General features: G+C 43.0%; 4 protein-coding genes across 10 annotated transcripts; 2 read left to right on the forward strand and 2 right to left on the reverse strand.

The window, feature by feature from the left end:
• The first annotated feature begins 86,838 nt into the window (after window positions 1–86,838).
• On the forward strand, window positions 86,839–283,712 carry RARB (retinoic acid receptor beta). Of its 2 annotated transcripts, none has more exons than XM_081236100.1 (8): window positions 86,839–87,502; window positions 118,695–118,843; window positions 163,771–163,912; window positions 241,455–241,615; window positions 248,630–248,806; window positions 279,182–279,386; window positions 280,201–280,359; window positions 281,975–283,712. In XM_081236100.1, the coding sequence occupies exons 1-8, from the start codon at window positions 87,346–87,348 to the stop codon at window positions 282,193–282,195; spliced, it is 1,371 nt and encodes a 456-aa protein (XP_081092226.1). In that variant the 5' UTR covers window positions 86,839–87,345; the 3' UTR covers window positions 282,196–283,712. The 2 variants fall into 2 exon arrangements, with proteins under 2 accessions (XP_081092226.1, XP_081092227.1); XM_081236101.1 differs by having other exon boundaries at window positions 281,999–283,712.
• On the reverse strand, window positions 283,525–349,848 carry TOP2B (DNA topoisomerase II beta). Of its 3 annotated transcripts, none has more exons than XM_081236098.1 (36): window positions 349,692–349,848; window positions 330,911–331,066; window positions 329,950–330,040; window positions 328,570–328,633; window positions 323,033–323,178; window positions 322,091–322,188; window positions 321,174–321,386; window positions 317,404–317,577; window positions 315,424–315,525; window positions 315,204–315,341; window positions 313,176–313,314; window positions 312,689–312,846; window positions 312,431–312,556; window positions 311,386–311,496; window positions 311,194–311,299; window positions 309,557–309,666; window positions 309,131–309,223; window positions 308,919–309,033; window positions 307,410–307,531; window positions 307,054–307,202; window positions 306,254–306,485; window positions 304,113–304,247; window positions 303,321–303,521; window positions 302,128–302,323; window positions 301,892–301,983; window positions 298,918–299,073; window positions 298,675–298,758; window positions 295,798–295,992; window positions 293,553–293,697; window positions 293,167–293,328; window positions 291,423–291,624; window positions 290,423–290,499; window positions 289,177–289,287; window positions 286,657–286,779; window positions 285,009–285,103; window positions 283,525–284,027 (listed from the first exon to the last, which is right to left on the reverse strand). In XM_081236098.1, exons 1-36 carry the CDS (start codon window positions 349,761–349,763, stop codon window positions 283,860–283,862), a joined length of 4,857 nt encoding a protein of 1,618 aa, XP_081092224.1. In that variant the 5' UTR covers window positions 349,764–349,848; the 3' UTR covers window positions 283,525–283,859. The 3 variants fall into 3 exon arrangements, with proteins under 3 accessions (XP_081092224.1, XP_081092225.1, XP_081092223.1); XM_081236099.1 differs by having other exon boundaries at window positions 286,657–286,764; window positions 330,911–331,081; window positions 349,692–349,830; XM_081236097.1 differs by having other exon boundaries at window positions 330,911–331,081; window positions 349,692–349,829.
• A 51,106-nt stretch (window positions 349,849–400,954) lies between these two features.
• On the reverse strand, window positions 400,955–459,093 carry NGLY1 (N-glycanase 1). 2 transcript variants are annotated; one of them, XM_081234793.1, is made up of 12 exons: window positions 458,901–459,092; window positions 451,521–451,635; window positions 446,782–447,027; window positions 428,715–428,880; window positions 421,894–422,116; window positions 419,335–419,456; window positions 418,071–418,216; window positions 416,316–416,426; window positions 414,834–414,998; window positions 409,771–409,956; window positions 402,279–402,456; window positions 400,955–401,893 (listed from the first exon to the last, which is right to left on the reverse strand). In XM_081234793.1, the coding sequence occupies exons 1-12, from the start codon at window positions 459,029–459,031 to the stop codon at window positions 401,718–401,720; spliced, it is 1,965 nt and encodes a 654-aa protein (XP_081090919.1). In that variant the 5' UTR covers window positions 459,032–459,092; the 3' UTR covers window positions 400,955–401,717. The 2 variants fall into 2 exon arrangements, with proteins under 2 accessions (XP_081090919.1, XP_081090920.1); XM_081234794.1 differs by lacking the exon at window positions 402,279–402,456 and having other exon boundaries at window positions 458,901–459,093.
• Window positions 459,094–468,234: 9,141 nt separating this feature from the next.
• On the forward strand, window positions 468,235–472,414 carry OXSM (3-oxoacyl-ACP synthase, mitochondrial). Of its 3 annotated transcripts, none has more exons than XM_081235204.1 (3): window positions 468,235–468,368; window positions 468,893–470,007; window positions 471,958–472,414. In XM_081235204.1, exons 2-3 carry the CDS (start codon window positions 469,028–469,030, stop codon window positions 472,358–472,360), a joined length of 1,383 nt encoding a protein of 460 aa, XP_081091330.1. In that variant the 5' UTR covers window positions 468,235–468,368; window positions 468,893–469,027; the 3' UTR covers window positions 472,361–472,414. The 3 variants fall into 3 exon arrangements, with proteins under 3 accessions (XP_081091330.1, XP_081091331.1, XP_081091332.1); XM_081235205.1 differs by having other exon boundaries at window positions 468,265–468,371; XM_081235206.1 differs by having other exon boundaries at window positions 468,265–468,368; window positions 468,940–470,007.
• The last annotated feature ends 104,302 nt before the right edge of the window (window positions 472,415–576,716 follow it).

The following is a 576,716-nucleotide window of genomic DNA, read 5'->3' on the forward strand; positions in this document are numbered from 1 at the left end:
GGTGATTATGTATGAAATGAAATATAGTTGACCTTCGAACAATGCTGGGGGTTAGGGGTGCCAACCCCTGCACAGTTGAAAATCCACATATAACTTTACAGCCCGCCCTGCTCCAAATCTACCCATCCTCATCCAGGGACTCAACCAACTGCAGATCTGGAGTATGTGTTAAGTGAAAAAAATCCGTGTAAAGTGGACCCATGTAGCTCAAACTGTGTTGTTCAAAGTCAGGGTATATCGATCAGCTTTTGAGGTGTAAGGAGCTTCTCCAGAACTAACCATCATTTAACCAGCTCGTGACTCTACAAGCCTGCCCTTTGGGGTGGGCTCTGAGTAGTGTTTCTTCTGATCCGGAGTTGACCCACCTCAGTGGAGTTCATTTTTGCATCTGTGGTCAGCTGCTGGTTTAGTTGGGGAGTGTCTGGTCAGGGGCAGCGAAAGCAACGACACCTGAGGCCTCTCACCATGGGGCCTTTCAGCCTGGTCCCTTACTCGAATCAAACTTCAATACCTTTTCCATTTATTTTTTCATCTGGCCATGTCTCTAAATTCCTTTTGTAATTTCTTTAATCTGTGTCATATTAGAATATTCCTAAGGGCAACATCCTCTCCTGGTTGCCTGGATTTTCTTGAGACAGGGAGTAGAGAGAAAGCCAACATTTCTTCTGAATTTTCGTAACTTTTAGGCTTATTTTATTTGTGTCTTTGTGTGTGTGTGTGTGTGTGTGGTATGTGGGCCTCTCACTGTTGTGGCCTCTCCCGTTGCGGAGCACAGGCTCTGGACGCGCAGGCCCAGCGGCCATGGCTCACGGGCCCAGCCGCTCCGTGGCATGTGAGATCCTCCCAGACCGGGGCATGAACCCATGTGCCCTGCATCGGCAGGCACACTCTCAACCACTGCGCCACCAGGGAAGCCCCTTTATTTGTGTCTTTTATTGTCATCAGCCCCTAATGCTTTCAGGAAGAAGCCACAATCCAAACAGAACTAATTGATTCATTAATTAAATGGTCAAATGATTAAAAATTGATGGCTAAATGAATTAGCATTTTTATTGAATTTATTGCCTTTAATTTTCACTTCCCGTTTCCTGTACGTCTCAGAGAAGCTCACCAGTCTCTGGCAGTTTTGCCCTTAGAGACTTCATCCCAAGGTCAACATGGACACCACTTACCACCTCCGTAGGCACTGCAGACTGTGCCCCAGTTGTTCCTCACCAGTTAATCAGGAAGCTCGAAGGGACTGATTACAGCTCCATCAACACAGGATGTTTTGACACAGCTGTTTGGACAAGGCTGTTTGAGACCCCCTCCAAGGCTCACTGGTATTTGGAGGGGGACAGGGCCCAAGGGTCAAGGTTTGAAAGCAGCCACTCATCTCTCCTGAGCAGTAAATATTCAAATGCATTTTAGAGCAGCTGCCCCAGGTGAAACCCTCTGGGGGAGTCTATGTGAACAACATTGATGCCGGCTCAGCCCACACGAGGCTCTAGTCAAGTTGGTAAGAGAGCTGTTAGTTATTAATCTTCCACATTGGTCAATACAAGCTATCATGAGTATACTGAAAAGGGAGCATTGAGAATATAGGTTTGAGGACAGGAAAGAAGGTTTATAATTGTGGTGGTTGAGAATGGAGAAGCCGCTGGGCCAGGAAAACATACCGGATTAGCAGGCTCTGAAACGGACACCATGAATCTACAGGATTCTCCTCCTGCAGGGCTCAGCCACCCAGATACAGAACCTAACAAGAAGGATCATTGCATATAGCCAGGGCCAGGTTCATGCAATTAGGAGCTGTTGCTATTACCAGGTACCAGGTACCAGGAGTTGAAAGCATGGGCAGGAACGTTCTGAGCGGGTGAGCTGTGGGATGCACCCTTAATAGTATAAGTGGAAAATGCATGTGCCTCCAGACTGGGTGGCACTCTGGAGCCTGTGAGCTGGCCATCTCTCCTGATCTACAGGGTACCCCACCTGAAGGCAGTCCCTGCCACCCACTTGAAAATGATACTTGATAAGAATGTTCTAAGAAGGGACTTCCCTGGTGGTCCAGTGGTTAAGAATCCACCTTCCAATGCAGGGGACACAGGTTCGATCCCTCGTCGGGGAACTAAGATCCCACACACCATGGGACAACTAAGCCTGCATGCTCTAGAGCCCGCGTGCCACAACCAGACAGAAGCCCACACACCCCAACCAAAGATCCCACATGACGCAGTGAAGACCCCACGTATCGCAACTAAGTCCCGATGCAGCCAAATAAATAAATAAACAAATAAAAGAATGTTTTAAGAAAATCATCAATGATAGGTCACAAAGAGTACTGTCTTTAGGTACACTTAGATTTTTAAATGTTTTATTTTCTCTATATCATTTATTATTACTTTTTCATGAAATTCACTTTGGTGAAACTGATTTTTCCAGGCACAGTGACAAGGGAATCTAAGTTAGCCACCCAAAAGCAGTGAAAAGATGTGGTAATAATGGAAACTTCAGGGTTAGACATTTTGTAAAATCAGCGAAAGGCCTGAAAGCCCATTTAATCCACACCATCCCAAGATTTGTAATTCGTGAAGAAGGGAATCTGTGCGATGCTGTGAAAAAATTATACAATGACTACTCCAATCATTCACACGAGTTCATTCACTGCCTGCAAAACACATGGCAAATCCCATCAACCAGGTGATATCACTGGTGATAGCAGAGGAAACCCTTCTCAGGAACGTTCTACCTTCTCTGGACGTACTGTCAACTAGTCCAGATTCTTTGAGGACACTCTGGCCCTGTCTTCTGAGAATTCCTGCAAGCTCTGTGATGTGATGAACACAAATCTCCAAGCTGGATCCAATCTTGTTCAGCCCACCTGTATCTCCCATCACCACCTTCACAGGCTTCGTAAGCTAAAAAGCCACACGTAGGCTGTCAGTCACCTGATAGCAATAGGTTATGGGATCCAACAGGTGCTCCAGAGTTTAAATCTTTCCCTTAGATTTTTGATATATTTATGTAACTAGGTAAGCCTCAGTTTCCTCATCTGTGAAATGGGGTTGGTTGATTTAGTACTGATTTGAAATAGATAAAAATCACATCTTATATATAAAAAATACACGAAATCCCAAGTGTGACTGTGTCTGTGGAGCAATTTCTGCTAACTTTATGGCATTAATCCTGTCAAGTTTAACCATTTGGGGTATTCCATTTTTATATACCAGACACAGGTACCCATGTGTCACCATTCCCAAAACTGTTTTGTTTGTTTTTTTTCAGTGCTAGTCTTGGTTCTCTTTATTTTTCTTCTACACATCATACTGTATTCCCACCTTACTTGTTTGGCAACGACTAAATACACAATTTTCTTCCTTTCTAAGCTTCTGAATAGTCTAAAAGAAGTATTTGTTCAATGTTTCATCGTGTATGTGGCGTGAGAAAAATCTATAATTGTTCTTGATTTGGACATTTCTCAAGGCAGTCAAACCGCAGAGAGTTTAATCCAAGATAAATGATAGCACGTTCTCCCAAACTGTTTCTATTCTATTTGATATCTTCCACTTACCCTGGATAAGAAACATAACTTGCCTATACTACCTTCAGAATTTATTGTGCATACCTGTACACCTGCTATGAAGAATTCTATTTAAAAGAGCGCAATGGAGTATATCAGTATATCCTATCAATAAAAGGTATTTTAGACTGAGTCCCCGAGATATGCACAGGATGTATACAAATGTACTTCTGTGCTAATATATTTTTATATTCTCAGACCATATAAAATAGATATTTTAAGGAATGACATTAGGTAAACCAAACAACATCTTAAATATTTTAAATTTCATTATATTAAATAAAATTTTATTTGGGTACTCAGCAAGATATTATTTTCAACAATATTTATAGTGAGGACAGTGTCATGGCTCATAAAAGTGTGAGCAGATCATGAGAGTGTGACCTCTGCCCGTTTTCTTATTTGCTTCAGCTTGGCAGTTTCTTTGCAGGAATCCTTTAAGCCAGTTGGCCATTTGAAACAGGTTCGTGAAATTAAAACTAGGTAATATAATTTGCAAATCTGCCATTGGGCACAAGAGTAATATTTTTAAATAGACTGAAAGTGAATGAAGGAGTAATGATAATAATCTCAAATCCTTTGGGTGTGGAAAGTGTCTTATCCCGAATGACACAAGATAAGAATCAAATGAGAACAGAAGAGTCGGTTGCATGTAAATGTTAATAACGTTTCATGTTTCTCCTTTTTAAATTACAAACAAATATAAGTAGAAGTGTTAAGGGTTTATTTCCAGAATTTCAGTACCTGAGTGTGCATCAAAAAGCACCTGGCAGGCTTGTTAAATACTGGGCCCCCCTCCCAGAATCTCTGATTCAGTCAGTCTTGGGTGGGGCCCAAGACTTTGCATTTCTAACAAGTTCCCCAGTGTATTTCTAACAAGTTCCCCAGTGTTGCTGATGCTACTGGTCTTAGGACCACACTTTGAGAATCTCTGCAATAGATCATCTTGATGACCCCTTGGGTTGTATCCTCTCGTGACCTTTGATGTATGTGACACAAATGTAGTTAAGATCAATGCCGTCCAGAAGTGATGTTCCCACTATATCCTGGTTTATAGCACCCGTTCGTGTCCTAAATGGCCTCCCACCCACTCCTCAGCATCCGCTGCCCTTCCCCCGTGATCGAGGTGGAAGGGACCAGAGAACAGGGGAAGGATGGCGCATCCTCTCTGAGAACGCAGCTGACATTTTGCAGCACCCGGTAAAAGCATGGCCTCAGCATGTTTCCCCAGGGTGAATTAATTGCTTTGCTTTTCCTTTTCCTTTGCATAAAGCTAGGCAGATTTGTCCCCTGTTTGGACAAGACTTTGTTGCCAGCACTTTCCGAGGATAGCCAGAAACTGGCTGCTGTCTGAGCTTGATAGTGTTGTCAGGAATTCCAGGGTGGGGTATTGTCACTTGAGTTGGGAAATGCTAACTGAGGTCAACGCTAGTTCAGCTTCCTACCTACAGAATTATGGCAGGACGGAAGTTTGGCCCTCGTGAGATGAATAGGTCAGCAGAAACGTATTCTTGTCTTCCAAATAGCAGACATCTCTATTTTTAAGCTTTAAGTCAGAACATATTTTTCCCCTATATGAGATCCAGTAATTTATGTCCTCAAATGAGGAGGTATTTTAAAATCAAAGGCAAAGACAGCAAAACCAAAAAAAAAACAAAAAAAGTCTAAACCCCACCCCAAATTTCCCAAGCCAAAATTGTGCATAAAAAGTTATTATGTTAGTACCTGAAATTGAATGTCAGTGTTTTGGTTAACTACTGCTGAATAATAAAACTACCCACTAAATGTAGTGAGTTAAAACATCAGCCGTTCTGTTTCTTTGCTCCTGGTTCTGCAGTGTGTGCAGCTCTGGGTGGAGCTGATCTGAGGGAGACGGCAGTGAATTGTTCTGAAGCAGGATCTTAGTTACCTGCCCAGGAATTGAACCTGAGTAGCCTGGGTGAAGACCAGGAATCCTAACCACTAGACCAGCAAGGGCTAGAGGCTAGAAGAAAAGTTGCCCTGGCTCTTGCCCCATTTGAAAGCAAGAATGTTTCAAGGAGGCAAAAACTGGAAAAACAGGTACAAAGTTTATTATTAGAGACACAGCACAACAGGTGAGAGAGCACAGAGAGAAACTGTTTAGTTAAGATAGAAGGAAGGCAGAGACGCACACCCGGAGAGAAAAGGTGTGGGCACCCTCCCTAACGAGGAGGAGCCCAGTAAAGCGGTGATTTAATCACGTATGCAGGGCAGCTCTTTCGGGTCTTTGTTGACTTTGGCCAATTATCTCACTTCTTTTTCCACCCCTGACCTACCCTAGGACCCTCCCCGACATGCATGTGCATCTTTTAGCCCAGATGGATTCTAGCGCAAAGGACTCTGGGAAGGTTGACATCACCTACTATGGGGTGGCACCCCCTCCCTTTTGACCTCCCAGGAGCCTTTCTGCACATGTGTAGTCGGGAAGGTCTCCTTGACCTCGAGAATTAGAAATATGTGGTCTTTTTATCTTCTATCCAAGCAGGTCTCAGCTTCTCCTTGCTCCTGTCATTGTCTTATCTTGGAGTATCTGTCCACAAGGGACAGACTTCAGCTGCTCAGCCTGGGGCCCGTCTATCTCCTGCCTCAGAGCAGCTTGCCCTCCTGCATGCAGGGTCACCTAGGGTGGCTCAACTGGGGCAGGAGGATCTACCCACCTCTCCTGGGGCCTGTATTTTCCTCTATGGGTCTCCCCATAAGACTAGCTTGGACTTCTCACAGCAGGTTGGGTTCAGAATAGGGCCCAGGGTGCAAAAGCAGAAACTACCAGGCCTTCTTAAGGACTCAGGTTAAAAGGAGCTGCCAGGGCTTCCCTGGTGGCGCAGGGGTTGAGAGTCCGCCTGCCGATGCAGGGGACACGGGTTCGTGCCCCGGTCCGGGAAGATCCCACATGCCGCTCTCCGCGGCTGGGCCCGTGAGCCATGGCCGCTGGGCCTGCGCGTCCGGAGCCTGTGCTCCACAACGGGAGAGGCCACGACAGTGAGAGGCCCGCGTACCGCAAAAAAAAAAAAAAAAAAAAGGAGCTGCCAGGCCAGGCCACACTCAAGAGGACGGTCTATACAGGGCGTAAACCCCAGGACATGTGGGGCATTGGGGCCACCACAACCAGAGTCCACCACAGTCACAGTCCATACTGCTTGAGAGCACCTTGCCTCCACACCAGTCAGGCCGATCAGTTGGGTTCTGAGTCCATCTCAGGACGGACATCAGAGCCTCCCAAACATGCAAAAATGGCTTTGACTGTATCTAACAGAGAATTTTCAGAGGACGAGGACGTGTATCTGTTGCAGGGCATCTCTGTTTTTTTTGTTTTATTTTATATTGGATATAGTTGATTAAAAATGTTGTGTTAGTTTCGGGTGTATAGCAAAGTAATTAAGCTATACCTATACATGTATCTATTCTTTTTCAAATTCTTTTCCCATTTAGGTTATTACAGAATATTAAGTAGAGGTCCCTGTGCCATACAGTAGGTCCTTGTTGGTTATCTATCTTATACATAGTAGTGTGTATATGTTAATCCCAAATTCCCAGTTTATCCCTCCCTGTCCCTTTCCCCTTTGGTAACTATAAGTTTGTTTCCTATGTCTGTGAATCTTTTCCTGTTTTGTAAATAAGTTCATTTGTACCATTTTTTTTTAGATTCCACATATAAGTGATATCATATGATATTTGTCTTTCTCTGTCTGACTTCACTTAGTATGGTAATCACTAGGTCCATCCGTGTTGCTGCAAATGGCATTATTTCATTCTTTCTCATGGCTGAGTAATATTCCATCATATATATGGACCACATCTTCTTTATCCATTCATCTGTCGATGGACACGTAGGTTGCTTCCATGTCCTGGCTATTGTAAATAGTGCTGCAGTGAACATTGGGGTGCATGTATCCTTTCAAATTATGGTTTTCTCTGGATATATGCCCAGGACTGGGATTGCTGGATCATATGGCACCTGTATTTTTAGTTTTTTAAGGACCTCCATACTGGGGTCTCTGTTTAACTTCCTGCTGAAAAGTTCCTCTGGTTATGCTCTCCCCTTACTCTGCTCTTTTTCTCCTTCTGAGCACTCACCACCGCCTAACACTGTGTTAAGTGTTGTCTCTATGGTTATTGCCTGTCTCCCCACAATGTAAATGTTCACCAAATGTAAAATGCCCAGGGGAAGGCCCTCAGTTCCTGTGCTCTCTGCTGCACGCTCAGCACCAACAGCAGTGCCTGGCACACAGGCTCTGCAAAGATAGTTATTGAAGGAATGAAAACAGAAATGTCAAGCTTGAGAATATGCCTCCGAGGCAGATGTGGCAACTCGAAAGTACGTTGTCCTGATGTAGGGCTGTGACTGCGTTGGGGTCTCCTCTGCAGGCCCTGGGCAGGGCACCCCCTTGTCACGGATGCTGTGTCTCCTCTGCCGGTTCCCATGGTGTCATTGTCCCAAGGTGTCAATGGACATCAATCATGGGCTTAGAGGGTTTTCTGTGGAGCCTCCAGCTCCTTTATTTGGCCAATTAGGCTTTGTGCTCCTGTTTCCAAATACAGAAGTGGGAGAAACATGAACCTGGCTTTATTGAATGCCTTAGTTAAGGAACGGCTTCCGGTGCAATGCTAGATTATTTCCAATTACACCTCAGATAGCCTCACCCTTGCTAAAACTGGTTAGTGAGCATGAGCTATTCATTCCTAAAAAGAGGCTTAACCAGATAGCTTTTCATTCTGTTCTGCTTTTCATTGCAATGTAGGGAGGGGCTTGCTGTCTTCCTTTCTTCTTTTCTTTCTCTCCCTTTTTTTTGCTTTCTACCAATCTGTATTTTTTTCTCTCTTTGCTTTTTTCCTATAGCATCGCCTTGAAAACTTAGCGTTATAGGTTAGAATCCTCGTTTGTACTCACCCTCCTGTCCATTTGCTCTTTTGACTGTTTATCGATCACAGAAAAACAAATCCGATTTCCTTAATGAATTTTATATGCTTGCATCGGATTTGGTTACAGGTCACCTAGATCTGTCGTTTGGGGGGCCTCTCATCTGGATGCCCAGGCTAGTCCTTACCCATAAAGGATCTTCGTCTGAATCCTTTCCTCCTGGCTTTGTGCACCTGCCTGCATGGAGTGGCCCTCAGTGCTGTGCTTTGCAGCCTTTCTCCCAGCCCAGAGGCATCTGTGTCCTTTCAAATAAGGTTAAGAAATTGCTTTGAGAAAGCATCGTGAATGTTTCTCTTGGACTGAGTCCTGGCTGTTTTCCTCCATGAGTTTTTGTTTACCCTCGTTCCAGCCACCACCCTCAGCCCCATTCCCGTCTCTGCTTGTATCACCAGAGTGTGATGACTCTCTCCACGGGGGCCTCAGCCCAGTCTGGCTGCAAAAAGAGGGCATCTGGCTGCGATGTTCTTCAAAAGCACTAATGGGAGAGTTGTTTCTCTGATGACCTTAAACAAGTTCTTCAGACCTGCTAGAGCTCGATTAGAGTTTTCCGAGGGATTTCAGAGCCTGGGCCTACAGTTCCTAGAATACAATGTGTGTTTCAAATCAAATAAGAGACAATTCGTGTCCTGTGGAGTATGCAAACACCACCCCACACCACTTACTGAAAAACAGCCTTGAGTTTGTAAATCTGGAATTTGGCAATGAAGTGATCCAGATGAGCTCCTAAAAGCAAACCAAGGCAAGGCCATGGGCATGGCAGGACCTCAACATAAGAGAATTTGAGCCCCTATCCCCTTGGGAATCATCCCAGCTTCCTTTCTCTCTCTCTCCATCTGAATATCCATCTTTCCTGGTGTGAACATGTCCTGGACTCTCCAAAACTAGAAGAAAACAACCCCAGACTGTCTTGAATTTGACAATGGCCTTGAAGCCTTGATAACGGAACTCTACTGGATTAAAACCACCTGTTATTTATCTTTTCACCTCACCTGTGGCAAGCAAGTATGTCTGTAGCTTTGCTCGCGTCTGATTTCCGCAGGTTTAACCTGTCCCAGTTTCTAAGGAACTTAATGTTTTCCTTTACTGTCATTTCCTCTCTCCCACCTGATTCCAGTTCAGTCACTATTTAGCTTACTGCTCATTCCTCTCAAATCCGGCCCATTTAATGTCAGCAGGACAAAATTATCAGGCAGCTCTGAACAGGACTAAGTCTAGCTTTACAGACTCTCGTCTTCTGCGATGTACTGCATCCATCTCAGGAGTCTATAAAAATCACTCACCTCCCTGTTGGGCTATAGTGGGAAGAATCCTGGACTGAGAGCTGAAAAGTCCTGGATTCTAGACACGGAGCTGCAGGTATGAACTGTGCTAGCTTTGGACATTTGCTTACGTTTTTTAAGACTGAGTTTTTTCCATCTTCATAATAGGACTGATCATGACCACCCTGCCTGTTATGGAGTCACTGAGCAACCAAGTGAGAAGCAAAAGCTTTCATCTACTCAGCACAGAGCTAACTGAGCACTTACCATGTAACACAAGGCAGTTAGAGCACAGGTTTATTTTTAATTGAAATACAATTGCTTTACAATGTTGTGTTAATTACTGCTTTACAGGAAACTGATTCAGTTATACCTAGATATACATTCTTTATTTAATATATTCTTTTCTGTTATGGTTTATCATAGGATATTGAATATAGTTCCCTGTGCTATACAGTAGGACCTTGTTGTTTATCCGTTCTCTGTATCATAGTTTGCATCTGCTAATCCCAAACTCCCAGTCCACCCCTCCCCCAACCCCCTCCCCCTTGGCCACCACCAGTCTGTTTTCGATGTCCATGATTCTGTGTCTGTTTCATAGATAGGTTCATTTGTGTCATATTTTAGATTCCACATATAAGTGATATCATATAGTATTCGTCTTCTCTTTCTGGCTTACTTCACTTAGTATGATAATCTCTAGGTCCGTCCATGTTGCTGCCCATGGCATTATTTTGTTCTTTTTTATGGCTGAGTGGTATTCTGTTGTACATATGTACCACATCTTCTTTATCCATTCATCTGTCATTGGACATTTAGGTTGTTTCCATGTCTTGGCTATTGTGAATAGTGCTGCAGTGAACATAGGGGTGCATGTATCTTTTTGAATTAGAGTTTTGTCCAGTTATATACCCAGGAGTGGGATTGCTGGGTCATATGGTAGTTCTATTTTAAGTTTTCTTTTTTAAAATATTTATTTATTTATTTGGCTGTGCCAGGTCTTAGTTGCAGCATGCGGGATCTTAGTTGCTGCATGTCAACTCTTAGTTTATCATAGAGTTTTCGCCCCTGGACCACCAGGGAAGTCCCAGTAGTTCTGTTTTTAGTTTTCTGAGGAAACTCCATACTGTTCTCCATAGTAATTTTACCAACTTACATTCCTACCAACAGTGTAGGAGCGTTCCCTATTCTCCACACCCTCTGCAGCATTTGTTATTTATAGACTTTTTGAGGATGGCCATTCTGCCCAGAGTGAGGAGTTACCTCTTTGTAGTTTTTTTTTTTTTTTTTTTTTTTTCTTTTTGCGGTATGTGGGCCTCTCATTGCTGTGGCCTCTCCCGTTGCGGAGCACAGGCTCTGGACGCGCAGGCCCAGCGGCCATGGCTCACGGGCCCAGCCGCTCCGCGGCATATGGGATCCTCCCAGACCGGGGCACGAACCCGTATCCCCTGCATCGGCAGGCGGACTCTCAACCACTGCGCCACCAGGGAGGCCCCTCTTTGTAGTTTTGATTTTCATTTCTCTAGGAATTAGCAATAGAAAACGGCTTTTAAAGGAAGGCTGCTGCTGCCCTTTGGAAGTGGTTCATCATCATCCTCACCATCATCACACAGCCTCACCTGTGGTGTTCACAGTTAGCTCCTGGGCTCGCCCATCTCTTTCACTGATCCGTGAAGATGGTGTTGGTACCCACAGCTCTGAGCTCCCACAGCACTTTATTGTCACTGCTGGACAGGATCTGTTGAATCAGTGGAGTATCCCCATACCATGGAATCTGCCACATCACAGAGTCTCAATGGAAACTTGCTTAAATTAATTCACAGATAAATCATGCATGAGTGAATGTATGATGATGATTTGTTTCCCATGTCAGCCCTATCAATGGGAATTCCTGTGAAGGTCTTATTTTCTATTTGTCCTGTTTTATCTGATTCCAGTTAGTTTTCACTGGAAACTGATTTCCTCTTAACTCATTAAACTTAACTGTAAGATTGATATTCTCTGGAGAAAAACAACTGCTGAGATTTTTTTGTCTTACCCCAAGTAGATTCAGTGGTATTTGTGAAAAAAAAAAAGTAACTGAAACCAAACTTCAGATTATTCCTTGCCTGTCTGATAACTCTTAACCGTAGCTGGGTGTTTGTTTCCCTGCTTTGTGTCCCAGGTGGCTTTAGGGAGAGCAGAGGGCTGCCAGAGTTAAGCACATTGGTCTTGACCCAGTTGCAGCAGTAAGCCCAGCCCCCAAGCAGTTCTATTCTAGCATCTTAAGCTGTCTAGGGAATTCCATTGGGACCCTAATGTATAACATGGTTTCTAACTACAGGGAGTTCAGAGGTTTATGAACCCCATGAAATAAAGCACAGTATAGTATGACAATATGCCCAGGCATTTTCTTGGGGTGTGCTCATACTCCCCAGCTTTCCTCAGACTCTCAAATACTCTCAAAGGGATCCATGATCCTTCCCACTTCCACCACCAAAAAAAAAAAAAGGTTAAGAACACTTGATTGAAAGACTCTAGCCCACTTAAAGAATGTGCTTTCTTATGACTAACATATTTTACTTTTCCCAGAACTGCTATGTAGCAGTAATAAATATGTAACCCTCCAAACTGCCTGGCAGCAGACTTCAAATTAGACAAGTCTATGGTGTGACTCATGGAACTTTCTCATGCTTTTGCATTCATTAATCAGGAAAATCCCGTGTAACTGTTTCACGCTTCTGAAGACAGTAATCAGGAAAATCCTGGAGGAGACTGTGGTTTTAAAGGATGCTAAATCAGGTTACAATCATGTGTACCCTGATAGTATGTTTTTCCTCTCTGGAATTTCCTCCTGGGGGTGGTCTGTGCTTCTCGCTTCCAAAACTTATATCAACATCCTCTTGGACCTGGGAGTGTAAGCCACTAATTTTTATTTTATGTCATTTTGTACAAAGGAGAAAAGGAACCATCATAAGCCATGGAAAATCTTCCCGGGGTACAAGCAGGACCAGATTTTTAGTTCTCACCTTGTGCTGTAAACCTGGAAACTAAACTCGCTGGTTTCCCCTCAGTGCCTGTCTTTGAGATGCTCAGTGTAAACTCAACTATACTTCCCAGCTGCCTATTCCAAGTTAGATGGCCAAGGTAGTTTGTTTTGCCGTGGTTGGGTTTGATTTATTGGTAACAGAGTTGCACACACTTAGGCAACGGTGCAGGTGCTTAAAATACTTTTTTAATACTTAAAGTACAGCCTGTGCTTTGCTGCTACTCAGCTGTGGCAGGACAAAGGATGCTCCCTAAAGTTTCATGAAATGGGAAAAGTAGGAGTTGTTGAATCATATAAATTCATCTGCCATGTCTTTTTTCCATTTCCTTGCAACATAGCACGGTGACCATGAGCACACATTCTGGATTCCAAATGTCTGGGTTTGAACCCCAGCTCTGCCACTTAGGAGTTACACAACTTCGGGCAAATTTTAGGATGTCTACCATCCTCACCTAGAGTAGAGGTATTAACACTGCGAACCTCCCAGGGTTTACAGGAAAATGAGTTATTTGCAAAGTTCTTAGAAGACTGCCTGACATGGACAAATTGTAACATACGTATTCTTTTTTTTTTTTTTTTTTTTTTTTTTTGCGGTATGTGGGCCTCTCACTGTTGTGGCCTCTCCCATTGCGGAGCACAGGCTCCGGACGCACAGGCCCAGCGGCCATGGCTCACGGGCCCAGCCGCTCCGCGGCATGTGGGATCTTCCCAGACCGGGCACGAACCCGTTTCCCCTGCATCGGCAGGCGGACTCTCAACCACTGCGCCACCAGGGAAGCCCTAACATACGTATTCTTAAAGTAAATCTGATTATGGAGAGTAATATTGGCGTTTGCATGGATACATCCAACCAGGGTCAAACCTGAGAAGCCGATTATCACCATTGGACCAGTTGGCGGTGGCAAGTGTTTGTTGCTTTGCTTTTTGGGTTTTGGGTTTTTTTTAATCTTTTCCATCCATCTCTTCTGAGGGCAAGGTTTTCCTTTGCTGGCCTCCCCGTGCTCCAAGGGCTTTCAGATCTGAGATACTCTGAAGGAATCTCTGTGTTTTAACCCCTTTGTCACACACTGAGTCAATTCAATCAGAGCCACTTAGCCTCGTCTTGACAGGCGTTTCTCTGGCTGGAGGGGGTTTTGCTTGTTTGTTTGCCCTGCCGCCACCTGCAGTGGACTTCCACTCCCAAATACTCAGCCCGATCTGACCTTGTTCTTTTAAGTATCATGATTCCACAGGCAGCATCCACAAGTCATTTTTGAGAAGAGCCATTTGTATGTCCCTATAATGCTTCTGATTAAAAATGACTTGAACAAAAAAAAAGAAAGCAAGATACTGTGGACACAATACTTTTCACCCTCATAATTAGATAACATAGTTCTAATGTAAGAATCACAAGATTTCAGTTCAGTCATGCAAATTGTGTCCTAGAAGCTCATGAAATACTCTTGCGCCAGAACACAGAGAGTGATTTTGTTTGCATTGTGATTAGGTCTCTTTTTTATGGGATGCATCTATAGTAGACTTAGCTATTATTAATTGGGAAAAAATGGTAAGCAGGAACTCAGAAAAAGACTCTTTTTAATCAATCCTTACATAGAAAATGGTCAATATCATTCTTGGAAATGTCCTTTTATTTTAGAAAAATACATTCTCTATTTGCAAGTTAATAGAAAGGAGTTGTAGTAAAGATTACTGACTGCAACATTTATTTCTCCCTGATATTTATTCTGATCACATCTAGTTTTAAGCAGAATAAATGGTGTGTCTCCAGAAATGTTAGTGATTGAACAGAGCCACTCTGAGTTTTTCAAAAAGAAGTATTTGAAGAATTTTAGAATTGTCTAACCCAGTTTCTTTATCTTTCGGATGAGAAACTTGAGACCCACAGAGCTTAGTAATTGCACCCAGCTAAGTGAAAGCAGAGTACGAAAGCTAATTTTCAGGGAAACTACACAAGGAGAATTTCTTAAAGTTTACATTTTGACATTTTTTTCTGCATTGTTTACAGTAAGTATGCATAGTGGGGTTTTTTACTGAGGTTTAATTGACATATAACATTATATTGGCTTCAGGTGTACATCATGATTCTATACTGATGTACGTCGTGAAATGATCACCACAATAAGTCTAGTTACCCTCTGTCACCATATAAAGTTAGCTTTCAGGACTTACCCTCTTGGCAGCTTTCAAGTATGCGCTACAATATTATCGACTATAGTCACCGTGCTGTACGTTACATCCCCATGGCTTTTCTATTTTATAAATGTAAGTTTGTACCTTTTGACCCCCGTTACCCATTTCACCCACTTTCCTCCCTCTTCCCCTCTGGCAACCACCATTCTGTTCTTTGCATCTATGATTTTTGTTTTGTTTTGGTTTGTTTGTTCATTTTTTAGATTTGTTTTTAGATTCCATATGTAAGTGAAATTGTACACTATTTGTCTTTTTCTGACTTATTTCACTTAGCATAATTCCCTCAAGTTCTATCCATATTGTTACAAATGGCAAAAGATTTCATTCTTTTTTATGGGTCAGTAGTATTCCATTGGGTATATGTACCACATCTTCTTTATGCATTCCTCCATTGATGGGCACTTAGGTTGTTTCCATATCTTAGTTATTATAAATAATGCAGCACTAAACATAGGGGTACATCTTTTCAATTTGGTGGCTTTGTTTTCTTTGGGTAAATACCCAGGAGTGGAAATCTGGGTCAGATGGTAGTTCTCATTTTAATTTTTTGAGGAATTTCCATACTGTTCTCCATAATGGCTGCACCAATCTACACCCCACCAGCACAAGGATTCCTTTTTCTCCGCATCGTCACCAATACTTACTTCTTGTCTTTTCAGTGATGGCCATCCTGACAGGTGTGAGGTGGTACCTCATTGTGGTTTTGATTTGCATTTCCCTGATGATTAGCATCTTTTCAAGTGTCTGTTTTAAAAATAACCTATTTTAAAGAAAAAAATGGTTGGATATGATTTACGTTAAAGAGAAGATAAAAACAGCCTGGATTTGATGGCAAATGTTGATGAGTAATGAGAAAAGAAATCAAAATTATTACATTCAATTCATCTACAGGTCATAGCAATTGAAATATGAAGGCCTAATGATGAGGAGCTTAAACCAATATTTTGGGAGGCAAAACAAGAGATACAGAGTTGGATAGGATACAATTGGGGAACTTTATTGTCCAGTAAAGAGAATGAGGAAAGTAGGCAGAAAACTATAGTACTATGAAAGATGTAAAAATTTTCACTAGGGAAGTACAGCAAAATGTTTTCGGGGATCAGAGAAGGGATGAAGGCTGTTGGGGATAGCTCTCCTGAATATCTGAAATTGATGGCTCCCAAACGTTTATCCCCAGCTGAACCTTTCCCTGGAGCCCCTGACTCATGCAGCTGCCAACTAGATGGCTTCACTTAGAATCCAAATCAGTGTATCCAAAGCTGAATTCCCAGCTTGCCCCCAACACCTCCATCCCTCCAGCCTTCCCCATCTTGGTGGATGGAACCACCCTTCCAGTCGTCCAGGGCACAGATCTCAGCATCGTCCTTGTGAGGAAGTCCTATCAACTCTGCCTTAGATACACCCAGAATCAGACAACCTCCCCACTCCTGTCACCTGCTCCATCACTGCTTTTCACTTAGATGGTCAACGCAGCCCGCTGGCTTTTGTCCTTGACTCCCTCCTCTCCATACCGTACAGCTTTTTCTCAACACAGACTCCATCATTCATTCCTCAGAATCCTCCTCTGCTCCCACGTCTCTCAAAGTCCCACACGACTGGCAAAGCCTCTGAGCTTCATCTCCCACTACTCTCTCCTTCTGTGACTTTGCTTCCGCCATACGGGCCCCCTCGCTGCTCCTCTTACCTGCAAGTCAGACTCCCACCTCAGGGCCTTTGCACTGGCCTTCCCCCCAGTCTGGAATGCTTTTCTCTCAGATACCCACATGGATCGCTCCTTCACCATCTTCAACAATTTGCTCAAGTGTCATCTTCCTAACAGGGCCTATCTGCCCATTTTATTGAAAATTGAGTTTCTCCCCACTAGCACTTCTGATTCTCCTTACAGGTTCTAATTTTTCCTTAGAACCGATCTTCTAGCATACTGTATGATTTATATATCCAGTTTTTCTTTATTATGTGATTTATTGTCTCTATCCTTCTGCTAGAATAGTACAGTTCCCAGAAGTTCCAAGAAGGTACCATCCCTGTTTGTTTTGTTCACTGCTGCATCCCAAGTGCCTGAAACAGTGCCTGGCAGGTAGTGGGCACTCAGTAAACATTTGCCAATAAGCAAATAAGCGGATTCATAGGGAAATGAGGGTTATTCTGAAAAAAGGGAAAGAGTGAGTAGTTTTTAAACAACCTTGACTCACAACCCTCTCTGTAAGTCTGGTGAATGCTATGGACCTCTTCCCAGAATGACGCGCATATGCAAATTTACACAAAATCCTGCATTCACTTCCGGGAATCTCGCACACATCTTGAGACCCATCCAAGAAACCAAGATCAAGGAGCTGTGTCTTAGGCAGAAAGAATCGCGTAGACAAAGGCTCAGAGGCAGGAATGTGTGCTCGTGTCAGAGGCTCACCAGGAATCATTCGTCTTGAGTATATAATGAAGCAGCAGAGTAGTAACAGGAGATAAGTATGGGTCTGTAGTGTGTAGGGCCCAGAACTCCAGAGAAAGGTTGTTTCTGTTTGATGAGGAGAGGATGGGGAGCCGTGAGGAGCTGTGCCTGGTAATTTTGCCCTATGTTCACCTCCCATTCATTGTGAAACTTTGCACAATGTACTTCTGTCTTCATTTGCCTTTAAACAAGAGAAACTAATAGAATTTTCTAAAGACTTTTATAAGCCTCCCCCCTATTGTAAAAGATAGGTGAGTACTTCATCATTATGCTAATTAAAATGCATCCATGCCCCTATTAAAACTACTGTAGTTTATCCAATTTATATTAACACTTCTGAGACCGTCTCAGTTGCATCATTCTCCTACTATCTGATTATTAATGTTGTCATTTGATTCAGTGAGAACTATGTTTTCAATGATATTGTCCGTCTCATGCTTTGTTTGGGGGGGGTTGCTTTTTGTTGTTGTTGTTGTTTCCTTGATCCTCCCTCCTTCCCTGCAACAAAGCATCCCAACTTCTTCTTTGCTGGAGCTTAGTACTCTGCTGTGGCCCTTGATTCATGCTTTGTTTTGATTGTTATTTGGGGGATAGATATCTAGAAGAAGTTTCTCATTACTCAAAGGCCCTAAAAAAAATGCTCTGAATGTGCGAGCACATAAAATGAGGCCATCTGAGCTCCTAGTTCTTTGACAAGAGTGCCCTCGGTACCTTAAAGAGGGTAATTAGCCATCCAAGTTAGCAGTCTCCCCAAATTGAAAACACATCCTATGTTTTAGTTACAACTGCTGTGTAACAAACCACCCCAAAACTTAGTGACGTAAAGCCTCCATTTATTCTGCTCATAGAGTCTGAGTTGAGAGTATGGGCAGGGCACAACAGCAATGGCTGACCTGGCTCCACGATGCCTAGCATCTTGTTGAAAATATCTGAAGATGAGGAGTAAACTGAAGGCTGGGGGTTGAAATCACACGGAGGATTACTCACTTACACATGTGACACCTGGGCTGGGGTTGTGAGATTTGGGCTTCCTTGCAGCATGGAGACCTCAGGGTAATCAAATTTGTTATGTGGCGACTCCAACAAAACTGAACAAGGTAGAAGCAGCATAGCTTTGTATGACCTACCTTGGAAACCACATTGCAACACTTCTGCCCTATGCTTTATTATTATTTTTTTTTGGCCACACCCTGGGGCATGTAGCATCCTAGTTCCCCAACCAGGGCTCGAACCTGCACCCCCTGCAGTGGAAGCATGGAGTCTCAACTGCTGGACCACCGGGGAAGTTCCCTGCCATATGCTTTAATCACACCGAGCCTCTGTTCAAGGAGAGGGGACAGAGAACCACTGCTGTATGGGAAGGCATCAAAGAATATTGTGGCCATTTCTTTTAAACACCACACTCCTAGAAATGTAAGCATCCTCATGGAGACTGTAGGACAGATTGCATACCACTAACTTTTTCCCCTTAGGTGTGAGACACAGCTAGATTCACCATTTATTCAGTGCCTGTGCAAAAAGGCAACTGAATTCTAATTATGTGAAACAAATGATCAGATTAACAGAAACAACCTGTGTTTTGAGGAGCCGTAGAATTTAGAAAGCACTCAGATTCCTAGAAAACTGATGGAATCAGATCTTTGAAAAGGGAGTGAGGTTAGGCATGAGCTGGGCAACTAAACAGAAATGAAATAATTTACAGAGCACAAATTATTTATGACTCATGGTTTCTAAACACCTGTCAGCCATGCTGCAAAAGTTTACCTTTGTGAGGGGGACTTGTTTTTATTCATCTACATCGAGTTATTATGGAAAAGAATATATATATTGTGGAAAAGAATATATATATACACATATATATGTACATATATATGTGTATATATGAATGAATCACTTTACACCTGAAACTAACACACTGTAAATCAACTGTACTTCAATTTTAAAAAAGAAGCATTATTATGTTGTCTACACATGTTGGCCATCTGTGACTGCAAATGAACTCTGTGGGGCAGAGAAAATAGGTTATTTCAAGTGTCTTGGGTGAGAGCATTTGCTCAATTTTATCCATGCATTTGGAATAGTTCATGGGCTATACTTTACGGCATGAGATAAGCAGATCATTCCCAGAGTGGTGAACATATAGTGAGGCCCAAACTTATCCATTTTTGTTTTTCTGCAGCGGAAGCCTCAGGATTATAGCAACAGACGGAATGTCATTTTAAGATTGAGAGAGAGGAAGGAGAGGTGGACCCTTATATAAGCAAATCTGTCTCGAACCTTCTTTATGCCAAGAGTTCATGCTCCATCATTATCTTTTTTTAAATTTTATTGAAGTATAGTTTGACTTACAATGTTGTGTTAATTTCTTCTGTACAGCAAAGTGACTGTTATACTTATATATGCATTCTTTTTCATATTCTTTTCCAATATGGTTTGTCACAGGATATTGAATATAGTTCCCTGTGCTATACAGTAGGACCTTGTTGTTTATCCATTCCATATGTAATAGCTTGCATCTGCTAATCACAAACCCCCAGTCCTTCCCTCCCCAACCCCCCTTCCCCTTGGCAACCACAAGTCTGTTCTCTTATGTCTGTGAGTCTGTTTCTGTTTTGTAGATAAGTTCATTTGTGTCACACTTTAGATTCCACATATAAGCAATATCATATGGTATCTGTCTTCCTCTGTCTGACTTACTTCACTTAGTATGATAATCTCTAGGCCCATCCATGTTGCTGCACATGACATTATTTCATTCTTTTTTATGGCCGAGTAATATTCCATTGTGTATATCTCCATCATGATCTTCCTGTCAATCTAAACATGTGAAACTAGAGCTCTAAAAAGAGTCTCCAGCATTTCCTCAAGTTGGAATAACCAACAGGAAAAGCAAAAGACAGACATGCTTATTAATATTGACTTGAAAATTGGGTTTTCCACATTGGCAGAGAGGATTATTTTAGAAGGAAGTTCCAGCTGTGGTAGCATTTGAGCAATCTCCTTTGACACCCAGCATAATGGCTTCAGTCACATTTTGTCTTAAGAATTTTTCTCCTATGTTCTGATTTTTGCCAGAAACCCCTCCCCATGAGTGCACATTTACTTACAGGGCAGCATTTCCACTTTTGTATCCTTTGGCAAAGCACCTCCCTCAGGGCTGAGCACATAGTAGGCCCTTAGTAAACGCTGGTGGAATTGCGTCAACCTGCTTGCCCAGCCGAACTGTGACTTTCGTGGATTTCATAGGAAAATTCCAGAAGAATCAAGGGAGTGTTGAAGCAGCCAGGCTGGAAAGGTGGTTTCCGAGCACTGCTTCTGGCACTGGAGCTGGTAGGCAATCAAGTTTTCAGTGCTCCTCTGTGAAATGAGAAAATGTAAGGAAATCTTTTTGTAAGCCTAATTTTTTTTATAAATCTGCTTTCTTCAAGCTGAAAGGCTTCCCTTTATTCTGAGAATAATCTTCTGACTTTTGGGGGGCATGGGGGCCATAAAAATCTTTCCTTTTATGAAGTGATTGCAGTAAATAATAGTTGTTTTTCTTTCTGAATGTCCTTCCTTGGCAAAAACGAAAAGTTGGCAAGCTATAGCAGACCCTAAATTTGTTTACTGGTTTGCTCTTTTAATCATCTGAAATGTGAAGATCTGGGAACTTCTAGACTAGTAGTTGAGAATTTTTCTCTTGCATTTTAGAGAAACTAAAGAATTCTTTAAACAGTGCATTTGGCAACAAACTTGGTAATAAATAGCTCTACCACCTTATTTGAGAAAAAGTTTAGTATTTATCATTCATATGTGACATAATTAGGATGTATACAGCACTTATATGCAAACAGACACCATCAAAGATGTTCATTGTAATACACTGTTTAGATATATACACACTCTCTTTCACACAGCTCAAGACCAAAAAAATATCTCCACACAAATGCAAGAGGTGGCAATGCACTTATAAGGAATTGTATGTGTTTTCACTGGAAACCCACATCATCACAAGCCACTCCTGTTGCCTGAGCTGCTGACAAACAGACCTGGCCCTGATAGATGAGTTCATTATCTCTTTCTAATTGCAAGCAGCAGGTGTGTTCATCACATGTTAAATGAAATCTGCCTAATGTTATGTGGTTCCAGCCCAGGGGTCTGTCAGGAGGGCCCATTGCTCCTTTCCCTTTTCTGGTCTAGGTCTCACCTGTAAATTGTAACAGATCACCTGGACCTCTTTGAGTAATTCTCCACTGTACCACCGACTGTCCACAGGCATGGCTGAGCCACATCATGCGTTTGATTTTGTGCTCTTAAGAGAACAAATAATTATATATTTAAATACTGGATGTGTGAAATCGCTGATTATAATCATTTTCAGTTGGGCAGGGGAGTAGGTGGGGAACATAGTTTCCACTTTTTAGCTACTTAGCACCTAGAAGGTAATCTCAGAGAACTGAAAAGCAGGATACAGAGGTATCGTGCTGAGAATATATTTTCATTAACTCAACAATAAAGAATTTTCGAGCACTTGTTTTGTATGAGACCCTTGTTGGCACTGGGCGTACAAGAAGGAACTAGCCACTAATTCTGCCCAGAGAAGCTTGCATTCTACTAAAACGGAGAAATTGTCATCCATTCTACAGATGTTTGTTGAATGCCCGCTGTGCTCCAGGAGCTATTCTAGGGAGCTGGGCATAAAACAAGAACGGACAAGGTGCTGGTCCTCACGATGCTTCCATTCCATGGATAGCTCAGCTCAAAACCATAAAGCAGGCACTCCCATTCCAGGCCTGTGGGGAAGGAACACTTGGCAGTATTCGCTAAAATTAAAAATGGGTGACCACTCCAGCAATCTGCTTTATAGCCACTGTCAGGAGTGGCCAAAGGGACACTTTAGCTTCATCGACAGTGCTCTTTTTTTAAATTTTGGCTGTGTTGGGTCTTTGTTGCTGCACGGGCTTTCTCTAGTTGCAGTGAGCGGGGGCTACTCTTGGTTGCAGTGCACAGGCTTCTCATTGTGGTGGCTTCTCTTGTTGTGGAGCATGGGCTCTAGGCATGCAGGCTTCAGTAGTTGCAGCATGCAGTCTCAGTAGTTGTGGTGCTCAGGCTTCAGTAGTTGCAGTGCGTGGGCTCATAGTTATGGCTCACGGGCTCTAGAGCGCAGGCTCAGTAGCTGTGGCTTAGTTGCTTTGCAGCACGTGGGATCTTCCTGGACCAGCGATCGAACCTGTGTTCCCTGCATTGGCAGGCGGATTCTTAACCATTGCACCACCAGGGAAGTCCCTCGACAGTGCTCTTTTTAAATGCAACTGTATTCATGAAGTGCTTTATAATTAAAATTCGTTAATACAAGTCCATCATCAAAATACAGTAGCACAAAAATTAGCGTTACAATAAAGATACGTACTCCAAGCTATGGCAGTTCCATAAGGGACTAATTGGCACCACAGCGCAGTAAGGTGCCTGCAGACATGCCTTAAGATGAGAAACCAGGGAAATAGGAAGCAGGCCTTGAAATATGAGTGGGAGTTATCTGGCTTCACTAGGATGGGAAGTAGCTGGAGGAACAGGGCAGACTAAAGGAGCAGCTGAAGCATTAAAGGTGAGTTTTTAGAGAATGTAAATAATCCCATTTGACTCAGGCACGGCTTGTGTGGTGGGAAAAGCCTGGCGTGTAGAAAGCACTTACAGAACCCGGAGAAGAGACAGACAGGAAAGCAGGCAGAGGCCAATGCCAGGAGGTCCCCAAGTGACAGGTGGAGGAATCAGCTGTGTATGGTGGAGGCAGTTGTGTTAGTTTCTGGTGGCTACCATAATATATTACCCCAAACTTGCTGGCTTAAAGCAACAGAAATGTATTCTCTTGCAGTTCTGAAGGCCAGCAGGGTCGTGGTCCCTCTGGGGGCCCAGAGGAGAGCCCTTCCTTGCGTCTTCCAGCTTTTGATGGCTCCAGGCATTCCGTGGCTTGTAGCTGCCTGATTCCCACCTCTGCCCCCATCTTCCCAGGCTGCTTCTCTTCTGTGCATGCCTCTCCCCTACGTGTCTCTTATAAGGACACTAAGTCACTGGATTTAGGGCCCACGTGACTAATCCAGGATGATTTCTTCCGGAGATCTTTCACTTGATGGTATCTGTAAAGCCCCTTTTTCCAAATAAGGTCACATTCACAGGTTCTCAGGGTTAGGATATGGACAAATCCTTTACAGAGGAGGGAGTGGGTCTGGGGGGACATCATCCAGCCCACCAGAATGCTGATGGGGCAAAGTATAGAGAAGGAAACGATCATATTTGATTCCTTGGACAGTGATATTGGCAAGTCAGGTCCAAGGGTGTCTCAAGGACTAGAGACATTTCTCTGTCATTGTTGAGACCAAAGCCCCTTCCATGGTTTCTGACATGCTGCCTATTGAAATAATGCACAAATGAATGAATCTGCAAGCGAACCAGTACAGAAAAGATGGCAAATAGTCAGAGGTGAGGAGAGTGCCTGTCCTATGGGAGGTGTTCATTAAGTGTTTTTGGAACAAATGTTGGTCCTAGAACAAATATCATTCTTGAGGATGCATGGCAGGGTCTGATGTCCATTTAGATCAGGGTTTCTCAGCCTCAGCACTGTTGGCATTTGGGGCCAGACAGTTCTTTGTTTGGGGTGGACAGGGTGCCCTGTGCATAGGAAGAGGTTTACCAGCATTCCTGGCTAGAGCCACTCTCCCCAGCTGTGACAACCAACAGTATCTACAGACATTGCCACACATCCTCTGGGGTACAAAAGCACCCCCAGATGAGAACAACTGGGTTAAATAAAGCACTCTCTGCCTACTATGAGGAGAGTTTTTGGTAAGAGAGGTAATAGTGGAAGGCAAGAGGCCAGTTAGGGGGCTGTGCTGTGCTCCAGGCAAGAGGACATGGTGGTCTCTCGTTGCAGAGAGACAGACATGAGTGAATTTGGAATATGTGTTGGGGGTGGAATCACAGGATTTACTGATGGGTTAGACGTGTGGATGTAAGAGAAAGAGAAGAATCAAAGAAGGTTAGTGGCCTGAGCAACTGGTAATTCATGACGTCTCTTACTGACACGGGGGAGGATGCAGCAGCAAGGTTGGGGGGAGGGCAGAGCGAGGAGGAAGGGCACACGTTCTGAGGTGGTGTGTTTGTTGAAATCTCTAGAGACATCCGTGGAGGAAAGAGGTCAAGCAGGCTTTCAGCGCGACGGTCTGGAGCCCAGGAGAGCGGTCAGGCTAGAGGTACAGTTTTTGAATCGTTGACATGCAGCTGTTTTTGAAAGCTTGGTCAAGATGAGATTTCTGAGGGAGGGAAGGATGGACGGAGGGACAGAGGAGAGAGAATAGGAGAGCAGAGAGCAAAGGGGCCCCAGGTCTGAGCTTGGGGTCCACACGCTGGGAGTTCTGTCAGAGGAGACGTCAACAGAAGAAACCAAGAAAGAGGGCCCGGTGAATGAGGAGGGCCCAGAAAAACAGTGAAGGACATGAGAAGACACAGGAAAGACCTTGCTTTTGTTGTGCTGGAAAGACAAGGAATGAAAAGCAGCTCCCAGAGGTCAGAATAAACCATCTTATTAGTGTTGAGAGATACAAATGTTTTCTCTCCTCTAATCACTTCTAGCTAGAAAGTCCAGTCTGCAGGCCAGGTGCCCAGTGTTCTAAAGCACTTAACTAATTGCTTCATGATCTTAAGATCTGCATTTTGGTACAAATCAAAACCACAGGAGATATCACCTGCACCTGTCAGAATGGCTGTCATCAAAAAGAACACAAATAGCAAGCGCTGGAGAGGGTGTGGAGAAAAGGGAGCCCTCCTACACGGTTGGTGGGAGTGTTAATTGGTGTAGCCACAATGGAGAAGGGTATGGAGGCTCTTTACAAAACTAAAAATAGAGCAACCATATGATCCAGCAACCCCACTCCTGGGCATATATCCAAAGAAAACAAAAACACTAATTAGAAAAGATACATGCACCCCAATGCTCATAGCAGCATTATTTACAATTGCCAAGATACGGAAGCAACCTAAGTGTCCATCAACAGATGAATGGATAAAGAAGACATTTTAGATAGATAGATAGATATAAAATGGAATACTACTCAGCCATTAAAAAGAACAAAATTTTGCCATTTGCAGCAACATGGTTGGACTTGGAGAGGATTATGCTAAGTGAAATAAGTCAGACAGAAAAAGACAAATGCTGTATGATATCATGTATATGTGGAATCTAAAAAATACAACAAACTAGTGAATATAACAAAAAAGAAGCAGACTCACAGATACATAGAACACACTAGTGGTTACCAGTGGGGAGAGGGAAGCGGGGAGGGGCAATATAGGGACAGGGTACAAACTATTAGATCTAAAATAAGCTACAAGGATATATTGTACAACACAGGGAATGTAGCCAATATTTTATAATAACTGTAAATGGAGCATAACCTTTAAAAATTGTGAATCACTATATTGTACTCTGGTAACTTATATAATGTTGTACAGCAACTATACTTCTGTAAAAAAAAAAAAAGAAAATCCAAGATCTGCATTCTGGGTCTGGTTCTCTTCTGGTAATGGAACAAGGGGACTATGGACCCTCTTCTTCTCCCAGGGCAGGGAGTGGACCACGAAAACTCTCACCATCCTTTCTAACTTTGTGCTGATACCCGTCCGTGACTGGAACCATGTCCAGACTAGGGAACCATTTTCCTTTGTCATGGCTTGACATGCTGCCCCGGGCAGTGGACAGACAGGAAAAGAATGAGCTCACAGATGAGAAGCCAGGGCAATACCTGACTGGATAGAGTACGTGGTTGGGAAACCGTGATATATTAAATTACAAAAAGCGTAAAGCAGACTTGAGATCACATTAAGTCCTCAGGTATGTTTTGAAATTTTGAGCCACTGGTAAACAAAGTTCAGTTCAAATGGGAATCCTCCTTAGCCTTCCGAGGCCCCAGCAGGGGTCTGGGCGGGGTGCATGGTTGGAGGAGGAGGGCTGGGGACCTGGTCGGCTCCTGGAGAGCACAGTCACACACGAAGACCCGTCCACGGTGCCGCGCACACCCTGTGCACCAAGGTACAGGGCAAACGGGAAGTGAGGTCTGAGGCCTGGACACAGGGCGGGCAGGTCTCAGGACCAGTGGTCCCAGGACAGGACTTTGCATCAGGTTAAGTTCCCAGCAGGAAAGAGTTTGGCTAGTTGAGGAGAATCTGAAGGTGTGAGTAGGGTGAAGAGTTGCAGAAACATCCTGGCGCTAGGGAAGAACAGGGCTTCCTTCTCGTGCCCAGACCGAAGCGGGAGGGGAGAAAAGGGGGGGGAAGGAGGCAGCTGCTGACACGGAGCTGACAGCAGAGGCCGCTCCTCCCTCCCTCACAAAGCCCCCAACCTGCTGCCCCAACGGGGAGGGAACTGGGGGCGCCCCTTCCATCTGCTAACTGTTCTCCAACCAGAAGCCAGGGCAGATATAGCCTCCTGGGGCACGAAGAGTGGGGAGAAGGCCCATAGGGGCAACTGAATGAATGGGTCCAGCCTAACAGGTATGTTCTCTCCTCAACCTGCCCGAGGTGTCTCTCTTCAGGTATGAATGACTTTAGCAGAAATTTAGCTACACCGGCACTTCTAACCTTGACTTTGCCTAGAAAAGAACTACAGGACCACACCCAGAAAAAGTCCACAGGGAAGGGGCTTCCCTGGTGGCGCAGCGGTTGGGAGTCCTCCTGCCGATGCAGGGGACACGGGTTCGTGCCCCGGTCCGGGAAGATCCCACATGCCGCGGAGCGGCTGGGCCCGTGAGCCATGGCCGCTGATGAGCCTGTGCGTCCGGAGCCTGTGCTCCGCAACGGGAGAGGCCACAACAGTGAGAGGCCCGCGTACTGCAAAAAAAAAAAAGTCCACAGGGAAGACCCAAAGATTATTTTATGTTTCTTCTTTTTCCTGGTATCTTTTCTGAAACCCATACTTTTTATTTAGCGCAGGAAGCGCTGATGATCTTGCAGGCTGGGAATAGACTTTCCTGAAAACTTAAAGCACAGAGAAATAAACCAGGTTGTCAAAAAGCAATGAAAAATCATTACTCCAAAGTGCTAGGCACCAAAGCCATTACAGGGTATCTGCCAAGGAGAAAATAAAGCCTGGAAAATGACCCTCCATCAGCATATTCCACCTCTGAAAAATCATTAGCTTCAAACAAGGCAGTAAATATAGGACCCTACGCATAGTAGGTGAACCAGCGCCTTCTCCATGATAACGATGTATTTCCACCACCCTGTCATTGGAGTTGAATTACCTCCTAATGATAATCTGTTTTCTGTCTAGAGAACCATGGGTGTTGTAGGCAACATCACAGCCATCCATCCTCAACTGTGAGATTTCCTGTACCAATGCCCTGTTTTCATACCAGTGGTTACCACCTCACTCGGAAGCTCCGCAGTTATACGGTGATTGTCGAGTCAAGCAAGGTGGTCAGTTTCTTAGGCCCTTTGGCTCTTACGACTAATTGTTGAGGTTCAGGAAGTACCATTTTACACTTTAGAGTTAAATAATGAACACATTTGTTGGGTGCAAACTTGGATCCTTTGGGGGCCTACATTTTGTTATCCATCAGTTAACAGATGATCACCACCTATTGGGTGAGAGAATCTAAGAATCTCTACAATCCCTTATACCTACCTCTAAACTCTCTGACTCTGTGTGAACATACACATGTATGCTGGGACACATGTACCACAATCAAAATTGAGGTTCTGTTTGTGATCAGCCTCAGTCATTTAGCCATACCATTTTTTTGAGGGAGAATGATTAAAAGCATGGACTCCAAAGTTAGATTCCCAGGATTCAAGTTTCCACCAACCACTTACTAGCTATGTGGCCTTGAAGGACATTACAGAAACTCCCCGTGGGTCAAGTTCTCATCTATGAAATGGGCATATGTTACATCTGCCTCTCCAGAATTAAGGAGGATCAAATGAGTTATTCCATGTAAAGCCCTTAAAACCCCGCATTTATTTTTTTGCAGATCTAACGTATTGCACTGTTTAAGAAAACCTCCTAGACGAGCTATTATGATTTACTTGTGTAGAATCAGCTACATCAAATGGCATTTTTCTCATCTCACTTTGGAGATCTTAACCATTCCTCTACCCACCACAAAACAACCTCCCTCCCTCCCTTCAGGCTTGTGTCAACCACTCAGAAAAGTGTCTGGTGTGTAACACAGGGCAGGGACTCCTCGAATGTTTGTGGGCTACATATAGTCCGATACGACACAATTCCAGTTTGTCTCAAAATGTTATCTTTTGCGCTTCCCTAGTGGCGCAGTGGTTGAGAGTCCACCTGCCAATGCAGGGGACACGGGTTCGTGCCCCGGTCTGGGAAGATCCCACATGCCGCGGAGCGGCTGGGCCCGTGAGCCATGGCCGCTGGGCCTGCGCGTCCGGAGCCTGTGCTCTACAAACGGGAGAGGCTACAACAGTGAGAGGCCCACATACCGCAAAAAAAAAAAAAAAAAAAAAAAAGTTAGCTTTTGTTAGTGTGGAGAATACTGAAGAAAAAGAAATTTTTGCCTCTGTGAGTAATTACCAGCCTTTATGGCCCCAGATACAACCACGTCTTTTTTAAAATTTTTATTTTATATTGGGATACAGTTGATTTACAATGTCGTGTTAGTTTCAGGTGTACAGCAAAGTGATTCAGTTATACATAATCTATTCTTTTTCAAATCCTTTTCCCATTTAGGTTATTACAGACTATTTAGTAGAGTTCCCTGTGCTAAATAATAGGTCCTTGTTGGTTAGTAGGTCTATTTTATATACAGTAGTGTGTATATGTCAATCCCAAACTCCCAGTTTATCCCTCCCCGCACGTTTCCCCGTTGGTAATCATAAGTTTGTTTTCTAAGTCTGTGAGTCTGTTTCTGTTTTGTAAATAAGCTCACTTGTATGCTTTTTTTTCGCTGTGGAATCTACAACCACGTCTTTATGTCACCTTGTAATCCATGCCTTGCCCTGAAACTGAAGTCCTCCTGGGAGGGTCAACAGTACACCTGCTGTTCCTGAGTAGTGGATTTTTTAATTTGGAAACAGGCTTTTGCCGACAGATGTGTAAAAGTGCACCTACCTATGCAATTCCCCATCACCTCGACAGCTGTGGATGGCCAAGAACCCACATGCTCTCTTTTCACTTGGCATTAATGGAGGCTCGGATTTTTCTCCCCAGGTCTACCTGTGTCTGATGCTGTCAGGTGTCCCAAGGACTGTCTGGCTCATTGCATCCATGTGGGTTCCCACACCCCTGGTGGAAGCAATTCCAACAGAAGTATTGAAGACATGCACATCTGAATTTCCATTTCCTTCTGGAGGAAATGAGAGCTACCAGGGTGTCCTTCGTTAGGCGCTCATCCTGTTTCCAACTTCTCATGGCCCCCAGAGCTCACCAACTATACCACGTGGTACCTGGGTGGGCTCATTTCACAATAATGAAAAATGCCTTGTTTTTCTTCTGTGTAATCTTCTTTCAATCCATTATGTTAGCTCTTTTTTTTTTTTCAGTGTTGCTTGAGAAATACTGAGTAAGTGATTAATAACCCGTCTTGGTTTTGCTTTTGCTCAGAAATTATGTGAACTGCAGATGTTTGGACAAATAGTACATTGTGTTAATGACAGATTCTGCTCAGACATGCCCCACGCAATTGAGCTTATCAGCACTCAAAGAACAGGTATTCCTGGACTTTGTCTAGTTGTCCTTTCTTTGCTTTTCTTGTCAGACTAAACACCAACCATATCGAAAAGGGGACTGGACAAAACAGTGTTCAGAGCTGTGCACTGCTTTTGTCCTCTGCAAGGCAGACAGAGGGAGAAACGTGCAGATAGGCCTATGTGGAGGTGGTATCAACAATCCTAACAGAATAGAAGCGTTCTTACATACAAGGCATGTGGATGGCACTGTGTGGGTCAGATATCTCTTAAGATAAATTGCTTTTTAATTTTTACTTAAAGTATGGTAATAGGAAATAAGGTTTCTTAAGCAGATAAAAATTACCAGCCAGAGTTAATTAAGTCATCTTTTATAGTATGTAGTTTCATTAAAATCGGTGATTAATGATAACTGAAACTCCCTGGGCTGGTTTATATAAAACTTTAGTTGGGATTGTAAAGGAAAAGAAAGGGGACATAATTTCCAAATTGTGTCATTCCCTAGATAAGAAAATTCAAACAAGGTTAGAATTAGCTATGAGAGGAATATGGTTAAAATATAGAACCCAGGGGCTTCCCTGGTGGCGCAGTGGTTGAGAGTCCGCCTGCCGATGCAGGGGACACGGGTTCGTGCCCCGGTCCGGGAAGATCCCACATGCCACGGAGCGGCTGGGCCCGTGAGCCATGGCCGCTGAGCCTGTGCGTCCAGAGCCTGTGCCCCGCAACGAGAGGGGCCACAACAGTGAGAGGCCCGTGTACAGAAAAAAAAAAAAAATATATATATATATATATATATATAGAGAGAGAGAGAGAGAGAGAGAGAGAGAGAACCCACATTTTAGAACCGGTAGGGACCTTTGAGTCACGTAATCAACATACCCATTTTACAAAAGGGGAAAAAGAAGTCTGGGGATTCAGTCACATGGCTCTTTGATAGCCGAGCAATAGCCAGAACCCACTTTTTAATCTGAGATTCGTATATTTTTTCCCACCACCTCTTCCTAGTCACAGTTTAAAAATTAAAAAAACTTTTGTTAAGCACATACTAGATGTAGGGACTAGTTCAGGTGAGAAAACAGAACATGAGACTTCATCGCGTCCACCATCAAAGCTATGTTTTCAACTTTGCAAAAGAGAGACAGCTGCAAAGCATTTGATCCTGACAATTAAAAGGAACCTTATTGGAAGTTGCAAAATCACCACGTTGCATTAGCGCAAGACGCCGGTATGCACGCACGAGGGCCCTTTGCAGATGGCTTGCAGAAACTTCGTTTATGTAGGCACTTGAGGGAACAGATGGGACCCGCGGCGTCCCAGGGCAAATGTGGATTTACAGCATCTTTCTCACAAGCCAGAGAGGCTCCCTCTACCTGACGGAAGCCACCCAATGCCTCTGGACTGTGAGTCCCTAAAGAAAACCTGTCCCCAGTGGACCCCTGCAATGCCTTTTTTTTTACTTTTTTTAAAATTGCTTAACAATGATGTGTTAGTTTCTGCTTTATAATAAAATGAATCAGTTATACATATACATATGTTCCCATATCCCCTCCCTCTTGTGTCTCCCTCCCACCCTCCCTATCCCACCCCTCCAGGCGGTCACAAAGCACCGAGCTGATCTCCCTGTGCTATGTGGCTGCTTCCCACTAGCTATCTACCTTATGTTTGGTAGTGTATATATGTCCATGCCTCTCTTTCGCTTTGTCACAGCTTACCCTTCCCCCTCCCCATTTCCTCAAGTTCATTCTCTAGTAGGTCTGTGTATTTATTCCTGTCTTACCCCTATGTTTTTCATGACATTTTTTTTCTTAAATTCCATATATATGTGTCAGCATACAGTATTTGTCTTTCTCTTTCTGACTTACTTCACTCTGTATGACAGACTCTAGGTCCATCCACCTCATAACAAATAGCTCAATTTTGTTTCTTTTTATGGCTGAGTAATATTCCATTGTATATATGTGCCACATCTTCTTTATCCATTCATCCGATGATGGACACTTAGGTTGTTTCCATCTCCGGGCTATTGTAAATAGGGCTGCTATGAACATTTTGGTACATGACTCTTTTTGAATTATGGTTTTCTCAGGGTATATGCCCAGTAGTGGGATTGCTGGGTCATATGGTAGTTCTATTTGTAGTTTTTTAAGGAACCTCCATACCGTTCTCCATAGTGGCTGTACCAATTCACATTCCCACCAGCAGTGCAAGAGTGTTCCCTTTTTTCCACACCCTCTCCAGCATTTATTGTTTGTAGATTTTTTGATGATGGCCATTCTGACTGGTGTGAGGTGATATCTCATTGTAGTTTTGATTTGCATTCATCTAATGATTAAAGATGTTGAGCATCCTTTCATGTGTTTGTTGGCAGTCTGTATATCTTCTTTGGAGAAATGTCTATTTAGGTCTTCTGCCCATTTTTGGATTGGGTTGTTTGTTTTTTTGTTATTGAGCTGCATGAGCTACTTACAAATTTTGGAGATTAATCCTTTGTCAGTTGCTTCATTTGCAAATATTTTCTCCCATTCTAAGGATTGTCTTTTGGTCTTGTTTATGGTTTCCTTTGCTGTGCAAAAGCTTTTAAGTTTCATTAGGTCCCATGTGTTTATTTTTGTCTTTATTTCCATTACTCTAGCAGGTGGGTCCAAAAGGATCTTGCTGTGATTTATGTCATAGAGTGTTCTGCCTATGTCTTCCTCTAAGAGTTTGATAGTGTCTGGCCTTATATTTAGGTCTTTAATCCATTTTGAGCTTATTTTTGTATATGGTGTTAGGGAGTAGTCTAACCTCATACTTTTACATGTCCCTGTCCAGTTTTCCCAGAACCACTTATTGAAGAGACTGTCCTTTCTCCACTGTACATTCCTGCCTCTTTTATCAAAGATAAGGTGACCATATGTGCGTGGGTTTATCTCTGGGCTTTCTAACCTGTTCCATTGATCTATCTTTCTGTTTTTGTGCCAGTACCATACTGTCTTGATTACTGTAGCTTTGTAGTATAGTCTGAAGTCAGGGAGCCTGATTCCTCCAGCTCCATTTTTTCACTCTCAAGATTGCTTTGGCTATTCGGGGTCTTTTGTGTTTCCATACAAATTGCGAATTTTTTTGTTCTAGTTCTGTGAAAAATGCCAGTGGTAGTTTGATAGGGATTGCATTGAATCTGTAGATTGCTTTGGGTAGTAGAATCATTTTCACAAGGTTGATTCTTCCAATCCAAGAACATGGTATATCTCTCCATCTATTTGTATCATCTTTAATTTCTTTCAGCAGTGTCGTATAATTTTCTAAATACAGGTCTTTTGTCTCCTTAGGTAGGTTTATTCCTAGATATTTTATTCTTTTTGTTGCAATGGTAAATGGGAGTGTTTTCTTGATTTCATTTTCAGATTTTTCATCATTAGTACATAGGAATGCCAGAGATTTCTGTGCATTAATTTTGTATCCTGCTGCTTTACCAAATTCATTGATTAGCTCTAGTAGTTTTCTGGTAGCATCTTTAGGATTCTCTATGTATAGTATCATGTCATCTGCAAACAGTGACAGCTTTATTTCTTCTTTTCCGATTTGGATTCCTTTTATTTCCTTTTCTTCTCTGATTGCTGTGGCTAAAACTTCCAAAACTATGTTGAATAAGAGTGGTGAGAGTGGGCAACCTTGTCTTGTTCCTGATCTTAGTGGAAATGGTTTCAGTTTTTCACCATTGAGGATGATGTTGGCTCTGGGTTTGTCATATATGGCCTTTATTATGTTGAGGAAAGTTCCCTCCATGCCTACTTTCTGCAGGGTTTTTATCAAAAATGGGTGTTGAATTTTGTCGAAAGCTTTCTCTGCATCTGTTGAGATGATCATATGGTTTTTCTCCTTCAGTTTGTTAATATGGTGTATCACGTTGATTGATTTGCGTATACTGAAGAATTCTTGCATTCCTGGAATAAACCCACTTGATCATGGTGTATGATCCTTTTAATGTGCTGTTGGATTCTGTTTGCTAGCATTTTGTTGAGGATTTTTGCATCTATGTTCATCAGTGATATTGGCCTGTAGTTTTCTTTCTTTGTGACATCCTTGTCTGGTTTTGGTATCAAGTTGATGGTGGCTTCGTAGAATGAGTTTGGGAGTGTTCCTCCCTCTGCTGTATTTTGGAAGAGTTTGAGAAGGATAGGTGTTAGCTCTTCTCTAAACGTTTGATAGAATTTGCCTGTGAAGCCATCTGGTCCTGGGCTTTTGTTTGTTGGAAGATTTTTAATCACAGTTTCAATTTCAGTGCTTGTGATTGGTCTGTTCATATTTTCTGTTTCTTCCTGATTCAGTCTTGGCAGGTTGTGCATTTCTAAGAATTTGTCCATTTCTTCCAGGTTGTCCATTTTATTGGCATAGAGTTGCTTGTAGTAATCTCTCATGATCTTTTGTATTTCTGCAGTGTCAGTTGTTACTTCTCCTTTTTCATTTCTAATTCTATTGATTTGAGCCTTCTCCCTTTTTTTCTTGATGAGTCTGGCTAATGGTTTATCAATTTTGTTTATCTTCTCAAAGAACCAGCTTTTAGTTTTATTGATCTTTGCTATCGTTTCCGTCATTTCTTTTTCATTTATTTCTGATCTGATTTTTATGATTTCTTTCCTTCTGCTATCTTTGGGGTGTTTTTGTTCTTCTTTCTCTAATTGCTTTAGGTGCAAGGTTAGGTTGTTTATTCGAGATGTTTCCTGTTTCTTAAGGTGGGATTGTATTGCTATAAACTTCCCCCTTAGAACTGCTTTTGCTGCATCCCATAGGTTTTGGGTCGTCGTGTCTCCATTGTCATTTGTTTCTAGGTATTTTTTAATTTCCTCTTTGATTTCTTCAGTGATCACTTCGTTATTAAGTAGTGTATTGTTTAGCCTCCATGTGTTTGTATTTTTTACAGCTCTTTTCCTGTAATTGATATCTAGTCTCATAGCATTATGGTCGGAAAAGATACTTGATACAATTTCAATTTTCTTAAATTTACCAAGGCTTGATTTGTGACCCAAGATATGATCTATCCTGGAGAATGTTCCATGAGCACTTGAGAAAAATGTGTATTCTGTTGTTTTTGGATGGAATGTCCTATAAATATCAATTAAGTCCATCTTGTTTAATGTATCATTTAAAGCTTGTGTTTCCTTATTTATTTTCATTTTGGATGATCTGTCCATTGGTGAAAGTGGGGTGTTAAATTCCCCTACTATGAGTGTGTTACTGTCGATTTCCCCTTTTATGGCTGTTAGTATTTGCTTTATGTATTGAGGTGCTCCTATGTTGGGTGCATAAGTATTTACAATTGTTATATCTTCTTCTTGGATCGATCCCTTGATCATTATGTAGTGTCCTTCTTTGTCTCTTCTAGTAGTCTTTATTTTAAAGTCTATTTTGTCTGATATGAGAATTGCTACTCCAGCTTTCTTTTGGTTTCCATTTGTATGGAATATCTTTTTCCATCCCCTTACTTTCAGCATCTCTAGGTCTGAAGTGGGTCTTTTGTAGACAGCATATATATGGGTCTTATTTTTGTATCCATTCAGCCAATCTGTGTCTTTTGGTGGGAGCATTTAGTCCATTTACATTTAAGGTAATTATCGATATGTATGTTCCTATTCCCATTTTCTTAATTGTTTTGGGTTCGTTATTGTAGGTCTTTTCCTTCTGTTGTGTTTCTTGCCTAGAGAAGTTCCTTTAGCATTTGTTGTAAAGCTGGTTTGGTGGTGCTGAATTCCTTCAGCTTTTGCTTGTCTGTAAAGGTTTTAATTTCTTCATCAAATCTGAATGAGATCTTTGCTGGGTAGAGTAATCTTGGTTGCAGGTTTTTCTCCTTCATCACTTTAATTATGTTCTGCCAGTCCCTTCTGGCTTGCAGAGTTTCTGCTGAAAGATCAGCTGTTAACCTTATGGGGATTCCCTTGTACATTAATTGTTGCTTTTCCCTTGCTGCTTTTAATATGTTTTCTTTGTACTTAATTTTTGACAGTTTGATTAATATGCGTCTTGGCATATTTCTCCTTGCATTTATCCTGTATGGGACTCTCTGTGCCTCCTGGACTTGACTATTTCCTTTCCTATACTAGGGAAGTTTTCAACTATAATCTCTTCAAATATTTTCTCAGTCCCTTTCTTTTTCTCTTCTTCTTCTGGAACCCCTATAATTCGAATGTTGGTGCATTTAATGTTGTCCCAGAGGTCTCTGAGACTGTCCTCAGTTCTTTTCTTTCTTTTTCTTTCTTCTGCTCTGCAGTAGTTATTTCCACTATTTTATCTTCCACGTCACTTATCCATTCTTCTGCCTCAGTTATTCTGCTGTTGATCCCATCTAGAGTATTTTTCATTTCATTTATTGTGTTTTTAATCATTGCTTGATTCATCTTTAGTTCTTCTAGGTCCTTGTTAACTGTTTCTTGCATTTTGTCTATTCTATTTCCAAGATTTTGGATCATCTTTACTATCATTCTGAATTCTTTTTCTGGTAGACTGCCTATTTCCTCTTCATTTGTTAGTTCTGGTGGGTTTTTATCTTGCTCCTTCTCCTGCTGTGTGTTTTTCTGTCTTCTCATTTTGCTTATGTTACTGTGTTTGGGGTCTCCTTTTTGCAGGCTGCAGGTTCGTAGTTCCCGTTGTTTTTGGTGTCTGTCCCCAGTGGCTAAGGTTGTTTCAGGGGGTTGTGTAGGCTTCCTGTTGGGGGACTAGTGCCTGTGTTCTGGTGGATGAGGCTGGATCTTGTCTTTCTGGTGGGCAGGTCCACATCTGGTGGTGTGTTTTGGGGTGTCTGTGGACTTTTCATGATTTTAGGCAGCCTCTCTGCTAATGGGTGGCGTTGTGTTCCTGTCTTGCTAGTTGTTTGGCATAGGGTGTCCAGCACTGTAGCTTGCTGGTCGTTGAGTGAAGCTGGGTGCTGGTGTTGAGATGGAGATCTCTGGAAGATTTTCGCCGTTTGATATTATGTGGAGCTGGGAGGTCTCTTGTGGACCAGTGTCCTGAAGTTGGCTCTCCCACCTCAGAGGCACAGCACTGACTTCTGGCTCCTCAATTTGGGATGATTCGTTGTCTATTCATGTATTCCACAGATGCAGGGTACATCAAGTTGATTGTGGACCTTTAATCCGCTGCTTCTGAGGCTGCTGGGAGAGATTTCCCTTTCTCTTCTTCGTTCTCACAGCTCCCGGGTCTCAGCTTTGGATTTGGCCCCGTCTCTCCGTGTAGGTCGCCGGAGGGCGTCTGTTCTTCGCTCAGACAGGACAGGGTTAAAGGAGCAGCCGCTTTGGGGACTCTGGCTCACTCAGGCTGGGCGGGGGAGGGAGGGGCACGGAGGCGGGGCGAGCGTGCGGCAGCAGAGGCCGGCGTGACGTTGCACCAGCCCGAGGCGCGCCGTGCGTTCTCCCAGGGAAGCCGTCCCTGCATCCCGGGACTCCGGCAGTGACGGGCTGCACAGGCTCCCCGGAAGTGGGGCGTGGACAGTGACCTGCGCTCGCACACAGCCCTCTTGGCGGCGGCAGCAGCAGCCCCAGCGTCCCACGCCCGTCTCTGGGGTCCGCGCTTTTAGCCGTGTCTCGCGTCCGTCTCTGGAGCTCCTTTAAGCAGCGCTCTTAATCCCCTCTCCTCGCGCACCAGGAAACAAAGAGGGAAGAAAAAGTCTCTTGCCTCTTCGGCAGGTCCCGACTTTTTCCCGGACTCCCTCCCGGCTAGCTGTGGCGCATTAGCCCCTTCAGGCTGTGTTCACGCCACCAGCCCCAGTCCTCTCCCTGCGCTCCGACTGAAGCCCGAGCCTCAGCTTCCAGCGCCGCCCGCCCTGGCGGCCGAGCAGACAAGCCTCTCGGGCTGGTGAGTGCCGGTTGGCACCGATCCTCTGTGCGGGAATCTCTCCGCTTTGCCCTACCCAGGTACGTGGGGAGTTTCTTGCCTTTTGGGAGGTCTGGGGTCTTCTGCCAGCGTTCAGTAGGTGTTCTGTAGGAGTTGTTCCACGTGTAGCTGTATTTCTGGTGTATCTGTGGGGAGGAAGGTGATCTCTGCGTATTACTCTTCCGCCATCTTCCCCGGACCTGCAATGCATTTTGTAAATGGTGTTTGATGTCAGCAAAAGACCCATTGTATTTAAACTTTATAAAGGAAAAATAAGCATCACCCAGAAGACTAGAAAGTTAAAGGGAAAACCCACATTTATCTAAATGTTCTCTGCTGTTGTCATAAACCCATTGTAGACAGTTTTTATTTTTCCTCCAACTTCTGTGATTAGTATGTATGGTACCTACCCCCTCCCCTGATTTATCGATCCCCCAAATATTTTAAGTTCTTGCCATTAGAGAATTAAAGGAAAATGCATATAAGGCTGAGCATCATGAAGACTCTGCTAATAGGTAACTTCAGGGTCTTTAGTCTGTAAAACACTGATAAGAATGTGTGTCTTGGTTCCTCATAAAGTAGCATTTCAACATCTCATAAAGAAGCTATCAGAGAAGATAGCTGCTTGGGAGAATAAAATCCACAGGTACTATCAAATAAAAACGATCAATGAGATGAATGCTGAGGCTATTACATGAATGTAGAATATCCGCTCTATGATGGCGTCTTCTGTAATTATTTAAGGTCACTTGTAAAATTGACTTTGTGAAAACACAACCCTCAGCACTGCTTGCCCCTCACAGGCAGCACAAGTTGTTGGGGATTTACTGACCTGTCGCTCCCCTGTGTTACTTCACTGCCACATAACGGTCTGTTTAGACAGTTATGGTGTGTACAAACTCCCTACCAGCAGCTCCCAGCACCGCGCATTGACAGGTACCTGCCACGGAGATAAAATAAGGCGCCTCTTGCCAGAGCACACGGGGGCACAGAAACGGCCCTCGTTCTCTAATCGAAGGCAGGGTTTTCCTCAGGACCCGTGATGGGAAGTGAGGAATCTCTGTACTTTCCACTATTTTCTGAGCGTGGAAAGCAAAAGCTAGACTCAGACGTAGTTTCCACTCCTACTGGTGACTTGACCGTGTGTGTATCAGATCACATCCCTGAGCCTCAGGCTGGTCGCATGTCAGACAGGAGCATTCAGTTTCTGCGGTTCCTGAATTTCTTGGGAAAACTTAAGGACGAAATGGGTATGCAAATTTTATAGTATAGCATACAAATGCTAGCTATGCAGATATTCATGATCAAACTCTCTCTCCTCTCCCTCTCTCCCTCTCTCTCAGTTCAATCAAAATTGTTAGCAAGCTAGCTTGGGAAATACAAAAAGCTATCCTCTGCCTTGGGGGTGAACTAAGAGAAAAGGGTCTGAGGCGCAGTCCTACTAGCAAAGAGCTTACCGTCCTGCAGAGGCGATGCCACATTACATGGACTCTAAGTTTTTATTTGACGTGGTAACATCTCTGGATTGGAGATACATCTCACAACCAGTGATGCAGCATGAATTGGCAGATTCTTTTTTCTTAGTGGCACATGAAATAACGATGCCTGGTTCTTACACTCAGAGGTGTCTTGGATTCAAGGAAGTATAGTACTGTGGCGCCACAGATAACTCTCGTCCAGGATGGAAGGGGCCGAGGGCGGAGGGAGACGGCTCCCCTGAGGGCAGATGCTGAAAGGCTTTGCAGGACAAGTGACTTCGTAAGCTGCGTGGCTGGAAAATTATGCGGAACTGGATAGCAACTAGTTTTGGAGGAAAGATAAATTTTGCAAGCATTCCATTTTAAAATTCAAGAGTTTCCTATGACAGCAAAAGAGAAATGTAAAGAGAAGAATCTGACTGTTGTGGGGAAAAGGTGAATAAAAGTCAACTTCCCTCCCCGCCCCCCATCCCTTGCCCAAGTAATGGAACAACCACCTTCCGGAGTGGCTCCGGAGTGGGGATGCTCCCATGCAGGACTCAGGCCCTCAGACGAGAGCTGACCTCAGCCGTGTTCTTCCCCGCACTGTACCCCTTGGGTGAACCCGGCTCTAATCTAAAACAGAACGTTCAGAGTCTCAGGCTCTGAGACTGGCCTCTGGAGTGACCCCAACTCGATCCCAGGGCAGAGCAAACAGCCTTCATGCAGGTTTAGTTTCTCGTAGGCCTTTGCTCTTAGGAATGCAGCTATGTGGCCATTTCCCTGACCTGGACCCTGTCATAATGAATCCTTCCTTCCCGTTGAATTATTTTCCCCTCTTTCCTCTAAAAGATTTATCCCATATGCCAACCTTTAGTGAAACTTATTTTGCAAAAGAAAAAATAAACAAGCAACCAGGACTTGAGTGGCCAGAGTTGGGACAAAATCAAATGGCGTTTCCTGTATTTAAAAGGTTGCAAAATATGCTACGGATAAAGAAGAATGTTGACATAGCATAAATGCCCAATTATAACAGGAGTTCGAAACCCAGTTTATGGCATTGCTTGTCTCCTCCCCCTCCTAATCTCCCGGCCTCCTTGTTTCCTGTGTTCTCTCCCCTTTACCGGATTTACTCTGAGCTTTTAAATTTCTATTTTCTCAGTGTGACAGCTGCACACTCCAACTTTTCTATCATGTATGTTTAATTCTCAGGACTGTTTCTCCTGTAGAATCCCGATTTCCCATGTTCGATCTACCTCGACCTTTCCATCTGGTTATTTTCACCCTTCTTCCTCTTGCTTTATTATTTTCTCTTTCCTGTTTATTATTTACCTTCCTTCACTCAGGTTTCCATTTTTCTATTCGTGAAGTCATTCTACATCACTTGTAGAATAATTATTGAATCCAGGATACTCCCAAAATGTCAGGCAGGGTATCTGCAAATGAGAACCTGTGCTCTGTTGCAGTTACGAGGTATAAAGATAAACTTGACCAAGGCTACCCTCTGACAGTCTTGAGGCTGTTAGGATTGCATTCAGGGATGCTCCCAAGTGCCCTCTTAAAGGACTGTTGTCATTTGCCCAGGACAAGGACAAAATTGAGAAAGAAAGGGGGTGGGAGGGAGAGGCAGTGTGAATAGGGGTCGCAGCCTCTGGTGCCAAAATTCCTGTGTTCAGACCCCAACTCTACTTCCAGCTTTAGCTGTGTAACCTTAGGAAAGTTACTTCTCTGGGGTACATTTGCCAAGCACAGACAATCATATACTACCCCTCTTATAATATTTTCATGAGAATTAAATGAGTTAATACATTTAGCACTTAAAATTGTGCCTGTAACACAGTAAAGCTATGTATTAACTATTATGATTTGCCTAAGTCACTTGAGTTGGTATCAGGCACAAGAAAATATGCATTTTGGGAAATACACCTCCTCTTGCATGTGTCCATCTGTCCATCTGTGTTCAAGTTTGAGAAGGCTTGAAAGTAGTGATTGTCAAAGTTTAAGCCTTTGGACCAGCAGCAGCATCTAGGAACCTGTCAGAAAGGCAGATTCTCAAGCCTGACCTCTGACCCACCCCCAGCCAACTGAATCAGAACCTCTGAGAGTGAGGCCAGGCAATTCAAGTTTTAACAAGCCCTTCAAGTGATTCTGGTGATGCTAAAGTTTGCATGAGAACCACGGCCCTATGGTGCATATTCTCTTTACTCCAAAGGTGTGTCCAGAATACAAAATAGAGCTGTACCCACCTCACCCCACCACCACTACCACCAGCAACATGGTGAGCCTCTGTGTGCTACATGGCCATGCTCTTTGGAGCAGCTTGGGCCGGGAGCAAGCTGTGGGTGCAAGGTAACAATATTCTACCTAAGGAACATTAGCATCGCCTCTTCCATTGGCCCACAGTGGTGAATTGCTTATTTCTTTTGGTCCGAAGAGTAGGAATCCAAGAGAGTATAGTAGGTGAGGATGGATCAAAACAAAGAGATGTCCTTCACTGTTACAGGTAAGCAAGACTAGTTAGTCCAGACCTTTTTGTGTGTGTATGTGAAGTAGAAAAGAATAGCTTTACTGCTTTGCCAGGCAAAGGAGGACACAGTGGGCTCCTGCCCTGAAAAACTGTGTGTCTCGACCCAGGAGGATTTGGTGAGGAGTTTTATAGCCGTGGTTCAAGGGCGGGCTTGCTGATAAGGATCAGGGTGTGTGTGGGGCCGTGCTCCTCTAAGCTGGCCTCATTCCTGTGGAATGAAGAATGCCAACATCTTCCATTCGTTGGGTGTTTTAGTTAGCGACCGCTGAGTCCAGCAGATTTTCTACTGCAGCTCCAGCCTCTTCTCTCAGTCTTAAATACCAGTGCCCTTCACCTCTCAAAACAATCAAGTCACCTGGCAGTACACATACCGTGACCTCTACTTAATGTTTCTAAGTTGTCCTCTTTGGGGTATGTTTGGGACCTTATGAAGTTGATACTTTAAGGCAAATCACGATGGTTTCCTTCTGGAGCTCCTTGGTGGTTGGAGAATGTGTGTTTTAGGGATATGGACTATGCAGCCCTGTCCATAGTATGACCCATGTGCATTGCTCTGTCCTGTCAGGCCCGGGTGACCCGCCTGCACCTGTGAGACTCTACCAAATGTGGGCGAGGGTTGGGCACACCTCTCTTGTTGATTGCAAAAAGAAACCACAGCTGACCGCTGACGCTGGTGACATCCCAAAGAGACAGCTCAGAGGCCACAGCCTCCCCCAAGGCGGACTTCCCAGGAGTCCTCATAGAGGAACCGGACAGTGAGCACCGCGGTAGAAACCTCACTGTCCACACTGTGACCTTAGAGCCGTCATTCCCGAAGACGTGCTACTGATGCAGTCTCCATGCAAGTACTGGGCTGGCCAAAAAGTTCGTTCGGGAGTTTCTGTGCGATGCTACAGAACAAAGTTTTTGGCCCACCCAATACAAATGTCTGTGTTTAGGGAGGAGGTTACACCTTTATATTCACTTAACCAGCCACGTTGGTTATCTTCAGTTCATTGATGCAGAAGCTTGGGTTCAGAGAGGCTGTAAGAACGAAAGGCGCAGAACTAGGCCTAGAGCTGAGGTGAGAGCCCAGGTCCTCTGACCCCAAGCCAGGCATTTGCTCCTTCACCACGTGGTTTCTCTCTGCAGCCCACGACCTGGGATGGACGGCGGGTCTTCTGCTTGGAGAGGACATGAGGTCTCAGCAGGAAGCCCCTTTCTGAACCTAAGAAATGAAAAGGCAATTTGCTTACTGGATTCAGTGGCCCCTGTGCTGATAGCCGCTGCTGCTCTCCAATAATTTTCCCAGACATCAACTTGGTAGAACCCAGGGCTTGCCCGCGCAAGAGAGGATGACGACCATTAGCTTATAGCAGCGCAGTCCCATAGTCCCAGCCACCTCTGTGCTTAGGGAAATGCTTGTGTCTATACCACCCAATATGGTAGAGGAGGAACTAAATGTTTAATTTCATTTCATTTTTATCAATATAAATTTTAAAAGTCACCTGTAGCAGTGGCTACCATATTAGACCTCACAGGTTTCTAAGGTCATTTTTTAGTTGGCTGTTAGGATAGATTCTCCAAAAATATTATTTAATGGTACAGATGAACTTATTTGCAAAGCAGAAACAGAGTCACAGATGTAGAAAACAAACTTCTGGTTATCAAGGGGGAAGGGAGGGGGAGGGATGAATTGGGAGATTTGGACTGACATGTACACACCACTATGTCTAAAGTAGATAACTAATGAGCACCTAAAAAATAAAATAAAATAAAATACCTTATAAATCACTGAAAAAAAAAACGGAACAACAGCAACCAAAATATCATTTAACTTCTGTCCCCTCAACCTCTGTAAACAAACAACAAAATCCACGTTTACCCCGAATATGCGGCTTGTCTGTCTGAGGTCTGTGTAGCCCCCAGCAGAGCCCCCATCACCTCCCAGCACTTGTTAAATTGTCTGATTGTTTTCTGAAAAGTCAGCACAGGGGCTCCCTCTCTGAACTCAAGCTTTATTTATTGTTGTTATTTCCTATGAACCAACTGGGTGGGGTGAGAGTCAGCGGATGGCCCAACAATGAGAGATTTGTCCTCTGTGTGGGCAGAGCCTTGTGTGAAGAATTATGAACTACCTCAACTCCTGCCTGTAGAAGTGAAAAAGCATAGGTGATGAGGGTCCTACACAGTTGTTTGATGACAGGGTGTTAGAAATTGGGGCAGGGACCTGCGCCTCAGCTGTCTCTCTTCTTTGAAGCCTCAGACCCCGGGCTCTGTAATCACAGCCACCCCCAGGATGGGCTCCCCTTTCTCCAGAATGAGGCTGACCTGAGGCTCTTCACCTGAGGCTGTTCCCTTGTCAGCCGGGAGCTCGCAGCGGCAGGAGGGGGCTGGTGCGTGCTGTGCTCACACCAGCGCGTTGCACGTGATGTCACCTGTCGGCGTCCTCTCCAGAGAAGAGCAGTTCCTGACAGTGCAGCCTTCTCTATGCTCTTAAGGAGAGAAGACCAGCTAGCCAAATTCTTTTCATTCAGAAAGATGAAAAGGGAATAAGAAATAAATTGTTTTCCCAATTAAGTGCACCTCTTTCCTGCATCTGATGATAGTGAAAAAAACGTGTGCAGTGAGCTCGATCCGAATTATTACATAGTGCATAGCATGTACAACCTGTGTTGCCTTATACATCATAAACTTTTACCTAGGAGGTCATCTATGGTATCCATGGCCCTAAGGGATACTTGTAGGCGGAATAAGGCACGCACCCTTACCCCTGTGCTTGTCTGCTACGTACCTTCTCAGCCTTGGGGTTTGCCAGGAACCCCATACACACGCTGCCCTGGCCACACATAAATCCTGGGCATTTCTGGGATGTGCCCTCTCTCCTCCTACAGCAGACACAGACTGGTCCCTTTGTGCCTTGTCCTGACTTCTCCCTTTGCCAAAGATTTGAAGAAAGAGAGCCAGGCTCCAAATACCTACTCATTGGTTCACACTTACGGAGCCGCTGTACGAAGTGTCAGCCACTAAACAAGACACAGACAATGAAGAGGTGACAGGCGAGTTTCCTGTGTCCAAATCGGGCTCTGCCGGCTTCTAGCTGGATAACTCTGAGGGTTAATCAGCCTCACGCGGGAAACCACGGGGGTGCCGCATCCCCTGCAGGTGTGAGCAGTGGGAAACAGGCGACAGCCCTCGGCCTCGCTGCCAGGCCAGCACCTGGCAGGCCACAAAGCTGCTTCCGTCCCCTCTAAAGCTGTCCCTGAATCCCACCTGTTCTGGGGACACATCCTGAGCATATGTAGCTGGACTTCACCTCTTCCTCCCCATCACGCCCAGAGCACGTTGTCTGAACCGAAGGAGCACATACTTCTCTGTGTTTTGTGCCAGTTACTCACATGAACTTGCGCCTCCCTAGCAAGATTTTGAGTTTTACAGGAAATGGTTCGGGTGTCTGTCCTCTCTGTAACCCCCAAATCACTTCTGTTCAGTTCAACCGGTCATTTTCAACTGCCTTCTGCCTGCCAAGCACTGAGTTAGGAACAGGTCAATAAGCCACGACTCCTGCCCCCACGAAAGGCACAGCATGACCAGGAGAATGTGTAGGCGTGACTGGTTTTATCCACTTAGCACCTCTTCCTTCTTTAGGAAATGACCTCACCCTTCCTTTGAAAAATCATTGGGCTCTTTGGGTGGAAGGAAGAGCATGGCACAGGACACAAGGAGGGGGAATCACTGGGATCCCTGGACTCTCCGTCCTCACCCCCCACCCCATATCCCTGCCCTTTGCCTTGTGACTTTGCCATGCTTCCCACCAGAGGCTCGGTGCCCATCCCCAGCCCTGGACTTGGCGCTCAGCCAGACAGAACTGTCTAGAATTCAGTGTGCCACTTCCAAGCCTGGGCCCTGAGATCCACCAAGGACTTCCATTCCCCTCTGCACCCCTGTCACTGCCCTAAGAAGAACTGCCCCGTCAGCCTGGGCACCAGAATGAGGCACGTCGACAGAGCAGGCCTGAATTTAAGCCACCACAAGGAACCTGGCTCAGCCTGACCTGCAGTGCAAAGCAGAGCCGTCAGCGCTACGTTGGTCAACCTCCAGCCAACCTGCAGTGGCACAAAAAATAAATACTTATTGACCTTTCCCACTGAGATTTTGTGCTTGTGGGTTTTGCAACAAGAGATGATCCATGTGTTGGAGCCCGCCCTTCCCCTCCTTCTGTCCTGTGCCAGGCTCTTCCCTCCACCCAAGAGCTTGATATGGGATCTGGATGGGATTGCCATCTTCCTATAATACAGCCTCCCTAAGCCAGAGCCATCATTAGTGGTCTTGGGGCAAGCAGGTGACCCAGGAAGGAGCAACCAGAATTCTTGCTGCAGACCTTTCACATTAGAACCGGGGAAAATGCAAGCTTAAGCCCCTTCTGGCAAAGGACAACAGATCATCGACAGAAAAGAGGAGAGAGAGAGAGACTGAGACAGATGGAGGCAGGGAGCAAAAACGTAGGGACGGGGACTTCCCTGGTGGACCAGCGGTTAAGACTCCATGCTCCCAGTGCAGGGGGCCTGGGGGCGATCCCTGGTCGGGGAACTAGGTCCCATATGCCGCAACTAAAAGATCCCGCACTCGGCAATGAAGATCCCATGTGCCGCAACTGAGACCCAGCGCAGCCAAATAAATAAATATTTTAAAGAAAAAAAAAAGAAACACAGGGGCGAACCAAGACCAGTGTTCAAGGCCCTAATGTAGAATCTGGGGGTCTGGGAGGGACCCTAATTCTGCTGTCCTCGAGCTTGGTTGTTCAGCATTTCCTTCAGTTTTGTGAGCTAATCCAGGGTCCAGCGAGTTTCCTGTTGAGCTTAAGTTGATTCAAGTTTCTGCAACCTTGAAAACTCCAGAGACAAAACGTGAAGAGGGAATGGAGTCTGATAAAGCTATCCCAGAGACACGAAGGAGCACAGAGAGGACGGTCACCAACCCAGTTCAGAGGGTTAGAGAAGGATTTGGGGGCAGGAAACAGCTCAGCTGACACCTAAAGGATGAGCGGGAGTTGGCCAGAAGAGGGACCAAAGATGGAGGAGCCTCTGCAAGGCCTGGAGAAATGCGTGTGGGACGTGAACAAGGGCCAGAGTGGAAGGCCTTGTAGATCAGCCTAAAGCGGTAGGGCTTCTGATGGCAGGTGGGGACCCCTGATGGACTGTAGGGTGTAGCAGCCTTTGAGAAGGCTTCTTTTCTGGCCGCGGGTGGAGAGTGAAGTCAAGAAACCAGTTAGGAGGTTGTGAGAAGCCTCCAGACATGAGATGAAGGTCTGTCTCCTGGATTCGGGCGAAGGCCTTTCACACGGGGCTCCCTCGGAGTCCCTGTGTGGTATTCGCCTGCTGAATTGAAAATTCAGAGCCACTTTCTCCAGTTCCCTTTCAGGGGCTGTACCTTCCACGTGAGCTCACACGGAGCCCTGCTTTGATGAGGGGACCATTGTCAGGCCACTTGCCCCCAATTCTCCTCCTACGGGACTCTTCTGAACACGCACCACTTGGGATGTCTCCGCCCTCAGGCCGCCAACTCCGTCTCATTGTGCAAGATGTGCTGTGTTGCATTTCCCCAGAATAAAATTATTGTCATTTACTTACCTAGCAGCTGTCAAAGCCTGAGATTTCATTCTGTAGGCGTAAGCAGTTTTTCCCCGGTTAAATGTGGCTTCATCTCGAGTTTGTTATCTGCCGGCAACAGTGAACAGAGATGCTGTCGTTGCTCTTCCTTTCTCGTTCGAGTGACAATCAGGGACCAGTTCTGCCTGAGCACAAATGCGTCTGTGAGTGATTGACACCCTTGAGTCACGTGCTCAGGAGCTGCAATAGATTTTCCAGAAGACCTTCAGATGAAGCGGCTTGGGGATACACCACGGAACCCCAACGGGAGAAAACGGTGGCTTCCCTCCTTTTGGAGCTGGTGGGGAAGAATAATTCTGTTTCCTGGGCCGACAAGGGGACACTGGCTTTGGGAGAACTCAGGACCCAACTCTTTATCGAGGAAGGTGAATTCAAAAGGACGACATAAGGAAAAGTTCTTCGATGAGCAAAATTGCATTTCCCTCTGGTTGGCCTCATTCCTATGGCACCTACGGATGCAAAACACATCTCGGCTGGGCTGTGCTCAGAGAGCTACAGTGGGAGGAGGTGAAGCAAGGAGGAAAAAAGAATTGGTCTCTGGATTGTATAGGCGATCATCTGGTTTTTATAGGATTCCCCTCTCGCTGTTGTGTCTCTAGGCATCTCCCTCCAGGCCAGTGTAGGAGGGAACCAGATGTGGCCCCGGGCACCTCCCAGCCAACCTCCTGGCCACAGGAGGGCTTTGGCTTTGACGTCTGCCTGCAGCAGTCCCTGGGGGAGCAGGGGCTCACCACTGGGGCTTCTTCCTGGCCCCTGGGTCTCTTGCCCACACACATAATGAGGTTGCACTTCAGCAATGCCTTTGTTAGACCCCAGTGATGTCCCCACCCTCCTGACAAAGCAGCTTTTGTGTCTTATGTCAAAATAATCACTTACCCAAAATGATGGCCAGGCTCAGAAATAGCCTTGCTTTATCCTTAGGGAATAGGAAAAAAAGAGAGAGAGAGAGAGTGTTAAATGTTTAACCTGGATTGATGAGTTTTGCTGAAACTACTGGATAAAATGAAAACTTTCTTAGAGACATAAATCATGGGGGAGATTTCCCCCCTCTCATTGATTTTTGGATTCGGTTAATGATTCCAGCACTGAGAACATAAGGCTAGGTGGAAGTTAAAGGAATGGAAAGGCCACATTAACCTCTAAATTTTACCTCTATGTTGATTTTTGACAGTGAAATACTATAATTAACCCAGACTGTTTTCCCAAGATTTAATTTTTTGCTGATATTCAAAAGTATTGCAGAAAAGCTGATTCCTGGTTATTACATACAGCGTTGCATAAATTTCTTCCTAATTAAAAAGCCTCTAAATTCTAAATAGTCAACTTACAAAGACATATGGTTTTGAAAAATTAGGCACTTAATTTCTAAAGATTTATTAGTAATTTGTATTATAGCTAATTAATTATGGCTATAATACTACTGCAGTCAGGGTAGAGATTGATGTAATGATACAATTGCAAATTTATTTTGATATGCCTTCTTTAATGTCAGCGTATTACAATATACTTAGTTTTCTAGCCCCTTCTTAATTATGTCTGAAAGCATTAGTTTAATGAAAGATAAGAGTGCTTGATAAGGGTACCATCAGATTTTACTTGAAAAACCATTTTCAACATAAAACAAATAAATTGTTTTTTGCCTTGGCAAAATGAAATTTGCAGTTGGTAATGTGTTAGCAGACAGAAATGCCTTAAAATTAAATAGTATTTGACACAGAATATCCCATTAACCATTGTGACAATTCACGGAGAGCTTGGCATGATGAGAAAGTAGTTAAACTGTACAAAGGAAGCCAGCTGACAAAAAGGAATAGAACTCAACATAAACAATGATGGAGCTGTAAATCTTCACAAACGCAGGAGATAGGTGGGGAGGGTTTTTTCCTATTTCCTTTGTCATGTGAATTTCTAGGCATTAAAAAAAAATCTAGAAAGTGTTTTGGGTGTTAGCAGGTTTGTCTTTGAAGTTGGAGGAGGAGAAAGATTTTTTTGATTTAGTGGTAGAAAATGCCACTGATCTGTTTCACTGAATAGAAACACATGATGTTTCTGAATAAACTGGGGGACAGAAACATCTTGCCGGTTGCAAGAAGAAAGGAAAGGGAAGAGCATGAAAGCTTGGTAGAATGTGGGGAGCGTGGCAGGCGGCGCTCAGAGTGCAGCAGCATGCCGGACTCGGGTTAGCAGAAGGATGCCCGTCCCCGTGGAGGGCCCCAGGAAAGGTTCCTGGGTTGGTGGCAGAAATTCTCCATCCAGACATCTTCCTGACGAAATCCCAGCGTTCAGAGTTGACTGGGCGACGGATCAAGTCTGGCTGCCCTGCTTTCCCTGTTTTACATGGTAACACACTTGGATCTTCTGTTCTGTGGCTTCTTCCGTGATATCCTTGGCTTGGATTGTTTTTGTTACCGCTGTGGCTTCTACCACTTGTTTCACGTTTCTTCCCCTAGTTGTTCCACAGCACAGCCATTGGGCCTCGCTGTGTGACTTGGAGAAAGTCACTAAACATCTCCTAAGGCTCAGTTTGCCCTTCAGTAAAAGGATGCCAGTAATAGAATCAGCTGCGGCGTGTTGTGATGATGGCTGCTAGCCCGTGCTCTGCATGCACCTAGAGGAGAGGACCAGTGCAGAGGACCGGGTGTCGGGTCTATGGTGGGGGACAGTTTTCATTCATTCATGTTACAAATATTTACTGTCCACCCACTCTGTTTTCAGGGGGGCTTCCTTGCTGTGGACACACAAATAAATAGAATGCAGGGTGTCTGCCCTCTCAGAATTCACAATCTAATGGAAAAGAAAATGGTCCCTATAGAAATAATTGAAATAATGGTGTCAAGTGACAAAAATAATACAGTTTAGTAACAAGTTTGATGTCATTTGTTCAAAGGAAAACAGTCCATGGAAGGGGCAGGACAGAGCCTCACAAACAGTGGAGCACCCTTCCGCAGGGTTCCGGGGCACGAATGAGTTTTGCAGGAGTTGGAAGAGGCAAGGTGGGAACAGGAGGTCAGGGACTCCCCTGTAAGGCTGGCAGGTCCTGTCTTCTAGGATAAGGTGGGCCAGCTAAAGCTGAGTTGGAGGATTGGATTGTCACTGGTGTATGTTAGCATTGCTTGGCAGGTGTTTCCTGTAAGTACAGGGGGACTTCGGTTTAGATTCGTGATGTGGGCTGGGCTGCAAGGGTGGCCTCCATTCTATGGGTCCCAACATTTGCATTAACTTCATCAATACTAGTGATGCTTGGGTTGCACGGGGACCCAGAGAGAAGAGTCTTAGGTAGGTTGTAACGTCTAAAAGAGAAGATGATAAATATTTGAGTCTTTTTTTTTCCTCTTAAAATAAAATCTTTGTGGCGATATAATTCACATACCAAACAATTCACCCATTTAAAGTGTACAATTGAATTTTTATCAGCATATATATTTTTATTGAAGTAGAGTTGATTTACAACGTTGTGTTAATTTCTGCTGTACAGCAAAGTGATTCAATTATACACGTATTACATGCTATTTTTATATTCTTTTCCATTACGGTTTATTGTAGGATAGTGAACATAGTTCTCTATGCTGTACAGTAGGACCTGAGGCTTGCACGAAGGCAGATCAGGTGCGGGAGAGGACTGAAGCGGGTAGGAAAGCAAGACCAAAGGTGCCAGGACAGGCATTAAGGAAATACATAGAGACTTGAGCTGGTTGTGGCTGACGAGGTCAAGTGAGGCCGGTGAGCACAGAAGTGTTCGAAGGCTAAGGCCAGGCCCAGGGCTGTGTTATCGGGGAAAGACAACCTGGGGGTGTAAACGTGCCAGCGCACCTGTGTGACTATTAGCAGACACATTCATTTTTCCTCTTCAGAAACTAGCGCAGGCTTTTAAACACGTAGTGGAAATCTACTCCAGACAGAATAACTAAGGGCATATCCTATCATTTGTATCAAGGTTGGGGTTCAGAATAGTAAAAGTCATTATCAAAGGAAGAAATAAGATAGCTTAAAAATTACTCTTTTGGGGTATTTCATTTCATTCCATGTATGATCAACTTTAACAAGCTTCCTTCAGTCAACAAATGTTTATTCAGTTCTTATTATGGGCTGGTGGACGTCCCACCAAGCCTCCTTGAATATATGAGTTTGACTTTTCCTAGTACAGTAAAACATGAATAAATTTGATAACTTTTATATTAGGTTAGCTCCATTCTTAATACTTAAGCTCTCGAATATTGAATTTATTTTAAAAGTATTTATTGAGCATCCCTTCTGTTCCAAAGAAGCATATATATTTGTTCAGCAATCAAGTGTCACATTATCTTAATGTTTTCTGTATCCATGGTCAGGGATTAGAATTAACTGACTTTGGGTAAACAGTTTAATCTCAGGGGGCCTCATTTTCCTCATCTATAAAGTGAGTCCATTACATAGATCTTTTCCAGCTCAAAATTTGTGTGATTTTTTTAAATAAGCAGGCTTTTTTTTCTATTAGGAAAAATATATTTCCTGTCTAGTTCTCAAGGGCTGATGTATATAACATTTAACTGAAAGTTATAGCTTTCTTTTTTTTAAATTGAAGGATAGTTGACTTATAGTGTTGGGCCAATCTCTGCTGTACAGCAGAGTGACTCCATTATATACATATACAGATAATCTTTTCTAATATTCTTTTTCATTATGGTTTATCACAGGATACTGAATATAGTTCCCTGTGCGACACAGTAGGACCTCGTTGTTTATTGAAGGTTATAACTTTCATATTCTCTTTAACTGAAATTCAAGATTATATCAAAATAAACCTTTGGGGTGAAAGTTCTCCTAATGTTGGATTTTGGATATCGTACAATTTTATATGAAATTTGTTGTCATTCCATCTCACTTAATTCATGTGTCCATGCACTGGTTTCTGCCAAAATAAAAGGTAGAAAAGCTCCAAATTTGGGGGCCAGCTGAAAGGCACCTTCCATCCACCCCACCATGAGAGCTTAAATAATTGAGACGGGATCCTGAACTTCAGGCCGTGGCTTCCAGCCTGGTCCATCACCATTAACTACAGAAGCCACATAACCCCCAGATGCTCTAGCATAACTCCCATTATGATCCATGAAAGTTACAGTCTTAGACTGAGGGGAGAGAAAGGCCACAAAAAGGCTTTTAAAAAGCTATTTAATACATCAGCTTTCACAAAGATAGACGGCATCACTAAGACCAAATGGGGAAAGATGTGCCCAACTTCACAAGGTATTGGCACTGTTAATCATATTTTGAAATATTGCTGGCATATATCTTAGAAAACACAGCAGTGTTCTCATATTTCCCGTGGGAGAGATGACAGTTATAATGTTGAGATACACTGATAATTCCAAGCCCTCTTTCCTTCCCAGTATAGAATAAACCCAAGAAGTAGATTAAGCAACCCAGTGGGGTCTAGAAGCTTGAGTACTAATACTGAACTTTGTAAATTCTGCCACATTCCATTATAAGGATATCACAAAATTTCATTAACAAACAGCTGCGTACATGTGTGTATGTGCAGGCTATAATGTGATAAAATTATCTACGTCAACATACACTTTATATATACAAAACGTTAAAATGCTCTAAGTGTATATATACCTATGTAATTTTAGATGGACCTTTAAAAGTTTATGGAAATAATTAGCTAGTTTCTATTTAGACGTCTCCATTTCTAATTTTTAAAAGCCATAAGAGACAAGTAAAATGAGCAGGTCAGTAGATTACAAAACTTTTCCACATTTGTTATTTTGATCTTTCCAATTCTGTGGAGTGGGTAGGACTATTTTCCTGATAAGGACTGTGGAAATATGTTGCCCAAGGTCTCCCAGAGTATATGTGGCAAAAGCAGGGTGTTCTTCTGCCTCTAAGTTCAGTGCTCTTCTCATTACACTGTCACGGTTGTGCAACAGGTGATCCCTTACAGGAAGGTGGGACCAGGGCTCTGACCCAGAAGGATGCTGATCTCTTACTCAAGCTTCCGCACATCACTGTGATGCTCGCTGAGAAATCTAGCCTCCCGGGCTTGCTGGTCCTCGATGAAGTGCCCTCCTCTGACCTCAGTTAAAACTTTAATAACTATGGCAGGCACTGTAGGTTGCTATGGTTCTTTCTTCCTTACTGAAAGAATCTTGATGTCCTTCAGGGTAGCAATGTACCCATCTTCCGGACTCCTTACACTAGGGGTGATGGTGTGACAGAGTCCTGGCCAGCTGGATGTATAGAGAATCCCTGGATAGGGCTTCTGAGAAAGCTATTTATTTACTTGTTTGTTTGTCTGTTTGTTTAATTGAAATATAGTTGATTGACAGAGTTGGGCCAATCTCTGCTGTATAGCACGGTGACTCAGTTATACACGTACATACATTCTTTTTTTGTATTCTTTTCAATTATGGTTTATCCCAGGAGATTGGTTCAGGTTCCCTGTGCTATACAGTAGGACCTTGTTGTTTATCCATTCTATATATAATAGCTTGCATCTGCTAATCCCAACCTCCCACTCCATCCCTCCCCCAACGCCCCATCCCCCTTGGCAACCACAAGTATGTTCTCTGTCTGTGAGTCTGTTTCTGTTTGATAGATAAGTTCATTTGTGTCATATTTTAGATTCCACATATAAGTGATATCATATGATATTTGTCTTTCTCTTTATGACTTACTTCACTCAGATGATAATCTCTAGTTCCATCCACGTTGCTGCAAGTGGCATTATTTCGTTCTTTTTTATGGCTCAATAGTATTCGATTGTATATAGGTACCACATCTTCTTTTTCCATTCCTCTGTGGATGGACATTTAGGTTGCTTCCGTGTCTTGGCTATTGTACATGGTGCTGCTATGAACATTGGGGTGCATGTATCTTTTCAAATTATAGTTTTGTCTGGGTATATACCTAGGAGTGGAATTGCTGGGTCGTATGGTACCTCTGTTTTTAGTTTTCTGAGGAACCTTCATACTGTTCTCCACAGTGGCTGCACCAATTTATATTCCCACCAGCAGTGTAGGAGGGTTGGGAAAGCTATTTAAGTGGGAACAGAATTGTTAGTTTTACTCTATATCTGATCCCCTTTATCCTTCTTCTTCCTGCCTGAAATACACACAGTGCTGATGAGGGAGTAACCAGCTTGCCAGCATGAGGATGAAAGTTACAAATTTACTTAACAGAATCAACACACAGAAAGAGCCTGAATCCTCAGCACATTAGGGAACCACCATAAGGAACCTGACTATAAGGAACCCACCTCCAGACCACTTGTTCCAGGAAAAACAGAGGCCCCTGGCTGGTTAAGCCAGTGTAGCTGCTCTGACTGCACTCAGTCCTGACTGATAGAGTAAAACAAACTAGAAATGAGACGAAAAAAATGGTAGATGGAACCAGAAGAAAATGGCAAGGTTTGTCTCTCAGGCAAAGACTGTTGTATATAATCAGCAAGTCTCCCACCAACTCTCCACCACCGGCTAGGGTCCATCACCAGGAATTACGCAGATTAGGACGAGGGTCCACCACCATGAATAGGGTCTCGATTTACGGTCTCAGCTGCTGTTTCCACAGACGAGAGCATTAGGGTTGGGTTTTATAACTTAGCCACTCTCTGCCTCTGTTTCTTTATTTGTGAAATGGGGGCAATAATAAAACCTACCTCTTAGGATTGTTCTAAAGATTTAATGAGATAATACGTGTAATATGCTTAGAATAATTCCAGGCATACTGGGAAACAATTTATAAATGCTACTCATTATCACTGTGGGCTGGAATCATTACTGATGCTGCACAGACAAGAAGAACCAGCTCCCAGAGACACAGTCTCAGCACTCCTCCCCTTGCCATAAACAGGGTCACTGCCTTACCCCATTCTTTCCCATACAAAACACACTGGAAGTGGGAATTCCCTGGTGGTTCAGTGGTTAGGATTCAGTGCTTTCGCTGCAGGGCCCGGGTTTGATCCCTGGTCAGGGAACTAAGATCCCACAAGCCAAGTGGCACAGCCAAAAATAAAACAAAAAAAACCGAAACACGCTGGAAGTATGGGAATTTGCCCACTGAGTGATTATAGTGAAAAAAAGTAAGCCAGAAATACATGTTGGGTGACTTGGAGGTTCTGGCGTAAGTAGCAGACCTAGTTCTTCTCTTCAAGGGAGCTCCCAGTCTGGTGCGGGGAGGGGGCAGGGCCCAGTGCGTTAACCGCCTCAGGCCTTGTGACACGTCACTCTGCTCCGTGAGGTGCTGATAAGTAGCGTGGGGTCTCAGAGAAAGACGATCTTAATATTTGCCTGAGTCTTTTAGCCAATGTTTATTGGGGGTCTTGCACTAAAATACTAACAGCAAAAAAAGAGGAGGGGAAATGGAATGGAATCAAGTTCACCTTAGAAGAAGCCTGATAGGATGTGAATGCCCCCAGGGTCAGGATATTATCTTATTCATGTAAAAACCGCAGTACAAGTACACTTTCTGGCACATGGAAGGAATTTTCCCAGCCGAGTTCTTGATAGTTTTCTGTCTCTGGGATTTTGCTTTTGCAAAGACCACAGTTATTCAACACTTCTACTCCTGGCTCTGGAAAAGCAGCTTTTAGCAGACCAATGATCCCAGGAAGCACCCATAGAAAAGCCAGAGAAAATGAAAATAAAAAGCTGTTTGAAGGCATCAGAGGTCTGCCAAGGCTTGAGGGGCCAGGCCCTCTGAGAAAGGAAGGCCCCATGCTCTTTCCCCCTCAGTAAGTTTTTCATTCTTAATTGCATAAGGCAAAGGTTAAGAAGTCAAGCAAAGGAAAAGCTGCTAAAAAGCAGAGTGAGGGGCTTCCCTAGTGGCGCAGTGGTTAAGAATCCACCTGTCAATGAGGGGACACGGGTTCGAGCCCTGGTCCGGGAAGATCCCACATTGCCACCGAGCAACTAAGCCCGTGCGCCACAACTACTGAGCCTGTGCTCTAGAGCCCACACGCCACAACTACTGAAGCCCACGCACCTAGAGCCCGTGCTCTGCAACAAGAGAAGCCACCGCAGTGAGAAGCCTGTGCACCGCAACGAAGAGTAGCCCCCTCTCGCCACAACTACAGAAAGCCCACGCGCAGCAACGAAGACCCAACGCAGCCCAAAATTAATTAATTAATTTTTAAAAAACAGAGTGAGGGTTTTAGACTCTCATGGTGCTGGAAAGGCAAAAAAGAGAATTCTGGGGAGAGGCTCTCATAAACAAAGCTCTTCTTGGGACCTCTAGGAAGCAACACCCTAGGGATGGGTGAACTCAAGGTAGACCCAGCCTGAGAAAGGTAAAGCTTTCTCTCAGGTCAACTGAGCCCTTGCTTAGACTGAGGTTAGCTCCCCCTGCTCTAGATGTTGAGATTTACCTTTTACCTTCAGAGAGGGTTGACTTGCTAAAGGAAGATAACATCATCCAGAGCCTCTAAAATTTTCATACACAACGTTCTTCATTCCATCAAAACTTAATAAAAAAGTAAGAAACTAAGAAATAGGACCAAGAATAAACAGATAATAGAAACAGACCTGTAGGTGATCCAGATACTACACTTATCTCTAAAGGTAAGTACAATCTTTATTTTTAAAATAAATGTCATTAGTACATTCAAGAAATAAATGGTAGGATGGAGAATTTCACCAGGAAACTCGACCCTATTAAAAAAGAATCAGTATAGCACAGGAAACTCTACTCAATGCTCTGCGGTGACCTAAATGGTAAGGAAATCAAAAAAAGGAGGGGATATATGTATACGTATGGCTGATTCACCTTGCTGTACAGCAGACACTAACACATTGTAACTATACCCCAATAAAAAGTTTAAAATAAACCAATATTTAAATTTTAAAAAAATTTTTAAAGAATCAAATGGAAATTCTGTGATGAAAAATATACTGACTGAAATGAAGATCTACAACATTGTAAATCAGCTATACTCCAATAAAATTTTTTTAAAAAATGAAGATCTCATTAGGTAAGTTTAATAGCAGCTTGGATGCTGCTGAAGAGAGGATAAGTGACCTGTCAGATAGGTCAGGGAAAAGCATTCAGACTGAAGCAGGGAGAAGACTTCGTTGGGTGGAAAATACAGAAAAGAGACATAGGACACATATTAAAAAGTTTTAACATATATATTTGGATTCCTGGAAGGAGAGAAGAGAGAGAATGGGACAAAGGAATTTTATAGACAAAAAAAGACCATGAATTTTCCAAAATTGGTGGAAGACATCACAGTAGTTTAAAGAACATAATTTGAATCCCAAGTTGGATAAAACCCAATTACTCAAAGCCAATTTCTTTCAACACTTGATTTGTTCACGGTTTAGAAGTAAAACCATGAGAAGCTTCATTGAGTACATGTGATTGAGGCTGGAGAATGAGACACTATTGTTCAACTTGACCTCAACTTTGCCTTTAAACCAGAGTAAACCTAGGCAGATCAGGCTAGGATAAAGTTACCCTGGCTTAACTTTAGAACCAGAACAAAAATAAAAACATCAGCTCTGTGATTTTATTATTTCTTTTTAATCTGCTCTGAAATAAGGAGAGACTATGTCTCAAACAATACTGCCATCCTAATAACTTTTTCAGCTTTTTGATCACTGATATTTTCCTGGAAAATCTTGTCTTCTTTGACATTTGAGTGCTGGTATTTAGCACTTTTATTTCCATTTCTTTTTCGTTTATGAAGTCAGTCATTATCTTTATTTTTTTTTTAAGATGCCAAGTTTTACAAGCTGTGAATCCTTTTTCTTAAAAAAACAAAAAAACCCACTAGATATTTTTTCCCCAGAAGCTTGTAGTTGAAGGGCAAAGCCTCCCTAATAACACTGTACTGAATATTTCAGGGTTTCTGGGTTTTTTTCCTGGACAGCACCCACCTGGAGCCTGTCAGAGGCTGCTGATAAGGCAGGAAGAGCCCTTGAACTGTGTAAACCCGATCTGGAAACTGCTCGCGCTCGTACTGCTTGATTCTGATTTGAGGAAAGCAGGGAGGAGTGAGATGTGTCAACATGTCATTGGCGTCTCCGGGTGTCTGACACTCTCCTGGCCAGTCCCTTACTACTTCATTCTCTGCGGGGGCTCCCCTCACTGATGAGCAGAGCCCGCACAGCCTGCTGGGCTTCCCTCCACATTCACAAGGTGGTGGCTATACTCCGTGTAACATCCCTGCAGGGTTAGCTTAGCTGGCCTGGAGCTCTGTGTAGCCAGCAGAAACGCACTGCCTGGTAGAAAGCTGACTTGCTAACGCTTACCCCCTTTCAATCCCTGGAGGACTGTTTTTTTCCAACAGTTACTGCCTGTTAGACCAAAGGAAGACCTGCTTCCTTACTATCCCCCATGTTTTGGAAGGATAGGGTTCTAGGGACTGGAGAATTGGCCCCGTGTAGAGAGAGGAAGCATAGATATTCCTCAACAGGCTCTCCTGTTCATTCTCCAGCAGGTACTTTCTGAACACCTACTATGGGCAAGGTCCCCAGAGTCGGAGGTGGAGATGGGACGGGGAAAGGAACGTGATCAGCTAGGCATGGCCTCTGTATTTCAAGCATTGCCCGCAGAGAAAGACCCTCTTTGATGGTAGGTCGTCGTGGTGACAGTTTCAGTTACGTGAAACAAGTAAAGTTTTTCAAAGTTTCTGACCTGAAAGACCATCCCGCACTCCTCTTATACCTTCCAGCTGGTGATGGCTTCTCAAAAAACATAATTCACTCACTGCATTTTGTCAGGGATCCTAAAAGGTCTCATGCCCTGCCCACATTTATCCCCTATGTTTTCAGTCTGTGGGAAAGAAAATTGATTCTGTAGGACCCGAGAAAAAAGTACAGGGAGGACAGGCCTGAATCCCACAAGGTAGGCTACAGGCCTGCCTAAGTGGCATTTGCCCGTCTGAGAGGTGAGCCTAGACTTGCTTCTCTGCCCTCTCCACGAGCCCTGAGCCCTTAGAGGCCAAGGCTATGCTTTAGCCATTTTTCGTTCCCCAGAAAGTGGAGCGGAGACCTGGCACTTGGTGGAACTCATGAAAGTCCTTAAAAGGTTTTCCTTTTGAGCCACAGGATTGACAAGTAATCTACTAGACGGATCATCTGAGACAGAATGGCCACCATAGTGGTGTGCTCACAAACGTGTTGTAAGAATCTCTGTGTATCAGGCGCTGGGCTTGGTGATGTGGGGATACAAAGTTACTTAAGAGAGAACCCCTGCTGTCACCTGGCTAACTACGTGGATGGAGAACGGAGGCACGTGTGACATGCAGGACGGGCACAGTGAGCACCGGGTAATGTTAGCCGCTAGCAGCGTGTGGCTATTTCCATTAAAATGGAATTAAGTGTTGTGTTCTTCAGTCGCACCAGCTGCATGTGCAGTACTGCATATCCACATGTGCCCTAATGCCTTCAGCACTGTGGAGCACAGATGTCTTTCCGTCGCGGAGAGATGAGAAAGCATCATCTGTTCTGTGGGTCACGGGAGGTTTCATAGCAGATGTGAGATCAGAGCCAGCCCTTGGTGTTGATGAGAAAGGGGTAGACTGTCCAGAGCAACGGCATAAGCCAGGGGAACCTTTGGAGCCTGTTTGGTGGCAGCGTTAGTAGTGATGATGCCACGGTCACTCTCCTGAGGAGTACTCCTGCTCTTCCTTCTTGGCTCGGCTCCCACCACCTGACCATGAGGGGTAGTGTCTTTGGTCCTCCCTCCTTTTTCATAGGACTGCCGTCTATTCCCACCACTCTAACCTTCACCAGCACGCTCAGGCACCCTCCCCTATCCAGGCCTGGCCACACTCAGGTCACAGAGGCACATGACCACCTACCAGACATGCTTAAACCCTTCTTTGGAAGTCCCACTAAAGAGATAGCTGTGCGTTGGAAGAGCTGTCCTCCTCTCTGTGGGAAGGCACGTGTTCTGAGGAAGCACAAAGCCCTCATCGGGGACTGTGCTGGTCTGCGAGGGCTGCCACAACAAAATACCATGGACTGGCTGGCTTAAACAACAGTCATTTATCGTCTCACAGTGCAGAGGCTGGAAGTCCTGGATCAAGGTGCCCTCAGGGCTGCATTCCTCCGAGGCCTCTCTCCTTGACTTGCAGTCAGCCACCCTCTCACATGGTCACCGCTCTGTGCATGCGTGCCCCCCGGGGTGTCTGCCTCTTAGTGAGATAGTGGGCATGTTGGGTCAGGGCTTCGCCCTAACAACGTGATTTCAACAACCTCAGTCACCTCTCTAAAGACCTTACCTCCCAATCTGGTCACATTCTGGGGCCCTGTGGGCTGAGACTCCAACACATGAATTTGGGGAGAACACAATTCAGCCCGTAACAGGGATGGCTCAAGACAATATCATCTGCCTTGCAGCCAGATCAGCCACAGCAATGAGCAGCAGGGTGACAGTGGCCCTAGCCATGACCGTGACGTCAGACCCTTTCTCTCCAGGACTTTGCGTTGCCCGCTTCAGGGTGACAAGGGCTGGGCTAGCTGGCGCTCACGCCAGGGCACCCTGATGGCAGCTCATCGTCCCCCTCCACCCTTGTTTTCACACCTCCCAGTAACCTGTGCTGCCCTCTTTCTGTCTTCACTGGGGAGCGACTTCTCCCCTTTTTCTCAAGTAAACACTGTCTTTCACAACTATCTTCTTTCCTCTTTCTGCCAGCCACCTTTTCTGACAGTTCCCTAGCCACGGCCTCCACCGTGATCTTTCCAGGCTAGTGTTGACAGCCGCGGCGTGTGCCGGCTTGTGCTCCTTAAATAAAATGCCTTCAGTGATTCCCTGCTGCCTGTAGTCCAATATCTGCAGTGTTTCTCAACAGAACCTAACTTTCTCACTACAGATCAACAGGTGGACATACCAGGCAGTGTAGGAGTCCGAAGAGTACAGTCTTCTGAGTAAAACAGACGTGGATTCAAATGAAAATTACTCACTGGCATTTGAGACTTGTTAAGTGAAACTCGTCTGTAATATGAGAACAGTGACACTTAACTTGAACGTTGCTGGAGAGACAGTTTATAATGGATCCAAGATGCCTCTGTGACCATAGTATGTTCTCAGTTAAAGGCATAATAATTGTTATCATCCCTGACTCTACTTTGCATTTCCTCTTTCTGTACCTTTGAGCACTATTCCACCAGCTGGCTGAGACCTCACCCTTTTTCATGCCTATCTTCTTAGTTCCATTCTCCAAGGTCCATCTTTTTGTATATCTGTGCGTGCACACACGCACACACACACACACAGAAGCACACACGCTGGCAGGAGACTGTCAAGCCCCGTTCATCTCCTTCACGCTCCTCTCTGCACAAACCAGAGGCTGCTTACCTAAGTACCTGCAGTTCTCTGCCTGCAGGCATGTTTCCTGGCCAGCAGAGCATTCTCAGCTCTCCGGCCGTGCAAGCTGGAAGTGTCAGAAAACTAAACAGCCCTCAACAAGGGCCAGCGGGAAGTTGGTGGATAAATCCTCTAGCCTTCTTGCTCTTTTGGGAGGATAACTAACTCTCAAGTGTGTTCTACACTCCCCCCACTCCAAGACCCCCAGCAGGACAGAACTTCACCTGCCCACAGCGGCTTCTCAGTGACACAGCCTGTAACTGTCTGGCCCTTCACCATCTCACTTCCCCACCTGCGGCCGCTGCTTCCTGAGATGCTCCATATACACTACATGCGCTCAAAGCCTTCTCTCAGTATCTGTTTCCGTGGGAACCCAACCTGAGACGCAAACATAACGCGTGTCATCTTTCATCAACTGCGCAGGACACGCTTCCTCACTCACTTCTTGATTCCTCAGTCACACCTGACCTAATGGGTGTGAAGCAATCGGTGCTCACTCCAGACACCAGTCAGGAAGTTATGACTCCTGCGGTGTCTCCAGTGCTACCAGAAGTTCTTTTCCATGAAAGAATGGTTAAGGGATGATTTGCCTGGCCCCAGGCACCAAGCAAAGCAAATGCCACCACGCGTATAAAACATAACAACAACAACGGCAACGACTATGCTATTACATGCTGGAGAACGCGAGCCCCAGTGCAGCAGGTCCTTGGTGATTCTGTCTGACCCTCTGACCACCGTGGCCTCAGCCCACTGCCATGAGCTCTCTGTCCCTCGTTCCTCAACACCGGAAGAAAATGTATAGCTCGTGAATTTCTTCTACTGACACACCAGAAAAATTCTTTCACCTTTATTTTCTGGTTGTTTTCCCAAGAGACCGTACAACTGACTTTGCTTTTGTCATTAAGCATCTGCTCGGAACCTGCCTTCCCCCCATCAGATCACACACCATATGCCATTATCTGCTGGGATTGCACCTTTTCTTGGTTGACAGTCGCCGTAAACTTTCGCGTGTCTGGAACACATTCATCATAAACTCGAGACTTTATTCAAAATTGTGTGAACTCTGCAGTGCCGTGGAGTACAAGGATCTTCTCTGAACAGCATGAATATTCGGGATTCACAGGGAATGCGAAGTCCCAGAGTAACCCTGGTCGTTGGGATCTGCAGGTGTGGGACTACGCTCGAAAGTTCTGAAGACCTGAAAGCACTAAAGGATGCAGAGGGCGAACTGTACGAAGTTCAGCTTCCGTCATTACAAAGGACTCTGGTCGTATCCCCTCTGATATCACTAATACGCACAGTTTAAAGTAGCCAGTAGAACCTGGGGTCCCTCCAAGCCAGCCGAACAATCCCCTGACGTCTGCTCTCCAGAAATTTCACTGTTAATATCCCCATGGGTATCGCAGGTACTTTAATGACTTTTTTTTACAATAAGGCGTTATTTTCAAATCCCAGGAATTCTTCAGTGTTCTTTATTGGGGAGTTGCAGAAACAATGAACATATGGCTGATTTTGGGACTTCCCTGGCGGTCCAGCGGTTAGGTCTTGGTGCTTTCACTGCGGAGGGCCAGGTTCAAGCCCTGGTCAGGGAACCAAGATCCCGCAAGCCGCGCAGCATGGTCAGAAAGAAGAAGAAAAAAAAAGAAGGAAAACATGGCTAATTTTGGTCCTGGACAAATTCAAAATCAGACACACGTGTATTGACATCAGTTTCCCACTGGATATGTATATATATATATATTTATTTATTTATTTACTTATTTATTTATTTATTTATTTTTGGCTGCATTGGGTCTTCATTGCTGTGTGTGGGCTTTCTCTCGTTGTGACGAGCAGGGGCTACTCTTTGTTGCGGTACGCGGGCTTCTCGTTGCGGTGGCTTCTCTTGTTGCAGAGCACGGGCTCTAGGTGCACGGGCTCAGTAGTTGCGGCGTGTGAGCTTAGTTGCTCCACAGCATGTGGGATCTTCCCGGACCAGGGCTCAAACCCGTGTCCCCTGCATTAGCAGGTGGATTCTTAACTACTGTGCCACCGGGGAAGTCCCTCCCATTGGATCTTGATCCCTTTTTCATGTTTGAGCATCATTTACACCAATCCAGTTCTTAATTTCATCTTTTCTCTTAGTTGATACTTCATCCACCATTCATTCCTCTTGTACTCTGGCCAGACACGCCGTGTGGATCCCCCAGTCCTGTAAATGGTAACAGAAGAGCTGAGCGTGAGTTACCCTATCACTCAAGCACTCACAAGAAGCTAAGATACCACCAAGTAGGGCCAGCCTCCTGTCCGTGGATTTCCACTGGCTGGCTGACCAAATGGTCCTTTCCCAGGTGCTGCCCTGAAACAGTTTCACAAATCTGTCTCTAGAGTTTTCTCTAAAGCCAGGGGCAGAATAAACACGAGAAACGTATTGCAGTGTCCTCTAGTCCTCATCTGAACAAGGCAGTTCTTTTTATCCTGGAATTTTAACTGACATCAGCTGACTACATAGAGAACTCGTTCATTCATGCCTGTCTGCATTCCCTTTGAATCTGAGCCTTGTAGTATCTATGTTACTCGTACAAAGTTGTGACTTTTTTCATTTATTTAGTCTTCGCTTAATTTACTTTATGATCCCTGAGCCCTGGTAGACAAAACCTAGAAAAAAATGGGGTGGTGTCTAAGCAGAAAATTGATGACCCAGGGGTCTTCAGGTCCCCTTACTTGTATAAGTTACAGGAGCTCATATTTGGTATCTCTACCCAACCCTCAGTCCAGTGATGTCATGTTAGATGATTCTTGAACTTGGCCATGATCAGAGTATTTACACGGTGGAAATCAGCAAATACTGTGAATCAGGGCTTCTCCCCCACAGAGAGCCAGTTGTTAAATACTTACCAGCACACCACTGGGCAAAGGTCAGCTTATATTTGGCATAAGAAAACAAGATCTTACAAAAGCATTTGAAAAATTTTCAGAGAAATTGGAGCTGTTTCTGTAAATCAGTGGATCCCAGCCCTTTGAAACTCCATATCTCCATTATATACTAAATATTTTAGAAAACATCCTATTCCATTCTGAAATGAATTTCATAGGTGATATAATCTACCTGCACAATACCTTTAAAAAAAGTCAGCATAATATCCCAATGATAATATAAAGGAAAAATGAAATGAAAGTTATTTATAATAGATGAATATATATTTTAATATATAAATGTTTGGTCATGTCTCCACTAGAAGACAAGATAAGGTAGCCTAATGTTCATACCTTTATTTAGAACCACAGAGAAAGCAGCAGCTACAATGCAGATGGATAGAGGTGAGGTTTCAGTGAATTAGTGTAATGTTCTGAAATGATGAACAACTCTTTGTAAAGTTCTGCACAATGTAAAATACACTCTTCCCTCAACCCACAAGGTAATTGCATCTTGAAAGGTCCAGTGCATACTTAAAACCATGCAAAAAATAGTTTGTGTGTTTGTATAAGAAGGAATTTGTTTCTAGGTTCAGGTTATGTACCTGCGTGGATTACCTGCCTTCTAAAGTCACATGGGACATGGGTAGTGCTTCTTTGTGCAGAACCACTGACATCTCTAGCACCACCCACTAAATGCCAGGAGTGCCCTCAGTCAAAGAGGCAACCAAAATATCTCCTAAAGACTCACAAAGCAACCTAGGAATAGTACTGCCCTAGATAAGAACCAGTACTCTACATCAAGGCCAAGGAATGTCCTTCAGAGCCTGGCCTGTACCCCTTTGTCTTGATGAGCTACTATCAAAAAGGAGAATTGATTGGCTGAAAGGACGGTGATCCCTGGGCATCCAGAGAGGAGATGCCAAGAGACCCGAACTCTAAGCAAATCCAAAAGATGCAGGGACGGCTGGAGAGACAGCAGGGGACTCTGAGGAAGAGAGATAGTACAGGAAAGACTCCTTGCCAGCAGGGGCAGTGCAGCGGGAGGTTAGGAACTGGGTGAGGACAGTGTGGAAGCAGCTGACTTTGGGGAAATGGCCAACTGCAAATGGAATCACCATTTGGCTTAAACAATTGTCTGTCATCCAGGAATTATGGGAGGCATGAGGGACAGTCCTCACGGGGCATCACAGAGCTGGGCCCTCCTGGTGAGTCTGTAAGTTATCTAATCACTCTTGGCTTCTACTATTACATTGCGGTCAAGGTGCTTCTTGGTGGGAAATTGATAGCAAACTATTATCTAGAGGAAAATGGATATTTTATTTTTCTTTTGTCCTCTGTCCCTCATTCCTTTCTCCTGTGTTTAATTTCTTAGATATTTATTTAAAAGATAAAAATTACATGCAGATAGGAAGGTATTTCTTTCCTTCAACGCTGTGATCCAACCTGTGACAAATCTGTACTATACACTATGTAAATGGCTAACAAGTCAATTGCAAACCAACTGAAGGTACAAACCTTAGTGCTGGTGCTGAAATCTCTTCAGAATCCTCATCATGATCTCAGAGTTTGTTTCAAAATTTGAAAGCATCAAGTGTCAGTCAAAACTGAAGATGAAACACTAATGAATATTGAATTCTCATGCTTTAGGTATACTTCCTTTTTAGACTTTTTGGTTCTCCACTATTCTTACCGTACTGTTTCATTTAAATTTCCTACATGCTAACTTTGTGTGATTGAAATAAAATAGCAGTATATACATATAAAAAATTATATCCTGATATATTAAGGCTTTGGTGTTTCTTCATTAGATGTTGGTATGAAATAAGAGACCTGATTATGTAGATGCTGACATGAGGTTTCATCAAGATGCTCCTTGTACTTAGAGTTAAATATTCAAGACTGGTTCTGTAGTGACTCCCCGGCTCCCCGCCTCCCTTTCCCTCCAAGTGCTTGACATGCTTGTGGTGAGAGCACCTCACCTTCTCAAGATTGTTTACCAGAGTAGCTGTTCTCAAACTTTTTCAATCCAAGGACCAATTGAGGAGAGTTAAAAAAAAAAAAATCAAAAAAAAATCTGTCAGTCACCTGTCCCATCCACACTTTATTTTTAAGTAAACGCTTTATTGAAATACACATAGCAGTAAAGTGGGAAAATTGTAAGGATACAGTTTGGAATTCTTTTACAACTGACCGTACACATGTCGCCAGCACACAGATCAAGAAACAGAACAGCAAAACCCCTTTCTGCCTCCTTCTGGTCTCTGATCCTGACCCAAGGGTAGCAGGCATCCTAAGTCGTAACAGCATAGATTAATTAGGTCTGTTTTTGAACTTTATAAAAATAGAATCATGGAATTGTACTTTTTTGCGTGTTTCTGGCTTCTTTCACTCAATATTATGATTGTGGCATTCATCCACGTCGTTGCCTGTAGTTAAAGTTCATTCTCTCACATTGCCTAATAGTATGTAATGGTCGAATATGTCATATTTTATTTATTCCTTCTGCTACTGATGGATGTTTGGTTAGTTTTCCATTTGGGGCTGTTATGATTAGTGCTGCTATGGCCATTTTTTACATGTCTTTTATATGAACATATGTATGCATCTCTACTGGGTACATTCCCATCTCTATTGGGTAGATCCCCATCTCTACTGGGTACATATGTAGGAATGCAATCCCCATGTACTAGAGGTTGAAGTATATCAGATTTCAGTTGATATTGGCAAATGGTTTTCCAAGATAGTTGTACAAATTTTGATTTCCATTGGCAATGTGTGAAAAGTCAGATTTCTCCACATCTTTGCACACCCTTTGTATCATTCCTTGTTTGATTGTTTTAATTTTAGCCATGTTAGTAGGTATGCAGTGCTATTATTACATCGTGGTCTTAAATTTCATTCCCGGAAAACCAGTTGAGCACCTTTGCAACTGAGGCTGGTTGGTATTCAGCTGTCACATACTGACATGGCCAGCATTTCTCCTCAAGGGTCAGTGCCTGTACTATACTGAGTGCTAGATATTTTATTAAATACTGTTTTCTAGGACAGCTCTATTTAGGTGTGATTGACATACATTAAACTGCACATATTTAAAGTGTAAAATTGGATAAGTTTTGACATATGTATACACCTGTGAAATCATCACCACAATCAAAATAATATACCTAGCAAAGGAAACCATTAACAAAATGAAAAGGCAGCCTATGGAATGGGAGAAAATATTTGCAAGTCACAAATCTGATAAGGGGTTAATATCCAAAATATGTACAGAAGACATATAACCCAACAGCAAAAAAAAAAAAAAAATCTTATTGATAAATGGGTGGAGAGGATCTGAATAAACATTTTTCCAAAGACGACGTACAGACAGACGGCCAACAGGTACATGAAAAGGTGCTCAACATCACTAATCATCAGAGAAATACAAATCAAAACCACAATGAGATATCACCTCACACCTGTTAGAATAGCTGTCATCAAAAAGATAAGAAATAACAAGTGTTGGTGAGGATGAGGAGAAAAGGGAATCCTTATGCACTGTTGGTGGGAATGTAAATTGGTGCATCCACTATGGAAAACAGTATAGAGGTTCCTCAGAAAATTAAAAAGAGAACTACCACGTGATCCAGAAATCCCACTTCTTAGTAATTATTCAAAGAAAATGAAAGCACTGACTTGAAAAGATATCTGCATCCCCATGTTCAATGCAGAATTATTTACAATAGCTAAGAAATGAAAACAATCTAAGTGTCCATCAATGGATGAATTGGTTTTTTACATGTGATATATATTTATTATTTAGCCATAAACAAGAAGGAAATCTTGCCATTTGTGACAACATGGATGGACATTGAGGGCATCATGCTAAGTGACACAAGTCAGACAGAAAAAAACAAATACCATACGATCTCACTTATATGTGGGATCAAAAAACAAAAATGAAAAAAACTGAACTCATAGATACAGAGAACAGATTGGTGGTTTCCAGAGGTGGGGGCAGGGGGTGGCACTGAGGGGGTGAGGTGCCAACAAAATGAATGAAGGTCCTCAAAAGGTACAACCTTCCAGTTATAAAATAAATAAGTCCTGGGAATGTAATGTACAGCTTGGTGACAATAGCTGATAATACTGCATTGCACATTTGAGTTTCTAAGAGAGCAAAATTTAGAAGTTCTCACCACAAGAAAAAACGAATCTGTAACTATGTATGATGATGAATATTAACTAGACTTACTATAGTGATCATTTTGCAATGTACACAAATATTGAAGTATCCCTGAAACTGATATATAGTTGTATGTCAATTATATCTCAATAATAATAATAATAATAATAATAGTGAACATGCCTACCAGCACCCCGGAAGTATTTCTCCATGTACTTTTCTACTCTTGTCCTCTTGCCCCTCCCTATTCCTCCAGACCTTGTCTTCGGGCAACAAGGGATCTGCTTCCCCTACCGTATATCAGTTTGCGTTTCCTAGAATATCCTTACATAAATGGAACCATACATTAAATACCAGTTTGCGTCTGTCTTCTTTCACTCAGCATACTTATTATGACGTTCATTTATGTCATGTCATGTATCGGTAGTTCATTCCTTTTCATTGCCAAGAGCTTTCCACTGTATGGATACACCAGAGTTCATCAATTCACCCGCTGGTGAAGAGTTGGATTATTTTCAATTTTTGGCTATTACAAATAAAGCTGCTATGAACATTCATGTTATTGAGTAAAAATACGCTTTAACGTCTCTTAAATTAAATGAGTAAATACCTAGGAGTACAGTGGCTAGATGATTTGAAAGGTACATGTTTAACTTTTCAAGAAATTTCCAAACTCTTTTCAAAGTGGTTGTACGGTCTTGCACTTCTAGTAGTAGCGTATGAGAGTTCCAGTTTCTCCACGGCCACAGCAACATTTGGTTGCAGGTTTTGGGTTTTTTTTTTTTAATTTTAGAGGTTTTTGTAGGTGTGTCATGGTAGCTCGTTGTGGTTTTAATTGGCACTTCCCTAATATCTAGTGATGTTGTGCATCTTTTCATGTGTTTGTTTGCCAAGATATTTTGTCTTTGATGACATTTCTATTCAAATAATCTACCCACTAGGGGTGAGGATGGGGTGCTTGCTTTGTTATTATTGAATTTTGAAACTTCTTTATGTATTCTGGATACCTATTCATTTTCTTTTAGCAGAGTCTTTCAAAGGAAAGAAGTTTTTAATTGTGATGAAATCTAAATTATCAGTTCATATTTTTATGTGTCATACTTTGGTGTCACATCTAAAAAGAACCCGTGCACAACCCAAGGTCACAAGATCTCCTATTTTATTCGTCTAAAAGTTTACAGCATTATGTTTTACATTTAGGCCCATGGCCCATGTTGAGTTAAGTTTTGTGTATGCTGTGAACTATGGATCATTGTTTTTTGTTTGTTTGCTTTTTTCAGTGGATATCTAATTGTTCCAGTGCTGTATTTCGGAGAGACTGTCCTTTCTCCTGGTCTGCATATAGGTTCAACGTTTTATCAGTAAATTAAAAGTACAAGGCTAATGCCAAAGATTTCACATTTAAAATGATGTTTTTATTTTATTTTATTTATTTTACATTGGAGCACAGTTGAATAACAGTGTTGTGTTAGTTTCACGTGTACAGCAAAGTGATTAAGTTGTACATACACATGTATCTATTCTTTTTCAAATTATTTTCCCATTTAGGTTATTACAGAACACTGAGCAGAGTTCCCTGTACTATACAGTAGTTCCTTGTTGGTTATCTACTATATTTTTAACATCTTTATTGGAGTATAATTGCTTTACAATGGTGTGTTAGTTTCTGCTGTATAACAAAATGAATCAGCTATACGTATACATATATCCCCATATCCCCTCGCTCTTGCGGCTCCCACCCACCCGCCCTATCCCACGCCTCTAGGTGGTCACAAAGCACCGAGCTGATCTCCCTGTGCTATGCGGCTACTTCCCACTAGCTATCTATTTTACTTTTGGTAGTGTATATATGTCAGTGCCACTCTCTCACTTTGTCCCAGCTTACCCTTCCCCCACCCCGTGTCCTCAAGTCCGTTCTCTATGTCTGCGTCTTTATTCCTGTCCTGTCCCTAGGTTCTTCAGAACTTTTTTTTTTTTTAGATTCCATATACATGTGTTAGCATACAGTATTTGTTTTTCTCTTTCTGACTTACTTCACTCTGTATGACAGACTCTAGGTCCATCCACCTCACTACAAATAACTCAATTTCGTTTCTTTGTATGGCTGAGTAATATTCCATTGTATATATGTGCCACATCTTCTTTATCCATTCATCTGTCAATGGTCACTTAGGTTGCTTGCATGTCCTGGCTATTGTAAATAGAGCTGCAATGAACACTGTGGTACATGACTATTTTTGAATTATAGTTTTCTCAGGGTATATGCCCAGTAGTGGGATTGCTGGGTCATATGGTAGTTCTATTTTTAGTTTTTTAAGGAACCTCCATACTGTTCTCCATAGTGGCTGTATCAATTTACATTCTCGCCAACAGTGCAGGAGGGTTCCCTTTTCTCTGCACCCTCTGCAGCATTTATTGTTTACAGATTTTTTGATGTTGGCCATTCTGACTGCTGTGAGGTGATACCTCAATGTAGTTTTGATTTGCATTTCTCTAATGATTAGTGATGTTGAGCATTCTTTCATGTGTTTGTTGGCAATCTGTATATCTTCTTTGCAGAAATGTCTGTTTAGGTCTTTTGCCCATTTTTGGATTGGGTTGTTTGTTTTTTTGGTATTGAGCTGCATGAGCTGCTTGTGTATTTTGGAGATTAATCCTTTGCCACTTGCTTCGTTTGCAAATACTTTCTCCCATTCTGAGGGTTGTCTTTTCGTCTTGTTTATGGCTTCCTTTGCTGTGCAAAAGCTTTTATTTTCGTTTTTATTTCCAGTTAACTAGGAGGTGGGTCAAAAAGTATCTTGCTGTGATTTATGTCATAGAGTGTTCTGCCTATGTTTTCCTCTAAGTGTTTTATAGTGTCGGGCCTTACATTTAGGTCTTTGATCCATTTTGAGTTTATTTTTGTGTATGGTGTTAGGGAGTGTTCTAGTTTCATTCTTTTCCATGTAGCTGTCCAGTTTTCCCAGCACCACTTATTGAAGAGGCTGTCTTTTCTCCACTGTATATTCTTGCCTCCTTTATCAAAGATAAAGTGACTATATGTGCGTGGGTTTATCTCTGGGCTTTCTACCCTGTTCCATTGATCTATATTTCTGTTTTTGTGCCACTGCCATACTGTGTTGATTACTGTAGCTTTGTAGTATAGTCTGAAGTCCAGGAGCCTCATTCCTCCAGCTCTGTTTTTCTTTCTAGACATTGCTTTGGCTATTTGGGCTCTTTTGTGTTTCCGTACAAATGGGTAGTATAGTCATTTTCCCAATATTGATTCTTCCAATCTAAAAACATGGTATATCTCTCCCTCTGTTTGTATCACCTTTAATTTCTTTCATCAGTGTCTTATAGTTTTCTACATACAGGTCTTTTGTTTCCTTAGGCAGGTTTATTTCTAGGTATTTTATTCTTTTTGTTGCAGTGGTAAATGGGACTGTTTCCTTAATTTCTCTTTCAGATTGTTCATCATTAGTGTATAGGAATGCAAGAGATTTCTGTGAATTAATTTTGTATCCTGCTACTCTACCAAATTCGTTGATTAGCTCTAGTAGTTTTCTGGTAGCATCTTTAGGATTCTCTAAGTATGATATCATGTCATCTGCAAACAGTGACAGTTTTACTTATTCTTTTCTGATTTGGATTTCTTTTATTTCTTTTTCTTCTCTGATTGCTGTGGCTAAAACTTCCAAAACTATGTTGAATAGTATTGGTGAGAGTGGGCGCCCTTGCTTGTTCCTGATCTTAGAGGAAATGGTTTCAGTTTTCACCACTGAGAACGATGTTGGCTGTGGGTTTGTCATATATGGCCTTTATTATGTTGAGGTACGTTCCCTCTATGACTACTTTCTGGAGAGTTTTTATCATAAATCGGTGTTGAATTTTGTTGATAGTTTTTTCTGCATCTATTGAGATTATCATATGCTTTTTATCCTTCAATTTGTTAATATGGTGTATCACATTGATTTGATTTTCATTTATTAAAGAATCCTTGCATTCCTGGGATAAACCCCACTTGATCACGGTGTATGATCGTTTTAATGTGCTGTTGGATTCTGTTTGCTTGTACTTTGTTGAGGATGTTTGCATCTATGCTCATCAGTGATTTTGGTCTGTTGTTTTCTTTTTTTGTGACATCTTTGTCTGGTTTTGGTATCAGGGTGATGGTGGCCTCGTAGAATGAGTTTGGTAGTGTTCCTCCCTCTGTTATATTTTGGAAGAGTTTGAGAAGGATAGGTGTTAGCTCTTTTCTAAATGTTTGATAGAATTCGCCTGTGAAGCATGTGGTTCTGGGCTTTTGTTTGTTGGAAGATTTTTAATCACAGTTTCAATTTCAGTGCTTGTGATTGGTCTGTTTCTATTTCTTCCTGGTTCAGTCTTGGGAGGTTCTGCTTTTATAAGAATTTGTCCATTTCTTCCAGGTTGTCCATTTTATTAGCATAGAGTTGTTTGTAGTAATCACTCATGATCCTTTGTATTTCTGCAGTGTCAGTTATTACTTCTCCTTTTTCATTTATGATTTTCTTGAATCTGAGTCTTCTCCCTTTTTTTCTTGATGAGTCTGGCTAATGGTTTATCAATTTTGTTTACCTTCTCAAAGAACCAGCTTTTAGTTTTATTGATCTTTGCAAATGTTTCCTTCATTTCTTTTTCATTTATTTCTGATCTCATCTTTATCATTTCATTCCTTCTGCTAACTTCGGGGTTTTTTTGTTCCTCTTTCCCTTTAAGTGTAAGCTTAGGTTGTTTATTTGAGATTTTTCTTGAGGTAGGATTGTATTGCAATAAACTTCCCTCTTAGAACTGTTTTTGCTGCATCCCATAGGTTTTGGGTCTTCGTGTTTTCATTGTCATTTGTTTCTACATGTTTTATTTCCTCTTTGATTTCTTCAGTGATCTCTTGGTTATTTAGTAGCGTATTGTTTAGTGTTGTGGTCTGAAAAGATACTTGATACAATTTCAATTTTCTTAAGTTTACCAAGGCTTGATTTGTAACCCAAGATATGATCTATCCTGGGGTGGTGGAGAAGGCAAGCCAAGAGTCCGGGGCAGTGGAGAAAGCAAGATGGTGGTGCCCATGGATGTGGCCGTGTGTACAAACTCAGTGGCCCAGCTGTGGACCTGCGTCATGTCAGCACTTGAGAAGAAAGTGTATTCTGCCATGTCTTGGCTATTGTAAACAGTGCTGCAATGAACACTGGGGTGCATGTATCCTTTCAAACCATATTTTTCTCTGGATATATTCCTAGGAGTTGGATTGCTGGTTCATATGGTAGTTCTATTTTTAGTTTTTTAAGGAACCTCCATACTGTACTCCATATCATATTGTACCCTGTATCAATTTACATTCCCACCAACAGTGTAGGAGGGTTCTCTTTTCTCCACAGCCTCTCCAGCATTTATTGTTTGTAGATTTTTTGATGATGGCCATTCTGACTGGTGTGAAGTGATATCTCGTTGTAGTTTTGATTCTTTTAATAATTAGTCGTAACTTTATTTTACTTACAGTGAGGCCATTCAGATTGCCTTGAGACAGTAGATCATGGTTTCTGCCTCTTTTAAATTTCTACCAAGTTGTACAGAGCAGTATCTTACAAGAAGTGCTTTTTTTTCATTCATTCAACGAATATTTATTGAAGCATTATTATGTGTCATGTACCGTTCTTATTACTGGGGTCATTACAGTGAACTGAATAGAATGGCTGCCCTCAAGAAGATTACTTTCTATTATAGTAGACATACAATAAAGAATAAATGTATGCCAGGTAGTAATAACGTCCATAAATTTTAAAATTTAGTGTCAAGGAACAGACAGTGATGGACATGACCTAGAGCCCTATTTTAAATAGGATCATTAGTGCCTCAGTTAAGGCAATATAGTCATAAAGACCTGAAGAAAGGGATGGAATAAGTCTTATTGATATCCAAGCAAAGAGTATCCAGGCAGAGCAAAAACAAACTCAAAGATGCTGAAGTAGTGTATTTGGCATGCTTAAAAAATAGCTGCAGATGGGGCTTCCCTGGTGGCGCAGTGGTTGAGAGTCCGCCTGCCGATTCAGGGGACATGGGTTCATGCCCCGGTCCAGGAAGATCCCACATGCCGCGGAGCGGCTGGGCCCGTGAGCCATGGCCGCTGAGCCTGCGCGTCCGGAGCCTGTGCTCCACAACGGGAGAGGCCACAACAGTGAGAGGCCTGCGTACAGCAAAAAAAAAAAAAAAAAGAAATAGCTGCAGAGGGTCCTGGGGGTATTTGAATTGAGAATTTTAGATCTTGAAGAAACCCTTGATATTACCCAGTTCCAGGATTGCTGGTAGATATCATCTTCAAAGTCAATTCAAATGAATTGGTGGTGAATGCCCACAGCAGAAGTCAGTAAGTCTTTTCTGTCAAGGTCTAGATCATGCATACTTTCAGCTTTGTGGGACATACTGTTTCTGTTGCAGTCACTCAACTCTGTCATTGGCTGAAAGCAGCCACAGTAATATGTAAACAAATAGGAGAGTGCTGTGCTCCAATACAACTTTATTTTACTGGTGGGCTGGATTTGGCCCTTGAAGTCTGCCAGCATCTAGGCTAGTATGGTGTTGGGCAGTCTTACCTGCGTCTCTCAGAGGGACTCATTAGTCATTCTGTCGTGGGCCCACACGGGGCACCTCAGCCGTGTATTTGCCACTTTGAGTCAGACAGCCTCCTTGTGTTACCCCTTAGACCAGACAAGTTCTCACAAGCTGTTAGTGGGAAGTTAGCTCTCTGGTCTCCTAATTCAGTTTTGTTATACTAGCCTGACCTCACCCCTCCAGATTTGCCATCAATTACTTTACCTGCATGAAAGGTATAGGGCTTTGAGGGATGTGGGTGCAGCCCCCATGGCTAGAGCCCACCTAAGCCTGAATGGAAGCCTTTCCTAGGAAGTGGCCGGTGATTTTCAAAGTTAGAAGTAAGGGTTTCTGCAGAGCTTTGTCATATTGTGTCTTTGCCACACAGAAAAACAAGTGAAAGACTGAAGCTGCAACATGGGTGGGAGTGGACGTCTGCTGTGTCCCCTGCCACTGGCCTGTCCTCAGCAAGAAAGGAAAGCAGACCCTGGTCCAAGTAGGAAAGAAAAGCAGATCTTTAATGTAAGGGAGACCTCACAGGAGGGATACCAAGATAATCATTTTTCTAATTTATAGTTTTAAACATGGCAAAGGAGATTTGAGTAATTAGCATATAGACTAAACTTGATTTCAAAAGAGACCCGAACTATGATGGCATAAATAAGATAGAAGTTAATTTCCCTCATGTGATTGTCTAGAGATAAGTGGTCTAGGCTGGCTGGGTAGCTGTGCTGCAGGTGGACATCCAGGGATTCAGGGTCCCTCCATCACAAGGTTTTGCCGTCCCTGGGCGGCTGCCCTCTTCCCTGCGGTCTGGGCTGGGTCCCACAGCATTTTAGCTGGCAGGAAAGGGAGAAGATAGACAGTGGAAGGCGGGAGAGTACTTTTTCAGGAAGTGACATGGAACTTGCACACAGCACGTTTTGCTGATGAGAACATGATCACATAGCCACACCTGGCTGCACAGGAGTCTGGGAAACATCCTCTCTATCTGGGGAGCCATGTGCTCAGCTAAAAATCTATTAATGTGGATTTTAAAAGGGAACTGTGAATTAAGAGGGAGGCTGGAGTTAGCAGTTCGCCACAGAATTTATACAAGGAGGTGAAAAAATTTTCTGTCTATTTTTACCTAATATATAAATAGTAATGCCTAACATTACATAATACTTTAGAGATTTAGAAAAATTTTTCTCATGCATTATTTCATTTAATTCTTCAACATTATCTTCCCTTGAAGTAAACACTATGATTGGAAGTAGATATTATCTTCATTTATGTGAAGTAAGGCTCAGAAGGAGTGTGAAGGACATAGAGAATAGACTGGTGGTTGCAAAGGGGGAGGGGGCCGGGGGAGGGGATGGAGTGGGAGGTTGGGATTAGCAGATGCAAACTGTTATATATAGAATGGATAAACAACAAGGTCCTACTGTATAGCACAGGAAACTATATTCAATATCCTATGATAGACCGTATGGAAAAGAATATTTAAAGAAAGAATGTATGTATATGTATAACTGAATAATTTTGCTGTACAGCAGAAATTAACACAACATTGTAGGTACTTCGCTGGTGGTCCAGCGGTTAAGACTCAGAGCTCCCAATGCAGGGGGCCCAGGTTCGTTCCCTGATCAGGGAACTACATCCCGCATGTCACAACTAAGAGCCTGCATGCCGCAACTAAAAGATTCCACGTGCTGCAGCAAAGATCTCGCACACGGCAGCGAAGATCCCGCATGCTGCAACTAAGACTGCAGCTATTATTTAGCGCAGTGAAATAAATAAATAAATAAGCACACACATACACACACCCACACACACACACACAAATACAACATTGTAAAGCGACTATACTTGAATTAAAAATTTTTCTAATTAAAAAAGGAGTGTGAGATTACCAAAGCCATACAGCCACTACATACAGAACCCAAACCTCACTCCAGGCTCAGAGCTTTACCATTTGCACTCCTAGAAACTTAACACCTAATCCTCTAAAGGCCTGTGACTTGGTGTTTACCAAGTAGAATGTCCCATCCGATCAGAGGGTCTGACACTTCAGTGTGCAAAGTCCCTGATTACCCCAATCCTAGAAATTTTCATTACGTAGCCTCCGGCGTGAAGCCCTGGAATTGCCATGCTTTGGGAATCACCACAGTGGTCTTACATTTTATTATTGTATTTTGCTTAAACAGAGAGGGGAGATATTTCATATTATTTCTGTCTGTCCTTTCCCTTTTTGCATTCCCATGCTTATCTGTTAAATTTTGGAACTCTTGCCTTCTGAAAAATCCCAGCTAATTTCTTTTGAGGCATCTCTAACTCAAAACAAGAACCACACAATAATAAAATGTCAAAAACTGATTTTGGACGCCACCATATAGCCTCTCACACAGAAGTTTTCAAAGCCCTTGGTTGAGGGGGGTGGCTTTATACCCTATAGTTTGAAAGGAGAGAAAAAATGGTTTTTTCATCAAAAATATTTGTTTTTTCTTATTGTGTGTGTGTGTAATGTACATATATACTTATTGTTTCTCCAGCAGAAATTTCTCAGAGATTTCTAGGTGGCTGTATCTTACCCTCGATTCCCACCCAGTCGCATTGAGCTTTTTATTTGCCTTTTTCTCCGTCACACACCAGGATGAATTTAAACTCCAGTCCCTTGCCAATGGCCTCTCTGATGCATTTGCTCTGTTTTACATTCCCTTTCCCTGTAGAATCAAGTGGAAATTCCTTTGGGGCCTTTGAGTCAGAAACTACTGTGTTGCTAATCGAACTTGGCTTCATTAGCATTTCAAATCCTGCGATGTTCTCAGAGATCAGTGTCAGGTCTGAGGGCTCCCCACCCATGACCTGATTTGCCACACCTGTTTAACAGAAATCAGCAGTGGCCAGTGCCTTTGACCTTATTTCTCCCAGCACACGTCACCGAGAAATCCTTTTCAAGGATTCGAGAGAAAGACGCATGTACAATCTGAGAAGCTTTACTTGTATCCCTCTCCCTACTCTGGATATTGCTGCCAAAAAGCCACACTCCCTCCATCAGCTCCGGTAGTTGGATCCTGGGTGGATGATGGGTAGATGGGTAAGTAGATGGGTAGATGGACCACGTGGTGGCTGTATAACTAGAAGGGTAGATGGATTGGTAGATGGGTAATGGGTAGGTGGGTGGATGGGTGAAGTAGAAGAGTGAGTAGGTGGATAGGATGGATAGACGGATGCATGGATGAATGGACGGGAAGAGAAGATAGATAAATAATGCCCGTCTTCCATTTTGTGCAATATCCTTGCCATTTAATTATCCATAATTGGCCTCACGTTCCTGAGGCTGAATACCACTTTGCAGAAATCAGCATGCCATGTGAGCTACTTTCTGCCTTCCACAAGGAGCATCAGGGTAGGACTTGTCAAATATTTCATTGCTATTCTGACTCAGTGTCTGCTTTGTAAAATAAAAGACACCATCCTTTTTAGAAATATAATATATGTAATAGTGCTTCAGCGCTGTGGAACTTAAACCAGGCACCTACAGCAAAATCTCCTGGGGAAGTTGCCCTAATTGCATATGCCTGGACCTCACAGCCTGAACTGTGCATCCTGGTTGAAAATTACTGCCCTGACAGAAGTGTCTCTGTACCTGGTACCAGAAGTAGTTGAGTAGTGTTGGAGCTCTGTGTTGCTGACGTCACTTTCTCCTTACAGACATTCCACTAACATTTTTAAAAGTACGTATTATATCCCAGGCAATGCTCTAAGTGCTTTTTACTTGTATTACCTCGTTCGATCTTTACCACAATCCTTTAAGGTAGGAGCCATTAATATCTGCATTTACAGGTGAGGGAATTGAGGCGGGTAAGGGTTAAGTAACACAGGACCAGGGTCACACAGCTGGTAAGAGGTGAAGCTGGAGTTGAAACTCAGTCCATGTCCAGACTCCACGGCCCCACCCACCAGGCTACACTGCCTCTCTGATCACTCAGCTCACCTTTTAAGAACTCTGGTCCAATAGAACTTTCTGCAATGACGAAAATGTTCTATATCTGTGCTGTCCTGTTGACATGATAGCCACTAGCCGCATGTGGCTATCAAGCACTTGAATGTGGCCAGTATGACGGAGCAACTAAGTTTTTAATTGTATGGAATTTTAGCTAATTTAAACAGCACGGTTTAAGAGCCACCTAATAGCCTCTGGTCATACAGATGATCTAAAAACATTAAGTGCTGAACGAGGCTTCAGGAAGACATCTCAGCTCTAGACATTAGCCTTTATTAATACTATTAACATGACATAATTACGAAGCACTCTTAGAATCCTTTGTGCTTCTTTCCGCCCCTGAAAGAGTATCACAATTCTTCGAAGCGCCCTGCCAGCTGGGTGGCACGTCTACCCTTAGCTCGTTGGAAGACGTATGGCGATGAGACAGAGCAAATAGTTCAGGCAGAATATAATACAGAAGGGTTGTAGCATGGTGGTGCCCTTGGCATGTATTCTCAGGAGTCATTGTGACGTTGTCCATCTCCCAATTACTTGCCATCCTCTGTTAGGGGAAGTGGGAGTTGATGGAAAGAACTGACTTTAAAGCAGGGTTCGGGGCTTCCCTGGTGGCGCAGTGGTTGAGAGTCCGCCTGCCGATGCAGGGGACGCGGGTTCGTGCCCCGGTCCGGGAGGATCCCACATGCCGCGGAGCGGCTGGGCCCGTGAGCCGTGGCCGCTGAGCCTGCGCGTCCGGAGCCTGTGCTCCGCAACGGGAGAGGCCACAACAGTGAGAGGCCCGCATACCAAAAAAAAAAAAAAAAAAAAAAACAGTGTTCGGGGACTTCCCTGGCGGTCCAGTGGTTACGACTCTGCGTTTCCACTGCAGGGGACACGGGTTCCATCCCTGGTCAGGGAACTAAGATCCCGCATGCCACCCAGCGTTCAGTGGTGGAAAAATTTTTAAAAACAGAAGTGCAGGGGCATCTGTGCTCATTTCAAGGAGACATGCCATCCCACACTCCTTACAGAAGGAAGTGAAGAAAATGAGTAGGAAAGTGGGAAATGATAAGCCAAGAGAGAAATAAAGATGGCTCTGGATGAAGTAATGTAAGAAAAGAGCCATATTATTTTTTGTGTGGTTATACAAGTTGAAATTGGGTGAAGGTTTTAAACGGGAAGGAAAATTAAAGTGTTAAGAAAACCCAAATGTATATGGCTAGGTTTTATAGCAGAGAGACAAGGCAATGTAGAATTTGGTGAAATCATTATATATTGGTTTAGAACAGTGCTGGACAAACTGCAGCCCATGGGTTAACCCAGTCCACTGCTGGTTTTTGTAAATAAACTTTTATTAAGTACACACATGTCCATTCATTTACATGTGGTCTACGACTCCTTTATATTACAGTAGCAGAGCTGAGCAGTTACAACAGGAACTGTATAGCCTGCAAAGCCTAGAACAGTTGCTATGGCCCTACACAGAAAAATGCTTATTGACCTCCATTATAGAACAAAAGGGGAATATATATTAGCATAACTATTTTGGAGTACTATTTTGTGTGGCCATCAAATTTTAAAATGCACATCATCTTTGACCTGGCAACACTGCTACACTGGAACACATACCCACAGCGTTTCTTGAAACACTGGAAAACTGAAAACAACCTAAATGTCCACTAGCTGAGCACCGTTAAATGAATTATACTGCATTCGTGTAAAGGAATACTGTTCAGTTGTTGATGTTGCTTAATTGAAGTGTAGTTGATTTACAATATTATAGTAGTTTCAGGTTTACAGCATAGTGATTCAGCATTTTTATAGATTATACTCCACTAAAAGTTATTACAAAATAATGGCTATATATCCCTTTGCTGTATGATATACCCTTGTTGCTCATCTATTTTATACATAGTAGTTTGTATCTCTTAATCTCCTACCCCTTGTTTGCCCCTTCCCTATTCCTCTCCCCTCTGGTAACCACTAGTTTGTTGTCTATATTTGTGAATCTGTTTCTGTTTTGTTACATTGATTCATTTGTTTTATTTTTTTAGATTGCACATATAAGTGATAACATAGAGTATTTGTCTTTGTCTGACTTATTTCACTAAGCATAATACTCTCTAGGGCCACCCAAGTTGTTGCAAATGGCAGAATTAAATTCTTTTTTATGGCTGATTAATATTCCATTGTATATATGTACCACATCTTCTTTATCCATTTATCTGGTGATGGACACTTGGGTTGCTTCCATGTCTTGGCTATTGCAAATAATGCTGCTATGAACATTGGGGTGCATGCATCTTTTCAAAGCAGCGTTTTCGTTTTTTCTGGGTATACACTCTGGAGTGAAATTGCTGGATCATCCAGATTTCTCCTTTTTGTTTTCTGAGGAAACACCATACTGTTTTCCATAGTGGCTGTACCAATTTACGTTCCCACCAACAGTGTACGGAGGTCCCCTTCTCTCCACATCCTTGCCAACATTTGTTATTTGTTGTCTTTTTGATGATAGCGATTCTGAGAGGTGTGAGGTGATATTGTGATTTTGCTTTGCATGTCTGTAATAATTGAGGACCTTTGTATGTGCCCGTTTGCCATCTGTATGTCTTCTTCGGAAAAATATCTCTGTTCAGGTCTTCCGCCCATTGTTTAATGGGTTGTGGGGTTTTCGGTTTTTTTTTTTAATTGAGCTATTTATTGTTTTTTAATGAGATAGTTCTGTATGTACTATTTATTACTAAATAGAAAAATGTCGCAGAACAGTATGCATTATTTGATTACATTTGTATAAAAGCAACAAACAATCCCCCCAGAAGATACAGGGATATATGCCTGGCACAGGGATACAGGGATATATGCCCGGCACCTGGCACAGGGCTCGGCATTTTAGCAGTGAACACATGGAGAGTTTACACATTACTTTTTCACTTTTTAACTCTAAGTGTTTATGAACATGCTCTACTTTTTAAAAAATCTAAATTAAAACGGGGAAAAAATAAACAAGAGGAAATAGCCACAGGTAGGCCTCCCGGCTCCCGCACACGAGCTGGTGCCAGCAGGGGTGGCCGGGGGGCTGAGGACCCGCTGGAGCCCGTTGCTGGCACTGCGGGGGTCGGGGGCGCTCGGGTGGGGCAGGAGTTTGGTCTCCAGTTGGGACCGGCAGGAACCCGGGGGCAGGAGCCATGCACAGCAAACGCGGGGAATTGCCCAGGAGGCCACTCGGGCCTGGAAAGGGAGGGGGGCGGTGGCCCCGTCCTGGGGACATTGTCCGCAAGTAACGCGTGGGAAGACTTCGTCCAGGAAACTGGGAAAAGCAGGAAGCTACAGAAGAAGGAGCCAAGGGAAGGAAGGACGCAGCGGCCAGCCCTGGAGGTGGAGAGACGTTTCTGAGGAAGAACACATGTTTCCTGGGCTCTGAGAAGACCCCGTGTCTGCGGGGATGCGGGCTCACGTCTGGGATGCAGCTTGCTGCCTGTGGGCCTGAGAATCACGGACACCACCAGTCCCGGCCCCGGAGCCGGGGTTCAGACGGCCAGGCCAGGGCGCTTTCTTCTGTTGATCAGTGTTAGGACTTCCCCTGCTCCCAGCGCGGGAAGCGGCTGAGCCAGGGGGTGCAGTAGCCCCCGGAGCAGCTCAGCCCTTGCCCTGTGCCGGCTACACCCCCCCGCCCTGGCTGCCCTGCCGAAACCCACGCTCCCCTCAGTGCTGCCGTTTGCTTTTTCCGCAGAAGTGTGGCAAGAGGGGTTTACATGAGACTAACAGTATAAAAAAAAAAAAAAGTAAAAGTAAGTAAATAAAAATAAACAAAACCCAAACCATGTAAGAGACAGGTGTGTCTTCTTAAAATACGATCCGTGTCCGCCGCTCTCCGCCCCACCTCCATGTGGCCAGCGCTTTGCGTGACTTGTGCCTGGAATGGATGTCAGCGCCTGTGAGAATCTTTTTATTTAGACATCACGAGGCATGTGATCAGTTTTGAACACGGCCGGGTGCAGTGCTGGTGCACAGAGACGCCTGCTCTTTCTTCACCAAACTCTCCAGTTCAAACATGTCTGCAGAGCATGATTCATGGTGTTTCTTTCTGGATTGTCCAGTGGGTAATTGCTGTACAGAAACCAGAGAAACAGATGTAGACCCTGAACCCTGGCTATAAATTTTTGTTTTATGATTATGGGTTTCAAATGTGCTGTGTCACACTGACAAATACACAGTTACTCTGAAACAAAATGAATTTGGGGCTCAAACTTTTGCTTTTTTGTTTGTTTGTGGTTGGAAATACTTTTATTAGAGTTCCTTTTATCATTGATCAAGCATAAAGAAAACAGGGGCAATGACACATATCAGAATGTTATTTTATGCCTTACTAAGAGGAGATTTGGGAAACGGTTGTTCCAAATTGTTTAATTAATGTTTAAAATAGGTGTCGATAATTTAAACTTCATTATCCACAAATTAACTAGGCCATTTTTCACCTTCTACCTGTTCATTAATCTTTATGGTGCATGGATATGTATTAAGGAACTGGGGCTTCTTTGTGTATTTTTCCCTTATGTTTTTTTAAGATGAAGAAGGTAGACGAAGAATCAAGTTTTCAAGAAGTATAAGAATTAGATTTACTGACGAAGGAATAAGAAACGTGTGGCTAAATTTGGGGGCTGCTTTGTAAGTTAACACTTGGATTAAATAATAACCCTAATAGTTGCTATCCACGTAATCGATTCATGATCAGAAATGATGAACTGACTAGTGAATACTGTCGCACCGTAAGACACCCATAACGTTCCACTCACGAGGATTTAAGCCCTGATCCTTCATTTCAAGGCTCAAGTTTATTTCTCTACAGTTAAGAGAACTGTGTTCCTAGGTGAATAGAAATGTAAAATTTTCTTGTGCAAAGAAAGAAAACACCAATCTCTGAACCCCTACCACACAAAGACACACACACACACACCTCTCTGTTATTGTTTTTGTGCCGTGACAGAGTATTGAGGAGAGAAATTTGGGAGCCGTTGTCCCCCATAAGAACTGAGAGTAAACAGAATTTGGGGGACCCCCTCCGCATGTCCACTTCCTTGTGACCAGTGCACCCTACCCTTTGGAAAGATGTTGAGTGAGCAAGTAAGTGCCATGGGTAACCCGTACACACACCTGGCCACGGTGCCATGTTTCTCATCTCTTAGTTCCTCCTGCTGTACTTTAAATATAGCTCCCTCCTCTCCCTCCTCAAAGAACTTTTCACCCACCTCCATGATCCTGTACAAAACAAGCCCAGTTTCCAAGGCACTCCAAGGACCTTAAATAAGCATTTGGAGCTATAAGTCCCATGGACCACGCAGCAATTGGCAATGTGGTGCTTTGTGTATCTTTACAACTATCTTAATGACAGAGTGTTAAATGTTTTGTAAATTCCTCTGCGCTCCTTGTTTAAAATGTGTGTTTTCTTTGTAGTTAAAGGATTTCTTATAATAAAGCTCTGTTACAAAATGATGACCATATAAAAGAGAGAGAGAGGGGGAGAATAACAAACACATAGTTTCAGCAAAAGCTTACCCCTTTATCGCCCTGGACTTTGCAATCGCAAGAACTGAGCTTGCTGGGCTGAAAATTGTTTGCCTACACCTTCCTGAAAGAGTCTTTGACTTGGTAAGTGTGTGCCATGCATACTTTTCATGTTACACCGTGAGTGCCACTTAGCAACTCTGCTAGCCCAGCAGCACGGGGCAAGTGCCCGACAGGCTTTTAGAAGGCTTGGATGCCAGGACACATTCCAGCCCATTCACAGAAAGGAGACTGCAGCGCGCCCTTCCCTGCGAGGGGCAAGGAAGCCATCCCCCCCCCACCCCTGCCCGCCCACTCGCCCTCCTTGCTTTGTGGGAGAATTATGAGTCAATGGTGGAGGGGCGGTGGAGGACTTAACGTGTTTTAATCCCTCCCCCGGAGCTTCCTTTCTTTGATGTACATTGCAGTTGCATCCTTTAAGCAAGTGGTGCAAAATGGCTGCAGGGTGGATTGGCTCTCCCGTTCACAGCTTTCTGCCTGGGTTGATTTGTAAACTCTGCATCTGTCCTTCTCAGGGATGGCTGAAAAGCTTCAGTGTGAGAGGTACAAAAAATTAGTCCCTTTTCCTTAAAATTACTGTCTTCTAATAAATAGCCAAGTTTGAACAGGGGCTAGTATGGGTGAAAAGTGGCCCTTGGAAATACAGAACTTTCACACTTAACCAGTTCTCAAATCTGTGTTAGTTATGTGGGGGTGGGGTGGGGTGGGGATGTGATGAGAGGGCTCAACCGCGCTCGTCCGCAACAGAAAAGTTATTTCCACGTTGGGCTGCGATTCCAGGGAGCTGGGTTCTAGCCATGATTCTGAGCTGTGGGACCTCAAGCAGCTCTCAGCCTCCCTGGGCTTCTGTTTCCCCAGTTAAAAATAAGAGGATGAGTCACAGCTAACTGGTCTAGGGTGTGTGCTGAGTGCCATGCAAGCACTGTTTCTTTTTGTCCTCACAGCAATCGGTTGAGGTGACCAGTAGCATGCTCCCATTTTTCAGATGAGGAAACTGAGGCTTGGGGGAGGTTAGGTACTTGTCCCAGATCCCATAGCTGCTCAGTGGCTTGGAATCTAGTTCAGTTTGACTTCCACATCCACACTGTTGACCACTGTATTATATTATGAGGTCCTGCATATCTGTGTGATTGTCTGTGTGTGTCTGGGGCAGGAGGAACTACCGATAATTCTCGACTCCTTCGTAGGCTGCGTGTAGACTTCGGAGAATTTTAAGAAGTAAATGAATCCAGAAAGCTGGATTTTTTTTTTTTTTTTTTTTTTTTACTCCCGAGCCAACGCAGTCCCTTCGGCCTGCAAGAGGGACAGACAGAAAAAGACTATCAAATGGAAAGTTTCTGGACCCCAGGCTTCCCCAGGGGCGGCTCTTCTCCGTGCTCCGGTTTAGGGCTTGCTGTGCTTTTGCAGGAGTGGAAAAACACACACGTTGCAAGGCATTTAACAGACAGGAGCACGGAGGAATGTAAAGGCTGGGCCGGGGGCGGGCGAGGGGGCGCGCGGCCGAGCGAAGCCCCGCGAACTGGGGCGCAAAGGGCGGGAGCTGGCGAGCGGCGTCCCGGCCTGCGCGCTCCTCCCGGCGGCTCCGGACCGCGCGCACTCCTCCTCCCTGTGGCTCCGGGCGCCCCGGGCCCCGCGCGCTCGGAGCGGAGACGCGGGGCGGGAGGTGCGCGCGCCCGGGCCGCGGGCCGCCCGCGCGGCGGGGCTGCTGGGAGTGCTCGGCTCTGTGAGAATCCTGGGAGCTGGTGATGTCAGACTCGCTGGGTCATTTGAAGGTTAGCAGCCCGGGAAGGGTTCACCGAAAGTTCACTCGCATATATTAGGCAATTCAATCTTTCATTCTGTGTGACAGAAGTAGTAGGAAGTGAGCTGTTCAGAGCCAGGAGGGTCTATTCTTTGCCAAAGGGGGGACCAGGGTCCCCGCGCGAGCCGCCTGAGGACGGGGATGCCGAGGACGCGCGCGAGCCGGGCAGGGCTGGTCTGGGCACCGTCCGGGTAGGATCAGCACCGCATTCCGAAGGCTTTTTGCAGGCGTCTGCCTAGAAGGAGAACTTGGGCTCTTTCTGGGAACCCCCCGCCCCGGCTGGATTGGCCGAGCAAGCCTGGAAAATGGTAAATGATCATTTGGATCAATTACAGGCTTTTAGCTGGCTTGTCTGTCATAATTCATGATTCGAGGCTGGGAAAAAGACCAACAGCCTACGTGCCAAAAAGGGGGCAGAGTTTGATGGAGTTGGGTGGACTTTTCTATGCCATTTGCCTCCACACCTAGAGGATAAGCACTTTTGCAGACATTCGGTGCAGGGGAGATCATGTTTGACTGTATGGATGTCCTGTCAGTGAGTCCTGGGCAAATCCTGGATTTCTACACTGCGAGCCCGTCTTCCTGCATGCTCCAGGAGAAAGCTCTCAAAGCATGCTTCAGTGGATTGACCCAAACCGAATGGCAGCATCGGCACACTGCGCAATGTAGGTTTATTTTTTCCCTTCTTCTACCAAGAAAAAAATATGAATTGTCTCGCTTGCATGCAATGAAGACATTGGAAACAAATTGCACTGGTAGCCAGACAAAGGATTTAATGACTTAATGCTGAAAGGGTGTGCTATGCTGGTGTGCATATTGATTCCCTCTGCTGAAAATTTCCTGTTAGATGTTTTCTTCCCAAACAACCCCTGCCGACCCCTGCTTCTCTCCTTACCGACCCTACAGTCCCTTGAAAACAGTTTTAGAAAATGTGCGTGGAGGGGGGAAAAAGTAGAGTGACCACAGGACTTTGAAACATTCTTCAAGTGAGTCCATTTGACAACGTTGGTACAGTTTTTACTAAGATATATGCAGAGGGGAATTTAACTTTGCTGTTCTTTGGATTAGCTACTAGTTCTAGGTATATTCCCCCTTGTGTGTTTCAACAGTCTAAAGTAATTAAACTATGACATCTTCCTTGCAAGGAATTTAGCCTAATTAAGGTTGCTGCTGCTCCTGAAGTTCGTAAACGACCAGTTAAAGCTGCCGCCGCCGATGTTTTCCTTGCGGAGGAAAAGGCAATATTTCTTAGCGTTGACCTTGCTGCCACCTTTCCGAGTCACTTTGTTGCTCTAAGAAGTTGCTGTTTTGCTAGAAAACTACTGGCAATGAACACCCCTTGGGCTGAGCCATCCATTATTTCCATATCTTGCAGTTCAGCCGGGAACCTGGATGTTGGTTATTGGAAAGGAAACATAAGTGGGGTAGCCCAGTTTTTCAAAAAAATATTGACTGTTTGGTTATCTGATTCTGAGAGGGTGCCGAGGCACGCACTGGTCAACAGTAGCCTGGCTGCAGGCTTGAGAAATGACCAGCAGTCCCAGAAAATCCCACCTTCAGGTGGCTGTAGTGGGAGCCTGCTGGACGCATCGCTGCCCTGACAGTGATTTAGATAAATGGCTCAGCTATCTATCAAAATGTTTTTAGTACTTTATTTGACAATTCATTGGAGCATTAGCCTGAAAATGACATTTTAAATCTTTGTTTTCAAAGAGGTCAAAGTTTAACTGGAAGAAATTGAGTTTTCCTAATAACATGATGGCTTATCTAAAGAGAGGGAAGAAAAAGGAGAGAGAGGGGACAATGACAAGATTTAAATCGTCCTCTTCTGAAACTTTTTCTTAAGAATAAAGTCTTGCTTCAGGGGTCCAGGAAATCAACAGGTTTGTAGCTGAAAAGTCAATAACCATCTGATGCCAACAGTCTAGCTGTCTGACTTAGTATTTCGTAGAGCCATAACCAGGGTAAAAAGAACATTTTCAGAAGGCGTCCTCATGTTCAGCTGCTCCTCAAATGCTCTTTCTTCCCTGCTGCCTCTTTTCTTTCTGGAGAGCTCAAAGAAACTGTTAGAAAATAATTTTCCAACCCACTAACAGATCTTTTAGACCCTCCTCCTCTCTGTAGCAATTAGAACAGTATGAACAATTTCATTTGGAATCTTAGGGAACTAGGGCTCCCTCAAACTTTTCTTGTGAGAGAAAGTTTTAATGAAACGTTTTTTAACAAAGGAAAAAAGAATGCTCAGGACCCTAGCGTCAAGCTATTAGACCTAGTAGAGGTTTTACAAGTAGACATTCTTCCTTTTGTAATTAACTCTCCAAAAGTGCCTATTAAGTTGCAGAAGTTTGGGGGGGAACTTTGTTTGTTCTTGAACAAGTTAAACAAGGGATTTGCCTTATCTGGGGAGAGGCTAGTGGTGAATGTGTCATTCACCTAGGGCCAGCTGATAAGCAAGAAGTGTTGATAACAGCAAAGTTCAGCTAATCAAAGAAGCTTGCATTAGACAAAGTAAATAAAGGCAAATGACAAAGGGATTTCAGAAATTTCAGTGTCTTATTTTTGTAAGCAGGGCAATTAGTGCTCACTGTGGTCAATTTCACAAGGGTTTGGATCCCACCCCCGGACTCCAGGTTAAATGAATAGTGTGTAAATATCGCTTAGGCCCCTGCGGAGTCGCACAAACTGCTTTAGGACAGGTCAGGTTAGTTGTTCAAGTGGTTTAAGCTTTTAAGCATATATAAAAGTTCTGACACAGCTCTGCCACGCGGTGTTTGGCTCAGGGTGGCACAGCCAGTTAGGGCTTTTGAAGTTAAAGCATATTAGGGCCCTGTTTGTATAAGTACAAACATAAAAACCACAGCCTTTTCCATTTTACTCAATGACTGTTTTGACAAGAAGCAGATCTGTTTGTGCTCTTAACACAGAGGAAACAGTGGGCCAGAAGGGAAAAAAATAGTACTAAATTCTAACCAAAACTATTTTCTGCTTTGAGATCCTACTTATTTTTTTATAGTGGGTGTGTGTCTGTGTGTGTGTGTAGGAATTGGAGTAAACCCTTTGAATGTACAACACACCAGAAGCATTCTTTGAAAGGTGTTAGAATATTCTCTTTATTTTCCCTTTTAATTTTAAGACAGAAAAATGATATGCCAACCAGCTGTCGGTTGAAATAGGGCCTGTGAATTGCCTCTAAAAATTCGAAGTCAGGAGTAGCGAGTTACTAAGGGAACATGGTGTAAATAATATGATTTAAGACGGCCCCTGGAGGTGTCAGAGTCACTAAGTCTCTGTTCAGGTGCCTCGTGGATTACCTTGGGTTTAGGCTGCTCCAGATGTTTTCAGCATTAATTGCTCAGTGAGCATAAGATAAAGCCTAATATTTGTGGTCTAAATATAGTAGTTGCTTTCGGTGAAATGATGAGAGTGACAACTTCTTGGCCCTTTTCCCTGTCTTCACCCTGCTCATAACACATCAAAAGAAAAAAGGAAAAACAGTTTTTCTTTTCTAACGTGGAGAAATAATCTGTTTTTAAAAACAAACAGTATCGATGTTATGATTTAGGAAGGAAAGATGTCTCCTTTCCAAAGCACTGGGACCTGAATTTTAAGTATTAAACAGTATCTAAATCCTCTCCTAGTGAGATATAAATTGGGGTCAAAGTGGCAAAATCAAAGATACCCTCTGAAAGAGAGACTAAATAAAGGCTGACAGCCACCGTATGAACTGAATGGGGTTTTGAATAAATATTTCAGTGAAAAGGCTCAATTGTTTTTCTAAAGTAGGACATAATTTTCTGCTTCTCAGCCACATGACAGTGGTAACTAACACCATCAGAAAGGAGAAGAGAAAAGGGAATTCTACTTAAATCTCAAAGAGTGCAGGATAGGGCCGTTTGAAAACAAGTGGAAGATTCACAAAGTTTTCCTTCCCCATAGGAAAAAATAATTACTAAAATTTTTTCAGTATCCAGGTAACTCGGCACTTTGGGTAGGGAAGCACTGATGTGCAACTTACAAGAAAAAAATGCAGAAGTTTAAATTTTATCACCAGAAAAGGATAGACACCCCAAAAAATAGATCAGAATGCTAGGAGAGGTAGTCATGTGTCCCTTAAGCTTAGGCTGTGGAATGGATGTGGAAACTCTTGGTAGCATTTGATTTCCCAGCCCAAATGCAAAGCCCTCGCATCGGAACTAGGCCTTTCTTCTCTTAGTAGATAAATGACCAGCAGCGCAATTTCTGATAGGTTCGCTGACCTGAACCAGAAGTTTTCTTCTCATTTTTGGAAGCCTGGCTCTGACCATATATAACCAGTCGGTATTGTCACGAACTTTGCTTTAAAGCACAAAAGAAAGTTCTTCTGGAAATCAGGTGCTTATAATTTCCCTTCAACATGTTAAGCCCCAGAGATAGCTAAAAAAAGAAAGAAAACCTCACCGTTTTCTCCTTTCTACATTCTTGTGAAATGTAATGCATAGATAATCTCAGAAGGGAAATACGTGATAAATGATGAAGATTATAAATTCTGCTGTCAAGGAATTTAGAATCTTTAAAATCGAAAAAAAATTTTTTAAAGGCTGCGAATTTTTTAACTAGAAAGTTACTCTCTGCGAGGTAGATGGAAGATGTAAAACCAAGTTGCAAAATAGAAAACTCTTCGAGTCGAACAGGACTTACGAAACAGTGAATGCACTGTTCATTTTAGAACATCTTAAAAAGAATCTTCTATAGAGTTTGAGTTACATGTAAGTGCCAATAAATTTCTCCCTAAATGACATTTTTATACTTTAAATGTTCTAATATAAATTCAGTTAACTATCAATTAACTAGATTATTTCGGAAATGGGAGTTTTTTGATGAAGGTTAATCAGAAAAATCTGGGCTAAAAACCTTTCCAAAAGATATTAATGTAGAATCTTGCCTTTCAAATTACAGGGTAGTTATGGCAATCATACATCTTAGATTTTCTAGAATAACCCACTTTCAAATATACTGCCACAACTCCCACATAAGCCACTGAAATATGCCAGATATTTCAATATTATGACATCTCCTAGGGTTGCCCCTTGCACCCAGGAGTGGCACAGAAAGCCTTTGTTTGGACTTGATGGTCAGTATAACTGGAGCACTCACAGCTTAATTTTTCTGTTATGACTGAAGATCGCCTTGTGCTTCTGGGTCATTCTTCTGAACACGAATTCCTTTTGTGGCAAAATGTAGATCTGTAAATAGAAGGCGTCCCTTGCGATATGGATTTAAGTATTATGACCGTGGCTCTGATGCCAGTGTGTGTGTGTGTGTATTGGGAGCGGGGGAGGGGTGGAATTATACGTTGAATCACTGTGAACAAATCTGTATCAGTTCTTGGCCAGCTTCTTCATAAAAAGTTAGAGCTGGAGGTGATGGAGAGAGGAGCGTTAACTCCAGTTTCAGATTTATCAGTATCCTGTCTGTAAGTGGCTTGGCCCAAGCACCTCTTGTTAAATAGGAGATGAGATAACCTGCCCATCCGTAAGATCTAATAACACAATCTAATCACTCAATATGTCGCCCTGAATGCTCCTCTTTTCCTTCCCACCTCCTTGCTTCATCACTGAGAGGCATGATTCCAGTCCCGTCCCAGCCCAGCCCCCAAACCCCTTCCGATGAATAAAAAATAAAGTTGCAAAAGTTCTCTCCACCTAGGCAGCCATAGAGGGTGAGCCTACAAGTATTCTATTATTTATCTGGAGCTTTCAGAGCTTCTTAGATGGGAATTCAGACAGGCAGTGGAACCGCTGACTTGCTTTTTCTCTGGCCTTGCAGGATGGGGAGCTGAAAGGGGGGCCATTCAGTAAGATAAGACTCCTGGTCCCTAGCACGATAAGGCAGGATAACAGGAACTGACGTCAGGAGGTGACCCAGCCTTGCTGAGCGTTTCCTCTCTCAGAGCACAGGCTCCCCGGCAGCTGATGAAGCGAGCTAGGACGGGGCCGGGGGGAGCTGATTTTAACAAGGCTGATCGTGGGTGACAATGTCCCTCATTCCCGAAAGGAAATTTCTCTAAACGGAACAAAGACTGACTTGGGTGTGGTTTTAATAAAAGCAGATTCTGAGATTACAATTGCAATTTTAGGTTGTCATGTACTAGAGCCTTGTTTCGCAGCTGTCAACAGTTTCCCTCTGATGTCTCAGAAGACAGTCTATCCGGCAGTCAAATATCATCCCCCGTGAACCCTGCTGACTCTCCACACAGAACCAGATGGGCGGAATTCACATTGTCAGAGTTAATCCCTGGGACTCCTGTTTACTTTTCTAAACACCGCGTTCCCACCCCACTGGCATCATCTGACAGCAGGTGAAAGCCACTGCATTTGCCACCAGACCTGAAACCGCCTGGCAGTTTTTCCTTTCCTCTTTCCTTCTTCCTTTTCTCTTAAACTCAGATTTAAAAAAAATTTTTTTTTTTTTTACTATTTCTTGCCTTTACAAGTGTCACCAGTTTGAGGTCTGGAGAAGGAGAAATCCTAATGAAAGGGTCCTATTTTATTTTTTCAAGTTCATGGCTTCACAGTCTACTCTTAAAGATTGCTCTTTGTTTTGTTTTTTTTTAAGTTTGAGTATTGAATAAGGAGTTATTCTCCTGATTCGACTCAGATATAGTGAAATGTTTGTTTTTGTTGTTGATATTAATCAATTACTCTTCGCCACTGATTAAATGTTATCAAATTAGGAAAAAAAAATAGCTAAATTCAAAATACTGTGGTAGAAATGATGCAGATAAGACCAGATAAGATGAGTGTATCAGCTAACCTGAAAACGAAGCTTTGGATCACATTTATCCTAATACTTCCCTAATTTTCAGAGCAAATGAAGACCTCAGTAATAAATACCTCTTCTCAAAAATATTAAAGCTTTGGAGGCTACGGTACCTTTGTCTTATCATCAGAGTTCATGATTATAAAAAGGCTGATGATCTGAAGGCTGTTTCAGCTTCAAAAGATTTTTTAGGGTCTGGCCTATTGGAAACCTTGGGGGTATAATTAACTAAAATGGAAATGGAGGCAAGCAAAATTTAGTTCCTGATGTTTTAATTTAGCTCAGTACTGCCATGTGTTGTTGAAGAGAATTCTTAAAGGCAAACATAATTATTTCATTATGGTCCTCAGAATGCTTTCATTGGCTTTAATGACAAGAAGCTGTGTAAAAAGGCATACATTTTAATTAGTCCTTATATTTACATCAGATAAATATCAAATAATTGATGAAAAACAAGTCTTTGGGATGGATGATTTCACATAGTGCGATGGTTACAGTTTAATGATGAAGCATTTCTCTGTTGCTTTGCATTTTAATTATCCAGACATTACAGTAGTGGTGCTGTGGAGCTAAAATACCGTTGTTGCCATTTTATTTCAAAAAATCACGATTATTGCCTGTGAATCTGAAGCGGGAAAAGGTAGCCTGTGAATCTGAAGCGGGAAAAGGTAGCTAGAAGCGTATCTCAGAGGAAGTAAATTGCCAGTCCCACTAATTTTACTACGTTTGTTAGCATTCATTTTGATCACTTTTATCTTTTACCTTTCATCTTTTTGGATTAAGACAGTCAGTCGGGTTTCAGGTGCGTTTTTATGATCACATCTCCTAAATACCGTTCTTTCTGTCTTGCTGGCTGTGTTGAAGACTTGCCTGAAAGTACCTTGCCAAGTGTGTCCTGGAAACTCAGAGAGCCTTCTCCCACGTGATAGGCGCACTTTACCTTTGATCTTATATGAAAACCCATTTCACATGATTCATCTGTTTTGGTGTACAGAACACTAATTGTTATTATTGATTTTAAATTCTGTGACCATTACAAGTAACCCGGATGACTGGCAGATAAAGGGTAATAATCCATGGAGTTCTGGAACTGTTTCATGTTTGTCTGGAGTACTTTATGTGATCAATATTAACTGCCCCATTGAAACTAACTGCTGTATCAAATAACAGTCAATCAAATGAATGTGCTTAGAGATTATTTATTGAAAGCTTTAATTGTTCACTGGGGCCCTGCTTATCAGAGGAAACAATAGGAGCTAGAGACAGGATGAACGGGTTTGGATTCGCTGAGAAAGTCGGAGGATGCAGATGAAGGCCGGCTTTCTGCTTCCTGGGCCAGAGCTTCCAGAAACCCGTGTTGGGTTTCTAGCGGCACAAGTCCTAAATGGGCTTACGGAGGTTATCCTGCCACCTGTACAAGGAGAGCGCTCTAGGGAGGTAGGGGTAGTGAGTTCCTTGCCCTCAGCCCAGAGGCTGTGGAGTTGTCACTCCGGGAGTTTTACGGCGGCCTCTCTGCCCGCTCACACACATGCATCACCCTGCGAGCATCTCTCCATCTGTGGTCCTCGCGCTGCCCATGGGCTGAGAAATAGCCTGCCTTGACACGGGATCGATGTCTACGGCCATGACATGGGACATTGCAGGATTTGTAATATAATAGCTAATGTAAATGAGGATTCTACTCTGCCCTGAAAACACACAGAGGTCCCCGAGTAGAGCTTCTCTGGTTTCAGCGTGACACTGCGGCTTGCATGCCTTCACTAACAGAGACCGTGTTTGCCGAGTTGGCATCTCTTTCCTCTGTGAAATGGTTCCTCTGACTGTGGCTCATCACCCGGGGGACCATCCTTCCTGTTTGTCACAGTGGGACAGCACTGTGGTCCTGATGCAGTGGCATCCATTTGGAACAAATAATTGGCTTTTACACCTGAGCGTTGTCACCTTCCAGGTGGTCACGGTACACTTTGCCCAGAGATGCTGTCAGGGGCCAGTACATTTCGATTACTCACTGATGGATTCCATCTTGCAGAGTCCTGTTCAACAAACGGCTCTTGGATGTCTGCGGTGTGCCAGGCTCCCTGATGTGTTCAGGGGTTGGAGGGAGGCGGGGGATGGGACGGACACACCAAGATGAAGCCCATGTGGTCCCTGCTCTCTGGACTCAAAATGTACGGGAGACGCCTTTATACACATGTCACTGTGACACAGCCCCCTGTAACACAAACACAATCTCCTCAGGACTTTGAACCTGAGTTTGATTACAGAAAGAACTAAAACCCACTGAGAACCAGAGCTGGTGCATAAGAGGAGGATCACGTAGGTTATGCATTTTTGTCATACGGAGCAGGAAAGAAGTTTTTCTGGGGGTAGCTGCAGAGGTCCATTCTAAGTGCAGTTTACGATGCGGAGTTTTAAACTACGCAGTGGAATAAGTGCATACCTTCTGAACTTGCTTCTTGACGACTTATATGGATGTTTCGAGTGTCTGTTAAATAATGTTCTTTGGGGGTTAGGTCTATTAGATTATATATTTTTTAAAATCAGTTAAAAATTTTATTGGAGTATAGTTGATTTACAGTGTTGTCTTAGTTTCAGGTGTACAGCTAAGTGATTCAGTTATACATATACACATATCCATTCTTTTTCAGATTCTTTTCCCATATAGGTTATTACAGAATATTGAATAGAATTCCGTGTGCTATACAGTAGGTCCTTGCTGGTTACCTGTTTTATACAGTAGTGTGCATATGTTAATCCCAAGCTCCTAATTTATCCCTCCCCACCACGTTTTCCCTTTGGTAACCATAAGTTTGTTTTTGAAATCTGTGAGTCTGTTTCTGATTTGTAAATAAGTTCATTTATGTCATTTTTTAAAACTTAGATTCCACATACAAGTGATATCATGTGGTATTTGTCTTTCTCTTTCTGACTTAACTTCACTTAGTATGATAATCTCTAGGTCCATCCATGTTGCTGCACTATTTCTTTTTTATGGCTGAGTAATATTCCATTGTGTATATATGTACCACATTTTCTTTATCCGTTTGTTTGTTGATGGACATTTAGGTTGCTTCCATGTCTTGGCTGTTGTATCACTTCTTTATGATTGTTTTTGTGACACCTTGCTGTGTAACAAACTGCCCCCAAACGTAGTGGCCTAACAACTTATTATCTCATTATTTTGTGGGTGGACTGGGCTCAGCTGAGCAGATCTTCTCCGCATGATGTCAGATGAGGCTGCAGCTCCCAGGGCTGAAATGGGCTGGAAGTCTGTCACTGCTGGCGCCCAGGGCTGGCAGTGGATGTTGCTTGGTGGCAGAGAGCTCAGCCGGGCTGTCACCTGAGGTAGCTGCGTGTGCTGGCGTGCGGTCACTGTCACCACCTGCTGTTGGGGGAGCGGCATGGGCCAGCTCGCCTTCAATATGGCTACCTGTCCACGGGGAGGGACCAAAAACACGCAGCCGTCTTTGGTCCACACAGCAGTCATCACAACCATGCCCTAGAACACGAAAGAAATGATTGTCTTCTGTAGAGACCAACTTAAAGAGCTGTGGTGGAGTGTTTAGTTTGCTTTCTGGGCTGGTTAAATTTTTAACAAGATTCTGCTCTAATGACTGCACCTATATCCTTATCACAAGCAATCCTGTGAGGCAGGTACGATTTGCCTCTTTTTACGGAAGAGGACCTTGAGGCTCAGAGAAGGTGAGTTTGACAGCAGTTTGACCCTGTCACCTGACAGCTGAGTGAAGACTTCCTGGAAGGTATTTATGCCCCAGTAATACCAAGAAGGGACTTCGGAGTGCTTTGGTTTTGGGAAAAGGTGGGAAAGAGAGAGAGGGGTGAAGAACTGTCCCACAGAATTTCCTCTGATGACATTATTTCTCTCATAGAAGCCACAGCCTTTTAAATTGTGGAAGAAACCAGGAGGCTGTTTACTCTTTTGTTTTCCATCCTGTTTGTTGTTAGTGTCTGCGCTGGCCTGGTCCCTCTACGGCTCACAGAAGGCAGGTCGGGATCAGTCTTGTGTTTGCTGAGGAATTGCAGGGAGGTGAGAGATGAGAAAGAAGGTTTTCTTGTTCTTCTGGTTCACTCAGAACTCTCGTCTGGAGGCGGGCACCAGTGGTGGTACCTCCTAGTCAGCTAGCACTATTGCGTCTTCCATTACTGGAAAAACAGGAAGGAAAAAAAAAGAGAAAAGAAAAGTTTCCAGGAGACACTGAAAAATTGATATTTTGGTATTTGCCACGTAGTTTGTTTAGAGGGTCCCAAGCCTATGAAAACTGACTATTTAATGAAGTTTACATGGATCAAATGATGATGACTAGCCTCTCACGTAATGCTCTTAGTTCAGTGGTTCCAAACACAGTTTGCTCTTCATATCCACAGGTTCCACATCTGCGGATTTGACCAATCTCAGATGGAAAATATTCAGAAAAAAAATTCCAGAAAGTTCCAAAAAGCAAAACTTGAATTTGCGGCACAGCTGGCAACTATTTATACAGTATTTACATTGTATTTGCAACTATTTACATAGCGCCTACATTGTAGTAGGCATTGTAAGTCATCTAGAGATGATTTAACGTATATGGTGGATGTGTAGGTTATATGCAAATAGTACGCCATTTTTTATAAGGGACTTGAGCATCCAGAGATTTTGTTGTTCATGGGGATCCTGAAACCAATGCCCCAAAGATATGAAGGGGTGACTGCTATTTTAAGTGCAATATATTGTTCTGTACTTGGGATTTTTACATACCGTGTTCTACCTGTTTCTTTTGTTTGAAATCTAGTTGTTGAATTATGGATTTTGAGGAGACAGATGGGCTAACTGCAGTGACTATCTACAGGTCATGTAGTGGGTTCCAGGTGGATGCTCCATGCGCTCCTATGTGTATAGCGTGGTACAGTGGAGCTGGCCCTCTTCATGCGCTGCCTTTGCTGTTGCCTCAGTGGTTTCCATCTGTACCATTGGTCCATAACACTTACCTTGCAAACTTACCATAGACTTACATAAGAGAGTTTCTTTAAAGTACCTGAGACCTAATACTCAGTAAATAATTTTCCCCCAATACTTTACTATGAAAAACTTTTTAAATGCAGGAAAGTTGAAAGAACTTTACAGGGAACCCTTGGATACTTACTACCATATTGACCATTAAAGTTACCAGGTTTGTTTTCTGTGTTTCTTCTCATTTCTCCTTTTTAGTGTGTGTTGTTTCATTTTGTTTTATTGATTGGGTTCCCTTACTAACCTGGTAAGTCTTTTGAGGTCAGATACGGTGTCCTTTACCTCTGTCTTCCCAATATGGTCGTATGGTATTAGTACAGCTAGTAAATACCTGGTCAGGACTCAGTTAATCATGGTGGAGTCGATGGATATAGGTGTTCAAGCACACCACCCCTTAAGGTCCCAGATACCGGCACTCTACAGTAGAACTTTCTGCAAGGACGGCAACCATCTGTAATTCTGTGTTGTCCAGTACGGTGATGGCTGGTCATGTGGACCTGTTGAGCACCTGAAATGTGGCCAGTATGTCTGAGGAACTGAATTTTTTATTCTATTTAATTCTAGTTCATTTAACTTTCAATAGCCACATGTGGCTAGTGACTACGGCATTGAACAACACAGCTCTGTGTACCCAGCTATTAATATTTTTTCAATATTTGTGCATTCTCTTTATTTCCCTTTTCCTTTAGCCTCTATTATTCTCTCCTACTGCTGTTCAGAAGCTCTAATTATCTCTTTATGTAGATGGTAAATAGACTGCAGGAGAATGTAAACAGAATACTGGAGGGTTGTGATTTCAGTCATTGTTTAACTTGTTTTCCTTCTGGGTGGAACCCTTTTTCCTGGGGCTTGCCAAATACTTAGCACTTATTTTGCTAACACTTATTTTGCAGAGCTCAACCAGGATTTTCCCAGAATCCCAGTGGGCTGGACTTGAGGTCTGTTTCTTGCAGCAGTCCTATTGTGGGAGAATACAAATTCTAGTCCTGTGCTCCACACCTGCGTGGTTTTCAAATGGATATAGAGTATCTTCCAACCTTTTCCAGCTACTTTCAACTCTACTTAAACATTTTAAACTGCAGGGAGGCAAAGAGGAACGGACCATACTCTGTGGAAGCCTCAGTGTGTGTTCTAGAAAATGCCACGCTTTCTCTCCCCCGAGCACCTTCTGCTCGTATATGTGTTCTCTGCTTAGTAACCCAGTGCCGGGGGCACAGTAGGTGCTCAGGAGATATCTGAGTATAGTTCAGTGAACAAGAACTTGAAATTCAGAACATCTCAAGTGGTCTCTGCTTTTGCTTATCTGTATATTTGGGGGTCGCTCAAAACACCTGAAGTAAACTGGAGGGAGTGGTTAGAACTTGGGAGGCCCACGCTGGCCGTGATGGCAAGCCCTTACAAACGTGTCAGCTGAAAAATTGGCCTGAAAATATGAGAACGTGGTATTTCCTTGGGCTTCTGGCACTCGCTTTGATATCCTTGGAATAGAATCTCTGATGGTACTTCCCGTTCACATTGCCACTCCTCCCTCCCTTCTTTTTTTTGTCCATCCCTAGAAATGGGGTGAAGAAATTAAATAGAAATAGGACCAAATTAACAATCAAGAGAAACTTTTTAAAAAAACTTATTTTATTGCAGTATAGTTGATTTACAATGTTGTGTTAGTTTCTGGTGTACAGCAGAGTGACTCAGTTATACATCTATGTATTCTTTTTCATATTCTTTTCCATTATGGTTTATCACAGGATACTGAATATAGTTCCCTGTGCTGTGCAGTAGGACCTTGTTGTTTATCCATTCTCTATGTAATACTTTGCATCTGCTAATCCCAAACTCCCGATCCTTCCCTCCCCCACCCCCCCTCCCCCTTGGCAACCACAAGTCTATTCAGTCAAAAGAAAGTTTTGAACCAAGGTTTTTTTCCCTCCTGAATAGTTTCAAGTTGTGACTGATTGTTATTAAAATGAAACAACCGCCATCATCATAATTAATATTTATTAAGTGCATATTATCTGCATATTGTACCAAGTGCATAAAATGAATTCTGTCACCTCATTGTCGCAGCAACCTGAAGAGAAAGGCACTGTTATTGCTCCATTTTACAGATGAGAATCCCCAGACACAGAGCAGTTCAGGCGCCCAGATCGGTGGAGTAGGAGAAAGCGGGTCGAAGTCCCCCTCTCAGCTTTGTGTGACGTGGGTTTCCTTCCTTCTGCCAACTCTTCAAAGTAAACGCCCATGTTCCTGGCAGGGAGGGGGAATGAGGAGGTTGGAAGCCCCAGAACCCGCAGTATAATAAAAGGGTTTCCAAGTGAAAGCTGGAAACGATACATTTTTAACAAAATGGGCATTTACTCTAATTGCTGTGCCCCTACTGTTCAATTCCTTTTTATGTCCTAATTCATTAAATTATGTGCACACACAGGCTTATTATTTACAGATGTATGCACTTTAAACGGGCTCATGTGAAACAGATGTTTCTTGAAAGGTAACTGAGAGCTAGTGATCTAAACCCTCCTTTAGTGGGTATCAAGTGAGTATTCTGGCCCATTACTTGCAGGGTTGTTGCTATTATTTTGAATCGCAGTGTCCAGTAAGGGGAGGAGAATTCAATCCGTCCTCTGGAGGAACAAATAAAAACACAACGACCCAATAAGCAGACATCTGCATCTCAAAATAAAAGAGGGCGTGTGCAGGTGACAGGCAGGTGGGTTCGGGGAAATATGAATGAGTTTTATAAGCAATTTGAAGAAAAAAGACCCATTGCATTATAGGAGACTTTTTAATTTTTAAGAGCCTTATTCTGTTATAATATATCTTAATCATCACAGTCTTTGAATTCATAGCTGAGCAACTCTCATGCTCCTTTTTATCCAGAATTTCTTAGTTAATTTTTTTTTTTTTTTTTTTTTTTTTTTTGGCCATGCCGCACGGCTTGCGGGATCTTAGTTCCCCGACCAGGGAACCCAGGGCCCCAGCAGTAGAGGGCCAAGTCCTAACCACTGGACCGCCAGGGAATTCCCTAGTTACTTATTTTTAGATGGAATTACTCCATTGCTCTTGTAACTGGCAGGAATGCATGCAGAGCTTGGACCGTGAATGTGATGTCAAATTACTGTCTCCCAGGTTCTAAAAGAGTCAGGGTGGACTCTTCCCACGGGTTCTTCATGGCTCCAGAGAAATCATCTTCAGTTAACGATAGCTATAGAATTAACTTCAGTTATGTATTGCTATGAAGCAGAGCCACCCAAAACTTAGTGGCTTCAAACACAATTTATTATTCACTTTCAAGTTTCTGTCTCACTTGGACTCTTTCATGTGGCTGCAGTCAGATGGTTCCAGGGCTGAACTCCTCTTAGGGCCAGACGAGGCCGATGTTCACCATGGCTCCTGCGTTCCATGTCCAGTTCCTCGGCTGAGGTTTCTGGAGCAGCTGGAGGCTGCGTGGACCTCTCTCTCTCCACGGCCTCCTCTTGTGACATGGGCTTCCTTACAGGATGGTGGTCCCTGAACTCTTCACATGGCTTCCCCCAGAATGAGCATTCCAAGAAACCCAGATGGAAGCTGCAAGGCCTCTTAGGATCTAGTCCCGTGTGTCACAGTGTTATTTTTGCTACGTCCTTTTGATCAAAAAGCAATCCCAGTAGCAGCCCAGGTTGAAGGGGAAGGGCCTACACAATGGTGTGGCTCCCTGGAGGTGTGGGTCACTGGGCAAGCCATCTTTGGAAACCAACTACATGCTAACTAGAAATACATGCACACCTCTTTTTCGATACAAGGTTAACGTGGCCTAATCAATTCACAGTGCCATAAACTGGGTGGCATGTGTCAGCAAACGCATTTCAATACTTATTCAGAATGTCAGGAAGCAATAACCATCACCCCTCAAAGTCCACAGGGAGATTTCTTGTCTGTGAATTGTCAGGAGTTCTTTAAACAACAACAACAAAAAAATGGAGCAAAAAGATGGCTGAAATGATGTCATTTTGCACGTTGAGAGCTGGAACGCATCGCAAGTGAAAAATAAAATGGGACATGAAATATTAAGTGTCATATCAGGTTTATTGCACATATGACCATGAGAGTGCTTTTTATTTTGTCTTATGGAACTCTAAAAAAAATCCATGTAATGGATTAAAGGTATTAAAACTCCCATATTCTCCCTGGCTCTAGGCCAGGGAACAGGGCATGATAAATAATCCCAATAGACGGAATATGTAGGAAGGAATTTTAAAATGTATTTACTATAGACATATTAACCTCCCTAACTAATAAAAATGTGTACATGAGGTTAGTTTTGAGGGAAATGTGTAGACCTTGCACGTTTATAGTGTATATAAATACTGTATACACTGTAGTGCTTAGCATCCAGAAACTATTTCCCTCATCTCTGTAACATATGGCTATCATATTCTGTCTTTACCCTAGAAGCAAAGAAAAGCATGGATTTTATAGTACATGTACAGTTACTCTAAGAAGGAATAGTTTTAATTTCCTTTGTCTTAAAACAGGGGTCAGGAAACGGAGCCATATCTGGTCTGCAGCCTGTTTTTTTGTAAATAAAGTTTTATTGGAACATGCCACGCCCACTCATTTATGTCTTGTCTGTAGCTGCTCCCCCTACCGCAGCAGAATTGAGTGGCTGTGACAGAGACCATATGGCTCACAAAGCCTAAAATATTTACTGTCTAGTCCTTTACAGAAAGAGTTTCCTGATCTTGTCTTAAAACGTTAAAAAATCAGTAGGACGGCTTCAAATAGAAATGAGTGCTTTGTTTCTCGGTTATAATAATGTAGGTGGATTCAGGAGGCCAGTTCTGGATCAAGCTCTTTCCGAACTCTGTGACCTTGGCCAAGTCCTTTAACTTCTCTAAGCTTCAGTTTCCTCCTATAAATAATGGAGAGTAAAAATTGGATAATGATAATCCCTGCTCTTCACACTTCTGCCCTGAAGGAGCAAGTGAGGGGGTGGGACGAAAACACACCTGGAATTGCTGGAGGCAGATCTGCTGAATTGGCTGACATGGTCATCATGTATTTGATAACGCCTAGGATAACTATGCAAGGATTTCTATGCAGATTTCGTTCTTTCACTCATTTTTCAACCAACATTTATTAAGCACCTGTTGTGTACTTTTACGCACTGAGTATTTAAAGGCAAGTCAGCCGAAGCCTTTGTGTGCTCGTGACGTGCCCGGTCGTGGCAGCCTCGGGCACCATCGGATCCCAGCCTCTAGCTGGGACCATCTTTACTGTCTGGTATTTTTAGTTGTCAGTTTGTGTGGGCGAAGAATGGTGTCTTCTAACTTCTTTTTAACCCAGCATTTAGCACGGTGTCTGGCCTTGCCAGGTGCTCAATAAATACATGTCAGCAGTTGGATGTTGCTGGCTGATAGTCCTGGCCCCGTCCACCCGGCCCCACATTGGTCCATGCAAAGGTTTGCGACTTTGGGTTCCAGCAGCTGTGGAAGAAGGCTCCCAAAGGGGAGAGCGCCGTGGGAAGGCCGAGTTTCAAGAAACTGTTTCTGAGGGGTCTGTGCACATGGATTGGGGATGGGCCACGAGGAGAGGGCTGTGGTGGTCCTTCGGGTGATGCGCAGAGGCTGGGAGGGACGTGACAGCTGAGTGGGAGTGCGCGGGAGCAGAGCGGACACAAAGTGCTCACGTTCGCTTGTGGGGGAATCTTAGCAGGAGGGACAGGCGTTTGGAGAGGGAAAATGGAAGCAAAGGTCAGCAATCAAGACTCAAGACTGCTGCTTAGGAGGTGAATGGGAGGTGAATCGTGTCGAGGTTCGTCAGCACAGGCATGACCCCTGATCCTGTGATGGTGGTAACTCTGCTTGTGCCTCCTGTGCGACAGGCATTGGGCCCAGTGCTTTACAGTGATTCATCATTTAATGCTCACGATGATCCAACGCCGGCTAGGCTGTCATTTTGTACAGGGAGAAATGGACACTCAGAGCCACACAGCTAGTAGGTAGGAGAGTTAGGATTTGAACCCAGGCAGGCAGGCCCCAGAGTTCACACTTCCAACCACATGCTTCAGCTTGTCTTTAAAGATGGGAAGTTCCCTGAAGGAAGGAATATCCAAAAAGACCTGAGCCTTGGGGCCTGCTCACAGGTGATAAAAATGTCTTTGAATTATTTTTTCAAGTTTTCCTTAGCAATTTCTTTTTTTTTAATTTTTTATCTTTAAACAGCTTTATTGAGATTTAATTTATATATCATTCAGTCCACCCTTATGAAGTGTACAATTTAGTGGATTTTAGTATATTCACAGAGTTGTGCGACCACTACCACTATCTAATTTCAGAACACTTTCATCCCCCCAAAGAGAAACTTGTAATGGTGAATTTTATGTATCAACTTGCCTGAGCCATGGGGTGCCCGGACATTTGGTCAGACATTATCCTGAGTGTTTCTGTGAGGGTGTTTTATTTTGTTTTGTTTGTTTGTTTGTTTTTTATTTTATTGGAGTATAGTTGATTTACAGTGTTGTGTTCATTTCAGGTGTACAGCAAAGTGAATCAGTTATTCATGTACACCTATCCACTCTTTTTTAGATTCTTTTCCCATTTAGGTTATTACAGGGTATTGAATATAGTTCCCTGTGCTATACAGTAGGCCCTTGTTGGTTATCTATTTTATGTATAGTCGTGTGGGTGTGTTCATCCCAAGCTCCTGATTTATCCCTCCCACCAGCGTTTCACCCTTTGGTAACCATCAGTTTGTTTAGCAGTTTCTTTTTTAAGAACTAAAATGAAAGCACTTTGACACTGTCATCCTTCTCACATCAGGAAATAGTGAGAAATTACTGTTATGAAGGAAGAAAAAAAATCCACCGTGTTAGAGCATTTCTGTCTATAATCTGAACAATTCCATGTAGACAATTAAGAATCTTTTGCACTAAAATATCCCCAGTGGGTCCTTTTGAGCTGGTGTGTGATGCTCATCTCCAGCACTAACGCAGTTGTCATGTTAGTCCACCAGAAGGTTCGGTGGGGATGCTTCTGGTTGCCCCCCATACCCTGGTCCTCTTGGGAGGGAGTGATCCAGGTCTTCCTGAGGCATCCCAACCCTGCAGACTGGGACAGAAGAGCCAGCGCACAACTTCGGGTTGCGTTCTTGTGCCAGATACATTCTAGTTGAGGGAGTGTAAGTGGCCCACTGGTGAAAGCTGGAGAAGCAGCCCGGGGAGGGGGACCCGAGCCCTCCTCTCGCCGCCCAGCAAAGCCCCGACTGGCGGTGGGGCGGGCCACGTGTGGCCTGAGTTACCCGCACCGCCTGACAGCGTGGAGTTACACGCCCTTGGGCCGCCGCCAGAGGCCCTTGGAACCTGGTCTGAGCTGCTGCCGCCCGGCCCGCTGGGGCTGCTTTCTCGGCAGGGAAGGTGCGGGAGGGCTTCGTGGGCCAGGGGTGTGTGCCTCCTCATTCCTGCGTTTGCCTCTGGGGACTTTCCTACTTTATTGCTTTGACTGGAAAGAAGAAAGGGCATTCTTTCTGTCCCTTTAGCTTCTTTCCTTTTTAGTTTTCCAGTTTTACTTTTGCTCCTTATGACAGGATGACTGCGTGGGTCTGCTTGATGTGGTCTGTACTTTCTCAGACTTGCTGCCAGGGACTCTACCAGCTTCTTGCCAGAGAAGTTGTGCAGGATCACAAGACAGGATGTCATCCCCGGGGTCACACCCATTCTCTTGAGCCCAAGACCACGAGCGTGCCAATTCCTGCTTATCTGCTCCCCTCTGGATGGCCTCGAGCCAGTTCCCTCACCAGCCTGTGCCTCCAGTTTCTTGCCTGGAAGTATTTTTTAGCGATACTAAGACAAGGTCTCTCATAGGGCTGTTATGGGGGTCAAATGAATTAATATATGTCAAACGCTTAGAACAGAATGGGGGTGGCAGCTAGCCCACGGTAGATGCCCCGTGATTGTCGCTGTTAATACTGTTGTCGTATTCTTCTTGTTTCTTAAATTAATTAATTTATTTAATTTATTTTTGGCTGCGTTGGGTCTTCGTTGCTGCACGCAGGCTTTCTCTAGTTGCGGCGGGCGGGGGCTGCTCTTTGTTGCGGTGTGCGGGCTTCTCATTGCGGTGGCTTCTCTTGTTGCGGAGCACGGGCTCTAGGCACACGGGCTTCAGTAGTTGTGGCTCGTGGGCTCTAGAGCGCAGGCTTAGTAGTTGTGGCTCACGGGCTTAGTTGCTCCACGGCATGTGGGATCTTCCCCGACCAGAGCTCGAACCCATGTCCCCTGCTTGGGCAGGCGGATTCTTAACCACTGTGCCGCCAGGGAAGTCCTTGTCCTATTGTTTTTGTTTGACTTGACTCTATAGAATTTCCCATCATCTTCTAAGGCATTAGTCACATCAAGATATGGCTCACCCACCTGTTCCCAAATAACAAACAAGTCCTCGAATATAGAGTTGTGTCGTTTATAGTGTGTAAACCCTGCAGTGTGGCACACACACTTGTCATCCCGATTTCTCAGGTTAGGAAACTGAGGCTCAGGAAGGTGAAGTGACCGTAGTAAGAGGCAGCGTCAGGCACTGAGCTCCCGCCTCTGTCTCCCATGCTCCAAGAAGTTGTTTTTTTGTCCTAAAGTCTTCCCACAAGTAGTCTCCTTACCCTAGAGCAGGGTTTTTCAACCTCAGCACTGTTTCTAATTTGGGCCAGACAGTTCATCATTGTTGTCTGGGGAGGGGGAGGGAGCTGTCCTGTGCACTGTGGGATGTTTTTTGTTTGTTTTTGCTTAATTTTTATTGGCGTATAGTTGATTTACAGTGTTGTTAGTTTCAGGTATACAGCCAAGTGAATCAGTTTTACATACACATATATCTGTTCTTTACCATATTCTTTTCCATTATGGTTTATTACAGGATATTGAATATAGTTCCCTGCGCTATACAGGACAACCTTGTTGTTTATTTTATATTATTTTGTTTTATTTTTTAATTTTTATTGGTGTATAGTTGATTTACAATGTTGTGGTAATTTCAGGTGTACAGCAAAATGAATCAGTTATACATATACATATAGCCATTCTTGTTTTTTTTTCCATTTTTAAAGTCTTTATTGAATTTGTTACAATGTTGCTTCTGTTTTGTGTTTTGGTTTTTTGGCTGCAAGGCATGTGGGATCTTAGCTCCCCAACCAGGGATTGAACCCACACCCCCTGCATGGGAAGACAAAGTCCCAACCACTGGACCGCCAGGGAAGTCCCCATATATCCATTCTTTTTTAGGTTATTTTCCTGTATAGGTCATTATAGAGTATTGAGTAGAGTTCCCTGTGCTATTCAGTAGGTCCTTATTAATTATCTGTCTTATATATAGTAGTGTGTATATGTCAATCCCAGTCTCCCAGTTTATCCCTCCAGCCCTTTCCCTCTCGGTAACCATAAGTTTGTTTTCTACATCTGTGACTCTCTCTCTGTTTTGTAAATAGGTTCATTTGTACCAGTTTTTTAGATTTCACATGTATGTCATACAAAATTTCTCTTTCTCTAAGTTACTTCACTCTGTATGACAGTCTCTAGATGCATCCACGTCTCTACAAATGACCCAAGTTCGTCCCTTTTTATGGCTGAGTAGTATTCCATTGTATATATGTACCACATCTTCTTTATCCATTCATCTGCTGATGGACATTTAGGTTGCTTCCATGTCCTGGCTACTGTGAATAGTGCTTGCAGTGAACATTGGGGTACACTGTGGGATGTTTAGTAGCATCGTTGGCCTCTACCCACTAAATGTCAGTAGTTGCCCCCAGTTACGACAGCTAGAATCTCTCCAGACATTGCCAGATGTCTCTTGGGGGGCAAAATCAGTGTTGGTTAAGAGCCACTGTCCAAGATTAAGGAAGGTGGAAGGGAAATGTGGGAGGATGGGGGTTCTGGGTTGACCATCACTTACGAAACATCGTGTGCCAGGCAAGTTGCAAACAATGTCTCTCGTTCACCAACAGGAATTCTAGGATCGTCTGCATTGTCGTAGGAGACACTAGGACTCAGAGAAGGAGCAAAAACTCTATGGTCACTAACATAGTAAGTGTCAGAAGAGGGATTCAAATCCAGGTCCATCTGGAGCAAAGCCCATGCCGTCCCATCACTTCCTCACACAGTTTTCTGCAGGTTCAGGACATTTTAGTTCTTTTTAGGAACAAAGGAAACTCACACAATGAGGATTAACTTGGTTTCAGAGCTTTTTGAGGCCACTAGTGTGAGTGTCTACCTGTAAAATATCAACCAAATAAAACAAAAAACACTTCTTTGCAGCAAAGTATAACTGAATAAGTAGAACATTACTTTGTTGCGAAAGAGGTTACATTCTGGTGTCTTTACCCTTGAACTTTCTCAGATCTCAGAAGAATGGCAAAAATTCCCATGTGACAAAGAGTAATTTCATCATCTTTTAAAAATATTCCACCACAGTATCCCCCCTGGTTTCTGTAAGGACTGGTACCAATGTGATTTTCAAATATATTTACAGTATATAAGCAAAGAATTGTGTATCTGAGATGATAAACATTTTAGTGCTCCTGTTTTAATCCACTATAGGTGCAGGAAATTTGAACAGATAATAGAATGTCACTTGTTAGTGCAATAATTGCTTTTTAAGAATTTTGGAAATCCTGATTGGAAGTGGAATATGGGACTGAATCATTTGGTGTGGAGATAAGCTCGTCAGGGACCTTGGTATTGCGATGTAATTAGCTTCATCTGCACGCGACTCCTGAGGCGGGTTACAGCATTTGTTCACTTAACGCCTTCCATTTCGGATGCCTCTCAGTTCACATCATTAATAAGTAGTTAGATGTGTCAGCCCATTAAGTGATTTTAAGGGAGAATTTATTTGAACCTGTCATAAGCTATCTTAGTATGTCCTAGAAAATTGTGATCTAAAGCCTCGTCTGTTACAAACGTCACCTAAAACAACCTATGACATAATTTTCGACCATGTTCCTTGGAGCAAGAAAGCATATTATAAAAATGAAATGTAGGTGTTGAACGTGTCATGGTCCCTTAGGAAAATATGACAGCACTTCCTATGGTAAAAGTCAGCCTCAGGAATAATTTCTGCTGCTGGCCGAGAGCCCAGACAGGTGTAGCCGCAATACAGAGTGATTAGTGGGTCCTCAGCCTCCCTGTCTCTCTTTTGAAGGCCCAAACTATCCTGTCAAATTTAACCATGTCTTGAATCAAATCAGTGTTTGGAAAATTATAACCGTGAATTAAAAGAAAGGGAGATACACAATCCTGCAGTTCTCAAATATGAGTAAATAGGCCCGACCGGACCACCCCCAGTGATTTACTTCCTAAGGAGGTGGAAGATGAGAAGTTAAAAAGCTGTGGGTTTGAGTGAAGTAAAAGTAATATATATTCAGCAATTTAAATCTCTTTTAATAAAATAGACCACTAATAAGAGCCTGCTGTATAGCACAGGGAACTCCACTTCGCTGGAACAGTGGAAACTAACACGACATTGTAAAACAACGCCACCCCAGTTAAAAAATAAATAAATTTCTTTCTCAAAGGCTGCGAGTAGTGTGTTGTTTAAATTTCCCAGTTCTAAGGTGCGGGGTTCCCCAGCCCCGCTGTCCCCTTCGGTTCTGGGGAAGAGTCAGTGAGTTCACGGTGTCAATACTAAGCCTTTGGCGCAGTCCTGGGCAGTTACTAAGTGCTCAGTAAATGGTAGCTGCTGTTAGTTCAGCTCTTCCGGTGCAACCCTGACCCCTTCTGCCAACTAAAATCCACTGCCGAAATTCCATGGGAGCGGACGCAGGCTTCTGGGGAGCATAAACACCGCGCAGCCTGGAGCTCTTAAGGTATTAAGTGCTCAACAAGGAGCGCATTTAGTGAGGACCTGAGCAAAGGGGGGAGGCCGACAGAGTCAACGGTGCCAAACTGACTCAGCAGATTGGGGTTCCGGGGAGGTTAGGAGAGCAACAAGACATTTTTATGTCAAGGTGTCTCGAATGTTGCTAGTGTGCATGGGAATTATCTGCGGATTTTGTTAAGATGCCTGTTGGGATTCGGCGGCCATTTCTGGGGGGTGGAGGGGAGTGGGAGCCTGCGTTTGACCCGGTTCTCAGGTGGTGCTGATGGTGCGAGCCCGGGACCGCACTTTGGAAAGCAAGGCTTTCTTGAAGGACTTAAAAAGCAGTCTTCCTGGCCCTTCTTTTGTCCCCTGCCTGTCCTCAGCACCTGTTGCATGTGTGGTCAGAATAGCAGGGATTCTCATAACCCGGCCCCAGCCCTCGGCCAGGATCCCGGGTGACCCGGGCAAACACACACTCCTTCAGGGTCACGGGCAGGTTACTGAGTCAAGACTGCCAGAGCCCGCCACGCCGTTTTCCTCCCCTCCCCCAGACCCGGGACTAATCTTGGAGCTTCTCAGTAATAACAAAGCCAGCAGCAGAGTGAGTCAAGACCATTTCAAAGCAGAGTTTTTCTTTGGCAATTACCTAATTTCAAAATGCGATTCACAGATTTGCAAAATCCCCTGTGTGTGGAAACAAACCGCTTCTCCTGAAAGATGATTAAAAGCAAGATTCCCCCCCGCCCCGCAAAACACACACACACACACGCACACACACTGGAGGAGACTGGAGGAGACTGGAAAATTAAATGAGCGGCAGTACGGAGGTCCCTAGTCCCACGCTCACGGTTGGAGGCATGTAAATGATATTTCAATAAAGGTCCACGTGCGCGCGCGCGCGCATGCGCACACGCCCGCAGCGGAGAATCTGGTTCTAATTACTTGTACTTTGGTTGAACTTTGGCGTTTCCTTTGACTTTCTCCCTAACGTATGAGAGCTGTGGGCCTTGCGATCCTGCAGTGAATCCGCAGAAAAAGTGGGGGGGAAATCCAGACCGGCTCTCCTCCGTGCCAACAAAAATGAAACCCAACTAAATGTTGTGACCAAATGCAACACTTTGCTAGTCTCCGTTAATTAGCTGAAATTACTCCCTCCCACCGGGTCCCGGAGCTCAGGGCTCAAAATTCCCCCGGGGCCGTGCAGGAAATGCCTTTTGCTTTACAACTCCTTTTTCTTTTAAGGCTCTTTTACCCAGAGAGTGCATTAAAATGCTGTCTTAATCATCGAAAGTTCTAGCGAAAAGGCAGGGCTTTCATTATGCAGGATGCCTGCCTGACCGCCTCTAAAATCCTGAAGTCTGTCAGCATGGCTTAGCCCGCCATAAATTAGTTCTCACAAAGAAAAACATAGTATACTGGGCCTTCTCTTAAAAATGTTATCTGCTACTTAATCTAACCTTTAGAAAAATGCCAAGCATGTTAGGAATTGTGAAGGGCGCTATTGTTAGAGGCTTTCCGTGTGTTTAAGTGACACTCAGGTGTGTTGTAACAACAAGAACATTTATACTGTGTTTTCTCAGGTGAGTTAATTTGCAAGTGCCAAGTCTTCTTAACAGGCAACAACATTATTATTATTATTATTATTTTGCTTTTATTTTGGGAGTGAATTAAACCCCCAGAGTTGTGGCAGTGTTTAAGAAGGCTGTGTCACTTGGGAGTGCCGGTATTCTGCTTTTGTGCGGTGTCTCGGTCGGTGGAGAGTTCCTCTGGTTTGCTTTTGTTTTGTCTGCAAACAGCCTTCGAGTTTATAGAGTCCTTCAGAGCAGTGCTTCTCAGAGTGCCAGCTGCGGCCCCGGCCAGTTGCTCTGCGGCCCACTGCCAGTACTCGAGGAGATAGGGCAGCCGTGAGAGCCAGTGCTTAGAAACTTGTACAGAAATTTGGCAGAGGAATTTTACGTCTATAAGATCCTTTTTTTTCCCTCCTTAAGTTGTAGCTTGTGTTTTGAGCATCTTTTTCTTAATTCCTTTTTTCTGGAGATTCATTTTGAGTGTCTTAGTGATTTGTTTTTATTGATTTTATCAATCTATGAGAAAAAAAAAAAAGGTCCTTTACCATAGATAGTCTGAAAACCACTAATTTAAAGCAAATGGCTTCCTCCCTACCCCGGAATTCTGCTGCTGGTTGCTGGTCTGGACCACACTTTGAGGAGCATTAGTTTAAAGGCAAACAAGACCTGTAATGAATTTTTCGGCAAGGAAGGTGATTCTAGCTTTGGGTGCCCTAGTGACAGCCACCTTTGAGTTGCGGGGTTGGAGAGGTTTAAAATATGGGCTGGAAGCTTCTGTCAGTGCAGGTTTTGGATCGCTGTCTCCTTTGGCCAGTGGGCAGCCCAGAGAAGCCCCCTCAGCGCTTCTGGTGCTGACTCTCCTCTGGGCAGGAACCCATGGAGCCGAACATCTATCTCGCCCGGGCAACAGAAGTTCCTGTCTTGGCCATTCCCTGACAAACGAGGCAGTGCATCTGGTTAGCAGTTTGGATGCCACCTTGGAGGTTGCTGCTTGTTGGGGATGCAGTCACTAAACAAAACTCAATAAGACAATAAGTAAGCAAGGAAATAAATAAATGCAGGAGGCAAAAAGCAGATCTGAATTAGTCCTCAAAGACTGCTTTTCCCTGAACTGAAATCACGACAGGATGGCTGGAGTGCGGTTGTTTTCTTAAATGACACAAGCCTCTTTTCCCCCCTGGGAAGTCTAAAAACTGCTTTCTTGGCCTGCCTGAGATCGCTGAATGAGCTAATACAGGACACGTTGTCTGCTGGGCCTGCAGGGTTTTTGAGCAAAAAATTCATCATTCCATAGACTGATTGTGCTTGCCTGGAATAAGGCACAAAATGTTTGACGTCTCTCAAGGGTATTTGATGAATCTAACTCTCATTTAAAGGGACTAATAGATTATTGATTTAAGCAGGATGACAGCGAACAGACCAACGGCAGGCACTCTGTAGCTGTCTTTATTGCCAGAACTGACTCGCGAAGGGGGCCCTGGGCTATCCCCCTGCCTTGTTTCCCACTGTCTTTGGGGAGGCAGTGACGGGAGCACCAAAGGGCAAGAGGAGCACTAATAAACTTGGCCAAAGTATGTTTTTGCTACATTACCAAAAAGGCCAGAGGTTGCATTGAAGTTCAAATCTGCTTTTCTACTGATGCCATATCCTGGTTGTAATCCTAGAACTTGTGTTGGCATGTTTGCTTAAAGCTAGCTTTGGCAATCTGACGGTACCACGGAGATTTTTCTTGTTTGCTTTGCATTGTTCTCAGCGTCACGGGCCACACAGAGGAAATGAAGGGCCAACGATGATCTATTTTGAGGGGATATTTGAATATATATAGTCAAATAGTTAATGCTTTACCACCAATGGGAAAATTTTTCCAAAGATGATTATTTCTTGTCATATATGTTTGTCTGGGATGCACATGTGGCATTTGTAGGATTCGCGTTACAAACCACAAGAGACGGAATCAATTCATCCTTCAAAACACAGCCTGGTCACCTCCTCTGGGAAGATTCCCTTGACTTCTCTGAGCTGAATAAGGCTTATAGCCCTCTCTGTCAAATCTTATCATATCCGTGTTTCCCAAACTGCTGCAATTTGGATTCACCTGGGAATACGTTTTTAAAAACACTGATGCCTGGCTCCCACTCCCAGGCATTCTGCCATAATAGGTCTAAGATACAATCTAAGCATTAGGATGTTTAAAAGCTCCCCAGGGGGCTTCCCTGGTGGCGCAGTGATTGAGAGTCCGCCTGCCGATGCAGGGGACGCGGGTTCATGCCCTGGTCCGGGAGGATCCCTCATGCCGCAGAGCAGCTGGGCCTGTGAGCCATGGCCGCTGAGCCTGCATGTCCGGAGCCTGTGCTCCGCCACGGGAGATGCCACAACAGTGAGAGGCCCGCGTACTGCAAAAAAAAAAAAAAAAAAAAAAGCTCCCCAGGTAGTTCTAACATACAGCCAAGTTTGAGAACCAGTGTATTATATTCTAATTGTTGGTTTACTCTCTATTAGGCCAAACTTGATAAGGCTAAGGGAGTATACCACGTACTGTCCATAGGGTGTAACACACACTTGGTATATTATAGTCAGGGAATTAAATCTTTTAACACACCGGGCTTCCCTGGTGGCGCAGTGGTTAAGAATCCGCCTGCCAATGCAGGGGACACTGAGCCCTGGTCCGGGAAGATCCCACATGCCGTGGAGCAACTAATCCCGTGTGCCACAACTACTGAGCCTGCGCTCTAGAGCCTGCGCACCGCAACTACTGAGCCCGCGTGCCACAACTACTGAAGCCCGTGCACCTAGAGCCAGTGCTCCGCAACGAGAGAAGCCACCGCAATGAGAAGCCCGTGCACCGCAACGAAGAGTAGCCCCCGCTCGCGGCAACTAGAGAAAGCCCGCGCACAGCAATGAAGACCCAACGCAGCCAAAACAAATAAATAAATAAATAAGTTTATAAGAAAAAAAAAGATTGAACATACCAACATCCATTGTACAAATATGGGAAAGCACTACTAGTGAAATAACCACAGCCTTAATAAAAGTCCAGAGCCCTCGCTATTGATTGCTTCCAAATAGAACATTTTCATCCGTACACCTGTTGAGTTTTCTGATTCACTCCTTGGTTATAAGTGACTCTCATCTATAGAAAAAGGCTTTCGATTCTGAGGTCTCCCCGCTTGCATGTGTTTTGCCTCAGTTTCTCGGGGATGAGATTGCCTGCAGTTCAGTTTCCTCTCTTTGGGAGGGGGAGATGCTGGACCCCCTCAGTGCATGGATTTGAAGCTGCATATTTATGGAAATTACCACCCACGTTTGAAATTGAGGGCATAGCTCTGACGGCTGAATCCAGACCTAACAGAATTCTATTTACAACCTTCCTAGACAAGCCAGATTAGCTGTTGTACACGAGCCAGTAGAACATGAAAATACACTCTCCCCACATTGCACACAATGCGGGATTGCTCCTTGTGGTGACAGCACAGCTCGGTCCCTAGGGGGGAGGTAGAGGCACCAAATCAGAAAGTTCTGGGAGGCGTTTAGGGGAGAACTCACTGGTGCTGATATTAGGAGCGTAGATTGACACAGCCTTTCTAGAACTCACAATGTATTCTTAAATAGCCATAACTTTTGAACTAATAATTCCACTTCTGAGAACTTAGCCTAAGGAAATAGTCAGAGATGTGCTGAGATTAGCTACAAAGATATTCATCATAATGGAATGTTTTGCGGGAAAAATATTCATTGACAAGGAAACAAACTCATGACACAGTAAGTTAAACAAAGTCCCAGAGTCTACAGTATAATTCCACTTTTTAAGGTAAACAAACCGACCAAAAACATTTATACGCATAGTAAAATGTTTTGAAGGGTAGATGCCAAGATAACAGTAATTTTCTCTGAATGAGAGGATTGTGAGTAATTCTGCGTGTGTTTTCTTAGTTTTTTTAATGCTCCAGAAGCATTTAATTTTTTAACATCTCTGAAATCAGGCTGTGTCTCACAAGCATTGATGGGTCATAATTTAATTGGCAGTACTTTTTTGTCTTTCTTAATGATACATAGAATAACATGCATTTTATAACCTATGGTGACTCAGGATCAGTGACACCCAGTAATAACAATAGTCACAACAGCAGTAGCAGCATCTTAGATTTTTTTATTGCAATATAGTTGATGTACAATATTATATAAGTTACAGGTGACAATATAGTGCTTTATAATTTTTAAAGGTTATACTCCATTCATAGTTATTATAAAATATTGTCTCTATTCCCCGTGTTGTATCCTTTTAGCTTATTTTATATTGTTTTCTTAGATTTTTAACAAAGAGCAATGTATTGTTTTGTACTGCTTTCTTATCGATGCCATTAAGACTCATTTGCTTTCAGTGAAGCTGATTGGTTTAGGGGGAGGCATGCTTTTGCTTTTGTAGCTTGATAGCTGATCTGATGAGCTCTCGTGACATCTTCGATGCCCACCTTCCTGTACAGCCCTTGCCACAATTGTGCTGAGCTACCCAGTCAAGACAGTACTAGATTTATCTACTAGACCTGCCCAACTCTAATGAATTCATTCCAAGATTCTTCTGAATTATGACAATAATAATTATAGTTGATTCTATTCCAAAGGGATAATTAATTAATTTTAAAGGAAGCCAGTGAGTATGTGAAAGCTAGTTGGTTTCTAATTTTACCATTTAACAACTTAGAAGGGCACTTAGGGCTTGGAATGAAGACAAATAGGGAAAAGGGGAAAAGCTCATGTATTAATTCAACAAATATTTATTGATTCTCCACCTACTATGTGTCACCGCCTCTTCTAGGCCTGGAACAGAGTTGTAAACAATTCATCTGAGTTCCTTGGTTTTACAAGACCCATACTTGGCGGGGAGTAGCACAGGTAGAATATAAAATTGTACACAAACAGACTTTCTAAATTTAGACACTAGTTAGGGTATTATAGAAAATAAAATAAAATGAGATATAGTGACCAGAAATGGGAAGGGGCCTTTTATTTAGAAAAGTCACCCATGAGGAGGTGACATTTGCTCTAAGATCTAAGAGAGAAAAGGGACTAGACGTGTGAAGGTCTGAGAATTTCCAGGTAGGGAGAATGGTCAGCACAATACCCGTAAGTTGGTACGAGAGCTTGGCCTGTTCAAGAGATGGAACAGAAACCAAGCGTTTAGAAGTCAATAAATGAGGAGAGTCGTTGAAGTCAGTGATGTTACCGAAGGCCCATATCCTGAAGAGCCGTGCGGGGCACAGCAAGGAGCCTGACTTTGCTCTCATTGGTGACTGCTGGAGCGTGTGAGGGCTCTGGGCAGGGGTAAGGGAGAGCGATTTTAACTTTGGAGCAGTTATCTGACTGTGCATGTGCAGAGGGGACCCTAGGCCAGAAGGCTGGGCACCAGGGGGCCAGTGCAGGAGCTTCTGCAGTAACTGAGGTGAGAGATGCTGCCGGGTTTCTGGGCTGGCCTGGCAGCAAGATCTCAGACAAGGATGGATTGACAGTACGTGTATGGGGTAGAGCTGACTCGCTGAAAGTTTAGCTATCGAACAATCCAGTGGGTAGAGTAGCTAATCTGGGAGATGGTGAACAGTGGAACAACTGGAAATTTTATACTCTGGGAAATATACTGTGTATTGTAAAGTGATTGGAGGTTGGAAGATTCTGGAACATTATTTGACCACTTTCAGCCCCTCCCTTCCCCACTTCCTCATCCTTTATGGGCAGTTTTGCCTGTTACAGGAATAGGGCCAGGTCTTGCTTTGACATTGAGCATAAATCTGGAGAGTAGGGATCAGAGAATACCTGGATCTTAAGTTCTATCAATTCCTATTCCTCTTGGATTTTGGGTGGTTAAATAATGAGATGGGGGGTCGCGTATCTGTGAGTCTAGAATGAAGAGCAACGTCAGGCTGTGCCATCATTAATGTAATGCAGTGCTTCTCAAACATTAAGTGTACATTCAGTCACCTGGGGGTTTGGTTAAGATGTAGATCTGACTCCTTGGACTTGAGCTGGGGCCTGATACCGCGTTTTCTAATAAGCTCTGACGTGGTACTGGTGCTCCTGGTCCAAGGGGGGCTCTGAGGAGCAAAGGTCTCGCCTCCACTGCTGTTAGTGAAGCTCAGCTCTGGCCGTGTGCTGACGGCCCTTTCCGTGTCCTTGTTGAATGGCTGCTTTGGGCATTTTCTTCCTTCGTCCTAAGGAAAGTTCCTTTTGGTTAAGTGAGAGACAGAGGTCAAGCAGGTCATTTCAGAGACTCTAATGGAACTGGAAGCTGGGGGGGAGCAAGAGTCGAAAGAGCTCTGGGTGTGCAGTGAACGTCTGACTTTGTGTCTTGGCTTTACCATGCCCAGCTGGTCTTGGACAAGTCACTGCACTCCTTGAGTTTCTGTTTCTCTTGAGGGTAAAATGGTGATAAAATCATCTCCCTCACGGTGCCACGGTGCTCTGCAAACGAGAGAGGCATACGGGATTGCTTTGTAAACTGTCAATACCACGTTAGAGTCAGGGTCGCCCTGCAGTGCCTACACTGGCAGCTCTTTTTGTGGGCCTATCCTTGCTATGTTATTGCTGAATTGGGGGCAGAGGCCTATGAACTCACTGGTGAAAAAGCAACGAACTGAAATACGCTTTCTCTTTTTCCTCCCCCTTCCCATCTCCACCGCAGCGATTGAAACACAGAGCACCAGCTCCGAGGAACTGGTCCCGAGCCCTCCGTCTCCACTTCCTCCCCCTCGGGTGTACAAGCCCTGCTTCGTCTGCCAGGACAAGTCATCGGGGTACCACTATGGGGTCAGCGCCTGCGAGGGGTGTAAGGTGAGTGCCCAGCTCCAGGACTGGGCTGCTTTGATATCTTGTCACGTCACCTCCAATCGGTGTGGTGCTCTGGGTTGTGTGTGATGGTTTTGTTTCTTCCTTAGAGCTCGTTAGTTAGTTCAGAAACTTCTGCAAATGTCTGATGGGAGCCAAATGTTCCAGGGCCCTTAAAATAACCCGTAACAGTTCTTTTCAGGTCGCAAGAGCCTTTTGAAGGCGTCCTGAAAAGCATCCCCTATTTCTCTTTAGAACATGCCGTCTGGTGTCTTTGTAGTTTTATTTCATTTTTAAATATGACTGACAATCCCCTGAATCAACTTGCAGAGAATCCAAAGTTGAAATGGGGATTTATCTTCTGGCTGTTTCCTCAGCCCTGTGGCCTTTGAATTACAGTTTGATTTTCAGCCTGTGGGGACTTGCTACTGTGTGTGCGTGCGTCATAAATTCAGGGGAGCTGGATTTAAAATTCCAGCCTGCAGAGTCGTGGAGGCTGAACATGTGTCAGAGAGTCTATGTGGCTGCTTTGAATCAAACTAGACGATCGTAATCGAGTCCAACAGGCTTAATTAAGTGAAAGAGCTTCTTATTTTTTTTAAAGAGAGAAAAGAAACAAAGAATGACTTCACAGGCAAATCCAACTCATCCACAGACAATCTTTCAAAGGATCTGTGGCTGTCTTGAGCCAGCCCTTCCCTAAATAACACGGCTTCTCTCTGTTCCTGCCGATGGCAGTTCAGGTGTGCTGTTTTTTGGGTTTTTTTTTCCAGGTGTGCTGTTTATGCATCAAAACTGCATGATGCATTGATCACTGCAGACACGTTGGAGCATTACAGCCTCCTTCCCCACCCCCAGCTGCTCCAAGGCAATTTGTATTTAGCTGGGCAGAGTTAGCACTTACTGTGTGCATGGGTCAGGAGCTAGTCCTCAAAAGGAATGGCTTGAAACCACAGCCTTTTTATTTTATTGTTTTTAACTTTTTATTTTATATCGGAGTACAGTTGATTCACAACATCGTGTTCGTTGCAGGTGTACAGCAAAGTGGTTCAGTTATATGTATACACACATCTATTCTCTCTCAGATTCTTTTTCCATTTAGGTGGTTACATCATACTGAGCAGAGTTCCCTGTGCTGTACAGGAGGTCCTTGTTGTTGAAACCACAACTGTTAATCTGGCTTACAACTCATGGGCCGGTGCTCTCGGCCAGATTCCTCTGGGGGTTTCGTGTGGTCCTAGCCATGCTCCACACGGGCCAGGTCCGCCGCAGGTTAGCTGGTGGGCTCTGCTTCTGAGGGTGCTGCAGGTTGGTGGGGGGCCTCTCATCCTGTCGGGCTGGCCCCAGTTATTTGCAGGCAGGGTTCCAAAAGAGAGAGTCGGGCTACACAAGTCCTCCGGAGGCTCGGAAGGGACACACTCTTGCTTCTGACACATTCCAAAGCAGGTCAGAAGGCCAGTCCGTACTCAACAGGCGAGAACATAAACTCAACTTCTTAGCAGGAGGAGCTACGAAGTCCCAAGAGGCGGGAACACAGGGGGGGGACAGATGGGGCCGTTTTTGCATTCGGTCTCCCGCCCAGCACGTCTGATGGCCTGGGAACACAGAGTGGACCAGGACCTGGGACCCGGGACCCCAGCTGCACCTCACACAGAGCCTGGCACATCCTGGGTGCTGAAAGATACAGCTTGAAGAACCGCCTGAGTGTCAGCCCCTGAAAGAAATTATGCGAGGTTTCCTTCCATTTCGAATCATTTGAATACACATGAATTTGTTTACAGGGTGAGGCCGGTTTCGAGAAGTTCACACAGCCTTAGGAATACCTCTTCCTCCGGGGTTGTGTTGGTTTGAAAGGAATGCCCCTTCTTCCAGTAGCCTCAGATATGGTGGTCAAGGAAGAGAACACGGCAACCGGTTGGCAGCTGGATAAAAAGCAAAGCATCTGTGCATCTAATTAGTGCTTTATTATTGGTAACCCCTCGCTGAACCTACTTAAATTTATCCTGAGATCTGGGAAGGTTTCAGCAGAATCCCAGTTCACTCCATCCGTTTGTTGTGCAATCTATAAATAAATGATTTTCTAGTGCTCATTTGGAAGTTAAATGAAAAGACACTCCTTTATTTCAAAAAACTTTGTCATCTCATGACCAGAAACCTTAATGAGGGATGTTATAACTCAGTTTACCTGCTCCTTTTATGTCCTGGGAAAAGAAATTATCCAGCGTGTCTTCTCGTGCCAGATCCTAAGCCCTACCTACATATTAAGCAGTTTCACACTCTGTAAAGTACAAACTGGTTTAATCACCTCTTAGTCAGCTAATTCCCTGACCTCTTGTTTTAATGTGGGATTCTGTCTCTTTTTAGGAAAAACCCTAACAAAAACAAAACTCGGAGCAGCACAAGCAACTTTGATGAACTTGGTAAAGCTGTTCAGAGTCCTATTGTGGTGTACCTTTTTAATAAAGAACTATAAGCCCAGTAAAGTCAGATGAGCCTGCCAACCAGTTGTTCCAACTAAAGGGTTTTTGAACTATGGGTGGGTCTCTGAAAACGTGGACTGGGTTTCCCCCTGGTTCTTGAGAAAGACTGGTCTGCATTTTGGCTTGCTGGGAAAACGTGACAAAATTCATAGAACTGAAAAACATGAGAAAACAAAAGTATAATGTGACAGCCAAAGGAAAAAATATATAACTTTAAAAAAATTAAATATAACTTTTGTTATCATTTTAATAATTACCAACACAATGCAGAATTTATTGTATAAAAAAATAGAACATTAAAATAACCATAGTTCTAGCCTGGGAGAAAAACCCCTGTTAAACCTGTTTTTCTATTAGCATGTGCATATTGTTATTTTTGGTGTTTTTTTACAAGGATAGAATTCTATGTTGTATACTGGTTTTAACTTTCTTTTTAAATTTAATAATCTTTCATGACCAAAATTTAAACAACTGCATAGTTTTTATGGCTATGCCATTAATGTTGTGGTTTATGGTTATATCATAATATATTTCATGAATCCCCTGTTGTATAATTGAGGTGTTCTCAGTGTTTCTCTACTATAAATAATGCTTTAATAAATAGCCTTTATGTTTATCTCTGATAATTTACTTAGGATAAATTAGTAGAAGTGGAATTTCTAAGTCAATGGCTCTGTACATTTTTAAGGCTTAAACAAAGTGCCAGGATGCCCTCTAAAAGAGGTATATCAATGTAAGCTCTGTTAGTCTGTAAGGAGTTAGTATTATTGAAGACTATCTGTTAGAACTCTCTCCCTGTGATTATGAGGTAACAAATCAAGAAACAACTTCTCTTCAGGAATTCTGCCTACCTTTAGTTTGGTTGTTTATAATGGGCCCCAGGCATGATACCGTTTTGGGCTACCAGCAGATACACCATGGGCCCCCAGTTGACCTATAAGGGCTGGCCCATCCTTTGGCTGGAGATCAAAGATCACTTCTCTGGGCTGGGAGCCCCTGCTGTAAAGTAGGATTCCCAAACAGAACCCAATTTACATCTTTAAAAAGGAGCATCCACAGTAGCTTCCGCCTGTCCTGACCAGAATGACCGTATTGACTATTGTTTGGGGAAGAGAATGTTCTATCTCCCTAGGGACCAAGCTGCAGTATCAGCCTCAGAATTTAATGAATGGGTTGTGGGCTACCTCTGGGAATGGCCAGTGGCTGCTGTGTTGACACAGCATCACCATGGCATCATAACCACTAGCTGTACCATAGTGATGTCCTGCTAGGGGATTTCCAGCTAAACAGGACAAATGGCAAATTTTTATAGGGGACAAAGGGTACATAAAATGAACACATGGTGTAGTTAGCTAAGAAGGTTTAATGATACAAAGTAATAAAGCTGATTTTCAGGTGTCTTTAAGAGACAATCTCCTTGCTCATAGCTAGAATTTATGCACAGTTTTGGCCTTTATCCTATTTACATTTCCATTTTTGTAGCTTTCAAAGAGTATGGAATCTAGAGTGAGAATACCAGGATTTGAATCCTAGCTAGGCTACTTGCTAGTTTTGTGACCTTGGGCAAGCATCTTTCATTCTCTGTGTCGCTCTCTTTTCTCAGTTGGAAAAATGGAGATAATAATACCACCTACCATCTAATATTGTTGTGAGGATAAAATGAGTTACTATAGAGCATATACTTAGCACATAGTAAGTGGTATATCTGCTTAGTTATTGTTTGTACTGTCATGAACTTATTATAATTACTTTTGCACACAGTCATGTAACATTGGTTATAATCTCGGTATTCCTTCTTGTAATGTTCTTTCAGCAACTCCCTATTGCTTTGTGCCCAAATCAACACTGCCTCTTTCCTTCAAGACTCAGGTTAAGACCCAGCCATTGCGTGGAACCTCCCCTGATTACCTAGTACAGGAGTTGTTACAAATTGATTCTGTAAAGAGCCAGACAGTAAATAGTTTAGGCTTCAAAGGCCATATGGTTACTGTTACAGCTACTCAACTCTGCCATTGCTGCATGAAAGGAGCCATAGACAGTATGTAAATGAATAGGCATGGCTATGTTCCAATAAAACTTTATTTATAAAAACAAGCAGTGGACCATGTTTGGCCCTTGGGCCTAGTTTCCTGACCTCTGCAAAAGTACATGGGGATATGTCCTGTTTTTAGTTTCTAAAACTCAGAAGCTGATGGCCCAAAGCATTCACGCCAAAGGTGGCAGCAGCTGTTTCTGGTGGACGGTGGGCCTAGGACGGCTGCTCGCCATCCCTGCCTGCCCGGGCTCCATGGCAACAGCTTCAGGACCACTCTCCCTCTCAGTTGTTCCTCCAACTCTCATTCCTGCTCAGCTCCCACCTCCTTGTCATCCAAAGCCAGAGATTAGCAATTTCCTTATACGTGAGCTACTTCCGGAAACACCTGGCACCTTACTTTGGAGGGGTTTGTGGGATGTATTTTATGATCTTCCATATCAGTTAGCTTTTCCTGCCTAACAAAAAGCTCTAATGCTTGTTGACTTAAAACAAATGGCACTTATTACTTGTTACAATTCTGCACAGAGCTTCTTGTCTGGGCTGGCTTGGCTTGGGCCAGGTGGGCCTAGGATGGCCTCACACACATGACCAGGGCCTTGACAGGATGGCTGGACCCTCTCCCCATGTTGCGGCTCCTCAGCCGTGAACCTAGCCTGCATTTGTTCATGTGGTGGTGGGCAGGTTCCCATCAGTAAGACAGGACAAGCACCAGTGTGCAAACCTTTGGTTGCATCACATTTGCTAATGTCCCATTGGCCCAGCGTGGTTAAGCCTGGATTCAGTGGGTAGAGAAGTGAACACCACCTCTTATGGGGAAAAGTGTCAGAGTCACCCTACAAAAGGGTGAGGATGCCAGAGCCGACATTTGATGACATACCTTCTTGTGTTATGCCCTGGTTTTGTGCAGAATTCTCTTCCAAAAACTGTATTCCAGGGCCACAGTGCTGGGTGCCAGAGATACAGCAGTGGATGTGTCAGATAGGTTCCTTCTGGAACAAGGGCAGAAGACAGGCAAACAATTTAGAGTTGGAAGAAAATGAATAGGATGGTCTGGTAAAGAACAGTGGAGGGGAACCTGATTTGATAGGGAGGCAGGAGAGAGCTCATGGCTGCGAAGGAGCCGGCTGTGTAATGGGGTATGTTAGGTCCGAAACTGAACTTGGATTCTAGGGCCGTTTCTTCCCTTCTTTGTTGTGTCCATTAACTTCTCTGGGCTTCAACAAATCTGTGAAACGAAAGCAAATCCACAAGTTTGAACCCCGTCCTACGCCAAATGCAAACACTACAACAGTGAACCCAGTAAGTGCACTGATTTCTTGTTAGGAATAGCTTGTGTGGCGTGGGAGTCCCTGGTGTTTACAAGTCCGGGGTGAGTGGTGGGGGGGGGAGGAAAACACTGCTTTTGTTGGATACCTCCTCTGTACCAGGCATGGGGACATTTTATACTCATATTTCATTTAATTCTCACAACAGCCCTCCAGGGGGTTAGGCTTTCTGACCACCACTTAAAACATGAGAAAACTGAGGTTCAGAGAGGTTAAGGAACTTGGCCAAGGTCACACAGCTGGATTTCAATCCTAGTCTGTTTGGAAAATTCCTCCCTGCTTCAGCCACACTGAAACAGTGGGTAGGAAGCAGTGGTGTGTTGTGTTCCAGTTTGGGGGTTTCATGGGGCAACAGATGAAAAACAAAAACAGGTGGGAGTGTACTTCAAAAGAGAAACAACCCTATCGTCTTGATCATTTCATAAAAGAAATGACATTTTACATCAATAAGTAAAAGAAGGAAGAGCTTGCAAGGCAGTCTTTCCCAAGGAGGGACAGTTAACACGCGGGCTCCACCCATGGGCACACTCCCAAATGGTGCTGAGTCCTTGTTCTCTCCACTTTGCCCTTGGTGGGTGGAAACTTCCCATCTCTGAGCCAGCGCCCAGCCCACGTGGGGAGCCCATGAGGCACAGAGGGATGCTTGATCGTGGTCACGCTGGTAGCCTGCTATTTAAAGCAGCCTTGAAGAGTGTAAACTCCACCAGCCCCCTCAGTCCCTCAGGGCTCATTTCATCCATTTTCTTATCCGCCTTTGTTTTCCTTGCCTCTGAAGAAGGAGGCTCTCATCTCCAGGACAGCATTCGGCCGCTGGGCTGGTTTGGGGTTTTTTTCCTGGCAGACAGCAAGTAGTATGCTCAGTACAAAGAGTTTTGCAATCAGGAAGATGGATGTCTGCACTTAATTTTAGAACTCCTATTAAATACTATAAACGTGCTCAGTGATTTTATTTGACCGAGGCCATTTAAGATGACATTGTTTTTTTGTTTTTAATCAGCATCCGTAAACATGAACATGATGCTCTGTTTGGAGACCATTCTGGGCCCTGCCCGCCCTTCACAGTTGCTTCTGCTTAGGGGTTTGCCGCAAGATCCAGTCCCAAGAACAATATAACACACTAAAGACAGTAACAAAAACAGGACCCTGTCTGCATGCTGCAGTAGCTAAAGCTGAATTATGAAACCTGCCATCAAGTTCATTATTTCAGTCCTTGAACCAAAAAGAGTAGGTCCCCTCATAGGCCCAAAGAACTGTCCTCCTTTATAAAACTGGCCAACAACGGAGAACTTATTTATTCTCTCATTGATCAGACACTTACTAAACACCTTCAATGAGACAAGCTCTAGGTACAGAAATTAAAAGTTTTTATGTATTTTGTTCCCAGTGTTGTGTCCCAGTGTTTAGAAAGTACATGGAACAGTGCCTGTTAAATAATAGGTACATAGTAGATATTTACTGAGTGAGAGGATGAGTGTATGTACGGGCAAGGAGAAGACAGTGCATGTGCCGTGACGGGTGCAGAGAAGGAGACTCGCATCCCTCTGACACTTCCAGGGAAGGCTTTACAGAAGAGGTGGTTTTATGGATGTGTGAGCATTTTCCAGATGAGGCAGGGGAGAGGAGCGTTCCAGGAAAACATTAAAGACTAATCTGAAAACAAGGGAACTTGGGATAGTCCGTGAAGAATTGCATGGAAATGTGGAAACTTATCCCTTCTCTTAAGGTTGGTTTTGCACAGCCCTGTGTAGGCATCTGGGGATCAGCGGGCATGAGAGATGCTCAGAAGGGCTCGCTGCTGTGTTTCCTCAGAGCAGCCTTCTTTGGCACCCTCATTAGGCCTTCTCTTTCACGTGTTCTGTTGTTCTCCTTTGTAGCACTTAACCCAGCTGTAGTTAACTTATTTTTTAATTAATTTTTATTGGAGTATGGTTGATTTACAATGTTGTGTTAGTTTCTGCTGTTCAGCAAAGTGAATCAGTTATACATATACACATATCTGCTCTTTTTTAGATTCTTTCCCCATAGAGGCCATTACAGAGTACTGAGTAGGGTTCCCTGTGCTGTACGGTAGGTCCTTGTTAGTTATCTATTTTATACATAGTAGTGTGTATATGTCAGTCCCAGTCTCCCAATTTACCCCTCCCCTCCCTTGCTCCTTGGTGACTGTAAGTTTGTTTTCTACATCTCTGACTCTGTTTCTGTTTTGGTTTTTTTGTTTTTTTTAATAAACTTATTTATTTTTGGCTGTGTTGGGTCTTCGTTTCTGTGCGAGGGCTTTTACTAGTTGCGGCGAGCGGGGGCCACTCTTCATCGCAGTGCGCGGGCCTCTCACTGTCGCGGCCTCTCCCGTTGCGGAGCACAGGCTCCAGACACACAGGCTCAGTGGCCATGGCTCACGGGCCCAGCCCCTCCGCGGCAATGTGGGATCCTCCTGGACCAGGGCTCGAACCCGTGTCCCCTGCATTGGTAGGCGGACTCTCAACCACTGCACCACCAGGGAAGCCCCTCTGTTTATGTTTTGTAAATAAGTTCACTTGTATCATTTTTTTTAGGTTCCACATATAATCGATATCATATGATACTTGTCTTTCTCTGACTTAGTTCACTCAGTATGACAGTCTCTAGGTCCATCCATGTCACTGCAAATGGCATTATTTCGTTCTTTTTTATGGCTGAGTCATGTGATTAACGTATTATTACGGAGCTGTTTGTTTGCTCCCAGCCTCCTCTGTCACACTGTAAACTGCAGGAAGACTGGGGCTGGTCTCTTGTCCGAGCTTTATTACCAATGCCTAGCATAGTGCTCTGTGCATAGTAGGGCCTGAATAAGTGTTTTTAATCATAAATTAGATCTAATTCTATAGTAATTAATATAGTAATAAGTGACATGTAATAAATCAGATTTAATTCTATGGTAATGCACATAGTGGTATAATTTTTTGTATTCTATCTAATTATATAATGAATTGCATCCAAATATATAGGGTTTGTGATTATATATTCATGAACATTTTAATGAAATTTGTGAACAGGACAAGGCCTTGGGTGGCCAAAATCCAGCTCATTTCCTTAGTAATTTCTGCTTTTCGCCTCAAGGTTAGCCCTTCACTGCAAATGATATGTTCTTTTTGATACCGTCTTGAAGCGAACTCTTAAGGATTATCAACTAGATCGATATACTCAAAAATACCGTGGGCTGTTAGTGCTTTAAAAAAAATAAGAATCTCAGCATCTACAATCTACCTTCATATCTAGAAACATCAAGACAGCTGAAATGACAGTCTGGCTATTTCTAGTTTTAGTTCCTACAGAAGGAGAAAACACTTCTGCTGCTGGACAAATGTTGTTCTAACTTGAGAAATCATTTTGGATTGAAAAAGCAGGAAAAATCTGTCTTTTTTTTCCTTCTGATATAGGAATAAACAGGAAGTGGAGGGTGAATTCTGAATTCTCCTGCAGTCCTGTATTTTTTTCCCCATGTTGGCTGAGTGAGAATAGTTTATTTAATTTGGTAGCTTTACGTGGTTTATAAATTTTTTAACAGTTACAAGTTCATAAATGCTTGTTTAAATTACTTTGCCTGCTTGTTGTTTAAAAATATCTAGAACACTCTCATTTGCTGTTTTTTTTAAACAAGCCTCAAGTCTGTAATTTTTGGTACCGCTTTCTCCCTTTGTCATACAGTAGAGAAACAAGCTCCGATATTCATAATTAACCTGTTGACTTGAAAATGGCTTACTCCCAATGATGTCCCAAGTGTATGTTTCAAGGAGTTTTTAGCAAAAAGTCAACAATGTTTCTGACTTAAAGCAAGTGTGGAGCCACCAGGGTTTGGGGGGCATGAAATAAGTTACTTTTACAAAATTCCTGGAGACCATCATCTAAAAATGAATTGTGACAATGTATTACAATTTCACCAAACAAAAACAAGAATGTATTTTTCTCAGAGAAATAAAAGTATATGGCTTGGGGTTTCCTGAGAGTGATAGAAATTATGACAGAAAATCATTTCTGTTTAAATAGATTTTACACCATCATAAGTTATGGTTTAGTTACTTTGGGGAGATGAGTGTTTCTGCCATCTCCCTAAGCCTTTACTGGAGAGGTTAAATAGGGAGATTTCAATTCTGTATTTCCTTCTCCTGGTTGAAGTCTTGGAAAGAAGTCATGACGAGTGGAATCACCTGGCAGGGCACTCCTGTTTTGTTTTGTTTTTTAATTGAATTTTTATTTTATATTGGGGTATAGTTGATTTACAATGTTGTGTTAGTTTCAGGTGTTCAGCAAAGTCATTCAGTTATACATATACAAGTATCTATTCTTTTTCAGCTTCTTTTCCCATATAAATTATTACAGAATACTGAGCAGAGTTCCCTGTGCTCTATAGCAGGTCCTTGCTGGTTATCTATATATCGTAGTGTGTGTATGTTAATCCCCAACTCCTATTTTATCCCCTCTCCACCTATCCCCTTTGGTAACAAGGGCGCTTCTGTTTTGCCAGCCCCTGTATTGCTCTTCCCGAGGCCAAGGCTATGCATCCCTTGTCGGCCCTCTCTGTATGGTTGCCTCCCTCCTCACCTGCAGACCTGTATAAAATTACAGAAACAGGAAAAATACCTCACACTTATACTGCCTCTAAGTGTTTCTAAAGCACTTTCACTTTATGGAATTCAATTCAGCTGAGCTTTGCTGCAGTTAGGAAAAAGCCCTCCAAAATGTGCCATGTTTGGTACAGAATTTCTTCGTCAGGTAACCGTTCAAGGCCTGTGTCCCCGGCTGGTCCCTCCTCTCTTGCACACAGTGAGTAGGAAGGCAGGCTGCTGCCTAGCATCCACTAGGCCCTTAGCTGCATCTGATTCCTGCTGGCAGACTGGGAAGGAGAGCACAGGGGAGGGCAGGGGAAAGCCAGTCCTGGGGGGGCGCACAGAGCACTGTCAGGACCCAGTCGCAGCACCAAGCCAGCTGCAGGAGATGGAGTCTAGCCATGAGCTTGGGGACAGACCAATGGTTAGCGATGGGAAAGCAATAGTGAATTTAGTGGAGAGCTGAGCGTTCCTGCCTTAGGTGTTTTATTTGATCCTCATAAAAATTAGAGAAGTAGGTGGAAGAGGTTTTTTTTAACTTCCATTTCACAGGTGAGAAAAACGCACCAATCTACCATTCACGTCCTTGATTTGGAATCTGTTGCTGATCCTGACACGGTTACTGTGGAAACCAGCAAGGGCTCATTATACAATTGTTCCCGTAATTTTCCCTGAATCTCATCAAACTATCTTTTCAAGTCTATGATCCTAAACATCTTCATTCCCTAGTATGTTCGGTTTTGACATTTTGAGAGACCGCGAAGGCCTTCCCCAGTAGAGGGAGGCCTTTATCAGGGGTTCGACTGCAGTGTCAGCCCACAAGGCAGAAATCACACGTAGCCAGAATGACCCCAGAAAACCCCTTCGGCAAGCAGACGGCTGGAGATGGACACACGGCTCCCACGAAGGCAACAAAGCCACTTCTCCCTCCAGCTTTGGAAGATTGCTAGCCCTTCTGTGGAGCACCGTGTGAGATAGCTTTCTGTTTTCGTGTTGTACCAAAAACATGCGTCCTTAAGCACAAGAGTTATACGAGCACAACACAATGCTCGCAGCACGGAAATCACACATCTCTCTAGCCATTTCCTTGTTTCTGAGTTTCTTTCATCATAATAGTTTCCTTGGGATTGGAATTTCTCTTGTGCCTTTTATGAGCTGTGTCTTTTTTTTTTTTTTTTTTGGTTCAGTATTTTTCCGCTTCAGAAGGGTGGCTAGATATGTCCAATGGATAAGCAATGCCAGAATGGGGGAAAGTTGTGTTTTCTGGACCCTAGAACTCATCCCTGAAAAATATCTAGAAAGGGGGATAAAAATCGGCGTGCATCTCCTGCCCGCACAATGCTCGCATTGTCTGGGGTGCAGGGGAAAGGCTGGGTTCTGGCAGCCCTGCCCCATTAGAGCCTTGTTCCTTGTCCCATATTGAAAAGATGACATTCCTTTGCTAGCAACGTCCTGCCCGGATTTCTGGCACCAGTTCTGTGGCCGGCACTGTCGCCTGGGGCATTTTTGTTTGGGTTGGTTTTGTTTTATTTGAAAAGCAGCAAAGTGCAGGCTGCATAAGTGTACAAGGTGGAACTGTTTTTATAGAGCTTGTCGTCCGACTTCTCAGTACAGTCAAGGTGGCCTGTCTGCCAGGGTGTCTGCTTCCTATTCACTAGTGTCAAAATGTGAGAAGGCACATACAGTAAATTTAACTTATTAGCTTGTTCTCAGGTGTTGCTGAGACAGCCCTTGGGTTTTAATGTGGGCCCCCTCCTCCCTCTCGGGATTTCATGTAATGCTCCATTTATAACAGAGATCAGTGGATATGCAGAGTAAATATTCCAATAAAGAAAAGCAAAATCTTCAGTGACCCTCTCAGTTCTGCCTCCATGGAGGCTTTTTCTGTGCCTAGAAAAAAAAAAATAATAATCCTTTATATCGGCTGCAGCTCTGAACTGGAGCATGTAAAATGTACTTCTCAGGGTCTGTGAGCCTTAAAATAATGAGCGCTGGAAAAATGTGAGGTAGGTCAGTGAGGGGGAGAAAACTTTGGTTTTATAAAGGATTTTCATGGTTAAACAAATTTGGAGAAACTAGAATGATCAAACAACCTGAGTTCTCCTCTGCGCTTTTGAATCTGAAAATAGCAGCATTCTCAGTACACAACACCACCATTCATACGGGCTGGAAAGTCCCCAAATCATGAAAATTATCCTGATTAGTCAAACCCAGCAGGGATCATCTGACTGCTCCTTAGGGAAATGATAAGTTCAGCGTGGATCTCACTTCTGCATTTTGTACTCAGACTGTAGACAAGCTCTGCTGCATCTGGGGACTTTGGCATGTGGGCACACTTTCAGCCAAGAAATACTTTTGAAGGCTGCTGCCCTTGTTTACATTACTCCTCATTAACATAAAGAATTCGTCTCAGAATAATAGAATTTTGAGGAGGGCATTTTTTTTTTTTGATATTTATTGGTTTCCACAGGCACGTCCTGCTGTGTTAGATGCTCCTTCAACTGGTTGGTCCCCTAAGTTAGAAAATGTATAGACCCAGTACTCCATGAGATGTCTTTTGATGGCTTCTATTCCACTTGAATGCACAATATATCATGTTTACGATCTCATCAAAAACACTATGCTAAAATGCTTGAATAGCTCTTAGTACGTTTGTTGAATTGAACTGTGACAGAAAAACTATGACAGTTATTAGTCCAATGCCAGAAATTATGGGAGAGGGTGTTAGAAAGCGATTCCACTAATTCTGGTTATTTGCCCCAAAATGGAATCAAATGTAAAATTCCTCATCCATTTGTATTTTGGTCTTAAATTATTTCCTGCTTTAAGAGTTAGGTGGGAAATATGTTCTGTTTAAATGAGTATTTGGTGCTAATTCTTGCCTGTTGACCAAAAATTTGAGCCTCATGTATATATTATACATACAGATATAGAACTTATTTCTGTAAATATTTGTGGCAGGTAGGATTCTGCACAAAATTGTGAATTATATCAAAGCCTAAAAGGGTCTAATTGTCACCACTAGATATATTTGGTTTTAAACCCAAATAATGAAGTTATTTCTTTCACTACACCACGTATGGGATGTTTGCACAGGGTTAATATCATGGACCCGGTGGTTTAAGAAACCCAAAAGAGAATGTTTTAATTAGTAAATCTAGGTCAGCATCCCTTTACTCTTTGATTCTGTCCCATCCATCTTATTCTTTATGAGCCCTGGGCCACAGAAATAGTATTCCTGGGACTTCCCTGGCGGTCCAGTGGTTAGGACTCTGCGCTTCCACTGCAGGGGGCCCGGGTTTGATCCCTGGTTGGGGAACTGAGATCCTGCAAGCCACGTGGCACAGCCAGAAAAAAAGAAGAAAGAAAGAAATAGTATTCCTGTTCTCTACAGTGCACACTATTAGAAATAAGAGCATTGGAGGAGAGATGAGGATGGTGACCTCCGGGGAGCTCACCTGTGCCTATGTTGCGCCCAGGTGGGTGGGCCACTGTCAGTTACTTTAGCCACGCCCCCGTAACACAGGTAGAAACTAAAGGAGAGTGATGTTTATGTATTTTAGCAACTTATTTTGTTTTACGTATTTATTTTTAAATATTTTTAATTATTAATTTTTTTGGCTGCGTTGGGTCTTCGTTGCTGCACACGGGCTTTCTCTAGTTGCGGCGAGTGGGGGCTACTCTTTGTTGTGATGCACAGGCTTCTCATTGTGGTGGCTTCTCTTGTTGCAGAGCACGGGCTCTAGGTGCACAGGATTCAGTAGCCGCAGCACGCGGGCTCAGTAGTTGTGGCTCGCGAGCTCTAGAGCGCAGGCTCAGTAGTTGTGGAGCACGGGCCTAGTTGCTCTGCGGCATGTGGGGTCTTCCCGGACCAGGGCTCGAACCTGTGTCCCCTGCATTGTCAGGCAGATTCTTAACCACTGTGCCACCAGGGAAGCCCCTAGCAACTTACTGTAAAATATTAAAGCTGAAATTCCTACAAGGACATATAAAAATAATGTAAATAAAATAGAAAAAAATGATTTAGGTACATTTGTGAAACTTCCTATGTTTGTAACACTTGTTTCTTTTTCTTCAAGCCTCCTGGGAGCAGGAAGCATTGTGGGTAGATGTGGTTCTGAGGCCCTGCTGGGATGCAGACCGCCTGTCTTCTCCCATCACGAAGGTCCTCTGTCTTATGGCCCTCCCAAATCCAGTGGAAGGAAATGCAGCCCTGTTATGTGTCCAGGAGAAGGGAGGGTGAGCAGTGTTGGTAGCATCGCTAGTGTTCACCCCTCAGCTTTGAGAACTGCCACCACCGTTTCTTTTCCGTAGTTGTGTGGTTCTCAGTGTGGTTACCTCATACATATGGTTGGTATGTCTGGCTGTGTTCCCACGCAGTGGAGGATGCGTTCCCTGCCCATCCGTATCACACACTACTGGGCCCTTGGGAAGGGGTTTGTGTAAAACCCCTTGGGTAAAAACACTCCATCTTGTCTGTGCCTTCTATTTTTTTAATGCCATTCTTCTCTGCCAAAAATGTTTCCAAGTCCCTTAAGCATACTTCCCAGGACAGATTTAGGAACAAATTTATGTCTCACCCAAAGTTGCCTCTCTCTGGACTGCATTTGCTTATACCATATCTGTCATTTTATTTTTCAGTAAGCTCCCCTGCCTCTCTGGGAAACTCCCCACATTGAAAGGCAGATGCTCTCCCTGTCTTTATATGAGAGACCCAGTCCTGGGCCTACAGCTGTCCCTTTTCTGTGGAATCGTCATGCCTTCCGTGTGGCGTGTTGAGTCTTGGTTGAGTTGAAGCAGTGGCAGCCATCCTGACATGCCAGGGTTGCTGTAGTGGAACAGAGCTCCCTCTGTAGCACTTACTACTATTTGAGATTATTTCATTCATTGTCCACTTATTCACTGGTCTTCTCTTCCATTACTGTATAAATACCCTGAGACAGGGACTTTGTAAGTCTTGTCCTCTTGTGTATTTCCAGTGCCTACGACAGAGCTTGGCACGATGCAGGCACTCTGTAGATGTTCGTTGAATGATTCTATAATAAACAAAATTGGAAGCGGGAAAGAAAAACCAACCAGACTTAGAGCACAATTGTGCCCCGTGGTTGTGTTAGCCCCTGCCCTGTAATAACTTGGACCGAAGGGGCACAGGGCGGAACAGAGGTTTCGGGTGATGCTGACTGAGTGTGTCCTAGCAGACAGGAAAGGAAGAGTGACCGTTTCAGGAGGTACCCTCACCCGTTGCGTTTTCATTTTCGGGAAGAGCGTTCTCCCCTGAGCACTCAAGACCGTGCAGGGGTGTCCACCCCACTGTCCTGCTGTCTGTGCCTTGCCACCCTCTCCCACCCTGCTCCTGGCCTGGAACAGATGATGTAAGATCAACACTTGGGCTTAGATTCCCACCCCATGAGATAGATGGTGTGTTCGTGTCTGCCAAGGGTGACTGTTTTCTTATCAATTATTAAGGTCGCTTCTTAGCCTCGCGTTGAACTGGTTTTGAATTTCAAATATTGGTCATTTCCCATTCGTCATATACACCAGTAAGATAACAGATGCCTTCCTTTCATTATGAAAAATCCTGTAATTACTAACAAGTACGGGGCATACCACAGTGAGGATTTATGAATACAGTATCTCCTTCCTTTATAGAACACATTTATTGTGTAGGTAAGACAGAGAGGGGAGAATCCCTTCTTCCTTAGGGTTTAATTTCTAAAATAAGTGCATGCAGTAAAAATTGCATAGGGTTAAAGTGACCCTTAATCATCCAAACAGTATGTTCCAGTTACCAGTGCTACACAGCAAGCCATCGCACATGTGAGAGGCATAAAACGACATTTCTTGTTTTGCTCACAGACTTTGTGAGTCAGGAATGTAGCCAGGACACGGTGGGGATGGTTTGTCTGGGCCTCCACTGAGAAGACAGCGTCTTCAGTGCCTGAGGTCTGGGATTTGGAACCCTTTGAAGGCAGCTTCAGTTTTACATCTGGTGGTTGGTGCTGCTTGTTGCCTAGGACCTCGGCCGGGGCTCTGGCCCAGGGCCCTGACACGGAGCTTCTCAGTGTGGCTTGAGCTTCCTCACAAGACGGTGATCTCAGAGTAGTCAGACGTATTACATGGTGGCTCAGAGGTCCCGAAGACAAGGGGGAAGCCCAGCGGCCTTTTATTCCTACTCTTGGAAGTCCCAAGTGTCCCTTCTGTCAAATTCTTCTGGTTATAGCAGTCACAAACCCACCGAGATTCAGGGGACGGAACATAACACCCTCCTCTCGTGGCAGTAGAGCCCAGGTCAGTTGAGAAGAGCATCTGGGATGAAGGTAATCCCCTGTGGCCATCCTGGGGAAATCCAGCCTGCTGCAACCTGGGGTCTGGTCTGAACCACAGTTAGATGGCTCTCTCTCCGGTTGAAGAAGCCAGGTGAAGTGGGTGGCTTGTTCTTAGGAGCCTGTTGTAGGAAAAGGATGCCTCTTTATGCACTAGGAAGACTCATGGCTGACTTTGAAAAGGGGGACCCCAGAGAGACTAGGGCCCCGTGGGGTCCATCACCAGTCTTGCACTTCAGGGCATGCACCCCCTGAGCTCAACGGCAGGTTGGTGTTTGGCTACCACCCACCTTGAAGCTGCTGTGAGTGGGTTCTTACTTCACAGGTAACTAAGAAAAATGATGTACACTTAGGGTGTACATAATGCCTGTGTCAACAGAGAGGGGACAAAAGTAAATCCAGAAGGTCCAAGTGAGACCCAGCCTCGCCAGCTTCCTAGAAACAGGCTGCCTGCTCACCGCCCTGCCCTCTCGGGCTGTGTCAAGTCGTACGATTATTATCTTATTGATTCTAGGCGACTGAATGAATTTTGCTTTTATAAATGTGGGCTCTAATGTGAGATGTTCTCGTCCCTGTGCTTCCCGAGTTCCCTGCCAAGAGAGTTATTTATTCCTCGCTGGGCGTGCTATGCCTGTGCATGGTCAGGGTGCTGAACTCCCATTGACTTCGGCTGAAATTCTCTTGGCCTCAGTTTGGAAGTTGTCTATGGGCCTTTAATTACACCCTCTGGCAAAGGAGAAGGAGCGCTTGAAACATGCATAAATTCTGTACATATTTCCAAGGCTGGGCTGTTTAAAAAATGCTGTCTGTCTTTCTTCTTCTTCTTCTTTTTTTTTTTTTTCTCTTTGAACTTGGACATGAATTTTTATAAAGTACAGCATGTCAAGGGAAGGGCAGTGAGAAAATATGCAGGGGTATTTACTTAAAAATTACTCGGCGTGTCTGTCCATCATGGTGTGTTCACTGGTTTTAGGGTGGTATACCGTATCATGAGATGAGAGGTGTTTTACTTTATTTTAAATGGCTGCTTTTAAAAATCTCAGCTTTGCTGTGCATAGTCTTATGCAACCCATGCCCCTCTCTGACCATAGTTTTTATTTTCCTTTTTCATATTTCCCGATAGATTAAATTTGTTCCTATTTCAAATTTAAACACAAAACTGTGAAATATGCTGAATTTTGTTTGAATCCTTATAAGTAACTGAGTACTCACAGTGACTTTTTAAAGTATCAGATGTCATGGGTTTTAAGGAGATCTGTAGAATGCTGAACTGTTTCTGATGGCTTTTAACTGTGAAGCAGAATTGTGAGATCTTGGAAATCTGCAGGTCCCTTACTTGGCTTCATGGGGTTACCACCTACCAAGCCTGAGCTATCTCTGTAAAGGAGGCTGGACTATCCCTGACTGCAGAATTCACAGGCTGTGTTAATTGCACTGTATGTTTCCACCCCTGCACTGCTGGACATTTTAAAGAAGCCACATGGAAGTGACATAGACTGATCTGACTTCCTCTCCCTACCCCCTTCATGCATTACCAGCAGTGCAGCGACCAGGGAGCTGGTAAAGAACTTTAAAGGCCCACATACTGACCATATTCCTGAATCGCAAATGGTTGGTTGTATTCTTTGGAAAAGAGAGATTTGTATACTTCACAGCAAGCTCAGTCTTGGTGAGATGGAATATTGCAGTCCTGTGGTTCCTGCATCCCCTCAGCCTGAGCTAGTGATTTCCTCTGGCCTGGGAGTCATATCACCCAATTTGCAGGTTCCTCTTTGTAGAAAAAGGAAAATAACATCTGAGTGTTAGGATTATTTGAGAAACATACACTGTCATGTGTACCCTGTGTTTCTTTAGTGAGAAAAGCACTTACCCTGTGCTGGACACATATTTTAACTCAGCTAACCCTCACCACGGCTCTCTTTGCAGGTGAGGCCCCAGCTTGCTTCACTTTCTCTTTACCTCTGATTCTCCACCAGTGACATGAGCCAGGTTAGATCCAAATGGGAGTTGAGGTCACTGACTTTCATCTTGAATATTTTCTGATTCATATTCCTTGAGAGGCAAGGATGCTTTTTGGTCATGTTTCATATCATTCTAGAGGTAAAAGTCACTACGTATTCCACTCTGTTTCATTGAGTTTAGGGTAAAAGGATGCCAGATCATTTTCTGCAAAAATTAACCCCATTAAGAAATTGTATGTACTTTTTCTTACTGGAGTTCGTTTTGCTATTGGAGTTGAGAATTTGGATGCCTTATGAGGAGGCAAGGAAGTGAATGATGCAGACTAATTTGGGACAATAGAGAGTGGGGGGGAGCCAGCAGCTGTCTTCTCATTGATTGCACCCCTGTATCAATGGTGTTCGAGCTGTAGCATGGACCGGACGGCTTGTTAATCCATAGATCGCTGAGACCTGCCCTCAGAGTCTCAGGTTCAGGTGGTCTGGGTGGCCCTGAGAGTCTGCATTTCTAACACACTCCTGGGTCATGTAGGGTGCTGGTCCAGGGACCACATTTCGAGAGTCACTGCCCTATGGGAATGGGGGACCAGCATTGCCTGGTTTTCTAGTATTTCAAGTGACTCTCTATTCCTTGAGGACTGTGGCTTTTTCAAGGTCTTTTCTGGTTCTCCTGACATTTCGCTACTGAAAAACACGCTCAGACCAGGAGAGGATTAGGCAAGAAAATATTAGGCAGAAACATCAAATCAATTTCTTTTGTAATTGAAATCTCCCACTTTTTAAATGTTGGCAACGAATGTGAAAGTTTTTAAACGACTGTGCTGACCACCACTGACCAAAATAAACATATCTGTTGGCTCAATTCAGCGTACAGATGAGTAGTTTGCAAGTTCTGCTTTAGATGCTAAGAAGATACAATGGATGAGAAAGAAAGAATTCAGGTTTTTGAATGTCTTCTCTGCAGTTAAAAATATCATGAAAGGGCTTCCCTGGTGGCACAGTGGTTGAGAGTCCGCCTGCCGATGCAGGGGACACGCGCCCGTGCCCCGGTCCGGGAAGATGCCACATGCCGTGGAGCCGGTGTGCCCGTGAGCCATGGCCGCTGAGCCTGCGCGTCCGGAGCCTGTGCTCCGCAACGGGAGAGGCCACAACAGTGAGAGGCCCGTGTACCACAAAAAACAAACAAACAAACAAAAAATCATGAAAAACTTTAGCAGAGGAAAAGAAAAGCTAGTCAAGAAACCTACTTTTATAACTGTCCTTTCCTTTTATAACTGGAAGGGAAAATCCATAAGCTGTTAAAATTATCAGATAGTTCCCTTGGTTAGGTGGATGCAGCCTGTGAGCCATGGTCCCTGTTGAAGCCTATTGGCCAGGGACAGGCCTAGTTCCTGTAAAGATCCTAGCAGGGCAATGTTGCTCTCATCCTCACCTCATCGTACTTGTGGTACCTCGCAGGCATTTTTCTGCATCTCTCCACCCACATCCAACTTACTTTCTTTCCTGGCCTCGCCTCACTTTTTGTTTCGGCTTCACTTGCACCTTTTGCCACTTCCAGTTGCGTTGTGAAATAATAATAATAGCAGCTATGGGCTCCCCTGGTGGCGCAGTGGTTAAGAATCCACCTGCGCAGGTGACACGGGTTCGATCCCTGGCCCGGAAGGATCCCACATGCTGCGGAGCAACTAAGCCCGTGCGCCACAACTACTGAGCCTGAGCTCTAGAGCCCGCGAGCCACAACTACTGAGCCTGTGCTCTAGAGCCCGCAAGCCACAACTACTGATGCCTGTACCCCTGGAGCCCGTGGTCCACAACAAGAGTAGCCACCGCAACGAGAAGCCTGTGCACCACAACAAAGAGTAGCCCCCGCTCACCGCAACTAGAGAAAGCCCGCGTGCAGCAACGAAGACCCAAAGCAGCCTAAATAAATAAATAAATAAATAAATTTAAAGATATATATATAATAATAATAGCAGCTAATGTTTTTAAGCATTCATGCTGTTTTAGGCTCTTAACACATATTAGCTCATTCATTTTCCTAGCAACCCCCTGAGATAGAAAACATTACTATCCCCATTGTAAGGTAAGAAAACGTAGCACAGAGAGGTTGTGACTTGTCCAAGATGAACCACACAGTTACTATCAGGCAGAGATGGGACTTGAACCCAGGCCACTCAGCAACAAGACCCAAGCCCACAACCACTAGACTGACTCTACGCTAAGGCTCCCAAGCCCTCGTGCTCCCTGTAGGACTTGGTCCAATGGGGAGGCTGAGCCCTACAACTCACAGAATCATTTCCACTTGCCCTCTATCTCCACATGAATGTGTGGCTCATCAAACCTTTATCTCAATAGAAATATGATTATGCACGGCACAAGGCCAGGTTTACTGCTCTTTGAAATGTCTGGAGTTGCCTGATGGGCCTCCTGCAGGATTGGTTAGATCAAAAGCTTTACTTGATACAGTCTTTTGATAATAATCATTTTGGTCAATCACAGAGCATGTACTCAACCAAAAATCCCAGGCATCATTGTATTCAGGACTTATTGGGCTGGCCAAAACGTGCCTTTGGTTTTTTTAAGTAAGAATAAAAGACACATTTTTCATTTTCACCAAGAACTTTATTGAGCAAAGTATTCACCCTTTTGTTCCACTACCTTCTGCCATTTTTCAGGCAACTTCATAATTCCATCTTCCCAAAACTTGTTATCTTTTTGAGCAAAGAACTGTTCCAGGTGCCTTTTACAGTCTTCCGGGGAATTGAAATTTTTTCCATTAAGAGAATTTTGTAAAGACTGAAATCAATGGAAATCCGAAGGTGCAATGTCTGGTGAATATGAAGGATGAATCAGAACTTCCCAGCCAAGCTGTATCAGTTTTTGCCTGGTCATCAAAGAAACATGCGGTCTTGCGTTATCCTGATGGAAGATTATGCGTTTTCTTTTGACTAATTCGGGACGTTTTTCGTTGAGTGCTGCTTTCAGTTGGTCTAATTGGGAGCAGTACTTGTTGGAACTAATCAGTTGGTTTTCCGGAAGGAGCTCATAATAGAGGACTCCCTTCCAATCCCACCATATACTCAACATCACCTTCTTTGGATGAAGACTGGCCTTTGGTGTGGTTGGTCGTGGTTCATTTCACTTGCCCCACGATCCCTTCCTTTCCACATTATTGTACAGTATCCACTTTTCATCGCCCGTCACAGTTTGTTTTATTATTATTTTTTTTAATTAATTAATTTTATTTTTGGCTGTTTTGGGTCTTCATTGCTGTGCACGGGCTTTCTCTAGTTGCAGCAAGCGGGGGCTACTCTTCGTTGTGATGCACAGGCTTCTCACTATGGTGGCTTCTCTTGCTGTGGAGCACGGGCTCTAGGCGCATGGACTTCAGTAATTGTGGCACGCCGGCTCACTAGTTGTGGCGCACAGGCTTAGTTGTTCCGCACCATGTGGGATCTTCCCGGACCAGGGATCAAACCCATGTCCCTTGCATTGGCAGGTGGATTCTTAACCACTGTGCCACCAGGGAAGTCCCCACAATTTGTTTTAAATACGGAATGTTTTCATTATGTTTCAGTAGAGAATCCCATGTGGAAATATGGTCAAGAACGTTTTTTCACTTAGCTTAGGTGGAACCCAAACATCAAAGCGATTAACATAACCAAGCGAGTGCAAATGATTTTCACCTCTTGATTTGGATATTTTGAGTATGTCGACTATCTCCCGCGTGGTATAACATTGATTCTTCTCAATTAATGTCTCGATTTTATCGCTATTGATTTCAGCTGGTCTGCCTGACCATGGAGCATCGTCCGGCAAGAAATCTCCAGCACGAAACTTCACAAACCACTTTTGACACATTCGATCAGTCACAGCACCTTTTCCATACACTGCATAAATCTTTCTGTGCATTTCAGTTGCGTTTTTACTTTCTTGAAATAATAAATCATAATATGCCAAAAAACTTGCTTTTTTTCTTCCATCTTCAATATCAAAATGGCTACACAAAAATTCACCAATTTTGATAAGTCGCTTTTAAAATGCAGGCTGATATGACAGCTGTCAGGTACAGTCTAACGAAATTGTTCTGAATGAAGTTGAAGACAACTAAGTGCTACTAGAGCCATCTTATGGGAAAAACTGAACGAACCTTTTGGCCAACCCAGTACTAGACAAGCGCCATCCGATAAGAATGTGATGCTAGCCACAATTCGCGCTAGATGTGTCACGTAAAGTGTCCTGGTAGCCATGTTTTCAAAAAGTAGAAAGAAGCAAGTGAAGTTAATTTCAAGAATATATGCTATCTAACTCCGTATCCAAAATATTATCATTTCAAAAGAACCATTGAAAGACTTTACATTATTTTTCATACTTAAGTCTTCCAAACTTGAAGTTACTTTAACACTTAGAACAATCTCAGTTTGGACCAGCCGCATTTCAAGTGCTTGGTAGCCACGTGCAGCCAGTGGCTTCGGTGGTAGATAGGACAGCACTGGGCCAAGGAGGTGTGGGAGCTACACACAAAGCCAGAAACTGTGTGAGAGAACCCTGAAATGCCAAGTGCAGCTGGGGGAGGGGCACAAGGCAGAAAAGAGTCAAGAAAGTATCTGGATACAGTTATTTTAAAGAAGTGACTTTGAAGGAAGGTAATGGGAAACTTTGGGGGAATTTTACTAATTGGTGGAAAGTCTAGTTGAGAAAAAAAATATGCATATATATCCAGTCTTTACTGATTTATTTAATGAAGTTCATTTTTATTTGAAGCTAGGAAAAAAAGCGCACATACCACAGCTGAGGATGTCAGATCATAATGAGAAAGAACTTCAGAAAGAATTATCTGAGGACCAGAGTTTTTCCATTTGAGTGACTTAAAGCTTCTTGACCTCTAGACCCCTTTCAGTTTTCTAGATCAGAGGAGCATAATAAATTTTTAAAGCCTATTTCTTTCTTTTCTCGTAGCAAAAGAGTGTGGCTTCAGCTCTCATAGAGGTTCGGATGGTGCAAAGGAAGCATTGCCTTTCTGAGGCTTGTTTTGGCAGTATGGGAAAAAAAAAAACCCAAACCCAGAGATAAGGGCCAGGGAGACTGGAGGATGTGATTACCAGTAAAACTTCTCTGGATGCATCATGTCAGCAACACAAACTGTTCTCATTCTCCGTGTTAGTTAGTGGCTAATCTAGAGATTGTACTGCCATTTGCTGATAGAGCACAGTTTAAAATATTTTATCATTAATGTGACAGGGAGTTGGATAAAGAAAATGAAGCGTGATTATAAAATGCTAATTATCATTCTCAAGTGCATATTCGGCACTCACAAATATTTGCAGCATAATTTGCTTTATTTATTATTTCAGTTTGGTTATAAATGTTAATTCAATTGCAGATGGTATGTTGGCAATTTACAGAGCCATAAAGTTATTTGGAAATCCTAATATTTTCAACCAAAATGTTCTGTTAGTGACTGATGGGCTAAATTAAAAAGCCCCTGCTCTTTGGAGTTAAATACATTAATTGTCAAGTAGGCTGTAGGGATTTCCAGATTCCTGCTAGCTCCATTAACTCCTTCAAGGAGTAGAGGGCATGATTTGTAACTTAGGGTGGGAATTTTCTTTATGAGAAAGGACTGGAGGAAGGAGGTCTCTTTTGCCTACCACCCTCGTAATGTTTCAAGGCTGAGATATTTTTCACGTCTGGTTCATAGCACTAAAGACACATGCTTGAAGCCATATTTTCCCTGGACCACATCAGTGGTTTCAGAGACCCTGGTGTTGATAATTAGGTGGATTTGTGTGTGACTGTCTATTCGTGTGCGTCTGTGTGAGAGAGAGACAGAGATTGCATTTTCTCAGACCTCACTGATTACTTTAAAATAGACGTTACTTTTAGACCAGAGGTTGTCAAACTACAGGCCACAGGCTAAAGCTGGTCCACTGCCTGTTTTGGTACAGCTGAGAGCTAAGAATAGCTTTTGCATTTGAAAAAAATTGTAAAAGAATATTTTATGACACATGAAAATGATATGAAATTCAGATTCAGTGTTCATGAATAAAGTTTTCTCGGAACACAGCCGTGCTGGCTCATTGATGAATTGTTTGTGCTGCTTTCAGTCAGCCATGGCTGGCCTGAGTTTTTGTAGCAGACACTGTATGGTTCACAGCCTAAAAAGTTTATATCTGGCCCTTTACGGAAGGACTCTGCCAACCCCTAGATTAGACTATCTAAGGGGTAGTTTCCAAAATAAAGCCTAAACCTTGTTTTTTTAAAAAAAAAAAAAAACCTCGGTTACAGAATTTATGAAACCATAAGAACTTTAGGAAGCAAATAGTTTAAAAACACAGCTCTTCATTTTTGAACGCTGGAGATTCTAAATGTGAGCCCCAGCTTCCTTCTTTTGTCTTGATGTTGGTAATTAAAAGAAGTGACATTATATTACTAATGTAAATAATTTTGTGCTTTACATATACGCCATATGCTCAAAACATTCTCTTTGCCCCCCAAATAAGGATAAAAGTAAAGATTGTTTTCTTTTATTACCAAATTAAAAACATAAATTAAGCCATGTTCCCGGATCATTCAATTTTTGTTAACAATTCAGGATGGTACATGGAAGCACAGTAATATCAGGAAATATGGTTCCCTTGTATTACTCGTTCGGGGAAATGTCATTCTTTACTAAGAAATACTGTGCTTAATTAATTCTTGCTCCTAGGAGGTCAACTTGGGGCACTCATTATGCCCTTAATTGGTGGTATAAATCCTGAGAGCCCGGAGGAAAACATATTGCGTCGTGAGCGGTCTCTGGCCCTTCGACGAGCGTGCACCAGTGCCGGCCCATCTCGGAGAGCGACGGTTTCTGGTTTGATGGCTTCGGGTCTGGCTGGACTGATATTAGGTTGAAGGGTGAATGTGCAATAAGAGAAGAAATGCAATGACTTGTACCGGTGTTTTGCATTACACGGGAGACAACCCACTTTCTGACTTGGAAAAATGTGTTTCTTTGAACTCGGGTTTTTTGTATTAAATTATAGTCATTGTACGGCCCATCTGGAATCTCCTGCCAGGCCAAAAAATCATCTTACAGACATTAGCAAAAGGAAGTTAAATGTGATTTTTTTTAATTGTCTACTTTTCATTTCCATTTATTTTTTCCCTTTTATTGGAGAAAACAGATGGAAAGGAAGGCAGGAGCCTCTCCCTCTCCTGGTCCCTTTCGGGGCAGAGGTAAAACATTCCTGGCCTCTCTGCTCCCCTGGCATGCTGACTCGAGGTGATGACGGGCTGTCGAGATTCCAGGGATAACTGCTGGGAATGGGAAAGGCAAGAGCGCATTCTGAAGCTCCCACCGGATTGGAGCGGTGGGTTTGGAGGGTATGAACCGTGTGGGACCGACTTTGGGCTTTCAGCGAAGTGGTTCTTTTTGACAGTACGGACACGAAACTCACCAGCATCACACATGCTGCAGCTCATTTTTGCATCCTACTGTGGACTTGGTTAGCTTTCTGGGAGTTGTCTTTTTTGCTGGATATTGACTTAGTGCGAAAAAGACCCATGTCTGGGAGATGCTGGATCTCTTCATGTTTTTGCATCTTACCAAACCAGACCTATCCCACAAAAGGCATGGACCTGAGCTCATACAGGGGGACTCTCGGACCTGTGTTTCCTCATTCAGACTCCTGGAAATCTCAAACATCGGCGGTGGAAGACGCATAGAGATGATTTCAGATGTGTGAAGTGGAACCGCAAGACTCGCTCAGCAGTTTGCTCGGGTCCCAAAGTCAGTGAGAGGCAGAGTGGAAACTCCTCGTAGCCTGCCTCCTGGTGCTTTTTCTCTCAGCCATCCCTCTGCTCCGGCAGAGGTCGTTTTGTTACCTCCCAGGGTTCTTGGCCTCCTTAATCAGTAGAAGTTGACTAGAGGCCAGACAAGAAATTCAGGCAAGGCTTTATTGGGGCCCCTGCTGCAGCAGAGGGGAGTAAGAACAAGCAACAGGTTCCCTTGCTCACTCCCCAAGGGCGTCGAGCTGGTTCCTTATATGGGGTGAGGGTTGGGGTGTGTCTGGGGGTGGGGCCAGAGGTGTGGCTTAGGTGGTCTGCCCACCCTTTGGTGGTGTGTTGTGTGCAGGGGGCATGCGCAGTGCCCTGCTTTTGCTCCCGGCTCTTCAGAAGTGGCATTTGGGCTTTTGGTCTTTTTGTATCTTGTTGTCCATAATTTGCCCCCACTGTGCATGCACGCAGTTAGTTTTAGTCCATTATGGTTTCTTTGTATTTTGTTTCTCAAGGAGACGTTTGTCCAGGTGCAAGCACTGCAGCAAAGGGTCCTAGGTCCCGGCTGCTGTCAGTTTGGCAAACTGAGTCATTGCCCCCATGCAACCCTGCATCCATCCAGATGAGCAAATGTTTCCCAGAAGCCAGGTCAGGCACTGGATGGGGTGCTGAGGATACACAAGAGTTGTAACAAGTCTTTCACTTAATAAACAACATCGGAATGTTTCTATAGTCAGTATCTGTGGATTCGCCCAAACAAATTCCTGAGTTGCTGTGTTTGGAAGAGATATGTTAAATTCAGATAACGGTGAGACACTTTTTGACCACATACCGACGTATCCAGTACCCGTGGGCATTTCCTGATGACGGTCTTGGGGGTCGAAAGGGAGGAGAGGGATTAGGGCTCATTTTGAATGTCTAGTAATAAATCCTTGTGTGCAGTCTGTGTGCAGTCTTACTTCAATCAGGTTCCAGTCACAGATTTGTAAGTGTGTTATCTAAATATATTTTCGTTGCTCTATCTGTTTTCTTCAGGTTAGGACAAGGTCTTCAAGCCTACCTAGCAATGATCTCATCTGATGCTTCTCATCTTAGGTCACACCTGAGATTTGGTGGAGGAGGTGGGGGAATGGGCGGGCCCCTTCTCACTCACATGTGATGGCTGCCTGTGTGTGGTTGGTGACATGTCACTGTTCCCTCAGCCGAGAGCTTCTTTAAGGAACCAGGCTCTGTCCTGCTCTCATTCGTGTCCGACATGGTCACAGACACATTACAGACGAAAAGAGCTACTCCACGTTGCCCATCCTTAGCAGCGTGTTAAACGTATGTTAAACGTACATCCACTAAGTGGGTTATCTTGGCTTTAAGTGATAGACCTCATTGCCTCTCTGGTCCTCGGCATGAGAGACGGTGTCACCTACCACTCTCCACTTTCAGCCGAGCAGATGAGGTATCAGCACAATTAAAAGTGAAAAATAATCGGTCTGCTTTGCCGGTAGTGAATGCTTACAGAACACACACTGATACAATAGATTTTAAATAATTCAGGTTCGGCACTTTTTTCCCCAGTGTGTAAATGAGGACACCTAATGAGGAAGGGCGGCAGGACACTCTATCCTCCCCCCATTAAGATAACAAGATGAGGGGCCATGATTCAGGTCGGGATGTTTGTGGAACATCGTGCGGATAAAAACTAAAAGAGGTGACGCTCTGAAATGCTTCGGGTAAGCAAACTTGTAAAAGCCACTTGGAAACCTGAAATTACAGATTAATTCACAATCTCCTTCTGAGGGGCTCCTGAAAGTCCTCTCCATTTTTCTGGCAGGATGAAAGCACCACTTTTGTGCCATTGGCTGGTGTTTTCACAAGGTCCGGTCTAATGCCCACCGAGGTGTAATGCTCAGTCCTAATGTGCCTCTCGAAGCTTTGGGTGAGCCAAGCAAACTTCAGGTGATATTAAAACAAATAGGTGGACTTCCCTGGTGGTCCAGTGGTTAAGAATCTGCCTTCCAGTGCAAGGGATGTGGGTTTGATCCCTGGTCGGGGAACTAAGATCCCACATGCCACGGGGCACTAAGCCGCGCACCGCAACTACTGAGCCCGCATGGGAGCCTGTGTGCCACAACTAGAGAAGCCTGCATGCCTCAGCAAAAAGATCCCATGTGCCACAACTAAGACCCGTTGCAGCCAAATAAATAAAAATAAAATAAAGTAAAAAATTAAAAAAATAAAACAAAAAGAAACAGGAATTACTATATAACGTCTTATCGTCTTGCCCCCATAGACATGTTAAATGTCAAATTACCAGGATCACGTGATTCACAGCAGCTTTTCCAGCCCTGAGGGGTGGCTGGTCCAATCCTGAAGGACTTCTCCCATAGCTCTAACTCCCACTGCCCCACAAATCCCTGAAGTCTAGCGACAGTGCAGTCCCGCAGAAACAGAACTGCTAAACTGTTAACAAAAAGTCATTCAGTCCTTCTGTGGTTACAGGTCAGTTGGTCATGATTTATGGGGGCCCAGCTCTTTTTCCTACTCCTGCCTGCATACATCTCCTAATTATTCATTTGAGAAAACTCTGGATAAAAATATCAATCCTGAGAACGTGTGTGTTCCAGGGAAGAAGGCCAGCCGTGGCCAAGGGAATGCTCAGTCCTGTTAGATCTAAGGAAAATAATTCCCAAATTCCGTATAGAGGCAGCTGCTTAAGAGAGACTGGAGTTCTTTCAGATGAGTTCCAAATTAACACACCCATCCAAGTTATCTTCTTTGTCCTCCTGGAAAAAATTGGAAGGGTAAATGAAATTCCACCGAATGATTGTCCAAAGAGAGCAGAGTTGGGTGAAGCACCCCAGAGCTCCCAGGGATGCCTCGCTGGCGGGGAGCGTGGGACCCAACACCCATCCCCTGGGGCAGAGACCGCGCCACAAGCCCGCCCCAGACAGCAGAGCGTTGGGAGGCCAAGCGGAAAGTAGCCACTGAGGAGAAAAATGTCATTTTGATACAGGATATAGGAGAACATACAGCTTTCCACTCAAGCTGTGTGTTTCTTCAGTCTAAAGCCAGCAATTTTGGAAAATGAAGCTAAGAGTTTAAAAATAAGGGCTCTGTCAGGAAAAAATAAAATGTGTCCCCCTACATCCATTAGCTGCCTTTAATTGAAAACTGGAGAACAGATGAACTAATTGGCAGCTACCTCTTTTCTGACCGGGACTGATATTCCCCTTCTCCCCCGTGTAGTCAGAAGGCTGCTCCTCCGTTTGTCAACTCAGGTCAGGGATGAGACAGAAAAGCAGAGAAGTAACACTTAAAAAGTGAATCGTGTGTGTTTTGCCGAATTCCCCTCATCAGATAGGCACAGAACGCACACAAGTTAGGGCTCCGAGAGCAGCCGCTTCAGAAGCATGCTTTTACAACATGGGGTGCTTGGGTGGGAGCCGTTATGTGCTTGCTGATTGCAGGCAAGTTTGTGCCGTTTAAGAGACCTTTACCTCTTGCACTGGGGACCTGCTCAATTTCAGATCTTGGCACCTGCTGACAAAATATTGCAACTTTAATTTTAAAGATCAAGAAAGAGGAGCTGGGGGTGAAATTTGAGCTGCTTTCTTACTAATTTGGAATAAGAAGGAAAGGAGGTTGGGATAAATCGTGAAGTTGGTATTGCTGTCTGAATTTATGATCCTGGAGTTTCACTGTTGAAAATATAACATCCTTTTTCCTTTTCCTTATGCTTAAAAAATTTTGACGGTTGTTATATTTATTGAATTTAAGTTTCCATGCTGATCTTTCTTTTCCTCCCTTTCCTTCTACATGGAATCGCCATATGATACATAAAAAGCAAAATAACTTGCACCATGTTATTTTTTTATTGAAGTAGAGTTGATTTACAATGTTGTGCTAATTTCTGCTGTACACCATAGTGACTCAGTTATACATATATATATATGCCTTCTTTTTTATGTTCTTTTCCATTGTGGTTTATCCCAGGATATTGGGTGTAGTTCCCTGTGCTCTACAGTAGGACCTTGTTGTTTATCCATCCTTTACATAGCAGTTTGCATCTACTAATGCCAAACTCCCACTCCATCCCTCCCCCATCTCCCCTCCCCCTTGGCAGCCACAAGTCTGTTCTCTATGTCTGTGGGTCTGTTTCTTTTTCACAGATAAGTTAATTTGTGTGTCATATTTTAGATTCCACATATAAGTGATATCATATGGTCTTTGCTTTTCTCTGTCTGACTTACTTTACCTAGTATGATAATCTCTAGTTGCATCCGAGTTGCTGCCAATGGCATTATTTCATTCTTTTTATGGCTGAGTAATATTCCATTGTATACATGTGCCACATCTTCTTAATCCATTCATCTGTCGATGGCCATTTAGGTTGTTTCCATGTCCTGGCTATTGTAAATAGATCTGCTATGAACATTGGGTGCACCACATTATTTTTTAATTAGAAAAGTTGCTTATGCTCCATCACAAAGATAATTAAGGTACTGCCTACAAAGGATTCTGTTTTGAGGAAGAAAGACGTGAAGATCCATCACTGCAGTACTGTGGAGTGAGTGTTGCCATAGGGTGTGCTGCTGTGTAGTAGGGGATTCATAGGTGCCTGACCCTCTCGGGGGCTGTATCATGAACTAAAGGGCAAGGCAGGGAAAGGACTTCTGAGTCATAGGGAACAGCATGAGTGAAGGCTTGGAGGAGAAAGAGGATGGTCTAGGTGTGGAGGCCTGGACAAAGGACACAGGCAACTTGGGGGCAGGCGGGCTCCAGACCGTTTCATTGATGAGCTCAGAGTTGAGAGGGTGGCTTTGCGACAAGGTGTGTATCAGGCCTCAGCCTAGAGTCACCATGGCTTTTCTGTCTAAGGACAGAATCCATTTTGAGAGCTGGAGCTTAAGCAGTATCTTCTCCCCACCCTGTTAGTGAGATCATTGCTCTGTTAGCAGCGTCTGTGGTGAAGAGAAGCAGAAGGCTACAGCCAATAAATGCCCGTTATTTTAACAGTTATCAGACTCTTGATGACTTACATGTGAAGGCCTGACCGACTTCCCTTCTCCTGCTTCCACGTCCTCTATGATTTCTTCCTTTTCACGTCAGATTCAGGACATAACCACATACAAAATAAGTGAGAAAAATTCCAGTAGAAGATCCCTGAATGGCCCTAAAATTAAATTAACTTGGAAAAAGTACACGAAATTTTGGTCCAGCATCTGTTTTCTTTTCTAATTTAGGTACCTCTTCGCATCACAGAACAAAACCAGTACATTCTAATTATTGGCGTCTGTGAAAGGCCTTTGAATTAGGTGATACCCAGAGTTGCTGAGAGATGTACATTGTCACCAGCCAGCATGTCATGGAGGAGCGAGTCCTGGCTTTGTCGATGGTGACGTGCTGCACACCAGACTTCTAAAAGTGATTTCAAAAATTCATCCTCCTCTGCAAAGAGCTTAAATATATTTGAGCGTGTTTTGGCTCGGTCTCCTTCTGCTTACCTTTCCCCCCCTCTTCAGTACAGATGAAGATCTTGAATTTGAGTCCAGATGAGATTTAGAAATTAATGTGCAAAGCAGCTGGGGTCTGCTAACTCCCAGGCTGTAGCTGAGGAGCTATTTTGGTGCATTTTTCTCAGTGAAAGAATTGAGAATTAAAAAACTTAAACTGCATTGGCTTCTTGCCCTGTTATATTTAGAGTAATCCTGATGATAAATCGGTAACTATGGGTTTCATGGTGGAAGGGCACAAAATAACTGACCCAAGTAATCTAGAAAACAGATGTCTTTGGTTGGTTTAATGTAAACTCTCAAAACCAGATTTAAAGAAAGCTATGTGGAGCCCAGTGAAATCGTCCATTTTAGAGGGTTTTTTTCTCTCCTTCAGACTTTCTTTCTACCCTGTCTCAACTCAGATTCTTGAGAAGCAGGGAGGTGGTCCCCAAGATACTATATTTGTGATATTTATTTATCCTGCTATACAGAAATTCTTTGGGTAACAGATTAACTGTTTGACCTCATATTCCTCACCTTCTTTCTACTTTACTCTTTATTTTGGTGGCTCCCAAGGGGGAGTGAGAAACATCTAGGACACATATGGCTGAGCTTCTGGATTCCCTCCTGAGATTGCACCTAAATATATGTGCTATTTGGAAGGAAATTTTATCCAATTATGGAAAAGTTCTTGGTATTCTTCCTACTCCTCCCAGCGCCCTCCAAAGTCCCTTATCCAAGTGGGAAATAAAGCCCATTGTTGAACATCAAATACGTCCCGAATGGTTTTCCCTTCTGGCTCTTTCTGGAACCATCGAATTGCTCAAAACATCCCGAGGAGATCCTGGGGAGACTAAGTGTGATGGTGGTGGACTTGCTTAATTCTGTCTGACCAGCAATCTTACAACTAGCCTTCAGGTCAGCCAGAGGAAAAGAGAGGCTACCTAAGACTTCCAGGTCCTCACGGAGGAAGAAGGTTGGAAGCCTTTGCTGGAGATGGTATTCTGGAACCAGAGCTGGCTGCTTCATTTTCAGGACCCAGTACAAAACGAAAACTCTCACCTCTTGTTCAACAATGATTCAGAATTTCAAGACAACGACAGCAGGGCAGTAAACCTAGTACCCTTTTAGAACCGGGCTCTGTGTGACTACCCAGGCCACACGCTTGGGAAGCCAGCCCAGAGCAGATCCCTTCACTTTTTGAAAAACAGCCAGTTTAACCGGTAGTGTTTACTTGCCTTGTGAAACTCTCTCCTCCCAAATTTTGTTTGTGATTATTGGCCCCCAAACCTGATTGATCGGCTGCCTACCAGTCAGAATGGGGTTATAATAATCAGAGCTATATGATAGCTGGGCACTTTCAAAAACTCTTATTTTATCCAAGGTCATGTTTCGGAAATATAAAAAGTCAGTTTTTCACCTAAATTAAAAGACATTTGTACCAATTAATCTCTTCTTATTTGTTGGTTCCCAGTTTATATTACCTGGTGGCATTTCTTCCCCAGATCATGTTCCTCTAAAATAAAGAACACTGTGGACTGAATGCAGTGGCCCCGTGCCCTTCCTGGGACATGGAAGACTTTGGAGATTTAAACCTTGATCTCTGGTGTTGTGAGTTCAGGTTCACAGTTAAGAACACGGGCTGCCTTTGCCTTGGTATTCCCGGGGAGTTTTAATTAACTGGGGATTAGAAGGATTGAGAGCATTGGCCTCTGGGTCTAACAGGGGTTGAGCCCTCAGGGGTTCACCTGACAAAGTCCAGGAAAAGACCTTAATCACCCTCTTCTGGAAAGACTCATTCCCACAGAGATGATATTTTTGCTAAATCTGTAGTCTTCACCTTCTTTAGAGATGAACCATATTTCTAGGCATCTCCCAAAATAAAGGCTCGCCTTTCTAACCTGGGCAGGAGTAAATGTGCTCAGGAAACTTCCAGTCCCAGGGCGTTGAAAGGAGAGAGTTAGGGCTGAAATGCATGGTCAGGCGGAAGGACAGAAGGGACCCTTTCCCAGGGAGCAGGCAAGAGGCGCCGGGGAGTAAGGGACCTTATAGAAGCCGAGGCTATCAGACCTTGGCGCTGTCCACCTTCACCACTGTCACCCGTTCATCTTTACTAAATTTCCAAAAGTGGGACCTTCCCCTGGCGGGGATTTTATTTTTCTTTTAACAAAAAATAACTCTAAGCCTCTACCCTTTGGGACAACTTGACTTTCTAGTTTGGAGTAGGAATCTTACGTTGTTTTCCTTTCGTGGCTCAGAGCGCCCCCCCCCCCGGCTCTACTGTCCAGTGTTCACCATGTCACATGCGTGCCCACCCTCCTTGCTGGGGAGGAAGCTCTCTGTCATCAAAATAGTGGGCTGTTTTTTTACTTTCTCCCTCTCACCATTGTCTTTCAGTGGGGTGAAAAGGTCTTCACTTTTCTCTTTCTTCCCCCAAATCTGGCTATTAATAACTTTTCAGACGTTGTCACGCATAGACTTCCACTCACTCGGGAGGGTGTTTTTTGTTTGTTTAAGGCAACGTGTTTCCTGGTCTGAAAGCCGTGTTTCCCAAAGTTGCTGTGATGGGATTATTCCACACTCACCTCCTCCTACTGGCAGCATCTCTGCTTCTGGCTGGAAATGGGAATTGCAGCTCTGCGCTGGCCTGGCCAGGACCTCGCCGTGCCGGCCTGGCTGGCCCGGGGCATGCCTCCCTGGGGTGGCCACCTGCGTATTACTCTTTGATTGAGATGGGGTTGAGATATAGTCTTCTTAATGATCGAGGAAAAACGACTAAGTAACACTCCTCACTTTTCTCTCTCTTCTCTCACTCAGGAAGGAGAAATTACCCTTTTGAACTTTGCGTGGGATAGAAATTAGCTCTGCAAAAGCCCAGTGCAAACAGATGTGCTTCCCACACTAGTTTTGGGGTGAATTTCTCCTGACCCGATGCTTTTTATGACAAATAAAGGGCCAAGTTGCCTTTTTTTAAAAAGGAAAAAAGTTTTTACTTAGTGCCTTTCTTCAAAGGATCTTGATCTGAACTTGTTCAGCCCGTAAATGGCTCTAAGGCAGCAAAGCAACTTCCATCCAAAACACCATGGTGTGAATTCTCAAAAGCAGCTTTAGTTTGACAGTTGCGCTGTCATTTCAGAAATCAAGGCTTCCTGGGCTCCATTCCTGCTCAGGCCTGAGGGCAGGCTCTGGGTTTTAGGGATCTGTGTTGATACCCAGAGTTCACTGTCTGCTTCAGTATGCATGCAATTAATGCACGATGAAATCAGTGATGCACAGCTTCCTGAACCATCTGGGCAGAGTCTACCTCCGACCCGAGTCCTCTCCTGCACAGGAGAGCGAGTACTTTCCCAGCAAGCGCCTGGCGTGGCCTTCTTCATCTTCCCCCGTCTGCACGTCAGCCACGGTCCCAACTGTGTCACACACACATCCATCACTCACGACTCTACCGGCCCTGACCACTGGCCGTTCCCTGTCCTTTCTAACCCCAGCCTCTGCTCACCCATGATGCTCCTTGGGGGGAAATATTTTCTTTTAATTTTACTGGAGTATAATTGATTTACAGTGTTGTGTTTCAGATGCACAGCAGTGATTCAGTTATACATACACATATATCCACCTTTTCCAGATTCTTTTCTCATATAGGTTATTACAGAGTATTGAGTAGAGTTCCCTGTGCTCTACGGTAGGTCCTTGTTGGTTGTCTTGCTGTTCAAATCCTACCCCTTCGTTAGCGCTGGGATCACGTGTTGACTCCTTTCTCACTCCTTTGAATACCTACGGCCTTCACTCAGTAAATAACTGCCGTGTGCCTACTATGTGCCAGGCACTGTACTGGGCCCTTTTTCACTCTCTGCTTCCACACTGCTGGGTTCACTTGACTTAATGCTCCTGGTAGATTGAGGAGGGGCAGGACCAGGCCTTATCCATCTTTGTACACCCCGGGAGAGCCCACCCCGGTTAATTGGCATTGAGTGAATGGATCAATATATGAATGAGTCTTTGGAATCATGAGGTTGTCTGCCCACAATAGCCCATGTTGTTCAGAGATTCAGAACAGTGTTCTGTCCTAGTTGGGAATCTTTATTTTAAACACAAAATGTATATTGGAAATTGTCCAGAAGAAAGCTTTGGAAAAAGATGTTTTGCCAGTAACTAAAGCTGCCATTCATGGGGCCCTTGCTATGTGCTGGTCATTGTGCTGACACTTTATATGTGTTCCCTGATTGAGTGCACTGAGTGATCCTATGAAGTAGGTACTTTATTATCCCCATTTTACGGATAAGGAAACTGAGGCCTTAGTGTAACTTGCTCAATATCACATAGTTAAGTGGCCGAGTCAGTGTTTAAATCCACGTGTACCCGAGCTACAGCCTATTCTTTTTTTTTTTTTTTTTAATAAGCAACAGACATTTATTTCTCACAGTTCAGGAGGCTGTGAAGTCCAAGATCAAGGCACTTGGCAGATTCAGAGTTTTGTGAAGGCCCGCTTCCTGGACATCTGTCTTTTCCCTTTACCTTCACATGGGGGAGGAAGGGCCAAGCTAGCTCTCTGGGGTCTCTTTTATAAGGGCTCCACCCTCATAGCCCAAGTGCTTCCCAACGGCCCCACCTCCTCATACCATCACATTGGGCAACAGGCTTCAATGTAGGAATTTCGGGGGATACATTCAGTCTACAGCAGGGGAATTGCTCTGCATTGTAGGATATCTAACACCATCTCCAGCCTCTGTTCAGTAGGTGCCAGCAGCATACAGTATGATGTAAATATCACCTAGGGGGCAAAATCAGAGCCCGAAACAGTGTATTCCTACCTTACCAATTAGGGAACCCTCCTACACTGTGGGTGGGGTGTAAGTTGGTATAGCCACTAAGGAGAACAGTGTGAAGGTTCCTTAAAAAACTAAAAATAGAGCTACCATATGATCCAGCAATCCCACTCCTGGGCATATATCCAGAGAAAACCATAATTCAAAAAGATACATGCACCCCTATGTTCATAGCAGCACTATTTACAATAGCCAAGACATGGAAGCGACCAAAATGTCCATTGACAGATGAATGGATAAAGAAAATGTGGTACATATATACAGTGGAATAGTACTCAGCCATAAAAAAGAACGAAAGAATGCCATTTGTAGCCACTTGGATGGACCTAGAGATTATCATACTAAGTGAAATAAGTCAGACAGAGAAAGACAAATATCATACGATATTTATATGTGGAATCTAAAGAAAGGATACAAATGAACTTACTTACAAAACAAATAGAGTCACAGATATAGAAAACAAACTTAAGGTTACCAGTGGGAGAGATAAATTGGGAGATTGGGATTGACATATACATACTACTATATATAAAACAGATAACTAATAAGGACCTACTGTATAGCACAGGGAACTCTACTCAATACTCTGTAATAACCTATATGGGAAAGGAATCTAAAAAAGAGTGGATATATGTATATGTATAACTGATTCACTTTGCTGTACACCTGAAACTAACACAACATTGTAAATCAACTATACTCCAATAAAAATGAATTTAAAAAATCTCAGCCCCACTCCATTTCTGTAAGGCAAGACATTATATATAATTATACATAATACACAAACTACAGGCAATTTTTTTTTTTTTTTTTTTTTTTTTTGCCGTGTGGCTTGAAGGATCTTGGTTCCCTGACCAGGGATCAGACCTGTGCCCCCTGCAGTGGAAGCACAGAGTCTTAACCACTGGACCGCCAGGGAAGTCCCCAGGCAATTATTTTTCACAAAAATATTTTAAAGCCTAATTCTTAACCACTAGCCCACTATCTGAACCAACCAAAAAATCACCCCCTTTGGGAGAGGGTGAAAGATATTATATGTGATGATATCTGAAAACTAGATGGTGAAACAGGGCCCATGAATGGGAGAAAAAATGATGAGAATCGGAGCAATGATTTGAGAGTATGAGAGGAGAGAAAGAGGCCCAACTTAATGTCATATCAAAATATGAAGAAGGAGTGAGATGAGTCACTTTTCTCCATGTCCTGTTTAGATTTGGGACATCTGACTAGTCCATCAAGGGAATTACGAATTGTAAGTAGTTAGGTATAGGAGGATATTTAGGTTTACAAGAGACATACCGTTCCTTCTGATTTAGGATTGTTTCTGTCCCATAGAGAGTACGTTAGTTAGAACAATGGCACCTCATATCCCCAAGGGGAGACAGAAGAAATCTGAGCAGGATGTGGGCATTCCATGGTTATTGCTATGATGTGAAGCAAATGTTTCGCAAATGGCTGTAAGGCCTATGTGGCCTTCTCCACCAAGTGACTATTTTTTTTTCTTTTTGGCTGGACCCCAGTTCTTTGATAGCAAGAGTAGAAGAGCCTGTGAGATAAGAGAGGTTGAAAAATCCGTGGTTAGAAAACACTCGACCCAGTTTGTGATGCAGGCCTAGCTTCTTGATCTAGGTAGTTAGAGCATTAATTGTGTCACTTGCTTTGGAGATCTCCAACAATAGAAGTCACGCTTAAGCCGCAGAAGCCATGATTAGGCAGCAGAAGGCAGGTTTCACCAAGTTAGCAGTTAACCAACAAAAGTTAATTAACAGATTAACCAACACAAATCATAGCTAACCAACAGAAGTCCTGACTGACTAACCTGATTACAACTCAGATCAGTGGGTCTTCTCCTAACCTCAGGGAAATCTGGATGCTTCCTTCCCTAAGTACACATATATCATCCTCAAGCAATACATTATCACTGAGGAATATTTTGTGGAATCAAGGTGTAGCTCATCCAGGACTATCGCTCTGGCTCTGTTTATAGCTGAGGATGTCCATTGTTCGTTCGTTCAGTTGACAGCTGTTTGTTGGATATCTGCCATGTGTCAGGTTCTGTCCCGGTCCTGGGGATATGCAGTTGATTTGTACCAATCCATTTGTACCAGGTGTTGAAATACTGAACTGTGTTCCTACCAGTTGTTGACTAACCATTGCCTTCAGTCTTTGTCTCCTTCCACCCAAGTCCACTGTGGTGAGTCCAGGGAAGACACATGAAGTCACCGTGGAGTCCCCATCTTGTCCACCCTAGTTCTGTGGAGCCGTCCCCCAAGCCCTTCCTTGTCCCCTGTCAGGGAGGCTGGAATCCCAGCAAGAAAGATGTCACACTTGGTGGTGCTTCTGTGACACCCAGTGGTGGAAATCTCTGAAGCCCATGGAACTCCTGAGGCTGTGACTGCTGGCCACAGACTGGACTTCCCCCACGATGGCCATGTAACCTCTGAAGTAGATGGTACTATTGATTAATATTTTAACTATCATACTCAGATAGGTGTGATGTAGAAGGAAAAGCAAAAGCCCAATGTTATCTAGAAGAGGAAGCATTCATGTGTGCTTGGATCAGTCAGAGAAGGCTTCCTGGGTGAGGTGACATAACATCTTCAAAACCTGTTAGAAGTTTTCTGTGTTTACTGGGAAAAAAGGATGTTTCTGGAAAGTGAAAGAGGAAACTCGTGGCACCAGCAACCCTAGGCTTGGTGTCAGAAAACCAGGCCCTCAGACTTCCTGATGACCAGCAACCATGAGCCAGGATTGACACTCCAGCCTCCATCCGGTCACAGATACCTGCCCCAGGTCCCCACAGAGGTGTGGTGAGGTCTCCGCTCCAAGATAAAGGTGACACCATCTGAAAGCCCTCTTGTTGGTGTCTTTTAAGCCCCAGGCTAGTCCCAACAAATCGCAGTTTTTTTTTAAAATTTTTTTATTGAAGTAGAGTTGATTTACAACGTTGTGTGTTAATTTCTGCTGTACAGCAAAGTGATTCAGTTATACACATATATACATTCTTTTTCATATTCCTTTCCATGATGGTTTATCCCAGGATATTGAATACAGCTCCCGGTGCTGTACAGTAGGACCTTGTTTTTTATCCAGTCCATACATAATAGCTTCCATCTGCTAATCCTCAGCCTCCCACTCCATCCCTCCCCCAACCCCCTCCCCCTTGGCAACCGCCAGCCTGATCTCTGTGTCTGTGAGTCTGAAGAAATCGCAGTTGTCACCCCTACAGGTGGACGGTCGCTCCTTCCTTCGTCTTCAAACCTCCTCCTTGGCCATTTTCTTTGCCCACAGAAGCCCCCTCATCCTCACTCTCAAGCCATCCCAACTTGTCACTCCCTGGCGCGAGGACACACTTGGATTCCAGAAAGGTACAGCTGGGAAGGGTCTTGGAAGTAAGCCTCCAGCCCCTCCCTCAGGAGATAGTGCGTGAGTGCGCCTAGCCCTGAGGCTGTGACTCTCCAAGCCTGCCCCTCTCCTTCCCTGCCAGGACTCTCCCACTGCACCCTCCTGCCCCCTCTCTGCCGTGGGGCTGCTCCTCCAAAGAGGACCAAATCCTTCATCTGTACTTGCTCAGCTTTTCAGTCTTTCCTCCTGCAGATGTGTCTCTACCCATCTCCTGGCTGCAAGAACTATCACACTTGAACTCGGTACTTTGCTTTGATGGAAAACTTTTTTTTTTTCCACTTAAAAATTTTTTTAACTTTATTTTTATTTTATATTGGAGTTAGTTTCAGGTATACAGCGCAGTGATTCAGTTATACATATACATACATCCATTCTTTTTCAGATTCTGTTCCCATGTAGGTTATTACGGAATATTGAGTAGCGTTCCCTGTGCTATACAGTAGGTCCTTGCTGGTTATCTATTTTATATATAGTGGTGTGTATATGTTAATCCCAAACTCCCAATTTACCCCTCCCTCCCCTCTTTCCCCTTTGGTAACCAGAAGTTTATTTTCAAAGTCTGTGAGTCTGTTTCTGTTTGAACTCAGTACGTCTAAAGCTCATTTTACATGTAACAACTTTGGGATACAGTTTTGATTCCCAAATTATGAGGCTCCCAACTTTAGGTGGGACAGATTCATGGCATTAAACCTCATTGAATCACATAGTGAGAAACATGTTTATTTTCTCTGAATTCCTCAAGAGAAGCTTCAAAAAAAAAAAAAAAAAAAAAAAAGAGAAGCCTCAAGTCAGTGCTGATCTGTAGCTAGGTCTTGCTCCATTCCCTTTCACCCAGGAGTGAGGGTTAGCAGAAGCAGGATCCAGCGAGAGTGAAATCGCATCTGATTATTGTTTTGCTCGACTTCATTTTATTTATTTTATGAATGCCTTCTCATATTGACGGTGTTGGTATTCAAATTGAGCCAGAGGTTAAAGGTTTCCATTTTAAATAATGTTAAAGATAAAGGAAGAGAGGGCTTCCCTGGTGGCGCAGTGGTTGAGAGTCCACCTGCCGATGCAGGGGACATGGGTTCGTGCCCCGATCCGGGAAGATCCCACATGCCGCGGAGCAGCTGGGCCCGTGAGCCATGGCCACTGAGCCTGCGCGTCCGGAGCCTGTGCTCCGCAATGGGAGAGGCCACAGCAGTGAGAGGCCCAAGTACCGCAAAAAAATAATAATAATAAATAAATAAAAATAAAGGAAGAGGGACTTCCCTGGCAGTCCAGTGGTTGGGACTTTGCCTTCCATTGTAGGGGGTGCAGGTTTGATCCCTGGTTGGGGAGCTAGGATCCCGCATGCCTCGGGGCCAAAAAACCAAAACATAAAACTGAAGCAGTATTGTTAACAGATTCAATAAAGACTTTTAAAAAATGGTCCACATCAAAACAAATCTTTAACAAAAAATAAAGAAGAATCAACCTAAATAAAACATTAAGTAGATAAAATTTTGGTGACACGGGCTATGGTGCCGCACGCACGCACGCACACACGAGGTCCTCCAAGCAGTGGAAATGAGGTTTACAGAACGGTTCACAGTATCTACTGTGGAGGAAAGGGGTTTGGACAATGCAAACCTCTCTTTGGCCTCAGAGGGCATTTCTGTTTACCCAGCCCATGAATAAAAATACCTCACAGCATACATTTTAGTCAGCAAGTATTCTACCCTGGTGGAAATGATTTACTGAAACTTAGACCTCCTCCTGAAATCCAGCCCAAGCTCTGATTGGGAAAACCAAGAAGTCCTATTTAGTTTCTGCTGTCATTGCTCCTGAACCACGCTGACTGCATAATTAGTAACATATAAAGTTCTTAATTCTCTCTTCGTCTTTCCTCCGGGTGTCAGGAGATTGGTTTCCGCTCCTTTGTGCTCACTCACTAAGAATTTGCTGAACTGATTATTCAGTTTGTAATAAGTGGAGGAGGTCACCTTGGTCCATACCTCACTTGCTTCACACCTGCAAAAAGACCGGATCTTCCATGTGTCAGTGTAACTTGACGGGAGAGCAGTGAAGTTTCTGTCAATTGAGTTTGTACATCTGGCAGCCGAGAGTGTCCTGTAGGTATTCTTTGCAGGAAAAAATATGTTTGAGGTGACCACAGTGCACAGATTCTCTTAGAGCTTCAGAGTATTTATAACCTGTTATTTTAGATTCTGAGCATATTTGTAGCTCCAGAGGTACAAAAATAAACTACGTTTTCTTGGAAAATGTGTGTGTCTGGGATGTGAGAGGAGTTGCAACCTTAAACAAGATTTCCAGGCGTTTACAGTCGAACGATGCCAGTAAAAATATGTTTTTTTAGATGTTAAAATCCTAGGGTGCCCACGTAAATATCCTAAGCAATGTGTGTTACGTGACCTTCCTTTGCTGATGTGCTTTAGCTTTGAAGGTCTTTAGTTCTGGCTCCTGGGGTGTTAATGTACTACAGGGAAAGTTGAAGTCAGATGGCACGTCTTGTTTGCTGTTCAACACAGTGGATGGTGTGCTTCCCACATTCAAGAGAATTGTTACTAACGGAGGTAAAATTCACATCACAATTGATGCGGTGTAACTCCTTGCTCGTGATACCCCTAGCAGCGTAGAGGTTTTTGTTGGGCGATTAGAAAAGACAGCAGGTTTACCCGTCACTCACTCTTCTATCATCTCTGTCTTAACAAGCGCCACTTAATTTTTCGTTCTCTGCAAAGCTGTGTGGGGAGATGGGTACACAGAGAGGAGAAGCTGGGGGGAGACCCTGTGCTCATGGAGCCTGAAGTGTGATTTGTTTCATCAGTGTTTCCAAAAAAATCAGGATAAATTGCTTCTTCAGTCAAAATATAACTTTCCAAAAGTTAAAAAACAATACTTATTCAAATATGCATTAAGCACATGTTGAAGACTTATTTCACTCATTAATGAGGGAAACAGTCAGATGACAAAGCTGGTTCAAAGAAGGATATGAAAAAAATAGGAAGGGAGGGAGGTAGGCAGACAGACAGATAGAGTGATTGGAAAAAAGAAGGCTGGAATAAGGTGGCAAAGTTAGACCCAACTGCTTAATGTGCTACAAGGCAATAAAACAATAATCTTTGGTTATATTTCAACCAGGCAGGAATCTTTGCACCTATACTAGGCACATATGATTTATAAGTTACCAGTCTTCTACAATCTTTACAGAGTCAAGGTTCAGTCAGTAATAAACAGTAAGTCAAAGGAAGTTACATTTCCCGAGACCGTTAGATGACTCGGGTAAGTTTGGCAGTCAGTGTGGCGTACGCATTGCCCTAGGGAACTTCCTGCAATTATGGAAATATTCTGTACATGTGCTGCCCAGTGTGGTAGCCCCTGCACATGTGTGGCTGTTGAGTACTTGAAGGGATTAATCTCCAGAGTTTACAAGCAGCTCATGAAGGTCAATATCAAAAAAAAAAAAAAAACACAAACAACCCAGTCAAAAATTGGGCACCATTGTAAAGCAATTATACTCCAATAAAGATGTTAAAAAAAAAAAAAGAAAGAAAGAAAAAGTGGGCAGAAGACCTACATAGAGATTTCTCCAAAGAAGACATACAGTGGCCAAAGAGGCCCATGAAAAGATGCTCAACATCACTAGTTATTAGAGAAATGCAAATCAAATTACAATGAGGTATCACCTCACATAGATCAGAATGGCCATCATCAAAAAGTCTACCAATAGTAAATGCTGCAGAGGGTGTGGAGAAAAGGGAACCCTCCTGCACTGTTGGTGGGAATGTAAATTGGTGCAGCCACTATGGAGAACAGTATGGAGGTTCCTGAAAAAAAAAAAACCTAAAAATAGAGCTGCCATATGATCCAGCAATCCCACTCCTGGGCGTATATCTGGAGAAAAACATGGTTTGAAAGGATACGTGCACCCCAGTGTTCATTGCAGCACTGTTTACAGTAGACAAGACATGGAAGCAACCTAAATGTCCATCCACAGGTGAATGGATAAAGACGATATGGTACATACATACAGTGCAATATTAGCCATTAAAGAATGAAATAATGCCATTTGCAGCAACATGGATGGACCTGGAGATTAGCATACTAATTTTATTTAATTTTCATTAATTTTGATTTAAATAGCCACACGTGATTCGTAGCTACCATATTGGACATCACAGCTCTCACATGCCATTAAATGAGCAGACAATCATTTTTCTGCCTTGTTTCCAATCTTGGATAATATTTTTCTAAACACTTCGCAAATTAAATCGCGTTTTAAATATTATCACGAGAGCTAAATATGTAAGAGCATTTGGAGAAGACTCCTTTGGAAAGACCTTATTCTTTCACGAAGCGTATAATTTCTTGTGCAAGTGGAATGCTTCTTCTATGGGCTTTCTTGACAGTGGACTCACCTGATATCGTTCTGGCCAGCAAGGGAGCCACTTAGGAAGTTAAGCCTGTTTGGAGTGAACCCAACTCTGCATTATGTTTTCCAAGTGAATTCTTGGTATTCATTTTCTTTTAGCAGGATAATAACGGTCCAGTTTTGATTAAAAGGGACTTTCTGGTTTGCAGCAAAGGGAGAGGACTGACTATTCATATCTCACAAGGATTTTAAGGCTTCAATCAGTTAACTTTTCTGCTGCCGTCACGTCATTACTCAGAACGAACCGTCAATGCGTTGATAAGGTTGACTGTGACTTCTCATGAAGCTCCGTAGTTTCGCTTAATTTTCTCATCTTCTTGGTTGCTTGCAGGGGTTTTTCCGCAGAAGTATTCAGAAGAACATGATCTACACTTGTCACCGAGATAAGAACTGTGTTATTAATAAAGTCACCAGGAATCGATGCCAGTACTGTCGACTCCAGAAGTGCTTTGCAGTGGGAATGTCCAAAGAATGTAAGTGGAGTCTCAAAACTCTGTTTTCTCTTTGCCTTATCTATGAATACGGTTGCTCAGCCTCCAAAATCAGGTCGTGGAGGATGTCAGCGAGTGGAATTCAGACGTGACACGAATGATAGTTTGCCAAGGGTAGGTGTCAACAGAGATGACATGGAAATAGAACAACTGTGGGGGTTTTCAGGTACAACTTGAGTGGCAGTTGGTGAAAAGGCAGGCGCTGGGTGTCGTGGACAGCAGACTTGTATTCCAGAGCGGTTACTAACCAGCTCTGTGTCTCTGAGCCACTGGTAACTGGTCCTAGAGCCACATAGAGACTCTGTTTCCCCATCTCGACAGTAGGAATGAAGAGCTTTGCCTGTGTTGATGAGAATAAAACGAGGCGAGAGGCATGTGGTGTTAATGGACCCTTTTTCAGAGGGTCCATCAACCGTGCTAATAATGGACCCTTTTTCAGAGGGGAGGGAGTGTAAAACTTTTGCTGGCAAAGAAACATTTAGAAACTTGGCACGTTGGCATTTTTCCAAACTCGATTCAGCCCCACTCCTCCAAACAATTACACACTTGATTAATTCAGAAGAGAACATTTGAATAGATTAAAAATGAGTGGTCCATAATCATCTGCTTGTGGGGCTTTGAATTATACATGCAGAGTACATATACAGGCAGAGTACATACAGCACCAAAAAATCACGAAGGGAACAAGAACATGCCAGGCGCGTGGCCGGGCTCAGGCAGGTGTAAAAAAGATGCAGGGATGTGTGCCTGGTTGGGCGCTCGGTGGAATCGCTGCCCACCTGCCCCCCCTGCGTCCCGACACTTGAGCATCTGAGTGGGGCACTGGGCGGGGCGCTCTGAGGGGCCCTGGAGATGCTAAGCCACGCCCACTGACCCCTACGAGAGTGGGACGAAAAACCACAGTCCGACAGCGGGGTTTGAAGGCTTTATGTCGGTTAGAAGCTCTTGGATTTTGGAACTGGGACGTGTGGCCATAGGAGCGAGGCCCCTGGAGCCGGCCAGGGCTTCCCTGAGAGTGCACAGCTGGCGACGGGAGCTCTGCTGGGAGCTCTGACTTGGGACGTTTCTTGGTGGCCTGCCAGTGTCTTTCCTGCCCCTCACCTTTCCTAACTCTGCCCAGAGTTTACATAGGCTTTTCTACATCTTGGGTTTCTACTCCTCAGGGAAGACATCAGGGTTGGATCCATTCATTTGACTCAGCCAGTCAGTATAACCTGCCCCAGCCACAGTCATTGGTTCATGGCGAACATGTAACCTAGGCTGGTCCAGTGAGAATGGGTTCAAGACTCATGCTCGTGACCCATAAAAGGAAAAAAATGGTAAATCAGACTTCATTAAAATCAGGAAATGTCTGCTGTTCAAATGACACTGTGAAATTAATGACAAGCCAAGCCACAGACGAGGAGAAAATACTCACAAATCACATATCTGCTAAGGACTTATATGTAGAATATGGAAAACCTCTGAAAATTCAATAATAAGAAAGGAAATAACCCAATTAAAAAAACTAAACTAAACTGAAATTCAAAATTGCCGAGATTATGAAAGACAGACAGACTAAGACATGACAGCTAAGTGCAAGACATGATCCTGATGACCCTGCAGTGGAGGAAAGCTACCTATAAAGGGCATTATTGGGACAGTTATTGAAATTTGAACATAGGTTGTCAATTAGAATATCACATTCAATCAACTTTGCGTGTCCTGACTTTGATCATTGTGCTATTGTTATATAAGAGAATGTTCTTATTCTTGATATATGCCACTAACTCTCCATGGTCCAAAAGGGCTGTGTGTGTGTGTGTGTGTGTGTGTGTGTGTGGAGAGAGAGAGAGAGAGAGAGAATGAAAGAGAGGAAGAAAATGTGGCAAGATATTAAGACTTATGAATCTGAGTGAAGGGATACACAGTGAAGGAGTTCCTTGTACTATTCTTGCAACTTTTGAGCAAATTTGAAATTGTATCAAAATAAAATTACCAAAACAAAAAACTCATGCTTAGAATATTGGGGCAGAAGTGTCCTGCCTTCTGACGCATGTGAACAAGGAGACGCAAGTGTTCTCCAGCCCCAAGGGAGGTCAGCTATAGAACAGAGCAGGCTCTGTGGATGGAAGAGTGGAAAGACAGAATGGTAAATATTCATGGTGTGTGAAAAAGCATGATACCTAACTGTATGATCTTAATTACATAAAAATGGATGCTTAGTTGTGTAAATACAGAAACAAGACCTAGAAGGACACATCAAATGGTAAACTGCTCGGGATTACGGATGACTTTGTTTTTTGCTTCTTGTGTTTTTTGGTTTCCTATTATGCACATGTTAACTTTTAAGAAATAAATGTTATTTTAAAAGCCTTTTTAAAAAAATCAATGAATGTGGGGCTTCCCTGGTGGCGCAGTGGTTGGGAGTCCGCCTGCAGATGCGGGGGACGCGGGTTCGTGCCCTGGTCCGGGAGGATCCCACATGCCGCGGAGCGGCTGGGCCCGTGAGCCATGGCCGCTGAGCCTGTGCGTCCGGAGCCTGCGCTCCGCAGGGGGAGGGGCCACAACAGTGAGAGGCCCGCATAACACAAAAAAAAAAAAAAAAAAAAAAAAAATCAATGAATGTGAAGCTTTGAAGCTAATCTTTACTTAGCTCAGTCCCCAAACCCTAGCACTAATGAGAAAAGCATGATATTGCCCTGAAATAGGCAAATTATTTATATGTATAAGCGAGACTCACAGGATGATCCCCCTAACTCCCCATTTTTGGTCTGACATTCTGTAGATGTGGATGTTACACTGCAGTTCTGTGGGAGAATTTCAGTTCAGGCTAAAATTATAAATGAGTAAGCCAGATGTGGACTCAGGGTAAATCAGTACTTTTGCATTTATTTTGCGTGGGCTGGAGACCCATTTCCTGCTTACATTACTTAAAACCCATATCCTGCTTCTCTGTAAAAACTCGAAGGTTGGTTGCCAATTAAAAAAAATAATGTTTACACCCACAGGAGAACTCTAGTTTCAGCCCTCAAGGAACTTATCACCTTAATTAGATTTAAAAATATAGAAATGGGAAGAAAATGGGATCATTATGCCCAAGTAAACAAAAATAAATATATTTTCTTCAGAAGGAAATTGAAGGGGAAGAAATACACACTTGGAGTATAGTGACTGAGAGTCTAATAGAAAAATTTTAAAGTTGAAACAGAAGGAAGCAGGAAAATATGAGAATCACTCATCAATTATACCACAGTACCCACCACTGAAACAAACCCAGGAATAACAGAGACTCATAGGATGGTGGAGCTGAAAACGGATCTTAGAGATTGATTTTCACTCACCTCTCTCCTTTGACATACGAGTACACCAGGACCCAGAAAGATGAAACACTTTTCCCAGCAAATCCCCAACTGGCTAAAGACAGAACCAAGCTTACAGCTCACATCTGCCACCTCTGCTTGCCATGCTTCCTTTGCAGCACCAAGATTAGCAAGGTTTGCACTCCACTGGGGCCAGAGGTCATGTCACTTCACGAGTATGTATCAGAACCCTTTGGACGCAAGGGACAGAAAACCCAGCTCCAACCTGACATAAGCTAAAAAATCAACACATGTAACTGGATTACACGACTGGATCCAAAGGCTCACATTTGTTTTAGGGGCATTCTCATCGTTCCTCTTCATTTCTCAGGGCTGGGTTTTTGTTTTTGTTCTTGTTTTTTTTTTTTTGCTGTGTTGGTTTTGTTTCTGGAAAGGTTTTCCAAATGGCTAATAAAGATGGCCAACCAATAGCCTACCCGGCAGAAAGAGGGAGCCTCAGATCCTCTGTGAATTGCAGGACTTTGGTGTGTTAGGGGCTAAATACGGTGATTGGCTAGTTTTGGATTGTGTGCCCAGCCCCGGACCCACCCAAAGCACAAGAGCCAAGGGTGTGGAAGAAGTGTTTCTCAGTGGGAAACCAGAAAGTCAGGAGGCAGAAACGACTTCATGTTCCCCACGAAATATCGTCTCATAGCGCTGTTCCCAGTACGTTCTTATTCTTTATGCTGCGGGGGAAAAGAAAGAAACCTGAGAATCATCCCATGGTAGCAGCTAACATAGACGCGGTGTTTTCTATGGGCCAGGCACTGCATTAGCCTCTTGTAATACTTCATACCATTTGATCCTCATAACAACCCTGTAAGGTAGGTTAGTTATAATTCCTCTCTCCCTCCTTTCCAGCAAGATGTGGAAGCGGAGGCACAGAGAGGTTAACTTCCTCAAGCGAACCCGGTTGGTAAGGCGCAGCCCTGGGATCTGGGCCCAGGGAGCAATGTATACTGCATGCCATAAAAAGCAGCCTTGAAAACTCTGGGTTTTTTGGACAGTGGTTAATAAAACAATAATTACACTCCTTGCCACATATTAGAGATGTACGCCCTGGAAAATCATGTGTAAATTTAATTTTCACAGATCACATTTGGTTTTAAAAGTATAAGGGGATGTACCTGCAAAAGAAATCCTTTATTGTATGTCCCATCAACAAAGCATGATTATTTCTTCATTTTTCTGTTCTATAAATGCTGGTGGGTGTGCCTTATATTTTCCAAGGGCTTTGTACAGTAGGGGAACCTTTTTTGTGCAGGAGTAGCTCTTTGTCAGACCACGGAATTTGAAAGTGGTAACAGTAAGGGGAAAAAGATCGATTTTCAGCTGCATTCTAAAAGCAGTACAAAAATTTATGAAGAACTTGGGGAGGAAGCAAAGGAAGTAACACGACTCCCAAGTTGAGTGATGAGCTTCTGCTGGCGGGTGGGAGGCTTGTAACCGTGTCAGGCAAGGAAAGTGTGTAGCAAAGCCCTAAAGTAGGAACAAGGAAAAAAGGATCAACAGTAAATGAAGACACAAAATTTGGGATTGTCAGTGAGCTATGCAGACAAGCTTATGTCCGTGATGGGGAGGGAGCCGGGTGAGACCACGCTGCTTGGAGACCACAGGAGCTGACCACACACATTTGAGTCAGTTACGGAAATCCCAGCGATAGTTCAAGTCTTTCAGCCAGCGATCCTCAGACTTTTAAAAAAGGGTCAAATAGAAAATGTTTCGGCTTTGTGGACCGTATGATCTCTGTCTCAGTTCCTTAAATCTGCCATGGTAGCACAAACGCAGCAATAGAAAATACATGGACAAAGAGGATCTGGCTGTGTCCCAGTACATCTTTATTTACAAAAGCAGGTGTAGGGCTGGGTTTGGCCCGAGGCTTGCAGGGGCTCCCCCACTGGTGACCTCACCCCCAGCTCGCCCCCGCCCACCATCCCCAGCTTTCCTCCGACGGACTGTCACCCAGCTTCCAGCTGCCCTGGAGCCTGAGGACCCGTGAGCCTCACACCTGCCCGCTCTGGCAAAGGCTGTGCCCTGGGGCTGGGTTTCCACTCGTTTGTCCGAGCAACTGCAGGAGCCTGCTGAGATGCCATTTGCTCTTGGAAGCCGCCCTCGGACCCCACCCCACACTCCCGCAGAGTTAGGCACTCTTCCCCCTGCGCTCCCGTGGGGCTCTGGACATACGTCCAGGAACCACAAGCTTATAGCATGAGGCTCCCTGGCTTGATTATAAACTCCTGAACGGCAAGCATCCTGTCTTCCTTACCGTGTAGGACGAGAAGCTAGTACGATGGTTTCCTCAGCAAAGTCAGAGTGGCCAAGTGGTTTGTTTACTTATTTATTTTTTATTGGAGAATGATTGATTTACCATGTTGTGTGAGTTTCAGGTGTACAGCAAAGTGACTCAGTTATACATATACACATGTCCACTCTTTTTTAAGACTCTTTTCCCATATGGGCCATTACAGAGTGGAGTATTGGTTCCCTGTGCTATACAGTAGGTCCTTATTAGTTATCTATTTTATATATAGTAGTGTGTATATGTCAGTCCCAGTCTCCCAATTTATCCCTCCCCCAACGCTTACCCCGCCCCCCGTAACCATAAGTTTATTTTCTACATCTGTCACTCTATTTCTGTTATGTAAATAAGTTCATTTGTACCGTTTTTTAGATTCCACATATAAGGGATGGGTGGTATTTGTCTTTCTCTGTCTGACTGACTTCACTCAGTATGATAATCTCTAGGTCCTTCCATGTCACTGCAAATGGCATTATTTCGTTCTTTTTTATGGCTGAGTAATATTCCAGTGTATATATGTACCACATCTTCTTTATCCATTCCTCTGTGGATGGACATTTAGGTTGCTTCCATGTCTTGGCTGCTGTAAACAGTGCTGCAGTGAACATTGGGGTGCGTGTATATTTTCGAATTGTAGTTTTATCTGGGTATATGCCCAGCAGTGGGATTGCTGGATCATATGGTAGCTCTATTTTCAGCTTTTTAAGGAACCTCCGTGCTGCTCTCCATAGTGGCTGCACCAATTTACATTCCCACCAGCAGTTTACAAGGGTTCCCTTTTCTTCACACCCTCTCCGGCATTTACTGTTCGTAGACTTTGTGATGGTGGCCATTCTGACTGGTGGGAGGTAAGATACTTCATTGTAGTTTGTTTGTTTGTTTGTTTTGCGGTACACGGGCCTCTCACTGTTGTGGCCTCTCCCATTGCGGAGCACAGGCTCCAGACGCGCAGGCTCTGCGACCATGGCTTACGGGCCCAGCCACTCCACGGCATGTGGGATCCTCCCAGACCGGGGCATGAACCCATGTCCCCTGCATCGGCAGGCGGACTCTCAACCACTGCGCCACCAGGGAAGCCCTGTAGTTTTGATTTGTATTTCTCAAATACATAGTGATGTGGCTGTATTAAGAGATGACCAAACCCAGCATCTCCCTAGCTTTACATCGTGAAAAGTTGTCAGCCACAGAGCCTTTCTTGGTATAGCTATTCATCTGTCACTCACTCACTTCTCTGCTCTGGGCCCAGAACAAGTTATGCACCTTCCCTGGGGCTGTGTTTTCTACCTGGATGCGAGGAGCATTACTGTTGACTGACAGCCTGGGCGTGATGTGAGAATTGATGCTTTTCATCCTGTTTAGACAACAGTGTTTCGTCAGTCAGCTGCCTCTTGCCAGTTGCCTCTCCTGGAAGACGTCAGACCTTCTAGTGTGTTTGCTGGGCAGACTGTTCAGCTGAGCAGGCATCCTGTGTGACTGCACGAAAGGCCCAGTGAAGGTGGAGAGGCTGAGATGGACAGGGGGTGGCCGTGGGATTGCAGCTCCCTTTTGCCAAACCTTGGTGATACTGACCAAGGTTCTTGGCCTCCTCAATCAGTAGAAATTTACTAGAGGCCAGACAAGAAATCCAGACAAGGCTTTATTGGGGCCCCTGCTGCAGCAGAGGGGAGTGAGAACAAGCGAGAACACGCTCACTTGCCCCCTGAGTGGGGGGGCGAGCTGGTTCCTTATATGGGGTGAGGGTAGGGGCGGGGCCAGGGGCGGGGCCAGAGGTGTGGCTTAGGTGGTTTGCCCACCCCCTTTGGTGGTGCTGAGTGCAGGGGGCATGCGCAGTGCCCTGCTCTCGCTCCCGGCTCTTCAGAAGTGGCAGCTGGGTTTTTGGTCTTTTTGTATCTTGTGCATAATTTTGCCCCAGCTGTGCATGCACACAGCTATTTTTAGTCCCTTATAATTTCTTTGTATTTTGTTGCTGGAGCAGAGTTTGTCCAGGTGCAAGCACTGCAGCAAAGGGTCCCAGGTCCCAGGTCCCAGCCTGTCTCATTGTCAGTGAAGTTGCTCACAGACAGAAGGCAGAGGTACAGGGACAGGCTGGACTTGGGGGAGGAGAGCGGGAGATGAGAACTAGCCTGAACCACGACTCGTGAGCTGTGATGAAGGGGGAATTGTGGTCCCTGGTGCCTCTAACCTATGCCAGGTTCCGTGAGCCTCTGGCCTTCAAGTTGGGCGCCCTCCACCCGTGCCTGTAACAAAAGATGTTAGGGAAGGTACTGAGGCTGTCACCCGCTTCTATTTCTTCTTTCCTTTCTCACAATCGCTGGCTTTTAATTGACAAAGGACCCTCTTTTACATTCTCTTGGAGCTTATATTTATGTAGTCCATGCCTTTGAGGGGTAGGCAAAACACGTCTTTGATTTTGTGTGAGAATGCTGTTCGGGGTTTATTTCACAGCATTTTTTTTTTACTATGACAGTTTCCTAAGTGTTTTTATAGAATAGAGCAATTGAATAATCTCTGAATTTAAGAGTCCCTAAGCACTCATTGACAACTTCTCATTTGGGGCATATTGAGCTTAAAAACAGCTTTTTATAAAGTCTCTAAATTCCAATTTATACTTTAGATGTGAATGTCCCCATGGGTGGGTTGGATGCCATAAATGTGCTTGTACGGACACTTAGATATTTCCACGAGAGGCTTTTGTTGTTCTCTGTTTCTCTCATTTCCCCTTTAGTGTTAAACGTACATTAAAACAAACCTTTTGGATTAAAGGCACTTAACCTCAGTTAAAATCACTTTTCTTGGTGCACAAATTATATTGATGTGCTCGTTGGTTCTATGGCTGGATTTTACTGGCTTAATAACGAGGAGATTCATATTGTCGGTTGCCTTGTGTACTTGGCAAATTACATAAAAATCATCATCAGGTCACGTAATGTCTTTCTCATTTCAGTTTATTTCTTCATTTGTTCCCACGTCGTAGCCCATTACTGTGTTTCTGAGGCTCACTGTGATCCTTTGGCTCTGTTCAGCAGAGATGCAGCATTAACCCTGCCTCCTCCCCGCCGCACACAAATCCCCCAAAAGCCCCTCCCCCTCAGCCCCGAATTAAATGAAAGACTAGAAACTTTATATTTTTATACCTAAAAGCGCCATGGAAGCTGGAAAATAAAAATCTGCTGCCCCATTCCACTGACCACATGTTCCACTGACCGCATCTGTCCAAGAGATTAAAAACAAAAACAAAACCCCCACCAACAACAGATTGCCTTTGGGCACCTGCAGGCGGTGATGTCCGCGCCGCCGCGGGGCTTGCAGCCCCTTAGCACTCAGGCTGCAAAGGAAGTATTCAGATTCCTGCAGCTTTACGAACACATCATCTCCCCACAGCCTGGAAGGGGGACGCTGGGCACGTTCTCACCTTAGAAAAAGGAGACATTTCCATTACGCAGCAGGACAGAGCAGAGGAAGGAAGGAACAAAGGGCTTTGAAGGGAGCCTGAGCTGGGTTCGAATCCGACCCTGCTCTCGAGCTGTCTCGTCTTGGGCAGGACGCGTGCTTTTGCTGCAGGGCCCGAGCTGAGCCCCAGCGTGGGCAGCCTTGCTGGCGGGTCTCGTGCCTCGGACCGTGCCTGGCACATGGTCGGTTCTACATAAAGGACCCCTGTTCTCTCGGGTTCTTCCTCTGCTGTTGACACAGGCTCTGTTCTCTGCTGTCGCTGCCACAGCTGGTTGTTATTTTAATAACTACCGCCTTGGTCCTCCTTCAAGAGGCAAGTGAAGGGCGGAGGCTCTGTTCGTGTTGAATTGTTTATGATGCTGCGGTTTAGATGTACGGCCCCGAATATTATGTCACAGCATTAAGGAGAAAGCTTGCAGACATAGCTTCTAAAATAAATATCCGCCTTCCCTGGCTACTGTAAACTTCGAGGCAGGTGGCTCATCTGCCCGGAGATGCTGGGACGTGTAATCAGAGAACGGGACAGGATCCTGGCGTCATGGAACCCTACTCCATGGGGAAAGCTGAACTAGGGTGTTAGAAAGGATGCCTTCCTGCATCGTCAGCTCAAGGTGAGGCCTTGCGGTCTCTGGGGAGGTGCTGAACCCAAGCCAAATTGCCCCCGAGGCAAAGCCCCCTTCCTCCCAGCATCCTCCTTTTTTTGCCCACATGGCACCTTCCATCTCTCTGCATTCTTTTTTTAAGATTTTTTTGATGTGCACCATTTTTAAAGTCTTCATTGAATTTGTTACAATATTGCTTCTGTTTTATGTTTTGGGTTTTGGGACACCGCGAGGCATGTGGGTTCTTAGCTCCCCGATCAGGGATCAAACCCGCACCCCCTACATTGGAAGGCGAAGTCTTAACCACTGGACCGCCAGGGACGTCCCTCTCCAAATCCTCTGTTTGGGACTCTGTGGCCTGCCTTTCCCCTGGATCCATCATCTCCTTTCTCCCAACCAAATCTTACCACCTTTCGGCCTCTACCCTGGCACTGCCTTTGCCGTCAGCCATGTGGGTGATACGAGCACAAAGTGCTTTACCAACATCAGGGTCTCCCAAGACTGAGGGTCATCCCGTGTGCTGGGCGGGGCAGGAATAGTATTCTGATCCTCAGTGTTCCTGAGATTCAGAGAGGCTGATCCCTGCCTAAGTCACGGTGCTGGCTGCAGCCCACGGGCCCAGTTCCAGCCCCTGGATCTTTTCAAGCTTCACTTCGCTTCTCTAACAGTAAAGTTCTTACGTACATTTAATGTTACAAAGTTTTCTGTATCTTCACCCATCTTTGTTCCCAAGGCACATATTCTATCGTTTACATATACGATTTGATTTGATGTATGTACTGGTTTAATACAGTATTTCCCCTGGTGTAAACTCTGCCCACAGTGATGTGAAACATAATTTAGGGAGAGCTGAATAATATCAAATCATACGGTGGTAACGTTATTCCCTTTTCAGTCAATATGCATACAGTCTTTTTATTGCCAGGGAGAAATTCCGAGTTTGTTGCTGGTACACCCTTAGTTAATACCTCATGAACCTTTGCTCCCTACTGTTGTTGTTGTTTTTTTTCTGCGGCACACGGGCCTCTCATTGTTGTGGCCTCTCCCGTTGCGGTGCACAGGCTCCGGACGTGCAGGCTCAGCGGCCATGGCTCACGGGCCCAGCCGCTCGGCGGCATGTGGGATCTTCCCGGACCGGGGCACGAACCCGTGTCCCCTGCATCGGCAGGCAGACTCTCAACCACTGCGCCACCAGGGAAGCCCCCCACTGTTTTTAATAGAGAGGACAGGCAACTGTCCCTAGTGAGAAGTTGTATTTATTTCAGAGGTGTGTGAATTTTCTTAAGTGTCCAGATCGGACATATTTTAGGCTCTGCAGGCCACTGGGTATCAGTTGCCCCGATTGCAGCGTGGAAGTTTTATGAAGGAGCATGGCTTTGTTCCAGTAAAACTTTATTTAGTGAAACTTTATTTACAAACAGAGGCAGTTGACCTGAAAATGCCGTCTGTGTTTTACTCTTACCTCCTATTTATTTATGGCCAATGCTACTAGTTTCCCCTGTGTAGTAGTAAAATCAAGTTCTCTAAAATTTATCTAACCAAAAATTAATTTAGGCAGAAATCATCAGAGGGTACTGGCCTGTGAGCATGTGAAAAACCGTGAAGGTAGGCGTGGACTGAAGTTGGAGAAACGGTGCTTTTCTGTGTCAGCTGGTCAAGTGTTCTTGCACCTCGACAGGAACAGAACAGCATCTGGGCAGCTTTTGCCCCTCCAGGGCCCTGGGCCTTGCTAGTTGGTCTGGATCCCCCTGACCTGCCTCTGTCCAGCCCTCTCCCCACCCCGAGCTGCTCCCCTGCTGAGTGGAGGGTATGGGCCCTGCTTTACTTGCATCCTTGGGTTCGTCCTGTCCTGGTGCAAGGAGGGGTCGGTAATGGGTGGATCCCGGCGGTGGGATTTCAAGCATCCGGACCACCTGGAGGGGCAGCGGGAGACGCCAGGGAGGCCTCCAGGGCAGTTTACTCGCGTCCCTGCCTCTGAAGAGCAGCCTCGTGGTGGGAGAACTGACCCGAGGGGCAGCTGTGGTTCGAGCCTCAGCCCAGCCCTTGCTTAGCTCTGTGCCATCTCGGGCAGGTTATCTCACATCTCTGTGCCTGCGCTTCCCGGTCTGTAACACAGAGACAATCATAGCACCTCCCTCAGATGGCTACTGTGAGGACAAATGGATTCATCTGTGTCCAGGACTAAAGACATTCCTCAGCTAAGTGTTGGCCCTTGGTACTCCCACCCTGCTACGGTAATGACCCAGCCCGGCCCCCGGAGAGCAGCCCGTGTGATCATCAGTACGGCCCTCAGTGTCTGTACAGGACAGCTGACACTCCTCCCAGCCCAGCGGTTCATTTACTCAGAGCAAGGGGCACCCTTCAATGCGACATCTGTCCTTGCTGCTCAGAGCCGGCCCCCATAAAGCAGAGCGCTGGCACCGAGCCCGGTGATCCTGTGCCAGGAGCCACGGCCCTTCGCCACCTGCAGAATCAGCTCCATGTGAATCGGCGTGGGCGACACCGTACACACAGCCACTCAGCCTGCCCGCCTGCCCCGTGCTGGCCTCTTGTCCTGCTCCCCAAAGACCCCCACGTGAGCTGCCTGGGTGGTACTGTCCCCGCCTTCCTCCCCCTCTGTGCTAACCCACCTCCCTCCTAAGTGTGCCCGTACGCTCCTCCAACAGCAGGGGCAGGTGGGGGGCATTCTCACCTCCCCACAGTGTGACATGCTGGCAGCACCTCTGTTGGGTGACTTTCAATGTCAAACTTGTTTTGAGTTCAGGAGGTAGGTGTGTGTGTGTGTGTGTGTGTGTGAGAGAGAGAGAGAGAGAGAGGGGGGAGGAAAGAGAGAACAACAGGTGTTCCCTACACGGGCTGGGAGCATCCTGAGGACAGGCACAGAGTCTTATTCTTATTTGGGTCCTCAACTTAATGCCTTGTATTTAATAGCTAGTTCTGGAATGGATTAGAAGCAAAGGGTACTTGAGAAGTGGAGATTCTGAATCAGGAACTTTGATCTTCCCAAGAGCTAGAGATTTGAATCACTATACAGATATATTGAGCCTGGTTTCCCATTTTGTTTTGCCCCCTCCTCTAATTCGCACCCCATAAATACTAGCCTACTGGCCCCTTGCATGACACGAAGTCTTGATGTCGTATGTTCCGCGGTAGATGCAACCAGATAGGGTTTGTAAATAGGTCCTAACAGAGAAGATTTGCTTTCTCTCAAAACTGTACACACCTAGACACCATATTTCATCCGATCTATAATTTGTTAAGGTGCACTATAATTTTATGTACCGCTAAAAGGAAAACAGCACTAATTAAACTAAGACACAGCAAAGATTGTGAGACAGGTGGCAATTTCAGAGAGAGAGAGAAAGAGAGGGAGAAACCAGATCTCAGCCCTGTAAGAAAAGGAAGCGTCTCACATTCTAGGCTGGAAGTATCCAATGTTTTCATCTGGAGCTATTTTTCACTCTGCTTTAAATAGATATCGATGGTACAACCTCAGAGCCCAAAGACAATCCCCAGTGCAGAGAGCTGGCTGAGTAAATATGCAAGTACTTCTAAAATAGCCAGCAGAGAGCCCTTTGTTTGGAAACAAATGTCTCTGTGAAAATAGCAACCCGAGATTCGCCTGCAGCCCCCGTGTTCTGGGTGATGAGAGTGGCCCTTTAAGTGTCCTCTCCCCGTGACAGCAATTCTCTGGAGGGTGGCCATCTAAATTGCTCCATAAATCCACGCACACAGTTCAGTCTGGAATTTGCTCTTCCTGGAGTGGGATTGAGCACTTCAACCAGTCTGCCATCACAGAGTATTAACTATCACAGTTAGGTTATTTCTCCCTTTAATACTGGAAAACAAAGAGTTGCTTTGATCTGATTGACTGGATTGATAGAGACAGGTGTCTTTTTAGTGCCGGCACCAAGGAGAGGGCACTCTGTTTCCTCAGAGAAGGGATGTCTTTGCCCCACATTCACACTTGACTGTTCTAACACTTGACTTCACCAATATAATGTACCTCCATGTTTAAAAAAAAAATTCTGATTGTTTTATTTTCAAAATGATTGTAGGACAGAAATGTCCTGCTTTGACGTTGGAGGATGCAAGTCCCCCCTTTTCTTGGCTTGTTTCTTGTGGAGGTGTTCAACAACATCGCGGGGTCAGACTTATAAACAGTATTTTGATTCAGCAACATAGTTTAAATCCTAAAATAGAACAGAGGAATTTCACTGGTGTTTCAAAATAGACACACTCAGAGGGCAGTCATGATACAGTGCTTCCAAAGGAAAAGATAAAAGTTGCTTCTAGGACTTCCCTGGTGGCGCAGTGGTTTAAGAGTCCGCCTGCCAATGCAGGGGACATGGGTTCAAGCCCTGGCCCGGGAAGATCCCACATGCCGCGGAGCAACTAAGCCTGTGCGCCACAACTACTGAGCCTGTGCTCTAGAACCCGTGAGCCATAACTACTGAGCCTGCGAGCCACAACTACTGAGCCCGCGAGCCACAACTACTGAAGCCCACGCACCTAGAGCCCGTGCTCCGCAACAAGAGAAGCCACCGCAGTGAGAAGCCCACGCGCCACAACGAAGAGTAGCCCCCACTCGCCGCAACTAGAGAAAGCCCGCGTGCAGCAACGAAGACCCAACGCAGCCAAAAATAAATAAATTAAATAAATAAATTTTTTTAAAAAAGTTGCTTCTAGTAAACACTGTCAACTCCGGGATTTAATGAGGACAGGCAGAGAATCAAGTGCAAACTGTAATGCTTGAAGGATTCCCACTCTGTGTCCTGGAAGTGGGGGGACAAAGCGCCAGAGCAACTTTGAATGGAAACTTGTCTGTGGCACCCTTGGACTTTGAGCTTTCAGAAATGTGAAAATACGCAGCTCCGAGTGTACTCCTGCCCCCAGGAAGGGGGCATCAGGACCTCCTCCTGTCTCCTGGGCCTGAGGCAGCACTTGGAGATGGCCTTACCCATGTCCCCAGGTTGATGACAGGATCCGGGGCTACAGAACGCAAACTCCAGTGTGTTTTTGCAAACAGTGCATTTTTTGTGGCTCTGTGTTCCCGAATAATAGAATTTTATGTCCATCAAATTGAGCAGTGGTGCTTTACTCCACCAGGAAGGCTTGCACTCCACCGTTCATTGCAACACTTGCAGCACCATTCATTGCAGCGTAGCCAAGACATGGAAGCAACTTAAATATCCATCGACAGATGAATGGATAAAGAAGATGTGGTACATATATACAATGGAATACTATTCAGCCATTCAAAAGAATGAAATAGGGCTTCCCTGGTGGCGCAGTGGTTGGGAGTCCGCCTGCCGATGCAGGGGACACGGGTTCGTGCCCCGGTCCGGGAGGATCCCACGTGCCGCGGAGCGGCTGGGCCCGTGAGCCATGGCCGCTGGGCCTGCGCGTCCGGAGCCTGTGCTCCGCAACGGGAGAGGCCGCAGCGGTGAGAGGCCCGCGTACCGCAAAAACAAAACAAAACAAAACAAAAGAATGAAATAATGCCATTTGCAGCAACATGGATGGACCTAGAGATTGTCATACTGAGTGAAGTAAGCTGGACAGAGAAAGACAAATATCATATATCGCATATATGTGGAATGTAAAAAATGGTACAAATGAACTTATTTACATAACAGAAATAGAGTGACAGATGTAGAAAATGAACTTATGGTTGCCGGGGGGTAAGAGTGGGGGAGAGATAAATTGGGAGATTGGGACTGACATATACACATCACTATATATAAAATAGATAACTAATAAGGACCTACTGTATAGCACAGGGAACTCTACTCAGTACTCTGTAATGACCTCTATGGGAAAAGAATCTAAAAAAAAGAGTGGATAGATGTATATGTGTAACTGAGCCACTTTGCTGTACACCTGAAATGAACACAACATTGTAAATCAACTATACTCCAATAGTAATAATAAAAATAAATAAATAAAAAGGATTAACAATACCAAGTATTGGCGAGATGTGAAGCAGCTGAACTCTCATACGGGGCTGGTGGAAGTAAAAGTCAAGCCAAAGTTTGGAAAACTGTTTGTCAGTATCTACTAATGGTAAACATACTGGTGTGACCCAGGGATCCCACTCCTGGGAAGAGCCTCAGGAGAAGTGAGTGCACAGCCTCCCAAAATACACATACGAATGTTCACAGTGGCTTCATGCATGAGTGCCCCAAGCTGGAAACAGCCCCTGTGTTCATCAGCAGTAGAATGTGTAAATAAATTGTGACCTATTCAAATAATGGAAGATGCATAGCAATAAAAAAAGGAACTAATTACTAGTAAATGAGACAGCATGGGTGAATCTCATGGACACAATGTTGAATAAAAGAACTCAGAATAAAAGAGAATATTCTGGATAATTCCATTTGGATAAAGATTTTAAATGAACCAAATTAATCCAGGTGCTAGAGATGACAGTGGTGGTTACCCCAGGACTCTTGTGGATGCTCGATGTCCTAAACATTGATTGGGTGTGTACATAGCTGTACGTGTATGTCTTACCTCCATCACAAAGAAAAAAAGACTGAAATGGGGAAGTAGGGTTGGAGAGGGCCCTGGATGGCCAATCCTTCCTGTGCATAGAGACATTATCGCAGATGAGAAGTGTAACGTCCTCTTCTTAGAAGCAACCTACGTGTCCATCGACAGAGGAGTGGATAAAGAAGATGTGGGGGCTTCCCTGGTGGCGCAGTGGTTGAGAGTCTGCCTGCCGATGCAGGGGACACGGGTTCGTGCCCCGGTCTGGGAAGATCCCACATTCCGCGGAGCGGCTGGGCCCGTGAGCCATGGCCGCTGAGCTTGCGCGTCCGGAGCCTGTGCTCCGCAACGGGAGAGGCCAGAACAGTGAGAGGCCCGCATACTGCAAAAAAAAAAAAAAAAAAAAAAATGTTTCCCTAATAAAATTGCTATTGCTATAAAAAAAAAAAAAAAGAAGATGTGGTATCAGTACATATACACAATGGAATATTACTCAGCCATAAAAAGAATGAAATCATGACATTTACAGCAACATGAATGAACCTAGAGACTATCATACTGAGTGAAGTAAGTCAGAGAAAGACAAATATCATATGATATCACTCACATGGAATCTAATTTTGTAAAAATGACGTAAATGAACTTATTTACAAAACAGAAACAGACTCACAGATTTCAAAAACAAACTTATGGGTTACCAAAGGGGAAACGTGGTAGGGGGAGGGATAAATGAGGAATTTGGGATTAACATATACACAATAATAAATATAAAATAGATAACCAACAAGGACCTACTGTATAGCACAGGGAACTCTGCTTGATATTCTGTATTAACCTATATGGGGAAAGAATCAGAAAAAGAATGGATATATGTATATGTATAACTGAATCACTTATCTGTACACCTGAAACTAACACAACATTATAAATCAACTCCAAGATGAAATAAAAAACAAGAAGGAGAAGAAGAATCCTCCGCCCTATAAGACACTAACGTTTCTTCAGGAGTTGTGTAGGCCTCTCTGCCTTTGCCTTTTCCTCCGATTTGGGACCTTTTTCACTTGCAGCTCTGAACACTTCTGGAGCACCAGAGGTGGGATGTTATCCCTGATTTACTCTCAGTCCTCTGAGGATGGTTATGTAACACCTCTAATCTCATCAACCCAGCTAACCAGCTTTTCCCTTTGGTGCCATGCACTGAAAATTAATAGCCCATGGATCCATTTACAGCTTGTTGTGTTTTGGAAAACTATTTCAGCCATCAGATAATAAACAGCTTAAGAAGAATTGTTATTTTTTTAATGTTAAATTATCAGTAGTGTCCAGTAAATTCCTCTCAGGAATGTAATGTAATCCAAATATGATTTATGAACCCTTGCTATCCCTTTTTTCCGTAATAAAAAAAAATCAAAAGATGTCTTTTCATTTTGATTCATCCACTAAAGGCAAATGTCACTTTAAATGCGTAGGTGATCAGATTGACATTGGTTTACAGGAGTTAACAAGAAGGTGTGGCTGGTAGAATAGACAACCTACAGGGTTTTTTATGGCCACCAGAGTAGTTTCTCTGTGAGGCTGTTCACATTTAAAGAAAAAGTTCTGGATTTACAGAAAGCCCATCTTAATTTCCTTGTCCTTTTTATTATTTTTTTAACTGTTTAATATATATTAATGACAGAAGAGAAAATAGTAAAAATGGCAAATCCTGTCCTAATACCAGTTGGCAGAATATGAAGAATTAATTCAGCTTCTGAAATTTAAACATAAAGAGATAGACTTTGTGGTCTAGTATGTTGGCGTATTAAAAATTTGATTTAGGATATGGAATATCACATATCAAAACTAATGGAAGTTTTAAGTCGCCCCAACCCTTTTTATAGATATATACTTCTCTCTCAATGCCATCTTCGAAGAATGCAAGGGAGTTTACAAAAGTATTGTTAAAAAAAAGATTACAACTCAACAGTAAAAAGACAACGTAATTGAAAAGAGGACAGTGGATTTGAATAGACGTTTCACCAAAGAAGATACACAAATGGCCAATAAGCACACAAAATGACACTCAGTATGTTTATTAGTCATCTGGGAAATGCAAATCAAAATCAGTGAGTTACCACTTCACACCCACATCAAAACGATAAACAGTAACAAGTGCTGTCAAAGATATGCAGAAATTTGAACCTTTACACATGGCTGGTGGGACTGTAAAATGACGCAGCCACTTCGGAAAATAGTTTGGCAGTTCCCAAAAAATTAAACGTAGAATTACTGTGTCACCCATCATTTCTATTCCAGATATGTACTTGGGTAAAATGAAAACATGTGCCCCGCAAAGACTTGACAGAAATGTTCATTGCAGCATTATTCATAAAAGCCCAAAAGTGAAAACAACCCAAATGTCTGCCAATTGATGAAGAGACAAAAAAACTGTGGTCTCTCCATACAATGGAATGTTAATCAGGAATGTTAAATGCAATGAAGTACTGACACACGGTACAACATGGATGGCCCTTGGAAATATTATGCTAAGTGAAAGAAGCCAGACACAAAGGCTACATAACGTATGAATTCACCTAGGTAAAATGTCCAGAATAGGAAATCCATAGAGACAGGAGGAAAGAATAGATATTTGTATAACTGAATTACTTGCTGTACATCTGAAACTATTATAACATAACACTGTAAATCAACTATACTTGAATTTTAAAAAAATTTTTAAATTAAAAATTGAAACATAGAGACAGAAGGTATATGAGGAGTGGCCAGAGGCTGGAGCGATGGGGGAATGGGAAGTGGGGGCTAATGGGTTTCTTTTTAGGGTTTGTAGTATTACAACTTTGTGGATGTATCAAAAATCACTGACTCACACACTTTAAAGGTTAGTTTTATAGTATGTGAATTATATATCAATTTATTTTAATGACAGGAATTTTTTTTTTTTTTTTTTTTTTTTGCGGTACGCGGGCCTCTCACTGTTGTGGCCTCTCCCGTTGCGGAGCACAGGCTCCGGACGCGCAGGCCCAGCGGCCATGGCTCACGGGCCCGGCCGCTCCGCGGCATGTGGGATCCTCCCGGACCGGGGCACGAACCCATGTCCCCTGCATCAGCAGGCGGACTCTAACCACTGCGCCACCAGGGAAGCCCTAAATGACAGGATCTTTTAAATGCTACGCAGACTGACTTAAGGGAAAATAGGAGAAACCTTGGAGTCAGATTAGTGCAGTGAGGTGCGTGCAGCCTAGACAAGGGTTCTGGTGACCCTAGTTCTAGTGACCCTAGTGGAGCAATAAAGGGATGCAGTCAGTGGCAAGGTCCTCGGCATCCACGAGATGAAAACAGCCTCATTGTTCAGCAGAATCTCAGGTTTTCCAGATAGTGATGTTGGAGATGAATGTCTCCCAGGGGTTCTTCTAAAGAGGGTCCTGGGAGGTGTCATTTAGGATGTCCTTGACATTTTTCGTTGTTTTTCCTTGGGACATCCCTCCATGTAGTTAAAGCTCATCTGTTTTCCAAATTGGAATCAAAAGGGCATAGAAGAGCAAGGCAATCTTTATGACCCTAGACCCCAAAAGAAATTACTGGACACGAAATTGAAGGGAGCAAGATAAAGACTGTCACACAAAACACAAAGCAAGGGTCAGCTCGTCCCCTCGTTCCCTGTCAGATTTTATCATTTAAAACTCTCTCCTTCAAATCCTGCCTTTCTGGATGTCTCCTCAGTTTTGTTTGACTTCCCTTTCTCAGGAGAAAATCAACTATATTTTAGAATGTTTTTCTCTTTATTAAGGTATAATATACATATCTTAATGGTACAGATCTTACGTACTATGTAATAAGTTTTGATAAAGGTAAACATCCTCTACCCACCTTCCAAGTCAAGATACTAGAAAGGGACTGTGTGGACTTTCTGGGGTTGGAACATTCCGTATCTTGATGTGGGTGCTGGTTACACTTAACGTAACTGTTCTGACGTCTGTCACCCACCGGAGGTGAGTTTTGCTTGTTGAACTTCCTATGCGTGGAATCATACAGTCTGCACTCTTCGTGTCTGGTGTCCTTCATTCATCATTATGTTTGCAGGATTTTTCCATGTTGGTGCATGTGTTGGTTATTTGCTCCTTATTTTGCTGAATGGGATTCCATTTGCTAGATTGGCAGTTCTCACCTTAATGGGTATTTGGGTTGCTTCGAGTTTGGGGCTACTATGAATAAAACTGCCATGAGCCATCCTTGTACATGCTTTGTGGGGGACATAGACACTTACTTCTGTTAGGTAAATACTCAAGAGTAGAATTAGTGGGTCATAAGGATACACGTGTTCAATTTTGTAAAAAGTGGCCAGTTTTCCAAGGTGGTTTTACCTACAATTTCACACTCCATCAGCGATGTATTCTTACCAAGCCTTGATATTTCAGTCTTTTTAATTTTAGACATCTATTGGGTATGAAGTGATATCTCATTGTGGTTTTAGTTTGCATTTTCATGATCACTAATGATATTACATTGCTTTTTAATTTAGCAAAAGCTCAATCTGTTGTTGTTGTTTTAATTTTTAAAATTTATTTATTTATTATTCTTGGCTGCATTGGGTCTTCGTTGTGGTGCACGGGCTTCTCATTGTGGTGGCTTCTCTTATGGAGCACAGGCTCTAGGCACGCGGGCTTCAGTAGTTGTGGCACACGGGCTCTGTAGTTGTGGTTCGCAGGCTCTAGAGCACGGGCTCAGTACTTGTGGCGCACAGGCTTAGCTGCTCTGCAGCATGTGGGATCTTCCCAGACCAGGGCTTGAACCCGTGTCCCCTGCATTGGCAGGCAGATTCTTAAACACTGTGCCACCAGGGAAGTCCCAATCTGTTGTTAAGTTATAAAATATAAGACAAAATTATGCACATTTTGATCTCATAGTTGTTAAAACAAAGTTTGGAAGATATTGCTCAAAATGTTAAAAGCTATTGTTATATTCTTGTTTGAACTTATCTGTATTTTTATTTTATTGTGTGATGTCAGTGTACATTTGTTAGTCATGTGATAGGAAAAGAAGAAAAGCTTGTTTTTTAAATTCTTATTTTACATCAGAGCATAATTGATTAACAATGTTGTGTTAGTTTCAGGTGTACAGCTAAGTGATTCAGTTATACATGTATCTATTCTTTTTCAAATTCTTTTCCCATTTCGGTTATTAACAAAATACTGAGCAGAGTTCCCTGTGCTATACCGTAGGTCCTTGTTAGTTATCTATTTTAGAAGAAAGGCTTTTTTCTTTGAAAAAAAAGAAGAGGTTAATTCTTTGACCGAGGTAGAACTTCCGTTTTCCTAATTGTCTAATACTTCAAGCAGAGTAACATTGGGTATTGACAATGCTTTAGGTGGAAATGGTTGAGAAGATAGATGTAGATGCGAATACAGTTTTGCATTTGTCTGTTTCCCCAGGGAGAAATAAACCCATTCCTGGACATTTAGACATCTTGATATCTAAGGATTACATTCATATTTCCCTCAGTTTAATAGACCACAAACCTAGGGGTCAGCAAACTTAAGCCTGTGAGTCGAATCTGGCCTGCTGCCTGTTTTTATCAATAAAGTTTTATTGGAACACAGCCACATATATTCATTTACATATCATCTACGGCTTCTTCCTTGCTGTAACAGCAGAGTTGAGTAGTTGCGACGGAGACCATGTAGCCCATGAAGCCTAAAGTACATACTGTCTGGCCCTTTATGGAAGGAGTTTGCCAGCCCCTGCCATAATCCATTCACTCTTCCTATGTTTTCTATTTTAATTCAAACACTAGTCATGAGAGTTTAGTTCCATGCCAAACATATGTGCTATTTGTAACTGCACCTTCCTTTCGATCCAATTCGTGTAAGCTACTCAGCGGTTATGTGCCTTACAATCATGTCTTGATAATTCGATAAGGACCACATCTAATTTCAACTTCAGACTGAAAATTCATAAACAACTCCTCTCCCAGCAGCACCCCGAAAATCCTTTCATGTTAGGCGCAGGAGAAATACAAGGGTTTTGTCCTGGATAGAAATGCAGCTGACTATAAAGTTGTGTAATTTTTTTAAGCACACACAGATGAGAACGTTAGCATCCAACTGATAACTCTTCTTTATCTAAAAGAGAATTATCCAAAAGAAGTAGTGACTGTGAATAATGAATGAGCTTGATTTTCTTGTCTAGGAATTGGCTCTGAAAGCAGTTCTAGAAGAAGAGAGAGAAAATGGTTGTAAGTAGTGGCTCCAAAGCTGGAACGGGTAGCATCCTGGGATTACTGCTCTTTGTCTGAATGGTCATATGTTGTATTAAACCTCATACGTTATAAAGAGTGAAATGCTTTAACATTTATATCAACTCAAGACAAACTTACTACCCTTCACCATTGATAAACCACCAAAGGGGAACTTAAAACAAATACAGGTCAATAAACTAGCGTGGTGTCCTGGACCATTTTAAAGATGCACCCAAGGCAGAAGAACACCACTGCGTCTATTTTTGTATCTCGTAATATGAAGATATTCATTCCCATCCTTTCCACGTCTAAGAGAGTTTGTGAGACCAAAATATCGGGAGTACAAAAAAACTGTGAAAGTGCCTTGACAAATCAAAATGCTTCAGAAGCAGAAGATGTAAGTGTGGTTAATTTTACTGGCCCAAGGCCGCAGAAGAACCTTTGTCTGGGACTCTCCACATCAGGGGACAGGGCATTACTTTTCTCCTGGAATCCACATCTCCCACGACACCCCATCTGCACAACGCACAGCCCGCCTCCTGCGGAGAAATGACCTCTGTGTGTATTCCTGTCTCAGAAGAACTTCCCTGACCTACTTCGCTTTCAGACTTTGCTCCTCTGAAAGATACAACCATCTTCCTCAGAGTTTCCTCCTGGAATCGAATTATACAAACCCAGGGGTGCACCAAACCTCCCTCACCTGCAGACTCATCACCGAGCTTTGTGCGTCAGGGGTGGATCTGCACGTGCACTTTGCTGCTGCAGGGAGCTGATGCTGCTTCTCCACTATGCCTGGTGCCTCTGACAGTTTCTAGGATGTCTGAGGGAAAAAAAAAAACAAGAAATGAGAGCCACAGGGGCTTTGGTTCCTCTGGACTGTAATTCATGAATGAATGGAGAAGAGAGCCACGCAGCAGGCCAGCCTCTGGGTTCCCTGGTCGAGTGTAATAGCCATCTGTTAACACACCCAGAATCCCATAGGTAAGACCTAGGGGCCGGCCACGCTCCTCACTAGGTGGGGGACCTGCGCAGCTCACCTGCCCTCTCTAGGTGTCACACATCCGCCAAACACGGGCGTGGAAGCAGCGATTAGTAGCATCCCTTCCAGGCATCCCACGAGCTGAGACAAGAGGCTTGTAACGTGCCTTTCATTAGAGTCGGCAAGACCTTGTCATGGAAAATCATATTTACTTCCAGGACACAATTACAGTGAAGCCTCATTCGGACTGTGCTCGGCTCCTAATGAAGTAGACAGACAGTTGTTAAAGTGGTTTAATGACGTGCCGGGATTGACTTTTTCTCTCTGCGATTTCTTTGTGTGTCACCTTTCTGGGGGGGTCTCTGAACGTTCCTATCATGGCGTGTTCTGAAAGCGTCTCATCGTTGGAGAGATGGACTCCCTAGACACAAAGAGGTTAATTACCTTGTCTAAGAAAATACGCCATACAAAATACTTCAAGCAGACGTGGTCCAGAGAAGGAGCTATCTGCTTGGCGTGGGAAATGAGAGAGGTGAAGCTGTAATTGTGCCCTCCTCAATGTCTAGGGATCTAGCATGAACATGTAGATTTAAAAATCCATGAGATGTGTACTTGCTCCATCCCTACCCGTCCCTAGACTGTAGGTGGGAGGGGAGAAGCAGAGAGAACGGGGGCAAACAAGCTCCCGGTGGGGACAGGGCGCCCGGTACATCTGTGAGTGGGTGCACTGCACACCCATCCCTACACCCCAAGTCCCAAGCAAAGACCGCTCTTCACTGACTTCCCATCCTTACATGTAAAGGGTTCTTCACTTCACTGTAAGGTTTTCTTTATAGTCCCATGCGTATAGGAGTTCCCGGGGAAAGGTGGCATTTTAAATCACTTTTTGATACTTTGGAGGAAGTAAGTGTTGGCTCCCATCAAACTTGGCAGAGGGAGGAGAGGAGAAGGTGTGTGGGTGCTTTGGGGCAGGAGCGAAGGTGGAGAACACTGGGAGGGTCTGGCCCAGCATCAGCCGTGGCACAGAATTCCCATCTGGAAAGGCAGCCCTGGGGAAGTGAGAGGTCTGCAGTCCTCCCAGAGACCCCACCCCAGCGTTTTCACTCCTGAGGCGCCCCTGTCCTGCCCCTGTCACCCACGCCTGTAGGGGACTCTGAGATGCGTCGGGTATTATGGGTTATGGCCCTAGATTCTGGGCTCCACCTCTGTCCATAGAGCAGGGGACCCAAGCTGGTTGGTCTCCAAGTTCCCATCCAGGGCACAGCCCCAGTAAGCCCTGGGTTAGGAACCCATGAACACGTGGTCAGAATCCGGTTCACATGTTCTACATTTTTATGGTGGTGTCTAGAAAGTTCTCATGTTCACCAGAGCTCATATTTAAGACAAGGAAGTGTTTCAGTTGCTGACAGCTTTGCTGAAAAATCCAGTACGTAACACAGGGCTATCACAATAAACATGTACCTGAATGTATTGAGAATAGTTTCCGGTAGGTTCTGCAGACGTATCAGAAGCATTATCTCTTTCAAGCGGAAGTGGTCCAGAGAAGGAGCTATCCGCTTGGCGTGGGAAATGAGAGAAGTGAAGCTGTAATTGTGCCCTCCTCAATGTCTAGGGATCTAGCATGAACGTGTAGATTTAAAAATCCATGAGATGTGTACTTGCTCCATCCCTACCCGTCCCTAGACTGTAGGTGGGAGGGGAGAAACAGAGAGAACGGGGGCAAACAAGCCCCCGGTGGGGACAGGGCACCTGGCACATCGGTGAGTGGTTGAGGGAATGAGAAGTTGAGGGAACGTCTGCATAAGGGCATCATTCTCTGTCCTTGTTTCTACTTGATTTCTTGATTTCTGGCCTTTTGCAGGATAAGTCCTTATACATAGGAAGACTTTTTTTCCCCAGATGTAGAGTGGGATAATCGCTGTTTAAATGAAGTGTGGGGTAAGTTTTTTTCTAAAGTGAGTGATCCTTTTATAACACAAGGAATCACCTTCAGGTAGTTGGATCTTGGCAAGTGTCATGTGAAACAGTAAGGGAGAGACTGAAAGCTCCTGTTTAATGACTCAGGAATATAAGATTTGTACAACTGAAATGACTTGTCCAGTGTCAATGGCTTATCATGGTTGTGCCAGAAGTAGAACCCGGGTGTCCTGATTCTGAGGGGAGGGCCCTTATTACCATAGCATCCTTCTCTTGGGAGAGCATTTTCACCAGTTGAGCTGAACAAACTACAGATTAGGAGCTTCTAGAAGTCAGGGGCCATGTCTACCCCATGCATAGTATGTAGTGCCCTCAAAAAATGCTTAACAAGTGCTTTTTGAAAATGATGAGAAAACAGCTGACCTACCACTTCCCTATTTGAATAGAGCATCAGCCCTCACTCACTTTCAGAATGAAAAGGGGGAAAGAATAACACTAAAACTTCTGCAGTGATTTTCACAAACTCTTTTTCTTTTGTACAGGACCTATTAATAACACTGCATAATTTTTAAAATGAGCCGTTTTTAGCAGTAGCAGTTAGGGGGGAAGAAAATGTCTTATTCCAATTCCCATAAAATGTACAGTTTGAAACCTGCCTCTTAAAGAGTTCTAGCGTTCCATCCTACCGGCAGTGCCTTAGGCTGGTGCGCATTTAATATTCTGTGGGGTTTCGCTGCTGTGCCCTCAATACAGAAGACGTCGTTCATTGCAGCTAGGAGGGAATGTGTTTAAAAAGTCAAGGGAAGTCTTTTGAGGCATCTGAGAAGCATCTTGCAGTCAGAGCTAAACTGCCGCCTTTCCCTTCTCACTGCGCGGCTGATGCGAACACTGCTTTCGGGCGAGTGTGAGGTGGGGTGTGAGGAGGGATGCTCGCCTGACTTTTCTGCTGGAGTCAGGTGCACAACCAAAGCCGGGTGACCTACTTCTGTTACCACGGTACCCAGCATAAACGCTCATTTTAAACGAGCTCCTTGAAAAAGCAGGTTGCACAAAAGGTAAAATGCATTCGTAGTTTTAAGGTCTCTTTAGTCAAGGTGTTGGCCCGAAAAAGAAGATCAAAGGATAATTTAATCAGAACTTTTTTCCTGTAGGAATTAGGGTTAGATTTGAAACGTACCAGCAGCCACGCTATTTCCACCATCTTTTCCATCTTGGTTGGGATAAAGATGAGTCTCCTAAGGAATGTAGTACAAGCTTTTTTCATCTCATAAAAGTAAAGATTAAACCCACAGACTAACAAATACCTTCAAAAGAAGGCTTTTCTCTCTCTGTCTCTCTCTCCATTTTGAAAAGGTTTGCTTTTATGGCTCTGGGAATACAATCGGAAATTATACTTGATGTGGAAGGTTTTTTAATTTTCAGTTCATATCACAACTTGATAAAGGGTTCTGACAAAGCACTACACTATTTTACACACGTACTTGCAGTGTTAAATGGATGGGGGAACAAAGGAGGGGAAAAAAACACTCAAAGATCTTTCTATCGTGAGAATAAAATTCCCAGGATGCTGGGTTATCCTGTTCGCCTTGGAGCAAAATGCCCAATATTCGCTTGAAGGCAAAAACAAGATAAACACAATTAAAGCCTCGTTTCATTTTGAGGTGCGAGGCAGAGGACAGAAAGGGCAGAGAGCTGGCGTGGAGGTGGAGAGAGGATGCAGATTGGAGGCTAAGTGTCACCAGGCTGCCCTGTCCCGTGTCCTCAGTAGCAAGCTCCTTGAGGTCGGGAATTTTACCTTCACTGCCTTCATAGACCCCTCAGTAAGTACAGTTTCTGGTTCGTGCCTTCATGAGCTCACTCAATTATTCACGTATTTCCTGATATTTACCATTTGGTCTTTCAACAACAAATACTTATTGCGTGCCTCCCATCTGCCAGATGCGGTTTCAGGCACCGAGTGTCCACACTGAGGACAGTCCCTGACGTCATGGAGCATTCTTTGGTGGAGGCGGGGAGAGGGTAGACAGAAGGAAGTGATTAGCAGGCTGACGGAATGTGCTGGGTGGTCCCCACTGCTTAGAACTGTGTTGTGTGATACATATGGCTGCCGAGCACTTGAAATGTAAAGAAAGACGTAAAGCAGAGGGTTATGTGGCTGGCGGGGGTTATTTGATAAAGGACAGTCAGGGAACGTCTGTGTGGCAAGAGAACGTTTGGGCAGGGATATAAAGGAAGTAAGAAAGTGAGGCAGGTGGATGTCAGGACAAGACTGTTCCAGGCAGAGGAGCGGCAGGTGCCAGGCTCTGTGCCACCTGCTGAGAGTTGAGTGGTAAACGAAACACAGTCATGGTCCATGCTCTTAGAGCTTTCAGTCTACGGGTCAGGTAGACATGAAACTAGGTAGCCCAAAATGCATATATATAGTTGAAAATCAAGCTATGATAGAAAATAAGTAGGAAAAGGGCCTTAGAATTGGATGATGAGAGAAGACCTCAGTGAGGAGGTGTGAAGTCTGAGAAGGAGCTGACCGTGCATATGGTGGGCAGGATGGGGGGGTGGTACAGACTGTGGGAACAGCGTGGGAGAAGGTCTTGAGGCTGGAATAAGTCTGTCTTCTGGGAACCCAGATGACCGCTGGGGCTGGGCATAGCGATTAAGGGGAGGAGTGGTCCAGCATGCCATCTGAGAGGAAGCCAGGGGCCAGATTGGCAGGCTCTTGTAGCCCACCTGAGGGAGTTTGATTTCGTTCTCAGTGTCCTGAGGCCCCCCTGGTAAGTGATCCACGTGGAATGACATGGTCACATTTCTGGTTTTAAAATATCGACTGCTTGGTCTCCTGTGTGGGAACTGGGTGGGGAGGGGCTGGGAAGGAAAGTGAGGAGACTAGCTAAGCATAGGTGAGAGGATGATTTGGAATGAGATGGTGACAGTGGAGATAAAAGTGAAAAATAAAATTTGAAAATAAAGAGAAGTGTGTGGATTTTGATAAATAAATTGGGTATAGAACCAACATGACAGCCCATAAAAGGCACATGGGGAATGTTAGATGAACTAGATGGGTGGAAGGCTGGCTGGCTGGCTGGATGAGTAGGTGGGTGGAAGGATGGGGGGAGTGGATGAACAGATGGATGGATGGATGGATGGATGGACGGATGGATGGATAGGTGAGGGGGTGGGTGGAAGCATGGGGGGGGATAGATGGATGGAATGCTAATTCTCTGGCCTCCAGTACAGTTCTGGCAGACCAATCTCAATCTTTAACAGGGTGATATCTAAGCTGGTTCCTAGAAATGTTCTCCTTCCTCAGGTGGGTGCCTAGTTTCCTATGATTCCTCACTCATGCTTTTAGTGATGGAGTTCTGCTGGTGAAGGAATTGCATCATTTATCAATGATCTGATCAGAAAACCCTGTTTGTGGTTAAGCAGGCAACTGGTGGTGGTCCTGTGTGTGTAATAACCTAGGAGCAAGGTGTGGAGGCTTGCACTGGGCCAGGCAGTGTGCTGATGTTCTCATACGATACTTCAGTTAGTCCTCAGGACTGCCCTATGAGGGTGACACCACCCAGCCCCCTGTACAGATGGATTTGGAACCTAAAGCTTAGAGAAGACAGGTCACTTGCTTGAGGTCACAGTGGGTCAGTGGCAGGCATGATTTCCTCCCAGATGCAGATGTGCAGTTGAGAACGTTCCAACCAGCCAGCCCTCCAAATTCTGGGTCTCTGTGGTGAGGTAATGGCCACAGTTTTGCACCTCAGCTCTAAACACTCACTATTCGAGCATCATTCCTCAGTGAGGCAAAGGCTCTGGAGATTCCCTGGGAGGCACCTGCCTGTGTAAACCCAGTGGTGGACCCTTGGTTGTGACTTGATGTGCTCCCAGAAAGACTAGCTGGGAAGACTTTGATTGAGAAGCACTGAAAACAGTAGTGAAAAATCAGTGTGTTTCAAATAAGCCAGTTCCCTTTAAGATGGAGGTCAGCCGTGGGCTCCATTCCAACTCCAGGCTGTCTGTGGACTGGAGTTTCCTTAAGTACAACGTGAAGCTAAGGCGACCTCAGGGGTGTGTAGTGAGAGGGTTAGCTTGTACAGGAAGCATTTAGTCCAGAACCTTGCAAGCGCAGGGTAAGTGGAAGAAAGGACAACCCTGTTGCCAGCCAGGGTTTTTGGCCTCCTTAATCAATAGAAACTGATCAGAGGCCAGACAAGAAATTCAGGCAAGGCTTTATTGGGGCCCCTGCTGCAGCAGAGGGGAGCGAGAACAAGTACCAAGTTCCCTTGCTCACTCCCCAAGTTGGCAGGGAAGGCGAGCTGGTTCCTTATATGGGGTGAGGGGAGGGGTGTGTCCAGGGCTCAGGCCAGAGGTGTGGCTTAGGTGGTCTGCCCACCCCCTTTGGTGGTGCTGAGTGCGGGAGGCATGCTCAGTGCCCTGCTTTTGCTCCTGACACCCTGCTTTTGCTCCAGGCTCTTCAGAGGTGGCAGTTAGGCTCTTTGGTCTTTTTGTATCTTGTTGTCTGTAGTTTTGCCCCAACTGTGCATGCACGCAGTTACTTTTAGTCCCTTATAGTTTCTTTGTATTCTGTAGCTGGAGGAGATGTTTGTCCAGGTGCAAGCCCTGCAGCAAAGGGGCCCAGGTCCCAGGTCCCAGCCTGTCTCATTACCCTTATGTCTCAAGGCAAGGGGAGCTTTTTTGAAGGTAGCTAGATGTTCTTGGCATTCCTTGAACAAACCAAAAGGTGATGATTGCTCCTTGAGGGAGTAAAAATTAACTGCAGGTCATTAGCTTGGCCTCCACAGAACTTCAGAGGAAAAACAACCAGTTCACTCCATAAACCTCAGGAGAAGAGCCTTTCCCCCCAGATTTCTCGCTCTTGTTTCCTTCCCTCCGTCTTCCCCATTCAAAGCCTCGTGCGGGCTGCCACAGCTGCAGCTCCAAGTCCCCTCACCAAGCCAGGCGGGAGGCCTGCAGAGGAGATGCCCACGGGCTGAGCCAGAAGCCTCAGGAAAATGCTTGCCAAACACTGAAGTTTGGGGGCTTCCCTGGTGGCGCAGTGGTTAAGAATCCGCCTGCCAATGCAGGGGACACGGGTTCGAGTCCTGGTCCAGGAAGATCCCACATGCCGTGGAGCAACTAAGCCCGTGCGCCACAACTACTGAGCCTGTGCTCTAGAGCCCACGAGCCACAACTGCTGAACGCCTAGACCCCGTGCTCCGCAACAAGAGAAGCCACCGCAATGAGAAGTGTGCGCAGCAACGAAGACCCAACGCAGCCAAAAATAAATTAATAAATTAATAAATTTTTTAAAAAAAGAATGAGCTGCTGAGCTTATTGCAAATTCTAAAAATTAAAAAAATAAACAGTGATGTTTGACTAATCGGTCACATCCGGGGCGTTGACACCAGGAAAGAAGAAAGTAAAGAGGCTGGTGGATGTGGAGAAAGGAGGGGTTGGGCCTGAGCGAGGCATGGAGGTCCTGGAGGAAGGGCCTGGCCGACGTGGGGCTCAGGGTGTTGTTCAGATTGCTTTGAACTGGTCCACTGACACCCCGAGGTCTAGGGGGCCGTGCCCGGGTCCCGGAGTCAGCTTGGGGTGAGGTGGGGACTGGACTGCAAGGCAGGCTCCTTCCAGCTTAGTTCTGTCTGGAGAAGGACTGGGGGAGGGGCGGGCTGGCTCCCTGCCCCCTGGTTCCGCCCTGGCCACCCCAGTCCATCAGACAGACCTGTCTCTCCCTGTCCTCCTCCTGTGAGCGCCCCTCACCTCTGGGCCTTCATCTCCCCCTGCTGGGGAGGCGGGGGTCCTGCCACGTAGAATAACCTGGCCCAACCCCTCCCAAAGGGAGCCAGCAACTCTTGGAAGGTAGGCTTTCTTCTTAAAAGGGACACATGAAGACGCCCCTCATTAGCTATGATCTAATCTCTTCACCGTAGAGTTTTCTGTCCTTCACGTTTGTCAGCCGCGTCGTTCTGTTGTGTTGTCTCTTGGTCACCGTGGTCTTTCTGAAGCCAAAACACAAGTCACTCATGACTCTCCTGCTGAAAATGGTGCCACAGGATGATGAGACGAGAAGTAATTGGAATATTATTCACAGGAGGGGGACTGGCTGCAACACATTTAAAAATGAATTTAGGATTATTTGGTTAAGTGGCATCTGCTTAATCACAGATTAAGGATATTGGGATATCTGAGACCCAGTAACAATTCTCTCTCTGTATGTATGTAAATACCTAGTGTGTGTATATATATGTTTCCTACTACAAAAATGTGTATAAGAATGTTCTTAGCAATGCTATTCAAAATAGCAAAATGGGCGGGGAGGGATAAATTTAGAGTTTGAGGTTAACATACACACACTACTATGTATAAAATACATAAACAACAAGGTCCTACTGTGTAGCACAGGGAATTACACTCAATATCTTGTAATAACCTATAAGGGAAGAGAATCTGAAGAAGATATGTATGTACGTGTGTGTGTATATATATAGATATAGATATAGATATAAAACTGAATCACTTTGCTGTACACCTGAAACTAACATGATATTGTCAATCAGCTGTACGTCAGTAGAAAATAATAGCAAAATGCTGGAAACAATTCAGATTTCAACAACAGTAGAACACATAAATAACGACAATGAAATTGTCTAGTTGAGAATACGGATGCATCTCAGGTTTTATCCTCACATAAGATTAAGTCACCAAAAATATATGAACGTTTTCATTTATATACATTTCAAAACATGCAAGCCGAAACAACCTTTTCCTTATGGATGGAAATGTGGTAAAATTTAAAAAGAAACCAAGGAAATGATAAGCACACAATGTAGAGTAGGGTTATTTCTGAAGGATGAGGAGATGGGAACAGAATGGAGGGGTCACCCAAGAGGCTCCCAGGGTGTCCTTGAGCTTAGAAGTACGTGATGGAAATTTGGGGGGAGGACGGTGGAACTATTCGATATCTTGATCTTAGATGGTGTTTACATGACTATGCGTTTGTGTAAAAATGTGTAGTCATTCATGTAAAAAAAACGGTGAATTTTGGAGTATATAAGCTATAGCTCAATTGAAAACCACTTGTTAAAAAAAGTGTACAGTAGGCACACAGGTGTGTTTATTATATTGTGATTTCTTCATACTTTATATGTAATTCGTTTCCTTTCTTAGCTACTCAATCTACTGAAAAAAGCAGTTTTTAAAACCTCTCAGTGGCTTGCCATTCTCCTCGGGTGAGCGGCAGACCTTCCGCGGGACGACGGTGCTTCGTGTCCTGCCCCCTGCCTGCCCCCGCCCACCCCGTCCTGGGCTCACAGCCCCTGCTGCCTGTCCTCCTCTTCCACATGCTGGCTTTGCTGAACTGTGCTCATCTGTCGGCTGCTCTGTATCACCCTGGGCTGGAAGCGGCCTACGTTCCAACACGTGGTCTGGTACTTCATAGAAGTTCAGCAAAGATTTGTGCAGTTTTGTTGAGGTACAGGCATCCTCTTTGATTCTGTAGGACGACGAGTAATGGGGAGAAAGGCACTGGGGATGAAGTTCCCTCAGAACATGCCCTGGAGGCTCCATGTCTGAAATGGGTCTCGCTGGGCTCCAGTCAGGGTGCTTGGCAGGGCTTTCTCCTTCTGCAGTCTCTGAGAGAGAATACACTTCCCAGTTGTTTCCAGCTCCGAGAGGCTGCCTGCATTCCTTGACTCCTGGCCCTTTTCTTCCTTCAAAGCCAGCAGTGGTTGGTCACGTCTTTCTCATGTCGTCCCTGTGATTCTAGCTCTTCCGCCCCTCTTCCTCATTTAAAGGACCCTGGTGATCACATTGGTCCACCTGGATAATCCAGGCTAGCCTCAGTGTTTGAAGGTCCGTTGATTAGCAGCCTGAATTCCCCCGTGTAATTTAACATATTCACACATTCTGGGGATTAGCATGTAGACATTTTGGGGAGGTGGGTCAGGAGCATGATTCTTCCTACCACACAGGGCAAAGAACGAATAAAATTCTCCACTGCAGTTTAACAGAATGACAGCAAATGCTTCCTCCTGTTTTCAGGATCTCATCAGGTGGACTGTTGTCTTCGTTTGTGCACAGACCCTGACACGCGTCGCACGAGAAGCAGACCCTGATTTGAGTGCATACAGTGTTTTTGTTTTTTTGGATAATCTCTGGAAACACCGGCGGGAAGTGGAGGGAGATAGGGAAGAGAAATACAGCAATAAGAGCGTGTCATCAAGGTAGCTGCTCTGTGTGCCAATGGAATCCATGCTGGGGACTAGAAAACATGAACCTCAGAGTCCTCCCCCAACAAGTGTTAGTCTTTGGGTGAGGGTTGCCCTTGGGGGAACTTAATTCCCAGGACCTGTGTACATGTGCACTCCGGGGCCAAGGAAAGCCGTCATTCAGAGAGATGCAAGTGTTGGCGGTTGGAGGTTGGGTCAGAATACACTGAAAAAGTCAAGGCCAAGGGGGTACATATACATACATGGGGCACCAACAGTTGTCGGTTATAACTTGCGTTGGTTTCTAGAAATCTGAATGTAGTGAAGTCATGGTACTGAGTAACTAAGGACCATGGTACTGGTCCTTTAGTGATAGTTCAGGAACTTTCCAACATGTTTTCTGAAGGATTCTACAGAGAAACCCCAAGGCTCCTTGCGGGACAGTCCCCATCCATCCCTACTTCAACCAGACTCACTCAACTTTCTGTTTTCGACTTTGATAGATTTTTATAAGAAGAAGAAAAAGGTACAGACACAAAGAAAAATAGAAAACCACTTTCTTGACCTACAAATTATAAAAATTGTATGTCAGGAATCTTCTGCCAGGTAGGAATTCGAGAGAGCAGAGGAGAGCTCAGTGTCCTTTCCCTCAGGGTCTTGCCGGAGGGACTGGAGCAAAATCTGCATTTAGTGTTGTTGGTAAAAATAATCTTCCCACCCAGAAAAATGTAGAAAGCTACATTGTTTGGGATCTTTGGACTTAAATTCGTTTCCACACAGGCTGGAAGGTAGGAGTGGGGAGGGGAGATTTTGAGCTGTTTTGTTCTAATGAAGTGTTTAAGGCTGAAATAATGGTTCTACATAGCTTTCGACATAATTTATTCTATTCTGTGTCAATTTGCCTGAAGAGTGTAATGCTGTTTGGGGGGAGAGCAGCAAAGGGCTCTCACCAAGGCATGGGCTGTAATTTACATCTAGAAAGTCTACATATTCCATAATTTTGGTGTGCTATGAATTAATGGAGTAATATTGAATATCTCCAACCCCCTTATTATGGCTTCTCACTTGAAATATGTTTTCAATATACATTTATTCAGCAGTGCTTAAACATGGTAAGTCATCAACACATGCTTTTTAAATCATGTGGCTTCATTTTTTTCCTGCTTAAATGTCAGGTCAGATGGTTATTAACAGCAGAGGCAGGGGTGCGGTGGGTAACAAGGAAAGAGGAGCCATTCAAAAACAAGGAGTATTTTTTATTTTAAAAGAAATGTCCTCTATTTATGATACTGTTTCCCTAAAGTGAAAGAGGAGAGAACATTTAGAGGCTTGTGGTAGTTTCTCTGGTGACAATTTATTTTATGTGTGTAGCACATTGCCTCCCAAGAGCAATGTGTGTTTGAAATCTGCCATATACTATGTGAATACACTTAAGCAACTGATTTGGTTAGTAGATGCTCTTGGGCTAAGATCCAGCTCTCAGATAATTAAGAACATGGTCCAAATGGCTGGAGCCCTAAGAGGCTTCCTATAACTGTCTCCAAAGTGAGAATTTACCTTCATTCTTGGTGGCAAGTGGCCCAGGCACTGAGCCACAAGATGAGGGAATTCCTCCCAGGGAATGTGATGAAGTGTTTTGCAAAGAGAAGCTTTGCTCTCCAGGACACTTAAAGTTCACTCTCAAGGCCAGCCTCTCCATGTCTAGTGCTGAACCTTCCTGAGTCCTGTGCTTGCAATTTCAGCATGCTGACACCAGGTGGCAGGCAGTACTGAGGTCCCGCCAGATTTCCTTTCATACACAGCCAGGGTTCCCTTCAGTGCAGCTAATGAGTTGACAGGTATTGAGGAATCAAAAGAGATTCTCTATGAAAGAATAATACTTGCTAAAAATGCTACAGAGGCTACCTCCACTTTTAAATCTAATGTATTCATTGCAAAGCCCACGTCAGTGTACACTAACAAAAAGCTTTATCTATTTTTATAAATATTGACGTATTGAACATAATTATAATGTGGTTTTCTAGGGGGGAACATTATTGTGTTTACATAAACATAATATGCTCTAGACCACAACTCAATAAGATGTATCAAGTTCTGGATACATAGTTGTTTTACTAACCTTGAATAAGAAATCTCCACAGATAAAGTAAATAATATATTGGTATCAGGAAATAATGGAAAGATTATAATAGTAAAGTAAATCTAAAAGATTAAGATAATGGGCCAAACTTAATGCCTAATGCGCTGCCTGGCTTGTGGCTTGTTATTTCACGAGAGGATAGAATAGTTTCTTATTTTACATCCTGTGCTTTTGGTTTTCCATGAGAAGTCGAAGGACATGGAGGGCTTCCCTGGTGGGGCAGTGGTTAAGAATCCACCTGCCAATGCAGGGGACACGGGTTCAAGCCCTGGCCTGGGAAGATCCCACATGCCGCGGAGCAGCTAAGCCCATATGCCACAACTACTGAGCTGCGCTCTAGAGCCCACGAGCCACAACTGCTGAGCCTGTGTGCCACAACTACTGAAGCCTGCATGCCTAGAGCCCATGCTCTGCAACAAGAGAAGCCACAGCAATGAGAAGCCTGTGCACCACAATGAAGAGTAACCCCCGCTCACCGCAACTAGAGAAAGCCGGCACGTAGCAACGAAGACCCAACGCGGCTATAAATAAATAAATAAATAAAAATTTTTATTAAAAAAAAAGGACATGGAATACAGGGTAATGTTTGGATATATTTTATTGGTAAGCAGGGGGAGGGGAGATTGCATTTTATATGCCAGCAAATAAAGCAAGTACTTCCTTTGCAAATGATATATCTAGGTTTCTCCTTTGTTGGTTCGACTCTGCTCACTCATTAGCAGAAATCATAAAATGATCTGATAGAAGGAGCAAAGAGTAACCTGTGGGACTCTAGTAGACAGTGCTAAAGGGATAAGAACACCAGTTACAAAGTTTGAGTTAAAAGCAGGAACTGTCGGGCCTCCCTGGTGGCGCAGTGGTTGAGAGTCCGCCTGCCGATGCAGGGGATACGGGTTCGTGCCCCGGTCCGGGAGGATCCCATATGCCGCGGAGCGGCTGGGACCGTGAGCCATGGCCGCTGAGCCTGCGCATCCGGAGCCTGTACTCCGCAACGGGAGAGGCCACAACAGTGAGAGGCCCGCATACGGCAAAAAAAAAAAAAAAAAAAAAAAAAAAACAAACAAAAAAAAAAGCAGGAACTGTCTAATTTGAAAGTTATTAAGTTATATAATTGAGAGCACAATTTAAAGAAATATGAACTCCTGGGCAAAATTAAATGCCTTCCTTTCTAACACTTTACCTCTTCTGAATTGATCTCAAATTAAGCCCTGGCTTCCTCTCTCATGGTGGTGACACTGACTCTGCTGAGTCCTCCATGCTCTTCTGGGGCTTCTCAGAATTCCTCCATGGAATCAAACTTAAGTCCTTCCTCGTGTCTCCCGTGTATCCAAATTTAATAAATGCTTTCGCTGTGTGCCACCTGAAGAAACCCCCAGATTATGTTTCATTAACTCATCTCTAACTTCTTACAGTATTAAGGGTTCAGTTTATCCTTTCATAACCAATCATCAAAAAGAAAGATTCAAGGCTTCCCTGGTGGCGCAGTGGTTGAGAGTTCGCCTGCCGATGCAGGGGACACGGGTTCGTGCCCCGGTCTGGGAAGGTCCCACATGCCGCGGAGCGGCAGGGCCCATGAGCCATGGCCGCTGAGCCTGCGCGTCCGGAGCCTGTGCTCCGCAACGGGAGAGGCCACAGCAGTGAGAGGCCCGCGTACCGCAAAAAAAAAAAAAAGAAAGAAAAGAAAGATTCACTCCATATGAGGTGGAAACCCAGCTTCCCCATTTGCTGGCCGTGAAACCTTGAGCATTTGTAAAATTAGAGTACAATAATACCTACCTTGAAGGTCAGGAAAGATGGATGGGAATCTATGTGCAGCGCTTAGGTTCTGTGTACCTGGTTCATTGTAAGTAATCAACTCAATAAGTGTTAGTTATTATCAATAGCACTATTATTATTAATAATGGGTCTTCAGTTACCCTTTCTAAATTTGAGGAGTACTCAGGTTCTTAAACTTGGGTTTTTTTCTCTCTTTTCTTAACTGAAGTATAGTTGATTTACAGTGTTTCAGGTGTACAACAAAGTGATTCATTTATATATATATTCATTTCATTATAGGTTATTATAAGATATGGAATATAGTTCCCTGTGCTATACAGCAGGTCCTTGTTGCTTATCTATTTTACATATAGTAGTGAGTATCTGTTAATCCCAAACTCCTAGTTTATCCTCCCCCTTTCCCTTTGGGTAACCATAGGTTTGTTTTCAATGTCTGTAAGTCTATTTCTGTTTTGAAAATAAGTTCATTTGTATTATTTTTTGAGATTCCACATACAAGTGATATATGGTATTTGTCTTTCTCTGAGTTACTTCACTTAGCATGATAATCTCTAGGTCCATCCATCTTGCTGCAAATGACATTATTTCATTCTTTTTTATGGCTGAGTAATATTCCATTGTATGTATGTACCACATCTTCTTCATCCATTCCTCTGTGGATAGACATTTAGGTTGCTTCCATGTCTTGGCTATTGTAAATAGTGCTGCAGTGAACGTAGGGGTGCATGTATCTTTTTGAATTAGAGTTTTCTCTGGATATATATATGCCCAGGAGTGGGATTGCAGGATAATATGGTAACTTTTCAGTTCTTTAAGGATCTTATACTTGTTTTTATACTGTAAGTAAAAGCAGAGAAAGGTCCCTGCTTCACAGATCCTATGGGATCACCACACTTTCCCCTTCCACTCAGTGTCTGGGTGTCAGCACACACCCAGGGGCCCTTAGCAGTGGCTTTCCTGGGCCCCCTTGGCACGGTGTTTGCCGAGCACACCTGCTTGGATGCAGACTTTTTCTTGTCAGAGACCATATTTCTTTTCAAAGAAAATGTTATAAACAAACACGTTAACCATGGTTCAGGTTTGTGTTTTGTTTTCTGTAAACAGTCCTTACGTGAAGAGGTTCCTGCTTCTGTCTCTAGGCGGGGTCAGGGGTGCCCAGTTAGTCCTGCAAAGACCCCTCCTTCAGGATGCAGCACCATTCCTCGGGAGCCTAAGCCATCTTCTGAACGCTTGCCAAAAACATGGAAGAAACGGCCCAGCATCCAAGTGGCTCTGGAAGCTTGGGATGATGGCAGAGAGGCCGCCATTGTCTGCTGTGAGGACAACCTCTGGCTGTGACCTTGGGCAGATAAGCTCTCCATGCCTCTGCGTGCTTGTCTGTAAAATGGGAGAATAGGAATTCCGACCTCACTAGGTTGCTGTGCAAAAGAAATGAGTTATGTATAGAAGTCCTTAAAGAGGCGCCAGAGCAGCTGGCCAGCAGTGTCAGCCAAGGGAGAAGGCTCCTGAAAATGCTGACAGGGACCCCAGGGCCCCGGGGCATCCACGCTCCCCACTCATGACACAAAGCTATCTTTTTCTCCTACATGCTGTTTAACCCAAGTGTTAGGGTTGATGGGAGCACGAAAAAGCATCTAATCTCATTTTAGAGTGGTTGTGTCTTTGCTGCAGTCACACAACTGGTCAGGACAAAAGCAGGCCGGCAGCTGTGGCTGCAGAATCCAGGTCTAGAGCTCCTGACACCTGCCCTGCGACATCCCCGGGGAACAGGGAATTCCAAAGTGTAAATGCCCAGGACGGCTTGGCAGGTCCAGTCTCTTCCACCTGGGAGCTTCAGTGGAAGTTAGGTGATGCCAGTTCATTCCAACCACATGGCGGGTTTATAGCAAAGCCCCCGACGGGGTAAAAGACAAAATGGAATTGAGACATTTGTAGGATGGAAAAATGTTCCAAGTCAAACCCTTCCTCACAAAGGCGAGTGCAAAACTAGTTAATAACATTTGTGATTTCAAAACAAAAATAATCAAAGGTTTTTTTAATCTCTGGGCTCTGGCCCAGCGCATGGGGAATTTAGTTTGGTATAGCTAAACTGCAAAGAAAAATAAAATGCTGAAGTGTTGCTGTTCTGAACAAATGTGGCTGGGTATTTCGGGAAGAAGTAGTATCTCCGAAACTGATTGGTGGATGAGGTGTAAGGGGTGAGGTTTGTGAGGTAATGGGGAGTTACCATCCGAGTTTTATGAGCCGCTGGGGGAGAGGGGAAGAGCATGACCAGGAAACAAGAACTTTAGAAGCCCCAGAAAAAGAAAGTTGGGAAGTTTTCCAGTGAAATTTTGGATTGAGAAAGAAAATAAACCCATGTTGTACTGAACAAGATGGCAGATCCAGTTCAGAAAATTGAGTAAGAGACTACATTCCCAGAATCAAGAGAAAAACTCCTCAAGGGCTTCCTCAGGGAGCCCCCGGAGGGAAGCGCTGACTCAGGACCCTCTGCAGCCTGCTGGGGAGGGGCTGCTGCCATTGGAGGTTGGAGGGGTGGCCTGGAACCAAGTCAGGAAGAGACCCCAAACCCTCAGGGGCAGAGGGAGTGGAGTGTGCGGCTTGGCCCTAGTGGAAAGGAGAGAGGCCTGTTAACAGAAGAGCGGCTGAAAGCAAGAAGCATCTGGAAAGGCCATTGAGTGCTTTAAACTCATGCCAAGCTAATTGAGTAATGTGACTGTATGTTCTTGTAAATTATTTCAACTGTGTGTAGTTCTTCCCCTGAGATTGGCTTCCCCTGAAGGTCAAGTTTGGTCGTGTGCTTGCAGAGGCTCTGAGTGGGCTGGAAGTGTGTGTGTGTGTGTGTGTGTGTGTGTGTGTGTGTGTGGGTGTGTGGGTGTGTGGGTGTGTGTGTCGGGGTGGGTGTGGGTGTGTGTGAGCACACACGTGGGTTATTGATCACAGTCTGCATTCCCAGTACTATGCATGGACTGATCCGATGTTCACAGTTTATTCCTTTACGTGGCAGATGTTATAATCCCGTATTGCAGATGTAGACACAAGGCTCTTTTGGGCTGTTTGGCTGTAGCACTGTTCATTCCTAACCTCATGCTACCATGTCATGCAGATGCTCATGAATGAGAGAACTGTGGGCCAGTGTGTGTTTCTGGGCTCTTTGGGGGTTTTTTTGAGCTATAACTCCCCATCCTCTGCATTTATTTATTTATTTATTTGGCCACAGGGCATGCGGGATCTTAGTTCCCGACCGGGGATCAAACCCGTGCCCCTTTCTGTTGAAGCTCAGAGTCTTAACTCCTGGGCTGCCAGGGAAGTCCCTGTTTCTGAGCTCTTTTATCAAGAGGGCCTCTTCTGTTGGCCCAGGCTTGAACGGTGATGTCATTTGACTTACGAAGCCCTTCTTGAAACCCTAAAACAGACCCTTTCAGCTCACGAAGTGGGGATGAAAGTCATAACCATGATCAGAAGGAACCCTCTTGCAGTTCTTCGAGTGGGACTTGCCCCCAACCCTGGTCTCCCACCCCTTCGCTCTCACGGACGGCTCCCGAGATTACAACTTGCCAATTCTGTTTCTGCATGGAAGTCAGAGAATCTAGGTCAGTTTATCCAAGTAGAAAGTGTTGTTTTATTGAGTTAACTCTGTGCAAACTGTTGCCTCAGTGCTTTATAGAAACAACGTCCCTTGTGTCTGGGGCATGTTCTCAGACAGTTTTCAGGGGCCTCCAGGTAATCGCTTAGATTGAAAATCAACAACGAAAACCCTTCTTTTTTTTTTTTTTTTTTTTTTTTTTTTGTAGAAATGGTGGTTCCCGGTAGAAAATGTCTGTCCTTTTAACTGTTTTGTCAGACACTAAATGAATCCAGCCCCTTTGGTCGTGAAAGGACGTGAAGTGAGATTGCAGTGCCGCTGCATCAACGTCCAGGAAAGCTGGAGTGTGCCTGACAGAAAGGGGGGCCCCAGACCCCCTTCCTGATTGCAGAATTTCCTTATTATTCCCATCATCTGGCCCAGTAAAGATCATCAAACCCGAACTGATTATCAAAAGAGAAAGGGATCCATTTGGTTGCTAAACACCATTATCTTCTCATCAAGGTTTTAGACGTGTTATCATTGTGATGTTTTACTGTTTTCACATTACAGTAATGCCGCTTTAGAATAATACTTTTTAACATTTTAGAGTTACTCAAAGTCTGGTCTGGGGACCAGAGCTGGCCGATGAACTGTAACCAGATGGGAAAGGTAGGTATGAACAGAAGTGAGGAACAGACTGCACAGCACAGGGGACTACATTCAATCTCCTGGGATAAACCATCATGGAAAAGAATATGAAAAGGAATGTATATATATGTGTATAACTGAATCACTTTGCTGTGCAGCAGAGATTAACACAACATTGTAAATCAACTCTACTTCAATAAAGTTAAAAAGTGAGGAACAGACATTGAGAAACTCTGAGCAATTTGATACTGCTGTAACACCCAAGCAGCCTTTCATTTTTCTAGTGATTCATCTGTATTGTATTTTATACAAGTGTTTGTCTCTTATGGATTAGAAGTGGACAAAACAAACAAAAATCCTGGTCCTTTCCCACAGATAGGTTGGGAAAAACTGTTGTTACAGCATCCATCAGCCCATTTCATGCTGTCCCCAGTTCTGTGAGGGACACAGGGATTACGTATTAAGCCCCATTTTACAGGTAGATACACCCAGGCTCAGAGAGGTGAAGACACCTGGCCTGTCGCCTGTGTCTCCATCTACTGCTTCTTACCTGAAGTCAGCCGTTCTCTAAGACACCACTCTGCTAACCACAGAGCAAGCTCAGCTGCAGATATTCTTGCCTAAGGTTTTTTTTTTTTAAGGAAGGATCTCTGTGGACAATCAGCCTTGAATGATCTATGAACAGATGCCCTTGGATAACATCTGAGTTCTCCTAATTCAGAAAACCATTGAGACCCCAACAGATGGGCCAGTTCCCTGTGTTTTCCAAAGCAATCAAAGGATCATAGCTGCACAGAAGCTTAAGGTTTGGAAGAGACCCCAGGGGGCCGTGTAGCCCTTGGCATTGACCTGCCCAGTGGGCAGCCCGTCTACCGTGGGAGGGATGCATCGTGGCGGACAGCATTCTGCTTGGGAGTCAGCAGCGGCCGTTAGAAAGTCCTTCTTCATGTCAGGCCCACCTCTCTCTCGCTAAGTCTTACCTGTTGGCCTCAGGTCTACTCCTTCATCCTACTAAGTCCCAGGATTTGGTCATAGGCACTGTGCTACTTCTGAATCTTCTTCCTGGTGTGATCTGGCTTCCAAATCCCACCCTCAGTCTTCCTGTCCTGCTCACCTCCACTCTCTGCATTCTTTAGTCAGGGTCCCCCCAAAATGATCCTGGCACTCCAAAAGCGGTCTGTCCAGGATATAGGAAAATGACCATCTCCCTCAGTCCACACACTGTATCTCTTATCATACCAACTAAGACCGTATTACTGATTTTGTGGCCGTATCTCATTGCTTTCTTGTACTAGATAAAAATGCTATGTCTCTTTAATGTAACACCTTCATTTGGGAAGTTGTTCTATACATTGACCCACTAATTTATTCATTCACTGATTCCTTCTTTCACCCACCATCCAACCAAGCGTCCATCCAGCCAACCAGGGGAATTCTGTCCTAGCTGCTTCAGGATTTTAATCCTGTCATTTATTTCAGAAGAAATCATACTCAGTGGAAGGAAAGCGGTTTAGGCTTTTCATCATCCCAGTTAATTTGCTCTGGAGGTTCAGTGTCTGGGCACCAGCTGTCCGGTCCACACCTCAGGGTAAGGTTAGCCAGTTAACCAGGTCCCAGCTAGCTGGGGACTGGAGAATCGGAGGCTATGAGCGAGCTCCACAGGTGGATGCTTCGTTGGTTTTAGCTGCGTCCCTAATCCTCCTTCCCTGTAAGAGGTGTTGATCAAGGAGGTCTCTTTGCTGTGACCTTTGTGACCATGCAGATGCCGTGCAGATGGCACATCTGATTATCCCCACATCCCAGCCTCTGACGGTGTGGCCACTGTGTCCTAGAACCACAGCAGACATCGTATGAGGGTAGCCTGAGAGGGCCGGGATGGAAGTGGAGTGGGGGACAGTCATTCACATGATCGGTTCACATGTGATGATAAACACGTCTGCACATCTGCAATTAAGAGCAGTAGTAATAGAAAAGTTTAAAGAGAGAAGAAAGAAATCACCCCTCCTCATATGTTGGCTGGAGTTGAGTTCCTCATAGAACCCACCTCCTCTGGGGATGCCTGACTCACGACCCCCTCACTTCCGGACGACTCGCATCCTGGCCTCTCCCCCAGCCACCCTACAGACAGAAGAAAAACCTCTTCTTCCAGGTTGATGAATGACCTGATTCAGAGGTCAGCAAACTGCAGCCAGTGGGCCAAATCCAGTGGGTCACCTGGATTTATACATTAAGTTTTATTGGAACAGCTGCACCCATTTGTTTCTGCTGATTGTCTGTGGCTGCTTTCCCAAATCAACCACAGACCTGAGTCATTGTCACAGAGACTAGGTGGCCCCAAACCCTGAAATATTTACCCTCTGGTTCTTTACAGAAAGCAGTTTGCTGACCCTGCCCTGTGTTAATAAATCCATGGATCTGGCCCCCACTGGTCCTGAGTCCCTGCCTATTCTCCTCACCTCTCGGCCGCTTCCACCTCTCACGACCACCCCTCATGGCGATGTCTTCCCTCACCCCGTACAGCGAATCCGCACTGTCCTCTCATGCTCCCTCTGGCCACGCTTCCAGCTTCCATGCTGACCCCGCTACAACTGGAAGCATGCACAGGGGCGTAGGTTTCCATCTTTTGGGTCACTGCTGTCCCCGCGGTGCCTGGAACAGTGCTTGGCACATGTGTGGTGGATGCATGAGCGCGTCTAGCTCTGTCTAGAGGCACATTCGACCAGAGCTCACCTTGTGGAAAAGTCCTATTTGGACCTCACAGGTGAACAGGTGGATCCCAGAGGCAGTCACGGAGGAAGGCTTAGCTTGGAATCACCAACATATCCCCTTACACGGCCGAGACCCTGGAACTTCAGGGAGTTGCTTTCCATTTCATTGGCCCCAAATCTGAGCCCTTATTCTTACTATGGCCATGATGCTTCTGTAAATCTCCTCTACTCATCTAATTTGTCCCAGTCTCCTGGACCACACAAAGGACAGTAGCTGAGACCCTGGTAAGGGTCACAGGAAGAGTGTGGAACAAACAAGCAGGCCACAAAATGGTTGTCTGGCCCCTTCCTCCACAGACGCCTGGGCCCCTCTTTGTCCGGCACCAGGTACCAGACAGGGGCTCTGCCGTCCGCTTGGGGGAAGGTGGCAGTTTCTCCTCCAGTCTTTTCGTTTCTGACTTAGCTCATGTTTGTCAAATAAATTATCATCTGAAGAAGGAAGGAAGAAAGAAAGGAAGAGAGGAAAGAGAGGGAGGGAAAAAGAAATACAACTTAAGCCTTTTATCATCAAGGTCAGGGCTGGCAAGGAGGTTTTATTTTCTATGCTAAGGCTGATCAGTAGGCAGTGGCTGCTGGGATCTGCTTGGGTCACTGGGTTGAGAAGGATTCTGAGGCCGTATTCAGGTTCAGTTCAGTGAGAAAAAGAGCCATAATCCATTAGCGACATCTGCCGTGGGCGTGAAAGAAGAGGGTTGTGGCCTGCAGGCCGTGTTTTCCTTCTCACTTTTAGACTATTAAAACAATGGCTACAAAACCTTTTTCAAACTCATTACGTGGACGGGACATTGGGCTGCCTGCTTTGCTGCCACCATCTTCCTTTTTGTAGTGTCGTTGAAGCCTGCTGCCTTCTCCTTTAAACTACCAGGATTTGGTCTTTAATCCGTGGAACAAAGCATTTTGCCACAGGAACTGAGGGTATTTATAATGGCCAAAGATATACGTGGTCATCGACTAGTTAGTGGTAATCTTTAATCATTAAGCTACATTCACTGAATACAGAGGCATAAAATGCCAGAACAAGGGGTTTTGTGTTGGGGCCAAAGAAATAGAAGATGTTTCTCTAAGAGAGTCTTAGCTGGTACAGGGTGAAACTTCCATGCTTCCAAGTTAGACACTCGCTTTTGACATGGGCTGGACCCAGATGTGCACCTGTGAAGTCAAAGCAGGGCTTTTCTTTGATGATGATGATGATTAGGCTGCACCGCGCAGCTTCTGGGATTTTAGTTCCCTGACCAGGGATCAAAAGTGGGCCGTCGGCAGTGAGAGTGGTGGTGGGGGGGGGTCCTAACCACTGGACCGCCAGGGAGGTCCCAAAGCAGGGCTTTTCTGATGGTACCCGATGCCTCTCTGCAAGGTAGCACGTAAGGGACCTTTCATCCAGATTCAGCCAGATTCATCCGTTTATTCATTCCACGAGCATTTGTTAGCTGCCTGCTGTGTGTCACACAACTTTCCAGGCACTGGGCATCCAGACAGAAATCCCTGCCCTCAGAGAGATGGCTTTCTAGTGGGAGGAGACAGACAGTACATAGATAAATAAAGTCTATGCTAAATAAATTAATGAGAAATGCTAGTGAGGAAAATCAAAGAGGCACAGGAAAAAGGGAACCTCGAGCAGGCACTGGGGGTTGGAGTGTTTGCTGGTTTAGGTGGCGTAGGGAGGAGAGTAACACCTGCGGATATCTTCGGAAAGGGCGTCCCAGGTGTGAGAACCTGCAAGTGCAGAGGCCCCGTTGTGGTCAGGGACCAGCAAAAAGGCCAGTGCATCTGGAACAGGGTGAGTCACAGGGACAGGGGCAGGGAGGAGACGGGGTCAGAGACGTAACAGGAGGACAGAGAGGACAAAGATGCTGCTGAAATCATTACATTTCTGTTCCTGCGCCGAGAAAAAATATATGTAATCTTGGAAATTTTGACCCTCTGTCCGTTGACTGGAAACTTAATCTTTAGAGAGACAACAAATGTCACCATCGATGGAGAGAATAGTGATTGCTGTTCTGGATGAGCAGATGCCTGCATTCCGTGAGCGTGGGGTCTGAGATGACACGTTAGCAATAATAGGAGTTTTCTTTATAATTCTTTTTTCTCTCCCGTGATCTGTTTGCATTTAGACCAGCTAAGAATGGCTCTCCTGTTTTTCCCTAACTCTTTCACCTTGACTATTTCCCCAGTTTTCTTTTTTTCTCCCCAGAATTTTCTGCAGGTATCCATCAGTCAGGGTTGTTTGGTTACAAGAAACCGACTTGGCCAACTTAAGCAAAGAGGAATTAATTAGAAACCTACTGGGGGCCCCCAGAATAGACTGGAGGCTGGAGAACCAGGTTTGGAAAGGATCCGGAACCGAGGGGCCCTGGGAGGCTGGAAGGAGGCCTCCTTGTGGACCGTTTGCCCAGAAAGCCACCGCCAGAAAGACCGAACCCTGGTCAGGGAACTAGATCCCACATGCATGGCACAACTGAGGAGCCTGCCTGCCGCAACTAAGACCCAGCACAACCAAATTAATTAATTAATTAATTAACTTAAAATGTCTTAAAAAATAGGTATAAAAAATTAATTCACACCCATAGGCAGGAACATTATGCCACCATTGAAAGCAGTTTTTTCACGATGTGGGGAAATATCCACACTGTTAAATATAAATGAAAAACAAGATTAGAAAATTTGGATATTCTATGATCTATAATAAAAAATATATCTACATATATAAATGCATGAAAGGAGCAGAGAAAAATAAAATATTAACAGGGCTTGTTTCTGGGACATGGGTTAATTATAATTTGTATTTTCTTCTTTGCAGAGTTCATTATTTTTCAAATTCTGTGCAGTGAGCCTATGTGGCTTTTTTTAAAAAAGATACTCTTTTTTTTTTCTTTCAAAAGAAAGTAGCTTTAAAAAAAAAAAGAATGTAGCTTTTTCTCTTTATTAAGATTCTCATATTGTATGGACACTCTGGGAAACTAGTTGACCAATACCTAATTTAGCAGCTGTCTTCACCGAAAACCAGTGGTTACCTGGAAGATTAAGGAAGTTAGTTCCTCTAGTGCCTTAGGCTCCTGTTCGCACTCAGAGATGTTTAGTTGAAAACCAAAGAGCTCTCCCCTCCCCCTTCCCCTCCCCCCTCCCCCCTCTTCCCCCGCTTCTCCCTCCCCCTCCTGGTAAACTGCATAAGTGCGTACCTAGAATTTGCGAAGCAGAGGAAGTTAGTTGCCTGACTTGTTTGATGTGATCATCCCCAAACTGCTGCTTCAGTGATTATACATTTTGGGCAGTGTCTCCAAGGTGCTGCTACCTTGCCTGAGCATTGCCAAATGCCGTTCTTTATGGCCTCTCTCTGCAACATTTAGATTTTTGTCCTAAACTGAACAGCAGCCTGTGGCAGAATCTGCGGTTGTCATAGCTGTATTCAATTCACCTGAACTGATGGTTTCAAAAACTAGGGTCTGAGAGTTTAGGGAATTCTTCTAATTCTCTGTACATCTCCCAGCGGACATACCTCCACACTTTGCTCTTAAGGAGGAATGCAGGGATGGCTCGCCTAAACACCAAGGGAACCTTCTTTTGTCTGCTTACTCCCTGTCACCTCTAAAGATGCCCCAAGAGGCTTGGCCTCTGCTAGGGCCAGGCCTCTTCCCTGCCATGGTTTGCTCTTGTGTCCTCTCCCGAAGCAGATGCTGCAGGAGAACTGGGTTAAGGGGGGTTTAATACCCTGTGATTGGAATGCACGATTCTCCGCAGGCCCAGCCAGTGCTCAGATGCTCACACGGCCTCACCCTCACCCCTCCTGGGCCTGTGCACATTTGGCATCGTTCCGAGTAGCTGGTGAAGATGGGGAAGCAGTGCAGCCCTGGGGTCAGGGCTTTCTTATTGAACAGGTGCCCCTCACCGCTAGCACAGCTCCAACACAGGTATCTGTGAGCCCACCTACCAGGGGCAGTGCCTGTCACCCCTGTCCAGCACTCAGCCCCCCTTCCAGAACCTTCATCAGCAACAAAGACTTGTCCCAGGCTCTGGATGCCCCGGCAGTGTTCTGGGTGGTGGTGATTGCATGTGAAGAATTCCTAAAATCCCTGCCCTCCAGGAGTTTACATTCTTTGGGGAGAGAAAGATAATTTAAAAGACAAATAAAGGGGCTTCCCTGGTGGCGCAGTGGTTGAGAGTCTGCCTGCCGATGCAGGGGACACGGGTTCGTGCCCCGGTCTGGGAAGATCCTACATGCCGCAGAGCGGCTGGGCCCGTGAGCCATGGCCGCTGAGCCTGCGCGTCTGGAGCCTGTGCTCCGCAATGGGAGAGACCACAGTGGTGAGAGGCCCGCGTACTGCAAAAAAAAAAAGAAAAAAAAAAAAAGGAGACTGAACTGGGACAGGGACTAGGAGTGTTGGAGATCAGGGCTGCAGTTTTTGATGAAGTAGTCAGGGCAGGCCTCGTGAGAACGTGACGTTTCAATAAAGACTGGAAGGAAGTGAGGGAGAGAGCAGCCAGGGTATCTGGAGGAGAGGGTCCAGGCGGAGGGAACAGCTCATGCAAAGGCCCTGAGGTGGGGCATTCCCCAGTGTGTTTGAGGGCCAAGAAGGAAGCCAGTTGTCAAGAGGGGCATAAATAGGGATTTTCCTGGCAGTCCAGTGGTTTAGACTCCGTGTTTCCGATGCACGGGGTGCGGGTTCAGTCCCTGGTCAGGGAACTAACATTCCACATGCCACACAGCACGGCCAAGAAATAAAGAAAAAAAAAAAAAAAAAGGGGGCATAAACAAGCAGGCATAAGAGAGGAGATGGAATCAGAGAGGCCCAGGGGCTTTGTCCAGACTTCTGCTCTCACTCCAAGTTTGATAGGAGGCTGTCAAGTGTTCGGGCAGAAAGGGGACATACTTGGGTTTTAATAGGTCCAAGATGGTTGTTCTGTTCAGACTATACTATCGGGCGTCAGGGCAGAAGCAGAGAGAGCTCAGGAGGCCTCAGAAGGGAACCAGGTGAGAGACGGTACCGCTCTGACCGGTGGGAGTGGTGAGGCAGTGCTGTTGGTGATGGGAGTTTGCAGTAATCAGTTGACAAGTAGCTGCAGGAATTAGAAGAAGATCACCATGTCAGTAACATGTTCTGAGAGTCGCCTTACAGTCCGAGAACCTTCTTAGTGTTAGGGAAAAGCTACTTTCCTCTGAAAAGTAAAAACAGAACAACTACATTTTAAAAAGTAATGGAGGCAACAGTAGCTCATTGCAGATGATTTGGAAAGGACTGGAATTTATAAAGAAGATCTAAATCACAATGACTCTCATGTCCCAGATATAAGTCCTATGAATATTTTGATTTATTTCATTCTGCTCTTTTTTCAATATGTGGGTATTCCAGTTTTTCTGACTTTCTTTTTTTAGTTAAGTTTACCGTCGTGAATATTTTACCATGTCATTAAATAGTCTTTGAAGAGATGCTTTTTGATAGCAGTGTGATGTCCTTTCCTATGGGTATGAATTAATTTTTAGAGCCATTTGCTTACTGGAAGATGCAACTTGCTGTGTGCAGCCTTGGTGGTTCATGGCTTGCTGAACTTCACCCCCGAATCACATGAGCTTCCCTGCCGCGTCCCGGGCACCATTGATACCCGAAGGCCTCCTCCCAGACAGAACCCCCCCGAGAGCTTCCACGGTGTGGAGAGCAGGGCAGGTGCCCTTTTCTGCAGCAAGGTGGGCAGGTGGGCAGAGGCAGAGAAGGCCCAGAAGGGCTTCTGCTCCGAAGACGCACTAAGACAGGTCCCTCCTCCTGGGAAAACAAGAAGGAGACGTGGGGAGAAAACCGAGGGTCACTGCCCAGCCACCTGCTCAGGAAACCCAGGGCCCGGGAGCGGAGGGCCCCCCACCCCTGAGGACTTAGGGAGTGATGGATGTCAAGTTCTGCGTCATGGCAAACGCTCAATAAATGTCATCTTCCCCCTTCCCCTACCATTGCCAGGAAAATACCAATATTCCGTAAAGTCAGTATTCACGTGTGCCATTCTCGGGGGCCAAGATGAGTTAGTGGACAGTCGTTCCACAGTACGGAATGTCGGGTCAGCTCAGGAAGTTCCCCTTAGATGTCACCTCAGTAGCCCTCGTCCTCACCTTGTACCATGTGAATGTCCTCAAGAGAGAAAGAGTCTCCAGCTGGCCAGTCTCCTGGCCACCTCAGTTGGAATTCAGTAATTGTCGATTGATGGACCAATGTGTTAAGAGATGGGTGGATGGGAGAAAGGAAAGAAAGAAGGACTGTGGGAAGGGTGGAAGGAGGGGTAAATTAACGGTTGTACCTTTTTTTCTTTCTTTCTCTGAAAAGATGTGAGCAGAATCATGTTTTTTACATAAGCCAGAATCTTTTCCTCTTTTTTCTCAGGTGAAATAAAAACCCAATATGGAGATTCCTAATTTCCATTGGAAGAAAGTAAAGAGCCATGTGTGATCTAAGTAGCATATTTTATCTGTCTGAGCTGAAGATGGGTGATTTTCTAGCTTGAGTGACATATATCTGTGCCCCGCCCCTGGAAATATGTTGTCCTTGCTGCGATTCATTTAGCTTTTTTTTTAAAGTGGACTCTAGTTTGTGTGCAGTGGATGAAGTAATTGGAGTGAGTGCTTCTCCCAAGAGACAGAATCAATCAGCATCGTAGAAGATGGTGACATTTTAGAAAGAAACTCTGAGGAAAATGTCAGGCTTAAAAAATTAAACACACTGACTCCAGATTGATTTTTATTACACTCAGATGGATACCCTGATTGACTATCAGTCTTACAAATGTTTAGCACAGTTCTCACTTCTCTGATAATCAGAATAATCTAATTTTTAATGTCATTTAATGTACTCTATTCAAGGTTATAATAGATCATGTTTCTAATAAAACCCAGCAATTATGGAATGAATAATACAGGAAGACTGGCATTCAGATTCCCTGGATTATAAGCAGCACCGAGAGAAAGTCTTAGGCACGCCCATTCCTTTATTTTTTATTTTTTGATTTAATAGGAAAACATTTTTTATTGTAAATGGGATCTTTTTTTTTTTTTTTTTTTTTTTTTTTTGCCGTACGCGGGCCTCTCACTGTTGTGGCCTCTCCCGTTGCGGAGCACAGGCTCCGGACGCGCAGGCTCAGCGGCCATGGCTCACGGGCCCAGCCGCTCCGCGGCATATGGGATCCTCCCAGACCGGGGCACGAACCCGTATCCCCTGCATTGGCAGGCGGACTCTCAACCACTGCGCCACCAGGGAGGCCCGAGATCTTTTTTTAATATTCATTTTTATTGGAGTATAGTTGATTTACAATGTTGTGTTAGTTTCAGGTGTACAGCAAAGTGATTCAGTTATACATATACATATATCCACTCTTCGTTAGACTCTTTTCCCATATAGAGTATTACAGAGTACTGAGTAGAGTTCCCTGTGCTACACAGTAGGTCCTTGTTGGTTATCTATCTTATATATAGTAGAGTGTGTGTATGTCAATCCCAGTCTCCCAATTTATCCCTCCCCCGCTTTCCCCCTTGGTAACCATAAGTTTGTTTTCTACATCTGTGAAGCCCATTCCTTTAAATGTGAGGTACACTCTGAATCACTGACTGCATTATATAGGTTATTTTTTTTCCTGCCCATGATCTGAATGGAACTTCACCAGACTTGGCCGGAAAAAAAAAAAAAGAAAATTCTTGGGAGGAAACAGCAAGATTTGAATCCTTCTAATGTATGCTATTAGTGCACCTGGAGAAAAGTGACAGGTAGCCAGGTTATTTATTGAGTTTCTCTAGTGATTGCTGCTTTCTCTCCATTTTTGATATACACCCCCTGGAGAAATACCATACTTTAGTTCTAAATATTTTTCCAATATCCACTGAAGCAGCAGCTGACATTATGGATGTTTCAGGGTGAGCCACAGGGTATCTAATTTGGAGGAGGTTTGACTCTGTATTTAGAGCCTCATACTTACCTGACTATGTTTCCTTTGGTTTCTTTTTTTTCTTTTTCCTTTTTTTTTTTTAAGGCCTACTCACTTCTTTAGGAATAAGTTGTGCTCTTTGTATTTGTGTCTTGTAACCAACTGCAGTCATGTTGGCATCTGGGTAGGGATGGTGGGTCCCTCTGCTACGGCTTGGGGTTTGGTCGGATGGTCTGGCGTGCGTGACGTGCTGTCACACCTGGCCACCCAACAAGCAGTGGCACCTCTGGGGTCTCCCCTTTCATGCTGGGCTCTCTGTGAGGGGTCCCAGGTAGGGCAGAGGAGGCCACAGGGGCTGTCAGGCTTCAAGAAGTTTAAACTAAAGGGAGAGACCTTAGACAGAAGGCTCCCCCCCGCCCCCAGAATTGGTCCTGGAGGTGAACCTGGCAGAATGAGAACTTCAGAAGGGCTGAGGCTTCCTGCAGATCCTCAAGAGAGCAGATGACGGGCGGGTCCAGACGAGATGCCCTCCACAGAGGTGAAGGGTCCTGAGGCAGTGCCGTGAGGACGCAGTGCCGTGAGGTCGCAGAGCCGTGAGGACGCAGTGCCGTGAGGTCGCAGAGCCGTGAGGACGCAGAGTCGTGAGGACGCAGTGCCGTGAGGTCGCAGTGCCGTGAGGTCGCAGAGCCGTGAGGTCGCAGGGGGAGGAGGGCTGGGCAGACAGCGCGGAGGGGCGAAGGCCACAGGCGCGCCTTCCTCCTAAGATCTTGGGTGAATCAGATCCCGGAAGACCACCAGAGCTCTCTGTGTTTGTGGCCGGTCAGAGCACATCTTGGAACATGATTGTTTTTTGTTCTGCGCACCTCATTTTCAGAGGGAAGTCATCTAGAACAGAACATTATCCAAAGCCGGTTGAGAGGGATGATGTGGAATCCAGCTGTCCCACTATGAGATATGACGGAACACGCCGGAAATTCAGAGGGTGGAGAAATTCAGCCGTAGGGAGAAGATAATTGCTCTGAACTGTGTGAGGGGCCATGAGCAAGAAAGAAAGTCACAAAGTGTGCTACCATTAATCGAGCACTGAACCTTTTCATAGCCTCTGTTAGATGAGCACCATTCCTTACTGGTCACGGTAACTGACACTGAGAGAGGCCAGGGAAATTGCCCGGATTTACGCAACTCCTGAGCCAGAGTCGAGATGTAACCCAGCTCTCCCCCAGCGCTTGTGACCTATGCCATAAGCAAGAGCTCCAGAGACTGATTCTAGGTGATCAGTAAGGTCCCTTTGCAGCTGTAAACCTCCTAGGCCTCCACTCAGGACACATGTTCAAAGTCATTTCCTGATATTCAGAAATATTCCAGGCATAGGGAGGGGGTCCTCTCTCACAGTACCCCAAATAAGGTGGGGTTAGTCTGGGAGCACTTGCTGCTTAAATCAGGTGGTTTGAGAGACCAAGGGCCCCTTTTCAGTTAAGGTCATTGGCAGTAAAAGCTGTGTACACGGTTGCAAATGGCTGGCTTACCATCCTGCACTTTCCTGGAGCCTCAGGAAAGGGAGTGAGACTATGTGCGTATGTTGTGTGTGTGTGTCTGTCTGTCTGTGTGTCTGTCTTAGGGGGTTGAGGAGGTCATGGCCTGAAAAATTAATGAGAAAAATCATCATCGAAGGCTTTAGGGACAGGGTCTTAGCGGGGTACTGAGGGTGAAAGGAGAGACCTTCAATGATGTGCCGTAGCGAGAACCTAAGGTTCCCTGAGCACTTCACTGAATGTTTTAGCCAGCGAGAGAGAATGAGTCAGGAGACCTCTGCGGAAACAGACAGGCTGTTTCAGCTCTAACAGTGCTATTTCTCCTTTACTTTTTATTGTATGATAGTGTATTTGCCTACCTTTCGCAGATGAGCCGTTGTCTGCAAAACATCATTCACAGAGAGGACGCGGGCAGACAGAGCTGATCTTGGCGGGTACACAGGATGAGGGAGAGGGAAGGACAGGCCTGCCTCTGTCACTGGGAGAGGGCCCCTGGGTGGGTGGTGGGTCCAGTCGCTGAGCTGGCCATGTAAGGGCAGCTGGAGGGGCCCCTCTTAGGAGAGGATCAGTGTGAGGGGTGGAGAGGTGTCTTGTGGGCAGTGCGGTGTGCACGTCTGATGCTTAGGGGAAGTCAGGGCCAGAGGTGGGAACTTGACCCTCCTGGATGTACGTACTTGGTGGTGGAGGGCTTGGGCCCGGATCTCAGGAGACGTGAAGAGTGAGAAGAAGGCTAGGGGTGCTCCCAGGCGTAGGGAGTCCTTTCAATGGGCTTCCAGAGGGACCTCGTGGGGATCCCAGGATGCAGCTGCCTCAAGTTCAAACAGGCCCTCCGTCTCCTCATTATAAATCTGGGAGTCGGCAGTAGTTCTCAGGGAAGAGAAGCCCAGTCCACATTCACCAGCATTTCTCTTTTTGAAGTTAGTTAGCTCAAGGCACTTTTTAATACCACGTTTCATAATTGTGGCTATTTTTTTTAAGTCCGGACACATCTTAAGAAAGTGCCATAACTTACGGGCCTTTCCCTGTTTTTAAATAAAGTGGCTACCAGCGAGAGCCCTGGGATGAGAGGGTCAAGCTGACAATCATAGGTGACCAAGGGCCCCTGTGCAGTTAAGGTGCCTGGTAGCAAAAAGTCCATGTGATTAAAAATGGCAGTTCCCGGAGCAGCCCAATCATTGTACAATTTCCTGAACTCAGTCAAAAGATGACGGGGTAAGTGGGGGAACAGGCCAGGCAGGGGATCCGGTGGAATTAATAAAAAGAATATGACTTTAGAGTCCAGCATTCCTTTCCAGCTTAGGGTCCGGTCCACCTCATCTGTGTGCAAAGTTATGCCACATGTGTCTCAAGACAGTGGAAATGTCTGGGGTCGGGGCGTGGCTTAGGTGGGAGGACTGCCGGCCCTGCTGGAAGGGACCTGGTCGTCAGTGGAAAGGAGGAGGGGGCATCCTTGTCTCGGTGGCTGGTTAGGGCTGCTTAGGCCAGGGTGACCCCCCTGCTCGTGTTCTGGACATTTCCAGGCCGGCTGGCTCTGCTTTGAGTACAGGAGGGTCACCGTCTCACTCAGCGTGGTCCAGCTGACAGGTTTTCAGGTCCCTTCTCACCCTTGACTTCTCTCCCTGCTAAAATCTGCAAGAAGGAGACAGAACCTCGCCCCTCTAAACTGAAGCAAGGGTGTGAGAAAAAGTTATGGAAAAAAGGAGCTGGAAATGTTTACAGGTGGAAGAACGTGACTCCCTTTTTGACACCTTCCAAAGAAGCAGCGGGGAATGCAATGACTTTGGAGAAACTTTAAATACATATGTGTTAAGGAAGAATAAGGACTTTGGAAGGAGAACCCCTCTTCCCCCCCACCCCCCAGAGTCATCTGCGGTGTTACTTCACCAGATTCTGGAGCAGCGAATACACCACGTTTATCACGTCTCGTGTGTCTGTGCTCCCTCCCCGGACAAACGTCTGCATCCGCCTTTGCAGCACTGCCTGCTGAATGCACTTCTAGGCATGGTCGTTGGCTGTCACTACACCCTGGCGGGTTTCCAGGCCAAGCTTTGTTAAGATGTCTTGTGAGAAGCGGAACTCCCATCACATCCCTACAACACCTCAGAACACCACGACCTCGAGTCCCTGAGGCTTTCTGCCCCCACGATCTTTGTTCTCGCTTCCCCAAAGCCTGGAATGTTCTCCTAGTTCAGTGCTATCCGCTCCGATGTTCCTTCCGCGGGGAGGGTTTTCCCCGGCCACCTTCCCTCTCCTGCCTCTGCTCCACTGTCCCCCGCTGCTCTCAGGGTGACGGCCCTTTATTCTGTGTGCGGTCTAGGAGACCCTCTAGCTCTCCACCAGGGTCTGGACATACTGCAGGCCACAGTCAGGGGCGGGGGTGGAGGAGTCCCTGGAAGAAAATCTGTTGGAGGGGGCAGGGCTTTGGTGCTGGGCAGAAAAAACAACTGATGTCCAGTCTGTTGCCTGATCACTGAAATAAGAGGGAAGAACAAACACAGGAGAGTGGGTGTTAAGTCAGTTCCTTTTTGTTAAGAAGACTTTCTTCCTGGGAATTCCCTGGCGGTCCACTGGTTAGGACCTGGCGCTTTCACTGCCGAGGGCCCGGGTTCAATCCCTGGTTGGGGAACCAGGATCCCGCGAGCCGTGCAGCGTGGCCAAAAAAACCCAAAAAAACAACCAAAAAATACTTTCTTCCCTAATTTGGATTTACTCTACAAACAACTTCTTACAGATCAAGGACATTTTTTAGAGCACGAGTCTGCAGACTACAGCCTGTGGGCCAAGTCCAGACACAGCCTGTTTTGGTGAAGTTCTGCTGGAACACAACCATGCCCTTCCGTGCACAGAGCCTCTTTTGCCCCGTGATGGCACAGTGGTGGCCACAGAGACTGTGAGTCCTGCAAGATCTATGATATTTACTGTCTGGCGTTTTGCAAGTGAGTCAGCACATAGCTCATCTAGCTTGTGTCTTTAATTTAGGAGAAGCTCTTTTGCCCCAATATATGCGATCCTTTCTGCCCCCAGTTCTTTAGAGGACCTGCTCCATCACCGCTTCCAGCTCCCTCCCCAAAATCCCCCCATCACAGAGACCTTGCTGCGTGCCCGGTGCCCTGCGTGCTGTTCCTCTCCCCCGCATGCCCTTTCTCATAACACCGTCATTATCCGATGGTACACTGTACATGGATTTGGTCATTGTCCACCTTTCCCAAGAAGAAAAGAAACTCCCAGAAGCCGGGGACATCGCTTTACACACTGTTACCTCCCCAGCACCTAGAACAGTGCCCGCGACAGAATGGGAGCTCAGGACGTGCTCTAAAGTTCAAGATCACCCTTAGGGTTGCTCGCAGGCAGCCGCAACTTCCCTGCATGTCCTCTGATGTGTCTTGGACGTCTGAGTTGGGACCCTGCACCACTTTCTCTTCCAGGCCCTGCTTTCCTCTCCCCCGGGTCCCGAGGCTGCTGCCTCTACCCGGAAAGCATTCTTGGGTGGCTTTTTTATGAAAAGGAGAGGAGAGCACGCTGTCGGGCGTGGGTTAGAGGAGAGAGACGGGAGGGCAGGGGGAGCGGAGTGGGGCGGCAGGAACGGTGTGTGGTACTTCCTGGGCTTGTTGTGGGTTTTTTTGATTCCTTAGCTGAAGCTTCCCAGGGATAGAAACTCAGTTCTCTGTTTGCGTCAAATATCGAGTATGTGGCTCTGAGCCGTGCCGGGAATGGTGACGATGCTTTCTTTTCCAGATGAGTCGCTGCAGAAATAAATACCTGAGAATTAAAGTGTTGTAGGCCAGGAGGAGGATTTTTGTGAACTCAGTAGGATTTCAGCAGTCCTTCCCAGACGAAGACAATTTGGGCTGATCTGTTTGTATTGAGACACTGTTCACTCGGGGAGGGTGAAGCTGGCCACGATTCCGGCCACCACTTCACACACTGAGGTGGATGAGGCGGGCAGGGGGGGTTAGTTCTGCTGTTTCATTTTTCACATTTTCTTTTAATCACACGTGTGGCCTGCGAGTCACCCCTCAATGGCATTCAGGGAAGCCAAGGCCAAGGAGAAAAATTCCTTAATTATAGTCCTCGTTGCATTCTTGTTATTAACACTAATCTTTTCTTTAAAGGAAGCCGTTTCGAGAATTCTTTGATGAGCAGCGTGTAGTTTGGAGCTAGAACTGGGTTTGAGTTCTGGCAGCTGTGTGGCATTTAGCTTCTGTTTCCTCCTGTGCAGATTGGGGACTCATAGTATCTCTTTCCAGTTAGGGTGACAGATAATGCATGTCTAGCACTTGACGCAGCCCGGGGAAGACACCCTCCCTCCCAGACGGGATGGGGCTGGCTGTGACCGTGATAGTTCCTGTTAAAGAGAAGACACCAGCTTACAGGCCGCGGCCCCCGATTTGGGCAGCTGGTCTGTGACCAGAAGATTTTGAGTCGGAATTTTCACACTGGGTTGGAATTTCTCCCACCTTTGCATTTCAAAGGCAAGGGCAAGGAGCAGTGGATATTTTCTCACTGAGCCTTTCTGATACCCAGGGTCGACCAGTCCTGATTCGGGCGCGTCCCGGGAAGGCGTGCAGGGTGGGGCCTGCAGTACACGTGTGGAGTCAGTTCCCCCCTGTGCGCTTTGCCCCCTCACCGTGGTCTTGCAACCTCACCCAACTATCCCGTGGACTCGGGGACTCTGGTTCCCTGTGGCATCCCCGGTACCTGGATCAGGGCCTGACACCCAGAGCTGGTGGTCACGGCTCAGGAACTGTCAGTAGTAGCAGGAGTCCGGATGTGTCGAGTTCCAGATTGCTGCGTGTGCTTCAGATTCAGCTGATTCCCGGACGTCAGGAAGGGGAAGAAAGAAGCCCAGAGGGGTCAGGGGCTCGCCGTCCCCTCCCACGGCCACCGTTCCCATCAGCAAACTTGCCCTGAGAGCCTGTCTCCACACGCTCACGCCTCCTGGGCCAGGGCCCAGAGAGCCAGCTGCCCGCCGCACGCTGCACCGTGCCCTGGGGGCACAGGCCCTCCCCCATCGCGCAGCTCGGCCCTGCCCGCTGCCCGGCACCCTGGACCCCTCACATGGGCCCTCCCCATGGCCCCTCTTCTCTCGCTGGGAACTCCTGGCAACCACGTGAGTGATGTCTCCACCCAGTCATTTCTTCCCCGTGGACAGAGCTGCTCTTCTAAAAGGCAGCTGTGGTCCTGTTGCTGCCACTGCGCCCCTGGTGAACCTAAACCCCAAGTCTCCTTGGCAAGGTTCGCCGGCCACAGGAGCCGCGGTCCAGCCTGAGCCTGGAACTCAGCCCCGGCCCTATTCTCTGCGGAACTTCAAAGCTGCCCTGTTGCTTCCACGCAGGGTTTCACACCTGCCCTGTCTTCTGCCGGGAAAGCCCTCCCCGCTTCCCACCTGTGGCCACCTGAAGCCTCCTCCTGCGCCTGCGTGGGTCTCCACGTAGACAGTTCCTGCGTGAGTGTGTTAGCCTTCCGGGGAGCCCTCGACAAGGGACAAGGGACAGTTGCAGACTCTCTGGGAAATCCACGCAGCCTTTTTCTGTTTGTAGGCAGGGGTGGTTTCCCGGATGTCTCTAACAGGTTTGATTCTAGAAAGACAAGTTTTCCAGTGCCTGGACCCAAGTTTATTTCCTGGGTTGGGTTTTTTTGTTTGTTTGTTTTTTGTTTTTGCGGTACGCGGGCCTCTCACTATGGCGGCCTCTCCCGTTGCGGAGCACAGGCTCCGGAAGCGCAGGCTCAGCGGCCATGGCTCACGGGCCCAGCTGCTCCGCGGCATGTGGGATCTTCCCAGACCGGGGCACGAACCCGTGTCCCCTGCATTGTCAGGCGGACTCTCAACCACGGCGCCACCAGGGAAGCCCCCTGGGTTGGGTTTTGAAGGGCTTTCCCTGACCGCCTCTTAACCCTCCCCGCCCTCTGACGGGGCTTCCATCCTATATTGCTCTGCTATAAACGTTCTCTTGAAAGTCACCGCTTCCTCAGTCGCCAGACCGTGAACTTTGCTCCCTGTCCGTTCTCTCTGACTCTCGGCGCCATTGGACACTCGGCCAGGCTTCTGCTGCTTCTCCGAATCCTTGTCTCCGTTGGTCACTGTGACTGTGTCACCCCAGCTTTCCTGCCCTCTGTCCCTCTGCTCCGTCACAGCCTCCCGCCCCCCTTCCCGCCAGCGACAGCCCACACCCAGAGAGCAGTGCCGGCTCCGCCTTACTCTCCTCTCTCAGCCTCCCCTGCTCGTCCCGGCTCCTGACCCCGACAGGCATCTGGGAGGTTCTGATTCCTGAGCCTCTGCAGCCTCTGGGATGGCTGTCTGATTCCTCACTCACCTGCCCTTAAGCCAAGCTCATCGTTTTCCTGCCCAGTGCTCGATTCCCTATTCCATCCAAGCTACCTTACTTCTCTCCTCTCTGCCATACCGTCGTCATCCCGGAGCCACAGTGCAAATCTCCCCGTGACCTCTAGGAGTCCCCTTCTCCCCTTTCTCCAGCCATGACCAGGTCCTGCGATTTCCCTCCCAGCGCCCCCCTGCATATCCCACCTTCTTTCTCTTTCCGTGTATCAACCAGTCTTCGCTCCCCACCTGTCCCCAGTCTCCAGTTTTCCCTCTGGTCACACCAGCCGTCCTGCTCTCCTACAGACATGAGGTGGTCATTCCTGGAAGGATGTCCTCATGTCCCCCACATGAAGAAGGTTCTTCCCACCCTTTAAAGGCCATTGCAGAGCTAACTTCCTCGCGCGGCTGTGTCGGGTCCAACCCTGAGGCCTTGGTCCACACCGTTCTCTTCATCTGGATTGTCTCCCTAACCCTCCAAGTCCTGTCCATATGGACTATTTGTTGAGCATCGGACACCCGGGTGACTGAGCCTCACTCACACTCCTGGGGGGCGCGCAGCTCCAGAACCCTCCCTGGAGGGGTTGTCATGACGCCCACACGCTGAGTCGTCAGCTCCTGCATCTGTGGGACTAAGTACCGTCTTAAAACCTACTCCTTAGATTTTGTATTCCTGTTGTTTAAACGTCTCTCTTCTGGCATCTAGCTCACTGAATGATAACTTTTGTTTAGGTGACTGTATCTTTTACTAGAATGTGAGTCTTTTGAAATGATACCCTTTCACTCTTGTTTCTTGAACATCTATCACAGTGTCAGGTACAGTGTAAGTACTCAATAACTATTTGAACAGATAGAGAAATAAATGAATGGATGGATGAATGGACAGATAAATTGATGAAATAATAGATGGATAAATGGATGGATAGGCCAATGGACAGATCAGTGGAGGAAGATGGGACATATGGATGGATGGACAGAAGGGTGGACAGATGGATGGATGTAGAAAACAGCCTGCCGTGAAGACTGAAATGGTTAGCTTCACACCCAGTATAACAATTCCTTTAAAAATAACCTTGAGGGCTAAGCCAGCCTTTAAAACACTAACAGTGAGTTTAAATTTATCTGTAATTATTAGGAAAGGAGGTTATGGTTAATTGACTAATCATACCCAATAGTGGGCTAGCATACATCTTATATACGGACCGCTGATTCTCTAAAAGTTAAAATTAATAGAATGCATTTAGAACAAAAGTACTGAACACTGCACTTCCTTTGTGATTCTGAAAACCCTTAGAAACCTTAGTGTTTGCAGGACCCCAGTGAGAGTCACTGAGGGGAGTGCAGGCTGACATAAACCGTTTAAAGGCCTTAAAGTCTGAGTTTTTCATTTAAACTAATATGTAAATCAGCACCCACACATTCACATGTGGACCATTTCTGTAATGATGTGGATTTCTAAAATGTATTTGACGATATGCAGGAGCTTCTCTACATTAAAAGCCTAAATATGGTATTTGGCCAACATCAGGCAGACTCGCAGACCATTTGTCTGTCTCTCAGACAAGATTCATCAAGTGTGGCAAGCAATATCTAAAAAGCTGGATCCCAAGGAAGCGAACATGGTCACGTCTGTTTGCTAAGCCAACTTCACGTGGAAAGTCCTGCCATAAGAAATGAAACCACTGAATGTTTAACAGCTGTCCAGTTTACCTCTCTCCATTTTCCCCTAATCACTAGTGATGTAGCCCCAGGTGGAGCACTGATCTTGCCGTGGATAAAAATTCTTTTTTCTCCCTCATTTTCTCCCTCCTTCCCCTACTTTTTTCCTTCTTTGCTTTATTCCTGTCTACTTATCCTGCTGTTGTAGCATTTCATATTTCAAAGCAGTCCATGTACAGCAAACCCTTAGAATCTTCATTACCTATCATGTATTATTTATTGAGGGAGAAACCATGCTTTATTTGACTCAGAATCTTCAGTAGCTACAGGACTCAATAAATGTTTGGTGAATAAGCAAATCAGTGTAGGACTCCCACTGGTTTCGTACCATTACATTGTGTTGCACTTATTTACATGTCTAAATATATATTACGAATCCTGTGTATGATGGAAAAATTCATTTCTCCATTTTTCAGATGGGAAACTGAGGCTCAGGAACATTAAGAGACCACCCTGAGATTGCACAGTTAGTAAATGATGGGCTGAAATTTGGGCCTTTGGAATTTTACCCCAATGTCATCCCACTTTTCCAGGGTACCTTTCATGTTATTTAAGACCCGTGGGGAACATGGGTCTTCATTAATTCCATACTTTATGTGCGTTGTCAATAGCAAAGCCATGGAAACAACCTAAGTGTCCATCAACATAGGAATGGATAAAGAAGATGTGGTACATATATATAATGGAATATTACTCAGCCATAAAAAAGAATGAAATAATGTCATGTGCAGCAACATGGATGGACCTAGAGATTATCATACTAAGTGAAGTAAGTCAGAAAGAGAAAGACAAATACCATATGACATATGTGGAATATAAAATGTGATACAAATGAACCTATCTATGAAGTGGAAACAGAATCATGGACATGGAGAACAGACCTGTGGCTGCCAAGGCGGAGGGGGCGTGGGGGAGGGATAGATTGGGAGCTTGGGATTAGCAGATGCAAACTATTATATATAGGATGGATAAACAACAAGGTCCTACTGTATAGCACAGGGAACTATATTCAGTATCCTGGGATAAACCATAATGGAAAACAATATTTAAAAAAAGAAAAAAGAAAAAAATATATATATAACTGAATCACTTTGCTGTATAGCAGTAATTAACACAACATTGTAAATCAACTATACTTCAATTAAAAATACATAAATGATTTGTTTTAAAAAAGAAATTACAATCTTGTAAAGTTTTAGTTCAGTATCAAGAATATCCACAATTATTTGCTAAGTCTATTAAAATACACCTCCCTTTTCTTTCATATTCCATGAAAAGAACATATTACAAGAGACTAAATGCAGAGGCAGATACGAAAACCTAGCTGACTTCTAGTAAACTAAAAATTAGGGAGAAAAAAAAATTATGTGTGTTGTAATAGATGCGGGCAGGATTTTGAACCTTGAATTGAAGGAATGACAAATTGTTTTCTTTTTTGCCTTAATTGCTGAATAAACACAACCACTGATTCGGATATATCATGTGTGAAAGAGCATGTGGGCGTGTGCTACTGCTGTGTAACCCATCCTTTACACAGACTGTATCTGTTAGCTATCGCTGTGTAACAAACCACCCCAAAGCTCAGTGGCTTGAAACAGTAAGCATTTATAATAATAAATGCCCACAAAACCATGGATCAGCAGGGTGGAACTCCTGGGCTCACTGGGCCCTCTCATAAGTCTGTGGTCAGCTGCAGCATGGGTGGCAGCACTGCCCATCTTGCCTGAGTGCTCTCCAAGGTTCGGGGCTAGGCTGGCTCTAAGTTGATTTAGGAACATCTTGGCTGGGCTGCTGGTCTCTCCTCCTCCAGCAGGCTAGCCCGGGCTTGTTCCCACACAGGGGTGATGCTCTAAGAGGGACCAGCACAGGATCTCTCTGGGCCTAGGCTGGCACAACATGACTACCACTGGTTTCTGTGGGTGAGAGTGCATCACAGGCCAGCCCAGATACAGGGGTTGAGGAGCAGTCTCCACCTTTGGACGGAGGAGCTGGGGCATCACAGTGCAGAGGGCGTCCACAGGTGGAGCACTGGGGCATCATTTTTTTTTAACATCTTTATCGGAGTATAATTGCTTTACAGTGGTGTGTTAGTTTCTGCTGTACAACAAAGTGAATCAACTATACACATACATATATCCCCATATTCCCTCCCTCTTGCGTCTCCCTCCCACCCTCCCTATCCCACCCCTCTAGGTGGTCACAAAGCACCGAGCTGATCTCCCTGTGCTATGCAGCTGCTTCCCACTAGCTATCTATTTTACAGCTGGTAGTGTATATATGTCCATGCCACTCTCTCACTTCGTGCCAGCTTACCCTTCCCCCTCCCCGTGTCCTCAAGTCCATTCTCTACATCTGCGTCTTTATTCCTGTCCTGCCCCTAGGTTCTTCAGAACCTTTTTTTTTTTTTGGATTCCATATGTATGTGTTAGCATATGGTGTTTGTTTTTCTCTTTCTGACTTACTTCACTCTGTATGACAGACTCTAGGTCCATCCACCTCACTACAAAGAACTCAATTTCGGTTCTTTTTCAGGCTGAGTAATATTCCATTGTATATATGTGCCACATCTTCTTTATCCATTCATCTGTCAGTGGACACTTAGGTTGCTTCCATGTCCTGGCTATTGTAAATAGAGCTGCAATGAACATTGTGGTGCGTGACTGTTTTTGATTTATGGTTTTCTCAGGGTATATGCCCAGTAGTAGGATTACTGGGTCATATGGTAGTTCTATTTTTAGTTTTTTAAGGAACCTCCATACTGTTCTCCATAGTGGCTGCATCCGTTTACATTCCCACCAGCAGTGCAAGAGGGTTCCCTTTTCTCCACACTCTCTCCGCACTGGGGCATCTTTAGGTGAGCAGCCCTTCCTGGCACTGCACTCCTGCTGCCCAGTTCTGAGGGCTTGTCAAGGGGTCCTGTGTCCCCAGGGGAATCACTGAGGCCGTGTCTCAGAACTTTCTCCAAGCAAAGTGCCTCATTTCTATTTTTTTAAATTAATTAATTAATTAGTTTTATTTATTTATTTTTGGCCACGTTAGGTCTTCTTTGCTGTGTGCGGGCTTTCTCTAGTTGTGGCGAGCGGGGGCTACTCTTCATTGCAGTGCACGGGCTTCTCATTGTGGTGGCTTCTCTTGTTGCAGAGCACGGGCTCTAGGCATGTGGGCTTCAGGAGTTGTGGCACGTGGGCTCAGTAGTTGTAGCTCTCAGGCTCTAGAGCACAGGCTTAGTAGTTGTGGCACACCGGCTTAGTTGCTCAACAGCATGTGGGATCTTACCAGACCAGGGCTCGAACCTGTCTCCCCTGCATTGGCAGGCAGATTCTTAACCACTGCGCCACCAGGGAAGTCCCCTCATTTCTATTTTAAGAAATGTTTTAAAAGGGAAAATAGGAGAATGCCAACCAGAACTGAAATTCATTTTCTGAAAATTAATTGGGTTTAGAGGACCATAGGAGTGAAAACTTTGGCTGCTAGAATTGATCTTTTTTTTTTATTGGAGTATAATTGATTTACAGTGTTGTGTTAGTTTCTGCTCTACAGCAAAGTGAATCCATTATACATATACATATATCCACTCTTTTAAAATTCTATTCCCATATAGGTCATTACATAGTATTGAGTAGTTCCCTGTGCTGTACAGTAGGTCCTTATTACTTATCTATTTTATATATAGTAATGTGTATATGTCAATCCCAGTCTCCCAATTTATCCCTCCCCCTCCCTTATCCCCTGGTAACCATAGTTTGTTTTCTACATCTGTGACTCTGTTTCTGTTTTATAAATAAGTGCATTTTTACCCTTTTTTTAGATTGCGCATATAAGCGATATAATGATATTTTTCTTTCTGTGTCTGACTTACTTCACTTAGTATGACAATCTCTAGGTCCATCCATGTTGCTGCAAATGGCATTATTTCATTCTTTTTTATGGCTGAGTATTATTCCATTGTATATATGTACCACATCTTCTTTATCCATTCCTCTGTGGATGGACATTTAGGTTGCTTCCATGTCCTGGCTGTTGTAAATAGTGCTGCAGTGAACATTGGGTGCGTGTATTTTTTTCAGTTATGGTTTTCTCTGGGTATATGCCCCTGAGTAGGATTGCTGGATCATATGGTAGTTCTATTTTTAGTTTTCAAAGGAACCTCCATACTGTTCTCCATAGTGGCTGCACCAATTTACATTCCCACCAATAGTGTAGGAGGGTTCCCTTTTCTCCACACCCTCTGCAGCATTTATTGTTTGTAGGTTTTTTTTTTTGTTTTTGTCTTTTTTCGGTACATGGGCCTCTCACTGTTGTGGCCTCTCCCGTTGCGGAGCACAGGCTCCGGACATGCAGGCTCAGCAGCCGTGGCTCACAGGCCCAGCCACTCCGCGGCATGTGGGATCTTCCCGGACCGGGGCACAAACCCGTGTCCCCTGCATCGGCAGGCGGACTCTCAACCACTGCGCCACCAGGGAAGCCCTGTTTGTAGTTTTTTTGATGATGGCCATTCTGACCCAAGTGAGGTGATACCTCATTGTAGTTTTGATTTGCATTTCTGTAATAATTAGTGATGTTGAGCATCTTTTTGTGTGCTTTTTGGCCATTTGTATGTCTTCTTTGGAGAAATGTCTATTCAGATCTTCCACCCATTTTTGATTGGGTTATTTGTTTTGTTTTTGATATTGAGCTGCATGAGCTGTTAGTATTTTTTATATGTTGGAGATTAATCCCTTGTTGGTTGCTTCATTTGCAAATATTTTCTCCCATTCTGAGGGTTGTCTTTTTATTTTGTTTATGATTTCCTTTGCTATGCAAAAGCTTTTAAGTTTAATTAGATCCCATTTGTTTATTTTTGTTTTTATTTTCATTACTCTAGGAGATGGGTCAAAAAAGATCTTGCTGCAATTTATGTCAAAGAGTGTTCTGCCTATGTTTTTCTCTTAGAATTTTATAGTATCCAGCCTTTCATTTAGGTCTTTAATCCATTTTGAGTTTGTTTTTGTGTATGGTGTTAAGGAGTGTTCTAATTTCATTCTTTTACATGTAGCTGTCCAATTTTCCCAGCACCACTTATTGAAGGGGCTGTCTTTTCTCCATTGTATACTCTTGCCTCCTTTATCAAAGATAAGGTGACCATAGGTGCTTGGGTTTATCTTTGGGCTTTCTATCCTGTCCCATTGTTCTACATTTCTGTTTTTGTGCCAGTACCATACTGTCTTGATTACTATAGCTTTGTAGTATAGTCTGAAGTCCCAGAGTCTGATTCTACCAGCTCCGTTTTTCTTTCTCAAGATTGCTTTGGCTGTTCGGGGTCTTTTGTGTTTCCATACAAATCTTGATGGAGATTGTTGTTTAAGATATGACAGCCTGTAACTTACTATGAAGAATGTATGTGACACAGAGCAGGATACAGGCTCATCTGAAACAGTCTGCTGGGAAATTTCTTTTTGTTATGTGGAGCCCCCCGCCCCACCTCACCATCAGATACTGCTTTGAATGAAGTCTTTGTCTTCATGAAAAGAATCTAAAGGGTTATACCAACACCTCTGCTCAGTCATGTCACTCTGGATACATGGCCCTTATTTTAAGACTCTAGATTCCTGACTCTCAGACTGCCTGCAGTTTTACCGAGTCAAAAAAACCCGCTAAACAGCCTCTCCTACACACGAGGGCAGGTTGAGCTCTGCAGAGCGAACTTCAGCTTATATAATAAAGCATGTCCTGCCCATGAAAATGGTTTATGGCAGTGGGGACTGAACTGTCCTTTTCTAAGCTGGCGGTTTTTACAGACAAGGTGAGTTGATCATGCAGTGGGTGTGAGTTTACTCCTGATTAAAAAGCAAATGGGGGACTTCCCTGGTGGCACAGTGGTTAAGGCTCCGCACTCCCGATGCAGGGGGCCTGGGTTCGATCCCTGGTCAGGGAACTAGATCCTACATGCATGCCGCAACTAAGGAGCCGGGGAGCCACAACTAAGGAGCCTGCCGGCCGCAACTAAGGAGCACACCTGCTGCAACCAAGACCCGGTGCAACCAAATAAATAAAATAAATAAAAAAAATAAATATTAAAGCAGAAAGGCAAAGGACCACAGCCTCGGTGTCTTCAGTTTCCATTTTTTAGCATCTAGTTTTATAGCATCAGTAAAGTCCTTCATCTCAGCCCTGATCATGCTGGATGACTCTGCCACAGACAGAGCCAGGGAAACACCACCACCAGTGGACAGATTTTGTGAGAGCCATCCTTTGCCAGGGCCCCTTGCTGCCAGAGGCAATGAGCAGAGAAGGACCACGGGTGGTGGAGGAAGGCATCCAGAGGCCGCCTGTACTTTCTCGACTGCTCATGACCAAGTGCTTACTTTTATGCATAAGGCAGGAGTGTTTGTCTCCAGAGTTAAACTTAGGATATTTCCTATAGTTCATCCAAGACTCTTCTCCAAAGGAAAGGATTTGCTCCTTATAGCAGAGCCTCTAAACTCCAAGTCTCCCTGCAAGAATGCCCACCACCCTGGGCCTGCTGAAGATAAATGCGGCCGCACCAGGCTGCCCCCGCCAGCCCCGACAGAGGAGGAAAGTGTTTGGGATTATGCGACAGAAGGAATGCAGTTCCCTCGAGAGGAGATCACATCTCCATAAGTAAAAGCAACCAGTGAGAGGAAAGTGTATTTAAAATCATTTGGAAAGTTTTGTTAGTAGAATATACCACTTTAACTAAAAGAAGGATTTGGCCTTTGTACATTCTGATATTTGGGGAGTTTCTGTAAGTGCTTGGGCTGAGCTAGGCTGGTTGATCCTGGTTAAACTCTCAGCATGCTGTGTCCAGACTATTCCCCCCAAGACTTGCATATTTAATATTCTCTAAAAATTCTAAGTATGCTCCCTTGCTCCGTCACCACGAGCGCCATGCCGTTCCTTATGCTTTGCGTTTGTGCTGGGCCCACATCACTCTCTGAAATCCCTGCACATAGGCTGCCACGTGGCAGACTAGAGCAGTCCCTGGAGGATGCTATTTTGACCTCCATTTCAAAACCCCAAAATCAAGGTCCAAGCACAGGGGCTGAATTCATTTAACAGACTCTCATGGGTGCCCTGCCCTCAGCCTGGTCCAGAAGGCGTGTGTCTTGGTAGCAGTGGAGAAAACTTAGCTGCAACCTCACTCACTAACCTCCTTTCTCTGTGTATTTGTTCAAATTTCTACGAGCGCCTCCGTGACTATTGCTGAATCGGGAGAAAGACACAGTCTCCACCGTGCAGGGGATTCTGACATTAGGACTGTTGCACTCACCCCAACCCACGCAAGGTCACAGTGGGACCTGCTCTGTTAATTGCTTGAGTCCCAACCGCAAATCCTGAAATTATGGGAAAGTATTTCTCTACTAGTTACAGATCCACCTGCCTTCAAGTTCACGTGTATAATTAGTTCAGAAAATGATGTTTAAACTAAGATGAAACTACATCTGTATGTTAGTTAGAGACCCTCCCCTACTCACGGCAAGCCGATAGCTCTCATCACCGACTGTGGTCCATTATTCTTACAGTTAGTAAGGAGGTGAAAAGTCAAGTTGAAGGAATTCCAGACTTTAATATTCAAACGAGAATAAATAGACCATTATGCTTCCTTTGCTAGACTGACTATAGAGAATTTTAATGGACAAAATCACTGTTGATTGTATTTTCCTTTCCTTTTTTTTTTGATGTAAAAGAATTTCTCGTGAAGCGTTGTTTCATCTCTTCCTGAATCCAAGTGAAGTTTCTGAATTCCACATGTTTCCTGCATTACGTTTTTATTGTGTGCATAGGAATCAGTATTCCAGATACGTGCACAAGCGCACACATTGAAATGAACATGACTTCATTTATTTTCATGATTAGACATTCAAAAAAAAGTGCTTGGGTGTCTGCTTTCTTATTCATAGGTCGAGATCTGTACATCAGAGGTATTTGTATAAGTGGCACTTTTATTACGTTCATTTCATTTGCAATATGATAGTGGATCATAAATATGTTACTTTTATGCCACCATATCTGATTTGTGGCACTTAGCCCTCACAAGGAGAATACTTGATATCTTCTGAAGCACCTTTCGTCCAAGAAGCACTTTGCAGATACGGGGCCGGGCTCTACCAGGTGTGTCAATTACACTCGTGAGCCTTTGCACGCCTCCCGCTTTATCGGCTGCACTGTTGGGGCCGAGAGTGGCCATGAGTCCCTTGCAGGCCTGGAGCTGATGATGAGACCTTTAATTTCTGGAAGAAAGAGGCTCAGGTGAGCTCTGCATTGCTGCACCCAGGCCCTGATGGCCGACAGAGCTCCGCATCTGCCACATGCTCACCCTTCACCATGGGCCAGACGATGTATCAAGCCCTGGGGACGCAGACATAAGTAAAATATGGCCCTTGCCTTCCTGATGCTCACAGACTAGGAGGGGAGGGCCATGTGGAAGAGTAATTGCCCACCTCCACCGTGATGGGGCGCTGATGCAGAGGTGACAGTTGGTGCCCTCCTCCTGCCCGCCCAACCCCCGGCCCTCCCAGGGATGCACCGTGCCTGAAAGCAGTTGCCAAACCCCCAGGCACGTCGCAGGACTGGACACGTGCCAGCCAGTTGCAGTCGGGCTGAGAGAAGAGACCACCCCTCACACATTGCAGGCGGCCTTCAGGGCTGAGCACCGCCCACCCCAGACTTGCAGAGAAGAGCATCGTGGGCTCCCCACCTACCAGCCCATCCCTCCATCCCTCCCCCATCCCCCCCTCCCCTTTCTCCAGCATCAGTTCCCGATCCTGGACCACCCGCTGCCCCCCTACACACACAACACACACACACGCACACGTGCACACACACGCACACACACGTGCACACACGCAGTGCTCCTGCAGCCTCCTCCACGACACTCACTGCATCGTGGCGTCACATATGAGTGCGACAGATACGGCTGAGGGCCCCGGAGCCAGGTTTTCTGAGTTCAGAGTTCACGCCACATCACTTAACAGGAGGGGGCAGGTTACTTACTTTTCTGTGCCTCAGTTTTCTCTTGTGCAAAATGGGCATAATAACGATACTTCCTTGTCAGGCGGCTGTGAACGTTGAATGACCTAATATGAATAAATGGCTTCACCGAGCGCCCAGAGCTGCTGGGAAGCTGTATTAACCTTTTCAGTCTTATCATAATTAACACTTTAGGGAATTCCCTGGAGGTCCAGTGGTTAGGACTCAGAGCTTTCACTGCCATGGCACGGGTTCAATCCCTGGTTGGGAAAGTAAGATCCAGCAGGCCGTGCAGCATAGCCAAAACAAAACAAAACAAAGAACCCACAAAAAAAAAAAAAACACCCTAGTACTAGAGTCTCAGTATCTGTAGTGATAGTGAGGCCAACAGTCCTATCAGTGTCACTGCTATCACATGATTCATGACTGTCTCCCACCCTGAGTGAGCCCCGAGGCAACAGGAGCCAGCTGTGTGGTCACCACTCCGTCCCCACGGCAGATGGCACGGAGTGGAGGCTCACAAAGCATTTGGTGACTGAATGAACGGACAAAGCAGTGGTGCACCTGCTCACGTGCCGCCGCTACCAGCCGCCTTCTCTGAAAGCATCATTGCCACTTACAGCCACGGGCCCACAGTGCTGCCCACAGGTCCACCCACGTCCACGTGGAAGGGCTTCCATCCTCCTTCCTGTGTGACTAGCACACAGAAGCTTCACAGGAGACTCACCCTTCCCACCCAGCCCACCATGCATCGAGGAGAGAGGCTGTAAGAGGGGCCGGCAACTCCGGGGTGGGGAGTGGTCAGATCCCCGGACCCTGCAGCAACTGTGAGTGGCCCCCCTGCCCCGCACTAGAGCCCCGCACAGGGGTGAGCTCCTGCCCCGCCCTGGCAGCTGCTGACATGAGTCCCCCGAGACAGGACGGAGACGCCTCCCCAGCCCTGCACCGCTTCGTCCCTGGCACAGGGAGGGCCCTGTGATGGTCTCCTCTCTGACCTGGATGCCGCAGCCCAGCAGGCAGGCAGCAGAGCCACTACCCAGGAGTTTGGCCTGGCCCCACCGTCTCAGCTCCAGGCTCACCCCTGCCTTTCCTTTGCCATGCTGAGTAGTACAGTGATCAAGCCTCCATGTGCCAGGGTCCCATCCCGGCTCCATCCTTTCTGTTTGTGTGACCTTGGGCAGGTTCTTAACCATTTTGTGACTCAGTGTTCTCATCTGTACAATGGGGATAATGGTACCTACCCCATAGGTTCTTCATGAGGGTTAAATGAGTTTATTTATAAAAAAGCATTTAGAATAGTGACTGGATATAGAAGGCATCCCTTATTCTGGACATTCTGGCAGCCTTCCATCCGCCTGGCCCAGATACCACATCTGTGCTCCACAGCAGTTCAAAACCATTGAGCAAAGCGAAATGCTGAAGCCAATGTTTAGAGAATCCATCCATCAACTTAGGAGCCTCTACATAATTGGGGTGTTATCGTGCACGGGGTGGCTGCAATTTGCAGTTGCTGAGGAGTCTGCGATAGTCCCAGGAATCCTTTGGTGATGGACACAGTTAGGGGCTGGGGATTTTGCTTTGGGAGGGCAGGAGCCATCTGGCAGGCAGCATGAGGTTATGCACTAGTCCTCTGGCAACCAGTCAGCCGCTGAGAGTGCCCCAAGCTTGGGCCCCGGAGCACAACAGATGGAGCTCTGGCTTTGCAAATGAGGAGTGCCCCCGACCCGGTGCCCTGCGGCACTCTCCGAGGTCCCCTTCCCACCTCACCTCTGCTTTCTGCCTGGGTGCAGATGCTCAGTGGTGGCAGCTCACAGAGCATAACCCTCTAGAGCGGTGGTTGCTCCTCTGAGTTTAATTTTCCAGGGGGCCATGGGTGGGCTGTGTGGCAGTGGATGATGCTTAGGCGTGCTGGGGACGGACTGCAGGTACTGTGTGTGCCCCCTATCTTTGCTTTTGTGTGTCTTCCACTGAAATCTTGACGAGTTTCAAACAGAGTGATCTTGGGCCTCGGGTTTCTAGAGTGTAGACATGGAATTATAATGCCCACCACTCCTGGTTCACTGTGGAATTTAGTGAGCAAGAATTCTTTAGTTACGTGAAGGAGGGGCTGGCCCTCGCTGAGAGATCGGTGAGCAGCATTGCTGCCGCGGGTGAGTCAAGCGGTCCAGGTGCCATCGTGGTCAAAGCAGGTCCAAGTGTTGGTGTGGCCTCCCACCGGGGCTTTGAGTTTTTGTGGTGGTTCTTGTTGTTTTAAGATACAATTCACATAGCATAATACTAATCCCTTTAAAGTATACAGTCCAGTGGTTTGTAATATATTCACACAGTTGTACGGCCATTACCGCTGTCTAATTCTGGAATATTTTCATCTCCCCAGAAGGAACCCTGGGCCCAACTGGAGTCACTTTCCATCCCCTCACTCCCACCCCAGCCTTTGGCAACCACCGACCTGCTTTCTACCTATGAATTAGCTTGTCGTGAACATCTCATAAGAATAGAACCATACAATATGTGGCCTTTTGTGACTTGCTTTTTTCACTGACATCATGTTTTCAAGGTTCATCCATGTTGTAACATGTATCTGAATTTCATTCCTTTTTGTGGCCAATAATATTCCACTGTCTGGATAGACCAGTTTTGTTCCTCTGTTCATCAGTGGATGGGCATGTGGGCTGTTTCCACTTCTGGGCTGTTGGGAATCACGCTGCTCTGAACGTTTGTGTGCAGGTATGCATGGATCGTACGCTTAAGTTTGTGAGGACCTGCCAAACTGTTCTCCTCGGGACTCTTGTTTCAGAAGGACCATCTTGCTCAGACAGGACTTTAGTGTTAGCTGAAGGAGAGGGTTCTCAGCAGGGCCAGGAGGGGGCCGGGGGGCTGGCAACCTGCCCTCAGAGCCACGGTGCTCACAAGGCCTCGGGCCGTGGCCTCCCCGTCGAACGCAGATGCCCACTGCCTTGGGCTTGTCTCCCCTGTGCTGACCGTGTTCTCTGCATTCTCCCCACTTTATTTTTTTTTATTTATCTTATTGAAGTATAGTTGATTTACACTGTTGTTACTTTCTGCTGTACAGCAAAGTGATTCATATATATATATATATATATATATATATATATATATATATTCTTTTTTATATTCTTTTCCATTATGGTTTATCACAGGATATTGAATATAGTTCCCTGTGCTATACAGTAGGACCTTGTTGTTTTTCCATCCTGTATATAATGCTTTGCATCTGCTAATCCCAACCTCCCAATCCATCCCTCCCCCACCCCTCCTTCCCCTTGGCAACCACCAGTCTGTTCTCTATGTCCATGAGTCCACTTGTGTTTTGTAGATAGGTTCATTTGTGGTATATTTTAGATTCCACATATATGTGATATCATATGGTATTTGTCTTTCTCTGACTTACTTCACTCAGTATGATAATCTCTAAGTCCATCCATGTTGCTGCAAATGGCATTATTTCATTCTTTTTATGGCTGAGTAATATTCCATTGTATATATGTGCCACATCTTCTTTATCCGTTCCTCTGTCGATGGACATTTAGGTTGCTTCCATGTCTTGGCTATTGTAAATAGTGCGTCTGTGAACAAAGGGGTGCATGTATCTTTTTGAACTAGTTTTCTCCGAATATATTCCCAGGAGTAGGATTGCTGGATCATATGGCAACACTATTTTTAGTTTTTTGAGAAACCTCCATCCTGTTTTCCATGGTGGCTGTACGACTTTACATTCCCGCCAACAGCATTAGAGGGTTCCCTTTTCTGCACACCCTCTCCAGCATTTGTAATTTGTAGACTTTTTGATGATGTATAAGTCTGATTAGGTCCCATTTGTTTATTTTTGCTTTTATTTCTATTGCCTTGGAAGACTGAACTAAGAAAACATTGGTTTAGTTTATGTCAGAGAATATTTTGCCTATGTTTTCTTCTAGGAGTTTTATGATGTCCTGTCTTATGTTTAAGTCTTTAAGCCATTTTTTATTTTTTGCAATATATGTTTTATTTATTTATTTTTGGCTGCATTGGATCTTTGTTGCTGTGTGCAGGCTTTCTCTAGTCACAGTGAGCGGGGTCTACTCTTCATTGCAGTGCGCAGGCTTCTCATTGCGGTGGCTTCTCTTGTTATGGAACACGGGCTCTAGGCACACAGGCTTCAGTAGTTGTGGTGCATGGGCTTAGTTGCTCTGCGGCATGTGGGATCTTCCTGGACCGGGGCTCGAATCCATGTCCCCTGCATTGGTACACGGATTCTTAACCACTGTGCCACCAAGGAAGTCCCCTTTAAGCCATTTTGAATTTATTTTCGTGTATGGTGTGAGGGTGTCTTCTAACTTCATTGATTTACATGCGGCTGTCCAACTTTCCCAGCACCACTTGCTGAAGAGACTGTCTTTTCTCCACTGTACACTGTACACTGTACAACAAAGTGCCTCCTTTGTTGAAGATTAATTGTCCATAGGTGTGTGGGTTTATTTCTAGGCTGTCTATTCTGTTCCATTGATCCATATATCTGTTTTGGTGCCAATACCACACTGTTTTGATTAATGTAACTTTGTAGTATTGTCTGAAGTCTGGGAGGGTTATGCCTCCTGCTTTGTTCTTTTTCCTCAGGACTGCATTGGCGATTCTGGGTCTTCTGTGGCTCCATATAAATTTTAGGATTATTCTAGTTCTGTGAAAAAGGTCATGGGTAATTTGATAGGGATCACATTAAATCTGTAGATTGCTTTGGGTGGTATGGCCATTTTAACAATATTAATTCTTCCAATCCAAGAGCATGGGATATATTTCCATTTCTTTGAATCATCTTCAATTTCCTTTATTAATGGTTTATAGTTCTCAGTATATAAGTCTTTCACCACCTTGGTCAGGTTTATTCCTAAGTATTTTTTTTTAATTTTTTTGATGTGATTTCAAAAGGGATTTTTTTTTTTTTTTTTTTTTACTTTTGCATTTTTCCTGCTTTAAACCATGCTGCCCTCACCTGTGTCCTGCACCTGCGGGAGTGGTTTGGGCACACAGCTAGCCTTCCTGTGAGGCTGAGATACCTCAAACTGTCTTTATGCACTTGTCCTAGTCCTGGAAATGTTCTGAGCCAAAGAACAGTGTCATTTCAGAGTCCTGGAGAAGAAAATCACCTGCACAGGTTTTCTTCTCAAATGCGTCCACTTGGTTACAAACAAGCAAGTGGACACAAGGAAGGGTCGTGTAAGCTGTGTAGTCATGGGCACATCCCTTAGCCTCTCTGAGGCTTCATTTCTTTGTCTGTAAAATGGGTTTAAAATTGCCTACCTGGGAAGGGGATGAAGTGAGGCACTGTAGACACGGCTCCCAGTACGATGCTGAAGATACTCAGAAATACCCTCCCCACTGCAGGTGTGAGGCGCTTATACGGACCATGGGGTTTTTCAGTACCACTCACCCCCCTCCCTTTTCCCTCCCTCCCTACCTCTTTCTTTTCACCTTTTCTCCTCTCCCTGAGCTTGTGCCTTGCTTTTACTCTGCCCTCAGCTCCTGCCCCAGGCGGCCTTGTGGTCCTCACGGTGTGGGCCCAGACCCAGGAATCTGCCAGCTCTCAGATCGCCCGGGGCTCTCAGGAAGGACCAGGCCAAATCCTCTTAGAGCAGATCAGATCATGCCCTGGGTCGTTTGCAGCACAGACTCCCAGGTCAGGGTGGTGGCAGACACAGCAGGCAGTGTCCATCCTGGCAACTCTGGGTCCCCGGGCAGTGTGGATTGCATGACCTAGTTTTATCTGTCAGCCTCCCTGGGTCCCAGGTTCCTTCCCCAGGAGACCCTTGCCAGAGCCAGAGCTCTGAGTGCCCTCAAATCTGGGTCATCTGAGAGGCTGTGCTGTGGGATGACCACCCAGCATGGAGGCCAATACCATGCCCATGAGGTCCAGGGCCAGACAAAGTGTGGGGATGAGGGCTGCAGGCAGATAAAGGATGAATGAATGAACAGCTTTCCAGGCTGAGGGCTCATGATGCATAGATTATTACTTTTTAAAACTGTAAGTAATAAAAGACTGTATGACTAATACAGAAAGTTTAAGAAGCAGAAAAACATGAAGGGACAGCACCCCAAACCCCGTCCCCTTGGAGATGAATTTCTTCGAAAGTGTCAGTTAAGGGAATTCCCTGGCGGTCCAGTGATTAGGACTCTGTGCTCTCACTGCTGAGGGCCCAGGTTCGATCCCTGGTGGGGGAACTAAGATCCCACAAGCTGGGGCCAAAAATAAAAAATAAAAAGGTGCCAGTTAATTCAGAAAACTGAAAAGCAAAAAAATGAACCAAAAGGCCCAGCTAGGAATCCCTGGCTCCATTCTGGGACGTGTCTCCCAGGAAAAAGGGGTTTCCCTGGAGCGCCTTTCAGGCCATCCCCTCTGGAACTGCGGAGAACCTGCCCGGAAAAATTCTTCCAGGAACGAGTCCAGATAGGAAGTTCCCTCCGAACAAACAGGCTCTAGGCCCTCTGGGTGAGCTGAGCTCTCCTTAGGAACCGGCTGGCGGCTGCAGCGCAGACAGACAAGTCCCCCGGCAGCCACACCCTCGCCTCGGGAGATGTGCTGGTCGGATCTCCTCCCGCCGACCCCCATCCCTTCCCAGGCAGCATCGGGTAGCGCAGCCCTCGCCACGAGTGACCCTGGTGTGTCTGCTCTCTTGTCTGCAGCGGTCAGGAATGACAGAAACAAGAAAAAGAAGGAGCCTTCGAAGCAGGAATGCACGGAAAGCTACGAAATGACGGCCGAGTTGGACGATCTCACGGAGAAGATCAGGAAAGCCCACCAGGAAACCTTCCCCTCGCTCTGCCAGCTGGGCAAGTACACCACGGTGAGAAGCCCCGCCCACCCCGCCCCGCCGCGCACTCGCACGCAGACGCGCACGCAGACGCACGTGCGCACGCTCCCCGCCCCGAGCTTGGCAGGCCCGGGCAGAGTAAGGAGACGCCGCGGCCGGCCCTCCGGGCCGGGGTTGCAGCAGCCGCTGAGTAGGGTGGGCATTTCCTCCCGCTCGGTCAGGACGCACAGGTTGGGCACATGCGAGGCTCCGGGCCAGGGTGAGTGAGACGCTGCTGCTCGCGGGGACCCACAGCCGCGTGAAGGGGCCGAGGAGGGCTAGGGAGGCGGCCGGGAGTCCCGGCGGCGGACGCCGGTGCAGAGCCCAGCGGGGACGGAGAGCCGGGCTGAGCCCTTCACGGGCCCCGCTCCAGCTGGAAGAGCCCGCCTGGGGGACTGGGCCTCACCCGCCCAGGGTCTGGCTCCACAGAAGGTCTGGGGGAGGGGGGGCTGGGAAAGCGAAGGGGGACCGAGCTGGGAGGTCCCCCTCTGCTCCCTGTGCTCCCCTGGGAATGGCCTCGCTGAGGGAGAAGTGAAGAGAAGGGGGTGGGGGACAGGTGAGGTCACAAGGCAGGATGCTTTGTCGGCTGGTCTGGATGTGCTGATGGAGATGTCTTTAGATACTTGAATTTTTTAGTGGCTTTTGCATGTGTTTTGTGCGTTGACGTGTATTCCTAGCATGTGGCGCTCAATAATATTTGTCGACTGAATGAGTGAGTGCAACTAGAATGTTGTTCTGGCCTCTTCAGTGGCTCACGTTGCCCGCCCAAGATGCTGGTAGACACGCTTTTTAAAAATCAAAGTATTGCAGTGTTTGCTGGTCTGATTGACTGAGACGTGCTAGAAAAAGAATAGTAGGGAAGGTCATGGGGATAAAAAGGTGAAATGATGATGCGGGCGGGGGCGAAAAACAGCAAGTGGGGCACCGAGGCTGCACGGTGAGTGGCACCAGCTTCTAAAGAGCTGGCGCTGGACTTAGCCGCAAGTCCCCTGGCTGAGCTGCCCAGAGAAGAAGAACCTAGAGCTTGCTCCCCAGTCCTCCGCCAGCTTACAAAGCACCTGGCAGCTATTAAAATGCAGGTTCTGGTTCAGCAGGTGTGGGCGGGCGTTGCTCATAGACTCCCAGGTGCTGCTGGTCTGCAAACCACACTCTGAGTAGCAAAGGCCACGAGCGTACTTCGAGTAGCGAGGCCCAGGGCGATTTTCTGGGCCCCCAGGCCTTGGTGTCAGGGACAAGGAGAGACGCTGGCCAGTCTGTGAAGCTGCTGACCTGGCCTGCTGTTGACTCAGCGGACGAGTCCCCCTTGCGCGCAGGGGCGCCATCCAGCCCAGAGCAGACGCAGGACGGGGCGGCATCGGGAGCCTTGAGGTCGGCCTGCGAGGGAAGGCAGGCCTGGAGACCTGGGTGACGGGTGACGCCATGAGTCAGGAGCAGGGGTGCTAGGAATGAATGTGGTTTAAATCCTGCTCTGCCGCCAACCAGCCGTGCGACCGTGTGCACGTTACTTCACTTCCCTCGGCCTCGTTGAATTTCAGTCCGAAGTGGTGGAGAGAAGTCGGCAGTTTTGATCAGGAGTCTTTATTGTTGTTACGGTCATCATTATTACAGCCAGTACTCGCTGAGCGTTTCCTCCGTACCAGGGGCCGCGCTACGTACTCTCTCTCTCGCTGTGTGAATTCTTTTACTCCTTACGGAGCCAGCGCGAGGCGGGTGCAGCGCTCCGTATGACAGAGGGATAAGTCACTTTCCCCACGCCCCGTAGCCAGTGGGTGTCCTTGGATGTGGGCAGTCTGACTCCGGGGCAGCTCTTCTAACCCCACACGGCACACCGTGTCTCAGGAGGGTGGGTGACAAGGCAGGGTGGAGATGGGGGACACCAGGAGTCTAGCTAGGAGGACAGGGCTGTTACCCAGGGATAAATCAACTTTCCCTCCAGAAGACAGAGTAAAAGAGAACAGTCCCAGCAGGGAGGGCTTCCTGGAGGTGGAAACTTGTAAGCCAGGTCCCGCGGTGAGAGACAACCCGTGGGGTCATTTGCTGCCCCCCTGGGGCCCCGGCCCTCTTCCCCGGGTTGGGGCGTCAGGGTGGCCTCGTCCGTGCCCCAGACTCTGCCTCACCTGGTCACCAGGTGAAGTGGCCGCCACTCTGGTCTGGAGGAGGGCAGGGCAAACACAAGTACACACGCCCTGGTGCAGCCTAGGACCAAAGCGCCCCCTCGGGACCGTCGTCCCTCTGCGGGTCAGCACAGCCAGGGACTCTCCCCCAGGCCTCCTGGCGGAATCCGAGAGCCTCTTTGTGCCCGAGGTCTGATTTTACCTGCTTCCAGGCCAGTGGGGCCGCTGCCAGCATCCGGCGTCCCGCATCCCTGTGGCTCATTCTGCAGCCCCACGACGCTGCCTCGAGGCTTTTTGTGCCTGTGGGGCAGCGTGCTTCACACAGGGGGCAGAGTGGGGCGGGGTCGACACTCCTGGGAGCAGCCCTGGCCCGAGGGCTCCCAAAGCTCTCCAACAAGGTGGAGCCCGGTGCCCACGGCCCTTCCACTCCTCTCCCAGTGCTTCCCAGGACCTCTGCCCACATAAGCTGCTCGCGTTGGAATCCTAGTCTCAGGGTCTGCTCCCAGCCCCAGGCCAGGGCTTCCCCGAGAGCCACCAGCGCCCCTTCCCTGCCCCCTCGGTCCCCAGTGAGGGCCCTTAGTCCTAAGCGCTTTGCAGGGGCTTTCTGCGCCTCTTTGGATCCAGCAGGGAAAGTGGCCATACCCGTCCCGTCTCCAGGGGACGATCCCTAACCGCGGGGCGGCCTGACGCCCTGCAGGCGCTGCTGCTTCCTCCAACCCTTGTCTCTGTGCACAGATCTATCTCTGTTTTTATTGTAAGCAACTCGCAGTCCTTTCGGGAAGTAGGCACAGGTGTAAATGAAGAGCAGCCGCCATGACGCGTCCTTTGCAGGCACTTCGGCCACGGGGCGAGCGCTTTCCATAAGGAGCTTGTCGAACGGGCAGCTGCTTCCACTGTGAGGGGACTTTGGTGCCTTTGCCCAGCTGGCTTCCCTGTCAGGTGGCCTTGGAATAAGTGGGCAGGGAAGAATTAGAAAGGCAGCTAGCTGCCAGCCTACAGATCATTGAAAGAGTAGCTCCTTTTTCTTCCTGATTAGGGTCGATTTGGGACCCTGGTCAGGACCCAGCAATGGGAGGGGAGGGCAGGAAGCTAGCGCCCACCCTCCACACCTGGGCCTGGACAGGGTGCTCACCTGCAGGCTCAGCGCCGGGCTCCTTGGCGAGCCTTCTGACCAGTGACCTTCCTGAAAAGCAAGGGGGCAAGGGGGGACTCTGGGGACCAGGGTGGGGCTGTGGACGATGCACTCTCCAGAGAGTACACGGCCCAGCTCTGGGGGTGTATGCTCTGCTTCCTCGGCGACCGTGACGCTGGCATCCAGGCTTTAGGGCTTCCTAGGCCCAGGTTCACGTCTTGCCTGTGCTGCTTGGGTGTTCCATGACCTTGGAGTCGTCGTTGGAGCCCCGCTCCTCATCCGTGTAACGGGAGTCAGAGCTGTGACTCGCTCTTGGGGCTGCCGGGGAGGGTAGATGAGGGAAGCATACCGGTGCACCCTGTACCATTTCTGGCCCAGAGACATACAGAACGGACCGGTCTCCTCCTCCTGACTCTGTATGAATGCTTTGTCATTTTTTGGAGCCACATGCCCAGTCCTGGCAGCGTAAGTGTGGCTGGGACAGCAAGGCAGTCTCCCGGGGGCGCGGCCCAGCCTGGGCTGTCTGCTCCTGCTTCCCGCCGTGTGCAGCTGTGCACCCCCTCACAGGCCCTGAGGGACACGGGCTGCCCTCCGAGGGCTTGGGAGGTGGGGCTGTGGAGACGTGAGGAGCCCTTAATCCACCCACAGGATCACGAAGCCACCCCGAATCTAGCATGTGGAACGCTGGACACCCTCCATCTTGCAGCTGGTTCCCTCAGGCCACACCCTGCCCTCCACCAAGGCCCCTGCATTCTGAGACCACCTGGCTGTCCAGAGGGGCCCCTCCAGCCTCCTGGCCTGGCCCAGGCATCTTGCGGGGGGAGGGGTCCAGGAGCACCCCTGAAACATTAGCTTCAGGGAAGTCCTGCACTGTCTCCCTCGCTTCTAGCCAGAGGTCCAGGAAACACTTGGGGGCCCTCAGAGCCCCGCCCCTGCCCCATCCCTGTGTCTCCCGCTCAGTGGCAGGGCGGTTGCCACATGGTTAGAAGCGTCCGGGTCTCAGTACCACGTGGCGTGTGTGTTGGGGCCTCTGTGTGTTGTCCTCCTGCGGATGGACATGCCCAGCTGGCAGTTGGTGTGTGTCTGTGGACCGTGGACGCCGGCCACGCATCACGTCCTCGTCCTGGCAATACCGAGCGTCTTTCAGCCTCTGGGGTTTCTCACCAGGGAACAGGCTTCCGGAGACAAAGTTCATTCAGGCCGTGTGGTGCCCCGAGAGGGTGGGCCCAGGGCCGCAGCACGAGCTGCCTCTGCGCTGGCCGGTGGGCACTGACGCAGCTGCCAGGTGAGGGTGTCCTGAGAACTAGAGGAAGTTCATCATAAAGCGCTTAGAACAGGGCCTGGCTCCCAGTGAGCCCCGGGGGAGGGCTTGTTCCACGAGAAGCATGCCCAGTGGACAAGTGGGCCGTGGACCCCGGGAGCATCCTACAGGTGGAGCTTGAAAGGACATCAGCTTCTCAGGACGGTCGTGGGGCAGAGACTCTGGACCCGGGCCCCCGGGTATTCCAGCCACCTCTGGGAACCTTAGCTCCTCGTTCCTTTTAAGACTTTCTGTGTTTCCTCCTTGGCTGAGGAGGAGGACAAGCAGCCCTGGCTGAAGCACTGTAGTGCCTGCAGCTGCCCCAGATGGGCTTAAAGACACCGTGATTCCACCTCCATTCATGGGCCTCGTTCTGAAAGTACCGCCAGTCAGAGAAGCAGCAGAGAAGCACATGGCAGCGGGAAAGGGTCTGTTTGCTTGACCAAAATGGCCCTTTAACTGGATCTCATGGTGGGGTTGGGCTTCACCGCTGCTCAGAGGGGCCGGGGGGCAGCGGCTGCCTCTGCCCCTCTGCTGTGGTTCCGCTCCCCTGAGCTGTCGGCGAGGCTCCTCCCAGCCCGGGCCTTTCCCTTTCTCCCCCTCCCCTGGTTTTGGGATCGGCCCCCACCCAGGGCGCCCCTAACCGCCTTCACTCCCCCCGGACGGGCCGAGCTCTGCCCTTCTGTGCTGGAGGATAGCATATAAGCCATTTTAAAGCTCGTGCCGTGTGAGTCCAGCAACTGGAACGATAAGACGCCAGGTTATTCTGTGTTTTCTCAACTGCCTCTTCCCTTCGGTTTGCATGGTGCTGAGTTAGATTCACATGCCGTTAAGACGCCTTGTGCGTTACTTTTAACAGAAGGGTGGCGGGCCCGGTGCGTCATGAAGCCTCCTCGTACGAGGCTGACGGAGGCCCCGTTCACACGTGCTGGGCCGGGCAGTGGATGGGCGCTGCGGTGACATGACTTCCTGCTGTCCGCTCACCTCTGTGCCCCTCCCCTCCCGCGTCATCTTCCCACAAACCAGGCGAGCCGACGATTACGTTGAATTACAGACCCAGTGGCCACACGCTTGGGCTCAAGCTCCTCCAGGTGCGCCGTGTCCTCAGGTCCTTGGGGACGGATGGGGTGAAGTCACGGGCAGGACGCTGGCCCTTCCCACAGGAGTGCCGTGGGGCGGCCAGCCTCCACTTGTTTTAGGGCCTCTGTGCCACCCCGTATGCAAACTTCCCTTTCCAGGTTCCCCGCCAACCTTAAAAACACAGCTCATTTTATAGACTCCGTGGATGTGTCCCCGGGTGTCAGGGGCCCAAGCACCAGCCTCGTCCTTGCGTGGTGGTTGCCCTGAGACATCCTACACGAGCGTGGACTCATGGAAGCCTCATTCACTCACTCATTCACTCAACAAACGTTTTGAGCCCCTGCCGTGTACGGGGTGCTGTTCTGGACGCTGAGGACGCGGCAGTGACAGTGAGGCAGGAAGTAAACGAGAGTGTGCGTCGGGGGCTGAGGGCTGGGACCGCAGAGCAGGTATGGAGGCCACAGAGTAGTCGGGCGGGGGCTCAAGTTTGCCCAGCCGGGAAGGAATGAGGGGTGTGTCTGCGGGCAGAGCAGGCCGTGGGGAGGGGCGTGCCCGCCGGTCCGGGTACAGCAGGGCCCTGTGGAGCCGGGGGAGACGCGAGAGAGCGGACCCGCCTTGCAGGCCGTGGAGAGGACTTGGCCTTTCCGTCTGAGTGAGGTGAGAGATCACTGCAGATTTTGAGCAGCGCAGTGACTTGCTCTGACTTGTGTTTTTGAAGGATCCCTTTCTTCCTCTGGTGAAAGAACGGACCGTGCAGAGGTCAGGGTGTAGAGTGAGGGCGACCCGTGAGGAGCTGTGGCAGTAATCCGGGCGGGAGGCGTTGGTGGCCGTGGAGGTGGGCCCCCTTCTCTACGCCGTGACCGCTCTTTGGGTGGAGAACATGGAGCTCTCCCACCTAAACCATCTCAAGCTGTGACTGAACGTTAGTTAGAATTCTTCCTGTTGCAGGTGATAGAAACCAGACTCAAACCGACTTAGACTAAACACTAAACTCCTGGTGTGGGTCCGGCATGGTTGGATGCAGCGTCTCGGGAAGGGCCTCTCCTCCCACGGTTCGCCTCGGCCCTCCTGAAGCGGCAGAGCCACTAGTCCGTCCAGGTCACAGGTGGTGGCTCCTCCTCCCGTTCACTTCATTTACTAGCTGCAGTGATCGCCGAACAGAGGTTCCCACATCTGTTACTTGATTATCCAGCGGCACAGGGATAAGATTTTGAGCATTTTTTTAAAATGACGCTAGCCTACAAGGTCAACCCTCCCCCACCTTCCGGAGCCTCCCTGTGGAGAGTGAATTGTCAGCACGGTCGATGGGAAGCGTGTTCGGTCCCCTGCCTTCCGCTTGGCTTCCCACAACTACCCCTGATGGTGTTTTCTCTCCTTCATAGAATTCCAGTGCCGACCATCGAGTCCGACTGGATCTGGGCCTCTGGGACAAATTCAGTGAACTGGCTACCAAGTGCATTATTAAGATCGTGGAGTTTGCTAAACGTCTGCCAGGCTTCACCGGCTTGACCATCGCAGACCAAATCACCCTGCTGAAGGCGGCCTGTTTGGACATCCTGGTATGTGGCCTGAGCCCGCCATCGGGGTGGGCAGTGGGGAGGGGTTGAGGCGCTCTGGATCCCTAGCCTCTCCTTCTGCTGCCCGATGGCCAGAGGCGTCCCCGGAGCTGGAAAGAAACTTCGTATTCTCTCCCCAGTGTGGGCGCCCCTCTGCATGGCCTGGGAAAGGGCCCCAAAGCCCTTCAGTGCCACACTGTGGCTCCAGGGCCCTGGAGGGGTGAGGCCCGGCCCAGCCCGGCCTCTGCAGGCCTCGGCCCCAGTGCCAGTGTCATCGGGCAGGGAAGCACTAGAGGTGGCAGGGGCGTGTCCCGCCTGGGGAAGTGTGTGCTGGGCCTCTGGAGGAGGTGGGGGGCAGCCCCCAGGGATGCGTCAGAACGTAGGGAAGGCAAGATGAGCTTCTGAGGTGCTTTAAAAGCATAGGTTTTTCTTTTTATTACGTCTTTCATAGCTTTGGGTGTAAACAGTTCTGCAAAGCAAATACAGTAACTGTAATTAGAGACACGCACACACGCCTCCCACAGTCCCTCTTGGGAGGAGAGGGGACTCAGGATGGGGCTGTTGTGCAGGAAGCGTGAATGTTTGTGTGTCTTCACCGGGAGCCGGATCTTAGGAGGAGTGGTAACGGTTACTCTGTGACCTACAGGGGCCGGGGGTCACAAGGGTATCTAGTATACTTTTCTTCTCATGAAATCAGAGGGTCTTGGATGGACCTAGGAACATTCAGAAAAAATGGAACATCAGAGGAGCATTAATCTCTCACATACTGGGACTGCCCTGGCGGTCCAGTGGTTAGGACTCTGCGCTTCCACTGCAGGGGGCACGGGGTTCCATCCCTGCTTGGGGAGCTAACATCCTGCAAGCCACACAGCCAAAAAAACCCCAAAAAAACAAAATCTATCACATGCCCACACGCTGTCGAGTTTGCAAACCTCAGCTCATCTGAGCCACACGTGACAGAGTGGGCTGGGGGTGGAGACCCAGCCCGTTTTACAGGAGGAGCTGCAGACCAGGTGAGTCACCTGAGTGCTGGGTCGCACGCCAGTGGCGTGAGAGGCATTGCAGCTCTGAGGCCCTAGAAGCACAAGCGGGGGCTGGGCCTGGGGAAGAGCCCGCCCGGCCCCCAGGGTGAGGGGCAGCTTGCCTGTGGGTCACGATGTAGGGATGAGTTCTGGGAGCAGTGAACAACGGGGCGCTGGCGTGTCCTCACGAGTGCCGAACGCGAGGCGCTCAGCCCAGCTTCACCTGAGCCGCTGGACGCTGCCACGCGGCGGCACCGCAACCATGGGGTCCTGACCCTGTGCCGCATGGCCACTGCGGGGCCTGGGACCTCCCGACGCTCTGGCTTTGGCCTGTGCCTGCTTCTTGGTCCTCCTTTTGTCTGGTTGCCAGGTGGCGGCCGTTTGTGATTCCCTCTCCTGCTGCCCTTCGGGAAAGGGCGGGTGAGAGGATGCTTTGAGGTCCTCGGGTTGGGGAGTTTGTTGCCACAGCGGCAGGTGCTCAGGGCCCCACCCGGTCCCCAGCAGCCATCTCCCCACGTCTCACGCTGACTCGGAAGCTGGCAGCTCTCCTCCCTTTGCCCTCGGGGGACTTGGGAAGGATAGGAGCCACTTTCTGTGACCCCTCCTGGCCTCAGTGTACCCGTGTGTAAGATAGGAGTGCGAGTCAACCAGAGGAGGCCCTTTTTTGCAGGCTCACGCGGCCCTGGTGGAGCATGGATCAGGTGGGGGGCTCGGCAGTGAAAGCAGGGACGGGGTCGGCAGGGCACGCAGGGTGGAGTCCAGACTCTGGGCCGGGAGACCTTTCCACTGCTCCCACTGGCCTCTCGGGGTGCAGTGTGGGGTTGGCGTGCAGAGGGGAGAAGCCCTAGTGGGGGGGCAGGGCAGGATCTCCAGTCAGATGAGACAGGCAGAAGGAATACTTATTTGGCCCCAGACAAGTTCATGTCCAAAAATTTCTAGCAAAGGCACAAGATCCTGAAAACCGCACAACGTCAGAGAGCATCTCTTGAGTGTGGATATCAACTGGCTGACGGTGGAGGCAGCTTCTCAGCGAAGCCACTGGCGTGTGGCGGGAGTGGGCCCGCGAGGCGCGAGGATGGGCACACATGGGCTGCAGCTGTTCTCAGCCCCTAGGAAGGAGAGTCCCGGGGCACCAGGCTTGGCCACGTGCTGCCCCCGTGGCCACCAGTGCCTGTGCTGTCTCTCCTGCAGGACAGGCCGAGGAGGCCTGGGCGGGGGCGGGTCTGCTTGACAGTCCCGAGGGGTCCACCCGCCTTCCCCTCCGCCATCCACCCGCGCCTCGCTCCTGGCCCCGCGGCGGTGACTGCCCTGCCTGGCTTCCAGCACCATCTGTGGCTCTGGGGCCCCGCTAGGGAGGGCTGTTCCTGCGTGAACCTGTCCCCCCAGGGACTGGGTGGAGACAGGACCCCGGCCTGAGAGGGGCCAGCTCTGCTCTCGGAGGCCCAGCCGCCTGTGCTGTTGCAGGATCCAGGGTCCCTGTGAGAAAAGCCACAGCCTGCCAGCCTCGGGGCACTGAGCGGTCCCTGCAAGGTGGGCGTGCTGGGACCGGACTCGCGGGCTCACACCCCGGCTCTGCCCCTCCGAGCAGCCCCGCTGAGGTGGGTGTGACGGTAGCTCCTCCCCAGTAAGGGACAGTGGATGGGGTTAGTGCACGGGAAGCACTTGGCTCAGTATCTGGCACTCAGGAAGAGCTCCTGTGCCGTAGCCGTCATCCTCCTCACCACCACTGTCATCGCCGCTAAGCCCAGAGCGTCTCTGTGCACGTTCATGGACACACGTGCCTGCACGTGTAAGTGTGTACACAGACGCCCACACACCGCTGTCTGGAGCTGTGCTGGAGTGTAGCCGGTCTGAGTGCTGTGGTGTTAAAGGAAGTACATGGTTTCAGACTTCGTGTTTAATAATACGAAATATCTCCTTGATGATTCTTTATGTTCTTAAAACAGTAGGTTGGATCTGTTAGGTTAATTAAAATATATTAAATTTTTTTTTAATTTATTTATTTATTTATTTATTTTTTGTGGTACACGAGCCTCTCACTGCTGTGGCCTCTCCCGTTGCAGAGCCCAGGCTCCGGACGTGCAGGCTCAGTGGCCATGGCTCACGGGCCCACCGCCCCGCGGCATGTGGGATCTTCCCGGACGGGGCAGGAACCCGTGTCCCCTGCATCGGCAGGCGGACTCCCAACCACTGTGCCACCAGGGAAGCCCTTAAATTATTTTTTGATTTTTTATTTTATATTGGAGTACAGTTGATTTACCGTGTGTTAGTTTCAGGTGTCCAGCAAAGTGAGTCAGTTATACATGTACATCTATCCACTCTTTCTCAGATTCTTTTCCCATATAGGTCATTACAGAATACTGAGTAGAATTCCCTGTGCTATACAGTAGGTCCTTGTTGATTATCTATTTTATATACAGTAGTGTGTGTATGTTAATCCCAAACTCCTACTAATTTATCCTTTCCCCCACCTTTCCCCTTTGGTAACCATAAGTTTGTTTTCGAAGTCTGTGAGTCTTGTTTCTGTTTTGTAAATAGGTTCATTTGTATCATTTTTTTTAGATTCCATATATAAGTGATATCATATGATATTTGTCTTTCTCTGTGTGACTTGCTTCATTTAGTAAGTATAGTCTATAATCTCTAGGTGCATCATGTTGCTGCAAATGGCATTATTTCATTCCTTTTTCTGCTGAGTAGTATTCCGTTGTATGTATATACCACATCTTCTTTATCTGTTCCTCTGTCGATGGACATTTAGGTTGTTTGCATGTGTTGGCTATTGTAAATGGTGCTGCTGTGAACACGGGGGCACATGCATCTTTTAGAACGATAGTTTTCTGAGGATATATACCTCGGAGTGGGGTTGCTGGATCATATGGCAGCTCTATTTTTAGTTTTTTAAGGAACCGCCATACTGTTCTCCATAGTGGCTGTATCAGTTTACATTCCCACCAACAGTGTAGGAGGGTTCCCTTTTCTCCGCACCCTCTCCAGCATTTATTGTTTGTAGACTTTTTGATGATGGCCATTCTTACCGGTGTGAGGTGATACCTCATTGTAATTTGATGTGCATTTCTCTAATACTTAGCGATGTTGAGCATCTTTTCATGTGCTTTTTGGCCACCTGTATGTCTTTTTGAAGAAATATCTATTTAGGTTTTCTCATTTTTTTATTCTGTTGTTGTTTTTTTGATATTGAGCTGCATGCGCTGTTTGTATATTTTGCAGATTAACCCCTTGTTGGTCACTTTGATTGCAAATATTTTCTCCCATTCTGTGGGAGAAAATGAATTTTTTTTGTTTTGTTTATGGTTTCCTTTGCTGTGCAAAAGCTTTTAAATTTAGTTAGGTTCCATTTGTTTATTTATTTTTTATTAGTTTCTGCTTTATAACAAAGTGAATCAGTTATACATATACATCTGTTCCCATGTCCCTTCCCTCTTGTGTCTCCCTCCCTCCCAACCTCCCTATCCCACCCCTCCAGGTAGTCACAAAGCACCGAGCTGATCTCGATGTGCTATGCGGCTGCTTCCCACTAGCTATCTATTTTACATTTGTTAGTGTATATATGTCCATGCCACTCTCTCACTTTATCACAGCTTACCCTTCCCCCTCCCCATATCCTCAAGTCCATTCTCAAGTAGGTGTGTGTCTTTATTCCTGTTTTACCCCTAGGATCTTCATGACTTTTTTTTTCTTAAATTCCATATATATGTGTTAGCATACGGTATTTGTCTTTCTCTTTCTGACTTACTTCACTCTGTATGACAGACTCTAGGTCTATCCACCTCATTACAAATAGCTCAATTTCATTTCTTTTTATGGCTGAGTAATATTCCATTGTATATATGTGCCACATCTTCTTTATCCATTCATCCGATGATGGACACTTCGGTTGTTTCCATCTCCGGGCTACTGTGAATAGAGCTGCAATGAACATTTTGGTACATGTCCTTTTTGAATTATGGTTTTCTCAGAGTATATGCCTAGTAGTGGGATTGCTGGGTCATATGGAAGTTCTATTTGTAGTTTTTTAAGGAACCTCCATACTGTTCTCCATAGTGGCTGTACCAATTCACATTCCCACCAGCAGTGCAAGAGTGTTCCCTTTTCTCCACACCCTCTCCAGCATTTATTGTTTCTAGATTTTTTGATGATGGCCATTCTGACTGGTGTGAGATGATATCTCATTGTAGTTTTGATTTGCATTTCTCTAATGATTAATGATGTTGAGCATTCTTTCATGTGTTTGTTGGCAGTCTGTATATCTTCTTTGGAGAAATGTGTATTTATATCTTCTGCCCATTTTTGGATTGGGTTGTTTGTTTTTTTGCTTTTGAGCTGCATGAGCTGCTTATAAATTTTGGAGATTAATCCTTTGTCAGTTGCTTCATTTGCAAATATTTTCTCCCATTCTGAGGGTTCTCTTTTGGTCTTGTTTATGGTTTCCTTTGCTGTGCAAAAGCTTTGAAGTTTCATTAGGTCCCATTTGTTTATTTTTGGTTTTATTTCCATTTCTCTAGGAGGTGGGTCCAAAAGGATCTTGCTGTGATTTATGTCATAGAGTGTTCTGCCTATGTTTTCCTCTAAGAGTTTGATAGTTTCTGGCCTTACATTTAGGTCTTTAATCCATTTTGAGCTTATTTTTGTGTATGGTGTTAGGGAATGATCTAATCTCATACTTTTACATGTCCCTGTCCAGTTTTCCCAGCACCACTTATTGAAGAGGCTGTCCTTTCTCCACTGTACATTCCTGCCTCCTTTATCAAAGATAAGGTGACCATATGTGCGTGGGTTTATCTCTGGGCTTTCTATCCTGTTCCATTGATCTATCTTTCTGTTTTTGATTACTGTAGCTTTGTAGTATAGTCTGAAGTCAGGGAGCCTGATTCTTGCAGCTCCATTTTCCGTTCTCAAGATTGCTTTGGCTATTCGGGGTCTTTTGTGTTTCCATACAAATTGTGAAATTTTTTGTTCTAGTTCTGTGAAAAATGCCAGTGGTAGTTTGATAAGGATTGCATTGAATCTGTAGATTGCTTTGGGTAGTAGAGTCATTTTCACAATGTTGATTCTTCCAATCAAAGAACATGGTATATCTCTCCACCTATTTGTATCATCTTTAATTTCTTTCATCAGTGTCTTATAATTTCCTAAATACAGGTCTTTTGTCTCCTTAAGTAGGTTTATTCCTAGATATTTTATTCTTTTTGTTGCAGTGGTAAATGGGAGTGTTTACTTGATTTCACTTTCAGATTTCTCATCATTAGTATGTAGGAATGCCAGAGATTTCTGTGCATTAATTTTGTATCCTGCTACTTTACCAGATTCATTGATTAGCTCTAATAGTTTTCTGGTAGCATCTTTAGGATTCTCTATGTATAGTATCATGTCATCTGCAAACAGTGACAGCTTTACTTCTTCTTTTCCAATTTGGATTCCTTTTATTTCCTTTTCTTCTCTGATTGCTGTGGCTAAAACTTCCAAAACTAAGTTGAATAAGAGTGGTGAGAGTGGGCAGCCTTGTCTTGTTCCTGATCTTAGTGGAAATGGTTTCAGTTTTTCACCGTTGAGGACGATGTTGGCTGTGGGTTTGTCATATATAGCCTTTATTATGTTGAGGAAAGTTCCCTCCATGCCTACTTTCTGCAGAGTTTTTATCATAAATGGGTGTTGAATTTTGTCGAAAGCTTTCTCTGCATCTATTGAGATGATCATATGGTTTTCCTCCTTCAATTTGTTAATATGGTGTATCACGTTGATTGATTTGCATATATTGAAGAATTCTTGCATTCCTGGAGTAAACCCCACTTGATCATGGTGTATGATCCTTTTAATGTGCTGTTGGATTCTGTTTGCTAGTATTTTGTTGAGGACTTTTGCATCTATGTTCATCAGTGATACTGGCCTGTACTTTTCATTCTTTGTGACATCCTTGTCTGGTTTTGGTATCAAGGTGATGGTGGCCTCGTAGAATGAGTTTGGGAGTGTTCCTCCCTCTGCTATATTTTGGAAGAGTTTGAGAAGGATAGGTGTTAGCTCTTCTCTAAATGTTTGATAGAATTGGCCTGTGAAGCCATCTGGTCCTGGGCTTTTGTTGGAAGATTTTTAATCACAGTTTCAATTTCAGTGCTTGTGATTGGTCTATTCATATTTTCTATTTCTTCCTGATTCAGTCTTCGCAGGGTGCATTTCTAAGAATTTGTCCATTTCTTCCAGGTTGTCCATTTTATTGGCATACAGTTGCTTGTAATCTCTCACGATCTTTTGTAGTTCTGCAGTGTCAGTTGTTACTTCTCCTTTTTCATTTCTAATTCTATTGATTTGAGTTTTCTCCCTTTTTTTCTTGATGAGTCTGGCTAATGGTTTATCCATTTTGTTTATCTTAAAGAACCAGCTTTTAGTTTTATTGATCTTTGCTGTCGTTTCCTTCTTTTCTTTTTCATTTATTTCTGATGTGTTCTTTATGATTTCTTTCCTTCTTCTAACTTTGGGGGTTTTTTGCTCTTTCTCTAATTGCTTTAGGTACAGGGTCAGGTTGTTTACTCGAGATATTTCCTGTTTCTTAAGGTGGGATTGTATTGCTATAAACTTCCCCCTTAGAACTGCTTTTGCTGCGTCCCATAGGTTTTGGGTCGTCGTGTCTCCATTGTCATTTGTTTCTAGGTATTTTTTAATTTCCTCTTTGATTTCTTCAGTGATCACTTCATTATTAAGTAGTGTATTGTTTTGCCTTCATGTGTTTGTATTTTTTACACATCTTTTCCTGTGATTGATATCTAGTCTCATAGCATTGTGGTCGGAAAAGATACTTGACACAATTTCAATTTTCTTAAATTTACCGAGGCTTGATTTGTGACCCAAGATATGATCTATCCTGGAGAATGTTCCATGAGCACTTGAGAAAAATGTGTATTCTGTTGTTTTTGGATGGAATGTCCTATAAATATCAATTAAGGCCATCTTGTTTAATGTATCATTTAAAGCTTGTGTTTCCTTATTTATTTTCATTTTGGATGATCTGTCCATTGGTGAAAGTGGGGTGTTAAAGTCCCCTACTCTGAGTGTGTTACTGTCGATTTCTCCTTTCATGGCTGTTAGTATTTGCCTTATGTATTGAGGTGCTCCATGTTGGGTGCATAAATATTTACAATTGTTATATCTTCTTCTTGGATCGATCCCTTGATCATTATGTAGTGTCCTTCTTTGTCCCTTCTAATAGTCTTTAATTTAAAGTCTATTTTGTCTGATATAAGAATTGCTACTCCAGCTTTCTTTTGATTTCCATTTGCATGGAATATCTTTTTTCGTCCCCTTACTTTCAATCTGTATGTGTCTCTAGGTCTGAAGTGGGTCTCTTGTCGACAGCATATATATGGGTCTTGTTTTTGTATCCATTCAGCCAAACTGTGTCTTTTTTTTTTTTTTTTTTTTTTGCGGTACGCGGGCCTCTCACTGTTGTGGCCTCTCCCGTTGCGGAGCACAGGCTCCGGACGCGCATGCTCAGCGGCCATGGCTCACGGGCCCAGCCGCTCCGCAGCACGTGGGATCCTCCCAGACCGGGGCACGAACCCGCGTCCCCTGCATCGGCAGGCGGACTCTCAACCACTGCGCCACCAGGGAAGCCCTAATCTGTGTCTTTTGTTGGGAGCATTTAGTCCATTTACATTTAAGGTAATTATTGATATGTGTGTTCCTGTTCCCATTTTCTTAATTGTTTTGGTTTCGTTATTGTAGGTCTTTTCCTTCTGTTGTGTTTCTTGCCTAGAGAAGTTCCTTTAGCATTTGTTGTAAAGCTGGTTTGGTGGTGCTGAACTCTCTCAGCTTTTGCTTGTCTGTAAAGGCTTTAATTTCTCCATCAAATCTGAATGGGATTCTTGCTGGGTAGAGTAATCTTGGTTGCAGGTTTTTCTCCTTCATCACTTTAAATATGTCCTGCCACTCCCTTCTGGCTTGTAGAGTTTCTGCTGAGAGATCAGCTGTTAACCTGATGGGGATTCCCTTGTGTGTTATTTGTTGTTTTTGCCTTGCTGCTTTTAATATGATTTCTTTGTGTTTAATTTTTGACAGTTTGATTAATATGTGTCTTGGCGTATTTCTCCTTGAATTTATTCTGTATGGGACTCTCTGTGCCTCCTGGACTTGATTAACTATTTCCTTTCCCGTATTAGAGAAGTTTTCAACTATAATCTATTCAAATATTTTCTCAGTCCCTTTCTTTTTCTTTTCTTCTTCTGGAACCCCTATAATTCGAATGTTGGTGCGTTTAATTGTTGTCCTAGAGGTCTCTGAGACTGTCCTCAGTTCTTTTCATTCTTTTTTCTTTATTCTGCTCTGCAGCAGTTATTTCCACTATTTTATCCTCCATGGCACTTATCCATTCTTCTGCCTCAGTTATTCTGCTATTGATCCCATCTAGAGTATTTTTTATTTCATTTATTGTGTTTCTAATCGTTGCTTGATTCGTCTTTAGTCTTCTAGGTCCTTGTTAACTGTTTTCTTGCATTTTGTCTATTCTATTTCCAAGATTTTGGATCATCTTTACTATCATTATTCTGAATTCTTTTTCGGGTAGACTGCCTATTTCCTCTTCATTTGTTAGGTCTGGTAGGTTTTTATCTTGCTCCTTCACCTGCTGTGTGTTTTTCTGTCTTCTGATTTTGCTTATCTTCCTGTGTTTGGGGTCTCCTTTTTGCAGGCTGCAGGTTCGTGGTTCCCGTTGTTTTTGGTGTCTGTCCCCAGTGGCTAAGGTTGTTTCAGTGGGTTGTGTAGGCTTCCTGTTGGAGGGGACTAGTGCCTGTGTTCTGGTGGTTGAGGCTCGATCTTGTCTTTCTGGTGGACAGGTCCACGTCTGGTGGTGTGTTTTGGGGTGCCTGTGGCCTTATTATGTTTTTAGGCAGCCTCTCTGCTAATGGGTGGCGTTGTGTTCCTGTCTTGCTAGTTGCTTGGCATAGGGTGTCCAGTACTGTAGCTTGCTGGTCGCTGAGTGAAGCTGGGTGCTGGTGTTGAGATGGAGATCTCTGGGAGATTTTCGCCATTTGATATTATGTGGGGCTGGGTGGTCTCTTGTGGACCAGTGTCCTGAAGTTGGCTCTCCCACCTCAGAGGCACAGCACTGACTCCTGGCTGCAGCACCAAGAGCCTTTCATCTACCCAGCTCAGAATAAAAGGGAGAAAAAGTAGAAAGAAAGAATTAGTAGAAGTAGAAAGAAAGAAAGAAGGAAAAGAAAGGAGGGAGGGAGGGAGGAAGGAGGGAAGGTAGAAAAAAGAGAAAGAAGGTAAAATAAACTAGAATAAAGTATGATAAAATATAATAGCGTTATTAAAATTAAAAAATAATTATTTAAAAAAACGGACGGATAGAACCCTGGGACAAATGGTGGAAGCAAAGCTATACAGACAAAATCTCACACAGAAGCATACACATACACACTCACAAAAAGAGGAAAAGGGGAAGAAGTCGTAAATCTTGCTCTCAAAGTCCACCTCCTTAATTTGGTATGATTCGTTGTCTATTCATGTATTCCACAGATGCAGGGTACATCAACTTGATTGTGGAGCTTTAATCCGCTGCTTCTGAGACTGCTGGGAGAGATTTCCCTTTCTCTTCTTTATTCTCACAGCTCCCGGGTCTCAGCTTTGGCTTTGGCCCCACCTCTGCGTGTAGGTCGCGGGAGGGCGTCTGTTCTTCACTCAGACAGGACGGGGTTAAAGGAGCAGCTGCTTCGGGGACTCTGGCTCACTCAGGCCGGGGGGAGGGAGGGGTACGGATGTGGAGCGAGCCTGCGCGGCAGACGCCGGTGTGACGTTGCACCAGCCCGAGGCGCGCCGTGCGCTCTCCCGGGGAAGCCGTCCCTGGATCCCGGGACCCTGGCAGTGGCGGGCTGCACAGGCTCCCCGGAAAGGGGGCGTGGACAGTGACCTGCGCTCGCACACAGGCCTCTTGGAGGCGGTGGCAGCAGCCCCAGCGTCCCACGCCCGTCTCCGGGGTCCGCGCTTTTAGCCACGGCTCGCGCCCCTCTCTGGAGCTCCTTTAAGCAGCGCTCTTAATCCCCTCTCCTCGTGCACCAGGAAACAAAGAGGGAAGAAAAAGTCTCTTGCCTCTTCGGCAGGTCCCGACTTTTTCCCGGACTCCCTCCCGGCTAGCTGTGGTGCACTAACCCCTTCAGGCTGTGTTCACGCCGCCAACCCCAATCCTCTCCCTGCGCTCGGACCAAAACCCGATACCCGAGCCTCAGCTCCCAGCCCCACCCACCCCGGCAGCCGATCAGACAAGCCTCTCGGGCTGGTGAGTCCCGGACGGCACCGAGCCTCTGTGCGGGAGTCTCTCTGCTTTGCCCTCCGCACCCCTGTTGCTGTGCTCTCCTCCGTGGCTCCGAAGCTCCCCCCTCCGCCACCTGCAGTCTCTGCCCGTGAATGGGCTTCCTAGTGTGTGGAAACCTTTCCTCTCATGGCTCCCTCCCACTGGTGCAGGTCCCGTCCCTATTCTTTTGTCTCTGTTTATTCTTTTTTCTTTTGCCCTACCCAGGTATGTGGGGAGTTGCTTGCCTATTGGGGTGTCTGAGGTCTTCTGCCAGCGTTCAGTAGGTGTTCTGTAGGAGATGTTCCACGTGTAGATGTATTTCTGATGTATCTGTGGGGAGGAAGGTGATCGCCACGTCTTACTCTTCCACCATCTTCCCTCCCTTTGTTTATTTGTTTTTATTTTCATTACACTAGGAAGTGGATCCAAAAGATATTGCTGTGATTTATGTCCAAGCGTGTTCTTCCTATGTTTTCCTCTAAGAGTTTTATAGTATCTGGTCTTACATTAGGTCTTTAATCCATTTTGAGTTTATGTTTGTGTATGGTGTTAGGGAGTGTTCTAATTTCATTCTTTGACGTGTAGCTGTTCAGTTTTCCCAGCACCACTTATTGAAGAGACTGTCTTTTCTCCATCATATAGTCTTGCCTCCTTTGTCATAGATTAATTGACCATAGGAGCATGGGTTGATTTCTGTGCTTTCTATCCTGTTCCATTGATCTATATTGCTGTTTTTGTTCCATTACCATATTGTCTTGATTACTGTAGCTTTGTAGTACAGTCTGAGGACAGGGAGCTTGATTCTTCCAGCTCCATTTTTCTTTCTCAGGATTGCTTTGGCCATTCGGGGTCTTATGTATTTCCATACAAATTTTAAGGTTTTTTTGTTGTTGTTCTAGTTCTGTGAAACATGCCATTGGTAATTTAATAGGGATTGGGTTGAATCTGTAGATTGCTTTGGATAGTATATTCATTTTGACAATATTGATTCTTCCAATCCAAGAACATGGTGTATGTATCTTTCCACCTGTTTGTGTCATCTTCAGTTTTGTTCATCTGTGTCTTATAGTTTACAGGTCTTTTGCCTCCTTAGGTAGGTTTATTTGTAGGTATTTTATTCTTTTTTATTGCAATGATAAGTGGGATTGTTTCCTTAATTTCTCTTTCTGATCTTCCATTCTTAAGAAATGCAAGAGATTTCTGTGTATTAATTTTGTATCCTGCAACTTTACCAGATTCATTGATGGGCTCTAGGAGTTTTCTGGTAACCTCTTTAGGATTTTTTATGTATAGTATCATGTCATCAGCAAACAGTGACAGTTTAACTTTCTTTTCCAATGTGGATTCCTTTTATTTCTTTTTCTTCTGTGATAGCCTTGGCTAGGACTTCCAAAACTGTGTTGAATAAAAGTGGTGAGAGTGGACAGCCTTGTCTTGTTCCTGCTCTTAGAGGAAATGCTGTCAACTTTTCACCACTGAGAGTGATGTTTGCTGTGGTTTTGTCATATATGACCTTTATTATGTTGAGGTGGGCTCCCTCTCTGCCCACTTTCTGGAGAGTTTTTATCATAAATGGGTGTTGAACTTTGTCAAAAGCTTTTTCTGCATCTGTTAAGATGATCATATGGATTTTATTCTTCAGTTTGTTTTTATGGTGTATCACATTGATTGATTTGTGGATATTGAAGAATCATTGCATCCTTGAGATAAATCCCACTTGATCATGGTGTATGGTTTGGTAGTATTTTGTTAAGGATTTTTGCATCTATGTTTATTAGTGACGCTGGCCTGTAGTTTTCTTCTTTTGGTGGTATCTTTGGTTTTGGTATCAGGGTGATGGTGGCCTCATAGAATGAGTTGGGGAGTGTTCCTTCCTCTGCAATTTTTTGGAACAGTTTCAGAAGGGTAGGTGTTAACTCTGCTCTGAATGTTTGGTAGAATTCACTGTGCAGCCATCTGGTCCTGGACTGTTGTTTTTTGGGAGTTTTTAAATCACAGTTTCAATTTCAGTACTTTTGATTGGTCTGTTCATATTTTCTATTTCTTCCTGGTTCAGTCTTGAGAGATTGAACCTTTATAAGAATTTGTCCATTTCTTCCAGGTTGTCCACTTTATTGGCATACAGTTGGTTTGCAGTAGTCTCTTACGATCCTTTGTATTTCTGTGGTGTCCGTTGTTACTTCTCCTTTTTCATTTCTAATTTTATTGATTTGAACCCTCTCCCTTTTTGATGAGACTGGCTATAGGTTTATCAATTTTGTTTATCTTTTCAGATAACCAGCTTTTAGCTTCACTGATCTTTTCTGTTGTTTTCTTCATCTCTATTTCATTTATTTCTGCTCTGATTTTTATGATTTCTTTCCATCTACTAACTTTGGGTTTTGTTTGTTCTTTATTTTCTCTAATTGCTGTAGGTGTAGGGTTACGTTTTCATTTGAAATTTTTCTTATTTCCTGAGGTAAGATTATATTGCTATAAAATTCCCTCTTAGAACTGCTTTTGTTGCATCTCATAGGTTTTGGATTGTTGTGCTTTTGTTTTCATTTGTCTCTAGATATTTTTGATTTTCTCTTTCATTTCTTCAGTGATCAATTGGTTGTTTAATAGCATGTTGTTTAGTCTCCATGTGTTTGTGTTTTTTACAGTTCTTTTTCTTGGAGTTGATTTCTAGTCTCATAGCATTGTGCTTGGAAAAGATGCTTTATACAATTCCAGTTATCTTAAATTCACTGAGGCTTGCTTTGTGGCCCAGCATGTGGTCAGTCCTGAAGAATGTTCCATGTGCACATGAGAAAAATGTGTATTCTGCTGCTTTGGGATGGAATGCTCTCTAAATATAAATTAAGTCCATCTGGTCTAATGTGTTATTTAAGGCCTGTGTTCCTCATTGCTTTTCTGTCTATATGATCTGTCCATTGCTGAAACTGGGGTGTTAAGGTCTCCCACTATTATTGTGTTACTGTCAGTTTCTCCTTTTATGGGGGTTAGCCTTATATATTGAGGTGCTCTTATGTTTGGTGCATATATATTTACAATTGTTATATCGTCTGTCTTCTTGGATTGATCCCTTGATCATTACGTGGTGTCCTTTTTTGTCTCTTGTAACATTCTTTTTTTTATATAAGTTTATTTATTTATTTATTTATTTTTGGCTGCGTTGGGTCTTCGTTGTTGCGTGCAGGCATTCTCTAGTTGTGGCGAGCAGGGGCTACTCTTCGTTGTGGTGTGCAGGCTTCTCATTGCGGTGGCTTTGTCTTGTTGCAGAGCACAGGCTCTAGGTGCACGGGCTTCAGTAGTTGCAGCAGGTGAGTTAGTAGTTGTGGCTTGCGGGCTCTAGAGTGCAGGCTCAGTAGTTGTGGTGCACAGGCTTAGTTGCTCCGTGGCACGTGGGATCTTCCAAGACCAGAGCTCGAACCCATGTCCCCTGCATCGCCAGGCGGACTCTTAACCACTCCACCACCAGGGAAGTCCTTCTCATAACAGTCTTTTTTTTTTTTTTTTTTTTTTGCGGTACGCGGGCCTCTCACCGTTGCGGCCTCTCCCGCTTCGGAGCACAGGCTCCGGACGCGCAGGCTCAGCGGCCATGGCTCATGAGCCCAGCCGCTCCGCGGCATGTGGGATCCTCCCGGACTGGGGCACGAACCCGTGTCCCCTGAATCGGCAGGCGGACTCTCAACCACTGCGCCACCAGGGAAGCCCCAACAGTCTTTATTTTAAAGTCTGTTTTATCTGATACGAGTATTGCTACTCCAGCTCTCTCTTTTTTTTTTTTTTTTTGCGGTACGCGGGCCTCTCACTGCTGTGGCTTCTCCTGTTGCGGAGCACAGGCTCCGGACGCGCAGGCTCAGCGGCCATGGCTCATGGGCCTAGCCATTCCGCGGCATGTGGGATCTTCCCGGACCGGGACACGAACCTGTGTCCCCTGCACCGGCAGGCGGACTCTCAACCACTGCGCCACCAGGGAAGCTCCCAGCTCTCTTTTGATTTCCATTTTTATGGAACACCTTATTCCATTCCCTCACTTTCAGTCTGTATGTGTCCCTAGATCTGAAGTGGACCTTTTGTAGACAGCATTATATGGGTCTTGTTTTTGTAACCATTCAGCCAGTCTGTGTCTTTTGGTTGGAGCATTTAATCCATTTATGTTTAAGGTAATTAACAATATGTATGTTCTTTTTGCTACTTTGTTACTTGTTCTGGATTTGTTTTTGTATGTCTTTTTTTCTTCCCTTCCTCTTTGTTCTCTTTTCTTGTGATTTGATGACTAACTTTAGTGTTGTGTTTGGATTTGTTTTTCTTTTTTGTGTGTGTATCTATTGTAGATTTTCGGTTTGCAGTTATCATGAGGTTTTAATATAGCAGTCTATATATAAACAAGATTGTTTCTTTTTGTTTTGTTTTGTTTGTGGTACGCGGGCCTCTCACTGTTGTGACCTCTCCCGTTGCAGAGCACAGGCTCCGGACGCGCAGGCTTAGTGGCCATGGCTCACGGGCCCAGCCGCTCCGCGGCATGTGGGATCTTCCCAGACTGGGGCACGAACCTGTGTCCCCTGCATCAGCAGGTGGACTCTCAACTGCTGCGCCACCAGGGAAGCCCATAAAGTATTCTTGATTGTAGGTTTTTCCCTTTCATCACTTTAAATATATCGTGCCCCCCCCGCCCCCCTTGTGGCCTGCACAGTTTCTGCTGGAAAGTCAGGTGATAACCTTATGGGGATTCCCTTGTATGTTATTTGTTGTTTTTCCCTTGTTGCTTTTCATATTTTCTCTTTGTCGTTAATTTTTGTTAGTTTGATTAGTATGTGTCTCGGTGTGTTCCTACTTGGGTTTATCCTGCCTGGGACTCTCTGTGCTTTCTGGACTTGAGTGAGTGTTTCCTTTCTCATGTTAGGGAAGTTTTCAGGTATTACCTCTTCAGATATCTTTTCAGGCCCTTCTCTCTCTCTTCTCCTTCTGAGACCCCTATAATGTGAATGTTGGCACATTTAAAGTTGTCCCAGATGTCACTTAGACTGTCCTCATTTCTTTGCATTCTTTTTTCTTTATTCTGTTCCACGGCAGTGATTTCCACCATTCTGTCTTCCAGGTCACTTATTCATTCTTCTGCTTCAGTTATTCTGCTATTGGTTCATCTTAGTGTGTTTTTCATTTCAGTATTGTACTGTTCATCTTTGTTTTTTAAATTTTCTGGTTCTTTGTAAACATTTCTTGTATCTCACCAGTCTGTGTCTCCGTTTTTTTTGTTTTTTTTGTTTTTTTTTGGTTTTTTGGGGGGTTTTTTGTTTTTTTTTGCGGTACGCAGGCCTCTCACTGCTGTGGCCTCTCCCGTTGTGGAGCACAGGCTCTGGACGCACAGGCCCGGCGGCCATGGCTCACAGGCCCAGCCGCTCCGCGGCACGCGGGATCCTCCCGGACCGGGACACGAACCGGCATCCCCTGCATTGGCAGGCGGACTCTCAACCACTGCGCCACAAGGGAAGCCCTGTGTCTCCGTTTTTTTTTCTGAGATCTTGGATCATCTTTTCCGTCATTACTCTGAATTCTTTTTCAGGAAGATTGGCTATCTCTACCTCACTTAGTCGTTCTTCTGGGGTTTTATCTTGTTCCATTGTCTGGGACATATTCCTCTGCCATCTCATTTTGTCTAACTTTCTGTGTTTGTTCTCCGTTTCTCAGGCTGCAGGATAGTAGTTCCTCCTGCTTCTACTGTCTGCCCCCTGGTGGCTAAGTTTGGTCCAGGGGCTTGTGCAGGCTTGCTGGTGGGAGGGACTGGTGCCTGCACTCTGGTGGGCAGGGCCCTGTCAAGGGGCATGTCTAGAGGCGTCTGTGGGCTCAGAGTGACTTTAGGCAGCCTATCTGCTAATGGGTGGGGCTCTGTTCCTGTTTTGCTTGTTGTTTGGCCTGAGGCATCCCAGCACCGGAGCCTGCAGGCTGTTGGGTGGGGCCAGGTCTCTGCCAAAATGGCGGCCTCCAGGAGAGCTCACACTGATGAATATTCCCAGTACCTCTGTCACCAGTGTCCTTTTCCCCACATTGAGCCACACCCAACCCCCTCCTCCCCAAGACACCCTCCAAAACCTGCAGGTTGGTCTGATCCAGGCTCTTATGGAGGCACTGCTTTGCCCTGGGTCCCAGTGCACGTGAAGCCTTGTGTGTCCCCTCCAAGAGCAGATTCTCTGTTTCCCCCAGTCCTGTGGAGCTCCTGCACTCAAGCCCCGCTGGCCTTCAAAGCCAAATGCTCTGGGAGCTCCTCCTCCTGATGCGAGACCTCCAGGCTGGGGAGCCTGACATGGGGCTCAGAAGTCTCACTCCTCTGGGAGAGCCTCTGCGATACAATTATCTTCCGGTTTGTGTGTCACCCACCACCAGCAGTTACGGGAGTCGATTATATCGTGAAAGTGCCCCTCCTGCTGTCTCGTGGGGCTTCTTCTGTCTCTGGGTGTGGAATACCTTTCTTTGGTAGTTTCCACTCTGTTTGGTCAATGGGTTTGTAACTGGTTGTTCAGCGGTTAGTTGTGATTTTGGAGTTTTAGTGAGAGGAGGTGAGTGCAGGTCCTTCTGCTCCACCATTTTGTCTCCAGCCAACTCTTTTTTTTTTATTTTTTTATTTTTATTAGTCTCTGCTGTACAACAAAGTGAATCAGTCATACATATACATCTGTTCCCACATCCCCTCCCTCCTGCGTCTCCCTCCCTCCCACCCTCCACATCCCACCCCTCCAGGCGGCCACAAAGCACCAAGCCGATCCCCCCACGCCACGCGGCCACAACCCACCATCCATCCACCCCACGCCCGGCACTGTATACACGTCCATGCCTCTCCCCCGCCCCGTCAAAGCCCCCCCCAATATCCCCAAGCCCACCCCCAGTAGGTCTGTGTCTCTATTCCGGTTTTACCCCTAAGTTCTTCATGACATTTTTTTTCCTTAAATTCCATATATATGTGTTAGCATACGGTATTTGTCTTTCTCTTTCTGACTTACTTCACTCTGTATGACAGACTCTAGGTCTATCCACCTCATTACAAATAGCTCAGTTTCGTTTCTTTTTATGGCTGAGTAATATTCCACTGTATATATGTGCCACATCTTCTTTATCCATTCATCCGATGATGGACACTTCGGTTGTTTCTATCTCCGGTCTCTTGTGAATAGAGCTGCAATGAACATTTTGGTACATGTCTCTTTTTGAATTATGGTTTTCTCAGGGTATATGCCTAGTAGTGGGATTGCTGAGTCATATGGTAGTTCTATTTGTAGTTTTTTAAGGAACCTCCATACTGTTCTCCATAGCGGCTGTACTAATTCACATTCCCAGCAGCAGTGCAAGAGTGTTCCCTTTTCTCCACACCCTCTCCAGCATTTATTGTTTCTAGATTTTTAGATGATGGCCATTCTGACTGGTGTGAGATGATATCTCATTGTAGTTTTGATTTGCATTTCTCTAATGATTAATGATGTTGAGCATTCTTTCATGTGTTTGTTGGCAGTCTGTATATCTTCTTTGGAGAAATGTCTATTTAAGTCTTCTGCCCATTTTTGGATTGGGTTGTTTGTTTTTTTGCTTTTGAGCTGCATGAGCTGCTTATAAATTTTGGAGATTAATCCTTTGTCAGTTGCTTCATTTGCAAATATTTTCTCCCATTCTGAGGGTTGTCTTTTGGTCTTGTTTATGGTTTCCTTTGCTGTGCAAAAGCTTTGAAGTTTCATTAGGTCCCATTTGTTTATTTTTGGTTTTATTTCCATTTCTCTAGGAGGTGGGTCCAAAAGGATCTTGCTGTGATTTATGTCATAAAGTGTTCTGCCTATGTTTTCCTCTAAGAGTTTGATAGTTTCTGGCCTTACATTTAGGTCTTTAATCCATTTTGAGCTTATTTTTGTGTATGGTGTTAGGGAATGATCTAATCTCATACTTTTACATGTCCCTGTCCAGTTTTCCCATCACCACTTATTGAAGAGGCTGTCCTTTCTCCACTGTACCTTCCTGCCTCCTTTATCAAAGATAAGTTGACCATATGTGCGTGGGTTTGTCTCTGGGCTTTCTATCCTGTTCCATTGATCTATCTTTCTGTTTTTGTGCCAGTACCACACTGTCTTGATTACTGTAGCTTTGTAGTATAGTCTGAAGTCAGGGAGCCTGATTCTTGCAGCTCCGTTTTCCGTTCTCAAGATTGCTTTGGCTATTCGGGGTCTTTTGTTTTTCCAAACAAATTTTGAAATTTTTTGTTCTAGTTCTGTGAAAAATGCCAGTGGTAGTTTGATAGGGATTGCATTAAATCTGTAGATTGCTTTGGGTAGTAGAGTCATTTTCACAATATTGATTCTTCAAATCCAGGAGCATGGTATATCTCTCCATCTATTTGTATCATCTTTAATATCTTTCAGCAGTGTCTTATAATTTTCTGCATACAGGTCTTTTGTCTCCTTAAGTAGGTTTATTCCTAGATATTTTACTCTTTTTGTTGCAATGGTAAATGGGAGTGTTTTCCTGATTTCATTTTCAGATTTTTCATCATTAGTGTACAGGAATGCCAGAGATTTCTGTGCATTAATTTTGTATCCTGCTACTTTACCAAATTCATTGATTAGCTCTAGTAGTTTTCTGGTAGCATCTTTAGGATTCTCTATGTATAGTATCATATCATCTGCAAACAGTGATAGCTTTACTTCTTCTTTTCCAATTTGGATTCCTTTTATTTCCTTTTCTTCTCTGATTGCTGTGGCTAAAACTTCCAAAACTAGGTTGAATAAGAGTGGTGAGAGTGGGCAGCCTTGTCTTGTTCCTGATCTTAGTGGAAATGGTTTCAGTTTTTCACCATTGAGGACGATGTTGGCTGTGGCTTTGTCATATATGGCCTTTATTATGTTGAGGAAAGTTCCCTCCATGCCTACTTTCTGCAGAGTTTTTATCATAAATGGGTGTTGAATTTTGTCGAAAGCTTTCTCTGCATCTATTGAGATGATCATATGGTTTTTCTCCTTCAATTTGTTAATATGGTGTATCACGTTGATTGATTTGCATATATTGAAGAATTCTTGCATTCCTGGAGTAAACCCCACTTGATCATGGTGTATGATCCTTTTAATGTGCTGTTGGATTCTGTTTGCTAGTATTTTGTTGAGGACTTTTGCATCTATGTTCATCAGTGATACTGGCCTGTACTTTTCATTCTTTGTGACATCCTTGTCTGGTTTTGGTATCAAGGTGATGGTGGCCTCGTAGAATGAGTTTGGGAGTGTTCCTCCCTCTGCTATATTTTGGAAGAGTTTGAGAAGGATAGGTGTTAGCTCTTCTCTAAATGTTTGATAGAATTGGCCTGTGAAGCCATCTGGTCCTGGGCTTTTGTTGGAAGATTTTTAATCACAGTTTCAATTTCAGTGCTTGTGATTGCTCTATTCATATTTTCTATTTCTTCCTGATTCAGTCTTGGCAGGGTGCATTTCTAGGAATTTGTCCATTTCTTCCAGGTTGTCCATTTTATTGGCATAGAGTTGCTTGTAGTAATCTCTCATGATCTTTTGTATTTCTGCAGTGTCAGTTGTTACTTCTCCTTTTTCATTTCTAATTCTGTTGATTTGAGTCTTCTCCCTTTTTTTCGATGAGTCTGGCTAATGGTTTATCAATTTTGTTTATCTTCTCAAAGAACCAGCTTTTAGTTTTATTGATCTTAGCTATCGTTTCCTTCATTTCTTTTTCATTTATTTCTGATCTGATCTTTATGATTTCTTTCCTTCTGCTAACTTTGGGGGTTTTTTGTTCTTCTTTCTCTAATTGCTTTAGGTACAGGGTCAGGTTGTTTACTCGAGATGTTTCCTGTTTCTTAAGGTGGGATTGTATTGCTATAAACTTCCCTCTTAGAACTGCTTTTGCTGCGTCCCATAGGTTTTGGGTCGTCGTGTCTCCATTGTCAGTTGTTTCTAGGTATTTTTTTATTTCCTCTGATTTCTTCAGTGATCACTTCGTTATTAAGTAGTGTATTGTTTGGCCTCCATGTGTTTGTATTTTTTACACATCTTTTCCTGTAATTGATGTCTAGTCTCATAGCATTGTGGTCAGAAAAGATACTTGATACAATTTCAATTTTCTTAAATTTACCAAGGCTTGATTTGTGACCCAAGATATGATCTATCCTGGAGAACATTCCATGAGCACTTGAGAAAAATGTGTATTCTGTTGTTTTTGGATGGAATGTCCTATAAATATCAATTAAGTCCATCTTGTTTAATGTATCATTTAAAGCTTGTGTTTCCTTATTTATTTTCATTTTGGATAATCTGTCCATTGGTGAAAGTGGGGTGTTAAAGTCCCCTACTCTGAGTGTGTTACTGTCAATTTCCCCTTATATGGCTGTTAGTATTTGCCTTATGTATTGAGGTGCTCCTATGTTGGGTGCATAAATATTTACAATTGTTATATCTTCTTCTTGGATCGATCCCTTGATCATTATGTAGTGTCCTTCTTTGTCTCTTCTAATAGTCTTTATTTTAAAGTCTATTTTGTCTGATACAAGAATTGCTACTCCAGCTTTTTTTTGATTTCCATTTGCATGGAATATCTTTTTCCGTCCCCTTACTTTCAATCTGTATGTGTCTCTAGGTCTGAAATGGGTCTCTTGTAGACAGCATATATATGGGTCTTGTTTTTGTATCCATTCAGCCATTCTGTGTGTTTTGGTGGGAGCATTTAGTCCATTTACATTTAAGGTAAGTATTGATATGTATGTTCCTATTCCCATTTCCTTAATTGTTTTGGGTTCGTTATTGTAGGTCTTTTCCTTCTGTTGTGTTTCTTGCCTAGAGAAGTTCCTTTAGCATTTGTTGTAAAGCTGGTTTGGTGGTGCTGAACTCTCTCAGCTTTTGCTTGTCTGTAAAGGTTTTAATTTCTCCATCAAATCTGAATGAGATCCTTGCTGGGTAGAGTAATCTTGGTTGCAGGTTTTTCTCCTTCATCACTTTAAATATGTCCTGCCACTCCCTTCTGGCTTGTAGAGTTTCTGCTGAGAGATCAGCTGTTAACCTGATGGGGATTCCCTTGTGTGTTATTTGTTGTTTTTCCCTTGCTGCTTTTAATATGATTTCTTTGTGTTTAATTTTTGACAGTTTGATTAATATGTGTGTTGGCCTATTTCTCCTTGGATTTATTCTGTATGGGACTCTCTGTGCCTCCTGGACTTGATTAACTATTTCCTTTCCCATATTAGAGAAGTTTTCAACTATAATCTCTTCAAATATTTTCTCAGTCCCTTTCTTTTTCTCTTCTTCTTCTGGAACCCCTATAATTCGAATGTTGGTACGTTTAATTGTTGTCCCAGAGATCTCTGAGACTGTCTTCTGTTCTTTTCATTCTTTTTTCTTTATTTTGCTCCGCAGCAGTTATTTCCACTATTTTATCTTCCACCTCACTTATCCCTTCTTCTGCTTCAGTTATTCTGCTATTGATCCCATCTAGAGTATTTTCATTTCATTTATTGTGTTTTTAATCAATGCTTGATTCATCTTTAGTTCTTCTAGGTCCTTGTTAACTGTTTCTTGCATTTTGTCTATTCTATTTCCAAGATTTTGGATCATGGAAATAGAATCTTGGATCATCTTTACTATCATTATTCTGAATTCTTTTTCAGGTAGACTGCCTATTACCTCTTCATTTGTTAGGTCTGGTAGGTTTTTATCTTGCTCCTTCACCTGCTGTGTGTTTTTCTGTCTTCTGATTTTGCTTATCTTCCTGTGTTTGGGGTCTCCTTTTTGCAGGCTGCAGGTTCGTGGTTCCCGTTGTTTTTGGTGTCTGTCCCCAGTGGCTAAGGTTGTTTCAGTGGGTTGTGTAGGCTTCCTGTTGGAGGGGACTAGTGCCTGTGTTCTGGTGGATGAGGCTCAATTTTGTCTTCCTGGTGGACAGGTCCACGTCTGGTGGTGTGTTTTGGGGTGCCTGTGGCCTTATTATGTTTTTAGGCAGCCTCTCTGCTAATGGGTGGGGTTGTGTTCCTGTCTTGCTAGTTGCTTGGCATAGGGTGTCCAGTACTGTAGCTTGCTGGTCGCTGAGTGAAGCTGGGTGCTGGTGTTGAGATGGAGATCTCTGGGAGATTTTCGCCATTTGATATTATGTGGGGCTGGGTGGTCTCTTGTGGACCAGTGTCCTGAAGTTGGCTCTCCCACCTCAGAGGCACAGCACTGACTCCTGGCTGCAGCACCAAGAGCCTTTCATCTACCCAGCTCAGAATAAAAGGGAGAAAAAGTAGAAAGAAAGAATTAGTAGAAGAAAGAAAGAGAGAAAGGAAGAAGGAAAGAAAGGAAGGAAGGAAGAAAGAAAGAAAGGGAGGGAGGGAAGGAGGACGGAAAGAAAGAAAGGGAGGGAGGGAGGAAAGAAAGAAAGGAGGGCGGGAGGGAGGAAGGAAAGACGGGAGGGAGGGAGGGAGGAAGGAAAGGTAGGAAAAAAGAAAGAGAAGATGAAGTAAAATAGAATAAAGTATAAAATATAGTAGCGTTATTAAAAATAAAAAAGTAATTATTGAAGAAAAAACGGACAGGTAGAACCCTGGGACCTATGGTGGAAGCAAAGCTATACAGAGAAAATCTCACACAGAAGGATACACGTACACATTCACAAAAAGAGAACAGGGGGAAAAAAATCGAAAATCTTGCTCTCAAAGCCTACCTCCTCAATTTGGGATAATTCGTTGTAAAAAGAGGAAAAGGGGGAAAAGTCTGAAATCTTGCTCTCAAAGCCCACCTCCTCAATTTGGGATAATTCGTTGTAAAAAGAGGAAAAGGGGGAAAAGTCTGAAATCTTGCTCTCAAAGTCCACCGCCTTAATTTGGGATAATTTGTTGTAAAAAGAGGAAAAGGGGGAAAAGTCTGAAATCTTGTCCTCAAAGTCCACCTTCTCAATTTGGGATGATTCGCTGTCCATTCATGCACTCCACAGACGCAGGGCACATCAAGTGGACCGTGGAGCTTTAATCCGCTGCCTCCGAGGCTGCACAGAGAGATTTCCCTGTCTCTTCTCTGCTCTCACAGCTCCCGGGTCTCAGCCTTGGACCTGGCCCCGCCTCTGCGCGTAGGTCGCCGGAGGGTGTCCGTTCTTCGCTCAGACAGGACTGGTTTAAAGGAGCCGCTGATTCGCGGGCTCTGATTCACTCAGGCAGAGGGGAGGGAGGGGCACGCAGTACGGGGCGGGCCTGCGGCGGCAGAGGCCGGCGTGACGTTGCACCAGACCGAGGCGCTGCGTGCGCTTTCCCGGGGAAGCCGTCCCTGGGTCCCGGGACCCCGGCGGTGGCGGGCTGCACAGGCTCCCCGGAAGGTGGGGTGGACAGTGACCTACGCTCGCACACAGGCCTTGTGGCGGCGACAGCAGCAGCCCCAGCGTCCCACGCCCGTCTCCGGGGTCCGCGCCTTCAGCCGCGGCTCGCGCCTGTCTCTGGAGCTCCTTTAAGCAGCGCTCTTAATGCCCTCTCCTCGCGCACCAGGAAACAAAAGGGAAGAAAAAGTCTCTTGCCTCTTCGGCAGCTCCAGACTTTTTCCCCGGACTCCCTCCGGGCTAGCCGCGGCGCACCAACCCCCTTCAGGCTCTCTTCCTGCCGCCAGCCCCAGTCCTCTCCCTGCGCTCCGACTGAAAGCCGATACCCGAGCCTCAGCTCCCAGCCCCGCCTGCCCTGGCGGCCAAGCAGACAAGCCTCTCGGGCTGGTGTGTGCCTGAGGGCACCAATCCTCTGTGCCGGAATCTCTCCGCTTTGCCCTCCACACCCCTGTTGCTGTGCTCTCCTCCGCTACTCCGAAGCTTTCCCCCTCCGCCACCTGCAGTCTCCGCCCGCGAAGGGGCTTCTAGTGTGTGGAAACCTTTCCTCCTTCACGGCTCCCTCCCACTGGTGCAGGTCCCGTCCCTATCCTTTTGTCTCTGTTTATTCTTTTTTCTTTTGCCCTACCCAGGTATGTGGGGAGTTTCTTGCCTTTTGGGGGGTCTGAGGTCTTCTGTCAGCGTTCAGTAGGTGTTCTGTAGGAGTTGTTCCACGTGTAGATGAATTTCTGATGTATCTGTGGGGAAGAAGGTGATCTCTGCATCTTACTCTTCCGCCATCTTCCTCCGGATCTCCAGCCAACTCTTAAGTAACTACTCAGGCACGGTAGGCAGGCGGGGAGCTGCAGGGCCAAGCCAGTGGCCAGGAACCCGGGCTCTAGCAGTGTATTTATTATTAAATTTAAGTCAGCATACTTCCTGTAACATTTAAGCAGTGGCTCCCTGAGCAGTGACCTCAGAAGCCACACAGTGCGGAGACGTGTGCTCCCAGCACGTGGGTTTCCTTCTCAGGAATGGCAGGCTGGTGGCACGTCCCCTGGGGAGACACTTTGTTCCCATGTGGTCATCACTGCACGTTCACATACTGCCAGGGAAGACGACCAGGCACAGCTCTGTGTATTTGTTATCATTATGGCGCATCAACATTCCCACAAGCACTGGAGGATAAACAGTCAAATTAGATGAGGACCTGCCCCCAAATTGCCAAACACAATTAGTAAAGAGAACAAGATCGGTGAGCAACTGGAGTTTTCTCCTTTGCTGAAGTATTTAGAAATCCCTGGATTTTGTAAACCTGTTTCAGGGGATTTCCTTAATAACTGGATAAGTATTCATTCATCACCTGCTGTGTGGACCACCCTGCCTTAGGTGCCAAGGAAACAGCAAGGGGCAGGACAGATAAAGAGCAGTGTCCTACTAGAAGCTCATCTCCTGGGGGGATAAGCTCAGAGAGCAAAGCTGCTATGAAGAAGGTAAAGCAGGGCAAGGGGTCGGTTGTGGAATATCACACAGCAATGAAAAAGGTGCCTGCCCCACGAGCCAGCACGGGGAATCTCCCAGCCACCACGTGGAGGGAACAGAAGCCAGACTAGACTGCGATTCCATTCACCCAAAGTTCAAATTCAGGCGGAACTAACTGATAGGAACAAAAGTCAAGATAATGGTGCCTCTTGGGGAGGGGGGTTCATCGGGAAAGGCCAAGGGTGCCTGTGGACGACAGAACCGTGGGGGCCGTGATCTGGTGGTGCTCACGCAGGCACGCCCACTTGGGGAATGCATCCAGCTGTGTGTGCGCCAGGCTGTGCACACGACCCCACAGTAAGTATGTTGTGTTATTGTTAGTGACCTATTGCCATGTAGCAGGCTGCCCCAAACTGAGCCGCTTAAAACAATAAGTGTTACACAGTCCCTGCTGGCCACGAGCCGGGTGGGTCTGCCAGGGGCTTTCTGAGGTTGCCGTGACGACATTGCGGGCTGCCTCATCTGAAGGCCTGACTGGGGCTAGATGGGCCGCTTCTGGGCGGGCTCAGCACACCTGCCCGGCAGGCTGGTGCCACTGTTGACCGGAGGGCCAGGCTCCTGGCCGCATGGACTTCCCTGGGGGCTACGTGCACATCCCGGTGACACGTCCGCCAGCCTCCCCAGGACAGGAGATTGGGGAGAGCAGGCACGGGAGGCCATGCCTCCGGTGGCCTTGTGACACGCCCTCACTGCGCTGCATCCTGCCTGCGGGTCAAGTGCTGGTCCAGCCCCCTCTCCAGGGGAGGGGACTGAAGCTTTGCTCCGCAGAGGGGGTAGGAGCAGAGAGTGTTTTAAAACCACCACGCGTGTTGTGCCTCAACTTTTAAACCAGTGTGTTTCCTATTGCGAAGAAAAGGGGGTGGAGTAATTGATACAAAGTAATGGTTTTTAGGACACGTGTTCCCTGCTCCCTGACGAGGTGACGTTGAGCTGAGCCCTGAATAGAAGAGTCCTCTGCGTGCAGGCCAGCGGAGAAGCGTGAAAGGCGAGGGAGCAGCCCGCGCACAGGCTTTGGTGCGGGCGGGGGCGGGGCCGCGGGGAGAAGGGGCGGTGCGGGGCCTGGAGAGGACCGCACGCCCGGGGGATGGCTGCGAGGCCGGGGCGCCCTGATGACCGTGCTGAGCAGTGGCTCCGGCTGCAGAGGCGGAAGGACAGAAGCGGACGGGTCTGCTGCGCCCCGTGCTCCGTGGCCCCGGCAGGCAGTGGGCGACCCTCGGCGTCCCTGGGGGTGGGGGAGGGGCGTCGTGCCCTGAGGAGGGTCAGCCTTGCCCGTCAGCGGGCTCTGTGTGTCTGCCACGCCCCTCCTTTGGACGGTCGACCTGACTGGGCCTGTTTTTACGCATCTCGTGGGGCCCACGTGCTCCACCTCCCAGACCAAACCCCCTCCTTTCAAACGAAGGGCCATTTTTCCTGGAGCAGCGCTTGGCGGCGGCTGCTGGCGTTTGCCTTTAGTGTGACAAGCCGGAGCTCCGGGGTTTGTCCCCGGGGCGGCCTGGCCCAGCCCCAGGCCCTCCCCGCTGTACGCCCGTTTATGCCTGGTTTCGCCTTTGAACTTTGTAGGGCTAGGGGCAAGGACTTTCGGCTTTGAACTTTGTAGGGCAACAGGACGGGGTTTCACTGCTTCATCAGAGTCCACGTATTTTGCAGCTTGTGAGGAGGAAAGCCCTGCCACGTGGAATGGGCGCCACGTGCGCTCCCATCTGGGCTTGGGTTTCGGGGGAGCCATGGGCGGCCCCCAGACCCAGCTCTTCCACCCCGGCGGGCGCGGCGCTCGTGCACGAAACTGCAGAGGCTTGCTGCCTGTTTGATCCAACCTGGAAGCGTGTGTAGAGGTTCCAAGCTCCCCAACACCGAGCACGCGGTGACTCCCGCCAAGGCCATGCTCCTGGCGCCTCTCCACGCGCTGAGGGATCTTGGGCTGGGGGTTGGGAGTCTTTGCCGGCACCGTCACGCATGTGGTCACACGTGTGCTCCGGGGCCTCCTAGGGAGTGAAGGCTTGTGCCCGACGACGTCCAGGTCCCTCTGCTGTTCTGACACTGGCGTGGCTTCAGGCCCTGTTGGCCACCAAGGTGAAGGGCCACAGGCCGGCCAGAGGGACCCAGAGGGAACGGCTGAGCCCGGGGGCGGGGGGCGTCCCTGGACAAGTGTCCGAGAGGTGCAGGTGGTCCCCTCCAGGGAAGGAGTCTCTGTGGTGCTTTGATAACCACGCGCATTCACGCCTGGGCTGCCACGGGCTCCGCGCTGGGCACGCAACGCCTGAGCGCAGCCCCTGGGTCCGCCCAAGCCCCTCCCGCGGAACGTGAAGGCTGTGCGATGTTCTCTCTCCAGGCCACTGGACGCGCGCCACTGCGAGCCAGGTAGGTCCTGTGAAGAGCCGCCCAGGCTGGGAGCTGCAGAAGGCCCTCGGCAGGGCCAGTGGTCACCTCCCCGAGAGGGACACCTGGGCTTGGGTGGTGGCCTGAGGAGCCCCGAGGCTGGCTGCCGGGAGCAGAGGTGGAGAGCACAGGCCCGAAGCAAGCCACGCCTCCTGGGACCCACGTGACCCAGGACAAGGTGCTGGGGTCTGTGCCCTGCCTGTAGGATGGGGCGACAGTAGCGTCTGCCTCGTGGGTCGATACAGAAGTTAAGTTGCGGTTAGAAGCACCAGGCGGGGGCCCCGTGTGGTCGGCGATCCGCCCTGCATCAGCTGCTGCTGCGCTAGGTGGGGCGTGCTCACGGCCGTCTGCTGCTCTCAGACGTCTTCGGACTGGGAAGGCGCGGCAGCAGACCTCATCAGCAGGGCCGCCACGGCCTCCCTCCACAGGGTGTCCACGCTGGAGTCCTGCCTGTCTGCGTCTTCCTGGGGACTGGGGGGACACAGCCATGGTGCGGAGCATCAGGCCCTTCCCTGCAGCGGCCCGGCCCCTCCCTGGTTGCTGTGGTCCAGTGGCTGTGAGGCTCCTGCACCTACAATGCCCATCAGATTGGAAGGGCTTCCCCGCTGGAAGCGTCCTTGCCCCAAACCCCCGGCACTTCCCTGAGACGATGCAAGATTCGGCAGAAGTTCTTCTTTCGGGAGCCCTGGTGGGATCACGGAGAGCGGGCGGGGCTTTCTCAGGGGGCCGGCCGGCCCTCTGCCACGCCATGGGACAGGAAGGTCCCCGGACCCCCTGGTGGCAGTGTCCTCTAGGCTGGCGGCCGTGGGGACCACACCCAGTCACATGAGCATCTGGGAGAAATTCTCAGCTCCCCCAGCCTGCTGGGTCCAGGCGGGGTGAACTTGTCCAGCAGCTCTGAGGCCTCCTCCGAGGGAGGGTCCAGTGTGAAGGCCCGGCTGGTGCAGCGCTGCGGCTATGAGCGGAACAGCGCCGCGGGTGCGCAGAGCCCTGACGGGCACTGGGGGTTGAGCAGGCGGTGCGGTGACCACGGGCCGCAGGGTTACAGACCGAGGGCGTGTCGGGCGGGGCTGGCAGATGTGGCAGGAGGCCCAGGCCGCTTTTCCAGAGAAGCCCACCAGACGTCCGGGCTGAGCTGATGGCCACCTCCTGTCCATGGGCCTGCCCGTGGCCTCCTGCCGGCTGTGCCCAAGCTCCGCCTCTGCTGGCACCCTGGCACCTTGCTTGCTCCGCTCCTGCTCCGTGGGTCACGGTCGTCTGGGGCTGCGTGATCGGGGCATCCCAGTGGGAATCCCACTTGGAATACATCAGTCAGCCACGTCTTAGCTGTGTGGCGCTGGGCACCCGGCTTAGCCTTTCTGAGCCTCCGGCCCCTCATCTATAAAATAAGAAACATATTCACCTCACCGAGTTCTTCACAAGATTGAATGGAGAGCACGTGTAATGCTTGATGTACACCAGGCATTTAATAAGTGGTAAATAGTGGCCTTCTTTTTTGGTAGACTGTAAGCTCTTTAAAAAAAAAAAGAATCTTCTCTTTTTATAAGTACCTGGCACAGTGCCTGGGACATAAGTAGGTACTCAGTAAATGTTTATTTGAGTCAGATGAATTACTTTTAGCATAAACAGATATTCTCAAATTCTGTGTCCTATTTATTATCCCCTAAAGAACTTTAGCCATGTTTTGACTTCTGTGGTCTTTTGAGGGAAGAGCTGGAACACACGTTCACCCCTGAAGTGGGGGGTGGGCAGAGACTCATGTGCAGCCAGAGCTCCTCGGAAATCTTCCTGTGATTTCCTGTCCTGATCCGATGGAGGCCGCCGGGCCAGGCTCGCTTTGATGATGCAAACGTGGTTGTTTTCTTCCAGATTCTGAGAATCTGCACCAGGTATACCCCAGAGCAAGACACCATGACGTTTTCGGACGGCCTGACCCTGAATCGAACCCAGATGCACAACGCCGGGTTCGGCCCCCTGACCGACCTCGTGTTCACCTTCGCCAGCCAGCTTCTGCCTCTGGAGATGGACGACACGGAGACAGGCCTTCTCAGCGCCATCTGCTTGATCTGTGGAGGTACCACCACCTAGAAAACCCTCGTGAGAGTCCGTGAAGAGCAACTCACACTTGTAATTTATGGGAAATTCCTCATCTCCACTTTGGAGTTATTTTGCATGGAAAAGGACATGTGGATAAAGCCAGGCATGCATGCTTAGAGTTTGTTGCATTTTTCCATATTTATATAAGTTAAATAAAGGCATTTGGGGTTTTCCTGCTCTGAAATCCCAAAATACTATTTCTCCAGTTACCACAGGTGCTTTTTTAAAGGTAGGATCAGACTGTTGTAACATAAATTGCCCCAGGACATTTTTAGGATGAGCCAAGGAACTTGCATGTGCCGTTTGCTCTTCAGGGGCTGAGATTACAAGTCATTGTGTTGGCCCCCTACCATCCTTGGGAGGTCGGGGGTGAAATGTGGTTCTTCTTTGTAGTGACCCCTCCTGGCTCACGGGAGGCCGAATCAGGTGTGGTTAACGGGTTAACTGGCATCACGTAGGGGGCTGATGGACCTTTTGCCTTTTTAACCATCCTGCTCAAGGTTTCCTTTAATCCAGTTCAGTAGTGACACCTCCTGGTCATGAGAAGTAATTCTCTGCTGGGGACAAAGGCAACCAGCCTTCAAAATGTGGACAATCATTTTCAAGTATCACTACTTAAGGCAGTTGCACACATCTTCAGATTTGTTTATGTGATTGAATCATCAAATTAATAAGGTTACGATATAGTGGAACCAAGGAGGGAGGGGAACTGGGCAGAAACTCCAGCCTGCAAATGCGTAACTCTTTCTGTCCTGATGCTGATTGTTTAATACCTTACTCCTGGAATCTAGACCGTCAGGACCTTGAGGAACCAACAAAAGTAGATAAGCTACAAGAACCATTGCTGGAAGCACTAAAAATTTATATCAGAAAGAGACGACCCAGCAAGCCTCACATGTTTCCAAAGATCCTCATGAAAATCACAGATCTCCGCAGCATCAGTGCTAAAGGTATGTCCGCCACGCTGCACTCACCCACCGGGTGGACTTGCGGTCCTGACCACATTGTATTGCTTTTTAAAACCCTGTGTTTTAATTGAGGGTGTTTGATAGTAGCTGCCTTTTTGCTATTATTCTGGAATTCATTTCTCATTGGAATCAAAAGGAATTAAGTAGTACCTGCCCTTAAAAACAGTAAAACCTCCAGTCTTACCCTACTGAGTGACCTCAGTAGATTAGGAGAGCTTTAAAATTCAGACGACTAAGTGAGTGATTAGAAAAACCGTTTCCAAGAGAGCATACTATATGACCGGCATTTTATTTTCTCGTTTTGTACATTTCGTTCCAGCTTTCCATACGTGCTCTGGTTTGTGTAAACTTGATTCCAGTTTTTCCTGAGCACCCAAACCTCAAGAAAAAATGAGTAGTGCTTAGGGTGACCGTGACTGGTTACGCATCTCTCTCCACCAGTCTAGCCGTTGTTCTCTCGGTGTGTAGGCAGGTTTAACTTCTGCACCTCTAAGCAAAGGGATTCTTGCCTTCCGGAGAGGTGTAACTATTTTTTGCCTAGTGATTTCCAGTTAATATGGCAACTGGAGCAATTACACAAGTGCCTGGAGCCACGTGGCAGCTGCGTGTGAGAGCAGGGCTTTCCTACCGAGAAGGCTCAGCAGCGTCCCTGGAACAGACGTGCTGTTGCCACTGTCCTTCCCTGAAGGCCTGGTGAGCCAGGGAACAAACTGGACATGTCAGGAAGTGCCTAGAAGCACAGTGAACGTGTTTGACAAGGAGTTTCAGTTCCTGAGCTCCTTCTAAGAGTCAGTGAGACCCTGAGTCCATGCCTAGCCTGGGATTAAGTGTAGAAGTCACCAGTCTTGACCACTGTCAGTCACTGTGACGTCTCAGATTTTATTTTTTAACATCTTTATTGGAGTATAATTGCTTTACAGTGGTGTGTTAGTTGCTGCTGTATAACAAACTGAATCAGCTCTACGTATACAAATATCTCCATATCCCCTCCGTCTCTGATTTTAAATGCGCGAGGCTGTGGAACTTCATACCGCCCCTCCCTGTACCTAGCTGGACAGTGCTAACAGAGCGGACACGTTCTGTAACCCGCATCGTCCAGTGGCCACCAGCCACACGTGGCTCTTAGGCCCTTGAGATGGGGCTGATGCGGCCGAGGCACGCCTTTCCTTCGGGAGTTAAGCTAGCAGGTGTAAACACTCGCGTGTACATAGCGGCCACCCTTCTGGGTAGCGCAGTGCTACATCGAGTGGGTGATCCCGTTCGCCACACGTGTGTTTCTTAAGTCCCTGCCTGCACTTGTGGGGAACTGCTCTCCGTTCACTGTCTCTCTTCAAGATTACCAGGAGCTTCTCTTTGCAAATCTGTCGAGTAAATATACACTGATACTGTTTCCTAAAACTGACAGAGGTGTGGAGTTGTCACATTTATGTATGTCATCCTATCTCTGCTGCTCTTCTACAGATGAAGTGGAAATGTTTTAATGGTGTCAAATTAGGAGAGCCTCTGGGAGGCCCTGGTAGCACGGTTTTCACCCACCCTTGTTAAAGTAGATGAAAGTTGATCCCTGGTTATCACCTTGACTCCGTATCTCTACCAGATTTCTCTGATCTCTTTCGAAAAGGTGCAGAACGTGTAATTACCTTGAAAATGGAAATTCCTGGCTCGATGCCCCCTCTCATTCAGGAAATGCTGGAGAATTCTGAAGGACATGAACCCTTGACCCCAAGCTCGAGTGGGAACACAGCAGAGCACAGTCCCAGCACCTCGCCCAGCTCCGTGGAGAACAGCGGTGTTGGTCAGTCACCACTGCTGCAATAAGACACTTTCTAGCCACTTCCAACATTCCCCAGTACCTTCACTCCTGGGATTTAAAATGCAAGGAAAAAACATTTTTACTGCTGCTTAGTTTTTGGACTGAAAATATATTCAAACTCAAGAAGGACCAAGAAGTTTTCATATGTATCAATATATACCCCTCACTGTCTAACTTACCTAGAAGTACAAACTTTTTAAATTCTAAAAATCAATCAGCCATTTCATGCAACCGAAAACCAGTTAAAAGCTAGTCTCCTCTGTGAACACTCAAGATTGCATGGCAAAGACCCAGTCAAAATGATTTACCCCTGGTTAAGTTTCTGAAGACTCTGTACATACAGAAGTATGGCTCTGTTCTTTCTCTCCTATACGTTCGGTGCTTTCCTTTTGTCTTGTATACTCCAAATAACCAAGACACCAAGGTTATGGAACAGATTACTACTGTACGTGTCCAGTTAAGAAAGGGTCAAAAAGATAACTGTCTTGCCTTCACAGATCAAGACATGGAGGTAAGGAAACGGGACTGTCGTACAGTGTGGCAAGGTAAGGCTAAAGGTGTCCTACTTCGGTTAGTGTAGAAGCTTGTCCTTGCTCTCTGGATGCTCTCAGACCGCATCTTTTCTTTCATGTTGCCCAATGAAGTATACTACAAATTCACTGCACTAGCAGAAGAGAATTCTGTGTCAGTGTAAACTGCCAGTTCAGGTATCAAATGTCATTTGTTCAATTGTGGATGTCACTTTAAATTAAAAGTGGTTTATTACTTGTTTAATGACATAACTACACAATTTTTTTAAAAAGATACATTTTTACAGTAATGATAGCCTCCAAGGCAGAAACACTTTTCAGTGTTAATAAAAGTTTTTGTTTACCTATTCACAAGCCATTAGGGAGGTTTCATGGGATAATGACGGGCTGGTCTCTCACCTGCACCGTGTAACTAACTCTGTATCCTTCCTGATTCCCGCTTGATACTGGGGGGATTTGCGTTGCCTCCCAAAGTCACCGGCAGAGAATCTGCATCCTCTGGCCTGGTTCAGTCACTACGAACAGAGTGGAGGCTGGGGGTGGAGTGGTTAACAGACCCAAGTGTCTGTCAGTTTCTTAGTTCTCATTTAAGCTAGTGGAATTTTTTTTTTGATATATTAGCAAGTCTGTGATGTACTTTCACTGGCTGTTTGTACATTGAAATTGTTTAACAATGCTTCTTTCTATGTTCATATACTGTTTACCTTTTTCCATGGAGTCTCCTGGCAAAGAATAAAATATATTTATTTTAAAGGTGTATGAGAGCTTTTACTGCACATTCATCTTCAGTAAAGAGACGGAGAACACAGTTCCATTTTTAATGTTTAAATTTCATTTCAAAAAGCAGGTCTGTAGTCTGCAATCAATCATGACAGTTAAAATCTGTGCTAATGCACAACAGTCTATAACAATTCTACAAGCCAATCAGACAGTAAGTACATGACATTTCAATGAGTAAAAAAGAGCATAAAACTGTATGTGTAAGAACAAAATGTTAAAAGGCCTACCACAATAATAAAAAACCATCAATTACATCATCACATTAAAATAAGCCAGATGTACAAAAGTCTGAGACAGAAAAGACAAAAGGGACAACACAAGTTATCTGCTGAAAATTGTTTTCTGTGCTCTGTGGGCACCTAATTAAACATCGCAAAATCGACATCTTCTTCTTCATCAGACTCTGCAAAATATTTTACTTCTTTCCTAGCCCGACCAGTCCGTGGCAGAGAAGGTGGTTCAGAAGTGAAGTCTGATGGGAAGATGTCCACATCTGAATCCTGATCGAAAGATGTTTTCTTCGGTTTCTAGACATTTTTTTAAAAGAGATTTAAAACCCCAAAGTTAAGGGAAAAAAAGGACTAGTGTTAAAAAGAATTATTATTCCTTACACTTCACTTATATTTGGGAAATACTAGCAACAGTGGTTCTTTTAAAAGCAGAACTGTAATGCTAACTTAAGTGTGAAGCCAGTTACCTAATCATTTTCATGAAGGGAAGAGGAGGATTAAGTATAATTTGCCACCTTGGTGATCTCATAATACCACCATTACTTATTTCTGTCTGAACTTATGTTATCCAGCAAATCTGCACAATGCAAACAGATGAGTTAAAATTCAAGCTGTCTTATTGGTAAGTACCTATCAATTCATAAGAGGAAAATAAGACTTATGGACACTAGGTAGTACAGGCAGTAAGCGTCTATAAAAGGCAGAGGAGAGTCGCCAGGATGGGCCACAGTCACGGCAGATGACTGGATGGAAAACCTCGGTGTGGAGAGCACCACAGAGCTAAAGTCATCTGTTGGTGTTTTTTAAGTTTTAAAAGGAAGGGGGAGAGAGAGAAAAGGGTGGTATTTGATGTTATTAGTTTACCTTAAAGAGATACTGTACTGCTGGAGAAGGGTCAGACGAATTGGGAAAATTAGCCACAGTCAAATGAATTCAAGTTAAAAATCAAATCAGTCCTGGGCAAATAAATTTGAGTTCAAAAGAAATAGCCTTTATTTGGCCTGGAAAGTAATATTTTAGGGTAGCATGTAACTTCTGCCACTGCCACTGCAGGCCGTGGAAGACTCAAGCAGGCTAATTTATGCCACCCTTTATCCAAGAGGTGGTCCTGCTTATATAAATTTTACACGTGGATAATTTTTTAACCATATACAAGCCCCCTATGGATAAGAGATGCTAGGTTTAAATCTGTTACAAGACATTACAGTAACAAGAGAACTAAGCCAGTTACATAACATTCTTAAAACTGTGCATTATTAAAAAGATGCTCCTAATTACCTTGCTTGTTGTTCTAGAGGTTTTCCTGCCAGGGTTATAATCACCTTCGTTTTCAGAGCCAGATGCTTTCCTCTTCTTTGCCCCTCGGCCTTTACCTTAAAATGATACAAAGGGGTTTTTCTCCCAAGGTTAATAAGTGCAATATAAAAAGTGTCAAAGCATTATACTTTTACTTCTTTGGCATGCCCAGTTAGTACTGCAATCCTGATCTCTTACTATAATTAACATAGAAACAGTGTGTCAGCACCATTTCAGTTCTGGGGTTGACAGGACTAACGAGTATTTCACCAATACATTTAAATTAGTCGGAAAGTGCTGGTGACAAACTTTAATGACCAAACCCCTAATGCATAAAAGAAACCTTGGCATTTTGCACAGGTGGTACTTGGCCTGAAAAAAATGTCTTAGAAGAGAATTTGTTAAATTGTATGCGATGAAAAAAATTAGTTTCTAATTTGTCACAGACCAATACTTCTAAAAATATAGCATGAATTACTAGAAAAGCAAGACATACTTCCTTATTAGCACAGATTGTAGAGGTCTGGATGCTTCTCCTGCCACACAGCAGCAACAGCCAGCCGCATGTCCCACTTTAAGTAGCACAACAGCCCTAAACTAAATTCCCCAGTATTAATCATGAGATCATCCGTCAAATCCATATTCCTTCTCAGACTAGAATCACCCCATGCAGCCTATTTTTTTTTCATCCAACTAATCTCGCATGCTCAGCATCGGAGGAGCAGGGGAGAAGGTAACATATAAATGGTCACCAAACATCCTCCATCCTACAATGATGCCAGAGAAAGAGAAAAAGGAAGTAAGCGGCAATTCTACATTTTTTTAACTTTAAGAGCTATGACTAACTGATTGTACTAGTAAGAAAAGATAGCCTAAATGGTCTTGGAATATCATACTTGATGAAATGAATCAATGAGATGGCACTAGTGAATTTACAAAGGTTTCAAACCACGCACAGCCTAAGTACCAACCTCCCTAGTCACTATGTTTCTTTTCTGCCCCTTCGGTTCCCTGTAGGTCTGTATCTCCTTATCCCAACCACCGCTTTAAGAAATAAACACGTTGATGATAGTATCTATCAGTTGAACGAGAGACTGAACAGCTACCCTTAGAGAAATCATGTCTTACATATTTTTTTAAGCATCTTTAAGGACTTCGTAGATTCCGGAGGCAAAGAGAAGACAGCAGGGAGAGGAACTGGTGCTGTGCCCTTGCGGGGGCCCTGAGGACAGCTGTTTCAGCTCCCAGATGAGGACAAGGCTCTGGTCTAAGAGTTCCCACTCCGGCCTCAGCCAAGGAGTCTCACGCTTTAATGAGGACCCCCCCCCCACTGCCTTTTATAACCACTTCCAGGGAGTCCGCTGCAGGGAGTCTCTGAACCATTCTTTGGTACGCAAGTTGCTGACTTACTTGACCTCTTTGAGTCTCAGTTTCTTGATTTGTAAACAAAGTGGACTAAATTGCTGTATTTCCTTTGGACTCTAATTCAGCACTGATTCTTAGAACACTGCTTACTGAGGAGTGAAGCAAGTTAAAATAGGTACCCAGTCTCTCTAAATTCAGTGAGTAGAAGAGACTAAACACTTGCCACATGGAATATGCTAGAGGGTTATTCAAAGATAATCCTCACCTTTGGGTGCTGTTGTCTTCTTTGGAACGCCAAATTCGGAATCCGAGTCAGAGTTTACAGTCTCTACTTTCTTCTGTTTGGGAGTTCTCTTGGGCTTAGGGGCTGTATCTAAAGATGGTTTTCCTATTAAGCAAATTTCCATTTCATAGATCAATGTAATATTCTTACCAACGATTCAAGCTGGAGTGAGTCCTATAACGATGGAATTTCTTACTGCTGATATGAAATTGAGTAGCTTTAAATAATAAAATGATTTCTTTCCATTTGGTGCCAGTGTAAAGGCAAACAACTGCTCATAGGTGACAAAATGCTTTTTTTTTTTTTTTTTTTTTTTGCGGTACGCGGGCCTCTCACTGCTGTGGCTTCTCCCGCTGCGGAGCACAGGCTCCGGATGTGCAGGCTCAGCGGCCATGGCTCACGGGCCCAGCCGCTCCGCGGCATGTGGGATCTTCCCAGACCGGGGCACAAACCCGTGTCCCCTGCATCGGCAGGCGGACTCTTAACCACTGAGCCACCAGGGAAACCCAACAAAATGCTTTTTAGCATAATTTGCCTTTTGTTAATTCAACTGAGGTATTTTAAATTAACAAGGGCCATTAAAATGAGTTAAGCAATAACTTTTAAAAAGCAGTAGTAAAAAGACATATTAATGATAATGCAAGTATAACCACGTTAAGTTCTAGCTTTTAAAATGTTTTAGAGAAAAAAAAAATTATGGGACCCTCAAATACCATGAATAGAAACTTCACTTCATTCAGAGGTTGAAATCCAGACTTGGTACTTTTATGTGAAAATAAATATGAAAATTCTAGGTACGTGGATAATAGACCCAAAGGCCTTTATTTTGATGAATTTTGTTTTTAAAGACCTTGCTTCATTTTCAGTCTATGGAAATTGATAAATCAGCCTTTACTTGTGTGATTAGTAAAACCTAATTTGAAAAAAAAATGTACTGAATTAACCACACACTTTTCTATTAAAGAAAAACACCCACGCTCCTTCTATGGAAAACGTGATCATGATCCAATACACGGCGCTCGAGGTAAGGCCCCTTGTTGGAACAGCAGGAGAGGCCCGCAGGCTCTGTGGGCTTTCCTACCGCTAGAGCCACGGGGCAGCCCCCAGCAGGAGTGCGGGCTCCACATGCGGGGTGGTGCAGTGACGACCCTTTCTCCTGGGACGTTTCCAGGCCTGCAGTGTTAGGTGGCACTGGCGACGCTACTGGGCGGGTGTAGGTCGGGTGAGTCCTCTGAGCCAGTCTGCTGTGAAGGGACTGGAGCCACAGGACGGGAGTGGCTGCGCATGCTGGCCTTTCAGTTAATGCTAAGCTAACTCGTTAGGTCCAATGGGGGTGAACAGCCTGATGAAGGAAACGGGCTGACATGTTCAGAGAGGAAAAGGGCTCCCCAGTTTTCAGGGTGGTTGTAAGATGCTCATATCAAGATGATAAAAAGATGCTTAAAGGGAAATTACAGGGCCCGTCTCAGTTTGCGTTCTCCAGAAGCAGACCCCACCTGATCCTAACGCAAAGACTCGAGTTAGGAGTGCCCGCTTGGGAGGTACAGGAAGACAGTGCAGAATGAGACAGTGAAGAGAGGGCTGGGTAATGGGAGGGTGTTGAGCTGTCGTCACTCTGGAAGCTTCAGCACGTGAGGAAGCGGAGAGCTGGCATGAAACCCGAGCGAGCTAACCTGAGGGGCACGAACCCTGAGAGACGTGCAGACCAGCTTTCCTCAGTCACGGGTAAAGGGTGGCGGGCACAGCATCAGAGAAAGTCCTCAGTAAAGAAAGACAGACTATGGCCAGGGCGGGGCTAGAGGCTGGAGGGCCAACCAATTTCTCACCACCGCCCCAGTGTGTTCAGAATAGCAGGGGCTTTTACTGTTGTAGACACGTGTCTACAATGGTGGGTGTCTGTTGTGCGCTTCTAAGATCCTGAAGGGACATTCCATACTGTTTATTTACTTGCTGGGTAAGTGGTGATTATCTTTTAAACCCAAAGCACTAACACTGACCTCCTTCAAGGTATGTGCCTCAGTACCAGTAACATTCATGAATCAACTCCAATCAACTTATTCATAAACAATCTAAGGTTACGGAAAAGAAAGCTGCATGACTCACAAACAACAAGAGGCCCAGGCTGAGCTGAGCAATGGCTCCCAGGAGGAGGTAAGGCATGGCCTGCACAGCTGAGGCGGCCAACTGCTATCAGCACAAGCTCTCAGCCTACTTCACAACCCAACAACTAACCAGCACAGCTTTACCAGAAAGCTGTCTTTCCATATCAATGCATGGGATTATTTTATAATTGCAGCAGCTTTAAAATGAAGTCTTACAGACATCTGAATAATTACCTCACATGGTTAGAAAACAAGAGGGATTTTCCTCATACACATTTATACTTTATACCTATTTTCTATTGAAGTCCTAGTGCAAATAGTTTCAAATAACATTAAATTTCCTTTAACCATCTCTATACGTTTTATGTGCTGCTTAACAAAATCAAATATAAGTACATACCCTTTTTAGCAGCTACTGTTTTACTTGGAACTTTTTCTGTTTGTTTCAGACCAAATGATGGTGAAAAGACAGAAGCAGAATCTTCTTCATTACTGTCAAATTTAGCTGAATCTAAAAATTACAGGTTTTTTTCAGTAAAGAGATTCTATAAGGACCACTTAGTAGACTGATTCTTTTTACTGATGACATCTCTTCAGCTAGATAATAGATCTTGTAAGTTTCTATTTTGTGGTCATATAATCCACAGTATACAAACAGCGGAAAATAAAAAATATAACAATGTTATATTTCAAAAAAGTTAACTCTGTTGTAGAACAACACAGAAATGCATACAGTAATAAAAATTCCTAATAGTCCCAAAGGCTAATCATTTAAAACATAACTAATTCAAAAATACTGACATTTTAAAATGAGACATTAAAAAGTTCTCACTGTGATTATTTTAGCATCTACACATCTAATTTACCATTTCAGGAATATCAGTAATAACGTTCATCAACTTTACATCATTAAAGGTTAATTGAAAAGGCATGTAGGCTTACCTTCAGTTTACTTTTACACTCAATTAACCAATTCCTCCCTCCATCCTTCCCCCACTCAAACCAAAACAGGGACCTTAAAATGGCAACTTGGATGTGAAAAGCTTTATATAGCTGTTTTGACATGCTTTCAAAAATGCACATCTATCAGTACATACAGAACCTGTACCAGATCTGTCTATCTACATGTATGTGTCTATTTAAAAAATGGAAAACAGTAATTCAAATGTAACTAGGTGGTTCTGACCTGAGAAGTTCCACACAGAAATGTAGGCAATAAAAAAGTATGCACATTGATTAAATGTGCTTCTATGCAGGTTCCAGTCTTTCAGCCTCTAGGGTTCAGTAAAACAAATCTGCATATTGGTACATTTGTAGCTTTAAAAAAAGCTGTCATATATCCATTCACATTGCCATGAAAATTAAATTTTGATCTTCCAGAATTTCTGTCTATACTTTTTTCTCTCCTTAAAACTCACACTCCCCCCCACTCCACACACACACACACACACACACACGTTTGCATCTGCTGCTCCACCTCAATGCTTCCATAATGCTGATTTTGACCAGTTGGGAATCACCTCAGGAAAACTAAATAAACCTTATTACATTGGGGAAAATGTAAAAAGAAGGTAGGTTTTTTACTCATAAAAAAAATCCATAGCAATAATACGTAAGTAACCAACAAAAAGACTAAATGAGCATACCATCTTCTGACTTCTGAGAGTATGAAGGAAATGAGAAGAGATTCCCGTAATCCTGACCTTTGTCATGGGAAGACTTTCTAATAGAAAGAAAAATTAAACACAACAATATAATGTAAATATCTGGTTTCAACTTTGACAATTCATATATAATATGTACTGCAGGATTATAATTACAGAACAAAATTTTAGTTCTTTCATTTGTTTCTCTTTGCTAAAGACAGGGCAACCAAACTCCTTTCTTCTCTCTCATAAGCGTAAGTGTGCATGCATACACACAGAGACACCAGACAAACCAATGATTTAACAGAAAAGCAAAACTTTAAAGTTACTCAAAATATCACTGAATTTTATGGTTGACAGAACCTCTTCAGAATTTAACATCAGTAAATTATTGGCAAAAACCCAAGAAGAAAGAATCTCCATCAGAAGAGGCAATAACCTGACTTCTAATACTTGACTGCTTGTGGTTAAAATACTTCCTTAAAAATCTGAAATAGTTCACAGACTTCACATCCTACATATTATGTGTTCACACTCACCAGAGGCAAGAAAAAAATCAAGGCCAAAGCTAGGGAGGAAAATTAAACCTTCTCAATTCTAAAGATTTAATAACTTCTCTGAACCAGGGGTTGTCAAGCTATGTCCTGTATGCCTGCTGCCTAATTTTGTAAACAACATTTTACTGGAACACAGCTACGCTCGTTCATTTACATATCATTTATGGCTGCTTTCCTGCTACAAGGGCAGCACTGAGTAGTTGCAACAGAGACCATATGGCCTGCAAAGCCTAAAATATTTACTATCCAGCCCTTTATGGAAAAAATCTGCCAATCCGTGCTCTAAACTATAGCAACGGTTATGTAAACAGCTGCGATATTAAGCAGATATATTACTTCATGAGAAGGACCTGACCTAGGATGGAGCTTACTATAAGATTGCTGCAGCTGCCCAGACACCTAGCTGCACCATATAGCTGAACAGCAGTTGCTGTGTTACTTACTCTGGACTAGCTTTGGATTTGCCTGGTGAAAACGTATATTCATCTTTATCTAGGCCATCTGAAGGGACAAATTCATCATCTCCATCATTTGTTATGGGAGATGCTTTAACCTTCAATTCCTCTAAATCATTATTGTCATCGTCATCATCGGCATCATCATCCTCTTCTTCTGAGAAATCAAATGTGTACTTAGGCCTTTCAGCTAGGACAAAAATAAGAGTGAGTGTTAAACTCAAACCCAGCTTTATCAACATGAAATACTATTCCAAACAATGCACTTGAAATATATTCCAGCTGTCTCTTAAAATATACAAGAAAAAAAAAAGAAAAAGACAAGCGTTAGAGAACAGAAGTCGACCACTCTGCCTCAGTTACGCTGATGGTGCTGACATCTGTCCTGTACTCCCTGGAGGCCCTGGGGCAATGCTGCATGTCTCGGGAGAGGGTAAGCTGATGAGGCCACTAGGATGCTGCTTGTCATGCTTAAATCTTACTCAAAACAGTGAGGAAAGGAGTCATTATGGCCACTGTGAAAGTGACTGCTAATATGAGATTTCCCATTTCTACAATTACGAAAGACAACTCTTACAGGTCTTTAGAAAGTGCTGCACTTTCTCTTAACCACTTCCATAAAAACTCCTATCTTCTCTTCACAGTAGTTTTACTATGAAATAACATAAACAGTCATTTTTCAAATGAATAGTATAAATAGAGATAAGACCTCAATATATTAGCAAAACAATATAATGCATAAAAAGGTACCAACTATGGAGAAAGGCACACTGGTATAATGCAAGTTAAGTTTTACTATAATTTCTAGCATATACTATGGAATAAAGTTTTAAAGTCATTTGGATGCTATGCAATTTTACACTTCATTTTAATGTATGGAAAAAGCCTAAATACAATTTGAAAGCATTTAATAAATTAATTTTCAGGTAACTTGTTACTGTGTTAAAAATTCACCTCTCAACTACTGCAACATTGTAAATCAACTATAATAAAAAAAATTTTTTTAATTCACCTCTATTATACAACCTATGCACATTAGGAAAAGAAATTCAATCACTTAGTGACTGAAGGCCTGAGATATAATTTTAAAAGTATCTCCCAGAGATAAAACAATCATAATATTTTATTATTCATTTTATGTAAATTAGGACTTAACACAATTTGAGAAGAATCTATAAAATAGGACACATCAGTTTTTAATTATTTGAAGACTTCAAATTAATGAATCAGAAAGGATCAAATCACATGCTTAACAGCAATATATATTAGCAAAATGGGATTCTGCAAGCCTAACTCTAACACTGTAATTATCTAAATTATGCTGTGTGCATATGGAACCAGACTCCTAATGTAGGGGAAATTCTTCATGATACAAGGGGTAGAAGACGAAAAGAACACTACATAGCAGTTCTATGGATCCATCGCTGCTGGTATACTACACCAAGGTATGTTTTTTTTTTCACCAAACATCTTCCAACTATGGAGGGAATACAACCCAAACTTTGTAACAAAAATCAATAAGAAAACATGATTCACTTTAGAGAAATTCAGTCCAACTTTGCTAGAAAATAGCATTTTGTAAAGGTTTTTTTGTCTTCATGAACTATAACTTCTGAAATACTAACGGTTTAGTACTTCAGAAACACTGATGATACTAATAATACCAACTTATGAGTAATACTAACTTTGTCAAACCATAATATATAATAAAGTATAAAATATATCAGAATACCAGCCGCTCTCCTAAGTAAAGAATCTCGTGGAATAACCACAGGTTCTGTTTCTTCCAAGTCACTTTCTGACTTGGATTCATCGTCTGACCAAGGATTCCGTTTCTTCACTTTCTTTGCACTGGGTTTACCAGATGATGTAGGTGCTTTTCTCACTCTGGTACCTAAAAACAAATGAGCAACAATAAGATATGTATCCATACTTATCCAAACGTCATTAGTAAAAATAAAACTATTGTAATGAAAACTTCATGATAAAATAACAAATGTTTGTGAAAGCTGAAGACATTACTTCAACTACTAGAAAAAAAGTACAATCAAAAGAATCTAGTAATATCCTGAACATACAGATTTTCTGACACAATAAAACTCTTTAACAATTCCTCACCAGGCTCCTTCTTCTCCCGTTTGGGTTTGGGACCTTTACTTATAGGAGTTGACGGGATCAATGCCTCTTCTCCTGCACCTTCTACTTGTGCTCCACTGAATTCTTCATCAAATTCCACTTTCACTGCTGTGGTATCGAGATCACCCTACACATTGAAAAGAAAACCAAACCATTAAGTAAAAATAGAAGTTAAATTAACACCATATACTTTAGAGAGACACTTCCAGCCAAGAGATCGTTTTTTCTTATGAGTAAAAAAACAATATAAAGTGTGATTCTATTGAGGTCCTAAGAAATGACTTTGATCAGACCCTGCTTTACTTTATCTCATGCAGCTGTAGAAGATGACACTGCTTATCACTCTAATCTTGTAGTACCTTCTATGAGATGACAGCTACTTAAAACCAACTATGAAAAATAAGAAGGCAGCTTTTGATTATCAAAGGGACTTTCAGACTCATAGCTAAGTATACCAAAAGGTACCTGAAAAAAATACATTCCCATAGCTCATGCCTCTATATACTAGAAAAAAATCTTCAGATTACTGAATGAAAATAAGCAATCCATGTCCTATAATGCCTGGCAGTACATAATGAAGTCCCCTGACCCTGAGACGGAGGGAGGCCTAGGGCAGGGTCAGAGCAGACACCACGGAGAAGGGAGCCTTTCCGACTGGGCTTTAAAGAATCAGGTAGATTCGCCTGGTGAGGAGAAGGAAGGAGGGAAGCGTGCCCCAGGCACAAGATAAAGACTCCTGTCTGCTAGGACTCAATGAAAGGTGAGGGGAAAGGGCAGCCAGATGGAAGCAGGCAGGCGTGCGGGTGCTAAATCACTGTGCACCAGGAATCACCTATAACAACAGGCTCGTTGTTTGGAAACATCACTCTGGTGGTGAGAGACAAGACTGAGAGGACTGAAGTGAAGAAGGCAGAAGTCGTGACTGGATGACTAGAGATAGGATCACTGGAGCCACACAGCTCACCTTAAATTAGCTCAGGGAAAATACCAAATTCTAAGACAATGTCGGTGTGGACCAAGATAAGAGGGTGGTATCTGGAACTTTCATAGACAGTAGGACTGAGTTACAGACTAAATGAGAACACTCCCAGGTTTTCGGCCTATGTTAGTGACAGCTGGTAGTGCCAGGAACTGAGATCAGGCGCAGAGGTGGGAGGGCAGTTTCGAAACCCAGATAATGGGTCCCTGCAGGCATGCTGAGTCTGAGGGGCGTTGGGCGTTCTGGTGGCTGTATTAGCCTGGCCCTCCTGGAAACATTACAGCTTCAGGACATCGATTAAAGAGTCACCAGTGTAAGTGATAAAAGCTCTGGGCACAAACGAGGTCACTTGGGGAGACCATGAAAGGTGAAGAGAAGTGTGCTGAAAACGGATCCTGGCTAAGACCTTCAGAAAAGGAGAGAAACATTTTCCTAAAGAGAGAGCAAGTTCTATGTGCAGGGGAACCTGTGAGACCTCCGGTTATCAGAACCGTGGAAGAGAGAGATCTCCCTGGTAGCACAGTGCCCCCAGGCTTCAACTGTATGGACCACCGCTCTCAGGCTCACCTTCCAAGCTCTACTTAGACTGTGGGATGCATCGACCTATATATCCCCTGGGCTCTAAATCAACTTGCCTAGAAAAATCAGACTCTCTCCCTGAGACCGTCAGGCCCCTGCTTCTCGGCTCTGAGCAGCCTTCTCGACACTGCCTTCCTCTGGCTAACTGTTCCCATCCTGCTGGAGGGTAGGTAGATCTCACACTTTTAAATCCCCTCTAACTCTCATCAATGCCAATGATAGATGCGGTGTTTGATGACTTTTTAACTAAAGGTAAAAACAAATAAATAGTAAAAGTTGACAGCTTACTTTGAAAGCCAAACAGACTCTTTTCATAAGACTTCCTTAATTGCTCATGATATAGAACTAAAGTTTATATTTTAAAGTTGATCAACTTCTTGTTGTGTTGTTCCATGATTTTAGTTTAGAATGCTGAGTAGAGTATTCCTCTCTCTCGTTTTAGAAATGGAATCAAGTGAGTAGGTCTTTACACATATGTGGGTCCTTGACTAATATGTCTTCATTCTATGTATGGATCAACTGCTCTCAGAACAAGTGACTTCCAATCACAGTGAAACATATTAGAAACAAAAAATAAAGCATGACTGAAGTACACAGTAAAATTAAAATACCTACATACATCATTATGGAGGTGGAGTCCACCAACGAGCTAAAACAAGAGACATGTACCTTCTTCTTCTTCAGCAACTTCTTACTGGCATCTGCCTTCATGGCAGTAATTTCAGGAACTATTCTTCTCCCGAAAGGCGAGGGCATTGTCTCTTCCAGTTGAAGCTTCTTCACCTTAGGTTTGCCAACTTTCCCTTTTATTGCTTTTCCAGCCATCCCAGCCATAACATCTTCTCGTTCTTGCACTTCCACTTTCTGGAGTGTAATGATTAATGATGGGGAACAGGGTGGGGGCATAAACAACTCATTAGAAAAGAGAGTTACTACTGCATAAGAAGTCAAATCTAACTTTATTCATTCAGTAAGGAACAAAGGTTTCCTTTCAGGTGATATAATCTAAGGAAAAACCAAATAATTCTAAGTCAGAAGACCTGGGCTGGGGACTTCCCTGGTGGTCCAGTGGTTAAGAATCCACCTTCCAATGCAGGGGACACGGGTGTGATCCCTGGTCAGGAAACTAAGATCCCACATGCCATGGGGAAACTAAGCCCACGCGCTCAACTACTGAGCCCGTGTGCTCTGGAGCCCATGCACCACAACTAGAGAGAAGCCCGCGTGCCACACCTAAGGCCCGACACAGCCAAATAAATAAATAAAATAATTAAATATTTAAAAAAAAAAGAAGACCTGGGCTGTAGTCCCAGTTCTATCTAACTAGCTTCTCATTTGCAATACAAGGGGGTAGTAACTAAATGACCTATATGGTCCCTTCCAATTCTAGGATCCTACAATGTATTATGGGATCAAGACTTTTGATGAATCAAAACTACAATGAGATATCATCTCACACCAGTCAGAATGGCCATCATCAAAAAATCTAGAAACAATAAATGCTGGAGAGGGTGTGGAAAAAAGGGAACACTCTTGCACTGCTGGTGGGAATGTGAATTGGTACAGCCGCTATGGAGAACGGTATGGAGGTTCCTTAAAAAACTACAAATAGAACTACCATATGACCCAGCAATCCCACTAGTAGGCATATACCCTGAGAAAACCATAATTCAAAAAGAGACATGTACCAAAATGTTCATAGCAGCCCTATTTACAATAGCCCGGAGATGGAAACAACCTAAGTGTCCATCATCGGATGAATGGATAAAGAATATGTGGCACATATATACAATGGAATATTACTCAGCCATAAAAAGAAATGAAATTGAGCTATTTGTAATGAGGTGGATAGACCTAGAGTCTGTCATACAGAGTGAAGTAAGTCAGAAAGAGAAAGACAAATACTGTATGCTAACACATATATATGGAATTTAAGAAAAAAAAATGTCATAAAGAACATAGGGGTAAGACAGGAATAAAGACACAGACCTACTAGAGAATGGACTTGAGGATATGGGGAGGGGGAAGGGTAAGCTGTGACAAAGTGAAAGAGCGGCATGGACATATATACACTACCAAATGTAAGGTAGATAGATAGTGGGAAGCAGCCGCATAGCACAGGGAGATCAGCTCGGTGCTTTGTGACCGCCTGGAGGGGTGGGATAGGGAGGGTGGGAGGGAGACGCAAAAGGGAGGGGATATGGAAACATATGTATATGTATAACTGATTAAATTTGTTATAAAGCAAAAAATAAAAAAAGAGGAAAAAAAAAAAAAAGACTTTTGATGACCTGGTATCATCAGAATCCCAGCAAATCACACAAAAAGGCAGTTCTGTTAACAAATATGAAGCTATCCTTTACTATTGTTTTAGTTTGCTTCATTTTTAATGGATATTAATTTTTAAATGCGTAAGTCAGCAGTAAAAAAAAAAGGGTCTGCAATTTTTAAAAAATCTAACTCATAACAATATAAGTATAAATCAAGGCATAATTACATTGTGGCACTTGAAAGATCATTAAGGGAACCCAGAACAATAGGATCTAAACAATTCCAGAAATTTTATTAGGCAACTAATACACCACACTCATTCTTAAGAGTTCGAATTCTGACTTGGGCCATAAAAATAAAATTAGAACATGTGGACAGTAATCAATGAAACAACTAAAAAGTAATGAATATAAGTAATATCATATGAGTAATAATAAATAGTAATTTACCTTGTGCTACTCAAAATCAGATGATCATACTGCTACTGTGAATTTAATTCTAAGATTTTAAGTGAGTTAATTGCTTAAAAACAAATTAGGCAATTTTAGAAAAAGTTTATAGTTTATTTACATCTTTCTCTACATTTTTCTTTTATTTTTAAAATTGGAATTCTACCTGGAGAAAACTAAGCTATAACAAAAAATATTAAAATTTCTTGATTAAAAGTCTCAGGAGAGGGCTTCCCTGGTGGCTCAGTGGTTGAGCGTCCGCCTGCCAATGCAGGGGACACGGGTTCGTGCCCCAGTCCGGGAAGATCCCACATGCCGCGGAGCGGCTGGGCCCGTGAGCCACGGCTGCTGAGTCTGCACATCCGGAGCCTGTGCTCCGCAACGGGAGAGGCCACAACAGTGAAAGGCCCACGTACCACAAAACAAAACAAACAAACAAAAAAAAAGTCTAAGGAGACTATCATTCTCCTTTTTAAAAATCAAAGTACCTATATTTAATCATATATATTGCTCTTACCTCTTTGGGGGAAAACATTAAAATTGAATCAATAAGCTAATTTGAAGTCAGTTAAGAAATTTTAACTAGCAGAGAGTATTAGAATTTAATTTATTCTAAATTTCAACTCCATAGCTTTTATTCATCTGCATCAGATATAACTTTTCTTTATGGTTTCACAGAGCTAGAAGCTTAATCCTCTACAGCTTATAAACATATTAACTTTTGTACAGTTAAAGGAAACCCTGAGATAATTTAATTTAAAAAATTTTCATTCTTGTTTCGTAAACATTACTTTTCCAAATATATTTTAATGGAGACTTAACCTACATCCAGTTCTTCAACAAAAGCTGCTAAATCTTCTTTCCAAAGATCTGAAGGAGATTTTCTTTTAAGATCACTGACCTCTCGCCCCTATAATAAAAAAGTAGTACAATTCAAACATTCAATTTTAAATGTATAATTTTCAAATGTATACATAAAGGCCAAATAAAACTTTATTTCTGGAAAAGAAAAATAAAGATATGGATAGCACTTAAAGTTTCAAATTATTTAACCCACAAAAGTTCATACTTTTCCATCTCTCTGTTTAATCAGTTCTTCAACTTTTTCTTTAGTAAGAGACCATAGAGACATATTTAAAATATAATTAAAATCAGGGCCTGAAGGAGTTCCTGAATCAGAGGAACTATCATCATGCTGGTTTTGTGTTTCTTCCTCTTCTGCTGCCTGTAAAAAATAATAAACTTTATATTAAAGTCCTATATAATATCAAATCAATGTTGAATTTTATTGAATACTGAGTTTAAAATTCCATAATGCTATACTCTTAAAGCTACATCTTCAGGGTGGTGGGTTTATTTTAGATTATCTGCGAGATTATCTATGAAAATATATTTCCTATAAAAAGTTTAAATTTTCTAAAAATGCACAATAAAATCATCAAAAGGAATGGTATATTCAGCCTCTATCCAGGAATCTGGTGAAAAATTAACTGCTTGAGAAGACACCACATCTTAAAATTAATAGAGCAGAACTAATGTTTTATCATGCATCTTGTCAGATCTTTATATTGGTGAGTGAACAATCTGAAACCTAAAATAAATATCACTTATGAAGAATGTTTTACAGTTATAATAAATATGCTAAGGTAGACAGTCACTATGGATGAATTCTTGATAAAGATTCCCTCAAGTAAGAACATTCATTCAAGGACTAAGCTGAAGCTCACTCCAGCATTTAACAGCTGGTGAGTCAGAGTCACAAGGGCTATTCTCAAAGTTTATCTATAAGGCCTTCTTTCATAGGAGCAGTTGCAATAAAAAATCTTATGCTAATATTAAATTTCAAAGTCCAATGAATTTAATAGAAGTTATTATAGGTGACATCTTTAAAATTTTTTAAATAACAACAGCTGTTAAATAAAATTGCATCTCAATTTTTGAAGGCACTCAGATAATTAAAAATGACTGAGTTAGCCATGATACTCCATAAAACAAAAGTTCACTTCTAGCAATCAAAAGAGAAAAAAAAAAGCTTTACAATTTAATTTAAAATTTTCAGTAAAATAATGTGTATATACAAAGTAAACGTTAGGTGTATTTTAGAAGTAAAGGAATAAAAATAAAAATTGCAAAGCAAGATGCTTCATTACATAAACAAAAGTATAAACTCAATTAAGTAACATTAGCCAAATAAAGAATGCTGTTGTTGGGTTGATAATAGATTATTAAGTACCTAGATAATTTATGACAAATTAATACAGTCTACAGTTTTTAAAATTTCTTCATGAAATAGTGTGTTGCTATGGAATTTTAGGTTGCTACACTACTATTAAAATATTATTAGGGTGTCATAAAATCCTATTTAGACCCACACTTCAGAAGTCTATTTGCTCTAGGTTTTGATGACACACCAAGTATTGTTAATGAGTGCTCCATGAATATGTGTATCTATCATTGTTATGAAGATGACTAAGGATACTTTCAGGGAAAAAAAACAAAAACTAAGAAACTTTTCAAGTTCCAACAACAATTCTACCATGTTTTTGATCTTCTAATTATCGGCTTTATAATTATCTCTTCTCCAACTCTACACAACAGGACACTCTTTTAAGAGTAGTTCCTTTTGTTTCTTGAACCCCCAAAGTGAACACATGGCCAAGATGCTGGGAACATTTTGAGGGTAACAATGAAATTACTGAAGCCAAGCACTAGCTTTTACCCATGAAGTCTACTTCCGCCAGAAGGGCATTCTCAAACCCTAAACACCTTTATTTTTTTAAACTAAACATTAAATTCATTAGCTTACTAGCTTTTCTTTTTTTTTAAGATATAATTTAAACCAACAATGATACAGAAGGGCAAGTAGTGTATAAACCATAATTTGGGGTTTAAGAATGCAACAAAACACATTGAAAGGAATGCAACATGCTTGAGTCATCTTAATTTTGAATACTCCCCCAACTTGTCCTACCCAATTTTCCTCAAACAATGAATAAACCTATTCTCTTAACATGTAATTGCTAAATATGTAATTTATTCTAATTTTACTCACTCTAACATATGGCAATCTATTGACAGTTCAAAATTTAAAAAAAAAAACAATGTAAATGAAAACACTATTTCAATGGAGTTTGATGAAAAATATGAAAAACATTATGGTTGAGAACTCATGAATGTTGGGAAGTTTAAAGTTTCAGTTCAAATTACATCACATAATCATAACTATTTTTTAAAGATGTGAACTTTATCAGTATTACATATATATAAAATATTCTAATTAAGTATCTGAAAATTAATCATTTCCAACTTTCTTCCTTTTGTACATGTGTTCTCAATCACAATGCTGTACTGCCTTTTCAATTTTTTTTAAATTGTCCACAACAGCAAGAAGCTATTCTTGAGAAGAATCTCAACGTTTCAATATCCCATTTACTGAATATTAGTACTCTATGATCTAAAATGGACAATTTAATAAAACATCAGACTTTTAATCTGAAGTTCCAGGGTTTAAGATCTCCAGCTAAAGACCTAAGCATAGGTCAGAGCACATACTTGGTGCTCGATAAATACTGATAAGTATTGACCATTCTCTGTCTCTAGTCTCCCCAGCGTACACCAAAACCAGATCAAGTGAGTGGTGAGTGGATTCCACATTGTGGCCACAAATTGCCCAGGGGGAAATTATTTCTGTGTTACCAGTGTAGTTCCCAGATAGTGACATGAACCTCACAAAACCACCACCACCACCGTCCTTTAACGGCAGGCTCAGAAAGAAGGCTGAGGAGACTAAGCAACCTTCTCCAACCAGAATCATTTCTCCAGGCCCTGGCTGAGCCACACTGGCAAAGTGCTTGGCAGTGGGTGTGCACTGCAAGTTCCTGCACCCTATCTGTTTTGTGGATACACAGAAGACTTCAGTCTCCAAACAGACTACTCAGCACCTTTAGCAGTACTAAATTCAAAATTTAGGGGTTGGGGTTTTTGTTTGCTTTGGAAGTTGCTTTCAAAAGCTTCTCTGAATGTCTCGTTCTGCAAATGATTACCTTTTCTTGTGCTTCTTTCCAGGCTTTCACTGGGTCAGATTCATAACCTCTCTGGACTAACATTTGAATCAAATCTTTCTTTGACCTATTCTCTATGTGAGGGAAAAATAAAGTTAGGATCAAGAAAAGAGTCAATTTGTATTTGTTTATATTCTACTGATAAAAACGTCTTCTATTAATAAAGTTTGTTTTTTCCATTTTAACTAATGTTCAAATTTTTAAAGGTTGCATCTTACCTATAGTAATCTTCCCTTGTATCTTCTCTAAAATGAAACGGGCTTGATTATTAAGCTTTGTAGATTCTGCTCCCAGCATTCCTACAAGCCACTCCTTACGTAAACCATAATAGCTTAATCGTAAATCAAAGAATTCTTTCAAAATGTCTTGCACAGTTTCATACTTCTTCAGACATCCCATATGATCAAAGAGTACCTAAACAAAACACAAAGTTTTTGAAGATTATATAAATCTGTGTTGGTATTTTTAACTTGTATGCTACAGTATTTAAAATAACCATAATACACGTATATGAATACACACCGCCCCTAAAATCTAGAACAAAATTATTAAGTAAATATTCCTTTGGTGGCTCCAAGAAACTGATAAAATTCTATTCTCAAAACTATGAAAATATTTAAAATTGGAATAATTTTGAAAGATAAAAATAGGTCCTTAAAAAAAGGTTACTTAAAACTATATGAACTATGGCTATAAAGCCACCTAATAAATTTTTTTTCAAACTAAAAACAAGCATATTCTATCTGTAAGTTTTTAAATATTAAAGTTCTCTCTCTCTCATTACTCAATGGACATGCATTTGCCTCTCTCTTTGTTGTTTTTTATGAATGGGCTATAATTCACTCAAACTTCAATTTAGAGGGAAATTTTACTTCTTCTCTATCTTTTTCTCCTTTTTCTATCAGCCTTGCTTGGCAGATTATGGCACTTTTTCTCAGTCACTGTGCTATTGCTGGATTTTTTTCTTTTACTCTTTCTCAAGTCTAAAAAGCTAATTTGGAATGGAACAGGGTAATCATACATGTTCACTTTTTATCTTCCTCCCCAATTATCTAAAGTTTAATAAAGCAGATTAGAGTCGTGAGGAGATAAGAACTCCACAACGAGAATGCTAATAGAGACAGGCATGAGGCAGAAGGAGACCCTGTGACAATCACTCTCAGAACTTCCAGCCAGTGTGTGTGAGGGTATGTGTATTCTGTGTGTTCAAGCCCAGATGCACAGATGCAGGGTTGGGGTTAAGAGCAGAGGATAACATTAGAGGAAAGGGAATGTACCTCTAGATTCTTTAGCAAACATACAGGGGGAAACGCATTCAGACTTACTATAGCTACTCCCCATCATGAAGCCAATTACAAAAATCCAACTCACAGAATGCAAGGTTACATTCATAGTAAATCTAGTCAATTACCATGGAATTACAAGTAAGAGTAGTTTGAAGTTTAAAAACTTTGTGCAATCCAGCAGCTTCTGCTTGTGCTAGTTTCTCTTCAGTCATTTTCACCACAAATTTCACAGTTGTATCAGTATGGTATTCTTTATAATCAGAAATTAATGCTGGTGTTTTATCTGTTCCATTTAGCATAGGTTCTAAAACCTGTTCTTTGTATACCTATAAAAGATTCAAAAATAAGTAATTCTTTCATGACACACATTCATGTTCTTATTCTACAAGTCATGCAATCTTTAAAACTTCTTGATTCCAGTGGGGAAACCTCATCTATATCATCTCCTGCCCAGTCACTATAGTTGACAATACATGGGGATCTCAATGGAGAAAGACGATATACAAGGTACTTGTTCTGATCTGCTCATACTCAAAAGGCAACAAGAGGCTGAGAGTACAAAGCGTATGGCATCAACTAGCACTGACGAGGTGACGCGTGTACTTTTAGATCCAATACTGAATGACATGAGTTTATTGACCATATTTATAAGGGCTCAAAACACTGTTTGTTACATACTATTCTAGTCATTGCAACGTAAACAAAGATAATAGTCTTTTTAAAAGCTAGCTAAGTCATTCTACATTTAGATAACTTTTAAATTACCATTGGAATATTCCAATGAATGTGTCAAAAGTGTATACATGAATGTTTAAACATTCTACAGACACAGGGCAAACAATCATATTCTCACCAGAAAGGATTGACTAACACAACTGCCACAAGCAGCTCACAGGCAGCTCACGTCTTATACCAACCTGTGTCCAAGTTCTAACAGGAAGCTCTGTAATCTCCACTGTGTTTCTATCCACCACAAATATTTCACCACTGACTGCATATTGGTTTTGACCAAGTTCTTGGATTGTTCCTTTAAAGTTTTTGTAGTTTGGAAGCTGTAGAGAAAAATAAAAATACCTAAAGGCCCCAAATTCTCACTTGAGTGCCAGTGCCACCTCTGAATGCCCCTTAGTCGATGACCTATTGCTACCGACAGGTTCACACAACTGAAACTAAATTCCTCTCCTCGGCAATAGGCCCTCTCCAAATAATCACTCAATTTTGAATTCACGGCTTCTGTTAATATACTCTCAACAGCCCCCCAAATCTCAAAACCTCAGCACCACCTCTCCTGGTCTTCCAAGAATATCGCCTTTTTTTTTTCCAGCTTATTACCCCTCCATCCTTCCTTCTCCCCTAGATTAAAAATCCTTCAAATCCGAACTCCTCAGACATTACGTTACAAGCCAAGCTAACCTTCTAACTTTTCTCCGGTGATTTGCCTTCCAGATCACTACTCTTCTTCCACATTTCTCTTGAATATTCTCACTTTCACTCACTCTATCCACCAGGCCTGAAGGTTATTCAGCTCTCCACACCCCATCCATCTATATAAATCTTACTTAACCTTCTCAGCCTAATTACAAGTGATCTCTCCCTCTTCTAAAATTCCTATTTGTTATCATCACTAAGAAATCAGGCATATAGCATAGGACACTTCTGCTCACTGAGCAACTATTAATATCTTTTGTCACTGTAAACTTCATGCCCAGAGGTCTCGCCTTGACAACAGATTAACTTTTTGAAGACAGAGATCATGGTTCTTTATCTTACCACCTAGCACAGTATCATATATAGAAGATATATATATATATATATATATGAAACAAGTATTGATCAAATACACTGAGACAATAAATACTCTAAATGTATCTGAAATAAAATGCTATAATCATTAAAAGTAATTTGATACTTGTTAGAAATATTTTAAAGTACTTTAAAGTATTTAGGAGAAAAAAGATGTTAAATCATCCCCATAATCTAATTTTCTTTTAAAATACAAACATGAAATCAAACTTGGAGAGAAATACTTAAAAATATTAAGTTTGTTTCTATATAATGGAGTATTTTTTCCTCTTTGCTTATTTATATTTTCTACAATGAGCACTATCATTTTTGTAATAAAAATATTCTTGTATTTAATTGTATCATGATAAAGGGAAATTTCTAGATGATTTTAAATCATGTAGAAGAGCGTAAGACAATTTTTTGAGGGTTTTTCTTGGAGGGAGTTTGGGGGAAGAACTGAACATGATGAATGATGTAAGGTAAGGGCAAAAATGAAAAATATGGGGATTATTAAAATATATACAAGGTGTCTTTAAGCATTTCTTAATGACTCTAATATGACTTAGTAGTTTAAAAACAATAACATAAAGTTGCATATAACTGTGTCATAAAAACGTTATTCTCTATATAAGACATTTGAAAGCCTGAACTACAGGGTACTTTAAAATTTTAATAAACAGTTTCTCCCATAAACCTTATATCCAGGCTTTTTCCAAATTCTATATCTTTTTTTTTTCTTTCTTTCTTTTTTTCTTATTTATTTATTTATTTATTTATTTATTGCTTGCTTGCTTGCTTGCTGTGTTGGGTCTTCGTTGCTGCGTACGGGCTTTCTCTAGTTGCAGCGAGCGGGGGCTACTCTTCGTTGCGGTGCGTGGTCTTATTGCGGTGGCTTCTCTTGTTGCGGAGCATGGGCTCTAGGTGCACAGGCTTCAGTAGCTGTGGCTCGTGGGCTCTAGAGCTCAGGCTCAGTAGTTGTGGTGTACAGGCTTAGCTGCTCCATGGCATGTGGGATCTTCCCGGACCAGGGCTCGAACCCGTGTCCCCTGCATTGGCAGGAGGATTCTTAACCACTGTGCCACCAGGGAAGTCCCCCAAACTCTATACCTTTTACAGTGAGCACACAACAAGTTACACACTAATAGGGTCCTTACTGTCTACAATACGTTCTTAAATGAAAATGATTCCATTACTTTTCTAAAATGACTGGCCTTTGTAGTTTACACATTATCATTTGTTAAAATGACACAAGCAATAAGTTCTACGTAATCACCATGGGATGAGGATCCAAGCCTTCCAGCATCCGTCTGACGTTGTTCACAATCTCCCTAGCATCATAGTTGGGTAGTTTACAAGCCCATCCTGTGCCGATGCCCTCAGCACCATTTATTAAAACCATGGGGATTATGGGAATATACCACTCAGGCTCTACGCGTTGATTATCATCATAAAGGAATTTAAGCAGGTTGTCGTCCACAGCAGGGAAAAGCAGTCTTGCTAAAGAGCTAATAAAAGGAAAAAGAAAGACATGGAGCAATATCATGGTTTTAGAAAATAAAACTTCATATATAATTAAAGACTTTACATTTCAAAAAATCTTTTAAAAAGAATGCATTTGTTAAGAATTTTGGTTACATGTGCTTAATTTAAATTTAACAATAAAATTTACCTAACCTTATTACCAAATATATTTCTCTCAGGCACAAAGACAGAATAAGACAGTCTTGTTTTACTTAAGTTATTTACTGATTTACCTTCCTAAATTCTTAGTATTGATAAGTAACCTCTTAAGGATTTCCTCTTATTCTGACTAAACCACAAAACCCATCTTCAGCCTAAAAAGTAAAGCTGGATCAGAAAAAATCCTTACGTTCATTAGGACTGGTTCCACCAATAATTCATAAAAACTGAGATCAACAAATTTCATTCTATATGTGATCAAATAATTTGGAACATTCACCCTCAACATAATACCCAATCCCCTCTCTCCGTAGTTACAATTCTATTACACATTTAGTTAGTTCCAATAAACTTCAAATAGAGCTTTATACCATTAAATCAGCAAATGATTACCTTAACATTGTGAAAATGTAACGAGGACTTGCAGCATCTTTGCCCCCGTGAAGCCGAGTTCCAAACTGACCGATGGGCTGAAGCAAGTTAATGTTGTTACTCCCCACAAAGTTCTGAGCCAAGTTCACAATAGTCATCATCAGTGCTTGCTGCAGAACAGAAACAGACAGAATACAACATTCACATTCCAAATTTTCTAAATGGATTTCCTAATTTTTATTAAAACCCAAACTCTCAACTCTTTTACATTTCCAAAGAACTTATAAAAAACACTTTATTATGCTGAATTATCCTTCTACTATCCTCCTTCATGACCATAAGTATAGTTCTCAATTAATTCCAATCTCCATGCTTACTTCTCCATGATGATAAGCAGACATTTCGGCAACAGATCCAGCCAACTGTGCAACTTTTACTTCGCGTTTATCATTCCTCTTGAAACAGGTAAATAAAACTTTTCGTTGGCCTGGTTTAAAGCCTATTAAAAACAACAACACTCTTTTAAAAATATTGCTCGGGATATAGTTGTAATGTTTCTTTTAGTGACAACAATGTTTATATATTCAAGAGAAAAAAGCAAAGATATAGTTTGCTTCCGAAAAATAAGTAGAATTGTTTACTTGAGATTCTGTAACAAAATGAGTACATACTAACATATTTTATACCATCTCAATCTATTCCAAAGTGAAGAACCAATAGAAAGACACCCTCTGGTCTTAAAGAACTGCTCAGTGGAACCAAATTCCTTTCATAGGAAGTCCCAAACACTCATGTGCCCAAAATGCCAGTTGTGATTAAAGTACCAGCAAGCCATCAATGAGCCTGAAAACTTATTAGAATATCCTAAATCAGGAAAGCTCTTACAAAGAAGAGATGTGTTCTGGTAGTTAAGAATGCAGGCTTTAGAATCTCACTAATCTGGATACGCTTCTCAACTTGGCCACGTGACTTTCCACAACCTATTAAACCATTAAGTCTCAGTGTCCTCACCAGTGTAACAGAAATAATTACCTTCCTAATAGGGTGATCATAAGGATTACATGAGACAATGCAAGCAAAGCACTCTGCCTCCTGAGCACTCTTCTTGCTCTAGGCCAATGAGCACAGTAATAAACTTTTCAGTATATGCTAGCTATCATCATCATCATCGTGGGCCCAGAGCATGGCAGAAGCAAAAGGATGATAAAATATGGCCACTTTCCTTGAGAATTTTACAATCTAATTGAGGAGGAAAATTAACACAAGTAAAATAAGAGGCATACAATTATTGGCATAAAAGTTTATAGGCATCTGAGACCAATTTAGACGGCAATTATTAGGGAAGACATCAGAGAATGGATGTAACTTAAAGCTAGAACTACATGGATTAGTAGAACCATCTGCTATTAGCTGAAATACCAAGGAACATGAAGATCAACTAATTTGCTGAAAGTTATAAAAATCAAAATGCTCTAGATAGAAGACTAAAATCTGCTCTAAGTACTGGGTAACAGTTTAACTTTTCTGTCAAGTTAAATAAGTTAAAAGCATTAGGTTTTGGGTATTGAGGAGTAAAGGTGTTTTTAAAATTCAGTCTCCAATAAATACTTTAGAACTTATCAAAATCACATTTTACTTTTTATTTTAAAAAGTCTCCAACAACTTGGGGCAAAAGCTTTAAAATTTTGCAAGTTAATTTTCTTTAAAAGTTCAAAAAGGGTTTGAAAGATTCAAATAAAGAATATAAAATTTCAGAACTACTAAACATCTCGAGAGCAACTTCAGAGTTTTTAAGTTTATTATAAGGATGGGTTAAAGTACATGAAATTAAAATATACTCGATGACATACAAAAATGAAAAAGATTGTTAAACAAAAGCTACTTACCATCAACAAGAGATGGTATAGATCTTTCATTGTCTGAGTTTGAGAAGAGAATCAATTCCTTGTTGATGAAATCATTGTAAGTCAAATGCTTTGTTGCTGTACCATATAAAAATTGCTAAGAGAAAAGTTATACAGCAATTATGTCATCATTACTGCATGAATTTTAGCCTTTTTCTCTTTCTTCCCCCAGATCACTACTCTTTATGACTAACCTCTGGTAAGCCATGTAACCTACGCTGTCTCCGATCTTCCATAAAATTTGTTAACCATTCTTTTCTGTCATCGATCTTCTTCTTACTGAATGCCTGAAAGATTCCAGGTAACAATTTCATACATTAAAAATAAAAATAATTTCATTACAAAATTAAAATTTATAAAGGCAAATAACTGATTATTAATTTCTGGGAAATTAACTTTTTTCCAATATTCTTTTATCAAAAATACACTTGAACAGTGGTGTCTGAATTAAAGAATTATGAAAGGGCATAATCTGCGGTGATGGGGAATGACACCAAGATTAACTAGGCTGGGCTTAGAATTCTAAAGAGACTTATCACAGAAAACCAGGATTGGAAGAAAAGTATGGCAGAAAGAGGGAATGGATATTAGGAGAGATTTTTTTAAATGAACTTTGTTACCAAGGTAATGGCAGCATCATCTTCAGGACCAGCATATCTAAATAAGATGCGGTGCCTTTCCATATCAGCAAAATATTCCTTGGCTTCCTTAGCTGTACTGGTACCCAACCCTGCACAATTTTAAAAATAAAAGTGGAAACAAGCCAGACAGAGACAGACAAATACTGTATGACCTCACTTATATGTGGAATCTAAAAAAAAAAAAAAATCTATGTCAAACTCATAGTAACAGCATAAAACAGTGGTTGCCAGGGGCTGGGGGGAGAGGGAAATGGGGGGATGTCAGTCAAAGGGTATAGACTTTCAGTTTAAGATGAGTTAAGTTCTGGGGAATCTAATGTACAGCATAATGCCTATAGTCAATAACACTATATTGTATACTTGAAAATTGCTAAGAGAGGGACTTCCCTGGTGGCACAGTGGATAAGACTCCATGCTCCCATTGCAGGGGGCCCAGATTCCATCCCTGGTCAGGGAGCTAGATCCCACATGCATGCTGCAACTAAGAGTTCACATGCCGCAACTAAGAAGCCCATGAGCCACAACTAAGGAGCCCACCTGCTGCAACTAAGGAGCCCACATGCCACAGCTAAGGAGCCGGCAAGCCACAACTAAGAAGCCAGCAAGCCACAACTAAGGAGCCCAGGAGTCGCAACCAAGGAGCCCGCAAGTCACAACTAAGTAGCCCACCTGCCACAACTAAGACCTGGGGCAACCTAATTAATTAATTAATTAATTAAAGAAAATTGCTAAGAGAGAAGATCGTAAAATGTTCTCTCCACAAGAAAAAAAATATATATAGGGATAATGAGCAATATCCAGAATATGGGAAATTACACAGGACAAACAATCCAACTTTTTTTTTTTTTTTTTTTTTTTTGGCGGTACACGGGCCTCTCACCGCTGTGGCCTCTCCCGCCGCGGAGCACAAGCTCCGGATGCGCAGGCCCAGCGGCCATGGCTCACGGGCCCAGCCGCTCCGCAGCATGTGGGATCCTCCTAGACCGGGGCACGAACCCGCGTCCCCTGCATCGGCAGGCGGACTCCCAACCACTGCGCCACCAGGGAAGCCCCCCAATCCAACTTTTTGAACAAATAAATTACAAGAAAAAATATGAAAAGAGAAGTAATATATTAAGATTAAATAGACTTATCAACCAAATGCAATGTGTGGGCCTTGTTTGGATCCTGATTCAAAAAAAAATAAAAACTATAAAAATGAACACTTTTAATACAATCAGGAGAATTTTAACCTGGATTGAATATTTAAGGTTATTAAAGAAAGGTATGATAATGGTATTATGGACAATAAAAAAAATTCTCTTAGAGATACATACTAAAGTAGTATAGAAATAATTAATGCCTGGAAGTTATTTCAAACTAATGGGGTGGCAATGACAAGAGTTCAGATGAAACAAGACTGGCTGCAAAACGGTGACTGTTTAAGAACATGGGAAGCCCATTATACTACTCTCTCTACTTACATAAAATTTTCCCTAACAATTCTTTAAAAATCAGCCATAGCTGTTTCTGAAAGCTAAAAGAGACAAACTTTCAAAATATTTTACAATGCTCTCATAAAAATAAATTTACGTCACTAGTAACTTCACAAAATTTAAGTGTTTTAGAATACAAACCTTTGTAATATTTTATTTTCCAGGCTTTCTGGTTTTCTATATGTTTCTTCCACTCATCAAATTCAGGAATACTATAGAAGGAAAGTTCCTGCTTATTTTTGCTAGCCTTAAATGAATAATAATAATAAAAAAATTAGTTTTTCTGCCACTGTTTAAGACAACAGTATAAAAATATATTAATGTAAATAGTACCTTTACAATAGGAGTAATGAACTCTTCAAGAAAACCGTGCTTCAAAAGTGATGGCCAATTGTGATGGATGAAATTAATAAGCAGGCCTTTTATGTGAGAACCATCTTGATCCTAAATAAACGTTAGTAAAGAGTGCTATAATAATTTATGAAATATAATTACTTACAAAACCAAATTTTTAGATGTATGAATGCAGCAATGAGGCAAAATTCCATTCAAATTTTACAACTGTGCTTTACAAAACATTCTTTGGATGATCACAGTAAAGAATTTTTTTCTTAAAATTCAAATAAAGAATATAGCTAAGTGACAGACTAAATCTTTCTGTCATTAAATATGCTACCATTATCTTTTTTATAGTTTGCCCAGATTTCACTAAAAGAATGATTTAAAGATGGAAATTAATGAAACAGGGTTATAATGCTACTTCACTGGAAGGAGAAATCCATGGAGTACAGGTATTCACAAGTCTTCTCTTAACATAAAAACTGATAAATTTCTGCTTAAAACTATACAGCAGCTTCTCATTGAATATTTTCTCTAGAAATCCTTTCAATTAGAGGATGTAAGAGACAAGCAGTTGGATGCATGTGGAATTCTTCCTTTTCAATTTTCTACTTCTTTCCTAATTACTGCCATTTCACCATTCAGGTCCTCCAATTTTTTTTGTGCATCCCAAAATATGCCATCATATACAAATATTAGCCATTATCCTATTGATTAATCTTTCTTGTAAATTTCACCATTTCCTTCCTGCTTATAGATAGGTGGGTTTCAACCCCATAATACTACAGTGTGTTCTACTCTTCCCATACTTGTTGCATTTAAAAATATTTTTAAAATACCTAACCAAAGGGGTGGTTACCATAAATTAGATAATGTAGAATGTGCTTCACACAAACTGTGCCATTAAACAATAGCTTCCCCCTGGATGTAAATACAATCACTTCCGCGTCTACTATCTTGGGACAAATCTCATGAAACAAATATCAAAAGGACATTCTGAAAAAGATATATTCTAATATGTGGCAACTTTTAAACCAACCTGATCAGTCATAATCATAATCTTCCCATAGCGTAAGGTTTTCAGCGATTCTGCATCATCATAACTTTTCTTGTATTGTAGACCAACTATCTTAATGATATTGTTTATTTCTGCATTCTCCATGATCTGTGCAAACATGAAAAGGATGGAAAGTGTTTTAGAGTGTCTCCAGAGACCAAAGGTGAGTCGCAGGGACGCATAAAGCTCACAGTGCTAGCAAGGCACTCACGTGCCGCGGGCACGGGCGCAGATACGCACCTGCTTGTGAGAGGCCTCCCGCACGTTGAGGATCTTGCCCCTGAGGGGGAAGACCCCGTACCTGTCCCTCCCAATCACGCCCAGTCCGGACACGGCCAGCGACTTAGCAGAGTCCCCTTCCGTCAGTATCAGCGTGCACTCCAGGGAGTGCCTGCCACCTGGGGGCAGAGGACACACATTCCAAAGTTCTCGAGTCCGCCCATGAGAGCGCGGAGCCGAGAGACTGATGATCGAGAGACTGATGATCGCAGTGACCACGGAGCGCTGTAAGAGCATCTTACACCATGCTCAGGGTAACTTAAAAATTAAGTGCATTTTATGGAACTCCTGCCCCCCAAAATTAGTAATCTGTGGTACATATGGCAATTTTAGTGAAGTAAAACCATACTCTGAACTTAGAACCCTATGCTCTATATGTAGAAAGTTAAAACAGTCTCTAACTGAATAAACACAAACTTAAAATCTAAAAAAAAAATCTGAACCTTACCAGCATCGTTAGCATCGTCCAGTTTGGGAATACCTTTGATTTTACTGTACTTTACTGATGAACACTTCTTGTTCAGCTGTGTCTGAGCCTTAAATTTCACCCAGTTCAGGATACTTTCCACAATGCCACAGTTAGAGGCCTAAAAATCAAAGAGTAATAATATACAAGCAAGCAAGAAGTTTATACACTTAGCTAAAACTAGTGTAATACTTGGAATCTGTGCAGTTATAAGGCAAAACAATAGTAGTGATGATAGTAATTGTGATATATGCTGGTAAATATTATTCTAACTACAGTAAAACTCACTCAGGCAGCTATTCACAATGACCTACTGTACTGAAATGTAAACACATGAAAAAAAGGCCAACTTTACTACATATGAAAAAAGTTCTATTACAATAAACTACATAAGAAATATACATAGCTTTTGTTACAAGTTAGTTTTGTGAAAATTAACACAGTAAAAGCTGATCCACCTATGAATTTACTACCTGGGAAATTTTAGACACTGACATTTTTGATGTCCCTCAACACAAAAATGTGAATCTTGAATTCCCTATGACAAAGAAATATTACCATGAAGGAAACATTAGGATAAACTCAAGATCTTATGGGAAATTCCCTGGTGGTCCAGTGGTTGGGACTCTGTGCTTCCACTGCAGGGGGGCATGGGTTCAATCCCTGGTTGGGGAACTAAGATCCCACGTGCCTCATGAAGTGGCCAAAAAAACAAAAACAAAACAAAACAAACCTTATGAATAGTCCTTATTTTTTAAAAGTTTGGTACTGAGGATTTCAACATTACATATGTGTCATTCTGCAGTGAATTAACGTGTGACAAGATGTCAAACCTCCCCCGAACCTCCCCGCAAGAAAAAGTAAAGCGTCTCCAAACAAAAGTTGGAGTTATTTATTTTTCATCAACCTGGGTAGTTTGATTTTAGGTGTATGAAATAGTTTTCTGGAATGTTTCAGATATAAAAAGAAGTGAACTATGTTGTCAAATTTAAACTTTCTCTGCCAAAAATGAAAATGTGTAAAATCTAAAATCAAATTACAACTGTTAATGAGGGCAGAAATTTGGGCTATCATTAACACTAGGTCATCTGTATTCAGAATTCATTATGATTAGACCCAACAGTACTATTCTATAGGCCTTTAACTAAAACCTAAAAAACATGTTTATGAGACCCCTACCTTTGAAATTCCAATACCAGAATTTGATAAAAATATTATTTCTACTGCAATTACATGATACTCCTCCAAAAAACTATAAACTTACAAAGAGGAGGGACTGTAATTTATTCATCTTTACATTCCCAGGGCAAACATATTTAAAGGCACTTTAGATATGATCATTTAATATATGTTTGATGGTCCTGGTGAACAAGAGAACTGAGGCAAATCTTGCTGATACATAAGAGGCTATGAGAAATTATTAGTAGCCACAAGGCTCAGTTATAAATAGAAGATTTATTATTTATTTATACTCTCACCTTGTTTCAGGAAAGTTAAGGCAGCCTAAATAAATATGCACAAAGTAAAATGAAAATTTAAAATATGTAGAATATGGTAAATTTTATGTTATGCATATGTTACCAAAATTTTTTTTAAAAACTACATAAACGTAAAAATCAGTATATGAATTTGAAATAAGTAGAAAGGATGAAATCAGGAGTCCTATAAGGACCAGTACACTTTTTAGAGGCAAATCTGTCTTTATAAAGGACAATGCGAAGCTAAAAACACAATTAGTTACATGAGTCCCCACTTTAATGCTTGGCAAAATAATCGACTGCTTTATGAAACAGTGTCTATCTACCCTTTGAAGTTTTCAGAATCAAAGCATATTAGTTTTTAGTATAAGGATGCCTGTACCCACAATTAATATAAAAAAGAAACTAATCCAAATAATTAGAATGATTTAGATTAGAATAAATCAAGAAATCTACTTAATCAACTCTCAATAAAAAAGCAAAAAACAAAACAAAACAAAAAACACTGAAAAATAATACAGATTTTACTCACTGCTTTAAAAAACTTTTCTGACAGTTGGCATTTGGATCCAAAACTTTTGGGCTGCAAAGTCATGTTTTCCTTAGTCTGAGAATCAAAACTTGGATTTTCGATAAGGCAGTTAATAAAAACCCATATATGGTTTTTTACCTGTTGAAAACATATCAAAAAAGGTCAATATCAGAACTGATATTATTTAATAATTCAACAGAATATATAAAACATCACTTACTTGAAATGGTTTCACTGACACACCAGCTTTGTTCTTTTTCTTAACTACTTCAATCAGTTTACCAACAACTTGGTCTACTACATAATCCACATGCCGTCCACCCTAAAGACGGAAAAAAAATAGAATCCAAAATCTTCTATAGTTAAGGTAGCAAAATAGTTACATATTCATTTTTTTCTAGAATGAGCGTTTAATCTTCACCACAACTTTGTGAATTCAGTATGACTATATTATTAACCCTATTTTCCAAAGAGTTAAGATGAGTCTCAGAATGCCAGAGTTGGGATTTAAAAAATAAAGTCTTATTTGGCCATGGAGCCAATTAGCAACTCCATAAGACTCCATACAAAGTGAAAGCAATCGAATAAAAGGAAACATGGAGGGCTTCCCTGGTGGCGCAGTGGTTGAGAGTCCGCCTGCCGATGCAGGGGACATGGGTTCGTTCCCGGGTCCAGGAAGATCCCACATGCCGCGGAGCGGCTGGGCCCGTGAGCCATGGACGCTGAGACTGTGCGTCCGGAGCCTGTGCTCCGCAACGGGAGAGGCCACAACAGTGAGAGGCCCGCGTACCGAAAAAAAAAAAAAAGAAACATGAAAGTGAGAACGAACACTGGCCTAGTGGTGGCAGTGGCACTCACAAGACTGACACTTAGGGACCGTGGCAGTCACTGACAGTTGTCCAATCAATATCCATTCTCTCCTTTTACCTTACTGACAAACCCAAATTTGTTTGTTTTTAACTGGCAACATACCCAATTAAAAATATTCACCAATCTAGACTCCCTCGCAGCTAGAGGTAGCCACTTGACCCAGTTCTAGCCAGAGATGTTAGCAGAGGTCTACTGGATGGGGCTTCCAGAAAAACTATTGCATTCTTTTTTTTTTTTTTTTTGCAGTACGCAGGCCTCTCACTGTTGTGGCCTCTCCCATTGAGGAGCACAGGCTCCGGACGTGCAGGTTCAGCGGCCATGGCTCACGGGCCCAGCTGCTCTGCGGCATGTGAGATCCTCCCAGACCGGGGCACGAACCCGTGTCCCCTGCGTCGGCAGGCGGACTCTCAACCACTGCGCCACCAGGGAAGCCCCAAAACTATTGCATTCTTGATCAAAGGGGAGAGGCTCTAGTTGGCATATGCATTTGCCCAAACTCATTCTCTCTCCCTATAACTTGGAAGGGTGCAGCATGAGAACGAAAGCCAAATGCTAAGGGTGGCAGAAGAGAAAGCCAGGAAGAGCATAGGTCCCTGATGACACTCTGGAGTCACAGAACCAGACTAACACTGCCTACCACCAGTCCCCAGTCATACAAGGAAGAAAAAGACCTTTACATGTTTACAAACCACTGTATACTAGGCTTCTGTTACACATAACAAAATGCAATCATATATGATACAGATTTCTGTTGACTAGAGAAAGTGATGCTAGATTATAAAAAAAATAGAAAATAAAAAAGTAAGTTCAAACTTGAACAAGAGTGACAAAGTGACAGATCACTGCTTTAGCTTATTCTGAAATACACACTTGTAGTGCCTAATATTTTTCTATGGTCAATGGATAAGTGCTTATAGATGAGAAGAATTTCATTTGATTTGGAAATTTAAAAGCCTACAGAAAAAGGGTTCAAACTCCTCAGAATGGCAGATAACGCATTTCACAATCGGACATCAAAACAGACTCATCCCCTATTATTTGTTCTTTTACACTCAAAACGCAGAGAACACAAAATAAGGAATTTGTTACCATTCTAAATGTCATAAAATATAAATGTATTCAATTATGAACACTAATCATATAAACTTATTTCTCAATGGATGTTTAAACTGTAAGACAGCTATTTCATAGAAAATAAGCTTTTCTTTTCATAAGTCAATTTTGATTTCACAAAAGGAGATCTGGGTTTTTGTTTTTGTTGTTTATTTTATTGTCTTTAATGAAGCACTGTTCTACCACTGACTTGGAAACAAAGAATTAGTGTACTTACTTTTGTTGTTGCAATGCTATTTACAAAGCTGATTTGCTGGAATCCTTTTTCACTCAGTGTGAGACAAACATCCCATCTTTCATTTGCAAGTTCATGAATAACTTTTAGGGCCACTCCAGTTTCATCCAACTTGTCTTTCACATAAAGATCTACATAACTGCGAAATCCATTTACCTAATAATTTGGAAAACAAAGACAAGAAACACTTTCTCTCCCACTGGCAGCTGAACTAGGTGAATGCCAGCAGGTACTCACACTCTCATTTCCCCTCATCACAACACCTCTCAATCTGCAGATCCCAACCTTATTCTACTCCTTGATTTCTGCCCTTTAAAAAGGAATTCATTTCCGTATGTACCTGACAAAGAGAGGTTATGAAGGGACAGCTGGACAGGTAAATTATTATAAAATCTTCCAAAAGTTTAAATTTTTAAAATGACCAAGTAGACCTCCAGTTTGAGTTGACATGTAGAGGACAAAGAAGGAGAAGTTTTCTCCCTTACAAGAAAACAGCTGGTCATGTGACAAATTTTTTATGTATCTTCAAAAGCTTGAGATCACAGGACAGCTGGCCATCCTAAGTCTGAAGAGAGACAGGTGTCTGTAGGGAGACACAGAACCTAAGCCTTTTGCTTAACTGGGACAGAAGCTACTTGGTTACATAAGCCCATAGGAGCCTTAAGCCAGAGCTTCTGACGAACTGCTACAGGACACCTGCGGACTGGCGTGAGTTCGTGAAGAACTTGAGGGCTGTGGTCAAAGGGTTCCTACTCTTTTCCAGGAACCGTAGAGCAGGTTTTCATAGGGCAGATCAGAGAGAATCTAGAACAAGTTCCCCCATGGGGCCAGCTGGGGGAGAAGAGCAGCCACTGGGAATCCCACCCAGACCCCCAGACCCATCTCCCTTATCCAAAAGAAAAACAAACAACAACAGCAAAAAAAAAACCTTAATCCACAGGGGGAAGGGCACTGCCAGGGAAGCCGTGGTGAAGTATCACTGCAGCTGGGATGAAGTAATTCTGCCCCAGGCCACCCCACCTCACCCCCATCTCATTTAAGTTTACATTTTTAAAAGGCTTATTCTGCAGGGCAGGGAGTCTAAATGATACTGAATGAGAACACTGGCGGTTACCTGCTGCAACTAGGGCAAGAGAACAGAGGACGAAGGGACAATCCCCACCTCCAGCGGAGGGGCAGACACTCTTGTGAATGCCAGACCCCTGAGACACGGGCTCACTGTGTGCTCTGAAGCAGGAGACTTGGTCAGACATGGGCGTCTCCACAACCTACAACCGGGCAGTGGTTCTCAGCTGGGAGAGCTACACGAGACAGACCCTCCTTGAGGGGCAGCTCCAAGGGAAGGCCCAAAGCAAAAAGAAGGGACATGGGGCTTCCCTGGTGGCACAGTGGTTAAGAGTCCGCCTGCCGATGCAGGGGACATGGGTTCGTGCCCCGGTCCGGGAAGATCCCACATGCCGCGGAGCGGCTGGGCCCATGAGCCATGGCCGCTGAGCCTGTGCATCCGGAGCCTGTGCTCCGCAACGGGAGAGGCCACAACAGTGAGAGGCCCGTGTACCGCAAAAAAAAAAAAAAAAAAAAAAAAAAAAGAAGGGACAAAAAACAATCTGAAGTATCTGGTGCCCATAGCAACAACAGACTGCAAACTCGGCCCAGTCCCTGTCCAGATTAACATAAACCCTCACACTAAAGCCTAGGTACTCCATATCTACTACCCTATACAACATAGCTGACTTTCAGCAGAATCTTACAAGGCATGCCAAAAGGCAAGAAAAAACAGTCTGAAAACACAAAGCAATCATCAGAACCAGACTTAGGCGTGTCACGGATGTTTTAACTATCAGATAAGACATTTAAAATAACTATGGCTAATCTATTAATCTCTAGTGGAAAAGGCAGACAATATTCAACTTCAGCAGGGAGACAAAAGCTTTAAGAATGAATCAATTGGAGATCCTAGAAATCAAACACAGTAGAAGAAGAATGCCTTTGGCAGGCTCAGCAAAAGAGTTGAAACAGTAGGGGAAAGAGATCAATGAACTTGAAAATACAGCAATAGAAATTAAACAAACTAAAACACAAAGAGAAAACAGAGTGAATAAAGCAGAGCAAAACGTCCAAGATCTTGGGACCCTACAATATATGCATAATTGAAACACCAAAAGGAAAAGAAAGAAAAGCATGTAAGAAATATTTGAAGAAGTAACAGCCAAAAATTTTCCAAAATTAGTGACAGACACCAAACAATAGATCCAAGAAGCTCAGAAAACACCAAACAGAGTAAGTACCAAGAAAACCAAAAAACACCACCAAAAAAACCAACCAACCAACAACAAAGAAAACCGTATATATACCTAAGCATAGCATACTCAAAAACCAAAGACAAACAAAAAATCTTCAAGGCAGCCGGAGGAAAAACACACACTTTACCAACAGAGGAAGAAGGCTATGAACTACAGGAGAAACCATGCAAGCAAGAAGACAACAGAGTGACATTTTTAAAGTATTGAAAAAATTAAACTATCAACCCATAATTCTACATTCAGTGAAACTGTATCCTTTGGAGTGAAGGAAAAGAAGGACTCTCTCAGACAAACATAAACTGAGGGAATCTATTGCCAGCAGACCTATTCTACAGAAAATAAATATTAAAGGAAAATCTCCAGGCAGAAGGGATATGATTAAGATCAAAAACTTAGATCCATACCAAGAAATTAACAGCATTGGAAATGGAATAAATGAAGGTAAAATATAATTCTTTATTGTATTTTTAATTGCTCTAAAAGATAACTGACTGCTTAAAGCATTAACAACAACATCACTAGTTGTGGAAACATTTCTGCCATCATTTTTTCAAATATTTCTTCCATCTCATTCTCTTTCTTCTTCTGTTGTTTACAGCACATGTAAAAGTGAAATGTATGATGTACTGTTATGAAGTCCTTCCACTACACATGGGATACACACACCCCTATGTTCACAGCAGAACTATTCAAAACAGCAAGACGTGGAATCAAGTCCATCGACAGGTGAATGGATAAAGATGTGGTACATGTATACAATAGAATACTACTCAGCCATAAGAAATAATGAAATAATGCCATTTGCAGCAAAGTGGATGGCCCTAGAGATTATCATAAAAGTGAAGTCAGACAGAGAAAGACAAATATCATATGATATCACTTATATGTGGAATCTAAAAAGATGATACAAACGAACATATTTACAAAAAGAAACAGACTTAGAGAACGAACTTGTGGCTAACAGCAGGGGAAAGGTGGAGGGAGGGATAGTTAGGGAGTTTGAGATTGACGTGTACACACTTCTATATTTAAAATAAAATGCCTTTCCATGAAAAAGTAAAGTCCTTTCACTACACATGAAGTGATAAATTATTTGAAGGTGGACTCAAATCATTTACCAATGTGCATTATAAACCCTAGGGCAACCATTAAAAATGTTTTAAAAACAGGTATAATAACAAGTAAATAGAGGAGATAAAATGGAATCATAAAAAAAAGCTCAATTAAAACCAGAGAAGGCAGAATACAGGGAAATAAGAAACAAACAACAAATACAATGAATAAATAGCAAGATGGTAAATTTTAATCCAAATGTATCAATAATCACTTTAAATGTGAATCATCTAAACACACTGGTTAAGAGATTAACAGATTAGATTTGAAAAGCAAGATCTAACTATAAGCTGTCTACGAATTAACAAAGCATTAACTATTTTAGAAGACACTTACAGGCAATTTCTTTCCATTAAACATAACCTTGACTCCTTTGCATGAACCAGCCAAATCGTAAGCTCTTCTGGTCATGAGAGCCACAATGTCCTTGTCAAGTTTCTCCATCTTAAACTTGGACAGATCTGGTTGGAATGTTATGCATGTGTAATCTTCACCATCAAAATGTTTAATTTTGGCTTCAGAAGTCTTCATCATATTATTCATCCATGTCTTTAAAAGAAAAAATATTCAAATGTTTCTATAATGCTTCTATATTTGATAATACATAAAGACTCAACTAATGAGATAACACTCATTTACCACAACTATGTTTTCCAGCTTCACAACAAACCAAATTCTTAAAACTTCTATTATAAATGAAAAAATTTTAAATACTACTATTATAACCTCATGCTGAAAATAAACAAAATAAACTGCACAACTTTATACATTGTTAAACATCTTTCAAATTCTTCAACATGACCATACAGAATTTTACAAAAATAAAAAGGTATGATGCTTTTCCTGACAAAATTATTTTAGCCTATGTAAAATTTCAAACTATTTTCAAAGGTCTACAAAAGTGAAATATAAAATTTTGAAATTTAAATTTGATGAATCAACAAGGAATTTTTCAAACATGCTAAGCGGATGTATTTCAATCTGCCTATGAGGGTCAGGACATTTTCCCTATTGCTTAAATAGGTTAAAGGAAAAGTCTATTAAGTAAAGCATTTGTTTTAAAGGAATAGGAGAAAGATAGGTTTATGTAAAATATCCCAGGCATTCTGAAGTCTTTTTACTGATTACTTGCTTAATGCTTTTAAAAAAGTTATATAGGTATCATTGCAATTTACCTAAGGTCTATTATCTTGGCAAAGCAACAAACATGATTATTTAAAAAAAAAAAAGAATTAGGCACATTTCTATCATACCTGCTTAAAACTATGTTTGTATTCTTTGCAAGCAGTTTCTACTGTAAACTTTGTACTGAAAATATTACAAAGTTTTGCACCATAACCATTGCGACCACCTGTAAAAACAATTAAATGTGAAAGGTTTAATGAAAATGATTTTAAAGAAACTTTGTTAACTCACCTACCATACAGAAGGTCTGTTGCAAAACAGTTTCCACTTACTGAAATAATCAATTGATGATAATGCAAAGTATATTTAGATTTTTCATTTAAAGAAAAATATAATTAAGATTTAGCACATATAGTAAAATTAAAATATGCATTTTGTAGATTATCTTCATCACAACTTCAAAAACATTAAGCTTTGTATCTCCTACAATTCAGTAAGTCTATGTATGAAATCTGAGATTTCTATCAAAGTTACTTCTCTATTACAAAATTTTAATCTATATAACTTCCTAGAGCCTTGGTTTTGGAAAAAAAATTATCAATCTACTTAGGAAATGTAAATAAGTAGAAAAACATCTGGTTTTGGTCAAAGCACTTTCAACTCTATTCATAGAGTCTAGACTTTCAATCTTGACCCTCTTAAAGAAATCAGTTTAAAAGCAATTTAATTGATACCAAAAGACATGGTGCTTATGTAAAAACAAATTCACATAAACAGGAATCATACACATCTTATTTTCATCAGGACTCTAATTCAAAACCCAAACCATTAGCCAGGTTAGGAGCTCCAGGAGTTCTAGCAGAAGTCAGCATACTACGAGAGTTAAGTCTCTATCAGACTATAACCAAGAAAACAATTAAACATGATAGTGTTTTATATATTAATTCTGAAAAGGATTTTCTCATAATAAAACTATACAGATTTCCTTTTCTGTAATATTTTATATAGAAATAGTAAGAGAGGGCAGTATTTTTCAATAAAAATTCTGATCAGCCTAAATCAGACTTTACCTGTTACTTTTTTCTCATCATCGTCATAGTTACTGGATGTTAAAAGCTGTCCAAAAATTAATGCAGGAACATAAACTTTCTCTACTTTGTGTTCTACTACCGGAATGCCTTTCCCATTATTCCAGATGCTTATAATGTTAGATTCACTGTAAATAAACAAGCAGAGTTTAGAGCTTAAAATAGTTATAAGCTATATCAATTACTTTACATCAAAAGTAATGTAACCCAGAATAAACCTGAGTTTGCCAGCCATTACCAATTGGGAGACACTCACTCGTCTTCCAAGAAAATACTTGCTGAGGACACACATTTTTATCCCTGAGTCATAACTCAAATTAGGATCACTAAGATCTGCAGGTAATATTGCAAAATTTCTCAGGAAAAGAAACTCTTCTCAGTAGTAAAAGCAGTGAAGCTTTTATAAGAAGCCAGCTATCAATTTCATTTTCTTTTCATACATATTAGCCATGATCTTCCTGCTTCACCCTGCCAGTCAACCACTTGTGAACCCGGGCTCTGCAGGGCCAGTGGACATGGCCATTTTTACTTCCTACCTGACTGCTAAGCAGGGCAGAGAGAAAAGGAAAAACAGCCTGAAATGTACTCCATTCTCCCCCTAAATGTTAGAGGGTTGTTTGTATTGTGGCAGTCATTATTATAAACTAACTTTAATGGCTTTAAAATATGTTAAGTATTACCTATTTTAGGTATTTTAGGTTTTTCAATCACAAAACCATCCATTTTAGTCCTAAATGGTATGGAGTAGAGGTTCCTACAGTTAACAGCAACTTGACGTAGGCCATAGTCCTGATGGAAAATTTTGCCTACCCTATTGCTTCAGGGTAGTATATATTATGATGCCTTTACCCATTTAGCCAAATGTGCAAAGAAACACAGCTTCACTGAGAATTACCTTAAAAAGCTACCATTTGCCAATATGATTCACAATTATTCTTAGACACACTGTTTCACTCACATATACATAGCTTAATCTCTCTAGAGTTACTAGAAGTAGTTATTACAACTAAAAAAAATTGTTATAAAAGCCAAAATGAAAATCAAAGATCCTGTAGGAAATTAAATTTTTAAAAGTTTAAGAAAAAGAAACTAAAAAATAACTTAACACATCATCTTCTTTCCCTCGCTCTACAATATAGGTTCAACTCTCCGAATCACGGAGACTCAAATTTTGATATCATTTTTTTTTTTTTTTTTTTTTTTGCAGTGCACGGGCCTCTCACTGCTGTGGCCTCTCCCGCCGCAGAGCACAGGCTCCGGACGCGCAGGCTCAGCGGCCATGGCTCACAGGCCCAGCAGCTCCACGGCACGTGGGATCCTCCCAGACCGGGGCACGAACCCGTGTCCCCTACATTGGCAGGCGGACTCTCAACCACTGCGCCACCAGGGAAGCCCCTTGATATCATTTTTATTCATATCTCCTGATCATTCTCTAAAGTCGTTTAGTCATCAAGACATTAATTTGTCCTATTAGATTCGTTTCAGCAGTATCTGACCTTCCTTCATTCCAAGTGCCAGTATAGGAGTCTAAATTAGCATCACCTTAAACACTGTTACTGCAACACTGCTAAAAAACAGAGCTAGCCACTCCCCTTAACTATATTCTGATACCACAGCTCTCACACTACTGTTTGCTCCAGGACACATCAGTAGTTTAAGTGTCTTCTATTGCATGTTCCAGGCCCATTATCCATATCATTACTTAGAGTCAAACTGAACTACCACTATTCTGCAACATTCATCCTATTTTCCTGCAGGTCAGTTTTATTACTTGTCCATGTTCATTCCCAATTCTTCCATTTCTGTTTATTGGTCTTTCCCTTGCCTATACTACCTTTTCCCTCTTTGTCTAGCCAAATTTTACCTTAACTTCAAGGATCAATTTACGACTTCAGTTCTCCCACAAGCCTTTTACCCAGCCTAAAACAATGTTTCCCAACCCTCCTTATATTGAAACTTGCAAAAAAATCTAAAGTATTTACGGGAGACCTCAAGACATAATTAGGTTAGCTCACTTGTGGGTAAACACTCTCTACAGAATACACAGCTGAATATTTAAGTATGTAATGGTTTCAAATTAGCTACTGTACTTTACCTTGTGTGTCCTAAATGCAGATGTCAAAATAGTGGGCCTTAGAAACAAGGGCCGTGTATTGCATTACTTTTTTAGACTCCCAAATAGTTCCTAGTTTGGGCTTAAAACCTGTAACTTATTAAGCACCTTTTTTTTTTTTTTTTTTTTTTACAAGACACTTCATGGAGTTTAAAACTATAGAGAAGAATTCTGAAGGAAATGAAGAAAGACAATGAATAGAAAATTACATATATTAAACATCTCAGAATGACACAAAAAGTCAACAGACTCATGAGAAAACCCTTAAAATTTCTTCATTCTACTTAGTATATGTGGTACTATAATTAAAATAAGGCACTTTGTAAATGCGTTATCTTCATCACAGTTTCAAAAAATGAGGCTTGATATCAAGTACATTCTATAAGCCTGTATGAGTATGAAACTGAAATTTTCTATCAAAGTCACCTATTACAAAATTTCAATCTATTTCACTTCCTAGATCTGGTACTTATTTCCATAATCTCTAAACAATGATTCAGAATTCTATATATCCTTTGCTCCATCAATAATCTTCACAGAAGTATTAAGAAAAAGAATGATGTTCTTGAATAAGCTATAAATAAAGTTTTGAAATAATTAAAGCTAACGAGAAACCTGGAAAACAATCTAAACATCCCATATTCATTAGCTGGAAAGAAGTTAAACAATGACAACATACTGACATAATAAAATACTTAGGAACATTAAAAAGAATTAAGTAGATCTACATAGGTTAATAAAGAAGGCTGCCCACAGTATGTCAAATAAAAATTGAAAGATACAAAACAGTATACAGAAGGCGATTTTTAAAAAATGTATACACATATGTACATATATTTCAGTATGAGTGTGTATTATTTTTTGAAAGCTACAGCTTTAAGTTTCAACCCTGAATAAATAAAAATATGTAAGCTAGAGAAACAGAACTCTGGTTAATGTGCTTTCCATGTTTATTTGATTTTAATCAAATAGATGCCAACAAATAAGTTGTTTCAATAACAACTAACCATTATGTTATACTATTTAATGGGCTTGAAGCTCCCCTGTAAGAAGTTGCTTCAAATTCTCTTTCTAGAATTGCTGTCCAAATTCTGCATGGCACCCCTTGCTAATCCATTCCTACTTTTTGTTTTGTTTTGTTTTTGTTTTTTTACAACCATGGCTGTTTACTTAAACTTTATTCCCACGTCACAGAGTATTATCAAAAGAGGAATAAGAGCTAAACTGTGCTGTGTATCCTCTACACTTAACCCATTAGCTATCAAAATTTAACCTCTCTTTTACACAAAGAGTTCATGTACACACATGCACAAAGAAAAATAAAATCTGCTATACAAAAATGTTAAAAAGAATGAAACCCAAAGAATATAAAAAATGGACAGCAGAGAAAAATGGGTCAATAAAATAAACAGCCTCATAGCACTTTTCCCCATCTGAATTCTGCTTTTAAATGACTTCTTAATTTAGAAATCTAACTTAAGCAAAAATTGCATCTCTGAAATAAAATTTATTTTAATAAAAGTAGCATGAATTCTGTAATATATGTAGTAAAGGAAAAACATAAGGAATGATTTTATGGGAAAATATTCACAAAAGTCAAAATGTTATTGTTAAAATTAACAAATATAAATAAATAATAAAATATAAGGATCAGCAACATGTCCCAAAATGGTTGTCTGTTGCCAATTTTAAATATGTGTGTGTATAAAATATATATTTTAATTAAAAGCAGGAGAAAGATTCAAGAGTCTCATCAATAATTTATAAACAAGGTAAATTGGGAAAGGAGAGGTGAAAAATATACTACCTTCACCCTTTTTTCCTTGGAATAGTCGACTATGAATTTTTGTTTTATATACATATTTTATATGAAATAAAAGAACTTTCCAGCAGAAGCAGTTAAAATGACTTAGAGATAAATAAGAAAAAAGAAACTGTTATCTGATTGCCATTAAGAACCAAATAAATTTAGTTATAATTCTATGACACTCTTATACTCACACAAAAATGTCTGCTGAATGAAAAGGGAGTTAGAAAGAGAGCAATAAAGGCACTAGTTACATAGAATTACTTTGTCCCAAATCTGTAATAAACTTAAAGTAAAGCCTGCCACCAAGAGTCATTATTTGGTCTACAGAGCTGTTTTATAGCTCACTTCTTCATCACTTTGTTATGATGAGGTTCTATCTAATCTTTTTTTTAAAGTCCACATTGTTGGATCAATGTGGTCAAAACAATTAAGATAAAAGAACCAAATATCGTAACCATGTTCACCACGAATGTATTTAAGAAAAGGCCTTCTTCCTTAGTTTTCAGTTCTGATTTTTTAAAAAGCGTAAAGATATCAAAAATTCAACATCTACTACTCCTTACTAGCTCTCCTAAAACATAATAAATGATACCATTTTTAACTGATAATTTCCTAAATATGGAAGAAAAGAAATCCTGGCAACCAAAATTTCCTTTTAAATGTCTGCCTAAGTTGCAACTTGTAAGTGTGCTGTGCATCTTACCATACAGATTCTCAAGAATTTATTTGTTATAGAAATGATGCAAATGAAAAACAAATAAAAAAAGAAAGGAAGAAAAAGAAAAATCAAGAACTTCAACAGTATAGTTATGTGGTAATATTTTCATATAAGATACAGTCAACTTCACGGTATAACCAAATATAAATTATATTTTTATTATATCATTTATCTTAACCATGTCCTTAAAATTAGATTACTGACAGTAAGGCTATAACTGAGTTATTAAATTTTCAGGTTAAAGAAAATTTTCATGGTAAAATCATGCTAAATTACTAATTATAAAGGATAAATGTAACGTAATATCTCACAAAAGCATACTGGTGAAAACAGGATAAAGTTTTAAGTTAGAAATACTTTATTATTTTCACTCCCCCCTCAGTCCTCCAAAACAAAAAAATCACTGTAGTTATCAGCTGAACACCTGGTATATATATTCTATAATACCAACAGTTCCCAATTTACAAATGATATAAATGGAAAAGTCCAATGTTGGTTATGAAAAAGTAAATTTAACCCATAATATAACTGGAATAGTACTAACAATAGCCTGTAGCCTTGAGTACCAAAGCAAAAATAAGAAAAGATTGATTATTCTAGCAGCTAAAACAGTATCCACAGCATCAAAGAGGGAGAAAAATGGTCTCCAAGCGCTCCCATAAGGAAGTACTGAATACTTTGGAGAAAAAGATCATGAATGACAGAGGAAACTATAAGAGGGTAGCATTCTGGCCAAAAGAGGCAAAAATAACAAGGTCTCAAGCAACAAGAAACTCAAGAGTACTAACTGTATGCATTATTCCTTTGAGGAATGTTCGAAGTTGAACATCTGAATAAAACAACTTTAGCATAAAAAATTAAGCTTGAAATATACTTACGGATCAATAGAAACTTTAATACAGGTCATGTTCTTATCCCTCTGTTTATTGTCAGCTGCATTAACTACAAAATTAAATATTTTGATAAGTAATAAAATATATAAAAAGTTATAATAAATAAACATATAAGGACATACATAAATAAACAGCTACATGTGCATCACTACTTAATATAAACATTTACATGAGATAATAGTTAATGAAAATAATACTGCTAACTTCTAATACAAAATCTTATTTTCCAAATAATATTCTTAAATTTTATATCACACCAAATTACGGTTATGTCTTCTACCACAAAACAAGGGGAGTATGATTCTATGATATATAAAAACAAGTAGAAACAAACATCTGCAGTTTACAAACCCCTATCCAGGTCTAAAAGTAAAATATCGGGTTTAATTATATTTTATCTTAGCAACACATAACTACTTTCTCTTGCTCTCCTTCATTCAATAAACTAGTGATTTTATAGACAGATTGAGCTGAAACCAGTTATTTTTGAGTTAGAAAAGCACTCTTTAGCATCCTCAGAAATCAAAATTTTAAATCCTATGAACTATAACTGATAATACTTGCATACACTAACCACAGCTTCAGTGGTTAGCTAGCTGTCAAACTGAACTTCAATCACAGAAGGAATATGTTCCTGATAAACACTGTGTAACCAAAAAGTAAAACTGGCAGATAGTTGGCAGACAAGAGTGAAAAGTACAAAACGTAAGTAACCAGTTTTACTCTCCTATCCTTTTCCCAAAGACCAAAAGAAGCTTCAAGAGACCCAAACAACCCTGGTAGGAAACCTCAAGTGGCACTGACGAGTCTCTATAGAGAATCCTTGGCTAAAAACGTTTCCAAAGTGCAAGCCTGCCCTAGGAGTCAATTAGGTATCCACACTTCGCTGTGATTTAACTAATCATGTGATTTGGAAAGGAGAGAGGTATTTGGAACAATGGTTGTTAAACCTGGTTGTCCAATAGAAACACCTAATGTGTTGGTGAAAAACCCATTTTTATGTGTCTCGACTGAATCTGCAAGAATCAGGCCCTGGAATCTATATTTTTAACATGCCCTGCCCTGTTGACTGGGATGTGAGCAGCCCCGAGACGACTGCACATACAGGACCATAAAATAACCCTGGGATTACTGATCAAATACAGCACATGCATTTTACAGATGAACAAACCGAAACACAAAGACTTGATGTCCAGAGATATGAACATATTAGAGCAGGTAATACAGATTTTCTGAAGAACATTTATACTCAGCATAAAAACCAGAGATATGCCTTTAAAATTTATAAGCCTGGCTTTACATATATAGGGACATTATAATGATATCAATAGAAACAGATGCATTAAATCTTAAGCAAGTACTCACCCAAAATTTCATCAAAGATCTTGTATAAACCCGGCACAAAGGTAACCTCTCTGCAATTCATTCCTACATCTTCATCATACACCCACATGAGCTGCATTGAGAGAAAAGTTCAAAAGAACTTATGGAATAAAAAATATTTAACATCAATTCTACAAAGCATAAACCCATATTTGTCATTTAGTCTGTAAATACTTAGATCTTCAAAGTAGAAAAACATACTGTTTCAGCTGCAGTCAACCTCGCTGTATTCATCTTCAATTTAAATAGCCTCAAAATTGAGAAATTGTTCATTTTGTATCAAGTCTGTATTCTTACTCATACATAAAGTCAGCTTTAATATAAGGCACCAAAAATTGTTAGAAACAGTATTTAAATAAAATAGGAAAAGAATTATGTTTACTTTACACTTTTACTTCACACATGATATTTTTCTGTAGTATAAGTAGCACAGAGTAAACAGTATGAATGCAGCATGATTTTGGAGTCAAAGCCATCTAGCTTTGAATCCCAGTTCTCACTAGTTGAGGTCTGAGCAAGTTACTTAAATTTATTTGAACTTCAGTGTCCTCATTTATAAAATGGAGATAATAGTACCTACTTCACAAAACTGCTAGAAAAAAATTGCTATGCATAAGCCAAGTCCATAGTAAGTATTAAACAGTAGTCAATGTATATATATAAATTCTAGAATTTAAAATAAACCATAGCATGAACTTCAGAACTTTTAAAAAGTTCACATAGCACCCTTTTACTTTATACTTCCCTATACTTCTCAGATAGTTTTTAGCTCCCAGTTTTTTTAATTTCTAGTGAAAAATTAAGACATTTCTACCTCTTAGATCTCTCTCCCTACTTTCTATTATTACCAGAGACATGAAATTGTGTACTCACAGAGCATATACTTACAAAATTTTATTAAAAAGTAGATACACATCTAATTTCAGTAAAATTTAATAATTACCTGTGTCAGTGGCTCCACCGACCCAATGTATGTATCAGGACGAAGGAGAATATGTTCAAGTTGTGTCTTTTTTTGATACACTCTCTCGACAGACAACTTCTTTGAAGAATCGTTTCTGTTTGCAGTTTCTGACTCTTCTTTTTTTGCAGCATTGTTCTGATCAAAAAGAGTCTAAAATTAACCAAAAAATCAAATTTAAATAACCTACCAAGGGGTAAACTAAAATGTATATGGACACATAACATAGGTTTTCTCTTTAACAACAAAATTATCTTTCAGGCTCTGATTTTTAAGTTCTAAAGAGAACACAGGTCTATTTACTGAAAATCTAGTACCTTTTATAATATAGTGTGAAACTGCAGTTTTGACTGAGCCCAAAAAAGTAGGTATACATAGTCACCAGAATAGCTAGAACAGCCTAAAACTATTCAATCAAAAAATAAATATTGGAAGAGCTTCAAGATGGCGGAAGAGTAAGACGTGCAGATCACCTTCCTCCCCACAAATACATCAGAAATACATCTACATGTGGAACAACTCCTACAGAACACCTACTGAACGCTGGCAGAAGACCTCAGACCTCCCAAAATGCGAGAAACTCCCCACGTACCTGGGTAGGGCAAAAGAAAAAAGAATAAACACAGACTAAAGGATAGGGATGGGACCTACACCAGTGGGAGGGAGCCGTGAAGGAGGAAAGGTTTCCACACACTAGAAGCCCCTTCGCGGGCGGAGACTGCGGGTGGCGGAGGGGTAAGCTTCGGAGCCGTGGAGGAGAGCGCAGCAACAGGGGTGCGGAGGGCAAAGCTGAGAGATTCCCGCACAGAGCATCGGTGCCGACCAGCACTCACCAGCCCAAGAGGCTCGTCTGCTGACCCGCTGGGGTGGGCGGAGGCTGGGAGCTGAGGCTCGGGCTTCAGTCGGATAGCAGGGAGAGGAATAGGGTTGGTGGCGTGAACACAGCCTGAAAGGGGCTAGTGCACCACGGCTAGCCGGAAGGGAGTCCGGGAAAAAGTCTGGACCTGCCCAAGAGGCAAGAGACCATTGTTCTGGGGTGCGCGAGGAGAGGGGATTCCGAGCACTGCCTAAACAAGCTCCAGAGACGGGCGCAAGCCACGGCTATAAGCGCGGACCCCAGAGACGGGCATGGGATGCTAAGGCTGCTGCTGCCGCCACCAAGAAGCCTGTGTGCAAGCACAGGTCACTATCCACACCTCCCCTCCCGGGAGCCTGTGCAACCCGCCACTGCCAGGGTCCCGTGATCCAGGGACAACTTCCCTGGGAGAACGCATGGTGCACCTCAGGCTGGTGCAACATCACGCCTGCCTCTGAGGCCACAGGCTCGCCCCGCATCCGCACCCCTCCCTCCCCCCGGCCAGAGTGAGCCAGAGCCCTCGAATCAGCTGCTCCTTTAACCCCGTCCTGTCTGGGTGAAGAAGAGACCGCCCTCAGGCGACCTGCACGCAGAGGCAGGGCCAAATCCAAAGCTGAACCCCGGGAGCTGTGCAAAAAAAGAAGAGAAAGGGAAATTTCTCCCAGCAGCCCCAGAAGCAGCAGATTAAATCTCCACGATCAACTTGATCTACCCTGAATCTGTGGAATACCTGAATAGACAACGAATCATCCCAAATTGAGGTGGTGGACTTTGGGAGCAACAATATATTTTTTTTATTTTTCTCTTCTTGTGAGTGTGTATGTGTCTGCTTCTGTGTGTTATTTTGTCTGTATAAGCTCTGCTTTTACCATTTTTCCTAGGGTTCTGTCTGTTGGTTTTTTTGTTTCTGTTTTTTTAGTATAGTTTTAAGTGCTTGTTATCATTGGTGAATTTGTTTTTTGGTTTGGTTGCTCTCTTTCTTTTTTAATTAGTTTTTAAATTTTTTTATTTTTAATAATTATTTTTTATTTTAATAACTTTATTTTTTTCTTTCTTTTTTTCTCCCTTTTATTCTGAGCTGTGTGGATGACAGGGTCTTGGTGCTCTGGCCAGGTGTCAGGCCTCTGTCTCTGAGGTGGGAGAGCCGAGTTCAGGACATTGGTCCACCAGAGACCTCCCAGCTCCACATAATATCAAACGGCAAAAATCTCCCAGAGATCTCCGTATCAATGCCAAGACCCAGCTCTACTCAATGACCAGCAAGCTACGATGCTGGACACCCTATGCCAAACAACTAGCAAGACAGGAAAACAACACCACCCATTAGCAGAGAGGCTGTCTAAAATCATAATAAGGTCACAGACATCGCAAACACACCACCGGATGCGGACCCGCCCACCAGAAAGACAAGATCCAGCCTCATCCACCAGAACACAGGTACTAGTCCTCTCCACCAGGAAGCCTACACAACCCACTGAACCAACCTTGAACACTAGGGGCAGACACAAAAAACAATGGAAACTACTAACCTGTAGCCTGCGAAGAGGAGATCCCAAACACAGTATGTTAAGCAAAGTGAGAAGACAGAGAAACACACAGCAGATGAAGCAGCAAGGTAAAAACCCACCAGACCAAACAAATGAAGAGGAAATAGGCAGTCTACCTGAAAAAGAATTCAGAATAATAATAGTAAAGATGATCCAAAATCTTGGAAATAGAAGGGAGAAAACACAAGAAACATTTAACAAGGACCTAGAAGAACAAAAGAGCAAACAAACAATGATGAACAATACAATAACTGAAATGAAAATTACACTAGAAGGAACCAATAGCAGAATAACTGAGGCAGAAGAACGGATAAGTGACCTGGAAGATAAAATAGTGGAAATAACTACTGCAGAGCAGAATAAAGAAAAAAGAATGAAAAGAATTAAGGACAGTCTCGGAGACCTCTGGGACAACAATCAACGCACCAACATTCGAATTATAGGGATCCCAGAAGAAGAGAAAAAGAGAAAATATTTGAAGAGGTTATAGTTGAAAACTACCCTAATATGGGAAAAGAAATAGTTACTCAATTCCCAGAAACGCAGAGAGTCCCATACAGGATAAATCCAAGGAGAAACACGCCATGACATATATTAATCAAACTACCAGAAATTAAATACAAAGAAAAAACATTAAAAGCAGCGAGGGAAGAAAAAAACAAATAACATACAAGGGAATCCCCATAAGGTTAACAGCTGATCTTTCAGCAGAAACTGCAAGCCTGAAGGGAGTGGCAGGACATATTTAAAGTGATGAAAAGGAAAAACCTTCAACCAAGATCACTCTACCCAGCAAGGATCTCATTCAGGTTCGACGGAGAAATGAAAAGCTTTACAGACAAGCAAAAGCTAAGAGAATTCAGCACCACCAAACCAACTCTACAACAAATACTAAAGGAACTTCTCTAGGCAGGAAACACAAGAGAAGGAAAAGACCTACAATAACAAACCCAAAACAATTAAGAAAATCGTAAGAGGAACATACATATCGAAAAATACCTTAAAAGTAAATGGATTAAATGCTCCAACCAAAAGACATAGACTGCTGAATGGATACAAAAACAAGACCCATATGCATGCTGTCTACAAGAGACCAACTTCAGACCTAGGGACACACACAGACTGAAAGTGAGGGGATGGAAAAAGATATTCCATGCAAATGGAAATCAAAAGAGAGCTGGAGTAGCAATTGTCATATCAGACAAAATAGTCTTTAAAACAAACACTATTACAAGAGACAAAGAAGAACACTACATAATGATCAATGGATCAATCCAAGAAAATATAACAATTGTAAATATTTATGCACCCAACATAGAAGCACCTCAATACATAAGGCAAATGCTAACAGCCATAAAAGGGGAAATTGACCGTAATACAATCATAGTAGGGGACTTTAACACCTCACCAATGGACAGATCAGATCATCCAAAATGAAAATAAATAAGGAAACAGAAGCTTTAAATGATACATTAAACAAGATGGAGTTAAATGATATTTATAGGACTTTCCATCCAAAAACAACAGAATACACTTTCTTCTCAAGTGCTCATGGAAAATTCTCCAGAATAGATCATATCTTGGGTCACAAATCAAGCCTTGGTAAATTTAAGAAAATTGAAATCGTATCAAGTATCTTTTCCGACCACAATGCTATGAGACTAGATATCAATTACAGGAAAAAATTTGTAAAAAATAGAAACACATGGAGGCTAAACAATACACTACTTAATAACCAAGAGATCACTGAAGAAATCAAAGGGGAAATAAAAAAAATACCTAGAAACAAATGACAATGAACACACGATGACCCAAAACCTATGGGATGCAGCAAAAGCAGTTCTAAGGGGGAAGTTTATAGCAATACAATCCCACCTTAAGAAACAAGAAATATCTCGAGTAAACAACCTGACCCTGCACCTAAAGCAATTAGAGAAAGAAGAGCAAAAAACCCCCGAAGTTAGCAGAAGGAAAGAAATCATAAAGATCAGATCAGAAATAAATGAAAAAGAAATGAAGGAAACGATAGCAAAGATCAATAAAACTAAAAGCTGGTTCTTTGAGAAGATAAACAAAATTGATAAACCATTAGCCAGACTCAACAAGAAAAAAAGGGAGAAGACTCAAATCAACAGAATTAGAAATGAAAAAGGAGAAGTAACAACTGACACTGCAGAACTACAAAAGATCGTGAGAGATTACAAGCAACTGTATGCCAATAAAATGGACAATGTGGAAGAAATGGACAAATTCTTAGAGAAGCACAACCTTCTGAGACTGAACCAGGAAGAAATAGAAAACATAAACAGACCAAGCACAAGCAATGAAATCGAAACTGTGATTAAAAATCTTCCAACAAACAAAAGCCCAGGACCAGATGGCTTCACAGGCAAATTCTATCAAACATTTAGAGAAGAGTTAACACCTATCCTTCTCAAACTCTTCCAAAATATAGCAGAGGGAAGTACACTCCCAAACTCATTCTACAAGGCCACCATCACCCTGATACCAATGCAGGGGACATGGGTTCGTGCCCCGGTCCGGAAAGGTTCCACATGCCATGGAGCAGCTAGGCCCGTGAGCCATGGCCGCTGAGCCTGCACGTCCAGAGCCTGTGCTCCGCAACGGGAGAGGCCCCAACAGTAAGAGGCCCTTGTACCGCAAAAAAAAAAAAAAAAAAAAATCTACAAACAATAAATGCTGGAGAGGGTGTGGAGGAAAGGAACCCTCTTGCACTGTTGGTGGGAATGTAGATGGATACAGCCACTATGGAGAACAGTATGGATATTCCTTAAAAAACTAAAAATAGAGCTACCATACAACCCAGCAATCCCACTACTGGGCATATACCCTGAGAAAACCATAATTCAAAAACAGTCATGCACCACAATGTTCATTGCTGCTCTATTTACAATAGCCAGGACATGGAAGCAACCTAAGTGTCCATCGACAGATGAATGGATAAAGAAGCTGTGGCACATATATACAATGGAATATTACTCAGCCATAAAAAGAAACGAAACTGAGTTCTTTGTAGTGAGGTGGATGGACCTAGAGTCTGTCATACAGGGTGAAGTAAGTCAGAAAGAGAAAAATAAATACCGTATGCTAACACATATATATGGAATCTTAAAAAAAAAAAAAGGTCATGAAGAACCTAGGGGCAGAACAGGAATAAAGATGCAGACCTACTAGAGAATGGACTTGAGGACACAGGGAGGGGGAAGGGTAAGCTGTGACAAAGTAAGAGAGTGGCATGTACATATACACACTATCAAATGAAAAAAAGATAGCTAGCAGGAAGCAGCTGCATAGCACAGGGAGATCAGCTTGGTGCTTTGTGACCACCTGGAGGGGTGGGACAGGGAGGGTGGGAGGCAGGGAGACGCAAGAGGGAAGAGATATGGCGATATACATTTATGTACAGCTGATTCACTTGGCTATAAAGCAGAAACTAACACACCATTGTAAAGCAGTTATACTCCAATAAAGATGTTAAAAAAAAAGTGTATATGGTTCAGAAACTCTTCTCATTTTAACAGTATTATGCCTCTATAGATCTCATAATGGAAATAAATATTTGCAGTGAAAAAAAAGAAAAAGAAAGAAATATTTGGCAATTCTGTAAGGTATCAGGTTAATTTTTGTAGTCTTCAAAACTTTCCAAGGAATGTGAATTCTCATCAGGTTATAGGTTGACGACTGAACCTGGCTGGCTGCAGGGCTCCCCAAAACTTCCAAATGTAAGCCTTTGCCATTAAGCTACTGAAGACTATAGTAAAGAGTGGGCAAAAATAGTAACCTATGTAGTTAGCATATACTGACAGGGCTGAGAAAACCAAGCACGGTTTTATGACATCTCAAACTTCACACTTTTGTAGGCCATGCCAATAATTCCTTACATACCAGCACTAATGCCCCATTTCTGAGGCACCCTATAATTCCAGTTTCTCTGCTAATTCCAAGGAGGCAGAAGTTGTGATCCTAATTCTAACTCCTACAGAGATAAGGATCCCAAACAAAAATTCCCAGGGTCTGCAGACTTCCCTGTCTTCTTAATAGCAACAGAGAGAACACATCTCTCTCCTTCTGGGATTCCCTAATGCTGACAACTAAGACATCCCACTAAGACAAAGTTATTATGATGGCCGTTTTTTCAGAGCCCAAAAATAACTCAAATATAAGACACAGCAAGATATTTTCATAGGTATTTGAATTTTAGGAGAAATGAAACAATCAGCAGACAAACAATGGGGGGTAGAGAGATTTTGTGCATTTGAACAAGCAACATACCACTTCAAGACCTAGGCATAGCCATACCATCATCTTTAAAGTTATTATTTTCAAAAACATGTCAAATGTATGTTTAAAAAATCAAAATAGGTCTTCCCTGGTGGCGCAGTGGTTGAGAGTCCGCCTGCCGATGCAGGGAACGCGGGTTCGTGCCCCGGTCTGGGAAGATCCCACATGCCGCGGAGCGCTGGGCCCGTGAGCCATGGCCGCTGAGCCTGCGCGTCCAGAGCCTGTGCTCCGCAACGGGAGAGGCCACAACTGTGAGAGGCCCGCGTACCGCAAAAAAAAAAATCAAAATACATAACTTCTGAGTAGTCTAAAGCAAGGCAAGAATTTTAACAGATAAAACCTATGGAAATTCAAACATCAATTACAATCTTCCAATGCCATAAATTTTACATAAAATTAAAGAGATTTTCTTATACATTCTTTCATTTATAAGGTTACCCATTAACACTGCTCAGTCAATTAAAAATAGCTTTGGACATAAGAAAATTCTGTTTCATAAAGTCTTCACATTCTATTTCTGTCAAGCTAATTACATGACGAAACTGCTGGCCAGAAAAATGAACTGTATTTTTAAAATGCCAGATAGTCTCCAAATTTCTAATCATGTCCCTTGCTTTTTGAGATGAGATAATTTATAGAAACAAATCTAATAATAAAAACATAACTGATTTTTTTAAATGGGTCCTCAGAATAGTTAGAACAACGATCATAATGACCAAGATCTCATTCTTTAAGAAAGTTCTTAAGGATGATAAATGCTATACATTCAAAGGTGGATAACAGTAACCTCTCACCATTAACTTAGAACTTTGCAATTTTGGCATAAAGCTCAGGAACTTATAATAACCATGCGAATAAAGGCTTTCCTATCCCAGGCTACTCCTCCAAAACAAAGCCCACCACAAAGAAAACATTTTTAAGATTAGACTCCAACAGAGACTTCTGCATTTAGCCCTGACGAGTTAACACTGAGCTAAATTGGCACACTGGTATGGAAAACAGGGTAGAGCCCCACCTCACTCCTTTTTCGAGGATTTATAACTTTTTCCACACCCTCTTACAACCAGTCGCCATCTCTTCCGCCCAAATCGGTACATGAGAATAGGGAATGTTTGGTTTGCACCTGCCAGATCCTTATCCAGTTCAAAAAGTTGTCATTCTTGCTAGAATAATGTCTCAAAAATCAAAGACTATGTAATATGTAGTCGGCTTTGTCAGATTACTATTTGTAATCTTTTCCAGGAATATAATAATACATAAATACTTAAAAAATAAGTGACAATATACTTAAAACATTTTATGCCAAAAGATTTCTTCCTACATGTCATATGACAGGTGTTGAGGAAAGAAAAAAAGGTACCATTCTATTTAAAGTAATGAAAAGCTTAAGGACTATGCACTGTTTATAGAACACCATAATAAAATAGATGATCTGTAGATATTTCAAATCAACTCTCCATGATGATATTAAATAATTTCCAAAACCTCATATAAACCTTTAAACCTGGATATTTAATTGAGTAAATATTTTTAATTAGCTATACCAAAAAATAGGTGTTAATTAGAAACTTCTCTTACTATAACTTTTATATATTATATATAATCAAGTATTTTTAAATTAGTAGGTTATTAAAATTATACTGTTTAGTGAACAAAGTTACAAAAGGATATTAAAAATATGAGCCCATTTTCATCAGAAAAAAATTACACACAATACATACACACATAGGAAAAAATATGAAATGCTGTTTACCCAACAGAATATAAATAAAAATTGTGAGAAGTAGAAATATTTTTCATGTTCTTTTCTGATAGACATTTTCTAACTTTCTACAATGAACATATATTAAACTATTTTAAAAGCTTATTAATCCATGTATATGAGAACATAAGCTAGAATAAAACTGAAGGTTTCTTTTTTTAGAGACACTGTTTGTACCCACTTATTACTTCTGCAGTCCCAACTTTCTCACTAGAATCTAGGCAAAAAGGTTCAGTGAAACCAAAACAAGCCGGCAGTCCTGGCAGCATAGAAGGCAGGGAGTGCTGCACGCTCCTACTCTCAACTAGGGGCAGCCTGCACCGCGCACTGACTCAAGGCAGCAAACACAGAAGGGTCTCCCCTGAGAGGTCTGTCAGCTTTTCTGACAGAAGCCTGGATTAATGGTCTTGCAGCTCCTGTTTATTAGCAGAAAGTGTCCCCCTGAATATTGTCCAGGCCACTAAAACGCAAAATATGAAGGTAAGGGGGGAGAGGGCAACTCCCCCTGCTTCAATGGGATGGCCCCATCCCTAGATCAAACAGGTGTGAATACAAACATCCTTGGCCTGAGAACAGAGAAACTAAATGAGAAAAGTTCACTGATCACCTTCACCACAGCTATTATTACCACTATCTCTAGCTCTTGAAAAGAAAGTCACTCTGAGTAGAAATTCAGTTCAGTGTTGCTGATAATATCCACAAAAGAGATCAAGAAATCAGCTTCTATAAAAACAGTCCAGCAAACTCATATCTACACATTTATAAAAGTACTCTCAAGACCACAGATGAAAAGGAGAGTGATATACATTTGATACCTATAGGCTAACAGAATTATGCTCATTTTCAACGATGAAAACAAGGGGTCTTCTGATAAAAAAAAAAAAAGATTTAACCTTTTCTTATCTTGTATCTTCATAGTAATACGGCATCTTGTACTACAGTAATTGCACTAAGTATTCCACATTGAATAAAAATTAACAGTATGCCGTTGAAAATAATCAACTACAAAGAGCATTCTGAATAAATTTCCATTAAGGTCTGATAGAATTGAAATCTTATGAGTTAAGTTTATTTGTAATTTATTTTATTGTCTTTGTGCAGACAAAGCACCAAACTATTTACAGTAATAAATAACGCCAGCACCCAATTATACCGGAATCTAAGCACTCAGGGCACATTTTCATCCCCACATAAAACTAAAGACAATGAAAATGCAAAATAAACCCATATTAATATAAATATCCTCCACATATCTAAAAAAATTTTAATTCTATCATTTGTGATTTATACATATGATGATGCCATAACTGACTTTTTCTAAAGTTCAAAAGCTGGCTGCCATGGTAAACAATGCATTATTGAGAATTCTTAAATTATAACAAAAATGTCAAAATAATACATTAAATCTATTTTAAAATATTAATCTATTTTATAGCACTTTTTGCAATATTGCTAACTTCTAATAAAAGAATATAGATTTAATATTTATCAAAGACTCAACCTTTATCAAGAATACTTCAACTACCAGAAAAGGAAAAAAAACATTCCAATAAAACAAACTCCTAATTTCACAAAGAGTATGTACCAAGATCATTCTGTAAAAAGAAAGATTCTTCCATTCACAGAGTGGTCACCTGATATACAGCAATTTGAGACAATCGCCCATAGTTTGTTTTTCTGTGGTAGAATGAATTGCTGCCAAAGAGGGGAAAGGAGATGGTTTGCCAGTTGGTGCAAAAAAGGAACTGAGCCACTCATCCACACAACAGGCACAGAAATCTCACCATCACCAAGCCAACAAAAGTGTGACCAGCAAAAGCTTAGCAACAAGCCTCTTTTCCTATCTTCTGCAAAGACTGTCTCAGACTCCACATTACCCTTTTATAATATCTCCTCTTCTTTTCTCCCTCAAGGCTGCCATGCTTTGATATTCATTTCAGCCACATTTCACCCATATAACCACGGAGAGGGCCATGTTATCTACCCACCATTAATGTACCTCCAGAAATGCCCTCCCAAACCAAGGGACAAGGAGAGAGGTAGAAGATGAGGGATACTTAATATCATAAGAAATGCTTAAATGTCCATAGTGAAAATAAAAAATATACTTTCTCTAAAAACCATCCAAATCAGAAAGAAAGAAGTATAATTGTCACTAACTGCAGAGGAAATGATATTATGTAGAGAAAACCCTAAAGACTCCACCATAAAACTATTAGAATAAACAAATTTAGTAAAGTTGCAGGATACAAAATCAATATACGAAAATCCGTCGTGTTTCTGTAAACTAACAATGAACTATAAGAAAGAGAAACTAAGAAAATCCTACTTACAATTGCAACAAAAACAATAAAAATTAAAATACCTAGGAATACAATTTTTTTTTTTTTTTTTTTTTTGGCCACACGGTGCAGCATGGTAGCTCCCTGACCAGGGATGGAACCCGTGCCCCCTGCAGTAGGAGCATAGAGTCTTAACCACTGGACCACCAGGGAAGTCCCTACCTAGGAATAAATTTAACCAAGGAGGTAAAAGAACTGTATACTGAAAACTATAAGACATTGATTAAAGAAATCGAAGACAAAAATAAATGGAAAAAAATTCTACATGCATGAATTAAAAGAATATTGCTAAAATGTCCATACTTCCCAAAGCAATCTGCAGATTCAATGCAATCCCTATCAAAATTCCAACAACATTTTTCACAGAAATAGAACAATGTTAAAATTTATATGGAACCACAAAAGACCCTGAATTGCCAAAGCAGTCTTGAGAAAGAAGAACAAAGCAGGAGGCATAATTTAAAACTATATCACAGGGACTTCCCTGATGGTCCAGTGGTTAATACTCCATTCTCCCAACACAGGGGAACTAAGATCCCACATGCTGCATGGCATGGCCAAAACAAACCAACAAAAAAACTATATTACAAAGTAATACAGTAATCAGAGCGGCGACATCATTTAAAGAAGACACATGGATCAACGGAACAGAACAGAGAGCACAGAAATAAACCCATGCGTATATGGTCAATTACTTTATGACAAAGGATGCAAGAATATACAAGGGGAAAACGACAATCTCTTCAATAAGTGGTGTTGAGAAAACTAGATAGCCACATGCAACAGAATGAAACTGGAGCCCTATCTTACACCATACACAAAAATTAACTCAAAATGATTAAAGACTTGAATGTAAGACCTGAAACCGTAAAACTCCTAGAAGAAAACATAAGCAGTACATGCCTTGACATCAGTCTTTGCGATTTTTTTTTAACTTGATCCCCAAAGCAAAAACAAACAAGTGGGACTACAACAAACTAAAAAGCTCTGCACAGCAAAGGAAACCATCAACAAAATCAAAAGGTAACCTAGCAAATGGGAGAAAATATTTGTAAATCATGTACCTAATAAGGGGTAATACCCAAAATATATAAAGAACTCATACAAGTCAATAGCAAAACACACACACACACACACACACACACCAAAAAACACCAATTCATTTAAAAAATGGGCAGAGGATGTAAATTGACATTTTTCCAAAAAGACATACAGATGGCCAACAGCTATATGAAAAGGTGCTCACCATCACTAATCTCAGGGAAATGCAAATCAAAACCAAAATGAGATATCACCTCACACCTGTCAGAATGGTCATTATCGAAATAACAAGTATTGGCAGAATGTGGAGAAAAGGAACCCTTGTATACGTTGGTGGGACTGTAAATTGGTGCAATCCAGATGTAGAGAACAAACATATGGACAAGAGAGGGGAAAGCCGCGGGGAGGTGGGGGTGTGATGAACTGAGCGATTGGGATTGACATGTATACACTGATGTGTATAAAACTGATGACTAATAAGAACCTGCTGTATAAAAAAATAAAATTTAATTTAAAAATCAAAAAAAAAGAAACTACTGACTTGTATGTATGTTATAAACAGGAGAATTTTATGGTATGTAAATTGTATCTCAATAAAGCTGGTTAAAAATTTTTTCCTTAAAATAAATAAATAAATTGCTGCAGTCACTATTTAAAATAGTATGAAAGTCCCACAAAAAATTTAAAATAGAACTACCATGTGATCCAGCAACTCCACTCCTGGGTATTTATATGAAGAAAATGAAAACAGTAATTTGAAAAGATATGTGTATCCCCATGTTCACTGCAGCATTGTTTACAACAGCTGAGACAAGAAAGTAACATAAATGTCCATCAATGGATGAACGGATAAAGAAAATATGGTGTTTATATACAATGGAATATTATTCACCCATAAAAAAAGAATGAAATCTTGACATTTGGGACAACATGGGTAGATCTAAAGGGCATAATTTTAGTGAAATAAGTCAGAGAGAGAAAGACAAAAATACTGTATGATCTTACTTATATGTGGAATCTAAAACAAAACAAAACAAAAAAACCAAACTCATAGATACAGAGAACAAATCAGTGGTTGCCAAAGTTGGGGGGAGCGGGGAGATAGGTGAAGGTGGTCAAAGGTACAAACTTCCAGTTATAAAATAAATAAGTCCTGGGGATGTAACGTACAATAAGGTGACTATAGTTAATAATACCATGTTATCTATCTGAAAGTTGTTAAGAGTTGATTTTTAAAGTTTTTGTCACAAGGAAAAAATATTTGAAACTATGTATGGTGATGAATGTTAACTAGACCTATTGTGGTGATCATTTTGCAATATAAGAAAATTTTCTCAGACAAAAGAAGTGAGCGGGGCTTCCCTGGTGGCGCAGTGGTTGAGAGTCTGCCTGCCAATCAATGCAGGGGACACGGGTTCGAGCCCTGGTCTGGGAGGATCCCACATGCCGCGGAGCAACTGGGCCCGTGAGCCATGGCCGCTGAGCCTGAGCGTCCGGAGCCTGTGCTCCACAACGGGAGAGGCCGTGACAGTGAGAGGCCCGCGCACCGCGATGAAGAGTGGCCCCCGCTCGCCGCAACTACAGAAAGCCCTCGCGCAGAAACAAAGACCGAACACAGCCATAAATAAATTAATTAAATAAATAAAATTTTAAAAAGAAGTGAAAATACTGATTCCTTGATTTTTTAAAAACGAAGAGGGGTAAGACAAGTGTGTGTGCGTACACTCATCTAAGAGATTACCATACCATGTGCAAAGCACTGTGGGAATTATATAAGTACTCTCATTTCTCATAAAAGCTCCATGAAGTAGACACCATTACTAATGACTCTCTTTTTTTTTTTTTTTTTTTTTTTTTGCGGTACGCGGGCCTCTCACTGTTGTGGCCTCTCCCGTTGCGGAGCACAGGCTCCGGACGCGCAGGCTCAGCGGCCATGGCTCATGGGCCCAGCCGCTCCGCGCCATGTGGGATCTTCCCAGACCGGGGCACGAACCCATGTCCCCCGCAACGGCAGGGGGACTCCCAACCACTGCGCCACCAGGGAAGCCCCATGACTCTCTTTTTACAGCAAGGAAACTGAGGTCTGAAGAATGTAAGCTAACAAAGCTAGTATTGAAGAAGCTGAGTTACGAAACCAGGTGATGTGATTTTGTAGCCCATACTCTTAAAAGGCATCACACAACATTATTCAAAATACATACACCCTTAAAGGGAAGTGTACTCCGTAGCTTTTTGTGTGAAAGTAAAAGAAAGGTTAGTGGAAAGATATCATGGTATAAAAGACAAATTGTTTTGGTTGTTACTGTCTTTAAGCCAGGGGAATGTGTAAACGATGGTTAGGAACATAGGCCTGGTTTAAATCCCACCTTTGCCTTAGTCACATGATTAACAGTTTGTTACCTAATCCGTAAGCCCCTGTTTCCTTCTCTGCAAATGGGAATAATTAAACCGATCTCACCTCTTCTTTAAAACTGAGTCCTATTTGTATTAAGATTATTAAAAATACAAAAGAGGTTTATTATTTTTTAACGTACTTAGTAAAATGCAACTGTTGCTACCACCCAAGTATTAAACATATCTGAAACTACTGATGGACACACCCACTTCTATTCAGAAAAGTTAGCAGTTTCTAAAAATTGTTCTCATTGTAACTGCAATTAGTTACTTGAGAATGTATCTAAAGTACATTGTTATGTAACCACTTGTCCTAAGAATGACAGAAGAATTTTGAGGAAGTTAGTATGTCAATTATCTAACTGGTTAACAATAACTGAGGCTAGATTATGTATCCAGCTCTTTGTTAAAAACTATAAAGGATACATGGTCTCTGACTCCAGGAGTTGATAATCTAATTGTTAAAACAAAAGTATCACACGTGAAAGTTATATTAAAAGGAAAGATATTTATGTTTTATGATCCATAAGGGTGACAGAAAAAGATGAGTATAAACTGGAGGATAAACGTTTGGTGAGACCCTGAGCTAGCCTTGAAGAGTAATTAAGATTTAGACTGGTAAAGAGAAAGAGGCATTTCTGTTGAAAGATAAGCATGCAAAGTGACAAAAACAAACATGATGCCCAGGGGACAGGTGAACAGGTAAATCTAAATATGAGGACAATATGGAATAAATTTCAATTGGCACATAGTTTATAAAAGAAGTGGCTTGAAAGTCTGGTTGAGGAGTTTAGACTTGCAATAAGCCACTATAACAAAGTTTTTAATACAAATCTTTAAATAATATTTAAATATAGTCACGTTTCCTAAATTAGAAATATTCACAAAGTATGTTTTATATTTCATTGAATTTTACTTTTAAAAAACTCCAATGTCAATAGTAGTTTTATATTTAAGAAACTTACATTTTAGAGGTGAATACTGAAATATCTACAGATAAACTGGATTTGCTTTGCTTCGAGATAATGAGAGGGGAAAGGTGGGTGACCGTGAGCTGTAACTGCTGAAGCTTGATGATAGAAGGAGTGTCCTTATACCATTCGGGCCACCATAATTTTATAGGCTTAATATTTTCCATTACAGTTCTTTTTTTTCCTTAATCTACTAAATTAGAGTAGTACTAGGAAAAGATCAATATTCACATAGTGATTAACTGTATTCTAATAAAACAAAATTTGTTTTTTGCAACCACTTAAACATGATAAAATACTGACTGAATGAAATAGATTATTAGGGTCTACAAATCAAAGCTTTACAAACCAGGGACTTCCCCGGTGGTCCAGTGGGTAAGACTCCGCGTTCCCAGTGCGGCGGGGGATGCTGGGAAAGATCACTGGTCAGGGAACTAGATCCCACGCGCCGCAACGAAGACCCGGCTCGGTCAAAATAAATAAATAATAAATATATATAAATAAACATTTTTTAAGAAAACCTTTACAAACTAAAAGTTAATTCAAGAAATTCTGCTTGCTTCAGAGAAGCTTTCATAGCTGTTGTCAATTTTAACTCAAAATAGTTTTACTACAGTACTTATATTTTTCACTTTTTTTTTTTTTTTTTTTTTTTGCGGTACGTGGGCCTCTCACTGTTGTGGCCTCTCCCGTTGCGGAGCACAGGCTCCGGACGCGCAGGCTCAGCGGCCATGGCTCACGGGCCCAGCCGCTCCGCGGCATGTGGGATCTTCCCGGACCGGGGCACGAACCCGTGTCCCCTGCATCGGCAGGCGGACCCCCAACCACTGCGCCACCAGGGAAGCCCTCACTTTTTAATTTTTTAAAGTATCTTGTTAAGATATTGCGAATCAAACACAAACCCAATGCACTATTATAAGGAGAAGTTAATAATCTTAAACCACTTTGCTTTGTGGTTTCAGAAATGTAAACTTCTGTGCAGTGACAATGTTAACACTACCCTGTAAAACACATCCCAACACAAGTTACTAGCAGCAACACATGGCATTACCCACCCCCACCCCCTAAAAAGAAGAAAGATAGCAGGGAGTGATTCAATTTTTACTTCTTCCTGTTACCCACAAACAAGTAGCAATATAACATGTTTCAATAAAGCAGGCAAAATTAACCCTCTTCAGAAATAGATGACCTCCGCAACAAACTCCTGAACTCTTGCAAAGGAATAATCTGCTTTCACTCTGGCTCAAAGATATTTTATGTAAAAGAAACTTTACTCTTCTCAGTGTGTATTTCTTGAATTTCACCGATAAAGACAAACATTTATTAAGCCCAGCAATGTGCTATGTATATTACTCATTTAATTATCAATGCAACCTTATCTTACAGATGAAGAAACAGGCTTAGAAAGATTAGGTCCCTTTGTGCAAAGTCCCAGTGATTACGTGTCAGGCAGGATCAGAATCTACATCTATATGATACCAAAGCCCATGCTCATAACCACCTCCCTATATTGGCCCCCCCCATAAAATTAAACTATGGTCTATGGTCAATGGTGTAAAATATGGACATAAAGATGCTCATATAACCTGACAAATTTAAAGCAAGCATCAAATCTTAAAGTGGACTTAGGGAGTGGTTATCTTATTAATAAATTTCTAATTCAACAAGAGGATATAATTTATAAATAAAAGATTAAGTGGGCTTCCCTGGTGGCGCAGTGGTTGAGAGTCCGCCTGCCGATGCAGGGGACACGGGTTTGTGCCCTGGTCCGGGAAGATCCCACATGCCGCGGGGCGGCTGGGCCCATGAGCCATGGCCGCTGAGCCTGCGCGTCCGGAGCCTGTACTCCGCAACGGGAGAGGCCACAACAGTGAGAGGCCCGCGTACCGCAAAAAAAAAGATTAAGTGATTTTTATTTCTTATTTTACTATATTTCCCATATAGGTTTACAGTGAGAAAATACTGAATCAGTAAGTCAATTTTAGTTACAAATGAATTTTTCTGATATTGAATGACACCCTCTAAGTTTCACGAAATTTCTTCTGTAAATGAAAGGAAATTTTCCTATTGAGATTGAAAGAAAAAGTGGTCATTTCATTAGCTACAAAGTTAAGGAACAGTAAACAGAAATATTGCTTTTAAATGTTAAAGCTAACCAATTCAATCTTGGAGCAAAATGTTTACCGTTACGGAGAATCAGAGGTCCTCAGAGGAAACACAGATGAGGCCTCAACACTTCCAAACCGTGAATGAGAACCACCTGGCTAACTCCCATTTTCCGAAGTTGTTTGATTTTAGTAAGGAGGGTAAAGGCCTTCTTTTGCATTTATGCAAACCTCCCCCTCCTCCCCCCCCCGCCCCACCCCATGTTCACATGGACGGCTAACTTATTATCTGACGTTTATCTCTCTCCTGGCTCTAATCTGTTCATACTTCCTACATTATTGAAGTAATACACAAAATTCGGACAGATCCAACAATGACAGTCTGGCAAGTTAGTCTGCAAAGCATCTCGGCATGCAAACATAAATGGTTAAAATATTTTCCTGTTAGCGGTACAACTCACCTAAACCTCACCCAAACAAAGAGAAAATGAAGAACTTAATAAAACTGCCCATATGATAGTCTCCTTGGGTGTTTTGGAAAAGAGAGAGTGCATCCAAAGTCCCCTAAGCGCGCGCGCGCGCGCGTGTGTGTGTGTGTGTGTGTGTAGGAAGTGACCCTGGTCTGAACTCTCTGCTGAGCCAGTGAAATGCGGGTGAATTATCGATCCGCCGTGGGAATCGGATCTCTCTAGGTCTTCCCTCTACTACTTGCCAGCAGCAGGAACCGAGCGCCGAAATGCTCTAACTCCAGGACAAATCACTTGGGTCACCTCGTCGACAATGTCCACGCAGCCCCCCGCCCATTTCGCGTGCGAAGCTGACGCAGGTAAGCGCTTTTAATAATCCCCGTGACAGACGTACGAGCTACAGGGTATTCACTGCTGTGAAAGAGCCATCCCGAGCGCGCTTCCAACCAAACGAGACCCTCAGCACTGAAGTGCACACGGCTGCAGCCGCATCCCTCACCAAATCCATTCTTCCCTGAGACGTGAGAGCGTCACACATGGTGGCACTTACAGCACACGCACACGGGCCCGCACCTCTCTCCCGGCTTCTCTTAAGACACGTTTGGAGCAACCGCTGACCCACACGGACGCACACGCACCACTGCCATCCCTACCATCTCCTGCCCCACCGCCCTGCAAAGCCTGCGCAACAGCAAAGAAGATGAAGCGGGGGAGCCCCCCGTCCTGCTTACAGTCTGTCCCCCAAAGTTTCAAGTGCACGTTGCGCGCCCGCAGCCCGAGCCCCCGCCGAGGCGGAGAAGAAAGAAAAGGGGCGGGCTCGGGGTTCCGCCGGCAGGCGCCCCGACGGGGCGCGCCTCTGGGGGCCCGGATTTCCCCATCCTCCCCCACCCCCAACAGGATGCGCCGGGCGGAGCCCCCCACCGCCGCCCGGGAACAATGCCCCGGCCCGGACCCCCGCCCCGCCGCCCCCACTCACCACCCAGGTCAGCGCCCCGAGGCCGCCGGCTCCCGCGCCGCTGCCGCCGCCACCGCCGCCCGCCTTGGCCATGGCGCGCTTCTCCGCTCCCGGCCCGAGGCCGCCGCTCCGCCTCCCGCGGGCCGCCCGGCCCCGCCGCTCCGCACCGACCGCGCGCCCGCCGCGCTCCTAGCGGCGCCGCCCCCCGTGCCCCATCGCCGACCCTGGGGCGGACGCCCGGCCGAGCCCGCCGAGGAGGCCTCGCCGCCCGCCGCCCTCAAACTCGAGGCGCGCGGCCGCGGCGCCCGGGCCTGCGCGGCCGCTGAGGAGGCGGCGCCGGAGCAGGAAGCGCGGAGGCCGGCGATGGGCGGCGGCGCTGCTTCCTCCCCGCCGGGCCGGCCGAGGCCCCGAGCGCGGGCGTCCGGACGCGGCGGGGACGCAGCGGCTCCCTGTCCTTCCTCAGGCTCCGCGGAAGCCGCCCTCGGGGAGCGGAAGCGTGGCCGCCGCCGCCAGCGCCTAAGCCGCTTGTGTCGGCCGCGCCGCAGCTCGACTTCCTCACATGCACTCGCCGAGAGGGACAATAAGCGGAGCCGCCGCGGCCGCGGTCGCCTCCCTCCTGTCCGGCATAACACCGCACACACTCGCACCCCGGGGAGGGCTGGGGAGGCCGGGCGGGAGCGGCAGCCGCCCCGCTGTCACTCACGCCGCGGCGCCCAATCGGCGCCCCGTCGGCCAAGCTCTCGGCCAATCCTAAATTCCCAAGCCCCCGGAGGGGCGGGACCCGAGCGGGAAACGTCATTGCGGGTAGCAACCGAAGGGAAGACTTGGGGTTTTTTGTTTGCGTGTGTGTCTGAGGGTTTTCCGTTTGAGGGCAGAGCAGGGGCTGCAGTCAAGGGTCGTTTGACGGCGGCAAAGGGAAAAGGTCGACTTGGCCTTCGGTCGATTTTAATCCCCCGAGCGTGCCGTTTACTCTAGCCATGAGGGCGAAGCCCAGGCCCTTCCTCGCCCGGGGCCGTGGGAGGGGGCGGGGAGGGGGCAGGAAGCAGCCGGGAGCCGCCGTCCCAAAGGGAAAGTATTTTTAAAGAGCGGTTGTAAACCGCAGGCGGGACGTTGCAGATCACTGGTGCAAGGAGGGCCCCGTGACCCCGGCCTCCCGAGGCCGCGAATGGACGCTGCTGTGGAAGAATCCTCTGCTCAGGCCTCCCCTCCTCCATCTCCTCCCCTCACCGCGAAAGAGACCCGGTGTGTTTCAAGAAAACTGCTTTTAAAGAACTTAAATGATACGGGACGCACAGAGAACGTTCCCGGGAAAGAATGCCCGGTGGGCCGAGGTTTCCGAGTCTACTCTTTGTTGACCTCTCTTTTCTGAACAATGAGGACATGTCACTGTCACGTTTCATTCTCTTCTGTCCAGAACTGTGCCTTCTGTCTCTAAGAGTACGTTTAATTCTTTAATGTCCCAGTGCACGCACCAAGGAATCATGTCATTCATATTAAAGCTTTCTAAGGAAGAAAATTACCCACACAGCCGCAGCACGGTCTGGCAGAGGAAGATGGCTTGACTTTGTCCTGCTTTTGGATGGAAATCCATGCCACACTCCGCCACCCTGTACCAGGCTCTGCCGTGGGCTCAAAATAAAGCCGGGGCCCCTGATTTCAAGTCACTGATAGCCTGGCTTGTGAGACAGGCTAAAAGGGAGTCAACTATCACCAACATGCGTACTTGAGGGCATGAAGTGCCACCAAATCGTTGGGACAAGAGAGCTTTTTAAAAAGATGAAAACCTTATTGCTGCCTCTTGGAAAGGTGTTTTTGTGAACTTCCAACTGTGCATTTCCTCTCAAGGGAAAACAAAAATGTCTCGGGTCACAGCTTTCAACTGACTTCTGAATCCAAAGAGGAGGAGAACTCTGAAACATGGAAATAATTTAGACATAGTTTTTCTTAATTAGCTCTCTAGCGGCCATATAATTTTGGCATATTTGGGACTTTAGTTCAGAACAGTGAAGCCTTTCTTTACCTTGAACTTGAGGTGCCAGCTTGTAAATCAGACAGACCACGGTCTAATCTGGGCTCTGAACCTGATCAGCTAAGTATTCCTGCCTTGTTATTTAACTTCACGGACCTCTGTTTGCTCCTCCTTAAATTGAGGATTTTTGCTCTTGTACTTACTGTGTCTTTACATCTTCAAAGTACACATATATTCTACAAGTTTGAAAAGGGGTAAATAATTTTAAGGGCTCTGAGGGTTTTTTTTAAAAATAAAGATATATGTGCTAAATAGAAGCCAAGCTATAAAATATATAGCCATCTCTTTTTTTTTAACCTTCAGTTTTCAAAGCTCTCCAGTCTCAAATTTTCAAATAAATAAAACCATATATTCAAAAGTCAGATGGGTTAACTAATGGAAATTCACGTTCATCTTTTCACTTGCCTTGTACATGAGGCACTGAGGTCTTTAGCCTTCTAAGCATGAAGACCCTCTAGTAAACGTAACTTGATTTATTCTTATGAAAATACTGACTTACCTAAAAGAATCACAAATAAAGGAGCTGTTGAATATAAATGTAGATCAACAGTTTAAAGCAGAGGTTCCCCATGAAGGGGAAAATGTACATAGATCACAAGCATCTCAGCTCCTGAAGACACGTTGACCTGTTTCACCTCCTGCAGCATATATTTATGATAAAAGTGATTGTGTTGAACTTCAGTGCAGCTTTCCCTTCTGGGGTTTTGTCAAATAACTTCCATTTACAGAGTAAATGCAATAATTGCCATATTAAAAAGCTTCTATGAGAGATCATAGGCAAAACATTCTCTGACATAAATCGTACCAATGTTTTCTTAGGTCAGTCTCCCAAGGCAATAGAAATACCAATGAAAATAAACAAATGAGGCCTAATCAAACTTACAAACTTTTGCACAGCAAAAACAAACAAACAAAAATGAAAAGACAACCTACAGAATGGAAGAAAATATTTGCAAAAGATGTGACCAACAAGGGCTTAATTTCCAAAATACACAAACAGCTCATACAACTCAACAACGACAAAAATAAACAACCCAATCGAAAAATGGGCAGAAGACCTAAATAGACACTTCTCCAAAGAAGAAATACAAATGGCCAATAAGCACATGAAAAGATGCTCAACACTGCTAATTATTAGAGAAATGCAAATCAGAACTACAATGAGGTACCACCTCACACCGGTTAGAATGGCCATCATTAAAAACTGTACAGATAAATGCTGGAGAGGATGTGGAAAAAAGGGAGCCGTTCTACACTGTTGGTGGGAATGTAAGTTGGTACAGCCACTATGGAAAACAGTATGGAGGTTCCTCAGAAAACTAAAAATACAATTACCATATGATCCAGCAATCCCACTCCTGAGCATGTAGCCAGACAAAACTATAATTCAAAAAGATAAATGTACCCCTGTGTTCAGAGCAGCACCATTTACAAGAGCCAAAACATGGAAACAACCTAGATGTCCATCAACAGATGAATAGATAAAGAAGATGTGGTACAGGGACTTCCCTGGTGGCACAGTGGTTGAGAATCCGCCTGCCAATGCAGGGGACACAGGTTCGATCCCTGGTCCAGGAAGATCCCACATGCAGCGGAGCAACTAAGCCAGCGTGTCACAACTACTGGGCCTGCGCTCTAGAGCCCACGTGCCACAACTGCTGAAGCCCGCGTGCCTAGAGCCCGTGCTCCACAAGAGAAGTCACTGCAATGAGAAGCCCGCGCACCACAACAAAGAGTAGCCTACACTCGCAGCAACTAGAGAAAGCCCACGTGCAGCAACAAAAGGCCCAACGCAGCCAAAAATGAATAAATTAAAAAAAAAAACGATGTGCTACATATATACAATGGAATATTACTCAGCTATAAAAAAAGAATGGAATAATGACATTTGCAGCAACATGGATGCAATTAGAGATTATCATACTAAGTGAAGTAAGTCAGAAAGACAAATACCATATAATATCACTTATATGTGGAAGCTAAAATATGATACAAATGAACCTGTCTACAAAACGGAAGCGGACTCATGGACATAGAGAACAGACTGATGGTTGCCAAGGGGGAGGAGGTTGGGGAAGGGATGGATTAGGAGGTTGGGGTTAGCAGATGTAAGCTTGTATATATAGAATGGATAGACAACAAGGTCCTACTGTATAGCACAGAGAACTGTATTCAGTATCCTGTGATAAATCATAATGGGAAAGAATATGAAAAAAAGCATGTATATATAACAACCACTTCACTGTACAGCAGTAATTAACACAACATTGGAAATCAACTATACTTCAATTTTAAAAAAGCTTCTTTGTCAAGGTTTGTCTCGTTTGTAATATTACTTTATTCATGCATTTATTACATTTAAAGACTTAATTTCCACCCCATGGCTGGCACCAGCCAAAATGAAAAATTGTAGAAATCAAAGTCAATTCCATTAACTGTCAAAATAAAGGCCTTTATTTAATCAAGCTTTCTGAATAGCTTCCATGGGAATTTATCCTAACTACTTTAGAATTTTTATTCTTAGATCTTATGTCTCCCTATTACAGCAATCAAAAAAATATTAAATGCCTGCTATGTGTTAGGTACTCAGGACCTAAGAATTCAAGAAGGTTATGAGGATGTAGTCTCTGCCTTGAGTTTACACCTTGTGCAGTATAGTTTTGAGCTAAGCTTTTCAGTAAAAAAGCCATTTATATGCATCCCTTTGCTATTTAATAAACAGTTTACCTGATGTGTCACACCTTTCATTGTGCTTAAACACAGCAGGGTTTGTTTATTTTTGTGTGTGGTACGCGGACCTCTCACTGTTGTGGCCTCTACCCGTTGGGGAGCACAGGCTCTGGACGCGCAGGCTCAGCGGCCATGGCTCACGGGCCCAGCCGCTCCGCGGCATGTGGGATCTTCCCGGACCGGGGCACGAACCCGTGTCCCCTGCATTGGCAGGCAGACTCTCAACCACTGCGCCACCAGGGAAGCCCACAGCAGGTATTTTAATCAATAAATGATTGATTTAACTAAGAAGACAGAAACTCAAAACTATACTTCTAGATACCTGGCAAAGTTTCAATAGAGTTTCCACTTAAATCATGTCTTGTTCCAACACTGAGGTTCAGCTGGGAGGTGAGGGGAGAGGTGCTAATCTTTAACCCAGTGAGCATTTAATGAAGTTAATATTTGAATTCAAGATTCAGTGTCTGCAATTTTACCTCTCCCTTCCTCTTATTGTGTTAGCTTTTATGGATCATAAATATATACAAGGTTGCTAGGCAAAGAATAAGAAGAAAAATTCAGTAAACTCAATAAATGGTTTTCCAGATAATGACTATTAAATGTTTTCAATGTAATTTACTTTGTTATATCAATATTTCTTTAGAAGTATATGCTCAAGTTAGGGAAGAAAGCTACCACCAACGTAGCCTTTTGGGTTTCAGCATTTCTATAGTAAATATCATAATAAGATTATTAACTCTGCTTTTTGAGACTAATTGCTCCAAATATTTTCTAAGTATATTTTTACTTTTAAAAATATACCTAGGGGCCAGCTTCCCTGGTGGCGCAGTGGTTGAGAATCCGCCTGTCAATGCAGGGGACACGGGCTCGAGCCCTGGTCCGGGAAGATCCCACATGCCGCGGAGCGACTAGGCCCATGTGCCACAACTACTGAGCCTGTGTGCGCACCTAGAGCCGGTGCTCCGCAACAAGAGAAGCCACCACAATGAGAAGCCCGCGCACCACGGCGAAGAGCAGCCCCCGCTCGCCGCAACTAGAGAAAGCCCATGCAGCAACGAAGACCCAACGCAGCCATAAATAAATAAATAAATTTAAAAAAAATATATATATATATATATACCTAGGGGCTTCCCTGGTGGCGCAGTGGTTGAGAGTCCGCCTGCGGATGCAAGGGACACGGGTTCATGCCCTGGTCCAGGAAGATCCCACATGCTGCGGAGCGGCTGGGCCCATCAGCCATGGCCGCTGAGCCTGCACGTCCAGAGCCTGTGCTCTGCAACGGGAGAGGCCACAACAGTGAGAGGCCCGCGTACCGCAAAAAAAAAAAAAAATATATATATATATATATATATATATACACACCTAAGCACCAAAAGTAACAGGTGTTTATTGATGGCAGAAGACATTAAAGACCACCACATTGCTGAGTATTATCACCACTGAGAAGACAGATAAAGGCTAAAGGTCTTCAATTTCTACCTATAATAAATTATAGCAAGTTCATCTTGTTTGCCTTTTTGATTTGGAGGAGTTTATTTTGATTGGTTTTGGTGAAGCAAGCTATGCTGATCCTTGGTGATGTCCCTAATTACTCGTACAGATAGAAGGGACATTTTCCCTTATTTTAGGTGATATAGACCAGGCCTCTCAATTACTCTACTAAATTATGTAATATGGAAAGCATAATTAGCATATGATTGGCATATAGTTAACAATGCTGTACTTGGGCTTTGAAAGGGTGTACCATTAGGTCTGGGCTTTCAAAGAAGCATTTTGTTCTAAGCAAACCCCATCTTGGGGGAGCATTAGATGCCGTCATTCTCCTGACCTTCACCCACAGAATGTGATGTGATCCTAGCACGCATATGGCTACGTTGTATTAGACGTCTCTTTAGAGTCATTGGATCGAGTGACTCAGTGAGTTTATAAGATTCAGACCTAAAGAAATAAGATAGAAGTGGCTTTCCTAAATCCCCTGTCTGCATTTCAGAAGAGCTTGGAACTCGGATGGTATGGGGCTGGAAGTATGAGAAATACCTACACCAGAAAAATCTGAGATGGAAAGCCTTCAAGTTACGGGAGTTTCAAAAAAGATATCTGTAGGTTACCCAAGGTGATAATTCAAAATCAGAACTTCGAAAATATTCCATCTTTTAGTGTGCCAATTAACAAAAAGCAAACCGTTCCCTACTTAAAAACAGCTAAGCACAGATTAGCCCAGATATCTTATGTAACTGATATCTTTGTCTAATAGCTTTCTTCTTTACTTCGAGAGTGCTGTTTGAATGTGGAAATATCCAGAAGCAGGCCTAAGATGCTGACTCTTTAAGGAATGTATTTCTGATTTAAACGTTGTTTGGGAAAAGTAAAAGAACAAGACCAGTCTGTTCAGTAAATGGTACACTACCTAGTGCTACACAGTCCTAGAAAGCCTGACACATAGTAGGTATTCAGTAAATATGTTCTCAAAGAATGAATTTGAGGCATATCAAAAAGTTCCTCAAAGAAAAACATCTCACCCCATCACTGTGATGGTGCTGAAACTTGACCAGGATCCTCAAGTCTTATTTTTTCAAGTGTTTTTGGTTGAATACCAAAGAGGGTAAAGTACCTTAAACTTTATCCGTTAACAGATTATGAAGAATTAGCTAAAGCATTGTTCTTCTTTAGGAATGAAAAGCGGGATGATATGAGGAGGGAAAGAGGAGAGATTATGGTTCCAGGGAAAAGAACTGGGGGTGAGACCAGAAGAGGGATAACAAAGGCATCCAACTGAGTGAAACTGAGCAGAGAAAGTGAACACGTTCTGTCTATGGAAGTCGATGAGCTGTAGCCCAGCCAATGCTTATGCTTCACTTTATGAAGAAGGAACAACCCCATTTATCGAGAACCCTGCTATCCGTTTAGTACAGTACCGGGCAGGCACTTGCACACATATCAGCTTAATTAACTTTCAACAACCCTAAGAGGGAAGTATTATCATTCCTATTTCACAGCCAAGGAAATTAATTGTCATAGAAAGCCACAGAGCTGAACAAGTGGTGGAACTGAAATTCAAGCCCAAGCCTCTCTTTGTCCAAACCACACCCTTCTGTCAGAGTGCCAGGTTGGCTGCCATACTTGGCAGGGGAGCATCTTCCGCAATGTGCTAGGAAGCTGGCAATACTAGTGAATAAATCTGGCCCTTGGTAAAACCCTTCGGTTGTTACATTTTATCATTGAACTACGGTGACAAACATCCACAGTTTGTAGGACTGACTAACACTTCTCTTGGACACTAGCCTGAATCTGCTTTATCCTGCCTTGTTACAAAATAAGTTGCTTTTTGGAGTCAGTCCAAAGGATCAAAGACTACCTGAGGTCCAAGACCCTGTGGGTCCAGGAACATCTCTCCATGTGCATGATTTTAAACCATATAATCTAATTCCAGTGTTATGATCATAGAAGACACTCAAATAGCTAAGAAAGTAGCAGGGAGAATGCAGAAGTACCAAGGGATTGGACTCTTGGATTCACATTTTGGAGAGCTTCAAATTCATAGTAAAAGATACTTAAAGTAGCATTAAAAATTCTGAGTGTGCAGTCATACAGGGAAGACTTGTTTCTGGACACTCCACCTATGTTAAGAATTATTTGCCTTTTTGTAACCTATTTTTATATATTACATTTTTTTCATCTCCCATTCCAGCATTTTGCAAATAATGTTTCTCAGTATACTAGCTCCTAGAGGCATAAACAGAGATTTGGGAAATTATAAATCCCTGAAACCATGCACACTCTTGTGTAGTACCCAAGCATAAGAGATTCATCAGATAACATTAACATTTTTTGTCTCAGAGCAAGCTGCCATGAATAAGTTAAACTTACTTAGCCTTGAAACTACTTGCAGGAATATCTATTAACATTGTTGAATTTCTGTTTCAATGAAAAGACTTTGGGAAATGCAGCTACTTTTTATATTATTTCTGTTATTATAACATGTTTGTTTTACAAGTTTAGAAAGTGTAAATACAAAGCAAACAACAAAATGACCCCATAATTCCATCACTCAGACAAAAATTCTACTCCTGGGTATATACAAAGAGAAATGCATACTTATATGGACCAAAAGACACACACAAAAATGTACATAGCAACACTATTCATAGTAGCCCCAAATCAGAAGCAATCCCCAAGTCAATCAGTGGTGGGACGGATGTAACATTTGCACGCCATGGAAAACCGTCCAGCAATGACAGTGAGTGATCACTGCTCCACCTACCAGGAATGAGTTTCACAAATGTAATTTTTTTTTTCTTTGCTTTACGCAGGCCCCTCACTGTTGTGGCCTCTCCCGTTGCGGAGCACAGGCTCCGGACGCACAGGCTCAGCGGCCATGGCTCACGGGCCCAGCCGCTCCGCGGCATGTGGGATCTTCCCGGATCGGGGCACGAACCCGTGTCCCCTGCATCGGCAGGCAGACTCTCAACCACTGCGCCACCAGGGAAGCCCACAAATGTAATGTTAAGCTAAAGAAGTCAAGCAGCAAAGAATATATACTGTATGACTCCGTTTATATAAAATTTCGCAAGAGGCAACACTAATCTATGATGGTAGAAGTCAGAATGTGGTTACCTGTGGGAGGATTCTGGGTGCTGGTAATTTCTATTTTTTGAACTAGATGGTGAATATATGATTCTGTTCATGTTGAAACTTCATCAGCTGTACATGTCGAATTACTTTTCTAAATGAACGTTATGCTTTAATTAAAAAGTTTACTTTAGGCTTCCCTGGTGGCGCAGTGGTTAAGAATCCACCTGCCAATGCAGGGGACACGGGTTCGAGCCCTGGTCCGGGAAGATCCCACATGCTGCGGAGCAACTAAGCCCGTGCGCCACAACAACTGAACCTGCACTCTACAGCCCACGAGCCACAACTACTGAACCCGCGTGCCACAACTACTGAAGCCCACGTGCCTAGAGCCCATGCTCCACAAGAGAAGCCACCGCAATGAGAAGCCTGTGCACCGCAATGAAGAGTAGCCCCCACTCGCCGCAACTAGAGAAAGCCTGTGTGCAGCAATGAAGACCCAACGCAGCCAAAAATAAATTAAATAAATAAATAAATTTTTAAATTACATTAATAGAACAGTTTACTTTGGGGAATTCCCTGACAGTCCAGTGGTTAGGACTCCACGTTTTCACTGCCAAGGGTGAGGGTGCCCTGGTCAGGGAACTAAGATCCCACAAGCTGCGCCATGAGGAAAAAAAAACAATTTACTTTAAAAATGTTGTATCACCAACACTTGATAGAAATAAGGGTGAGGGTGTGTGGAAAGACAGGCTCACTGATGCCTCTGAGTTGATCACTGATTTAGAAGATTTGTATCCTGAATGTGAAGTGGTAGGAATACCCTTACCAATTTATTTCATATGTGTTTCCCTTTTTATGTGTGCCGTCCCCCCAAAAAATGATGTAAGATTGAACAGTTCCTTCAATAAGCACAAAAGGAAACTTATGTGATTAAATAAAGAAGGCTGCCACATCTGAAACTCCGCAAATCATTAATGAAATCTTTTAATTACCATATTTACTTGCATACCTTCACTTCCTAAACTCCCTCGATTTTCAATAAAGAAATATAACATTGTCCTAATAACAATAATTATAACTATTATTTATTGGCACTTACTATATATTGGCACTGTACTAACATTTTACTTTAATTCTTACAGGAACAGTATGAGTTAGGAATTTTCAGAATTATAAAGGTAATAGCTTCTGGGTTGTAAAAACCAGTAAAAAAGTATGTCCAGTAAGAAATGCAGACACTCCTTAGCGTGCCTTTTCCCCATAGATATCAGTGATTAACACGTTGGTATGTGTTCTTCCAGATCTTTCGTATGTATGTGGAAACACACACATGCACACAGCAGAGAGGTGGTAATAAATGAGATATTATAAATATATCCCTGTGAGCTGCTTTACTCAGTGTCTCCTGGAAATCCTTCTACGTCTGGGCATAGACCTCTCTCGTTCTTTGAACGACAGCAGTGATTATTCAACCATTTCACCATAAGCAGGCACTCTGGACTTTTTGGACTGGAGGATTCTTTAAAGACCTATCTCGCCTCTCGCCTTCCAAGATGGCCCACACTCCGTCTGTGGAGTGTATATCTCCCTGGGCCCCTCTCACTTTCCCAGATGCCCCATGCCCTGGGGCTGCTCTCACTCTCTGAGCTGGGCCACATTCTGTCTATGGAGTGTGTATGGCTCTAAATAAATCCACTTCTGGGGACTTCCCTGGTGGCGCAGTGGTTAAGAATCTGCCTGCCAATGCAAGGGACACGGGTTCGAGCCCTGGGTCGGGAAGATCCCACATGCCACGGAGCAACTAAGCCCATGAGCCACAGCTACTAAGCCTGTGCTCTAGAGCCCGTGAGCCACAGCTATTGAAGCCCGCGTGCCACAACTACTGAAGGCCGCATGCCTAGAGCCCATGCTCTGGAACAAGAGAAGCCACTGCAATGGGAAGCCTGCGCGCCACAACGAAGAGCAGCCCCCGCTCGCCACAACTAGAGAAAGCCCGTGTGCAGCAACGAAGACTCAACGCAGCCATCAATAAATCAATCAATCCACTTCTTACCTATTACTTAGTCCCACTGAATTATTTCTGTGACGAGACACAAAGAACCTGAGCTTCATTAAGTCCTGAGACCAGGTGTGTGATTTTAAAAGACAATGGGTTGAACTCCCAGTCCCATCTGAGTTGTGCGGCTTCAACTCCACCCTAGAAACAGAGCCTGATGCTGGTTTTAATAATGAGCTCCGGGCTTCCCTGGTGGCGCAGTGGTTGAGAGTCCGCCTGCCGATGCAGGGGACACGGGTTTGTGCCCCGATCCGGGAAGATCCCACATGCCGCGGAGCGGCTGGGCCCGTGAGCCATGGCCGCTGAGCCTGCGCGTCCGGAGCCTGTGCTCCGCAACGGGAGAGGCCACAACAGTGAGAGGCCCGCGTACTGCAAAAATAATAATAATAATAATAATAATGAGCTCCCTTCCAGCGCTGTCCTCACTTTGGAGTGGGCAGGGGGGCACGGATTTCAACAGTCCTTCTGTAACCCAGCAGGACCCGCTGGGGCCTTCCCGGGACAGACCCCTCCCCTGTATCCTCTGCTTTAGCCCCTCTCTGAAGTACCCGGATAACAGCATCTGATGCACTTTTCCTGAATTGTTTCAGATGTGAAAATCCCCCAGCAAATGGAAGAAGGTAACTATTGATACTTGATGACCAGGAGCACGTAGCCCCCAGGCCTATGGGAGGCTGAGGATTGATAATGTTATCCCCTGGGACACTGCCCTGAGACCTCAGCATCAGCCAATCAGAGAACTGCACACAGGCTGATAACATTTCCTGCAATTACCACTCTCTCACCTGGCCTTTAAAAATGCTTTGCTGAAACTCATCAGAGAGTTTGGACTTTTTGACCACTAGCTGTCCTGGACTACTTGTATGGCCTTACAATAAATGCTGCACTTTCCTTCACCACACACACACACACACACACAATAATAATAATAAAATAATAAAGACCTATCCTATGCATTGTGGGATGTTACCAGCATTCCTGCCCTCCGCCCACTGGAGGCCAGTAGCAAACTGCCTCTCCTCCACCAACCCACCCCCAGCGTGACCAACAAAAATCATCTCCAGATACATTGTCTCCTGAGAGACAAAACTCCTTCCCTCACACCACCAATGAGAATCACTGGTAGAGAAGGATATTTATGTTGTTATTTTCAACAACGTGAAAGGGATTCGCTGAACATCTTGGTATTATTTATCACAAACCACTTTTTTATGGTTGAGAAGACCTAGGCTAGGAAGGTTGATCTGCCCGAGGTCCCACTGCTATAAATAGTAAAGGGGAGATAGGAACCCAGTTCTATTCTTGTCTCCAGAGTTCATGATTTTAACCACTGTAATTTGACTATCCAGAGGTTGTTTGAGAAGCCACTCTAAAAAGAGACTGTCTGAACAGTGACTATCACTACCTATTGACAGTAAATAAATATTAAAGCTATCTCAGCCTCTTCTGACAGAACCAGCAGGTAGAATTTTTCAGCTTTCTAAAGGTGTCCATAGCAGAACAAGTCATCTGTAATAAACATTTAAACAGAAGACTTGATGAATTTTTAGAACATATAGCTAATGTAATATCACCACAGTTAACATACCCAACTATGATGAAGCGCCCTGAAAGCTAACCTAGTTTATACTGGCAGCAGGTTCAAGGGCAGGGTCCTAGACCTCTCATTAGCAGCAGTGAGCATAGACATGTATGAAGCTCCTACTGCATACAGCAGCACACTGATCGGCCCCAGAGCCGGGCAGGGTCTTATAACCCTGAGCAATCAAAAACAAGGCAGATCAAACAACAGAGGGAGAGTAAAACAAATTCAGAATTAATCTAACTGTTAATATTGATTGAGTGCTAACTCTGTACCACGTATTTCAATCAGCTGTTATCTCATTCCCTTCCACAAATATTTAAGCACCTCCTATGCGCCAGATGGGCCACCAGGTGCTACAGATGTAAGAGTAAACCAGAGGCACAAAGCACACCTCTAGAAAGGCAAGTGAAAGACATTCAGTAACTAGTTGCTTAAATAACCGTGATCCGTGGGTGGGTGGGGGAATGTATAATAACAAGGTAGGGGATGGAAGAGGCTTTCTTAAAAACTACATTGAGCTCTGAGGACGGAGTATGAATTAACATTCAACAACACGGGTTGAACCCTCAGGCAGAATGGGTCACGGTGTAGCTGAGGACGTGAGAGAAGACAACCAGGGCCAGGTTAGATCAAGCAGAGCATGTGGGGTCAGGTTACGGATTTTTATCTTTGCTCCTAAAAAGTCCAAGGAAAAACCAATGGAGGTTTTGTAAGCAGTGGAGTCTCCTGATTCCATTTGGAGTTTCCTAGTCTCTTTGCTCTAGTATTATTACTGTTATCTTAACAGAAAAGAGAATCAGACACCAAGTCTTAGAGATCAGACTAACTTGCCTACTACAACATATTCTTTCCCTGCTAGAAAAATAAGAGGGGGACAACAACCCTGAGCCCCTTTATTAACAAGTATTGGCTCCTTCCCAGTATTGGCCTTAAAATTTTCCCCTCACTGGGGATTTTGGGACCTCTGGTTAAACAATGAACCAAGGCTTCGAAAGCTTAACGGAGGATATGTTGCTACTGATTCTCTGCTTCTATTTTGCTCTTTAGTTTTCATACCTGTAAAATGAGAATATTCCTCCTGATGAGTCATCTGATGGAGAATACTATGATGAATAAAGACTGACTGTTAATATAGTTCTAAGAACAAAAAATTCTCAGCGATTCTAAGTTAAGTCCAGGCAACCACTGGGCTGTTATTTTAAAATCTGCCTCCCTAAACATCATCCATAAATTCACTGCTTTCTTATTTTACTGCTGCTGAAGTAGTTTCCACAGCATCTGAGCTGACCCTTTCCGGAGGGTCTGGGACAACAACCGAATGATTGCTTCACCTGATTGGGGGCACCTGAAGATACAGAACAGTAAAAGTCTGAAATGTTTTGCCATTACCTTGGTCATAAATTTCTCTCAGGAACTGATCATGCTGCACAATTCTTGCTTTTTAATTAGGCTATCACCCATCTTCACCCGTTCATGTTACATTTCTTGTTTCTTCAATGGTCTCCAGGAGCTAACTGCGAATGATGTTTTTCACAGCTGTTTTTAATTCCCTGGCCTCAACTTTACAGGTTTTGTTGGTTAAATCATTTGTTTCAAAGTATAATTTCTCTGGGTTTCTAGTTTCTTCATCTGTAAAATGTAAAGAATTTGGATTTGATACTCCCTTCTAACCAAATATTTCTATGATTTCTTTTAGTCTTCCCATTATTCAAACGTAAGAGTAATTTGAGAAATATGACCAATGAGTTGCATTTACCCCTTCACAGCTTTAGAGAACACTTTTTTTTTTTTTCTGTAACTTGATACCAAACATTACATACTTTGCCCACACTGTTGGCTTTTGAAAGAATGAATACAGCCAGGCTTCTTTCAGCAGCACTGAAGGAGAACATCCATTGTTTACCAGTGGGGCTCAAAAATCAAATAATCTAGTTTAACAGGAGAGGGACATGTGACTAAGTCCATTTTGTGCTTGGTTTTGGTAATATCAAAAGTGCATTTTGCCAATAACTGCTGGAGAGGGTGTGGAGGAAAGGGAACCCTCTTGCACTGTTGGTGGGAATGTAAATGGATATAGCCACTATGGAGAACAGTATGGAGGTTCCTTAAAAACTAAAAATAGAGCTACCATATGATCCAGCAATCCCACTCCTGGATATATATCCAGAGAAAACCATAATTTGAAAAGAGACATGCACCCCGATGTTCATTGCAGCACTATTCACAACAGCCAAGACATGGAAGCAACCTAAATGTCCATCAATGGATGAATGGATAAAGATGTGGTATGTATATACAATGGAATATTACTCAGCCATAAAAAAGAATGAAATAATGCCATTTTCAGCAACATGGATGGACCTAGAGATTATCATACTAAGTAAGACAGAGACAAATATCATGAAATCACTTATATGTGGAATCTAATTTTTAAAGGTGATACAAATGAACTTATTTACAAAACAGAAACAGACTTACAGATATCAAAAACAAACTTATGGTTACCAAAGGGGAAACGTGGCATGGAGGGGAGGGATAAATCAGGAGCTTGGGATTAACACACACACACTATTATATGTAAGATAGATAACCAACAACGACCTACTGTATAGCACAGGGAACTCTACTCAATATTCTGGGATAACCCATATGAGAAAAGAATCTGGAAAAGAATGAATATATGTATATGTAAAACTGAATCACTTTGCTGTACACCTAAAACTAACAAAACATTGTACAGCAACTATCTCCAATAAAATTTTTTAAAAATGACTTTTGCTGTTAAAATATTATTTTGCTATCTTTTCCTCTTATTAGAATGTCTTCTTCAAAGGCCATAGGGGGAAAAAGTCATGCTCCTGGGAAAACTATAGATTCACTTAATCTCATGATCCAGCCTCTTCCACTGAACAGAGCTGAACCGTGAGTCCCAACCAGAGAGATACCTGAGCTCAGGGCTGTTGAGGTCCTCAATGAACTCACCATTCATTCCACTTCCACCGAGGAAGAGCCATCTAGACTTTCCCTTATCCCTTAAAGGCCTCTACGTGGACTGGGTGAATTTTTATTGAATTGATTTATTTTCATTTCTGAAGTTCCCCTGTTCTGCCCCTTGAGTGACTTTTTACATTAAATTTTAATCAGCTTAAAACAAGTCACACAATCGTTTGCTAACAAACTTAAATCGCAGCAAAGTCAAGAATTAAAAAAACAGAAAACAATGCCATAGTCCCCAGTAACTTGCTGTCATTCTATTTTCATGCCAACAGTTATTTGGAGAATTGTTATCTCCAGTACAAAAAATCCTTTTGGAGATTGTAATAACCAAGACTAGCACCCACACTGTTATGCTTTATCGTTGGGCCTGAATTCTGTTGATATTTTCCATCTGTCTATTCAGTCTCCTTGTAACTAGCTATTCTCTTTCCTCCTCCACACCAACTTCCTAGGACCAGATCTAAAGCCAAAAAGGCACCAGAACCCCAAAGTTGATGCTTTCCTTCCCCAGAAAGTTGGTGATTTATTATAGAACCCAGTAGAAGAGGTGTAATGGAACTGATCCTCAAGCAGGCATAATAAAACCAGAAGAATTAGGAAAGGATCATCTATTCAAAATAGAATTCCATACCTTCTCACTGCCCTTCATGACAAAGTTTCAAAATTTACTTAGAAACAATGCCTTTCAGTCCCTATTTAAAGACAGGAAAATGGCAAAATATCACTGCTACAGGTAACTTGTTGACTCAGTTTTACTTTACATTATACTGCTGTTCGAATGTTTATATCTCCCCCCAAATATAATACTGAAATCCTAATGCCCAATGTGATGGTATTAGGAGGTGGAGCCTTTGGGAGATTTTAAGTCCTGAGGGCCCACCCTCAGGAATGAGATTAATGCCCCTATAAAAAAAAAAAGGCCTGACAAGGCTTCCCTGGTGGCACAGTGGTTGGGGGTCCGCCTGCCGATGCAGGGGACACGGGTTCGTGCCCCGGTCCGGGAAGATCCCACATGCCGCGGAGCAGCTGGGCCCGTGAGCCATGGCCACTGAGCCTGCGCGTCTGGAGCCTGTGCTCCGCAACGGGAGAGGCCACAACAGTGAGAGGCCCGCGTACTACAACAACAACAAAAAAGGCCTGACAAACTGAATATGACATGGCCTTGCCCTTGAGGAAATTACAAACCAGGGAGAACAATCTACGAAGCTAATCATAATATTAATATATGTTTATTAATAAAAAGAAAATATACAAATTTCCTTGTACCTTCCATTGGTACAGTATGTCAGGCATTTGAAACTATGGAAGACTAAGTACAAACACAATGAGATTGGGTGGTTATTGCCAAGGTGTATTGATGCTGCTCAGAAATAAACTAGATGTTAAAGGAAATTAACAAGGGGTGGGGGGAGGCCTGACACAGAGCTCCCTGGGCCCTTAGACCACGTGACGACATAGCAACCCAGAAGAGGGCCTTGACTAAACACCAAATCTGGCAGTGCCGTTATCCTGGATTTACCAGCTTCCAGAACTGTAAGAAACAGATGTTTCTTGTTTATAAGTCACCCAGTCTCTGGCATTTTGTTACAGGAGCTCAGACAGCCTAACACATTACTTTTCTAGAAAGTTGGTTTTGTCAGGACAGACTGGTATTCCAGAGAGAAGGAGGGAATGAGTTATAGGGAAAGAAGATGGAAAAAAAGAGTTGGGGGGAACGCTGGAAATAAATTGCCTGATTCGAAGCTGGTCTGCAGTTTGGAGTGCAGTTATAGGTGGAATGCTTGAGTCCACTTTTTTTTTTTTTTTTTTTTTTTTTCGGTACGCGGGCCTCTCACTGCTGTGGCCTCTCCCGTTACAGAGCCCAGGCTCCGGACGCGCAGGCTCAGCCGCCATGGCTCATGGGCCCAGCCGCTCCGCGGCATGTGGGATCCTCCCAGACCGTCCCCTGCATCAGCAGGCGGGCTCTCAACCACTGCACCACCAGGGAAGCTCTTGAGTCCACTCTTGAAGAAAGGCTCTAAACTTGTCCAAGAATTCAATCCCCAGTGTTCCTTCAAATCAGACACAAATCTGAAGGATACAGGTAAAACATATGTAAAATGGAATTTTATATATATTATATATCCCTACTTTAGGGAACAAAGCCATTTTACATTTGAGTTATGTATGTACCATGCTATGCAATTTATAAAGTGTTATAGCTATCAAGACCATTTTTAAGTGATAAAACTGAGATTCAGGGAGGCCATTACACATGTTCACTATCACTCAAGTAAAACACACACAGAGCTAAGATTCAAATATGAGCGTGTCCAACTTCCAAGGCCACATTGTCTTTTTATACCTTACCTTCCTAACCTTAAAACTGTGTATGCTTATTCATCTAATAGTTCCCCAAGGCCCCTTTCTCCAGTCTTGAATACACTGCTCTTACCATTATACAGTATTGATATACACATTTAGGATACTTAATCCAAGGAAAAAAATCAACAAAAGGCAGTATTTTACAGGCTGAATTTAAGTGTTGCTTTCAAAAAGAAATATTTTCACTGGCACTTAGAATGCATTTTATAATATTATGACCAAACATTATAATGTCTACTCTAGGCAAAATTATGAAATAACTTAACTTTGTTTTTCAAGACATTGGCCACATAAATTCTGTGCCTTATCACATCTTAAGAAGGACATGAAAATCATTCAGGATTAAGTACTTCAAAATAGATGAAAGGCTTTGCTTTCTGTGAGATTTAAGGTGCTGCCTGACTTCCCAGATTCTTTTGTATGTTTACAAAGATCAGGAAGTTTTAAGACAGGAAACATCTTCCAAAATTATTTGACACAGAATACTTTTTCCCCCCACATAGAATCTCAAGGAATCCATTTTAGGAAATTCTGGCTCACAGGAGACCAGCCAAGTTTTCCCTGCAACTGCAACAGTTGAATTTTCCTCTATGTGTCCCTAATGAGTAAGAACTATAAATGAATGATCCACAATGAAATCAACAATTCCATAAAATACTTTGGAATAAATTTAACCAAAGAAGTACCAACTTAGACTCTGAAAACTACAAATCATTACTGAAAGAAATCAAATAAGATCTAAATAAACAGAAAGGCATCTCATGTTCATGGATTAGAAGACAATATTGTTAAAACAGCAATAATCTACAAATTGATCTATAGAGTCAATGCAATCCTTAGCAGAATCCCAGCTGGCTTCTTTGTAGAAACTGACAAGCTGATCCTAAAATTCATATGAAACTCAAGGGACTTAGAACAGCTAAAATGGTCTTGAAACAGAGGAACAAAATTGGAAGACCCCTGAATCCCAATTTCAAAACTTACTACAAAGTGACACTAATGAAGACAATGAGGAACTGGCATAAGGTTAAACATATTGGTCAGTGGAGTAGAGTTGACAGTCCAGAAATAAATCCTTGTATCTATAATTGATTGACTTTCAACAAGGGTACCGAGATCATTTAGTAGGGAAAGAATAGTCTTGTCAACAAATGGTACTGAAACACTGGATAGCCACGTGCACAAGACTGAAGTTGGACCCTTACTTTACACCTCGTAGAAAAATTAACTTTAAAAAATGGATCAAAGACCTACATGGAAGGGTAAAAACTATAAAATTATTAGAGAAAAACATAGGGGTAAATCTTCATGACCTTGGATTTGGAATGAATTCTTAAATATAACACCAAAAGCATGAGCATCAACAAAAAGTAGACAAATTAGGCTTCATCAAAATTAACAACTTTTGTGCTATAAGACAGTGAAAAGACAAGCCACAGAATAGGAAAAAATATTTGCAAATAATATCTAATATGGAACTTGTCAGAATATATGAAGAACTTTTATAATTCCCAATAATAAAAAAGATAACCCAGTTTTAGAAAGGGCAAAAAAAATCTGAATTGACATTTTCCCAAAGAACATAAACAAATGGCCAGTGAGCACCATGTAAAGATACTCAACATCATTAGTCATTAGGGAAATGCAAACGAAAATCACAATACCACTTCACACCCAGTAGGATGGCTATAATAGAAAAGTCAAATAATAACAAGTGCTGGCAGAATGTGGAGAAATCAGAATCCTCATACTCAGCTATAGGAACATAAAATAGGGGAGCCACTTTTTGGAAAACAATCTGACAGTTTCTCAACATTTAAACATTGCCATTTGACTCAGCAATTCCACCCCTAATTATATACCCAAGAGAACTGAAAACATATTCACACAAAAGCTTGCATATGAATGTTTACAGCAGCATTATTTATAACATCCAAAAGGTAGAAACTATCCATATGTCCATCAATTGATAAATGAAAAAGCAAAAAAAATCTATGCAATGGAATGTTATTCGATCATGAAAGGAATGAAGTACTAATACATGCTACAGCATGGATAAACTTTAAAAATATTGTCCTAAGTGAAAGAAGCCAGTCACAAAAGATCACATATTACGTGATTCCATTTATACGAAATATCCAGAACAGGAAAGTATTGATATATAGTGACAGAAACTCGATTAGTGATCAGCTGGGAGGAGGAGAGATGGAAGGGCTGGTGGGCAATAACTAAAGGAGTATTGAGTTTCTTTTAGAGGTGATGAAAATGTCCTAAAAATCGATTATGGTAAAGGCTGCAAACTCCAAGTATACTTTCTGTGTACTTAAATGAATTTTATGATGTATGATTATATCTCAATAAAGCTTTTCCCGCAACATAATCTATAGCACAGATACTCAAAATGTGGTTAGTGGGATTGTGCCTTCTGTGAACTGTTTGTTGTTAGTCTATGAACAGTTGAGGAGCTTGCACCAAAGTATGAAACTGTAGCAAGACTTTCCCCAAAAGGAAATTGTGCATTGATTATACAAGCCTAAGTTTCTTATCTCATAAATAAGCTCTTTTGAGTAGCACTGATCTACAGCACCTCACACCTGAAACAGAATGATTTCCATTTGCCTTTGGTGACTACATCCCCTGAGACTGAAATGAGGAGGGCTAGTGATTCTGTAAGAGGGGCTACTCCAAAGTTTCCGTACTGGCAGACGGATTATGGGGGCCATGAAGGACAGAAGAGACCCTTGAGGGAGGTGCCAGAGTGGGAGCAGGGGTAGGGTACGGAAGGGATCAGCAAAAAGGGAAGAATAGGAACAGAAATTTAAAGATATTGTGAGAGGGAAAGTTGAACAAGAAAACCAGAGTTAAGACAACAGCAATAACAATTTATCCAAGTTTAGCTTCTTTACGAAGCATATGGAAACCTTAAAGATGCTGGTGTCAACGTGCTGCCCCCTGCCCTGGTTGGAATACAGAAGGACTGAGATGAAAGTCAGGAATCTATACAACAAGCACCCCAGACATTTCCAACCACGCTGTAACAGCGAACCAGAGGAAGAAGCAGAAAATAAATGCACGTGGCAGTAGAGGAACAATTTCCGGGATTTTATGGAATCTGTAGTAGTTACAAGAGTACTCTGAAAATTGAAGCAGAGTCCTTTTTTTTTTTTACTTACAAGAGAAATCTGTGCTTAAACGTTCTGCAATATCAGCTTTTGAGTGATTCTTACTCTAATTAAAAATCAGGGCGTTAAACAAGTTCCTATTTTTAATTCGAACATTAAAAATAGCAGGTAGTAATAAAAGATGTTAGGATGTAATAATAAAATTAAGTAAAAGCTATAGCTTAAATGATTTTCAGCTTCTCTCAATTTAAAGTTTTCCAGGTGTACTTCATCAATAATGTGTTACAATTTAGCTTAATTTCAATTAAGCTAAATATTGGGTTAGAGTTAAAAAAGCTACCAGTTAGGGCTCAAGGTTAAAGACAGCTACAAACAAAGGAAGCCTAGGCCTAAAAAGTCAACCAATCTACAAGCAGTGAACACCAACCACATAACCATCATTATATGGGCACCATGGAAAAGACGACAAATTTAAAACACTGTCCTTGGCTCCAAGTATACTATAAATGTGAAGACAAGGCATTTCATAATAAATGAGAGTCATTTATTCGTTCAGCAAACATTTACTGAGTACCTACTGGGATAACTATTCTTTCATACTCGCGAGAATTTATTTTGTACATTATTCTCTGTGCCTTTCTGTATGCCTGAAATAGTTTATGATACATGATTTTTTTTTTTTTTTTTTTTTAGAAAGGATAGTGGCAGGTACTATAGATAGAGTTGGTGATCTAAGCAAGGAGATATGGGTCTGTAAGTAAACTGGTTAAGTTTCAGATTAGAAAATCAGTTTGGTAGATCAGTAAGCATCTTTTTTTTTTTTTTTTTTTTTGCCGTACACAGGCCTCTCACTGTCGTGGCCTCTCCTGTTGCGGAGCACAGGCTCCAGACGCACAGGCTCAGCGGCCATGGCTCACGGGCCTAGCCGCTCCGTGGTATGTGGGATCTTCCTGGACTGGGGCACGAACCCGTGTCCCCTGCATCGGCAGGCGGACTCTCAACAACTGCATCACCAGGGAAGCCCATGATACATGATTTTAAAGCAGTAATTAAATCGTTCAGTTTTAGTGCTGGTTGGTAACTAACAACTGCTAATAATATTGATTTCAGGTTTTGAAAAAGAGATGTAGCAATCAAGGCAGAATGAGGATTAATGCTAATTGGAAATTATACCTTCAAATTGACCTTAAAGCCAGAAACATCTTGTAACTGCTTTTTGTTTTGAATTACTTGGACTTACCTTTCCTTTCAAGGTGCCTTTAGTACGAATTCATGTTTTTCATTTTGGTACATAATAAACATACTGCCTGGTGTTGTTTGTAAGACTTTTACACACGTGTATCTTAGTCTCTGAATAGAACCAAGGGGAGGGGACCTATCTCAGGCCTCTTTGTATTCCCATCATGCAGCACCATGTCCTAAAGATTGTTAATAATGATTCTTTCAAATATAAAAGATGATTGTTATATAAACATTATAATTGGGAATGTAAGTTGGTGCAGCCGCTATGGAAAACAGTACGGAGGTTCCTCAGGGAACTAAAAATAGAACTACCGTATGACCCAACAATCCCACTACTGGACATATATCCAGACAAAACTATAATTCAAAAAGATACATGCACTCTTATGTTCACAGCAGCACTATTCACAATAGCCAAGACATGGAAACAACCTAAATGTCCATCAACAGATGAATGGATAAAGGAAATGTGGTACATATATAAAATGGAATGTTACTCAGCCATAAAAAAGAATGAAATAATGCCATTTGTAGCAACATGGATGGACAGAGATCATATTAAGTGAAGTCAGAAAGAGAAAGACAAATACCATATATATCACTTATATGTGGAAGCTAAAATATGACACAAGTGAATTTATCTACAAAACAGAAGCAGACTCAGACATAGAGAACAGACTGGTGGTTGCCAAGGGGGAGGGGATTGGGGGAGGGGTGAAGCGGGAGTTTGGGATTAGCAGATGTAAACTATTATATATAGAATGGATAAACAACAAGGTCCTACTGTAGAGCACAGGGAACTATATTCAATCTCCTGGGATAAACCATAATGGAAAAGAATATAAAAAAAGAATGTGTATATGTGTGTAACTGAATCACTTTGCTGTACAGCAGAAATTAACTCAACATTGTAAATCACCTATACTTCAACAAAAATTTTTTTATAAAAACCAGTGTGATTGGACAGTGTAATTATTAGAATATGGGCTTACCACATAATTCAGTCTTTTACTGAACAGGGTTGTGTTTCTAAGAATGTGGGTGATGCCCCACTCCAAAGAAAAATAACAAATAATGGAAGGATGATGGTAACAGGTTTTCCTGATAAACAATGACTAGAGTCATGGATCACTTAAGTCCATGTACTTGCCCACAAGAAAAGTTTCAATACTTTTTTTTTTAAACTTTATGTATTTATTTATTTTTTGGCCATGCCCAGGGGCTTGTGGGATCTTAGTCCCCCCACCAGGGACTGAACCCGGCCACCACAGTGAAAGCATGGAGTCCTAACTACTGGACCGCCAGGAAATTCCCTCAATATGTTGACCAGCCAAGCTCCCTGTGTAATGTACGGCTGTATACATGTTAACCCCAAAGTAAAATCTCTGCCCAGTGGAAATTTAAAATCCAGAACACAGATAACAGGAAAAAAAGGAGACGCTTAATTTAAAAGAAAGAGGGTAAGAATTTTAAGGCACTGGGCTTAACTTGAGTGTGTTTAGAAAGTACTATACACTGGCCGTGGGTAGTGTTTTTCCTTCCACATTTCACGTTATGCCAGTGCTGGGGAGCTGCATGTACATCGCAGCCCGCAGAGCCCGCATCCGTGTCTGCCCCGGGCCCGCTGCCCGCATCTGACCGCGCGCACTTACCTTCCCTTCTGAGTCCGCCGCCCCTGCCCTTCAGACGCCTCCTTCCATCTTGCTCGCGTCCTCCTCCAGCGCCATCTGACCGAAGCCCTCTGCGTCAGCCAAGCTTTTCAACCTACTCATCTTCCCTTCCCCCCTTTCCTTCTATTGAGCCCACCTGGCAACACCCGAGCCCTGCCTCCCGCGCTCCCGCGGCTTCGCTCTGCCCGCAGGGCCAAGTGGGTGCTGCCCTAGAAAATCCCCAAACACCTTCCACACAGAGATCCGCAGCATCGGTATCACCGGGACTTTGTGGGGCTGCAGACCTCTGCCTGCCTCAGGCCCACTGAGCCCGAATTCATGGCTTAGAAAGATCCCCAGGTGTTCCCCATGCACCTGAAAATGGGCGAGCTAAACGCAAAACACCTGGGTTGCTCCAGGAGCCGTGGTCTCCCGTCACAATTGGCCTCGGCCGCCTCTGGGCACCCATGTCATGCCATTCCCAAACTGGATACTGTCTTTGGAAATCCATCCGTTGCTTCTCCCCGCTTGTCAGCCAATAGCATTACCTCTTCCCCCTCATTATTTGGTGGGCGGGGGGATAGCAGGCCTCAGGCACGAAGTCCTCCACTGCTCCCCCCGCCCCCTCCCTAAATCCCGTCGGGCTTCGTTCGGCTCCCCTCTGCACCTAGGCTGTCGCTCTCTCCTCAACCACAGGCGAGGTGGCTTCCCCACAGGTCCTCATCTGTGGCCTCAGGTCTGTCCGCTCCCTCACCGTCTTCCTTTACAGAGGCCTCTGGTACTTCACAACGAACTCTGTTCTTCCACCGCCAGCTTCTACCCTCACCTTCTCATTCTTGATGCAGTCCTCAGCTCTTTGCCACCTGGCTTCTCCCTTCACCCTGCCGGAGACCCTGCCCTAAAGGACCTGGGCTCACTCTGCAGCATTTGACAGTATGTCCTTGTCTCAGGGGCCCCCCTGTACTTTGCCCCCGGGATACTCCCCCCTGGTTGTTTTCTACCCTCTCACTACTCCTTCTGAGTCTCCTTCATAGGTCTGTTCCCCGCCGTCCACACCTCAAGGCTGGTGTCCCCAGGATGCAGGCCCGGCTCTCCGGTCATCTCATCCCTCACTGCCTCACTGCAGCCCCACCCGCTGTGCCAGATGCCAGTGATGCCCAGTCTGTCAGCCAGGCCTCTCTGTCGAACCTGCAGTATTCAACTGCTTGTGTGTGGCTCCACGTAGATGGAATCGAGACACCTCTAATGCTGCAAGTCTCAGACGCATTTCTTTTGTTCATTCAATAATGGTTTATTGGGGGAAAGGGGGGAGGGGTAAATTGGGAGATTGGGATTGATGTATACACACTACTATATGTAGAATAGAGAACTAATAAGGACCTACTGTATAGCACAGGGAACTCTACTCAGTACTCTGTAATGCCCTATGTGGGAATAGAATCTAAAAAAGAATGGATCTGTGTATATGTATAAGTGATTCACTTTGCTGTACACCTGAAACTAACACATTGTAAATCAACTATACTCCAATAAAAATTAATTTTAAAAAAATAAATAAAATAAAATGCAAGGGGCCTCCCTGGTGGCGCAGTGGTTGAGAGTCCGCCTGCCGATGCAGGGGATACGGGTTCGTGCCCTGGTCTGGGAGGATCCCATATGCCGCGGAGCGGCTGGGCCCGTGAGCCATGGCCGCTGGGCCTGCGCATCTGGAGCCTGTGCTCCGCAACGGGAGAGGCCACAGCAGTGAGAGGCCCGCATACCGCAAAAAAATAAATAAATAAAAAATAAAAATAAAATGCAAAAAAAAAACCCCAAAACAGTTCATTGAGCATCTACCATGGGCCAATTCTAGGTGCTGGTGATACCGTGATAATTAAGCATACCCTCTCCCCTGCATCTGAAGTTCTCATGAGGAGGGCAGACAGACAATAAACGAACAAACAGACATCAGGTATTGGTAAGGGCATGAGAAAAAGAAAGGCAGGTAAGGGAAAGAAAGGGGGCTGGAGCCAAGGGAGGGGGACAAGGTATGTTCTTGAATTTGTCTTGGTCAGGAAAGGTCCCTCTTATAAACTGGCAGTTGAGCAGAAACCTGAAGAAAGTGAGGCCATGAGCCGGGGTGGTGGGGGGCGGGGAGGGACAATTCCAGGCCGAGGGGAAGCAAGTGCACAGGCCTGGAGGCTGAAGTGTGTTGGTGGGTCCCAGAGCTGGGCAGGCGGAGGCCAGGGTGAGAGTGAGGGAGGGAGGGAGGAGGTGAGTCTGGAGAAGCAGCAGGGTCAGAGGGGGCAGGGCCCAGTAGGCGATGGGAAGGGCTCCACATTTATACCCAGTGAAGCGGGAGCCACTTGAGTTTTAAGCAAAAGAGTGGCTTGTTCTGACTTAATTTGCAGCCACCCAGACTCCACCCTCCCTGTTCTCCATCTCAGTGAAAGACCCTTCCCCATCCTGACTCTTGAAAAACCCTTCTCTTCTTGAGGTTCAAAGACCCCCACGCCCCAATACAACACTCCAGTTTCAAATACACCATTATTCTGTATCAAGGGTCCTGGTGACTAAGAGCTCACAATCTATAATGCTGTAACCATAGTTTTAAAATTAACTTTTCAATAATGGCAGACAAATACCCAGGTGCTTGCTTGCCATCTGTATATCATCTTCAATAATATGTCTTTGCTCATTTTCTAAAAAAAAATAAATGAAAATTTAAAAATTAGAAAAATAAAATTAACTTTTCAAATCCAACAAGTAATAAAAGTCCTTCAAATCCAAGGATCGCTTTTAAAAAAGAAAATACAGGAATTGTCTTAGAATCAAAATAACAGAGGTCTTAAAGTAAGATATTCGGTCTTCCTGTGTTGTGGGAACGTATTTACCACAGAGAGTGACTTTCCTAAGTGCTCTGTTAGAGATCCAAGATGACTTTACACGAAGTACAAAAAGCATTGTTTAACAGGAGAGGAAGCCGAAGCCTGGACAAGAGTGACCTGGTTCAGATGACACAGCTCAGAGGAACACGAGCTCTCTCCTGGCTCTTCGCTTTTTCTACCTGAACATATCCCTGCAGAAAAGCCAAACCTCAACAGCTACACCTTTAGTTTTTGACCATCTTTGTTTGGTTGAACAAGTAAAAACCAACGCATCATGTTCTTTTGAGAGAGGCCAGATGGCCCCTGGCACCTGCCCCTCAACTCAAACCTTCCCAAACAGCTCAGCCCTGCAGGTAAGGTTTAATCACTCCTAGTCCTATAGTCCTTTCCTGGCCGAGGCATACGATTTTTTCCTATTCAATGTGCCGTTGGTTTTATATCAATCCCAGAGGAAATCCACGGCCTTCTCTGTGGCCTCTTTCAAAAGGCATACATGGAGGTAATGCTCTAATTCCTCCCACGGAAGGATGGGTGGGCAGTGCATAGACATTTAGAAGGAGCGTGCATATCCCAGGGAAACTGGTTATTCCAGAAATGTTTACAATATTGCGGTGCATATAAAGCCAACAGCACACCCAGTCATAATTTATCTAAAGAACTCTTCTTATTCCAGGCCCATATCTGGCATCATTGCTGATGCCATAAACAAAGCAACATGTCCCATCCTGAAGCCTTGACCTTCTGCAACACAATGCCTTAGATCCTCAGTCTCCTGAGGAGCAGGAAACAAGGCCAGCCTGACTTTCGAGGCACTAGGCTCTCATTAGCTTTGGATGAGAGGAGGAAGCAAAGGACTCTAGGTTCCTGGCTTTTGGTTTCTTCGCTTTCTTTTTCCCCCTCCAAGGATCCTAGGGTCTTGACAATCATCGAAGGGGATGCCGATTTGAGAGGGAAGTAGGTGAATTCCACCTGGGACATCTAAGTGAGTGTCTCCACTAAGTGGGAGGAGATGGGCCTGGAACTCGGGATGGAGATCTGGGCTGCAGACAAAAGGTTGCAAAACACCAGCACAGGTTTGTGAAACGCGGCTAGGTGAAGCCGCGGAGCATGGGCCCAGGAAGAGCGTGCAAAGTGGGAAGAGGCCGTAGAGCAGGATGGTCCACCTGACAAATCGCACGCGGGTGATGCTGGGGGAATGAACCATCGAGGGATGAGGGTTGGTGGCGTGCGTGAGACAGAAGCTGAAATGCGTCAGCCCAGAGGCTAGGCTGGGTGGGAAGGGAAGCAAAGCCATGAGCAGGGTGAGTGGCTTGGAGAACAGGAAGTCAAAGAACTTACTAGCTGTGGAGCCTCGATCCTGTCAATTGACATCCTTCCAAAAAACTTGCCCATTTCCTGTGCAGCAATGCCAACGCTCTAGGCGCTGCTATTTCAGATCCGTATATCCACCAAGGTGCGTGGTTCCTTTTCTATCATGTCCTGTACAAAACCTAGGAGTTGCAAGATACACGTTTCTGGCGGCAGAAGCAAACAGAGAGCCCCTTCCCACACTCCCATAAGCTTGACATTCTTCTTCCAGCTGCATGCCAGACCAACACTAAGCAACTGTACAACTCCCTCAGGACAGGCAGGAATGGGAAAATAGAACAGGACTGAAATCTATTAAGATTCATACCCATAGAAGTTTGATGAAGCTAACAAAGGACATTAGGATAAGACTAACTGTAGCACAACCCCCAGTCTTTAAATGGCGTAGAGGTTGAATCAAAGTGCTTGAGTTAATGAGAATTTCCTTTTTGGGCAAGAGAACACTGGTCAACAAAGCTATTAGCTGTTTAGATATTGGAAGAGAAACCCAGTAATATATTATGCTTTGGAGAAAAGTAATAAAACTCACTCGTGATCTGAATCTTGAAAACCTCAACACCTCAATTTATTTCATCAGGGATTCTATTTTTAAAGTGTTGGGAACACCACAAAAGGGGCAAAAAAGTAAAGCCATAGTTCTGCTCTTGAAATCTAAACATCTATCCGAATATTTGTCTGTGTTTGTTTCATCCTTGTGCTGCAGTTCTCCAAAACTGGGATGAGGGTTTTTCCTGTGTGTGTTTTTTGTTTTGTTTTAAGTTTGAAACACTCGTAAATCAACTACACTTCAAAAAAAATGTAAAAAAGTAAAAAAAAAAAAAAAACACTTAAGAAGCCTTTTTACTGTTTTTAAAGGTTTTTTTTTTTTTTTGATGTGGACCATTTTTAAAGTCTTGATTGAATTTGTTACAATATTGCTTCTGTTTTTTATGTTTTGGGTTTTTTGGCCATGAGGCATGGGGGATCCTAGCTCCCTGACCAGAGATTGAACCCACAATCCCTGCATTGGAAGGCGAAGTCCTAACCACTGGACTGCCAGGGAAGCCCCCAAAGAAAGCCTTTTTAAAGAGAACAATAGGGCTTCCCTGGTGGTGCAGTGGTTGAGAGTCCGCCTGCCGATGCAGGGGACACGGGTTCCTGCCCCGGTCTGGGAAGATCCCACATGCCGTGGAGCGACTGGGCCCGTGAGCCACGGCCGCTGAGCCTGCGTGTCCGGAGCCTGTGTTCCGCAGCGGGAGAGGCCTCAACAGTGAGAGGCCCACGTACCGCAAAACAAAACAAAAAACAAAACAAAAAAAAAAGAGAACAATAATCATAGAATGTTACCGAATTGTAGAAGATAAGACACATTAACTTCTGGTGCTTCAAGAGGTACCCAACCGACAGTTGGTCAGTTGTCAACTATTATGTAGTTGATAACACCAATACCCAAATTTGAGTGATGCAGACTCTCTGGAATTTACACCACCTCTCTGTCTTGTTGTAACAAGAAATCTCTCTGGTTCTAAGACCTTCCGGGATATGTGAGCACTGGTAGAGGGAGTGCTATGGTCTGTTTGTGCCCCCCTCCCCAATTAATTTGTTGAAATCTTAATGTCTGATGTGAAGGTTTTGGTAGGTGGGGCCTTTGGGAAGTGCTTCAATCACGAGGATGGAGCCCTCATGGATGGGCTTAGTGCACTTATACAAGAGGCTCCAGAGAGCTCGGTGGCCCCTCTCCCACGTGAGGACCACCAGACGCCTGCAGCCCAGAGGGCGCCTCACCTGGCCCAGCTGCACTGACTTCCAGCCTCCAGGATGGTGAGGAATAATTGTCTGTTGTTTATAAGCCACCTGGTTTATGGTATTTTGTTACAGCAGCAAATGGACGAAGATAGGGAGGGAGCCTTACTTGGTCCAAACAGAGAGAACAGTTGAAAGCCTGGAGAGGAAGGCTTACATTGTGTGGGGATGTTGGGAGGAGGGGGCAGGGGAAGGTGCATGTATCGCTGTCTGCCCACTATTGGCACACACTCCGCAAATGTTTCCATAAACGGAATGAACTAATTCTAGTTCCCATTTTGCTGTTAACTTGTTGTGTGACTTCAGGCAAGTGATTGTGCTTGACCCTCAGTTTCTTCATCTGTCAAGTTGGGCCGACCTCTGAGGTGACCCCCATGATCTCATCTATGAACTCTGAAGCTCTGGGCACATAAAAAGTTGAAGAGTAAGAGTTGTCTCTGTTCTGGGACTTCCCTGGTGGTCCAGTGGTTAAGACTCCACGCTTCCACTGCAGGGGGCATGGGTTCCATCCCTGGTTGGGAACTAAGATCCCACGTGCCTTGCAGTGTGGCAAAAAAAAAAAAAAGAGTTGCCTCTGTTTTGCTTCTTCTCAAATACTGGCAGATATCAAATTTTCAGGTCAGAAAACACTGCCAGTATTTTCAGTGGCTTTCTTCTAAGCTTTCTTCTAATCAACAAGCTTTTTAGCTTGTTAAAACTATGTGTTCTTCCCCCAAAGGCTGATTTCATTATAAGATTTTTAAACGTTGGTCTGAAATGTCTTTGTGTTTGGGAATTGAACCTTATTTTAAGAAGAAAATCTTATTCACTTTCTTTTTAAATAAGATGGGATTTCTAGGCTGTGCCACAAAATCTCATTTTAATGCCTAAAGTTAGTAACCTACATTCCTGCTATTAATTCTAAGTTCTGACAACAACTGCAGATACATCTACTACTGCTAGTTTATTACTGTAATTAATTGAATACTTACTATGTCTCAAGTACTATGCTTTGCATTTTATATATATTCCCTTTAAGCTTTATAACAACTCAGTAGGGAAGATATTATTCCTTTACCACACATATAAAAAGAGGCTCTGAAAGGTTAAGGGACTTTATCCAGCTAAGAAATAATAGAACCAAGTTTTAACCAGGTCTGGCTTATTTAAAAGTCCTTGGTCTTTCCACTATGACAAGTAACTGTTCAAAACAGACTTATGGAACACAAGTCAACAGTAAACTAATATCTGTATTTATGAATATCAGAAACATTGATTCATTTTTCAAAAAAAGAAAAAAAACCCTTGTAATATGTATTTTTTCCAAAAATGTCTTCAAAATATGCCTCAAATTACCACACTTAAGGCTCTTCATTGTTTGGTATAAACTGAATCAAATCAACAATATATACTCTTTTGACATTTTCTAATTCAAATAAGAAAACAGCCTTGATAATACTAAAATGAACGTTAAAAAAGCCCTCTGAAGGAAACAATGCTCCCCATGTTAAAATAACCCTTAAAAGATTTAAAAAATAATGGCCACCATCAGGCATACAAAGAAAGTCCCTGCATTTTTCACGTTTCATGTCATATATTCTTGCTGATTTCCACTTCAGCAGGGACTACCTTGTTTTGTGGTAGCTGTTGGGTCTTTGCAGATTCTGCTACAGGTGTTGTCTTGTACTAAAGAATAAGTAACTTCTAGTATTACCACACTGGCTGCAGGCAAGATGTCAAGAAACACGCAGTAGAAGTTGGCTTGAAGCCCTTTGCACATATAATGACTCTCTGAAGTTCCAATCTACACAATAGCAATTTATAGTAGCAACATCATTCCAGCACATTGAGAGAAAAGTTAAATTTAGCTTATTGGCAAGAACAGTCTACCGCAGCTTAAAAGAGTCATACAGGTTTTAAATAACTGAAACATGAGAGAACTGCCCACATTCTTCCCAGTCTGCTTGGAACACCAGCAACTTGACACTCAGCCTACAATTAGAAGGTGTACAGTGTGCAACCCAAGGAGCTAAAAGACCTTCCCACGATGACCAAAAGAAATATGCAGATTACAGTCAATCATTCAGGAGTTAATTATTCAGATTCATCCAGTATCAGCCAGAGTAGACCTAGCTAATCTATCTACCTTGTATCACTCACTTTCATTTCATTTCATTGCAGTGACTGAAAATGATAACCTGCACTTATCAGCAAGTTGTGCATCTTTCAGGAGGACTTATAAAAATTAAGCTGAGAGAAAAAAGCACACTCTCCTATCAGTTGATATTTTGGGCTCTAAAACCCAGCTCTGCTAAAGAACTGGGGTAACTGAGGGGAGACGATACACCAGAATCACCCTAGGAACTGTTTCAACCAACTCATTGGTTTTGTTCAATCCGTGAACTTGGATTATATGTATCATTTTGAGGTGGGCTCTATGATTCATCTCAAGTTCTTATTAAACCTTGCTTAAAGTTAAATCGTCACAACTTTTGCAAATCCTAGATGGGGGGAGGGGGAAGACGAGGAAGCACTTCCACTCCAAATGCAAACACTGAGCATTTCACATGAAACTTCTCTTCCATGTGAAATCATTCAACTCCACATGCTCAGTGAATTCAGCTGATTTACAAACATTTCTGCTGAAGCCAAAACCCCTAACCCTACAGTCCTGTTTAGTGATGGTCTTGCTTATGAGCGGCTCACAGATGATTGGCAGTTTGGCCGGGTCTAAAAATAAAAGAATGGGAAGAAGGGTTGAGCATACACAGCGATGGAGAAAATAATGAGGATGATTTGCAAGTGAGGATTATGAAAATCAGTATCTTCACCTTAAGACACACATTGTGAATGATCCAAGTTTTAGTGAAGTGCAAGTTAGATTGTGACTCCAAATTATTTCACAAGATAGAAGTGTCCTTAAAGCTTTAATCGCCTTAGTTTATTTCACTGTCAACAATTGTTTTACAGTGTCTCATTTAATATTTGTGAGTGAAAATAACCTAAAAGAAGTATAGTTCCATAGTTACGAGTTCAAGCTTAGTGAATCACATGTTTAAGCTAAAACAAAACTGAAACCTCACATTTTGGAAACCAATCATTGAGTTCCTTCAACAGTTCTTTTATATATATATATATATATATATATATATATATATATATATATAATTTTATTTATTTATATTTATTTGCTTTTTAAATATTATTTATTTAAATTTCTTTATTTGGTTGCGTGGGGTCTCAGTTGCGGCATGTGGTGTGTGGGCTCAGTAACTGTGGTGTATGGGCTTAGTTGCCCCATGGCATGTGGGATCTTAGTTGCCCAACCAGGGATTGAACCTGCGACGCCTGCATTGGAAGGTGGATTCTTAACCACTGGACCACCAGGGAAGTCCCCTTTCAACACTTCTTAAAAACTTACTATGTGTCAGGAATTAAATCTGTGGGGAATCAAGGGCAACTTTGAACTGGGGATTGATCTGATGATATGTTTTAGAAAGATAAAGGGAGAGAAAAGGGAGAGACCAGAGGCACAGAAACCAATTAGGAAGGGATGAGGGCCTGAGTCCTGTTGTGGGATTAGAAACAAATGAGTAGAAGAGAGAAATATTTTAAACATCTTAAAAATGATCAACAAGAAGGACTTGATAAAGTTTTGTGATAAAGTGGCATTATTGACAGAAATAGGAAAGATGGGAAAGGGAATCACCTGGAGATGAGGAGTTGGATTTGGGGTCGAGACAGAATACCTTCAGTTTAAGATGATGGTGGCTCATCTAAATGACTGCTGCATGGATGTGATTAACTATAAGAATCCGAAGTATGTGTACTTTCTTCCCAGTGGTGCCTACCATAATTTATGCAGTGATTAGTTTTGAAAGAAGTAATGTGTGAGTTACATTTTTCCACATTTACCTTCTGTTAATGAATACTGGTCAGAGAGAACAAGAGCTGTATCTTTGAAATCTTACTTTCTTCTACAAAGAACTTGTCTACATCTTATCAATTTACAGTCAATAGGTTCAAACTTGGCCCATGTGGGCAGCTTGTCAGGAGATTGGGGGCCACACCTGAATTAATCGTAGCCTGCCGTTCTCTTTAAAACAGCTCACAGAGGCCAGTGTATTCAGCTCAATGTGGACCTCAGAACTCTAAGAACGGGAGTATCCACGTCTATGCTTTGCTGTAGACAGGCCACAGCTCCAGGACCACCAGGCCTGTACTCAGCCATCAGCCTCTTTTTTATTTTATTTTATTTTTTATGGTCTTTAAAAAAAATGTTTTAAGTTAATTAATCCATGGCTTGAAGGATCTTAGTTCCCCGACCAGGGATTGAACCCGGGCCGGCAGTGAAAATGTGCCAAGTCCTAACCACTGGACCACCAGGGAATTCCCCAGTCTCTATTTTAATCTCACTTCCTCTTCAAAATGACTGTCATCCAGCAATGCCAAATGTATCTGCCACAGATCACGGAAGTCCTTTATAATTCTTATGATGTTCAGTTCATCTTTATGTTACATGAGAATCAACAATAAAATTGCATCTTGTCTTTTAAGTACATGATAAGTAAGTGGGAAACAAGAAGACTAGGAAATGGTATGTTTGATGTTCTATATTTAGATAGTTAATAAATTTGAGATTCGAATTTAAAGAACATCTCTGTACCAGTGACATGTGTGTCACAAAATCTGGCTGATTTAATTTATACAAGACTAAATAAAAAATGTCTTTTTAAAACCCATGCTTAAACATTGCGTCCCCAAAACTATTAGTCCTGTGCTGAGGAGCTCAGCAGCCGCTTGAAGGCTGTGCTGGCACCGCAGGTCCCACTCTAGCACTTGGTATGTAGGGTGGAAGGGAGGGATTCAGTGCCTTGTAATGGTCACCATGAATTGGTTACATCACTAAGATGTTACTAAAAGTCTGGGAAACTAGATTGATCTGTATCATCTTGGGACATGTTGTAGGTATTTTGATTTTGGGGGGAAATCTTTGCTACGAGCTGCCTTTTCATGTACCTCTTTCTCTTAAAAAAGCTGACAAGAATCAAAACCAAACAACAAACTAATCACACCATTAAAAATCCAACAAGAGATTGATGTGCTTCAAATGACAAAGCCTTTGTACAGTTGATTACTATGCAATTATAAAAAATAAAGAAAAGCACATTATGATTCACAAACATTTAAAATATAAAACATGATGTATAGTGAAATTCTGTTTTTGAAAAAAAACAGATACATGAACTTTAAAATATGTATCCTTATTTATATAAAGACAAATACCAAAATCTAAAAAGTGGTTATCTCTGAGGAATGGGGTTACAGGCGAATTTTGGTTTTTTTTTTTTTTTTTTTTTTTTTTTTTTTGTGGTATGCGGGCCTCCCGGCCTCCCACTGTTGTGGCCTCTCCCGTCGCGGAGCACAGGCTCCGGACACGCAGGCTCAGCGGCCATGGCTCACGGGCCCAGCCGCTCCGCGGCACGTGGGATCATCCCAGACCAGAGCTCAAACCCGTGTCCCCTGCACCGGCAGGCGGACTCCCAACCACTGCGCCACCAGGGAAGCCCGAATTTTGGTTTTTGCTTATCTGTATTTTAATTTTTTTCCATTTGAACGTATAATAAGAAAGTTATAGGGAAAAGAATTCCAAATTTTAATTGCTTTCTAGCTAATTAAATATAATTTCATTCTATTAAATTTCTTCAACATCTCTGATTTTCTTGCTACATTTTTGAAAATAACTGCAAGTTTACAAAAGATGATAAACATGAAGCAAAATCATGAATGAGGAGAAAGGTATCTAAACAGGAGTGGCAAAGACCAAAATTCTGGAAGAAGACACAGTTTGGCCAGGCCTGGCCCTGTAGGGAGAGGGGAGATCAATTACAATGACCACTAGCATGCATCAAGTCCTATTATATCCAAGTGTCAATGCCATTGCTTTATAGGAAACATCTCCAATTCTCATGTTCTTGAAATGTTGGAATTCTCTCTATGTATCACACAATAACACACTCAGGAGGAACTTAGTTAAAGCTATATGACTATGTGATAAAGTGGGTGCACTAGAGCTGACAAGATCTTCGTGAGGCCAAAGCACAGGAGCAAATTTGGTCCAAGAAAAGATGGAGAGGTGCTGATAAGCACTGTGTTGCTGCCCTGTTTCTCCTAATCAATGTTCGGTCCTGTACCGCTCAGCCAACGGCTGGTCCTTCAACATGTGGAGCCGCAGTTCACATCACTCACACAGCAGATGGGAGACTGAGGTCTTCCGTACAGAGAAAAGGTGCATCAGGCTTATCCTGAGGACACACAGATGTGGGGGGATGTTTGCAGCCAGCTCAAGGAATTGTGCAAAATCTAAGTTATTCAACCCTTACAGTGAGAGATGGTAGCGTGTCCTCTCTGTAACCGCCATCTGTCAGATAGAGGTGCGGATAGTCAGTAAAGCCATGCCAAATTGCCAGTCATTCTGCTCGGAGGCTGGGCACTCAGTTAGGTTCATTATAAGCAAGTCACTCTTGGTTCACCAGCCTAATATTGTGTACTGGTAAAATAATATTCTTTTTCTTTGGAATTTATCACTATTTAAGTATCTATTTCTCTGCATATCGCTATCTAAATATGTGTGTGTATCTTGCTTAAAAATCATCTCCCTCTCTCTAATACAAACGCCATGAAGCCAGAGAGTTTTGTCTGTGTTATTTTTTGCTGTAGTCCCCATACCTCAAATAATTCCTAATACAGAGTAGGCTGTCAGTAATATTTATCGAAGGCCTGAATCAACTATGTCACGAACATCAACATGGCTCATACCCAGCGGCTAAGAAGGTTCTCACTGTAGAGACGGCTGTGTTTGAGGATGGCAGTGGGATGGCTGCATGGAAAGGAACTCGGGCATCTCTGAGGTGTCAGCATAAGGTCCAGCTCTGGGAGTCAGCTATGTCTCGGTTGGTCAGGGAAACTATGAGATCTGCTCAATTCTATAAGAGAGATAGTGAAATTAAAAAGAAGACTTAAAATGGAACTTGGATAAAGGATCTCTTTGGTAAAAGAGAACTGAAAGATGGGTAAGAATTGACCACGACAAAAAAAAAAAAAAATTTGTAGGATATGGTATGTGCCACTAGCTGTCAGACTGTCCCAGTGATTATTTCAACCACAGATTTTAATTTAAATAATAATAATACCCATTTGGATAGATGAGCACTTGTTGGACTGATTAGGGTAACAGGAAGCCAATTAGGATTATGCTGATAGATCCAATCAGAAAAGGAACGAGAATGTGGCTTGAGAGCGAGTCCTGGTGGCTAAGGGAGAATGTATGGAGACCACTACCCACAGGGAAAGAAAAGCCGAGAAGCAGATCTTCCATGAATCCACAGCACAGGGGGTGCAAAATGTTGACAATGTGTCCTGGGGCAAGACCACCAGGACACATTTATATATTTATAAATTTATATATTTATATATATAACTATAACTGCAGAGTAGCAGCTCCCCAAAGAGGCAGGGAGTCCACTCGGGGTTCTTCTACTCTGGAGTTTATCTGCTTATCCTTTGCTGCCTCTTACAATATACCCCTTCTGGGTGCTGTGCTATGTATAGTAAGGGTGACGGAATAAAATGGCACATGGTTCCTGGAATTAAGGGGCTTGCCATCTTGTGTTTTCACCAAAGGTGAGGGGTAAAAGAAACTGCAGTGGGTTCAAAGTGAAAGAGGATGCAAAGAGGTAGGCTCAGTTAATCTAGAGCACCATTTTTTTTTTCTTTCTCTCTCTTTTCTCCCCCCCTCTCCCTTTGGAGGTAACCTTGGTCTGCTCTAAGAATTGAGAGAAGAGAACCAGAAGAAAAAAATTTTTTTCTATTGAATTAAAAAAAAAAAGCAGCTAGCACATAATGATGCAAGGGAAAGAACAAAATGAAATAACTCCACGTTAGTAAAATCTTGGTAAAAATGAGAATGAGACAGGTTAGCAATAGTTAGAGGCTTCCGAATACTAGGCAGTGGGTAAAGAATTCCTAACTTGCTGTGTGGCCTTGGACCAATGTCTTAAGCTCCCTGGCCTTCAATTTCCTCATCATAAAAATGAGAGCATTATGTTAGAACAGCAGATCTCAAATGTTTGTCCATTTAAGAGTCAGGGACTTGTGAATAAACCAAATTCTCTAGCCTCAACCCCAGGATTTTGACTGAATATCGCCTGCATGAGGCCCAGGAATCTGTATTTAAGTGACACCCCCCCCCCCACACCACCCCCAGATGTGTGATACAACCCTCACTCTGGGGACACTGCCTGAAAGATCCTATGTTCTGTGCGAGGCATCACCCTTACAAAAGGGAAATAGCAGAAACATTAAACACGCAAATTGCCACTTCTTTTCTTCCTGTTTCCATTTCTATATTCCCATTGTAATACATCACAAATAGTTTAAAGTAGGAATTATTTCATAAACAGTATAATTTAATCTGTATGCAATTCCTTCTTCAGTGAAATCAAAATTATACTTTTTTTTCAGAAAATGAGGCTTAAACACAACACTGCATTCAAACTAAGAAAAATAATCAACTTGTATTCACAAATCAAAATGAAAAGTTTCCCCAAAATACCATGATTTATGAATTATGCTGTGAAGAGTCTGAGAAATCAAATGCAGACTGTTTCCATTCTCCTACTGAAAACATTTTAAAAGTAGTGATTGTTTAATACGCAGGCCTACTTGTTAGCAAGGCATCCCTGTAGCTCCTGGTGATGTGGGACTGGATATTAGTACCCTACACAGCAGTGGGAGGAGGGCAGGAGGGACAGCACCTGCCCCTCGTTGGGAACTCAGGCAGCACTGCAACCTGGCAACACTTCAGTGTAGACGCCCATTCCCATTCATGTGGACAGGAAAAAGTGGTACTTAGGTTTGCACTGTGCCTTTTGGACAGCTCCTCTGCCACCTGGCATTTTCAGGATATAGTATTTGATTAATGAAAATACCTTAATTTTCCCTAGTGGCAAAGGTACATGACTTGATTGCATGACCATTCGGTCCTGACACTCCTTATCCTGTGAGATGATTTGAATCCAACTAAAATTACAGCACTCATTTCTTCAGCCATGAATTTTTTTTGAAATTCAACTACTTCATGATCCACTTTAACAGTTTTCCTGCCATGATTCTGCCTTAGCATTTAATCTGTTTCAAATTTAAGTTTACAAGAAGTACAAGAGCTTTGATGGCTCCATATTTATTCAGTGAAGATCAAAGGCCTTCTTTGCTTTTTTTCGTCTTTTACATCTGCAAAGGATAACTAACATTTCAGATGACAGGTTTTCTTTCCACCAAAGAATTTAGCATGAGAATGCCTTCATTTTCAAGCATTTATTTTTCTCTAAGCCTAAACGTTCTCCAAATTATAAGCATGCTGCCATCACACATGGAATTTCATTCAGTGTTATGTTTCAAGAACACCAGGGATCTAACACACCATTCTTAATTGCCACCAGATACAACTTTGTCCCTGTTCTTCCCACAAAGCTCTTTTCCTAGTAAGACTGGCTTTAGGGCTTATAAAATGGTATAAGTCAAAGGTTGTTATCTTCCTAAACAGATCTTAGAGAAGATGGTTCTTTGTTGTGTTGTTTCCGTCTGGCAAAGGATCATTGACATACTTAAAAGATGGAACACATATGGAGAAAAATATAAAACAGGCAAAAGATTACTGTCCCAGTATATAAAGAACTAAAAATCAGTAAGAAAAGGACAAAAGAATCCAATAGAAAAGGAGGCAAAATATCCAAACAGGCAATTGCAGAGCAGGGAACTCAAATGATCAGTAAATGTAAAAGGATACTCCAACTCACCAGTAATCAGAAAAATACAAAGTAAAGCAACAAAATACTATTTCACACAGATCATAATGGCAAAAGTTATAAAGTTTATAACTGAATAATTTTCAGAATGCTTTTTAAGTATTTTTAAGTATTTTTAAAGTTTATAACTTTAAAGTTTATAACTGGTGGGAATGTAAGTCACTATGGAGAACAATATGGAGGTTCCTTAAAAAACTAAAAATGGAGCTACCATATTATCCAGCAATCCCACTCCTGGGCATATATCTGAAAAAGACAAAAACTCTAATTTGAAATGATACATGCACCCCAGTGTTCATAGCAGCACTATTTACAATAGCCAAGACATGGAATCAACCTAAATTTCCATTAACAGATGAAATAGATAAAGAATATGTGGTACATATACACAATGGAATATTACTCAGCCATAAAAAAGAATGAAATAATGCCATTTGCAGCAACATGGATGGACCTAGAGATTATCATACTAGTGAAGTTAAGTAAGATAAAGACAAACACGATATGATATTACTTACATGTGGAATCTAAAAAAATGATACAAATGAACTTATTTATAAAATAGAAACAGACTCACAGACAGAGAAAACAAACTCATTGTTACTAAAGGGGAAAAGGGGGGAGGGATAAATTAGGAGTTTGGGATTAACAGATACACACTACTATATATAATATAAAATAAACAACAACAACCTACTGTATAGCACAAGGAACTATATTCAATATCTTGTAATAACCTATAATGGAAAAGAATCTGAAAAAGAATATATAAATGTATACACACACATCTGAATCACTTTGCTGTACACCCGAAACTATCAGAACATTGTATATCAACTATACTTCAGAAAAAAGAATATTGTTATAAAGTTTAACAATATTGCGTATAGGCCAGGATGTAGACAAGCAGGAACTGGGATAAACTGCCAGTAGTACTGTAAGGTGGCATAAACATCTTGGAGAAAAACTGGCAATAAATGTGAAAATATACATAGACTGTGAGTCAGCAACTCTATATCTAGGAATATATCCTAGAGAAACTGCACTTACCCACAAGGAGAAACAGGTAGAACTAGTTATAAGTACTGCTTGTAATAAACACGGAGAACAAGACAAACAACCATCAGGTTAGTAAGGGAGAAATAAATTGTGATACCATTAAACGATGGAATGGATTCAGCACTTAAGATAGTTAAGATCTGTATGTTTCAACATGGATGTGGAAAATGACTGAAAGAGCGAATTAGTGAACATTATGTACTATTTACAATACTATCTATGTAGATTTAAAACTCTACAATTAATATTTTATATTATCAAATATATGCATATAGTAAAAGTTTAAAAATCATGCAATAAAAAAACTCTAAATTCCTGATTCCAGTCGCCTGTGGGGAAGGGAGAAAGGGAGTAGCGGGGACCCACAAGGCCTTCAACGGATTAAGTGCTGTTCAGATGTTCATTAGACGATGAAGCAAATAAAACCAAGTGCTAATAGCACAGGGAGATCAGCCCGGTGCTTTGTGACCACCTAGAGGGGTGGGATAGGGAGGGTGGGAGGGAGACGCAAGAGGGAGGGGATATGAGGATTATATGTATACGTATACCTGATTCACTTTGTTATACAGCAGAAACTAGCACACCATTGTGAAGCAATTATACTCCAATAAAGATGTTAAAAAAAAAACCAAGAAAAACCAAATGCTAATGTATTTTTCACTTTCGAGTGGAGAGGACACTGGGTTTTGTTATATCATTCTTTCTACTTCCCTGTATTTAAAAATATTTTTAAACTGACGTATTAACAAGTAACAGTGTGGGATACCTGGAAAATATCTCTGGATGCTCACGATGATCCTTTACACGGTGAGGGTGCTACAGTGGGGCAGCCACTCTGTGGCGCTAGTTCCTCCAAATGCCGTGATGATACTTATAAAGCGTTCTGAAAATTATTCAGTACAAGGGTTCTTGTCAAAGACAGTCGTGAGAACTGAGCTTTGTCTCACAGAACACTGACTGAAGTGAGGGATTATAGAAATAAAGATATAAAAATTGGGCTTCCCTGGTAGCGCAGTGGTTAAGAATCCGCCTGCCGATGCAGGGGACACGGGTTCGAGCCCTGGTCCGCGAAGATCCCACATGCCTCGGAGCAACTAAGCCCGTGCGCCACAACTACTGAGCCTGCGCTCTAGAGCCCGCAAGCCACAGCTACTGAGCCCGCGCGCCTGGAGCCCGTGCTCTGCAACGAGAAGCCACCCCAATGAGAAGCTCACGTACCGCAACGAAGAGTAGCCCCGCTCACTGCAGCTAGAGAAAGCCCGCGCACAGCAACAAAGACCCAACACAGCCAAAAATAAATAAATTTATTTTAAAAAAAAGATATAAAAAGTAAGTCACCTACATTTTGTATCTGACATCAGAAATGACTCCTACCATCTTAGCTGACTTCCTGATGGATCCTAAGTTCCTGAAAATTCAGACAACAAACTTCAACGTGTCAAATTACTTTGCTTTAAGCAACTTGTACTATTAAGCAATTACCTTAAACTTGAGTAAAATGTGCACAAATAAAATAGTACATTCTGGGCTTCCCTGGTGGCGCAGTGGTTGAGAGTCCGCCTGCCGATGCAGGGCACACGGGTTCGTGCCCCGGTCCGGGAAGATCCCACATGCCGCGGAGCGGCTGGGCCCGTGAGCCATGGCCGCTGAGCCTGCGCGTCCGGAGCCTGTGCTCCGCAACGGGAGAGGCCACAACAGTGAGAGGCCCGCGTACCGCAAAAAAAAAAAAAAAAAAAAAAAAAAAAAAAATAGTACATTCTTTTAGGGCCGGCACGAACTTCAACACGCACACGGGCAGATAACTTCTATGAGTAAACTGACCATAGGTAAAAGTGAATTAATGAATAAATAAAACCATATGCAATCCATGTAGTCTATCTTTGATTTTACAGTCTTGGTAGATGGGAACAGGCGATTACTTCTCTAAGAAAAAATGTAGTGCAAGTATTACAGCAAAAGGTGACTGACTGACCCTAGGCTTCAGCATCAGAGCTGGGCAGGGGTGCGGGCTTATGGTCCCTACGGCCCTTATCATGGGGATACAGGTCCTGCCTTAAAGAAAGCGCAGCTGCTGCCCTTGTGCATGCAGTGTTGTCACAACACCCAACTTTCCGACGTAAGCTGAAATCCAGATTTTATGGTAAATATAACATAATTTCAAACTGTTGGTTGAATAAGACTGGGGACAGCCCAAAACGTGAGCTATCGTGCACTGAAAGAAATATTATGCACTTGTAGAAAGGATAAGGAAGCTTTTAAAATACTCACATTGATGGGATTAACATACACACGCTACAATATATAAAACAGGTAATCAACAAGGACCTACTGTGTAGCACGGGGAACTCAATATTCTGTGATAACCTATGTGGGAAAAGAATCTGAAAAATAGATGTATGTCTATATCTAACTAAATCACTTTGCTGTACACCTGCAACTAACACAGCGTTGTAAATCAACTATACTCCAATATAAAAAAAATACAGAGTGAGTGCCACAATATATCAAGTGAAAAAGGTGAGGTGCAAAACAGAATCTGTAGCATGGTACAGTGTCTGAAGTGATGGAAAGGGGGGGAAATGTTTTCCCTGCTTATATTTTCAAAAAGAAAAAAATAGAATAAACCATGAGATCATAAAGGGAAAAGAAAATCCCTGAAACAAATGAATCCTGAGCAGGGAGGGATGGGGTGAGGCTCGCTGGGGACTGGCCATGCCCGCCACTTACACGGTCTGCTGTGCAGTCAGCCTCCCAACCAAGGGAGAGGCCTGCCAATCAGCAGCCTCCCTGAGTGAGGAAACTTAGGCCTGCCACCTGGTAGTTATCAGCTTAGTCCTTAGTCATAAATACAGTCCATCAAACATTTACGAAAAGCCAACCACATGGAACAGAAAACAAGATGAACAATGTGATATGATCCAGAAGAAAGTGGAGATAATTCTTTAACAGAACAGACCTCTGGGAAAGTTATGATTAGGCATCTTGATAGAGAGAATGTCCCAGGCATTAAACAAGCACAAACCGATATGGAGGAAAGAGATCAGGAACAGTCAGGGATTAAAGGTGATTATCAAACAAAAAGCCCACCCAACAGGCAAACACAGTCACTCTTCGTACCCTCTGGTTCCGCAGCTGTGGACTGAAACAACTGTGACAAACAACTGAAACAAAAATATTCAGAAAAACCCTCCTCACTGTCGGTGGGAATGTAAACGGGTGCAGCCACTGTGGGGAAGTGTGGAGGGAGGGTCCTCAGAAAACTAAAAACAGAGGTGCCCTATGAGCCAGCAATCCCACTCCGGGGTATGTATGCGAAGAAAACAACAACACTGTCTTGAAAAGAGACATGCACCCCAGTGTTCATTGCAGCTCTATTTACAATAGCCAAGACATGGAAGCAACCAAAGTGTCCATCGACAGATGAATGGATAAAGAAGATGTGGCACATATATACAATGGAATATTACTCCGCCAGAAAAAGGAGTGAAATAATGCCATTTGCAGTATCATGGATGGACTTGGAGTGCATTATGTTAAGTGAAATAGAGAAAGACAAATACTGTGTGATATCACTTATATGTGGAAACTAAAAAATACAGCAAACTAGTGTATAAAACAAAAAAAAAGAAGCAGGCTCGCAGAGATACAGAGAAAAGCTACTGGTTACCAGTGGGGAGAGGGAAGGGGGGAGGGGCAATTAAGGGGTAGGGGATTAAAAAAAGGGTTATTATGGGATTATATGAAATCATGTGAGACTTTTGAGAATTGTAAAGTACTATAGAATTTAAAGACTCCTTCATTCAATAAAAGCAGTAAATTAAAAAAATAAAAATCATTTCTTCAAAAAAAAATTCAGAAAAAAAAATCCCAGGAAGTCCCAAAAAACAAAGCTGGGGGCCTCCCTGGTGGCGCAGTGGTTGAGATTCCGCCTGCCGATGCAGGGGACACGGGTTTGGTGCCCCGGTCCAGGAGGATCCCGCGTGCCGCGGAGCGGCTGGGCACGTGAGCCATGGCCGCTGAGCCTGCGCGTCCGGAGCCTGTGCTCCACAACGGGAGAGGCCACAACAGTGAGAGGCCCGTGTACCGCAAAAAAAAAACCCACCAAAAACAAAGCTGGAATTTGCCTCACACTGGCAACTGTTTACATAGCATTTTTACATTGTATTAGTCATTATAAACAGTCTAGAGATGATTTAAAGTACACAGGATATGCACAGGTTATGTGCAAATACCATGGCTTTTTTTTTTTTTTTTTGCGGTACATGGGCCTCTCACTGTTGTGGCCTCTCCCATTGCGGAGCACAGGCTCTGGACGCGCCGGCTCAGCGGCCATGGCTCACGGGCCCAGCCGCTCCACGGCATGTGGGATCTTCCCGCACCGGGGCACGAACCCGTGTCCCCTGCATCGGCAGGTGGACTCTCAACCACTGCGCCACCAGGGAAGCCCACCATAGCATTTTATAAAAGGGACTTAAGCATCCTTGGATTTTGGTACCTGTGGATACCAAGGGATGACTGTATATATAGAACATTCAGATAAGAAACAAAACTGGCTAATGAACATGATAACTTTTCATCTCATAGTAATCAAGGAAATGGAAGTTAAAACTAGGTATTTTTCATCCATCGGATCGGCAAAAAGAGCAACGCTGTTTTAATTAACTGTACTAGTTTGGGCTGCAGTAACAAATTACATAGACTAGGGGGCTTAAACCACAAATATTTCTCACAGCTGTGGAAGCTCTAAGCCCGAGATCAGGCTGGGCTCCCCGCGAAGGCCCTCCCCTCTTCCTGGCTTAAGGATGGCCTCTTCCTGGGTTCTCAGAGCTGGAGAGCGGAGAGGAAGCAAGCTCTCTTCTCTCCACCCAAAGGCACAAATCCCATTCATGAAGGCTCCACCCTCATGACCTAATTATCTCCCAAAGGCCCTACCTCCTAACACCCTCACACAGATCACACTGCAGGGGTGGGTGGGGAGAGGGTTAGAATTTCAGCATATGAATTGGAGTGGGAGGAGGGTACACCAACATTCAGTCCCGAACAGTAATCTCATGCTGTATCAACAAACCACTCACTAGCTCTCCTGGTTTCTGTGCACTAGGAATTCAGTAGTGGTTTGGCTGGGCAGGTCCAACTTGCGTGACTCCGTCTCACAAGGGTGCAGTCATTGAAGGCTTGATGGGGCTGGAGGACAGGCTTCTATTGCCGTTGGTTCCTCTCCAGACCTGCTCGAGGCCTCCTGGCGCAGCCACGGGCCTCCTCCGGAACAAGCGGTCCAGGAAAGCAACGCTTTTCATGACATACCACACACACGGTCACTTATATTCTACTGGGCACAGACCAGCTCTAATTTAGTGTGGAAGGGACAACATAAAGACGTGGAAGTCAGGAGGTGAGGCTCATTGGAGGCTGGCTACCACAACTGCCACATTCAGTTTGGGGGAGAATGGGAGGGAATGGGTGCCCTGATAGACCACCGCGGGGTGTGTAACTGGTGTACCTCATTTAGAGGGCAGTTTGACAGTGGGTGGGTGGTAAGATTTAAAATGCAACATATCTTTGCAGGTATTCTATGTGAAGGACATATGTGCAAGGAAGTTCAGTGCAGTATTTGCAATAACAAGAAAAAGGGGGAAAACCTACATATCTGTAAATTAGGGAATGCATAAATTAAGGAATACTATGGAGCAGTTAAAAAGAATGTGGCAGATCTATGACTGGCCATGGAAAGATTTCTAAGGCACATTGTTAAGAATACAAGAAGAAAATACTCTTCCATTTACATAAAAAGAAAACCAAATATCAATACATGAATACTGATTTTGTGTGTGTGCATAGATATCTCTGAATGTCAAAATCTACAGAAAAGCTCTGGAAAGACACATGTAAAAATTCTGGTGGTTACTTCTGAAAATGGTACAAGAGGAGTGGGGTGTGAAGGCAGCACTTTTAATTCGTAATACTGTCTTGTTTGAATTTTTAACAAAAATAAATAATCTAAACATTTAAAACTGGAAAATAAGACTTTGAGTGACAACCCAAAGTGCCCTCTTACAGTAAAGAATTTGGGCTTTTGTGGCTAGAGTTTATTTTAGCTCTTTGGAGACCCTTTATGGCTCACTTATGGATTTCTAGTTGCTGCTACAATTTTGTCGATCTCAGATCAAGTCTTTAGAAAATTAAGGAAATAGAGCAAGGTCTCAACTTCTGAGTCTGCTTTCACTTGTCGGGGTGTAATGAATGGGAAACGGCTGTTAGACAGTCTGGTGTTAAAGTACCTGACTCTCAGGCTCTGTTTCATCAGCTATAAAATGGGGACAAGATATACTACCTACTGTACAGTGCCACTATGATCCAATGAGACACCGAAGTCACTGGTACCTAGTAGACACTCAAAAGGTGGCCACTATCAGTGTAGGTCCATTCTAAATCTCTGAGCAGAAATAAAGCACTGGTTTGGTCAATATAAAGGATGTAACTGAATACATCCTAAGGGGAATAAAACCAATCATGACTTGTGTGGTTTTCCCTTATTCTTCCCATGAGTACTTTAGGAAGGAATACCACCTTGATCGCAGCTTATAAAAATGTATTTGCTTACTTCACTCTGTATGACAGACCATATATACACTCCCAAATGTAAAATAGACAGCTAGTGGGAAGCAGCCGCATAGCACAGGGAGATCAGCTTGGTGCTTTGTGACCACCTAGAGGGGTGGGGACAGGGAGGGTGGGAGGGAGGGAGATGCAAGAGGGAGGAGATATGGGGATATATGTATACATAGAACTGATTCACTTTGTTATACAGCAGAAACTAACACACCATTGTAACGCAATTATACTCCAATAAAGATGTTAAAAAAAAGGGTATTTGCTTTACCATATGATACCACTTATATGTGGAATCTAAAATATGACACAAATGAACCTATCTATGAAACAAATACAGACTCACAGACATAGAGAACAGACTGGTGGTTGCCAAGGGGGAGGGGGGGTGGGAGAGGGATGGATTGGGAGTTGGGGTTTAGCAGATGCAAACTATTCTATATAGGATGGATAAACAACAAAGTCCTACTGTACAGCACAGGGAACTATATTCAATATCCTGTGACAAACCAAAATGGAAAAGAATATGAAAAAGAAGGTGTGTGTATGTGTGTGCATATATATATATATGCACACACACACACATATATATAAAAATAAATATATAAAACTGAGTCACTGTTGTACAGCAGTAATTAACACAACATTGCAACTCAACTATACTTCAATAATTTTTTTCTTTTTTTTTTGCGTTACACGGACCTCTCACTGTTGTGGCCTCTCCCGTTGCGGAGCACAGGCTCTGGACGCGCAGGCTCAGTGGCCATGGCTCACGGGCCCAGCCGCACCGTGGCATGTGGGATCTTCCCGGACCGGGGCACGAACCCGTGTCCCTTGCATCAGCAGGCGAACTCTCAACCACTGCGCCACCAGGGAAGCCCCTTCAATAAATTTTAAAAGTGTATTTGAACTATAAAATCAAAACACAATTTATTGTGTTGTAGGAAAAAAAAATACCAAAGCATATAACATCTATAGTTATCTATTATCAAATTATAATACATTTTCTCTCCAGGAAAGCTTAACTATAGTTAGAAAAATAACTGGCTCTAACATCAGTTTTAGTATCTCCTCAACTTGAACATTCCTACCAAAGTATCTATATTCATGAAACATGTAATACAACAGCAGTGCACACACAGGACTAGAATTCTATAGAATTACAACCCTGTGTTACAACCCTGCAACTCGGTAGAAGGGAACACTGAGTGTACAAGTCAGTCTTGCCTGTGTTACTAATCCACTGCATTGTTTAGACAGGCCCTTCTCCGGGCTAGAGCTTCCTCAAGGAAAAGTGAGGAGTCTGGATTAAATGATCTCTAACAACCCCCCTACCCCTAAATTCATGACACCGTGTTCTCTAGCCCTCCCTTAATCCGAGGCACTTCTTTTCCTTCTAAAGTGATCAAAACATAACTTCTTGTTCATCTTGAGAATGTGATTTCCAGCAAAGGACCTACTTTAAAAAAACAACACTGCAGGCTTCCCTGGTGGCAGTGGTTGAGAGTCCGCCTGCCGATGCAGGGGACACGGGTTTGTGCCCCGGTCCGGGAGGATCCCACATGCCGTGGAGCGGCTGGGCCCGTGAGCCATGGCCGCTGAGCCTGCGCGTCCGGAGCCTGTGCTCCGCAACGGGAGAAGCCACAACAGTGAGAGGCCCGTGTACCGCAAACACAAAACAAACAAACAAACAAAAACCAACACTGCAACAGAAAGCAGACGGTCTGTAAAGTTCCTCAGGACGCCAAGGTATAAAGCCTGTTAGACGGTGAGCAAGGGCAGCAGAGGCTCACCGACCAGCCGGTGGTTCTGTAGCGTGGTGCGGGTATCCCCTGAGCACTTTGCGCTCACCCTGGGGTCACTGCAGACTGAGGGCTCTTACAATAAGACCCCAGGATCACTCGGAGGTTTGTTTCTGATCCAGTAAGTCTGAGGTGGGGACTGAGAATTTAAATTTCTAACAGTTTCTAGGTGATACTGATGCCACTGGTTCACAGATAACGAACACTTTTGAAACCACTGCCCTAAGCATTTGTATTTTAGATTTGTATCTTGTAAAGGTTTTAAGAGAGGCTTGTTATTAATTTTTACAAAATATAAATGGTCTAGTTTTGGTATCATATATTTGGATTCTGAAATTTGTTTTGATCGAGATAAATGAAAACCCCTGCAAATTAATTACAATTTTTCAGCTGGAAAGAAAACAAAAAAAGATCTCCGATGACTGCTTTATAAAGGGCAGCTAATATGAGGGCCAGTTTATTCAGGGGGTTTGTACTATCAGCCCGTCTCTGCCTCAGTTACTTTTGCCTTACTGGTTTACTCACTATGCCGTACACATTACTGAGAATTGCTTTGTCTCATACCTTCTGTACTATTGACAAACTTGTCTGTATCATAAAATATCTATTAACGTGTGTCAGGTACCCTGAGGTTGAAACTCTCAAGGAACACATTTAAGAAAAGTGTGCAACTGCTTTTCTCTTCAGTAGTTCAACTCTGTAAAAATACAGGACATTTGAACTTTCTGCTTAAAGCCACAGTAAAGATTAGAATGTTTCCTTTTCACAGATAAAGTACATTCAGTTTATCTCTATTGCCATCTTTAACAAGACTGCTCATCAAGCTCCAGTTTTTCTCATGAAGAGTGTTGTCCCACTTATCATCCAAATACTCACCGTGACAAAACCAGACACTTCAAGACAGGTAGGAGACAAGGCTGTCCAATTTCACGTATTTGGCCACTCTACGATGCTATGATTAACTTAAGAGTTTCAGAATTCCAGAAAATTTTCTAATATTCGAGACGTATTAATAAATTTAGACACACAAGCTACCTTTAAGTGTAACTTTTTAGCAAGAAGGTGATCCTCAGCAGAGTTGGACTACGATAAAAAAGAAAACATGAGGGCCTCCCTGGTGGCGCAGTGGTTGAGAGTCCGCCTGCCGATGCAGGGGATACGGGTTCGTGCCCCGGTCTGGGAGGATCCCATATGCCGCGGAGCGGCTGGGCCCGTGAGCCATGGCCGCTGGGCCTGCGCGTCCGGAGCCTGTGCTCCGCAACGGGAGAGGCCACAACAGTGAGAGGCCCGCATACCGCAAAAAGAAAAAAAAAAAAAAAAAAAAAAAAGAAAACATGAGACCTTTGTTTCCGAATTCCAGTACATATTTCACAACGCATGTCTGGCCGGGAGAGATGAGAAATCGCTCTGCAGAAAGTGACAAAAGGCATGTAGGGAGCGGGGCCGTGGTCGTCTTCGTCACTGCATCCCTTGCGGTGCACACAAAACACTTCATAAATGTTCACTAAGTTTAACTGGAGAGGTTACATGGAACACACACACACACACACACACACACAAAATTCTTGATACAGTATATACACACTGAATAATCCCAGTTACATAGTTTCAAAGTTAAGAATAAACATTTTATTCAATGAGGTAGATAAAAATACTCAAAAGTAAACTCAAAAGTAAAGCATTTTCAGAAGTGCCCACATATTATGGATTTATAGTGTATCTTTGAATTTATGCAGTGTTAACCGTTTTCATAATTCTTGTCTATTCGAGCGGTTTTCAATGTTTAGCATACTTATGATTTTTATTTAGCCAAAGTAATCACTAAAAAGATATAACGCAAAATAATTCATTTTATTTCTTAAATGCCTATGTATTTACAACCATAAAAATTTTCATGCTCTATAACTTATGAAATACTACACTTTCACGTTTATTAAAAATTAAAAAATCTTAGGAAATCTATTTCAATTACTTATGGAGAAATTAATGCCAGAATGATCAGAAACTGTCAAATTACTATTATTAGCTTAAGATTTCATCATAATCACGAATAGCATTTAATCACGAATACCTTCATTTTACTTTTAAAACCATACTTACAACTTTTAGGTTAAAATCTCATAGTGGGGCAGTAATAAGACTTCACTCCAAACCAGTCACATATGGAAGGAAGCTTTTAATTCAAGGTTTCATTAGGGTCCACAGTAAAAAGATACATTTTCATGAGGGTTAACACGATGGATAGCCAACAAGGAAATATGCTAGCAGGGGGTAGACGACTGCCATCTAAGCATGCATGGAACCAACAGACTACTTCAGAACATGCTATGTCCTTGATTATTGCCAGCTTTTCTATAATGTTCAGGTTCTCAAAGGTCACTGAATTTTATAATTATCTCCAAACAATTTTCTTCAGGGTCATTTAAGCTTTGTCTAAACAGCTGGGTGTGTTGCCAAGCAACAACACCATCTCCTCTGCTTAATTCTGCTTCCAAAATAACTTCAGTGGCACCAGAAAAATCATGATAGGAGCGAAGAATTTTATCTGTTGGAGGAAAAAAAAAATTAACACTTTGCTTTTGGTAAGAACATAAAGAGATAGTTTTGGAATGCATTTGACATACCTGCCTTACAGATAAAAATCAACCCTTAAAAAATAAATACAAATTATTCTTTATGGAGGAAATGTGTCCTCTGAAAAAAGAAACGATGTTTTCTCCTTCCATTTGTGTTTCACCATAAAAAACATCAGCCCTACTATTAATAGGTTAAACTACAGGTTTTAACTTAATTTTTTTTTTTTTTTTTACTGCAACAGTATGAATAACTCTAGGCTAAGGAAAACTCTTAACTACGTCTCAGATAAGCACAATCACTCTTCAGAGTGCTGAACACACACTTCACGATTACTTCTCCCGTCAAATGCTTACCGCCCGCCAGCTCTACTTGTGCTGCATCAGATCTCAATTTCCACTGTACTGCTCCTGTCTCAAAGGTCTGGCTACTTGTCCTAATGGAAATGCTATCTACGTTGAGGCCAACTGACCCACATTCAAACTTCCAGGAAATGTAAGCATAAGACGATCCTTCCTTTCGGGTTAAATACACCTATAAAGTAGGTGGGAGAAAAGGAACTGTCAGAGATCATCAAACAGTGTAGAAAAACACATATAGTCACAGTCTTATTGCCACAGGAACTATGCACAAATGGTTATTTAAAACATAACTTTTCTCCACTGAAAAGAGTTTTACTGCTAACAATTTTTCATTTTATTAGCAATCTTTGCGATAGCATCTTTTGCTATGGATGAAAGGTATTATTTGAATACAGGTGCCTCAATAAGTACAGCCCTAAGGCTGCATGCTAACCAAAATTTTGGTAAATCATATTCTCTTTTCAATTACCAACTCCAGCTATTTATTTATTTTTTACATTTATTTATTTGTTTATTTATTTTTGGCTGCGTTGGGTCTTTGTTGCTGCTCCTGGGTTTTCTGTGGCTGCGTCCAGTAGGGGCTACTCTTTGTTGCGGTGCGTGGGCTTCTCACTGTGGTGGCTTCTTGTTGTGGAACATGGGCTCTAGGCGCGTGGGCTTCAGTAGTTTCAGCACATGGGCTCAGTAGTTGTGGCTCGCAGGCTCTAAAGCACAGGCTCAGTAGTTGTGGCTCACGGGCCTAGCTGCTCCGCGGCATGTGGGATCTTCCCGGACCAGGGCTCGAACCCGTGTCCCCTGCATTGGCAGGCGGATTCTTAACCACTTCACCACCAGGGAAGTCCCCAGTCCAGCTATTTAAAATGAACTTTATGATGAATCCTGCTGAAAATGAAGAGTCTTTTTAAATGCAATTATTCCTTAATGTATCTTCTTTTCTAAGCCTGGATTTTCAGATAAGCTTTCCTAGAATGAGATGGGCCATATCCTCTAAATCAAGCAAATACCTCAGTCATTGCTAAGCAATGGGAATGGTTTACAAGGCTAAAAGTCCATGCTCCCCGGAAGCCTCTCTAAACAAGATGCTCCCCAGGCCTTCACCATCAATGCTGTGACCACCGTCAATGTCCTCTCTAAGACGTCCAGACCGACCGCTGCCTCCAGTCCAGCTCCCTTCACAGTTTCATCCACACTCTTCAAATGTGCTGACATGAAAACTGAACATCCACATCCCTGGCCCACTCACCCAGGCTTTAACCCCTGAGAATCTGACTCTTTACTCATTTATCCCTAATGTCCAAACTCCCACAATAATCCATGCATTTCTTCGAAATAAGTCTTGGAAAATAAAAAAAAAAAAACCCTTTCCTCATGGATATTGCACTTACACTTCGGTCATGACGTTACACTCATCTTTCTGCAACTGCCTAATTAACGTTTTTAACATCCCACTGCCTCCTGTCGTTTGCTGATCTAGAACATACAGCAAGTACCTGCCTCTTGCATGACATCCAAACTCGCAGTTTTCATGGTCCTCCACAAGTGCATCCCGCCTTGAACTGCCAATATTCCGTGACACAAATGTAACTGTTTTATTTCAGGTATACTTGTATTATCTAACTTAACCAAATCATAAATGCTCTGGGGGCACAGGCTCTGGATTTATGGGGTTTAATAAGCAGTATTTAAGTACTAGAAACTTGTGCACGCACACATACATTCTTTCAGAAACAGCTAATCTACTTCTCAGGGGCAAACAGCTGGCAGCACCACATGAAACACACCTGCCATGGAAATGTCCAATTCCTTACTATTCTAGTTCTCAGCCATCAAGTAAAACGTCAGTCACTGCTAGCATGCTATTGATATGCTATTCTACTCGGCAACCTCTAGCTAGTTTTCTTCCAGGTTAAATATGCTGGCTAATTTGAGTTTTTAGAATCAGTGAGCTGGAGACAATGAAACTGTTAAACAATCACTCTCCAAGGAAGATGACTTAAAACTCCTTAGACCAGAAACACACAAAGCGCCTGCTGCTGTTCTGCACAACCATCCCAGCTGTCTGCACTGTTGCCTGCCCCACTCGGGTTCCGGGTACGTCACTCTAGCACGTCGGATGCGTGTGTGCCTCCTGCTTGCTCCCCTGAGAGCTGTGTGCATGGAGAGCCTGGGCTCAGGGCTGCAGCAAAGCTGCCAGGGAGCTGTTAGTCTCACCAACACTAAACTCCTGGGCACCTAGGGATTATCCATAATGTAATTACTCCTCCAAAGGAGAGGCTAGGAAGTGGGGCTACCTGGTAAAGAAGAGCCAGACAGAGGGGTCACTGGAAGAAAGGTGGTGGGAAGAAACTGAAAGACAGGGGGCAAATATATTTATGTCTCAATACATGTCTTGTGTGTCTTGTGTGTTTTCAGAGCTCAGTGGCTTCAAATGCCCCCGCTAAAAGTGTGGGCATATAAAATACGATAGGCTGAAGTCAAGCTAACTTCAGAGTTCTAGTTTACCCCCAAGAACTGCCTTAATTGTATCACGTGAGTCTGGGCCAAAAATTTTTTTTTCTTCGTCTTTCTTAAAGCTTCTAATATTGAGACATGACAGAAAAGTCTTACAGGTACACATGGAAAAGTAATACCTGATCACGGTAGAAAGTGAAGACAATCGTAATTAGAACTGTTTTTAACTGTCACAGAAGGCTTATAATGGCTGTTGAACATGTCTGAAAATTGCTTTTTCTAAGACTTACATTTTTCAGTCCTGAAGGCATCAGTTTTTACAACTCTAAAACTTTAAAGGATACGGTGGACTTCATCATTGAATTCTTAGATGCTTAAATAAACCTTTAAACATACTGTGAGCAAATAAAAGTCCTCTTAGGCTAAAGAAACAGCATATGGAGATAAAGCAGACCCTATTTATATTGAAAATTCATGTCATCTTTTGGACGCAACATATTCTGTCTGTAGCACTTTAACCAACTTATTTAACTCAGCATTTTTAGAGACTGTAGGATGTCACTATGGTACTGAGTACACTATGTATACCCAGTTCCATAGTATACTATGTATACGCAGTTTGGCACTTTGAAATGTACCAAAACATCAGGATTTACATAAAGCTCCAACTGTGGTCCTGTCTAGGTGTAAAACCAATAGAACCAGTAATTATAATTTATTTAGGAGAAAAAAATACTTTATAACCTCTCCAACAGGCAACTGTTTGCTCTAAAGGGGAAAAAAAGCATTTTTGTAACTGTTGATCGTTCCGAACTTCTTGATTTACCTTCAACAAATGTTTTGCCTGTTGGCTTTCTAAATTTGTATGTGATCCACCCTGGCCCCTCTCTGGCATCCGTAGACAACGAAAGCACATCACACACAACCTGTGGGGAGGAATGAGACCAGTGCATCTGTGGCTTCAGATCTAAGTTATGCTGTGTGCCATGCACCCTGCTGAGACTGGTCCTGCGGGTTGTGGCTGCGACCACTACTCTCAAGACTGTGAACAAGCTGCACATCAGCTTCTTTCTGTATTTCACATTCTTGGGAAGATCTGCACTTAAAGATTTTCTCATTACATGAGAAACATGCCAGGCTGGTTAGCCGGCTGTTACGGTTTCCTGGAGGTTCAGTTTGCACTGCACTGTTTGAAGCTGCTCTTTAGTACACACTTAAAATTCTCATTCTGCTGCGGCTGCTGAGATGAACTCCGAGTTCACGGTGCAGTCACTCATTCCTACAGATCCCCAGCAGAGCAGCTGTATTTCAAGAAGTGCTAATTGAATGCTAGTAAGCTGCTCTTGCTCATGAATCTTATCTTTGGTTACTCCCATCCTTCAACTGAGGTCCAGCGTGAACACTGTCAGTTCCCACTGTATTTACATCTTTCCAGGCTATGCTTCCTACTTATGCCATCTGCAGCCTCTGGATGGCCAGTGTGACGATGGTCCTCCTTTGCCTGAACTCCTCCTGCAAGGTTTCCTATTGCATAAGTGCAAGGTCATCAAAGTCCCTGGGGCCTGACAACCGTTCACCCCTCCGGCCTTCTTCCCCGCTGTTCTCCCCGTGTTCCCGACTGCTTCCTCTTCTCTGAAGGTGCGGGTGTTTCTTGCTTCTGTGCATGTGTACACTGTTTCTCATGCCCCTCTCTGAGAAACTCCCCTCTGCCGCCCCCTCGGATATCACTTCTGCAAGGCTCCGGCGTGAGGTGCAGCGGCTCTTCCTCGTGTGTCACACACGGGCCCACGTGTCTTCCTCCTACACAGGCCTAGCTCACCTTGGGTGCGCCTCGTAACTCACCACTAGGCCCTAAGTGCCAAGCACAGGGTATGACAGGGCGCACGGCTGCCGCACGGCTGAGGGGGTCAATTCCTGACATTACGCCGTGCACCCGAAAGGGCTAACGTGACTCTAGTGGCATTGAGAATGACAAAACTGCTCAAAACTGCAAAGTACTGAGGAACATCCAAGGGGCACAGTCTGAATGAACAGAGCTCCTGTGGTGCTCGACGTGGCCCTCGGGCGCCGCAGAATTTATGCCGTACACACTCAAGCGCTTGTTCTCACATCCACCCGTCTTTACTATTAAACATTTGCTACGTATCAGGCACTATGCTAGACATGTGAATACTGAGAGCACAGAAGTGAGTAGGAAAAGACGAGGTCTCTGCCCGGGCCATGTTTACAGTCCGGTAGGAGAGAGACCATCTGTTCTCACACACATGCGTAGAATAAACTTCAGGAAGGGGAGGGGCATGATGCCACGAGTCAATACAGGGTAAAAGGAACCAGCTGGCCGGGACTGGACGGAATGAGGCTTACGCAGGTCCTAAGGGTAAGAATAAGTTAGTCCCACAGAAAAGAAAGAAACGAGGCTCCGCGAGGAGGGGGGCAGGGCAGGGCAGCGCATGCAGAGAGCCAGGGGGCAACCTGGGGGTGCAGGGCGAGGGCCAGACTCAAGAGACCGGAGCTGCTTCTCACCCTGAGAGCACTCAGTAATGAACGGGGTTCTGAAAACGTTCTCCATGCTGTAGCCAGAAAAACATCTTTGAAGGGACCAGGGCAATGCTGGGAGACTAGTCAGGAAGCCACTAACATCACTTTTATCAGGGTGTTATTACTTGCCTCCTAAAAAGAAGACTTTTTTTTTTTTCCTGCGGTATGCGGGCCTCTCACTGCTGTGGCCTCTCCCGTTGTGGAGCACAGGCTCCGGATGTGCAGGCTCACCGGTCATGGCTCACGGGCCCAGCCGCTCCGCGGCATGTGGGATCCTCCCGGACCGGGGCACGAACCTGTGTCCCCTGCATCGGCAGGAGGACTCTCAACCACTGCACCACCTGGGAGGCCCAAAAAGGAGACTGTTGATTGAGCTTTTTATGCTCCCTTCAAATCCAGACACCACTGAACAGTGTCTTTGCTAAGGAGTAAAATTCAGAGAGTCTCTGTGCTCCCGGGAGGCTGCCACTGTGAGAGCTTACGGTTCTGTTCTAATCACCCACAGACGGGCTGCACGGGACCTGCCGTAACTCCAGCGTGGGGATTACTGAGTGGAATGAGCCTCTAGTTTTAGCTGAGTTAGAGAATCCCTAGCAGGGGGCGTCCTCGAACAGAACGACAGAGGTTGATTTAGGCGAAAAATTCATGTTTTAATGTCAACATATGACTTCGGAGTGATTAGTCTCTACAAGCGCAGTTACAATTCCAGCATTCTTCTTCATTTAGTAGTATTTTAACTGGAAATGGATTCGTTCAGCTTTTTGAAAAATGGCGCCCCTAGTAAAAGCACACGAAGGCACAAACTTTGCTTCAGTAGGCTCTTGTTTCATACTTAATGGCCCTCACACCTCACTTGCCTTATGTAAAGCCTTCTCACAGAACACCCCGGCTCCGGCCACGACCGTCTACTCAGAGGTCTGGACGCGAGCCCTGCCCTGCACGCTCCGGCCCTGTCTCGCGAGCACCTACTCTGCTCTCCGCGCGCAGGCCCAGCGGCACGCGCCCTGTAGCGCTCTGCCAGCCTCCCGCAGTCCCCATGGCAACGCGCTGGCGTCCTTGTTACAGCGCCCTGCGTCGTGGCTGCTCACGCTTCCTGGACTGTGAGGGCCGACACGGTGGCACGTTCACCTGCGCGTCCTCACGGTGAGAGCCGTGCCGGGTACAGCAGGCGCTCGGTGTGCGTGTGCCGATGAGCAAACGCGGGAACAGGACGGGAGCATGCACACACTGACCCTGCTCCTGGGCACTGCTGTCTTCTCCACCAGGCCGGTGGTCAGGGCGCGAGGCATGCCTTGTCTCCAGTTCAGCACACGCTAGTCCTTGGGTAAATGCCATGTCTGTCCTCTCCTGCTTTCTGTTCAGAGCAATTCTTCAGGTAAGGACGGTTTTCCAGAAGAAGCTCATCCTCTCTCATCAGCGAGAAGAGTCAATTACAGATACACATATCTTGAAGTTTTAAATTTTATCTTGTATTATATTTTATGCCCTTCCTTAACTAAAGAAGAGAATTCCTCCATCTACAATCTCAATGAGCCTACAAATCATTCTTGGCTTAATACAAACAGATAGTCAAAATAAGCACCAAGGTAAGTTTAGAACAAAAACCTATGGGGTGGGGGGGGTGGTGGTGGAAGAAAGCAGGGACCTTATCTTTGTATGTCCTCTGTACTCTGATTAATGGCTGGTACAGTGATAAGCATGTAGTAGATGCTCATAAACACCAGCAGCTATTCATCTGTGACTCACCTGCTAAATCTATTCCCTATGTCTTACAAGTGAACAGCTTCTCACTCTTCAGGTCGCAAGTTAAAGGTGCCTATAAGCTCATTCACTCCAGTGAAACCTATCAATAATATGGTCAGACCTACTTAGGTCATGTGAGTTGCTCTGAGCTTATTTTTGGTGTGTGCCTAAGGGGGAGAGCAGTCTAAAAGCAAAGCCTCTTATTCCAGACAACAAGTAACAACAATGTACAAGTTGGTATAATAGACTACTACACTCCCACCATCCATTTCTCCCTTTATTTTTAGGAAACAGAGAAAAATAACCAATATCGCTGCTCAATCATCCACATTCTTATGAAACAGAAGTGTGTTAGATGGTTAGCTCTTGGGACTTTGGACTAAATGGGTTACAGTCCCTAAGAGCTTGCCCGTAGCAGGCAATCAGTACACATCTGTGAAGGAAGTGGATAACAGTATACTCTACATATCCATGCAAAAACTAGTCACATGAGTTGGCCATACACTTGATTATTTTTCCCCATGAAAGAATTAAATTCGGCCTCTTTGATGAAAATGGATACTTTCTTGATATAAACACACAGATTTTGAATGGACATTTCATTAAACAGAGAGCAGGATCTTCTTTTACAACTTTAAGGATTACTAAAAGTAATTTTGATATCCGTTTTCACATTATGCACAGCTGAAAAATGAAGCCAATCTATATTTGTTTAAACGACTGAAGTTTTAAACAGCTTCATGCATTACGTTACCATGTTCCAGTCTGTTTCAACTTTTCTGAATATGGATTCCATTCTCCACGCACCATTCTCCCATCCAGAAATGGTTTGGTTATTACTTGAAATGCGGACATAATGATTTTTTACTATATTATAGCAAAGGTGGAGCTGTTTAGAAATCTTCTCGTTTTCAGAGGGGATGAACAGGGTTTCTTTACTCTTAAAAAGAAAGCAGAATTAGTTTTTCAACATAATAGAAAACAGATCCATAGAGAGGTACTGCTATGGATAGTGGTTAAGAGATTCCTTCAACTTGAAAATGAAAAACTGGTGCCACTGGAAAATCTGGAAAATATTTTACAGATTAAATATGAACAGTATGATGCTGACGTAGCACCAAACATTACTAGACAGAAAACAAGAAATATAAACCGTAGCTAACTTACACTTTTCGGATTTTGTGTCAACATGACTTCATTTCCACCACCACCATGTCTTAATTGGATGCTGCAATCCTCTCCTACAGCTGATTTCCCAGCTTTCAACTCTTAACTTCTCCACACAGTCATCAACGTGATTGTTAGAAATGTAAATTGGGACACATCACTTTCTTTTTTTTTTGGCTGCACCACGTGGCATGGGGGACCTTAGTTCCCCCAGCAGGGATCGAACACACAGCCCCTGCAGTGGAAGTGCGGAATCTCAACCACTGGACGCCCCCAGGGAAGTCCCTCACCTTCCTGCTTAACTGGCTCCACTGACCTCTCACTGCACAGGAACGCCACACCTCCAAGGCTATCAGGGCCCACATGGCTTGTCCTCTGCTTCTTCTCCAACCAGATCCCACGGCACCCTTCTCTGCGGTCTCTTCACCCCCACCGTGTTACTTCTTCTTTAGTTCCTCACAAAGGCCCAGCTGCTTCCTGCCACAGGGCCATGACACATGCTGTTCCCTCCGTCTGGAATGCTGTTCCTTCTACTCTCCAGCTACGTGATTCTTTCTCACCCTTCAGGCCTCAGCCTAAAGCCGTTTCACCAGGGTCCTTTCCTGATGCCCGAAGAGAGGACAGTGCCTGGGAGGTATAGCTGGAAACAATCTTGCGCACATGTGAAATTGCTACAAAAACTCGTTTCACCTTAAAATTCCAGGCAAATTTTGCATTCTATTACAAAATAAATGTTTATTTTAATGTAAAACAGTCGCCTGAAATCACCGGTTGAATCTCAGGTTTGAGGAAGATGATGTATTTGTCCCGCGCCTGTCTGTGGCACCGACACAACGTCCCCTCCCACTCAGATGTGAGCATAGCAGCGTGTGGTGTGTGGGGCTGGGCTGCCCTGTGCACTGCAGGTTGCTCAGCAGCATCCCTGGCCCCTCACCCACCAGATGCCAGTGGTACTGCCCCTCACAGCTGGAACCCCCAAAATGTCCCCGGACATTACAAATGTCTCCTCGAAGGCAGTCATCCACTGTTGAGAACCACTGCTCTAGTCTGTATCAACGTATTGCTTCTAACTAATCAATTTACTAATCAATCAAGATAGTAGGTGATGCTTTCCTGTTAAACATTGGGAACTAGGTAGTACACAATGTAAAAACTTCAAATGTACAAGGATCAATAAGTAGAATACAAAACATCTTAGAGATGGAAAGAGAAAAATATTTATAAATGTATAAACAAGAAGATAATTCCCTAGCAGAACCTGGATAAGGTAAAAAAAAAAAAAAAGTAGTTCATTATTTTTAGAAGGTGATTTTCTAACTATGAATTAGTACACTACACTTTAAAACAAGCATGTAACAATACTTCTCAATTCTTCTCTATCAAAGATATTTCAGAGTGCTGACATAAAGCAGATGGAATTAAAATATTAAAGTAGCACTGTCTACTATTTTACCAAGGATAACTAATTACCAAAGGGAAAAGAAAAATATGTTACTGAATAAATATATCATATTTCATAATTCTTTAAAATATAAGATTAAGACAAAACTTCTCTTTATGAAAATATCACCAATGTTTCCTTCTTTTTCCAACCGATTTCAAGATACAGTTCCCTAATTTTTTAGGACTGACTTTTAAAACAAACATCTATTTGTAAAGAGGAAAATGATTTTTTAAATTCACGGCCCTAATATGGTCTCCAATAACTGAGAAATCAAAAAAATGTTCATCAGGGAAAACAATCTGGGCATAGGACCCAATTCATATTTTTAATGTTTAATCAATGTATATGTCATGCAAGAGGAAGCGCACTTATCCACAAAAAGAAAAAGAAGCGAAGACCTAAATACCCCCATTTTAAACTGAACACAGCTGCGAATTACATTAGCTCTTTTCAATTGGCTTCATTTAGATTTAGACTTGTAACTTGCACTGCATCAGCAGTGATCTGAATTATTTGTTGAAATTAGATCTTGTAATTCTATGGCTGAACCAACACTTCTAACTGACAGCTAAAGATGATGGGATAAATTTAAAAGTAAACAAAGTTTACTAGAGATAATTCTCCCCTTCGGGACATATTCCTTTATTAGAGAAATGAGGTGTAATAATGGAAAATTTAGAAAAAGTAGATATAAAACTTTGTGTGGGACTGTTTGATACTGCTACTGTGATGGATTATTTTCCTTTTAAGCATTTTTCATTGCTTATCTTCTTAGACATTTATATTAAATACTTTTAGTGAGTCAACTTTAAGCTCCCTAAGAGCAAAGGACAGTCTACTGTACTTAATGTCCATTACAGAGCACACTGCTTTAATGCTAGCCCCTAACTCTAGAAATTACATTTCCATTGTTCTTTATTTAATTTTGGGAGATTAATCAAGTGATAATATCTTCAAATAAGTTTGACTATATAACAGTACTCAGAGCAACAACACTTTCTAGCCAAAACCAGATGCAAGCAAGTATGTAATAAGAAATAAACACTTTCATCCGCTGAATTACCCAGATTCCATTATTTTTCCCACTTTATAAAGTTTTCATAGCACTGGACGCGACTTCACAAAAGAGGATATCCAAAAGTTTAAAGAATGGGACTTCCCTGGTGGCCCAGTGGTTAAGAATCTACCTTCCAACACAGGGGATGTGGGTCTGGTCCCTGGTCGGGGAACTAAGATCCCACATGCTGCAGGGCAACTAAGCCCGTGCGCCGCGCAACTACTGAGCCTGCACACTTCAACGAGAGCCTGCATGCCGCAAACTACAGAGCCCACGTGCTCTGGAGCCCACGCGCCGCAACTAGAGAGAAAAAAACCACACGCCACAACCAGAGAAGCCCATGTGCTGCAACGAAGAGCCCATGCACCGCAACAGAAAGATCCCGCATGCGGCAACCGAAGACCTGACGCAGCCAGAAATAAAAATAAATAAATAAACTAAAGTTTAAAGAACATTCAACTTCATCATTCAGCACCAGAGTGCAAATTCAAAATCGGAAAAAAAAATGGATATATATGTACGTATAACTAAATCATTTTGCTGTACACCTGAAACACGACATTGTAAATCAATTATACTTCAATAAAAAATAAATAAATTTTAAAAAACTATGTTTTCCAGGGAAAAAAAGTAATTTCTTACTAAAAAAATAATAAAATCACAATATAATACTATCACTACTATATACCACCAGAAATGCTAACATGAAAAAGACAGACAGGCAACTATAGGCAGAGCCGTAGAAAAGCCTCATTTACTGCTGGGGAGGGTGTAAACCAGCACAACCGCTCTGGGAAACTGCTCAGCGGCATCCGCTAAAGCCGAACATCCTCACACTACCGCTGCGATCCAGCTATTCTGCTCCCGGGTAGGCACCCATCTGAAACACATACACATTCACTGAAAACATATCTGTGTATGTTCACAGTAGCATAAGTTTTAAAAACCTGAAGTATAGTTGATATACAATATTGCGTTAATTTCAACTGTAGAGCAAAGTGGTTCAGTTATTTCTATATATTTTTTTCAGGTTATTTTCCATTACAGGTTATTATAAGATACTGGATATAGTTTTCTGTGCTCTACAGTGAACCCTTGTTGTTTATATCTTTTATACATGGTAGTGTGCATCTCTTAATCCCATACTCCTAATTTATAACCCACCCCTTTCCCCTTTGGGCAACCATAAGTCTGTTTTCTATGTCTGTGGAGCCTGCTTCTGTTTTGTAAATAGATTCATTTGTATTTTGTTTTAGATTCCACATACAAGTGATATCATGTAATATTTGTCTTTGTCTGAGTTACTTCACTTAGTATGATAATTTCTAGGTCCATCCATGTTGCTGCAAATGGCATTACTTCATTCTTTCTTATGGCTGAATAGTATTCCATTGTATGTATGTACCACATCTTCTTTATACATTCATGTGTTGATGGACACTTGGGTTGTCTCCATGTCTTGGCTATTGTAAATAGCACAGCAGCACAATTTTAAGCCAAAATCGAGAAACAACCCAAATACCCAATAGTGATGTGGATAAATTATACTATATTCACACAGTGGAATATTATACCACAATGAGAAAATAAATGTACTATAAACATGCAGCAACAAGTATGAATCTCACTAATGTTGAGATAGAAATCGTCCACTAAAGAGTACATCCTGTATGATTCCATTTACATAAAGCACAATAACAGGCAAAACTAGTCCATGATATTAGAAACCAGGAAAAAGGTCACTCTTAGGGGTGAAAGGCAGTGGCTGGAAGGGAACTCAGGTCATTCAGACACCTGCTTGTCTAACTTCTTATTCTGGTTAGTGGTTACATGGGGAACCACAATTTGTGAAAATCTGTTAAGCTGTACACTTATAATTAATGTGTTTTTATGTACTTTAGTCATAACTGCCCTAGAAATTTACATAAGGTAACAACAGAAAAATCCCATTTTAATTGCTTTGCTAACTCTTGTATGTAATTATACTAAGTCAATCAATTATTGGTTCTCTTCAAATGTTTACATTTCTTAATAATTACTCTGCAAAGTTCACTGAAAGGTCGTGGCCAACGTGTTTTTCTGTATGTAAAGGGCACAGGACAGGAAGTGGTAAAGTGAGAAGGTTATCAGGCTGTAATGAAGCAAATACCTCTGGACCCGTTTCACCTCGGGCTACTCTCCACGCCAACGACCCAGATATCCTTCCTCCAAGTTCTCCAGGCTTAGGGCTTTTGGGAGATATAAATTCAACAAGCTCCACAATGATCCTCTGGAGAAGTTCTTTTCTTCTGTTTTCTGACAAAGAGATCTGCCTCTGTAATGCACGTTTAAAAAAAACCATCATTAACGATTAGGGGAATGCAGAGGTCCATCTCTAAGTATGAATATAATTAAGACATTTGTATTTTAACAGGGTCTTGGAAAGAAGTAACCAACTTTGTTTTCATACATGTAATTTTGGAAAATAGAAAGGACACTGTGGAAACAAAATACTTTTACAAATTTTATGTTAAGAAATCACTGAACACCCATATCCAACGTCCCATGCCCTTTACTGGCTTAAGTTTAAAACAGAGGCAGCAGCTTGTGTTTCTGGCTGTGACAGCCTGAGTCAGACTAAGTGTCCTGCTGAGAAAGGTGTGGACAGCAGGGCACAACACACACACACACACACAACAGCTGTCTGAATGCAACACAAAGCTACCAAGGTAGCCCGACCTGAAGAAGCTAAGATCCCAAGGGAAGAAACAAACTGAGGTGAACTGAACCGCGCCTCTTCTCCCTTCCAGGCATTTGCCAATCATCAAATGGCCCGAGGAGCCGAGCTCAAAACAGGTGAACATGTTGAAACACTGAATCTCAACCACTGTAAGGTGATCTGCCTTATTCTAATTGCCTGCCAACAGCAAAATTCGTTGTTTTTTAAATCATGAAAAATAATATGCATATATATATAGTAAAAAAAATTTCAGTACTACCAAAGGGGTATAAAATCAAAGCTCTTGGACCCCCAAGTCCTCTTCCCAGAAATACTCATTGTTATGTTAACAACTTCCCATGCCTTGTTCCAGAAATTTCCCTATGTGGACAAGTGTGTGGGTAATTATATTCAAGACACAACTACTTCGAAAAACAAGGCAACATATTTTTTATGTCAACTAGTATATACATAGAAATTTTGTTTCACTGAACTTTGAGATGTGACAATTTAAGGCAAAAAAAAAACCCACCTCACAATACTTAAAACAAGTCCTCAAAAATTTTAATTTAAATATTTTTCATTGTAAAATAATGCTACTACTTGAAGAAGAACTTCACTGGGTTAAAAATTGGCTATTCTTGGGCCTCCCTGGTGGCGCAGTGGTTGAGAGTCCGCCTGCCGATGCAGGGGATACGGGTTCGTGCCCCGGTCTGGGAGGATCCCATATGCCGCGGAGCGGCTGGGCCCGTGAGCCATGGCCGCTGGGCCTGCGCGTCCGGAGCCTGTGCTCCGCAACGGGAGAGGCCACAACAGTGAGAGGCCCGCATACCGCAAAAAGAAAAAAAAAAAAAAAAAAAAAAAAAATTGGCTATTCTTGATTATATAATATTTCAAATGTCCTTTGAAAAATGACAAATGCCCATCACATACCTGCTTATTAAGTGTATTAATAGTTTCTCGAAGTAACTCTTCTTTAATTTCAGTTCTTCTGGAGATTACCTCTTCATGTTTACAAGAATAGCGCCAAGTGACATCAACCACCTCGAATTATAGGACACAAATATTCAACAAGATTACAACCATCAACATTAATTTGCTAAATACCTAAAATGCATGTAATTCTTAAATAGAATTTTTAAAATGCTGTCCTTTGTTTAACATTTTAAAACCTGTGGGAAAAAAATCGAAGAGAAAATGCTTTTTGTTCATTTTCTAACCAGTACACTTCCAAGAAAGACTGTGATTAGGAGATAAAATTTTCAGAACATTTAGCTGTTTATAACTTATCTACAAAGCCGATTTCACAAAATTCAACAAATAAACACTCCATTTTATTGTACTGAATACATAAATTATATATAAATATATTATAGAACTGATTTTTGACAAAGGTACAAGGCCAATTCAGTGGAAAAGGATAACTTTTTCAACAAACGGTGCTAGAACAATTCATTATCCATATGCAAAATAATGAATTTCAATTCACACCTTGGACTATCTACAAAAATTAGCCCAAAATGGATCACAGACACAAGTGTAAAACTAAAAGTATAAAACTTCTAAAAGAAAATGTAGGAGAAAATCCCTGTGGCTCAGGCTAGGCAAACATCTCTTAGACATAACATCAAAAAGCAAGATCCACAAAAGAACAAATTGATAAACTGGACTTCATCAATTTCTTCTCTTCAAAAGTCACTGAGAGAATAAAAAGACAAGCCAGATAGGGAGAAAATCCTTGCAAAGCACATACCTGAAAAAGGACTTGTATTCAGAATATATGAAGAACTCTCAAAACTCAAGAATAAGAAAATGAACAACCCAACTAAAAAAAGAAAGGGCAAAGAAGAGAAATGGATGACAAACAAGCCCATAATAAAGATGCTCAGTGTTGGTCCTCAGGTGCAAATGCAAATGAAACCACAATGCGACACCACCGCTCGGTCTACTAAAAAGGGCTAAAATGGAAAAGTCAGACCATACTGTTAGCAAGAATATGGAGAAACTGGGAATTCACACATATTGCTGATGAGAATGCAAAACAGCATCATCGCTTTGGAAAACAGTTGAGCCAGTTTTTTAAAAAGTTAAACAATCACCTACCATACGATTCGGTCATTCCACTAGCAGGCATTTACCAAAGAGAAAAAAGAAAGCATATGCCCATATAAAGACTTGTGCAGCTGTATTTGAAATACTAAAAAACTGCAAAGTACCCAAATGTCCATCAACAGGCAAATGGATAAACAAAGCATGGTACATTCGTACGATGGAATACTGCTCAGCAATAAAAAGAATAAATTATTGATACTTGCAAACGCATGGAGGAACCTCAAAATAATTACGATGAGTAAAATAAACCCCCCCATCAAAAAGAGTATATATGATTCCGTTTACATACAACTCTGGAAATGCACATTAGTGTATAGTCTCGGAGAGTAGATCTGTGGTTGCCTGGAGAGGGGCAAGAAGGAGCAAGAACGAACACAAGGAAACTCCCGGGATAATGGATGTGTTCACCACCTTGACTGCAAAGGTCATCTCTCAGGCATATACAAATGACAACACTTATTAAATTGTACACTTTAAACATGTGCTGCTTATTTCATGTCAATTATACCTTCAAAGGCTGTCAAAAAAGAAAAAAAAATTTTATTCTTAGAACACATTTTTTCTCTTCCGTCCTACCTCATCTTTAGAAAATGCGATGATGTAGGACAGCTTCTTGCCCCAGCCGATCTCATAGAGGAGGGGCTTGTCACAGACGTCTTCGCATGCGTCACAGTGCAGCCACCGCTGCTGAGAAGGGGAGTACACTTCTGTCCAGACGTGGTCTACGCAAGTGACAGACGAAGACGCGACAGGAGAAAAACAAAAGCTAAGTTTATAAAACCAAGACTTCCAATAACTATATACAAATGCCTAAGATGAGAACCACATGATAATATGCAAGATTCTAAATTTTAATTAACAAGTGAGCATTTTGTGGCACACAAGACTCTAGAACACCTGCTTTAATTTCTCTTTCTCTTCTTTTTAATAGGGGCAATTCTTGATGACTTTTTTTTTTACTTTTTATTTTTATTTTCTGGCTGCGCCATGCAGCATGTGAGATCCTAGCTCCCCAACCAGGGACCGAACCCGTGCCCCCTGCAGTGGAAGCATGGAGTCTTAACCACTGGACCGCCAAGGAAGTCCCTCTCTCTCTCTCTGAAATTCTTGCAATTGTTCTGGAAAACCTCCTTTAATACAGTCAGTTTTAGGCTTAATTAAAAATAATGTGAGCTATAACTCTGAAAAGGGCAAACACATTGAACAACAGCACATAAACCACAGGACTAATGCACACAGTTTGCTAATGTGAAGGAGTTAATTCCACTTGGGAACTGTAGGCCAGCAGAGGTCTAACAGAGGATGTCTGGTTACTGATGGTCTCTATTTGACTGTAAGAGAACAATAACTATTAAGTGAAGGTTTCATTTTATCCTAAGAAAATAACAGAAACACAAGTGAAAAAAATCTAAGAAGAAAAACTTTTTAACATGTGACACAAGTTATAACTAAATAAGGACAATATAAATCTCACATGGCTTTTATTATATTTTATTGTATATTAAGATTACTAAATCTTTTACACTAATCTCTACAAAAATGAAGATTTCTACAGAACATTATTACACATGTTCTTATCCATAGAGAAACAGCGCTACTAAAATGTCATGATAAATTGTTAATAAAAAATGTTTAGAGTGTAAAGTACCAGGCAAAATGCTAGGGGTACTAAAAAAAATCCTGTGATCCCCATTAAAAAAAAAAAAAAAAAAACCCACGAGGCTGGGATTACTGCTATTTACAGAAGGCAAATGGAAACACAGACTGACAAGGCGGGACTGTACACCCCATCCTGAAGTCAGCAAGACCACCCTGGCCTCTGCCCACACGGCGTCCGCACCTGTGTAATCCCAGACGTAGCGGGCTTCAAAGCCCAGGGCTCTGCAGCACAGTGTGAAACAATTGGCCCACTCCCCGCACCGTCCACATCTTGTTTCCAGAAGTTTCTCGGGATTATTATACCTGGTTTAAAATAACAACAAAAAGCTTCGATTCATTATAGAAATCAAGCATTCTAAAGAATTTACATTACCTCTGTGCTAAACAGTAATATTTCTTAACTTCATATTCTATTTTTTTTTTTTTTTTGGCAATACGCAGACCTCTTACTGTTGTGGCCTCTCCCGTTGCGGAGCACAGGCTCCGGACGTGCAGGCTCAGCGGCCATGGCTCACGGGCCCAGCCGCTCCGCGGCATGTGGGATCTTCCCGGACCGGGGCACGAACCCGTGTCCCCTGCATCGGCAGGTGGACTCTCAACCACTGCGCCACCACGGAAGCCCTTAACTTCATATTCTTAAATAACAATTAAAGAGCCTAGAATATGTGAGGCATTGTGCTAGAATCCTGGGTGGAAAATGATTAAACAGTGGTACAGCCTTCAAGGAGCTTATAGTCCTGAGAGAGGAAAGGAGAGAACACAAATCATTTAAATACACAGCAGAATGTGATACCAACCCTACAACAGGTCAGAATTAGTGTCATGGGGGAGGGGCCGGGGAGGAGGGCTTGATCCTGAACTGGGCCTTGAAGGACAGGCAGGATCCGGACAGGCAGATTCTCTAGGAAATCTGCATTAAGCATTAGTGTTACTCTAACAAGTGGTATAATTAGCTCATTGTACTTCAAAGGTAAACAACTTTAACAAACAACTCAAGAAAGATCTTAAAGCTTAGTTGAACTCAGTTTTGCCTAAAATACTATTCTTCTAACAATCATGTGGATTGAAATTTAATTCTGCTTAACTACTTAAAGGTGCTTGCTAATTTGCAAGTTGTTTTTTGAAATGTGTTGGCAACATTCTTTTAAAAAGTTACTCCAGTTATAAAATTATCATAAAGCTGAAGAACATCAAAATTTGCGTATTGTGTTGAGGATTTTGAGCTAATAAAGCTACTCAGGAAAAGTGCCCAGCTGAGCAGCGATGTCAGCTGTGAATGAACTGTATCTGCAATGACAAGCTGTCTGTCTTCAATCAAGCAGATGCTCCTGCTTGAGCTAAGTTAAATGAATTTATGGTTTAGGTAATGTAATTACTGGAAGAAGTTGCGTGTTAACGTGAAGAAGTAACACCAGCAGGATTAGAGCATCCTACGCCTCCATCTTCTAAACACACTTGTGCCAACCTGAAAGGCCGCTTGGTCTCTAACTAATAGTGTTCATCCTCCCAGCCCTACCCAGAGACAAGCACACGGTTAGGAGGGAAAAGGACAACGCTCGGTACAGACACCTTTGTTAGCCTCTGTCTCCCTGTGCACTCACTATCAGTCTACACCCAACTGCTTAGACTTTATGAGGACAGGATTTAATCACAGACATCTTTTATCTTCAAATCTTTGCAAAGTACCTGTGCACACATATGCTGAATGAAAAAATAACCTGCGCTTATTTTAGATAATTATTGGACAGTGGACTCTGTTTATCTTAGACTCTGTATATCACAGGACTGATTCCTCATTAGGACAGAACTGAGTCCCTAAGCCCCCAAAATCAGGTATTTCAAAAACTTGGTATCTTTTCTTGCCTGATGACACAACCAAACTTTACAAGTATTGTCAATTAAGAACATCTGATAAGAGACTTATAAATTAAAGGATGGAAAAAGTGAACAGAAAAGTTCCAGTTCCCTTAGTTTAAATTTAAAGATATGAGGGTAGGTTAGGTTGGTAGCAGAGGCCCCTAATTAAACTTCTGTCATTCAAGATAAAATATGATGAGGGGACTTCCCTGGCAGTCCAGTGGTTAGGACTCGGCGCTTCCACTGCAGGGGGCGCGGGTTCGATCCCTGGTCGGGGAACTAAATCCCATGTGCCACACAGAACAGCCAAAAAAAGATAGTCTTATACTATACTTCAACCTTCCATATTTCTATCTGATGATTTTGAGTACAGCATTGTATTTACTATCACAATGATCACTATTATTCTAATGTTTTAGCAGTATTTTATGTGTTATCAGTTTTATTATTAAAGTTATCAGAAAGTTAAAATTTATGTATTAAAAGAATAAAAATACAAGATTTACAGCATTAAGTTGCTAGGACTGCACTCAATTTATATTCAAGAGTCAACAAACATTTCCTATATAAAGCCAGACAGTAGATGTTTTAGACTGTGCAGACCATATGGTCTCTTGCCAGTATTCAACTCTTGACACTGTAATATGAAAACAGTTACAGACCATAAGCTATTGAAGCAGCATGGATGTGTCCCAATAAAACTTTATTTACAAAAATAGGATGTGGGCTGGATTGAGCCTGTCAGCCATAGCTCGCTGACCCCTGTCCTAGAGGAATATACTTCTAATAATTAAAATGAAGATTAAAAGTTGATTTAATAAAATTCTCTTCTAACCATCCCAATAAGAGATTATTCTGACTTCACTGTCCAGGGGATGCTCACCTTGGAAATCGATTGCTGAACTGGCAGGCGTCACAGTAATGATCTTCCACTCTGTTTGCACCCCACTTCCGCTCATCATCACTGGGGAACAATGATTCGCCTCTAGACTTAGTCTGGCCACCACATTTGCTGCACAAAATGTCATCCACCCAGTGAAAAAATTCTTCCTTAAACCAGTGTAAAAGCTCCAGCAAAAGAAAGTCCTCTTCGCTTACATTAGTACCTGAGAAGTTATAACAGAACCAAGTAAGATTTAAAGCAGAAAAAACTAAAAACATCCACGTGCATTTTATCCTCAAATATGAAGCTGAAATATATGAAAACAGAAGATGACCTAAAAGGTCTTCACAAATAGGATGTGGATAGAATTGTCAGTGTATTGTGAAGCAGGCTGAAATACAATGACGTAATCCACTGCACATTCAAAGCAGTGGGACTTTACTGCATCCTCTGACTGACACCATGCTGAATACAACCACCTCTCAGGGAACTACTGACAGTTTGGAGTTGATCCTGAAGCACCTGTAAGGTAACAAAGTAAGTCTGATTTTGAAAAACATTTTTTTTTTTTTTTTTTTTTTGCGATATGTGGGCCTCTCACTGTTGTGGCCTCTCCTGTTGCGGAGCACAGGCTCCAGACGCGCAGGCTCAGCGGCCACGGCTCACAGGCCCAGCTGCTCCGCGGCATGTGGGATCCTCCCAGACCGGGGCACGAACCCGCGTCCCCTGCATCAGCAGGTGGACCCTCAACCACTGCGCCACCAGGGAAGCCCTTGAAAAACATTTTTAAATGACTGCATTATATTTGTTATCAGATATATTCACAAGTAAATATGAAACAATCACAGTATTACAGGCAGAAATCACAGAATTCTGGACACCTTAAAAATCATCCTATTAGCTTTTCTATTACTGCTTCAACTGTACAATATAATTCACCATCATTCAATATAATTCACAAAACACATAAAAGCACAACCATGTGTTCTATCTATCTATCTATCTATAACAACCCTAGCAAGTAAGCATGACATATATTATTATATCCACTTTATCAAATAAAAAGATCTCTCTCTCGACCATATTCAAGACAGTGGTATCTCTGGGAAGAAGGAGAGGAGAAAACAATCTCGGGGACATATATGGGGATTCTCATTCCTATCTTTAATATTTTATTATTAAAAATAATAAAACATATATGAAGGAGATATATGGCATAATGTTAAGATCTAATAAAGTCTGATGCTGGGCACAGGTGTTTGATCTGTTATATGCTATTCTTGTATTTATGTTTGATACGTTTCAAAATAAAAAACTATAGAAGAAAAAAAAACTACAGAGAATATTAAAAGGCCAAAATACATTATGTTCTTGAAAGGGAAAACTCAAAGTTGTTAACTCTCCGCAAATTAACCTGTACTTTAATGCAATCTCAACTGAAATTACAAAATAATTTTTCATAAACTTTGACAAGCTAACTGCAAAATTCATGTGAAAGGGGAAAGGCACAAAATAGTCAACACAATTTTGACTACAAATGAGATAAATTTGTCTACAGCACATCAAAACACATTACAAAATTCTAATAATTAAACTATTGTGATACTGATAAAGAATAGACAAAGAGATGAATGAAACAAAGCAAAGAGTCCTGAAAGACAGATTTCTAAGTGATACACGGTATTTAATAAAGTTAGCCTTTAAAGTAGTTCTAAGAGGATGGATCGTTCAACAAATGGTATTGGGACGAGTAGCTATCCAAATATCAGATCCCTACTACATTCATTCTAATACATATATATAAACACTATACACAGAGAGGGAATATTATAAAAGTAACAGTAGAAGTTTACATTTATGACTTTGGTGTAGAAAACAAAACACAACTGTAAAATCAAAAATGGAAAAAATAATTTTCTCATATTAAAATTTGTAACTTTTGAATTTCAAGATACACTGAATGAAATTAAAGAATACTGAGAGAAAAATGTAATGAGTCTAACAAAGAAAAGTATCCAGAATATATTAAGAATGTCTATAAATCAGTAAGAATATTAACAGAACCCATTAGAAAAATTAGTGAAGTCCATAAAAGAAGTTCAATAATTTCATTAAGTTGAAACAAATACTCCCAGACACTTCTGGTATAAATTGGAAGGCAATTTGTTTGGCAGGGATCCACTGTAGTATAAAAGTATCACACACCCTTGATACTTTTATATCTAACCCAGTGAAACATTCCTTCATGTAGGCAGGCATGCTTTACAAGGATCTTCACTGCAGCAGCCTTCAGAACAGGGAAATCTTGGTGTCCATCAGTGGGCAACTGTATAAATAACAGTGCATGCACACTATAGAGCACTAGGGGGAGGGAAAATGACTTCCAAGATGTCAGTAAATGAAAATCACCAAGGAGCTGAATATATGAGAGATGATACACTTTATTAAACCCATGCAACTTTATTTATTTTTATAGATAACTATTTACGGGTATAAATACACAGGAAAAGATATGAAAAGGAACACATCATGTGATAATAGCTGTTACCTGCAGAAGAGGAGGTGGAGGACGGACTGGCAGGGAGAGTTCAGCTTTTCCTGTACAACATGAAAGTTTCTCAACAAGGAGATACTCATGAATGCTGGACTAAAGATGAACTTTAAGAAAAACAGCACTCTCATCCTGCTTTCTCCAACAAGTCCCTACAGCAGAGTGATCTTTTTAAGAATGCAAGGCAGCTTGAGTCGACTGAAACCCTCCGATGGGTTTCCATCTCATTCAGAATACAACCCAAAGTCGCCACTCTTGTTCTTTCAGCTGGCCCCTGAGGTAGGCCGAAAAATGGCTCCCCAAAAGATATCCACACTCTAACCCCTGGAGCCCGTGAATCCTACCAAAGAAGGCAAAAAAAAAAAAAAAGTCTCTGCAGATATGATGCAGTTAAGGATTCTGAGACAGGGGGATTATCCTACGTACTAAATGGAGGCCCTAAATGCAATCACACGTGTCCTTTCAAGAGGGAAGCAGTGGGACACTTTACAGAGGGGGAGGTGACGCAGCGGCGGAGGAGCTGGATGTGAAGATGCTGGTCTTCAGGACTGCAGTGGTGCAGCCACAAGCCAGACTGCAGGCAGCCCCCAGAAGCGGACAGGGGCAGGGAGAGCTTCTCCCCTCCAGCCCTGCCCACACCTTGATTTCGGCCCAGGGATACTGATTATGGACTCCTGGCTTCCGGAGCTGTGAGACAGCACTTTCCTGCTGTTTCAAGGAGCCAAGTTTGTGGTAATCTGCTACAGCAGCACAGGAAACTAATGTACCCCCTTTGCCTCTCTCAGCTTTCTGTCTTGCTCCTTCTGCTACGCCACGCGCCCTCCTTCCATCCCTTAAACATGCCAAGCTCACTCCCACCCACGGAGCCTTTGCAGTTGCCAATGCCTCTACCAGAAAAGATGTGTTCCTTCTTTCCTACTTACATTAAAACGCCATTATACTGCCCTTATATTTTCAAGTGTGAAAGGATATACAGTTGACCCTTGATCAATGCAGGGGTTACGGGTGCTGATCCCCCCCACGCAGTGGAAAATCCACGTATAACTTTACAGTCAGCCCTCTGCGGTTCCACATCCACAGATTCAACCAACCTTGGACCATGTACTACTGTAGTATGTATTTAGAGAAAAAAAATCTGCGTGTAAGTGGGCCCGCACAGTTCAAACTGTGTTGTTCAAGGGTCAACTGTATACACAATCTTAGAAGCTGCATTCTGATGTGATGAAATTATGGATGGCTTATCTTCCCCCTATTTTCTGAATTTTCTACATAAAACAGGTATTACTTTTATAATTAGAGGGAAAAAAATGCCAGGGCAAACGTCAGCAGGGACATTGCTAACTACATCTCCTCTGCAGGGCTCAGCACACACACAACATGACAGTAAGTACCTGCTAAATAGGCATGTATGTCAGGCATCACGTACAGGACCACAGTACTTTGAAATGGACAGAGCCTCCGTGACCACATACTGATAAGCATCCTTGTTTTATAAATAGAAAAAAAACAAAAAACTCTGTTAATTCAAGAAGAGGAAGAACTGTTTCAAGGTCTCACAACAAACCTGTAGCTTAAATAAGTTTGGGGAAAGGGCACTTCCCTGACCTAGGCCCCTCTGGCCTTCCTGTCTCACCTATGGGGGGTGGGTCACAGGTCCGAGCATAAGGCCACCTAAAACACTGAGATTTAACCCTAAGATGACAGAATGCTCCTCTCCCACACCTCACCACCACACCAACAGGACTCCGGTACAACAATAGGGGATGATTACAACTAAACCATCTGCAGGATGCAGACTCGAGCTAAGGAGGGGTCCTTAGGGAAACCCACAGACAACAGAGGGACCCCAAGAACACCAGAGGAACCCAAAGCCCCTGACACTTATAGCAAACATTAAACACAATGTTGTTAACGGTGTCCAATTCCTAGTAAAATGGACATTTACACCTTTCACAAAAGGCCTGTTCACCTCAGTTCCTATTACATAATACATCGTATCCAACATTTAACAAAAAATCATGAGGTATGCTAAAAGGCAAGGAAAAACCTGAAGGCAAGAAAAAAGTCTGAAGAGATAAAGCAAGCATCAGAACCACTCACATATGGCACAAAATTTGGAATTAGGGAAGTTAAAATTACTATGATTAATATGTTTGGGGCGCTAATGAGAAAGGTAGACAACATGTAGGAACAATGTAAGCAGAAGGATGGAAACTCTAAAAAAATGCTAGAAACCAAAACTGCTCTAACAGAGATAAAGAATGCCTTTCACGGGCTCATTAGTAGACTGGACACAGCCAAGGAAACAATCACTGAGCCTGAAGACAGGTCAACAGAAACATCCCAAACTGAAAATCAAAGAGGAAAAAAGAGAATAAAAACAAACAAAGGAACAAAACACCTGGAACATCCAATTATGGTGGGAGAATTTAAAAAATGGACCAGAACATCTAACAATGGTGGGAAACAGTTGATAAATAAAGGTAGAACAGGATACCCTATTTTGGAATATCAGAAGGAAAAGAAAGAGAGAAAAGAGCAGAAGAGATATCTGAAGTAATGATGGCCGAGAATGTTCCAAAATTAATGAGGCACCAAACCACAGATCTGGGACGCTCAGAAAACACCAACCAGGGTAAGTACCAAAAAACTACACATATGCACATCATATGCAAACTGAAGAGAACTAAAAACATAGAGAAAATCCTGAGTGAAGCTGGGGATGGAGGGGGAGGTGAGGGGCATAGGTGGGAGAAACCTAAAGAAGAATAAAGATAGAAATTACGGTAGACTTCTCCTCATAAACAAGCAGGCAGCAGAGTGAATAGAAATTTAAGTGTCATTGACAGAAAAAACCCCCACCAACCTAGAATTCTACATCCCAGTGATATTATCCTTCAACAGTGAAGGGGAAATAAAAGACTTTCCGAGGCAGAGAAAAACTGAGGGACTTCACCTCTAGTATACCTGCCCTGAAAGAAACAGTGAAAGAAGTTCTTTGGGAAGAAGAAAAGTGATGGTCATAAACTCCGGCCTGCATACAGGAAGAGCATCAGGGGAAGAATGAAGGTAACATAAAATCTGTTATTTTTCTCATTCTTACTTAGTCTAAAAAGTAACGGCTTAAATAATAACAATAGCAATGTACTGAGTGATTACAGTGTCTGGGTAAGTGAAATGAATGACAGCAGAGTCTCAAGGGATGGGAAGGAAGAATTGAGACTTCTGTTGAAACGTATCCGCACTACGCACGAAGCAGCATAATGCTTCTGAAGGAGGGGGAGGGGTAAATGGGGAGTCTGGGATTAACATACACACACCACTATATATAAAATAGATAAACAACAAGGACCTGCTGTATAGCACAAGGAACTCTACTCAATACTCTACAATAAGCTGCATGGGAAAAGAATCTGAAAAAGAATAGATATATGTATCTGTATAACTAAATCAATTTGCTGTACACCTGAAACTGACACAACATTATCAATCAACTATACTCCAATATAAGATAAAATTTTTTTTAATTGGAAAAAAAATGTTTATTGTAAACTAGGGCAACCACCAAAAAAATACTACAGAACCCCCTAGAAAGGACAGTATTAAGAAATGACTTAACAGATAAAAACCAATTACATAAAAATCAAAGTAAAAATGCTGAAGTTGGAAAAATTTAACAACTAAAATCCTAAGACCATTAATGAAAACAACAAATAATTATTGCTTGATGAATGTGGCAGGCCCTGTTCTGAGCCATTTACATGTACTATCTCAGTTATCTCTTAAAATTATCATTCCTATTTTCAAATGAAGAAACTGAGGTATGGAGATTAAATTACTTGCTCAGTGATGCACAGTAAGAGTCAGAGCTGAATTTATACCCAGGTAGCTGGCTTCTATATCCACGCGCTTTATCAGTAACTGTCTATTAAAGGGAGTCAGTGGTCTAATCACATGAATTAATTTTGAGTAAGGTTTTTCTCCGATTCACATTAAAATCTTCTAATAATGCCATCATACATTCCATGGACTAAAGTTCTACTGTATCTGAAAAAAAAAATCACACATAAATGATTAAACTACAAATACACATTCCAGTGTGCATGGGGTGTATGCAATAAAAAATTATACTATTGTTGTACTTCTTAAAAATCCAAATAGAACTGGGTTACGTATTTACAACACAAACAGCAAAAGGCACCATTTCAGTGTTCCCATTTATTTAGCAATGATGCATATTGAGCAATGAATGGTTATGTAAAGCCACTACCTTTATCCAATTTTCTAGCTCTAGATAACTTTTCTTGTGATCTCCTTTTTAGTTCTTGGACTGGAATGCAAGCCAGCACTTTCTCCTGGACAGCAAGGTTCTCATAGACCAGTACATGCTGAATGTTGGACTGAAGAGCTTTTAGAATGATTGAATCACCAGTAACCTAACAGAAAGAAAATAATGAAATTAGCTTTTCTCCATATGCTATAAAAATAATAACACTGGTTCTATGTTAAACATAATAAAAAAACACGGGTTCTATGATTTCATAGATAAAGAATGTATGGATTCATTGAAATATAATAGTTATACCCAAAACCTTTACAAAATCAGTATTAGGAGACAGCCATAGCTGTATCACAGTCTAAGACATGTCTATATTTTCATCTGAAAGTATGTTATTGAGGATATAAATCTTTAGGCAGGGATATGTTGAACTCTTGACCACACACCTGGAACAAGACAGCACTCTAAGCAATGCATCTGACAGCTGTTTCCACTTCAAATCCCTGTAAATGACATTTTTTTAAAAACTTTATACCACATTAGCTAACGAGGACTACTCTCAAGGGATCAGGACTACTCTCAAGGGATCAGGAATTTTGAGAAATTCCTGAGAGGAAAGGCAGATGCAAATGGACTAAAGGAAGAAACAATGGCAATATGCCCTCTAGAGAAAGTGGTTATAAAAACTAAGAAAAAGTTCTCAAAATCATCCCAAGGAGAGAGGAGCCTGAGGACCCGCAGAGCAGGAAGGGGCCTTGGAGGGAGCGTGAGGAAGGCTGCTGGGCTCCACGGGAGGAACAGCTAGACATTTTGGTCACCACTGTCAACAAAAAAGTGTGTCTCTGAGCAGTGAGGGCGGACGCTTAGACTTCTAAAAGGAAGGAGGAGTGCCCCGGCTCAGAAGAGGCGCTGCTCAGGCAAAGCCCACCTGGCGGCATGTCCTGCCCCTCCCCACAGTGGCTGAAACCACATGCGGTATTCACAGGTAGGCTAGCAGGGACTCTCAGACCCCTGTGAATCTACAACAACCCGTACTGTTGAGAAGATGCACTAGAATCAACAGCAGAAGAAGGAACCCTGTGGCAATGGCAGCAAATACAGAAAAAGACTAAAAAAAAGTCTATCTTTAGAAATGCAAGAGTACACTGGAGTCAGAGAAAGAAAACTATGGATCTTGGAAATTAAAAATGTAAACACTGGGGCCTCCCTGGTGGCGCAGTGGTTGGGAGTCCGCCTGCCGATGCAGGGGATACGGGTTCGTGCCCCGGTCTGGGAGGATCCCATATGCCGCGGAGCGGCTGGGCCCGTGGGCCATGGCCGCTGGGCCTGCGCGTCCGGAGCCTGTGCTCCGCAACGGGAGAGGCCACAACAGTGAGAGGCCCGTGTACCGCAAAAAGAAAAAAAAAAAAAAAATGTAAACACTGAAATGAAGCACAGATGGTGGGTCAAACAGCAGAACAAACACAGCTAAGTGATCAATCAATGAGAAGATTGAGACAGTTTCTGCGGCTGCAGTACAAAAGAACAAACAGACACTGAGGATAAACCCCCAAACTTCCCAAATCCAGCTAACAGGAAGTCTAGAAAGTAGAGTAGAAAAAAATGGAAGAAAAAACTTCTCCAAGAAATAATGGAAAATTTCTGAGAGTTGAAGAAAGAGCCAGTGTGAATGGGAAAACAAAAACAAAAACTGTACCAGGTATGTAACAGTGACATTTCATGACAGTAAGGATTAAAAACAAAATACTAAAGCCTTCAATGATATCAGACATCTCACTGGAAACAACGGAGCAAAACCTCTGAAATACTGAGGGAAAATGAGAACATACGACGCATACCCAGGCAAACCAATTACATAGAAGGGCAAAATAAACACATTTTCTGATATGTAACAATGCAGAAAATATATCACTCCCAAATCCTATTTTAAAAAATTATTAGAAAAGTTATTGTCCCCCCCATATATAGTATAGCCAAAGTTAGTAAACAGAACACCAAGGAGTAGAACCTGGGATAAAAGAGCAGGAGTGAGTTAAATAAAAACCAAACAAACTAGTTAAACTTAAGTTCCGATTGTTATAAATAAATAATAATAATTGAAAAGCAAAATCTCCTAAGAAAGGTGGCAGGGAAGGGAGAAGAGTAAATCCTTTCTGAGGTTCCTGTCTTGTTGTAAGATGTTGGCAGAAAAATATAAAGTAAATACCTGCATTAGAAATTGAAAGAGAATAATTAGAAGACTAAAAGGAGGATACTTAACTTCCTAATTTTTAGAGGGAAAATAATGGAAGAAAACTTGATCAATCTAAACAAAAATAGAAAAAGAAAAAAAAAACAAGAAGGACACAGACAACACAAAATAAGGTGTCAGAAGTAAGTTCAAACATATTAGAATTACAGTAAATAGGAATGGATTAACCTGTTTATTAAAAGGCAGAGACAGATTAATTTAGAAAATAAAGACCATTACCAAATACTTACTGTAATGTCAGGCACTGTATCAAGCACTGGGCATGGGTGCACAAAACAGACATCATCACTTTACAGTCTGAAGGGGAAGGCATTAAACAAGAAACGACAGAATCTTCACGTGAAGTCGACAAATGTTTGTGTGTAAATGTGTGTGTGCATATGTGTTAGATGATGGAAAAATAATGGAGACCAAACCAGACAAGGACATTATCCTCCCAGAGTAGGGAGTCTGTGGACACAGAAACAAATATTGCTACAATGATGCTAATTTAGTCAAATATTTAAGGAGCCTTTATTACCTGTTAGGTACGTTAGGTACGGGGGATATAACGGTTAGACAGTTTATTCATATGTATGGTAAGAGTTATAAAGCAAACACAAAGGACAGTGTAACTGTACAACTAGAATTCCCTGGAGAAATGATATTTGCAGTAAAACATGAAGGATGAGAAGCAGCTGGTAACCAGGGAAGGGAGAAGACCATTCCTGTCACAGGGAGCAATGTGTAGGTAGCCGGGGAGTCTGCACAGGGGGATACACTTAACACGTGTGAAGGATCAGAGAGAAAGTCAGTGTGTCTGGAGCACAGAGCACCCAGGGGAAATGATGGAGCGAGACAGCTGAGCAAGAAGTTGGGCTGGGGAAGCATCTAGATCTTCCCTGTCTCTTTCCACTGTAATGGGGAGCTATTAAAGAGACCTAAGCAAGGGAGTAAAATGATCAGATTTGTGTTCTCTGAGTCTGACACCAGCTGTAGGCGGGAGAAAGCAGGCCTCAGAAGACTCACTGGGGGACCACTGCCGAACTCTGAGGGAGTGGAGGCTTAAACCAGGGTGGGGACAGAGGTGGTAGAATAGTGAATGGATACGAAACACACGTAGGAAGTAGAATCAACAAATCCTAGTGACTGAACCGTGGGGTCAGGGGGCAGTTAGGAAAGTAGAAAAATATGTGGGAATGATCCACATATGAGCAACTGGGTCAATGGTTGAACCACTTATAATAGGAGAAAAACCAGGAGATTGGTCAACTGAGCTGAAAACTACGAATGGTCAAATAAAAATGAACTGAAAAAAGTCCATTAAATTTAGCAGCATGGAGATCACTGATGATCTTAGTAATAAGATTTGTAAGTGTTAATAAGGAAAACAAGTTTTAAGAGACTCAGTGGTATAAGTGGTGTTCCGAAGTGGGCCAGGTGCCCCAAAGGAGCTGTACAAAGTGGTCCACCGGGATAGGGACAGAAAATATTACAACTTCTATTTATATGATTTTTTTTGTCCAAAAAGTAAAGCAATTAAGTTATTATAATATTTAATACTTGGATCAATGGTGGCTCCCTCCCAGGCTACAGAAGCCATCCTGAGGGAAGAAACTCCCACAAAGTGGAGGGTTTCACAGTGGCACGCTCACTCCTACTTCTGCTCCCACGATGCTACAAACTTCTGCAGTTCAAATGTGCCTGGTTCAGTGGACTTACAGATTATACTATGCGGTTTTAACTAATTTAACCCTCAACCTGGCTTAAAAAAGATTTCAAAGACCTCTAGGCACTGAGGCTAATACTTACAATGTAAGCACATGTGGAGTGTTACAAGAAGAAAATGGCAGGGCTAACCCATCTATTTTTTTAGTATGAGCCCCTTCAACAGCCATATTTTAATGTCCCCCCCCAAAATCACAATCTACTGAGATCTGACAAACAAAATGATCAAGAGTATTTAAAATAAGACATGTCTACGTTCTTGAAATGATATAGTGTTAATACGTTTTTAAATTAAAAATGTTACTTATTTTCTAGCTCCTCTTTACATTGTTTTATAATGTATCGAGTACACTAGCATACTAGTATATGTATATAATTTATAAACAAATAAATACACATTGAGAGGACATGCTCAGAAATGTTTTACTGACGGGGCACATGTTAGAATGAGGAGACCTGCAATACAAGTACATGAGGAGTACAGATGCCGGGATGCGTACCGGGGATTCTCCCTGAAACTTGCTGTGAAGAGGAAGTGAGAAATACAGGAATGCACGATCCAGGGATACTTGTGTGATGGCTTGTTTCTAGGAATTACATGAGAGGTTCATAAACGTTTATCTGCTGGCGAAGAATGCATGTTTCCAAGCTCCCCCCTCTCTTTCTGGCTCAGCCTGTCTGGGGTTTGTCCAGGAATCTGTGTGTCCAGGTTATTCTGATGCCAATGGTCCAACCTTAGATGAAAACTGGCCTAAAGCAAGGTTTCAATGCCACTGAGAAGAATCTCCAAGAAAAGGGACAGGTCAAGACTGCACAGTCCACCTGCAATCCCACGGTGAACAGAGGAGAGGAACACAGGTACAGAGGACGGGCTGGCCTTTAGTAGGTACAGACACATTTACTCTACTAACAGATGACAGAAGAGATGGGGCAGACCTGAAGGTGGGAAACCCAGGGCATCCACAGCAGGAAGGAGTGTGCTTTTTACCAGAATTGATACAGAAACAAACAAACGAGCAAACAGGATGTCTCCATTTTTACTTGAAAGAATTCCTATAAAGAGGAGACCCTTACAGTTGTTTATTTATTTATTTATTTTTACACACAGATTTTCCTTTACTGAGAGGGTAAGAACTCATCCAAAGAATTTTTATTTTCATTTTTCACTCTGGAAATTACCTCCTTCACTGTGGTTTTTAATGGCACTCAAACGATCTTGAAGAATAAAGTTTATTTTCTTTGCCTTATTTCTTTAAATACTCATTGGCACAGTGTCAAAAAAACTAATGCATAAAAATAAAAGTTTGCTGATTGCATGGCCATTATAGCAGCTGGGTAACCATGTAGATGAGGCAACAGTTAATTGCTTAAGAGTTAAAAGTTATTTGGAATACAAATGGGAGTTTAAAATGTGAAATCTGTTTTAGAGCAAAAAAGATTTTTTTCTTCACTGATCATACCTGGATTCCAATTATTTGGTTTCTAATGTGAGATATTTAAGATTCTTTATAAGAAAACAAGTACAATGTGTATTTTTGTCAAATCACACAAAACAGAAGCAGTGATAGAAGCGGTGGAATCTGGATCAGCAAATTTACTTCTTTAGTAAAGGACAAGGCTTCTCAAGCCCACCAGCCCTCTTTCTACCTTTTTACAACCCTTTGCTTCAATGGCTTTTAAATTTAGAACCTGTTTTCTTAACATAAACGTTATGTTTAATAAGTTTTAACAATAGTTTTAATCAACTTGTGACTTCAATAAACATTTCTTATAAAAACCGCTTTATTCTATTTGTAACAGTAATAAATGTTGCAGAAAGTTTTCAGGAAATACTGAATGGTATAAATAATATGAAGCCACTATAATTTCACCACTCAGAGAAAATTATAGCTAAAATATCTGTGTACAGCTTTCCAGACCTTTTAAAATTTAACATATTTATGTATGTGTGTTTTTAATAAGCAAAATGGAAATACACACATACACACAACATATGTTGTTTAACTTTGGAATTCTTAGTTTACCTTTTTTCACCACATAATAATTGTCTTCATGTCAAAATATACCACACCATCATTTCTAAAGGATATTAAGAATGCCAATTTAAATGTGTCATAATTGCCCGTTGAAAGTACGTAAATATATGTTACTTTTAAGAATGGTTCACGAACAAGAAATTGAACATTTAAATCTTGTGTCCAAAGGAGACAAGGAGGAAATTTCTTCTCTTACAAAGTCTGCATATAGATCCAGACTAAGAAGTTGTCTTATGAGATTTAAATAGTTTAAAAATCGACTAACTCAGAGGTGCACAGCCAGGGGAAGAAAACGCCAGGGCGGCCAGGAGGCTGAACCTGAGTCCTCTTCATGGTGGGCTCCTACCGTTTTAAGTCTGCATTTGACCGATTCTGTAATTCTGACTTAACTCTTTCACATCTTCAAGATGGAACAAATTTGACTTTGATGTGGAGACTAGAGAAGAGCTTTGCATATAACAAGCAGAATTGGTGTCAATTTAAAATTATAAACAGAACAGAGAGGAGACAAGATGGTGGAGCAGAAGGACCTGAGATCATCTCCTCTCAGGAAAACACCAAAATCACAACTAACTGCCGAACAACCATGGACGAAAAAGACTGGAACCTACCAAAAAAGATATTCTACATCCAAAGACAAAGAAGAAGCCACAGTGAGGTGGTAGGAGGGGCGCTTTTGCTGTGTAATCGAATCCCACACCCACCAGGTAGGCAACCCACAAACTGGAAAATAATTATTTCGCAGAGGTTCTCCCACAGGAGTGAGACTTCTGAGCCCCATGTCAGGCTCTCCAGCCTGGGGGTCTCACATCAAGAGGAGGAGCTCCCAGAGCATTTGGCTTTGAAGGCCAGCAGGGTTTGAGTAAGAGCTCCACAGGACTGGGGGAAACAGAGGCTCTACTCTTGGAGGGGACACACAAGGCTTCACATGCACTGGGACCCAGGGCAAAGCAGTGACATCATATCAGCCTGGGCCAGACCTACCTGTGGGTCTAGGAGGGTCTCCTGGGGAGGTGGGGGTCAGCTGTGGCTCATGTAGGCTCCAGTGCTGGGACACCTCAGTCCAAGCAACCAGCACGGTGGGAATACAGCCCCACCCATGAGCAGACAGGCTGCCTAAAGACGTCCTGAGCACACAGACACCTCTAAACACACCCCTTGACACGGCCCTGCCCATCAGAGGGACAAGACCCAGCTCCACCCACCAGTGGCCAGGCACCAGTCCCTCCCACCAGGAAGCCTGCACAAGCCCCTGGACCAACCTTACCCACCAGGTGGCAGACACCACAACCAAGAAGAATTACAGTCCTGCAGCCTGAGAAACAGAGACCACCAACACAGAAAGTTAGACAAAATGAAATGGCAGAGAAATATGTTTTAGATGAAGGAACAAGATAAAACACCGGAAGAACAACTAAGTGAGGTGCAAATACACAATCTGCCTGAAAAAGAATTCAGAGTAATGGTAAAGATGACCCAAGATCTTGGAAAAAGAATGGAGGCACAGACTGAGACGATACAAGAAATATTTAACAAAGAGCTAGAAGATTTAAAGAACAGAGATGAATAATACAATAATTGAAGTGAAAAATACACTAAAAGGAATCAATAGCAGAATAAATGAGGCAAAAGAACGAATAAGTTAGATGGAAGACAAATTGGTGGAAATCACTGCTGTGGAACAGAATAAAGAAAAAAGAATGAAAAGAAATGAAGACAGTCTTGGAGACCTCTGGGACAACATTAAACACAGCTACATTCGCATTATAGGAGTCCCAGAAGGAGAAGAGAGAGAGAAAGAGCCTGAGAAAATATTTGTAAAGATTATAGCTGAAAACTTCCCTAACATGAGAAAGGAAACACTCACTCAAGTCCAGGAAGTGCAGAGAGTTCCATACAGGATAAACTCATAAAGACAAAGAAAAAATATTACAAGCAACAAGGAAAAAGCAACAAATAACATACAAGGGAATCCCCATAAAGTTATCAGCTGATTTTTTTCAGCAGAAACTCTGCAGGCCAGAAGGAAATGGCATGATATATTTAAAGTGAGGAAAGGGAAAAACCTACAACCAAGAATACTCTATCCATCAAGCCTCTCATTTAGATTCGATGAAGAAAGCAAAAGCTTTACAGACAAGCAAAAGCTAAGAGAATTCAGCACCACCAAAACAGCTTTACAAAAAATCTTTAAAAAACTACTCTAGGCAGAAAAGAAAAGACCACAACTAGAATCAAGAAAATTACATATGGGAAAGCTCACCATTAAAGGCAAACATAGAGTAAACGTAGGAAATCATCCACACACAAATATGATATCAAAACCAGCAAATGTGAGAAGAGGAGAGTACACATGCAGGATATTGGAAATGCATTGGAAATTAAAAGACCAGTGACTTAAAACAATCTTGTTTGTATATAGACTGCTATATCAAAATCTCATGGTAACAGCAAACTAAAAATCTACAATAGATACACAAAAAAGAAAAAGCAATCCAAACAACACTAATGACAGGCATCAAATCACAAGAGAAGCGAACAAAAGAGGAAGGGAAGGAAAAAAACCTACAAAAACAAATCTAAAACAATTGACAAGATGGAAATAAGAACATACATATTGATAATTACCTTAAATGTAAATGCATTAAATGCCCCAACCAAAAAACAGACTGGTTGAATGGATACAAAACCAAAACCCATATATATGCTGCCTACAAGAGACCCAACTTCAGATCTAGGAACACATACAGACTGAAAGTTAGGGGATGGAAAAAGATATTCCATGCAAATGGAAATCAAAAGAAAGCTGGAGTAGCAATACTCATATCAGACAAAATAGACTTTAAAATAAAGACTGTTGCAAGAGATAAGGAAGGACACTGCATAATAATCGAGTAAATATATATGCACCCAACAGAGGAGCACCTCAATACATAAGGCAAATGCTAACAGCCATAAAAGGAGAAATCAACAGTAACACAATAATAGTGGGGGACTTTAACACCCCTCTTACAGCAATGGACAGACCATCCAGACAAAAAATAAGGAAACACAGGCCTTAAATGACACACTAGACCAACTGACTTAATTGATACTTATAGAGCATTCCATTCAAAAGCAGCAGAATACACATTCTTCTCAAATGCACATGGAACATTCTCCAGGATAGATCACACGCTGGGTCACAAAGCACACCCCGGCAAATTTAAGAAAACTGAAATCATATCAAGCATCTCTTCCGACCACAACACTATGAGATTACAAATCAACTACAAGAAAAAAACTAAAAAAACACATACACATGGAAGCTAAACAATATGTTACTAAACAACCAATGGATCAATGAAGAAATCAAAGAGGAAATCGAAAAATAACTAGAGACAAATGAAAATGAAACACAACGATACAAAACCTATGGGACTCGGCTAAAGCAGTCCTAAGAGAGAAGTTTACAGTAATACAATCTTACCTCAGGAAACAAGAAAAATCTCAAAGAAACAACCTAACCTTACACCTAAAGCAACTAGAGAAAGAAGAACCTTACACCTAAAGCAACTAGAGAAAGAAGAACAAAACCCAAAGTTAGTAGAAGAAAAGAAATCATAAAGTTCAGAGAAGAAATTAATGAAATAGAGATGAAGAAAACAACATAAAATGTCAATGAAAGTAAGAGCTGGTTCTTTGAAAAGATAAACAGAATCGATAAACCTTTAGCCAGACTGGTGAAGGAAAAAAAGGGAAAGGGCTCAATCAACAAAATTAGAAATGAAAAAGAAGTTACAACTGATACCACAGAAATACAAAGGATCATAAGAGACTACTATAAGCAACTCTATGCCAATAAAATGAACAACCTAGAAGAAATGGACAAATTCTTAGACAGGAACAATCTTCCAAGACTGAACCAGGAAGAAATAGAAAATATGAAGAGACCAATCACAAGCACTGAAATTGAAGCTGTGATTAAAAATCTTCCAACAAACAAAAGTCCAGTACCAGATGGCTTCACAGGCGAACTCTATCAAACATTTAGAGACGAGTTAACACCTGTCCTTCTGAAACTATTCCAAAAAATTGCAGACAAAGGAACACTGCCAAACTCATTCTATGAGGCCACAATCACCCTGATACCCAAACCAGACAAAGACACCACCAGAAAAATTAAATTACAGGCCAGCATCTCTGATGAACATAGATGCAAAAATTCTCAACAAAATGCTAGCAAACCAAATCCAACAATACATTAAAAGAAGCATACACCATGATCAAGTGTGATTTATCCCAGGAATGCAAGGATTCTTCAATATCTGCAAACCAATCAGTGTGATATACCATATCAACAAATTGAAGAATAAGATCCATATGATCATCTCAATAGATGCAGAAAAAGCTTTTGACAAAATTCAACACCCATTTATGATAAAAACTCTCCAGAAAGTGGGCACAGAGGGAAACTACCTCAACATAATAAAGGCCATATATGACAAAGCTACAACTAACATCATACTCAACAGTGAAAGGCTGAAAGCATTTACTCTAAGATCAGGAACGAGACAAGGATGTCCACTCTTGCCACTATTATTTAACATAGTTTTGGAAGTCCTAGCCACAGCAGTCAGAGAAAAAAAAGAAATAAAAGGAATCCAAATTGGAAAAGAAGAAGTAAAGCTGTCACTGTTTGAAGATGACAAGATAGTATACATAGAAAATCCTAAAGATGCCACCAGAAAACTACTAGAGCTCATCAATTAATTCAGTAAAGTTGCACGATACAAAGTTAATACACAGAAATCTGTTGTTTCTATACACTAACAGTGAAAGATCAGAAAGAGCAATTAAACAAACAATCCCATTTACCATCACATCAAAAAGAATAAAATACCTAGGAATAAACTTACCTAAGGAGGCAAAAGACCTGTACTCAGAAAACTATAAGATACTGATGAAAGAAGTTGAAGATGACACAAACAGATGGAAAGATATACTATGTTCTTGGATTGGAAAAGTCAATATTGTCAAAGTGACTATACTAACCAAGGCAATCTATAGATTCAATGTAATCCCTATCAAACTATCAATGGCATTTTTCATAGAACTAGAACAAAACAAATCTTAAAATTTGTATGGAGACACAAAGACCCCGAATAGCCAAAGCAATACTGAGAAAGAGAAACAGAGCTGGAGGAATCAGGCTCCCAAAATTCAGACTATACTACAAAGCTCCAGTCATCAAAACAGTATAGTACTGGCACAAAAACAGAAATATAGATCAATGCAACAGGATAGAAAGCCCAGAAATAAACCCATGCACCTATGGTCAATTAATCTATGACAATGGAGGCAAGAATATACAATGGAGGAAAGATAGCCTCTTCAACAAGTTGTGCTGGGACAACTGGACAGCTACATGTAAAAGAATGAAATTACAACATTCTTTAACATCATACACAAAAGTAATGTTAAAATGGATTGAAGGCCTAAATGTAAGACCGGATACTATAAAACTCATAGAGGAAAACATAGGCAGAACATTGTCTGATATAAATTGCAGAAATATCTTTTTGGATCTGTCTCCTAGAGTAACGAAAATAAAAAGAAAATAAACAAATGGGACCTAATTAAACTTAAAAGCTTTTGCACAGCAAAGAAAACCATAATCAAAATTAAAAGACAACCCACAGAATGGGAGAAAATATTTGCAAATGAAGCAGCTGACAAGGGATTAGTCTCCAAAATACACAAATAGCTCATGCAGCTCAATATCAAAAAGAAAAAACCAAAAAAAACACACCACAATCAAAAAATGTGCAGAAGCCCTAAATAGACAGTTCTCTAAAGAAGACACACGGATGGCCAAAAAGCACATGGAAAGATGCCCAACATCGCTAATTATTAGAGGAATGCAAATCAAAACTACAACGAGGTATCACCTCACACCGGTCAGAACGGCCATCATCAAAAAGTATACAAATAATAAATGCTGGACAGGGTGTGGAGAAAAGAGAACCCTCCTACACTGTTGGTGGGAATGTAAATTGGTACAATTACTATGGAGAAGAGTATGGAGGTTCCTTAAAAAACTACAAATAGAACTAACATATGACCCAGCAATCCCACATCCTGGACATATATCCAGAGAGAACCATAACTCGAAAGATAAATGCACCCCAATGTTCATTGCAGCACTGTTTACAATTCCCAGGACATGGAAACAACCAATATATCCATTGACAGATGAATGAATAAAGATGTGATGTGTATGTATACACAAACACACACACACACACACACACAGGAATACCACTCAGCCACAATAAAGAATTAAATAATGCCATTTGCAGCAACATGGATGGACCTAGAGATGATCAAGTAAGTCAGACAGAGAAAGACAAATATCATATGATATCACTTCTATGTGGAATCTAAAAAGATGATACAAATGAACTTATTTACAAAACAAAGACTCACAGACTTCAAAAACAAACATGGTTACCAAAGGGGAAAGGTCTAGGAGAGGGATAAATTAGGAGTTTGGGATTAACATATACACACTACTATATATAAAACAGGTAATCAACAAGGACCTACTGTATAGCACAGGGAACTCTACTCAATGTTCTGTAATAACCAAATGGGAAAAGAACCTAAAAAAGAATTGATACATGTATACGTATAACTGAACCACTTCACTACACACCTGAAACTAACACAACACTGTAAATCAACTATACTCCAATATAAAATAAAAGTTAAATTAAAAAAATAAAGGGAGGGAGATGCATGAGGGAAGGGATGTGGGAACAGATGTATATGTATGACTGATTCACTCTGTTATAAAGCAGAAACTAATAAAACATAATAATATTTTAAAAATAAATAAATAAAAATAAAAATAAAAAAACATATCTTCATTTTAAAAAAATCAACTAATTTTGTTACTTATCATTATCTAATATTATTTTTATAATTTCAATAATATAATCTCAAATGATAATTCTTTTAAACAGATACATATATAGTCATATACACAATGGGCAATAATTTCTAGAGTGATAAAAGTGTTGATGCAAAGTCCTCAACAACTTCATACACATTCTAAAAGCAGTCACATATCAAATAAAAGCATACATTTAGACTATCTGTGCAATAACTGCCAAAGACTTATTTTAAGCAAATCAGAGTCACATGCTTTCAACCTAGATAAAGTTGCAAAATTGGAAACAATGCTTCTAACATTGAGGCTCAGTCTTTGAAAAACTGTCTTTGCTGTTTTGAACCTGCTTTTGGAAGGCAAAGGGCATAAAAATATATAAAAGGTTATCAGGAAGTTATTTCATATAAGAACACTAAATACTCAGCATGTATAACCAGCAAATTTAAGAAATCAGTTTGGTCATTAGGAAAATACAAATTAAAGCCACAATGAGATACTACTTAACATCGACTAAAATGGCTATAATAAAAAAGACATTAACAATTATCAATGAGAATATTGAGAAATTGGAACCTTCACACTCTGCTGGTTAGAATGTAAAGAGGTGCAACAGCTCTGGAAAACAGCTTGCAATTTCTTAAAGCAATAAACATAAACTTGTCATACAACCCAGTGGTTCCACTTCTAGGAACCTACCCAAGAGAAACAAAAACATCTGCCCACACAAAGCCTGGTATGTGGACATTCATAGCAGCATTGTCCATAACAGGCAAACATGGCAAACCCAAATGTCCGCCATGGAATGCTATTCAGCAATAAAAAGGAAAAAATACTAATACATCCTGCAATATGGATAAACCTCAAAAACATACAAAGTAAAAGAAGCCAGAAGCAAAAGACTATGTAATGTATCATTCATTTACATAAAATATCCAGAAAAAGCAGCAAAATAAATTTCTGGCTACATCACCGTTTATTGAACACCGGTATATTCCAGTACTTCATATCTTAAGGGAAAAACTTACTGGCAACTTCAACATCAATGACTATCACCTTGTCTTATATTTCCAAATTTTACTTGATACAGTTTCAACCAAAGAAATATATTAGTTGTGACACTCAACAGCGCTCAGGATTTGTCTAGTTTATATGCAGTTACATGCTTTGTTAATCTCTCTCCTGCTGCTTTACTTGGTCCATTTTAATTCTCAGTTAGTATCCCCACTCAAAATGAGAAAGGTAGGAGAACATAATTGTCAAACTCTGTAATACAGCAACTAATGGTGATAAAAGCTTAAATAACAAAATACTTTTTAAACATGTGTACTTCAGTGATCCACGGAACCAGGAGTTGGCTATAAAAAACAAGATTCATTCTAATTTCTCCCAACTCCCTTAAGGAATACAGAAAAAGATACTTTGTCCCAGGGACTCAAGAAGTAAGAGTTAATATACAGTAGCTTTCTAAGAGCATATGTGTTTGCAAAAGTTTGTTTTCTTCTAAACTCTAAATTCATTTTGACAATGACAATTTGTTTTTAGTGTAGTATCCAGGCCCTTTCTGGTAAGTAATTAAAGACCTCAAACTATAACTGAGGGGCTTCCCTGGTGGTGTAGTGGTTAAGAATCCGCCTGCCAATGCAGGGGACACGGGTTCGTGCCCCGGTCCGGGAAGATCCCACATGCCGCGGATCAACTAAGCCCGTGCGCCACAACTACTGAGTCCGTGCTCTAGAGCCCACGAGCCACAACTACTGAGGCCCGCACACCTAGAGCCCATGCTCCACAATGAGAAGACACCACAATTAGAAGCCCGTGCACTGCAACGAAGAGCATGCCCCGCTCACCACAACTAGAGAAAGCCCATGCGCAGCAACGAAGACCCAATGCAGCCAAAAATAAATAAATAAAATAAATTTAAAAAAAATTAAAACAAAATCTATAACTGAATTGCAAGGCTAGGAATAAAAAAAGTTTTTTTTAAAAAGGAAAGAGGTTAAAGAAAATTCAGAAAATCTGAATGGATTTTCTGAGCCAGAACACTAAAAAAAATTCTACTTAGTCCAGCAAAGAGCTATTTTGTAAAATAAAATGGTTTCCTGCATTATGCTTTTCTGTAAGACTGGTTAGTACTGTGCATTTTAAACTGTAATACTGAGATTCAAGAAAATATAAAGCAAGGAATCTTAAAAGGTATATTCTAACACTTTAATTAGAAGACTCATAAGAAAAGGTGCTAAAAACCAAGAAAGAGGTTAAATATGCTTCCCTATCTGTATCAGCCTTTTTAAAAATAAATTTATTTATTTTTTATTTTATTTATTTTTGGCTGCGTTGGGTCTTCGTTGCTGCACACGGGCTTTCTCTAGTTGGGGTGAGCAGGGACTACTCTTCGTTGTGGCGTGTGGGCTTCTCATTGTGGTGGCTTCTCTTGTTGCGGAGCACGGGCTCTAGGCGCACGGGCTTCAGTAGCTGTGGCATGCGGGCTTCTGTAGTTGTGGATCGCGGGCTCGGTAGTTGTGGCTCATGGGCTCCAGAGCGCAGGCTCAGTAGTTGTGGCGCATGGGCTTAGCTGCTCTGCGGCATGTGGGATCTTCCCGGACCAGGGCTCGAACCCGTGTCCCCTGCACTGGCAGGCGATTCGTAACCCCTGTGCCATTAGGGAAGCCCCTGTATCAGCCTTAACTGCAAAACTGATGAAGACCTGTTACCCAGAGGTGTAATGACATGCTTTAATCCTGTACGTGAGTCCTGTATAAGGTACGTTAACACATACCCGTAGAAGTATGTAACTCGTAAGTAAATAGACACTTACTGGGTTATGCATTCAACATTTTACCACTGGTAAGATGTACAATCAAAAAAGAGTGGAAACCAGTGTCCTAAGGACTGGACTGGCTAGGGTTACTATTCTGTCCCAATAGAGTTAAGTAGTCCCACTTTTCTGTTACTCTGTGGTAACTTTGTTCTGAATGAAGCAGTTGAGATACTTTACAGAAAGAATTACTGTTACCAAGAGCAAACCTTTAAGTCCTTTACAGTTTATTAAGCTTTCACATATACTCTTATCTGATGCCCATGGCCACTTAATATCATTACTAGTTGATCCAATAGTATCCAGTAACAGTTTCTTGGAAGCATTCATAAACAGTAGCTGTGTTTATTATTAGTATAAACAAACATTAGCTCTGAAGCTAATGAGAGGAGAAATTTTTTTTTTTTTTTTTGCGGTACGTGGGCCTCTCACTGCTGCGGCCTCTCCCATTGCGGAGCACAGGCTCCGGACGCGCAGGCTCAGCGGCCATGGCTCACGGGCCCAGCCGCTCCGCAGCATGTGGGATCTTCCCGGACCGGGGCACGAACCCGTGTCCCCTGCATCAGCAGGCGGACTCTCAACCACTGCGCCACCAGGGAAGCCCAGGAGAAATATTTTAAAGACTTAAACGTTAACCTAAGTCAACTGAGGCACAAAAGAATATGTTTTAGAAGAGTTAACCCTCCACAAAAAAAGCTGGGAAACCACTCATCAAGAATTATTATTCAGGGGCTTCCCTGGTGGCACAGTGGTTAAGAATCCGCCTGCCAATGCAGGGGACACGGGTTCAAGCCCTGGCCGGGAAAGATCCCACATGCCGCAAAGCAACTAAGCCCACGTGCCACAACTACTTAAGCCCACGTGCCACAACTACTGAAGCCCGTGCACCTACAGCCTGTGCTCCGCAACAAGAGAAGCCAACACAATGAGAAGCCTCTGCACTGCAAGAAAGAGTAGCCCTCGTTCTCCACAACTAGAGAAAGCCCACGTGCAGCAATGAAGACCCAACACAGCCAATAAACAAATGAATGAATGAATGAATGAATGAATAAATAAGAATTATTATTCAAAAGGACAGTAACTCTCTCTTCCTCTGCCAGCCCCTACCACCTTCAATTCTTTATTTTTTAAAGACAAGCTTAGGGTATTCCCAGCCTACACTAAGCAATGACTGCCCATCATCTGACTACCAGGGAGGTTAGGTTAAAGGCTCTCCAATTATTCAGCTGGAGAAAATTAAGGGTAGATTTAACAACTGACTCTAGATGTAGAGTTCCAGTGTATGGAGGAGAGCAACCAGGTGTTTCACCCAAATTAAAAGAGGACATGAGTTTAAGCTGCCTACTGATAAAATTACTATAGAAAAGCCATGAAAATTTTTCTGACAGTGAAAATTTAGGAGTAAAATGCTTAAGGACCTTTATTACAAGGGATTTTTTTGTAAACAGGATAATTTCCTATAAAATAAGGTCATTTAAGTATACCAAGAATGCCTGTAAGACATCAGTAATTTGATTTAAGTTCTTCAGAAGTATATATGTATATGTTAGCACCACTATCAGTAAATTAATGATTATTTACCTTAAGCCTAAAGAAGCCGATTTTTTTTTTTTTTTTTTTTTTTTTTTTTGCGGTACGCGGGCCTCTCACTGTTGTGGCCTCTCCCGTTGCGGAGCACAGGCTCCGGATGTGCAGGTCCAGCAGCCATGGCTCACAGGCCTAGCCGCTCCGCGGCATGTGGGATCTTCCCGGACCGGGGCACGAACCCGTGTCCCCTGCATCGGCAGGCGGACTCTCAACCACTGCGCCACCAGGGAAGCCCAGAAGCCGATTTTTTATTGAACTGAGGTGCTGATAATGGTAGGCTGTTGGAATTAATAATTCCATGGTAGACAGCAGCAGGTATTACATCAGAAGTGTCAAAGCAATAGAGGAAATCTTACTTGATGGCCACACATCTGTCTAGCAAGTCCTTTACTTTTTCTAGGTTAAAGACATACGCTAATCTGTGCAACTGATTTAAGTGCCACGGCAACAGGTACATTTACCAATGATAAATTAAATAAAACCCTGGCTGCCTCAGAAACAATAAGCCACAAGTTAAGATTTAAAAGTCCAAATAAAAGACTGCCATTTCCCCACTTTTGTTACAGATGTGACAATTTTTTAAAAGAGCTCAGGAAATTTGAGCGTATTAGAACTAGAAGAACCAAGAATGACTGAAACATAAATTCTGGAATAAGTCCTATTTTCAAGCTTTTGCTATATCAACACTTCGAAAGGAGCAGTCAAGGAAGGTTTAATTCTAACGTTACCATTGGAGCGGACGGTGGATTTGATGACCGTCCTTCACTGTTCCCTGGATGCTGGGTTAACCCATTAGGACTGGAAGGCTGTGCTGTAGGAAGCTGGGTGCTGGCTGCAAGTTGCTGAGATAATTCTGCTTTGTGGCTCTTATCTGATCCATCCAATCTGCTACTTCTCTCTATGGCAATCAGGTCACGAATTTTTTGCAGCTGCTCCACTGAAGCTTTTTTAGGAAAGATAAGATGGGTTTCTCCCTGGAATTTATAAAATTAGAGAAAATTTTAACCTTTGCTTTATACTGCCAGTCATTCTTACACAGTATATATAAAATGGAGCCAATACTACAGAATACATCATATTTTAACAATCTTTCTCTTTTCTTACCATTTTGGCACTTTTAAAAAAAATACAGGCAAAGGTATACCAGAAAATTAAGAAAATGTCTCCTTGTTAGCATAAAATGTTTAGCCTGTTTTATTGTTTCAAAAGACCTTCAGAAAAATACTGTATCTTTTAGAAATACTGTAATGAGTCAGAAAACCTCCTAAGAGATGCAAAAATGCACATTCCTATCTGCTCTGCAATAGTATATGATACAACTATTCTCCATGAAATTCCCTATGAAATAATGATACTATAGATACAGCCATTCAAAATGATCACTGGTCACATAAAACCAGTAAGAAGTTATATAACAACCTTTGAATCTTCTAAACTCAAGTCTTTAAGAATAGCTACATGATTAGAAGTCTGTGTATGGAGTTCACTAATTCTTCCAAGATAACCAAAGTTACATCCTGAGGGTCAATTCAAAACTATGGATTGCTATTTAGTAATACAAAGGTGGTCCAAACAAAAACAAACCATCAAACAATAAAAATCTGATTCTTTAAGAAGTGATTTAATGAATTCACATAATATAATCAGAGTGCTCTGAGGTACAATAAACATTACAACAAAGCTCACAATGTAAAATAGTAAATTACAAAACAAACAAAAAAGTGAAATGAAAATATATTCCATTAAGGTTTAAGGTGTTGAGAAGCAACAATGTTAAAACAGTAATTCCACCAACTGCAAATGAGATAACACAGTTGTTACAATATGCAGTGGACCAACCTGTAGATTGTGAGCATTTAAATTCAACTCCACAACTGAGAATGACCTTATTTCCCTGGTGACGGCAGATCTACAGGAATCAACTGACCAAGACATTACTCCACCACGACGTGAAAATCAATTCCACGTGAATCCTTTTGAAAAAGCTGGAAGAGGCCAGCAATCTCCACGTATTACCCAAAACAGCTGTAGAAAAGACTACTACCATTTACTGCATTTATGTGTTTCTAGGTACTGTGCTAAAAAGCCCTTTACCCACATTATCTGAAGAATTCTTACAACCACCTTGAAAGGTAGGTATTGGGTTTATCTCCACTTTTCATATGGAAATATGAAGGCTCAGAGAAGTTAAATAACCTGCCTGACGCTACCAACCGTCAGAGCAAGGGTTCAAACTGCATGACCTTAATCGCTATGCTATAACTGATTCCACCTGAGACTGAACAGAGATCAAGCCTGTACAAACAGCTTGAAGGGCTGAGCAAAAAGCATTTCTACAGCTGTGATGATTACATACACGATGATTGGCACAAATTGGAACACAGTGAATTTTCCAACAGGAGAAAGGAACCACCTCCTATCTATGATGAGCTCTGGGAAGAGAAACCAGACTCCTAACCAAGCATGGAGGCCTCTGATCTCACACTGTGAGTGGAGCAGCACTGAGGAAGGTACACGACACCGTGGCCAGAGATGGGAGAGCCTGACAGCCACGTGGATCTGTTTGGTCCACACCTCAGAGAGGGCCCCGGTGAGACAGAGGCTGCTCCCTTCCTTCCATCTTTTCAGGACCAGTCCTAAAAGAATGTGTGATTATGATTGAAGTGTGTGTACGAAAAAGTTTCATCGACAGCACTGTATTTTCATAAAAGGACAAAACTACAGGCTTAATGCACTAGACCCAAAAACATGTTAAGAAACCAACGAGGATTCTAGTATTTAACAAAATCTATGTTTCTCAACGCATTCTTGCTGAGACAGTTCTCACTGCCAGATGTGAGTCAACCCCGTCCCTGCTCGCTAAATGCTGGTGACATCTTCCAGTCACCAAGACAACCAAAACTACGGCACTCGATGCCCCATCCTCCCAGAGGGTGGGTGCAGCTCCCAGCAAGAACTACTCCACTAAGCCAGCCTGATGGGTCACACGACCATCTGAATCCCAGTCTTTCTCAACCTCCTCCTCAGAATTTTCATAAACAAGAATGCAGCTTCAGGGACAAGTGGGCACACAGGTGTCCAGGATTTTAATGTGCAACTGAAAATTTCAGGATAGGTCTTGGTCTCCTACTTCATCTCAAAGCCCACCAAGTTTCTTTCTGGTGGTAGAGTTCAGTCTCAGCTCCGCTGGCTAACACTGATAAAACATTTACTTCCTACAGTGTGAAGTCCAAAGCCAGCCAGAAACTCTAAGTATAAATTAGTCTTAAAGCATGATCATCTTTTCTGAAATTGTGACTCTACTTGCATCAAATACTACTGCAAGTCTCAATCTGGCTTGTTACCTGGCACTGGCGTGACCAACTTACAAGTTTGCCTGGGACTGAGGGGTTTTCTGCGGGGCTGGACTTTCACTGCTAAAACCAGGACAGTCCCCGGCAAACTAGAGAGGTTGGTCATCCCTCCTGGCACTCAAGTATTTGCTGAATGAAAGATAAATACGATTCCACTGAATCTGTGCCACTTCAACAATGAGAAACAATGAGAAACTGAAACACTTCAACAGTCTCCAGTTGTCATTTACTTAATTTTCCTGTCATTTGACTCTCAAAAATCTGCATTTCCTTGAACAAATTCATCAATGTTCTCAATTTTCCCCATCTATAGTTTTTAATTCTTTAGGTTCAGATGTCTGTGAGCAACTACAAGCAGATGACACCATCATTTATACCTCCACCCTGGCCTCTCCTTTTGAATCATCAAAGACTCATATCCAACTCTTTGTTTGACACCTCTACTTGAATATTTAACAGTATATCAGTTATAATTATCCAAAAGACGGGTCGTTTTTTCTCCCCTGATACCTGCTACTCTCCAAGATTTTTCAACCTCGATGAATGGTACTCCCATCCACTCAGTAGCTCAAACCAAACCCCAGACGTCACCCTGATTCCTTCCTTCATTCCACATCTAGTTGTTCATCGGCAAGTTCCACAGACTGCTTCAAAAAGAAATCCTGGATCCCACTACTCCCCCATCTCCACTGCTGTCGGTCTTTAATTCCACAAATATCTACTGGGTGCCCACCTGCTCTGCGCCTTTCCCAGCAGCCAGCACACAGGGAGCAACACAGACACGAGGCCTGTCCTCTCAGAATCTAGACAAACCACTACCATTTCTCATTGAGACTAACGTGATCAGCTTTATAACTGGCCTCCCTGCTTCACCCCTTGCCCCCACCCAGAACATCCAGAATATTCTCTTTACAACAGCTAGAGCAATCTTCAAAAATACTCTTCCCTGCTTAAAACCTTTCAGTGGCTTCCCATCCCACTCGTCATAAAGTCCAATCTTTACCACAGTTCCCAAAACCCCAGGCCTGCCTCTGTGGCCACCTTCTGTGCCAAGGCTACTCCTGCTAGAAATCCTCCCCACGTGTGGATCTTTGTGCCTGAAAAACCCTCACCTGAGCGTCTCAGGTACTTGAACTGCTTCTCATCACTCAGGCCCCAGCTCAAACATGATCTCCTCGGGGCCTCCCCTGAGCGCCCGTCCTTACACAGCTGCCCATCGCTACAGGGGCTTATGACGTTCTTTCCATGCCTTATTTTCTTCTTTGTGCTCATCTTTGTTTTCACATCCACTGTCTGTCTAACCTACAGGAATGCAAGCTCCATGTGAGCTGGGATCTCTTATCTAACTAGTTCACCACTACATTCCCAAGGCCTGAAACAGAATCAGGGGAGGGAAGCAGAGAGGCAGGGAGGGAAGCACACCCCAGAGCAACTCAGCCTATCTCCTTAACAGCTGCTGTGGTCTTGCCAGTTGACTGCTACTGACTGCTTGGCCTCTAGAACCTGGCTGGACTTCTCTCAGTATTCCATAAACTAGAAATGGTTAAGCATATATGCATAAAGAAAACTCATCATCTTGAAAGCTACTTTCATTGTGTCATAAAATTAAACTATGCCACAAGATTCCAAAACATGGAAACACCAAGCTTTTCTTTTGACCTAAAAACAAAAAAACCCACTGAGATTCTTTTCTCCTGTCACAGAAGGGAACCCTTATGTGTGGCAACTAAACTCAACTTTTCTGTTTTTACTCTTCTCATTTCTTACTGGACACAGATGGTTGGACCCCCATCAGCAATTAATGTTTGCTCACATAGGTTTTTGCTAAAAGTCTAAAGAGAACCACAATTTAGTCCTTGGGTTGCATGTCTGACCTCCCTATTCTAAAGGACTGAGATTGTAAGAATTCTCCCTGTGGGAGAGTTGTTATATTTTACTGTGAATTTAAAGCATACGGACTGTGACTTTTCAATGTAGAGTAAGTGAAGAAATAACTAGTTCCACAGTTTTCCAAAATGAATCAATCAATAAAAATATTCTTATTAGAAATTATCTATCAACACCGTAATGAATGCTCTGTACATGAACTGTGAAGAAACCGTGAACATACTTACCTCTTCAAAGCCCATTTCAAATAAACATTCAACAGCTCCTCTGACAGGCAAGAGTCTAGTAGAAAAAGTTGTGTTTCCAATCCGGATAGATCTATATTTTTCATCATTAGGGTTTCTGATTAAAAAAAAAAAAAAGTCTGATTATATAGAACAATTTACATTTTCCACCATGTTTTTGCATTCTTTTCCACATTTTATACTGGCTATACGCCTACGAAGTAGTAGAGATCCCAGCTTTAAAGAAAGAGGATGGGGGACTTCCCTGGTGGCGCAGTGGTTGAGAATCCGCCTGCCAATGCGGGGGACACAGGTTCGAGCCCTGGTCCGGGAAGATCCCACATGCTGCAGAGCGGCTGAGCCCGTGCGCCACAACTACTGAGCCTGCGAGCCACAACTACTGAAGCCCGCGCGCCTGGAACCCGTGCTCTGCAACAAGAGAAGCCACCGCAGTGAGAAGCCCGCGCACTGCAACGAAGAGTAGCCCCAGCTCGCTGCAACTAGACAAAGCCCACACAGCAACGAAGAAGACCCAACACGGCCAAAAATAAATAAATAAATAAATAATTAAAAAAAAAAAAAAAAAAAAGAAAGAGGATGCACAGTCTAGAAAGACACTGATTTTGTGATTCTTATCTTGTACACACTTACTGCAACATTATTGTTTAACTTCACAGCTGATAATACCAATGCTGCCATAAGGGAAACCCATGCGACATTCTATTTCTGTGCTGTTAAAACTAGAGACCTTTATGAGTTTTTAGGTTGCTAAGAAAAAATTCCATGCAAGTTCCAGACAGGGGCAGAAAGTTTTGCCTGTTTTCTTCTGATGGGTCTCAGCCATCGAGAATAGCGCCTGATGGACATGTAGATGGTGGTTAATAAATATTTGTGAAACGAATGAATAAAAGAAACTAAGAAGCTATATACAAATGAATCACAGGTCCTCAAAGACTTTACTTCTGACAAACATGAACCTAGATATACCTTTACGGTCACTTGATTTTTCTTTCTTCCCTAGACCAATGGTTGTTTTTACTGTAATTTCTGTTTCAGCTAAAGATATATTTTTGTCACAGCAACTACGGTAATAAAATACAATGAAGATATGAATTTCTTTTACCATGATTAAGATTTTGAATAGTACACATGAGATGAGACCAGCACATGAAAAATCTTTTATTTGAGATTTGTAATAACGTTGATAAATCAGAAAGGCTGTAAAAAAAAAAAATGAGAAAGAAAATAAAAGGTTAAAGACAATCAAGGTATTATACTCAAAAGGCCTTCTGAACTTAATTCAGGATGATAAGTAGGTTTCATATCTGATACTGACACCCTTGAAATGGTAGTGGCTTCCATCAGTATGGCATTAAGAAAGACTGAGGCTGTCTCAGGGGTCCACAGAAGCAGTGCTGAGGCTATCAGCCTGGGGTCTGGGATGATAGGTTGGCCAAGTGCTGGCAAATGACCAAACACCTTTGTCCTAAACTTACACATGTTCTCTAGATATATAAAAACCAAAACAGGGATTGTTAACTGTGGAAGTTTCAACAAATTTCACATGTTTTCTATCAAGCGGTTCCTGTTGCCAAACTGTCATAAATACTACACAAAACTTTTTTAAACCTCTTTTCTTTAATTTCAAAAATTACACAAATTTATTACAGAATATTCAGAGACAAAAGCTCCAAAATAGTGTTACTTAAAATGTCCAGATTGGTGCTGATCTGTAAACACTGCTTTTCATCCATGAGGAGTACAGAAATTGAAAGTATTCAGTAATTATTACAGCAATTTGACACTGCCATGAAATTTTCATTGCATTTTACAAAAGTTATAGGTCCACAAAGGGTTGGAAATTAAAAATACTGTTCTTTACTGCAGGTAACTGAAAATCACAGGTAACTGAGAAACACAAAGAGAAGCAGATGCCTTACTCTTTTATTCTGTGTATCAGATCAGGGTTTCTAAACCTTGGCAATACTGACCTTTGGCCCTTGCTGTGAGGGCTGCCCTGGGCACAGTGAAATGTTTACATCCCTGGCTTCTATACCACACTATATCATAAGTGTGCTGCTCTTTCTTACCACTTAAACATTAAACAGTGAACAATCCTACCTTTACCAAAGCTAGTTACAGGTAAATGAGGCGTCTTTTCACCACACTCAACACGTTCCACAGGGTAATAAAAACATCAGTACCACAAGGATGGTATATCCAACTGGTGCAGAACTGCTTGAGCTATCTTAGTCTATTTTTTCCCAGGAGTTTCCAGATTTCTACATAATCAAAGTCTTTCACTGGGCTTAATTTTCTAATTTTTCTTCCCTTTTTCACACTAAAAAATTCTTATAAAACTTACATGAGCTGTTCTGATATAGCTTATTATTTTGAGACATGTTTCAAAGGGTCGAAGCAGCTTCTCTGCTACAGGCTTTGTATAGCTTAGATTTTTCTCTCTGGTTTCTAACAATGTTCTATCTTTGTACAACTTCTATGGACCTCACATATCATTTATGTGTTTTTCTCACTCAACGTATATTGCAAATAAAAATTTGAAAAATGGCAATAACATCCAGGTACCCAAATCCCAGCTTCCTCTTTTTAAAGGTGCTGAGCAGGACTTCCCTGGTGGCACAGTGGTTAAGAATCCACCTGCCGGGCTTCCCTGGTGGCGCAGTGGTTGAGAGTCCGCCTGCCGATGCGGGGGACACGGGTTCGTGCCCCGGTCTGGGAGGATCCCACGTGCCGCGGAGCGGCTGGGCCCGTGAGCCATGGCCGCTGGGCCTGCGCGTCCGGAGCCTGTGCTCCGCAACGGGAGAGGCCACAGCAGTGGGAGGCCCGCGTACCGCCAAAAAAAAAAAAAAAAAAAAAAAAGAATCCACCTGCCAATGCAGGGGACAAGGGTTCGAGCCCTGGTCCAGGAAGATCCCACATGCCGCGGAGCAACTGGGCCCGTGAGCCACAACTACTGAGCCCATGTGCCACAACTACTGAAGCCCGCGTGCCTAGAGCCCGTGCTCCGCAACAAGAGAAGCCACCACAATGAGAAGCCCGCGCACCGCAATGAAGAGCAGCCCCCGCCCGCCGCAGCTAGAGAAAGCCCGCGCGCAGCAACAAAGACCCAGCGCCGCCATAAATGAATGAATGAATGAATGAATGTGTTGAGCAGACCAGCCATAGTCTTGAGCACAGACTGATGTGAAAGTCAGCCCCTGAAGCCCCCAAAGACTTACAGAAGTTGGCCCCAGGGCCATCAGACCTCGGATCCATCAGCTCCCACTTTCTGCCCTTGGAGAAGTGCCATACAAACACTCCTGAACCTCTCGCTTCACAGCATCAGCCTGGAGTGGCCACTCTCCTCGAGCCCATTACTACTCTCAGTATCCTGCAGCGTCTGAAGTACCCCTACGGACCTTTAGTTTTGATCTTCTTCTTCCACTAATTTAATTTTCTCTGCAGACTTTTCTCAAATATTTTTTGCTATAACTTCGATTTTTTTCCCCCTATCTCTGGTAACAACTATTTCTAAGACTTTATTATTTATCTTGCTTGTTAGCAATTATCTTGCAACTCTTCGATTTTTTTTTTCCCTATCTCTGGTGACAATTAGCTATTTCTACGACTTTATTATTTATCTTGCTTGTTAGCAATTATCTTGCACCTTAGCTTGAGATTTCTTTTTCTGGTTGTTGGATGATGATGTTGAATGAATGAGGTTTGAAAGGGCAGCAAAACTTCCTAAACCTCACTCAACCATCACCTTGAACACATTTTGGTGCCTTCCTAGCTGTCTTACCCCCAGGTGGACAAACTGTTTCATTTACAGAAAAATAGCCTGTGTATTTACAACTGAATAGTAGGAAAAACTCCCGCTTTGCACCTCAAAAGTCATCATCTACCATATTTCTAAGATTTTACATGTTAATAATAAGCCTCCCACTGAGTCACAGCATTCCTTTTCTCAGAAAAGGAAAGCTTAAATGTTTCTATTTCAGAAATGCTAGGAATTAAACATATCTGAGCATTCACTAGCTCTCTTCCTCTTTAGAATGCATAATCCCAGAAAGAGTTCTCACAAATGGAAATTTAGTACATGAGTGCATCCTATAATCTTGCATTTTTATTACTGATGACAAAAGCTGGTTTGTAGGTCATCTGAAAAACTATTTCTAGTCCTTCTGAAAATCTGTTAGTGTGACTTACATGCAAAAATTTCAGAAACATCTCTCTGCCTTTAGAACATCTGGGAAGCATCTCTGGCTCTAATTCCACCATTCTCTGCAGCTGACAAGAATGGAAACCTGCACGTAACCTAGCTTAACATGAAAAACTGAATGAGACTAACAAACAACACATGTGCCATGTTCTTTATTTCTTTCTATCTTTTGCAACAATCTTATAATGTAGGTATTGTTCGTTCCTTTTAAAAATGAGGAGACTGAAGCCCAGTTTACATACATTCTTAGGAAATGGTTGACTGGGACTTAAACCCACTGGTTCGATTACAAATACTCTCCACCATACAAGCTGCCAATAAACTTGCCCATCCTCAGTTGACAACCTTGCTCAGTTTCTCCAGGTGTCAGTAGTAACCCAGATGAGAAATCTCAAGTGATTTCAGGTACAGTATTTTGTCTCCTCCCGTTACCAGCTCTACCCCTGGCACTCAGTCATCAAGGACTGCCAGTCTCTGACTACAATTCTTCTCTCTGTTCCATCCACAGTTGTGCTTATGCTCTGCAGTAGCTTCAGAAATGAAACCCATGCCTTGTGTCTTCTCGCATCATTATTCCACGTGAATCTCTCATTATGCTTCTCTTTTGAGTCTAGAAACTACAATCACTTTCTGTTGCCTATCACGTCAAATATATGTTCTCTTACCAAACCTTTGTTCTCAGAACTGTTCCACACTAGGTCATCCAGCTATCTCCTCACATAAACACGTAAGTGCTTAAACATTGTCTTGGAATTAATTGTTCTCTAGATTTTATGCTGTGGCTATTTTCCATACCTCTGTCTTTCTCCCAGACGTATTTATTTTCTTTGAAGGAAGAAACCACTTTCCATTCTTGGCCCTTCCCAATCACACCCAGTGCAGTTCACAACCAGTAACTGTGTGCAGTTTGCAAAGGAAATTAGTGTAAAATCAAATATTGTTTTTTAAAGAATGAATGAAGCTAGTTTTCTAGGGAACCCACATGGAATGCCAGTAAAACTACTGCAGACTTTTGAAAGGTAGATACTGAGGACAGCTGATTTTTACCTAGAAGTCAGTGAACTGAAAAAAACGGTTCAAACCCATGGTATACTGTGCATGCAAATTAGTATATACTTCATTCTATAATTTCATTATAAGCTTTCCAAGCCTTAGTTGGAGAATAGGATAAACATCATCTGAGGCAGAAATTTCAAACTTAACCCAAAGTATTATTTTCACCAGTGTATAGTGACAAATACCGCTTTTAACAACAACAATAAAAAAACTGCAAATGAAATTCTCATTTCAGCACTCACCCTATAAAATACTATGTCAGATCCTGAGGTAGGAGCAAAGGATATCAAGACAACATCCCTTATCTCTCATGCTAAAGGAGTTCCTAAAACAGCAAAAGAAACGATGGTTTCCTCTATTCTCAAGTAACTTAGATTAGCCTGTCTGTAATGCAGTGTAGCTAAGGGATCAAGAAGAGGCCTGGGGCTTTTCTGTTAAGAGGCAAGCAAATCACTGGACTTGGAAGAGGAAGAAAAGGTGAGGTTTTTTTTCCCCCCTCTGAAGACCAAACGAGTTTGAACTGTAAGGATGAGGGCAGGAACTAATACTATTACTTAAGACAAACTAAAATGGGTAGCTTTTCATACCATCTCCACTTATATGAGTTCCAGACTCCTAATTCCCTTTTTGGATTAAAAAAAAACTTTTTAAGAAAAGAAACATAAGCCATAGTAGAGACTATAAGATACACTGACAGCATGCCAGGTTTCTTCTATGAGCTTGGTAAACACTCAAAATGATGATTATGATGCAAAGGACCTCCTTCTTCAAAACACCTTGATCTCAGCATTTGTGGTTTCCCTGGTTGAAAACAGAAGTGAATCCTCATTACAAAGGCAACTCCCTTTTCGGAAGAAGGGGGTTTAAATAGTTTGGTGGCTTTCCAGATGGGAGGTGCTAGCTGACGGCCTCTGGAGAACTCTGCCTCGGAGTTCACTGTGCAGAATCCTCTGGCATCCTTGCGCTCTGAAGAGCTGTCAGACCTCCCAGGGCTGAGAAGGTGAGCTGAGAGGGTGTCACAGAGGAGGAAGGCGGCCCCCATATAGGTCTCAACTGTGCAGCTGTGCACAGTGCACATGCTGCATCCCTCTCTGCATCTGGCGCACAAGGGCTCAATATGTTCTTCTTTCAATTCACTTTTTAAATCATTAATGTTGCCTATATGAGCCATATTAAAACTGCCATGGGTTAAGACACCGCACTTGTAACTAATGCCTCCAAAACTGGGTCACGTGAAATCTATAACCTTGACACTGCGAAGGATCTCCTTTTAGACTTCAGGCCAATACATCCACCCCTTAGAAAAGCAAGCGCACCAGGGGCTGGGGAGCGGGGGGCAGAGCCTATATGATCACGGCGCCCTGATAAACGAGCTAACAGCACTAAGGCGGCGGCACGTGGGGTTCCTTTTCCCTCCCCCACACATCCCGTCCCTCAGGACACCACATCATTTGATCTAAGAGTGGAGGGACGTAATGCTTCAAAATGACTAATCAAACTTACTTCCCAATTCCCCAAATCTGCAAGGTTCCTTAGAGGTCTAGAAGTGTGCTCAGAGGAAAAGGAAACAAACTACTCTTAGCCAAGGTTATCCTCACGAACACCACGGTAGTGTTAGGCTCTAGTATTAGGATATTCACAAAACGCTGGGAAGAAAACATCTTGTCCGTGGCAAACTTCTGAGAAGCCCTATGGCAACTGAATGCACCTGGTGGGTAAAACGCACGCAGTGGGGATGAAACACTGTCGCCGCTCCTGTCCTGACACTTAAGACGGTTCAACCGCCCGACCGAGGCCAGAGTCGGGGGCGCGCCTTCCCCTCCTCCGCCCCGTGCGTCCCGGGACCCGGCTCGCCCCGGGCTCCGCGACAGCAGGTGTCAGGTCACAGGTGCAGAGACTCCCTCGGCTCCGGCGGGGCTGGGCCGGGCGGGTCTCCAGGCCCCTGGCGGGCGGCCCCAGCTCCCCGACGCCGCCCCACCGAGCGGGAGCCAGGCCCGGGGCCCTCCCGGCCTCCGCGCCCCTGGGGCCGGCCAGGCGCCCCCAAACCTGGCCGCGCGGGCGCCGCGCCCCGCCCGCTGGCACGCGCCCCGCCCGCGTCCCCGCACCTGAGGATGTTGTCCGCGTAGGTGAGCAGCAGCTTGGAGGCCTCCAGGAAGGTCTCCGGGGTGTTCTGACAGAGCTCGGCCACCGCCGGGGACGCGGACCCACAGGAACTGCCCAGCGCCGCGGCCGCCATACTCCAGCGCGCCGCCGTGCTCCCCCCACACCGCGTGCGCTCCGAGCAGGCGCGTGAGCTCGCCGCGCTCTGCGGCCGGCCGGGGGGCGGGGGCTGGTCTCCAGGGGCGGGGCCCGGCCGAGAGGGTGGGGACTGGTCTCCAGGGGCGGGGCCCAGCCGAGGGGGAAGGGGCTGGTCTCCAGGGGCGGGGGCTAGTCTCCAGGGCGGTGTGGGGGGATGGTCTCGTGGCGGGGGGGGGGCGCTGGTCTCCAGGGGACGGGGTGTTTTCCAGGGGGCAGGGTCTGATATCCTGGGCTGGGGACTCGGCGGGAGGGGAGGGCGGGGGCTGGTCTCCAGGGGGCGGGGACTAGTATCCGGGACCGGTGGGGTTCGTCTGGGAGGAGCTGCGGGTTGTTTGGGGCCGTTGGGGGCTTGGGCCGACAGGGGCCTGGTTGTCAGGGCCTGGGGCCCTCGACCAGGCGGGGGTGTGGGTCTTGGTCGTCCGGACCGAGGGGCTTTGCCCATGTGTGTCTGGTGGTCGGGGCCGAGGGGTGGGGTGGAGGGGCGGGGGTTTCGCGCCGGGGTTGGGGGTGCTGGCTGGTGCATCGCAGGAACCCAGGTTCCTCGGCGCCCCGGGGCCGGCCTCAATACCTCCAGCCAGACGGTGGGGAAACCCCCTATATTCCAACCACCCATTTGCCCCCAGATGAAACTATTCTACAGCTTCCTCCTCGCAGATGGTCAGGCCTTCCTAAGTAAATGTGGATGAAAGACCCCAGAGGGAAGCAGAAAACCACGTTCAAAACCAAACACATAAACTCTGCTGGGTTTCTCCTATATGGATTTTTTTTGGAATTAGATAAATGATTGAAAATCTCTTGCATAAGTCCCAGCTCAAAGAATATGATGCCTCTGTAAACTTTTTTTCAAAACTGCAGTTTGCAACATAGTGGGATGTGGACTCTACTGACCAAAGTAAAACACATATCCAATAACGACAGAGTAGAATGGAATGGAGGGGAAAGGAAAGACAGCAAAATTATGCATCCCATATAGTAAGTGTATGTATTAATTTGTGACTTTGTTTTGCAGGTAGGTCCTGTGATCAGTGTCCTTTATTCCTCTTAAAAGAAGAATCCTAACCTCTTTAAAAAGAAGAATCCTAACCTCTTTAATCCATCATCTACCTCTCCATGACCTTGAAAGTGTACTTTACCAATGCCTTCTTTCTTTTCCAAACCTCAACAAATGTTTTTCTTGACACTATATATTTTTAAAAGTTGTTTGCCTAAGTAGCTTCTTTGAATGTTCTTGATGCTTTATCTTCAGTTCGCTTTTTAAATTTGAAATTTTCTTCCAGTGTCTCTGAGCAAGACCCTGAGCAATAACCACCCACTCCAGTTACCATTCACTTGCCAGATATATGTGAGAAGTTTTTAATAAATATGTAGGTTTTTGGACCAGCTTCCAAGAATAGTGTGTTTAACTGATAGTGTGTTGTTAGCTGCTGTAACTGAAATTTTCAGTAACTTAACATGAGAAATTTCTTGTTCATACAAGAGGTATCATTTGTCAGTGAGCAGCTTTCCTCCAGATAATGATTCAGGGCCCCAGGCTCCTTTCATCCCATAGAATAGAGGTCAACAAACATTTTCTATAAGGGCCAAATATTAAATGTTTAAGGGTTTGTGGCCATAGGGTCTCTGGTTCAACTATTTAACTTTGCCTTTGCAGTTGTAGTTCCATAGGCAATACAGTTTGTCCTTGAACAACGTGGGCACCAACCCTCCAAGCATTCAAATTCTGTGTATAACTTCCTCTGTATATCTGAGGTTCCACTGTATTTGTGGTTCTGAATCTGAGGTTGCAACTCACAGTGGACCGTGTAGCACTGTAGCATTTACTGTTGAAAAAAAATCCGCATATCAGTGGACCCATGCAGTTCAAACCCGTGTTGTTCAAGGGTCAACTGTACTTTAAAATGAATGTGTATGGGTATGTCCAACGAAACTATTTACAAAAACAAGCAGCCTTCTGGATTTAGCGTGTGGTTTGCTAACTACTGCTATATGGCCACAGAGACTTCTGAATTTAGTTAGTGGTTGGGCAAAAAGACTGCATACCTGCTTCTTAACCACATTGGCCCAGAAATGACAAACAGCATTTTCTCTACTGTATCATTAGTGAAAATGAAGCCCCATCTAGATGAAAAGGGGGGGAGACTGGGAAATGTAGTCCTTAGCTGGACAGGCACCACCCACAACTCTGGGAATTGTGGGATGGGAGGTGGGAGGCCTGGGATGTAAATAGCTGTCTCTATCACAAACAGTATTCCCCTTGAGTTTCTTCTTCCCATCAGCACACTCATTTATTCTTATAATAATTGTATAAGGTTATCATATCCTATCTAGTATTTATGACTTTTTTTAAGGCTACAGAACACTTTTTTTTCTTTTTTTTTCTAAATAAACCCTTAGGAGGAAACCTAGTATATACAAAACACCAAAGTGGAGGCGCTCTAGAACTGAAGCAGGAGTGCTTGTGTGGTGGGGGAGGAATAGAATGTTATCAACTTAGCTTTCCCCTTGAGGAGATAATGGATTTAAGGTACTTTTGTGAGGGACATGCAACCACAGTGTGAAAACCAATGCCATAAAATTAATGCTGTTAAAATAATGTACAGTCCATAAAATCATAGAAATCCTCATTTCAATGGTAATTCACTAAATTATTGTTTATTTTAACTCACCTGAAATTTAAATCCTTCCCAATTACTTTTTTTTTAAATTTATTTATTTTGGGTGCGTTGGAACTTCATTGCTGCGCGTGGGCTTTCTTTTTAGTTGCAGCGAGAGGGGGCTACTCTTCATTGAGGTGCACCGGCTTCTCATTGCAGTGGCTTCTCTTGTTCCAGAGCACGGGCTCTAGGTGCGCGGGCTTCAGTAGCTGTGGCACGCGGGCTCAGTAGTCGTGGCTCGCGGGCTCTAGAGCGCAGGCTCAGTAGTTGTGGCGCACAGGCTTTGTTGCTCCGCGGCACGTGGGATCTTCCCTGACCAGGGCTCAAACCCGTATCCCCTGCATCGGCAGGTGGATTCTTAAGCACTGCGCCACCAGGGAAGTCCCCCAATGACTCTTTACTTTGAGTAACTACTCTCTCTCGGATACCATCATCTATGAAGCTATTAAGGGAATTTATTATAACAAGGGACTTGACTCATTCTTTTCCTTGTCTGCTTCTTCCACTTAAGTTGAAAATATTTTGATTCTTCAGTTTCCTTTAGAAAAGTTAAAGGTTTTATGCTAGTCAATCTTTATACCCACCATTGCTCCAAACACATAAAAGGATGTTCTAGTATTAAATCAGCTTTGAACTTCCTGTTCATTCACTTGATTTTTTTTTTTTTTTTTGCTTCAAGATAATGAATTTCTTTTTAGGATTCCAGCTTTGTTAAGAACATCATCTTTAGAGTTGACATAAGGTGGCCCTATTCTTAAATGAAATAAAGATATAACTCACTGAAATTTCCCCAGGATAGGTTTTGTCATAAAAAAGAAAATGTTGGGACTTCCCTGGCGGCTCAGTGGTTAAGAATCCACCTGCCAATGCAGGAGACACGGGTTCAAGCCCTGGTCCGGGAAGATCCCACATGCCGAGGAGCAAATAAGCCCGTGTGCCACGACAACTGAGCCTGCACTCTAGAGCCTGCAAGCCACAACTACTGAGCCCGTGAGCCACAACTACTGAAGTCAGCATGCCTAGAGCCCGTGCTCCACAACAAGAGAAGCCACCGCAATGAGAAGCCTGCACACCTCAACGAAGAGTAGCCCCTGCTTGCCGCCACTAGAGAAAGCCTGCGCGCAGCAACAAAGACCCAACTCAGCCAAAAATAAATAAATAAATTTAAAAAAAAAAAGAAAGAAAGAAAATGTTGACCTCAATAAAGGTTATTGGCAAGGAGAGGGGTTGAAGCCTCTCAGGACTTGATGTGGCAGCTCACTACTGTGTGACTGTATTAAGTAATTAAGCAACTACTATTTATTGAGCACATGCTGTATGCAAAGCAGTCTGGGATGGATGACATAAGAAACTTTTAATCTAGTAGGAAGGACAAAATGAATAATAATACCTTACATACAGATAGCCCTTGAGTTGATGAAACAGAGTTACTGTGAAAACATCATTTGGTAAGAAATGCACAAAGTGGTATATGCATAAGGGTATGTGTTTGTTAATTCATTCCGTAATTCATTCATTCACCAAATAGTTATGAAGCCAAGGGCCGTGCGCCACACACTGTGAAGCAAGGGAGGAGATGAGCACAGGCCCCGCCTTCATAAGTCATTGAGTTCGAGCACTGGTGAGACCAGCAGTATCAGCATCACCAGGGAACTGTCAGGATTTTCTCAAGCCCCACCATTAAAGATGAGGCCCAGCAATGTGTGTGGTAAGCCCTTCAGGTGATTTTGGTGCACGGTAAATTTGGAGATCTATTAGTTTAGAAGAAGGAAAATTCCACTGTGGTTGCAGTTTCATGGAAGAAGAATTTGAAGAAAACCCTTAAATTGGGAGGTTAATGAGATGAGGAAGGGGAGGACTTCCCAGCTGTGGGAGGAAATGCCCCCAACACACACTTAATTAAGGACAGCATCCTAGCACTCTCTCCTCCGTGCCACTGCCTTAGTTCAGGGCTTCACCAGTCTTTTCTTTTTTTTTTTTTTAATATTTATTACAACATGGTTGCTTTACAATGTTGTGTTAGTTTCTGCTGTACAGCAAAGTGAATCAGCCATATGTATACATATATCCTCTTTTTTGAATTTCCTTCCCGTTTAGGTCACCACAGAGCATTGAGTCCCCTGTGCTATACAGTAGGTTCTTATTATTATCTATTTTATACATAGTAGTGTACATATGTCAATCCCAAGCCCCCAATTCATCCCCCCGGCAGAGCCTCACCAGTCTTAACTCTCTTCCCCATGTCCACTCCCACATTCCCCAACCCCCCTGCACATGCGGCAACGATGATCTTTCTAAACCACCCATCTGATCATGTTATTCTTCTGCTGAAACGTCTTCTATGGCTACCCCTTGCCCACATGTAACTGAGCAGGACCCTAGGAGGCCTGCCCAGAAGAGACCTCCACCCACATCCTACACCTGCCTTTTGTCTGTAGAAAAACTTTAGTTGAAGAATAATCAGAGAAGTGAGAAAATGCAGAAAGAAAGGAAGACAATCAAGCAAGACAAAATAATAATACTTTAGCCATTAAACAGAGTCAAGGACCTGTTTAATGACCTGTTTAACAGGTCAAGGACCTGTTCCTCCAGGACTATAGAGAATATTCTGAGCCACATCCTTTGAGCCGTTTTGCAGATACTGAAAACCCCACCAGGTGGAGGAAGTTAACTGTCTGCTGCCCACAGGCACATAGACCCCAGACCTGTTGGAACCAGAAGGTTGATGATGCCGACTCCCCATTACCTCACCACCAACCAATCAGAAGAATGTCCACGAGCTGACCACGCCCTGCTCCTTGAACACCGTAAGACTCCTCACGACCCCCTCCAGGGCGGGGCACACAGTCTTGAGGGCACGAGCCCACTGTGGCCCCCTTTGCCTGGCAAGGCAATAAAGCCATTTTTTTCTACTTCACCCAAAACTCTGTCTCCAAGATTTAATCTGGCACCAGTGTAGAGGCCAGATTTCAGCAAAACACACTCTACCGTCAAATGATGTCAGGAGTCAGGCAAGAAACTTGAATGTACTAAGTGGCTTTGTTCAAGACAAAAGAAGTAGCAGAGAGTCCGGTGAAGGGAATGAGAGAGCTTACCATTTCCTTCCTAGAGGAATTTAGATTCAGTGGAAGAATGTCGCAGTCCATGTTAGACCTGGGCTGCCTGCACATCATTTCTGACCTACGGGATCAAATCCAAAGTCTTCTGGACAACATCCAAGACTTTTTCAGATTAGCCCCTGCTTCACTCTCATGCTTTCACTGTTGCTTTGTCCCACACCTCACATCCAGCATTGGCCACATTGAACTACCACTAGCAGTTTGTGGAAGATATCAGGTATCCAGGCCTTTGTTCTACTCTGTCAGGATGCCCTTTCCCACCAAAGTTACTAGACAAACATGTACTCATTTTCAAGATGCAGTTCAAAGGTCAATTTTTTTGAAGGCTTTCCTGACTTTGGAAGGTAGTATTGACCCAGTTGTCTCCTTTGTATTATTATAATTCTGTCATATTCTTCTATTATAGCACCTGTTTCAGTGGTTTGCACATATTTGTCTCCATGGCTGTTTCCTTAGACTATGAACTTCCTGAAAGCAAGAACCATACCCTATTCATCTTCATATACCAGCTTCTAGCACAGCTTAGGAAGAAAATGAATGTTGAAGAAAAGCAAAGCAAAGATACAGAGATGAAAAAAGAAAAGCTGAAGTCAATCTAGAGATGATAAGATCACTTTTGCTGGGTGTTGGGGTGCACCCTGCAGGCCTGCAAGCCCTGGGCTTACCCAGCTTCAAGACAAAAGAAAGAGCCCAGAGTCAGTGACAGAGACACCAGTGGTTTAGTGGATGGGGGATCTTACATGTCTGAAGCAAGGTCGTGGAGTGACACCCCAGCAGACGGTGGGCAGGACATAGCGACAGTCTTTGCTCCAGGGGGAGGGGGAGGTTACCAGTTATAGGGGAATTGATGTCAAGTTGGCTCTTCGGTTACCAGCAGTGAGGCACGCCCCTCACTGCTTCTTTGATGAACTCTCACGTTACAGAGGTTCTGATCTAAAGATTAGAACAGTCACCAGCTGGGGCTGGGGGCAAGTCTGTAGGAAGGTCAGTCACGTGAGTAGGGTGTAGGTGAAGCAGGCACTGGTCAGGCAGGGGATGTACAGAGAGCAAGAGAACAGCCATCTTGGGTGGAAATCTATTTTAATAGAGAATGGGAACTATATCTGGAAAGATAGTTTTGAATCACATTACAAAAAATTTAAGTAAACATATGTCTGAACAAGAGGCTATGGCAAGTGGAGCCTTTTTGAAGATTTTGGTACTTTAGCTAAAACACCATGGTATTTTAACAAGGAATATGGTACTAAATCATACAGTATAGCTATTAGAATATCATAAAATCTCTCACCCCTTTCCAGACCAAAGGAAAGATCAGAGGTAGAAATAAAAATGAAAAGACTTTTGGTGGCTTTACTTTCCTACAATATTTCTTTCTGTTTTTTGGCCACACTGCACAGCTCGCAGGATCGTAGTTCCCCAACCAGCGGAAGCGGGGAGTCCTAACCACTGGTCCGGCAGCCAATTCCCTCTACAATACTTTAATTGACCTGTCACTTCTTATCCAAGATAATTTTGTGATGTTACAAAAAAGGACAGCATGTTAAAACTGTGTTTCATATGAGTTTGGCTTCAAAAAATATTTTAGGACTTTTCACACAGCCATGAAGAGAGGAGAGAGCAAGTTTGGGTACCTCTCACTCCTTAACTTTGAGTTGTATTTTATAACCACGTTTGTTTTAATTTCTCTCTCTCTCTTTTTTTTTTTTTTTGCGGTACACGGGCCTCTCACTGTTGTGGCCTCTCCCATTGCGGAGCACAGGCTCCGGACGCACAGGCTCAGCGGCCATGGCTCACGGGCCCAGCCGCCCCGCGGCATGTGGGATCTTCCCGGACCGGGGCATGAACCCGTGTCCCCTGCATCGGCAGGCGGACTCTCAACCACTGCGCCAACAGGGAAGCCCTAATTTCTCTTAAAGTAACTCTATCGTCACTGAAAGAAGGTCATCCTAAGAAGTGACTGAATAGGCCTTGGATCAAGGATGACTCAAGGTCGTACTAGGGAACTACTTTAGAAAAAGTCTATTTCCAGATACATTTAAATCCAGTACTAACCAGGAAAAGCTAAGCTTCTCCCAAATTCTTCCCTAGAGCTGGGAAAGAAGACAAAGCACTCTACTTGGAAGCCATCAAGAGGCACACTGTCCAGAAAGAAACAAACATGCTGAGAGGTTCAGATGCAGGTTATATGGTCAATCCTTTATCTACAGAAGAAAGAAGGACACAAAACACACCTGGGTCAGCATGTGAGCAACAGATGGTCATCTAAACAAATACTACCTTGCTGATTTCTTGCTTTTTTATATTTTCATGTTATTTTTCCCTTGATAGATTCACAGTGAGCTCTGAGCAAATAAAAGTTATTGAAGTTTTCAAACACTTAGAAATAAATGTCTACATTCTTCTCTATTCTATTCTTGTCTCCATTCTTAGACACTGGCTGTGATATTTTGAGCAACGCCCAAGAGCTGAAAATAAGTTTTAAAAAGTAAAAGTAACCTTATTATTACAAAAGCATCGTTTGTATACAATAGAGATGATAAACAAAGCTAAGCAAAAATAAGGGGGAAAGGGAATCCCCTGGCGGTCCAGTGTTTAGGACTCCAGGCTTCCACTGCATGGGGCCTGGGTTCCATCCCTAGTCGGGGAACTAAGATCCTGCACACCACAAGGAGTGGCCAAAAAATTTTAAAAATTAAAAGATAAAATAAGGGAAAAACACCGCAATCATTATTCTTGCTTGCAGACCAGACCCCGCCCCCAAGAAAACCCTTTTAAAAAAAAAAGGAAAAATACAAGTTACAGCTTGGCTCTTCTAAGAAATTATCAACATCTTTCCACATTAATAAATATTCACTTATAAAATTATTTTAAATGGTTGCACATTAGTTAGATGTACCACAAAATAGACAACTGATTTCCTGCTGTTGGGCATTTCGGTGAGTCCTACTTTGCTATTATAAACAGCTCTGGGCGATACAGAGATCACTGTAAGGATACGGTAACTTCTTTAATTCTTCCCTAGCATTCCGGGCGAATATGACGGAGTCCCTCTTCCCACAACAGGGGAATATTTGGGATTATTAGCAAAAGAAAAAAAAAGAGATTCCTTTTTGATACGCAAAAATGCTATCTCCCCTCGTTACGTGCTCGTTCCCAAGTTACGCTGGAGTCGGTGAGATGGCGCCCACACCCTCCTCTCACCGTCTGACCTCCGCCAAGGTGACGCGGGGGAAGGGCGCCCGGCCCAGAGGGCGCGCACGCCGGGCGTGCGCGTGCGCGGGACTGCGCGTGCGCGCCTGTGAGGACGTGGGTGTGCGCGGACGTGCGCGGACTGCTGGGCGCGTGCGCGCCTGTGTGGACGTGGGTGTGCGCGGACTGCTGTGCGCGTGCGCGCCTGTGCGGACGTGGGTGTGCGCGGACGTGCGCGGACGTGTTGTGCGCCTGCGCACGCCCGCGTTGCGCGTGGGACTGCGGTGCGCTGGCCGCCGGAGGCCGGGTGCAGGTAGTGGCTGCTCGCTCCTCTTCTTCCGCCCTCCAGCTCCGAGTCGGGTCGGCGCTGCGTGGGGAGAGGGGTGTGGCGGACCCGGGTCAGGTGTCCTTTCCTCTCGCCACGCTTTCCTCGGGTGTCTGGGGCGGTGCGGGGAGTTGGCCACACCCCCTTTCCTTGCCCCCCTACCCGGCCCTTGACCTTCGCGGTCCCCGAAACCCTGATCGAAAAAGTTCTCTCACCGCCACCCCAAAGAATAGGCCCTGAAGTGTGTTTTGTGCCACCGACATGTGAGCTGTTTTTTGTAATAAGGCCTCGGTAACCCTGAAAAAAAAGGATGCTTTCCGTAGCCCATATCCGGCCAGGAGTGCCTGTATATTTTTCATTGTGAAGTTCTGTTGTGAATCGAATGAGTCGTCTTTTCGGCTCTTTGTCTTGGAATGTCTGAGGGTACTGAGAGTCTAAAAAGGGTTGAGTCCAGACAGGTGGTTTGATAAGTAAAAGTGATGTAACATTATTTTCCCTGCGCTCCTTAACAGCTCATACCAAGCACCTAAGAAAAACCACCTTGGATGTTGTTTCTTAGGCCTTTAAGGTATTTCAGCAACAGTCAATACCTGCTGGGCGTGTCGTGGTCTGCTGCGGGAACGTCTCTGACCTTCTGAGTCTCAACCATGCTGTCAAACGGCTTGCAAAGTTTCCTAAAAGTTACAAGCCCTCATCTGATACACACAAGGTTGTGCCAGCGATTGATAAGAGAAAGGAGGTTTTTCGGAACTGTGCCAACACCCAGATTGCGTAGGCGGGTTGTCGTTACAGGCATTGGCTTAGTGACTCCTCTGGGTGTTGGCACTCAGCTGGTGTGGGATCGTCTTATCCAGGGAGAGAGTGGAATCGTTTCACTGGTCGGTGAAGAGTATAAGAGTGTCCCTTGCAGTGTTGCTGCTTACGTGCCAAGAGGTTGTGATGAAGGTCAATTCAACGCACAAAACTTTGTGCCCAAATCAGATATCAAGTCCATGTCTTCTCCCACCGTTATGGCCATTGGGGCTGCTGAGTTAGCCTTGAAAGATTCCGGCTGGCATCCTCAGTCAGAAGCTGACCAAGCGGCTACTGGTGTTGCAATTGGCATGGGAATGGTTCCCCTTGAAGTGATTTCTGAAACCGCTTTGATGTTTCAGACGAAAGGTTACAGTAAAGTCAGCCCATTCTTTGTCCCTAAGATTCTGGTCAGTATGGCCGCAGGCCAGGTCAGCATTCGCTATAAACTCAAGGGCCCCAATCATGCAGTGTCCACAGCCTGTACCACGGGAGCTCATGCTGTGGGAGACTCTCTGAGGTTCATAGCCCACGGCGATGCTGATGTGATGGTGACTGGAGGTGCCGACTCTTGCATCAGCCCTTTGTCGCTTGCTGCGTTTTCCAGAGCCCGGGCTCTGAGCACAAACTCTGATCCGAAGTCGGCATGTCGGCCATTCCATCCCAAGAGAGATGGTTTTGTGATGGGAGAAGGTGCAGCTGTGCTGGTGCTAGAAGAACACGAGCATGCTGTTCACAGAGGGGCTCGGATCTATGCGGAGATTTTGGGCTACGGACTCTCAGGTGATGCCAGTCACATAACTGCCCCTGATCCTGGAGGAGAAGGTGCCTTAAGGTAAAGACTGGTTGTTTGTTCACATTTCTTCAGGTAAGACTCTTTATTGGAGTCTCAACTTAGGGGAAACTGTAGTATCTGGCCTTGGTGTACTGTATCTCTGTTGTGTTCCCATTTTAGACTAACTAGTGTTTTTGAATTCTTTGCTTTACCACGTTTGAAATATTTGAAAACATGTGAATATCCTTACAAAATCTGGATTTTTAGCGAAGGCCAGTAACGTTGCGAAGAAGGCCGTGTGTGACTTTGCCACATTTTCATCCCTTCAGTTGTGCTTAACAGCCATCAGGGTCAGGAAGCTCCCTTCTGCAGCCCTCCGTCAGACCTGGACAGTACAGTTAGCACTTTGTCCTACGTGTACCTGGTCTCTGCTCCATTTCAGTAGGGGTCTGCTGCGACTTCTAATCACCCAGGGACCTTATTAAAACGCAGATTGTGACTCCGTAAGTCTAGGGTGGTGCTCGAGATGCTGCATTTCTGACCAGTTCCTAGGCGGTGCTGATGCTGCTGGTCTGAGGACCGCACTTGGAAAAGCAAGTTGCTTTTATTGTGGAAGAGGTAGTGAGTTAAGTTAAAAACCCCACAAAACAAAAGACCCCTCTGACACTAACATTATGTGTCAGTATGTTTGTTCATAGGTTAGCCTGCTTAGATCATATTATGTTTTAACCAGTTAAATTAGCTAGGGGTTGGCAAGCCTTTTCTGTAAAGGAACAAATAATATTTTTGGCTTTGTGGGCCAAAAATATTATCCCAGCTACGAGGGTCTCTATCACAGCTACTCAGACTCTGCTTTGTAACTGAGAGTAGCCATGGACAGTACGAAAATGCATGGGTGTGTTCCGATGAAACTACAGTTGACCCTTGAGCAACACGGGTTTGAACTACACAGTTCCACTTACACGCGGATCTTTTTTGCTAAGTACATACTACAGTGCTACAGGAATCGCAGTCGGTTGAATCTGCGGATGTGGAATTGGGGGTATGGATGGCCAACGGTAAAGTTATAGGGGCATTTTCCACTGTGTGACGACGGGTCAGCACCCCTAACCCCCAGTTTGTTCAGGGGCCAACTGTGTTTACAAAAACAGCATCTGGCCAGGGTCATAGTTCACCGACCCCTGAATTATATTTCTGAGTTTTAGTGAGTAGTTGCTGGTGCTGGAAATGTCAAGCCTAGTAGTCAGCTAGATGAGGAAATAGTTATGTTTAGGTGAAACCTTCCAGCACGCTTCAGATTATACTCTGAGCTGCCTCTTAAGGAAATGTATGCAGCCCAGAGGTCAACAACTAAAAAAAAGGGTGTTAACATCCATGAGATTTTCAGAGGTTTTCCCAGAGAAGTGTTTTATTTTTGGATTTGTTTCTCTTGGGGTTTGGCTTTGTATTTCTTCATTTATTTAGAATTCTCATAGCCTGAATAGACAATTTTTGAAAGGGTGTTTGAGCCTTAAAGTAATAGGACAGACATTTTTTAGATTATTGGGACATATTCCAAGTTTTACATTTAAATATGAAAGAAAACATTAAAGCATAGTTATAAATTTTTTTCTCCACGTTTTAACTCTATAACACACCCCACTGATAAGAAATTCCTAGAAGAGAAATTATTCTAGGCCTGAGTCTATGTGGCTTTTTCCTCAAGGAAGAAAGGACAATTCAAATAAAATGGAAATACATTTTATTAGAGATTGTAAAATCCATAGGTTTGTATGTTTATGTCATGGTGATGAGTCAGTCCAGGGTACTGGGGGTGCCTTGTTATTCCCATTCAGACAGCATTCCAACTCACACGGTAATCCAAGATGCTGTTCTGTCATTAGAGCATAAAGGGTTCTTTTCATCCAGTGTACTTGGATATTTCTTTTTCGTAAGCCATACAGACAATGAATACCTTGCTACAATTAGATGTCGTTCCTATAAGTTCAGTTGCTTTTCTCATTTTATTAGATGTATGGCTGCTGCTATAAAAGATGCAGGTGTACAGCCTGAGGAGATATCCTATATCAACGCACATGCTACTTCTACACCGTTGGGAGACGCTGCTGAAAACAAAGCCATCAAACATCTTTTCAAAGAGCACGCCCACGCCCTTGCCGTTTCCTCCACCAAGGGAGCCACGGGACACCTGCTGGGGGCTGCTGGGGCCGCTGAGGCAGCTTTTACCTCCCTGGCTTGTTATCATCGAAAACTGCCACCTACTTTAAACCTGGACTGTACAGAACCAGAATTTGATCTCAATTACGTTCCACTCAAGGCACAGGAATGGAAAACTGAGAAAAGATGTATTGGACTCACCAATTCCTTTGGTTTTGGTGGTACAAATGCAACACTTTGTATTGCTGGCATGTAGGACAAATCATTTGTTATTAAATATTGATTTTTTTACCTGTTATAAACTGCATTAAGTTGAGAAATAATATGTTTATGTAAATGCATATTTTTATATATCAATATCCAGATACGCTTTATCTTTGTCAGGGTTTCTCAGCCTTGGCACTGCTGACGTTTTGTGCAGGGTAATTCTTCGTTGGGGAGAGGGAAGCTGTCCTATACAATGTGGGATGCTTTACAGCATCCTAGTCTCTACCCGCTAGATTCTGGTAGCACCTCCTTCCCCAGTGGTGACAACTAAAAATGTCTCTAGACATTTCCCCCTGTTTCCTGGGGAGGGGGGACAAAAGTGAGAAGGGAACAGCCTTCCCCATGTGTTAATGGGCTGCTCGTATTACCTTTGCTGCAGCACTTTATCCCCTATATGCGTAAGTCTCCAGTCATGTTCATTCAGTGGTAATCGGTCTTAATTCTCATTGGCGTATGGTTCAATTGAAATTTATTGGGTGCCAGCTATCAACCTGGTTTTGTGCTGGCCACCAGCAGTAAAGTGATATGTCAGGAAAGGCTTCCTAAGGGTGAAAAGGTCTCAGCCAGGTTACAGGGGAAGGAAGGAAGAGTATTCCAGCCAGGAGGCATAGTGTGGAACGGCTAGGAAATTTAGAGAAAACCTCAGGACCAAATGTAAATATTTCAATACTTATAGCCTGAGATGGGAGTAGGAGATAAAGCCAGAAGACCTGGTGGAAATCAGGTCACAAAGAACCTTACAAGTTCTGTTAAGGCAGTGAGGGTAATGGAAGCCACCTAAGGTTTGGTGTGTTAACGATGGTTTGGTAACGTGTCAAGTTGGCTAGGCTGAGCCGCATTTCCCAGAATCCGCTGTACCGTATGTTTTTTGGTTAGGGCTGGCCACGAGAGAGTCTTGGAGGAGATACGCAGGGTGACCTCAAGCAGCAACCCTTTTGTAGCTCATGTGTGTTGTGGCTTTGCTGGCTGACTTCTTGAGGTGAGGCGGTGGATGAGCCTGTAACTGCTCCACCTGCCCCTGGATCCTCCCTCAATCTCCCTGACTCCTGGGCCACATGCGTTTAGCTTCACGAACGGCCCAGCTTCCACCCCATGACGCCAAGGTCAGAGGAAGCAAGAACTGACAGGGTGAGGTTCATTCTTGTGGCTGTGCGTTCCAGCTGGTTGTTGGAACTTTTCATCCATCTTCCCTTCCCAGTCGCCTGCCCGGCGGACTTGAGTCTCCAGCCGCGGAAGAGAATAGGTGAACCTAACAGCCCTACAGAGACTGTTTAGCCGGTTCTTGTAACTGTGTAGGTCGGATCCCTGTAATAAGTATCTACATCTGTATCTCTCTTAGCGGTTCTCTATCTCTGATTGAACCCTGACTGATACATGTGAAGAAGAATGGGAGTTGTTGGGAGTAACATAATCACATTTCCTTGTAGAAACATGACTCCGGCTGTAGAGCAAAGAACAGATTGGAGGAAAGCTGGATTCCTATAAGGGAATCCAGTCAGAAGGGGAGAGCAAAATCCAGGTAAGAAAAGGTGGTAGCCTGGATGAAGAAGGATATTTTGACCCAAGGTTATTTTAAAGTTGAAAATCACGTTTGTTTTTTTTAGTCAGTTTTACTAAGGCATAATTTACATGCAGTAAATTGCACCCATTTCAAGTGTATGGTTAACTGAGTTTTAATAAAGGTGTTACACACACTCGAGGAACTACTACCTCAATCAGAATATAGAGCGTTTCCATCTCTGCAGAAATTTCCTTGTGCCCCTTTGCAGTCAATCTCCCCAGCTGCAGAAGAACTTTCTGTCACTATAGATAAGATTTGCCTTTTCTAGAGTTTTATATAAGTGGAGTCATACAGAATACCCCTTGGTTCCTGGCTTCTTTCTCTCAATTTTTTTGAGATTTATCCATATTATTGAGTGTATCAGTAATTCTTTCCTCTTTTATTACTGATTTTTAAAAATTCTTTAATAGATATACTTTTGGCTTTTAATTTTTCCCTAATCCCTACTCAGTTTATTTTATAACACTTAATCTCACTGTTATTTTTTAAATGGATATGTATTGCCTTTTGCACGGAAGACAAGGATTTAAAATTTTTTCTAAAACTGATAGCTTCTGAAGTGAAGAATCCTTCCTTTGAAAATCACAAATATACAAGGATACAGTTGTATAAAGGATATACGGTTGACCCTTGAACAACATGGGTTTGAACTGATACCTGGATTATGGGTACACTTATGCAAGTATTGTTTTCAGTAGTAAATACTACAGTACTACACTATCCACAGGTTGGTGGAATCCACAGATGCAGAACGAGCGATACGGAGGGCCAACTGTAAAGTTATACACAGATTTTTGACTGCACACTAGGAAAGGGGGTTCAGCACCCCCCATACCCACGTTGTTCTAGGCTCAACTGTGTATATATGTGTATGTGGTGTATATAGATAGATGTGTGTACATCTATATATACACACATTACTGAGAATATTGAACTGGTAGAAATTTGACAATTTTTTTCTGTGGTCTAGTGCCAAGAGGATATGACTATTTTTGGACCCAAAGACCCTCCTCTCCCCCTGGGTCTTTATGTTTAAGGAAAAAAGTAGACAACTTAGGGTAATAAAAGTCATAACAGTTAGCTTTAGTTTTAATTCAGGTCCCCTGAGAAGCAGACACCAGGAGAGGACTTCCTGTGCAGGAAGTCTTCGGGGGGAAAGGCCTGTGAAGCATGAGGGGAGAGGGAGCGAGAGAAGGCAGGGAGCCCCTCCGACCGTGATGAGAGCCTGACACCCGTCAGGAGCGGGGACAGGGATGAAAGGGGGTGGGGTAGAAAGGTTTCAGATGGAAGTCCCATTCTAAGAGAGTTTTGGCCAGGCCGACGGACCAAATCGACTGAGAATCTCATGTTGAAGGAGTTCCAGGACCCTCAGGAGTGGACCTGCATTAGTGCCCCCACTGTGGTCGGCGGCAGTGCTACCAGGGCACGGCTGGAGACCTGAGCTGTGTGTTTTTCGTGGCCAGTGTGCTGCATCCCTTGTACCACAGTGATCTGCTGCAAGCAAGTTTAGGGGGCAGGTCCTCCGTGAGTTCTGTGGGCCTCTCTTTCTGAGGGAGAATTTAGAAGAGGGAAGTTAGTGGGACAAGCAGTAGCCCCTGATCCTGCATGGGTTTCAGGTGCATACTGGTTGGTACCCCTCCTCTCCCTAAGCTGGTTGTTGTTTCTGTTCTTTCCAAACTCCCCTCACCCTCAGTGATTATCTTGGCAGGCTTTGGCAGCTTCCCTGGTGGTGTGGCTCGAAACCTTTAGTCCTGAAGGCCTGAGCCCTTGGCAATCATACCACACTCTTTTCGGACAGCAGTTGGAGCTGTGTCCTAGGCACTGGGATCAGGAAGCCAGCGGATACCAGGAGGCACCCAAGCGGACCACCGGGATTCCATACACATGCTACCTCCCCTGGCTGGTCAGGGTCAGATTCCACAGCCAGCATGCTGACTTTCTGGTTCCTGGGCACAGGGAGGCCAAAGTGTCCTGGCTGTGAAGAGACACTTGCTGTGGCCCCTGGCAAGAGTGTGCATACCCTCTGGAGATCAGAACTTTTAACGCTGCAGAGCCCAGAGTGGCAAGGGTGGGAAGCATGAACTTCCTCACTGTGATTGGATCACCGGAAGTGACGGTAAGTGGGGCCACGCCTGTTCCCCACCCCGCTTTGTTTCTGGACCCGTGTGTTGTTCTTACTGGGGACTTAGCCCCGTACAGTAGTCTTTGATTTAAGCACATACTGCAATCCCGAGGATGGCACTGCACCCATTCAGGAGGTTGCCTCTCAGTTGGTCATTCATAGGTGCCTTTGGAAGGCAGTTCATCCTTCTAGGAGGCTGGCTGCTTCTGCATGGTATGATGTGTCATACAACCCGGGGATCCCGTGTCATTGGCCTATGCCCACAGCCCGTCTTTGCTGTGAAGTAGGTCCCTGCTCAGTGTCGGAGGAGGTCATCAGAAGGATGTATATCACAGCAATAACCAAGTTTCCTTGCCAATTGCATTATAATGAGCTCTCATCAGATCTTTAACCTTGGCCATTTTAAAGTCTTCTGTCGTTTACAGACTTTTGTCATGCTCTGATGCTTTTGCAAAAGTGTTCCTGTAAGAGTGCTTCATCTTTAAGATTTGTGGAAGAGTATAGCTTTCTGATAACTAAGATCATACTACTAAACTGAGTAAGAATTTGCAGAACTCTAATGGAAAAACTGATGAGGATGACTATAATTTTTATGATTTTTTATTGGGAACATTGTTGATCCTTTTATGTTTTGTTTTTCCAGGTTTAAGAAAAACAATTTTCTTTTCTCTTAAGCTATCAGCAATTTGCTAACATATACCATTGTGAACAAAGAGGAAACATTCATCTTTTCCTCCCTACCCGACCCCTCCAGAATTCAGAAAGTCTTAGAATGAGCATTCTTATTTTCATGGCAATATAGTTATTTGCATAAGTTCAACAAGAATCTGTTCATCTTGTAACAGGAATGAATTGCAGCAGCCAAGGGTTTGAACTCAGCATTTGGCTGGTGACCACTCCTGAGCCTCGGCTGTTAACCCTTTGCCATGACAGTTGGGCTGATCTAAAGGGATTAACCCTGTGCTTTGAACAGCAGGGAGTTGGGAGGTGGATGTTCATGAATAAACCCTCGCTGGGGCAGGATGTGTGGAGAGACATTTCGGTTCACCTGCAAGAGGCTGAGGCCGTCCTCACTGGCTTCCACCTCCCGGCTCATGAGGCGCTGACACCCCCTGGCGGTCAGGAGGCTGATGCCCTAGCTCGGGTACCAGCCCTGGTAACTGACCCTTCAGTAGATTCATCAGTGGATGGGGTGCATAGGAAGCACAGCCACCGTAGCACCAGGGTGGTATGGCTTATTGCCAAGACCCTGGATTGCCCTTGAAATACAGTGAGTTGGTTCATGCAGCAACAGTGTGTCCTGTGTGTTCTAAACGATGCCCAGGGCAGCTACCAGAGTAGTCTGGGGCCACCCCCTGGAGTTCCCTGCCAGTGAGGGGTTGGCAAATTGATCATATTGGCCCCTTCCCTCCGAGTGAGGGTTCTAAATATGCCTTGGTTCCTGTGGACACTGCATCTGGCCTAACCCAAGCTTTCCCCTGTGGCTGCACGAACCAGGGGCTGCCACCCTTAGGTGATTAGAGAAGCTGAGTGCCCTGTACTGATACCCTCGTCAAATAGTGATCAGAGATCCCCTTTCAAGGGCCATGCTGTGCAAGACTAGGCGGAGGAACATGACGTTGAATAGAGGGTTCATCTCCCCTATAACCTGCAAGCATCAGATTAAATTACTAACAAACAGGTCAAACCACCTTGGCTGGGTGGACTAAGCCACTGTCCCAGACTTTATACATTTGAGTGATCAACCAGTAGGGACTGTGGCCCCATGTGCCAGTCCGGGGCCCCCTGCCGAGACCCTCAACACCATAAAGTGTGGAAGTGTCAGGGGGTAGCAGTGCCCTGACACCACAGATCAACGTGGTGTGCTGCTGAGAACACCCGGCCCCCTCAAGCCCGGGACGGGCGTCGTGTGCTGGAATTTGCAGTGGGACGTCCCACCAGGAGAGGAGAGTTGCTCTGTGCCCCTGTGGGAGGGGGTCTCCACCAGGACCCCGTTGTCCTGCTGCCAGCTGTGCCCGGATTGGAGCGTGCACCATTGAGAGAGGGGAGCAGGGCGGGGTGCTGCTTTCACATAGTCCACCCCCGGTCCATCCCTCACTCCTGACACTGCTGCCTTCCCGGCCAACATGTATGGCCAGCACAGCCGGGTCACGGTCCTAAAGCTGCCCACCTCCCTCTCCTGGAGGCCAGGCGGGCCCGTTCTCTTTTCCACTGGTACCATCATGTGGCCGCCATCTTCGTTCCTCCGTTGGCCTGGAGGTTATTCTAGCACACACACAAGCCCTCACCACATTCACCCAGCAAGCCTTAAATGATAGCTGGCAAAGCCTGCGTCTACCAGACCCTGAACTGTCTCTTGAGAAAAGCCGTCCTTCAAAATAAAATGGCCTCGGACATCACCACTGCCTCACAAGGAGGCCCCCGTGTGTTATCCAGACAGAATGCTGTGTGTTCACACCTGATGGTCTGTTAATGTGTCTTCTTTATTAAAGCACATGGGGACTCAAGCGAGCGCCCTGAGTGATCCACTGTCCCCAGCCTGGGACATTTAGTGAATCAGTGGTTTGGATCATGGGGCTCTTGGTGGGAAAAGTTGTTAACTTATTTTGGGAGTCATTATGTTGATCTGTGTTTTCTCTTGCCTGTGCTGGTGTTGCTACAGTGTAGCCAAGACGGCTGCCAAACAGGCCATCTCGATGCTAGTGAAACCGCTTGCGGACCTCTCAGAGCCATTGTGGAGGGGCTGGGGGGGCGTGAGAGACTGTAGGAGCTAAGGAACCGGGAGGACTGGAGTGTCTGGGGAGGTCACTGAGAGGATGCGACCACTGGTTGACCCTGGAGTGGCCCCGGGCAATCAGAGGCTCCACAACCCCTGGCCTGTCCTTGAAATGTACCTTCCGTCCACCATTCCCGCGGTGGGAGTTGTTTGCAAGGACGCAGCCTTGAGAGAGCAGTGTGGTGTTGAGACCATCTGGACTGAACACATGACTGAACCCAGTGAAGTTCTCTGTATAAACTTTAAGATTTGGTGGGTGGAGAGGTCTCCTCCTCTTCTGGCACCCAAGACAAGCCTCCTGTGTAAGTTCCCTTGCTTATTACACCTGCCACCCACCTGCCTCTTTCTTTGGTCCCTCCTTGTCCTCCGTTTGTGGGGGCCAGGTTCAGATTTCTCCCGGGAAGCTCCTGCGTTTTTGAGCCAACACTCAGAAGTTGTGTTGAAGGGAATCCATGCCTGTGGACCTGCAGACAGTGGTGCCGGCTGAGGCTCGATGGCAGAAAGGGCAAACCCACACCTGAAATTGGAATCTACGCCTGCGAGGTCCTCCTTTTGGAGTGTGGTTGGACGTGCAGAGGCAGCGGTAGCTAGATCCATCTGGGTAAGTGGGGGTCTGCAGTGTTGGACCCATATGTGGCCTTCATCTCTGCCACTGTGACTTCTTTCACAAGCCTTCTGTGTACGTTCTGGGTGGCCAATGACAAAGGCTGATAGTGTCAGCTGACAGAGTCGTTTTGTCTGTGTGGTCGTTCAGTGCCTCTACCATGTGAGTGTTTTCTGGTGGCTGTGAATGTGTGATACGAAAATCTGTACTCGCCATGGAGTGTCTGGGTGTTCGCCTGCGGGCCTCGACTCCAGACCGTCTCATCTCTGGTCTTCCAGTTGTTTTCTTTCCAGACCCCTGACTAAAGGCCAGACCTTTGGCCACTGTCCAGAAATATTGACGTACTCTCACTTCTTGGGCAATTTCTCCTGTACAAAGTGGATGACCAGATGCATTGCTGCAGCTCTGCCCATTGGGAAGATTTGCCCTCACCACTGTCTTTCAAGTGAACTTGTTGAAAGATAAACTGAGGCATAGTAAACATTTTAAGAGTTTATTTGAACGTTTTTTGATTCAAATGGGCCAGACCGTGAGTGTTTAGGTGGCTTCACCAGCAGGAGCTCAGGGACCGACTTGTAGAGAAAAGGAAGCAAAGCAAAACAAGGACATATTGATTGGCTACAGCTTAAAGCCTAGTTGGCTGTTTGTGATTTGTTGTCCTTAGTTTCAGTTTAATAACCTTGAGGCATTTCGGGCTTAGATGTTGGTTTGGTGACTTAGGCTGCCAGGACATGGGGGCCACCTCAGTCTAACAGCCTCCTGTTTGATTAATTTAACACCCTGAATATGACTTTCATGTGGCTGCCACCTGTTTTCAACTTGAACTACTGCAAGGGATATTTAGGAGACAGAATCAGAGGATTTGGTAAATGATTCCCCTTGTCTTCCTTCCCAGATTCTTTGCTTCTGTCATAATCCTCTGTATTTTCTATCCCCTGCTAGAATATAAATTCCACCAGAGTAGGGATTTTTTTTTTTTTTTGGTCATGTGGCATGGCTTGTGGGATCTTAGTTCCCCAACCAGGTGTTGAACCCAGGCCCCAGCTGTGAAAACACTGAGTCCTAACCACTGGACCACCAGAAAGTTCCCAGAGTAGAGATTTCTGTTGCTTATTTCTCTGCTATAGTTCCTGGCACCTAGAACAGTACCTGCACAAAGTGTGTCCCCAATAAACATTTGTTGGATGAACAAATGAGCGAATCTCAGAATATTGCTCCACCGACCACAAGGCTAGTGGGAGGCAACTTGATTCCTGCCCTCCCCACTTTCCCCCATCTCCTTCTTCCAAAAATCCACCAGGTTGTATCCCCAAAATATCCCCTGCACAGCGCTGCCCTCCACCTCCACTGCTGCTGTCCATCTCCCCAAGTTCCCGCGAGAGCCAACTCTTTGCTCTTCCTCTGCCCACTTCCCATTTCCTCCCGAGCACCATTCATTTTGTCAGGGAACCGCTGACTGAAACCACCCGCCTGGGCCGGGCATGATGATGACCAACCACTTGCGTGAGTTGTGTCACAACAGGAGGTCCCGATAAGGAACGTGGTGCTGCCACTGAAAACCAACTGGGAGAATTCATGGGGGGCTGAAAGCAGGAGGGAGGAGATGCCAGCCCATAATATGTCTGGCCAACCTCCCAGAAACCCTCACGTTGGGATCCATCTTGGCTGAGAGATGCGTGCACCACCCAGGAGGACCCTGAGTGATACCATATATGGGCACAAGCAAGATGACTGGCCAGAGGCAACCCGGAAACTAACCCATCACCGTAAAACCCGAGACTGTGAGCCACATGGCAGAGCAGTTCTACTGGGTTCCCTTACCCCGCTGCTCTCCGCCCAGGTGCCGCCTCTCAATAAAGCCTCTTGCTTTGTCAGCACGTGTGTCTCCTCGGACAATTCATTTCCGAGGGTTAGACAAGAGCCGGCTCTCGAGCCCTGGAAGGGGTACCCCTTCCTGCAACAGTTTTAGTCGTAGCTGTCAAGTTGATCTTTTTATGATGTAAATGAGATCGTGCCCCTTCTCTGCCGGAAAGCTTCCAATGGCTGCCCGTTTCACAGTAGATGAAAGGCAAACTCCTTACCAGGGCATGTGATCTGGCCCTGACCCCCCTCCAGTCCCACCTCAGAGTGCTTGCATTCAAGCCATACTGTGCTCTTTTTCTTCCTCAGACATACCAAGCTCCTTTCTGCCTCTGTCTTTGCTCTTCTCTTGTCCGTTTTCATTTATGTGCAAATTGGCTCGCTCCTGTTATTCAGGTCTCAGCCCAACTGCCTCTTCTTGGGGGAGCCTCCAATCTAAAGGAGCCCCCTCTCTCCTTCCTAATCTCTCTCCATCCCAGAGCCCTGTTTTGTTTCTTTACATCTATCACTATCAGAAATGATGTCCTTTTTAAAATTATTTATTTATGTTGGCTGCGCTGGGTCTTCACTGTGGCTCTCAGGTTCTTCGTTGTGGCACGTGGGCTTCTCTAGTTGCGGTATTGGGAGGGGGGTCTTAGCTCCCCGACCAGGGATCGAACCCTGGGCCCCCTGCATTGGGAATGCAGAGTCTTAACCACTGGACCACCAGGGAAGGCCCAATGATGTCATTTTAAAAATATTTTTTTTCCGGGCTTTTTATTCCTCTGTTAGAATGTACACTTTATGAGAAGAGAAATCTTATTGACCTTGGGAACAAAAATCATCTTCCCAGAATCCAGCAAAGCGTGTGGCATGCACACGTGTGCACACACCAACACAAAGAGAAGAATCTTAGTCCTAATAGTGACTGAAAATATCTCTGTTTCAGGAAGACGGTGAGGAAGACCAGTTCGTTCATGGTCATAGAAAACCGAGAGGGTTGTCATTACTGTCTCGAGGAAGTTCAGGGGATGGCCCTCACGGCTGTGATGAGTGAGGGCTGCAGTGCTTTTCTCTGTCTAGTTACTAGAAGCTCAGCTTTGGTCTTTGAAACCAAGGAGGAAGGGTCATGGTTATCTTGGTAGTTTCTTTAGAATTGCTTAAAAGCAGTGTACCTTGAATTATAAAAGCCTACTTATGTTGTTTTGAACAAAAATGCCTTTAGCTCAGGGTTCAGCCATTTTTTTTTTCTGTAAAGGGCTGGAGAGTTAATATTTTTGGCTTTACGGGCCACATGGTCTCAGTTGCGGCTTCTTAGTCGTGCAGCTAGTAGTGCAAGGTAGCCATGAGCAATGCTTAGGCAAGTGACAAGCGTGCAGGATTCCACCTGGAGGGGCTGCTGGAGGTGGGAGACAGATTTGGCCAATGGGCTGTAGTTTTGCGACTCCTGCTTTAAGTCTTCAAGGAAGCTCATTCTCTGAAGTGTTTAGCCAGCTAGCCTTTCTGTGCCCGTGGGGTGTCTAGAAATTTTGCAGCGTAAAATTAGAAAGCTGGATTTCCGTCCTGGAATAATAACAATAGTTATCATAGCAATCGCTAATGCTTATGTAGTATGTCAGGCAATATTTCAACTACCTTTCTTAACGTTTTTGCATTTAATCCTCACGATGTTACTGAACCAAACTTGGGTCCACTAGCCCGTGCACAGTAAAGCCAATCTACTGACACCTAGTTGTGGTGAAAGAAAGTGCAGTTTTTATTGCAGGGGCACCAAGCAAGGAGTCCAGGGCAGCTAGTGCTCAAAACACCTGAACTCCCCGATGGGTTTCAGCAAAGTATTTTTAAAGACCAGGTGGGGTGGTGCAGGTTGCAGGGTATGTGATCAGCTCGTGCACAATTCTCTGATTGGCTGATGGTGAGGTCACCGGGCAGGATCACAGGGGTTAATATTATCAGTCCTTAGGCTCCAGTAGGCCTGGGGGCTGTGGGCTCAAGGTCGTCAAGTAGGTGGCATCTTCCATTTGGTGGAGGATTTTGACATCTGTGAAACAACTCAGGAAGTGTGAATCACATACTATTATCCAGGTACTTCAGAGAAGGACTAAGGCAGAGGATACGGGGGAAGGGTCTGTCCCGGGAAGGCCCCATTGGATCCTGCTCGGTTACAACTATGTAATTTAGGTAACATCATTGTCCCCATTTTATGGATAAGGAATTTGAAATTTAGTGAAGTTAAAAAGCTGGTCTGAAGTCACACAGTCAAAAAATGGCACAGCGGGGACTCAAGAGTGTCTTCTGACTCTAAAGAGCGGACTTTTACCCTCATGAATATACCACCTGCCCAAAGAGCAAGGATTGAGGCTCTACCAAGGGAAATCTTATAGGCAGGCGCAGAGCCAGCTCTTTTGGACCTTGTTCTGAATTGGGAGGAGGAATAATGCAGTTTCCTGAACATCTCCTTTTGTTTCTTTGGAAAGATGGGACCTGTTTTGTTTTTGCAGGTACTGACACATTAAATTAGAATATATAAAGATGGGTAACCAAACCCCAACTTGAAAATCAAAATGATCCTTCCCTAAGTATATATATTCTACTCTTTCCAGGTTTAATAATTGTGTATCTTTATAATTTAAAAAATTCATCATAGTATCATCTTAAGGGAAGGACCTATTAATTTATTGGTTAAAAATACTGATGGTATATTTTTCATATACCATCAGATAGTATGTGATATATGCTCATTAAAAAAAAATTAGAGCATGGGCCTCCCTGGTGGCGCAGTGGTTGAGAGTCCGCCTGCCGATGCAGGGGATACGGGTTCGTGCCCCGGTCTGGGAGGATCCCATATGCCGCGGAGCGGCTGGGCCCGTGAGCCATGGCCGCTGGGCCTGCGCGTCCGGAGCCTGTGCTCCGCAACGGGAGAGGCCACAGCAGTGAGAGGCCCGCATACCGCAAAAAGAAAAAAAAAAAAAAAAAAAAAAAAATTAGAGCAGAAGAATATATGTCAGCCCATTGCCACACCCCCTCACCACTGGCTAATAACATTTTATAACCTCAAAGTAACTGACACATGTATTGCCATTTTGATCTGGCCTAACTTTAGCAAACAGCACATGAGGATTTCCTTTATCCTTTTGTTACCAAGCAAGGGCTCTTATGCCCTGGTGCAGAAAGCCAAACTCTGACAGTGGGTGTTTGCAGTAAAGTAATGGTTTATTTGCAGGCACCACACAGGGGGACCGGGCAGCTAATGCTCAAAAGACCCCGAACTCCCTGATGGCTTTCAGGCAAGGGTTTTTAAAGACAGTGTGAGGGGAGAGGGTCCTAGGTTGCACGATCAGCTCATGAACCTTCTTCTGATTGGTTGGTGGTGAGGTAACAGGTGAAATTTCTGGAATCTCAACCTTCTGGTTCCAACCAGTCTGGGGTCTGTGTGCTTGTGGTCAGCCTGTAGTCACCATCCTCCCCTCGGGCGGCTGATGGGGTCACAGTTCTGCAGGACAGCTCACAGATATGCACCATATTGTTATCTATGTCCCTTCAGGAGGAACTAGGAGTCCTGTGACTCTACTGTCCTGATTATTAACTGCTTGAGTCTGCTCTTTGGAACTCAGGGAAGGCCCAGGAGATGGAAGCCTTTTTCCTACAAATGAGAAACGGGGGGTATGGGAAGCCTTCTGTGTCTGGGAGGGCCCTGCAGGGGCCTCAGTTTCAATCTTCTCTTTTCTTTGATCTCCCTCAATCTTGAGGGGACCAGGGTGGGACAAGAAAGGGAATAAAGTTTTGCAAAGAGAGGTTAATCGTAAACTCAGCAGGGGCACTCGGCTTTAGGAGGACTTGGTTTCACTTTCACTGCTTAATTCCACCCTAGCCAAGCTCTGTTAAAGATGGGCTGGTGGTGAATAAGCCACCTGAGATTTCCTTGCTTTCCAGAGTGATGTTGGGGTAAGAGTGGGAGCTGTAGACTCAGTAGACCTAGGTTTAAATCACTATCACTGGGCCTCCTTTTTCTCATCTGTAAATGGACTTGTTACTGGACCAAACCTGGGTCCACTTGCCCACCTTGCAGCAAAGCCAATTTGCTGACACCAGGTTGTGGTGAAGGAAAGTACAACATTTATCGCAGGGCACCCAGCAAGGAGAACGGGTGACTCCTGTGCTCAGAAGACCCAAGCTCCCTGATGGTCTTCAGGGAAGAGTTTTCAAAGGCAACATTTTGCGGGGGAGGCTGCAGGGTGCATGGCTTTCTTCTGATTGGTTGGAGGTGAGGTAATAGGGTGGCGTTTCAGGAATCTCAGTCATCAACCTCTGATTCCAACCAGCCTGGGGTCTAGTGCTTGTGCTCAGCCTATAGTTACCATCCTCCACCTGGGTGGCAGGAGGGTCTTAGTTACTGCAGAACAACTCAACAACCTATGCATCAGGTTGTTATGTATATTCCTTGAGGAGGAACTAGGACTGTCTTATCCCTGTACTCTTGTCATTACTTTTCTTATTCAACTGCTTTTCCTTTGTATCTTCATTCCCTCTCTTCCCTAATTAGTAAGGGCATGTGCCTTCTCTTCGGAACTCAGGGAAGGCCTAGGAGAATAAAGCCTTTTCCCACAAACAAGAAATGGGGATGTAAGGCCAACTGGCCCGGGGCAGGGGAACACAATCAGATTCACAGGTTGCATCAGACCGAAACTCTCTGGACCACCCAGTTCCAGGAACTGACCTGGGGACCTTCCACCCGGCCCAGCCTTCCCGCCTTTCGAGGGGCGGGACTAGCGGTCCCAAGACTGATGTAACCGGCACCAGATATTGCCACGATACCCGAAGAGACCACCAAATAGGGAATACCTTGAGCCCTCCCAGATTCACCACACCCCTTTCCCTTCTTCCCCTATAAAATCTTCCCCAACCCTCGCCCGGGTGCGACTTCTCTGGCCCCTTTCTCTTGGACCAGTGAACCTCGCCCGGGAGCGCCCCCTAATAAAGCTCACTTGAAGCTTTCCTCTGTTTCGCGATGCCGTTTGTTAAGATCCGACCTTACAGGGGATACAGAGGGGCTTTTGTCCTCGGGTGGACCCCACAGTGTACTGCTCGGTTTCAGAGTCAATAATGTTATCCATGCAACAATGGTTTTGAGCCTCAAATGAGGTTATCAATACTGTACAGAGAATACTAAGTGTATCCTCTGTACAGAGAGCGGCTATTTTGTTAAGAGCTGAGTGCGGGCTTTTCCATATGTATGGATTCTCTAAGACCTTCGTTGCTAAGTCCAGAAAATTCAATTGGCTTGGATTTTATTATTATTTTCATATTTCTATATCTATGTAGATTTATTATTATTATAGCATCATCCATGTGACCTATTATTACATAGGAGAAAAGCTTTGTCAAGGTAAAAAGCACCATATCCAGACTTTAGGATTTTCCCCTAAAATAAGCAGTGTGAAGCACAGAAACATTAACAAAGAAGCTTATGACATTCCTTCTGAAGAGATGAAAGATGAGAAAGCTGCTGCTCTTGGCTGGCTCAGGCCCACCCCTTCCTAGCAGCAGCAGGGGATCAGATGACCTCTCAAGGTTCCTTGTCGCTGCTGGTTTTGTTTTTTGATGTCTGTTTAAAGATTATGCTAATACTGCTGATGTAAAATCCTTTGTACACAGTGATGGTTAAAAATCCTGGCTTCTGACCTGAATCTATGCCTGCCTGGTTAAAATTGTATACTTGAGATTAACAGGATTCAAATGCTCATGTCTTATATAAGCCATTGGGTCTTTTTTTTCTCCTCAAAAAGATTTCTTGTTATTGTATTTTGGACTAAAGCAAGGGGGAGAAGGTTGATTAAAAATGCATTTAAGTACAGAAGGATTTAGATTATTTTAATAACTAAGCTTAGTTTTTATATTGTGGATGAGAAAGAGGAATGAATAATAATGTAGAATACAAAGACCCAGGAGGTGACTCCCCTAGAAAGCTATCACTGGAGCAGCATATTAACTAAGAAAGAGTCTTTGCAGCAGAGAACTGAGAGTTCCCAGATCTGTAAATCATCACGTATCTAATAAGTAACTTGTGTAGTACTGTGGGAGAATGGGCTCTGGAGCCAGCCTGTGAGGGTTTGGATACTGGTTCTGAGCTTTTATGGGCTCTGTGATCATAGCAATGCATTTAACCGACTTGTGCCTCATGGTTCTCATCTGTAAAATGGGGATAATAATAGTTACCTACTTCTTAGGGTTGCTGGGAAGATTAAGTGAGTTAATAAATGTAAAGTGGTTAGCATGGTGCCTGGAATACAATGTGTTAAATAATAGCAGTTAATTCAAAATCTTAAGTATTATCGTGTTTTATTTTGTTTCCTTTTTGTTTTCACTTCTTTACTTTTTATGATGGAAAAGATTTTAATTTTTAATAATAGAGAGAGGTATAATAACCCCCCATGTATTCGTTAGCAGTTATCCATTTATGGACAATCTTGTTTTACCTAAATGCCCATTCACTTCCCCTACTTTTACTTGATTATTTTGAAACAGATCTCATCCATACTCTATTTCATTTTTATTTTTTTTAATTTATTTTTATTTATTTATTTATTTATTTATTTTTTTGCGGTACGTGGGCCTCTCACTGTTGTGGCCTCTCCCATTGCAGAGCACAGGCTCCAGACACGCAGGCTCAGCGGCCATGGCCCATGGGCCCAGCCGCTCCATGGCATGTGGGATCTTCCCAGACCGGGGCACGAACCCATGTCCCCTGCATCGGCAGGCGGACTCTCAACCACTGCGCCACCAGGGAAGCCCCAAGAGCATCTTTTTTTTTTTTTTTTTTTTTTAGCGGTACACGGGCCTCTCAATGTTGTGGCCTCTCCCGTTGCGGAGCACAGGCTCCGGACGCGCAGGCTCAGCGGCCATGGCTCACGGGCCCAGCCGCTCCGCGGCATGTGAGATCTTCCTGGACCGGGGTACGAACCCGTGTCCCCTGCATCAGCAGGCGGACTCTCAACCACTGCGCCACCAGGGAAGCCCTCTTTTTCATTTTTAAATCTTCCAGTATGTATCTCTAAAATAAAGGTAGCAAATTATGGCCCAAACTCTGTTTTATGAATAAAGTTTTATTGGAACACAGTGAAGGGGTCCACAATATGCCATTGATGCATAAAAATTATTTTGAACTGAAGTCATTTGAGGATAAGCTTTTTTTCCTGAACTCTTTTATCTGCCTAAGAGCAGATCCTCCTAGAAGAACTCACTTGTGATGAAACTCCCCAGGAATGCTCAACCAGGGAAGATTGACTCTTATCACAGATATGAGAAGTTGGAACCACATCTAACCAGACAGTGTCACAAAACTATACCTGTCATCTATTCTCCTGAGGGCCCACTTAACTTTCCTAAAAGGCATTTGTTTTTCCATAAGTGTCCTTCCCCTATTAAGATAATTTGTAGGTCCCAAATTATAAAGATAAGACACCTTTTTGGGTCATGTTTTTCTGTGAACTCTTGTGTATGTGCATGAATAAAAATCTGTCTTTTCCTAATCTGTTTTTTTATTTCTAAATTTTAATTTTATTGGAGTATAGTTGATTTACAATGTTGTGTTAGTTTCAGGTGTACAGCAAAGTGAATCAGTTATACATATACATATATTCATTCTTTTTCAGTTTCTTTTCTCATACAGGTTATCACAGAATACTGAGTAGAGTTCCCTGTGCTATACAGTGGGTCACTGTTGGTTATCTACCTTATATACAGTAGTGTGTGTATGTTCATCCCAAGGTCCTGATTTATCCCTCCCCCTTTCCTCTTTGATAACCATAAGTTTGTTTTCAATATCTGTAAGTCTGTTTCTGTTTTGGAAATAATTTCATTTGTTTCATTTTTTAAAACATTAGATTCCACATATGAGTGATATCATATGATATTTGTCTTTCTCAGTCTGACTTACTTCACTTAGTATGATCATCTCTCAGTCCATCCATGTTGCTGCAAATGGCATTATTTTATTCTGTTTTATGGCTGAGTAGTATTCCATTGTGTATACGTACCATATCTTCTTTATCCATTCATCTGTCAATGGACTTTTAGGTTGTTTCCATGTCTTGGCTATTGTGAATAGTGCTGCTATGAACATAGGGGTGCATGTATTCCTAATCTCTTTTTTAATCAGTTTAATTCACAGACCCCAATATCTGAACCTAAGAGAGTAGAGGAAAAGTTTTCTTTCTCAACACCAGCGATGCCCATTCATGTACTTATTGTGTGTGACCGCTTTTGTGCTACGATGGTGGAGTTGAGTAGTTGTGACAGACTTATGGTCCACAAGCTTGAAATATTTACTATTTGGTCCTTTACAGAAAATGTTCACCAACTCCTGCTCTGAAAGACAAGCAGACTCTCTTTGTTTTTAAAAAAACATAACCAGAATTCATTTTCACACTTAATAATTTTCACACCTAATTTCACACCTAATGCATTAACAATAATGCACTAATATTATCAAATATACAATTGGTATTCAGATTTCCCCAGATATCTCATAAATTTTAAAAAATATGGATATATTAAAAATGAGGAACCAAATGAGGTAAACACATTGTCGTTTTTAATCTAAAGGAGTCAGTCCTCTTTTCTCTTTTTTCCCCTTGCAATTTAGCTGTTAAAGAAACAGATCATTTGTCCTATAGCATTTCACACATCTATATTTTGCTGGTGGAAGTCTATGGTATCATTTAACATACTCCTCTGTCCTCTGTATTGCCTAGCAGTTGGTGGTTAGAACTGGAGACTTGACCCAAGTTTACAAGAACATGCACTGTTCAAGGGTAGTATGTGCCTTCATGACACAGTACACAATGACTATCATTTTGTGATGTTAGCAGATAGCCTGAATTTTTTTTTAAACATCTTTATTGGAGTATAATTGCTTTACAATGCTGTGTTAGTTTCTGCTTTATAACAAAGTGAATCAGTTATACATATACATATATCCCCATATCTCCTCCCTCTTGTGTCTCCCTCCCACCCTCCCTCTCCCACCCCTCTGGGTGATCACAAAACACTGAGCTGATCTCCCTGTGCTATGCGGCTGCTTCCCACTAGCTATCTGTTTTACGTTTGGTAGTGTATATATGTCCATGCTGCTCTCTCACTTCGTCCCAGCTTACCCTTCCCCCTCTCCGCAATGAGAAGCAGTGGTTCACAAGCTTCTGAAGAATCTACACCACTTCTGCTAACTCTGCTCCAGCCTTGCTTAGCTCTTTGCAGTTCTTTACGTGCACCTGTCATATCCCTTCATGGGGCCTCTGCACTGGCTGTTCTTTTTACCGTTAGTGCTCTTCTCCCAGATGCGCGACCAATTCTCTCACCTTCTTCAAGCCTTTGCTCAAATGTCACCGTCTCAAGAATCCCCAGCCTAATCACTCTTTTTAAATATTGCATTCTGAGTATTGAGCAGCGTTCCCTGTGCTATACCATAGGTCCTTGTTGCTTATCCATTTTAAATATAGTGGTGTATACATGTCGATCCCAATCTCCCAATGTATCCCCCGTCCCCCTGCTCCCCCCCCTGGAAACCCTAGTTCGTTCTCCAAGTCTGTGAGTCTGTTTCTGTTTTGTAGATAAGTTCATTTGTATCACTGATTTAGCTTCCACACGTAGGCGATGTCATGTGATCTTTTTCTGTCTGACTTGCCTCGCTCAATATTCATATACTATACTCCAGTAGAACATTAAAAAAAAAATGCATTCTGCCTCCTACTTCCACACTACTGATCCACACTGCTACTCACCCTGCTCAACTTCTTAATTTTCCAACGTATTAGTCACCGCCTAACATACCAGATAATTTACTTAGTTGTCTGGTACTTACATATTGTTTCCTGCAAGAAGAGAAGTTTCCTGATGGTAGGGTGCTTTGGTTTTTTTTTCTTATAGATTTTTTATTTATTTATTTAGAGTTATTTTTGGCTGTACTGGGTCTTTGTTGCTGTGTGCGGGCTTTCTCTAGTTGTGGCGAGCGGGGGCTTCTCTTCATTGCAGTGCAGGGGCTTCTCATTGCGATGTTTTCTCTTGTTGCGGAGCACGGGCTCTAGGCACGTGGGCTTCAGTAGCTGTGGCACACAGGCTCAGTTGTTGTGGCTTGTGGGCTCTAGAGCACAGGCTCAGTAGTTGTGGCACACAGGCTCAGTAGTTGTGGCTCGTGGGCTCTAGAGCACAGGCTCAGTAGTTGTGGCACACAGGCTCAGTAGTTGTGGCGCATGGGCTTAGTTGCTCTGCAGCATGTGGGATCTTCCCAGACCAGGGCTCAAACCCATTCCCCCTGCATTGGCAGGAGGATTCTTAACCACTGCGCCACCAGGGAAGCCGTAGGGTGCTTTGTTTTGTTCACTGAAGCATCCCATGTGCTTGCATCAGTGTCTGGCTCAGAGAAAGTGCCTAAAACATATTGATACTTGCTGAATGAATGACTGAATTTCTGTCACTTATCCCTGTAAACAGAACACAAATGCATCCCATGAGCCAAAAGGCCTCTGGCTCACGTGACTACCCCCTCACCCAATTTTTTGTTTTTCTTCCTCTTGGCAATTAGTCTGTGTGCCAGACACTGTGTTAAATGTTTTCCAGTATTATCTCATTTAATCCTTCAAACGACCTTTAAGAAAATAGGTGTTATTATTATATCCATTTTCAGATAATGAAACTCAGGCCTGGGAAAACTTAACTCCTGGCCAAGCTCACATAATAAGATGCAGATCGAGAACTGGAACTCAAATCCATCAGATACCTAAATCACTGCTTGAGACCACTAAGTCGATTACTTCCTCAGTGGGTGGAATTGCTCTAAGTTTAGTCATTTATGGCAATTTCTCCATTCATTCATTCAACAGATATTTACTGAGCACTGACTATGTGCCAGGTCCTTGGGACATACCAGTGAACCAAACAAAAATCCTTGCCCTCTGACCTTTCATTATGTCTACCTCTTTTCAGAGCTGTGATTCAAGGCTAATGTTGAAGGGGGATCAGGCAGGGCCCTAGGGGCTACGGTCTTTGGTCATAGAGAACATCCCTCACATAAAATCACTCTTCTTATGTGGTACATATATACAATGGAATACTACTCAGCCATCAAAAAGAATGAAATAATGCCATTTGCAGCAACATGGATGGACCTAGAGATTATCATACTAAGCAAAGTAAGTCAGAAAGAGAAAGACAAATATCATATGATATCACTTATATGTGAAATCTGAAATATGATACAAATCAACATATCTACAAAACAAATATAGTCTCACAGATATAGATAGGGAACAGACTTGTGGTTGCCAAAGGGGAAGGGTTGGGGGAGGGAAGGATTGGGAGTTTGGGATTAGCAGATGCAAACTGTTATATAGAGAATGGATAAACAACAAGGTCCTACTGTACAGCACAGGGAACTATGTTCAACATCCTGTGACAAACCATAATGGAAAAGAATATATGTATGTATAACTGAATCACTTTGCTGTACAGAAGAAATTAACACATTGTAAATCAATTATACCTCAATAAAAATTTAAAAACTCACTCTTCTTCACCCCAACTTGTTATGATATTCTATCTGAAATACCTGGATTAATGATAATTTTGGTGAGCTATAAAAGGCCTGCTCTAAAGTGCTTTTTTTTTTTTTCTGTTTAGATTTGTCCTCACTTTATAGATGAGAAAACGAAGGCTTATTTAGATGATCCTGAGAGTCTCAAAGTCAGTGAGTAAATGGCAGAGCTGGGATTTCTGGCTTCAAACTTTATGCTCAGGATACCCTAGTAAACACCAGATAGGCACGTGGTGATCTGAGTGGGACCTGGTCGGGTCAGGGGTGGTGGTGTTCTGTCTGGTAGGTAAGAGGAAAATTGGACAAGAAAATTAAGAGATCCTGGAAGCCCAGACTTACCCGTGTGTTTTCCTGCAGCAAGGAACAGGACATCTTCGTAGAACAGGGGGTACAAGGGCAGGTCGTTACTTTCGCGGGGCGGTAGAGCAATGAGGAGAACTCGGGCAGGGGTGAAGCTGGGAGCCCTGCTGGGCGGACTCTTTGCTTGGAAGCACCAGGATGCCTTTCTCTGGTAACCGGAGAGCACAGCCTCAGAGGCATGGGAGAGAGGGGTAGAGAAAGTCACGTGATCTAGGCCACACCTCTCCACCTCACCTTGCAGGACGGTCAGCCCGACTCGGGATGCGGCAGGTAACGTCTCTACCGGGTTGAGACCAGAAATGTCTAAAGAGCAGGGATTCTGTTCATTTCCATTCTGTTCTTCGTGTCTACACTGGAGATGTAATAGAAAGAGACTAGGCTTTGGGTTCAGAAAAGGTTTTTTTTTTTACATTGTGGCTCTGTCATTTACCATCCAAGTTACTTAAGTTTCCTATCTGTAAGGAGTTAAGGAGCTAATAGTACTTATAAACATTCATTCATTTATTAAGCACATGTGTGTTGGATCTATTACATATAAAGAACTGGACATGATCGATGTCAGGATAAGCTAATTTATATAAAGTTCCTGACACATACTTGTTGCTCAATAAGTAGTGGCTGTTATTATTGTTATTATTACTGGTGTGCAGGTGTAAACCAGCAGTAAGTCTTCTGGAATGGTAGTAGCACAAACAGCACATCAGTTAGCCATCCAGCTAACTAACTAGAGGCTCTAGTGCCCTTGTGAAGCTTTATCTGCTGGGGGATGATTGTTTTCCTCCCTAACTGGAAGTGCCATGTCTTTCTGCCATGGCTAGGTGACTTCTGACAACCCTAGTCAGCTGTGTCCCAAAAGGAAATTATGCTGCTTGCCTTGAATATCTTTCTGTTTCACAATGCTTGATAGGGATTAGCTAATAATTTCGACCTGGTAAAGAGTCAGTCGGTAGAAAACGAGAAATTTTAATGAGGATTCTCATTAGCTGTTCCTCGCAAATAGTGGAGTGATAATCTAGCTCAAGATTCTTGGCAAAGCAATTCTCTTTTCAATTCTCACAAGTAATTCTTATTTAGTGTTTATACCGCTTTGTATTTCCATACATTTTTTCAGTTATCTTTTCCATTATTCTTTGGGGAAAAAATATCCCAGAAAACAAAACCCTTTGAGGCATCTTAGCATGCTAATCTCCATTTCACAGATCGGGGAATATGGGACATTTCTTTAGCAAACACCAATGTATCCTGTTATGCTTACAAAAATAATACAAAGTTTTGTCTTAATGATTAGCTACAACCAGTGCCTATCATTAAACAAGAAGTACACACACACACACACACAGAGATAGAAAAGATGCTCTTGGATTAATGCTTGTAACATTCAGTAAGTAAAAACGACTCTGCATGATTTCTCTCAGAAAATTCATGTGTTGAATAAATCTGTATTAAAGATGATGATTCCATCACCTCTTTGCTGGTTTCCTGCCTTCAGAATTCCTGTTCTCCTCCTTGCCTCTTCATCCACTCCTTTTTTTTTTAATCAAAAAAGGCAAATTTAATAATGGTGAGTCTTGGGACTTCCCTGGTGGCGCAGTGGTTAAGAATCCACCTGCCAATGCAGGGGACACGGGTTCAAGCCCTGGTCCGGGAAGATCCCACATGCGGCGGAGCAACTAAGCCCGTGTGCCACAGCTACTGAGCCTGCACTCTGGAGTCCGCCAGCCACAACTACTGAAGCCCACGTGCCACAACTACTGAAGCCTGTGCGCTTAGAGCTCATGCTTCACAACAAGAGAAGCCACTGCAATAAGCCCACACACCGCAATGAAGAGTAGCCCCTGCACGCAGCAATGAAGACCCAACGCAGCCAAAAATAAATAAGTAAGTAAGTAAGTAACTAACTAACTAACTAAATAATGTTTAGTCTTTTCATGAAGGTGGTAGATGCAAACTATTACATTTAGAAATGGATAAACAACAAGGTCCTACTGTAGAGCACAGAGAACTAAATCCAGTTTCCTCGAATAAACCATAATGGAAAAGAATATAAAAAAAAGAATGTGTATATGTGGATAACTGAGTCACTTTGCTGTACAGCAGAGACTGCCACAACATTGTAAATCAACTTCATCTACTCTTAATTCAGTTTATCAAGAATTCAGTCAATTTCAGTTGCATACAACTACAAGCATTTATTTTTGGCTCATGTACTCTGGGGTATCCGGGCTGGTTTGCTCTGTACTGAAGGGGCAGTGTCTTCCCAGGGTATGTTTTTCTCATGGCAATGGCCCAAGTGCAATAACGTAAGCTTAATGCATAAGCATATTTTAAATCTTTGCTGGTGGCACGTGTCATCAGCCAAAGCAAGGCACGTGGCTGTCCCACAGGTGAGGGGCAGGGAAGCTTACTGCTCCCACTGAGAGGCCAGAGCAAGGGTTTGGGTGTATTATTGGTGGGAGTCGAGAGACAGTAAAGCCCTGTGGACACAGGTAGTGTCTTCCTCTCCCCCTTTGACCCTGTCTCCTCCGACTTGCCCTTTAGAGAGTAATGGCGACTGCAAGACAGGCTCACAGTAAGATAAAGTCTCAGCAAGAACAGTTCTCCAGGTAGAAATGTAACACCTAAGGAGACTAGCCAGGGGTTTCCTAGGGATGTTAGACTTATTGCCAAGACACTTGAATAGTTCTCTGTCCTTGTATTTTAGCCCTTTGCCACGTGACGTTGAAGACCTTCTCATCAAGAAGTTGAGTCCATTTCCCTGTCCCTTGGCTCTGGGCTGGCTGGTGACTTGCTTTGGCCAATCCCAGTCATCAAGGGCTTTGCACACTTCTGTTCTCTCCTTGCCACCAGCATGAGAACAAGCTCAGGCTAGCTGGCTGAAAGATAAGACCATGTGGAGGAGCGTCTCTGCTGGAGCCACTGCTGATAGCCCAGTGCACAGCTGACCAGCCTGCTGCGTGCAGACTGGAGTGTGCTCACATCAAAAAACTGCCTGGCTGACCCATACATGTGTGGGCAATAATACATGGATGCTGTTTTTTTTTTAATTGAAGTATAGTTGATTTACAATGTTGTGTTACTTTCTGCTGTACAGCAAAGTGATTCAGTTATATATATATATATATATATATATATATATATATATATATATATATACACACACATATATATATAATATATATAATCTTTTTTAAATATTCTTTTCCATTATGGTTTATCATAAGATACTGAATATAGTTCCCTGTTCTCTACGGTAGGACCTTGCTGTTATGGCTGCTGTTTTGAGGCATCAAGTTTTGGGTGGCTTGTTAGGCAGAAGTACTAACTTAAACACCCTGAAACTTCCCATCTTGGGCTGCCTGGTACCATAGCATCACTTTCCCAGATCCTACATATTCCTGGGGCAAGCAAGAGGTGATAAAACATTCCCTGATACCTTCTGTCACTGCCCAAACCTGCATCCCTCCCGTTCAGGAGATTTTTGTGACTGACTTTTGCACAGTAAGTATGTGTCATGGGTAGGTATTTCTTTAGGAAGATTATAGTATACAAATTGGTTTTGGAGAATGTTATTACTGATATGATAAAAAAGGAAAGCAAAGCACACTGTCTTTTCTGTTCCAGCTGTCAGATGCATTCTGATTTCTGTTACAATGATAATTAATTTTAGCTGTGTAGAAAACCCATTTTCTTTGAGGAATCAGTGAACTGTAGAGAAATTTGTCAGTAACTGTTGTCTGGAATTTTAGTCTCCATGTAGGAGTGCAATAATTTTACAATGACCGCTAATATACAGAAAAACCAACCCAAGATAAAGAAAGCTATTTGGCACTATTGTGTATTTCTAGAAATATGAGATTGAAATCAAATGAAAAGGTGAGAGGCCTGATATCAAAGCTCTACTTTTTTCTCCCCTATTTTATTTTATTGGCACTAAAATACAATATAAAAAGAGAAATGTGAAGATACATGTGGTGACTTACAGTTCAAACTTTTACAATTATCTTTGGAATTTGAGGAAAATATCACTTTATGAAAGTGTCAAAGAAACACTCCATTTTTGCAGTTAATTGATAATTCCACTGTATATTTTCTGTGGTTTAGTGTTTTGTTATCAGTATTTTTCTGCTCATAACTGAACTCTACTTAGACTAACCTTCACTTTTGTGGGCGTGTGTCACTAGTTAATTTTTTTGGTCTTTGGGCTCTAATGCTGGTTTTAATCAGTCTATCCTAGCAATGGGGAATGTATCACAAGTGAAATCTATACAAAATAAGAGATACAACAGGATGTTTCACACTGTTTTTATTTACATTGTTGGTAACCTAGTAATCTACTTGGGAAAATTTTCTCAGATGTGGTGGTGGATTTGCACTGTTCCATTCACACTTCACCTCCTCTCCCTACTGGAGGACAGAGATGTTATTCCTCTTTGTAATATCAGGGTCTAGCATATATAAGCACTGAATACCTGCATAAGTCATTTCGGGTTGCCAGGGGGTCATCCCAGCAAGCCTCTCCCTAGGGCCAGTGGGAACATAAAGGATCCAGGCCTTCTTTGCCTATTGACACTTACTCATAAGTTTCACCAACAGAAGGCCTTTGCCTTAAAGTATTTCATGTGATGTCTTGGGATTCTTCCTGAGCCCTGGAGCTTCATCACTAAAGGACTCGATTTGCATGATAGTCTCTTTTTAAATGACTCATTAAGAGGAGAAACTAAATATTTCTACCAAGGAATTTCCCTGGTGGTGCAGTGGTTAAGAATCCTCCTGCCAATGCAGGGGACACGGGTTCAAGCCCTGGTCCAGGAAGATCCCACATACCGTGGAGCAACCAAGCCCGTGTGCCACAACTACTGAGCCTGCACTCTAGAGCCTGCGAGCCACAACTACTGAGCCCGCATGCCACAACTACTGAAGCCTGCGCACCTAGAGCCCGTTCTCTGCAACAAGAGAAGCCACCACCATGAGAAACACGTGAAGAGTAGCCCACACTTCTTGCAACTAGAGAAAGCCCGCGCACAGAAATGAAGACCCCAATGCAGCCAAAATAAATAAATAAAAAGTGAATTTTAAAAAAGATTTCTACCAAGAATGTGAGTGCAGCAATTTTTGCGTTTTCTTCATTACTTTATCTCCAGCATGTAGAACAGTACCTGACACATAGCAGGATCTCAGTAAACATCTGTTCAATTAATGAAAAGAAATTTGAAGAGGATAGAGACTAAGAGATCTGGGCGAATTCTCACACCAGCTGAAGAAACACCGAACCACTACTTCTTCCTTAGATTCCCTGGCAGGAGACGGCTGCCTTGGGAGAAAGCCTTACATATCAATTATAAAGATACATATCGTATATTAACGCATATATGTGGAATCTGAAAAAATTTGTATAGATGATCTTATTTGCAAAGCAGAAATAGAGACACAGACGTAGAGAACAAATGTATGGATACCAAGGGGGAAAGTGGGGGATGGGATGAATTGGGAGATTGGGATTGACATATACACACTACTATGTATAAAATAAATAACTAATGAGAACCTACTGCATAGCACAGGGAACTCTACTCAATGCTCTGTGGTGACCTAAATGGGAAGGAAATCCAAAAAAGAGGGGATATATGTATACATATAGCTAATTCACTTTGCTGTACAGTAGAAACTAACACAACGTTGTAAAGCAACTATACTCCAATAAAATTTTTTTTAAAAATTAAAAAAAAAGATAAATGTGCTGTACACGTCCTTTCCCTTTTCCTTTATCTGAATCCCTGCCCTCCTCATTTTCATAGGCTCAGGTCAAGTTCAACCCCAGCTCCAAGGTGAGGTCTTTTATGGTTACTCCTCTCTCATGATCTCCCCCTTATCTGAACACGTGGGATCAGATTTGTCTGTGGGATCATACTAAATTTTTTTTAATATTTATTTATTTATTTATTTGGTTGCACCAGGTCTAAGTTGTAGCAGGTGGGCTCCTTTAGTAGCAGCTCGAGGGCTCCTTAGTTGCAGCTCGCTGGCTACTTAGTTGTGGCAGGCAGGCTCTTTTAGTTGCAGCTCTAGGGCTCCTTAGTTGCAGCACGCAGGCTCCTTAGTTGCAGCAGGTGGGCTCCTTAGTTGTGGCATGTGAACTCCTACTTGCGGCATGCATGTGGGATATAGTTCCCTGGCCAGGGATCGAACCTGGGCCCCCTGCATTGGGAGCATGGAGTCTTAACCACTGCACCACCAGGGAAGTCTCCTGTCGGCAATTTTATAGATATGCAAGGAGCTCAGACAAGAGAGCCGGGCTGGAGATGCACGTTTGAGTCATTGGTATATGGGTAGTGATGAAAGTCATAAGAGCGGATGAGATCACTCATGGAGAAATGTGTAGAATAAAAAGAGACCAGGGGAAAGCAGCACTTCTCAAACTTGAATGTGCACATAAATCACCTGGGAATCTTGTTAAAATGCAGATTCTGATTCAGAAGCCCTGGGGCAAGGCCCAAGATTCTGAATTTTCATCAAGCTCCAGATGATGACGATGCTACTGTTTCACAGACCACACTTGAAAAACCAAGGAGGTAGACGATGGGAACTTAAGGAACAACAATATTTAAATAATAGGCAAAGGGGGAATAAAAGCGGCAAAGAGATTGTGGAGAGTAGCCAGAAATGGAAGAAATCAGGAGAGTGATTGTGTCATGGAGTGAATGGTGGAAAGATTTTCAAGACAGAGAGCATGTTCAAGTCGGTCAAATGCTGCTGAGAAACAATAGCAAAGACAGAACAGACTCGGGTTTTCCAGGAAGAGGCATCTGATGATCTTACGGCAGTTTTCTTGGAGTAAGGAGGATAGATTGCTTTGAAAGGATGCAGAGAAAGCAAGCAATAGCAATAATTGGATGTATATAATTTTCAATACAGTAGAAATTTGAACAGGTTTATATGCTGAAGAGAGGAGAAAGTAGAGAAGAAAGGCTGAATGTGCAAGAAGTGGTGTACTAGATGAAGCGAGCCCGGAAGAAGGTGGGAGGTGACAGGAGTTAGACAAGAGGCAGAAAAGGATGGATAAAGGCTGAAGTCTGAAGTTTGAAGGAGGAAACAGGTGTAGGGAAATGGAATTCTTACATGAGGCTTCATTTCTCTATGAAGGAAGGTTAGGGTTGTGCATGGAAGATTGACAGAAGAAGGGGCTATGCCGAGGTAAGGGGCTTAAGGAAAATGGTGAAGGTGTGAAATAGCTGTGGAGGACAGTGGGAAAGAGGATTGACCAGGGACAGAATTTCTTGGTAGAACTGAGTTTCTATCTGAGGTTTAAAGCCTTGAATTTGTAATGGTACCAATGCTCCGAGTTATGTAATTTTTCTCCAAGAGAGTTGCTCAACAACCTGGGTGCAAGTACAGGATAAGTGATCCATGGTCATATTTTCATTGAGCTGGTGTTGTAGTCCACATGAGGTGTTTCAGATTCTCGGCTCACATACTTGGGTGTATCCACACCCACATGGAATCTTGAATTTGCCATTGAAAATACCCAGGATGGGGACTTCCCTGGTGGTCCAGTGTTTAAAAATCTGCACTTCCACTGCAGGGGCCACGGGTTTGACCCCTGGGTGGGGAACTAAGATCCTGCATGCTGTACAGTGCAGCCAAAAACAAACAAACAAACAAAACAACCCAACCAACCAACAAACCAACAAAAAATCCACAAAAAACCAAAAAAAATTACCCAGGATGGAATTTCTACGTATTGTGCTGGTAAATGAAGCTTTGGATCTAAGGGAATCACTGATTCCCAGCTCAAAGAGATATTAGGGAGCTGCCAGCAAAAGTTAAAGACTAGGATATCTTATTCTCTAGAGCTTCACTATCCAATATGGTAGCCACCAGCCACATGTGTTTATTGAGCGCATAGTATACTGCTAGGCTGAATTGAGATGAGCTGTAAGTATAAAATACACACAGGATTTTAAAACTTACTACTAAAAAAAGAAAGCAAAATGTCTCACTAATAATTTAAAAATATCGATTGCAAGTCGAAATAATAAGATTTGGCTATATAAAATAAAAGAAATTGTTTAAATTATTTTTACCTTTTACTTTTGGAAACATAGCTACTAGAGGATTTAAAATTATATGCATGGCTTACATGAAGTTTCTGTTGGATAGTCCTGCTCTAGATTCTTCTCTTCTCTGGATCAGTTAATCTTTACTCTTAGTTACTCTCTGTTTCTGCTTCTCATGTTAATCACTGTGTCCAGTGGTATAGCTAAGCCAAGTGTTTTCTGAGTTCACATGGCGGCTGACTTTGCCACCCACTTTTTGCTGACTACTATTTGGAGGAGCAATTAAGTCACATGTCTGAATTAACCAGAGAATTTTCGTCAGAAGTCATTTCCATTGGCAACCTGCCCATATGCAGAAGATAAAGGCCTCACCCAAATGATGAAACTAGTTCTTCCTATGTGCCAGCTGACTCTCTCTTATTGGAGATGGACTTTTACTTACATTCATACAGTAAACCCAGGGAAGGATTCTGATTGGCCGTATGTGCACATCCCTGAACCAATCACTGGGGCCTGGAGGGTGTTGCCCTTGACCGACCCTGTTTGGGTCACATGCCCAAGCCTGTGACTGGTGGGGAGAGTTTGTTACTAGAAGAAAGGAGAGAGGAAATTGTGTATGTGGAGCAGACAAAATAGTAGTTCCTACAGACTACTATCATTAGCAAGACGTCTTCAAGCTCAAGCCTCTTACGTGAAGGGCAGGTTGAGCAGTGCTTCTGCTTGCTAGAGCTTAAGCAGGCTGGAGTTTTCCCACACAAATGTGTGCAACTAAAAGCAAAAATCATTCTGAATCAGACACTAAGTGACCTGTACATACAACACTTATGCTTTCTCTGAATCATTTGCTTGCCTTACAGTCTAATAGTATTTTCATGGTTTTATTTGGCAAAAGCATAGAAAAGACTCAGCTGTAAATGCTGAGCAATTTTTTTTGAGTGTATTTTTTAAAAAGATTTATTATTTATTTATTTATTTATTTTATTTATTTTTGGCTGTGTCGGGTCTTCGTGGTGGCACTCGGGATCTTTGTTGAAGCATGTGGGATCTTTCACTGTGGTGTGCAGGCTCTTCGTTGTGGTGCGTGGGCTTCTCTCTAGTTGTGGTGTGCGGGTTTCCTCTTCTCTAGTTGTGGTGTGCAGGCTCCAGGGCACGTGGGCTCTGTAGTTGTGGTGCGCGGGTTCCAGAGCGTGTGGACTCTGTAGTTTGCAGCACGTGGGCTCTAGTTGAGGCACACGAGCTCAGTAGTTGTGGCAGTGGGCTTCGTTGCCCTGTGGCATGTAGGATCTTAGTTCCCTGACCAGGGATCGAACCCGTGTCCCCTGCATTGGAAGGTGGATTCTTTACCACTGGACCACCAGGGAAGTCCTAACTGCTGAGTAATTATGTGCTGCTCTAAGTGACTGGACCATTACCCACAGTGAGTTAGTGTGTAACCTGCACAGAAAAACAGCCCTTGGGTTTGTTCTGTAATTAGTCCATATTTGCGATAACTACATTCCATAAAAATGTTCCTTGGCCCACTTTCAATATATTTTAAGAAAACTAAAATCCGTATTATTTAAAATCATGATATTGTGTTGCATGAAAAAACCTAATTCTTGGAGTTGGTAAAATGAGTCTTTGGGAATTTTCTTTGGAAGGAATATAATGTGGAGATATGAGAAATTTAATTGCTGCTGTTCGTCAGCAGATTGTGATTTTGTTTCTTTGGTATGCTTTTCTTTACCTGTTGATTTTGGGATTTGAGGACATGATCTGTCAACAATCATTGACAAAGTGTGAGGGTATCTATAGCTTCAACCTGTAATTAAATTAATTTTCATAGCCACTCATTATACCATTCCTGTGAGGAAGGCAGTGATAGAGAAATGGAGAATCAGAGATATTAAGAAGTTTTTCTAAGGTCATACAGTTAGTAAGTGGCAGAGCTGGGACTTAAACCTATGTCTCCTATATCAGATAGGATGCTTTTGGCTACATATGGCAGGGTACCTGGCTAATATAGGCTTAAACACAAAAGACCATTAACAATCTCACATGAACAGAGGACTGGAAGCAAGTGGTTCCAGGTTAGTTCAAGGAGCTAGGCTTGTGTCTCTTTGATTCTCTTGACCTTCCACTCAAGGCCACAAGATGATTGCAACAGCTCCAACCATCACATCTTCCCATTACAGAATCAACCCAAAGCAGGAAGAGAGAGATAGGATAGCTCTCTCTCCTTCTCCCTCTCCTCCTCCCTCTTCCTTTTTCCTTCCTCGTTTCCTGCCCACCTCTTCCACTCTGTTTCTCTCTTTCCCCCTCCCTCTTTCTTCCTTGACTTTGTCTACTTCTCTCTCCCTCCCTCCCTCTCCATCTCTTATCTCTTCTTTCTCTCACATTCTTTCCTTCTCCCCCTCTTTAATTAGGGGGTACATCTTTCCAAGAATTACTTCTCCGAAGATTTCTCCAGGTGTCAGTGTGGCTAGAAGTTGGTTACATTTTTATTCCTAATTGCAAGGAGGTCAGGAAAAGTGAGTATCTGGCATTTTTAGTCTCCATCACTGGAGGCAGGTTTTGCTGTAACGGAGGACAGTATTGCAAAGTGAATGTGGAGTTGATAGCCAGCGGTGTTTACTATATCTCTGTCCTGAAAGTCCAGTTCTCTTATCTCATCAGATTTATTTTTATAGCTCAGAATTAGAAACAGAATTAGAATTTATTCATTTTTTAAAAATCCATTTATTGAGAGTCTGCTCTTTACCAAACAGTGTAGTAGGTGTTCTGGGCTTCAGTGATGAATAGGTGCTGTTCTTGCCTTAAGGGATAAACAGTCAGTGAAGGAAGGCAGGACCTAGATGAAAATGCTTTAAATGTAAATCAACACATAAGTGCAATTGTACTGGAAAAATAAACTACAGAAGTTTAAAGAAACAAATATTACCTCTAGCAGGTAGTTGGTATTGAAGAACTAAAATGAATGTATCACCATTTCAGTCCTCTACTGGGAAGTCTGGCTGCAGTATATCGCTTGGCAATGATGCAAAGCTCTTGCAGTGTATGTTAACATAGAGATAGCTGAATCCCCATTTTTGGTAGAAAGTGGAGGACAGTGATTTGACAATGTCAGAGCTGAATCTGTGTGCACAGTCATACTAAGCCAAGGCCGAGGTGTGTACATTAGACTCTTCTGATAGCAAACCATTCTCTTTTGACAACAAACTACTTTAAGTAGCCTTGGAGAACAGTCACCTTGGGACACTGGCCAACTTTGGATTGCTGTGCTAAGCAATATCACTGTTTTTGTTCTTTTTCTCTAATACATATTCCATTTGGTATCCTGTGGCCAAGATGCTTGTAATTGGGGCTTAAAGTTGGCTGTTGACTGTCTATAGTTTTTGGAGCAAAGTTTCAAGCCAATAGAAGCATGGGCGTAGAACACCTATACTAATATGAGTGTCTCATAGATGAGATAAATCTTCTCGATGAAATCTAGCTTCAACATTTAGATTATTTTATTTATTTTTATTTATTTATTTTGGCCGTGCCACGTGGCTTGTGGGATTTTAGTTCCCTGATCAGGACTGAACCCAGGCCCTTGGCAGTGAGAGTGCAGAGTCCTAACCAGTGGACTGCTAGGGAATTCCCTAGATAATTTTTTTTTTTTTTTTTTTTTGCCTATGCTGCATGGCACGTGGGAACTTAGTTCCCTGACCAGGAACTGAACCCACGCCCGCTGCAGTGGAAGCAGAGTGTTAACTACTGGACCGCCAGGAAAGTCATCCCTAGATCATTTTAGAGGCAGAAATTCTTTGTATCATATCCTACTTAGGGACTGTTCTTCAAAATATGAAGCTTTTGGCTCTTTAAAAGTAGACTCTTTGTCATGTACTTAAAAAAAACCCTCAGTGGCCCTTGATATAGTCCATTGTATATAGTAGGAGTTCCATAAATGATAGCTTTATTAAATGATGATTACTTCTTAGAGGCTTTGAGCAAATTATTAAAAATAGTCTCAACTTTGAAAATTTTCCTTATAGGGCATTAAGAGACTCAGAAATAATAAAATTGCATTTGTAGACGCAAGAGGCAGGGGATATGAGGATATATGTATACATATAGCTGATTCACTTTGTTATAAAGCAGAAACTAACAACATTGTAAAGCAATTATACTCCAATAAAAATGTTAAAAAAATTGCATTTGTAACAAAGTACACTGAGTAGTGAAACAGGTTTGGTTTTAAAATTTTTTGAAAATATTTATTATGAAATAAATAAGACACACAAAAGTATAAAGCATAACATAACAAACACCTTTGTACTTCCCACCTAAGTTTAATAAAAAAATGAAACGTTTTAAAATGAGTAGTTACTCTTTTCTTGTGCAGAAAAACTGGGACTTCCAGTATAAATCTTGACAATGAGTCAGGAATTAAATTAAGAGCAAAGGTCTGTTTTCTCCTATGTTTAATTTTTAATAAAATCAAGGTATAGTTGATGTACAATATAATGTAAGTTTTAGGCATACAACATAGTAATTCACAATTTTTAAAGGTTATACTACATTTATAGTTATTATAAATTATTGACTACATTCCCTGTGTTGTACAATATATCCTTGTAGCTTATTTTATACATACTAGTTTGTACCTCTTACTGTTCTATCCCTATGTTGCCCCTCCTGCTTCCCTCTCCCTGTTGGTAACCACTAGTTTGTTCTCTATATCTGTGAGTCGGCTTTTTTTGTTATATTCACTAGCTTGCTGTATTTTTTAGATTCCACATGTAAGTGATATCATACAGTATTTGTCTTTCTCAGTCTGATTTATTTCACTTAACATAAGACGCTCCGGGTCCATCCATGTTGTTCCAAATGGAAAACATTCATTCTTTTTATGGCTGAGTAGTGTTCCATTGTATATATGTACCACATCTTCTTTATCCATTCCTCTGTTCCCCTATATTTAATTTTAAAGATGAGTAATTTACTTATCTTTTGAGCATGTTACTGCTTCTGTGAAAATAATACCTGTACACTTTTAAAGTCAAATGATACAGAGAGAAACAAGCACCTAGAACTCGACAATTGCAAGAAAACCACAGATGACATTGTTTCAGATATTTCTCATGTGTGTAACGTGGAAATATGTACACATTTTACATGAATGGGTTCATATCAGTCATTCTATTCTCTAAGTTGTTTTTATCCTTCCTGCTCTATAATATGTAGTGGGCATCTTCCCATTTAAAGAAGAAAAGGGTCTACTTCAATTTTTATAGCTGATAAGTTTTCATTTTCTTGTATCATGATGTGCTTAAAAAGGCCCCTATTCATGGGTATTTATGTTTCTAGTTTTTCCATATAGTAATCAGTATGTTGCGAACATTCTTGTACATAATTTTGTTTTTATCTTTTTAAAACCTTTCCTTGGATAAATTCTTAGAAGTGAGTATGGTGGATTGTGCCACAGGCTGCATTTCCCCCTCCTCGTATTTGTGCCCTTTGCCATGTAACATTTCAGCTCTCTCCCACTGTGGTCAGGGTGTAATATCACCCCTGGGCTCAGATGGCTGGCTTTGGCCAATGAGGTGTTAGAAATGGGATGCAAGGAGAGTCTTGAAAAGTGATTTTGCAATTGAACTTGGGCCACTGCCATAGGACATTCCTAGCTAGCCTGCTGGTTCCAGAAGGACAGTGAAAGCAGAACAGGCCCAGTTAGGCTGACTCAATAAAGTTCTGAGTAAATCAGAGCAGCCCACCCAACCCACAGAAACTTGAGTGAACCCAGCGAGATCAGCAGAACCACACAGCAAGCCCACAGCTATGTGAACACTAAATGCTGGGTTTTGTATGCCAGTGAGGATTGTGGTTGTTTGGTACTCAGCATGAATGTGGCAACAGACAACTGATACAGTGGGATTTGGCTGTTTATTTTTTATTAGTACATATATTAACTGGTAGTTTTTTAAGCCTTAACATATTTTCCTGGAATTTTTTCAAGGTAATAGATGCTGTTCAGCTGAAGTGATAATGTCCATCCATTATAATTAGATACAAGTAAAAGAACAAAACAAAGAAACAAGCAAAAACCTCCTCGGTAGTTTCTAGACTGCATTCCTATCTTGGCCTTTTGCATTTATCTAATTTCATATATATAAAAATATTTTCAATAGTAAAAAGAATAATGACTAATTGGTTGTTCAATTACAGAAAGAAAATGGGAAAGTTGAATTACTAAGAATAAGGAAAAATGGCCATATTGGTGAATCGAATTTACTTTTAAAGTTGGCTTAAAAGATTGCTAATTTACTTATATTTTTATGAGTCTTGTCACCCCTTACAATGCTGTGTGATTAGTTTCTGACTACAGTAAGCATTATCCTAAGTAAATTTAGGGCCATGAATCTGGCTTTCTTTCTCTAGCCCTGTGCAATATTTATGCTGAACTAATAGAAAGTTTTCGTCCTGTCTCGCTTTAGACTTTGAAATGAGATCATTAGTTCCTGTAAGTTAAGCAGGATTGAATTTCATTGCCTATTATCTTTAAAATCCACAGATAATCTCCAAACCTCATTTGAATGTTTAGCATCCATGGATTCCATAACAAGCCTTCCACTCAGAAATGTAATGAAGGAGCGAGATGGACATTTTATGTTATTTTTTCATTTTTGGCCGCACTGTGTGACACGTGGGATCTTAGTTCCTCCACCAGGGATCAAGGCCGTTCCCCCTGCAGTGGAAGCACAGAGTCCTAACCACTGGACCACCAGGGAAGTCCCAAGATGGACATTTTAGGGTTCCACCTCCTTGCTCCTTCTCACAAGCATCTCTTTTTGACTGTCTTTTTTTTTGGCTGCACTGGGTCCTTGTTGCTGTGCACCAGCTTTCTCTAGTTGCGACGAGCAAGGGCTACTCTTTGTTGCACTGTGCGGGCTTCTCACTGCGGTGGCTTCTCTTGTTGTGGAGCATGGGCTCTAGGCACATGGGCTTCGGTAGTTGTGGTGCATGGGCTCAGTAGTAGTGGCTCGTGGGCTCTAGAGCGCAGGCTCAGTAGTTGTGGCGCACGGACTTAGTTGCTCCGCGGCATGTGGGATCTTCCTGGACCAGGGCTCGAACCCATGTCCCCTGCATTGGCAGGAGGATTCTTAACCACTGTGCCACCAGGGAAGTCCCTTTTTGACTGTCTTGATTCTTTCAGAGTGTGGGTCCTGCCTCTTGATTTCTTTACCTTCCCATCCAGTATGAGTCCCATGATGTATCCCTTCCACCACAATCCTCACATCACCAGGGCCCCCATCTGTTTATGTTCCCACTGTACCTACCATGCCAACCCCACTCAGAGCAACCCAGCCCTGAGCACCTCAAGGAAGCACATCCGCCATTCCCCGTGGGCCCTGGCTCTGCTGCTATGCCCAGCATTGTTGGCATACGACCAGTTTGGGGGAGAAAATGGCCATAATCAGAGTGGGTATTCCTCCACTTTCTTTGTTCCTAATCGCCATGGCTCTAGACTTTTTTCTTCTCATCTACCTTCTATACTCTGCCCTTAATTGTTTTTCTCAAATATGATCACATTGTTCCCCTGATTAAAAACACCCAGTGGATCTCTTCTGCCTACAACTTTTGGCATGGCATCCAAGGACTTTCACAATCTCTTGGCCACCTATTTTCCAGGTTCATTTTCTGCCTCTAGCTCTGGGAAACAGAGGAGATGAAGAGGGAAGGGAAGGTGACTGGGAGCTAAAACGGCCTGAGAGGCAGCCAGGGTAAAACTGGCTGTCAGTCAAGACCAGGTGAGTGTGACAGTTTGCGAGATTCCAGGCAGGCATCACGTTCTAGGGGGCTCCACGCTGGAGGAGTAAGATTTGAAAGTGGAGGGAGATGTCTTAGGCTGGATTCTCCTAAAGTGGAACTTGAGATATCAGTTTGTGCAGAGTCAGTTTATTAAAAAATATGATCCCATGGAGCAAGGGTGCAGGATGCAGGAATGAAGCAGGAAAGGAGGGAAGTCAGTACAAGGATGCATTGTTGAGCTGGACCAGTGCTAGAGGCATCTTGTGTTGGATCCAGTGAGACTTCATGAGGAGCCTTAGGAAATGCATCCAGGAATTGTTTTCTTGGGCAGGGGGTGGAGATTGCAAGGGGAGAGCATTTACTAATCAACATCTGTCCCCCATGGTCAAGGGTGGTCTCACTGATGTTAGCTTCCCTGTAATCTGGATTGAGAATGCATGAATTCCAGGTGATTTGGAAGACATCTTGGGTTCCCCTCAAAGGAATCCCTGGGCACAAAGCAAGAGGTTCTCAGTGCAGCTAAAGGCAGGGTACAACCCAGTCTCCCAGGGACAAAGGAGGTCAAAGCCTGCATAGAACTAGTAACTGCAGCAATGGCTAAAGGAAGACGTGGGGTTAAGAAGTTTCTGCAATGTGCACTAGAAGCATCTTATTCAGGTGACATGCTGAGCCAGGGTCACTGAGGGAAACCCACCTGAGACAGTAAGAAATCAGGCTGGGCACAGTCAGGACTCCTGCTCAGAGCCTCGCCACGGCCCCTGTCACACTCATGTGTAAGAACCAAGGTCTTCACCACTGCCTACAGAGACCTGATGTGATCTGTGTCCCCTTTACCTCTCTGATCTCACTTAACGTCTTCTCTCCCATCACTCACTCCTTTCCCACCACACTGGTCTCCTAGCTGAGGGATTTTTTTTGAGGGTGGGTGATGAAGTAGAAAAGAAAAGATTTATTGCTTTGCCTGGTAAAGGGGGCCACAGTGGGCTAAAGCCCTCAAAACTGTGTGTCCCTACCTGGGGAAGGGGCAGTTTGTGAGGAGTTTTACAGTCAAGGGGTGGGGTTGTTGATAAGGATCGGGGTGGGGTTGTTGATAAGGATCAGGGTGTGTGCAGGGCCCACATTCCTTCAACTGATTCCTTCAATGCAGAGATTTTCTGGTGTCAGGTGGTCTTGTGATCTGTGGTTCCTGAGGTTATTGAACCTTCTCTCTGGAACATCTCCCATTTGGTGGGGATTCCAGTATCTGCAAAACAGCTCAAAGATATCATGACGTGTATCCCTTGAGGGGGAAACAGGACCCTGCCCCAAGGCTGCACTGTTGTTTCTTGGCTGCTCCACCCTTGTCTCTGCATCCCTTCCCTTCCCTGATCAGCAACTGTTTGAACCTGCCCTTTGGAACTCAGGGAAGGGTCCTAGCTGAGGTTTTTTTTTTTTTTTTTTTTTTTTGTGGTACGCGGGCCTCCCACTGTTGTGGCCTCTCCCGTTGCGGAGCACAGGCTCCGGACGTGCAGGCCCAGCAGCCATGGCTCATGGGCCCAGCCGCTCCGCGGCATGTGGGATCTTCCCGGACCGGGCCACGAACCCGTGTCCCCTGCATCGGCAGGCGGACTCTCAACCACTGCGCCACCAGGGAAGCCCATAGCTGAGGTTTTAATGTAGTTGTCTGAGGACATTTACTTGGGCTCTGCTGGAAGCACTCTTCCATGATGAGTGTTACACGCCTACAGGTCTACTCTTCCTTGACGTCTTTATTCACAAGTCACTCTCCCAGAGAGACTTAGCCTGATCACCTGTTAGAAATGTCACCCTCTTACACTCCTAATGCTCCTTTCCTTCCCTTTTCCCCATAGCACTTCATCACCTTCTGACACACTGTAAAAGACTTCCTTCCTTGTTAAGTTTATCATTTATTTTTCTCTCTCCCTCTACAGAAGGCAAGCTCCACAAGGGCTGGTATCTTTGATTGGTTTGTTGGTGACGGTATTCCAAGTGCCTAAAACAGTGACTGGCACGTAATAGGTGCTCAGAAAATGTTTAACTTTTAAAATAAATTTATTTATTTTATTTATTTATTTTGGCTGTGTTGGGTCTTTGTTGCTGTGTGTGGGCTTTCTCTAGTTGTGGCGAGTGGGGGCTACTCTTCGTTGCGGTGCACAAGCTTCTCATTGTGGTGGCTTCTCTTGTTGCAGAGCATGGGCTCTAGGCATGTGGGCTTCAGTAGTTGTGGCACATAGGGTCAGTAGTTGTGGCGCACGGGCTTAGTTGCTCCACAGCATGTGGGATCTTCCCGGACCAGGGCTCAAACCCATGTCCCCTGCATTGGCAGGTGGATTCCTAACCACTGTGCCATGAGGAAAGTCCAGAAAGTGTTTAATTTTTGAATGAGAAAATAAAACAGCAACACTCTCCAGTGGGAACTCTGAAGTGAACTCTGCCCTTTGGGAAGGGCTCACAGCTCTCCCTTCCTGTGTATCTGTGGCCCCTACAGTTTGTAATCCAGTTGGTAGGAAAATCAGCTGCCTGCTTCTCACTGGAGAAGGGTAGAGATGGGCTACAATTTCAACCTTGACCTTCCTAATATTAAAATTCAAGCAGAGCAGTCCTCAAAACCAAGTAATTTGTCATCTTAACAGATTTACAAACGATGAGCCACAGCTGAGAGGCTTTGAAAGGAAGGCAAAATCTGTCCCAGAAAGGAAAATAATCATGATTGTGATACACTTGGTCTTGACGTAGTTATACGATGTTTTAACTTACAGTGTGTCATCTCAGCATTATAACAATCATTTGCAGTGGGTAGAGACGAAAATCCCCACCTTAGACAGAAACATTTATTGATATATTTGTACTTTTTAAAAAACACAGGTAAAATTTACATAATGTAAACTTAATCATTTAAAGTGTACAACTCATTTAGTATATTCACAAATGTTGTACAGCCATTGCTTCTATCTAGTTCCAAAAGATTTTCATCATCCCATAAGGAAACCCCATACTCATTACAGAGTTGATTTCTATCACCCCCGTCCCCCTGCCCCTGGCAACCACGAATTTGCTTCTGTCTCTATGGATTTACTTATTCTCGATATTTCATATAAATGGAGTCACACAATATGAGAACTTTTGTGTTTGGCTTCTTTTTACATAGTATAATATTTTCCAGGTTCATTATGTATCACTATTTCACTCCTAGTACTACTCCAATGTATGGTATGCCACATTTTGTCATTTCTTTAATTTAATTTTTTATTTTATATTGGAGTATAATTGATTTACAATGTTGTGTGTGTTTCAGGTGTACAGCAAAGTGGTTCAGTTATACATATACATAGATCCATTCTTTTATAGCTTCTTTTCGCATTTAGGTTATAACAGAATATTGAGTAGAGTTCCCTGTGCTATACAGTAGGTCCTTGTTGATTACCTATTTTATATATAGTGGTGTGTGTATGTTAATCCCCAATTCATAATTCATCCCTCCCCACCCCACCTTTCCCCTTTGGTAACCATAAGTTTTTTTTCTGTGTCTGTTTCTGTTTTGTAAATAAGTTCATTTGTATCATTTTTTTAGATTCCACATGTAAGTGATATCTTATGATATTTGTCTTTCTCTGTCTGGGTTACTTTGCTTAGTATGATCATCTCTAGTATACATTCATCATTTGATGGACATTTGACTTGTTTCCTCCTTTTGGCTCTTGTGAATAGGGCTGTATGAACATTTGTATACAAGTTTCTATTTGAAGACCTGGGTTCAATCCTTCTGGGTATATACCTGAGTGAAATGTACATTTATTTTTATCCACTTTATTTATATTTCATGTAAGACACAAACATTTTTTGAGGTGGCATTTGATATATTAGCTCAGTTGGATATTAGATAACATTAAGAAGTTTAGAATGATGATATGAGAAAGCAAAAATTTCAAATGAAAATATGTGAACCACAGGTTGCACATGGTTGCTACAGTTAGACTGAGAATTTGACTCCTGGGACCTGGCAGGTGTCAAATGCTTTTCTAAGTAAGAAATGAAACCCAGAAGTAAAACATTCACATAAGCCATGAAACTTAAAAGACTGGTTTGAAATGAAGAACTTTCATGTAATAAAAGGGAAACAAAGTTAAAAGATAACTAGGAAATTGAAGGGAACTATTTCTAATATTGGTAACAAAAGGTCAATATCTGTAATATGTAAACAGTATTGACAAATCATTAAAACAAATGACAGGGACTTCCCTGGTGGTCCAGTGGTAAAGAATCTGCCTTCCAATGCAGGGGATGTGTGTTCAATCCCTGGTCAGGGAACTAAGATTCCCACACGCCGTGGGACAACTAAGCCCATGTGCCACAACTACTGAGCTCTTGCGCCTCAACTAGAGAGCCCATGTGCTGCAAATTACAGAGCCCACATGCCCTGGAGCCTGTGCACCACAACTAGAGAGAGAAAACCTGCACACCACAACTAGAGAGAAGCGCGCATGCCACAACAAAGATCCTGCACGCTGCAATAAAATATCCTGCATGCCTCAGTGAAGATCCCACGTGCTGCAGCTAAGGCCTGACACAGCCAAAAATAAATAAAATAAAAAAATAAAATAAATTAAAAAATAAAACAAATGACACAATATACTAGGCATTTTGAAAAAGTAAAGATTTGGGATGGGAGAAGAGTCTGGTAGATTGGAAAAAAATTTTAAAGACGTAACATTCATTATTGATGGGGATATGGAGAAAAGGTAAAACAGTGTTATTGGGAGTGCATATTGGGAAACCTTTCTTGGAGGACATGCTGATAGCATGGTACTGGTGACAGATACATAGGTTGATTTAGATCAGTGACACAAATTAAGGAGCTCAGAAATAGACCCTCACAGGTTTTTGACAAAGGATCAAAGGAAATTCAATAGAGAAAGGATAATCTTTTCAACAAATGGTGCTGGAGCAATTGTAAGGCCAGAAGCAAAAAATGAACCTATTGTACAAACCTATCACTTATATGTGGAGGCTAAAAAAGTCAAAGTAGTAAAAAACAGAGTGTAAAATTGTGGTTATCAGGAGATGAGGGCTGGGGAGATAAGACTGATGGTGTTTAAGGGTATGAACTTGTAGCGAGTAGTAAATAAGCCATAAAGGTCTAATATACAATATAATGAAAGTAGACAATAATATTGTACTATAACTATATAATACTGATAAACATCACTACAACAGTCATATTACAATATTGAAATGTATCAAAGTAATACACTGTACACCTTAAATTTTTACAATGTTACATGTCAAATTTATTCAATTAAAATCTTTTTCTTTTAAAATTAAAAAAAAGAGTGAACCTATACACAGACTTTACACCTGTCACAAAAATTAACACCTTGGAGTGAAACTTTGACACACTCGAGATAAAAAGAAAATCCTGAAGGATAAAAACCAAATTACCTACAGAGGAAAGAAAATCAGAATGATATCAGACTTTTCATCAGCAGTACTTGATGCATAAAACCCATGTGCAGTAGGTTCAGAATCAATGGGAGAGCTCTGTGGACAGAAAGAAATGGACACCAATAGAACTTACATGCACCATTTGGCTATTAGGAGAGGTATTGCCTCCTGAAGCTTATACGTCTAGACTTTAACTGAAACAGGAAACTAAGCATTCAACCTAAGCCTGGAGATGGGAGCACAGTAAACATGTAAGAAATGGAAGTGGAAATAGTGAATTCAGTCTTGGCTAAGCTAATTAAATACTATGAATCGAATCTGGACACCTATGATTTTCCTCAACTGTGTATTTATTCTCTTTATATCACCTATGCAGAGTAGTTATCAAAGTTATTCATTTAATCCCTGTGCCACACTGTACTTTCTATAGAGCCTCTAGCAGACAACAGCGTCTTCTTTGGGGAGAGCCTTCTGGTCAGTGTGATGGCTCAGCTAATGACAGCTCCTCCTACCATAAGACATGATTTCAGTGGAAAGGCTTTTGCTCAAAAACAGTGTAGTTTAGCCTCATCGGTTCATCAAAAAGTAAAATGCCAGGAGGTGCAGTTTCATCATGTGGAGAACTTTTGATGCATTCTCTCAGCTACTTGCCAAATTCAGTCTTGTAATTAAAATCACGCTTATAGCACCAGATGGAATTTTATGCAAGCACACACAGATGCGTTCCAGGATGGTGAGAGGAGCTTCAAAGCACAGCTGCCAGCTCTGTGGAACAGGGGACTGGAAGAACCAAGTCCCCCAGTGGGTGCTTGTGAGTACTTGCCAGACAGCAGACCTCTCAGTTTGCCCATGAGGTAAACGGAACGTGAAGAATGATTTGCATCAGGCACAGTGTTGGGTGAAAGCCCTGCTGTTTAAAGCCCTATCCTGGGTCTAGAATGTTTTTAAAGTTTTTTGCTTCCTTTCCAGTTTTGTTTTGATTTGATTTTTCTGATTGTGGAGAAGTTCTCTCAAGCAGCTGTGGGCATGCAGAACTTTGTTAAACTGATAACCGTCATAAGGACAGAAAATCAACAGAAACACTGGAATTTTAATCACTCACTTGCTATGTTTTTAAGGGCAACAGGCGGGAATTCTCAAGAATCGGTTAAATGAGTTTTAAAGCAAAGAGTCATCATACACAGTTTTTTGTTTTCTGGTTCCTTGAAGTCAAGTCAAATCCCAGACTGTTTGAGGTGATCATGGAACATTTCACTGACACTGTGAGAAAATGCCCTTTATTTGTGTCCAGAAGTTATCTTGGGGCCCCCATGCATTGAAAAAGAGTAATTTTTTATGGCAGAAGAGGCATACAAATTTGAGAGAAGGGGACAAATGAAGAAGAGAATTTTGAGCGCAGTCGTCAGGGATGAAGGGGAAGTAAGAGTAGTAGGGGCTGTCAGTGCTTAGTGTATTATTCTGCGGAGTCGCCAGAGTTCAGAGGAGGCTTCCTCTCTTACCCAGGATGCTGCAGCCCCTCCCCGCCTCTGCCCTCCCCCTCCCGCCGCAGTGTCAGTCACCTCCCGCCGCAGTGTCAATCACACAAGCTCAGTTTTAGATACTGGGCTTTTTCCTGCTCAAGGTTTCAATTGGAGAAAGAGCTACTTGCCTAAAGCATGTGTGATCACCACTGCCCAGACTGAGAAAGACTTAGGAACCGTCATTCAGGGACCACATACTGACTTACTTGATTTTGCAAAACTGTTTTGTTTTCAAATATGAGTAATTTTATAGTTCCCTATTCTCTTTTCCCAGCTGTTTAGCCGTAAAATTCCCCTGAACTGCAGTCATGTTTTACAGCTCCTCCTGGGGTATAGAGGAGGAAACATAAGGAATAGAATGGGTAAGCACAGTTTTTAAACTACTAGAAACAATAAGATAATTCAGAGTCCAATTATAAATTAATATCTGAAAATCAGCAGATTTCTTACGTAAAACATGAACAAGTTTTATATGAGCTGTATAGAATTTTATATAGGAAATATAATGGAAGAATATATTCCATTCATATTGGCATCATGAAACAGAAAATATCCAGAAATAAATCTAATGAAAAATGTAAAGGATCTTTTGGAAGAAAACTGTAAAACTCCATTGTGGAGCCATAAGGAAATCTTTTTTTTTCTTTTTCCTCTCTCTTTTAAAGTTGTTTTTTTTTTTTTTTTTTTTTTTTTTTGTGGTACGCTGGCCTCTCACTGTTGTGGCCTCTCCCGTTGCGCAGCACAGGCTCCGGACGCGCAGGCTCAGCGGCCATGGCTCACGGGCCTAGCCGCTCTGCAGCATATGGGATCTTCCCGGACCGGGGCACGAACTCGTGTCCCCTGCATCGGCAGGTGGACTCTCAACCACTGCACCACCAGGGAAGCCCCTAAAGTTTTTTTTTTAATTAATTTTTATTGGAGTATAGTTGCTTTACAATGTTGTGTTAGTTTCTACTGTACAGCAAAGTGAATCAGCTATACATATACATACATTCCCTCTCTTTTGGATTTCCTTCCCATTTAGGTCACCACAGTGCATTGAGTACAGTTCCCTGTGCTATACAGTATGTTCTCATTAGTTATCTATTTTATACATAGTATCAATAGTGTATATATGTCAATCCCAATCTCCCAATTCCTCCCACCTCCCCCCCTTTACCCCTTGGTATCCATACATTTGTTCTCTACGTCTGTGTCTCTATTTCTGCTTTGCAGATAAGATCATCTATACCATTTTTATAGATTCCACATATATGTGTTAATATATGATATTTGTTTTTCTCTTTCTGACTTACTTCACTCTGTATGACACTCTCTAGGTCCATCCACATCTCTACAAGTGACCCAATTTCATTCTTTTTTATGGCTGAGTACTATTCCATTGTATATATGTACCACATCTTCTTTATCCATTGATGGATATTTGATGGACATTTGATGGACATTTCGGTTGATGGACATTTTGGTTGCTTCCATGTCCTAGCTATTGTAAATAGTGCTGTTTTGAACATTGGGGTGCATGTGTCTTTTTGAATTATGTTTTTCTCTGGGCATAAAGAAGTCTTGAAGAGATAAATAAATTACATACTTTTTCTTGAGATGAGACTCTCAATATTTATCATGCTTTTGTCAATTAAATACAAATCATGGAGCTTTCTCTAAGACAGAAGATGAGTTACAACTGTCCTTTTTTATCAGTTGCATAGAACCTTATGGAATGGCTATACCCTGCCTATGGTGAATGTAGTCCAGTTTTCCTGCATTGGAAACAGTGTTTCAAGAACTTGCTCATACTTAAAAAATGATTTGTAGGTGCTGTTTATCTATTATGGACATTGACCTTTTGTTACCTATGCTGCAAATAACTCCCTCCAGTTTCCTAGTTATTTTTAAGCTTTTCTTCCCTTTCATTGTACAGAAGTTCTTCATTTTTATGTGCATAATCAAAACCTGTTTTTAGGTTTCATGGCTTGGGTAAATGTTTTACTTTTGGTTTCCATTTCTTACTCAGAAAAGCCATTGACACCTGACAGGTGCCTAGGAGTCAAATTCTCAATCTAATTGTAGCCACCATGTGGAACCTGTGGCTGCCAATTTATGACTCCAGTGGCTTCTGCTGACCTTGGCTGTGACCCTCTGGATGCACCTGTCTCTCAAGATCTCAGGGTGCTATTTGTCCTGCCACCTCAGTTCTCTGACAGGTCCAAGAAAAGTTTCTGATTTTCAGTTTGTTCAGCTTTTTCTTTTTGTAAGAAGGGAGTGATGCCTTCCAATCTTTTTACATATTGGGGCTAACACCAGAAGACTTCTACCGTAAATTCCTTTTATTTAGGTGCTACATAGGTGTATGTAGATGTAATTTAGTAAGATGAGGACTCCTGGGTGAGGAGCTGGTCTTGGGGGTGACATGTCAGGAATCAGTCACTTCTGAAAGAGCTTTTAGACAACGAAGGGAAAGTGTGCAGTGGTTGGATGCATAGTTTGAGTCAGGAAAAGCATTGGGGCTGGTCTGTTATTTAAGGTCTCTGGTAATTTCCTGTCTCCCTCAGCTGAAGTCTTTCCTACCTCCTGTAAGACTCTCAGTGATGTCTTGTTATTTCCCTGACCTTCACTTCCCCTGTCTCTTCTTGCTGACTGGGGCTAAGCCACTCTGACCTCTGGAGACTTCTTAAGTAAGTGAGAGCTGCTGCCGCCTTACAGCCTTCACCCTTGCTATTTCCTCTGCCTCAAATGGTTTTTCTGGGTGGCTTCCCTCACTTTCTTTAGGACTCAAAAATCACCTACTCGGGTTTCCCTGGTGGCGCAGTGGTTGAGAGTCCGCCTGCCGATGCAGGGGACACGGGTTCGTGCCCCGGTCTGGGAAGATCCCACATGCCGCGGAGCGGCTGGGCCCATGAGCCATGGCCGCTGGGCCTGCGCGTCCGGAGCCTGTGCTCCGCAACGGGAGAGGCCACAGCAGTGAGAGGCCCGCGTGCCGAAAAAAAAAAAAAAATCACCTACTCAATGAGGCCTTGCCTAGAATTGCTTATCTCCAATTCACCCACCTGTCCTGGTTCTTCCTATCCCCCCCTCCTCCTCAGCACGTGTCACCCCCTTACCTGTTCTGTCTCATATTCTGTGTTGTCTACCTCCCACTTCTCCTATGAGATTGGGAGAAACGCCACAGGGAAAGGCACTTTTCTTGCTTGCTTCACTATATTCCCAGGTTCTAGGTCCACCTTATAAAAGTAAAAAGAAACAGGTGACAGTAAGTTTAATAATATACTGTATTATAACATAAGAAGACTCACAGATATAGAGAACAACCTAGTGGTTACCAGTGGGGTTAGGGGGAGGTACAAACTGTTGGGTGTAAGGTAAGCTCAAGGATGTATTATACAACATGGGGAACATAGCCAGTATTTTGTCATAACTGTAAAGGGAAAGTAACCTTTAAAAACTGTATAAAATAGGGACTTCCCTGGTGGTGCAGTGGTTAGGAATCCGCCTGCCAATGCAGGGGACAGGGGTTCGAGCCCTGGACCGGTAAGGTCCCACATGCCACGGAGCAACTAAGCCCGTGCGCCACAACTACTGAGCCTGCGCTCTAGAGCCCGCGAGCCACAAGTATTGAGCTGGTGTGCCAGAACTACTGAAGCCCGCGTGCCTAGAGCCCGTGCTCCGCAAAAGAGAAGCCACTGCAATGAGAAGCCTGCGCACCGCAATGAAGAGTAGCCCCCGCTCGCCGCAACTAGAGAAAGCCTGCACGCAGCAAAGAAGACCCAACACAGCCAAAAATAAATAAATTAATTAATTTTAAAAATTGCATAAAATAATAAAAAAATTAAAAATCCTGCATTTAACCCATTATATCCAAAGTATTATCATTTTACTCTGAAATTATTAATGAGATAATTTACATACTTTTTTATGTTTGAAGTCTTCAAATTCTGGGGTGTATTTTACACTCACAGCACATTTCATCTCCACAAACCACCTTTCAAGTGGCTGGAGGCTCCTCTGTTGGACAGAGTGGGTGCCCTGCAAGGCTGAGTTAGAATTGGGACATTTTTCTTGGGAGAAGTGGGACATTATTGAAGAGTTTTAGGTAGAGTTTAGGAGTGATAGGATCGGTCTTGTTTTCACTGTGGCAGCAAAGTGGAGAACAGAGGAAGGGACTCGAGTGGGAAATGGCTTCAGGAGCCTAGGAGACAGATTTGCTGAGGACAGATGGAAGGGCCTGGACTCGGGTGGTGGCAGTGGGAAAAGACAGGAGAGAGAAGATGCAGGGGATATCTAGCCAGTAAATTCCACAAGGCTTGACAACAATTGGATTCAAAACAGGTAAGCTACCATTATACCTCAGATAATAATTTGATTATAATAATCTTTTGTCCCCTGTCAGAGAACCAGAGAACATGTTGGACTGAAACACTGTTTTGAAGAGTTTCTTCTCTATTTCCAGATATTGGTTATGATCTGCGTGGAGTTGCCATATTGGTTATGGCAGCACTTACTTTAGTTTTTAGTGGATAAATCTAAACGGCCACATGATGGTGCCAAAGCATTGGTAGTTAATATGGCTTTTCAGACTAGCTTGCAAATTCCTTCTTGTATAGAAATGTGGCCTCCTTGGCTTCAGTTATTTTATTTTAAAAAACAAAGTCATGGAACATAAATAATATTTTTGTTTTATTTCTAATCAGTTTCTTAAGTCAACAGGTAGACCTGACTTAGTTCTCATGATGTTTTATTTGTAAAACTGGAGTTTTCTAACCCAGAGGAGCACATTCTCAGAGTTGTGCTGAAGAGGGAAACAATTATATATTTTTTAAGTTTAAGAATGAGACCAGTAGGATCTGTATCTAATAGTATTCCCATTTCTTAGGGAATGCAGAAATTTCTCCATAGTACTTTGGGAGATATGCTAAGCTTCAGTAAAAGGTATTTATAAAGCTGATGAACCCAGATACCTGAATGCAACATTCAAAATGATTAGTTAGGGCTTCCCTGGTGGCGCAGTGGTTGAGAGTCCGCCTGCCGATGCAGGGGACATGGGTTCGTGCCCCGGTCCGGGAAGATCCCACATGCCGCGGAGCGGCTAGGCCCGTGAGCCATGGCTGCTGAGCCTGCATGTCCGGAGCCTGTGCTCTGCAACGGGAGAGGCCACAGCAGTGAGAGGCCCGCGTACCGCAAAAAAAAAAAAAAGATTAGTTAGAGGAGGTTCTGTGCCCTATACATGGTAGATTCTAAATTAATATTTGCTGACACAATGACTGCAAATATGAATTAATGAAAACCAGAACCACCTGTTGGCCAAAGTCTGTCACTTTTTCCAAACTTAATAGCCAGTTTTTATTGAATTAAAAACATAGAGTGTAGAAATTTGTAAATATTAGGGACATAATTTTTATTTTATTTTGCTATGATGGTTCTTAACATTTTTTTAATTTAATTTTTATTTTATATTGGAGTATAGTTGATTTACAATGTTGTGTTAGTTTCAGGTGTACGGCGAAGTGATTCAGGTATACATATACATGTATCCATTTTTTTCAGATTCTTTTCCAATATAGGTTATTACAGAATATTGAGTAGAGTTCCCTGTCCTTTGCTGATTATCTATTCTATATATAGTAGTGTGTATATCTTAACCCCAAACTCCTAATTTATCCCCCACCCCGACCTTTCCCCTTTGGTAACCACAAGTTTGTTTTCTATGTCTGTGAGTCTATTCTGTTTTGTAAATAAGTTCATTTGTATTATTTTTTTAGATTCCACATGTAAATGATATCATATGGTATTTGTCTTTCTCTGTCTGACTTACTTCACTTAGCATGATAATAGAGATATATTTTTAGCACACCTGGGAGACCCAGGAAGGAGTCATGTATTCACTGAACATTCTCTGAGAGTTTCCTTTCAAGGCTATGAGTTTAGGATTGGCAAATGACCATTGATGCCATTAAATAACCACCTTCTAGAAATGTAAATGCCAGCAATATTCACAGCCACAGGAATTACCAAGCATGAAACCTCAAGTGCTATCAGGATCTAGAATCATAAGTTCCACCAAGTCCCAAGAGGCCTTCACCAAGTGCTGGCTCCACAAAGGGCCAGAAAACACCAAAACCTAGAATAGGATGTGCCATTAAAGTGTGAAAAAGTGCCACAAAGTGCCAAGGTACTTCTAGTGTCACTGACATCTAGAAGTGCAAGTTCTCTCAACTTCTAGACCAGAAGTCAGAGAACTATGGCCTGCAGGCCTGCTACCTGGTTTGGTGAATACAGTTTTGTTAGAACATAGCCACACCTACTCATTTACACACGGTCTAGGGCTGCTTCTGTGGTATCACAGCAGAGTTGGCCAGTTATGACAGAGACCTACAAAACCTAAAACCTTTCCCATCTGATTATTTAAAGAAAAAGTTTGCTGACATCTGTTCTAAAGCTCCCAATTGCCCCCAACCGATAACTACAACTGTCATTAATTCCTAGAACCAGATTTGCCTCAAATACTTTATTTTTTTAAAAAATATTTATTTATTTTTTAATTTTGTGGTGCTGGGTCTTAGTTGCAGCAGGCGGGCTCCTTAGTTGCAGCTTGAAGGCTCCTTAGTTGCAGCATGTGGGCTCATTAATCGTGGCATGTGAACTCTTAGTTGTGGCATGCATGTGGGATCTAGTTCCCTGATCAGGGATCAAACCCAGGCCCTCTGGATTGGGAGCACGGAGTCTTAACCACTGTGCCATGAGGGAAGTCCCTCAAATACTTTATTATTTATTTATTTATTTATTTTTGGTTGTGTTGGGTCTTTGTTGCTGTGTGTGGGCTTTCTCTAGTTGCGGCGAGTGGGGGCTACTCCTTGTTGCAGTGTGTGGGCTTCCCATTGCGGTGGCTTCTCTTGTTGTAGAGCAAGGGCTCTAGGCATGCGGGCTCCAGTAGTCGTGGCACGCGGGCTTCAGTAGTTGTGGCTCGCGGGGTCTAGAGCGCAGGCTCAGTAGTTGTGAAGCACAGGCTTAGTTGCTCCGCGGCATGTGGGATCTTCCGGGACCAGGGCTTAAACCCGTGTCCCTTGCATTGGCAGGAGGATTCTTAACCACTGCGCCACCAGGGGAGTCCCCCTCAAATACTTGAAATCAAAGTTGTTATCAAGTGCAACCAACAGTGAGAAACATAACTGTGTCAATGAGTAAACTTATAGAAAACATCCTGGGAGGAGTGATTAAGCACTGACAGAAGCGGCCAAGGAAGTTCCTAGACTCCATCTTTGCATCTCATTCAGAATACTATATAGACAAAGATTACAGTTTTTGTCACCATTCTCATGTTGTTATTAACTCTACAATTTTGAAGTTTCTTAGGGATATTTTTGTAAAAGAATAAAGAGGGGGAAGTAATAATTTTTTTTCACATATGAACTCTTCTTGGATATTAATTCTCAGTTTCAGGAGTACAAATGTCAAATGTCTTGAAATATCAGAGTGTCGATAAAGCGTTAGGAATATAAATGAACTCACAGTTAGGACTTGTTGACATCTACTTTAAATAGCAAATAAATCTACATCTACTTTAAATAGCAAATAGATACTGTCAGAAGGGAAGGGACTGTTGCAGCAAGTTTGGTGACTAGGCTGATGTAAAGGCACAAATGTTATGCCACATAATGCTCATTTGTTACTTGTTTAATTTAAAAAATAAAAAGGAAAAAAAGCCTCACCTCTGGATTTGTGTAGCAGATTAGAGATGGACCAGTAGGGTCCTCAGTTCCATAAGGAACAGATTGGCTGATATCTGGGACTTAGAAGTCAGTCTGCAAATGAAACGCCCCTGAGAGTGAACAAGAAATCAAAACTACTTATATATTCAGAATCGTGGGAGATCCTTGGGTGCCATCCAAAAGAACCAGCAAAAGGCATGAGCTAGAGTCTGAAGTGCTATTCCGCAATTGTGTGGCATTGGGTGAGACACTTAAGTCTGAACTTCAGTTCTTCATAAATAAACTGAAGCTCATCAGCATCATCAGCACCTTCATTATCACCATCATCATTATCACCATCATCATCACCATTATCATCAGAATTATCATCATCATCATCATCACCATCACCATCATCATCACCTTCATTATCACCATTATCATCACCGTCACCATCATTACACCATCTTCACTAGTATTGGGAAGTTACTTATTATGAGTCACCTTTACATAGATTATCTCTTTTAATCCTCACTGAGAGCATAGATTATTTCCCTCTTTTGACAGATGGGGAGATTGAAGCTTAAAGTATAAGACTTTCCCCAAGGTCACACAGGAGTCAGTGATAGAACTGGGCTTCTCCATGGCCCATTGTTTTAACCCTATGCTAATAAAAATTCTGCTTCGGTAAAAGTTTTTTGAAAGAAATTTCCAAAGCTTATGAATAATTAAAGAGTGTTACTATCCTTTTATCTGGTAATCTCACTTCTGGGGATATCATAAGAAAATACTCCTATAAAAGTAAAGTGGAAAAAGACATTCATTACAGCATTATTTATCATAGTAAATCATTGGAAACTTCCTAAATGTCCAACAAGTGAGAAAAGGTTAAGTAAATAATGATAAAGTACAAAAGAATCTTAAACATTCACCATGAGGGCTATTTAGTAATGCAGTATAATGCATAGACTCATTATGTGAAAAACTGGAGTTTACCATTTTATCAATATATGGTGCCAATTCAGTAAAATTTTGCATGTGAAAAAAGAGTAGAGCAATATAAAGAAAAACATCAAATATTTTTTCCTGAGTTTCTGATTTTTTGGGTGAATTTTTCATCTGTTATTGTGATTATAATCTGTATGAAAATGAACACATTTGAAATGCCATATATATATGTATATACCTGCCCTATGTAACTCATAGAACATGGTAAAAATCAAACAAGAGAATATGAGTAAACTAGATAAACTAGATAAACTGTAGGACAATTCAAATACTGCCATTAAAAAGTCAGGCTGGGGAATTCCCTGGTGGTCCAGTGGTCAGGACTCTGTTCACTGCTGGGGCCTGGTTTCAATCCCTGATCAGGGAACTAAGATCCCACAAGCCGTGCAGTGTGGCAAAAAAAAAAAAAAAAAAAAAAAATTAAAGAAAACATTGGGCTGGAAAAAGCACATGATAAGATGCTCAACATTGCAACCTATTAGAGAAATGCAAATCAAAACTACAATGCTGTAGCACCTCACACTGGTCAGAATGGTCATCATCAAAAAGTCTTCAAATAATAAATGTGGAGAAAAGGGAACCCTCCTACACTGTTGGTGGGAATGTAAATTGATGCAGCTACTATGGAGAACAGTATGGAGGTTCCTTAAAAACTAAAAACAGAACTATCATATGATCCAACAATCCCACTCCTGGGCATATATCCAGGCAAAACTAATTCAAAAAGATACATGTACCCCTATGTTCATAGCAGCACTATTTACGATAGCCAAGACATGGAAGCAACCTAAATGTCCATCGACAGAGGAAGGGATAAAGAAGATGTGGTACATATATACAGTGGAATAGTACTCAGCCATAAAAAAGAATGAAATAATAACACTTGCAGCAACATGGATAGACCTAGAAATTATCATACTAAATGAAGTAAGTCAGTCAGAGAAAGACAAATACCATCTAATATCATTTATATGTGGAATCTAAAAAAATGATGCAAATGAACTTATTTACAAAGCAGAAACAGACTCACAGACTTTGAAAACAAGCTTATGGTTACCAAAAGGGAAAGGTGGGGAGAGGTAGGCATAAATTAGGAGTTTGGGATTAACACACACACACTACTATATATAAAATAGATAATCAACAGGGACCTACTGTATAACACAGGGAACTCTACTCAATATTCTGTAATAACCTATATGGGGAAAGAATCTAAAAAAAATGGATGTAAGTATATGTATAACTGAATCACTTTGCTGTACACCTGAAACTCACACAACATTTTAAATCAACTATACTCCAATATAAAATAAAAGAGAAATTAAAAACAAAAAAGTCAGGCTGGTCTAGTTAGGGACAGAGATCTTGTATTCAAACTGAAAGCAACCTTGGGATACGAAGACAGGCAGGTTGGCTGCTCTTTTTATCCCCCCTCACCATCAAGGCCAGAGATCTGCAAACCATGGCCCAAGGGCCAAATCCTACCTATCATTTAAATTAATTAATTAATTAAACATTAAAATTAAAAAAAATTTTTATTGGCGCAGATTTGATTTATGATGTTGTGTCTGCCTGTCATATTTATGTCTTGTGTGCTAAGAATGCGTTTTACAATTTTAAGTGGTTCCAAAAAAAATTCAAAGAAAGTTATTATTTCATGACACATGAAAATGTTATGAAATTTGACTTTCAGTGTCCATAGTAATGCCTGTATTATTGGCACAGAGTAATGCTTATTTATTTACATATCCCCTAGGGCTGCTTTCCTGAGACAATAGCAGAGGTGAGTTGCTGCCGTAGAGACCTGATGGCTCACAAAGCTTAAAATATTTACTCTTTGTTCTTTTACCAAAAGAATTTCCTCACCTTTGATTTAGGCCAACTCAGTTCTCCGAATCTTGTCCTGGCCTCATGAGAATATTATTTAATAGATATTTCTCAATTGCCCTTAAATGGTTAGAAAGGCTGCCTTTTCTTAATATTTAGATTTTTAAAATGTTTTCAAAACATTAGGGATGGGGGCCACTGAATGGCCATGACATTGACCAATGGCAGTGTTTGTTAATCTGCGAACACATGTTCTGATGGCCACTCCGTAGATGGCATATAAGACCCATATTGGGTATTGGGAGATGCAATCTTTGATCTGTTCAAAGTGTGACCACCTGCCCCTCACCTATAATAAGGAAGCCACTGTTTGATTCCTGAGGCCCCTTCCAGCTCTACATTTCTACAGTGATGCCTCATTTAAAAAGTTGGTGGTTCTTCATGGCATTATCAGTGTTTCTGTTCCTTTTATGGTCTTCCTGACTCTGGGGAAAGTAACCCATCAGGTTTAAGGCCAGGAATCAGAACTTAAATGCATACGTGGCCCAGACAGGTCAACTAAATGAGAGAACCCACCTGAGTTCATACATGGGTCATGTGAAGCGGGGCGGCAGTCTGAGTGCTTCACGGTCTGGAGGGAGCAGCTGTCACTAGCCTCACACTATTAGGTATTGCTAGATCTTTCACATTTTCAACAGATCATAGAAAGTATGGATTCTAGTGTTTGAATGCAGGAAACTAATTAAAAAATGTAAAAATAAAATGCAACCCATCCCCGGCCCCAACCCCTAAATACAGGATGGGCCTCTGGGTTGTCATTTTAAGAGTTGCCAGGTCTTCTCCCTATGAGGATGTAGAGCAGTTTCTCCAGGAACATCTGTCTATTGGAAAAATCCTTTCTTTAGAGTATGGCATCACGCCAAGGTGGCTGAACATGTGTCTCCAAATGGACTTGGGCCTTATGGTCACTTAGAACTTGAAGGATTTAAAAAGGCTTTTAGTATCATGGCTCTGATTCTCAACAATACTATTTCCAAAGCTTTTCAGACAAGGAATCCTGCCCACCCTTTGTACTCCCTTTGGAACTGGTCTTTTCTTTGTTTGGTTTTATGATGTTACTAGAACAGCCTATTTAGCTCGATTAGAAGGGGAGTGAAGAGCAAGGGCCTGCCATGTAAACAACTTCTGCACACACTAAGCTTTTATTTCTTATTTCTTCTGGGTCATGGGGACATGGCATGGATTTATTTATGGAACAGATGTCTACTGAGTGCCTGTTATTTGTAGGAATTGCTGCAGGTGCTGGAGACACAGCAGTGACTTAAATAAAATTTCACACTCATAGGACTTAGGTTCTAGGGTGGGAGCTAGAAAGTGGATAAATACATGTAATGTCAGATAGTGACAAGTGCTAGGGGAAGAAAACGAAGCCAAATAAGGGGAGAGTACTATTTTCAATGGTATAGTTGTGGAGAGCCGCTCGGAAGAGGTGACATTTGAGCAGAGACCCAAATGAAGTGAGTAGCCCTTAGAACACTTCTAGGCAGAGAGAACAGCAAGTACAAAGGCCCTGCGGTAGATTTCTTGTTGTGTTTGAGGAATGTCAAGGGTGCAAGTCTAGATGCAGAGCAGTCAGCCAGGGGAAGAGTAGAAGAAGAAGTGAAATCCAGCAGGACCCAGATACCAGATCATATGGGTTCTTACAGACGTAATGAAGACTCTTATTTTAAAAATGTAGGACAGCCATGAGAGGGGTGACATCTTTTGGTTTTTATCCATTTAAAAAAATTAATTAATTAATTAATTAATTATTGTCTGTGTTGGGTCTTCGTTGCTGCACATGGGCTTTCTCTAGTTGCAGTGAGCGGGGGCTTCTCTTCATTGTGGTGCATGGGCTTCTCATTGCGGTGGCTTCTCTTGTTGCACAGCATGGGCTCTAGGTGCATGGGCTTCAGTAATTGTGGCACATGGGCTCAGTAGTTGTGGCACATGGGCTTAGTTGCTCTGTGGCAAGTGGTATCTTCCTGGACCAGAGAATGAACCCGTGTCCCCTGCATTGGCATGTGGATTCTTAACCACTGCACCACCAGGGAAGTCCCAGGTGACATCTTTTGATTTACCTTTTAAGAGGCTCACTCTGGTTGTTATCAGAGCAGTAGTTTGCAGCAGGGAGACTGTTGGGAGGCTATTGCCATGATCCAGGTACATGAGTGATGGCCTGGGCTGGTAGAAGTGGGTGTGCGGAGAAGAAGTTGTGATAGGAACAGAGTAAAGGGACAAAGTAGGTGATTAAATAGTTAATCCCACTAGGGGATCGTAAGTAAAGGAAAAAGTATGGGAGACCCTGTAAGTTAATGATCACTCAAGAAAGCAGGTTTGCTTAACCACAAAACCAAGCAGGCTTGCTTAGCAGCAAAACCATGCAACAGAAGCACAAGACATGCCCCCAAACAATAAAACAATGGTGTCATGAGACCCACATCGTGCCCAGTGAGCTCAGTAGTTTAATGGTTCCTAGGACATGCTCCTCTGCACATGCTCAAAACACAAATATAAGGAAAAGGTGACTTTATACCGAAACCTGAGATGATTTACCATTTTTAGCATGTGTTACCCCATTTTGCTCATTTCCATTGTGCCATGACAGTCCCAGCTTGATCATGTAGGGACAGGAAAACTTCCGCCTGACGTGGAGGAGGAGCTCCTGATGGAAGCCTGACGTCTACTCAAGAATGAGGAAGCAGGGGTCTTCCCTAGTGGCACAGTGGTTGAGAGTCCGCCTGCCGATGCAGGGGACGCAGGTTCGAGCCCTGGTCTGGGAAGATCCCACATGCCGCAGAGCAACTAGGCCCATGTGCCACAACTACTGAGCCTGCCTGCCACAACTACTGAAGCCCGTGTACCTAGAGCCCGTGCTCCGCAACAAGAGAAGCCACCACAATGAGAAGCCCACGCACCGCGACAAAGAGTAGCCCCTAAAAAAAAAAAAAAAGAGTAGCCCCTGCTCACTGCAACTAGAGAAAGCCTGCATGCAGCAACGAAGACTCAACACAGCCAAAAAAAAAAATAATAGATAAAAAAAAAAAAAAGAATGAGGAAGCAGGTGGTCTCCTCCCACTCCCCACTTTTCCTTTGATTATAAAAGTGTAGCCCACTAAGTTCTTGGGGCAGCACCCTCTTGCCCACATGCTTGTAAGCCTCACAAGTGTCCTTTCCTAATAAATCACTTCTTATCTATCACTTTGCCTCTCACTGAATTCTTTCAGTGCTGAGACATAAAGAACTGGAGCTCCTCAGAGCCCTCTGAGACGACACCTAGTGGTTTCAGTTGGATTTGAATATCTTTACAGTAGTTAGAGACAACTTCTGCTCATTGCGTGAGATGATTCAGAGGCCATTTTCTCTGAGAAATATTTCTTGAGCTGTTCTTCCACGCTAGGTAGGGTTTCCTTCTTCTGTGATTTCCCCATGCTGCCATGTTTACCTCTTTTAGACACTTGATAGTTTATTAATATGCTTTATTATGTGTCTATGTCTGTCTGCCTGTGAATCCTTTTTTTGAGCTCCAAGACCATGCCTTAGAGTAAGTCCCCTACATATGAACGAGTTCTGTTCCAAGAGTGTGTTTGTAAGTCCAATTTGTTTGTAAGTCCAACAAAGTTATCCTAGGTACCCAAATAACACAATCGGCTATATCGTACTGTACTATAATAGGTTTATAATACTTTTCACACAATAATACATGAAAAACAAACACAAAAAATAAAGAAAACATTTTTAATCTTTCAGTGCAGTACCTTGAAAAGAACAGTACTGCAGTACAGCAGCTAGCATACAGTGGCTGGCATCAAGGGAACAGCAGGAATAGTTACTGACCGGAGGAGGGAGAGGAGGTGGGAGATGGCAGAGCTGAAGGATCGTCAGCAATAGGGGACGGAGGGCAAGCTGCAGTGTCACTCATGCCTGACGCTTATGGCACAGGTTCTGGTTCCTTGCTGGATTCAATTCTATCTACCCTCTTGAAAAAACGATCTAGTGATATCTGGGTAGTACTGTACCAGGTACATCACCACTGCTTTTGCGCTTGCTTCTGGACATTCTGGGCTTGAAATGAGATACTGTACTACTGAACTCTATACAGTGCTGTACAGTAAAGTACACAAAAGCACAACCGCTTGTAGGGTATTCATGCACATGACAATGTACGCCAGACAGTGAACTAACTTATGTGGTTGGACATGCGAACCCATGTTCGCATCTTTGAAAGCTCGCAACTTGAAGGTTCACAGGTAGGGAACTTACTGTATTTCTTTCTAGTGCCTGGCACAATGCTTGTACATAATTGATGTTTAATGACTGTCGAATACACACACACACACACACACAGACACACATATATATATGAACTAAGAAGAAATACTGTTGGGAAGAAGGAAATAAGCTGAATTGAGTGTCCTACCATCAGTGGTTTGTGATTTTGGTGGAATGTGTTTGTGGACCTCTAAGACATTCCATTTGCTTGGTGGTCAGGCTTTTCTTGGTGGTCTTCTTATATCCCAATCAAATAGGTTGATTGAAAACCTCCCTTCAGTTAAACAGAATCTCAAGACACATTCTGTGTGTATGACTCCATGAAATAGCAAATTACTGAATAGGCAACTTCCGAAATTTCATAAAAAATACTTAAAAATTTTCTCTACCTTTGAGAACAGATAGTAATTTGAAGCTTACTGATGGTGGAGGGATAATTATAGACATACCATTGTCTCAGATCCTCTGAAACCAAAGCATTTAAAAAGTATGCTATATGTTTATACAGCCCCACATCCTATGTGTCAAGTTTTCCTCTCCTTCGAATATAAGATATAGAATGAAAAAGTGTCAAAGATGATCTTACTGGAGAAATGCTTTGCTTGTTGTTAATTTTCATGTTGTAATACCAAGAAAGGAATGACATGAGTTTTGAAATGAAAAATGGAAGAATAAGGTGAGCAGATTTGAGTCAAGGGGTGGGCAGGCAGGGGCCAGGCCCCTCTTATGGCTTTACTCCTTACTGCTGGCTAGCTCTCTGGGTCTGACCAGGGAATGTGAGGTAGAATAATAGGAAGAACTACCATTCAATGGAATATTCCTCAGCTGTAAAAAATGAAATAATGCCATTTGCAGCCACATGGATGCAATTAGAGATGCTCATACTAAGTGAAGTAAGTCAGAAAGAGAAAGAGAAATACCACATGATGTCACTTATATGTGGAATCTAAAATATGGCACTAATGAACCTATCTATGAAACAGAAACAGACTCGCAGACATACAGAACAGACTTGTGGTTGCCAAGTGGGAGGGGGGAGAAAAAGGGGTGGACTGGGAGTTTGGGGTTGGTAGATGCAAACTATTATATATAGAATGGATAAACAACAAGGTCCTACCGTGTAGCACAGGGAACTGTATTCAGTATCCTGTGATAAACCATAAAGGAAAATAATATAAAAAAAGACTGTATATATGTGTATGACTGAATCACTTTGCTGTACAGCAGAAATTAACACAACCTTGTAAATCAACTATACTCCAATAAAAAAATAGAGAAAAAAACCCTACCATTCATTTGCTGGTTTAGTCAATCAATAAATTAACAAACAATGGCCAAGACTTGGTATTTTCATCAGGCACCAGTAAGTGCCAACTGAGGGGATAATAGAAAACCCAAGTAGACGTCACTTTTCTCACACAGTGAGAAGGCCAGTGATAGGCAATCCCAGGCAGTAGTTGCTGCTCCATGGAGGCTATTTCTGCCTCTCTCTTCTGCCCCCCTTTGACTGTCGCTTTCATTTTCATGGTTGCCAAGAGGGTTGCTTCACCTCCAGTACTGGGTCTACATTCCAGACATTTTTCATGTATCCTCTGCTAAGCACAGTGCCCAGCTCTTGGAAGCCATTCAAATATTTACTGAATAAGTGAGTACATGGCAATTCAGTGAAAGCATCTGAAGTACAGATGGGTACAAAAGCAAAAGCTAAGTATTCCAAATGATTTAATGGCTGACCATTGTCAGATGATCTAAGCAATTTATTTTTGCATTGCTGCCGGTTGCGTTCTCTGGAAGTAGACACAGAGATGTCGTTTACGGAACAAGCTACTTAATCGGGATCAGTACATGTTTAAGGCAAGGGGTAGGAAACAGAGTTAACCAGAGGAAAGCGCTGCCAGGCAGTGGAGGCCAGCGAGGCTGTGGAACAAGCCTTGCCTGTTGTCTTACACTGGCACTGGGTTGAAAATGGCTGGGTCTCCATATCCAACCCGCTCCCGCCCACCCCCCCGAAGTCACCTGATGTAGGGCTGTGGGAAGGCATGGACTTGAGTGAGGTGCTCTCTGTAGCCAAGACTGTGGAGCAGTTGCCAGCTGCACCTGACCGGGGGAGTGCATTCTCCACAGCTGGCGTCCAGTCCTTTCTTCTTTTTTTTTTTTTGCGGTACGCGGGCCCCTCACTGTTGTGGCCTCTCCCGTTGCGGAGCACAGGCTCCGGACGCGCAGGCTCAGCGGCCATGGCTCAGGAGCCCAGCCGCTCCGCGGCATGTGGGATCTTCCCAGACCGGGGCACGAACCCGTGTCCCCTGCATCGGCAGGCGGACTCTCAACCACTGCGCCACCAGGGAAGCCCCAGCCCTTTCTTGAAGAATGGCTCTGGTGACCTAGTTCCATATCTGCTACAGCATGACATCTCACTTTTCTCGTCATAAAGTAAAAAGAAAACAACAAGATCCAAGAAACAACAAGAAAGAGGGAAAGGGATACCGACAGCAGAAAGCTTGGCTTGAGGAAAGAAAGTGATGACTGTTGATGCTGAAATTTATCAATAGCTCTTAAAATTCAAGTAGAGTTGATTTACAATGTTGTGTTAATTTCTGCATACAGCAAAGTGATTCATTTATACCTATATATACATTCTTGTTTAAAAATATTCTTTTCCATTATGGTTTATCACAGGATGTTGAATATAGTTCTTTGTAGGACCTTGTTGTGTATCCATTTTATATATACTAGTTTGCATCTGCTAACCCCAAACTCCCACTCCGTCCCTCTCCCAACTCCCTCTGCCTTGACAGCCACCAGTCTGTTCTCTATGTCCATGATTCTGGTTCTGTTTCATAGATAGGTTCATTTGTGTCATATTTTAGATTCCACATGTAAGTGATATCATATGGTATTTGTCTTTCTCTGACTTACATCACTTAGTATGATAATCTCTAGGTGCATCCATGTTGCTGCAAATGGATGCTGAAATTCAGAGGTGACTTTGCCCAGATACGTGCAGCATCAGTAATGAAGGATTCTCAATGGACAGAAGTCTAATGTTTTATTAGCTGCAAGTTCTATTTAAAGCTGAATTGAACCGGAAGAGCACGGTTTATAGATGGGATTTCTAATGCAAGGTCCCCACTGTTTCAGCTCTGAGTTTGGAAACTGAGGTTGGAGAGCCCAAAGAGAGCGCCATCTTGTGGTAAGAAGAGGAAGTAGCTCATTTCAGGACTGAGAAGTTTGCTTTCTATTCCTTAAAGGATGGAAGAAAGTGGACGCTGCCTTGGTTTAAAAAGTACATCATTTTTTCCCCCTGGGATTTAATGATTGTATCTGTCATCTATGTATCTGTCATCTATGTACGGATAACTAGCAGTGCTTTCACTTATGATCCTTTTGCCTTTTGCTTCCCATATTCCTTCCTGCATGTATGTCCTTGTACACAGTCCCCTACTTGGTTCATTCTTTCTGGTCACTTTCTTACCCTCAGGTGACCGCACTGAATCAAGAGCTGAGCTGAATTTGGCTTAGGGAGTATTTGCTTGTAAATAATGAAAGATTCTTGGTAAGGCAAATGCTTTCAGGACTCGGGATGACTTGATAGTGGTGTACATTGGCCACTTTGGCATGAAGTGAGAGAAATATTTGGGAAGGAGAGAGAAGTAGAGAGAGAGGGGCCAGCCTTGCTTAAACTCAATTTATGCTATGTTTATAGAAAATAAAAAAATAAGTTAAAACGTTATAAGCATATAGTCTGTTTTGTCTTGCTTTTGAACAGTGAAGATAGGACATTTCCTCACCCACCAATCACACTCTTCTCAGCAGACAGATCTTGAGCACTGTCAGAGGGACCCAAACATGACCATGAAGGCACCACGAAGGGAGGAAAATGAGGTCACTTTGGTGTCGGCATGCCCAAATCAAAACTGTTATTAAAGAAAGTTTCTTCTAATGAGAGCCTAGACATTTTTTTTTTCTTGGCCATGCCATGTGGCTTATGGGATCTTAGTTCCCCGACCAGGGATCAACCCCTGCCCCCTGCAGTGGAAGCGTGGAGTCTTAACCCCTGGACCACCAGAGCCTAGACATTTGTAAGAGGAATCCCTTGTTCTTAATGAGATGATCTTGTTTTGATTTTGTGTTTTATGCTTTTTATTGTATGTTTTATGCTGTTGTTATTGTCTGTTTTATTGTTTTTGAAGATTCTGAATAACATCTTGATTATTTGGGTAGGAAATCATCATCAAAGGCAAATTACTCTTATTAGAAATGTACTGTTGTGTTTTGCTTTGTGAAGGAATATTTAAAGGCTCCGCAAATTTGTAGAGAAGACAGAGTTTACTCGCAGCCATCCAAGATGTGCTGCCATTTTTGTGACCTCCTCGGACAGGACTGAAAGCTGTTTGAATCCATCCTTCACACAGATGAGATGGACAGAACTGGTGCCTCCCTCTTTGAAGAATTTGCACTTTGATTGAAAAATGATTGTTTTGACTATAAAAATAATGCAACTTTATTATGGAAACTGTGAAAAATAGAGAACAACATACATATACAAAGTAAAAATCTCCTGTAGCCCTACTACCCAGAAAGAGCCACTGTAAATATTTTGGTGTATATCTGATGAATATTTAAAAATTATCTATATATCTATAATTTATAGATAATATACGTTATATATGTAATGTTTCTGTATCTAATATTGTATAAATAAGTATAGACAACCTCATAATTTGCCTTTTTCACTTAATTATTCAGAACATTACTATTCTGTTCTAGCATACATTTTAGTGGTTGCAAAGGATTTTAACCTGTGGATGGATCAACATTCTTTAAGCAGTTGCTATCATTGGAAATTTAGTCATTTCCAGTTTTTATAGATACTTTTGTATAAACATATTGCCATTTAATCTTTGAGGTCTAGTTTTTGTCTTAGAATACATTCCTAGAAGTGCAAGTGTTGGGTCAAAGGTAGTCAGATGTCTGAATTTTTGATATGATTGACCAATTATGTTATAGAAAATGTGTAACATTCTAAACACTCATTTGCAATATTTAAGAAGGCACACTTCACAATAACATACACAACCCTGGATATTGTCATTAAAAAGAGAGAAAGAGAAAAGCTGCAATTGGATAGACAAATAGCAGGGCTACTAGTAAAGACTGACATTTTTTCATAAGTTTATTTGTCCAATGCACTTCTCTTCTCGTTTGCCCTTTTTCTTTTTTTCATTATGGTTTATTACAAAATATTGAATATAGTTCCCTGTGCTATACAGTAGGACCTTGTTGTTTATCTGTTTTATATATCATAGTTTGTATCTACTATATATAAAATCTCAACCTCCTAATTTATCCCTTCTCCAACTTTTCCCCTTTGTAACCATAAGTTTGTTTTCTATGCCTGTGGGTCTCTTTCTGTTTTGTAAATAAGTTCATTTGTATCATATTTTAGATTCCACATATAAGTGCTATCATATGGTATTTGTCTTTCTCTGTCTGACTTACTTCACTTGGTATGGTAATCTCTAGGTCCATGCATGTTGCTGCACATGGCATTATTTCATTCTTTTTGATGGCTGGGTAATACTCCATTGTATATGTTACCAAAAGTGGGGTCCAGCAGCTCACCACTCAAAAGCCAATGAAGAGCCAAGGTTGGTGGAGAGGAAAGTTTGCCTCATTCTGGAGACCAGCAACTGGGGAGGAGGGCAGACTCCTGTCCAAAGGCCAACTCCCCCCACTGAAAATCAGGGGGCAAGAGCTTTTATAGACGGAGGGGGGGGGCTACATGCAGAAACAGTGCAGACAGCTCTGATGGTCACCTTGAAATTAGTCATGCGGTGGTCTGATCAGTGTCATCTTGATTGTTTTAAGTACAGTTAGTCTTCAGTTCCAGGGTCAGTTTGTTCCCATTTCCTTGTGGCCAGCTCTCAGAATTGTGGTTTATGTCATGGCTACAGCCTGGTCATCATGTCGTTAACTTCTTCCACCTGATGGGGGTTTTAGTATCTACAGGACAGCTCACAGAAGAGGGCTCAGAATATTATCTATAGCCCTTGAGGAGGAACTAAATGTCCTTGACTTTGCTTAATGACTAAACTATTATTATTTGGTCTCCTTTGACTGTTTTCCTTTTGTTTCTGCATTTTCTCACTTCTTTGATTAAAGTTATTCCTGGGCTAAAGTTTTTCCACAGACAAAAGAAAGGCTGAGGACATGGAGGGGAAGAACCATAGGGTCCTGCTATGTTTCATATATATGTACCAATTTTGGTTGTGCCCTTTTGGTTGTGCCCTTTTCCTGTTGAGGCTTTTACTCTTCTTATTGTATGAGGTATTAAGAATAGTAACTGTTGGGACTTCCTCTGTGGTCCAGTGGTTAAGACTCCATGCTTCCAGTGCTGGGGGCACATGTCTGATTCCTGGTCAGGGCACTAAGATCCCACATGCTGCACAGTGTGGCCAAAAAAAAAAAAAAATTAGTAATTGTCATATATTTTACAAGTATGATTTCCAATTTAGCCTTATTTTTGGTATTATTTGCCTACAAGTCACTTTTAATTTTTCTGTAATATTATGTATCAATTTTTTTCTTCAACAATTTCTTTGTTTTGGGGTTTGAAGATTTTCATTTTACCTGAGACCAAAATTTTCTTGTTGAAAATTTTAGGGCCTAGCCAGTAAACAGGGCAGCATTTTTTGGGTACAAATGTAGGTGGGTAGAGAAACTTGTTTACCTTTTTTTGGTATCATACTCTGGTTCCAAATGGGTTATTGTTTCATCTTCATTCTTTTAAGTAGTACTTTTTAAAAAATTCTTTTTCTTTCTTTCTTTCTTTCTTTCTGTCTGGTCTTAGTTGTGGCACAGGGGATCTTTGCTGCCACGTTCAGGATCTTCATTGTGGCATGCGGACTCTTAGTTGCAGCATGCAGAATCTAGTTCCCTGACCAGGGATCGAACCTGGGCCCCCTGCATTGGGAGAGCAGAGTTTTAACTACTGGACCACCAGGGAAGTCCCTTTTATGTAGTATTAAACAATTTATTACCCCCTGTTTTTTCATTAAGCTGTTTTAATGCTCCCTGATGTTGATAACATTTGCCTCCTGAGGTACTCGTGATGGATCAAGTGTGTTTTTCCTTCTTCCTTTCCTACCTTCCTTCTCTTTCCATTGCTTCTCTTCCTCCCCTCCTTCCCTCTCACATTTCCCCCTCCTCTCTCTCTCTCTCTCTCTATTTCAGTTGCATTAGTAAATGAGTAAATAATACTTGAGACTTAGAAATTATTCAATAAATAATAGTTCCCATAATTTTTTAGGCCATAGGAATATCTTGGGTCTTTATCTAGTGGAAACTCTGTTCAGTGCATCCAAGATTATGTTCCTTTGATTTCTTAGAATCAATGGATTTAGATACTTTGGATTTACTTTGTCTGAGTTTATTACCTTCCCCTTATGTTGTTGAACACAAGTCCCTGTGCCTGATGCACATTGAGGGCAAGCAAACTGAAATGTCAGAGTTTGGAGCAGAGAAAGGTTTATTGAAGGGCCAAGCAAGGAGAACAGGTGGATCACGCTCAGAAGACCCAAACTTCCTGACGGTTTTCAGGGGAAAATTTTTATAGGCAAAATTTGGGGTGAGGGCTACGGGGTTCATGATATTCTTCTGATGCGTTCTCAGTGAGACAGCAAAAATCTCGTGCTCAGCCTGAAGTTACCATCCTGGGTGGGGGCCTTAGTTCCTGTAGAAGAACTCAAAGACATTGTTATGTACATTCCTTGAGGAGGAACCAGGACCCTGCCCCATGGCTGCACTATTGTTTCTTTCTGCATTCCCTCACTTCCCTGATTAGTTGTAACTGCTTGAATCTGCCTTTTGGAACTCAGGGAATGTCTAGGAGGTTGAAGCCTTTTTCTTGGAAACAGGAAAAGGGGGACAAGGAAAGATTTTGTACCCAGGAGAGCCCCACAATATCCTGTTCAGTTTCACTTACACTCATTGAAGTCCATCTGTTGGCATTTTATCCCTATCACCTAGGCTTACTTATACTCCAAAGATCTGTGTTTATCTGCAAATGTGAGGTTTAGGTTTTTTTTTTTGAGCATTCACTCTTTACATAATTTATTAAAATGTTAAATTCAGAAACTACCATGCAGACTGGAGAGATGTGTTTAGGTATTTAGCCAGGGCAGCTATTGTTTTCTCTAAACTAAATAAATGGAGTAGTATCAGAGTCACTTCCTGGGGCATCTTCTCAACTCACAAGGTTCTGGTGTAAGCAGATAGGGAAGGGGGTCCCCAGAGAAAGAGAGAATGAGGCATGGCTTTCTTGACATAAGAGAAGCCATTTTGGCCTAAGCCATTTTGTGATGCTTGCCCTTGAACAAGTCTCAGTAATTAATAATCTTAAGGGAACAAAAGAATGCAGGAACAGAGAAAAGGCAGTCAGACAATAGTGCATAAAAGCAGAGTCCTAGTTCCTCCTCAAGGGATATCCATAATAATATATCTTTGAGTCTTGGGACTTCCCTGGTGGTCCAGTGGGTAAGACTCCATGCTCCCAATGCAGGGGGCCTGGGATAGATCCCTGGTCGGGGAACTAGATCCCACATGCATGCCACAACTAAGAGTTCACATACTGCCACTAAGAAGCCTGCATGCTGCAACTAAGAGTCCACATGCTGCAACTAAGAGGTCTGCATGCTGCATCTAAAAAGATCCCTCGTGCCGCAACTAAGACCTGGTGCAGCCTAAATAAATAAATGTGTATATACATATATATAAAAGTGAACATTCTTGTTAAAAAAAGTATCTATATATCTATATATCTATATATCTATATCTATATCTATATATATATCTTTGAGTCCTGCAGGAACTAAGGCCCCCACCCAGTTGAAGGATGGAGTGATGATGTTGACCCTCCTGACTTCAATCAACTAAACTCTATGCTAGATTCTCCTCTGCTCAAGTCCCTTCATGAATATGCATGTTCTCATAGCTTAAAACTTCCCCAATTTTGCTGTCTGGGGAGACACTGCTTTGGGAGAGATCCCCAGTATTCTCCTTACTTGCTGCAAGTAATAAATCCTTCCTTCTCCTGATCTTTGGTTTGGTTGTGTCTGTTGGCTCAACACCCACCAAGAGGTGAACCCAGTTTTCTACTAACGTTGGCACCATGTTTGCACTATAGGATCCCTGCCTGCTGGACCATTGCTGATTGCAACAGAGTGGGTCAACCAGGCAATGTCTCCTGGAGCTAAAAACTGGAACCTAAAGGATTCTAGCTTCCTCTAGTCTGGCCTTTCAGATGGAGGGAGAGTAAACTCAGGTGAAGTGGCCATTATGCACAACTGTGTGGCTGGAGAAACAGTAAAATGGGAATGCTCGTGAGAGAGAGAGAAGGCCAGGCCCTGCAAAGAGCAGCCGTGGGACATTCTAAGTGGAAAGAACACCTGGAATAAAGGTTCATGCAGGGTCTTTTAGAGAAATGGTAGTTAGAGGAGTTTTGACAAGATAAAAGGTATATTTAGGGAAATAATGGTCTGTGAGACTAGAGAGGTAGGTTTGAGCCTTTTGGGAATGGCTTACATGCTTTGGGAGTGTCTATGTTATTCTGTAGGCCATAATGGCTACTGAAAATTTTGTGCCATGGCAGGCCTGTTGTCTAATTAACTCGAATTGGGAAGGGTGTTCTCAGTACACGTGGTGGGGGGTTCAGGAGTTCCAGTTAGAGACAAGAATAGTGCAGAATTGCCTTGCTATTTTCACATGTATGGTTTGAGCTTGAAGGATGCTGGGTCAGTAGGAAAGGGTAAGAAGTGGCAGAAGGAGACAGCCTAAGTCTAAGTGAACTAGTGTTGACATAAAGTTGCCCTTGAGAGAATCTCAGCCGTCAAAGGGAAGTGGCCAATGCATGTCTTGGTCCTCGAGAGCCTTAGTTCTAGAAAACTTCAGGCAGCAGGAAAACTGGATCAATTGGGAGGAACTACCTTGTTTCTGGAAGGTTATCCAACTGGAAATAAGACCCCAGCCTGAGGCTGAACGTGCAGGATCTGTCTTCAAGCAGGGGTGGAGGGTTCTAGCAAGGATTAGTTCATTGAAGGGTTCTAATCAAAAGGATAAGAGTTCAGGGACCACATAGCATGGTGGTTAAGTGATGGGATTTTGCAGTCAGGTGACCTAGGTTCAAATCTTAATTGAGCCGTGTTTTTAGCTATGTAACCTTGAATGTATTCCTTCATTGTTCTGAGTTTCTCTTTCTGCTCATGGAAAAAGTGCCCATGTCATAGAATTATTGTGAGGATTAAATGATATAATTTAGCGAGTTGCCTGGTACATTCCAAGCTTTCAGTAAATGGTTAGTGTGCTGGCTTGTCTGCTGTCAAAGAAACATCAGTACTCCCCGCTTTGAGGTCTCTGCCTGCCAGAGGAGAGGCTGGGCTGCACTTCCTTCCCTCACCTTCTCTGTCCAGATCTGGGTGAGATTTGGAAGCTAAGAGAAGGAGGCCCTATTCTTTAGAGGCAGTTGCAGTGGGACACATGGACAGAGAGCTTCCCAGAGCTTCCCAGGGAGCCCCCAAGAATCAACCACATCAGTGCCTCAGGCCAAGACGGCTGGTGGGGACTTCCCAACCCTCTCTCCCCGGGCTCTTCCAACAGGTATGGAAACCTCTAAATCCTTGTATTAAAATACTTCTTCCTGGATACACAGAGTAGCTTCTGTTTTCCTGACTCAACCTTGGCAGGTATAAGTAACTATTGTTATTATTATTCATTTTGTAAGGCAGGGCTTTTACTCCAGAAGGGGAAATTGGAGAGCAAATTAGTAAACCTGAATGGAAGCTTGGTCATAGGTCAGAGGCTCGGGTCACGGGCCTAATTTTTGGTGGACAGGAAGGTCCTCGGTGTTCACCTCTGCTCAGCACCCTACAAACTCACCACAGTCTGGGCTGCTTGGTGAGAGGCTAGAGCATGGGAAGAACTGGAGTCGGGTGTCCAAAGCGTGGAGGGAAAGTTTACTGAAGACAATTGGAAGTGTCTGAAACAGAGGACCAGGCAAAGGCAGAAAGGACCAGAATGCAGGGAGGAGTAACCAGTCCTAGAGGAGCCTCCCTGTGAAGTGTCATCGTTGGGTGAAGACTCAGAAATGTCACAGTTGGAGCAAGGCTGGGACCCTCCATGGTTAGGAGGGTAAAGCTAGAAAACAGCCAATGATGCAGCACGCATGTGATGTTCTTGCTCATGGCACCGGTGGGGTTTCCATATATGGTCAGTATAGGGAACAGCTGAACTTTAGGGACACAGCATGGACTGGACCGGAAAGTCAGGTTGTTTAGGGCCGTAAGATGAAACTTAGAGTCCATGGGGTGATGATTCTTAGACTAGTCATACACTGGAAACTTGGTTACAATTGACTCAGGGCTGGGCAGGGTTTGAAGAGCCCCAGTACCTGTATGGGACCAGGTAAGGCTCGGACCGGCACCCTGCAGGTCCCAGGCTCAGGCTTTGAGCAGCCACTTAGGTGTTCTTTCTGTAGCTCCACAGATGTTGGAACACATTTTCAAGGACAAAGAGTGATTTCTATAAAAGAGATATAAAATAAAACCTTGAAATTATGTAATGATACTTGTCAGTGTTTATAGCTGGCTGCACGAATTTACAGAGTACATTTCTAAGAAAATAGTACCTCATTTTGTGCCTTGTCTCAGCATTTTCTAGTTGATGCTCAGAGAGTCATCCATAGGCATTTTTCACTGAAGACAGACTCTATTAATTTATTACCAAATTTTATTTATTTTTATTTAAAAAATGACACGTGGCCCGAAAGTCCTAGCCATTTTTATTGCTATTATGTGAATTTAAGAGTTCTGCTTTCTTCAAACCAACTGACTTTTTAGTCAATTAGCTTTCCTTTGGCGTTTTCTGGTAAGAATTATTGAAAAAATATTTTTATTAGAAAATATTCAAATATATTTACAATTACGTAACAAAGAGGTTTGCATCAACAACTCAGTTCTAGTAAATATCTTCCACATTTACTTTAGTTCTTTTTCTTTAATACATGTTGCACCCCTCCTTAATCCTGTCACTCTCTTCCCCTCCCCAGAAATACACTCTACTCTTACGTTCATCATTAGCTTTTGTGCAACCTTCATTAAAAATATACGTCTCCTGGGAATTCCCTGGTGGTCCGGTGGTTAGGACTCCATACCTCCACTTCAGGGGGCACAGATTCCATCCCTGATCAGGGAACTAAGATCCCACATACTGTGCAATGTGGCCAAAAACAAACAAACAAACAAGCAAAATCCCCAAAACAAATATGTCTCCTTACAAATACCACTATTTCATTTGTTTTTAAATATATGAGGTTGAACTGTATGTGTAATTCTACAACTAGATTTCTTTCTCTCAACTTTGTTTTCCAGATTTATACATTACAATACTCTTAGCTCTTGTTTATCCACTTAGATTGTTCTACACTGTTCCATATTATTACTAAACAATGCCTTATTTGTCCATTTTTCAATTATGAATATTTAGATTGTTTCTGTCTTAAAATTTTTTTCTATTTCAAGTTGTAATGCAATGAATGGCTATGTACACATGTGTACACACGCACACACACACACACACACACACACTCTTATTCTTCTCTCTCTTCTTGTACATATGTACAAAATTTTCAATGCCTCTATGTAGGGATGCTTGATAAGGGTGATCACATCTTCAGTATTACTAGATGTTGCCAAATTACTTTTCAAGTCATTGCACTATTTTCCCCTCTACCAGCTGTGTGTTTGAGAATTCCTGGTCTTCCTCTTGATCTCCAACACCTGGTATTTCTAGACATGTCACTTTCTGCTAGTTTGATGTGTGTGAGATGGTCTCGATGTTTTGCTTTGTATTACCTTCACTATCCATGAGCCTGAGCATCCTTTCAAATATGTGGTTCTTTGTAAATTGTCTGTTTATATTCTTTGCCCCTGGGTGGTTTGTCTCTTTCTTATTGATTTGGAGGACTTCCTTTGATATTCTGGATATTGAGCTTTTATTGGTTCCATGTTATCTTCTCCCAGTCTATGTCTCAAATTTTAACTTTTTAAAAGGATGCTGCTTGAGACATAGACACTTTAAGTTTTAACTTGGAATTTTTAAATTAATTTTATCCCCAGGGATTTATATTCTATCTGAAATTATAAAAATATCCTTCTGAAAGTTTTAATGTTAAAATCATTTCCCTTTTTTGATGTTTAATGCACCTGAAATGTATTTTGTGTATGACATAAGGTAAAGGTTGCATTTTTTCCCATATGGTTAACTATTTGTTTCCATGGTTATTGTCCCAGAACGTTTATTAATTAGCCTGCCCTTTATTGATTTATAGGAACATCTCTGTTTCAATATATTGATGTGTCTGTTTCATACATTTTTCCATTCCTGCATGAACACCACACCGTTTTAATTACTAAAGCTTAATAATAGTTTCTACATTAACTTATCACTTTATATAAGAGAATTTATTCCTTGAACATGAGGTAAATGTACCTGTAAAATTGTGGGGAATCAGGGTCCTATTTTGGTAAAGATTTTAAAAGATTAATTCACTTTTGTTAATGGCTGTTTATTCAAGAATTCCATTTTTTTCTTAATTCAAATTTGATATTTTTACACTGCTCTAAAAAATCATCCATTTTATCTAACTTTTAAAAATCCATTGGCATATTATTGTTTCTATTCTTGTCAATTCTGGAAAATTTGAGCAGTTACCTTTGAAAATATTACTTCCCTGCCATCCTTCTCCTTTATTCTATTCTTACAGCGCTAATATGAGATGTTTCTTGAGCTTCTCTCTGTTTCTTTCTCTTTTTCTCTCTCCCTATCCATATAGATGTAGATATCTTTAAAATCTCTTTGTCTCTCTGTGCTGCATTCTGAGTGCATTCTTTAGATTGCTTTCCAAGGTACTAATTCCTTTTTCTCTTTGGGTCCAAACAGACCTTTATCTTGTCTATTTATTGAGTTTTAATTTCAATGCTTATAGGTTTAATTCTACTAATTTTTATGTGCTATCAACTATTCTTATTTTATTGTTAACTGTTTTGGATTTTTTGTTTATTTCTATGAGTATTATTCCCTTATTTATCTCTTTGAGCTTACCAAACAATTTGATTGGCACCAACTCACATTCTGATTTATGCGTTATCTCTCTTAGCCATAGTTTTATTTATATATTTTGGTATTTTGCAGGCTCATCTCGTGTTAAAGGTTGTTATCTTTTCCTCTGACTTTCTTCTCCCTGTTTAATCGTTTTGAAGTTTCATCCACCTGACCACCCTGGGGCTCTGATCCAGAACCATGTCTCCTATTGGTGGTTCCCAGCTCTTGTCCCTCAGGGATGATGGGGCTGGCTTGGCTCAGCATCTTGTTGCCAGGTGACGTGAGTGTTCATCTGCCTCTCTAGGCATGAGGCTCATATAAGTAGCAGCCACAGGTGATGGGCGACAGCATCTATTCCCCCTCCTTTCCAGAGTGCAGTGATCCCACACCAACCTGTTCTCCATCAGGACCCAGATTCCCAGAATCCTCTGCCTGCGTGTGTATGCAGAGAACCACAGGTGCTCAGATGTCCTGCACATTATGGTAAGTTTCTATTTGCTCCTTGGAGTGGTTTGTCTCAGTTTTGAATATGTCATATTTTTAAATACTCTTTTAAAATATTTTGCTTAGGGTCGTTATATGTCTGAAACCAAAAAGTCCTCAAAACATAAACATAAGGAGAACAAACTAAATTTAAAAACTAAAATCCTTCTAAAACTGTTTAAGGTTAACTCACACTTATTTCGAATAGCAGATTTTCAACTTTTCTCTCTTGTTTGTCTTTTAGTGGTGATTAAAGGGTTGACTTGTCTTATATCTCCTTATTCCTTTCTATCTCTGTGTTTGAACTTCACTGGCTCATATAATGTAATGTTGTCAGACGGTTCAAACGTGTAATTTAAGCTCAAGAATCCTTTAAACATTATAATTCTAGTCCCAGGGAAATTGTTGCTGGTTTAATCCAGAAAAAAAATTGTGAGGGACTATTTTAAGATAAACTGGAACCTGTTATTTCTTGGACTCTGTAGTTTTGATTTACGTATTGGAGGATTAGAAAAATATAAGTTGTTGACAGGTGTTCTCTGGAGTATTATTAGGCCAGGCATTTGTGGTTTTGAACTGATTTGAAAATAAAAATCTTATTTAGCCTTTCCAAGTCAGAAGGTATAGGGTGTATTGATTATTCAAGTGAAGATGTTCTGATTAAGTCCATACTAACTGGAAGCAGCCTACTAGAACTCTCAGTAAGAGGGGATATTCTTACCAGTGCCAACGTCTCTGATCCTCAGAACTTCATGAGGAAAATGTGATAATAATAGCATCAATTTCATAGGATGGCTACTGTGAGACCTAAATGAAGTTGTGTATGTGAAGAGCCCTTTGTAAATTACAAGGTACCAAATAGTATCTATAAGTATTTCTATTTCAAAACCAGTACCATTACTTCTAGCAGATACTTATGATGCACTGTGCCACATACTGCTAGCTCACCTGATTTAAATGCAGCTGCAGGAGGAATTTCCAGAGTTACCAGCATCCCTTCTCAAGGGAGGGGGGGGAATCTGTGTCTCTACTTTGAAGCCACAGAACGCTGATCAGCCACATACAGACATGGTCCAGGAGTGGGGGCGGGAATTAGTGCCCCATGGCTGATGGGAGTCAGTGTACAAAGGTCCTGGGCTGTTTGTCCTCTGGTGAGACAAGGCTGACGTGTGGGCCACACATTTCCGCACAGACTCCTCAGCAGTCATGAGCTCTGGCTGCCCACAGGGGGAACCAGCACATCATCTTACTGTCTTTTCTCACTCTCCTGTCTTGCATTTCCCACTCCCTCAATTCTGCTTTCTTTTCCCATAGAATCATCTGCACCCCAGCCCTTGCTCTCTGGAGATATCACCATAACCTAACTTCCTCTAAGACATTTTAGTGTCACGCTAAAGGAAAAAAGACACCAAACTACTGCAAAAGGAAATATTTCTGTCCATTAATGTAATTAATAATATGATCATCTCCATATATGAAGAAAGCAATATGTATATAAAAGAAAGCAATATATATAATTTTATTTGTTCATTCACCTATTGATGGATGTTAATTTATCTAGATTTCGCATTGAGTTGTACAATGTAGTCTCTTAGGATTTGTTTAAATTAACTTTCTTTTGATGATTATGTCTCCCATGTGATTGCTAATTTTGTGTATTTGGTTTTTCTTCTTTTTATTTTTGTTTAGTTTTGTTAATGGTTTCCTCTTTTGGTGTTTTTCTGCTTCTCTTGACTTTTCATTTTCTAACTTCTTCATATCTGTTTTCACCTTTATTAAATACTTGTTCTTAAAAAAAAATGGATATTTCAGCAAGCACCCTATGGAGAAAATTGCTGGCAGTTTTACCATGCTGGACGGATGAAGAGGCTGCCATGATGATAGTCAATGTACTCAGAACTTCAAAGCTTCAGAGCTGTTGTTTTCAGTATTTTTTCCAATCCTTTAATTATAGAAAAAAGTCCCGCACATGGGGAATGGGAGCTCAGTCGGTCCTTTATGAGTCATTGAAGAATGCAGGTGAAGTACTGCTGCTCTAAAGCCCTGCGAATGGTGACTAGGGAAGGAAGAACAGAACGAGAGAGGAGGAGAAAGGAGGAATACCATGCATCATCGACTCCTCAAACTTTCCTTTGCCCTATGCTGAGGCTTCCTCCTAACTGAGCATTTATCTTGCAACAGCTGAATGGTAAGTTCCGCCAGGGCCAGGAACTCTCCACACAACATCTGGAACATAGCAGCTACTCCATACCAAGCTTTGGAATAAATGAATAAACTCACTGATTGAACTTCTCCCCTTAGGAGTGTGATGAGAGGGAGAGCCCTGGACCAGAAGGTGGCAGAACTGATTCAAGCCGAAATCTGTCATTAACCCGGGACACGGTTTCATCTTGGCAGCTCAGCTGAGCACGCTGGTCCTGGCTGCCTGACACAAACCAAGGCCTTTACTTGGTCTCAGTGTTGTTAGGACCATGTTAAGGGCCTGGGCTTTGGAGTCAGGCTGAGGTGGATGGGAACCTGGCACATTGAAGACATGTTTACTGTTCTAATCCTACAGTTTTAAATTTGTCTAATGGTGTAGAGAATGGACTTGAAGACACGGGGAGGGGGAAGGGTAAGCTGGGACGAAGTGAGAGAGTGGCATGGACATATATACACTACCAAATGTAAAACTGATAGCTAGTGGGAAGCAGCTGCATAGCACGGGGAGATCAGCTCTGCGCTTTGTGACCACCTAGAGGGGTGGGATAGGGAGAGTGGGAGGGAGACGCAAAAGGGAGGGGATATGGGGATGTATGCACATGTACAGATGATTCACTTTGTTATACAGCAGAAACGAACACACCATTGTAAAGCAATTATACTCCAATAAAGATGTGAAAAAATAATTGTCTAAGGGTTATAATGATGCCTTCCTCTCTGGGTTGTTAGGATGCTAACATTTATAAAGTTTCTCTTCTATAGTAGCCAATAATTTTTATTATTCCCTGTTATCTTCTTCCATTGGTGTTTTTGTACATCTGCATTTACCTGACAAAGTACCCTAGGCTGAAGGAAATGGGAAAGAGGGAAAATAAGGGAACTGGATAACCCACAGTTTGGGAGTAAACCCTTTAAATATCAAGGAGCTGTTTATGTTTGTTGCTGTCTTTCCAAACATCACAGACATGCCGTCAGGGAAACTGGCACGCCTGCTAGTGATTCATTTTCCAGAAAGACTAGTATTTTTGAACCTTGTTAAAACTCGAGGCATTTTATTTTTGGTCCTCCAGATTCCTGTTGCCTCTTTGTTTTCTCATCTTCTCTGCTTTGGTTTTCACGGCTCTGCTGCTTCCCTCTGCGAGGGGTCTTCCCTTTCCTCCTCCTTTGGTCTCCCTGGGAGTTGGCGGAAACTTGGCGAGGATTCTGGTGAGTTTGTTCTTCTTCTGACCTTTTCTGCCAGTTCCTCTGCTCTCCAGTTGCCTCTGTGAGAAGGAGCCAAGCATTCATTTGTCCATCAAGCATTTTATTTTTGTAGTTGCTGAACCTTCCAGTTCAGTGGATGCCTTCCAGGCCAGAGGCTGTGCCTAAATTACTTTTCAGTAAACACTGTCCTCCACACTCTCCTTCCTGGGTGTGAACTGAAAGATGGTTTCATGGAGTGGGAGTGTCTAGCAGCAGAGCTCAGAGGGGAAAACTGGTGATTTGGGTCAACTGCGTGCTGCTTTACCTGGTGAACATGCTTAGATTTGTACCAACCTTTTAGTGTTGGAAAGAATTCTTCCCCTCACCCCAAATTAAACTCCCCACAGAGAAACATTTTTTGCTTAGAAGAGTTACTGGTTTCTGTGGCAGACTGCGAATATAGCCAGCACTCCTGACCTCTCCCTTTGCAATGGGAGACTTGGCAGCTTCTCCCATAAATAGGCAAAATCCATTTTGCCAAACCTTGAACCTGGGCTGTGCTTGTGACTTTCCTTGGCAAATAGAATGCAACAAAGTAACTGTGTGTGAGTTAAGAGCCTGACCCCAGGAGACCCTGTGTGCCTTCCCTCTTTCTCTTGGGGCACTGCCAGCCATTGTGGGAGCAGGCCTGAACAGCCAGGTGGAGGATAGATGCTGTGTGGGCCAGAGCAGAGCCATCCCAGTTTCCTAAGCAATGTCTCAGACATGTGTTAGCCAAGACCAGTCAGGCTTGGCCCAGGCCAGTAGAATCACCTAGATGACTGTAGACTCATGAGTCATAATAAAGGGTAATATAATACATTGGCTGCACGGCACAGTTTGTGGGACCTCAGTTCCCCGACCAGGGACTGAACCCGGTCCATGGCAGTGAAAGCCCGGAATTCTAACCACTAGACCACCAGGGAACTCCCAAGAGTTATTTTAAAATGCTAAATTTTGGGATACTTTGTTATGCAGCAAAAGCTAACTGATTTTGGGTTTCATAAACCCATCAATACACATGATGTCGTATTGATCATTTAGAGTCTAGGAAACAATGACAAGCGTGGATAATAATGATTAGCAGAGCACAGATGAGAACAGCGAGCAAGATTCCAGCATGCAAGGATGTTTTGCTTTGTTTTGTTTTGTTTGGCTGCGTTGGGTCTTCATTGCTGTGCGAGGGCTTTCTCTAGTTGCGGCGAGCGGGGGCTACTCTTTGTTGTGGTGTGTGGGCTTCTCATTATGGTGGCTTCTCTTGCTACGGAGCACGGGCTCTAGGTGCACAGGCTTCAGTAGTTGTGGCTCACGGGCTCTTGAGCGCAGGCTCAGTACTTGTGATGCACGGGCTTCATTGCTCCATGGCATGTGGGATCTTCCCAGACCAGGGCTTGCACCTGTGTCCCCTGCATTGGCAGGCAGATTCTTAGCCACTGTGCCACCAGGGAAGCCCTGCAAGGATGTTTTTTCAATGTTGTTACCTGATCCCAATGACAGGCACATCTTTCAGGACTCACATTATTTAGTGGCTTTCATAGTACAAAGCTCTTGGAATGTCATCAACTACTAATCCAGCTGAGGAGGTCAAAATCTAGGCTTCCACTCTCTTTTTCTAGGACTTCTGTGTGTCCTGGGATATTGTGAAAGATGGGCACACAGGACAGGTCAGAGGAAGACCGAGCTAGTCTTGGGGCAGAGTTGTTGGATGGCCAAGGTCTATGAAAAGTTTATTGGAAACAGGCTATATCTTATGTATCATTTTAAATGGTGTGCCTTTAATGAATTACTTTTCACAAAGTCTTCTTTGCTTCCACACAACTGAAAGGCATACGTAAGAGATGGAAATGCTTCGTTTAGATCTTGTTCACTCAGCGTTTAATGTTGTGCTCATTGGCCCATACGTGACACCAAAATGTCTTTAACACTGACTCAAAAAACAGTTTAAACCTTTTTTTTTTTTTTTTTTTGGCCTGCAGGATGGCTGGCAGGATCTTAGTTCACCAACCAGGGATTGAACCCGGGCCACGACAGTGAAAGCACCGAATTCTAACCACTGACCACCAGGGACCTCCCTAAACACATTTCATGTAGTAATTTCTTTCCTGAAATTTCTTCTCTTATTTAGAAAATTATTTTCTCACCACAGAAAGTGAAAGCTATAACCAAGGCCCTCTCTTATTTGAAAAGTTTGGAGGAAGTGTTTTCCTTTATTGGGTGCCAGCACCCAGATTTTATTGGCTTTATCTGAAAGAGGCACTTTCTCATCACTAGCCAAACTCAAAATACTCAGCATAAAATTTGATAAACTCAAGCAGAAGTGGTCTCCAGATATTTAAAGACATTTCAGCATTTATATGTTTTTCCTTCAGAAAAGTATGACTAATGAAAATTAATATTTTTTTGATCTAAAGTGACTAGCATTCCCATTTTTTAACAGGACTGCTAAATATTCCTTACTTAAAAAAAGATATCTGAGATTCAAGAGATTAAAAGCTAGATAAACACTGTTGTGAATAATACACTTTCAAAAACAAAAATGTTCAGATTACCACAGAGTTGCATACTGTTTGGCTGGTCAGCTGTGCCGAGATAAGTTTGGGGACTTTGCCCATCAGATTCCTTGGCTTCAATGAGCAGAGTCTGGCTTGTACCAATGCTGCAATAAAATTCTCGCTATTCATTTATGACATAAATCAACAGAGAGGTGCACATTTTAGGCCTAGAGAATCAAAAAAAAAATCAGTCCTGACAAATTGCTAACACTAAAACTTTACTCAGAAGTCCATGTTGAAGACTCTTTCCAGATAGAAGCATATGGACGCATTGCCCAGTAATTATTACATCAAAAGTCTGGTGCCCCGACTGGGTAGAACCAGGAGCCCTCTCCCCCACCTTCTTGCTGAATGCCATCTCCAGTGGGCTTATTTCTGCTGAGGTGTGCTAAATTATGCTTATCATCTAGGTGGAGAGGGTGAAGCAATGTAAGGTTTGCCTTTTGGAGGCTGTATTTGTATCCAGAGACAGATAACACCTCCTCAGGAAAGATCTGTTGCTTCCAGACCCTGAGCTGCCCCTGATGGTGTTCATCTCAAATGGCCAGAGTGCCATTTCTTTTCTTTACTTTTCTTTTTCTTTTGAAAATTTAATTTTTATTTTATATTGGTGTATACTTGATTTACAATGCTGTGTTAGTTGCAGGTGTACAGCAAAATTGATTCAGTTATACATATACATACATCTATTCTTTTTCAAATTCTTTTCCCATTTAGGTTATTACAGAATATTGAGCAGAGTTCCCTGTGCTCTACAGTAGGTCCTTGTTGGTTACCTATTTTAAATATAGCAGGTGTACATGTCAATCCCAAACTCTCACTCTTTCCCTCCCTCTACCCTTCCCCCCTGGTGCCATAAGTTTGTTCTCTAAGCCTGTGAGTCTGTTTCTGTCCAAACTCCTAATTTATTCCTCCCCACTATCTTTCTCCTTTGGTAACCATAAGTTTGTTTTCTGTGTCTGTGATTCTGTTTCTGTTTTGTAAATAAGTTCATTTGTGTCATATTTTAGATTCTACATATAAGTGATATCATATGATATTTGTCTTTCTCTGTCTGACTTACTTCGTTTAGTCTGATCATCTCTAGGTCCATCCATGTTGCTGCAAATGGCATTATTTCATTCTTTTTTTGTGGATGAGTAATACTTCATTGTATATATATATATACCACATCTTCTTTATCCATTCATCTGTTGATGGACATTTAAGTTGCTTCCATGTCCTGGCTATTGTAGATAGTGCTGCTATGAACATTGGGGTGCATGATTCCTTTTTTTTTTTTTTTTTTTTTTTTTTGCAGTACACGGGCCTCTCACTGCTGTGGCCTCTCCTGCCGTGGAACACAGGCTCCGGACGCGCAGGCCCAGCAGCCATGGCTCACGGGCCTAGCCGCTCCACAGCACCTGGGATCCTCCCAGACCGGGGCATGAACCCGCGTCCCCTGCATTGGCAGGCGGACTCCCAACCACTGCGCCACCAGGGAAGCCCCAACATTTGTTTTTTGTAGACTTTTTCATGACAGCGTTCTACAGGTGTGAGGTGATATCTCACTCATTGTTTTGATTTGCAATTATCTAATAAGTAGAGGTGATGAGCATCTTTTCACACACCTGTTAGCCATCTTTATATCTTCTTTGAAAAAATGTCTATTCAGGTCTTCTGCCCATTTCTTTTTGATTTTTTTTTTTGATATTGAGTTGTATAAGCTGTTTGTATATTTTGGATATTAACCCTTCGTCGATTGCATCATTTGCAAATATTTTCTACCATTCCATAGGTTGTCTTTTTGTTTTGCTGATGGTTTCCTTTGCTGTAAAAAAGCTTTTAAGTTTAAATAGGTCACATTTGTTTATTTTTGCTTTTATTTCTCTTGCCTTAGGAGACAGATCCAAAAAAAATTGCTGTGACTTCTGTCAAAGAGTGTTTCTCTTCTAGCAGTTTTATGGTTTCAGGTCTTTCATTTAGGACTTTAATCCCTTTTGAGTTTATTTTCATACAAGGTGTGAGGAAATGTTCTAATTTCATTCTTTTACATGTAGCTGCCCAGTTTTCCCAGCACCACTTACTGAAGAGACTGTCTTTTCTCCATTGTATATTCTTGCCTCCTTTGTCATACATTACTTGACCATAGTACATGGGCTTATTTCTGGCCTCTGTATTCTGTTCCATTGATCTATGTCTTGTGTGTGTGTGTGTGTGTGTGTGAATACCATGCTATTTTCATTACTGTAGCTTTGTAGTAGAGTCTGAAGTCTGGTGATACTTCCAGCTTGTTTTTTTTTTTTTTTCCTCAAGATTGCTGAGGCAATTTGGGGTCTTTGTGGTTCCATATGGATTTTAGGATTATTTGTTCTAGTTCTGTGAAAAATGTCATGTGTGTTTTGATAAGGATTGCATTAAATCTGTAGATTGCTTTGGGTACTTACGACCATTTAAAAAATATTAATTCTTCCAATCGAAGAGCATGGGATATCTTTCCATTTTTTGGTATCATCTCCAATTTCCTTCATCAATGTTTTATATCAATACTTTTCAGAGATAAATCTTTCACCTTCTTGGTTAAGTTTATTCTTAGCTATTTTATTCTTTTTGATGCAATTTTAAACAGGATTGTATTTTTACTTTCTTTTCTGACAGTTCATTATTAGTGTATAGAACACTAAATGTTTGATTACATTGGGAAAATAATGTTTAAGTGATTTTAAATGTTTGCTTATAATCAACTGTTCAATTAAATTGGGAAAGTTCTTTATATAATATCAAGAGAAAACAGATACAAAATTTTATATGCAAAATTTTATAAATTTGTAAAAATTTACTCGGAAAATATTAACCATATGTTAGCATTGTTGTTTCTGAGTGGTAGGATTATTATTTGTTTTTTCTTCTTCATACTTTGTGTCTATTTTTCCAGCTTTTGTATGGTACTCAGAAAATGATAATATAATTGGAAAGTGAAAAGTAAAAGCAATAGGAATGAAATAGTCCTTCATAAACAAGCCCTTATCTCAGATGTTGGCAAGTGGAGTTTCATGGAGCTGAAAGAAAGCTTGGGGAACAATGTTCTTAGTCCCTCCTTTTCCTGGTGAGAAAGTGAGGCCAAGAAACATTTAGTGGTTTGCTGGAAGTCATGGTGAGTGAGTGAAGGAACCAGGCAGAGAACTCAGATCCGTGCATATGGGTTGTCTACTAAATTATGTGCCTTTTCAACTAGTGCAAGATTTGTGCAAAATTTACATAGTTTAATGTATATACCTAAATCCAAGCAAGGCATAAGAATGTCTTAATTCACCCCTAGCTTCAGGAATGTTTACTTACAATACAGAAGTATCTTTCAGAAGAGTAACAGTCTGTAGAGAACAGTGGCAAACAAATGCATTATCTGCTCTTGAAAGTGGCTCTAAGTACCCTATACATGTTGAAGTTATCTATGTATTCTCCTCCATACATTTACATTTTTCCACATTCTCCTGAATACCTTGATCCATGTAGGTGGCTGGAAGTCAAACAAAGTGGGCCCCAATTGGTTTTAGAATCCAATCCAATTCCAGGCAGATGGACTTTGTTGCCTGAAGAGGTTCCCTGATTTTCTGCAGTAGTTCCCAAATGCAGGTCCTTGGAAGTTCGGAGCTGAGCTGAAGTTTTCACCATCTGATTAAAATTTACCCACTTGAAGCAATGTAATAATAGTAAGGAAATATAATGTGTTATTTATAAAGCTGAGTTTATTCACTCTTTTGGTGTTAAAATGTTCTTTTATGAAATGATGGTGACAGGTGTGTGTGTGTGTGTGTGTGTGTGTTTAATGTCCTCACTTAGAAAAATAAAGAGTTGGCAATCTTATGTTGACCTTCAAAATATTTCTGAAAATTTATTGCTCTGTGGAATTTCAAAGTCTGGGACCTAGTGACTTGGTATTAGACACGGAAGATTGGAATTAGAAGAATCAGAGTTCAAATCCTGGTGCTGCCACATATTTTGAGAAACTTCTTAATTTCTCGGAATCTTCCTTTCTTCAGCTGTAAAGTAGAGAAGGTAATATTTCTCCCAGGAAGATCAATTACTCTCATAAAGCATCCAGACATGGTTGGCACATAGTTTCCTCCAGAGATACCTGCTACAAAGGGCAAAATTGAAGACAGTAATCATTTGGACATTGATTGTGTAAGATACAATCAATAAGTTGATTGATCACTGGTTCCATTTCCCTTTGTTACTTAGCACCATATAGTCATTTAAAAATGTCCATTAGGTAAAGTGAAGAAAATGATGTTATCATTTCTATAATTTTTCTCACTACAATCACATATCTTTTAAAACTTAGGTCTGAAAACTTTCACTGTGGGTTACTAATAGCAATTTTCTAATTGCTTACATTCTGAGAACTTTAGGTTTACACCAAAAGGTTTGTTTTCAAAGTCATGATCACATTCTACTCTATTAAAGCTTGACTTTGTGCCAGATGTTTTTGGAGTAAACAAAGGGAGATGCATGTCCTAATTAATATAAGAGTGGAAAGCAGAACCTGGTGACAATGCCCCCGTGTTTGTGGAATGGGGACCACACACCAATGTTCCCACTTGGTAGATGTCACACATGGTGCCCTGGCTTGCTTGTCTCTGACTCTGCCTTTGTTCTCTCTCCCTACTCAGCTCTGTCCAGGCTCCATCACTTTCCTGAATGGTTCAGCCCCTGGGGTGCCTTCCTGTCTTGATTTGATGCCATCCTTTCAGCTTCTAGGCCTTTGAAATAACCTCCATAAGTCTTTGCCAATCTTTCTTTTCTAACAAAAATCTCTGAAGCCTTATTTACCCAAGAACACATCCCTGACAGATTGCATGTCAAGTTAGGATTTTTTTTCTTTTTTTCTTAATGTAAGAAATTTACACCTAAGCCCTTCAATTAGGAGCAAATATTTATTTTACTATAGTCCAGAAACATCCATTTTTTGGGAGGTTGTTGTGGATGGTGCAGTTATGATTTTTTAAAATATGATTTATCCCCATTTTTCCTTATTTTTCTCCTCGGGAAGAATTTGCATGGGAATCATCATGTGCTAGTTTGATGTGTAAATAGAACATGAATATACACTTAATTAACTACTCCCTTCTGTGATGATGGGGGGGGGTGAAGCCAGGATTTGTCCAACAAGTATTTATAAGCATCTGTAATATGTAGAACACGATGGTAGAAAGAGTTGAATTCAGCAACTTGCAATGTCAACCAATAAGTGAGACCATAAGCATAGATACTGGCTTCAAAAAGTAATGGCTTTTTTTTTTTTTCATTCATTAGGACACAAATCCCTCATAGTTTGTAATACTAGCCAACTGATTGTCTGAGTGGTAGTCAGCTGATATGAAGAGATAGTATCCAGGTGGGGAAGAGCTAACTAGTGACATGCACTGGATGTAAGTAGTAGCTAAGGTCATGGGGTCAGTCAGGGAATGGGAGGCGTGTGTCTTTGGGCGAATGTTTGAGGGTCATCTTGGAAAAAAGTGTGTAAAAAAAGGTTGAGGAATCAATCAATATATTAAGCACCTAACAGGTGTGATGCATTTTGCTGCATTGTGAGTATGTAAGATGAATGAAATAACCTCCATCTCTTGGACAGATTGGTGTTTAAAGGAAGAAAGATAAATGTAAACAAGTAGTTGAAGAACCATGAGAATTTCTATAGTAGATGTCTTTATTCATACCATGTTCTTATCTAAAAGCTGCCATGTTCTGAGATGATTTTATTGAAAAGAATCTTTCCTAACATCTGTTTTTTCCCTAGGGCTTTTGGATTCCTTAAACCTGATACTTTGGGTATACTTTTAGTTTTATTGTTTGATTTTTTTCCAAACCTGATAAATCATGTCTTTTCCACTGACATAGGCCTAAAACCATGTCCCTGGGTACAGCATGAAACTTAGCACTTCCCGGGGTCCAATGACACGTCCTGATGGGGTCAGTGGACGAAGCCCAGAATGCCAGCAGGCATCAGGTAAAATTTCATTCTCTGCCAGGTGGTCCAGTGCTTGTACACTGTAGGTGTCACCAATTCCAGATGCCCAAATCAAAGGAGCAGGACTGCATTTTTGTTTCAAAGTGGGTGGGCAATTTGTTCAATCCCAGGGGCTTTGGTCTGTGAGACGTAGGCTGAGAAAACCAATTCTTGGAAATGAAGGTGGCTGGCCCAGACCAGCTGAGGGCGCAGCAGGGAGGGGAGAGGAGGAGGAGAAAGCCTTGCAAGAAGAAGCTGAAAACTGACCTAGTTATTTTGATGGCACACTCGGCTGCATTTCACCTGCGGGCCAAGTCCAGGCTCCCTGACGGGAAACGGAAGCACCCACCGCCAAGGACTTCAAGTTTGGAGATTTTTCAAGTGTTTTCTTTCCTTCTTTCTTTTTTTTTTCTTTTTGTAGTAAGGATGCCCTGCTCCAAGGATTATCTGCCCTCAAGCTGCTGAAAACAGCAATGGTAATTCAGCTGATTTGCGTTGAGTCGGTGAGTGCAGAGCGAGTGGACAAGCAGAGGGTGAGAGGCAAGGCCATCTGGCTGCCATGCACCACTTCCTTCAGGATCTGGAGAGCCTATGAGGAAACATGGGGAGGAGTGTGTGTAGAGTGTGGGGGGCTGAAGAAACAGAGGCAGGTGCAACCCTGCCTTGGTATATTTTGGACTGTCTGCCAATAGCACACCTCCTCCACTCTGGTGATGAGAGCTGGGTTTTCTCCTAACTCTCTCTCTCCATCTTTCCTTTTTAAAAATTTATTTATTTATTTATTTTGGCTGCGTTGGGTCTTCATTGCTGCATGCGGGCTTTCTCTAGTTGCAGCGAGCGGGGGCTACTCTTTGTTGCAGTGCACGGGCTCTAGGTGCGCAAGCTTCAGTAGTTGTGGCACGCGGGCTCAGTAGTTGTGGCTTGTGGGCTCTAGAGCACAAGCTGAGTAGTTGTGGCTCACAGGCTTAGTTGCTCCGCAGCATGTGGGATCTTCCCGGACCAGGGTTCGAACCCGTGTTCCCTGAATTGGCAGGCGGATTCTTAACCACTGTGCCACCAGGGAAGTCCCTCCATCTTTCTTTTGGACCAGTTCTTGGGCTTGTAGATCAAACTGTAGTGCAAGATTTATCACCAGTGGCACTATTGACGTTTGGGGCCAGAAAATTCTTTACTGGAACGTGGTGGGTTTAGCAGCATCTCTGGCCTCTACCCGTTAGATGAATAGCCCCTGTTCCATACTCCCCCACCAAGCCACTGATTTTTCTTTTAACTGAAGTTTAGTTGATTTTCAATGTTGTGCCAATCTCTGCTGTATAGCAAAGAGGCTCAGTTTTACACACAGAGACTTTTTTTTTTTTAAATATTCTTTTCCATTATGGTTTATCCCAGGAGATTGGATATAGTTCCCTGTGCTATACAGTAGGATCTTGTTGTTTATCCATTCTAAGTGTAATAGTTTGCATATACCAGCCCCAAACTCCCACTCCATCCCTCTCCCACCCCTCTTGGCAACCACAAGTCTGTTCTCCATGCCTGTGAGTCTGTTTCTGTTTTGTAGATAAGTTCATTTGTGTCATATTTTAGATTCCACATTAAAGTGATAACATATGGTGTTTGTCTTTCTCTGTCTGACTTACTTCACTTAGTATGATAATCTCCAGGTCCGTCCATGTTGCTGCAAATGGCATTATTTCATTCTTTTTTATGTCTGAGTAATATTCCATTGTATATAATGCACCACATCTTCTGTATCCACTCCTCTGTTGATGGACATTTAGATTGTTTCCACGTTTTGGCCCAAGTCCCTGATTGGTGATAACAAAAAATGTCTCAAGGAATTAATAAACATCTCCAAGGGCGCAAATCACCATCTTTTGAGAACCATTGCTAAAGAAACAGTGCATCCTTCCCAAATACTCTGACCATGGAACTTTACCTGCTTAATCTGGAGCAGAAAACCCTCCACATCCTTTCTTGAGACCCTCGTGTCATTTACATGCAGAAATGCTCAGAATACAGAAATGTTCTAAAGACACTTCATTATTTAGCATTGTTACTAAGGTCTCAATAAGAAATATACACACATAACTTGGAGATGACATTCTTAATAGCATATTGATTCTGAATAATTTACCAGGTTATTTATTTTGACTCATCTCTAGAATCTATGAAACTAAATTAAGGGAAATAAGACTGGAGAGTCAGGTTGGTGCTGGACTATGAAGGGTCTTGGCTATTGGGCTCAGAGGACTTTATTCTCTAGATGTTGGGAGACATATTGAAGGATTCCGTACAACCTTCTTTTGCTACCATTACCCTGCAGAAACTTTTACTCTGGCCAAATGGATCCACTCAAAGGTATTTGACTAAACTGTGTTTATGTCTACTTGGTAGAGGTTTAATAACCCATTTGGCTCACTGCCCAAATCTCTAGATCCTTTGGCCTCAATTGTTGTTTCAAAGCCCTCTTCAGATATAATAAAGAAGTTTAATTGAAAAGCATGGCCCTTCTAGAGGGTTGAGCCAAGCTCCATGGAGAATGGTGGACAGGTGAGCAACCCAGAGGTTACGGAATCAGAGGCAGATGAAGGAATATTCCCCACCCTAGGGTCTTGACCCCTCACACCTTCCCAGTTGGATTTCTGGATTGCAATGGACTGGAGAATGCCATGTGCTCCCATTTTTCCCCTTTCTAAAAGAAAGAAGGGTTTATTTCTGAATGAAATGTTTATTATGATTGTCTCGCTCTTGTTCAACTGCTGTATGTTGGGTGTGTGGAGGGACAGAAATATGTCCTTTTAGTACCTGGGTCTCTGGATCAAGAGGTGTCACATCTGGATATCAGGTAAAGGCACTGTGCATCAGCTAGGGGTTCTGGACTTGGAACTCCATACCTTTCTTTCCTCCCTCCCTCCTTTCCTTCCTTCCACTCTCTCTCTCTCCCCCTTTTTCATTCTTTCCATATCTTCATTCCTTCTTTCCTCTTACTTTTACTTTTTTTCTGTTTCTAGTCTGTTGATAAGATTCTGATGATTTGTCAACCTCCTATTTAGTGTGTGCAACCCTGACCAGAGTTTCTCTTTACTCAGATATAGTACTAATGAATTCTTCTTGACTTTATTTATTTATTTATTTATTTATTTATTCATTTTGCGGTACGCAGGCCTCTCACTGTTGTGGCCTCTCCCGTTGCAGAGCACAGGCTCCGGATGCGCAGGCTCAGCGGCCATGGCTCACGGGCCCAGCCGCTCCGCGGCATGTGGGGTCTTCCTGGACCGGGGCACGAACCCGCGTCCCCTGCCTCGGCAGGCAGACTCTCAACCACTGCGCCACCAGAGAAGCCCTTGACTTTATTTTTTAATTTAATTTTTATTTTATATTAGAGTATAGTTGATTTACAATGTTGTTTTGGTTTCAGATGTACAGCAAAGGGATTCAGTCATACATATACATATATCCATTCTTTTTCAGATTCTTTTCCCAGTAGGTCCTTGTTGATTATTTATTTTATATATAGTAGTGTGTATCTGCTAATCCCAAACTCCTAATTTATCCCTCCCCCCACCTTTCCCCTTTGGTAACCATAAATTTGTTTTTGAAGTCTGTGAGTCTTTGACTTTATTTTTTTAAACCACACATCTACTTACTTATTTTTGGAGCTTGGAACTGTGTCTCCACCACTTTTCTGTGGGTTTGCAGGTTGGGAGATGGGAAGAACCATACATAGGAACAAGTTCTGGTCTCCTGATAATTTTATTAAACAACCACACCACCTCTTGAGGATGTATATTCAGATTATCTCCAAATTCAGCTCACAGCTATTTCCCCTTCAGAATTTTGTGACATTAAATTGTGACACGCCCCCCTCCCCTTTTTTTTGGATTTCTGCTGGTGAATTTTTTGGAGGAGTCTGGGTTCTATTGCCTGTTGTTAAATTTGTTGGTATTAGAGATGGGCGCCTCTGTGATAGAGCTTCATTTCATCACCTTTCCTGAAAAAGCCAACTCTTAAAATGTCCTCATTTGTTATTTCAAATGTAATTGAAATGGAACATACTTTTAGAAAAGTGCACAAGCCATGTGTACAGCTTGATGATTTTTCTGAATATGAACCCACTCATTATAGAGAAATTGAACCCTGGAGCACTCCCCAAGCCCATGTCATGGCAGCTCTCGCCACCATCCACTTTCAAGTTAACTGGTTTATAACACCGTAGACTACTTGAGCCTAGTTTTGAGCTTTATAGGAATGGAATTATACTGTGTATTTCCTTTTGTTTCTGGAATTTCCCTCAACATTAAGTTGTGAAATTCATTCGTGCTGTCGTATGCAGTGGCAGTTAGTTCAGTCTCCTTGCTCTACAGTAACCAGTTTGGGGAATATGCCACGTTTTCTGTATCCATTTTACTGTTTACCGGCATTTGTGTACTTTGCAGTTTTTGCCCACTTTAAATTGTGCTGCTATGAACATTTTTGTACCTATCTTTTGGTAACTATATATACAGGTATCTTTTGGGAGTAATGGTCCCCGGTGATAGAGTACTCACAGGTTTGGAGGCAGCGAGTACTTCAGGTTTCCGAAAGTGGTTCTACCCATTTATCTCTCACCAGCGGAGGATGAGAATCCTGATTGTCCCATATTCTTGTCAACGTTTGGTATTGTTTAGCTTTCTCACTGTAGCCATTATAATGGTTATGTTTTGGGATGCCATTGTGGTGAGATGACTCACCCTGATGACTAGTGAAGCTGATCGTTGTTATATCCCCCCGCGGTGAAGTGGCTCTTTTCATCTTCCTTTTTTTTCAGGTTTATTGAGGTATAATTGACAGAAAAATGGTAAGCTATTTAAAGTGTACAAAATGGCGATTTGATACATGCATACATTGTGAAAGGAGTCCCGTCATTGAGTTAATTAATTAACACATCCGTTGCCTCACCTATTTCCTTTATTTCTTTGGGGAGAACACAAGTTCTGTTCTCAGCAAATTTAAATGATGGAATTCAGTATGATCGGCTACGGTCACCATGTTCTATATTAGATCCTCAGACCTTACTCATCTTGTAACTGAACGTTTGCCCCAGCCCGTGGCAATTACCATTCTGTTTCTTGTTCCTATGAGTTCAACTTTTTTTTTTTTTTTAGATTCCACGTATTGTTTTATTGGCTGGGTGGGCCCAAAGCTGTTATCGCGAGACCCTGAGCGCGGTTAGGGGCCGCGCTTCGGCCACGGTCAGGCCCCCAGGGCGTCTCGGGGCAGAGAACGTGCAGAGAGGCGTCTGCAGCCTTCTCCCCGGGCTCTCCGGGCCTTCTGGTGAGCTGGGGGCCCGGGGACAGGCTGAGGGCTGTGTCCCGCGGAGCCCCAGAGCCCTCGCTGCGGCCGCATGCTGGCCAGACCCAGGCCTGGAAGCAGCGCGAACCTCTCCCGCTCCGTGACCTGATCGCGGCGGTCTCCGCGGGTTCCTCGGTCCACGGAGGCCTCAGCACCTGGCGTGTACGGACACGGCCATTCAGGTATCAGCTTCCACCAGCTTCAGTCTTTCCGTTCGTTTCAAAACTGGGTCCAGTTTAGGTCAGTTGTCTCCCCCACTAGGAGGTGGCCGGAGGTCAGGGTTAAGTTGCCAGGACACTGCGCATCGTTACTTCAGGTCCTCCTCTGTGATGGGGCTGTCCTCACGGGAGGGCAGTTGTCGTGAGCTGGGAATTCACCTGATGGGTGTTTGCTACAGCAGGTACTCCTGTTGATCCGATACAAATGGTTCTCTCCAGTTTAAAGGCAAGGCCTGAGGGCCGGCGGGGTCCTGGGCGCCTAGCTCCCTCAGTGAGGACGGCTGGGCAGGCCCTGGGGACCTGGCCCTGAGGGCGCCACCAGCTGAGATCTGCCTCTTTAGCCCGGCCTGGGCACTGGCGGGAGGACCCAGACTGGCTGCTGGACAGATGCTCCCGGGCAGGGTAACTGGCCAGACTGGGACCCCCTCCTCTTAGCCAGGGTCTGGGCCTCGGAGGGTGAAGGTGCCTTTTCCGTCAGAGCAGAGAATAATCATTGTTTTGGTGGAGATTTGCAGGAACGTTGTGACCTGACCGTGACCTGACCTCAAGAACAAAAGATCTGACGCCAAGAAGTTTGCAACAACTAACCATGCCCCTCCCTCACCTTTCCTGTAAAAGGGCTTTGCTGAAAGCTTTCAGGGAGTTCAGGGTTTTTTAAGGCATGAGCCAGCCGTCTCCTTGCATGGCCCTGTAATAAACCTTTCTCTGCTCCAAACGCGGACGTTTTGGTATTGTTTGGCCTCACTGTGCGTGGGGCACACGGACTTGTGTTCAATAACAATGTAAGTGACATCATGTAGTATTTGCTTTTCTCTGTCTGGTTTATTCCACGTACCATAATACCTTCCAAGTTCATTCATAACACAAATGGCAGGTTTCCCTTCATTTTAAAGGCTGAATAATATTCCGCATATATATATATTTTATCCGTTATAGATTATCACTACAGATATATCGCATTTACTATCCTTTATTATTCTATTATATATAATATTCCATATTATATATATAGTATACAATCATCTATCTATCTATTTACCTATCATCTATCTATCCATCCACAAACACACACACTACATTTTCTTTATTCATTCGTCCATCAACAGACACTTAGGTTGTTTCCCTACCTTGGTTATTGTGAGTAATGCCACAATGAACAGGGGAGTGCAGATTTTTTTTAAGATAGTGATTTTATTTCCTTTGGATATAAATTCAGAAGTGGGATTACTGGATCATAGGGTAGTTCTAGTTTTAATTTTTTGAGGATCCTCCGTGCAGTTTTCCATAGTGGCTGCACCAATTTACATTCCCACCAACAGTGCACAAGGGTTCCCTTTTCTCCACATCTCACAAGCACTTGTTAATTTCTTGTCATTTTGATGAGAGCCATTCTGACAGGTGTGAGGTGAATCTCACCGTGGTTTTGATTTGCATTTCCCTGATGATAAGGATGTTGAGCATCTTTTTATGTACCTGTTGGCCCTTTGTATGTCTTCTTCAGAAAAATGTCTGTTCAGATTTTTTGCCCATTTTTTAATTGAATTACTTGTTTTTTTGCTATTTGCATTATACTAGTTCCTTAAATATTTTAGATATTAACTCCTTATCGTATATGTGGTTTGCAGATATTTTCTCCCGTTCCACAGATTACCTTTTCATTTTGCTACTGTTTGCTTTGCAGAAGCTTTTAAGTTTAATGTAGTCCTACTGGTTTAGTTTTGTTTTTATTCCTTCACTTTTAGTGTCAAATAAAAAAAATATTGCCAAGTCCAATGTCAAGCAGTTTTTTTCCCTATGTTTTCTTCTAGGAATTTTATGGTTTCAGATCTTATGTTCAAGCCTTTAATGCATTTTTTTTTTTTTTTTTTTTTTGCTGTACGTGGGCCTCTCACTGTTGTGGCCCCTCCCATTGCGGAGCACAGGCTCCGGCTGCGCAGGCTCAGCGGCCATGGCTCACGGGCCCAGCCGCTCCGCGGCATGTGGGATCTTCCCAGACCGGGGCATGAACCCGTGTCCCCTGCATCGGCAGGCGGACTCTCAACCACTGCGCCACCAGGGAAGCCCCTTTAATGCATTTTGAGTTGATTTTTGTGTATGGTGTAAGATAGAGGTCCAATTTTATTCTTTTGCATTGGAAATCGGTTTTCTCCAACATCATTTATTGAAGAGACTATTCTTTTCCCATTGTGTATTCTTGGCTCCTCTATAAAAAATTAATTGATCGCATACGCATGGGTTTATTTCTGGGCTCTTGACTCTGTTGCATTAATCTATGTGTTTTTGTGCCAATTCCATACTGTTTTGATTACTAAAGTCATACTTTGGAGGTATTATGGGTTCTGATCCAGACCAACACAATAAAGCAAGTATCACAATATTGCAATTCACAGGAGTTTTTTGGTTTTCTAGTGCATATTAAAGCTATGTTTACACTGTGCTGTGGTCTATTAAGTGTGCCGTAGCATTATGTCCAAAAAATGTATATACCCTAATTAAAAATTCTTTATTGCTAAAAAATGCTAACCATCACCCGAGCCTTCAGTGAGTCCTAACCTCTTTACTGGTGGAGGGTCTCGCCTCTGTGTTGATAGCTGCTGACTGACCAGGGTCGTGGTTGCTGAAGGTTGGGGGTGGGCGTGGCAAGTTCTTAAAATAAGACAGCAGTGAAGTTTGCTGCATTGATTGACTCTTCCTTTCAAGAATTTCTCTGTAGCCTGCAATGCTGTTTGATAGCATTTTATCCACAGTAGAATTTGTTTAAAAATTGGAGTCAATCTTCTCAAATCTTGCCCCTGCTTTATCAACCAAGTTTATGTAGTATTCTAAATTCTTTGTTGTCATTTCAACAATCTTCACAGCATCTTCACCAGGAGTAGATTCCATCTCATGAAACCACTTCCTTTGCTCATCCGTAAGAAGTAAATCTTCATCTGTTAACATTTTATCATGAGATTGCAGCAATTCAGGCACATCTTTGGGCCCCACTTCTAATTCCAATTTGATTGCTGTTTTCACCACATCTACAATTACTTCCTTCACTGAAGTTTTGAACCTCTCAAAGTCATCCATGAGGGTTGGAATCAACTTCTTCAAAACTCCTGTTAATGTTGATATTCTGACCTCTTCCTGTGAATTATGAATGTTCTTAACAGCATCTAGAATAGTGAATCTTTCCAGAAGGTTTTCAATTGACTTAGTCCAGATCTACCAGAGGAATCACTATCTATGGCAGCTATAGCCTTATGAAATGTATTTCTTAAATAAGACTTTAAAGTCACAATTACTCCTTGATTCATGGGTTGCAGAATGGATGTTGTGTTAGCAGGCATGAAAACCACATGAATTTCATTGTACATCTCCCTCAGAGCTCTTACGAGACCAGCATTGTCAGTGAGCAGTCAAGTTTTGAAAGGAATCTTTTTTTCTGAGCAGTAGCCTCAGTAATGGGCTTAAAATATTTAGTAAACCATGTTGTAAACAGATGTGCTGTCATCCAGGCTTTGTTGTTCCATCTGTAGAACAAGTAGATGCAAGTAGATTTAGCATCACTCTTAAGGGCCCTTGGACTTGCAGATGGTAAATGAGCATTGGCTTCAACTTAAAGTCACTAGCTGCATTAGCCCCTAACAAGAGAGTCAGCCTCTCCTTTGATACTTTGAAGCCAGGCATTGATTTCTGCTCTCTAGCTATGAAAGTCCTAGATGACATCTGCTTCCAGTAGAAGGCTATGATATCTACATTAACAATCTGTTCTTTAGTGTAGCCACCTTCATGAATTATCTTGGCTAGATCTTCTGGATAACTTGCTTCAGATTCTACATCAGCACTTGCTGCTTCACCTTACACTTTTATATTATAGAGATGGCTTCTTTCTCTAAACCTCATGAACCAACCTCTGCTACTTTCAAACTTTTCTACAGTTTCCACACCTTTCCTTGTCTTCAAAGAGTTGAAGTGAGTTAGGTCCTTGCTCTGGATTAGGCTTTGGTTTAAGGGAATGTTGTGGCTGGTTTGATCTTCTATCCAGACCACTAAAATGTACTCCACCTCAGCAATAAGGCTATTTCACTTTCTTATTCATGTTCACTGGAGTAGCACTTTTAATTTCCTTCAAACACTTTTACTTTGCATTTACAATTTGGCTGTTTGGTACAAGAGACCTATCTTTCAAACTATCTCCTCACTAAACTTAATTATTTCTAGCTTTTGATTTAAAGTGAGAGATATGCGACTCTTCCTTTCATTTGAACACTTAAAAGCCATTGTAGGATTATTAACTGGCCTTATTTCAATATTGTTGTGTCCCAGGGAATAGGGATGCCTGAGGAGACAGAGAGAGATGAGGGAATGGCTGGTGGGTGGAGTAGTCAGAACACGTATAACGTTTATCCATTAAGTTTGCCGTCTTATGTGGGTGCAGTTCATGCCACAACAAAACAATTACAGTAGTAAAGTCAAAGGTCACTGATCACAGACCACCATGACAAATATATTATTAATGAAAAAGTTTGAAATATTGCAAAAATTACCAAAATGTGACAGAGACATGAAGGGAGCAAATATTGTTGGAAAAAATAGATACGCTCAAGTTCAGGGTTGCCACCAAACTTTCAGTTTGTGAAAAACACAATCAATCTGTGAAACACAATAAAGCAAAGCACAAAAAAACAAGGTATGCCTATATAGCTTTGTAATCAGGAAGTATGATGCTTCCAGGTTTGTTCTTCTTTTTCAAGATTACTTTGGCTCTTCAGGGTGTTTTGTGGTTCCATATGAATTTTAAGATTTTTTTCTATTTATTTGAAAAATGCCATTGGAATTTTGGTAGGGATTGCACTGAGTGTGTAGATTGCTTTGAGTAGTATGGGTGTTTTAACAACATTATTTCTTTCAATCCATGAACATTGATATATTTCCATTTATTTTTGTCTTCTTTAATTTCTTTCATCAATGTTTTATAGTTTTCAGTGTATAGATCTTTTACCTCCTTGGTTAAATTTATTCTTAAGTACTTTTTTTTGATGCTGTTGTAAATTGGATTATTTTCTTAATTTCTCTTTTTGATAGTTTGTTATTAGTTTATATAAATGCAACTGATTTTTACATATTAGTTTTGTGTCCTGCCATTTTACTGAATTCATTTTGTAGTTGTGTCGGTTTTTTGTGGAGCCTTTAGAGTTTCTATATCATGTCTATATCATGTTTTAATATCATGTCATCTGCAAGCAGAGACAATTTAACTTCTTTCTTTCCAGTTTGGATGTGTTTTATTTCTTTTTCTTGCTTAATTGTGCTGCCTAGGACTTCCAATACTATGTTGAATTAAAGTAGCAAGAGTGTGCATGATCTTAGAGGAAAACCTTTCAGCTTTTCACCATTGAGGACAATGTTAGTTGTGGGCTTCTCATACATGGTCTTTATTATGTCGAGGTATATTCTTTCTATACCCAATTTGTTGATAGTTTTTTAACATATAAGAACATTGAATTTTGTCAAATGTTTTTTTCTGCATCCATTGAGATGATCATATGATTTTTACCCTTCATTTTTTAATTTAATTTTTTCTTTTTTTAATTTATTTTTTCATTAAAAAAAAGTTACACTTGATGAATATAGTGTTAGTACTCACAAGCCAGATAGAGGATATGGTTTTATTTTTTTAAAATTTAATTAAAATTTTTTATACAGCAGGTTCTTATTAGTCAATCAATTTTATACACATCAGTGTATACATGTCAATCCCAATTGCCCAATTCAGCACACCACCATGCCCACCCCCCTGCAGCTTTCCCCGCTTGGTGTCCATACATTTGTTCTCTACATCTGTGTCTCAACTTCTGCCCTGCAAACAGGTTCATCTGTACCATTTTTCTAGGTTCCACATACATGTGTTAATATGCGATATTTGTTTTTCTCTTTCTGACTTAACTTCACTCTGTATGACAGTCTCTAGATCCATCCATGTCTCAACAAATGACCCAATTTTGTTCCTTTTTATGGCTGAGTAATATTTCATTGTGTATATATACCACATCTTTATCCATTCGTCTGTCAATGGGCATTTAGGTTGCTTCCATGACCTGGCTATTGTAAATAGTGCTGCAGTGAACATTGGGGTGCATGTGTCTTTTTGAATTATGGTTTTCTCTAGGTATATGCCCAGTAGTGGGATTGCTGGGTCATATGGTAATTCAATTTTTAGTTTTTTAAGGAACCTCCATACTGTTCTCCATAGTGGCTGTATCAATTTATATTCCCACCAACAGTGCAAGAGGGTCCCCTTTTCTCCACACCCTCTCCAGCATTTTTTGTTTGTAGATTTTCTGATGATGCCCATTCTAACTGGTGTGAGATGATACCACATTGTAGTTTTGATTTGCATTTCTCTAATAATTAGTGATGCTGAGCAGCTTTTCATGTGCTTCTTGGCCATCTGTATGTCTTCTTTGCAGAAATGTCTATTTAGGTCTTCTGCCCATTTTTGGATTGGGTTGTTTTTTTTTTTAATATTGAGCTGCATGAGCTGTTTATATATTTTGGAGATTAATCCATTGTCTGTTGATTCGTTTGCAAATATTTTCTCCCATTCTGAGTGTTGTCTTTTTGTCTTGTTTATGGTTCCCTTTGCTATGCAAAAGCTTTGAAGTTTCATTAGGTCCCATTTGTTTATTTTTGTTTTTACTTCCATTACTCTAGGAGGTGGATCAAAAAAGATCTTGCTGTGATTTACGTCAAAGAGTGTTCTCCCTACGTTTTCCTCTAAGAGTTTTATAGTGTCCAGTATTACATTTAGGTCTCTAATCCATTTTGAGTTTATTTTTGTGTATGGTGTTAGGGAGTGTTCTGATTTCATTCTTTTACATGTAGCTGTCCAATTTTTCCAGCACCACTTATTGAAGAGACTGTCTTTTCTCCATTGCATATCCTTGCCTCCTTTGTCATAGATTAGTTGACCATAGGTGTGTCGATTTACCTCTGGGCTTTCTATCTTGTTCCATTGATCTGTGTTTCTGTTTTGGTGCCAGTACCAGATTGTCTTGATTACTGTAGTTTTGTAGTATAGTCTGAAGTTAGGGAGTCTGATTCCTCCAGCTCCGTTTTTTTCCCTCAAGACTGCTTTGGCTATTCGGTGTCTTTTATGTCTCCAAACAAATTTTAAGATTTTTTTGTTCTAGTTCTGTAAAAAAATACCATTGGTAATTCGATAGGGATTGCATTGAATCTGTAGATTGCTTTGGGTAGTATAGACATTTTCACAATATTGATTCTTCCAATCCAAGAACATGGCATATCTCTCCATCTGTTGGTATCATCTTTAATTTCTTTCATCAGTGTCTTATAGTTTTCTGAATACAGGTCTTCTGTCTCCCTAGGTAGATTTATTCCTGGGTATTTTATTCTTTTTGTTGCAGTGGTAAATGGGAGTGTTTCCTTAATTTCTCTTTCAGATTTTTCATCATTAGTGTATAGGAATGCAAGAGATTTCTGTGCATTACTTTTGTATCCTGCAACTTTACCAAATTCATTGATTAGCTGAAGTAGTTTTCTGGTGGCATCTTTAGGATTCTCTATGTATAGTATTATGTCATCTGCAAACAGTGACAGTTTTACTTCTTCTTTTCCAATTTGTATTCGTTTTATTTCTTTTTTTTCTCTGATTGCCGTGGCTAGGACTTCCAAAACTATGTTGAATAATAGTGGCGAGAGTGGACATCCTTGTCTTATTGCTGATCTTAGAGGAAACGCTTTCAGTTTTTCACCATTGAGAATGATGTTTGCTGTGCATTTGTCGTATATGGCCTTTATTATGTTGAGGTAAGTTCCCTCTATGCCCACTTTCTGGAGAGTTTTTATCATAAATGGGTGTTGAATTTTGTCAAAAGCGTTTTCTGCATCTATTGAGATGATCATATGGTTTTTATTCTTCAATTTGTTAATATGGTATATCACATTGATTGATTTGCATATATTGAAGAATCCTTGCATCCCTGGTATAAATCCCACTTGATCATGGTGTATGATCCTTTTAATGTGTTGTTGGATTCTGTTTTCTAGTATTTTGTTGAGGAGTTTTGCATCTATATTCATGATTGATATTGGTCTGCAATTTTCTTTTTTTGTAGTATCCTTGTCTGGTTTTGGTATCAGGGTGATGGTGGCCTCATAGAATGAGTTTGGGAGTGTTCCTTCCTCTGCAATTTTTTGGAAGACTTTGAGAAGGACGGGTGTTAGCTCTTCTCTAAATGTTTGATAGAATTCACCTGTGAAACCATCCGGTCCTGGACTTTTGTTTGTTGGAAGATTTTTAATCACAGTTTCAATTTCATTCCTTGTGATTGGTCTGTTCATATTTTCTATTCTTCCTGTTTCAGTCTTGGAAGGTTATACCTTTCTAAGAATTTGTCCATTTCTTCCAGGTTGTCCATTCTATTGGCATAGAGTTGCTTGTAGTAGTCTCTTAGGATGTTTTATATTTCTGTGGTGTCTGCTGTAACTTCTTTTTCATTTCTAATTTTATTGATTTGAGTCCTCTCCCTCTTTTTCTTGATGAGTCTGGCTAATGGTTTATCAATTTTGTTTATCTTCTCAAAGAATCAGCTTTTAGTTTTATTGATCTTTGCTATTGTTTTCTTTGTTTCTATTTCATTTATTTCTGCTCTGATCTTGATGATTTCTTTTCTTCTGCTAACTTCGGGTTTTGTTTGTTCTTCTTCCTCTAGTTCCTTTAGGTGTAAGGTTAGATTGTTTATTTGAGATTTTCTTGTTCCTTGAGGTAGGCTTGTATAGCTATAAACTTCCCTCTTAGAACTGCTTTTGCTGCATCCCATAGGTTTTGGATTGTCATATTTTCATTGTCATTTGTCTCTAGGTATTTTTTCATTTCCTCTTTGGTTTCTTCAGTGATCTCTTGGTTGTTTAGTAATGTATTGTTTAGCCTCCATGTGTTTGTCTTTTTTACGTTTTTTCCCCTGTAATTCATTTGTAATCTCATAGCGTTGTGGTCAGAAAAGATGCTCGATATGATTTCAATTTTCTTAAATTTACTGAGGCTTGATTTGTGACCCAAGATGTGATTTATCCTGGAGAATGTTGCGTACACACTTGAGAAGAAAGTGTAATCTGCTGTTTTTCGTTGGAATGTCCTATAAACGTCAATTAAATCTATCTGGTCTATTGTGTCATTTAAAGCTTCTGTTTCTTTATTTTCATTTTGGATGATCTGTCCATTGGTGTAAGTGAGGTGTTAAAGTCCCCCACTATTATTGTGTTACTGTCAGTTTCCTCTTTTATAGCTGTTAGCAGTTGCCTTATGTATTGAGGTGCTCCTATGTTGGGTGCATATATATTTATAATTGTTGTATCTTCTTCTTGGATTGATCCGTTGATCCTTATATAGTGTCCTCCCTTGTCTCTTATAACATTCTTCATTTTAAAGTCTATTTTATCTGATATGAGTATTGCTACTCCAGCTTTCTTTTGATTTCCATTTGCATGGAATATCTTTTTCCATCACCTCACTTTCAATCTGTATGTGTCCCTAGGTCTGAAATGGGTCTCTTGCAGACAGCATATATATGGGTCTTGTTTCTGTATCCATTCAGCAAGCCTGTGTCTTTTATTTGGAGCATTTAATCCATTCATATTTAAGGTAATTATCGATATGTATGTTCCTTTGACCATTTTCTTAATTGTTTTGGGTTTGTTTTTGTAGGTTCTTTTCTTTTGTGTTTTCTACTTAGAGAAGTTCCTTTAGCGCTTATTGTAGAGCTGGTTTGGTGGTGCTGAATTCTCTTAGCTTTTGCTTGTCTCTAAAGCTTTTGATTTCTCCATTGAATCTGAATGAGATCCTTGCTGGGTAGAGTAATCTTGGTTGTAGGTTCTTCCCTTTCATCACTTTAAGTATATCATGCCACTCCCTTCTGGCCTTGTAGAGTTTCTGCTGAGAAATCAGCTGTTAACCTTATGGGAGTTCTCTTGTATGTTATTTGTCGTTTTTCCCTTGCTGCTGTCAATAATTTTTCTTTGTCTTTAATTTTTGCCAATTTGATTACTCTGTGTCTCGGTGTGTTTCTCCTTGGGTTTATACTGTATGGGACTCACTGTGCTTCCTGGACTTGGGTGGGTATTTCCTTTCCCATGTTTTCAACTATAATCTCTTCAAATATTTTCTCTGGTCCTTTCTCTCTCTCTTCTCCTCCTGTGACCCCTATAATGCGAATGTTGTTGCATTTAATGTTGTCCCAGAGGTCTCTTAGGCTGTCTTCATTTCTTTTCATTCTTTTTTCTTTATTCTGTTCCACAGCAGTGAGTTCCACTGTTCTGTCTTCCAGGTCACTTATCCGTTCTCCTGCCTCAGTTATTCTGCTATTGATTCCTTCTAGTGTAGTTTTCATTTCAGTTATTGTGTTGTTCATCTCTGTTTGTTTGTTCTTTAATTCTTCTATATCTTTGTTAAACATTTCTTGCATCTTCTCAATCTTTGCCTCCATTCTTTTTCTGAGGTCCTGGATCATCTTCACTGTCATTATTCTGAATTCTTTTTCTGGAAGGTTGCGTATCTCCACTTCAGTTAGTTGTTTTCCTGGTTTTTTTTCTTGTTCCTTCATCTGGTACATAGCCCTCTGCTTTTTCATCTTGTCTGTCTTTCTGTGAATGTGGTTTTTGTTCCACAGGCTGCAGGATTGTAGTTCTTCTTGCTTCTGCTGTCTGCCCTCTGGTGGATGAGGTTATCTAAGAGGCTTGTGCAAGTTTCACGGATCTGTTTTGCCTCTTTCTGAGGTTTCACCTTATCTTGCAAATCATACTGGCCAATTCCTTTATAGCTGATTCCAAGCCACCAAGGAAGTCCTTGTTTATCCTTTACTGTATAATAATGGACTCCATAGGTTGGTAGAGCTTCTACTGTTTTCATATACTGAACCACAGTTTGACCCTGAGTCAGACCTTTGATTTTCAAATAATGCTCAATTACCCTGTCCTCACAGTAGGCAACGGAGGGGTGCTCCTGTAGAGTTTTGGTTGAAAAGGCTGGTAATGTCTTTAAATCTTTCCTGGCATTTTCATCACCAGGAGTCCCTCAGGGAGGTGGCGCTAGATTGAGAGGACCAGTGGCTGCTTGACTGGTTCTCTGGACTCCTACCCTTCATTTTTTCAATGTGATGTATTACTTTGATTGATTTACATATGTTGAAGTATACTTGCATCCCAGGAATAAGTCTTACTTGATCATGGCTGAAATGAAGGGAGAAGAACAGATTTTTTGTTATAACATGAATTATCAGCAGTAATATTTGCTACCAATTATTGAAGAATTATTATGTGCTAGGCATCTTCAAGATTCTCTTGACATTACCCATTTGCCCTTGTCATTATTCTTACCTTTGGGAAAATAGAAAAATACTGCATATATTTTATTATTCAGTCATCATGACCATATGGTATTATTGTTTCAATTTCACAGGTAAGACACAGAGTCTCAGAGAATCTTTTTATCAAACATTTATCAAAACACTTAAAACATTTATTAATAAATTTACCATAAGATACCATGTTAGTGAGTGGAGGGGCTCAAATCTGAACCCAGATTATCTGATTCCAGAGTCCAACTCTTAATCTCAAGCATTATCCCCACTGTAGGAGTTTCATCAACAAAGCCAACTCCAGAGATACCACCTTTCTTTTCATGTTAGACTCTAAAATGTATGTCAACAATTTCCTGTGGGATGTTACAACTTTAGTAATATGCTTCATAAAAATTATGTGATTTTTTTTACTGACAAGATGGTGGACTAGGTAAGACAGGAATTATTAATCCCCAATGTTCAATAAAGAGGATAAAGCTCCAAGGGGATAGGTAACTTCTCAAGGCCCCTCTAGCAGGTGGCAGACTCATACAGGACTTCAATGGCTGTGTCTCCATGCATTACACTGCTGTACTTTGCTACCCTTCCTTGTATGGCATCTATAACAGGAACACTTTTAATTTGTTTTGTTCTGAGAGTATGACTGATGGTAGTGATGATAACATAGTCCTTTCAGCTTGATTGTGCCGAGTTATGGTATTTGGAGGGGAAAATATGTACAATCTGTGCTAATAAATCAGAAAAAAGGGGAAAAGGCAGGAATACAAATAAGCCTGTGAAATAGGGAGTAATTTGGTTATTACAAAAATAATAAGGCCTGTAGGAAATGTTTTAGCTCTACAAACAATTTATCTTCAAAGCACTACAAAGTCAGAATCAATAAAAATGTAGTTCCTCCAAAAAAAAGGCATGAGTGATGGGAATTCACTGAGGTCAGTTATATTTCATGTGAAATAAGTGAAATAAATGGCACTTTTGTATCACAGTGGGAGCTGTGAACACAGAGTAATTAGTCAATAATTTAATGATACATTGGCCACTGACACGTTATTCTGTGAATTACAGAACAGTGTGCTGTAGATTCTTTTTGAATTTGACTTAAGAATCACGAAGTTTTAAATTTGTTAAATGTTTCTGGTTATTCTTAAACTTTATGACTGAATTTGTCTTAATCTTATCTTAATTTAGAATATTTTTTTTTTTTTTTGGTTGCACTGTGTAGCTTGTGAGATCTTAGTCCCCTGATAGGGATTGAACCCAGGACATGGCAGTGAAAATCCTGAATCCTAACTGCTGGACTGCCATGGAACTCCCTAGAACTTTTAATTTATTTTAAATTTATCTCTGTCTCTCTCTTCCCTCTCTCCCCCTCTCCCTCCCTTCTTTCTTTCTTCATCCCTCCCTCGCTTCCTTCCTTCTTTCTTTCTTTCTCTCTTTCTCTCTTTCTTTCCCCTTCCTCCCTCCCTCCCTCCCTCCCTCCCTTCCTTCCTCCCTCCCTCCCTCCCTCCCTTCCTTCCTTCCTTCTGTTCTTCCTATAGTTCCTCCGTCTGGGCCCTCTTTTTGGATATGAGGTAATTTATGGACAAGCAGTCATCTTTGTCTTCCCCCAATTTTCAGCCCTCCCTGTGGTACAGTACCTGGGAGTCACATCTCTTGGACACACATCTAGTGGGGGACTAACTTACCCATAACAAATTATGCTGGACTGTCTGTCCTTTCTTCTCTCTCACCCTACACCCAGCTGTCAGTCACTTAATATGTGATTGTCCTCTGCTGGAACCACCTTCAAGATTCTCTTGCTACTACCCCATTCCTATTATCCTTCCTATTCCTTGGAAGATAGAAAAAGGACACTCCTGTCCTCTTCCTTGGTAGGTCACATTCTACCACCCCCTTTTAGAGAACTACCCCCAAATTGGGAGTAGTTAATTTGATCACCCAGAGTCCAATTGCTTGACCAATAGAACATGGTGGAAGTGAGCAGCTTCCAGGCCCATGCCTTAAAGATTGTCAACTACAACTCCCAATCTCTTAGAAAACTCACTTTTGAAACCCAGCTGTCATGCTGTAATGAAGCTCATGCAGCCCCCACGAGACGCCTACAGGGAGAGGAACTGGGTCCCCAGGCCAGTAGCTCTGGCTGAACTCCCAGCTGATGGCCAAGACCAACTTGCCACTTGTGAGTGAAGCAACTGGGAAGTAGATTCTCTGTCTCAGATGATTCCATGTTGAGCAGAGACATGTTGTCCTTGCTGGGTTGTGCCCAACTTGCACATTAGTGGATGAAATAAATGATAGCTGTTAATCAACAAAGCTCTCAATACCCAACATTCAATCAGTGGCTGGTACACAAAGCTGATTAATCCTCTATC

This window comes from Mesoplodon bidens (genome assembly GCF_964165515.1).
Source record: "Mesoplodon bidens genome assembly, chromosome: 5".
In the NCBI taxonomy this organism is placed as follows: Eukaryota; Metazoa; Chordata; class Mammalia; order Artiodactyla; family Ziphiidae; genus Mesoplodon; species Mesoplodon bidens.

Excerpts from the sequence above, each read along its gene's own strand:
- RARB (XM_081236100.1), top strand. The coding sequence starts at position 87,346 with ATGTTTGACTGTATGGATGTCCTGTCAGTGAGTCCTGGGCAAATCCTG. Across the intron at positions 118,844-163,770 it reads GCGCCTGCGAGGGGTGTAAG|GGGTTTTTCCGCAGAAGTAT; the intron begins GTGAGTGCCCAG and ends GGTTGCTTGCAG. Across the intron at positions 280,360-281,974 it reads CCGCAGCATCAGTGCTAAAG|ATTTCTCTGATCTCTTTCGA; the intron begins GTATGTCCGCCA and ends TATCTCTACCAG.
- TOP2B (XM_081236097.1), bottom strand. The coding sequence starts at position 349,763 with ATGGCCAAGGCGGGCGGCGGTGGCGGCGGCAGCGGCGCGGGAGCCGGC. Across the intron at positions 301,984-302,127 it reads ACAAGGGAAGATTACTATAG|AGAATAGGTCAAAGAAAGAT; the intron begins GTAAGATGCAAC and ends TCCCTCACATAG. Across the intron at positions 293,698-295,797 it reads AGTTGCTGAAGAAGAAGAAG|GGTGATCTCGATACCACAGC; the intron begins GTACATGTCTCT and ends TTCAATGTGTAG.
- NGLY1 (XM_081234793.1), bottom strand. The coding sequence starts at position 459,031 with ATGGCGGCCGCGGCGCTGGGCAGTTCCTGTGGGTCCGCGTCCCCGGCG. Across the intron at positions 447,028-451,520 it reads TTGAAATGGGCTTTGAAGAG|GGAGAAACCCATCTTATCTT; the intron begins GTAAGTATGTTC and ends TATAAATTCCAG. Across the intron at positions 409,957-414,833 it reads GAGGTGAAACGGGTCCAGAG|AGTAAAGAAACCCTGTTCAT; the intron begins GTATTTGCTTCA and ends TTTCTTTTTAAG.
- OXSM (XM_081235204.1), top strand. The coding sequence starts at position 469,028 with ATGCTGTCAAACGGCTTGCAAAGTTTCCTAAAAGTTACAAGCCCTCAT. Across the intron at positions 470,008-471,957 it reads GGAGGAGAAGGTGCCTTAAG|ATGTATGGCTGCTGCTATAA; the intron begins GTAAAGACTGGT and ends TCATTTTATTAG.